At 44.3% G+C, this 576,716-nt stretch overlaps 4 protein-coding genes and 1 non-coding gene across 47 annotated transcripts; 2 read left to right on the top strand and 3 right to left on the bottom strand.

Annotated features, from left to right (window-relative positions):
- Positions 1-162,644: 162,644 nt before the first annotated feature.
- Positions 162,645-205,693, bottom strand: TFCP2L1 (transcription factor CP2 like 1). 2 transcript variants are annotated; one of them, XM_030580964.1, is made up of 15 exons: positions 205,601-205,693; positions 199,202-199,353; positions 179,351-179,427; positions 177,821-177,926; positions 177,447-177,553; positions 176,620-176,772; positions 175,299-175,409; positions 173,404-173,495; positions 171,840-171,888; positions 171,649-171,742; positions 169,868-169,958; positions 168,205-168,305; positions 166,848-166,990; positions 164,361-164,412; positions 162,645-163,417 (listed from the first exon to the last, which is right to left on the bottom strand). In XM_030580964.1, the coding sequence occupies exons 1-15, from the start codon at positions 205,660-205,662 to the stop codon at positions 163,380-163,382; spliced, it is 1,428 nt and encodes a 475-aa protein (XP_030436824.1). In that variant the 5' UTR covers positions 205,663-205,693; the 3' UTR covers positions 162,645-163,379. The 2 variants fall into 2 exon arrangements, with proteins under 2 accessions (XP_030436824.1, XP_030436825.1); XM_030580965.1 differs by lacking the exons at positions 179,351-179,427; positions 205,601-205,693 and having other exon boundaries at positions 199,202-199,319.
- Positions 205,694-256,546: 50,853 nt separating this feature from the next.
- CLASP1 (cytoplasmic linker associated protein 1) lies at positions 256,547-548,929 on the bottom strand. 40 transcript variants are annotated; one of them, XM_030581023.1, is made up of 45 exons: positions 546,512-548,929; positions 542,065-542,177; positions 502,683-503,168; positions 455,149-455,227; positions 453,026-453,129; positions 451,827-451,918; positions 451,645-451,720; positions 445,615-445,712; positions 440,779-440,846; positions 394,428-394,580; positions 393,338-393,411; positions 392,277-392,369; positions 390,601-390,746; positions 388,663-388,798; positions 386,708-386,778; positions 385,205-385,264; positions 383,708-383,785; positions 381,321-381,488; positions 379,788-379,837; positions 377,842-378,012; positions 376,136-376,159; positions 364,905-365,012; positions 362,508-362,534; positions 360,663-360,830; positions 354,025-354,132; positions 346,181-346,243; positions 334,777-334,880; positions 330,943-330,966; positions 329,700-329,944; positions 325,929-325,992; positions 324,221-324,223; positions 323,820-323,983; positions 322,456-322,534; positions 318,890-319,033; positions 306,220-306,315; positions 299,939-300,082; positions 298,236-298,342; positions 290,683-290,799; positions 285,418-285,565; positions 284,008-284,254; positions 282,978-283,171; positions 281,426-281,554; positions 268,178-268,384; positions 261,752-261,868; positions 256,548-260,889 (listed from the first exon to the last, which is right to left on the bottom strand). In XM_030581023.1, exons 3-45 carry the CDS (start codon positions 502,875-502,877, stop codon positions 260,803-260,805), a joined length of 4,830 nt encoding a protein of 1,609 aa, XP_030436883.1. In that variant the 5' UTR covers positions 502,878-503,168; positions 542,065-542,177; positions 546,512-548,929; the 3' UTR covers positions 256,548-260,802. The 40 variants fall into 40 exon arrangements, with proteins under 40 accessions (XP_030436885.1, XP_030436886.1, XP_030436883.1 ...); XM_030581025.1 differs by lacking the exons at positions 542,065-542,177; positions 546,512-548,929 and adding an exon at positions 531,390-531,727 and having other exon boundaries at positions 256,547-260,889; positions 393,338-393,408; XM_030581022.1 differs by lacking the exons at positions 542,065-542,177; positions 546,512-548,929 and adding an exon at positions 531,390-531,634.
- On the top strand, positions 456,662-456,788 carry LOC115660109. The gene has a single exon (XR_004002751.1). It is a non-coding gene; the product is annotated as a U4atac minor spliceosomal RNA (small nuclear RNA).
- Positions 548,930-552,992: 4,063 nt separating the features above from the next.
- Positions 552,993-560,421, bottom strand: NIFK (nucleolar protein interacting with the FHA domain of MKI67). 2 transcript variants are annotated; one of them, XM_030580308.1, is made up of 6 exons: positions 560,220-560,421; positions 559,508-559,636; positions 557,188-557,296; positions 556,354-556,565; positions 554,953-555,021; positions 552,993-553,189 (listed from the first exon to the last, which is right to left on the bottom strand). In XM_030580308.1, the coding sequence occupies exons 1-6, from the start codon at positions 560,337-560,339 to the stop codon at positions 553,013-553,015; spliced, it is 816 nt and encodes a 271-aa protein (XP_030436168.1). In that variant the 5' UTR covers positions 560,340-560,421; the 3' UTR covers positions 552,993-553,012. The 2 variants fall into 2 exon arrangements, with proteins under 2 accessions (XP_030436168.1, XP_030436169.1); XM_030580309.1 differs by having other exon boundaries at positions 554,953-555,012.
- Positions 560,422-564,969: 4,548 nt separating this feature from the next.
- Positions 564,970-573,815, top strand: TSN (translin). Of its 2 annotated transcripts, none has more exons than XM_030580359.1 (6): positions 564,970-565,137; positions 565,398-565,491; positions 569,653-569,749; positions 570,723-570,838; positions 571,518-571,639; positions 572,137-573,815. In XM_030580359.1, the coding sequence occupies exons 1-6, from the start codon at positions 565,072-565,074 to the stop codon at positions 572,371-572,373; spliced, it is 732 nt and encodes a 243-aa protein (XP_030436219.1). In that variant the 5' UTR covers positions 564,970-565,071; the 3' UTR covers positions 572,374-573,815. The 2 variants fall into 2 exon arrangements, with proteins under 2 accessions (XP_030436219.1, XP_030436220.1); XM_030580360.1 differs by having other exon boundaries at positions 564,971-565,137; positions 571,560-571,639.
- Positions 573,816-576,716: the final 2,901 nt, after the last annotated feature.

Genomic DNA, 576,716 nt, shown 5'->3' with positions numbered 1-576,716 from the left:
CCCAGATGTCAAGAGGCGGGACAGGAAGTATAAAGGCCCAGCCCCAGCCGCTGGCCGCCGGAGAGGACAGACATTGGTGCCCTAGCTCCTGCTGGGCTGAGCCTGCCCTGTGCCCGCTACCCTGAGGAGGACCGGCCAAGCCTGCCCCGCGCCCGCTACCCTGAGGAGGACCGGCCGAGCCTGCCCCGTGCTCGCTGCCCCAAGGAGGACCGGCCGAGCCTGCCCCGTGCTCGCTGCCCCGAGGAGGACCGGCCAGGCCTGCCCCGTGCTTGCTGCCCCGAGGAGGACCGGCCGGGCCTGCCCCGTGCTCGCTGCCCCGAGGAGGACCGGGCGAGCCTGCCCCGTGCTCGCTACCCTGAGGAGGACCAGCCGGGCCTGCCCCGTGCTCGCTGCCCCGAGGAGGACCGGCCGGGCCTGCCCCATGTCTGAACCCCGAGGAGGACCGGCTGAGCCTGCCCCGTGCTCACTACCCTGAGGAGCACCGTCCGGGCCTTCCCCTTGCCCAGTATCCTGAGGAGGACCAGCCAAGCCTGCCCCGTGCTCGCTACCCTGAGGAGGACCGGCCGAGCCTGCCCCATACTCGCTACCCCGAGGAGGACCGGCCGGGCCTGCCCCGTGCCCGCTACCCCGAGGAGGACCGGCCGGGCCTGCCCCGTGCTCGCTGCCCCGAGGAGGACCGGCCGGGCCTGCCCCGTGTCTGCTACCCCGAGGAGGACCGGCTGAGCCTGCCCCGTACTCGCTGCCCCGAGGAGGACCGGCCGGGCCTGCCCCAGGTCTGCTACCCCGAGGAGGACCGGCTGAGCCTGCCCCGTGCTCGCTACCCTGAGGAGGACCGGCCGGGCCTTCCCCTTGCCCGGTATCCTGAGGAGGACCAGCCAAGCCTGCCCCGTGCTCGCTACCCTGAGGAGGACCAGCCGAGCCTGCCCCGTACGCTACCCCGAGGACGACCGGCCGAGCCTGCCCCGTGCCTGCTACCCCGAGGAGGACTGGACGGGCCTGCCCCGTGCTCGCTGCCCCGAGGAGGACCGGCCGGGCCTGCCCCGTGTCTGCTACCCCGAGGAGGACCGGCTGGGCCTGCCCCGTGCTCGCTGCCCTGAGGACGACCGGCCGGGCCTGCCCCGTGTCTGCTACCCTGAGGAGGACCGGCCGAGCCTGCCCCGTGCCTGCTACCCCGAGGAGGACTGGACGGGCCTGCCCCGTGCTCGCTGCCCCGAGGAGGACCGGCCGGGCCTGCCCCGGGTCTGCTACCCCGAGGAGGACCGGCCGGGCCTGCCCCGTGCTCGCTGCCCCGAGGAGGACCGGCCGAGCCTGCCCCGTGTCTGCTACCCTGAGGAGGACCGGCCGAGCCTGCCCCGTGCTCGCTGCCCCGAGGAGGACCGGCCGGGCCTGCCCCGTGCTCGCTGCCCTGAGGACGACCGGCCGGGCCTGCCCCGTGTCTGCTACCCCGAGGAGGACCGGCTGGGCCTGCCCCGTGCTCGCTGCCCTGAGGACGACCGGCCGGGCCTGCCCCGTGTCTGCTACCCCGAGGAGGACCGGCCGGGCCTGCCCCGTGCTCGCTGCCCCGAGGAGGCCCGGCCGGGCCTGCCCCGTGCCCGCTACCCCGAGGAGGACCGGGCGAGCCTGCCCCGTGCTCGCTGCCCCGAGGAGGACCGGCCGGGCCTGCCCCGTGTCTGCTATCCCGAGGAGGCCCGGCCGGGCCTGCCCCGTGCCCGCTACCCCGAGGAGGACCGGGCGAGCCTGCCCCGTGCTCGCTGCCCCGTGCTCGCTGCCCCGAGGAGGACCGGCCGGGCCTGCCCCGCGCCCGCTACCCCGAGGAGGACCGGCCGGGCCTGCCCCGTGCTCGCTGCCCTGAGGACGACCGGCCGGGCCTGCCCCGTGTCTGCTACCCTGAGGAGGACCGGCCGAGCCTGCCCCGTGCTCGCTGCCCCGAGGAGGACCGGCCGGGCCTGCCCCGTGCTCGCCGGGCCTGCCCCGTGCTCGCTGCCCCGAGGAGGACCGGCCGGGCCTGCCCCGCGCCCGCTACCCGGAGGAGGATCGGCTGAACCTGCCCCGTGCCCGCTGCCCCGAGGAGGACCGGCCGGGCCTGCCCCGCGCCCGCTACCCGGAGGAGGATCGGCTGAACCTGCCCCGCGCCCGCTACCCGGAGGAGGATCGGCTGAACCTGCCCCGTGCCCGCTGCCCCGAGGAGGACTGGCCGGGCCTGCCCCGTGCTCGCTGCCCCGTGCTCGCTGCCCCGAGGAGGACCGGCCGGGCCTGCCCCGCGCCCGCTACCCGGAGGAGGATCGGCTGAACCTGCCCCGTGCCCGCTGCCCCGAGGAGGACCGGCCGAGCCTGCCCCGTGCTCGCTGCCCCGAGGAGGACCAGGCGAGCCTGCCCCGTGCTCGCTGCCCCGAGGAGGACCGGGCGAGCCTGCCCCGTGCTCGCTGCCCCGAGGAGGACCGGCCGGGCCTGCCCCGTGCTCGCTGCCCCGAGGAGGACCAGGCGAGCCTGCCCCGTGCTCGCTGCCCCGAGGAGGACCGGGCGAGCCTGCCCCGTGCTCGCTGCCCCGAGGAGGACCAGGCGAGCCTGCCCCGCGCCCGCTACCCGGAGGAGGATCGGCTGAACCTGCCCCGTGCCCGCTGCCCCGAGGAGGACCGGCCGGGCCTGCCCCGTGCTCGCTGCCCCGAGGAGGACCAGGCGAGCCTGCCCCGTGCTCGCTGCCCCGAGGAGGACCGGGCGAGCCTGCCCCGCGCCCGGTATCCCGAGGACCAGCCCCGCTTACCAGCGCTCAGTACCCTGAGGAGCCCATGGTGTGAGACGTTGCGGAAGACGTGGAGGACACACAGGTACCAACGGGGGGGGGGAGATTGGAAGTGGCCTGGGGGAGCCAACTCTAGTCTGGCTCCAGGAGACCCCGAACCAGTGTCAGTGTGTTGTGGTCAGGATCCCCACTGACAAGCAGCAGGCTGCCTGCCGCTGTTCGGACCCCGGGCTGGGACGCAGTGGAGTGGGAGGGCCTGCGTCCCCCCTGCCACCCGTCCAGGGGTGGCAGACTCCTCCTCTCGCTGCCCTGAGAAGGGCCTGAGCCCTGAACTGCTTGTTGCCCCGCCCTGCCCAAAGGCCTGGGCTTATATCCTGTTTGTTTGCTCAGCCCCTGCCTAAGGGCCTGAGCCCTGAACTGCTTGTTGCCCCACCCTGCCCAAGGGCCTGTGCTAATAGACTGTTTGCTTGCTCAGTCCCTGCCTAAAGGACTGAGCCCTGAACTGCTTGTTGCCTCGCCCTGCCCAAGGGCCTGGGCTTATATCCTGTTTGTTTGCTCAGCCCCAGCCTGAGGGCCTGAGCTCCTGACTGTTTCCTGCTTCACCAGGCTAAGGCGACAGCTCACCCAACTCGTGGAGCGAGGCGGACTGGCTCCCCACCACACCTGAGAGTGCCGAGTCCCCACATCGGACCCTTACAGGGGCTGGCAATGCACAGAGGGGATATCTCTCCTGAGCATCCTGCTCTGCCTGCAGCCACATACTGCGCCTTCTGAGAGCCACAAATGCCTCTGCCTCACCTCAGGGTACCAGGTTCCTCTGGTACGTGAAGGAGCAACCATGCAGTGGAATGAGCAGCAGCAAGATCTAGGGGAGACGACAGGAACAGCACTCAGAGAATAAGCATGGGAGGAGGGCAGCAGCAACTGGGGATAGCGGAGCCTCTGTGGGAAGGTAGAGAAGTGAGTGGAGGCTGACGAGCAACAAGTAGGCCGAAGTAGCAGAAACAAGGGAGCAGGAAAGCCAGCAGGGGAGAAAGGGCGAAGCAATGAGGTGCCAGGAGTGGGGTGTGTCTATTTCTCGCTCCTGTGCCAGAAGGCTTGCACCTGTCCCACTAAACAAAGTAGAGAGGCGCTTGAGGTGGATGGTCCCCTGCACATGCCTCTTGGCCTAGCCTTTATTTTACAAGCTGCACACCCTTTGCACTTTCCAATGGTAGAAACGATCCCGCCTGGCCCAGCCCAATCAGAGCAAGGGGCTCATAAGCACCACTCTGTTTTCTTGCCCCACTTTGATGGCAAATGGATTTCTCCAGGATGAAAACACACTTAAGGAGACGGGAAAAATGTGTAGTATTTGCACAGAAAACACCTGGCTTCGTTTTTTTGGGTGCCAAAGCAGACAGCCAGCTTCCCCGAGCTACGCTGGGCGAGTCAGGGGAGCAAGGGCAGGGTCGTTTACTTTCCTATTTGCTTGCTAGTCATGCTAACCTTTCCTTGTGTTTTGCAGGCAATGAGGAGGAGGATGCAGGGAAGGGGGGAGGGGGGAGGGGGCACATTTTTTCCTGCAAATTGTGCTGTTCTAGTTTAAACCAAACTCCTAGGTTCAAAGGAAGGTGCAAGCACTCTCTGCTTGAACTGAGGTAATTCCTTCCCCTCCCCCCACGCACACACACACACACACACACACATACACACAGTGAGGCTAAATACTTTAAAAATTGTGATGTGCTCAGATGGGGACTATGGGGGTACCTAAAATAGCTAGTTACATGGAAACTAATGATACATCTTTTTTATCTGGTCCCTTAAATCCAGAAGAAACAGACCCCAAATACTAGAGATCAAATTCATCCCTGGTGTAACCCCAGGGAGAAAGGATTGTGCTGTCAGCCCAATGCACCCCCATCACACCCTTTTTTCTTGGGACAATAAATAGCATTCCTTTCTTTTTGAGTTACCTCCCTGCTTTGCACATGGAGCTGCCCCTGCTGGGAATGGTGGTGTCTGTTGTATTACTGCACTGTGAAACAAATCAAAAGAAATAATTTTAGGCAATGGCTGAGTCCAGACAAAGGTTCCAGTGTGAGAAGTTACAGTCTGATTCCCTTACATTTCCTTTGGGCCCATATTTTAACCGGAGACATCACTTCCAGTTCTAAGCTGTGCTGTTGTACAGGTAATACCACCTGGAAGGTTCATCTATTCAAGCACATGGAGCCCTCCCTGGAGTGACACTTCAGTGGGCTGAGCAGGATCCGAACCTAAAGAACTTGGGGCAGAGCCTTAGTTGGTGTAAATCAGCATAGCTCTGTTTTAAATCAACAGTTTGATACCACTTTTACACCAGCTGAGGTTCTGGTGCCTTGGGGGTTACATTATACATCCATGCAGTTCCAAACTCCAGCTGTTGTGGGAGGGAAGGATTGGGTCATTTGACAATGTCAAAATGCAGCCAATTAACCAGTGTGGCCCCACAATGATTAGAAATTCCTCAATCAGCAGGTTAACCATTAAAAATGTTTCTTTAATAAGGTCAGGGCTACACCTAAAACTTAGGTCAACCTAGCTACATCACTCAGGGGGTGTGATTTAAGCTGGCCTAAGTCCGGTATAGACACTGGTAGGTCGATGCAAGAATTCTTCTGTTGACCTAGCTATTGTCTCCTGAGAGGGTAAATTTACTACAGTGACCGAAAAACCCCTTCCATCACTGTAGCAGGTGTCTACATTACATATATGATCCTATAGCACAGTAGTGTTGACATAGCCTGAGTCTCAGCTAAATCATAGTTTAGGATAGACACAAGGCCGTTTATTGGTCATTTGTGCTTGCCATTTCCTGCAGATTTTTTTTCAAATATCTATTGTTAATCACAAATGATTTGCACCAAACACAGCAGTTTTTACCAACACTACTTCCCAGCGGTACCTGGATCCCTGTAGTGTACTGGCTAGTCTATAGATGTACCAATGCTTCCCTGGTAAGTGCCCTACAGGAAAGGAATGCTCTACTTACACTGTGGGGTATGTGGTGAGCTCAAAAGTAGCTGAGCGTAGTAGACAGCCATATCCACAAGCGGTGGTTTGCTTGCAGTTGACCTTAGTGACTGACTCAGCTCTCACTAGTCATGCCAAGTAGCTGGGTGTGCACCACACCACTACACCCCTGGGCTGGCATGGTAAATCTAGTGATGGCAGTTAGCAGCAATAACCACTAGTGAAGGGTACGTCTGGCTCTCCTATCACAAAGCTGGCAAAACAACTTTCAAAGTACAACATTGGCAAAAACAGCGATAGAGCAAGCCAGGGGCTCGCAAAGAGCAGTGTTGCAGATGGATTACAATACACTGGTCAACCACAAAGCCAAGAAGTCATGGCCAAATGCTTAGCAAATGCTGGATTATAAAAAACAAATGACAAATGGAAAAAGAGAAAAAATGTATGCCGGGTTGGTCGTTGCCCAGACAAACAAGGGCTGTGTTCACCACCCAGAAACCAAGATGGGCAAAAAAGGATGTGATTGGAACAAACACAAACATAACAACGCAGAGAACTGGGAATTACATTGGGAACTGGAAAGATAAGACTCTTTTTGGTACATGAACATAAGAACATTGTACCAGGCTGGAGAACGTATAGTAATGATGCACAAGTTAAGATAGTGGGAAATCATCGGTCTACACAAAACAAGGTGGGAAGACAAAGAAGAATTCTACTGTGATGAACAAAGGATACTGACATTGGGAAGAGAAGATGGTGGGCACCAGATCAGAGTTGCATTGACGTTAAAGTTGAAGGCAAGTCAGGCGCTTATGACATTTAATCCAGTATCTCCTTGTACATTGAAGGCAAGATTCAGAATAAAGTCCAGTGCAGTTACAATAGTAAAAGCTACAAAATTTCTGCCTAAGCCAACAACTGGGTAATAACAAAGAAAGCCGCAGATGAAGTGTACATAGATGTCACCTGATGGTCAAAGGAAGAACATGATTGGCTTTGTACTTATGAATCACAGATGGAAATCCAGTGTGTTGTTGTGGATATCATTTGCAGTTGATATTGGATCAGATCATAAGTTAGTGCTGGCATCAATGAGGTTGAGGCTGAAAGCAATCAAAAAAGTGCCATGAACTAAGATCTATGATGTGGACAAATTTGAAAGAGTCAGATATCAGGAAAGAATACAAAGGAAAATGTTACATCTCTGGTGAAAGAAGAAATGAATGTTGAAGGGACATGGAACAGTGCAAAACATGGGATTACAAACAGCTGAACAAGTGTTGGGATACAAAGAACCCAAGATGGATAACGGATCAAGTGCTACAGTTGAATGCCAAGTGTCAGAAGTTGCAAGAGAATAAAAAGGAGGCCGTAAGCCTAAGAGCTGAGTACTGCAGGTTGACCAGAGAGATAAAACTGAAAGTGAAGAGAGATGGAAACAACTGGATAAGTGAACAACATGAAAGAAGCAGAAGAATATGTGAAGAGAAATGCAGCACAGATCGTACTGCAAGATAAGAAAGTGGGACATATGAGTGGAAGATATTGGTGATGAAAGGCAAGTGTGGACAAATAATTGAGGGTAAACAAGCAAAGGATAAGTGATAGAAATTATATCTGAAGAGCTGTAGAACATGCAGAACACAGTAGATGGAATGGTCCTGGAGAAGCTTCCCAGCACAAACAAGGGAGAGCAGATGCAGGAGTTCGAAGAAGTAAAGCGATCTAAATAGAATGTTTGAAGAAGAAAAAGGCACTAGGAAGAGATAACATAACCCCAGAGTGCTGCAAACAGGTGAGGAAATGCATAAGCTATTCAACAAGATTTACAAGAGCAAGTGCCGAGTGGTTGGGAAAAGGTGATAACAGTACCAGTCTATAAAAAAGGAGAGAAGAGTGAGTGCAAGAACTATGGAGGAATCAGCTTCTTGAGTGTGTTGGGAGAAGCATTCACCAAGAGGAAAGGGTAATTAAGAGGTATGTGGAAGTAGCACTTGCAGAGAAACAGGAAGGCTGGTATACAGTAAATCTGTCATTTGTGATAAGACAGATCTTGGAGAAATACGCAGAACATAAACAAACTTGTTACAACAACTTTATGGACTTCCTTCAGGTTTTGATAGCATTTGGCAGAAAGGGTTATGGCAAGTTATGATACCGTATGGTGTCCCCAAAAGACTTGATCAAGTTGATAGAAAACATCAACGATGCAGTGAGACTATACAGGAAGCTGAGGGAATCGTTCAGGATGGTTGCAGCAATGAGACAATGACACATGCTCTCTCTAGACTTGTTCATCTTGGTCCTGGAAGCAGTCATGGTGAGAGGTGAAATGGGAGGAGTCACGTTATGGGGTAGGACAGTGCATAATCTGAGATTCACAGATGATATTGCCCTCACAACATTGACCAAGGAGGATTTATAGAGAATAATGATGAGGTAGATCGGGAAAGCAGAAAATTCAGATTCAAGATCAGCACAGAGAAGGCAAAAAATATGGCATTTGGAAGACAGGAGAAAGAGGTGAAGATTAAACTCAGAGACAAAGAACTAGAATAAACAGAAAAAGTTCTGTACTTTGAAGGACTGGTATTGAAAAATGGGAATTGTGAAAATGCCATAAAAAGAGGAATCAGACTAGCTGCTCTTGCACTTGGAAACCTGCAAGATCTGGAAGGCTAAAGACAGTTCGATTAAAAACAAATATCAGTGTGTATGAGACAGTAGTCATGCTGAGACTGCTGTATGGGTTGAAATGCTAGAGTATGAGGACAGGCAATGAACAAATGATTTTGACTGCTGAAATTAGCTGGCGGAGGGGAACATTGAGAGTTTCAAGACTGCAGGAAATAAAAAATGGAGAGAAGAAAATGGCTAGGGCAAGAAATAACGCTGTTACAGAAGATTCAAGGACAAGTGCGATGGTTTGAACATGCATCAACAATGGAACTGGAAAGGATACCATACAAGGTGATGCATACCAGAGCGCAAGGAAGTAGAAATAGAAGAAAACTGAAGATGTGTTGGACAGACATGGAGAATGACACGGAACAAAAAAGTTCAAAGATGAACAAAGCTGTGAGGCTGGTACAAGATAGAAATTGATGGAAAGACTTCATTCAGCCCCGTCATCACTGATGAGCTGATCGATGGGAATCAAAGAAAAAGAGCCCTACTAATCCTAACCTCTTAAAGGAGATCCTCTGCTAAATGGAATGAAATGGTAAATGTATACATTTTAAAAAATCTTTTCTACGCCTGTAAGGTTTTGTTGCAATTATGAATTCTATCCCCAATGCTATATGTGTTCATTTAAGATGTCTGTACACATGCAGGCATGGATTTGTTAGATCCCTTCATGCCCCCAGGCCTTGCTCAGTTTATTGGATCTGATGAAATCACAGTTCATGTGGTAATGCTATAGGTTGAGTGCAATAGCACAATCAAGGTGCCAATGTAAATAAACAAAACAAACAAACAATCCTTCAAAAATGTATTCATTGCTTGTTTGGAGATTGGGCAAAATTCTTCCCTAATTTTCACCTGGTGCAATTCCATTGATTTATATCAGGGTTAAAGTTGGCCCTCTATCTACAAAGCATTTCCAGGAATACAAGACTACCAGGACAAAGCTGAGATAACAGAAGTTCCATCTCACTAACTATTGTGTTTTGCATGGAAGGTCCAGCAATTAATGCACTAGCCTAGAACTTAGGAGACCAAGGTTCAATTCTGTGCTCTTCTACAGACTTCCTGGATAAGTCACTTAGCCTCTCTCTGCCTCAGTTCCCCATCTGTAAAATGGGGATAATAACACTGCCAGGGAGTGTTGTGCGGATAAATGTGTTAAAAAAAATTGTGAGGTGCAGTTTAGCTGTTGATGGGAATGTCTGCTGGGAAAGCAGGATCTTGCACTGTGATCTGAAGATTTCAAAATTTTCAGTACTAGCAAACTCCACAGCCAAGGGCTCTCTGCTGAGCACACCCTGACCTGCATGTTAAATACTGGACTCCATCAGCCAGAGTGGCCCTGTTCTTACAGTGGTCCAAGAAACATTTGCATTCTGTTGGAGCCCCCCTTACAAGAGAAGGATTCAAATGTCTACAGCATTAGTTCCCAAACTAGGGACGCCACTTGTTCAGGGAAAGCCCCTAACAGGCCAGGCTGGTTTGTTTACCTGCTGCATCCGCAGGTTCGGGCCAATCGCAACTCCCAATGGTCGTGGTTCGCCTCTCCAGGCCAATGGGGGCTGCGGGAAGCGGTGGCCAGTACATCCCTCGGCCCACGCCGCTTCCAGCAGCTCCCATTGGCCAAGAATGGCGAACTGCAGCCACTGGGAGCAGTGATCGGCCAAATCTGCGGATGCAGCAGGTAAACAAACCGGCCCAGCCTGCTAGGAAATTTCCCTGAACAAGTGGCTCCCCTAGTTTTGGAACCACTGATCTAGAGCAATCAGTTGAAAAGCCATAGGAACAGTGGTGACGCATTTAGTGCTACTGTAAAGCAGTGGTCACCACTGAAATCAGTGGATTTACAAAGAAGCGGATGTTGGCTCAGCAGTTACAGTGTTTCTCTAGGGTATGCGCACTCACACACACATATATATATTTCATTTTTCAGGCACAGAGAAATTAAATCCCTAGTCTACAATCTGCCCACAAAGTCCTTGAACTTGCAAGAAACATTAGCAGATGTTCGTTAGTGCATAAGTAACTGGAGAATTGGAGGTACTTGTCGGTGCTGTATGAATAAATGGTGGAGTCTTTTGGGGAATAGCACTTCTGGTTCAGGGCCAGCTGCATACATTCACCGAAGGGAGAAGAAAGGTTAGGGCCAGCAGGTTTGGGTTTGTGATTATTACTGCTATTATTTTAATTAGAAATGTGAGCTGCCAAACAACATATGGATATTTACTCCCCCACCTGAACATAACGAATGGCAATTTTTGTGTGTGTGAAATTAATGACTGTGAGTTTAAAGGTAAGTGCAAAGCTTTGACAAAGACCTGGCAATGTAAAACATTTCATATCTTGCTGCAGCTACCCTTTTCTGGCAGGCACACACATACACATGCTTTCTCTTTTGTATCATTGTTTTGAATTCCTTTTCTATGGTGATGACACCTCAATTCTGAGATGATAAACCCTTCAGGGAAGGGATGGATCCCCATCTCACTTTGGACAGCACCTAGCATGTTCTGAATGCAGTGCTACTGAACACAAATGATGCATAAAAATAGGGGCCTTCATACTGGGATACATTTCACTTTACTAGCTTAGGCGTGGTCCAAAACCTGTTTCAGTCAATGGAAAGACTCCCATTGAGTTGAATGGCTTCTGGATCAGGCCGCTGCTGTGGATCTTCCCTGGGCATTTGTAGTGGCCGAACACAAGCCTGACCATACTTGTTCGGTGTGGAATCCAGTGCTGTGTGTGCCTGGATGGGTTATCAGTGCTCAGATTTGAACAGCTGTGGTGTCAGGGAGGATTAGCCCTTAGAATCGCAATGTTCCCACCCTTCAGGTTCTAAAGTGAGGGGTGGAAGCCCAGTTAAATCTTCCATCTCCTCTCCCTCCCTGCCTCCTCTCCTTTCTGCTCCATCCCCTCTCCGGCTGGCCCTGAACCAGAAGTGTATCCTGCCTCCCTTGCTCTCCCACAGAACCCTTATCTGCCCCTTCCTCTGTGGGCAGCGAGTCGCTTGCTTCTCAGCTACCCTGTGTACAACTGCTGCTTGGCACTGTGCTGGTTCTGTCCCACTTGGTGATGCTTCAAGACAGGGATAGGCCTGACCCAAGTGGGAAATAAGGCAAGGGAGAAGGGCAAGACCAGGGCCTAAGTAGGACACAAGTAGTTCATCGGCTCCATGCAGGCCCTCTGCAGAGGAGTACAGGTGAATTGGCATCACTTTTAGGGCAGGGATCATGGCTACAAAGGGAACTAAGTTACTGGGCTGCAAACCCCATGGCCCGTTCTATGCTGGGGGAGAGGGGGTGTTTCACATGGTAGTTACACTGATGCACACCTCCTAGCACAGATGCGCAGTACCAGTGTCCTTTCCACTACTGAAACCTACCCTGTCTCCAAGATCCTTTCTACTCCCATCCAGCCGCATCTACACTAGGTGTTTGCAATCGTGCAGTTCCATCGGTTTAATTACATCGCTGCCAAAAACCCCAAACACTGAATGTACACAGGCCTCTACCCTTTAAATGAGATGTACAATAAGTGACAATTAGCCTGTCTAGCAGTTTATTCCCCATAACAGACAGTGCTATGCAATCACAGATTACAGCAATCTACAATTTTGCTGCAGCCTGTACTCCTCGCTGCACAGAACTTTCCCAAAGTCATTGTGAGATGGAAGAGTTCCTTTGGTTTAAAGGTAAATGCAAAGCTCCCAGTTCTGCATATCCATCTGGAGCAGTCTCACATGGCATCTTTCAGTCCTGCTAATGGCACTCTGGTTTCATAATGGTTCTGAATAATCTGAATTTGACTGGAGTGAGTCCTAATGGACATGCAACTTTCCAGCTCACCATGTGCTCCAGGATCCTCTAAACTCAAGTCATGCAGATGATCTGGCAAATTTAATGCAAGAATACAAGGCTTGATTTTTTTTAGCTAATTTTCAAACAGTATCTAAAACAGTATCACAACTTACTAATCTATTAAACTGATTTCTAGGTATTTTAGTAACTTGCAGCTCTGCAGCACAGGCTGCAGGGAGACTGAGCTTTGACTCCAGCCAGCAATTCTGGAGGAAAACAAAATTAAATGCATAATAAAACTTTGCAATCCATTCTTACATTCCCCAAAGGTCTGAGCTACATTAGATGCAGTTACAATAAAATGTAATTTAATCAGTTGTGCAAATAAAATCAGGAAAATCAGTTTAGTTTCTTTGTTCTTATTATCACAGATGCCTAGTGTGTGCATGAGTGTGATCAAGACCCTGACTAGTGACTACTGTCACTGTTTACAAGTAACTTGTACTCCCCCTCCAGGGTCCCTCAAGGATACCCACTAAAAGATTTCTTGCTCCCAGGGTCACCTTTCTTGGGCAGAGACTCGTGTCTCCTTCCTGACAGTGGGGTTTTAAGGGAGAACAGCTCCCTGGATTCCACTCTGACAAGCCAGATTGCCTAAATAGGCCAGTCCTTGCACTTTTCTTTCTCTCTGAAGGCTGTGACCAGTGTGGTTGCCATCAGTTACAAGTTACCAAACAGCTCCTTCACAGCAAGCACATTTAATCTTAAGGTAAAAGCATTACAAAGAAAACATATTAAGACAATAAAAGAACCTGCATGCCTGCTAAAAAGCTTACCATAGGTCACCTCCCACTCCAACCTAGGGCTCTGGTAGCTGTCAGCCCTTCCAAATTCATAACTGGCCTTATGAGTTCATCCATCTTAGATCCAGAACCAGTACAGAAACTGGGCAGCTCAGCCATTTCTTTACATAGCTGGGGCCTTTGATCTTGGCTTTCTGTAACAGGTAACCAGCAGACAATCACTCTCTCCTCAGAGCAGAGCTTCAAAAGGCTGGGGAGTTGCGTAACCAGAGTCGGGTGATTTGCACTAACTTCTCGCTACAGATTTCCCAGGAAACCCACTTAAAACTTATCCCAAAAGTCCACATTTGCCTGGCACATTTTCAATACATTTAAACTCCCAGGTCTCACATCTGTCAAACCCCCACAGAGAGGTTATGTAAAATACTGGCCCACAATAATACATAAACTTAATACAATAGGGCAATTTCCAGTAATATTCTTGAAAGACCTTATCTGTCACCACTAGGACAACCTTCCAGCTACTCCCAGATAAAGGCTAGTTTGCAAACTAACCATCCACCAAGTAAGAACCAGCATGTAGCTGTTCTGCCTCAGAAGCAGAGCGGAGCCTGAAACATGACTGAAAGTCACTGCATGCCCCCAGCCCACCTCCTGCCCAGCTGGGCAGGAAGGAGACCCACTTCCCAGCAGTCACTGTTTTCTCCCCACACCTGCTCCACACTGACATGTGGAATAAAGGCAGCAAGCACAAGAGTTTAAAGAGTGCACTCCAAGGGTCACAACTGGGCCTTCACTCCAGTGGTGGAGCCTTGTGCCTCTATGGCTTGATCCTGCCAGGTGCTCTTCACCCTCCACTTCCATTGAAGGTCAGGGGAATTGAAGGTGCCCACTGCTTTTCAGAACTGAACGCTTGGTCGTGAAGTTGTTCAGTCCCTGCCAGCAGTGAGGCCTCTATGCGCATGCATTCGTCTGGTTACTCAGCAGGTTTTCATGACCTTTTTAGGAAACTCTGCAACAGTCACAGTTCTGCTTCAGTCCAAATACAGCAAACTAATCTCTTACCCTGCATGTGGTTGGGACACAGAGAGACTGTTGGTTTTTCAAAGGCAAAAGGAACTGATTTTTTTCCCCACAGTACTAAACTAAAATGCACATTTTCCAGTGTTATATCTGATTTATAGCAAGATACCATAGAGGTGCACCCACGGTCATGGAGGATAGGTCCACCTATGGCTACTACCCAAGATGGTCAGGGACACAACCCCATGCACTGGGTGTCTGTAAATCTCTGACGGCCAGAAGCTGGAACTGGATGACAAGGGATGGATCACTTGATTATTGCCTGTTTTGTTCATTCCCTCTGAAGCATCTGACTCTGACCACTGGGAGAGGACAGGATACTGGGCTAGATGGACCATTCATCTGACTCAGTATGGCCATTCTTTGGTCACCACCCTTAAAGGCAATGCAATTGTCCTGCATTTGAGAAATATGAAGCTAATGTATGGATTTTCTTTTAAGGAAAGATGGAGAAATCACTTGAGCCGCAAAACACAAACATTTAACCACTTATCTGCCTTCAAATGACTTCAAGTAGCATTGCTTACTTAACAGAAGGATAACAATCCAGGGCCAAGCCTTGCAGCCACTGAACTGCAATGGCCATTGTAATTGCAAAGCCATTGGCCATTATCTCTGAAAACATGTGGCAATCGGGGAAGGCCCTGGACGATTGGAAAAAGGCAAATATAGTGCCCATCTTTAAAAAGGGAAGAAGGAGAATCCGGGGAACTACAGACTGGTCAGCCTCACCTCAGTCCCTGGAAAAATCATAGAGCTAGTCCTCAAGGAATCCATTTTGAAGCACTTGGAGGAGAGGAAGGTGATCAGGAACAGTCAAGATGGATTCACCAAGGGCAAGGAATGCCTGACCAATCTAATTCCTTCTATGATGAGATAACTGGCTCTGTGGATATGGGGAATTCTTGTCAGGAAGTTAAAAAAGTATGGATTGGATGAATGAACTATAAGATAGATAGAAAGCTGGTTAGATCATCGGGCTCAACAAGTAGTGATCCATGGCTTGATGTCTAGTTGGCAGCCAGTATCAAGCGAAGTACCCCAAAGGTCAGTCCTCAATCCAGTTTTGTTCAACATCTTCATTAATGATCTGGAGGATGGGATGGATTGCACCTTCAGCAAGTTCGCAGATTACATTGAGTTGGGGGGAGAGGTAGATACGCTGGAGGGTAGGGATAGGGTCCAGAGTGACCTCCTAATTGGAAGATTGGGCCAAAAGAAATCTGATGAGGTTCAACATGGACAAGTGCAGAGTCTGGCACTTAGGACGGAAGAATCCCATGCACTGCTACAGGCTGGGGACCTACTGATTAAGCGGCAGTTCTCTAGAAAAGAACCTGGGGATTACAGTGGACAAAAAGCTGATATGAGTCAACAGTGTGCCCTTGTTGCCAAGAAGGCTAACAGCATATTGGGCTGCATTAGTAGGAGCACTGCCACAGAGTGAGGGAAGTGATTATTCCCCTCTATTCAGCACTGGTGAGGCCACATCTGGAATATTGTGTCCAGTTTTGGGCCCCCACTATAGAAAGGATGTGGACAAATTGGAGAAAGACCAGCAGAGTGCAAAGAAAAAGATTAGGGGGGCTGGGACACCTGACTTATGAAGACAGGCTGAGGAAACTGGGCTTATTTACTCTGCAGAAGAGAAGAGTGAGGGGGGATTTGATAGCAGTCTTCAACTACCTGAATAGGGGTGCCAAAGAGAATGGAGCTTGGCTGTTCTCAGTGGTGGGAGATGACGGAACAAGAAGCAACTGTCTCAAGTTGCAATAGGGGAAGGTCTAGGTTGGATATTAGGAAAAACTATTTCACTAGGAGGGTGGTGAAGCACTGGAATGGGTTACCTAGGGAGCTGGTGGAATCTCCATCCTTAGAGTTTTTTAAGGCCCAGCTTGACAAAGCCCTGGGTGGGATGATTTAGCTGGGGTTGGTCCTGCCTTGAGCGGGGGGTTGGAGTAGATACTTCCTAAGGTCTCTTCCAACCCTAATCCTCTATGATTCTGTGAACTGGTTAACCATTTGCCAAAGCTCTCACTGAACTCAGCATAAGCAGAACTGGGCCCTTAAATTTCAGGGCTTTTTATTTTAAAAAAGCAATAATTAGAACTGATTCACAACTAGTTTGCAGAGAATTTCCACTCTTTTTCTGCCCTACCCACACCTCCCCCATGCAACACTGCAGAATGGCTCTGTCTCTGCTACAGGGGTGAAATAAACAGGTTAGCTGTGCTAGAGAAGGGAGCTGGTCTCCTGACAGCTACATGCCACACAGAAGCACAGAGTTTCCTGGAGAGAAACCAGATAACAGTTACATATGGATTTCACTCATTCTCACCCAACTTTTCATTTCTTGATTGCAGCTGGGATCGCCCCAAGAGAGGCTGTTCTCGGGGTATTGCAGTCTGGGAGTGGAAGCATCAGGAATCTCATGAGACAGCCTTTCCTTCCAAGACTTCTAGCCCCATGTTGTTGGAGGTCTAATGCTTAGCCAAATTCGGAGCCTTTGGGGATTCACCCACCACCAGTAATCATGCAGGGCCCACAAACAACTTTGCATGGCAACTCATGGGGAAGTTCCTTGTATTCAGAAATGGCTTTGCTGCATCAGACTCCAAAAGGGAGAGCTCAATGCATTGGAAACTGTCTGGAAAGCCAAGTCAGCACACTGGCTGCATGTAAAACTGTCACTGCACTTATGCTGCACACATGTCCCAACAGCACTGCTGCTGCTTTGGTTTTTAACAGGACAAATGGAGAAAATGCCGCAGAGTCACTTCACAATGATTTTTCCATTTCCAGCATTTGCTGTAAGTAAGCCTGATGAGCCCTGGATTTGAATCCTTTGATGAAATCCCTGCGCCAGCAGTAAAAATGAAAGTGTAAGTGCCCCGTAAATACAGACCTTGCAGATGTCGGGAAGGGGCAAATCCCCATTATGCTGCACCTTGTGCACTTATTTATGTCAGTGCAAAGCAGGGCCACCCACAGGATTCCAGGGGCCTGGGGTCTTCGGCGGTGGGGGGCCCCGACGCGGGTCTTTGGAGCACTTCCGTGGCAGGTCTCGGAACGGAAGGGCTCCCCCACCGTCGAATTGCCGCCGAAGCGGGACCCGCCGCCGAAGTGCAGCTGGGTCCTCAGCAGTAGTTCGGTGATGGGGGGACCCCGCCGCAGGTCTTCGGGGCACTTCCGTGACAGGTCCCAGAACAGAAGGGGCCCCCCACCGGCGAATTACCGCCGAAGACCCGGCTGCTCTTCTGTGGCGGGTCCCACGTGGGTGGCAATTTGGCGGCGGGGGGGTCCTTCTGCTTGGAGTGAAAGAAGCTCTGGGGGCCCAGGCCCCGCAAGAGTTTTCCAGGCCCCCTGGAGCGAGTGAAGGACCCCCACTCCAGGGGCCCTGAAAAACTCTCGTGGGGGCCCCTGTGGGGCCCAGGACCCAGGGGAAATTGCCCCTCTTGCCCCCCCTCTGGACTGTCCTGGTATAAAGAGCCTCTAAATAAGACTAGTAGCATTTTTTACTTACTTTGTGGTAGTGTAAGGGTCTATTCGCAAAAAAACCCACGTTGATTTGCATTTAATTATATTACCATCCTTATCGGGCTATGGCATTATCTTGCCTAGGACTGAGGTCAGAGTGACAGGTCTATAATTACCTTGGTTCATCCCGTTGGCCCTGTTTGGCACAAGTTTAGCTTTCTTCCAGTCTTCTGGAACTTTCCTAGTGTCCCAAAAGGTATTGAAAATCAATATTAATGGTCCAGCAAGCTCCTCAGCCAGTTCTTTTAAAAAACTTGGCTTCAATTTAGCTAATTTTAAAATGTTTGACTTTAGTACCTATGGTTTAACAGCTTCCAAGTATTATTATCATCATCATATATCATCTGTTTTCCCTCAAATTCAGAACAGCAATATTTATTGACTTCTTCTGCCTTTTCTGCATTATTATCTATAATTATACTGTTTACAACTAGCAATGGACTAATGCCATTATCAGGATTCTTTTTGTTCCTGATATATTTTAAAAATTTCTTGTTATCCTTAACTCTGCTGGCCATAGATTTCTCCTTGTGTCCCTTTGCTTCCCTTATCAAGCTGAGTGGCCTGGTGAGAGCTGAGAAGCAGAAATGACCCCAGAGCACACCTTCACCTAGGAAGCCAATGTGGCCTGTAGCTGGTATGGGGCATACGAGCAAAATGGGAGTGGCCCCTCCACAGTGAGTGTCAGCTCATCAGGGTGACAGGGTTCCATTTTCAAGTCTGCATTCCCATAAACAAATGATGAAAATGATAAAAAATGCAAATTGGTCTGTGGAGAGGGGGCAAAGCGAGGAAAGAGGAGTTAATTTATGTGAGAATTATAAATGCACTCAAGTATGTTAAACGCGATTTGGATGAAATGCCATTATGCAGTTCTGGGCTCACCACTTTGGAAACAACTTATGGAGATGCAAGGCCCTCTCGCAATCAGTGTAAGGGTGGGGTTTTCTTCCGTTTATAATTTAATACGCACTGTCCGTTTCATACCGTATTTCCGAAGACCAATCAGTAAAGGATCATAAAATACTTGCAACTGACAAAACAAAATGAGCATCTTTAATGGCAGCGCTGGGAGCTGGTGCCCACCACTAGAGTTACAGCTCAGCACTCTTGTCTCTTATCCGTTTCATCCTTTGACCTCATCAACAGCTTTGCTCCCACCCTGCTCACTGCAATGAGACTGGAGGATTATTTCACTCTGCATTTTCCTGATTCACTTAAATGATTTGAAGTAGCATGTGTAGTTTATTTGGTTCTGCTGACATCTCTGCAAAAACAAATGCTAAGGCAGGAAGGGCTATATATGATTTTTTTCCTTTCTCAATTGCGTAAAGTATTATTAAGGGGGGAAATGATCTTCAAACAAGCTCCTACATGCCACCTAGTGGAAGGAAAGAATTTCTAATCCTCTCCTAGATCTGCATTAAACTTTATCACTCCCTGCTGCTTGTGTTACTCTTGAAAAAAGTAGTACATTCGCTGTTCATGTAAATCAACACTGAGCTTTATCTACAGGGTATTTCATTGCATTACTCCACATTGACTTAATTCTCCCATTCCCTCCATAGCCCTAACTGTACCCCTGTTCTAGGTGTCTATTCCTGACCTCCACCCCTACCCGATAAAGTTTCTTAACAGGAATTACATATGCTTTCTGAGGATGGTGGTAAAAAGGGGAAAAAAATGCACCCTCTGTTTTGAGGTGTGGTGATTTGCTTCTAAATGGTTCCTTTTTTGTGTTTTTGTTTGTTTGTTTGTTTGTTTGCTTCCTGTCCTGGCTTTGGGTTTGATAAATGGCAGAGCAGAGCAGAGGTTAATCTGAATTCCATAATTCTTGCTATTCAGCAGCAAAAATGCCAAGTCCGCCACTGTACATCTGGATAAAATCCCCCAGTGCCTTCCTGCCTCCTACAGGCCTGGCCTGGAAAACACATGTGAGCCCCAGAGTTCTGCAGCATGGCTTGTAGCTTCAAGATGGAGCCTGCAGAGAGTAACACTCCCTCTTCACCTGCGTAGCAGCCACTCGTAGTTGTTAACGTTCTCATGGCATGGTTCCGAGGAGTAGTGTTATGGCCAAATTCCAACTCACGTAATTATATTCTGCTTACTTAAATTCCCCCTGCAGATATAGCCTTCTTAATTTCCTGTCCTAAACTGTAAGGTAGTGTTGCTGTGTGTTGTTAAACAGCTGCCATGCGCTACCCCAGAGGGGGTTGTATTTCAGTGATGAGTGGAAGTAAATTTTACTCTGTGTAGTTTATACAGTGCACAAAAGGGGCAGGCGGGGGGGGGGGAGTTAAATTAGAATATTAATTTATTTCTCTGCTCCATATTATGCAGCTTGGGTACAGCCTTCAGTTTCCAGGTAAGCTTCCAGCATCTCTCGCATCTGGCCAAAGTCTGGGCAACACTGAGCAACACAAAGCGACCTTCACCATTAGAAAGCAAGGTCTTTTTCAGACTGTCAGCCCAGCGAATGCTTCAGCTCAGCACCCAAAGGGTTAATGACCCAACTGCAAGGTGTTCTCTTTGCAAACTTGGTAGGTCTGTAAAGCGACTGTTGCCAGTTTTAGGGGGGGGGGAGGGCGGGGGGAGCTGGGAATAGAATTTTCTTTATGGCTTTGACAGGAACTCCTCTCATGGTATAATTATGGATGTGAAAAGCCTGTATGTAATGAAGACCAGATGCTGTGTTAAAACACACACATATACACAAATATTAGGCCCTTCTGAGGCCCGAGGAGGGAGTCAGGAAGGGCTCGTGGAACCAATCCTCCCACGAACAATCGTGTCATATTTTCCAGAGCAGCTACAATGAAGGCAACATGAATGCAAAGTACCTGAGGAGTCTCTCACACACAGGGGGCAGATTCAAAGCATGCTGGGAGGATGTAGCTGCTCAGCCTCCGTTGCCCTTGACAGGAGTTATGTGGTAACCGTCTGGATTAAATACAAATGTATATTGACTGGAAGGAAGGACCTGCACAAGAGAACAATAGTGGCCTTCAACAGTTTGAGAGCTGAGCTGGCTGGGGGAGTCTTTGCTACTGACACCTCTCGTTTCAAATCCTCCCCTCATGTCCTCCAGGAAGCTCGCCCCCTATTTGTCTCTTCCTCCTACACCCTCAAACCTACCTCAGGGTGCCCTTGGCCTGTGGTGAAAGGTGTGTGCAGTTGTCTCTGGAAACTGTCAACACTGCTCCTTGTTTTGTCCACAGATCTCACTTGGGATCAACATGCTCAGGTGGTGCTGCTGCTGCAGTTCCCCAGCCAGCCTAGGCTAAGCAGACCTTGACAGCTGTGGTTAGGACTAGCCAGATGTATTTTAAGGCCTCCATCAAGCTCCCCCTCTCACTCCTTCAGCTACCAGGCCCTCTCCACTTTGCGCTCTACGGTCAGGCCTGCTTCCCAGTCATGTGTTAGTCCTTCCTCCAGGACTGCTCTAGGTCCCTCTTTCTTGTCTCGTTGGGCATTTCCTTCCTCAGCAGGTCCAATTCCTTTCTTCTCTTATATGCCCGGCTCCTCTTCCCCACATGCTCTGTGTCTCCCCCTTGTACAGGGTCACCATTCTAGGGATTCGCCCTCATTCTCTTATGCCCCGATACGCTCCCTGTCATGGAGACCTTGCCATCATCAGCTTGGTCAGGCCCTTCAAAATTATGCTCCTCATGCATCCTCTGATGGCTTATGTCACCACTCAATCCAGTCTCTGTAGTTAGTTGGACAGGGACTGAACTATCAACCCACTTCTACTTAGATGAATAGGTGGGCAATGTTTCATAAAAATCTTAAACCTCCAGAGGCTTCAGTTTGTTTATGAAATTTTCTGTCCAAAATCATTCTACCCATCTGAATACCACTACTATTATTAATATCATGTTTGTTTTAAGGTAGCATCTAGAGGTGCCAACCAAGATTGGGGCCCCATTGTGCTAGATACTCTCCAAACACATGCGGAGAGAAAGTACCTGCTCAAATTACGTAAAACCTGAATAAACAAAGGGTAGGAGGGGAAACAGGCACAGAAAAGTGACAAGATTTGCCCAAGGTTGCACAGCAGAGCCAGAAAATAGAGGCCAGATCCCCTGACCGAAAGGCTAGTATTCTCATCTGCTAGATCACGCTGCCTCTCTGAATGGCTTGTGTTTTGAATTAGCTATGCTGCATGCCATTTTAAGGGATGTGAAGCACAGACCACTGTTTGCATGCACCCTTCACTGCTCTATGGCCTCAGACACTTTCAGACAATCTGCCCGTTTTTTAACAAGTGATAGATCAGGTCCTGATTTTGCTTCGATGGAAAAGGATGTCATGCACCAAGGCAAGTAGCCTGGACCTTGGCTTTTCTTCTCCAGTCCTGTATACTGTTCCTTGGGCTTGATTTCCCCTGCCCCTGCCTCTTGTGCAGATGGCTGGGAATTGGAAACAAAAGAAGCCCTGTACGGAGCAGTGACAGGCTGCAGTCAGAGCACTGTGGGCAGTTTTGTTACCTCATTTCTGTGAATAGCTTCTGTTCATAATAAAGGGTTTATCTTGGCAGCGGTCTGCTTGTCAGTCAGGTGTTACAGCAGACACCTGGGTGAAGTGGGAGGGAAATGCATTCTACACTGACTGTGGACAGGGGAATGGAGACCTCAGCTTATAGACCCCAGTTCATTCCTCCATCTACAATCCCTTGGAGCAAGTGGGGGTTGATTTATCACCTGGCACAAACTGGAGCAGCCTTGAAGGCTACCCTAACCTATGCCCTGGCCTCAGTGGCCCTACAGGGCATTATACCAGTGCAGAATAGCCACTATGTAGCAATTCCCAGTGATACCTCTTCCCTTCCCTGGCTTGCCCTAACATGCCCTCAGCACACCCTGTGTGCCAAGGTGACACCTTCAAGGGAGGCTTCCAGTTGTGGGGGCTATTTTCTGGGGGTCCTTATGCTGCTTTGCAGCTCCTTTACTCCAGCTTTGCCTGGGTAATGAGGGGGATTGCAGCGTAAGTCTTTCTGACCAACACTACCTTTCCTATGGCAGGGCCTGTGACAGTCTAAGAACCAGCATCCTCTTCTCCCTTCATTGAGGGAATGGAGAGCCACAGTTCAGGTTACAGCCACGTGTCACAGGCCCATTTGGTTGCTCCAACTGTTTTGCCAGCATGTGGAGCTGCTGTTACTGTTTAGTAATGGTACTGAGTGCTGGAGAGTTCAAAAGGCCACCCTTCGTCCAGCAATGCAGCTCAGAGGGCTGTCAGCTGCAGCTCTGATTTGTGCGCCGCTAGGTGAACATAGGAATACTAGACCGTATCTGCTTAACACAAGCTTTCTTTGCTGTCCCATCCTGCAGAGCAAAGACAGGGAGGTGAAGACGTGCTATTTCCGATGGAAAAACATTTGCAATTTATTCATTTGTTTTCAGGGGGAAAGCCACACCAAACACTGCACCAACACGACACCAGTCACTCCAATTCATTTCACTGGAACTGACTGGTGTTCTCCAGGAGCAGAGTAGAGCTTCAGCAGTGTAAATGCAAACTCCAGAAAATAAACTCTCTATGAAAGTCTTTGGTCCCACCTTTGGCATTTCATTGTCTTTTGCTTGGATCCACATTCGATAGCCAGAAATTGCATTCTGTCTCCTTAAATTTGCCCGGTAGTTTCAAATTGGGTATGGTATGCTTTTTTCAGACACTTCCAGTCCTAAACTACTGTGGAATGTTGCAGTGAGCTGTTAAAATATTATCTCCTCTCCAACTCCACCCCAAAGGTGGCTGCATTTCAGTGGTGGGCAAAAGAATGCTCTCCAGGGGGAATAGCTCAGTGGTTTGCACATTGGCCTGCTTAAACCCAGGGCTGTGAGATCAGTCTGTGAGGGGAGCCATTTAGGGAACTGGGGCAAAAATCTGTCTGGGGATTGGTCCTGCTTTGAGCAGGGGGTTGGACTAGATGACCTCCCAAGGTCTCTTCCAATCCTGATATTCTATGATTCTATAACAATGAGGTAGTATAGCTTATAACACACTTTAGGGCCCATTTGAAGGAAAGGTGCTGTCAAAATGTTAGAACGTTGTAAGCTCTTTCTGCCTCTAGCTATGCAGGTTTCTATATTCCATTCATCCTCTGTGTTTGCCTTTCTGCTCAAGTGACGTAACAAGAGGTGTCACCACTGTCTTTTATTATACAGCAAATGCAAATTATCTATTTGATTAAATGTATCGCTAACAATTTTGATCCAGCGTGTTAAGTGTGGCTATAATTTTGCAGCCTGAGCTACCTGATGCACCCTCTCTCTGGCGGAAGACACACTGAGCATATGCTGCAAGCATCACTAGGCTCTGCCGTTGTGAGCTGATGAGAAACAGAGCCATCGCTAGATGGACAGATCACCATAACAGATGGAATGCAGGGAATTTTCCAGGGCTCCTGCAAACTTTTACAGGCCTGTTTTATGGGAAGCTAACTGTCATGTGGAGCTGAAAAACAGGTGCAGTGGAAGTGGCATTCCTCCACTGGGTATGGTGTATGGAAGAGTGACCTCTTCCCTTCCCCGTGTCTACTGCTATCCATGATTCCCATCATGCACAGAGTGTGTCATTTCCCATGAGTTCCTGCCATCTGCCATGATTTATAGAAAATGGGCAGTGATTAATAGCCCAGTCAATGCCAAGTGAAGCCATTTTCTTTCATTTACCTGCTCCCTGACCTCCCTCTGCAGTTGCAGACAGGAGCTGAAAAAGTGTATTAATCATGTACTTAAAACATATTTAAAAGGGGAGATTGGCTTGGAGCACAGTCTTTCTAATGGACTCATTTTCAGCAGAGGATGTATACTAATTGCCAGATAAAACAAACGGGCTCTTTGTAATGTAAACCAGTCATTGGAGGTACTTCTTGTTTGGTCCTTAAATATTTAAGATCCCAGTGCTCCCTGGGACTGTGTAATCTATTTTGAACCAAAAGTAAAAGAGCAAGAGGCTGTCAAATAGAGAGGGGAGTGGGAAATAATCTGGTGGGTTTTTAAAGGAGGAAACACAACAGCATCAACTGAGATGCCTGGATATCGCATAACGTACCAGCCTGGACTAGAGCATATTCATACATAACCTGGCATCTTAATGGATAAACCCCCTTGCCCTGGTTCAAGAACAGCCTATCGCTGGAGGCAGATACAGTGTGATGGTGTGACCTTTCACGTGCATAGGATGGATGGGTAAGGGCCAGGGCCATCTTCTATTGACTGTCAGTTCTTTCTGAGTGTTTCAATTAAGTTGCTTTCTGGTAGGGGGTCTGGCAATGGGGCTATAAAAGCCTCAGTACTCCTCCTTTAGCTCCAGTGGCAGAGGCCCCATGATTTTGAAGCAAAAGGTCTTGAGTTCTATTATCATGACTGTAGCTCCTAGAGATTGGAGCCCTGTTGTGCTAGGCACTGTACATATCCATAGTAAGAGAGAGAGGCTCTGTTTTGAAGAGCTTTAGAGTCTCTGTTGACAAGGTGCAGGAGGGGCACAGAGGCAATGACTTTCCCAAGACAAACAGGTCAGTAGTACAGCTCCTGCATCCCAATCCAGCGGACCGCACTCTCTCCCCCTCGGTATGTAGTTGTCCATCATGATGTGCATATGCCAGCAGTCTCAGCTCATTAACATTCTCTGCATGTCACTGTCATAAACAGGTAGCTAAGGGTTAATGTCTCTTTCACCTGGAAAGGAGTAACCTGAAAACCTGACCAGAGGACCAATCAGGAAACAAAACTTTTTCAAATCTGGGTGGAGGGAAGTTTGTGTGTGAGTTCTTTGTTCTTTGTCTTGTGCCTGTACTCTCTCGGCTATGAGAGGATTTTTCTGTCTCCTGCTTTCTAATCTTCTGTTTCCAAGTTGTAAGTACAAAGATAGGAAGACCATAGGTTTATATTGTTTTCTTTTGTATTTACATGGGTATAGTTGCTGGAATGTGTTAAATTGTATTCTTTTTGAATAAGGCTGTTTATTCATTTTTCTTTTAAGCAATTGACCCTATATTTGTCACCTTAATACGGAGAGACCATTTTTATGTATTTTTTCTTTCTTTTTATATAAAGCTTTCTGTTTAAACTGTTGGAGTTTTTCTTTAGTGGGAATTCCAGGGAATTAAGTCTGCAACTCACCAGGGAATTGGTGGGAGGAAGAAGTCAGGGGGAAAATCTTTTTGTGTTAGATTTACTAGCCTGACTTTGCATACCCTCTGGGTGAGGGAGGAAGAGGAGAGATTAGCTCTCTCTCGGTACTTGTGTTTTCCAGGACTGGAAATAGGGAGGGTGGAGTCCCTCTGTTTAGATTCACGGAGCTTGCTTCTGTATATCTCTCCAGGAACCCAGGGAGGGTACACCTGGAGGGGAGGAGGGGGAAGGGAGATGGTTTATTCCCCTTTGTTGTAAGACTCAAGGAATTTGGGTCTTTGGGGTCCCCAGGGAAGGTTTTTGGGGGACCAGAGTGCCCCAAAACACTCTAATTTTTTGGGTGGTGGCAGCTTTACCAGGTCCAAGCTGGTAACTAAGCTTGAAGGTTTTCATGCTAACACCCATATTTTGGACGCTAAGGTCCAAATCTGGGAATATGTTATGACAGTCACCAAATCCTTCTGTACTGTACATTTTAACACAGCACCTGACTGACTCATAGATTTAATTTCTTTCCTGATATATGTATATTGACTTCCTAAAGCACAGAAGAGTTTGGCCCATCCTTCTCTGTGATGACCCCAGGGTCAATCCAGATCAGACATTAAGTACCTCCAGTGCCATTAGTCTTTCAACTACAGTCATTGGAGGGGGAGATTTTAAGCTATGACCATCTACACACTATCTGGCCTGTGAATGAATAGAGGGGTTTGGATCTAATTCTTTGCTTGCCAGTCATGTCTTTTTCAAGAAGACTAACATTCACCTAACAAACTGAAGACAAGTTTCTCAGAGGCTCCCTCATCCTAAGCCGGCGGGAGATGCCTACTGGGGATGTAACAGACACGTCTGGGGAAGCTATGGAGGCTCTGTCTGGTTAGTTCACTGTTTGGGGCAATCTTCACTGTTGTCTCCATTGCTGGATTTGGGATATTGATGAATTCCCCTTCAACAAAGTGAGGTAAGTTTTGATCTTGCTGATGTACTGTTCTTCAGCTCATAACAGCCAAACTACATGCAGCCAAAACGCAGTAGGTGCTGGTTGGCTGGCGGGACAAGTTATTGGCCTTACAGGTGACTACGGCTGCTTATTTTACACTAAATTAAAGAACCTTTCCTTACAGCTGCAGATTCCCTGGGGCAGGGGCCATCTTTTTGTTCTGTGTTTGTACAGTGACAAGCACAGTGGGGTCTTGGCCTCTGTCTGCTGCAATACTAAAAGATAATAAATGCTAATAATTGATTGGCCTTTTCTTGTAGCCGTGGAGTGTAGTCTCCCTAATATGAGCATTTTTAAAAGAGAAAAAGTGTATCTTCACGGACAGATTTCAAACACCTGGGATCTTTGGACCAGAGGAGGTTGTTTACACGTAATTTAAAGAGAGCCAACTACAATGTCTAGATCTGGAGTCTGAGCCCTTAACACCTGATGTGTTCAGATCTGGATTTTGTTTCAGGCCCATCTCGAATTGTTACATATTGACTAGGGCTTGGACTTTGATGGTGATGGACTTTCATAAATGGTTACAATTTGCAGAGAAACTGCAATCTCCGGGCTGCTAGAAAAGGACCTTGTGAAAGTATCAGAGAGGGGCTATTTTACACTATGTCAGGGATCAGAGCAATCTGTCTGTCAGCCAAAAGGAAGGTGTTGTGGTGGCAGATGATTAAGTTTCTATAAATCTGAAGGTTAAAAAGTGAGTTAATTTTTTCAGATGGAAAATCCTTGAAAACGCCATAGAAATGATTCATGTCAGCTTTAACTCTAGAGAACAAGGTACTTTTGGAACATGAGAAATACCCAGGCAGAGGTAAGTTTGAGAATTATTGCTGTATCAGTGTGGGAGCTCAGGATTTTTGAAGGCTGTTGTACAAAACAGAGGATGAAAATGCTCCAGCTACAGAGCATGGCACTTCTACAGATCGGTCTACACTGAGAAATTAGGTTCAGGGTTCCAATTCAACCATTCTCAAAGTTGGAGTTGGCTCAGATTCACTGCTCTTGATTTGATTCCAAGTTGACTTAGAACAAAAACTCCACTAAAATGGCCAAGCTGCACATCAGCCTCACTAAAATTATGCAGAGTCAAACACTGCATGTGATTTTGGCTCCAAATTATTCTCTGGAGGGGTTTGTAAACCTCTCAATGGGCAATGCTGAGCAAAGGCAGATTACAGGTTTGTGGGGCCCTGAGCCAGAGCAAGTGGGATCCCCTCCACCCCCCTTCCACCTGCAGTCCCCCCTGCCACCCTCAGCACTCCTGCTGGGGGCGGGGCACAGGGGCTTCCCCTGCTCCCCGTCAAGGGTGCTGGGCCGGCAGGGAGAGTGGAGCAAGCCCTCATGCCCCAATCCCACTCCTCATCAGGAGCACCAGGCAGGCAGAGCTGGGGGGAGTTGGGGCATGGAGTGCCAATTTTTCCAAGGCCCCCGCAATTGGCCGGGGCCTGTGGGCACAGTGGCCCAGTGGCTAATCCACCACTCTGTCTGAGGTTTGGCTTTTGTAACACACCCCATCACCTTTTGGGTTGCAATCCAGACCAATGAGAGGTGGTGTCATCACTTCTCCTGTAACCCTAAGTGCCTTAAAATGCTCTGCTGCTGTAGTTCCCTCTCTGGACGTTCCTAGCCAGCATATAAGCATGCACTGAGTGTCTGTGTATTACGCATTCGTGGTTCAGCAACTGACTCCAGCAGCCTGCTTGCTACCCCACAGCCACACTCTGGTCTCCACCATCCTTGGTCACTACTAGCCAAGTGACCCCAACACACTCCCAGTCCTGAATTTCCCCCAACCCATCAGCCCAGAAGTGTCCAGCCCTCTCCTGGAACACTCAGAGAAGTAAACAAGGTTATTTTGTTCCTTTAAAGAGACAAAAGCACATTGTAGCTTATTAACTTAACTGGGGTCAATGCACTCTTCTTCCCTTCAAGTGCAGCACTGAGATGGTAAAAATGAAACAAGTTTATTAACAGAGAACATCGGTTACGTGATACCACGTAGAAGGGATAAAGTTAGAAAGGGTTATGAACAAACAAAAGTAAAAATACACTTTCTAATGGCTGAAACCTAACTTAACCAGCTACAATCTTGATTCAAGGTAGTTTCCTTGCCAGTTTTCCATTCCCAGAGACTTCAGCCCCCTTGGTTAAAGGATCCTTCTTTCTCAGATTCCAAGAGCTGTGGCTCCTTGTGTCTGCCCAGTGATGGATGACAAGATGGCTTCTTCTCTCTCCTTATATCTCCCCAAACTCACTGGTTTGTCCCCAGACTCATAAGAACATAAGAACAGCCGTACCAGGTCAGACCAAAGGTCCATCTAGCCCAGTATCTGTCTACTGACAGTGGCCCATGCCAGGTCCCCCAGAGGGAGTGAACTAACCAGTGATCTCTCTCCTGCCATCCATCTCCATCCTCTGACAAACAAAGGGTAAGGACATCGCTAATAGCCATTTATGGATTTCACCACCATGAATTTATCCAGTTCTCTTTGAAATGCTGTTATAGTCCCAGCCTTCACAACCTCCTCAGGTAAGGAGTTCCACAAGTTGACTGTGCGCTTCGCGAAGAAGAACTTCCTTTTATTTGTTTTAAACCTGCTGCCTATTAATTTCATTTGGTGACCCCTAGTTCTTGTATTATGGGAATAAGTAAATAACTTTTCCTTATCCACTTTCTCCACACCACTCATGATTTTATATACCTCTATCATATCTCCCCTTAGTCTCCTCTTTTCCAAGCTGAAGAGTCCTAGCCTCTTTAATCTTTCCTCATATGAGACCCTCTCCAAACCCCTATTCATTTTAGTTGCCCTTTTCTGAACCTTTTCTAGTAACAGTATATCTTTTTTGAGGTGAGGAGATCACATCTGTACACAGTATTCAAGATGTGGGCGTACCATGGATTTATATAAGGGCAATAATATATTCTCAATCTTATTCTCTATCCTCTTTTTAATGATTCCTAACATCCTGTTTGCTTTTTAGACCGCCTCTGCACACTGCGTGGACATCTTCAGAGAACTATCCACAATGACGCCAAGATCTTTTTCCTGACTTGTTTTGGCTAAATTAGTTCCCATCATATTGTATGTATAGTTGGTGTTATTTTTTCCCAATGTGCATTACTTTACATTTATCCACATTAAATTTCATTTGGCATTTTGTTGCTCAATCATTTAGTTTTGTGAAATCTTTTTGAAGTTCTTCACAGTCTGCTTTGGTCTTAACTATCTTGAGCAGTTTAATATCATCTGCAAACTTTGTCACCTCACTGTTTACCCCTTTCTCCAGATCATTTATGAATAAGTTGAACAGGACTGGTCCTAGGACTGACCCTTGGGGAACACCACTAGTTACCCCTCTCCATTCTGAGAATTTACCATTACTCAGGATGACCTCATGCTGTTCTTCCCATCCTGTGATTTCCCATCCCCCTGCTGATTTGCACAAAAATGGGGGTTCCCTTGTTTTTGGTCACACCTTGCTTCAGTTCATTGGAGATAGCTAGGTAGCTGACATCCCTCCTGTCTGGGAGAAAACCTGTTTCTCCCTGTGTTTGGTTACAGACTTTAAGGCACAATATCAGTGAGTATTCATAATGACCCATAGTGTGTTAATACATACACTTCACAGTGATTCAGTTACCAGTGTGTCATTAGCTTTCATAAAATACCTTACTTGATACTCTTTTATAGTACAGTAACATCGTATACACTCAAGTGATTCAATTACTTACCATTTGAGGTTCAGACACCCGGAAGAGGCTTGCTCTCCGACTTGCTAGGCTGATGGCTTTGTTCACCTTTTATGTAAATATGCCTTTATTGTCTCCGCCTGCCAAGTAAACACTCAAGATGACTAGTTTTCTAATGGATATCTTACATGACTCCTTTCTGATACAGATACAGTGTGTTAGGTGTAGTGCAGTGTTTCTCAAACTGAGGCCGCCACTTGTGTAGGGAAAGCCACTGGCGGCCAGGCCAGTTTGTTTACCTGCCCGTCTGCAGGTCTGGCTGATCGCAGCTTCCACTGGCCACAGTTCGCCGCTCCAGGCCAATGGGGGCTGCTGGAAGTGGCGCAGGCCGAGGGACGTATTGGCCACCGCTTCCAGCAGCTCCCATTGGCCTGGAGCAGTGAACCGTGGCCAATGGGAGCCGCGATCGGCCGGACCTGCGGACGGGGCAAGTAAACAATCTGGCCTGGCCTGCCAGGGGCTTTCCTTACACAAGTGATGGCCCCACTTTGAGAAACACAGGTGTAGTGAGTATGTCAGGCCTGACAAGAACTGGCGCCACAGAATAGTGAACCATACATGAGCTTCTGTGTCTCAATCCCAAAATCAGGTGATTTTTCTTGGAGTGTTGAGGTGACTAGTGTGCATAGATAGTGATATTTCCCATACCTGCTTCTCTCCTCAATCTCTTGTTCAACTGACTTCACATTCATAGGTTAATTGTGCTCTCAGTTGTACTTGTGCACGAAGGATGGACTTGTGCTTAACACACTGGAGCGGGTCTCAGGAGACCCAAGGTCAGTTCTCAGCTCAGTCACAGATTTCCTGATATGACCTTGGGCAAGTCGCTTCATCTTTCTGTGTCTCAGCTTCTTTGCTATAAAACAGGTCTCTTTGAATTATAAACTCTTTGAAGTCTCTTGCTCTGTGTTATTCAGCACAGTGGGGCTCTGATCTTGGTTGGGGCCTCTGTATACTTCCATAACACCAATAATAATGATATTCCTAGCTAACAACAGTAATCTGTGAATCTTCTCTGTGGTCAGTGGAGTAGTATGGGGAAATGAGGGCAAAATTTGGCCCAATACTATAACACCAGAAGTCAGATGGATGTAGGGTGACCAGATGTCCTGATTTTATAGGGACAGTCCTGATTTTGGCGTCTTTTTCTTATATAGGTTCCTATTACCCCCACCCCTGTCCTGATTTTTCACAGTTGCTGTCTGGTCATCCTAGATGGATGTTTGAGATTTCTTTTCTTTGTACTAATTCCCCAGGTGGCATCATAAGCATGATGCTGTGTAAAACCCATGTGTGTTCTCCTGAAAAATGCCTTTATGACTTGTGCCTCTAAGCCAAGGTTGATAGCAATAAAATTACAATCCCCTCTCATGCCAAACAATAAAACTACGTTATTTTCCCCACACACCCCTCCAGAGACCACAGCTTTGTTGACAACTTATTTAACTGCATTTGTAATGAATTTTTGGCCACATGCAATAGCCTAATTATTAAAGCAAATCTTAATTTCTTTTCCAGGAACATCAAAGTGTTGAGAACTGTAAATATTTAGACCAGTCACAGATAAAATTCTTTGCACTAATTCTAACATAATTAAAATTAGTTGGGGCTAAGGTAATTATGCAAGGCATGTGTATGCCATAACAATGTAATTGGAGCCTGTGTCCAAGATGGAGTCCTTTAGTAAATCAGTAAAGTTCTGAAATGTGTGTGAAATCTCTTGAATGCATTGTTAAACAATTCAGACCAGCGTCACTCATAAGCCATGGTAACCCTTTTAAAACTGCCAACTGTCTTAAATAAATAAAGAGTTGCAGATAGATCACCTCATTATTTGCAATAAAGCTATTTCCGATTGTATATAAAGGGAAGTATAAGAGGAACCTACAGATGGTAAAGTAACTTTTATGGACCAGATTCACAAAGCAGACTGAGGCATTGCCAAGCTGAGCATTGCATTGACTAATGTTTAGACTCCTTGCTGTCTAGAGGTTCTCACTGCCCTGAGTTAGGCTCTTAGGCTCCCTATACAATACATAGGGAGGGTTAGGCACCTAAGAAAGGGATTCACAAAAGCCAGCATGATGAGCAGGTAGCTGCCTAAGCTAGCTAATAGGAAATGCTGAGGAGAGAATTCTGTCCTAAATCCTGCCCTTCTCAGGGATTTAGGCACTTAATTCTGGGCTGGAGGGAGCTACCTATCTACTTTTGGGGTCCACAGACAGGAACCTTCTCCTGGAGTCGGAGGCCTAAGCCATTTCTTGCAAGAAAGCTGACAGCACATTCCTTAGTTCACACAAAATGACTATGGGTGGGCTGTGAAAGAAGAGATCCTTAGGAGACACCAGATTGTCAGGTGAGGCTGAGTTCTGCTCAGCAAATCATACATGGAGGGGGAAGCATGACATAGGTGGCTTTCCACCTCCCCATATCTGATGGTAGTCAGGGGCTGCTTTGGTCCCCCATGCAAGTTAGAGCAGCCTCAGGACTGCTCTGACTTATCCCAGCTAGAACAGCCTTCTATTCTGACAGGCCAAGATTGCTGGAGTTCAGCATGCTCTGGCCACACCCATTCCAGTCCCTGGTGCACCTACTGCAGTGGGGTGAAAGGGAGTCACGGGAAGATACTATAGCTGTTACATCACCTTTACATCAATAAGAGATCCCTTATGCAAGGGGAATCCCAATTGTCTCTTTAAGCTTTCCATTCCCTTTGCACCATTTGGAAGGCATGAATGGGACAGATCAGGTGCTGGAACCTAGCCTAACTTGCACAACTATTAATAGCAATTCACAATAGCTCTACAACATGAACAACACACTGTAATCTCTGTGCCTCTCTTGCATGGTGACATATACAGTTTTTCTTTCTTTGTTATTTGCCTTCAATTGGAAATAAAAGCCCTCCAGACCGAAAGTCCATGTTTTGCTATTTGCAGCTAAGAAGCGGAATAGGAGCTGGTGAGTTTATTTGAGGAAAATGTGTTTTCTGCTTTATGCTGAACCTAATCAAAAGTGCATCTTTTTATTAAATAGATAGCCCTGGGCCTCATTCTGTGCTCCGTTACAGCTGTTTTCTGCCAGGGTAACTCCATCAAAGTCAGTAAAGTCACACTAGTGTAACAGAGCCGAGAACCAAAGGTCACGTGCTTCAGAAATATGAAAATCCAGTGCATTTTGAAACAGAGCTGAAGTCCACCAAAGTTAGTGGGCGTTGGATCAGACCCTTATAAATTAAAAATAAATTACATCTGAGTAATTACGATAGCTGATGTGCAGCTTATTTCCAAGAGAGTTTGTTTTCTCTGATGACTGCTAGTTCTGTTTACAGTAAATCAAGTCAATATGGCCATCTGTCTTGTTACAATAAAAACGCCTTAATGCAGAATGTTCACCCTGTAATGAGTGTAACAACATCAACAGCCTTTGGGGTAAGTGCTTAATAGATTGCTATGTGCAGTCAGGATGCTGAGTATGTTGGAGCATAGGAGATGAAGTGTGGAATGAAAAATGAATAAAAAGGTGTTTTTTTTCTCCCCCACAGGTACAGCCCCCATTCGTGCCTTGTGTCTGTTTTGTTAATGCAGCAAGTGACCTAGTTTCACAAGTAGAGCATCCCAAAGATGTGCTGCATGAACAGAAAACACTGATCTGCTGGCCTGTGCTCAACATACCTGCACTCTGCAGCCCTGGCTCTCCTGGCAAGGCTGGCATGCAGGGGTCCATGCTGACCCAGAAAGCCAGGAAAACTGTCTTTTAATTTATGATCTGAGAATGACAGAAGCCTGAGATGAAAAAGCTAGAGTGGATCATCCAGCCCACCTCCCTGCCATGGCAGCATTTATCTCTACAATACATTTCCTGATGCTCTGGATAGGCTAGCTTTAAAATTCCCGAGGGATGCCGCATCCACCATTTCCTTTGATAAACAATCCCACAGCATTATTATGCATCCTAGTGGCCAAGATCAGCCCCTCCCATGTAAGGGGATTAGAGGGAGGCAAATGGAAAAACGCTCCTCACTCTCATCCAGCAGACAGCCCCGCAGGGGGTGAGGTGGCAGCGGTACTGACTGCCTCCCCACCACTCAGGAAGAACCCTTCCTTGGGGTGGTGTAATTTATACCTCCCTGCTCTAGGTTGGATAAATCTAGCCTTGTGTCTTCACACAAAATTAACCTGCACCATTTGTGTCATCTACACTACTGGGTCTGATTTTCCACTTGCTTACACTAGGGCATCAATCAGGAGCGGTTCTGGTGAAGTTGATAGTGTTACCCTGCTGTAAAAACACAGGGGAGAAGAGACTCATACCCATTATGTCATCCCTTCCACACATGTCAGGACATATGTTCCTTTTTCCAGCTACTAAAATTCAGCTCCTTTCTGTGGCCTTTGGAGACATTTGCCAACAGGAAAGCTGCATTCAAACAGATTTCTGCCTAGGTTTGACTTCATTAATCACCTCATTTCTTGATCCAAAGCACTCAGGACTTGCCAGAGGTGTGAGGCCAGCAAACCTGGGCTTTGCTGAAAGGCTCCATAGGACATTTCAAAAGCATTTTCACAGATACACAACTTATTTGAAACAGGCATGCTTTCACCTAAATTTGCAGACTTTAAGCACTTAACAGATACCTTCAAAAATCAATCACACTCACTGCCTAAATTACAAGGATGGGACCATTGGGATACAGTGGTTATGATGGACACTGAGTGTGCTTTTGATCACATTATCTGATGCCAGAGATAGGCCTGATTGATGAAGATTAGCTCAGAATTAGAATCTGACTCTAGAATTCCCCTAATTTCAGAGGTTTCTGGACCCAGTGTCCATTGTGAGGCCTCTTATAGTTTGCACTAAAGCTGTGTAAAATGTTCTCAAAGACACCTGAAACCATGGAAACCTCCCTGTTTTCTGGTTATATTTCAGGCTCCCAACTTGTGCCTGGTTCGCCGAAAGGCTCACTGAGGCTGCTGAACATGGGCTGACGTCACATCAGAATTGTGCCAAATTCATAGTGAAATGTGTGGATTGCGAACACACATGGAGTGACAAGCTCTTGTTTGCATCTTTCAGCTTTCTGTACTGAAGATGATCCTAAACCAGAACCCTGGATCCAAGTACCCTCTAGCTCTGGCAGAGTTTGGATCCAACTCAGAACCAAACTTTGCAGCTTAGACCCATCTCTGTTCTATACAGCATATCCTGGTCCTTGTGTTCCTGTATAACACATCCCTGCCATTGTGTTCCTATTCCTCTGTCTTACACAGTAGTTGCCTTTTGATCTACAAGTACAAAGCAGTTTTAATAAAGACTATGGGCCATATTCTAGCTTTGGAGCTGATCACACAAAGCTCCCAATACAGTCAGTGGAAGCAGGATAAATTTCTATATGAGGATTATTTTTTCCTGAAGAGAGCACTGATGTAATGAGTTAAATGACAGAAGCAAATCTAACCGTAATACGATTTGGTTATACATTGCCCATTGAATATCCCAATAATGGTTCCGAAGCTTTCATGGATTTGATTAAAAATATTTGTACTGAACAAAGGGAACATAATGTATGTGGCTACGTAACTGTTACGATTTTTGTTTTCTGTTTACTGGATCTTTAAATTTCTGCAAGTTTGCTTGGACAACTATACCTCTACCCTGATATAATACAAATTTGGATATAACGCGGTAAAGCAGTGCTTCGGGGGGGGGAGGGTGCGCACTCCGGTGGATCAAAGCAAGTTCAATAAAACACAGTTTCACCTATAACACGGTAAGATTTTTTGGCTCCCAAGGACAGCATTATATTGGGGTAGAGGTGTACCATTCTGGGAGGCAGTTGACAGATTGTGTCACAAACAAGAGACATGCAGACATGGTGATTTCTCTCTCAGTCTCTAATGGAGACTTTATGTTCGTTCTTTCTTGTTTTGTTGTTTCTTTTAATCTAAAATAAACATCATTCTGATGGAAAGTACAGTGTTCCACATTATTTCTAAAATCAACAGGGAGGCAGTGTTATCTGGTGATTATATTCCTAACATCTAGTCAGAACTCTGCTACTGGCTTCCTATGTGACCTTGGGCAAGTTCCTTACCCTGTGAGACTTAGTTTCCCCTTCTATAAAATGGGATTCACTTTTGTGAAGCACTTTCAAATGCTCAGCTGACAAGAGCTGAGCTAACAAGAGCTGTATAACTGCCAAGTATTTTTCCTAGTTTAGCTCCTTGTAAGCACATACAGTATATTCTCCACCCAGAGATTTGTATAATCCATTTTTAAATAATTTAAGAAACAGGGCTTCCAATAGCCTCAGGACTGCTCTAACTTATCCCTAAACAAAATCTCTAAATTCCAAAATCCCTTTTGAAAATGAGATTTAGGCTCTTAATTCAATTAGGTGTTGCATCATTCAGCTCAGCAATACCTAAATACTTTAAAAATCTGGGCGTAAGTGACTTGTGCCAGAGCTGGGAATTAAGCCCCAAGACCAGCCTTCCTCCCTTCAATTAACCTAAACATTTCCTCTTCTGAGTGGTGCTCACATGCATCAGAGAGGTCCCGGACCTTTAAATTAGCTTTTGCTAGCTCTACTGCCTGAGCAGGAACACGTTTCTCAGATTTAACAAAGACATGGAAGGATAGATGAGAAGTGATGTGGGCAAGAAACATTCTGGGGTCATCAGGTTTGCCACTGGAGACCATTCATCACTATAAAAGGTTTATAGTGCCACTGATAGGTGGCAAGGGGACAGCATGGAACTGTCATACAGGAAAGAATATTTTGTTTACTTCCATTTCAAAAAGAATCATAGAAATATATGATGTCATCATGATGTCATCAAGTCCAGCCCCCTGCACTGACCAACTAAACCTAGACCATTCTTGACAGCTGTTTGTCCAACCCAGTCTTAAAACCTCCAATGATGGGATTCCCTGACCTCCCCTGGAAACCTATTCCAGATAACCTGGGTCTAGACCCAGATCATCCAAATAGGGTTGCTATCCTTCTGGTTTTTACCCAGACAGTCTGGTTTTTGGCTTCGGTGTTCGGGTGCCATTTAGGGTTGCCAGGTGCCTGTTTTTGAGAGACCTGGTAACCCTAAATGGCACCCAAACCAAAAGTTTGATTATTGCAGGGCAGCGGAAGGCGCTGGGTCATGAACCCTGGCCAGCCCCTACTCAGCCAGGGCCACCTCCTACCTGCAGACAGGCTCCTCGAGATGATCCAGCAAGTGACAGAGGAAGGGTGGGGGAAGAGGAGTGAGTGAGGGGGTCCAGGCCTTAGTGGGAAGAGGCAGAGCAGGGGCAGGACCTTATGGGGAAGAGACAGAGCAGGGATTGGGCCTACGGTTGCCAACTTTCTAATTGCAATAAACCCAACACCCTTGCCCTGCCCTTTCTCCAAGGCCCTGCCCCGACCCACCCCCACTCACTCCATTCCCCTCATGCTTGCTCTCCCCCACCCTTGTCACTTGCACTGGGCTGGGACGGATGTGGGAGGGGGTATGGGCTGCGGGCTGGTGGTGCGGGCTCCTGGGTGGGGCTAGAAATGAGGGATTCAGGGTGTGCGAGGGGTCTCCAGGCTGGGGCAAGGGTTGGGGTGTGGGATGAGGTGAGGGCTCTGGCTAGGGGTGCGGGCTCTAGGGTGGGGCCAGGGCTGAGGGGTTTGGGATGTAGGAGGGGCTCCAGGCTGGGGGAGGGGGTTTGGGTGCGGTGGGTGTGAGGGCTCCGGCTGGGGGTGGGATTGAGGGGTTTGGAGTGCGTGTGTGTGCCGGGGCTCTGGGCTGGGGCAGGGAGTTGGGGTGAGGGCGGGGTGAGGGCTCCGAGCGGTGCCTACCTTGGGCTGCTCCTGGGAAGTGGCCAGCATGTCTCTCCAGCTCCTAGGCTCTGGGGCAGCCAGGTTTCTCTGCCCCCCGCCCCCACCTGCATGCACCTCTCCCACAGTTCCCACTGGCCACGGTTCCCACACCGGCCACTTCCAGGAGCCATGCGGAGCCAGGTAGGGAGCCTGCCTGCGCTGCCAACTGGACTTTTAAAGGCCAGGTCAGCAGTGCTGACTGGAGCCACCAGGGTCCCTTTTTTCAGTCGAAAACCAGACACTTGGCAACCCTCAGGGCTCAGGGGTCCAGTTATCGGCAGTTAAAAAGGTGGCAACCCTACTTACAAAGTGTTTAGGTTCCTATCTACCTCTTTAGGTGCCTAAGTGCACCATTTGGGCACCACTGCCATAGTCAAAACTGCCACTCAGCTGCCACCTAACTCACAGGCCTCTAAATACCCTCGCACCTGTCAGCATTCACAAAGCCATCTAAGCTGACCCACAGTTAACAAACAGCTTGGACCATCAACTCAGGCTGAAGCCCCAGCCATGCACGATTCTCAAACTAGGCAGGGCAATGCCTGTCTTGCCAGTGGGCCCTGATCCTGTCAGCCTTCTCTGAGTATGCCTAAGCCCCGATCTCTGTCAGACCCCGCAGCAGGAAGGCTGGGTGCAGGCCACTGGTAGGTGGCAAGGGAACAGCACGGCAGCTCAAATATAGCAGAGGGACAGCTCAGGGCATGAGAGAGGTATCCGCTGGGAGCAGGAGACAGATGTTTTCAGCTGCTAGGGCATAGGCTACCTAAGCAGTGACCTGGCCTAAGCCTAACTCCAGGAGAAGGGTTGCAGCTAAGGATCCCATGAAGAGGGAGCACGTGGCAGTGGTGTTTAGATGTTGCTTGTAATTACTAGAACTGGGAGCACTGGCTGTTGGGAGTCTGAAAGGACAGGAAACAGGAAGGAGGGGGGAGGAGTTGAGGAGGCAGAGTGAGAGTTATAGAGGGTGCAACAGCAGCTTGGTAAAGAGGTTTCCACTTTAAAAATAAATTCTAGTTGAAGTTTATTAGTACCTTGCCTGGCTGATACAACACTAGCTCTGGCCCATCACCCAGAGCACATGTACAGCCTGTTAGATGCCTACTCTACCCTGCCCCTCTCAGCATTTCACTCCTGGCTGACTTCGGCAGCGCCTTGTTCAGATTGCTGGCTTCCAAAGATCCCCTTCTTAGGCACATAACTCTCTCCAGGCATTATGGGGAGCCTAAGCACCCAGCCAAGGGCTGAGGTTTCCATGAGCCAGCAGGCCGCTTTGGGGTTAAGTGTGGCAACGCTGACCAGAGCACCACTTCAGTACCTGTGAGGGTCTGAGCCTTAGTTAGTTCTCTCACTTACACCAGTATCAATCCGTATTGACACCACTGGGGTCAATGGTGCTACAGCAGGGTAAAATAGGTGTGAATAAGAGTAGAGTCAGACATCATGGTCTTTCAACGGAGGTGAGCTTACTTCCAGGCCTTCAGAAATGATGCTTACACAGCGGTAGGGATTAACCCAAAGTAAATCGGGTACAAGTCACTAGCGGGTATTTACAAGATGACCAGAACAGTAGTGAAACAGTGGGACGAGTAAGAATGCAGCCACAAAATGAGTCAGGGGAACGTCTCCATAAAATCAGTTTGCAAGGCAAAGTACCAAGAACAAGGGAACTGTAAGTACTGCAGGCCTCTTCCTCCCAACACCCCTCTTGTCCGGTATTAGCCGTTCAGTACATGAAACAAGTGGCAAATGGCACATATTGTGATTTTAATTCTGGATTGCATGGAAGATAACTCCCACATGCCTGGAATTGCTAAACTGTTTGATGATTTTTTTTACTCTCCAAACTACTGCAGGATTAGGACTGGTGCTTAGCCTTTGGCACAGTTGACAGGTGCTTTAGGACTAGAAAAGATTTTAGGTCTCTAAATCCTCAAGTTGGCAGAGGCTAGAACCCTTACACAGACGGCTATATTGCCTGTACTGCTCTACAGCAACCTTTGGTGACTGCTTGTAAGCAGGCGAGGGCTGCATGCAGCATGAGAAGCAGGCAGTTGTAACAGGAGAGGCTCTTCTGATACACAACAAGGCAGCTGATAATAAACGGGGGAGAGAAAAGTCACTCCAAAAGCTCAGAAACTTTTGGTGGAGAAGAAAGAAAAAGAAAATTGTCAGCCATTGCAGGCTGAACGACTGGATACCATGTCTCACCCTTTAGCATCTGACCCAGGCTGGCTCATTGGTCCATGTGAAAGGAGTTTGTGGTCTCTGGCGTGTGGACAAATTTCCCCATCTACCCAAAGTACTACTATTGCCCTCATTATCCTAGCATCCGGGCACCTCCCAATCCTCCCAATGAGGTAGAGAAGTGCTCTTCTCCCCATTTTACAGGTGAGAAAGTGAGGCACAGAAAGGCCAGTTTTTTAGGCTATGGATGCAGACAGGCACCTAGTCAGATTTTCAACCCCCCCTGGATTTCCTAACTTTTTCAGCCATTCTCTGTTTCTGTTTTCCAGCTGGTTAAAGTTAGAAAATAGTCTCAGTGTGTGTGTTGGGGGGCGGGAAACCCCACCATTTAGTAACAAAATATTGTAAAATGCTTGCGGTAGGGGGGGAGGGGCGGCAGGTTAAACCCAATTTTTTCCATTTAAAAACACATTTCAGAAAACCAAAAATGTCATCGAAGTTTTTTAACCAGCCACATTCTTCTGCTGAGACAGCCCTAGACTTCCATTTTAGCCACTCAGAAGGGCCATACTACTCCTTGCTGGAGATTAGAACTGTCCCGTCATCAAATGGAAATCTTGCAAAATGGTGAGTGGAAGCTGCTAGCGGGGCCCCAGATCCTGCAATCAGATCTCCATGGGTGAACCTGTGGGCTAGCTAGTGTTGATTACCGATTACTCTTGCCCCTCACTCCACTGAGATGGTCACAAGGTGCCCGTTATCTACCGGGTAATGAGCGTTGGGATAGGGCGGAGGCTCGATCACTGGATGTCCTCGGGAGGGGTGACAAGTGCCCCGAAGGTAGCAGTGGGGATAGCGCAAACAATGAGTCTTGGGGTTAAAATTGAGGGTTTATTGAATGGGTCACAAGTGAGAATGAGGAACAACTTAATACTAGTTACAACTTGGGCTTACAATGTAATACCAGAACACATAACAAAAATACTGCAGTTACAAACAGAAGCTGACCCTGGTACCGCTCTAGGTCCCAGTAGTTATTTAGGTCCTTCCAAGGGTTAGTAAGGGTGCTATTGGTGCTATTATTAAGCATAAATGCAATTACTCATCTAAATAAAAACAAAATGCAATAAGACAACTAAAGCTTGCCGTGAGACTCCGGCTTACAACATGATTACAAGCTCAGTTAGCTAGCAAAAATAGCAGAAGTAACAAAATCAGCAGTTAGGCATACTCACACACACAAACCACAAAAGTTTCATCATCACCGGCAGACGGGTAGGCTTCTGAGAACACGTAGCCGAGGGAGACTTCGAGTTGATCAGGCTCGGTTACAGGTACAGCTTTTTGCGTTTTCTCCCTGCCCACCCTTGCACGGTGGGCAATTTATAAGGGTAATGACGTGTTCAGTTTTTTGGCCAGGTTTCTCCTAATTAGGAGATTTACAGGTGCCTCGTTACCACCCTCAGGGAGGGGGGGGGGGTTCCTGGAAATGGCTGACCACAAAATTTGCCTAGCCCCAACGGTAACTTTCGGAAATGTTTCTCGCTTGAGAGTACGTGCATGCTCGTTTCCTGAACATGGAGGCCAGGGCAAAAGCTGCTTAGGTCTGTGACACTAACAGCTAGATTAACGCTAGCTCAGGTATGTCTACCTGAGCTGCTGTCCCACTCCACGATTGCTGCGTAGACACCCTAAGTCATTTAGGCACTTTTGACAATTTTACCCATAGTGTCTCCACTGAAGTATTGCTGTTGTATTTCCAAGACTAGAAGGACTCAGCAGAGAGTGCTGATGGTGCGCTTACTCTACTTTGCTTGGGCTATCTGGCTGTCACTTATTTTCCTCATATTCTAGGCTGATCTCTTTGTTCTGGTGCAATGAGAATGAAATGGAAATTCATTAAGACGAATCAAGTTTATAGACCTTGTGAATAAGTAAATGAATTATCTAAGTAACTTTACTTACACCTCTCAAGGGGTGATGACAATCCCCTTTGGCTAGTGAATGAGTCAGATCTGCCTGGGTAGGAATAAGCAAAGCCAGATCACAAGGAATAGCGTTCTTATTGTTCAGCTTGTTTTGAAATGCCCAGAGCAATCAGCAGGTGGTGCTGCAAGACAAGGAATGTGAACTTAAGGTGTCTTCAACACATGATCATTCTTTGGATAGTCCAGAAATACTCATTGCTGAGGAAAAGCTAAAATCCTCTCTGTTAAAGATTATTCACTTAAAAAAAATTGCAAATTAGGTGAAAATGTTTGTTCCAGAGAGAGGGAGGGAAAGAAAGATGCATGTGAGGGTGGTATCTACCATATAGAAGAGGAAGGATGATCTAATGGCTGGGGCATCACTCTGGGACCAGTGTTCAATCCCTGCTTTGCCATATATAGTCACAGCATTTAAGGCCAGAATGAGCCACCAAATTATCTAGTCTACTCTCCTGTATATCACAGGCCACAAAGCACCTGCATGCTAAATGCAACCATCAGACTTCCTGAGTGACCTTGGGCCAAGTGACTTAGGCCCAGCTCCTCAAATGCATTGAGGCATCCAATGCCCATTGATTTCTTTAAAAAAACATGGTTTGAACACTAATGTGAACGCAAGTGCTGGACACAGCAACATCCTCCATAACAGACCCTTACACTCTGCCGTAATATTTCCACTGGTCTCTGCTGTCATCAGTGCAGTGAAAAGTAAGTTGCAGGCCCCAAGATTTTAGAGAGTTTCTCTGCCATTTTTGAAATGCTCTACAATAGTTTTTGGAGCAGGGATTAGAGCAGTAGCCTAGAACTCGGGGAACATGGGTTCAAAGAGCCTGTTCTGAACATGGCGAACAATAAATCGCCTTCCTCTTTATAAAAGCCCTTGAGATATTTGGGGTCTAAGGTGTGCGTCCCCCCCCCCCACCAGTCTTCTTTTCTCAAAGCTAAACATGCCCATTTTTTCTTAACCTTTCCTCTGAGGTCAGGTTTTGTAAACCTTCTGTTATTTTTGTAGCTCTCCTCTGGATTCTCTCTGATTAATCCACATCTTCAAGTGTGGCACCCAAAACTGTACACAGTACTCCAGATGAGGCCCCATCAGTGTCAAGTACAACAGAACAGTTACCTTCTGTCTTCGATACAACGCTCCTGTTAATACATCCCAGAATATTAGCTTTTTTCACAAGTGCACACATAGATCTCACCATCTTCTATGTATTAATCCAGACAACAGCCCTGAGAGGTAAGGCAGTGCTGTTATCCCCACGGTACAATGGGCAACTGAGGCAGAGGATGCCAAATGACTTGCCCAATGTCACACAGGAAGTCTGTGGCAGAGTAGGGAGTTGAACAGAGGGTCCCAAATCCTACACTAGTGCCCTAACCACTGGATAATCCTTCTGCTTCTAGACAATACCTCAGAAAGCTTTCTCTCCCAGTGTCCCCATATTGCCCACCCTGGCATATTCAAAATCGTCATTCGCATCTCTGCAAAAAAAGAAGTCATGAGATTGGCTTTGATATACATGAGATTTAAAAAATATATCTGGGGATCGTTTCATTTGATTTCTGGTTTTTTAACCTTTTGGGTACATTTTGGGTCACATCTTCAAGCTCTTCTCTGCAATAACGAGGACTAGAAGCTTTTTTTTTTTTTAACTGGAAACTGAGATTCTTACCTAGTCACTGGACTCTGGGAGCTGGGGCTTTAAGAAAAACACCGATAATTATAACAGTTGGCAATTCTGTCCCAGGGGCATTCTGACTGCCCCTGTCCTCTCTAGGGTCTGTGCATCCAGCAGCTGTACTCCCACTCACTCTAAATGGCTTCTCACAATGTGGCCTTAAAAGTATTACTTTCTTTCATCATGGTATCCCAGTCAGTTTTCTCATATTCGCAAAATAAACTTCACAGAAATTAAGTTTTTCAGGACCACAAGTAGAACTGATCAGAAAACAGAGTGTCCTCTCTACAGAAAATTCTAACACTTCTACATTTGTTTTCATTCAGACTCAGAGCAAAAGGTCAAAATTTCAATTCAGAAACATCAAATCATTTCATTTTGATAATGTTGGAATGTTTCATTTCAATAATGCCAAAACATAATATTAAACTCTTAATTACTATATTTAAATCAATATTTTAATATAAATCCAACACAAAATCAAAATGAAAGATGAAACTAAACATTTTCACCTGTTATTTTTGATGCTATCAAAATGAAAAACATTGCAACGAACACTGTTCCATTCAAAGTTTGAGAGGTCTTTCTTTGTTACTATTAATATTATTTAAAGGGTGCCATAACTGTATATGCTATTTTATAAAATATAGCTTGCTACTCTGGTGTACCAGCACAAAGCCTGAAGAACTCCAATGACGTCACTTCATGGATGGGGAAACTGAGGTACAGAGAGAACAGGAGTCCTTGTGGCACCTTAGAGACTAACAAATTTATTTCAGCATGAGCTTTCGTGAGCTACAGCTCACTTCTTCGGATGCATAGACTGGAACACACAAACAAGATATATTTGTACATACAGAGAACATGAAAAGGTAGAAGTATATACACCAACAAGAAGAGTCTAATCAATTGAGATGAGCTATCATCAGTGTGTATAAATATCTCCTCTCTGTGTGTTCCATTCTATGCATTCGAAGAAGTGAGCTGTAGCCCACGAAAGCTCATGCTGAAATAAATTTGTTAGTCTCTAAGGTGCCACAAGTACTCCTGTTCTTTTTGCGGATGCAGACTAACACGGCTGCTACTCTGAAACCTGAGGTACAGAGAGTCATTGATGGTCTGGAATAGACCACAAGTCCTGTCTCAGTCCCTGGCTCTAACCACTCGCCAAGTTTCCTTCTAGTTCAGTAAGGTCCAGAATGTTGTTGATACTGTAGAAGAGGGGAGCAAAAATCATCTCAACGCATTGCAGACTGAGGATGCAATCAGTTTCAAAGGTCACCCCTCATTATTCCAGCTCACATGTGTCAAATCAGACGACAGTATTGTGTATTTTGAGGGTGCGTCAGGGTGTTCCCTGGCAATGTTTGTATCCAGGGATGTTTATCCAAGCCTACGGGTGGTGGCTTTTGAAAATTAAAACAGCAATGCTTTAAATCCTCCAAAACAGCAGAGCAAGCTTTAAATGCTCAAAGCATTAGAGCAGGATTTACACATCAAGGGATCGTTTTGTGAATCAAAGCATAAAATGAGTTAGCACAAGTGCAGTACATGTAGGAAAAGGTACTGGGAACGCTGTTTTTATGGGCCTTAACTGCCAACATAAAACTAATGTACTGGCTGGATTTAAAACACTACAGCCCAGCTCCTCACATGGGGTAACAGCACAGCTCCATTAAAACAAATGGTGCTACATCCCTCGACACCGGCTGAGGATCTAGCCCTGTATATTTAAAATTCAAATTTGTGTGGAGAGAACATTCCATTCCTGCTCATGTCTCCAGCACTAAGCTTTCTAAATCCACTGTTTACAAAATTTGGAAGAGGTTTGTTTTGGGGTGGGTAATAAATGTTATGTAACTGAAACTCCTTTAGTTACAGTGCAAACACTTCTGGGCAAGGAAAGCATTGCTCTTAGGTCTAGGTACAGGAGTGGCCTGCTGTCGGGCTCAGAGCACCAGAAATGGAAGAACGCTGCAGTCCCTTAGCACCTCAAGCGGTGTAGCTGCATGCTCCTTCATTACTTGGTGTTTAGGATTTTGGGAGGCCCATTTATGCTGCTCAGAAGTGACCTGACGTTGGCAAGGGTTGTCCTAGTCAGTGGGTAAGATTAGCTGGCTTGTGGGAGTCAAGTCAAGGCCACGGTGAGCTATTGGAAGAGAACTTCATGCCAAGATCTCTTCTTCCTCCTCACCAGCATGTTCATCTGCCTGCCTGATGCAGGACGGGACCTGCAGGACATGGGATGACATTTTGAGAGTTTCTCTACTGGCAGCACTTCTCAGTGCGATGTTCAAAAGCACTTGGCACTGGCCTAACTTTGCTCCCATTGAAGTCAACAGGAGTTCAGCCACTAACGACAATGGGAACGACATCAGACCAACCCTGAGTGCCCTGAAAATCCCATTCTTCATCTTTGCAAAAGTACTTTGGAAACCTTAATCTTCCAACTCCTCCTCACCCCCGGGCAGCCCATGTGAAATTGGTCAGCCTATAGGGGGACTGTTGTGATTTCAGATGGGTCTGTGAAGGGATTTTTGGTCACCTTATCCCACCCCCATGTAACAGATTCTTGTCTGCTACACTCACGCCCCACTGCCAGCACAGCAGATCAGAACTCTTTGGGAGGCACTAGTATCACCACTGTCTTGAGGGTCGCCAACTTTCTAATGGCACAAAACCGAACAACTCTGCCCCGCTCCCTTCTCTTCTCCAAGGCCCCTCCCTCACTCACTCCATCCCCCTCCCTCCGTCACTGGCTCTCCCCCACCCTCTCTCACTTTCACTGGTCTGAGCCAGGAAGTTGGGGTGTGTGGGAGGGTGAGGACTCCAGCTGGGGGTGCAGGCTCTGTGGTGGGGTCAGGGATGAGGGGTTTGGGGTACATGAGGGGGCTCTGGGCTGGGCCCAAGGGGTTTGGAGTGTGGGAGGGGGTGTGGGCTCTGGATGGGGGTTGGGAGTCTAGGGTGGGAGTGGGGATGGGGGGTTTGGGATGAAGAAAGGGGCTCCGGGCTGGGGAAGAGGGTTCAGGGCATTTCCAGGAAGCAGCCACCAGGTCACTGCAGCCCCTAGATGCATGGGCAGACAGGGAGGCTCTGTGTTCTGTTCTCGTGCAGCCAGGTGCCGCCCCTGCAGCTCCCATTGGCCGGGAACACAACCAATGGGAGCTGCGTTGGCGGCACCTGTGGGGACGAGAGCAGCGCGTGGAGCCTCCCTGGCCACCCGTAAGCCTAGGAGCCACAAAGACCTGGCAGCTGCTTCCAGGAGCCACATGGAGCTAGAGCAGGCAGGGATCCTGCCTTAGCCCTGGGTCCCTGCTGCACTGCTGACCGGACTCTTAATAGACCGGTTGGAGTTTCCGGGGTCCCTTTTCGACCATGGGTCCCAGTTGAAAACTGGAAACCTATTAACTCTGTCTTACTTCACTCCACAGCTGCACATTGGCCTAACATCCTCCCCATGGCAGTGGGTCCACCATGGCAATAGGGTGGATTTGTGAGTCCCCGTGGTTAGCCTTGGGTGCTTGTAGAGATGCTGCAGGATGTAGGCCAACCACCAGAAGCCTGGGTTGTGAAATTTCCCCTATATTGTGGCCTGATTGTCCACTAAGAGAGTTTTATACTTTCCTTGGAAGCAGTTGGTACTAGCCCCAGTCAGAGCCGAATAGTGACCTAAGTGTATGACTCCTCTGATCCAGTAAGACAATTCCCATGTTCTAATGGGTTCTCTTTAGCTTATGCAGTATTAGCAGACTAGATTAAATTCTGCTGTCAGAATCTTTACTATCGGTGACAATGCAAAAGCCAAAAAGAACCCAGATTGGCTTTCCGATCCCAGATTGAGTTGGCAGAGATGAATTCTTGGCAAGATAAACATGGAAGCCTTCAAGATGTCAGTCTTTCAGAGGATAGCAATGGAAATAAAAAAAGAACCTTCTCTCAGCAGGCAGCTGACCCACCAGGAAATGTCTGTACCTATTGAGGGCTGATCTGTGGCTCCAGGATGGGACTCCTGGGTCATCTCAAGGCCCATATGTGATTCTGTGGTTGAGATTATCCTCAGATGATGATGATGATGAGCAATGTTATACAATTCACTAAATGCCCAGCATAAAGATAAGGAAAGTTGTAGAGAGAATAGTTCAATGTATTGTTTGGTCATATACTGATACAATAGGAAATATGTTTAAGCTAACTTTGCATGTTTTAGTGCATTATTGTCTGGAAACTCACTTCATTTCTACAGTGATCAGGTTAAAAGAGTTCCTTAATGGGAACTTACCGAATACACTACAAAATGTGAGAATGAAAGCTAGTCACTTATGCAAATAGATTATAAATCAAGGTAAAACAATGAAACTAGGTCAGGTTCACAAAGAGATGTTTATCTACAGTAATAAATAAGGAAACAGAAAACAAGAACAATATGACAGATTTATTATTCCTCTAAAACCTGACTCACTAAAAGAAATTACAGTCTCACAAGGGGCAAAATAGCACTGGAATACTGGTTTTAAAAGAAGAATCTGAGTCCCCATCTCATACAGCTATGTTTCTCTCCCTTATGTCACCTGTGTCTTATGCTTTCTTCTGCAGCCATAACATCTTGGGTTGTGATGCTGTCAGATCTCATAAGCTAAGCAGAGCAGGGCCTGGTCAGTACATAGATGGGATACTGAATCAGTGGGTGGTTGACAAGATGCCATTGAAACACATGTATTCTCTTCTACTGTGACTGGAGCATAAACCTCATTGCTGATAAACTCCTAGGATGAAGAAGCTGCTAGCTGTAGGGCTCTCAGCTCTCTCCTAGGGAACTCTGTTATGTACTTTACCTAAGGAAATCCCAGATGCTACCACACGCAGCTTTGGGGACTAAGCACGTGGCACTCTCCTCAGAGCATTGCTGCTACATCAATGGCCTAGTGTGGTGCCAGTAGACAGGGCTGGCACAACCCATAGGGCGCTGACATTTGGGGGCGGAGGCCGAACATCCAACTGCCGCAGTTATCAGCAGTATTTTGGGGGCGGGACCTTCCGCCACCTCTGTCGGGGTGCCATTTTGGGGGCAGGACCTTAAGCCGCCTAGGGCACCAAAAAGGTTACCATCATGGAGGTGAGGCTAAAAACAAAGACCACAAGTGGCCCAGGTTCTTAGTAACAACTTTCTATTGACCCTAAGTTTCTGCCTGCTCTTTGCTTTGGAAAAGTTAAGTTATTCTTCACATCTCCCTTAAAAATAAACCCCTGCTGTGGCATTTTGCTAGCACAGTAAGAATAACTGCCACATTTCACTCCAGCAATTTCTGCTTTTCAGCAGTAGGAGACTTATCCCTACATACATGCGGTCAAAAAACGAGAGAGAATCTTTCTGCATGAAAGGCGCTACATATATTGCTTTTATTAATGGTGTTTAAACTTTGTCCAGAACTGCATAATCCATATCACTGCACTTTTTAACCTAATGCAGAGCTCTACTAAATCTTCTTAGCCTGAAATATTGCAGAGACTGAGATCTATGATAATTAGAGCATAAGAAATAACCACAAATGAGCCAGAATTGGAATTTTGAAGCCAAACACCTTCCAGCTACATTATGGGAAGGTGGCTCAAATTCAAATCCCGCTATAAATACCATTTTTTGCAATTTACAGTCTCTTAATTGCTATGGGTGAGATTCTTTGCTGATCCTCTTAAAGGTGTGGCACAGAAACTGTAGCCCAGGAGTGGAGGATAAAATAGCTTTAAAATTACTTTTAAGCCACCTTTGTGCCCTTCTGATCCCATGCTGCTATGGATGCTGGAGAGGGTAAGAGGGCTGAGGCCACAGCTGAGGGTGGGAGTGGGGCCAGCATCGGAGCCCTGGGCAGGGGACAGCAGCTGGGACCCCATGTGTGGGGCCAAGAGCAGAGCCCTGGCTGTGGTGCTGGGCACGGGGCCAGGGGCGGGCCCCTGGAGCAGAGGCCTGGAAGAAAGGGTGGGGCCAGCAGCCAGGAGCCGAGCCCTAGGTGAGATGAGAGGTTGGGGAGCAGAGTGTAGGCAGAGGCCCAGGAGCAGGGCATAGGCATGGGAAACACCTGCAGGTTTTATGCACGGATCCAGCGGATGGGGAGTGGGGTGTGGAGCCAATGGCTCGGCATAAAACCTGGGGCTGCTGCAGCACCCCCCACACCTATACTTTCTGCACCTATGGGGTTTAGGACAGGGTGACTTCTCCAATACATGCATGGAGGGAGGATTCCTTCAGTGCATATGAGGGGCTTTTAGAGCCAGTGTATGGCACTTTAACCCTTTTCCCCAGCATAATAAGAGGCCAGAGTGGCTCTCACCCTAGATATCTAAAGGGCAAGCCTAGGGTTCTGTTTGCTCCATCATTGCAATACACATCAATTTTTGTATACATCAGAATCAGGATGATTTCTCATACCACTGACAAGATATTTGAAATGTACCCTTTATTATTAATTATTATTTAAAAAAATGAACTTGAGAGTAGCAGCAAAATAATTTTCCGCATCTCTGCATAACAATAATTATAGAAAACTCTTTTGGAGACTGTCTCTCCTCCTCCTAATATTCTGACGCATTTAGTTTATCCAAACTTCCTCTTGTATTTTTATGAGTTCTGCAACTTTCACATGGTTTATGGCAGTCAGTAGTAATGGTGGGAGAACTTCCAAAAGTTTGGAGTTACAGGAATTCAGGTGGACTTTCAAAAGCTTGAATGCTTCTCTGAGCTTAGCCAGTCTGCAAAATTGGTTATTATATTTATATATAGGACAATGACATTCAAAATGTGCTAGGGACTGTACAGACATATGGAAGGACAGTTCTCTATCCTGGAAAACTTATAATCTAAGGCCCTGATCCTGCAAGAACACTCCATGTGTTCAGACCCCTGTCCCCACCCAAGCAGATCTTGACTTTAAAAGGTTCTTCTTTCAGAAAGGAAGTAGGAGACAGGGATAGACTTACGAGCAAACTTGATAGCGTTAGGCTCACATCTTGTTAGCACCATGAATCTTTTATTTATATAGAGAATAGGCTTTCTTGTGAGATTGATGGCAATCCATAACCAGCAACTGGTTGTACAGAGGTGCAGAAAGCTACCAATGATGGAGAGGAGCTTAAGTTAACTAAACTTTTTTGAAGCTTAAAAACATTAACACTCTAGGGCTTTAGAAAGACATCGAGCTTCTCTGAAATCTCAAGCCTCTATAGGTCCCGCATCTCAAATGAATACTTTACATTGCCCCACCGATTCTTCGCTACACATCCCAGATTCAGAACCTGCTTTTCACACCATGTGTATCAGGCCCTAGTTCACAGAGCACTTAAGGGTGAAGTCTATGCCTATTCAGCAAAGCTCAAGCATGCGCATAATTCCTATTGAAGTCAATGAGTCTTCAGCACTTGCTTAAAGATAGGTATATAAAAAATGACCAGAGGCTATTTAATTTGTGAAATTGTGACTCTGCTCAAAAAATAAGTGAGCAGGGTATAATATTGGGTTTGGCACATTTGTTATTTCTCAACTGGAAAAAAAATCTCTTTTAAAAAAAATTCTTACCCATTAAAAATCACATAATCAATAACTCAGACTCTTTACTGACATACAGAAAGAATTGCTTGATGAAATTTCCAGACTGAAAGCAAATCCTTTTTTATCTCTACCTTTCCAGGAAAACATCAGACCCACTGCTTGTGTGTGATGTCTTTTATCCAAAGTTCTTGATAAAATAGCATTTAACTAATTGCTTTTAGGTCATTTTTATTTTATTTTTTAAATAAGTTTTAGCTCCAGGTCATGGATCATTAATAGTCAGCCTTTAAGACTAAAAAGGAAAGGCCACTAAATATTTTACTATTTATAAGTAATCTGTTACTAGAGACTAATGAAGTACTAATAAAACCTCAAATTAATATGTAACTTAAACGACAGCTTCTTTACAAATACATACATTACTAGAAAAAAGGATAGTTAACCTTTTTGAGTTAGTTTACTTGTTCTCAGCATAATTCTAATCTGTGAATCCATTAAATGTAAAAAAAAAAGTACCAAAACCACAACATTAATGTCATGTCAAGATAAAATCAGAGTCATGAAATGTAAAAGTTAAGTTTGTTATCTAACCAGGATGCATACAATGTATGTACATTTAATTCCATATTTTCACATCCACTTAAAGAAAGGACACATAGGAGCGCCTATCCTGTGCTTTATGCGGTCCTTGATAGTTCCATAGTCAGAAGACAGACAGTACCTATAATCCCTCTTCAGCCATTAGCCAACAGAGTGGATAAAAAAATCTGATAATTTGTAATGAATTTCTTACCCATACACTTTTTTTATATATTGGGAAAATTTAAATTAAGAGGCCCCAGCCCAGCTCTGATCTACCCCATTATGATATCTTAGGGGTGTTATACTCAGACAGCGGGTCAGGACATACAAATGGCTCTTTGCAGCACATGATATTAAAACACTATGATTTAAATTATTAACCAGTCTAAGTTATTAACCAATCAGGATGCTTTTACTATGTTATTAACCAATTGTAGTGGATAAAATCATAATGCTTTGCCAGAATAACCCAAAATATATAAATAGTAAAGGAAACAATGAATTCCCACTACAGTGGATCTTTTGCATAATGTTGATCACTAATTTGGCTCCTGAATCACTGAAGTCTGAGATCACTCTCTAGGGTATTAAATGACATCAAACAGAAATACATGTAAGGGAAAAAGGAACAGAAAATTAGATAGATAGATAGATAGATAGATAGATAGATAGATAGATAGATAGATAGATAGATAGATAGATAGATAGATAGATAGATAGAGCTAACTTTCTTGTAAGACCTATGGCCACATTTCCTAAATAATTTTCCTGATTTTCAGAAGTGCAGAAGAAGTTCTGACTCGCATTGCGGGTCCATAGGCACTAGGGTAAGCACCTATTTTTACAAAAAAAATACCATGGGATCTTTTGCATTTGTGCAAAGTGAACCAGGACCTCAGTTCTTATGGTCTCATCTGAAAGACCTATACATAGTAAACAGCATGGTATTTATTTCACCTACTTCAGAAGAATGAATAGGAAACCTGATATGGGTGAAATTTGAACCCTTTTGCTCTAGGGAATGAAGTTATGGCAAACCTGAAGCTTATATTACACAAGCCATCGCTTCTGCTGTTAAATTTAATCACCATTGAAAGAGTAAAGTTTTGGTTTGTGAAAACTGTGGATGACTGAATCACTCTGGGTAAAATATGAACTGATCCCAGTCTTTTAACACTGAAGCCAAGCTGAATGGAAATGAAGCAAGTTATAAGGCTTAAAAAATAATCACTTTTTGTTTTATCATCTATTTTAACCAGAGCAAAAGCAATTAAATATAATGACAGGCTGTTTTCTCTGCATTTTTGTCCCTGGCAAAACCAAGAAAGATTTGGAAGTCTCTTGACAGTCTGACCTTGCAAAGTTTAAAGCCAGTTTACTGGAGCAAATGGGCTTTCTGCTATCTCCTGTGAATGTCCACACTAGCTAGAATCATGTTCAATTCTATGCCACTGCCAATAGATGGCACTACTGATTTCCATATTTGTTCTTGTTTCTATTTGGAAACCAAAGTCCCAGAAACACTGTTACATACAAATGTGGGCATAAGCCACAATCTTTGGCACTAGGTCCAAAATCTGATGATGTTTGAATCAGGGTTTTGACTCAGTATTTGGTTACATAACCAAAATACTGTATTGGTCACAATGACTTCCATTGTCATACAAGAAGACACTCAAAGCTACTAATTGTGGATGTCACACTCACATACATTTCATTATATATACCACCCAAAAAGGTGGGTCGTCTTTGTATCTGTGCAGTCTAGGAGTTCAGATACTATGGTGTTGGACAGCAGTAGAAAACTAACAAATAGGTCTTCTAAGTATGTTTCTGGGGTCCAAGAACTGAACAAGCAGTAACAGAAAAATTCCCCTATAGACTTGAAATTCCTTTTGAGTATCTTAAACCAAAAACCACAAAAGACCACTAGGCCAACAATCATTTTAATAGACCCAGTGCCATGCTGACAAAATATGAAGGAAAAATTAGATGCAATTTTGTTCTCAGAGTTTTCATAAGAGAAATATTGGCTAGAATTCACCACATGTAGGTCAAGAGAGCTGCATTACTGGGTTGAAAGAGTCCCTCAGCACACAGAAAGGCTTTGGTAGTATTCTATTAGTACCTGAAATTGCGGCTCCAATCATTTTTCTTCATAGGGGGGAAACTGATGTGATACCTTGCTCTGAAACATATTGAAGCCAGTGAGGGAACAGAAGACCTGAATCTAGAACAGAGCTCAATGGACTTCCAGTTGAAGAATAATTTTCAGTGTGAGAATTTCAACTGAAGGTTGATCACTGCCCCAGTTGCTGGTCCTGTCCCTGTGGTTTCCTTAAACTTCAGTCAAAGTGAGTTAGAGGAGAATTCTACTACCACTGTTGTCACCTTCTGTGTCTACTTCCAAAGTCACTGGGAACTGTCCAGCAAAACATTTCCTGAAGAACATCATGCCCTGAAGATACTGTTGAACAACAGTAGCACTGTCCATCCGGAGCCAATGCTTTCTTGGTACATATGCACTATCAAAAGGCTGCCTACACCACAGAAGACATCAAGGTGGGGAGGGATATCTCAGTGGTTTGAGCATTGGCCTACTAAACCCAGTGTTGTAAGTTCAACCCTTGAGGGGGCCACTTAGGGATCTGGGGCAAAATCAGTACTTGGTCCTGCTAGTGAAGGCAAGGGGCTAGACTCAATGATCTTTCAGAGTCCCTTCCAGCTCTATGAGATAGGTATATCTCCATATATAAGGTGTGTTCCCTAACTTTGACCTTTCCCCTAATAGAGACATGGATGAACACCTTTTACATCAATTCAGCTGGTTGAGGTCTAATTAATGTTGACCTCTTTTCTAATATTGATGTGACCTAGCATTTGCAATATAGGACTGAGTCAAGGAAAGCAGAGAAAAGGTCCTTATTGACACATAGTTTTAGGTAACACATGCCAGACAAATTTCATCCTCTCCTGTAGGGTAGGAAACTATTTTAACCACTCTCTCTTCAGACTTCATCTAGAAATAGCACTTCCAAAATATTCTGCTGATTACCATGCTGAGCGATGCATCAGTAATATGATTAGCCAGGGGACTATTGTTCAATTCTCTTCCCTCACAAATGCACAAGTCTGTACACAATAGAAAAAATCTCCCAATGTCTTCAAAGGGAGCAGGATTAAACCCTTTATGACAGAATTGTTTGGAAGACCACAACCAGTATTCTGGGTTTATTAGTCAATCACAGGATGACTATGAGCCATCAGTATAACATGGCTATTAAAAATGCAAATGCAACTCTAGAATGTATCAGGTGAGGTATTTCCGATAGAGATAGGGAAGTATTAATGCCAGTGTAGAAGACACTGGTAACACTTCTGCTGGATTATTGGTCCCCTATGTTCAAGAAAGATTAATTCAAATTGAACAGCTCCAAGGAAGAGTTGCAAGGATGAGCAGAGGACTGCAGAATATATATCTTATGAGAGGAGACTAAAATAGCTTGGCTTATTTAAGCCTAGCAAAGTGAAGGCAGAGAGGGGGTTATAATTTCTCTCTATAAATACAACTGTGGCAGGAGAGGGGGTTAAACATGAGAGAGGCAAAAGAGCTACTTCAGCTAAATGTTGGCACAATAACCAATGGGTATGAACTGGTCATGAATAAATTTAGGCTGAAAATTAGCAGGTTTCTACACATCAGTGGAGCAAGGTTTTAGAACAGCCTCACAATAGGAGTAGTGATGGCAAATAACCTAACCATGACTCCTCTGCTTCCCTCAGGGAACCAACCAAACAAGCAAAGCTTACCACCAATGCCTACAAAGAAAGGCAGAGAAGCCAGGTGTCCGCTCAAGGATCAGTTGGACCCAAAGCCCACTCCATAAGATTTATCTTTATGGCCAAATTCTGCTCTCAGGTATATGACTGCAACCCCATTGATTTGAATTGGTTCAGTTAGATAATCCTTTATTGCAGTAGTTCTCAACCAGGGATCCGGGGCCCCCTAGGAGGCCCCAAGCAAGTTTCAGGAGGCCTCCAAGCAGGGCCAGCATTAGACTCGCTGGGGCCCAGAGCAGAACGCCAAAGCCCCACCACATGGGGCTGTAGCCAGTCCCTGATTCCACTCAGCCGGGGCTGAAGCTGACTCCTGAGCAATGTAGCTTCAAGGGGGCCCCTGTGGCATGGGGGCCCCAGGCAATTGCCCTGCTTGCTACTCCCTAATGCTGGCCCTTGCTTTCATATGCAGAAAGCCTGTTATTGTGGCACAAGTGGGCCATGGAGTTTTTAACAGGATGTTGGGGGCTGGGAGGGGCTCAGAAAGAAAAAGGTTGAGAACCTCTGCTTTATTGGAAACAAGATGCACATTTTGTTGCCAAAGAATAAAGAAGACAACCATCAGGTCTTCAGACATACAGTATGCCAAGCCTCTATCTAGTAGGGGACTCACGCTTCATTTTGGGTTTCTTCCTCTGCAGCCTCTGTGTTACTGTCAGTCCCTGAGTTTGTGACAGGCTGCTGCACCGCATGATACTATCCTTGCCATCTCTTCCATTTTTCCTCACTCCCCTTTTTAATTAGGAATCTTATTTCTCATATCTAGAGGAAATATGTCTCTCCTGATACCCTATCCTCCGGCCAGTGGAGCAGAGAAATCCCCCTGTCACACTGACTGTTTGCACTGTGCTTCGTGTCTCTCAGGCATTCACAGACATAAGAGGAAATAATTTGGCCCAATATGTTTAATCATTTCAACATACCTTTGCAAAGATCCATGTGGAGTATTGCCATACAAATACAAACAGTCTAGAATCAGAGACACAGCAGAGTGGTTCTAGCAACTGATATTTCAGATCTCTGTAACTCAGTCACCTTATAAAAACTAGCAAAAATCTGAAACAAGATAACCCGGACCATATGAAGATTTCTAGCTCATTAAAATCACTAAGTGCTGCAACAACCTTAATTCAACACTGCAGAGAATGAGCAAAAATTTCCCCTTCCCAAACAAGTGCAGCAAGGAACATTATGAAACTTAGTTTAAGCTGGAAATAAAAATTCAGACTGTGATTTTTGAACATCTGCAAAGCTTAGGGTTGTTTGGATGTGAGGGGCTCGTTTGGCTCATATCTTTCTCTGCTCCGCAAGACACATTGTGATTGCAGCTTGGAAATGTAAGGTTCAGATCAGGTGTCCAGGGAAAATTTAATTTCTCCCCCCCCCACCACACACACACAGCATTTCAGTTTTGCCATCAACTGCATGAGGACAAACTGGTTCTTCCCCCAGATGCAAATTTGGTGGGCGAAGGGAGGGAAGCACACACTCTTCAAAGACTGATTTATTCTAAATGGAAAAGAGGCACATGCAAATACAGGAAAGTTCAGGCCTAGAAAATATGTACCCAGAAGAAAAAAGAGATAGCTTGAGGTCTTAAGAAACAAAATGTCTTTAATTGTGAAAACGTAAGCCATAATGCATACCCAGCCAAAAATAATGCTATTACAGCACAATGTGCTCTAGAAAAGAGACTAGGAATTTGTTCCAAGAGGAAGAGCCTGCAAATTAATACAAAATTAAATGAGATTCTACGAAAGTAGTGTTAGTTCTGGGGTACGGGCAGTTTTTTTCTTCTTACCAAAATGTCCTGTTGTTTTAATCAGACACTGTATTATCTTCCTGTTCTAAAACTTCTATATACTGTTGCTGTGCAGTTTCACAGCTGCAACCTTACCTGCCCAGAGCTGGTTGCATTAGACACAGGTATACATTATACAGCAAGAATTGAGATTGAGGGAGACTCCCACCATGCTTGCTAGTGTAGGTGTAACTGCTGGACACAGCAAAATCCTCCACATCAAACCCTCACATCCTGCTTTAACTTTCCCACTTCTCTCTGCTGTTATCAGTGCAGCACAAAAATAAAACCAGACTCCGTGGTTTGAGAGATTTCGCTGCAACTTTTGCAATACTTCACAATATTTTTGATCCAGTGGTTGCAGCACTAGCCCTAGGATTTGGGAGACATAGGTTCAAAGTCCCTGGTCTGCCACTGGCTTCATGCGGGACATTGGGCAAGTTTCTTAAGATACACCTACATCGCAGCTGGCAGCAAGATTCCCAGTCAGGGTAGACAGACTCACATTACTGGACTCAAGCATGTACTCTAAAAGTAGCAGTGTGGATACTGCAACACCAGTGGCTAACCCAAGCCTCCGCAGGTGGTAGCCACCCAAGCACGGACCCAGCTGGCTAGCCCAAGCCACCGCCAGGGCTGCCACGTCCACATTGATATTTTAAACACACTAGCTCGAGGCTTGTTATCATGAGTCCATATGCTGGATGGCTGACTCCCAGCTGCAGTGTAGATGTACCTTTGGCCCAGGTCCTCAAAAGGCCTTTAGGCAGCTAATTCCTTTTAGTGATCTGGGCCTTAGATTCTGTGTCTCAGCAACATGGAGATAACAGCACTTCACTAGGGTGTTGTGAGAACTACATTAAAGCTTGTGAGGCATCAGATACTAAGTTTATAGGGCCCTTACAAGCATCTTAGACAGAATACTCCACAAATTGCAAACTTTCAATTAAAATAAATAGTAAAGGTTTTTTTCCACCCCTTGCAAAGATATAGGCATCCCTGTGTCAGATGCATTGCTACCAACCCAGCCTTGCAGACAATTCTCGCTAACCAAACAGCATAAGCAGAGACAGGAAATGACCTGCTGTCCTGCAGTTTCCTCAAGCTTAAATGGATGACGTTGCAATGCCCAGAGGGTGATGAATTTGGATTAATACTATGTTGCTTTACTACCTGAAACTCGTCCCTCCCGAAAGGTGCTCAGATGTGAGAGAGGCAGGATTTAAGGGGCTAAGCAGGTTTGATAGACAGTTGTAATCAAAAAGCAAAAGCCAAAAGAACTTTATGTCCTGGTACCAAATGTTTACACAACATTTTCTGAGAACAGAACCATTGCACCTGTCCAAACAAAACAGGAGGAACAAACTCTCTCTGCCAATAATGAAACTATATCTTCATATGTCAACATGCAGTCCCCACCCGGGAGAATCTGATACAGTAAATTGCAACTGATTTATAAGAAAATCATTGATTTACCTCCATTAAAAGGTCAGATTTTAGATTCTCCCCATTTAATTTTTTCACTGTACATAAGAAAAAAGCAGTACAAGGAAGAGTGAATGGTTCCAACAGACAATGGGATAACTGAAAGTCCGGTTCATCCCTTAGCCACTGGAAGTTATCACCACCCAGTGGACTTTGTGTGTCTGTTTTCCCTATTTCCTCTTTTGTCTGTCTTGTCTATTTAGATTGTAAGTTCTTCAGGGCAGGGACCATCTCTTACTATGTGTTTGTACAGCATTTAGCATCATGAGCCTCTGTCTCGGATCAGGCCTCCTAGACAGGATCTCAGTACAAATATATTAACAATAATTTGCAATATTTGTATTGCGGTAGCAACTGGGTCCCATTATGCTAGGCACTGTAGCGACAGAGAATAAAAAGACGGCTCCTGTCCCAGTGCCCTGACAATCTAAGTAAAGCTGTCCAATGGGAAAAGAGCTTGCGGGGGAAGAGATGGTATAAATCCAATTCCTAGAGGGCAGAGGCTGAAGTTCTTTAACTTAAGCTCTTGTTATTGATAGACCAGTCAAGAACCAAACACAAAGTGAAGACCAGCACCTCTCTTCCTGCAACGTGACGTTTCCCTGGGATTTGATCCATTGTTGTAAGTGCTTCTATTCTCTATTTTAATTGAGGAAAATTCAGAGATAGCCCCAGGCTGCAGTTGTACTGAGCTACAAAGCCATTTAGTTATACTTTAACTCCCACCTGAAAAGGGGTCAAGAGGTGAAGCGTGCAAGGCAGGGAGAAGTCCTCCTGCAGGAATGTCATTATTTGGTGCACGACATAAAATCAGCATCTTCGGCTAACTGAAAGCTTAGATCCATCACATGCAGGAGCCTTTGCAAGTTGGCGAGGGTGAAAATTCTCCCTGGAAACAAAACAGCGACAACTAACTTAACTGAGACCGGAGAGCCTTTTCCAGTGTTTATGAGAAGTTTTCATAAGAAGTGAGAAGTTAGCTGCTGGAAGTTTTCCTAAGATAGATGTGAGGCATGAGTGCCCAAAGTTTGCCCAGACAAGAGCTAAACAGACGACTTAGATTCCATTCCTGCAAGAGGCTGAGTGTCCTCAGCTCCCATAGACTTCAATGGCAGCTGTGGATGCTCACCATCTTGCGGACTCCAGCCCTTGAGAAGTCCAAACGACACACCTGGTTGGGATAAAGTATAACAGGTTGTGACTACCTTCTCCCTAATTTTTACAGATGCCAGCATGCCTTGTTCTGTCTTCCTCTGAGCAGAAGCCATCTGGACAGATGGCGCATGACATAGAGGGGCATGGGGTCTTTGTGATTTATGCCCCCTTATTAAAGATTATGGTGGACACAAGCTAGGTTATAAAACGTTATGGGCTACACAGCTAGAGAAAGGTGCACCTAAGGTGCCATAAGGAACAGGGAGGAAGTGGATTTGGTGGCGTCTGTAGAGAAAGGCATTGGCTACCATCTTCCTGAATTACTTTAAACCCTGGAGATTGTCAAGCCATTTTCCAAAGCCAAAAAGGTGACTCTAGAATTCCTGGAGCTGTAGATTCCATGCCTCATTTTCTATCTAATCTTAAGTACCTATCCCCTTGGTATCTAAGCACAATCACAAACCTGTAGAGGCCCTTCTAAGTAAACGTTTCTACAGATTAGCGATGGTATGTGCTTATTTTTTCCACTTGCCCTTTGTATTTCCTAAGGCTGTTTATGATTTCCTCTTGGGAAAGACCTGTGGGGGTATTGGAAAATATTTCCTTCTTGAAATGGGTAATCATTTCAGGAAGTAGCATGGGTAATCATTTCAGGGTAAAATCCCAGGTGGTGATACTTCTACCCTTTCCTTCACTCAGCTCAGCTAGACAAGTTAGACCATCTCTGTTCTGATCTAATTGCACCACCCTTTTCCTAGACACTACACTTACACTTCAGCATGATCTCTGGCATGAAAAAAATGCATTTCTTAGGACACCATTCTGCTCCCTGATCCACCTTCTCTTTCATAGTCTGCACACCGATCTTCAGATATCAGGAAGCACTGGCTCATGCTCATCCATCATCGTAGATATCTCAACAGACATACCCACATAGAAAATGGGTCAGGGCATATCAGGATTGATCCATGTTATACCAGAATTAATTTATATTTTTTCTATCTGGATCAATAATAAAATGAGGGTTGGTCCTTCTTACTGGGACTAATGGGACTTGATAGGGATAGATTTTTCTTAGGAGATTTATATTTGTAAGGTTTACAAGCTACTTTTGCATCTTTGCTTCCCACGTTGAAATCATTTTGAAATCAATAGTCTGCATTCCTCCTTGCCTAGACCTCTAGGGCACATCATCAGCAGGTATAAATCAGATTAGCTATGCCCATTTACACCAGCTGAGAATCTGGCACTCACGTCCCATAGCTCTTTCAATACTCAAGATTTCATTCTCCTTTCATCTAACCTCCAATATTTATGCAAATCTCCTGTGACTATTTTATCCTACTCATGCATTTCAGGCTCCCTAGTGGAGATGAGAATGTGAGTTAAATGTAAGCAGATTTCAGCCCCCAGTCCGTCCCTTGCTTCTACTTTATTTCAACATGTTGTTTGCATTATTGTTTTCAAGTCTTCAAGGCTAAATTTTCAAAAATGGAGATTTGACTCAAGAGGCCTAATTCATTGCTGTGCCCAAACTCCACTAAGCACAAGGTCTTGGGGGCTTTATGCCCAGTTCTGGAGCAGATATGAGGCTGTTTTTAGCCCCCCAGAGCAACTCAGGGCCATTAGTAGCTGGCTGCCCTTTCTCCCCAGTCACACCATCTGCCCCAGAATGACTTTTCTCCTGATTTGCACTGACTGCTTAATCACTTGAGGGACATAACTTACATATTTCATCAGACTTACATGACTGCTGCTTGACCATGTCACATGCTCAGACGGCTGCAGCTGACGCAGCTATATATAGAGTGTAGCATGAATCTTCTGCTTCCTCATAATACAGAAAGCTTGGAATCCTCTGCTACATGATTAGAGGCTATTTCCTTCACATCAGTCAAACAAGCAAAGATATTAAAAGCAGGGTCTTTGGCTCCAGAAATCTACTTTGTATCTGTATTCAAACATACCTGTGTCTCGCTGGTTAAACACTTTTTTAAAGCTGCCACATGCACAGCTGAAATCATCTGCAGAAGAAGCTATGTCTAAGTTCAAATCAGCAAAGGATGAATGAGCTCACTGGAAGAACCTATGCAGTTTGATATGAGACACTAATCTCCACTGGATCCAGAAAAATGACAGAGGGCAATATTTCTATCCATTTTTAAAGTCCACAGGACCCCACTGTCAGTAACAGGAAGCCCCTACTGAAAACCTCCCTGTCTTGTCTGTCGTGATTCATCAGCACAGCTTGGATCAGAAACACAATATCTGTCTGTTGCAACATCTGGAAGTCATTTTGACACATCAAGGTAAATTAGATCTGGAGAGCAGCAGGTCATGTAAAGAATCAAAGAATGACCATGATTGGCTGATCTTCTGCCAGAGACTTCATCCTCATAAGAGGAAATATACAGTCTGTTGTTACTAACCCTGTTGCAAGAAAGAGGATTTTGCCCCAAAACTCTGGTTTGCCTTCATAATTTTAAGGAGGAGCACCTCAAAGTTCATATCAATAAACATACACTTTCATCCTTCAGTGAATTAGGAAAGAGCTGTTGGATTGGTATCATTGTCTATTATGAACAACTTAAGAGGTAGTAACGAAAAACTTTATCTTGCTAGCATATTAGTGTTGAGGAAGGATCTGTTATCCAGATAGAATGCTGCTGGCCTATGAATCTATGGGCTAGCCTACACCCAATTTTTGTACAGCTGTAAGTGTATCAGGTTAGAAGCAGATATAAAGTAGTGCATCCTTCTAGTGTGGATGAGATTATATTGGTTTAAAGGCGCTTATATTGGTATAACCTAATTCTGGACATTTGTTAATTAAAGGAACTTTCTTCCCCAGCCCACCCATGGTAAATATGTATGAGCCTATCAGACATGAGGTAACAAATGTAGGGCAAGTTGGCTTTCCTCATATACAATGTGGGCCACTGATTCAAAATAAAGACCAGGAAGCCCTGATTTAAGACCTTGGTGCTTTAAACAACTCTATGCAAGAATGTCAGTGAAACACCCGAGGGCAAATTCTTCCCCAAATTACAGGAATGAAAATCTGGGAAAACTCCACAGAGTTCTCAGATTTTTCATCTGTGTAACTCAAAGCAGAATTTAGTCCTCAAATTATGTGTCAAAACATCAGGCCTTCTCTATGGAACCCTAGACTCTTATATAACTTTGAAGTACAAAATTATCTTTGCCACTGCAGGGCATCAGTTGACCTCCCAGTCATACCATGCACTTTCCATACCTGTTTTTGCAGTTTTTAGGACAATATTTGAACTATGAGCAGGAGGCGATTGTTTTCATTTTTCACCAAAAGACTTTCCACTTGCAGTAAAACTGAAAACAGCACCACAATGCACAGCAGCTAAACTCTTGGGAATACATCCCTCTTTCAGTAAGGGCCCCAACAGCTAGCATCAGCCCAACCATAAGCTGACTCTGCTTCATTAAATTCTGTAGGTGTTGCCCTATATTGATGCCATGTCTGCATTTGTCAATCAAAGAGGCTTTCTCAGGCAGCAAGGACAGTACAAGCCAGAAAATAAATGAGGGTAAATGGAGTATCTGAAAAAAGGGCAGATTTGCAACATAAATTTGCAACTACACCCAAAATACACCTGAAAGATTTGAGGGCCGGGTCTGAAGCCCATTGAAGTTAATGAGAACACCCTCTATTGACTTCATTGGGCTTTGGATCAAGCTGTAAGGAAGATAGAATGGGGAAATCTCAAAACTTCTGAAAATAGTTTCCAATAACTTTTGGGAATCAGAAGAAGTTGCTGACAGAAAACAGCAAATGTGAAAGTAGATAAAATGATTATTCCTGAGTAAATTAATTACCCCTTGGAGCATTAAAGTAAAAAGGAATTTTCAAAATATAATTTGCATTTCACCATTTATGTTATTTACTTTTAGTAGGAAGTTTGGACAATTATATTACAATGCAATTATATTGCATTTTCTGTGTATTGTTGCTTTCACTATCTGATTGTCATGCTCTTGTTCTAATGTTGTTGTAACTGCGTGCTAAGCCTATAGGAGAATGTTGAAATTAAGAGAAAAGTTAACTGATCTTTCCTAAACAATGATTATAAAAACAAAAAATCTTACACACTTTTTACATGTTGCGTAAAAATCTTTTTCTTCTAACAAAACCTGAATTTAGGTGTTCAATTACTTGGCAGTGTCTCCTTTAAGAGGGACAAAGAATAATCATCTTAATTTTGCCTAACCTACAATATTTTGGAAGCTTCAAGGGAGCTGATAATTTCATAAGTATTCACATGTTGTAACAACTTGGACAGACACCGTTATGTTAAAAATAGACCCTGCCTTTAGACTCACTGGATTGATTTATAAACATTAAGATCATGGACCAAATTCTAGCCCCCTTTTCCACCTGCAATCCTTTATGGAAATCAGTGGTGTTGCAAAAATGTAACTGAGAGCAGCATTAGGGCGTTTCTAGCCAGCACATGCAGCAGTTCATGCATCCAGTGAATTCACCTGTTGGTGCAAAAAATAGTTCCACACACACACACACACACACACACACACACACACACACACACACACACACACACACACACACACCTTGGAAAAGTGTTCAATTCAACTGTGTCAGCTTCTGTATTAGTTCTGCTGAAACATGATCACTCTCTGCTAATTCCTACAGGACTATTGTATAAGGGATCTCATCTGTCTAGGGGACAATGGCAAACAGGTGTGCTAATCTAGAAATGTGGGCATTGGAATTTTATTCTGGTGATCTGACCATTCTTGCCATGAGATTGAAGTATGGATGAAAACAACCGCAATAGGAACTGAATAACCCACCAAGCAACCACCAAGTGAAGTGCGGAAATGATTGACACATGGGAAAGCAGCTATGCTTATTTATTTCACTGGTAAAGCAGCATGGGGTCCTGCATTTGATCAGGACAATTCCATTCCAATATGGAGCCAATGATCTCTTAATGATTCTGTGTATCCTAGCAGAGTGGGAAATTGTTTTATGGACTGACTTTGCCAAAAAGGTAAGATAAGCACTTGCTGCATCTCACTTATGATCTCAAAAACTATCCAACACATGGTGGAAGTTCATGCGACATGAATTCCAGAGGAACCCTTCTATGACAGCTTCCTGGTTTTAATCAGATACTGGATACAGTCCTAGTTCATGTGCTTAACTTTAAGCACATGCATATGTCCCATGGGACTTACACATGTGCTTACTGAACTGGGGCTGATGTGATCATTTCCAACAAGATATTCAAAGCTGCTGATCAATGAGCTATCGTTGCTTGGTTTATCGTAAAACCTTTCAGTAAGCAAAAGGTGTCTGCTCCTGACAGCACTCAGAATGTGGAATGGTTGGTCCTGACTGAACATTAAGAGTTGTAGTGCTTTGTTTCAATCAGCAACCATGCAGGTATTTCATTTGCTGTTACCCTTGAATTTTATCATCAAGCAGCTAGTTCAGACAGCACAGAGTCAGTTGGTTCCAGTCTAACCCTTACGGGGGAGGAGAGAGCCGATTATCTGCACTGCTAAATAAGGCCAATCTCTCTACCAGCATCAGCTCTCCTCCCTTGCTCGACTGGTTGGGGGGTGGGGGGAGCAGAGTGCTCAAAAAGCCCAGCCTCTCTCCACCTTACTTCTGCCCCACATGAGACTCAAAGATTACAAATGAACTCGAGCCAATGAGATGGAAACTGAGAACAAACATGCAGAAGCACCCAGAGATTTACTGCTCAGATAGGATCATTTTCCATTGAATCTGGCTAAGAATTCCTGGCAATACAACTGGAAGGCAGATCTCCATCTCGTTTGAAAGGAATGGGGATTTTCACCCTTTCCAAGTGGATAGCTGAGGGTCAGTGTGAGCATAGGCAAGAATTTCTGCGGGTTTGAGTTAGATATGAATCTCGTATTTAGCAATATGTTTGTTGCTCACTGTTGGCTTTGGGCCTGATCCAAAGCCCATGAAAATTCATGAAAAGACTCCTTGACTGCAAGGGCCTGATCCAAAACCCACTGAAGCAGCAGGTATTGTACTCACTACGGGAGATCTTTTATTTTATGATGCAGTTTGGAAAGAGCTTTGGAAGCATTTGAGATGAAAGGGCCGTCCACTGAATTTAAACTAGTATGAAATGACCTGACATTTGGTATTATTTATAAACAAACATCTCTATGGATTTCAGGTTTGGAGGAGCAAACAAATTTTGGAGATGTGGATAGTTAGAATTTACATAATCCGAGCACCTCTCTAATATAAATGTGCTACATTATTAATAATAAATAGATATTAGAATAGTCTTTTAGGCCTAGATGCACAAAGGTATTTAGGTTCCTAACGTCCATTGATTTCAGCAGATCTGGGCCCTAGTCCCCGATTATGCAAAACTGAACGGTTTGTGAGCATTTCAGCACATCAGTGAGACTATTCCAATGCAGAAAATTGTTTTAAAAGCTGGGGCTTTATTTTTAAAATACTTTGTTGCTACTATGACTGCCCCAGGCAGACACAGTAATAGATAGCGCTAACAGAGAATAAAGATAGCATGAATGCCATTTGACTCAACTGCCCTTAATCTCAGCACTACAAGAGATGCCAATTCATAAAGTTCTGTTGTATTCCATCACTATATCAAAATAGATCAAATGCAATAAACTCCAAGAGATCAATCAATGCTGGGCATATACAGGATCAGATTTTCAAGAGGTCAAGGAGCTGAATAAGGGCCAGGTTTTTCAATGCTCTGCACCCTGCAGCTCTCAGCATGATACTTATGACCAGATTTTCAAGAGGAAAAAAAAAGCCCCCTAGCATGCCGAGCTGTTTGGGAAATCTGTTCCCCTGTCATTGGGGCTGAACCCTCCTGAAATCCTGGCATAAGGTAGTTGACCGGCCCAAAGTAGTGGAGGAATTCCAGAGATACTAATGACCCAACCCTGCAATATGCATTGTACAGGAAAACCTCTGCACCCATGCAGAGCCTACGCTGAAGCAAAAAGGGCTCCATTTGATTGGAGATCTGCCCTGGCAGAGCTCACTGAAAGATAAGGATCCAAATATTTTAGTATAAGCTTGTTAGAAGAAACTAACTGCAATATCAGCTTTCTGCCAAGCAATAGCAGAGGTTGGGGCCTTGTATGTCAGTTTCCTATTGTAGAAGAAATTAGTGACATGGAATCCAGAATAACTTAGTGTGACTTTTTATTTACCTTTATGCACCAGTCCTGGAATGGAGGTGGTCACAAATAGCATGCAGGCAATCCCCTCCTTCAGGAATCTCAGCCAAACCCCAAAGCACAATTCCATGGAGTGACACTCCCTCAAGAATGAACTAGTTAGAGAGATTAAGGCAGAGAGCAAAGTCCTTTGCTGCTTACCACAGTTCTCCTAAAGAATCCACATCAGGGAAAAAAACCCACACATTTTCTTCCAAGACTAAAAACTTGCTCATGTGTTCAGAAAAAGTTTTAAGACTAACAGTGCCACGTGGTGATTCACTGCCATAATACAAATAAGAGAAAACACTGCTGCACCCAAACAGTAATCTTCTAGGTGGGATTTTCAAAAGCATGCTAATAGAGACAATTGGAATTTGGTAAAAATCCCATGGACGCTGAATTGGGCCAACACTGAAAACCGCAGAAAATCTCATCACTAATGTGTCTAACCTGATTAAACACCTATTTAGAAGGGCTCTGGACCATTAGGGATCATATCTGAACTGTATGGAAAGATTTATGCGATAATCTAAGGAGGTAGGTCTATTTTTAGCAGGACAATAGCACTGTTATAATGTTAGTTCTTTTATCAGTTCATGTATATGAAAGCAGGGGGCAGAGTGTCCTGTATTTCTGGATAAGATTGGCTTAGTGTATGGAAGGAAAGGGCATTCCTGTATCATGTTCCTTCTAAGAAAACAGAAAATTAATAATTGCTTCTGGGGCTTCTTGGCTGATTTTCAGAGACACTGGGCACCCCGACTGTCCTTCAATTGTATAGATTCAGCTGCTTACTTTTAGGCACCCAGTTTTGAAAACTTTATCTATATAGTTAAGATGAGATTTTCAAAGTCACCTAGATCTCGGCCTTTTATGTCAAGATGCTATGTGAATCATGTCTCCAAATATAGGTCACTGAAAATCTCATTCCAAAGAAAAGCCCGTGACACCGACTCTCAGAGCCTGGGTGAACTAATTGCTAACTATTGGTACGTCTACATTGCAAAGAAAACTCTGTGGTACTGTCTCAGACCCTGGTCAATTGGCTTGGGCTGCAGGGCTAAAAATAGCAGTGTAGGTGTTTGGGCTCAGGCTGGAGCCCTGGCTCTGAAACCCAGTGAGAGGGGAGGGTCTGAGAGCCTGGATTCCAGCCCGAGTGGGAACATCTACACTGCAATTTTTAGCCCCACGGCCCACACCAATTGACCAGGGTCTGAGACGGTACCGCAGGGTTTTCTTTGCAGTGTAGACATACCCATAGAGTTAGCAATGAACATTTAAAACTGTATGTTTGATTGTATCCCTCTTCCCTTCCATCCACTGTATGTCACCTGTGAGGTGTTTGTACAGCCACGAACACAATGGGGCTCTGATTGGAGCTTCAGGGCGCTTCCAGAATATAAGTATTAAATATTATGATCTACTTGTATTACTGTGGCACCTGCAGGTCCCAAACAAGTCTGAGATCTCACTAGCCTAGGAACTGTAGAAATACAGAGTAACAGAGACAGTCCCTGACCCAACGACCTTACAATCTAAATAGACAAGCCAGACAAATGGTGAGCAGGAAAACAGGCCTGGAGATAAATGACTTATGCTGGATTCCGGGACTAGAACCTAGGCCTTGTGATTCCCAGGTCAAGTAGGCCTCAGTACCTCAGAATAATTATTTCCTGAGCAGTTCATGTAAAGGGGCTCCCTTCACTGAATAGAACTAGCTTCGGGCATCATAAATCAGGGCCTAAGACGGAGCAGATGAAAGACGAAGCAGTAAAAAATCTCAGCACAGGACCTTATGCTTGTGAGCTCTGCCTTTGACCCCCTTCAGTTTATCATCACTCAGATCTGGCATGTTAATCCACTCTGCTGGCTTTTAATTATATGGCCCTAGTCAAACACTGCTGCATATCGAAGAGCACTGAACCTTTTGCTGCACACATTATTTGGCAGAGGGGGAAAAAGCTCACTTTGGGGGAGCCCCTCTCTGATTTATGTGGAAATTCTACATCAAAGAGTTTGTGACCCTGCCACATTCTCCATCAGCTGCTCTTTGCCATGTGGGCTGGAATGCAAAAGAACAAGTCCAGGTATTCCAGCATCAGATTCCCAGGAGGCACTGGGGCAATTGCCGTTCTGTCAACCCAGAAATGACACATGGAATCACAGGACTGGGCCGGCACGTGGTAACAGAGGAGCCAGATGAATTACAGCACCATCCAGGTGACTGGAGGAAGAGGGGAATCCTTTGGAATACACAACAGGAAGTCCGGCCACCCTGAAAGGAGAGAAAGGCATTTTCTGTGTAAGCCTCACCTATTGACTGACGTGTCAGAGTAGCAGGTATAAAGCAAATGCATCTTTCTAGCATGCCTACCTCTGACCTGACTCACTTCCAAGATATCCACTTGCCTCTGCTGCCGCATGCGCTCCCCTGAATCACAGCGCTGGCTTTACTCTCAGTAAAGCACAAAGTACCAGCCCCTCAGCTGGTGTAAATCACCCTAGCGCCAGAGATATCACAGCTACACTGGCTGACACTAGGTGACGATAGAGCCCAATACAGTATGTTTTCAAGATGTAGGCTCATGCTTCCCTCAGCAACAACCTGCTCAAGCCATAGTTACTTCCAACCATCAAAACCATATTTGGGAGGTGAGGAAGGAGATTCCCAGTTGGGGCATTGTCTGAAGGTTGGGATTTATAGATGGTTCAGCAAAGTGCAACCATGTGACTCCTGGGCATAGTGCTGTGTGGAAGCTGAGCAGTGCGCTCTGGCTCTGTTTGGGGACAGCTATGGTAAACAGAGCTAGCACGTCAGACTGTTCTGCACAGTCAGGAATATGTGACCAAGGTTCAATCAGTTACTGTGCCCTTCCTACATGCCTCTTGTACATATCAAGCAGAGACAGTGACTTCTTAACCTCTTTCACACACGTAGCAATGGGAACATTTCATTGCACTAAACTGCTTCTCGGAGTTTCAAAATCCAGAGCACAGTAAAGCAAACAAGAACGTGTGGCAGGCAATTTCCTGCAAAGCTGGCAATTCTGAATCACCAAATCACCTGGGTTCTATTCCTGGCTGTGCCACTGATTTACTGTGTGACCTAGGGGAAGTCACAATCTGAGCCTTAGTTACCCATCTGTAAAATGGGAAACTCATAGTACCTCATAAAGCTCAATTAATCAATGCTTTAAGACCTTTAGAGAGCTTCAAAGTATTATTACTATTTATAACTCCTTTACATTTATTCCCTAAATCTTCACATGCAGTTTCACAGTACTGCATGTGCAATTTTGCAAGCCAAAGTTAAATGTAAATTGGCACCCACAGTTACACACATCTCCTTTTTCTGCTTAGCAACAGCTGTCGTAGCGCTGCTGTCGCTGGTCTCATAGCTAAATGGTCAGCAGCCTTCACTTCTTGGATGGCATGTGCCATCTCTTAAGCCTGCTCTACATTACCGAGTTAGATCAATGTAAGCCGCCATGCATTGACCTAGATGTGTACGTGTCTACACTTATATTTGTCCCTTGCCGAAGTAAGCACCCCGTATAGTGATGCAGTACCACCAACTCCCTAGTTGGCGTTGAGCCATGCTCTGCGTACTGACGTTGACACAGTGTGAATGCAGACACTGCATTACCTATGTCAACCTTAACACAGTCCTCCAGCAGATGCCTGACACTGACTGCTCTGTTCACAATTGTAAACTCCACTGCCCAGGGGTCACTGCGACTGGTTACAGACCAGAAAGCATAACTTCTAGTTCTAGACAAATTTGTTGAAATTATAATAAAGAACAGAATTATCAGACACATAGATGAACACAATTTGTTGGAGAAGAGTCAACATGACTTTTGTAAAGGGAAATCATGCCTCACCAGTCTTTTAGAATTCTTTGAGGGGGACAGCAAACATGGACAAGGGTGACCCAGTGGATATAGTGTATTTGGACTTTCAGGAAGTTTTCAGCAAGGTCCCTTATCAAAGGCTCTTAAAGTAAGGAGTCATGGGATATGAGGGAAGCTTCTCTCATGGATTAATAACTAGTTGAAAGACAGGAAACCAAGGGTAGGAATAAACAGTCAATTTTCACAATGGAGAGAGGTAAAGAGTGGAGTCCCAAGGATCTGTCCCGAGACCAGTCCTGTTCAACCTAAGCATAACTGATCTGGAAAAGGGGTAAACAGTGAGTTTGCAGATATGACATAAAATTACTCAAGATAGTTCAGTCCAAAGCAGACTGCAAATTGTTACAAAGGAATCTCACAAAAACTGAGTGGCTGGGCAACAAAATGGCAGATGAAATTGAGTGTTGATAAATGCAGGCTCTCATTGAACATGTCATTCCAAGTTGTCTTTTCTCCTCCCTATCTGGCTCAGGCACTCTGCGGCTGTGGAGGGAGGTCACTCCTCAAGGCTGCAATGGCAGCAGCTACAGATAAAACACACAGAGGTATTGTAGGTATAGTCCCAACAGAAAGTGAAAGTTAAGTTTCAGAACTCCCTTCCCTTGTTCCCTAACACTTTAAGAAGACATGCTTATTGACACTACAGCTTTGGAGCACTTGTGCACAGCACCACTCTCTAGTCCCAGTCATTGTGAGTGTGGCCTACTGAGGCAATGGGGGACGGGGATGGGGAATGAGGAGAGAATTGTATTGCTTCATGCAACCAAAATGAGTGCAGTAATGCCTTACTTAATGTTGTAGTTATGTTCCTGAAAAATGCTACTTTAAGTGAAATGATGTTAAGCGAATCCTGTTTCTCCATAAGAATTAATGTAAATGGGGGAGGGGTAGGCTCCAGGGAATTTTTTTTGCCAGACAAAAGACTATATATAATGTCACACACACACACACAGAGACACACACACAGTATAAGTTTTAAACAAACAATTTAATACTGTAACCAGCAATGATTGTGAAGCTTGGTTGAGGTGGTGAAGACCAAGGGTAGGATATTTTCCTGAGAATCCCTTACTGCTAAATGATGAACTAGCACTCGGCTGAGCCCTCAAGAGTTAACATGTTGTTAATGTAGCCTCACACTCTACAAGGCAACTTGCATGGTGGGAGGGAGACAGCATGGCAGAGAGAGACACAGAGGCCATGGCTACACTGGAGAGTTGCAGCGCTGGTGATGGGGTTACAGCGCTGCAACTCACTCTGTGTCCACACTTGCAAAGCATGGCCAGCGCTGCAACTCCCTGGTTGCAGCACTGGCTGTACATCTGGTTTGCTTGGGGTGTAGCAATTCCAGCGCTGGTGATGCAGCGCTGGTCATCAAGTGTAGCCACCAAAAGCGCTGTTATTGGCCTCCAGGGTATTAGGAGGTATCCCAGAATTCCTGTCCACAACAAACCGGAAGAATAGGTGAACTCCGATCTCCCCGTAGCTACTAAGCTAAAAACCAAACACAGCTGCTCTTTGCTCCAGCGAGCAAGCGAGCGGAGGCAGGGGAATTGCTTTGGAATGTTCACAGCTGTTTGCTTGAGGAGAGGGAGGAGGGGTAGTGTTGAGCAGCTGCTTATATGGTCTAAAGACTATTTAGGAGTGCATAATTTGCATTTAGTGAATAAGAGAGGGGTGGGGGAAAGGTCAAAACTTTTAAAATGATTGAAGGTTGGTGCTGTGTATCTTCCAGTCCTTAGAACTTGCAAGGCAGGGAGCTGAGAACAGTGTCAGCTCCAAAAATCCACTCTCTCTGTCTCCCCCACACTCCCTGTCACACTCCACCCCACCCCCACCTTTTGAAAAGCACGTTGCAGCCACTTGAACGCTGGGATAGTTGCCCATAATGCACCACTCCCAACAGCGCTGCAAATGCTGCAAATGTGGCCACACTGCAGCGCTGGTAGCTGTCAGTGTGGCCACACTGCAGCGCTTTCCCTATGCAGCTGTACGAACAGAGCTGTAACTCCCAGCGCTGCACATCTCCAAGTGTAGCCATACCCAGAGACACATATTGTGTTGAGAGAGAGAGAGAGAGAGAGAGAGAGAGAGAGAGAGAGGTGGAGATGTGCATTGCCCCTTTAAGTAAATTGACCCCACTTTAAGTACATTGCCTTTTTAAGTAGGTCAGCAGGTTGACACAGCAGTTGCAGCCAGCAAGCTCCCTCCGTCCTGAGCCTTGTTGTGTTTCCCCCTCCCCCCGCTCTGTGGAGAAGGAGTAAAGGAGCAGGAGGGACGGGGACACCACGACATTAGCACCCCGCTTCCCCCCTGCACAGCAGCAGGAGGCTCCCGGGAGCAGCTCCAAGGCAGAGGGCAGGAGCAGCACATGGCAGTGGTGGAAGAGATAGCTGAACAGCCTGGCAATTGATAGCCTGCTGGGCGGCTGCCACATAAGGGACTTAGGGGAGCTGATAGTGGGGCTGTCGGTCCATTCTGGTTCCAAGCCCCCACCAGCTAGCGCCAACGGGCTGCTCTTTCTGCAGGCAGTGGACAAAGCAGGCAGCTGCCAAACAACATTATAAGGGAATATGATGCAGTAGGGACTGTCTGTGTGGGGGATGGAAGAGCCGGGGATGTCTTTAGGTGAGGGACAAGATTTAAGCCTGTAACCTGAGCCAGGTAGGGGGGACGGGGTCAGCACCTTTGCCCAGGAAGCTGGACAAAGGAAGGGGCCGGCTGGAGGAAGTGCAGTTCAGTTTCGGTTTTGGGCTGGGTGGTTGGAATTGAGGGAATCCCAAGCTGGGATCTAAAGACCTTGAGCTCCCAGAAGGACTCGATTGAGGGGTCCTGGTTGGGCCTCCAAGCCCTGCTGTAACCTGCATTTCTGTTGTCCAATAAACCTTCTGTTTTACTGGCTGGCTGAGAGTCACTGTGAGTCCCAGGAAGAGGGGTGCAGGACCGGACTCCCCCACACTCCGTAACAACTGGTGGCAGTGGCGGGAGATACTGCACCCCGTGGATGGCGCTTCCTGCAGTAAGTGAGTGGGGAGCAGTAAAACGAAGGGACGACTTCAGGGGTGATTAACCCCTGGGAGTGTGTACCCAGTGAGAAGGACCTTGCAGTGACAAGGTCCCCCGGGGGATTGCAGCGAGTGGTCCCAGAGGCGGAGGAGTCTGCAGCTCGACTCTGGCAGAGAGGTGGTGACCTCAGGAAGGGCTGGTGCACTAGAGGTCTCCCTGGAAACTGTGGGGAGCAGTGAGCACCCCAACATGTGAGCGGCCAGCAGAAAGATGTATGCCAAGCGGCTTAAGTGCGACCTGGTGGAGCTGTGCAAGCAGAGGGGGCTGCGCAGAGGGAGGCTTACCAAAGACCAGCTGATTGCTCAGCTGGAGGAGGGAGACCGCTTGAATGAACTGATCCCTGTGTCAGAGAAGCAGCCTGGCAGATGCAGTGCAGGCACCAGTGTCTGTCCCGCTGGGAGTGGTCAGCTGGCGGCTGAGGGCTTCCCAAGAGCCCCCATTCCTATGCCTAGGGAAAGGGCGAGGAGGAGCCCAGCGAATGCCGAGGGCACTGTGACCCCCGCCCCCCGGCCAGCAGAGGATCATCCCGGCGACGCTCGGCATCCTTGGAGCGGAAGCCGCTGGAATGGGAGAGAGAGCGCTAAAACTGAGAGAGCTGGCGGATCATGAGAGACAGAGAGAATATGACCGGGAGGAGAAAGAGAGACAGTGTCATCATGAACTGGAACTGGCCAGGCTGAGGGGCAGCAGGCCCCCGGCTGCGGTGAGCGAGGGGGGACCCAGGACTGCGCGGAGCTTTGATAAGTGCATCCTGGCCCAGCGTAAGGAGAGGGAGGACATGGATGACTTCCTGGATGCCTTTGAGACGGCCTGCGAGCTGCACCAGGTAGATCCTGCGGACAGGCTCCGGGTTCGCACCCCCTTACTGGACCCCAAGGCCATGGCATTGTACCGCCAGCTGGGAGAGGAGGAGAAAGGGAACTACAAACTATTCAAGCAGGCCCTGCTGCACGTGTTTGGGCTGACTCCTGAGTTGTACCGGGAGAGGTTCCAGAGTCAGTATAAAACCCCTGAGGTCTCATATCTGCAACTAGCCGTTCGCATAGAGGGCTATACCAGCAAGTGGGCAGATGGGGCCCAGACGAAGGGGGACGTGGTTAAACTGCTGGTACTGGAGCAACTGTATGAGCGGTGCCCATCCGACCTGAGGCTGTGGTTGAGGGACCAAAAGCCAGAGAACCCGCGACATGCAGAGCGGCTGGCTGATGAGTTTGTGAAGAGCCGGATGGGGGGTGGCAGGGAGGAGTCCCAAAGGAACAGGCCCGCCACGATGCAGAGAGAGAGTCATCCTGGGACCTCCCAAAGGGGGAATAGGGAGAACCCACTCCCAAGGGGAACGCCCAGTGTCAGGGACACCCGACCGGTTTGAGGGGACCAACGAGACATGAGCTGCTATCAGTGTGGCCAGAGGGGCCATGTATGGTCCCAGTGCCCCAGGCTCAAGGTCAGACTGAGCAGATCGACCCCACACCGGGTTAACTTGGTAGAGACCCAGCTGGACGAGGGGCAGCGTTCGCAGGAAAGGGGGGCTGGCCGCGTACTGCCTGCAAAGGAGGGACCCAGGTCAGCTCCTCTAGGGGACTGGATGCTCCAGGCTGTAAGTTTTTGGTTTACAGGGTGGGTGCGGGGCTGCCCCTCTGGAGAGAGTGCCTTGTTCCCCTGGAGGTAGATGGGAGGAAGGTCACTGTGTACTGGGACATGGGCGCAGAAGTAACGCTGGCCCGGCCTGAGCTGGTGGCCCCAGATCGCATGGTGCCCGACACCCACCTGACCCTGATGGGTGTGGGCAGGACCCCATTCAAGGTGCCCGTGGCGAGGGGACACATGAAGTGGGGAACCAAGGAGGGCTCCAAGGACGTGAGGGTACACCCACATTTGCCCACGGAGGCGTTAATGGGGGGGGAACTGGCGGTCTGGCCAAGCAATGCCTGGGGTGCCCTGGTCGTGACCCGTAGTCAGAGTCGGCGCAGGGCACTGCGCCCTGACAACAGGAAGGGTACTCTGCCTGAGGCGCAGGACCCTAACCTGGTGGGGAGGGAACACCCAGGACACAGCTCAGAGAGGCTGTGGCCTCAGAGCCAGCCAACGAGAGAGAGCATGTCCCCATCCCTGTCCCAGCTGCTGAGTTCCAGGCCGAGTTGCAGAAAGATCCCTCCTTGCGGAGGCCAAGGGACCTGGCTGACCTCAGCGCAGTACAGTCCATGAAGAGAGGTTGCAAGGAGAGGTTCCTGTGGGAGAAGGGGTTCCTGTACCAAGAATGGGCTCCCCCAGAGGAAATAGAGTCATGGGAGATCAGGAGGCAGCTGGTGGTTCCCCAGAAGTTTTGCCACAAGCTACTGTACCTGGCCCATGACATCTCTCTTGCAGGGCACCAGGGAATCCGGCACACCCGGCAGAGGCTGCTACAGAACTTTTACTGGCCTGGGGTCTTTACCCATGTCCGACAGTACTGCCAATCCTGTGACCCCTGCCAGAGGGTGGGGAAAGCCCAGGACAAGGGGAAAGCAGCTTTGAGGCCTTTGCCCGTCATAGAAGAACCTTTCCAGAAGGTGGCCATGGACATAGTGGATCCTCTCAGCAAGGCGACCCGGTCGGGGAAGAAATACATCCTGGTGGTGGTAGATTTAACCACTCGCTACCCCAAGGCGGTGGCCTTGTCCTCTTTCGAAGCAGACACCATGGCAGATGCGCTGCTGACCATTTTCAGCCGGGTGGGATTCCCTAAGGAAGTCTTAATGGACCAGGGGTCCAACTTCATGTCGACCCTGCTCCAGTGCTTGTGGGAGAAATGTGGGGTCTGGCACAACTGGGCCTCAGCATATCACTCCCAGTCCAACGGGCTGGTGGAAAGGTTCAACGGGACGCTAAAAACATTTATGAACCAGCACCCGCAGGACTGGGACAAGTACTTACCTCACCTGCTGTTCGCATACAGGGAGGTACCCCAGGAATCTCCCAGATTTTCACCTTTCGAACTGTTAAACGGAAGGTGGGTAAGGGGGCCCCTGGACCTGATGAGAGACGAATGGAAGGGGAAGGCCGCTCCCGATGGAGAGTCAGTGGTGAAGTATGTCCTGACCTTCCGGGAAAGACTTGCCGAGCTCATGGGCCTGGCCAGGGAGAATCTGGCCCAAGCCCAGAGGAAGCAGAAGGTCTGGTATGACTGCACGACGCGGGCCCGCGCCTTTGCCACCGGGGATCAAGTGATGGTTCTCATCCCCGTGAGGAAAAACAAATTCCAGGCTGCCTGGGAAGGGTCCTTCAAGGTTGTCAAGCAACTAAATGAGGTAAACTATGTGGTGGAGCTGTCTAACCGGGCGCACCACCGCCGGGTGTACCATGTGAATATGATGAAGCCATAGTATGACAGGGGGAATGTGGTGTTGGCCGTGTGTGTGGACATGGGGAGGAGCAGGGAGATGACCCCTTAGTGGACAAAACCTGGTTCCCCCCTGGAGGCGATTCCCCTCTCTGATCAGCTGACCCTGGCCCAGCACGGTGAGATCAGAGGGGTGCTGCATCTATACCGACAGCTGTTTTCTAACCAGCCTGGACGCACTAATTTGACTGTCTACCGGGTGGAGACTGGGTCACATCCCCCTATAAGATGCTCCCCTTTTCGAATTACCAGGAAAACTGCCCAGGACCTAGAAAGAGAGGTCAGGGACATGCTGGCTTTGGGGGTGATCCAGCCGTCCTCCAGCCCTTGGGCCTCACCAGTGGTGCTGGTCCCCAAAAAGGATGGGTCAATCCGGTTCTGTGTGGACTGTCGAAAGCTCAATGCCATCACCATATCTGATGCCTACCCCATGCCCAGGCCTGATGAGCTCCTAGACAAGCTGGGAGGCACTCGGTACCTCACCACCATGGATCTTACAAAGGGCTACTGGCAAGTGCCGCTGGACACAGATGCCAGGCTGAAATTGGCCTTTATCACCCCGCTGGGGCTCTACGAGTTTCTGACCCTGCCCTTCGGCCTCAAGGGAGTGCCGGCCACCTTCCAGCGCCTAGTGGATCAGCTACTGAGGGGAGATGATGAGTTTTGCCGTGGCATATATTCACGACATCTGTGTCTTTAGCCGGACCTGGGAGGACCACATGTCCCAGGTTAAACAAGTGCTGGACCGATTCCGGGAAGCTGGGTTAACCCTAAAGGCTGAGAAGTGCAAGATGGGGATGGCTGAAGTATCTTATCTGGGCCATCGGGTGGGGAGAGGCTGCCTAAAGCCGGAACCAGCCAAGGTGGAGGTGATCAGAGACTGGCCCGCTCCCCAAACCAAAAAGCAGGTCCAGGCCTTTATTGGGATGGCGGGGTACTATCGAAGGTTCGTGCCCCACTTTAGCGCCATAGCCGCCCCCCCTCACTGAGCTGTGCAAGAAGGGGAAGCCAGACAAGGTGGTCTGGACCAAGCAGTGCCAGGATGCTCTCCGGGTGCTGAAGGAGGCTCTGGTTAGTGGCTCAGTTCTGGCAAACCCAGATTTTGACAAGCCCTTTATGGTGTTCATTGACGCCTCAGACACGGGACTTGGGGCGGTGTTAATGCAGGAGGATGAAAAGGGGGAGACACACCCCATCGTGTACCTGAGCAAGAAGTTGCTACCCCGGGAGCAGAACTACGCGGCCATCAAGAAGGAATGCCTGGCCATGGTGTGCGCCCTTAAGAAACTAGACCCATATCTCTTTGGGCAACACTTCACCGTGTACACCACCCACTCTCCCCTGACCTAGCTGCACCAGATGAAAGGAGCCAACGCCAAGCTCCTGAGGTGGAGCCTGCTCCTGCAGGACTATGACATGGACGTGGTCCATGTGGAGGGAAGTGCCAACCTGATAGCGGATGTGTTGTCCCGAAGAGGGGGCCCTGAACTTCCCCAGGTCACTGGGCAGAGTGACCCCGCTCAGTTCAGTTTCAAAGGGGGGAAGAGATGTGATGCACTAGGGACTGTCTGTTTGGGAATGGGAGAGCCAGGGATGTCTTTAGGTGAGGGACAGGATTTAAGCCTGTAACCTGAGCCAGGTAGGGGGGACGGGGTCAGCACCTTTGCCCAGGAAGCTGAACAAAGGAAGGGACCGGCTGGAGGAAGTGCAGTTCAGTTTCAGTTTTGAGCTGGGTGGTTGGAATTCAGGGTATCCCAAGCTGGAATCCAAAGACCCTGACCCCCCAGAAGGACTCGATTGAGGGGTTCTGGTTGGGCCTCCAAGCTCTGCTGTAACCTGCATTCCTGTTGTCCAATAAACCTTCTGTTTTACTGGCTGGCTGAGAGTCACTGTGAGTCCCAGGAAGAGGGGTGCAGGACCAGACTCCCCCACACTCCGTGACAGGGAGCATTGCGCAACTTTAAACGAGCATGTTCTCTAATCAATCAGCAATGTTAACCGGATGACTTTAAGTGAGGAGTTACTGTATAGGACAATGGCGCTGAATACTGATGCTGCTTTCCACAGGCATTGGTGATTTTACCTGATGTCTCACTCTCGGGAGTAAAAAAGGGCACAGAGAGACCAGCTGCTACTGGCATCTCAAAGCTGCCCAGGCCTGTATGCTGCTAGCTTGTTAACTTCGACAGGCATCACTGCCGTTATCTTGGAGGGGCATGAACATAAGAACATATTGGGTCAGACCAATTGTCAATCCACCCAATGTCTTATCTTCCAGTAGCGGCCAGTGCTGGATGCTTCAAAGGGAATGAACAGCACAGTGCCCTTCATTGAGTGATCTATCCCCTGTTATCCAGTCCCAGCTTCTAGCACAGGTTTAGGGACACCCTGAGCATGAGGTTGCATCCCTGACCATCTTGGCTAATAGCCATTTGTTGCCTGGTCCTTTTAAGGGTTAATAATATTTGTATTAATTGTCAATTGACCAGAAGATCATACTGTTCTTGTCCCAGCTTGAGGCTATACAAAATTAAAACCAATAAGTTCAATATCTGGTCAGGACCTTTGGAGCATAGGGCAAAGACACTCACACTGAGGGCACAATAAAGCCATAGTGATCTTTATTAGAATGAGGAATAAAGTCACAAAAGCCTACAACCCACCACCACTCAACCTTCCTCGTGACATCAGAGGTTGCATCCCTACCTCTACCATTCCACATCAGCAGACAGTAAGGACAACCACAGCTTCCCACACAGCAAACATGACTCTCCCAGGTCAGTGTATGTTGAGCTAAAATCTACATGAATGTTCTTTCCTCTTGTTAAGTTCTGATCCTTTAATTTATCTCAGATGTTTTTATTGTATTTGTTTAACTACATATAGTTTCTACGCACTGGTTTTGGTATGCAATGAAGTCTATTGTGGGGAACATAATGTATTTTTATTATTTCTCAAAATATGCTGCAAAATGCCTAGCACTACTGAAATTGCCCACTTATTGTGCATGGCAACAGAACTCATGGGATCAGTGAAACACAATGTAATTATAAATGTATAGCAAACACCCCAAAATTAACAGGTGCATTAACAGACAGCGTTATTATCAAATATGTGCACCAAGTACCACACAATGCTTACCAGCCCTCAAAACTTAAGGGCCAAATAGAGCACAGTCCATATTACTATGACTAATCATTAAAGTGCTCTTTCCAGGTCTCCCTCAGCTGCCTAGGTTCACTCTGAGCTCTTCTGATAGTCTTTGTAATGAGCTGTTCAAACTCAGACAGCCACTCCACCTCTACCCTCCACCCCGGCGGCAACTTTTCTCCCTTTGCCTCACAGATGTTATGCAGGACACAACAGGCAGCTACAACCGTTAGGATATTTTTCTCACAAAGATCCAATCTTGAGTACATACCACCATCAGTCCTTCAGTCTACCAAAAGCACATTCAATTGTCTTTCCGCACCTGCTGAGCCGGTTGTTAAATCATTCCTAGGTGTTGTCCAAGTGGCTGGTGTACCAAGTGCTTCAGGAGCCAGGGGAGCAAAGGATTGGCTGGGCACTATTGGAATTTCAACATTGCCAATGGTAATCTGCTGCTCAGAAAAGAATTTCCCTACTTGCAGCTTTTTTTCCTAGCTCATAAAGATGTGAACAGCATGTGCCTTCCCCAGCCAGCCAACACTGATGTCAGCGAAGCATCCCTGGTGATCCACCAGCACTTGTATAACCACAGGAAAGTATCCCTCTCTGTTCATGTGCTCTGTGGCAAGGTGGACGGGTGCCAAAATGGGGACGTTTGTGCCATATATCCCTCCACCACAGTTCAGGAACCCACTACTGCAAATCCATCCACTGTGTCCTGCTCATTGCTGAGAGTCACAGTCCTGCACAATAGATGATTAATGGCCATGCACACTTGCATGATAATGACCCCACCTGTCGATTTTCCAACTCCAAAAATAGATTTCCCACTGACCAGTAGCAATCTGGCACTGCAAGTTTTCACACTGATCTCTGCTTGCTTCTCCACCATCAGTGCAGCTCTTATTCTGGTGTCAATGCACTGGAGGGCTGGGGTGAGCTCGGCACACACATCCAGGAATGCATCTGAAAGTTCTGCAGCCAGTGCTGGACATCCCAACCCGCATTATAGTGTGTTCCCACCAGTCAGAACTAGGGCTTCACTATCTGCAGCTACTCCAGGAACACCATCAACCCTGAATTGGTTTTCACTCTGGCCTACAGCAATCTATCCTTCACGATATTGTCATGTTCCCCCAACACCACTGCTGGGGTTCTTCTTGTGGCTCTGAAAACATCAGGGGATCATGTGTTTGCAACACTCAGAGATTGCAGAGCTGTGTCGGCTCCATGCTCCTGTCAGCTATGGTGGACAGCGACAAGTCCCACGTGGGTTTATGGGATTTGCTTTTTAAAGAAAGGCACAAAAATTTTGTGCTAGAGATAGCATTATGGGATGGACAACATATGCATTAACCCCTCACTTCCAGTCACCCCAACACAACTCATTTCTGCCACACCATGCATTGCCCAGATTTCCTATAAGACTGTGCTCTGGATGATGACAAGTATATGCTGCACCAGTGCAAGGAGCCACACATGCATATACAAGTGATATACTAACTGTGGTGGCTTTATGCCAACATAACTTCCATTGACCAAAGATTTTTAGTGTAGACATGGCCTGAGATTTCAGATCCCTGGGAAAGATTCAGATATTTATAACAACTTTGGATATTCCTGGTAGCCATATCACTGTCCAGCCCCTGTTAGAGTCTGACTAAATTGTTGGCTTTAACAGCATCCCGGAGCAATGAGTTCCACCGCCTAATCAGGCATTGTGTGAAATAGTATTTCTTTTTATCAGTTTTGAATTTGCCACCTTTTGAGTGCATAACTAAGGGCCAGTGTTTTCCAGAGTGGCCACTGATTTTGAATGCCCAACTTGAGAACTATGGGCCTGCTTATCGCTTAGCACCTACAATACCAGTTGAAGCCAATGGGAGCCGCAGCCCTATGGTGTCATGTTTGAGCACCCAAAAAAATTCAGCCACCCAAAATTAATGGGCATTTTTTTTAAAATGTGTGTTTCGGTAAATCAAGTCTAAAAAGGCTTTAGGCAAATGCCATCTATCTTGTACAAACATTTTCATTGGAAGCTATAGACACTGAATATGTAGATCCTTTTTCCCCCCACACAGAGACCCACATATCTAGATCAGTTTCTTTCTCCAAATCCCATTACCATCTTTTCATCTAGACTGTTTTCTGATCAACATCTTTTTTCAATTCAAACTGTGTACACAGGATACTCCCCATTATCCAAGTAGCAGGGGGGACCTGGATTGTATTCAGATAATCAGGAGTTCAGATAAGCAAGAGGATGGGGCCATTGGGCAGCAGGGTAGCCTCCAGAAGCTCCTCCTCCTTGCAGTCCTGCATGGGGTTGTCTGCACTTCCTCATTCACTCACTCCAGGAGGGCTGGTGACAATGCAAGTGTAAGATGCAGGGAGGTGACTGAGGTCCTATGGGGCAGAGCAGAGACTCCCAGCCAGGATGACGCTTTGCCCTGCTTGGACCTCAGCCTTCCCTGTACCTTGCACCTGCAGGGATGGGCTGTCACTACAGTCCTGTGCCAGCACAGGGAGCCTGGTGCAGCTGCGCTATCATGGCCCACTCACTTGCGCCCATGTCAACAGGGCTGCACAGGGCTCCCTGCACGGCCATAGGAGCCATTCAGTAGCAGAGTGTCCTTCCCTGTGATCAGGGACTCATCCTCCTCCCGGGAGGAGTCTCTGTTCTATTATCTGAACTACACATTATCTAAACCCCTTCCTTGCCTCCAGCATGAGATACGTACTGCAAAGGGCACATATCTCATGCTGGGGGACATGAAAGGAATTCAGATAATGCAGCAGTTCAGGTAATAGGGTTTTGGATAAAATTAAAGTATAGTATACAGTACCTTAGAAATTAAAACTTTTGTTAATTAAGCCAGCTTGCTCCTCAGGTGAGCTCCTCAAATGTGGTTAAAGGTCTAGAGAGAACCGTGTTGTATTCAGATTTCACAACAAAATGTTTTACTTGTAAATATCTTTATATTATTTACATTATTACATGTCTCTTGGTAGGATTTCAAACCAGGGCCCAGGAACAGCTATCCCTATTCAGTAATCTCAGCTCTTACCCACAAAGAGTCACTTTGCTCTATCCTAGGGATAAAATTCCTGATATTAATGAAAGTAACTAAGGGAGAGGGCCTTGGTGACATCAATTTCAAATATTTGTCCAAACGCTGCTAAAGTGGCCTGGATGAATGGGCGATTTTTTTATTTTAGGTGACCTACGTGTCTTTCTAACCCCAAAATTACTATAAACAGCTATATTTGGGGGCCAGTCTTGTTTGAGTTTCACCCTTAGTATTTGCTGCCCTAAGTGATTGATTGATTGGGGATCCCTCAATTTGAGGATGATCTCTACCATGGATTTATAGATGGGGCCCGAGATGACGCAGGAATCTGATCCTGGAACTGCAAATCCGCCCACAATAGGTACAGACATATCTAGCTCTACGTACACTGACCTGGGAGAGTCACGTTTGCTGTATGGGAAGCTGATCATGGAGAAGACTTAGGACCTTAATAAATGTTGGTGGGCAGCCAAATCTGGCAGCACCTTCCCCTGGGCTTCGTGACTGATAGAGTCAAAGGCCTTTGTCACATTGATGAAAGCCATGTACAGGTCTTGATATTGCTCCTGAGACTTTTCCTGGATTTGGCGAGCAACAAAGATCATGTCTGTTGTCCAGCGGGATGGTCTAAAACCGCACTGAGATTCCAACAATATTTCCTCAGCAAGGGGAAGTAATCAGTTTAAGAGGATATAGGCAAGAATTTTCCCTGCGGTAGATAGCAAGGCAATGCCTTGCTAGTTTCCACATTCCAACTTATCTCCTTTCTTTAAGATTGTTATAATGTTAGTGTTTCTCAAGTCTTCTGGAATCTTCTCATTGTACCAGATATGAAGAAAAAGGTTTGTGGCACTTCCCTACCAGTTCTTCACTTCCAAACTTGGTCACTTCAGCTGGTATGTAATCTGGCCTTGCTGACTTCTTGTTCTTAGTTTGCATAATGGCTTGTGTTACTACTTTGAGGGTGGAGGGGGGTCAACAAGAGATTCTCTTTCATGTCATTGAGCTATAGATTCAATAGTGGCATCAGAGACAGCTGACTCATGGTTCAGGAGTAACTCAAAATGCTCCTTCCATCTGGCTTTGTTGGCTTCACTGTCCTTAAAATACACTGACCCATCTTGGGCTCAGAGTGGTCTGGGTCCATGGGAGCATGGGCCATAAATGGCCCTTATTGCCTGAAAGAAACTCCTCATGTCATGGTTATCAGCATAAAGCTCAATCTCCTTGGCTTTTTCTTGCCATCACTTTTTAATGTCACAGAATTTCCTTTGGGCATCAGCCTTGAGTTGCCTGTATGACTTGTTCCTCTGCTGGTGTTATGTCATTTTGCCACATACGGTGAGCTTTTCTTTTCTGGTCAAGCAGGCCCTGAATCTCAGCATCATTCTCAAACCAATCTTGTTGATAGCAGGTGACATAGCCAATGGACTCAGCACATGCCAAGAGAATGGCGGTCTTTAATCCCTTCCAGAAATTTTAATCAGCAGCAGCAGCAGCTGTAGGCATAGTGGCAAAGTTCTCTTGGGAGACACTTCTGAAGTTGCTTCTGAGTCACTATATGTTCAAGGGACTTGATGCTGAATTTCTTTCATACTGATTTTGCCTGCTTGCGATGCCTTGAGGTGATCTGGAAATTCATGACTGGTGGACAGACCATCACCTTGTTAGATCAGTCATCAGTTCCGTGCATGGCCCTCATGATGCGGAAATCCTTCCGATCTCAAGCTCTTCCAATAACATGGTCAAGAAGGTGCAAATGCCTGGAATCAGGGTGTCTCTGGGTGGTCTAATACATCTCATTTTGTCTAAAGAGGGTGTTCATGATGCCTAGGCCATGTTGTATGCATTTGCTCAGAAGGAGGATGCCATTGGTGTTAGCCTTTCCTACTCCTTTTCTGATAGTGCCATTCCAGAGATCTGACTCCCGCCTGACTCTAGCATTAAAATCTCCAAAGAGAATGATCTTGTCCTCCTTGGGAGTGTTGATCAAGACTGTCAAGATCTGTATAGAATTGTTCTTTGATATCCTCGATAGAATCAAGCATTGGGGCATACACACTGATGACAGCAGCAGACTAGTTGTTGCTGAGCTCAAGACGAAGAGTCAATGAATGTCTTATGATTCCTACAGGAAGTTCTATAAGCTGACTGACACTAATTGCAAAACCAACACCATGAATGCACCTGTCCTCTGCAGATTTTCCTTTCCAGAAAAAGGTATAGCCTCCACCTTCTTCTCTTAGTTGACCTTCATCTGGGCACCTTGTCTCACACAGGGCAGCGACGTCGATATTATATCCTGCAAGTTCCCTGGTGACAATAGCAGTTCTTCCTTCTGGCCATACATTATCGTTGTTATCCACCAGGGTGCAAACATTCCATGTAGCAAAAGTCACTGTCTTTTTATAGCCTCGACTGTAGGCAGAGTGACACCACTGAATGTGGTAATCCAGCCAGGAGTGTATGAGACAGCCTAGGTTTAGGGAATGTTTTCTAGCCCTCTCCCTGTGTGGGGTGAGCAGAGGGGATCCTAAAGAGGCCTGCTCAGTCATGATAATAGCTGCTGTATTGCATCCCTGTCTCAGTCCAGGTGTCTGATGACCATCTAACTACTGCCGCCTATGTGCAGATTCATGGCTAGAGACTGCCAGATTCTCTAATCCTGTTCCCATCACCACTAGTCCATCGCCACAGGGTTTGAAGGTTGGAAAGATGTTATTTCCCGTGGTAGAAACCTGTTCTTAATTCCTTTTAACATGGGGAAGCTGGTGTGCCTACAGCAACCACATGATCATGACAAGATGGAGGTCTGGGGCCCAGTGGCAGGCAAAGTCTGAGATGACTGAAGATCTCCACTTGCTGCAGCCTTCATCTGCTTTCACAGCCGTTGAGGACCCTCTTCCACCTGATCCACCATTGAGAACTTGGGAGATGGGACTGTGCCTTGTCTGGGACCTCCCCTCAGACCTTTTTGCCTTGGGAGACTCTACCAGGAACATGAAGCTTCCGATAACTTAGCTCTGAGGATCATTGGAACACAAGCCCCTTCACCACAACAAGGTGATGGTCCTCAAAGAGGGCTGCACCAAACATGGGTTAGATGGGTGATTTCCCTAAGGGACCTACATTCAAATTGCTCAGCTCTGGCTTTAAACTCTTAGCCAGGCCCATGTGGGAAGAAAGAGTCAGAGTCAATTTCTGACTTGCTGGAGTTCTGGGTGCCTATATAAAGCAAGACTGGTACCAATGAAGCAAGCTTAATTTGGATTTCTATTGAGCTTGTAAATGCTAACAGAGTGACGTGCTCAGCTGCCACACTTCCTGATACCCTATTGCCAACCTTGAAGGGTAACTAATCCTCTCTGGCACCTCTCCCCCGAAACTGAGCAAATCCTAAGAGGGTGGCATTGTTTTGCCTTTGCTCTAGTATTTGCAACTGCATTGAGAACAGATGTCATGCACAGAACACAGAAATCTACCTTCTCACATTTCAGGTAGATGTTGGCATTTGACAGTGGCAACTTGAAATACCAGGAAGCTCTAGGACTTCAATATCCTTTTATTAATTTGCCAGGCAGAATTAGCTATGTAATCACTTTCTATTTGCATGGCAATGATAAGCAATATAGTGACAAGCAGGATGAGGAGTGGAGGAGGGAGGCTAGACCTTTGACACCATCCAATTTGAATTCTCAGTGAAAGTTTAAGGGTGATTATTAGTTATTATGTCTCTATAGGACTAGAGATTGGCCCACAACAAACCTCATGACAGGTTCAGATCCAATTTCACAGCTGGAGCCTAAAGTCCACAGCTTGGATCTACAGTTAGTGGATATAAAAGTCTGAATCCAAAGGGTCTCCGATATGGGAACCCAGATTTCAAATCCTGGTGTGGGAGAATTCGAGACCAAGGGTTTTTGACTCAGGCAGATCCAGGATCCAATGGTAGAATTCAGGTTTACGGGGGTTGGCTCCAGGCCAGCTATATCTTCAGGCTAACTCCTGGGGATGGAGACAACTAAGAATAGATTCTCCTGCTCCCTTCTGAGCAACCCCTGCTCTATTTGGTAGACTGAAGCATGGTGCAGGCAAAGGGGAAGGAGTACAGAGCAATCAGTGATGGCAGTGAGTACCTTGGTTAGGAAGGCAGCTGAGACTGTTTGCTTCCCATGGGAAAGGTGCCAAGTGGACAGTTCTAGAGCCTGAATCCTCCATCATTGTCCAAACAGAAGTAGTAGTACAGACTTCCCTTCCCACCATCTCCTGTGGTGTTTAGTGATCACTCTGTGCTCAAAGGTGCTTGCAAGAGCTCTGCTTCAGTTGGTGTCTTAGTTAACCGGTCAGCATTGCTTATTATGAGCTTCTTCGTAGCATAACAATGCCAGCGAGCTCCTGCCAGAGCTCCTTGAAGTACAGTTCCTCCCACGTCAGCCCTGATCCAGAAGCACCACCTCAGCCAGAAAAAAGATCCATTCTATCCTTGACCTTTCTCCTGTGGCTGCCAGTAAGGGGTTCCAATGGTGATTTTCACTTTAACTTGTACTGGTGTCTCTTCCTCCTCATGTCCTGCCTCATTCTGTTTATCCTCTATTCACAATCCATCCATCCATCTTTAACTGATTAAACAGTAATAAGTCACCAGGACCAGATGACATTCACCCAGGAATTCTAAAGGAACTCAAATATGAATTTTCAGAACTATTAACTGTGGTATGTAACCTATCATTTAAATCAGCTTCTGTACTGGATGAGTGGCAGATCGTCTTTTTTTTTTAAAAAGGCTCCAGAGGTGATCCTGGCAATTACAGGCCAGTAAGCCTGACTTCAGTACTGGGCAGACTGGTTGAAACTAAAGTGAAGAACAGAATTATGAGACAGAGATGAACACAGTATGTTGGGGAAGTGTCAATTTGCTTTGCAAAGAGAAATCATACCTCGCCAGTCTATTAGAGCTCTTTGTGGGTGATCAGCAAATATAGACAAAGGTGATTCAGTGGATATTGTGTATTTGGACTTTCAGAAAACATTTATGAAGGACCTTGTCAAAGTAGGCAGGGTCATGGGATAAAAAGGAAGGTCCTCTCATGGAGCAGTAATTGGTTATTCCTATCCTTTGTGTCCTATCTTTTAAACAGTCAGTTTCACCATAGAGAGAGGTAAATAGCAGGGTCCCCTAAAGATCTGTACTAGGACGGGACCTGTACTGTTCAACATATTCATAAATTATCAGGAAAAGGGGAGTAAACCCGTGAAGCGGCAAAGTTTGCAGATACAAAATTATTCCGGATAGTTAAATCCCAAGCTGGGTGCAAAGAGTTACAAAAGGGTCTCATAAAACTGGGTGACTAGGTAACAAAATGGCAGATGAAATTCAGTGTTGATTCATGCAAAGTAAGGCACATTGGAAAACATAATCCCAACTATACATACAAATTAGCTGTTACCACTCAAAGATCTTTGAGTCATCCTGAATTGTCCTCTGAAAACATGTGCTCAATGTGTAGCAGGCATCAAAAAAGCCAACAGAATGTTAGGAGCCATTAAGAAAGGGATAGATAAAGACAGAAAATACCATAATGCCACTATACAAGTCCATAGTACACTCGCCCCTTGAACACTGCATGCAGTTCTGGTCACCCCATCTCAAAAAATATATTAGAATTGGAAAAAAATACAGAGAAGGCAACAAAAACAATTAAGTGCATGGAACAGCTTCCATGTGAGGAGAAATTAAAAGACTGGAACTATTGAGCTTGCAAAAGGGACGACTGAGGGGAGATATGATAGAGATCTATAAAATCATGACTGGTGTGAAGAAAGTGAATAAGGAAGTGTTATTTACCCCTTCACACAACACGCAAACTAGGGGCCATCAAATGAAATTACTAGGTAGCAGGTTTAAAACCAATAGAAGTACTACTGCATGCTCGAACTTGTTGCCAAGGGATGTTGTGAAGGCCAAGACTATAACAGGATTCAAAAAAGAATTAGATAAATTCAAGGAGGATAGGTCCATCAACAGCTATTAGCCTAGAAGGCCAGGGATGCAATGGCATGCTCCAGGTATCCTTAAACCTCTAACTGTTAGAAGATGGAGTGGACGACAGGGGATGGATCACTTGATAAATTGTCCTGTTCTGTTCACTCTCTCTGAAGCATCTGGCACTGGCCACTGTTGGATCACAGGATACTGGGCTAGACGGACCATTGTTCTGACCCGGTATGACCATTTTTATATTCCTACCACAATTTTTGCTGTTAGCTTCAGTTTTCTCAAAGCGTCACCCTCTTGACCCTGCTTACTCTGCAAGTGGAATTTGTTTATTGTGATTTATAAAAATATTGATACCAAATAAAGCACCTAACTTGAGCTCTAGGCCCTTTTGCCAAAAGTTGAAAATGCAGTCAGAACCAGAGTTCAACTAGAATGGAAGCTGGTACAGCATCGGTTATGGGAGGCATCTTGTAGCTAGTATGTCAGAAGTGCTTTTGGATCTGCACAGTCTACCTGCATGATATAGGTAGACTTTAATGTGCTCGATAACTGCATTGCATTTGAAAATGAATAAGTGAAACCAGCTGTTATTTCAGAGCTTGGCGGCCAAAGATAACCAACTACCACATAAGCCCAAGGTCAAACATCACCTCCTCATCAAGCTTCCTTCTTCAGATTCTCAAATCTGTCTTCTTCCCCTTTATGCCACCATTCTGTAGCCCTATTGTGCGTTTACACCATTGCTACTAGCCTTTGCCCTGGTCTGCTTTGTCTGATTCCTGTAGATAATTCTCTCATAGCCCTGTTCCCTTTGCACAGAGCCGCACTCTTAAATACATTCTATAGAAAATGAATACACTGGAAAAAATGTGAGAGAGGAAGTAGTACTAAAGGCTTGTCCCCAGGTGTCCAAACCGTGGGCCATGTAGTGTGAAAAGCCATGCACACCCCAGCACTTTAGTGCACACTGCTATTCACACACCCGTAGTCTGAACCCCAGATCAGTGTAAACAAGCCCTAAGTCTATAGATGCTATAAGGAAGCTATGACCAAACACGTCTTTCTTTCCACACTCTTTTCCAGTGAAGCAAGCCCGAAAGTTTGTATGCATATGCAAATATTCCTCAAAATGACTCTTCTTTGCTGTAATGCCTACAAAAAGTTTGACAACAGTTAAGTACGGGGTGTACTGATACCACCGCCTGTCATGCCGACCACTGTCATCTCATTGTTTCCTTGTACTCTGTCTATATCCATTGGTCTCTCTTGTCTACTTAGATCGGGGTAGGCAACCTATGGCATTCGTACAGAAGCTGGCATGCGAGCTGATTTTCAGTGGCACTCACATTACCCAGGTCCTGGCCCCTGGTCTGGGGGGCTCTGCATTTTAATTTAATTTTGAATGAAGCTTCTTAAACATTTTACAAACCTTACTTACTTTACATACAACAATAGTTTAGTTATATATTATAGACATAAAAAGAGACTTTCTAATAATGTTAAAATGTATTACTGCCACGCAAAACCTTAAATGAGAGTGAATAAATGGAGACTCGGCACAGCACTTCTAAAAGGTTGCCAGCCCCAGACTTAGATTATAGATCCTTGGGCCAATGGCTGTCTTTCTGTTTGGTTTGTACTGCAGTAGTGCTTTGGGGTCTCAGTCATGGGCCAGGCACTGTACAAATAATAATAAATGCCTTTAGGGAATAATAATGCCTAGCTCATCATTAGGTCTCAAAGCTCTTTACAAAGGTCAGTATCTTTATTCTCATAGGGAAACAGACACTGAGAAGGGAAGAGACTTGCCCAAGATCACTGAGCAGAGCCAGGACTCGAACACAGCTCTCTTGTGGCCTAGGCCACAAGGATCTGTCTATGTATCCAGAACCCTCTTCTGTCTTTCGGTCTGCACCAATCAAAATAGCATCCCAAACAAGCTCGAATGGGGCAATGTGTTTAAGAAAACACTGAAGGCATCTGTTCAACACTGACAGAGAGTGAATCAGATTATATCCCAGTATCAGATCAGATGTGACCCACCCACTGCCAATGGCGTAAAGGCACTCTGCCTGGCCCACAGCCTGCTACTTGGACAACAAGCAGTGGGGCTTGGGAGGACAGCTAGGCCCATGAGAAGGTCTCTCACTACTGGAGTAATCCTTATCATGAAAGTGCTGTAGGACCAATGGGATTAGATGAACTAGGATCATCCCCATGATCTAATTCACACACAATTCAAGGACACTCTTTCTTTCTATTTTCTAAACAGGTTCTTATATTGCACCCATCACCGTGTGAGCACCTCTTAAGACAGGTGTTACCTCTGACACCAGGCACTATGCCTGGCATCCTCTGATCTTTGAAGTCTATCTGTATTGTGCAGCCATCATCCCACTGGGACACAACCAGCTTATTTGCACTGCCTCAACCAAATCCATGCTTCTTTCTCCCCCACAGTGACATTCTACACTATACCAAAGCCATGCAGACCTCTTTGTGATGGACATAGCATCTGATCAAGGGCCATTTTCCTCTTGCTTCTGTTGTGATATAACTTTTGCCTGTTTAAGAATTTACCATGGAAAAATAGGTCAAGTTATTGTCAATAAAGAATGTTATAAACAAGTGCAAGAGGACCAGACAGACTAAATTAGTCCAAACAGAAAGCTACTTTGATATAAGTCAAGGGCTATGTTGAGATCATGATGGGTTACCATGAAAATGTGGGTCTGGAAATTAATGAACCAAGACTGGTGTGTTGGATATTAGGCCTAACTGGTGGACAAAATACTGAGAGGACAGGCTATTCCGCCCATCACCCCCTTTTGGGTCCTTAAAGAAAAAGGCTGAGAAGAACAGATGAAGGCTACCATCATGGCAGCCACACCCACCATTTTCTGAGAATCTAAGCCTGTGCAATGCCCTGACCAGATTGGGCAAGAGAGATGAATCCTGATGACATTACAGTGTTGCCAACACTCGTCATTTCATCATGAGTCTCATGATGATAATTATTCTCCATAAAGCCCCACCTCCTGGAGTCAAGTGGATGTGTGATGATTTCAGCCTTCATTCTGAAAGAAAAAGTAAGTTTCTAGCCCTCGTGGCTGTGGAGAAAGCCTCAGAATGTGACCACAGGCTCGAAAAGCAGAAGACAGATAAAAAACACCAAATTGATGATGTAAAAAATAATCTCATGATTTTTGGTGAGCCTGACTCATGATTTTTGACTATTTGGGGTTGGCAATACTGCATTGCCACCCCTACCAGCTCCAGATGAATCCCAAACACCAGCTGGGATGAAATAGGATTGGTCTTTAACAGCTACAGGAGCAGCAACAACACACAGCTCCAGCTCCTCTCAGCTAGCTTCTTCTCTTGTACCCAAAAGGACAATTATTGCCATCTTGGACACCATCTAAGGCTGTCAGACAAGGTAGGGGTTTCCTTCTAAAACTCTCTCCAGCTAAATAAAAAGGGAACAAAAAATGTTATTAAAATGAAATCCTTCCTTAATACTTTATATTTCAAATGCTTTAACTGTTTTCCCTTTTTTCTGTATCTTTAATAAAAGGATTTTAAAATGGTGTTTGTGCCATGGTACTAAGCAGCTGTGGTTTCTGTACAGCAAACCTGGGACCTTATTTGATACTGTTTAATGTTGGACAGTGGTTAGGTTATATGTTCCATCTCAATTAATACAAACACTTCTTTGCCACTGTATATCTTATTAGTTCCTCCACTAAAGTGCCCACACTTCTAGTATTGAGTGAACCTCAAAAAAGGGTCAGAGATTCAGTTCCGATAAATAACCACAAGCTGGGATACTTAGCCACGCTCTTTGAGCCTCTTCAGTCTGCAAAGTTGGGTAACTCTTATGGTATTTGCTCATTTGCATTTCCAGTCACAAGCAGAAACACAGACTTACAAATGTGAAAACAAGATACAGAGGGGCATGCAGTGAATGTCTCGATCCTCTGAAAAGTTTGGTGCAGGTTCAGCTTGAGTTTGGCATGAAAGAGGTTCGTACCTCAACCAAGCCAGTTGGCCAATCTGAATATAGACACAACGATCAATAACTCATAGTGATTGCTGTAGCGAATATCAAAGTAATGTTTCTATTTAACAGAAATGGGCCAGATTTCCACCAAAGTCAAAGGACTTTTGGTTCTGTGTCCAGCCCTGCTCTACTTTCCAAATCATTCCTTCTCTTTCTTTCAGACTGCTCACAACTTTCAAGAGATTCCTCTGGGAGAGAAGTTTTCTAGGTTTAGATTCTATCCCCAACATTTTAATGTTAGTTAAATTGAGGAGAATATTTTGAGTGGTGAAGACATGGAAAACACACACACACACACACACACACACACACACACACACACACACACACACACACACACACACACCTTTTCCCATATATTCTAAAATGGGATATTTTGCTTTGCATAATCCCACCACAACCAAGAACAAAAATCTTTGCTGAGACAAGAGAAAAATATCCCCAAAAGGATAAAAATATTTCCAGGCTCACCATTACCAGGGGCTAGATCCTCTCCTAGTGTACATCAGCACAGCTCCATGGACGTCAGTCAATGGTGCTACACTGATTTACACCAGCTGAGCATCTCATCCCTTAAAGGTAAACGTACGAGCTGTCTGTTAAGATTTTTGGAGGGACTTATTGAAAATGGAACTTAGGCCTGGACTATACTAGCAGAGGAGGTTCGAACTAAGATAAACAACTTTAGCTATGCGAATAAGGTAGCTGAAGTTGAAGTATCTTTGTCTGACATACCTGGCTGTCCTCACGGCGGCGAGTCAACTGCCATGGCTCCCCCGTCGACTCTGCTTACTCCTCTTGCCGAGGTGGAGTACAGGCGTTGATTAGCAGATTGATTTATTGCGTCCAAATGAAATACCATGAATTGAACCCCGATACATCAAACACTACCCACCAATCTGGCGGGTAGCACAGACATACCCTAAATGGATAAGGGGGCTACTTTTTCAACCTTTTCTAGTCTTTTCTCCAGGTGTCTGCCGATGAACCAGAGAGGGGAAAACTTTAGGTATTAGCGAGGCGGTGACAGTAATCAAGGTGGAAGAGAGCTTTGGCAGATCCTAGAAAAGTTATGAAGAAAGAAGAGGCAAGATTCAGACACAACCTGGATGTATGGGGCAAGAGACAGAGCAAACAGCGATAACCACCAGCTTATGGGACTGAGTCACAGGGAGGATGGTACGTAAGATGAATGAAAGCATTAGTCCTGTGGTATTTTATATTCCTAACAAGAAACTGTTCCTGCTTTTCTAGCAAAGAAGAGAATTAAAGCATGTGTCTATGTGTCATCACTAAGCCATTTAGTATCTGGCCCGATCAATGCCCCTGAGCAATAAATGAGTAAACCTAGAATGCTTATTAGCTAGCATCTAACCTCTAGAGAAAAGTTACTCCTTCTGCGGAATCCCCTGTGGGGATCTATGACATAGTCAGATCTGCCGAAAATGTATAAATCAAAGGTCCCAGTCCTGCAGCTGGATCAGTGCAGGGACACTATGGAGTAGGGCTCCAATGTTGTAGTGGGCTCTGGCCATCACTGCCAAAACTGTTCAAAGACTTAGTTCCCAACAAACTCAGGAGAGCACCTCAAATCTCATGACACTGTCACAATTTTAAATAAATGGTGGGTTCCTTTTATTTGCCTCTAGATTTTTTTAGTCTTTCCCTGCACAATCATGAGGCCTAGACATTTATTTTATGTGAGGAGAGGGGTAAATGAAAGTGGAGCTTCTCATCTAAGTAATCGCATGACTCCAGGAGGTGGGGCTTTAAGAAAAGACACTAAAATATCGTGAGACTTGCAATACAGTCACAAGAGTTGGCAACATGACTATCCCTCTAATCCAAATAGCCTTTCTGCAGCTTGTAACACATATGGCAATTTCTGGCAGTATCCTTGAAAAGCCTTATTGAATTAAGTTTAATGATCAATGCATTAATCCAAAGTTTATGTATTATTGGGGGCCAGGATTGTATGTAACCCTTCCGGGGGAAGATGTGATGTGATGTGAAGCCTGGATGACCAAAGGACTGATCACTGTGCCAGACAAGAATGGACTTGAGACAAAAAGCATTAAGCGGTTTTCCTGGTGAACATCCAGGGGGAAGTGAATGCAAATCCGCCACCTCTGGTTATGCAAAAACACAGTCTTTTGAAGCTATGCTCCAAGAAGTGGGTCATTGTCTGCTGATCACCTGCTACAGGAGGCCAAGACAGGGCCACCCAGAGGATTCAGGGGGCCTGGGGTCTTCGGCGGCGGCAGGCCCCCGCCACCAAATTGCTGCCGAACACCCGACACTCCGGCAGCAGGTCCTAGAGCAGAAGGACCCCCCCCACTGACGAATTGCTGACGACAACCAAGAGTGGAAGAAGCTCCGGGGGCCCAGGCCCCACAAGAGTTTTCTGGGACCCCCAGAGCGAGTGAAGGACCCCGCTCCAGGGGCCCCAAAAAACTCTCATGGGGGCCCCTGCAGGGCCTGGGGCAAATTGCTCCTCTTGCTGCCTCCCCACCCCACCCCACCCCAGGTGGCCCTGGGCCAAGATCAAAGGCCTAAGCTATATAAAAGGAAAGACATTGTTCATCTGGTTCTGATTCTGAAGCAGTCATGAACTTGTAACCACAGGGAAAAACTCCATTGTGAGGTTCTGAAAGACTGACACCCCCCAGAGGTTGAAGCTGGGGTGACCTCTAGTAAGCTTTTTAGTAGGCATGTTTTTTCTCTGGAATGGTTTTCACCTTAAGAATAAACGTGCTTGAGTATAAAGAGCTGTGCAATAACTTCTAACTGTGGGCTGTTCATAACCTGTGGAGAAAGAGCTGGAGAAAAAGCAGTCTGGGTTGCTGGGGATATCACAGCGGAGGCAGGGAGCTATGCAGCCTGGAAAAATTTCTGTTGGGAGGGAGAGAGATGTGAGTCTTAGCCCAAGGAGGTGACTGCTGGGAGCCAGAAACCCTTACATGGGTGGACCACAGAGGAGGGAATACAGGTGCAATTGCCCTGAACTGTAATAGCTACAATTAGTTATGCCTCACACTGCATCACAGAAAAGCTGGGATGTGCAACTGCTAGTGCCCTGCTTTACAAGCCACTCTTCCAGTTCAAGCCAATGGTGGGGAAAATGGCACAGACCAAAGAAAGGAAAGGAGAAGAATATGAATGCACACAGCACAACCCTTCAAAATATTTAGAGCTTAGAGAAGGGAAGTATGATCTTGGGGTTAAGACACTGGACTAAGGGGATTTTGCTTTGACCGCTAGCTCTGCCAGACTTCTGAGCAACTTTGGGCAAGTCACTTCAGCACTCTGTTCCTCAGTTCCCCATCTATAGAAAGGGGATGGGGGACTTCCCTCTTTCCTCACCTCATCTGTCTTGATTACAAGCTCTAAAGAGCAGTGATCATTCCTCTCCATGTGTATGTACAGCCCCTAGCACAATGGTCCCTAATACAAATAGATATAAGCACCCAGCTCTATTTCAATTTATTCAGTATTACACTGTAATCTTTTGTTCACCTTTTCACCAAGAATCAGAATAAAAACAGAAAAAAAAAAGCCAGCAGCCATTCTAGTGAATGTATCAGGTACAGTACTGACCCTTGCAATTTCCATATCTCCCACAGGACATTACCAGGCCTCAAGGCTGAATTCCTGTTAAAACAATACTCACCTTTTCCTTGCTGCAAGGCACATGCAGTTTTAGAGAGCTAGGAGTGTACAGCCCTTTACTTCAATCAATCTGAACAGGCTGATAAGAACCACTGCAGGTGATGTAGAAACCCAGCAAGGAACAGACTGAGAAAGAAAACAGGGTGTCACATGGCAATCGTAATTGTGCCTGTTTAGCACACAGCATCAGAGGATCTCAAAGCACTTTACAGATCTCAGATAACCCATTAAGCTTTGAAGTATCTCCATTGTAAAGAGGGATACCTTGAAGCAGAGAAAGGTTTTGATTTCCTGAAGATCATACAACAGTCAGTGGCAGAGTTATGCCTCTTAGTCCCCAGCTCTTACATATAGCCAACACTCCCTTGCCTAACTGCACACCATTATATAGTGTTTCATGGATTATGTTAGCCACTGTGTGTGCAAAGTCCTGAAAACCTTACACCACACAGACTGGGAGGTGCTGTGGAAGGCTGGCATAGTTCCATTTGCAAGGATTCACTAGAAGACAGCAGGAGGGAGCTGAGAAGAGATCACCACCTATCATATGTGGCTCAGTGGTCTCCTGCCCTGAAATTGTGTTTGCTTTGGGTGGTGAACATCAAGGTTCATTCCAACATTGACAGCTTTGGAGGAGAGATCGCCATCCGACAGGATCATGTCGCCATGGGAATTGCAGCCTTGAGATCAGAGGGTTTATCTAAAGACATACAAGCTTACCACTAACTATACCAGTACAGTTAAAGTAGTACAACCTGGCTTAGTGTGGACGCAATTAGACTGGTATAAGTGTGTATACCAGTATAGCTTGTTCCTCTATGGGAAATAGAAGAAGCTAAACTTTTATGAGACACCTTTATGCCACTATAACTGCATCCACACTAGAGGTCATGCTGATGTAGTTATATTAGTTTAAGAAGCACATTCCTCACCAACAAGATTACACAAAAATTATGTGAGGCCCAAGAAAGCACATTTTGAGTTATGGCTGTGAAGAGAATGGCAGCCAGGAGAGTTTTGTTACTTCTAGTTATTAACACCTATTAAGATCGTGATTCAATATAAACAAGAATAGCTTACACCAGGTCTTCACACTTTCACAGCTTCCTACACAACTGCATAAAGAGCGCTTCAGATAATCCTCCGTCTCACCCACCCCAGCTCCCCTCCACTATACAAGTGCAGAAAGAGGCTATGTAGCATCTCGAGCATGAAGAGAGCATTCAATGCATCTTTAATCCATCCCTAGTGGGATGGAGCAACTCCAGCATTGTGTGACGAGCCAGCTCTTATTGAGGATGTCTACACAGTGAGTAGCAGCCCATGGCAGTGAGACTCAGAGCCTGACCCGACCCAGGTGACCCCACTAAAGCAGCTGTGTACATGTTGTGCCACAGGCTCAGAAACCTACCACTCTCATCCCAGGCAGCAGGAGCCATGGAAAGACCTCTGTTATTTCCCAGAGTCTCAAGCCATGTCTACACTTAAGAGTTGGTTCGACATAACTGCGGCACTCAGGGGCGTGAATTTTTCACCTTGAGCACAGGAGCTCTGCCAACCTAACCCCTGATGTAGGCATGACTAGGCTGGTGGAAGAAGGCTTCCATCAATCTAGGTACCACTGCTCAGGGAGGTAGATCACCTACAGCAATGGGAAAAGCCCTTGTGTCGCTAGAGGAAGCATCTACACTACAGTGCTATAGCAGCATAGCTATGGTGCCCATAATGTAGACAAGGCCCCAGATCATTGTACAAAAGTTAGGTCTGGTCTACACTACATGGTTAGGTCAACTGAAGGCAGCTTATATCGACCTAGTTGTGCATGTGTCTACTATCAATTTGGTCTCCTACCGGTGTAAGCACTCTGTTACGCTGACATAGTAACACCAGCTTCCTAAGCGGCATAGAGCCATGGTCCATGCACTTACTTCAACTCAGTGCCAAATGTAGACACTGAGTTACCTATGTTGACCCTAACTGTCCTCCAGCAGCTGGCCCACAATGCGCCACACTGACCACTCTGGTCATCTTTCTGAACTCCACTGCCCAGCAGGTCACAGAGACTGGAACCCCCTACTCTCTTTTAAAGGCCCACCCATTTTTAAAATTTCTTTTCCTGATTGCCCAGCTTGGTGAGCACACTTAGCAGCTCTCCATTGTTGAATACAACTGCTCAGCTGACCACGCAAGCTACACGCTCCAGATGCACTCCTGCCTGGAGTAGGCAGGAGATATTGGATCTCCTGGTCATGTGGGGAAATAAGGCACAGCTCCAAATCAGCCATAGAGATGTTGACATTTCTGAGCAGATTGCTCAGGGATGCAGGAGAAGGGCTAAAATAGGGACCAGCAGCCCCATGTGAAAGTTAAGGAGCTGCAGCAGGCATACCAGAAGGCCAGGGAGGCCAACAATCAGACCTGCCTTTTTTACAAAAGGCTACATCCACCCTCCCCGCCACACCATAGATATCTCCACGGAGCCCAGGGTGAGGAGGAGGTGATGAGAAGGAACAAGAGTACGGAGGACAGGAGATCAGAAGATGCAGGTGTGCAGCTAGCCAGGACCTGTTTTTCACTTCACTGCAGTCCAGCCCGAGCAAGCCCGATGCAGGGGAAGGAAGTGTGTCGATATATTTTCACCTACAGGAATGGCACCCCCAAAGTAGCAGGACACAACTTTTGTCTTTTCACTACATTACTTATTCTAGAAGAGGTTGAAATAGAACCAAGAGAGGTAGAGTTGCTATCATTCGTTATCGTCATATCGTTGCTTTTCATTCCCCTCTAGAGATAGGTGTGGGAGGGGGCATGCGGAGCAGTTTGTTGATGTACCCAGAAATGTCTCTTAAAACCTCCCAAGAGATCTTGATGAAACTTTCGTGGAGGTACACTGCAATCCTCTGCCGAAGGTTCCCAGGGAGGGCTGCCTTATTTCTCGTGCCACCCAGCGATAACTTCAGCAGGCACCATTGCAGTACACACGCTACCAGCCTACAACCCCACAGTGGCAGCAGCTGAAGATAAAACACACAGAGGTGCCACTGTCCGCGCATTCACTACAGGTAGCAAAACTTAAGATGCTCAACTTGCTCCCCTAAAGTTTTAAGCACTGTATTCTCCTTTCTGCTTGGGATTCCTTGTGCACAACGCCCGTCACTGCACCACACAGGGTGAGCGTGGCTTGCTGAGGATAGGGGAAATGAGGGGAGAATTGCTTGGTTGCAGGATGCTTCGGGATGCCAGCAGCAGCAGCTGTGCTCTGCCTGTGTCACCTTCAGGAGTGAGATATCAGCTAAAATCACCAACTGCCTGTGGAAAATGATGCCAGTGTTCAGTGCCATTGCCCTACATGACTGCAATCCTGCAACCACTCCATCACTCCACCCCCCGGGGGATATTAAAGAGAATCTCAGCTTCACATATACTGACCTGTGAAAGTCCTGGCTGTTGTCGGTGCAGCTGAAATGGACACAAATGTTCTTTGCCCTTCATAAATTAGGAGAACAGAACTTATGAAGTGCTTATTGGGTTTCTTTAAAGTCGCACAGGGGCCTTTTTGCACTGATTTTGTTACAGACAAGGATTATATTATTTGGAACATAATTCATCTTTGTTAGCTCACAACATATGCTGCCAAGGGCTCAGCCGTTCTGAAAGCAGCCAATTACTTGTTACCGCACAATGTCAAATCACAGGATCATTCAGAAACATAATTAATAGGGGCACTGACAATGTTATATTCCAACAAATGGCCACACGATTCCTACCCGGGCACAAAAGAGCAGGGCCAGGCAGAGCATGCTACAACACAAACTACTCCATTGCTGTTAACATTGCTGTTTAACATTGCTGTTAAAATGGTCTTTCAAAGCCTCTCTGAACCATATAGATCTGTGCTGGCCTCTTCTAACAGCCCATCTATCTGGCTGTTCAAATTCAGCAGACAGCCGCTCCACCTCTGCTCCCTACCCCAGCAGAAACTTTTCGCTTTTTGCTTCAGAGTTTATTTGGGACACAGCAGGCAGCTATGACCATTGGGACATTTTTCTCACTGAGGTCCAATCTTGCAAGTAAGCTATGCCAGCAACCCTTCAAATGACCAAAAGCACATTCCGCTGTCATTCTGAACCTGCTGAGGAGGTAGCTGAATCATTCAGTGGCTGGTGTGTGGCTTCATGTATCAGCAGAGCAAGGGGTAGGCTGGGGTCTCCCAGGATTGCTATTGGCATTTCAACATTGCCAATAGTAACTCGCTGCTGAGGAAAGAATGTCCTTGCTTGTAGCCTTTGGAACAGCCGTGTTCTTAAAGATGAGAGCATCATGCACCTTCCCCAGCCAGCCAACACTGATGTCGGAGAAGTATCTCTGGTGATCCACCAATGCTTGCATAACCATAGGAAAGTAGCCTTTTCTGTTGATGTATTCAGTGGCAAGATCATCTGGTGCCAAAGAAGGTCTATTGCTCCGCTGCAGTTCGAGAACCCCACTGCTGCAAATCCACCCACTATGTCCTGCACGTTCCCTAGAGTCACAGTCCTGTGTACCAGGAGGAAATTCATAGCCCTGTATATGTGCATCACAACAGCCCCCATGGTGGATTTTCCCATCTCCAAATTGCTACCGGTCAGTTGGGAATCAATCTGGCATTGCAGGTTTCCACTGTGCAAACACCACTTGCTTCTCCACCAATCAGTGCAGCTCTCATTTTGGTGTCACTGTGCTAGAGGGATAGGGCAAGCTCAGCAAACAGATCCAGGAATGTGGCCCTGTGCACCTGAAAGTTCTGCAGCCACTGCTCATCATCCTATTCCTGCGTTACGATGCAATCCCACCCGTCAGTGCATGTTTCTCAGGCCCAGAAGTGGCATTCCATCACAGAATCATAGGACTGGAAGGGACCTCTAGAGCTCATCTAACCCAGTCCCCTGCACTCAGGGCAGGACTAAGTATTATCTAGACCATCCCTGACAGGTGTTTGTCCAACCTGCTCTTAAAAATTCCCAATGATGGAGATTCCACCACTTCCTTAGGCAATTTATTCCAGTGCTTAACCATTCTGACAGACAGTTAGGAAGTTTTTCCTAATGTCCAACCCTTGCTACAATTTAAGCCCATTTCTTCTTGTCCTATCATCAGAGGTTAAAAAGAACCATATTTCTCCCTCCTCCTTGAAGCAACCTTTTATGGACTTGAAAACTTATGTTCCCCCTCAGTCTTCTCTTCTCCATACTAAACAAACTCAATTTTTTCACTGTTCCCTCATGTTTTCTATACCTTTAATCAACTGCATTGCTCTGGGAATGCCGGCAACCTTGAATTGGTTCTCACCATGGCCCACAACAATCTGATCTCCAAGGAATCATCATGTTCCCCACTGATTCGATCCTTCTTGGGTCTCCCAGTGCTTGCAATGCTCATGACAATAGTGGAGAACTGTATAGGCTCCAAGCTTCCGTCAGAGAAGGTGGACAGTGAGGAAGGCCAGGTAAGATTTGAGATAAAGGCATGAAAATTATGGGACATGGATAACATTATGGGATGGAGACAGTTGCAAACAGAGATTAACCCCAGGCTCCCAGTTACCCCCGTGCAATTCATTGAGCCCATCATGCATTGCCAAAACTTCCCAAAAAACAGTGTGCTGAGTGATGGCAAGTTACACAATAAGATACCTGCCCATGGTGGACCATACTCTGCATCGATACAACCACTCTAGTGAGCACATGCACCCCGGACAGAAGGAGCCAAATATTCACACACAAGCGATGCAGTTGTATGCCATCGTAACTTGCGTCAACAGAAGTTTGTACTGTTGATACAGCCTTGGTCTCTAGGCTGCAGGGGACCTTGAAAATGTGGCCCAGCTACAGCTGATGTGACTGCCCAAATCTGCAGAAAGCCTGAAACAATAGCTCTGAAATGTGAACTGTCCCTTTATATCAATGGGTGCTAATTCAGACGCCAAGGCAGGGCTGTTTCCCACAGAACCATTGTAAGCTATTTGATCCGAAACTTGGATGAGAATAACATTTCCTCATTAGCGTCATTCTGATACTTGTTAAGAGCCAAGCAGGGGCTGAATTGCGTTTCCCAGAAGAGAATTCAAATGAAAAGCATCTGAAACAGTTATGGATAGGCCAGGAGTGGCAGAAGCACCCTAAAAGTGGGGAGGCCACAGGAGCCTGCACCCTGGCTCCACCCTATACCACCCCTTCCCCTGAGGCCCCACCCCCTTGATCCTCTCTGCCCCTCCCCCTGTCACTGGCTCTTTTGGCCAGAAAAAAGTGAGAGGGCCATGGCCCCTCTGGTCCCCCTCCCTGTTCAGACTCAAGTGCTGAACAGTGAATTTTGATTCTATCTACAGCTGATCACCACCAATCACATCCAACACCGCTGAAGTTCTCATGCCAAGATGTTCTGAACAACGTTGGTTGGTCATGGCTTTTAGATGACGGACCTGGGACTGTTTTTAAAACTAGTGAACAAGGGAATAAAAAAAGCACCCTACTGGATTCTATTAACTATTCTTCCTCTTTGTGGCTCTTCAGGTGGTTTCAGTTCATGTGGTCATGAAACACTGGATTTCTGCCTTGAGTTTCTGGTTCCAATGAGCCCTAACCTCAAAGTTCAGTTAAAGACTACAAGTTTTCCTGTCTGTCACATGACATTTTATACCCAGTGAATTGGGTAAAATCTCCAGGAATCAAGGAGCATTACAGAGAGCAAAACCTTTGTTCTTTTCAGCTAAAATAACGTGTTTAGATGAAGGAAAAGGGACAAGAACAAATGAAAGCAAGGGCAACATCTCTCATTAGGAGACTTAGAAAGCCTGTTAATTTAAATGCCAGGATTCCCTCCTGCCATTTCTTGCTTACATTTAACCCAGACAAGAGAGAGCACCACCCTCCAAAACTCCTTTGTAGTCTCAAAGACTTAATTAAAAATCAGTGACATGACAGGGGTGTAACTGAGGACAGAACTAGGCCACATTTTTGTGCATGCAACATAAGACCTGTCTCATCTTGTTTGTTCAGTGTCATTTGGGTACATCGTAAATTGCTTTCACCTTCTGCTATGTACATAACAGCAGAGGACACAGGATCAGGAAACTTGGATTCTCTTTCTGAACTCTGCTGTACCTTTAGTACCCAGGGAAGGCAACTTGGTCTAGTGGACAGGACATGGCCATGGGGACTTGGGAGACCTGGAGTCTACTCCCAGCTCAACCGCTGATCTGCTGTTTTGTCCTGGTCATTTCCCCACCTTTCCTTTGGCTGTCTTGTCTATTCAGAATATAAATTATACACTGCAAAGAATGTTTGTACAGCACCCAGCCGAGACCCCTAAGATCATGCAAATCTTCTTTATGAAAATCAGAACTACTATACATAGCTTGTCTGCTCATTCAATCAAAAGGCACAAGCTAGGTGAGGCAATACCTTTTATTGGACCAACTTCTGTTGGTGATAGAGACATGCTTTTGAGCTCCTGAAGAAGAGCTCTGTGTAGCTCGAGAGCTTGTCTCTCTCACCAGTAGATGTTGGTCCAGTAAAAGATTATCTCGCCCGCTTGGTCTCTCTAATATCCTGGAACCAGCACAGCTACAACACTGCATACACTCGGTCAGAACACAGGTATCAATTCTAACTGCAGAGTTTAGCTTTCCAAACCAGAAGTGCTACCTTTGCACAGACCTTACTCCAACGTTAAGCAAGGCGACTTGTCTCTATTAAAAAGCTAGCGCTTGCCCAAGGTTTAGAAATCTGAAAGTGTTTCTCCTCTAGCTTGCCCTAGATGTGAAGTAGGTTTTGGTTTAAGATATCCAGCAAGTCTCCTGTTTTATTTTTGGAGGGGAGGGGTGTTTGTTTTTTCGGGGTTTTTTTTAAACAGACAAAACGTCCCAGGTAATGATTAAGCTGGCACAGGTGTACAACATCCGTTTCAATGGCTCTTTTGATGACGGAGGTAAACTGGTAGGCAGGAATGGTGAAAAGACAAACAATCAAAAGGGGAAGAGACATTAGCCACTTGATATCCTAGAGACAGCAACAAAACCTTGCCCAAAACAACCAACCAAACAAAACCCCCTGATTTTTCATGGCAAAAGCCCCACCCAGAAATAGAATAGCCCCAAGTTTAACCCATCACTGGCTTCTGGAGCTCTGCAGAGGTTTCCTACGACGAGCAAGATAACTGCTCTTAGTCTTCTGCAGCATGGGTGTGTGGCTGCTAAATATCATGGACTGTCCAATACAGTTTCGCTGCATTTTTGTTTTAAGTGAATTCATTCATTTGTAGCCAGGGGTGAGTTGGGAGTAAATGTAAATCACCTGCCTCAGCAGACTTATATAAAAAGGTTTAAAGGAACATTGTATTCTCATAAAAAAGGTTGGGCCTCCAAGTAGGCTGGCATTCGCTATATGAAAAGCTATCAGCCATGACAAGTTATATTTTTATGGTATTCAGCTTGGGTGACAATATACTGTGACCTTTAAAAAAAAAAAAGAAACAGGAGCATTAAATATCTAGTGCAAATAAATCTTCAAGCTCCTCCAGAGGCAGTTCTTATAGAACATGCTCTATTCTTAGAAGTGTGATGTTCTTTAAAGTTGAGTTCCTGGAAACATGAGCTTAATGAAGCGCTTGCAAGATCCAAGAGCTCATTAGAAGTGTGCATACCTTCCTCCCCAATGAAGCACCTTCCAAACGACACACAAGTTTCTTGCTGCATACCTACATGGTAGTTCATTACTATTTGTTGGGACAAGATACCGGAGTTAAAATTTGTTTGGATACTACCAAGTCAGTGACCTTCTAGAACTTCACAGTTGTTACCTCACCACATCCACTCAGCACTTCAGTGACCAGAAGACCCAAGATCCTTCTGCTCCAAATAGACTAGCAAATCACCTTTACCTGCAAGGATATGATATATGACACATAAAACAGTTAATTCTGCCCAAGAGAGGACAGTGGTGCCCTTACACTCTTCCCAACTCATTGCTGTAGTCAGCAGGTTCCTCTTCAATATGGTGTCTGTGGCTGAATACCTGGCATGGCAAAATCTCTCCAGTGTAAAGAGAGATACCTACATACCATGTGCTGCAATAGACTTTTGGAAACAAAGTGATTCATCTGCTGAACTCATTTATAGCTCAATAACCAGAATGTTCTGCTATTCAGAAATGAACTGAAATTCAGAACTGATATCAGTCCCAGGCTTTTTAAAACAAGTGTTATACCTAAATAGTGTGATGCCAGAAAGCATTACGTGCTGTATTATAATAAACTGTCATCAGGCACCTATACAGAGTATAAACAACTCCTTTCTCCTCTCCGAGACTCCAGCAAAATCTTCACAAGCCAGGCAAGCAGAGGATAAACTGGATCTCCCAAAATGACAGGAGGAATCAGACCACCATTAATAACCATAGTGGTCTCTGGAGCAAGAGCTCCATTTTTAATTGCATAAAACAGGGATGAGTTAATGAAGGTCCATGATGCCAGGATCTTTCCATTTCACGCCACATTGGTAAACATACCACAATAAACTAGAGCATCAGCATACCCTTTTCTGAGGCCTGGGGAGGGGGAGGGAAATAGGCACATGGGACCCATCAATGGGCCCTTTATTATTCCAGAGCCGCAACCATGCAAATCCATCAATTACCTCTTGTGCATTCCTCAGCTTTATGACCCACGGCATCACTACTATAACAGTAGCTTCAACAGCTGATCTACGAGCACCAAACTGGTTAGCTCCTGGCTGGTAGAAATCAGGAGTGGTGACTGATGAGCTTCCAGACGGCAATGGTCATGGGTTTTTTCTGTGCTGAAAGGGAGAAGGTTACTCATGTAGTTGTTCTGGCACTGGAGCTCTTGGATGAGCTCTCCACAGATGGAGAAAGTTCTGGGCAACCTAGTTCTGCCATACTATCCCTTACCACCAGTGGGCACTGGTAAGCTGAGCCCAGATGTGGTACTCCACTGAGAGAAGCAGTTCCAGGGAAGCATCATGCAGAAGTAACTGCTTAATTTTATCCTTCTCCAACCCTATCTGCACAGCATCATGGTGGCTGCCTCCCACTTCATTTAAAGTCAGCCAAAGCAGCCTGTTCAAATTGATGACCATCAGGGTCACAGCACTCAATCTTCCCTCCATGCTGCCGGACAGAAATTTGAAAATGGGGCTGGACCACTGAACACAAATGAATTATATGATATCGTGAACAGTATCATGAGAACTTTTTAGTTTGACCCCAAGTTTCATAATTCTAGTCAGCATCACACAATGAACCACGAGAAAAATCCCAGAGTGCATAGAGTCCAACAGTGGAATATTGCACCATGGGATATCTGCCCCAAATGCTGTGCAGTTGTTTCAAAGAAGTGCAGAGTTGTGTGGATGCAATGATTATGGGAAGTAACTTAAGCCAGCATAAACAAATTGGTGTTGACACAGCCTTTTGGTATAGTTTTGCCAGGAAAAGTCATACTGAAAAAGCTTTCTGACATAGACAATGCCCCAGTCCTTCTCCTTTAGTATGGAACATGGTATTACACCCTATGACAGGGTGACCTAGAACTATTATAGGTATGTCTGAAGGCATGGTCTTCAAGTCATTTTTCACACTGTAGTGTACAGATTTACTGAAGAAGCAAACTAAAAGTTCATGGTGCCTAATCTTCTGCTGGTATGACCAAATTTCAATGGAGCTGTGCCAGTGAACACCAGCTGAGGATCTAGCCCACAATTCTGTATACATTGACTATTTGCATGAGTATACACTGAGGGGTAGTCAAAGTCAATAGCTCTCCCTCAAGGTATGGCAAATACAGATGTCCAGTGAAACAGTTCACAAGATTGTGTTGCATACATTCCATTGTCTAAAGTGATCAAATACAGTTTAGCTTGATGTAATAATTTAAGTTATAAAAAATTACATTGTGCAGCTAGGGGATGTTAACTGCAGAGGAGGCAATCAGGTTGCATCATTTGAATGTAACATGCATCTGACAAAGTGGGTATTCACCCACAAAAGCTCATGCTCCAATACGTCTGTTAGTCTATAAAGTGCCACAGGATTCTTTGCTGCTTTTGCATATAACAAGCCATCTGATTCATCCCAGGAATACCTGAAAATACTTATAACGAGGATTACTTTCCAGCATGTGACAGTCATTTATCACTCTAACAGATATTTAGGGAGTATTCTGATTCTAAATCATATATAGTTGTTCTTTGGGAGAAATCCAGATGGTCAGAAAGCGGCTGCCATATTTTCAGTAAGCTTCTTTTCCCATACACTAAACATTTCTGTGCAATAAATGGAAGTTTTGCGCCCCTTCCCCCCATATTTTTACCAGCAAAGTGTCAGACGTAGGAATAATTTGGTGCAATGCCACTTGGCACACCACCTATGTTCTGTATTTCTGTTGCAGCTTTACCCACAGGCACCCATAGGCTTAGCATTTTAGATATATTTAGGCACTGATTCAGGGAAAAAAAACATTCCTGCTTCATCATACTTCTTCAACCCCATCTTCTTTGACAAGCACATAGCAGCATGTACATTAAAACTACCAAAACAAGAACACCCCACCTCAGACATTTCTTTCCCTGGGGAGAGGATGAGAGAGAACAAAGCACATATGACAGATGTTAGGCACATCACTTAATGCATTTCTGGAAGGCACAGCATTCAGTTAAGGATGAGACAAGAATACAATAGAAAGCACTTAATACTTAAGTCCCAATAAGTGCTTGAGTAACTTTTCTGACAAGGGCTGGATCTAAGCTTAAATGCTTTCCTGAATTTGGACACTGCAGTGCTACAGGAAAGATGAATTCATTGTCGCTACTGATAGGGCAGAGCTGAGAGAACTGAAATCTCTTCCTCAGTCATGAGATGGGGCATCTACAGAAATTCACTGAGTGAATTTCCACCAAACTCAGACTCTAGCAGCAGCTGCCTCCATAGCAGAGGAATAGGCTGGTCTCATCTACAAAGTGAAGCTCGCCAAAATAAATGTGTCCATTTTAATTTGCAATTCATTGGAGCACACAGCACGGCATAGTCCACGAAGGTAAGCCAAGGGAGCAAAAGACTGGAGAGCAAAGGAATGAGAAACACAAGGCTCAGTCCTACTGAAATTAATCACTCTCATGTAGGTCCTGTGGGGCTGGCTGGGCTCAGCTTCCCGCTATGGGCATTTTGCCCTAGTCCACAGGGAGAATGCACTGCTCACGTTTGGCTCAGCCGGTCTCTGGGAGACCAGCAAGGCCAAATTTGAGTGAGTGGTGCTGTGATCCCATGCGCCAGTTACGATGCCCCTCCCTCCAATTAAGGAAACTGGGACCAGACCTGAGCAGTGCTGCAATCCTATAAATGGCAAAGCCTGAAGTAAAGAACCAAGCTCGGCCAGCCCTGCAGGACTGGGAGCTACAGGATCCCCTGCTATGGTGCACATGGTGTACTTATTGCATTGATGTATATATTATATGTCATGGCTAAGAAATATCTAGGAAGCCAGATGTGTTTTGCACTAAGACTATTTACTGGGTCAAGCCAGGGCATTGAGATTCACAAGTGGGTCTCAAACCCAATACTTTAGGTCCTGTCTGTCAAAGCAATGACTACGCAAGCTTAACTTTAAGCCTGCCAATAGTTCCACTAAAGTCAATAAAACTAAATCTATACTAAAGCATGAGATTAAATCCTTGATCCAGCAAAGCATTTAATGAGCACGCTGGGTCAGATCTTACGCGTGTCTCAACTGGAGTATGGATGTAAATCACTTTGTACCATATATGGTACAGAGTCTAATCTGTGTACAGTAATCTGGTTGAGTGCTTTCTTGGTGCCTGAACACCCATAAAAAGATGGCTTTAGCAGCATAATACAACTGAACTTCTTGTACTAGTAAAATGCTTGGAACTGTCAAGACTAAATATAAGCTCCAGTAACCATAACAGTAGCAGAACACAAATCCCCAAAACAAACTTTTTACAAGTCAAGGAGTAAATAAAATTGGAATGACTGTTAGCTGCGTCGTCAAAAGCATACGTAAATTCCTGACATGTCTCATAAAAGTTGTTTCACACAATTTTTTTGCACGATATTTTGCGTTTGTGTTTTCTATTATCACCTAGAAGTACATAAACCATTTTTATGCGAGGACATTTGTGAATGCTATGAACTCTAGTAGGCAGCAGACTACCTTAAATTCAGTGTTATGCATTTTTTCTTTTAATCCTTTGGTATATGAATTGAAACAAAATAATTCACAGTACAGTACATAGCCAGATAATACGCTAATATCAAACTGACAAAGTGCTATCAAACAAATGAGCAATTTTGTTGTATTAAGCTGGGGGGGTGGGTCAAAAACACCAACTAGAATTTTGGAGCACAAGCTGTTCTGACTTCCAATGGAAGTTATGTTCCTAAAGCCCTTAAGGGATGTTAAGAGTAACAAGAAGGGTTTCGTTAGGTATGTTACCAACAAGAAGAAAGTCAAGGAAAGTGTGGGCCCCTTACTGAATGAAGGAAGCAACCTAGTGACAGAGGATGTAGAAAAAACTAAATGTACTCAATGCTTTTTTTTGCCTCTGTCTTCACAAACAAGGTCAGCTCCCAGACTGCTGCACAGGGCAACACAGTATGGGGAGAAGGTGACCAGCCCTCTGTGGAGAAAAAAGTGGTTCTGGACTATTTAGAAAAACTGGACAAGCACAAGTCCATGGGGCCGGATGCACTGCATCCGAAGGTGCTAAAGGAGTTGGCGGACGTGATTGCAGAGCCATTGGCCATTATCTTTGAAAACTCATGGCGATCGGAGGAGGTCCCAGATGACTGAAAAAGGCTAATGTAGTGCCCATCTTTAAAAAAGGGGAAGGAGGAGGATCGAGGGAACTACAGGCCAGTCAGCCTCACCTCAGTCCCAGGAAAAATCATGGAGCAGGTCCTCAAGGAATCAATTCTGAAGCACTTAGAGGAGAGGAAAGTGATCAGGAACAGTCAGCATGGATTCACCAAGGGCAAGTCATGCCTGACTAACCTAATTGCCTTCTATGAGGAGATAACTGGGTCTGTGGATGAGGGGAAAGCAGTGGATGTGTTATTCCTTGACTTTAGCAAAGCTTTTGATACGGTCTCCCACAGTATTCCTGCCGGCAAGTTAAAGTAGTATGGACTGGATGAATGAACTATAAGGTGGATAGAAAACTGGCTAGATCAGGCTCAACAAGTAGTGTTAAACAGCTCCATGTCTATCTGGCAGCTGGTTTCAAGCAGAGTGCCCCAAGGGTCGGGCCTGGGGCCGGTTTTGTTCAATATCTTCATTGATGATCTGCAGGATGGCGTGGACTGCACTCTCAGCAAGTTTGCCGATGACACTAAACTGGGAGGAGTGGTAGATATGCTGGAGGGTAGGGATAGGATACAGAGGGACCTAGACAGATTAGAGGATTGGGCCAAAAGAAATCTGATGAGGTTCAACAAGGACAAGTGCAGAGTCCTGCACTTAGGACAGAAGAATCCCATTCACTGTTACAGACTAGGGACGGAGTGGCTAGGCAGCAGTTCTGCAGAAAAGGACCTAGCGGTAACAGTGGACGAGAAGCTGGATGAGTCAGTGTGCCCTTGTTGCCAAGAAGGCAAACGCCATTTTCGACTATATAAGTAGGGGCATAGCCAGCAGACTGAGGGATGTGATCATTCCCCTCTATTCGACATTGGTGAGGCCTCATCTGCAGTACTGTGTCCAGTTTTGAGCCCCACACTACAAGAAGGATGTGGAAAAATTGGAAAGAGTCCAGCAGAGGGCAACAAAAATGATTAGGGGGCTGGAGCACATGACTTATGAGGAGAGGCTGAGGGAACTGGGATTATTTAGTCTGCAGGAGAGAAGAATGAGGAGGGATTTGATAGTTGCTTTCAACTACCTGAAAGGAGGTTCCAAAGAAGATCGATCTAGACTGTTCTCAGTGGTGGCAGATGACCGAACAAGGAGTAATGGTCTCAGGTTGCAGTGGGGGAGGTTTAGGCTGGATATTAGGAAAAAAACTTTTTCACTAGGAGGGTGGTGAAGCACTGGAATGGGTTACCTAGAGAGGTGGTGGAATCTCCTTCCTTAGAAGTTTATAAGGTCAGGCTTGACAAAGCCTTGGCTGGGATGATTTAGTTTGGGATTGGTCCTGGTTTGAGCAGGGGGTTGGACTAGGTGACCTGAGGTCCATTCCAACCCTGACATTCTATGATTCTACCTCTAAAATACCAGTCTGTGGCTATCTGTGATCTCTCCTGTATGAAAGTAGTTGCATAAAGTATGTTAGAGGTGGGCCACAACCAGTAATTCAAACTCCTGTGAATTTCAAGTAGGTTCAGATTTCACTCCCCAACTTTGAGCCCAACTTTATATACTTTTCGTTCTGGGTCAGATCCATAACTGGGCAGGAACTATTTTCTGGTTCCAATTCTGGTGTACCCAGGAGACGTGAGAATGTGATAGCTTACAAGAATTCTGCCCATTAGGGCGTGAGTGTCACACAAGAACAGCTAGCAAAATGACATCAACGTAAAATTCAAACTCAGATCTAATCCATAGACTTGATTCAGCCCTGAATCCAAGCTCCAAATACTAGTACTCTCTTTGTATGATGAGTTTGAGAACCACTGGTAGCATATTTAATCTGTACCACAGGTATCATACACACAGCGTTCTTTTAAAGCATGAATGGACTGAAGAAGCAGTATGATGGTGATCATGATGAGGTCTCATGTTGATTGTCAGCTTATGAGGGCTCAGCAAACACTACAGGTGACCATGGATATGCGAGATCAGACCAATGAGAGAACCTCAAATACGTTTACAAGTGGGACAGACAAGATTGTCCATGATCATTGCAGACGGTTGTATCCTGGCTGTTCACAATTTCACATAAGGTGTTAATGCACTCTTCTTCAAAGTGGTAAATGGCACCACGACAAACCGGGTGCCACTTTGCTCTGTCATGGCGCTTGCTTCTCAGTTGCTGGGAGGTCAGACATGTTTTCAAGTTTGATTTCAGTGTGTTGTTTATAGTGGCCACCAGGAGAACAGGTGCCTTGCTTTAGCTAACCATCAAATATGACTTTGGGTGTTCTTGAGTCAGCCATATGAACAAGATGCTCAGACCAATGCACCTGAGCTTTTACGAGCATGCTCTGAATGCTAGACTTCTAACAGTTAAGCCTTTTGATATTAGGAATCTTGTCCCACCATTTGGGCCTGCAAACAGATCAGGGACAGCACATATGGAACTGACTGAGTTTCCCCACGTGGAGGTGATATATTGTGCATGCCTTACAACCATAGAAAAGCGTTTTGAGAACAACTGCCCAATAGACATTTTGCTCAGTGCTTATTTTGACACCCTTTTTGATCCATAGGCAGAACACATAATGGATCCACACACTGCTTCCTCTATGAGCAGGAAGCAAAGCACAAATCCTTTCATTGTATGTATTAGAGTAAGTCTTAAAAGCCCCAGTCTAGATGGGCCACACTGTGCTAGGCACTGTACAAACACATAGGAAGACAGTCCCTGTCCCAAAGCCCTGGAATAGCACTAACAGTCATACATTAAAATCAATGTGGATCTAGGAACAAACTACTAAAAATCTATTGAAGTCTGAGCTTATTCCTAAAAAAAGGAAAGCTGGGATCTGATGCATGTATCGCCCAATAACTTATTTCCAGAATTCAACTCAGAAAGTAAATACATATATACATGGAAGTGTACATACACGTACACACAGCTTCAGTCAAGTTCAGTCAACTGCATGCAATTCCCTCCCCACCCCGGTCTCAAAAAATAGCATACCATGGTTTCAAATTCATAATATGTTTTATAGAAAACTGGATGCATCCAGCTGAAACAGGTTAATAATTATGCCTTTTTTATCAGAGCAATCAGTCTTTTGCAAGATAAGTTAAAGGGAAATGATCCTTGAAAACGTTATTCTGGGTGATTATGAAAACACTTTTACTGGTACCCAGTTCTCTCAAGAGTGACACTAAGTAGAAATTACTCACCAATAATTCTGTTCTCTGTAGTGCAGTTCATGAGTCTAGGATTAATCTCCACAGCTGGACATTGTTTGTTTAGCTTTAAGTGGTATGTCACTAAGTCAAATGCTTCACACTATTTTAAGTTGTGATGGTTGCCATGGTTCACCCTGATTTGTCACTAGGTGTCATGGTAGGTAAAAAGATGATATATCCTCTTCGGAGGATAGAAAAAGAAACAGGACATCACAGCTGAATTTTCAGAAACACTCAGTATTGGCCTAGCTCTGCTGCCAATGGGAGTTTTACAAAGGATATCAATGGAAACCCATAATGGCCTAAACTAATTATTATTTATTGATACATTTTACAGACAAGATAAGGGTCAACATTTTCAAGAGCGGCCAGCAATTTTGGCTACCCAACTTTGAGGACAGTTGCTCAGCCCTTTGTAAAACTCAGCCCCTCTTTAAGGTGACTCAAGTTGGCACCCACAAAAACAACATCTGAAGAGCTTACCAAAGAATGATGTGATAAAATCCTACAAAAATAAAGTTACTGAGTGGAGGAGCTGATTATTGGGATAAAGATGTACAAGTCACCATAAGATACGTGAGGAAAGTTATTTATGTATATATTTGCAAGATCAGATACTAAGTTAATACATAACTTGATGATCGCAAACACAAGAAGGAAGGGATGATTTGGCGGTCAGCAATAAGATCATGTGTTTGCGCTGATTGGTAATTCATTTGGCAACGAAGATCTAAGAATAGTATTTTTTGTAACTGAATCTGTAAGATTCTGTTTCTTTGAAGGGAAGACCATGGGATGTAGGCTAAGTAGGAGGTGCAAAATAAAATGAAAAGGGAAATGTATGCTGAAGACACCAACACACAATTTCCAGCCACTGAGCAGATAACTGAAAAAGCGCTTAAAAAAATGGATACTGTCAAAAACCATAAAAAATAGAAGTTGCATTCTCCCAATCCTAGTTATCACTGTCATTTGTTCTTCATTCCCCAACCATGTATTTATAAAAGCCCTCTTATTCCCTCCAGACTATCATCTCATTTTCTGCCCTTATTTCACTCCTCAAAAAACCTTCTCCCTTCTTCCGTTTCCTGCACAGTCTATTTATATAAAATAAAACAGTCATTCATGCAGCCACATTGGCCATTTACAGTCCCTTCTCATTCTTCCCCAAAATTGCCTCTGAAATCAAACACCTTTGGTTTGCTGTGCTCTGTGAACCATTTTTCTTTCTCTGTTCAAATTCATGACTTCTGTTCTTTGGGTCCAAGCTTCCCTCTTGTCTTCATGATCTGCACCATTTCCTACCTACCTGGAAGAAGCATGCATCTCTGCTTTCTGAGTCACTAAGCTGTCATTTTCAGAATCTGTCTGATGACGATGGATGTTTAGCTACTTTTGTTACCAAACAGGTATCCAAGTATTTAAAATTCCTTATGTGAATATTGTTCTGCTGTTTCTTACAGAATCTTTAGAGTTGCTCCAGGAATATTATGTTCCTACTTTTTCTAGTCCCGAGGGTCTAGACACATGCCAACTGTCACACCTCCTTTGTTTTCAGGTCTTAACCACTACCCAAAATGTTTTCATTCCTGCTTTATGCATTGTCATCTGTAGCTCACAAGCATCAGCCTATAACAAGCAATAGCAGCATTCACCACCCCTTTTTACTCCAGTTATCCCACTAGACCAGAGGTCCCTGATCTTATCCATTTGGCAGGTGCCAGACGAGCCATGGAGGACCGTGACGGCAGACGAGCATCTGCCAAAATGCCACTGACAAGCGGCGTCCTCCAGAAGCATCACTGCTGAAATGCCACCGAATTTCGGCAGCATTTCAGTGGATGCTCCTCCACCAGCCAGTATGCAGGTGCACTTAAATGCCCCAGCAGGCACCATGGCTCCTGTGGGCATTGTGTTGGGGACCTGTGCACTAGATCATAACCAGCACCATGTATTAATGGTATAGGGGATGGATAGCTCAGTGGTTTGAGCATTAGCCTGTTAAACCCAGGGTTGTGAGCTCCGTCCCTGAGGGTGCCACTTAGGGATCTGGGGCAAAATCAGTACTTAGTCCTACTAGTGAAGGCAGGGGGCTGAACTCAATGACCTTTCAGGGTCCCTTCCAGTTCTAGGAGATAGGCCTATCTCCAATTATTTAAAAAAAATTAATCTTTGTTTGATGTAGAGGCAGTTTAGTACATTCATGCACTTCGTGTTCCATTGCAGGATAATTCCATTTTCTGCCTCGTTTTGTTGGTTGGAATTACAGGCCAGATTAGCTGACCTGAACAAGGACTTGATTTTAGTGTAGTCCCAAGAGAGGCAGACTGTCAGCTGACATGAATTGTCATAGTTTCATTGAAGCCAAGGAGCCATGACAACTTACAGCTGAAGATCTGTCCCTCAGAGTCAATGCCTCATCTGCCCAAGTCCCTAACCAGTGTTGCCTCACCTCACACTGTATTGCTCCAGGGACCACTGACCCTCCTTTCTACCATACTGATCTCCAAGATATGGGCTGATCTCTCAAGGGTTTTGGGATGTATTGATTCTTCCTCGTAGCAGATTTTATTTTAGGTCTACCTACCTCGGTTCTTTTACTGTGCCCTGTTATCATTGCAGTATTAGTTCTGATGGTACTTTACAACCCACTGCTAGTGCTGTACCTTATGTTTCTTTTCCATGAGCTCAGGCTCTAATGTCTCAAACTACACAGGATGTAAACCTTCTATTTTTATTAACCATGAGCTACCAGGTAAATTCAACTTACAAAAGTCAGCTTTGTGTCTTAGGTTACAGTGACAATATTGGTGAGTTCATGACTGATGTGTCAACAAGATTCTGAGGACACTGTCACAGAGGTGGCAATAAAGATGTTAGAGAAACAAAGTGAGTGACATAATATCTTTTATTGGACCAATTTCTGTTGGTGAGAGACAAGCTCTAGCTTGAAAACTTGTCTCTTTCACCAACAGAAGTTGGTCCCATCTTGTCTCTCTAACATCCTGGGACCAACATGGCTAAAACACTGAAAGTCAAGTTGTCCATTAACTTCCAAAGCTGAAATTGTGTTGGTTTAGAATCCCATCTCCCTCCCCCAAACAAAGACAGAAGCAGAGGGAAAGAAGTTGCTCTGCTACAGTCTGATGTGGACGGCCAATGCCGGCACCCTCTTCTCAAGCAGACAGAGATGTCCTTGTCCATGAACAATTAGAGAGACTGAAAGTCAGGGAGCAGGAGGTGGTGTCAGTTTAACAGACAAAGTCCCCTCTCTTGCCACAGCAAGAGGATCAAACAAGGCAGCACCAGATAAGCAGGCAAAAACCACATCCAACATAGCTAGATTATGTTGTCAAAGTTCAAGAGACACCATAGCCCCAAAGCTCAGTTGGCTTGATGTCAATTAGACCTACAACTTGGAGTGGAGGATAAGAGCAAAAGAAAAGGGACACAGCAAGAAAGGAGGAATAAAACCCAAGGGAAGGGTTTATCATCTGTTATCCCTGGTTGACCACTAGCCACCTGGAAGCCACAGAAAGTTCCAGGAGTCCTTCCCTCAAACCATCAGGACCTTGACTTATTCTGGAAAGCATTTAAGGCTAATATTGTCCAGGCATATAAACTGTCTGAGTCTGTCAGACGAACTTCCAGTTCCCAAAACGAGTCCAAGTAGATGAGCCTCTGAGCATGACTCTGGTCAAGGAAGCAGGGCCATTGTTCAAATGACTTAAATCATTAGAGTCATAAGAACAGGTGGGTGGGTTCTGTTGTAACAGTCCTCTGCCAGGACATCTAAGCACCTTCATTGTGGTATCTAAATGCATCACAGTACGTGAAAGTAAGAGTCTGGCCCAATGGTGGAGGGGGGGGTCTCAGATTATTCAAATTCCCTTAAAGACTTCAACCTTCCACATCCCATTTTGTACAGTACTGTGAACAGATGTTAATATTTCATCTACTAATGTGTGCTGTGGTAGGTACCTATAGCTGATTAGTGCCATAAAATATATATTTAATAGTTACAAGCTGACTTAATTTGTATGCCCTCTTATCTAGGAAGCATGAGAACAGAATTCTTGCACTGTGCAATGTGGTTTTTATTAGCAGCCTTACCTAGTGTGCCATGGTGAAATGGATCCGTTCATCTCAAGCAGATTTTTAGCTTTATGGGATTTTGTGCATTCTGGTTTTAGTGTCGTTGAAGAACAATTAATTTATTTTGACTAACTGCACAAGACAATAAGGATTTATAACCCAATAGGTCACAAAATTAAAGGAAACAATTAGAATCATAGACTTTAAGGTCAGAAGGGACCATTATGATCATCTAGTCTGACCTCCTGCACAATGCAGGCCACAGAATCTCACCCATCCACTCCTGTAACAAACTCCTAACCTAACTCCTAATCTGAGTTATTGAAGTTCTCAGATTGTGGTTTGAAGACCTGAAGCTGCAGAGAATCGTCCAGCAAGTGACCCGTGCCACATGCTGCAGAGGAAGGCGAAAAACCTCCAGGGCCTCTGCCAATCTGCTCTGGAGGAAAATTCCTTCCCGACCCCAATTATGGCAATCAGTTAAACCCTGAGCATATGGGCAAGACTCAGCCAGCACCCAGGAAAGAATTCTCTATAGTAACTCAGATCCCAACCCATCTAACATCCCATCACAGACCACTGGGCACACTTACCTGCTGATAATTTAGCAATTGATCTTTGATTAATTGCCAAAATTAGGCTATCCCATCATACCATCCCCTCCATAAACTTATCAAGCTTAGTCTTAAAGCCAGATATGTCTTTTGCCCCCACTACTCCCCTTGGAAGGCTGTTCCAGAACTTCACTCCTCTAATGGTTAGAAACCTTCCTCTAATTTCAAGTCTAAACTTCCTAGTGTCCAGTTTATATCCATTTGTTCTTGTGTCCACATTGGTACTAAGCTTAAATAATTCCCCTCCCTCTCTGATATTAATCCCTCTGATATATTTATAAAGAGCAATCATATCCCCCCTCAACCTTCTTTTGGTTAGGCTAAACAAGCCAAGCTCTTTGAGTCTTTCATAAGACAAGTTTTCCATTCCTCGGATCATCCTAGTAGCCCGTCTCTGAACCTGTTCCAGTTTGAATTCATCCTTCTTAAACATGGGAGACCAGAACTGCACACAGTATTCCAGATGAGCTCTCACCAATGCCTTATATAATGGTACTAATACTTCCTTATCTTTGCTGGAAATACCTTGCCTGATGCATCCTAAAAAAATCTAATGCAGTTTTAATGGTCATATCACATTGGTGGCTCATAGTCATCCTGTGATCAACCAATACTCCAAGGTCCTTCTCCTCCTCTGTTACTTCCAACTGATGTGTCCCCAATTTATAACTAAAATTCTTGTTATTAATCCCTAAATACATGACTTTGCACTTTTCACTATTAAATTTCATCCTATTACTATTAGTCCAGTTTACAAGATCATCCAGATCTTCCTGTATGATATCCTGGTCCTTCTGTGTTAGCAATACCTCCCAGCTTTGTCTCATCTGCAAACTTTATTAGCACATTCCTGCTTTTTGTGCCAAGGTCAGTAATAAAAAGGTTAAATAAAATAGGGATCAGTTTTGGGACCAGAGGAACTCCACTAGTAACCTCCTTCCAGCCTGACAGTTCAGCTTTCAGTATGACCCGTTGTAGTCTCCCCTTTAACCTGTTCCTTATCCATCTTTCAATTTTCATATTGATCCCCATCTTTTCCAATTTAATTAATAATTCTCCATGTGGAACCGTGTCAAATGCCTTTCTGAAATCGAGATAAATTAGATCCACTGTGTTTCCTTCGTCTAAAAAAATCTGTTACCTTCTCAAACAAGGAGATCAGGTTGGTTTGGCAAGATCTACCTTTTGTAAAACCATGTTGTATTTTGTCCCAATTACCATGGACCTCAATGTCCTTAACTACTTTCTCCTTCAAAAATTTTTCCAAGACCTTACATACTACAGATGTCAAACTAACTGATCTATAGTTACTCAGATCACTTTTTTTCCCCTTTCTTAAAAATAGGAACTATGTTAACAATTCTCCAGTCGTACGGTACAACCCCTGAGTTTACCGATTCATTAAAAATTCTTGCTAATGGGCTTGCAATTTCATGTGCCAGTTCCTTTAATCTTCTTGGATGAAGATTATCTGGGCCCTCCGATTTTGTCCCATTAAGCTGTTCAAGTTTGGCTTCTACCTCAGATGGGGTAATATCTACCTCCATATCCTCATTCCCATTTGTCATCCTTCCATTATCCCTAAGCTCCTCATTAAAGACTGAGGCAAAGTATTTATTTAGATATTGGGCCATGCCTAGATTATGCTTAACCTCCACTCCATCCAGAGTGTTTAGCTGTTCCACTTCTTTCTTTGTTTTCTTCTTATTTATATGGCTATAGAACCTTTTACTATTGATTTTATTCCCTTTGCAAGGGCCAACTCTACATGGCTTTTAACCTTTCTCACTTTATCCCTACATGTTCTGACCTCAATAAGGTAGCTTTCCTTGCTAATCCCACCCTTCTTCCACTCCTTGTAGGCTCTCTGCTTTTTCTTAATCACCTCTCTGAGATGCTTGCTCATCCAGCTTGGTCTACAACTCCTGCCTATGATTCCCCCCCCCCCTTTCTTGGGAAGCAGGCTTTGATAGTTTCTGCAACTTTGACTTGAAGTAATTCCAGGCCTCCTCTGCCTTTAGATCCACAAGTTCTTCAGTCCAATCCACTTCCCTAACTAATTTCCTTAATTTTTTAAAGTTAGCCCTTTTGAAATCAAAAACCCTAGTCCCAGATCTATTTTTGTTCATCCTTCCATCTAGTTTGAACTGAATTAGCTCATGATCACGTGAACCAAGGTTGTCTCCTAGAACCATTTCTTCTATGAGGTGCTCACTATTCACCAAAACCAAATCTAAAATGGCATCCCCTCTTGTTGGTTCAGCAACTACTTGGTGAAGTCCATCAGCTATCACATCCAGAAAAATCTGAGCCCTATTACTGTTACTAGCACTTGTCCTCCAGTTTATATCTGGGAAGTTAAAGTCTCCCATGATCACACAATTCCCATTAGTGTTTACTTCATTAAAAACATTAAAGAGGTCTCTATCCATATCCAAATCAGATCCCGGCGGTCTGTAGCACACCTCAAGCACTGTCTCGGGGAGACTCTAGTAGCTTTCTTTCCCAATGTGATTTTTGCCCAGACAGACTCTGTCTTATCCATTCCATCACTTCTTATTTCTTTAAAGTTAACCTCATCATTGATATACAATGCTACTCCACCACCACCTTTGCCTTTATTTCTGTCTTTCCTAAACAGCACATAGCCTTCAATACCTGTAGTCAAGGTCCACCATGTTTCTGTTATCCCTATAACGTCCGGTTTCACTTCCTGCACCAGTAGCTCTAGTTCCTCCATTTTGTTACCTAGGCTCCTCACATTAGTGTACAGACATCTTAATTTTTGCCGTTAGGCTTCACTGACATTCTTTACCTGGTTAGGCATAGACATTCTACCACCAGTGTCACCTATTACACTGGTATCTACACTACCCTTCCTCCTTATGTCCATTCTTCTGCCCACAGCTGTATCCTCTTACTTTGTTTTCTTCCCTCTCAATGTTAAATTCCGGCATAGAGATTACCTGGACATCTCCCAACCATCTCCCCAAAATTCCTAGTTTAAAGGTCTTTTAATCAGTTGGGCGAGCCTCCATCCTAGAAGTCTATTTCCCTCCTTACTCAGGTGAAGTCCATCCCGAGAGAACAGTCCTCTGTCCATGAATGCTTCCCAGTGACCGTACATCCCAAAGCCCTCCTTATAGCACCACTGCCTGAGCCATCTCTTGATCGCCTTGATCTTGTCACACCTTTGTTGCCCTTCTCTAGGAACAGGCAGAATCCCACTGAAGATCACCTGAGCCTTGATTTCCTTAAGCGTCTTCCCCAGTCTGGCATAGTCTCCCTTGATACATTCCAGCGAGAATCTAGCTGTATCATTCGTTCCCACATGAAGGACAATCAACGGATTCTTTCCTGCTCCCGTTAGGATCCTTTTCAGCCTCAGGTCCACATCCCGTATCTTAGCACCTGGCAGACAGCACACCCTTCTGTTCTCTGGATCATCTCTAACTACAGGCCTGTCTATTCTTCTCAGTAAGGAGTCCCCAGTCACACAGACCTGCCTTTTCCTGCTGACAGTGTGATTCTCCGGTCTATCCCCTGCACCCACTGGCTGCAAGTCCTCTCAGTTCCTATTTACCTTTGCAATCCTCCGCAACACATCCTGTATCCTCCTGGGGCTCATATTTGGTGTTGTCTCCATTGACTCTTCTCCTCTTCCTGTAGGACTAGCTGCTCTTCTCTTCTTCCTTGTCCTCTCACCTTCAGCGACCACCTGCTGTGCCCCTTCTTCATTTTTCAACTCTGCAAACCTGTTCCTGAGTTCTATTTCTCCTTCACTGGCCCATCTTTTCCTCTGCCTGGTTCTCTTCGTCACATGCTTTCACCATCCACTTTTCTCACTCAGCAGTCTCCCCTCAGAGTTCTTTGGTCCTGCTTCCATCTGCAAGTCTGAGCTTATCCCTTCAGCCTCCTCATGTCTTTGCTCCATCATCTGCTCGAACCCCCTTCTAAACTCAGAGTTTCCACCCACATCTCCAGTCCTCAGATCTTTTCTTCCATCAGCTCTATCAGGTGGCACTTCATGCAGACTAAACTTTTTTCAGGTACCCCCTCCAGGATCATGTACATGCCACAGCTTCCACATCCAGTCATCCTCATTGTGTCTTTCACTGCTGCCTCTGTATCGGTCATAGTCTTCCCACCTACAACCTGTTAGTCCAAGAAACACAAACCAAAACCAATCCCCAACAGGCACCAGAACACTAGCAGACCACCATCCACTCCCTTCACTAGCCTGTCAGTTCCTCTGCCTAGGTCTCTATGTCTCCTTTGTAGAGCAAGAATAGAAGAGATGCTCTGGTTCTTTACACTTGAAGTAGATAGAACATCTTGATTCTTTGTGTGTAATTACCAGACACTAGAAGGTACTCAATAGGTACAGAACACATTGGCTGGATCTTACAACATATTGCCAGTGGGGCAGGGTCTGGTCAAAGCTCAGCAGTCATGCTTCTTTCCTCTAAACTGCAAAGAGTTCAGCTTCCTGATGATGACTATAAAGCTGCTTAAGTCATGCCACGGGTTTTGCCACATCTGTATACATTAGAAGCTAGAACTTCCAGAAAATTAATAAGAGACTGCATATAGGTAGAGCCTTCCGTCCATAGAGATTCCATATAACTAGAGATAAATCTGAACCATAAAATCTGGCTGAAATCCTAGGTTGTAAATCCCTCCAAAGTTCTGGGGCTTTTCTTCAGACTTTGTATGTCTATAACAACCATCTGAGCCAACCCACTGCAATAGTTTCCCCAGAGACCTCATCACCCTTGCCATGCAAACAGCCAGCACTCTGCGCACTCCTTTCCTGTGTTCCTCCCTGCCCTCCTAAAACATCATTTTAGCAGCAGGTCTCTGGGCTGCCTCAGAGTCTGCCACCAGGCCCACTTCACATGCTGTCGCCCATATTCTAGTCTGCGGTGATGCTTGGGCAGCTCAAAGTCACAGGAAGCTATTTCAGGTAAGGTTGCTCACCCTGTATAGGAAGCAGGCAGCAGCTGTGCATCAGGAGCTAGTTCAGGCATGATAGTGATGGGAGCATGATAAATAGGTTAGACAGAGGAGGAAGAGAGTTGCGTGGGGAACTGCAGGTGAGGGAGAATAGCCAGGCAGAGATCAGCAGCGAGAGTTTGATGTACCAGTACGGGTACCATAATATTTAGCACTTTAATTAATCCTTGAAGCACCTTGTAGGTAGGCAAGTAATGTCACTCCCCTTTCATGAGTGGGGAAACTGAGTCAAAGGTTAAGGCCACAGAGATCAAGGCTGCATCAGAGCATCCCTGGATGCCTCACCTGAGCTCAGACCCACCTCCCTCAGCACTTAGAGCCAATGAACCCCATGGAACAAATGTGTGGGAATGTTAATTCACAGTAGTACCAGGGAATGTTTCACATTAGGTTGCATTGTTCACAACCACATTACAGGCATGATGTAACTCTGCATACATTGTCCCTTCAAACCCAGAACAACTGATTCAATAAAAACATTTGTCTTAGGAAAACAATGGGGTCGACACATCATTCTGGCACCAAACTCCGGTACCCACCTGTTTTTTCACGTGCCCGTCCTTGGCGATTTTTCATTATCCACTATGTCAAGAGTGCAGGTTATCAGCAGCGCTAGTAACGAGCCCCATACAGTTTGGCATCTGCAGAGCATATTTCATTTCAGAATGATCAGAAGTCAATATAGCAGCAGATACAGAAGCAATGGGTGGGGAGACTGTCTCAACCTTTCAATTAAGCAGCTACCTGGACAGTAGGCCAAATTCAGCAGTGATGTATAAAGTGCTGTGTGCTACCCTAAGGGAGTCCCTGGTAGCAGAATGAATACTCCAAGAGACCAGGAGGGGTAAGCATGAGAGTGAGCTAATTTAGCAGTGAGCATGGGGAGGAGGGATAGCTCAGTGGGGTGCACATTAGCCTGCTAAATCCAGGGTTGTGAGCTCCATCCTTGAGGGGGCCATTTAGGAAATAGGCAAAATTCTGTCTGAGGATTGGTCCTGCTTTGAGCAGAGAGATGGACTAGATGATTTCCTGAGATCCCTTTCAATACTGATTTCTATCATCTACCTCTTTTCTGGAAGGCTGCTGCACCTCTTCTTTTCGGTTCCTCAGACTGCAAGATCCCAGTCCTGCTCTGTAGGGATACCCTTCTGTCCACACAACCCCACAGAAGTCAAGGACGAGTTTACCCTCTCCCATTTTGTTTTCCCACAGTCAAAAATAAGTCATTTATGTTGACAGCATGTTCCTGGGACCTTAAAACTCCTTCCCTGAGGTCTGATCCAAAGTCAATTGCGTCTTTGGATCAGGCCCCCAAAGCAAGCTGCTTGTCCTACAGGATGAATTCCATTGAATGACACTGAGAACAAGGCACCCCCTTTCTACAGGGTAAGTGGGATTTTAAGACACCAAGAAAGGGTCCAGGACAGGGCTTCCCTGAATACCACAACTGACAGCTGCCATAACTGCCCCTTGAGGATTATTGGTCACTGTAGAATATTTGTTGTAAACGTACAGGCGCCCAGGCTGGGGGGAGCACAAGCCCTCCTTTGTACACCCCCTCCCAAGCTCTCTCTCCTTCACACTATTGGTTCACTTTTCACCAGATCAATTTTCATTTCAGTTCAGTAACGTGCATATAAAATGTTGCCAGAGACATTCTCAGCTAGGTCCAGTCTGCCCAGGATAGCACATTACGGTAGCCTCATTTTACTATCCAGCCAATGGCTGTATCCAAAACGAGTTGATGGGCTTTGATACCATACTAGCAGATAGGTAGCTATGTAGGTGGCAGACTTAGCAGCCTAAACGGACATGGTAACTTGGCCACACTCATGTCTGTGTGTGGTCCATGCAGAACAAAAATGAGATCCATAGGAAGGAGAGCATGAGAGAAGCTTATGCTGCCACTACTGTATTTTTTCCAGTAGATCAAGAGAAGATTTCAATCTTCAGAAATCAAATAGACTCTTAAGATGAATTTAATGCTTATAAAAAACATGAGTCAAAGAAGGGCAAAAAACAGTAATACTTGCTGTGTTCTAGAAAACAGCTTCCACCAGAGGACACCATTATAAATGCTGAAGGCAAAGTGGGGTTTGGGGTGGAGACTGACAGCTCACAACCCCCCCATGTAATACCCTCACAACCCCTAAGGGGTCCCAACCCCTAGTTTGAAAACCCCTGACCTAGAGAAAGCAGCACCTTGTGCTTCTGTAAAAGGGCAAAAAAAAATAGTCAGCCCTAAGAAAGAAATTTGTAAAAAAACTACCTTGAACAAAGACTGTAGCTTACTGAGTTAGGTCTTAACCACTACAAAGCACATTTTTAATTTTGTTTTTGTGTAACCCTTTCTATCTTCAATCCTGTTGGGTACCCCTTAGCATAACCGGTGTTCTTTTGTAAATAAACTTGTTTTACTTTTATATAAACCCACTCAGTGCTGTGTTTGAAGGGAAGGCTGTGTTTACCCCAGTTAAGCTGTAATGTACTTTAAAAGAGCAGCAAACCTAATATGTTCTGTGAACCTACAGTGCTAGGGGTTATGCATTGCAGAGAAGCATCTCTGAGGAGCTCAGGGGCTGGAATTCATGGATTGTCACCTGCTAGGCAAGCTTTGGGCTGGGAGAGCTTTGAGGAAATAGGCTGGTGGGGCAGGGAGCTGACACACTGTCTAACCGCCAGCAAAGCCCCCTCTTGCTTGAGGAAGGGAGGTAACTCACTGACTCATAGTTCTGAGTGATGCCAGCAGCATGTTACAGTAGTATCCTAGGGGGCCCCAGCCCTGGGACTCTACACCATGAAGGGGCTGTGTGCCTTCAATCTAAAACAATCCAACTTCACAGGGTAATTTCCTACAGCTCCCACCTCTTTTAGGCTATCTCCCTGGCTACATTAGCACAACCCTTCCAGGCTGCTTCCCAGATCTCTTATCACCCCAGGCTCTTCCAACCCCACCCAGGCACCTACCTGGAGAAATCCCAAGCAGCTCCTTCCCCGGCTTTCATAGTGGAGAGTCCTACAACAGGTCTGGCCTCTCATAGACTGGGCCTTATATAGTCCTGCTGGGATTTTCCAGCAGGTCTTGCTTTCAAGCTTGCAGTCACCTGACCCCTCTGGCCCTATACTCCAACAGAGCCTCTCTTTAAAGGGTCAGAAATCAGTGCAGAGATGGACAGGGTCCAGACCTAGTCTTAAAGGGGCAGCCCACTCTATAACAATGCCCATTCCAGAACAAATCTGCCTTTGCATTTGGATCCCAAGAAGAATCTTTTATTTAAATTTATAAATTGAGCAAATTCAATATGAAAATTAATGTGAGATGATAAACATAGAAGCCCACAATGCTCTTCTGGAAGAGAACCACATTCTAAGCTTCAGAACAGCCCAGTGCAGTATTTACCATGATATTCTTTTACAGAAAGGGAAGCTGAGGCATAGAACAATTAAGTGACTTGCCCACAATCCCACAGGAAGCCTGTGGCAGAGACAAGCCTGGAACATGGATTGCCTAATTCCCATGCCCACGTTTTAACCACAAGATCATCCTTCCTCCTTATGCCTCGTGACCAGGGCCCCATTGTACTAAGTGCTGTACAAACACAGAACAAAAAGTTGGTCCCTGCCCTAAAAAGTGGACAGTCTAAGTAAACACAATTAAAAAAGAAATTATTGCAACATCATACTCAAATGCTGCTTTTTCACAGAGTACACATAATTTCTCTGAGTAAATGGCAGCTGACCAGAACCCAAACATTGCTATTTTTTAAATCTCATCACTTTTAAGCTAATATGATTTTGGGGACTGAATCATGATTTTATAATTAATTTATTTGTTTACTTATTTTAAACATTTGGCATTGGCAATACTATGTAAGTACAATGTACTTATGTCAGGAACTTGTCAGCCAGATTTTGCTCATTGCTAACAAATGCATGTGCAATTGTTGTTTTAAGTGGGAGACTGAAGGTTATAATGCCACAATTAAACTCTCCATTACTGGCTATGTCAATATCTTAATTCCAGAGCTTGGTGGCAAAATATATTTAATAGGGATTGTCTCAAACTGTAACATTGCATCTGGATTTCTAATGCTCTGAAGTTTGGGGTTGTTCAGAATCTAGGGCTGGATATTCCCATTATAAAGAAAAAGGACTATCTGCAAAATTCATCTCTAGGTTTGCATTATAAGCACTGTCAAATATTGGGGTTACTTGCATGCAGGGTTTTGATTCATGCCCCCGTGTGGCTGCTCTCACTTACGCTAAGCTAACTCACTCAAGTTAGCGATGTAATGAAGAGAAAGTTTCTGACACGAAAGATTTCGTAAACTGCAGTTCTTTATGCAAGGATCTATTTGCTTGTCTTACCACCAAAAACAGACAATCTAGTTCAAGTCTTGGCAGCACTTCAGAGATAATTGTAAGATTTTATGTGAGGAAGTCATTAAAGATTTTCATAGCTCAGTTTCTCTGGTGTTTTGAATTTTGTTTTTAGCTTCTGAACAAGTTAGAGAACTTTTCCTTTATATCAGAAGGGAAACCAAACATGCTGTTTAAAGTTACTATTAGTCATGGATGTCAGTGCTGTCCTTTCTGCAGCTTTTATTTCATGAAAGATTTTCCTAAATGTGACTCTGTAAATACCATAGTCACAGCAGTAAGAAACTGGAGAGGGGAAAAAACTATTCAGAAATAATGTTTTGCATTGATATGGCACATTTCATTTACTGATCTCAAAGTACTTTTGATAACAGTCATGAAACATCTCAGTCCTCCTGGGAGATAGGCAGTCTTTTACCCATTTTAAACTGAGACACAGAAAGGTTAAAGGCAAGTTTTCCTCCAAAGCTTGCATGAATGCATACAGCCATGTGGGTGCCCAAACCTTGCCTTCAGTTATACCTAGTTACGTTGGCATCTTGATCTGCAACTTGGTTATTAGATAGGTCAGATTCTGATCTCAGTGACACCAATGTAAATGCAGAGTAGCTGCCCTGAAGTCAGTAGAGTTAGTCCAGATTTACTCTGGTGTCACTGAGATCAAAATTTTGCTTTGTGGGTTTCGAAAAATTCAGAAGACTTATAAAAGTATAAACAGCCTTAGGGACAGCAACATAGAGAAAGAAGGAACAGATTAGATCCTGGATAGCCATATGCAACAAAATGCTGGCCAGGGAAGACACCATGGAGAATAGGGGATATACACATCTACCTCGATACAACGCAACTCGATATAACATGAATTCAGATATAATATGGTAAAGCAGTGCTCTTGGGGGGCAGGGCTGCGCACTCCGGTAGTTCAAAGCAAGTTCGATATAATGCAGTTTCACCTATAAGGTGGTAAGATTTTTTGGCTCCCGAGGACAGTGTTATGTCGAGGTAGAGGTGTATTTATAAAACCATTAGCACAGTATTCAGCAGCAGTAAATACAATCCTAGGGATCTATAAATGCTGGAATTTAATATAAGCGAGCAGGCCACATCATGCTGCTTGCACTTATGCCAATGCAAATCCCCACCACCCATCCACATCGCCTTCTCTGGAGGCTCCCCGTGCCCCACCAGCATCACCTTTGTTTAATCTGGATTCAATGTCATTCAGCTCAGTTTGCCACTGCCCCATGTCTATCCATATTGTTCTGAATTGTACTGCTCTCCTGCCTTGTACTAAGCGGACTGCAGCTTCCTCCGCCCCACCACACTCAGTTTGATCTCATCAGATAAAGTACCACCTCATCACACGCTCCTCCTTCTGAACTAGCTGTATGTGCCCATCAGAGGTCATTGTGACCGTGCACTAGCCCCCTCCCTCTGAATGAGCCAGACTTTGGGAAATAGCTTAGGTGATTTATAAGGCCAACTCTAAGCCCCCTAGGGCAGAGACTGTCTCTTTGTTCTGCGTTTGTACAGCACCGAGCACATCGGAGTCCTGGTCCATGACTAGGTTCCTAGGCACTATGGTAATACAACTACTAATAATACATCAGATACCTTTGCTCTTATGTAGTGCCAATAATGTCAATTAGGGGTGTGATTTTTCATTTAATGGCTACATTTTCTACCTTCAGCCTTTTCTTGTACTATTTGTGGGTATTGGGACAGGTTGGTCTAGGCCTGCCCAAAACTAAATGCCCTCCCGTCAACTAAGGGGGCGGGACTGTAGGCCCAGTTCACAAGTGAGTACCTGGAACAATGAAACAGGAAACGTGCATGGGAGAGTGGTCAAAGGTTAAAAATCAGGGAACCAGAGGGGCCACTGAGTGGACAGCTGCAATCTGACTCGCCCTATACAGATGCGAGCCAGGGACTCCCTCTAGCCACAGAAGGGACAGGTGTCAAGGAGTTTGTGCACCATGTCAGGTACACACCCATGCTCACAGCTCCCTGGAGAAGCCTCAACCTTTTCTTGTGTAGACAGGGCTAAGGGGCTGGGCTTCACGATGCTCTCTGAAGAGCTGGTTGAATAAGCTGAAGCTCCCGGTGTTATTTCATAACCTCACTTGCAAAGCTGCTTGGACAAAATAGTTGAATGTGATTGCAAATGGCTTGTGCCTCTTTTGCTTCTTTATGAGGTAGAAAACAGACATGGAATCCTTGTTGTAAATTGATTTTTCCCCTACTTGTTTTATACATTGGAAACATCAGGAATTTCAAAGCCTGGCTTTGCTATAGAACCCCTAGGGGCCTCCAAGGCTGTTTATTAAGAGTTTTAATATCTTAATGGAAGGGGCAGGTGAGTGGAATCATTTAACAAACACTTACTTTCTGCTCAGTTTTAAGTAAGCATTGACATTAAATGGGTGGCAACAACAAGCAGTCCGACCAAAGAGGTCTTCAGTAGCTTGGCTTTCACTCCCTCAGTTCTCTTGGGACAAGTCCTGAATTATTTGTATTGTTTAAAAAAAAATCAGGAAAAAAAAAAAGAGAAAAACCTTGCAGGACTCCTTTACTTATGACAAAGAAGACTGTTGAAACATGGAAAGGGTTCAGAAAAGAGCTACGAGATTGATTTGAGGGCTGGAGACCATGTCTCAGGGCTCACCTACACTTACAAGTTTTACCAGTGCAACTGTGACACATGGAGTGTGATTTTTTTTGCTGACACAGCAGACCAGTAAAACTGTAGACGTTATCTCAGTATTATCATGCCTTAGACCAGCATAGCTTATTTTGGTTTCCAGCTAACACAAGTTGGCTGATTGAGTTAAAGACTATGGGGAGCCTAGGGCTTACTTTTACTGCCAGCTCGTGAGGAAGCTACACACTGCCTTCCTTCCACTAGGCTTTTGCCTCATGTTAAGTGACTCGAGTTATGGACATTCCTTTTTCCTAGTGAAGACAAGGCCTCTGTAACACTGAGTCTTGTTTAGACAACAGTTTCTGGATGTGTGATACAAACCTTTGTTCCTGGTGATGGTTTACGGAAGAGTTCCTATCTCTACCATCCTTTGTCTCACAGATCTTATCTTTGAGATCCTATATCATTTTTGTTGCCTTTCTCTGCAACATCTTCCTTAAGACCAGAATTTCATGCAGTATTCAAGGGACAGCAGGACCATGCAGGGTAGTACTATAACGCCTCTGATTGTATATAGAATCCCTCAGGAAACCCACAGAGCATGCCATTGTTCATTTTGTAACAGCACCTCAGTGAGAGCACATAGTTTATGTGATGTCGCCCCTTGGTCCTTTCAAGATCATGTCTACACTAGCCGGGCTTTGGAGCTGTGCTCCAGCTCGGCTCCAGCTCCAGGCAAAAACCTGCACTCCAGGCTCCCCTCTAAAGCCCTGTACACTAGGAGCACTTTATTGGTACAGGAATACCAATATACTATACCAGCAAAGCACTCCCAGTGTGGACGCAGCTACACCAGCGCAACTGCGCTTTGTACCAGCATAGAAAAACTCCCTATCCCTCCAAGAGAAACAAGCTATACCAGTAAAAGCCAGTATAGCTGTGTCTACACTATGATTTCTGCCAACAGAGCTGCCAGCACCTCTTTACTCATCTGACTGACAAAGCTATGCCAGCAAGAGTCTGTAATGTTGACCTGGCCTCAGACCTCCTGCTTTCCAAAGCATTTCTCCTAGTCTGGTGTGTGCTATGCAAAACTCAGTTATGTCAGGTTGAAAGGGCTCACTGGAACCTTTCCTTTGATTCTGAGCTGTGAGTAGTTAATTTCACCTCCCCACCCCCTGAGATTTTGTCCTGGGTGTGAATAAATACCAGTACTCCCATGAAACAGCTGAAGATAACAAGATCCACCCAGTTTCACAAAGCCTTGAGTACCATCCGACTTTGATGTGAAACTACTTTGGCCCCAGGTTCATAAAGCTTTTTGTGAGCTCTATTCTCTCTCCCCAAGGGTGTGACTATATATTTAGGACCATGTTCTGGCAGTGCATGAATATGTGTGAATGCCAGGGTGGGGAGAAAGGTCAAGACACTCATAGCACCACCAGAGATGCTGGACATCCTAAAAGAGGGTCAGGCATGTTTGTAGATGGCTGTGGTCCTGCAACCTCCCCTCCCCTATAATACTAGCTGGCATCTGCAGGAAAGCAAACACTGCAACCTTTTGAAGAGTGGAGCAGCCACACTGCAAGACATGCCTCTGCAGACAGACAGGAACTAGTCCAGCGCTGAAACTCAGTATTCCTGCCTCTGGCTTTTCCATTCACTCCTTGTTGGAGGACTGACAGTCCATTTTTAATCCATGCTTTGGTATGCTTTAACTATTTGGTACTCATCCAGTGTTTGTCTGAGTTTTCTTATGTGGCACTAAACTGAATGCCTGTCAGTGATCCAAATATATGCTGTCTGCTGTATTCCTTTATCTCCCAAGTCAGTAATTGCTCCAAAGGAGGCTATATGATTGAAATCAGCAGAAACACTTTTTTCTCCCCTGCCATTGTCCTTCAAGATTAAAAAAATGCTTCAGATGACAGTGTGGGGAATGAAAAGTGCTTATAATGTGTGGGAATGGAAGGTTCTGAATACTGGCGAGTGCTTATCAGCCTGTGAGTTGTAATAGCATCAATTAAATCACAATCAAGGTGTGCCACATTAGAGGGGGGAGGGGTAATATTACACAAAGGAATAGATTAGTAGATTTTACAGCCAGAATTACTCTGATAATCTAGTCTGGCTTCCTGCATAACGTAGGCCAGAAAATTTCACCCAGTAATTCCTGCAGTGGATGGAATTATTGTTCTATAACATCTCTATGTACTGACCTGCCATAAGGCATATGAATGGAAACACTGAGTATTGATCCAGGGTGGCTCATATAACCTCTTTCAAGCAAACTGTATCCCATTGTTAGCAACGACTGTTAAAAGGTTATGAAAATATTTTCATAACTAATTATTTTAATCTGCTTGAGGTCCAGGCTCTACCCCCAAGAATGAAGACGAGGCAGGTATCTATCATGGAGAGAGTATCTGCTTAAAAATATAATGTGGAACTCTGCTTTAGCATGTGTGTGGCTGTACACAGTTTATCATCATGGGTCATAGAGTTTACGGCCAGACGGAGCCACCAGATTACCTAGTTTGACCTGCACATCACAGGCCACCAAATCCCACCTACTGAGCCTAATAGCCTGGATTAGACTAAAGTATTGAAGACCCCAGGAGGCTAAGCTATTATGTGCCACAGGCAGAGAACACGATGGGCCAAAGTGTTTCTCATGTCCAAGGCTTTGCTATCAGTTTCAGGTCTGCAGCAGCCAGTGTTTTATCTGCAGTCATTCAGATGGTGCACATTCCCATAGTATCTGAGCACCTCACAAACATTGCTGAATTTTGCCTCACATTTATGAGGTAGGGACATACTAGGGTGACCAGATGTCCTGATTTTATAGGGACAGTCCCGATTTGGGGGGCTTTTTCTTATATAGGCACCTATTACCCCTTACCCTCGTCCTGATTTTTCACACTTGCCCTCTGGTCACCCTAAGACATACTAACTCTATTCTACTAAAGCCTGCTGAAAACATGTTGTCAAAATCTGGCAGTGAACAATGCCTTTTCTACAAAAGGGAGGTTTCCATGAGACAATGTCTGTTTTGTCAATATCTCAAGTTTTTGATGTAAATATGATAAAGCTAATAAAAGTTTTAACAAAAAAGAAAAATATGTATTTATATAGTCTTCAAAATCTGTTGAAATGAGCTGCCTTTCCCAACCAGATCTACATCTTACATGTGAGGGAAATGGGGGTACCGAGGGTTTAAATGACTTGCCTAATGCCTCACAGGAAGATTGGGGCAAAACTGGAAATCACAAGTCTCCTGACTCCTAATCCAGGATTTTAATCACTGAACCACTGAGAATAACATCTCTTTCCTTCATGCCACGGTGGATTATGAGCCTTCAGGTGCTTGTAAACTAAGTGGCCTTGGGTCTTTTAGTCATATTTGGATGGAAGAATAGACAGATGGTGGAGAATCAGTCAGTACGAAACCAGTACCTCCATGTGATATTAAGAGGCAGTAGTGGTGAACTCTTTCTAGTAAGGCATTTTAAGGTTGAAGTCCGGACTACCTGTGGGTGTTTAGATATCCTGTGGTCCTTTATGTGAAAGAAAGAGTCTTAACTTCAGTGACCTAGCTCAGGCCAGATTAATGTTTGGCCTGTTCTGTTTATCTAAAGTTCCCTCCAGTTTCAACTAAATAGGAGAGTCTTCTTCATTCCCTGTTCTAAATTTTCAAGAAGTGTTGCTGTGCACTGAGAAATAGCTCCCATATTCCACACCCCAGAGTGACTGCATTTCAGTGGTGAGATAAATGGTCTCTATTTAAAGTGCATGGTGAACAGATCAGCTTGATTTTGTAGAGTACTTTATAGCATTGTTTAAGTTATCATTACCCACACTGAGTGTGGGAGAGATTTTTTGTTTTGATTTGAGCTTATGTGGTACATTAACTTGGCTCACAATAGCAGTCACATTTCTGCTACCCTTATCCTGCCTCGCTTCTTGTGGTAACTGAGCACCTACCTTCAGAGGCAACTCCAGAAGACAGAGGACAAGAGTGTGGGCCTGAGAAGGAGACGATCAGATTACAGTAGGTCCTTATTAGTTGGTGCCTTTGCTAGTTTTAGCACTGTATCATTCAGACAGCAGTCTGACTCCACATCTCAGCAAAGACTGAGGAGCAAAGGACACAATTCTGAGGCCTCATATTATTACAACTTTTGTATTTTTACAGAATATACCACAAAACATTAATTAACACTAAATGTCCCCTGCCAGAATATATGAACAAAGAACACTCTATATGGCATTAACTTTTTTTTTTTTTTTTTGGGGGGGTGAGAGGGTTGTTTCATTTGACCCAAGACAATTTTTTTTTTAAGGGTGGTGGCAGTAGACTCCTTTATGCCCTTTAGCCCATTGGTTACGGCACTCACTGTGGGATGTGGAAGACCCAGGTTTGATTCCCCCTGACCCAGTGACTATTCATAGTCATTCAAAATGGCAGTTCATCAGGCCAGGGAAAGACACTGAAAATGATTCAATGGTTAGGGTGCTCCCCCAGAAGATAGGAGCCCCAAGTCCATATCCATACTCCAATGATATGTTATAAAAAGTGCAACAGCTTCAGCAGGAGAAAAGCCTTGTCCTAAAACATCCTGTAGCCCACTGGTTAGGGCTGCCTCCTGAAATTTAGGAGACTGAAATTCAAATCCCTTCTCCACATCAGAAGGAGGGGCAGGGGGATTCAGCCCCAGGTCCCCTGCATTGTGGCTAAGTCTTCTAACCCCTAACCAGTTACGGGGAGCGCATTTAGGGTGACCAGATGTCCCAATTTTATTGGGACAGTCCCAATTTTGGGATTTTTTTCTTATATAGGCTCCTATTACCCCCCACCCCATCCCAATTTTTCACATCTGCTGTCTGGTCACCCTAAGCGCATTGCTGTGCAAAAGGAGTTTGAGTACTGAAAACAAGAATCTTGGCCAAAACTATTCAGCACATTTTTGTCAAATTTGAATACTTTTGGGTTAACCAAAACAACATTTTTCAGTGATCAAACTATTCATCCAAGAATTCCATCCAGCTCTACTGCAAGCACAGAAATATGGATGGCTACAGTGCAGCTCTGTGGGGATGGGGGGGGGCCTTCCCCCTCCGCCCTACTTAAAGCTCTATGGGCTGAAGAAATGACATTTCATATGACTGAGCATATGACCCCCTTGCCATGATGAAAAGGCAATTAAATAATAACACCTTGTCAAATCATGATTTTTCATAGCTTTCCTTTGGAACTGGGTCAGCTCTTTCCAAATTCATGCGGCTAAATCAGCTAGCAGTAAACAGCTGTGGTTTTTCCCTTCAGTTAATATGGTGAGGTCCATCACCTTCACAACCCAGAAGGACAAATCCTTACTGACTCCTTATTCAGACGAATTCCCAAAGGTGCTAAGGTTTGACCAACAATACAAGTCTATGGGAAATCTAATCATGGGCAGATACATTGTCACTGCTTAATCCTGCACCTAAAAAGGGATAGTAGCTTGTTTTCCCCAGATATATGACAAAGCATCCTAGGGACCCACTTTGCAGCTAGCCCTGTACAGATGCACTAGAAGGGGAGAGGACATGGGAGTCCCTTCCCAAGGGTATCCACGCAGGAGGCTGTCAGAATCTGACTGCAAATCTCCGGGGAACAAAATGCAAGGACAGAACCATCAGCCTTACCAGGGGTGGCTCCAGGCACCAACGCAGCACGGGCGTGCCTGGGGCGGCAAGCCGCGGGGGCTGGCCTGCTAGTCACTGTGAGGGCGGCAGTCAGGCGGCTTTCAGCAGTGTGCCTGCGGGAGGTCCGCCAGTCCAGCGGATTTGGCAGCAATTCAGCAGGGAGGATGCCGATGGCACGGCACCAGTGGACATCCCGCAGGCAAGCTGCTGAATCCGCATGACCAGCAGACCTCCCGCAGGCACGCCGCCGAAAGCCGCCTGCCTGCCATGCTTGGGGCAGCAAAAAACAGAGCCACCCCTGGCCTTACGCATGGGAGAAGTCCCCAAAGATGTAGGGAGAGCCATCGCCCACTGCATGCTCCCATCATGAACCAGGAGCCATTCTGATTTATACAGGCACAATGCCTCTTTTCACTGCACTCAGGAACTGAACATGCCCTGCCCACAGCTAAAACTGAACCCAACATACACTAGGGCAGGACTGTGTAAACTGTTCTGATCGTTTCAAAAGCGATGAAGTCATGTTCTGATCATGTGCACTTTGAAAAATGTCTCTTCTGCTTATATAGGAAGTGGGGGGGGTTCCCTTTCATCCCTCTGCCCTGCCCATGACTGGACAAGTGTTACAACCACTTCACCTTGAAATGTGTGTTAACTCCTTATGCTAACCAATCTGTTCATCTTGTATTTATCTGTGATACTCTGAGCACATTCCCCAGACTTGAAGAAGAGCTGTGTGTAGGCTCAAAAGCTTGTCTATGTCATCAACAGAAGTCAGTCCAATAAAAGATATTACCTCACACACTGGGTTTTTCTCCTGCCTACGGTACATTTAAAGTGGCATAAATTATAGCTGTGTCTTTGAAGGGAGAAAGGTATGTATCTTTCTACTTTTCTGCTTAAGAATATAACCATGGAACTCAGGCTTTCAGAACTCTGTCAGAAAAGCCTCGATTGAAGTTAGGGCACTGGCAGGGGACCTGGGTTCAGATCTCTGCTCCACCTCAGACTTCCTGGGTGATCTTGAGCAAGTCACTTAACTTCTCGTGGCCTCAAATTTTCCATCTTTAAAATGGGGCCTTAGCACTTCCCCACCTCACAGGGGTTGTGCGATGAAATACTGTGAGGCACTTAGATATTATGGAAATGAGGTTCCCACAAGTATCTCTGATAGATAGCTATTACTATTTATTATGCCCACTATCCTCTGCAGTACAGAGACAGAACATGATTAGAGGTGGGCAGAAACTGGCATTTCCAGCTGTAAGAAATTTCACATTTTCAAAAAAATTCCCATTCTAATTCTGAAAGAAAGGTCAAAAATGCAAGATTTCCCAGGGACTGGGAATTCTCAAAAAATCCATTTCAGAAAAAGCAAAACAGAATGTTTCAAACATTATCTGGGCTGGCTCCCCGGGCTGCCCACCCAGCTCCCAGTGACTTTGCAGAAAGCCAGTTGCGCAGCCCACCCACACGCTAGGCAGGCAGGCCAGGGAGCCCTGCACCCAAGGGAGCATGTCATCAACAGAAGTCAGTCCAATAAAAGATATTACCTCACACACTGGGTTTTTCTCCTGCCTACGGTACATTTAAAGTGGCATAAATTATAGCTGTGTCTTTGAAGGGAGAAAGGTATGTATCTTTCTACTTTTCTGCTTAAGAATATAACCATGGAACTCAGGCTTTCAGAACTCTGTCAGAAAAGCCTCGATTGAAGTTAGGGCACTGGCAGGGGACCTGGGTTCAGATCTCTGCTCCACCTCAGACTTCCTGGGTGATCTTGAGCAAGTCACTTAACTTCTCGTGGCCTCAAATTTTCCATCTTTAAAATGGGGCCTTAGCACTTCCCCACCTCACAGGGGTTGTGCGATGAAATACTGTGAGGCACTTAGATATTATGGAAATGAGGTTCCCACAAGTATCTCTGATAGATAGCTATTACTATTTATTATGCCCACTATCCTCTGCAGTACAGAGACAGAACATGATTAGAGGTGGGCAGAAACTGGCATTTCCAGCTGTAAGAAATTTCACATTTTCAAAAAAATTCCCATTCTAATTCTGAAAGAAAGGTCAAAAATGCAAGATTTCCCAGGGACTGGGAATTCTCAAAAAATCCATTTCAGAAAAAGCAAAACAGAATGTTTCAAACATTATCTGGGCTGGCTCCCCGGGCTGCCCACCCAGCTCCCAGTGACTTTGCAGAAAGCCAGTTGCGCAGCCCACCCACACGCTAGGCAGGCAGGCCAGGGAGCCCTGCACCCAAGGGAGCATGGCAGACAGACAACCTAGGGACCAACCCTGCTGGGGATCCAACCTGGCACCCACCAGGGCAGCTGTGGTAGATTCAGGGAGCTGCAGACACCTGTAAGCTGCCATGGACCTGGGGAGCCTCTAGATCTCAAGCTCCTCAGCAGTCCAACTGGTGAGACCCTGGAAATCCAGGCCCACAGCAGCCTGCCAGGCAGGTTGTCAGTGCAATGGATTCCTCCTGGGAATGTTTCAGTTCCACTGAAATCAGCATATTCCCATGGAAAAATGCTGCATCAGAACATTCCAACCAGCTCAAGCCAGTGACACAAAACTACCAGAACCAATGATAAGTTTTATTTTGGTCAGTCCTCAGGAAGAGGTGGGAGACAAGCCTTCTTTCTTTGAGAACCTGCCTGCAGCCCCAATAAAGTTGCTTTTAACAATCCATCATTGACAACAATTGACTAGCTAGTCACAGGCTTTGCTATAGAATGGCAAGATCATCATGGCAATAATCCTGTTCCGTTTTAATTCACTAAAGTTTGCAGAAACATAAGTGTGTCTCCAATGAGGTAAAGAAAATTACCTCCCTGGCCTGATGCAAAGTCCCCCGTTAATTTCAATGGACTTTGCATCAAGCCCAGAGATTAGATGCTTTTCAAAAGACACAAGTTCCTTTAGAACTCTGGCAACCTGCTTTCCTTGAGCAGAGCTGGTTTCACAACTTTTCCAAGGACAGGTGAGAGTCTTCTAATGGTGGTGGGGAGAATAGATGGGCAAGGGAATGTGGGACACCAGTTTGTCAACAAAACAGCCAATAAGCAATTTTTTTTATGAGGGCCACAAGGGGAGGCTCTGGACAGGAAGATCTAGACAAACCTGTTTGCCCAAAGTTCCTGAAGTTGTGTGAGCGATGCTCCTTGCCTTGCTTTTTATAGCTCTTCCATAGCTTAAGGCGCAAAGAACCACCCACCCACCCTCTCCAGAAATATGTCCTTTCCAGGTCAGAACTTGTTAGAGTCGCAAATAAAATCTGTCAGGTACCCTGGTCAAGTCAATAGCATTTTAAGATGACAGTTTACATTTTGAAAGCAATGAGAACAAAATGTCCAGATTAAATAACTTAATAAGCAAGAATGTACCTTAGGCTATCCATGTTCTCCCCTGCTCCACTGCCCTTCATGTACTGAAGTGAACAATGAATTAAATTAGGTCTTGCCAAAGGGAAAAAAAAATCTGCTGTACTGTTATGTCATAAAAGCCCATTTAGGAAAGGGGGCAGTAGTATTTTGGGATGGAAAAACATGTACATCTGGGATTGTTACATGCATTTTTAAAGCGGCTCCTTCACCCCAGACTGATATGAGAGAGAGAGAAATCTTTCCATGAAAGGCTCTGAAAAAATTATAGTGGAAACAGGTGGATTATTTTGGGATATTTTAAACGAGTAAACATTCCAGGGCAGCGTTTGCAACTGCAGCACTGACATTAATGGAGGGAAAATTGGATTATATGTTTCAAAAAGTTAAACTCCTCATCCAGCCCCTCAAAACCAAACTATTTTATTATTTGTATTGTCATGGACCAGAACCCGATTGTGCTAGGCACTGTACAAACTCAGAACAAAAAGACAGCCTGTGCTCCAAAGAGCTTACAATCTACCTACTTAAGGACTCTCATTCTTCAGACACTTACAGATGGGTTTCAGTGGAACTGCTTGCAGTACAGAAGTTAAGCACATGTGGAAGTGTTTGAGGATCAGGGTCTAAGCAACAACACAGCTGTGTTCTTAGGACTTCGTCTTCCCCTCCCTCACTCTCCCTCTCCTGTGTTTCTTTCTTTCTTTTTTTAAAAATACTCTGAGCAAATTGTAAACTCTGGAGGACAGGGTCTGTCTCTTAAATTTGGCCCTGCTCCTGCAAAGGGAGTCATCTCTGCAGAGCCCCTTTGAAGTGAGTGGGATGCTGAATGGACAAAAGAACCAGGCCTTTGCAGTCTGCAAAGTGAAGAGTGTTGTATATTGACAACTGCGTTAAAATTACAAGCTGTCACTTTAAATTTAAGGGGTTTCTTGGTCCTGCTTGCAGGTCTAGAGGGGTCTGTAGGGAAGCAAACAATCTGGCTCTTGTGCAGTTAGACTGAAAAGAGCCAGCCTCTAGCAACGTGGGATGAGTTGTGCCTTTTGGCTAGGGAGCAGCCTGCTTTCTCTCTCTCTGTTTTTTAGGTTCTTATGTTAGGGTTCTCCATTCTAAGAAATAAAAATAGTGTTACACTGGAACCTTCAAGAAAGCTAAAAACATAAAATACTCCAACTTCTTGGTTTGTATGCTGTGAACAATTTATAAAATAACCACCTGCTGGGGGATCATCACAGGCCCCTGCACTCATGTGGAGTCCCCTTGACTTCAGAGGATAGAGGGCTGTGCTAGAGGATCTCAGGGCCTTTGAGGTGAGAGTTGGAACAGATTAAAAAAATAGTTTAAATACCCAACAACTTAAATGCTATTTGATTTTCAAGCAGAACAATTGTTCTCCACATTTTAAAAATCAATTATTCTCTACATTTTAATACTAGGTGATAACCATCCGGTAGGGTAAAATCCCACTCTAGGTTTCCCATATACATTTTGTGTATGTTTTGCACGCTCCCTGGGGCACTAGTGTTGGGCCCTGCACAGAGTGGAGTAATCAGCAGCACTAAATTAATAACACTAATAGTGAGAAACACACTGGCACTGACCCTCTTCAATATGCCTATAAGTAGGGCCCAGCCAAATTCACGACCATGAAAAATTCACCACGGATCGTGAAATCTGGTCTCTCCTCATGAAATTTGGTCTTTTGTGTCCTTTTACCTTATACTATACAGATTTCATGGGGGAGACCAATGTTTCTCAAACTGGGGGTCCTGACCCAAAAGCAGGTTGCTGGGGGGGGGGGGAGTTCACAAGGTTATTTTAAGGAGGGGGTCACAGTATTGCCACCCTTACTTCTGCACTGCCTTCAGAGCTGGGCAGCTAGAGGGCGGAGGCTCTTGGCCAAGCACCCAGTTCTGAAGGCAGCAGCACAGAAGTAACAGTGGCAATACCATGCCATGCCATCTTTACTTCTGCACTGCTGCTGGCAGCAGCTTTGCCTTCAGAGTTGGGTTCCCGCCAACAGCCACTGCTCTCTGGCCGCCCAGCCCTGAAGGCAGCACTGCTGCCAGCAGCAGCACAGACATAAAGGTGGCAGTACCGCAACTCCCCTACAATAACTCCCCAGAACTCTTTTTTGGGCCAGGACAACAACAGTTAAAACACCATGAAATTTCATATTTAAATATCTGAAATCATGAAATTTACTATTTTTAGAATCCTATGACTGTGAAATTGACCAAAATGGACCATGAATTTGGTAGGGCCCTATCTATAAGCAAGGCAATCATCTTTTCCTGAGACTGGGCCCTCCCATTGCTTTGGGATCTCTCTTCTGAGTTATGGCAACTGGGCCAAATTCAGCCCTTCTATAAACACATATAACTTGTGGTCTTAGCAATGTGGACTCCTGTCCATTGTAACATGGATCTATTAGCCAACATATATGTTTGTTATGAATGTGGCACAGCACCCTAATATCTATTACATGCGTAGTGTTAACACCATGCATATTATATCGTGTATGAAGGTTAACTAGTACCATTAAGCTGTATAAACAGAGGAATGTATTATGCTTTTCCCAGAATGCTGGTCACTCTTGTTCACACATGCTAAAGTATGTCCCATAACACTTTGTAATACATGTAGCTGAACTCTGCTCTTGGCACAAATACAAAATCTGTCAGAAATAAGATGTATGAATAATATGTCCTGGTATAGTCTGGAGGTGCCTCCATGGAATGTGGTATAGAAAACAAAGATAAGGAAGATAATGCAAAACAAGAAACTGATACAGATTAGTGGGTTGAGTCCTGGGTGATGTACAGAGTGCTTTTAGCTTGCAAACAACTACAGTATAAAATACAGGTAAGTTGAATGCATACTTTTGAAGTGGACCTTCTGTATAAGGTGAACACTGCAAAATTGCTTCCAAGAAAGGATGGTATGTATTTCTCTTTTTCATGATGTACAGCTTTGACTTTAACTAATAAACAGACTAAGCTTCACTATTTGGTTTCTCAAATATTCTTAATATTGAACCAAAAGTGTAATCAAGTAATTAGCTATACCTAGTTAACAAATCCAAACCACCAATATCCTTTCACACAGGTCAGAGTGCCATCAGAGAAAAATGACTTTCACCCACATTGAATTCAAACAAACCTAGAGTTGAGAATCTCTAGCTCCCATTGACACCAAGGTAACAGGTTCCACCCTCCCCAACCACGTATACCTTTTCCAATCAAGAAAAATGCAAAGATGAGTTCGCTCAGTCATTAAGCCTGATGTTATTTCACATCTGTCATTGTATAGTGACACCACCAGTCAGTTCAACCATAGATTTTCCAGCTGCCATTAGCATGTGTTCATGCTTCTGAAAAGACAAACCGCCGACTGATGACTGTGTCCTTACAAAAACTGCCAGATTGAATGAAGTGTTTGTCAAGTTACGTTCCTTCCATTTACTGAAGGAAGAATATGAAGTAAGCAGATACACCCAGTTTTTGTTTTAAATGGTCATTGCTAAGGATAAGATTATGTCACAAAGGTCCTGGCTTCATCCTCCTTTCCCTGCACCCCCTCTCAGACTTCAGTCATTCTCCCCTCAGCCTTAGTAGAAGTCACAGACAGGTCACGCGTTTCCATTAATTTTTGTTTATCACCTGCAACCTGTCCGTGACTTTTCCTAAAAATAAACATGACAAAATCTTAACCTTAGTCATTGCCAAAGAATGAGCTGGTCTAAGTGATTATAGCTAGACACTCTTATGTTGTTTTATCCTTTTTCTCCCACCCAACCCAGAAGATGCACAAATCTTCCTTAATTTTTATATTCCTAGGCCAGAAGGTGCCATTATGATTATCGAATCTGACCTCCCAGATAACACAGGGTGTGGAATGTCACCTACTGATGACCTAGGCCATAACTTCTGGTTGAGCTAAAGTATATTGTCTAGAAAGACATTCAATCTTGATTTAAAGATTCCAAGGGATGGGAATTCACCACATCCCTTGCTTGCTTCCAATAATTAGTGTTGTGGCTCAGCTTAAAGTCTCCTGCATTCTATTTATGTTATGTAGGGATATTTTATGGTGTTCTTCATTGTATCACAGCAAGACCCTGCCAATACCATTTCCTGACCAACAGTTAGCAGTTCAAACAATCAGAAGTCATCCAGAGACAAGAAGAGCAGGAGATCCTTGCAGATCAGTTGCTGGAAGGACATAGGTAGCAGCACACTGTACCAACTCTATCAGCCGTTCCTGGTCCCTGTGTTTACTATGTTGGTTCTGGAAAGTATTTGGCTAGGTTACCATTACTGTCCTCTAGCCAGTCTTGCAGAGGTACAGTTTTTATTGAGACTGGGTTGTTTGGAAATCATCTTTAGCTTGCAAGTCTAGTCATGGCAAAGTCTTACAACGTTAGACTTGCCCAGACTGGCTAAGCCAGACTTTTAGTAGCTACAAGGCAAAAGGAGAGATAGGAAAGAGAAAGAAGAGGATGGAAATTGACACACCAGGAAAAAATTAGCAGGAACCTCAGATGTTCTCATCTCAGGAGCTGTTCAGGACATAGTCCTGGAAACAAAGATGCCATCTGGTTCCTTCTCCTCATCCGACCTAAACCTATTTCATGATGCAGAAGATAAGGCCCCATAATGTGATGGTAAATCCCTTGGAGAACAGTCAATAGCAGTGAGGATACTGCTGCCTCCTACAGAAATAGGGAGGGGGGGGGGGGGAAAGGACAGAGATTTTTTTTTAAACAAGGGTTTGGGACTTGTTTTGGTTTTTTTACACAAAAAGACAAAATAGAGACCAGCACCTAGTCCAGTCCCTCAAGGTACAAAGTAATATCAACTCAAGAATACCTAAAAAGAAAAAAAAACATTGTAGTTAAAGTTCAAAAGCTACTCCCAAATAGGTGACCCTCATGTGCATTCCTCACAAGTTCTACCTCCCAGGACGTCTCACCACCAAGCAGATGCCACCTCTTGGTTTGGCACTGTCTTCTCTACATGAGAAGTGAACAAGTCAGTATTTTAAAGGCACCAGGCTCCTCCCCCTTCCCAGCATTCTCTGCCATGAAATGAGTGAGAAGGCCAGGCCTTCCGTTCCCCGACTAATACTGGAGTGGTTTAGCCAGCCTTGAATGATTTACTCCTCCCACTGCTCTGCACCACGGTTGTAAATCCAAGAAAATAAAACTTTCCATAACCCTCTTCCCAGTCCTTTCCCTCCCCCTAAAGCAGTCTTCCAGTTCTTGGGGGAAAGGGAGCCCTGACCCAACCTTCTTTCACAGTTCCAGTCTCAGGCCCCTAAAATAACAAAGATGGGGAAAACAAATGTCACTTGTAATTAAGCACAGAATCATTCTTTCTCAAGAATGCTCATGAAATTGGGGGTTGGTATGCAGGAGAGCATGGGCTCTGGGGTGGGGGATGAGGAGCTGGGGGTGCAGAAGTGTGGTCCTGGCTGGGACCAAGGGGTTCAGAGGGTGGGAGGGGGATCAGAGCTGAGACAGAAGGATGGGGCATGGGTGAGAGACGGGGGAAAGGCTCCGGGCGGCACTTACCTCAAGCAACTCCTGGAAACAGCAGCATGTCCCCTTTCTGGCTCCTGAGTGGAGGCCTGGCCAGGCGGCTCTGCACACTGCCCTGTGCACAGGCACCACCCCTGCAGCTCCCATTGGCTGCAGTTCCCGGCCAATGGGAGCTGCAGGGGCAGCACTTGGGGTGGGGACAGCATGCGGAGCCCTGGCTGCACCTATGTGTAGGAGCCGGAGCGGGGAAGGTGCCACTGGTTCTGGGAGCTGTGCAGAGTGGGGTAAGACCTCAACTCTGCTCCCTGGCTGAAGTGCCGGAGCGGAGCAAGCCCCAGACCCTACTTCCCAACAAGAGCTCGAGGGCCAGATTAAAATGTCTGGAGAGCCAGATGTGGCCCCCCGGGCCTTAGTTTGCCCACCTCTGAGCTAGTCTGAGCGCTGTCTGTGTCACTGCTGACCCACTGCTATTTTTAGGTGCTACCCTGAGCAGAGGTAGCACAGGAACATCTACACGGGATGGGAATCACATCTCCCAGCTCATGCTCTTGGAGTCGAACACAGAGCCCAAAGCCAACCACAGCTATAGGAAACTACTTGCCCTGCAGACATACGTGTGGTGGAAAAAATCCCCAGTGTTTTATTAGCAGATTGAAAAAGGATGGACAAAAGTAAAGGGGGTGGGTCATTGAGGCTTGTGGGATGATCAGGGCCACAGCTTGGGAGAGGTCTCATAGTAGGAGGGTTGCTGAGGCAAGGAGATGGCATCCAAAAATGGAACAACCTGGCCATAATGTTCCCTCCATTTTTCTCTGTGTAAGACAATTGAATAGAGCTGGTTGGAAAATGAGGATCTTTTCCCCGCAAAAAAATTTAACTTTTTGTTAAAAAGCCAAAAATGAAAAATTTCATCTAATATCTGCCAGAAAATAACAAATTTTGATTTGCAGACCAAAATAGTCTATTTTGGGTTTTACATTTGCTGCCAAATATGTAAATTTTTCTAGACAAGTGGACTCTTTCCCACCAAAAATGTTTTGACAGATTTTTTTCAACCAGCCCTACAGCTGAATAATTGCAGAGCTCAAGTATTTGCATGAGCCCAGCCTCTCCCATGCCTGTTCACTCCCTCTTCCCATCTATGTCCCCAAATGCCTCTCCCACCACAGACTCCCTCCTTATTCACCCTGTCTGCTCTCCCACTCTGTCCTGTCACTCACCCTCTGCTTCTCCCCCCTTTCTTTCACAGTGGAAGAGAAAAGAATAAGAGTAGGGGGGAGAGAAATAAAACCAGGAGAAGGAGAAAGTAAAAGAGAGGGAGGAATTAAGAGTGATGGGGAAAGAGGGGGAAAGAGAATCAGAGAAAAGGCGGGAAAGAAAATAAGAAAGGGAGAGAAAAGTGGAACTGAGCCTTGGAGCTCAATTCCCCTCTCCTGCCCTCAGCCTGACAGGAACACCTTAGAAAGGAGTATCACCACACCCCTTTCCTACTCCTTGTTCGGTCTCGCCAGCGGCCCTCTGTCTCTCCTTTTGAAGTTGCTCCCCGGAGACTAAATCATAAGTCACTGGAGTGGAGGGACTGGCTCCTGAGTCTCCCTGGTGTGTGCTCTAACCATCTCGCTTGCCTCTTTCTCTCTGACCCAGTGATTCCTTCATCAGTTATTCACAGTGAAACCACTTCAGCAGGAGAGACTGGGGGCTTCCCCACAACAGAATATCCCACAGGCCAAGGCACTCCCCCGAAAGGTGGCAGTGCCCTGCTCAAATCCCTTCTCCTCCTCTGGAGAAAGGGTTTGCATCCAAGAGGGGCAAGGGCAGAATTTAGGCCTTGGCATCTCCCATTGGCTAGCTTAGGCAGGTAGCCACCTAGCATAGTGGCTTTTATGAATCCCATTCTCAGGCACCTATCAGAACATAAGAATGGTCAGACCAATGGTCCATCAAGCCCAGTATCCAGTCTTCCAGCAGTGGTCAGAACCATACACTTCAGAGGGAACGAACAGAACAGGGCAATTATTGATCCCCTGTCATCCACTCCTAGCATCTGGCAGTCACTGTAACCTAGTTGCCTAACTCAGTCTTTGTGAATCCTGAAGATTTTCTACGTACCTAAAAGCTAGGCAAGGTCACACTAAGCATCATCTTGCCTACATTTCTTTGTGAATCTAGCCCTAACTCTCTGGTGTTTCTTGTTTCCCTAAAGCCACGTTGCACTATGCATGTTGAAGACAAACTCCCTGTTTCAGTGGGGGAGTTCTATTTCAGAATCCAAGGTATGATCTTCAAAAATCAGGAGGTGTAACTAACTGCAAATCTTGCTCCACTTTTTCAGACCCTCTTAATTATTTTGGATGAAGGTCATCTCAAAGCAGTCTCCTCTTGTGCACCAAAGATGAACCCGAACCCTTTGATCGTTTGTCATACCTACTAAGGTAGGCATGCTCTGTGAGGAAATGGGCAAATCCTTTCACTTCTCTGTGCCTAAGGTCACCCAACAGACCATGAATAGAACTTAGGTTCCCTGCCTCTCAATCTGGTGTCCTGTCTATGGGGCTATGCATCTGAAGAAGTGGGTTTTTTACCCATTAAAGCTTATGCCCAAATAAATCTGTTACTCTTTAAGGTGACACTGGACTCCTCATTGTTTTTGTGGATACAGACCAACACGGCTACTCCTCTGATATGGGGCTGGTGTCATTCTTTTGCTTTGTAGCTGTGGGGAACAGAGAAAATGAAGGAAGACCTTTGAGCCATGATTTTAAAAAGCAAAGTTCATGGGGCATGGGCAAACTGATTTCAAGGAGACTAGACTGTAGTTTATCAGAAAACAAGATTTGGCAATATCCTTAGCTAAAATTTGGATAACTGAAAGCAATTGACCAAATTCTCCCATGATTTTGCAACATCATAGGATTCACTGAGGTTATAACAAAATTGTGGGGAGTTAGAGCAAAATTGTACTCAGTATTTTCAGCTAGTTTTTGGTGTATTTTTACACTCTTTTAGATCACAGTGTTTTGAGCAGTTACAAGGAAAGAACACTTTGTTAAAGTTTTGACAGCTCCACACATTCTGTTTAAGGATTCTGCATCTCTAGGTTCTCCATCTGAGACCACATGCATACACAAGGAAGACAAGACTACGCATTCCTGATATTCCTCAGCGTTTGTCTAAACTGATATGATAAAGCCAGCCACCTATCCTGACTGCAAAGTTGCAATCAGCATTGCATTAGCTAACGTGACTCTTCAAGGGCACGTTCTAACGCAGTGTAATTTTCTAACAAAGGCAAGCCCCACAGTAAAAAACAAAAGCCCAAATCCTGTAAATTAAAAACAAAACATAAAACCTTCCAGGTGTTCCTTATAAAATATAAAGAAGAAACAAAAGAGATCACAGATTATTTGCCTCTTCGGTTCACCTTTAATTCTGATTCTATCACAATTAAAATTTGCCACAGCCTCATACCACTTTAAAATGTTTCCTGTTGTAATTACATGAATTAATTCCTAAGCTGGCATTAAATGCCCAGAAATTGCTTATTCTGGGAGATGTCATGACCCCCCAAGGTGACCTTTAAAATTCTTTCACATGGCAATGCTTCATAATTTTGCATTTGCGCAATCGCATCTAGCATGTTGTTACTCCAACCAAAAAGGTCACATTCTTAACCTCCTTATTTAATTAAACTTGAATCATAAGAAAGTGGTTTCTCAGTTACTCACTTTCTCCGATCATTCTATATTGTTGTTTAATCATCATGACTCGAGATACATATTTTTAAACATCTGACTTGAGCCCATAACTGCTCTTTATAATCTTCCTTTTCATGTCATATTTCATCCTTCTCCTTTCAAAAACAGAAGAGCCAGGAAAAATCTGGGAAGACAAAGACAGACATTTTCTTTTGCCATGTGGGAAAAATACTATACATTTTTATAATGCACAGAACTTTTCAAAGGAAGTATGATGTTCTTGGGCAATTTGTTTAGCTGCGCTATGCTGCAGCTCCCACACTGATGTAATTGGGATAATAATGGTTAACCAAGGTTAACTGTATTTTCAGCTAAATAGCACTATATAAATCATAAGGATTAGTAGTAAGCCCATTTTTCTGTAATTCTTTCATTGCAATGTTTTGTGCACTGCCATTTACTCTGAGGGTGTCATTCAGCCAAGTGTTGAGAGCCAACATATGATCACTTCGGTCCCCCTTTAAGGACAAAGCCATAATTGGTGCCTAGTCTTTGTGCTGGTCCACAGGAGTGTCCAACATTGAACGTATTAGGCCTGTCTTTTACCTATTAGTGGTTTCCATTTTTCCCCCTTCCTTAGGCAAAGGCCAGAAGAAACACATTGTTAACGATCAGTCTTTAGGCTGGCCTTCAAACTGGGTTTTGTTTCTTTTCTGTCCTTTAAACAATATGTATTAAAGTTGCAGCACATAGCATCAGATTTGCGGCCACTTGATTTGTATTAGGCTTGTAAGAAAATAGTAGGAAGCACTGTCTTTTGGTTGAGAGGCTGGAATGAGCCTGGAACACTGACTATCCGTGCTGGGAGCTGCAGATGCTCAGCACTTTTGAAAACCAGGCCTCCGGTGGTTTTGGCACATTGCAGCCAGCAGTGCGAATGGCAGCTCACGTAACATACCTCCACTAATGGTACTCTAGTTAGCTCGCTAAAAATAGAAGGGAGGATGCCAGGGTTGGGGATATAAATGAGTCCATACCCAGGCTTGTGAAGCTGGCACTGAACCCCATATCATGGCATCCTTGCTAGATACACCCTCAGTATCTTAGTTCCCAATCTGTAAAATGAGGCTACTACTACTGTCTTCCTCCCATCTGTTGTACATCTTACCTATTTAGATTGTAAGGTTTTCAGAGGGGAGAGCCCACCTCTGATGTTTGTACAGCACCTAGCCCCGTGAGACCTTTATTTGATTAGGCTGCCTAGGCTCTACCATAATATCTATAATAATAGAAGAAGGGTATAACCCTTCTTCTGCCAGTACCTATGGAAGCTGTTATTCTTGGAGAGAGAGCAAGAGGTTTCCATGACTGTGCCAGTAATCTCAACTGAAAGACTACATTGTTTTATAACGTGGAAAAAGTCAATTAAAAAAAATAGTTTGCTTCTTGTTGCGGATTTAAATGAGATTAGTCCAATGCTTTGACCAAGTCATTCTAATCTCAGCACTTGGCTTGCCTCATGCATGAAAGGCTGTTTTCAAGTCTTGTCCAACCTTAACACAATTACAGGTATTGTTTTCTGGTGAATTTCCAGAGGGTTTTTTTGTTTTGTTTTTTTAAATCTGTTCTGTGGGCTATTTAGCAAAGACTTTAAACTTACCAAAAGTTGACTCTTACTCTAGTTCTAAATCCTCCTTATTTAGCTAAAAGTGGGATCAAGAATTCATCTTTGGTTTTAACTAAACCCTTCAAATCTGAGCTTCGGTCTTATCACAGAAAAGAGATAGGTTTGCTTCAACTTGGTGATGTGAAATGCTGGTCTCAACTCAGCCTGGAGACATGCACCCCTCACCTTAATAATGTGGGTCATGCTCCATTTGACCAATTAGGCTGTTCTCCAACCATGCTTGTACCATACGTCATTACTACTGCCAATACCTTACTTTTATGAGGCTCCTACAGTACGTTACAGACTTTATCTCTGCAAGGAGGGACCATTTCATCCATCACTAACATGTAGTCACCTCTGGAGAAGTGAACAGTGCATAGCACACTACTGCATACCTGTTCAGGACAGAGAATGAGGGGAAATATCTCCAAAGCCCAGCTACACTAAACTTTATTTTCATAGCGTTTCCCACCAGCATTACCTTCAGTGCAGCTCCACTGGTAATAGAACCAGGGGAGCACTAGCCAAGAGATGCTGCCATGTCACCTCAGGCTATGTCTATGCTACAAGCCAGGGCTGTGACTCCGCTGCTCGTGTGCATAGACTCACGCTCAGTTAATGAGAACTAACGTGAGTACAAATAGCAGGGTAGCCGTGCTAATGGCACTAGAGGCACTGCTGAGATGTGCCAAGTACAAACGTGCCTGAAACTAGGGGGCGGGGTGCTCAGGACAACTCAGCTATGCCACCACTACGCTGCTATTTATGCTCACGCTAGCTCAGTGAGAGCTAGTGGGAGTAGGGGAACCATGAGCAGGCAAATTGCACCCCTAGTGTGTAGTAGAGACGTAGCCTTAGTGTAACCTGCGCTTACATAGTGAGTTTCTTGCTCACTCACTCCTGGCTAAGTCATGTACAGGGGTTGGTGAGTCTGCAACTGCTTCTGGGCAAGTTGTTCTCATCCTTTAGCTGAGGCAATAGAGGCTTATGCTTTTGGAAGCAGAAGTGCTAGATTCAATCCCTACAGACAATCCAGCTGGGAATATTATGATTTGTACAGTATTACCATGCCATCTAGGAGCCGTAGGCATGGACCAGAACCCCACTGTGTTCAGAACAAGGAGCTGGCCCCTGCCCAAAGAGTTGACAATCTACACAGAAGACAAGGGACAACAGATGGATAGACAGACCAAGGGAACAATGAGACCGTATTGCCTAAATAGACAAGATGCACCCGGAGGTAGGGGTCTAACATACACAGTGAACAATGTGGTGGCAGCAAAAGGTCCTTGATTCTGGGGGTCGGGGGGTTAGAAGGGAACAGGGGACAAGACTGGGGAGAAAAGGGTAGGAGGACTGGGGTAGATGATTAGGGAAGCTAAGATGAAGAGACTGAGAGAGAGGGGAAAGAGAAGGGAGTGAATAGTCAAACCTGCACAGGACAGAAAATCAGAGAACTCTCTACAGTTTTGACTGGGATGTGCAAAGGTCAGACCGAAATTCCCAGCTTTGGCTTGTTTCTTTAGAGAACTAATTGGGGCCCTATCATTTTCAGTTCAGAAGCTGCTGTCACGGAACCTTGTGTACATTTTCTGTGCCACCATCCACACGCAGCCCTAGGTTTGTAATTTAAGTACTTCTAACTGGAAGTCAAAAGAACAAATTGAAATTGCTCGTGGATGTTGCATGACAAGATGAGTCATTGAGTGAGTCTTGGAAGTGTCTGCCAAGGTCAGAAATCCACAACCTTTGAAGAAGTGTAACCAGCATCCCAAGCAGTATATAATTAACAGAACTCTACAAGGAATTATAATTGATGAGCTTCATCAGGCTATCTCCTTCCCCTTGGTTCCTTCTCTCTTTGCCTTGATCTTGCTCCTCATGTTGGTGAAAAGTATTATTTGTATCCAGTTCAGGAACAGTTTTCTGTAACTGCCTGTTATTAATATATCCATGTTTCAATGTTAGCTCAACATATACATATTTATTAGAGACATGGATCAGCTCAGCTTATAATGTACACATTAAAAAACAGTCTAGATCAGTTTCAGTTTCTCCTCTCTTGCCAACACTTCAATATGTTCCACCACATAAGAACTGTCAAATGAGAGATGGTTTTACAAGTGAAACAAATGCTTTTTCTTTGCTGGACTCTTATCTTTTAGGACAGGGGTCGGCAACCTTTCAAAAGTGCTATGCCGAGTCTTCATTTATTCACTCTAATTTAAGGTTTCACATGCCGGTAATACATTAACATTTTTAGAAGGTCTCTTTCTATAAGTCTATAATATATAACTAAACTCTTGTTGTATGTAAATAAGGTTTTAAAAATGTTTAAGAAGCTTCATTTAAAATTAAATTAAAATGCAGAGCCCCCGGACTGGTGGCCAGGACCTGGGAACTGTGAATGCCACTGAAAATCAGCTCCCGTGCCGCCTTCGGCACACGTGCCATAGGTTGCTTACCCCTATTTTAGGGCATAGGTTCTCAAGACTGAGAAAAAGCCATTGCATCTATTGATTAACAAAACTGAATTCAATGTTGTGCACTCAGGTTGAAAGCACTGATATGTTAAAGACTTTGGTATTTATAATTATTTTTACATGAAAGAGGTATATATTTTCCCACTCCAACCCAGATTAGATGTGAATATTTCGCTACATTGTAGATTCACTTTATTTCCCTGGCCAGGTCTATGCTATAAACTTACATCGGTATAACTACATTGCTCAAGGGTGTGAAAAGTCCACCCCCGAGTAATGCAGTGAGACCGACCTAACCACTGGTGTAGACAGGAGAGCTTCTCCTGTCAACATAGCTACTGTCTCCTAGGGAGGTGGAGTAACTACACTGACGGGAGCAGCTTTCCCATTGGCCTATTAGTGTCTTCACTGAAGTGCTGCAGCTGCTGCGCTGTATCATTAAGTGTAGACTTGCCCCCAGGAAATAACTTTGTTTGCAACAAACCAAAATGTCCTAGTGTAGTTTAACATGACTGTGATTCTCCAGCACCTGCACTCTGACAAACAGTGATGGCACTTTGCGGGGGGTTCTAGCTCCCCACCTTCAAGTTCAGTTCTGGAGGACTTCAATCCTCTCATCTTTAATGGACTGAGGACAGTCAGCACCTGGCAGGAGGTGGCTCCTGTTCGTGAGCTGTGTTGGGCACCCGTCTCCCAGTCATTTGGTTGTGCATGTGCTACTCCAACCTGCAATGTTGCTCAAACAGCTCCAAAGTGGAGGGTGCAGGCCCACACTCCACTGCAGGTTAGAGCTCACTAAGTGAATAGGAGCTGGTGGACTTGGTGGTGCAACCAAGGATTTGGCACCTGATGCTCCTTTCAGTCACTGCATTTTAAACACACAGAGCATTAAGTCATCAGCATTAAATAGTCCAGCGAAAAAAGAGCCAGGCCATCAGGACCAAACTAATGGCTGTCCCATGTGGCCTCTTGACACTGCTACTTAAGGTGGCATCCAACCACTCTCGGGGCCCCCTGGGGAGTTTCCCTGATGCCAGTATCAGAGGGGTAGCTGTGTTAGTCTGTACCCACAAAAACAACAAGGAGTCCAGTGGCATCTTAGAGACTAAGGGATTTATTAGGGCATAAAAAACCCACTTCATCATCATGTGCTACTCTGCACAACCACCACGGCCTTCTGCAGGAGCCTCCAGCATAGAAGACATGTAGTTGCTCCTGGGAAGAGGAAGGGAAAGGGTGGCATGGCCCACAGTCTTCCTATATATGCCAGTTATTCCCTGCGGCTGGAATGGGCCATAGGGACTTTTGGCAACCAGGTGAAGTTAGAGCCACCCCAGCAGAGGAGCAACCCTAAGCATAGCAGAAGAGTGAAGGTAACCAACCCAACTTTGCCCACTCCTACCAGGCTCAATCCTGCAAACATTTTGGCCCTGCTCAGAGAAAACACTGAAGGGCTAGAGCAATCAGCATGTAGCAGGACCAAACCTTTGGTCCTTACACAGAGCTGAGCTCAGGCAGGGAGATGAATCTAGGCCTTTGCCTGGCAAACTGAAAGTGCTGTCTGTTAACGGTGCCACAAGATATCCTTCTACAGCAAAAAGGACAATCCATCTCAACCCAAGTTTAAAGGACAATACATTTCTTGAGAAACAAAACATTTCTTACAAACAAGTTTATTTGCATTTTGACTGGAGCACAGATTCTAGATACAGATTTCTTTTCTTCTGCACAACAGTACAATAGCCAGTGCAAAATATGCTTTTTATTTCACGTACAAAAAAACCAAGAAGTGTGGCAGTATTACTCACAACTGGTATGTCTCAGCCTCCATTCTACCCACCTCCATTCGCCCTTTGCTAATCACATAGGCTTACTGGTCAATGACTGCATTGTCAGTGAAGAGAAGGGATTCCAAAAGCCCTTGGAAAGAAAAACACCTACCCCAATCAAACTGGGAAAATAAAGGATTACTTTAAATTTAGAGAAATACAAGCCATTAAAAATAATGGAAAAATCTTTGGGGGGTGGGGTGGGAAGAGCTGAAAAAAAATTAGGGAATTACCAAAAAAAGGTACAAATCTGAAATGCACAGAAAATTAGGCACCATCTTAACCCATTTTTAAACAGACGGGTGTATTAAAATATATACGCCAAGTCTGCCTTTTAATATGTATCCATATAAAAGATGCCAATCCCAGCAGACAACTTTTGCCCCATTCGGAGTACATTGTGCTGTCAAACAGAATATCATAACCTAAGCAAAGTATTAATGAGTATTGGCTTATTACACAGAAAGTTAACCATTTCATAGCTGAAGGAGGAAGAAAGTAATTACAATCTGAGCAAGCATTTCTTTGAAAGTACAGTCAAATTAAACCCCTAGCACTGTCATCCTTTGAAGGATTGTTGGAATTGCAACAAAACATTTAAGCAATACATCATCAAGCTACCATAGTTGCTGTGTGGTTGTTCTGCTCAGGGAATAGCTTTTATTTCAAAGCTTTGCCCAATTTATTTATTTTTTATTTTTTAAACTGCCTTTAACTCAGTCTTCCAGAAGCTACAATAGAGTAACAGCATTAGTGTAAAAATATGGTTGTCTTTACCAAGGCACTGTGTTTATACCATAGAAACGCAACAAATTTCAAGCGTACCAAGCTTAATTCAAACCACAGCAATGATTACACACTTTTAAATTTCTACTCAGTGAGATCAGTTGGGCCTCTAAGCTTGATCAACCAGAGTTCATTATAGTGAATAGAAATTAAACAAAGCAGAATGCCAACTAAAGCCAAAGGACACAGCAAATACCTAGCTCATATACATGTCAATATACACAGTACACTATACCTTATTACATGATTAGGAAATTGCCCTCCATAGATTTAAAAAAAAAAAAACAACAACCATAGATATTTGTCAATGTGTTTAACATGAGATTTTATATCCAGTTAGATCCCACTCAGTACAACTAGAGCTAAGTCTGAAAAGCATCAGGAGACATCTCAGACTGTTTAAATTCTGGCCAATTAACATAACAAGGAGTGGGTACCTGGGGCAGCAAGTGGAGTTTACATTTTGACTAACAGCAACTGTCCATTTTAAGAGGACGGTACTCATTCAAATCAGCACATTTGTACCTTTTCCTCCAGAAGCTAAATAGATGCATATTTAGGTGCTTTTCAGACTTCTCTAACCACCACCAATTAGGCACTAATTGTCCCAACACACTTACTCCTGTATTCCTGTTGATAAGGTGATTTATTAAATAATTTCAGCTGTTGCTGTGGCTCTGTTTTGGGAATATGTTCGGGCCTTTTAACACAATGGAAGGTGTCAAATTGCTTTCATTCACACCCACCTATCCTGCTCTGAGCCAGAGATTGCATTGTGACTGTTGCAGATCCCACAACCTTTCAGGATACAGTGTGTGTTTTCATTATACCCTCCAGGAATCTAAAGTTCTACTGGACAAAAAGCTGAAGAGAGGCATAGTACAGAAATCTCATTCTCCTGAGGGAGTGAAGCAGAGCTTTGGTTCGGGTTTAAAAGCACAACAGAGAGGGCAAAATCGTAACAGGTTTCAGACATTTAGGCACTTCTATAGATTCCAAATCTGCTATAAATTAAAACCAGGTTATTCCAAAGTAATGTGAGATAGTGGAGATTTCTTCCTTTAGACATTTAGCACACATACAGAACAGCCAAGAGGACAAAATCTGAAGTCTTTGCTCAGTCTTTACTCAGGCAAAAAGTCCATAACTGCAGTGGGAGGTTTGCCTGTATCATGCGCCTAGATTTGACCCAAAGATATTGCTCTGACCAGTGTCCCTATATGCATCGGCAGTGTATTGATAAGGATTTTTAGTCTATGCATCCATCACAGCACAGTCTGCGGATTATGCAGCATGATCTTTTTGGTCAATGCAAACTCCCATATGGCCTTTAGGACATATTATATTAAATAACCTGCCTATGTAGGTGTTCTAAAAAAACCCAGTAGCCCTGAAATTGGGCAGCAGGAAGTTCTTAAAATGCACCATTATAGCCAGGATGCACCTACACAGATTTGTACAGATAGGTTTTCATTGCACAAGTGCAGTCTCCCAAGCGTCCCATTGAGTCAGTGTAATCCCAGTAGAACTATAATTATTCCTTCACAAGTTAGGGCATTTCTATACATAAAAAGTTTTATCACTAACTCTATGAGTACAATTAAAGCAATATACTCCTCCCTAGTATTGTACTGGTTTAAGAGTGCTTATGCCAGTATAGCTTATTCCTGTATGAGAAAGGAACAAAGCTAAAATGGTGTATGGCACCTTTATACTGGTATAACTGCATTCACATTGGGGTAATACCCATATATGTATTTCAGCTTTAAAAAATAATAATCATACCTCTAACTAGAACCAGGGAAGAGTTGACCAGAATTTCTTACTACTTGGTAACTATCTCCTACACTTATGGGGAAATTGTTTTTAAAATAAACCAGAGTAATAAACCAATCTGCATTACATTTAGTTTTTATAAATGATCCCTCTAAAAACACGAGAGAAATTTTCCAGAAAATTCAGAACTAAGGCCTCTCCATCTCCTGCTCAGAGTGTTGTATTTAAGCATTGCTGTGGTCCCAGAGCTTTAGGACAGTAGGATTTCTTCTGAAAATGAGAAGTCCAATTAGTAATTTTTAAAAAACAAAACTATTCAGATTTGCTCAACTATTTTCAGGGAGGTACGCAACATTTTCAGGAGATATTGTTCTACAATATAAAATAGGACGGCAAAGGAAAAAATTCAGGCAAAGCCCAAATTTTAAATTTAGAATTATTAAGAGAAACCATATGGGAACTTCAAAGAGAATAAAAATTAACCCAGTGTGAAACTTCACACCAATTAGCTACCTACTCTTAGATAAAAACTAGAATATTTTTCTCATTTTAGAACACAGCCTGAAGTATGGAATCGCTACCTGACACCTCCATGATTAGTGGAAGTTGTGCACCACTCATCAAGAGGAAACTAACAATGCAACACAGAGAGTATGTGCTTTAAAACTAGGGAAGCTACATGTAAGTTAAGAACAGAACAAGAAATGTCAACTCTAAATTTCTTGGTCCTAGTTAGACTCTTGACATTCAAGTATCAGAGGGGTAGCTGTGTTAGTCTGGATCTGTAAAATGTGACAAGAACTCCTGTGGCACCTTATAGACGTCGCATGCGTCTGACGAAGTGTGTATTCACCCACGAAAGCTTATGCTCCAATACGTCTGTTAGTTTATAAGGTGCTACAGGACTCTGTTACTCTTGACATTGTTATTTATGCATTTAATGTCTTAGGATGTAGGGCAGTATTAAATTGCCAGGTGCCTAAACTGGTAGTTGAATACAGTAGTTTCAAAAACAGGCCCTGATGCTGTGAAGTAGTGCCACTGAAGTCCGTGCATAACATTAAGCACATACAGAAGAGCAGAACTTACAAGTCTAAAGCTTCAATGGCTCATGAACATTCTGGCTGACATTTTCAAGGCACCTCTGGGCCTTTTAAGTTGGATTTCTTTTCTGGCAACGCTAGCCAAACACCACACATTTCCTCCCGCCTCCACTCATTTCCAAACATTCACATACTGTAATGCAAGGGATTTTGCAAGCCCCAGAAGAATCTGATTGTAAAGTATTCTCAGGCTCTTTCTGATGAGTTAGAGGAGTAGGTTCTAACCCCTTAACTCCAGATTCTTAGCTGAATCATATCTACTTTTAACTACAGCTTAGGATCCCACATCCCAGCAAGACCCGACTTTAGTTCTAAGAAGTTCCTAAACCCCCTTATCGAGCAGGAAAAAGTCTCAAGTGCACGGCACAGAGAATGATTGTCTCTATGAGAGCTGAGCTTAGGATGACCCTCAGCATGCAAATGAATGTCTTACCTATGCTCTCCCCTCTTTGGCCCCACTGCAGCTAGTAGGCAGCAGTAGCCTCCTGGCCACAAAGCGGAGCTCTTATAGAAGGAATTTTCCATCCCTTGCCCCCTCCAGGAGAGAGTGTTTTTCATTTCAAAATCAAAGACATTCCAGCCCCCTGACTTGTGCGCAGAGAAGTTCTGTGGCACTGCCTCAGCTTCACACTTCATTTTAATCAAGGGGTCCATATAAAGGAGTGGAGCACTCAGACTGATAGAACTACGTGGCTCAGATCTCGCACCCAGGAAAAAAGAGGCACAAGCAAAGTGCCCTGCTGCAATTTGAATAAAATTCATTCAACCTGAGTTTTGGCCACCTTTCTACACAAAGTTTCAGCTGGTGCAGCATACAAAGCAGCCAATTGGGCAAGAGCGAGGCCTGTATTCGAAATGTTAATTAGCAGAGGGGGCTGGGAAATATCTGTAGTAACTGTTCCTGGGGGAGGGTGGGGGACTGAGGGGGGGCAGGAAGAGGCAGTTTCTGTTAAACCCTTCCATTGGAAAATGTTGATTTCCCACCCACCCCCATTTTATTTATTTGAAAAAAAATCATAATTGTTGTGTGTCCATTAGAAATTAATCAATCAATTTGCCAGAGTGCCCTGCATCCCCATTTTCCTCTGTGGGCTGCACTCCAGTCCACATTACATCTTCCATAATGCACTATGCCACCACGCATACCTCCCACTCCACCCCTACTGGCTAAGCTACTACACAATGCATCATGGGAACTGGAGTCCAGCCCACAGGGGAGAAGTGGAGCAGGAGGCAGTTGAACTACAACTCATTTTGACAATGTTTTGATACTTCCAATTTGAAACATTTGTTTCAACATTTCCAAAACGGCTGTTTTTCAAAACTTTTCGTTCTGTGAAACGTTTTGCATTTCAACTGTTCAGATCAACTCTGAGCAGAAAAACAAATGGCAAAGTCTCAATTGTCCACAGGAAAGAAATTCTCATTTTCAATCAGCCTTCCTAATTAGCCACCAAAAAGAGTGAAATGCAACAAGGACCTGATCCAGCTTCAACTGAAATCAATGGGAGCCAGATCAGGCCCATAAAGATGAAAAGGAGACTGGTAGATACAGGTATGCCAACAGGAAGCAAGAGTGACACAGTAGATGTTTGTGAGGAGCACGTATTCTGAATGCCCCCTTACCTGATCTTAGATTCAAATAAACTGATTGCATAAACTAACACGGCTACCCAGATACTTGATTGCATTTGCTACGGCAGATAGCTTATGTAGAAAACAGAAGCTACCACAACTAAATCCTAATGCTTACAGCAAGTATCAGTTACCAAAAGCTTTTGTTGAATGGAATAAATACAGAGTTAAGTTGTCAAGAGCTTTAAAGTCAGTCTACCACTTCAAAAGTACTTTCTCAAAAAACAATGCACTTGACTGAAGCTATTCTAAGCTAAAAAAAATATAACATGGTGTGAACCGTTTGCCTCAAGTTGATTTGTCCTTATTTGTATCCTCAAAAAAAAAAAAATCATTGGATTGTATGTGCGTATATTTCCATCCATGTGAAGTCCTTCTGGGCAGCATGCTAAAATGGAACAATACACATTCACCTCTAATAGCAACAGTGGAACAGATGTAGATACCAAAAATTATATATATTTATTTTGAAAGCAGGTCTTACAGCTGAGTGAAAAAAGAGGGGACAGATGGAGAAGAGGTCTAGAGAAAGCTTAGCAGGGTACCAAAAATGGAAATTAGCCCAGTATCTGCTGTGTTGTCAAATTGACTGGGAAGGCAGCAGGACAAAAGGCTCACCAGGAGCACTGAGATGGAGAGGAACGTGTTGGTTGGTTGTTTAAGAGGAAAGATGGAACAATGCAGTGTGAATCACAAACAGCCATGACTGACTGGTTATAGGAACACAAGATGGGATGCATGCAGATACTTAAATATTAATTGGGCCAGAACGCAGACTTAGGCATCTAAAGATTCCACTTCAAACAAACAATGGAACAACTTCAACAGGAGAAACTGAAGGAACACCACCTCAGGATTTTCCATAGCCTGGTGGATAGGGACCTCACCTGAGAGAATCTCGAACAGGGATCTTCCACTTCTCTACTCCTCAGGATGTGGAGGCGGTGGCGCACTTGCACTGAGGATCTCCCACATCCTGTGAGAGTACCCTATCCACCAAGCTAACGATAAGGGAGGTCTTCCTCCCCTTCCTCTCCCCCCACCCCAGCTGTTATGTTTTGGGTCCCACACGAGCAGCCAAGCACCTGTGTTCCTCCAGTTTGTGGATCACTAGCCAAGATAGGTGCCTCCATGCAGCATGTTGACTTTGTGGATCACAGTCAAAGGTGCTTATCTCGCCCCATTCATTTTACAGGGAGCTGAGGTGCCTAAATTGGCTTTGTGGCTTCTGGCGTTGTTCCGGGGATTTTCTAGGCACTATGACCCTCACTGTTGTTACACCTACACCTGTTTGTGGATCCCACCCATAGTCCTCTGCCTAGAAAGAGGATAAGAGCTTGCATCTGAGATGAGACTGGTGCTGAATGCAAGAGTACTCAGAAGGCACTGTAGATAAACCAGTTCCAGCCATGAGAATTGCTTTTCATTTTGCATTTCCCTTTAGAAAAAGGCAGATGTATCTGAGCAATAAAGCAGGACCCTCAACAACTTAAAAGCCTAAATAGGAGAGAAGGGGTAGAAAAATACAGACTCTGAAGATATTCTCATCTCCATTCTCAGAAAACCACTTGTCTACAAAAGTTTCTTTTTCCTTAAGACCTTTGGTATTTTGCAGTTCATGGGAGCGCTTTATCCAAATGGATCTTCATGCTTCCAGTCTGGGTTGCAGCAATCTTGGTGAGGCATTGTAGTTTTAGGCTGTTACAGTCCTGCTAGGCCGAGTGGTCATTTTAAAATGATGTGGTAGCCATCATTGCTTTCAGCTGTAATAGTGCAAAGATTATTGCAATTTATTTTAGATAAAGATGAAGAAATGTAAGTTTGGACTTTCCTCTAATGCAGCTTACACTCTGCTACCACAACTGATTAATAACAATTAATACTCAGCGTTCTAACAAAAGCATTTTTAAAAATGATTCTAATAGGAGATTAAGGCTAAATTCTCATCATTTACAGTAGTGAGGTCAATGGGTTTATGCCCAATTGGCACCAGTATAAACAGAGAATATGGGCCAGATCCTCATCTACTGAAAATTGGCTTCCATGAAGCTAAGATGGTTTACACCAATTGAGGTTTGGGCCTTTGAATTCAGTGGCTTTATAATCCACCTAAATTCAGTGTAACAGAGCAGAATTTATAGTTTCAGATTTGCACTGGTGTAAGGGAGAGCAGAATTTGGCCCTAGTATTTATTTTTATGCATTCAGCTACCACTCCAGTTCTGCTTGATGCTAGAGATGCAAATCAGAAAAAAAAGTCAGCCCTTTCCAGATAGCTTAGAAGGGATTCAGGACTTCAAATGCTTCATGAAGAAGCTACTCTGCGGATTCATTTACCTGTATATTCACTTTCAGATTCTTATCTCGGAGGATACAGTGGTTGTTCATAAAATAAAATCCTTCATTAAGAAGAATGATTACTTTACACCTCAGTTATGTGTAGGCTTATCAGAATATGGATTTAAGTGTGGATGAGAGATTTTAGTCAATCAATGCATTTGACTTTTGCAGTGTTATTTGCTACATATTACTTAAATTTACATGGTCAACAAGGGAAACCAAAGTTTCATTTACAGAACTTTTGGTTATTTATATCTGCCATATTCCACCTTTCTATTTCTTAATTTTCCCCTCTATTTTTTCTCTGAAGTTCTTAGGCAGTTGAAACCAATAGTATAAAACAGTAAGTAGCATCAGAATAGCATACCTTTTAATGTGCTGATAACAAAACAAGACTCATCCTGGAAGTTTTGCACCATCTGAATGGCAGGGGGAAAAAGAAAGAACAAAAATTCTTCATAACAGTTGATGTCTTAACATTTTGAGCACAAGAAGTTTTAATTCAATGCCCAATATAACTTTTAAAGGGAAGGTCAATCAGCTGAGCCTCTGATCTTACGAAGTACAGAGCATTTTGCCCCAATACAGCAAAGCAATTGAATACACGAGTAGTCCACTAAAGTCAATGGGACTAAGTCATGCTTAAGTGTTTTTCTGGATCAGATCTATAGTGCTCCGCATTTGTGAGATCGAGTCCAAAGATTACCACACAAATTCATTTTTTCCTGCTACATCAAGTCACCCAGTGCATCCCCACTCTAGATTGGGTGAGTGTCTGGCCCTCAAACTGGCCCACCTCCATTGACTTCAACAGGTTTAGGCCAACTGACATCAGCTGGGGTCAGGATCGTAATGCAGGCTTATTATACATTTACTAGTTTTTCACCAGCCTATTTTTAAGTGTCCCAAGCACCAGGGCTTCCTTGGGGAGACTATTCTTCCTCTCCAACAAGGCCTGATCTTGCACCAAAGTCAGTGGCAAACATCCTTTGAAGTCGACAAGGCTTGACAAGGGCCACAGATCTTACTGTAAGGAAGTTAAAAGTCATGGATCATGTCCTAAGTTGGTGTAGTTCCATTGACATCAGCGGAACTATGCCGATTTACAATTGCTGAGATATGGTCCCTTCTTTTGAAGTCTACTAACAGATTTACTAGTGAAATATTTGTCCAATCAAAAGGACGTCGACCAGTTAAGAGTAGATCATTGCCATCATTTCATTCTTTTGAATATGAGAGGACGTTTGCTCCTAAAAAAAGGAAAAATGGAGTCCTTCCTGTACATACAGAATATCATTAATGTCCTTAAATAAAATAAACTTGACAGCATACATCTGATTATTTTGTTTACACGTAACATTTGCCTGTTTCTTCCTCTCTGCAAGTAGACAATACACATACACCTTAACCAAAATCATATGAGAAACTCAAAGAGAAAAAAGAGTGAGATCTCTGCTGGTACAGTTAGTAGCTAACCTAAGCAGAGCTAGTTACTCATGAGAAGTAATCAGGTTTTAAAGAAAAGTCCAGTTTCCATTTAAATCCCCAAATAACTGATCAGGTTGGGCACAGAGTTATGAGCTCTTCTGGAAAACTCGCTGAAAGTGTTACAAGGGGAGCTGAGGCCCAGAGCTTGGAAGGCAGTTAAGTGCCCAACTTTTTGAGCTATTTTGAAAGTTTAGCTCCCATTGTGTACTGAGCACTTGAAAATCTGGCCCCTACCTGTTTAAACTTGACCCCCAGGGCAAGCAGAGCAATTCCACTTCCATTCTCTTGAAGTTCTCATGCTAAGCTCCCTTTCCACCTATGGTTCCCCTCAGGCTAAGCTAACTCCCCTACTCTCTTTCTTCCCCTCCTCCCCAAATTGGACTCCACTGCACTGGGTGTGTGTGTGTGCACCTAATGATGCATGAAGTACATTAACTCAGTGCCTCTCCTTTGCATCACTTGTGCCTCTCTGCCACTAGAGCACAAAAGACCAAAAATAAAGTAATAGATATTGTTAATAAGTAACTTAAGTATTTAATTAAGGCCCCTTACACCAGAGGTAGTTGAGGTAACTCCCTCCCTCACAGGTTGCCTTAAAGCACTTCATGCTTATTAAACGCTGAAGGTTTCTGATTTAATCAGGGTGAAATGGCAAGGAGACTTTCAGAGTAAGCATTACAGGCTTAAATTTAGGCCCCACTTGAGTCTCACTCTCTGCTTCATTTGCTTTAACAACGTTCCTTTCAGGTGTAGTGCCAGTCCATCTAAATGAAGCTCCTTAAGTGATTCTGGCGCATGAAAAGAGTAAGTCATTTAGAGAAAAAGAAGAGTGAGGCAATTCACTATTAACATGCAAAATGGAACAGACCAAATGAAATGCTTGTGTAAGCAGGGAACTACCAAGAATTCAGACATTGTTACATACCACCTAGCAAGCAATGGCTTTGGCTCAATGTCTCCAGCCATTGGCTAAATGACTGGCAAGTGATTTCTGGGAGTCCAACCTTAAAGGGCCCGAGTTTCAGATCCGGTACCCAAAAAAGTTACCACTTTTGAAATTCACTAATTCATTAGAATTAAGATATATTTCATGCTACAGCAAATATCACTTAAAAGGAAGTTCTCTTAAGAGTTCTCTTTCGTTCTTCTTAAGAGTTGTATGGCTGAATTCTTTGATTTAAGACTCAAAAATATTTTGGACAAGTGTGATAGTTAAACAAAATTTTTCAGGCTTAGTAATCTTGACTAGTTCCCTTGGAGACTCTTGCATAGTTTTAAAGGTCAGCCTAACTATAACAAAAGAAAGTCAGGCAGCTGTCTTGAACTCTGATACTTCATACCAGATGTGTTTGCTTTAGCCCCTTACCTCATTGCTCACTAATACATGGATCCCTGTAGGTCCTTGTCGATAGATCCGATTTATCTGCTGTGGAGAAATGCTATATAAGTTTGCAATCTTCTCAATTAATTCCAGGGTTGTCAGCTCTTCCAAGAAGACTGCATGATATACTGCAATAATTAAGGGAAAAAAGCCTTTATACATACAACCAAAAACTTGACTTCAATGAATGAACTGGATATAGAAGATCAAGCGCTAGATCTGGAGCTGGTGTAAGTTAGCATAGCGCCTTTGAAGTAGTGCCAATTTATACCAGCTAAGGATCTGCCCCAAAATGGCTAATATTTATTTCTCTGCATGTAAGAAGGCAAGCAAAATCTAGATAAGTTTTGGCCCAGGTTTGCCTGCAGAAAGACTCAAACTGCCAATAAAACCACACATCGCCAGACACTAAATGAAACACGCTTTGTATGAGTGGCAGTTGATTTTCTTAGAGAATCGTGTGGTTCTGCTGACCCCATTTTGGCACTTTGGATACATCTGAAAGAGAATTAGTTTGAGCTACAGGAAGATGTTAATGTAGAAACTCCTTCAAGAAAAAAACCTAGCACATCTGTAGTTTTTTGCATGCATAGATCTCAAAGCAAAACCCAGAACAGAACCTGGATCTCCTGATGCCCAATCCTGTGACCTATCCTCCAGGACCCACTATCCTCTGGCATTTCTGCATATTCCATTCTCAAAAGGGAAGAGTCTTGCATCTGTTCTTCAAATTCTATTAACTGAAACAGTTGATGACTTTTTAATGGCAACCATTGTACTTTAGTCATCTCCTGTATGGTGTTATCAGTTGCTTCCTATTTTACATGCGAGGTGATAACTGCAGTACCAATGGGTGATAATGTTTGACAATGCTGATTTTCAAAAAGGATAAAGGGGCCACAATCTCCCTTCCATCAAAGGGCTTGAAGGGGGCCAAGGAGAACCCCTGAAGTGGGCAGGGCCGGCTTGAGAGAGGGCATGGCCAGGACGGCTGGAAAAGGATGCAGATTCAATTGGTCTCAGTGGCATTCCATTGGAGGGGCTATTGTGGAGCCAAGGGCAGAAATTAAAGTTGCCCTGTGCTGATGGCTCCCTTAAGGGAGGGTGGCAGTGCAAACATCACCTGTCTTTCCTGAATAACCCTCAAGTCAGCACAAGTTGCATCCCTGTGGCAGGCAGGATGCTGTCTGTGCTCTATGCCCTTGTGGAGCTGAAGCCAACTCAGCAGTTACAGTTGGCATGAACCACCGTTACCTCTTCTGACATGAAGCAGTCATATGTGGAGCTTAGAACCAATGCATCTCAGACTAGCACATGTGGGAGCAGAGGTCAGGAAACTTACCACACAGATTACCATCTCCATTCTCTCGTTTTTGGTGCAGATGAGACCTGTTCTGCTCTGGTTCTTGACAGACATAAATTGTCATTTTAGGCCTTACGTTTCTATGGGTTTAAAAACAAAAGCAAAAATTCTTTATTATTAGACTGTGTTGTTGGTGTGAACTGGTCCACAATGCACTGGAACAGCTGTTGTGGACTCATTTAGGTAGAACAGAGGTGGGCAAACTTTTTGGCCTGAGGGCCACCTCGGGGTTGCGCAACTGTATGGTAGGCCAAGTAGGGAAGGCTTTGCATCCCCAAACAGCCTGGCCCTGCCCCCTATCCACCTCCTCCCACTTCCCGCTCCTTGACTGCTCCCCTCAGAATCCCCAACCCATCCAACTCTCCCCCCTGCTCCTTGTCTCCTAACCATCCCCTCCCAGGACCCCCACCCTCTATCCACACCCCTGATCCCTGTCCCCTGACTGCCCCAACACCTATCCACACCCTCACCCCCTGACAGCCCCCCCCCGGGATTCCCACCCCCTATCCAACCACCCTCTGCTCCTCGCCCCTGACCACCCCCTCCCAGGACCCCCGCACCCCTAACTGTTCCCTGGGATCCCACCCCCTTATCCAGCCCCCCGATCTCTGTCCCCTGACTACCCTCCCAACCCATATCCCCATCCCCGCCCCCCCAACAGGCCCCCCATGAGACTCTGACTCCCAACCCTCCCTGTTCCCCATCGCCTGACCACCGCCCCCGAACCTCCACCCCTCCAACAGCCCCCTCCTCCCTGACTGCTCCCTTACCCAACCTCCCCACCCGCTCCCTGCCCCCTTACCAGCAGCAGGAGCTCACAGCCACAACACCCGGCTGAAGCCAGCTGTGCTCCCCATGCTGCCCAGTGGGAGCGGTGGGCCAGAGCGCAGCCTGGCTGCAGAGGAGGGGGGACAGTGGAGGAGGGGCCGGGGACTAGGGTCCCTGGCTGGAAGGACAGTCCTATGGGCGTGATGTGGCCCGCGGGCCATAGTTTGCCCACATCTGGGTAGAACATAAATAAGCAGTTAAGGGGAATCTTGAAACTAGCGTTGTGGGAGAGGAGATGCACCAGGAGATTTGGTAACAGAAGCTTCCCAACCCTGGGAGATGATGGAATTGATGCTGAGCAGCCTCAACTCCTATGAAGCAAATAAGATTGAGGGTGCTCAGTGCCACACAAGAGGCCCTTAGTACACAGACGGCTAAAGCCCTCACTGATTTGAACCCAGCTCAGCTGGTTAGTGAGTATAGCCAATGCCTCCTGATGAGGGTTAGGAGGCATTTGTGGGCTCAGTCTTTTTAGTCCATTAAACCTTGGTTTCTGCTGATACAGGCAACACAGGTACCAGATGGGATGTCAACATGTCTCTGCTGGGAAGCACATTGAGACCACTAACTGATTCCAAACAGACCACTGAAGAACCACATTATGCTAATGACTTTTCACTCATCTCTGACCTAGGCAGTATTCAAACCCATGCCTTAGGGTGAATAGCCCACTGTCAACCCCCTGAGCCAACCAGACTTGAAGGAGACCTACTTCAAGGACTTTACAGAGGCGCTGCAACCAGAGACACTGATTTAACACTGGAAGCACCAATGGGTGCTGCAATAGTAGTATCTGGAAGAGATAGGTACAAACCTTCCTTTGATTGCATTGAAGAGCCGAATTCCATCAGCAGGACCACAGATCTGAACAAAATCTTCTTTAGACATCTTCAGTAAGTCAGCACCTAGACATTTCGAGGTTATTTTTAGAGATTAAACAAAACAAAAGAGCTTCCAAATTATCAGAAACATGTACAGCTGGACCTGTTAAGAGATGCTGGATGAACAGTAACATTCCCAGGGTGTGCACTGCAATTGATCCCTTCACAACAGATTTTCTGCTAGTCCACAGAATGGTGAATAATGAGTAGTGGTCCAGAGGAAGTGCTTTTAACTGCCACATGTACAAGCTAGACTGAGTTCCTGGTCAGTGGACTAAAATCTGCTTTTGACTACACACGTCAATGCGCTTTTAATGGGGTAACATAAAACAAAAATTGGCCATGCAACCCTTGCTGCCCTAGATGGCTAGGGCTGGTCATGAGTAGAAGACCTCACTTTCCTGCTGCACGGGGACATTTTAAAATGTCTTGTTGACCAAGATTGTAGAGGCCTTAAACTCAACTTGATGACATTTCTGTTTCTCTGTGTACAACATAACTTTTGAATGCCTCATCTGACCAATTTCAATGTTTCAGAGAACATGCTATTCAGCGTTGTTGGGGCCATGTCAGTCCCAGGATATTGGAAAGAAAAGGTGGGTGAGGTGTAATCTCTCTTATAGAACCAACTTCGGTTGGTGAGAGAGTGTCTCCCTGGAGAAAGTACTAGGCAACAATGGATATTGGATTTCCCCTATTGATTTTGGGGAAAATGGGGGACACATGGAGCCCCTGCCTTCTGATTATCACAGCCACAACTTCAAGCACCTCTGCAATTATCTCTAGATCAAACATTGGGTTGATGGCACCCATTAATACCATCCAGCATAACAATTCGCAATCTCTCCCCAGCTTCCTAATAGAGTTTGACTCTGACACCTTGACAAACTGAATGGTTTTATCTCCTAGATTAGCAATGGTGGGGAAGGGGAGAAATAGGGTGTACACACAGGCAGTGGCACGTGGGGGGAGAATGGAGGATTGCATGGGAGGCACACAGAGCCCCTCATATTGGAGGTAAGGTTCTAATAGAGGTGCACACAGAGCTGCACCTAAGGGGTTTAGGAGACAGAAGAGGGTGACCCTCATATGAGAGAGAAAATGGGAGACACACAGTACCCCTGTCGGCGGGGAGGAAGGGAGATGGGGAGAGAAGTTGCAGAGAGTCCCTGAAACAGGAGTTGAGAGGTTGCCACACAAGGAGCTTCTAGGTGGGGAGACAGAGGGATGCAAGGAGCCCCGATGTGTCTAATAAGCTCAGCCTTCAAAATGCTGAAAAGTGTGTCACCTCCTAGTATGTACCTTTAAGATATTCATGGTCAGTTCCTTCCTCGAAAGCATGATGAAAGTTAGCTTAATTGGAACAACCCATGCACATTTCATGCACCAATGAGAGAGAGTAGAATTTCAGTGACCAAGATTTTCAAAACCAAGTTGGCCAAAATTAGACTTCAAAGCCCATATTTTGGCACTGAAATGAGTGGCCCACTTCACACAAGAGCTGATTTTTTAAGCAGCACCTATTAAGATTATATAGGGACTTAGGAACTTAACTTTAGGCATCCAGTTTTGGAAATCCTTACCAATCTTTAAGAGGTTCCTCCAAACCCCAGCTCACCGTTTTCTTTGACAAATAATACCAACCTCCAAAGAATGATCCATACGTGTACCAGGAAAAAAAAAAGAACCAAAAATACGGACCACTTAAACTCACCCGAGAAACTTGAGAAGAGTCTACAGAATGGAGAAAACCTATTACGATGAAGCCACTGCTGGACATCTTGAATGGAAGCAGAGGGAAGGAGGTGCTACATTGCAAAAAGAATAAGAGGGTCTTGAAATGAACTGTTCAGCAGTGTCCTAAAAAAAGAAAAGCACCACATTAACATGATCTCAAATACTTACATCGTTGCTGGGAGGCAGGAGCTCCACTTGGTGGGTTGGAGAACTGTTGCTAAAAAATTGTATAAAGCAGGGAGAGAAAAAAAACGTTATTTTAAAATTGACAATGAAAATTGTTGGTTGTCTTTCCCCAGCCCCCCAACCCCTTGTCTTGACTGTCAAGAATTATGTCAAGTTGACATTTTTTCCCGTGATTGGATCAGTTATTTTTTAAATCAGTCTGGGCAAAATTCTGCAAGTAAACTTCCATTGACATTGTCCCTTTGTGTTCCTTTACAAATCCATCTGGATGGAAAGCAAGCACATTTTGTGGGAGAAAAAGTTAATGCCTTCTAATCCCTCTCCCCAAGATCTTGCATTAACTCCTTGAGAGGAATGTGCGCCAAGGAAAAGTGGTGGAGGAAAGTGAAGGGAAGAGAAGTCCATCAGATTTAATAATCCTACTACCACCATGGAATTAATCTTCAGCAGGTTGCAGAAAGCAATCATGGTTACTCATCACTGTTACATTTACAGAATAAAGCTAACCTTGACCCTGGATATATCATCAGTTGCACACATGCACTCCCATTGGCTTCACTGGAGTTTGCAGAGGTGCAACGGAGGGCGTGATCAGGCCCCTTAAGCTCGGTCCTGAACCAAAACACACCACAGCAACTGTGAGTGCACTTTCAGGTCTCCCACATACTCGGAGGAAAACTGTGCTTACCACATTGAGTTCAAACTTTTCAGCTGGGCAAGTGTCTATCCTCAAACCATTCATGCTAAGAGGGTCTGACCTGCCAATGCAGGCTGGGCACAAATATTTAACCATCCCTGGGCCAAGCCATGAAACTCCCAGGGATGTTCACAGGAGTTTGCCTGCACAAAAACGCAGTAAAGAAGGACCCCATGATTTGACCCCGGTGTTATTATTTTAAACAGGGCAAACTGTATTTGAACAGTGTTAGCCCAAACTGGTTTAAACCATGTTTCAAGCAAACATGTTTTATCCTCCAGGGTGGACTGGGCCTTAAAAAAATGCTAAAGATTTGCCTATAGAGCTAATTATTTACCTTTGAATAGAAGCGGGCACTCAGAAGAGTTATCAGCTAGCATGCTAGTGTCTATTTTTGCAATCTGAATATTTTCCCCTCCCTCACAGGCCAAGTCTGTCAGTGCAGAGCGAGATATCAAGCCTGTTTACATACATTAAATTTAAAGTGAGAACACAGGTATCCGTTATAAACACTTCAGACCCAACACTGCCCTCACTGATGTACAGAGCAGAACTTTCACTGACCATCCGACACAGTGTCTCAGTGTAAAATATTATTCCTTTCCCCTGCCCGATACAGCACACAGATCAGGAATGTGTAATCAGACCATTAAACTGCAAGGAAGTGGGAAATGCAGCCCGTTCCTTCCAGGAATTCTTGTGAGAAGAGTGGACTTTAAAGCTGGAATAGACACTGAGCTCCAGCTCAAGTGCCAGGCTAAGCTGGTTCTTGATCTATTATACGGTAGCAAACCAATGCACGCACACACACTACACACCAAGTGAGAAGAGAAAGCATTTATTACATACCCATCTCCAAGGCTGAAGCTGTTTGGAGAACTGTTGTAGCTTGGAGACGGAGCATTGTTCACTTGATAAGGCAAATCTGGCCATGGAGAACACTGTCAAAACAAACCCAATGGGGACACTGAGCAAAGAAGGCTTTCATCCAATTGGAAATAGGGGGCACTGTCACTCCATTATGGTCAGCAAGTGACCCCTGCTGAAAGGAGAAGCAGGCCCAGGGATCTGTACTCTACATTGAAAGAGCACTGAGGCGGTACCAAATTGGTTCTAGTTGTGCTTTCTCCATATATTCCTTTTCAGAAAGCCTGTCCCAAACCAACACTGAGCTGAACTGTGCTCTTCCTTACATCTGGGCAACACCAATAAATCAATTCTCATTGAAGGCAGGATTTGGCCCACAATACAGAAATATCCCAGCTGCCAGATTCTGGTCTCAGTTATAAATCCCAAGTAACTCCAGACTAGAATGACTAATTAGATGAGCCACAGGCACATCTGTGGAGTTACCTCAGGTTTATACCAATGTGAGAGCAGAATTTGGCCTGGTCCATGCAGTATCAAAGGAAGTCAAGTTTATAAATACAGTTCTATAGGAAAACCTAAGGCAGACACACAAAAGGCTACCAAAAACCATTGCAAACATAGGCCTGATTCCACACTCAGTTGCACTGGTGTAAATCCAAAGTAACTCTACTGAAGCCAATGGAGTTGGTTACAATGATGTAAATCCAGAACAACAAAAGGAATCTGGCCCTGTAGTCAACCTGTTATGAGCCCATGACTATACTAGGCAGTGTCCCTATTTGCAGTGATAAAGCAGGAGACAATCTGTGGCATTCACCTCCACAAATACAGCTTTAAGCAAATATTTAACTCATTGGCAACCAGGGCTAGAGGATTTCCTGATTCAATGTGTTAAAGTGCACTAGTACTAACAGCAAGAGCTCTGTATCTGCCCATGCTGTAGGATTAGGTCTCTTTGCAGAGCAGGGTCGTGCTAGCAAAGACTACTAGTTTATAGGTCAAATTATATGGTGTCTAATTATTCCAAGTAATTTATAGACCAAAAACTGTTCTCTTAGGGAATGGGGAGAGCTTATTTAAAACAAGCAAAAAGAAAATCAAATCATCTTAAGGCGTTCCAGTGAGACACTGTTTAAATAAAAAACTAGATCTTCCCATCAGTGGCAGTTCCAGGACTAAAATGCCAGCCTCTAGAACATTCCCATAAGAAAAGTGGTACCTGACTCCTAAACAGATTATAAAGGTGCCCTTGGCTGGCGCTTCTTCAGCCCAACATGGGTTATGCACAACCTTTAGAGCACAGTGTAATCATGATGTTAAAAAAGAAAATGTAGATCTCATATGACCCATATCACACACAAAACATTCTTTGAACATGAGCCCATTGTAGAGTGAAGCTAGCAAAGACCAAGCTCACCATAATGGCTTGTTCTAAAGGACATCCATGAAGGAAAGGAAATTGCCAAGTGGATCAGACGATCTTTTCCAGCACCCTGTCTTTGACTCCACCCAGTACCAGATGGCTCAGAGGAAAGTGTAAGCCACATCTATGGGACACTTATTTGGAGGGGACAGTTCAGGGATGGTGGGAAGTGATAGACAATTGCTCCTTAACCCAGTAAATGGCTGGTTTATGCTCTGGAGCATAAGGGTCCGATATTCCTTATAAACTTTAGTTCCTTCTAATATAGCTTTTTATGAAAAGTCTAATCCGTTTTATAGAGTTTCATTAAGCTCTCCGTCTCAATGAGACCTTGCCGAATGGATCCCCACAAACTAATTCAATCCAGTGGCAGAAGTCATTTATTTTGTCATTTTAAGTGTGTGGCCCGACATATTAAACCAGCATGCTGTATGTGACTGAAGCATCTTACCTCTGTGAGAATGGTCGTATCATAGGAGGGCTGGTATTTCTCCTTCTCTTGGGCAGTCTTCTTCTCCATTTTCTCTCTGTCCGTTTTCTGCTTTCTGTCAGCTCCCTTAGGCTATAAGCACAGAGCACAAGAGCAGGACAAGGCCTCTGTTTTCTGAGCAGCAGTTCATAGAAAAACCTTCTACTGTATCTACAACATCCTTTGTTAATATTGCCATGTCTGTAGCATTTCCTAAATATACCAAGTGCTACACAAGCTTTATGCTTTCACAGGATTTGATACTATTTTAGAGCCTGAATCTCTGATGGAGGAACACACTTCAATGAACACCTGTGTTATTTCTCCAGGGACTGTAGATGTTATGAAAACTAGAGGGGTCGGAGTGGATTACCATATCCAGTCCCCATGCCCCCTACCAGTCTATGGAGAAGTTTAGATTCGGATCTAACCAAAACCCTGAACACCAGGCCTGAAATGGATTAGAGTACCTGCTCATTCCAGGTTTGCCAAAAAGCTTCAAACACGAACAGAGACCAAGAACTAGACTGCCCATCTTTCTCTCCATTGTATGGCATAGAGGAGAACTACTTGCAACATTTAAGGCCCTTCTCGAGATCTTATCTGAGAGAAGTCTAGGGAGTCGTTATTCTCCTCCGTTACTCAGGAAAAGCTAACTAAAAACAAAAAAAGGAGCCAGATTCTGCTCTCAGCTCTATGGGTGTAAATCCAGATCATGCCACTGAAAATACTGTGGACTTATACAAAATGTAATAGAGCAAAGGTTGGCTTTGGTATCTTAACAGGCAGTGACAGAAGTTACCAAGTGCCAGGACTGGAACAGGTAGAATATACGCACTCTCTATGGCCAGCTCTTTCCCACTATGGGTGACTCAATGAGCAATATCTTTTATGGTTGAAGAGACTCTGATATGAGAGCTCTATTCTGTGCATTGGTGCCTTCCCAAGGTGCTGTTATCCCCTCCAAGCAGAGCTGATTGTTTAAAAATCCAGATAACAGAGAGGACTGAGATCTGGGCAGACCTCGGTCTGAGTGCATGAAGCCGGTCCACTGAATGTAGCTAGCTGTGCAGTTCACTTTGAGATCTCTGTTGCTAGATGTGCTAGGATGTTGTGCCTTTTCCATAACGGGTACTACTGATAAGAGTACAAGCGCCACCTGTTTAATACCTTTATTCTTTTGCTTTAATTGTAATGCCTGAAATACTAACAAACATTTTTTAAATTTTGTACGCAGCAAGAGCAACATTCCCCGGGTCTCGAACTCCAGAGAGAATTTGGGAAAAACTGAACTAGCCCATACCTTGAACACTTTGATCTGGCAGCTTGCAGAATGCAAGTGTTCGGTATATTCGCCATTCTCATTCTGTTTAAATGTGTCGATTTGTATCCTGAAGGGCACCCCTTTCTCTCCACCATGTTTTCTTGGTGTAAATTCTGTGCTGATACAATGTACCTGGCAAAACAGAAACTGTCATTATAACTAGAGATGGCTCAATGTTGCAAAAGACCTGAATTTCAAGCCCCCAACTTCAGGGGTATATGCAAGTGGGGGTTTCAAGTTTAGTTCCGGCCCATCTTTATGTTAGAGAGGAAACGTAGAAAGAGTTCAGAACGAAACAGAGTTCAGAAGAGCGACAGGACAAGCAGCCTGGAGAAAAACTGAACATATAGAAAAGCAGGCTTTAGCCTTGCGTTGCATATATACAGATAAAAAAAAAAAAAACTTAATATTAAGGGTGGGAAAGCCCCATGAAGTCTGAGATTTTGCAGACACTGAGCCATATGCGGTGTTTGCAGAACTAGAGTTATGCCTTCCCCCAGCCCCAATAAATGAAACCCATCTTTAAGAGGAGAGTGGATATTTAAAGAGACATACAAGATCATTCTACCTACAACAGGGCCTGTGCTATGTGTTAAGAATAGAAGATACAGCCCCACCCCCAAAAGCTAAATTGGCACATGTGAGTATCCTATAAATAGGACATCAATGCACACACTCATCGATGGAGCACAGGTATTTTCCTTAGTATATTTCCTTCCCACACCTCAGATACACAGAGACTGAAAAAGTATCCTTATTGCATCATACCATTCCATTTACTGCCCGCAAATCCGTTTATTCCTTACCTGAATGAATGCAGATGCTCTTTTGGATGGATCCCACAGAAATTCAACAGTGTTTAGCTGGGTCGGGCTGGTCCTGGGATCCAAGATACCGACTGACAGTGGGATATCTGTAGAAGAAAACCCCTAAAATTTTAAAAATATTAAATTGAAGACAACAAACCAAGTTTTCACACAGTTACGAGACTCATTTGAAAAGCCAAGACAACCAACGAGGTATCCAGTTTAAACCAATGCAGCTGTGGTTTCTTTCACCCCTCCCTGCACATGCACACACCATTACAATTTTTCTAAAAAAGCAAACTCTGAAAAATCCTTCACTCGGCTCACAGCCAGCTCCAAGACACTTTATGGGAACCATAATGAAATAATCTCACCTATATCAAGGATGCGGTCCCCAGGCCGACTCCATCTCCAGCCCTCCAGCTGCTGGTGTTCTGTGTATTGCAGACGCCGATCATGGAAAACCACCCGAAGGATGCTCTGTTAAGAGAGGAGAGCAAGATGAATTAGGGGAGCCAGAAGCCCTTTTCTGGAGATGATTTTGGTTTCCCACTGTCAGAGATGGGGGTCTGATCTATCTGTTCCTCCTCCATGTGTCCAGCTCCCATTGAGGAGAAGATCAGAGTGTCTCAATGAAAGCCACCCATCTCTATTTATGTCAAATTCCATTGAGAGATGGTTCATCAAGGCAATGCTCTCTTTGAACTTCAGACGCCTTGTCAGTGGGAATTTGCCTTGATTTCAGCAATCGACGGCCAAGCCATTGATGTAGGGTTTGCTCCAGTGCACCTCATCCAGTCTAGACTAGGAAAGCCTCTGTTTGAACCAGCAGAGCATGCTCCCCCTTCACTTCAGGTTTGGACTGGTGCAGTTACATCAATGGACAGAGACCGAACGGCCAGAACCAGGGCAAATGCCCAATGCAGGCAAAGCCAAAGAGACTTTGTACTAATGTATTGCTTTGCATATGCAAAGTGCTGCCCTACCACAAGCTAATTATCCCTCACCTCCCAGTTTCCAAAGGAAGTCCATTGTCTTGCTGTTGCCATCCATTCAGAATGGAAGTGAGAGATTAATTTTGCATATAAATTAGAGAAAGGCCCAAACCAAAACCTAAATCCAAGCACTTGTTTGGTCTCCTAGCAAGAGAGTATGTGTGAATATCTGAACCCAGAGCCACATTTTATAAATCCTTCCTGTAGTGGGCTGAATAAAAACATAGAATTCAAATATGCTTGAACTTTGGAGATGGTCTCAATCCAGATCTGGATCCAAATTTTGCAAATGGCCCTTCTCTCATGAAAATCCCTGGATCACAACCACAAGAATTTGGGCAAGGAGGGCTTGAAACCAGAACCAAGATCTGGATCCAAATTTTGCAAAATCCCTGTATTTGTAAAATCCAAACCCCAGAGTCAAACAACCCAGAACTCAGGATGTACGTTGTGGGTTGAGTCCACCACTAGTGTAAACTTGAGCTGTGTAAGACCTGTGTGAGAAAGCTATGTGAAAAGCTGGAGTCCTCCTTATGAACACGTATCTGAGCCCAGGTGCGTTGAACCTGGGGGTGGTTTATAGCTTTGCATGGGTTAAGCCAGTAGATGAAGTGATGCTCAATGGTTTCAGCCCAGTTTAACTTTGAATTTTGGGATTCATCTGAACCCAAAACTCAGAGTGAAACTCTTAGGGCACGACTGTAACCAAAGCAAAGGTTTAGATGAACCCCTGCAAAGCAAAACTGCACATGCGGCTCTAACCAACTCAGGAATTAGGCCTTCAGTCCTGCTCCCATTAAAGTCAATGGCAAAATATCTCCCATTGTCCTCCATGATAAGCACAGTCAGGGCCTTGATTTGTGTCTGTATGTAGTAGCAGGAAGAAAAGAAATCTATATTTCTCCTTACCTTTACATATTTTGTGTTTAAATCTTGAAACTCTCCCAATTTCCTATTCTCAAGTAGACGGATTTCATAAGACTGACCTAGAGTTTAAGGAAACATTTCCAAGGTGTTTAACATGTTGTAGCAATGAGAGAGTCATGCTGGCATTCATGTTGCTAATAAAGCATAAGACTGATCAGGGAAGGGTCACTCTTGGCAACATAACTCGTTTGTCCCATTAATGAGTGGACATTAACAGAGGGCAGAAATTTGAGGGGAAGATGGTCCTGTGGCTAATGCCCTGGAGTGGGCATTAGGAGATTTAGGCTCATTTCCCAGCTCTGCCACAGACTTCCTGTTAGACTCTGGAAAAGTCACTTAATCTGTGTGCTCTCATTCACCACATAAAATGGGGACAATAGCACTTAATCCTTTATCTGTCTTGTCTACTTGGTCTAAATATTGAACTCTCTTACTATATGTTTGCACAGTACCTAGCACAATAGGGCCTCTGCGCTCTACTAGAATGCCAGGGACCTGATCTTGCTTTCTTATCATGAGCTTCAATAGGATTTTTGGGTGCCCGGAGATCACAAGATTCGGCGTGATTGTGGCTTTCCAACATACAGAAATTAGCTCTGATGCTTGTTCGTGCAGGACCAGCGGTGATGGTTTTCTATCACTGTGAGGGATTCAAATCCAAGTATTGGTTTCTTCCATATTAAGAAATCTGCTGATAGTCACATATGCTGATGTTACTGTCTGGACCTGGTAAGCCACCTGGACATAAGATACTAGAACCTGGACAGTGCAATGAACCTTTTGTGTATAACCCACTCTGTGTAGTAAACTAGTGCCTGAACAAGGGCAGAACACTATCAATACAATAAATGAAGGAAGTAGATACACAATATCTGGTTTTTCCAGTTGATCTTGCTGCCCCCTACCCACCCCCTTTAGTGAAGAATGCAGATCATCCTATAACAAGGCAATCTGAAATGGTGATTGGTTCAGATTTTCTAGCTTAACCAAGGTCATTTTAGCACTGATCCGCCAAAAGACTGCATAGCAGATACAGCTGCCCCCAAGCAGCTGCCACTGGTAAAGGAAAAATGCTACATTTCTGGATCCAAATCTGTAAATAGCAGTAGATTTATGACAGCAGAACTAATGGAAAGATATTGCATTAGAACAGGGTTCCTCTTGGGAATAGCAGCATTGCAGGTTGGCAACGTGAGTGTAGGCAATGTCACTGGAGTGCTGGGATAGTCCAAGCTTATTCTGCTGTCTGGAAAAGAGAGCAGAGAGGCCATACTCTATCTTCAGTGTTTGCACACCACTCCCACAGATGTCAATGGGAGTTCCACAAGTAGGCTATGACCCTTGAATCCAACAACTGGCTAAAGAAGAGAAGGAAACCACATGTAGCTACAGATTAATTACTAGGTGCTAGAAACATATATAAATCTCAGCCCACATTTTGCAAAATCCACCATTTTTACTTCCAAGAAGAACTATATTTTGTGGCAAAACAGACTGGTGGACTGAGAGGACGCTGTCTGTAAACCAATAATCCCAGCACACAATGCCATGGGTTGTCTTGTGTTTGTACCAAGGAAATATTCCATTGAGTATTCTCTTGATCGGGAATGTAAATTTATTCACATGGCAATTTCAGAGAAATGTAGTTCACTGAAACACAACAGAAAATGCCATACGTCTTGAACAGATGCATGTGCTTGACTTTAAGAATGTGAGTAACTCCACTTTCTTCACTGGAACTTAAAGTGCTTAAAGTTAAGTACATGCTTAGTGCTTTGCATGATTGAGGAAAGTGAGGTCCCAGACATTCCTGGAATTCCAACCAGACCAAAAAAAGCCCCAAGGTTCATTTACAGAAAATTCAGTAGTTTACTAGAAGATACAGACAAGTGATTGCACGGGGGAGGGAGATGAGGATGTGACCATAAATGGAAGGGGAGATGAGCCAAGATGATCTTTCTGTTAAGGGGAATTCTATGCGAGTGTCCTATGGAACCTATCAAGTGTTTATGCAAAGGCACTGGCTCTGAGTAATCCAAATTCTTACACAATAAGAACAAAATACTCACAGGGCCCAATTCAGATACCATTTACACTGGTATAAGTCAGGTTTATCCCAACAAAACCCATGGTGCTACACTAGCGTAAGCCCCAGGCTGTTCCCACTGCTGTTATTTCGTCACAAAAACAGATTTTTGACAAAGCCAAATGGAAGTATTTGATCCATCGAAGATGGCTCCGTTTTGGTCAAATTTTCATTGGTAGCATGACTTTACGCATCTCATTGCCTCAATGGATTTAGCTCCTCTCACATCCCTCTTCTACTTAGAGCTTTACTGTGCAAATATTAATCCAATTAATCACCACACAAAGCCTACTTTATTATTTGAGAGACCACACACTTCTCTACAGGTAGATGGGTCTTTCCAGCCTCATTCCACATATGGGGAACGGCAATAGAAAGATTAAGTGACTTGCTCAAGGCCACAAAGTAACCCAGTGCCAGAGCCAGGACTAGCACTAACTGTTTCTTGTTCTCAGTCAAATGCTCAGGGTACCTGACAGCTTGACACTTGGTAGAATATTTGCTATGGGTTCTCCCATCAGCCTCTATTGTCCAGCCTTGTGCTTAGCATTAGCTGTTCACATAAAACAAAGGAGCTTACTCGATGTAAGTTGGCCCCACTCCCTCTAGGCTGTCTTTATTCACCAGATAAACCAACAAGTCACTGTGCACCATGTGCTTTCCTACCAACAGGCACATTCACATTCTGGATACAAAATGAAGGACTGAACTGGAAAAATTCCACACATGAAGTTACCACTGAAGTCAGGTTCAATGGATCAGACCTCAAACCAGCTAGAAACAGAGGTTCAGCTCTTTAATAAATGCTGCCTCCAAGAAAGGCTCTGTTATTTTAATATTATGGAAGCCAAAAGGCATAAAATGTCTTGGTTCAAAATATATGCATCAAGTGAAAGAAGCCATTGAACTTAATATGGATTCCCTGAAAATCATCATTCAAAAGGCTATTCATACACTAACTGGTTCCCCTCCAACCTGAGTGTTAAATACAGATTCCATCACAAAATAATTAAATATTAAGAATGTTCCTAGTTGAGCTTCCTACACAAATTATTTCCTATGGAAAAACACTTCCCTTCCATACTCACCCCGAAACCAAGTTTTAGAATACAGGTCAGGTTAACATTCCTACCAGCATTCCCATAAATATCATTAATGCTAGAACAGAGCATGAACAGGACCTGATTTAAGGGCAGTGGTACCAGCACAGCCGTGTCGATATAGAAGCTGAAATGCTCGTTCTCTGCTTCTCCACAAAACCTTCCCTCAGGTGTCACAACTAAGGAAAATCTGAATTAACCTGGTAATTAGGGGTAACCTTCTCTTTTCAGTTATACAGTGCAACCCCATTGTGTGAGGAGAATTCAGCCCTATACCAACAAGCAAAATATTCTCTTCCATTGATAGTACTTTGGTACTGATAATACTTAAGGTATCACATTCTCAAAAGTACACCTCCCTATGGTTTAATCCACTGAATCAATTTGGAGGGGGATTTCTTTGGTTCATGGTTGATGCTCTGCTAGCTTTCACCACTGTTGATAGAAATTGTAGTATAGACAGGGCTGAGGCCTTCATGCATTTTTACCAAAGCATAGTCTAGACCTGCTCTGAGCAGAGTTCGATAAGACAGAGGTAAAGACACACGAGCCCTGTCTGCACTACAGCTTCCACCAACAGCTAAGCTGCACCAGTGGAGAATTACATATGGTCCCACTTGCGCTACTGTGGACATACTGTTGAAATGGTTCCACTGTGTATAAATAATTGTGGAGTCATTAGAGCCAGAGAGGGAGAACAAGTCTAGAGACCAGTGGTTAGCGCACCCACCTGGAAGGCAGGAGACCCAGAATCAAGTCCCCCAGGTGCTGTGACTCTTTATATCCACTGGAACAACTTCAACAGGAGAGATGGAGGGACGCCAACATCAGAATCTCTCAGATTTATGATTAGACTAGAGCACACTCTTCAGAGGTGTGGGAGACCTTCTAGTCTAGTGTGGATGATACCAAGCTGGGAGGGATTACAAGGGCTTTGTAGGATGTGATTAAAATTCAAAATGATCTGGACAAACTGGAAACATGGTCTGAAGTAAACAGGACGAAATTCAATAAAGACAAATGCAAAGTACTCCATGTAGGAAGGAACAATCAGTTGCACACATACAAAATGGGAAATGACTGCCTCGGAAGGAGTACTACAGAAAGGGATCTACGGGTCATAATGGATCACAAGCTAAATATGAGTCAGTGCAAAAAAAAAAAAGCAAACATTCTGGGATGCATTAGCAGGAGTGTTGTAAGCAAGACACGAAAAGTAATTCTTTCGTTCTACTCTGCATTGATTAGGCCTCAACTGGAGCATTGTGTCCAGTTCTGGGAGCCACATTTCAGGAAAGATGTGGACAAATTGGAGAAAGACCAGAGAAGACCAACAAAAATGATTAACAGTCTAGAAAACATGACCTATGAGGACAGATGGAAAAAAATGGGTTTGTTTACTCTGGAGAAGCAAAGACGGGGGGACATAACAGTTTTCAAGTGCATAAAAGATTGTTACAAGAAGGAGGGAGAAAAATTGTTCTCCTTAACCTCTGAGGATAGGACAAGAAGAAATGGGCTTAAATTGTAGCAAGAACGGTTTAGGTTGGACATTAGAAAAAACTTCCTAACTATCAGGGTAGTTGCGCACTGGAATAAATTGCCTAAGGAGGTTGTGGAATCTCCATTGTTGGAGATTTTTAAGAGCAGGTTAGATAAAACCCATCAGGGATGGTCTAGATAATAGTTAATCTTGCCATGAGTGCAGGGGACTAAATTACCTCTCCAGGTCCCTTCCGGTCCTGCTGTTCTATGATTCCATAATCCTTTCTACCACTCAAGCAGAGGCAGGAGACAGGCATTCGGATACATAGAGTTTGGTAGCAGCACGAAAGGTTAGAGGGAGAAACCTAGGCACCAAGGGATCTGCTACCCTGAATGTTTAGGCCAGGCATCGGTAACCTTTCAGAAGCAGTGTGCTGAGTCTTCATTTATTCACTCTAATTTAAGGTTTCGCGTGCCGGTAATACATTTTAATGTTTTTTAAAAGGTCTCTCTCTATGTCTTATATTATATAACTAAACTAGTGTTGTATTGTAAGATAAACAAGGTTTTCAAAATATTTAAGAAGCTTCATTTAAAATGAAATTAAAATATTGATCTTACGCTGCCGGTCCGCTCAGCCCACTGCTGGTCTGGGGTTCTGTTTACCTAGGCTGGTAGCGGGCTGAGCAAGGCCTGTGGCCAGGCCCCCGGCTGGCAAGAGTCTGTCAGCCAGAACCCCAGACCAGCAGCGGGCTGTGCAGGGCTGGCAGCCAGGACCCAGAGGGCTGGGGGCGAGCTGGAGTCAAGGCAGAGGGGGGGCTAGGTATGGGTGGGGGTGCCAGAGTCAGGGCTAGGGTTGGGGCGGGGGGATGAAGGAGTCAAGCAGAGGGCTGGGTGTGTATGAGGGAGGTACAGGGCTCAGGGCAGGGCCTGGGGGGGGGTATGGGGCTGAGGGCGTGGGGGGGGTCAGAACTCGGGGGAGAGGCTTGGGTGACTGCCCCCCTAAGAACTCCCAACTCCGCTGCTCCTTGTCCCCTACCTACCCGCTCTGGGACCCCTGCCCCCAACTGCCCCCCAGGACACCACCCCCTATCTAAACCTCCCTGTTCCTTGTCCCCGGACTGGACCCTACCCCCTACCTGTTCCCTGACTGCCCCAACCCTTATCCACACCCCCATCCCCAAACAGACCTCCAGGATTCCCATGCCCCATCCAACCACTCCCTGCCCCCTGACAGGACCCCCAGAACTCCTGACCCATCCAACCCCCCACCCTACTCCCTGCCTGCGCCAACCCCTCTCCACACCCCTGCCTCCTGACAGGACGCCCAGAACTCCCAACTCATACAACCCCCCCCCCAGCTCCTTGTTCCCTGACCACCCCCTCCAGAGACCCCCCCACCCTAACTGCCCCCCCAGGACCCTCTTTGCACCCAGTCCCCTGACTGCCCTGACCCTTATCCACCCCCTGTCCCCGCACAAACTCCAGGACTCCCATGCCCCATCGAACTCCCCCTGCTCCCTGACTGCCCCCTCCAGAGACCCCTGCCCCTAGCCACTCCCCTGGGATCCCATTCCCCCCCATCCAACCCACCCTGCTCCCTGTCCCCTGACTGCCCCCACCCCTTATCCAACCCCCCCAGCCCTGGGCCCTTTACCTTGAGGCTCCATGCAGAGCCAGACATGCTGCCGCGCGGGACAGCACAGCCCCCCCCACCCCAGAGCGCTGCGCATGGCGGCAGCATGGCTCCGGTTGAGCAGAGAGCGTGTCTGCCTCCCCGCGGAGCCAAATGCTGCCCCACGGAAGCGCGCAGCCCAAACCCCCAGAGCGCTGCACGCGGCAGCAGGGCTACAGGGGAGGGGAGAAGGCAGGGGAGGGGCCGGCAGCTTGCTGCACTCGGCCCAGCGCTCCAGCCCGGGAGCGCGGACCCCACGGCTTGCCTGCCGGGAGAGTGGAGCCATTTGCCCACCCCGTGCGCACGGCTATGCTTCTGCTCCCTGCCCCCACCGGGGGAGCAGAGGGAAGAGGAGAGCGCGCCGGGCTGGGCAGGATTTTTAATGGCATGCTGAAGTCCCAGCAGGCTCCAGCATGCCATTAAAAATTGGCTCACGTGCCATCTTTGGCACACGTGCCATAGGTTGCTGACCCCTGGTTTAGGCAAATACAGAGTTCAGCAGGAACGTTGGAATCACAGTGGAGCCTAAAACTAGGACTTGCCACGTAATTCCCTGTAGTGGGGTGGTTGCCCCACTCCTGAAGAACAGGGATTGAGAGCAGCTGAGGGAGTGGCTTACCACAGGTGTAGCCAGCTCATCAGGGTCCAGCTGCCCCTGATAAGAGGGCTGGAGGCCAGATGCTTCCCTCTCTCTCTCACACACTGTGGAGACAGAAGGACCTAGCTGTCTGGGAATAAGGTATCTGAAGCGGAGAAGTGCTGGGGAAGGGCAAAGGGAGCTAGGGAGCTCCAGCCTGGTAACTCCCAGGCTGCAGGCCTTGGTGAAGGCTTAAGAAGGTTCTGAGGTTATAGAGGTGTAGCCCGGGGATAGGCAGAGGCAGCAGGTCCTAATCCCCTTGCCAGTGATGAGTGGTCATTACAGACTGTGGTCTGCCCCAGTGGGGGCTAGATGACGACTGGCAGTAGCCACTAAGGCAAGATGGGTTTAGAAGGTTGGGGGGTTTCCCCTCCTAGAGTAAGGGGGTACTTCTGGGGGCAGAACCCTGAGGAAAGGGGCACTGGGGTCTGGGAGGGGCACGGGGCCTAAAGCAAGCAGGACCAGCCAGAAGGAGGCATTCCTGGGAGCTGGAGTTGAGCTAATTCCCAAGATGACGAGCAGGAGGTGTCGCGCCAGTGAGTATCACCTCGCTACAGTCCCCCTTTGGGTATGTCTACACTGCAATTAAAAAACAGCGGCTGGCCTGTGCCAGTTGGCTCAGGGGCTATTTAACTGCAGTGCAGACATTCTGTGTGAGGTGGGAGAGTCCCCAAGCTTGGGCTGTAGCCAAAGCCTGAACATCTATACAGCAATTAAACAATCCCTTAGCCCAAGCCAGCAGGCATAGGCCAGACAGGCGTCTAATTGCAATGTAGACATACCTTCAGTGGATCTGGGCCAAAATGCCTGGTCTTCACTGTTATTTTACCTCAGGCTAGCTCACATATGTTTGTTAGCCTGCGGTAACAAAGAATACACACGCAACTTACTTTTTTTAAGCAGTGAAGAAAGGCTAAAGAGACAATTTGCCTCACACTTCACTGAACTCTTTATAGGCACTAGCCTAGCCTCTGACCTAGCTTTATTATAGCAAGTCAGTAGGGAGGATGTTGTACAGAAGTTCATATTTAAAAAGGGCAGTTCCTGAACAACAGACATTTACACAATCTCATCACTAGGCAGGAGTTTATGCTCTGTTGCTGTACAAACAGGACTAAGATATGACAAAGTAGTAAACCACCCAGGCACACAATGTTCCTAACTTCTACTTCATGAAGCTACTCCACCTGCCTTAAAAAGAGATTTATGAGCAGTTTACTTTTGTTTCTTTTATTGTCCCTGACAATTAATGCAGCATAAAATTTAATAGTTGCTATCATTAGCAAACTTCTGACATTCATGTGTTTTTGTCCTAAAGGTAGGGATGACAAAAATAACCTGGTCACTAGACTAGTTCACATGCTAAGCAGGTACGCACGCACGCAACACTTAATTCCACTAAGCTTCAGCAAGTTCATTGCTGGGATTTAGTCATTAGCGATCATAGGAGTTTTCTGATTTTAAGAAGAATTGTTATTTTTATAATCTAAAGGTTACATTTTGTAAAAACACTAAACTCTTCCCCACACAACTACAAATCCTATTGCAGTTACCAGTTTGGCTTTACATTTCTAATGCCATTTACACTGCAAGGTCTCGGTTTTCTACGCAACACGTTAACATGTTACGCTGATTTCCAGCTATGACTTCAGTATGCCAAACTAATAGGCTCTAGGCCTGTTTAGAAAAGTAACTAGCTCACCTAGCTAGAATAAAAGATTAGGTTTTATGTATAATATGTTCACCAACTCAGTGGAAGCCAGAGACAGAAAAATATACCCTTCCTTAATATATGATCCTAGTGACACAAAGAGGGCCTAGAAAGATGGAATCAAACTTGAAACTGTTTAAGGATTAAGCCAGAGGTGGGCAAACTATGGCCCATGGGACCATCCTGCCCGGCCGGGGAGGCTAGCCCCCAGCCCCTCCCTGATCTCCCTCCTCCCCTGCAGCCACACGGGCAGCACTCTGTGTGGCAGCGTGTCTGGTGCCAGGCAGCGTGGCTGCCAGACATTCTGCTCTGAGTGGCAAGGTAATGGGCAGGGGGTCCCAGGGGATGGTCAGGTGACAGGAAGCACCAGCGGGGCTGTCAGGGGGTAGGACTGTGGATAGGGGTCAGGGAACGGGGGAGGGAGTTCGATAGATGTGGGGTCCCAGGGGACCTGTCAAGGAGCAGGGGTGTGGATAGGGATCAGAGCAGTCAGGAAACTCGGAGCAGGGGGGTTGGGGTCCCAGGAGGGGGCGGTTAGGGGACAAGGAGAAATGGGGGTTGGATGGGTAGGTAGTACTGAGGGGGGCAGTCAGGGAGTGGGAAGTGGGAGGGATGGATAGGGGGCAGGGGCAAGGCTGTTTGGGGACACACAGCCTTCCCTACCTAGCCCTCCTTACAGTTTTGCAACCCCAATGTGGCCCTCGGGGCCAAAAAGTTTGCCCATCCCTGGATTAAGCTAAACTATGGTCCACAGCAATAAAAATTCCATTTAGCAACTTAACAAGGACATGCAAAATGCAGCATTGATAAAAGTGAAAGAATGTGCCTGGCTGAATACAGCTTGGAGGGGAAAGAAGGGAAAAGCTGTTCTCCAAAACTCAAGCCCACACAAGGCAGGCAGGCAGAACACCTTAATGAGACCATTCAGAGGGATGGGTATTCAGAAAGACTTTCAGCAGGTTAGTCAATAAATCCTCAGGCTAAACCAGCAAGATATTTTCAGGGCATGGGGCCACCTGATCATGCATACTTTATGCCACACATATACTTCAGCTAGAGACAAGCAAAAGTGAAACCCTGCTCCCTGCACACACAGGCATTAGCCAGGTGGGTGACAATTCTCCCATCCTTGACCACAAGTGGCACTGGAAGCTGCTCTGTGGTTGCTTACTGTAGCCTCAGGGCTGAGTAAGCTCAACAGATGCAGCATGAGATATTTAGCCAGTGGATGTTGCGGATCCACTAGCTACATGAGAGGCCACCCTCAAACCTCCCTCCTGTGCTAAGAAGATGAAACCCGGGGGGTGGGGCAGGGAATGACATGTGGGTGCCAGGGAATGCAGCCCCCACATGGCTCCACTCTGTCCAAGGGCCTTGCACAGCCCTTCCTTGGATCAGAGGATTATGCTCAGTCAGTTTCTGCCCTGATTTTCATTACAGAGGGGTTGGAGGAATATAATGGAGTGCAGTTCAGGTGTTCAACTGAATACCAATTTATATAGCTGCTCTTCCAAAAGCTCTCTTCCTGTATTTGTCTCCTCCTGTGGCTTCTTCTCTCCTCTTTTCAACCCTTTGTCCCCTCCTCTCTCCCATGCACATCTCTCCCCTCCTGTACCTCTTAAAACACTCAAGTGCCAGGTTTGTTGGTGGGGAGGCTCAGCACTCTGCACCAGCACTCAGCTCAGCTTGAGTCTGCTCAAACTTCTGCAAACAATCTAGTTCACGATGGGCATGCTCAGAGGCTCACAGGTATTAAAATTACATCATCTCATTTGCATGGTGACACAGACTCTTTGTTCAAGTTTTGTTAAAAATCCCTCTGCGGCAACACTTCCAACATTGAACTAAGAGCAGGTTCTGAAGCACTTTACAGATCCTAAATTAGTCACCTGGACTTAAATCCAGCCCTGTGTATAGCTGGCTCATTTCCTGGGGTGATAGCGGACATGAGTTACTCTGGGTTGATTACAGTATGGTGGCTGTTACTTGGTCTCGGCTAGCATCTATAATGATTTTACTAGCTGGGGAATGAGGTAGTTCTCTATTCCTTGGGGAATAGATTTCTCCTTTGCCGCCTGAATCAATAAGGATCTAGCCTGTTTCACATGTAATGAGTAAATCTTGATGACGTGTTCAGTACCTCTGCCTGTCCAGATCCAAGCATGTAATCACATACTCTCTGCCGGTGAGGTAAAGGCCCCTGCTGGCTTCCAGCTGATATTGTCTGTCCTGGTATGCAGCCGACACCATCTGTTGCACAAGTTTCCTGGCTGCAAGGTTTGACGCTGGGATTTTTAGGTCTGTCATGGTAACATTTGTTTCTTTTGTGGCTTTTGCAAGCCTAGTATTTGCTCATATTTCCCAAGTTACCAAGAGGAAGGATGGTCTTGTGGCTGCGGTGCTACAGTGGGACTCAGAAGAGCTGGGGTCCAATCCTCAGCTCTGCCATGGGCTTTTTGTGTGATGCTGGGCAAATCACTTAATCTTTCTCTGCCTTAGGTCCCAATCGGTCAGATGCGGACATGCAGCCTGTCTCCCAAATTTGACTGTTTTGTCTATTTAGATTAACTATTTGGGCCAGAGGCTGTCATATGAAGTTTGTCCAGGACCTTGTACCTTTAGCTCAGTTGGGACCTCTATGCACTACTGCAGTACAAACGACAGTGAGGTCTAGTGGAAAGTCAAGTCCCTACTTGTCTGCTCACTAGCACCTGTGCTGGGAAAGCCAATCCACCCAGTGGCACACTTTGACGATACAGTAGGACAGATCGGTGTCACGTTTAGCTTTCATGGAAAGTTTTTCACTGCCTGAATAGCTCTCATACAAGCCATTACTCTGTGATTCCTAGGAATAATGAATTAGGATGGATTAACAGCCTCAAACACAAAAGACAAAGCACATCATTACAACATTGCAGGAGATGGCCAGTCTCCTATTTCCAGAGAGAATAGTCTTTTCTATTTAAGCACAGAATAGGTGCAGTATATTCATGTCAGCAGCAGTGCAAACTTCCCTGCATTGGTCCATCAGAACTCCTTAACTCTGACCGGGAGGCTTCTCACCTAGGGATGAGGATGTATATCCGTACCCAGGCCTGGTCATTCACTCCTTGCTCTCTGCTAAAAATAACCAATTCAGAGTGCCAGTCAGTGCCTGACGTGCTGTGTAGGGGAAGAGACTGTGCCGTGGACAGCTGCCCATTAGGAAGGAGACAGAGACCCTTAACTCATCTCTCATAGCATGTACAACCCACGTGACACCAAGCTACAGTACCGGTTGGTACATCAGCACGAGGAGCATCCCCTGGGTTTCCTAGAACACCCAACCTAAACAAATGCAGGGAAGAAAGTGAAGTAAAGGGGTCCCCTAAGAAGGGGCAATTCCAAACATCTTTACAGCACACAGATTAGGTATTGGCATCTCCTTCATTGATCTACAAAGTCAACAACCAGTATAGAGAGCTTGGTTAGAGCAAGGATCCACAGCAGGGGTCGCTTCAGGCACCAGCGTACCAAGCGTGTGCCTGGGGCGACAAGCTGCAGTGGGCAGCCTGCCAGTTGCTGTGAGGACGGCAGTCAGGCTGCCTTCAGCGGCGTTTCTGCACGAGGTCCACTGGTCCCGCAGTTTCGGTGGCAATTCGGCGGCGGGTACACCAAAGGCACGGGACCGGCAGACCTCCCGCAGGCGCACCGCTGAAAACCACCTGACTGCCACGCTTGGGGTGGCAAAATACATAGAGCCACCCCTGATCCACAATGCCCTCCAAACTGCTTATTCATGACCTAAAGTGCAGCTTTTGAAGACACTTCAGGGTAGAAACAGCTAATTGGTAAATGACTAGCGCCTTGGATTGACAGGTGCTTTAATTCAGAAATCAAACTGCAGTAGAACTATAGGAGAAACTTCAATATCAAAGTTACAAACATCCAGAAAAGTACCAAGTGCAAATAAAAGAAGGCTCATGTAAATGTTCCAGAAGTCTTGCTGAGTATCATCAATGAGAAACAGAGTCCAATCCTGAAGTCTACACACAGCCCTGAACCTGGTCTCATCTACACCAGCATAAATCCACAGACTTCAACAGTCACTGCTGCTTTGCGAGAGTAGAACCAGGTCCCATGACCTCAGCAGAAGTTTTGCCTGAGTGAGGACTGCAAATTCACTGACTTCCATTTAATCCAGATGGGAGTAAAGAGAGAATATCAGGAAGGGTAGAAAACAGTCTCCCAGGTTAAGGGCAGCCAGGAGATTCCTGCTTCCTATGGACAGTTGTGCTCTGATGCTCTGCTTATTTGGAGCCCCTTGTTGCCTGAAGCAAGATTGATGGCGATGTTAGTGATGGTGTGGTTTGGAGACAGCAATGTGTATACCGCACTGCCATGTGGGGGTAAAGCTGCCAAATGTATGTGAGAGGCAAGAAAAATGCTCCTAGCAAAATGAAGGGGCTGGAGTATGACACCAAGAACCTATCCAGACTTGCTTGTAACTGAGGTAAGAGCCAACTCCATCCCCTGAGCTTGAGGCTGTGTCTACACTATCACTTATGTCAGCAAAACCTACATCACTCAGGGGTGTGAATATCACGCACGCACCCCGAGCAACAAATTACACCAGTATAAGTGGCAGTGTGCATAGCACTATGTTGGCAGGAGAGCTTCTCCCGCAGACACAGCTACCACTGCTTGTTGGGGTAGATTAATTATATCCATGGAAGAGCTCTCTCCTGTTGGCGTAGAGTGCCACTGTAAGCTCTCTAGTGTGGACACAACCTGAGAAGTGCCAACAGAAGGACAAAAAGTCTCAACAGCTGGTCATGAAAGTGAAGAGAAGGAAGAACCAGCTTCACAAACAATTCTTAGAAATAATGGGAAACCGGGGACAGACCAAAAATGTGTCAAGGAGGAGAGATTCTAAGGCATCTGCAGAGCACATATTAGCAAAGGGTAGGCCAGAAGGGTACTTAATTCTTTGGAAGGCTCAAGATCTTGTCAATAATTGCAATGACAATTAGAAAAACAGCCAATTTCTCTGAGTCACGCAAAATGAAAATAATATTCTTGCAAATGCAGCTATAATTAACCAAGAACCACACCCAGTCAGAGCTGGTCTCCCAGCTTTCTGCACTCTTCCTTTAGGCAAATAAAAGACTGTTCCAGGAAACATACAAATATTCAAGCACAGTCATGACCCTATAAAAATTTAGTTCCGTGAGAGTTAATGTCAATACAAAACAGCTTTCCTCATTTCCATAAATCTCAAAGCAAAAAATCCAATTCTCCAGCTACAGAAGAGTCCTGTGGCCAGATCTGAAGACTTAAAATTTAACCAAAGCAAAGGGTTTTTTTTCTACTTTCTCCTCTAGATAGCTCCATCTCCTTCCCAGACAACTAGAATTTCAGGGTGTCTTCTTCAAATCACCTCTCACTTTCCTATACTTCCCATGCCTGCTATGCTTGCACTACTCAGGGCCGCCCAGAGGATTCAGGGGGGCTGGGACAAAGCAATTTCGGGGGCCCCTTCCATAAAAAAAAAATCGCAATACTATACAATACTATATTCTCGTGGGGGCCCTGCAGGGCCCGGTGCAAATTCCCCCACTTGCTCCCCACACACACACACAGGCGGTCCTGGGAAAAATAAACCTTCTGCATCTCAGCACAAACTCAGTTTTGAGAAAACTTCTTTACAAGGTATCACTGGTTCTCAGCATCAGCTAGTGCTAAAAGGCACTAAAGCTCATTAAAATAGTTGGACAAATATTTGTCTGTCAAAACTTTTTCTAGATCGAAAACTAGGGGTTTTTAAAAAGCAGAAAAAAAATCACGGATAATGTCTGCTTTCCTTCAAAATTTGTTGTGTTTTTTTTTTTAATTGAAACGCTGAAATTAGTCTGCCAAAACCTGAATATGGTCTGGGGTTTCAGAAGTGTGTGGCCAAATATTTGCTGCTTGCTGTGTCTGATTGTTCAAAGAAACAATAAAAAAATTCTGCTTAAAAAAAATCCAAAAACTTTTGAACCACCTCAGCTTGTGACCAAATGCCTTAGCCCATCCAGTCAGAGATTTTTCCAGGTTTCTGATTCTCTCTCTGCTGGCTTCCTTGACTCATATCTGTCTCCATAACTTTGGGTTCATTTAGGTTAGAATATAAGAACAGCCATACTGGGTCAAACCAAAGGTCCATCCAGCCCAGTTTCCTGTCTACCGACAATGGCCAATGCCAAGTGCCCCAGAGGGAGTGAACCTAACAGGTAATGATCAAGTGATCTCTCTCCTGCCATCCATCTCCACCCTCTGACAAACAGAGGCTAGGGACACCATTCCTTACCCATCCTGGCTAATAGCCATTAATGGACTTAACCTCCATGCATCTATCTGTTTCCTAGAGACTGGCTCCACGGGGTCCCTCACAAACTGGAGATGGTTACTGAGGGTTTGTCTTTAGTATAGTTTATGTACATACTCCACGAACTGAGCATTTGAGCTTGTTCCAGAATCTGGGATGAGCCTATGTTGTAAAAACTGAAATGCTCAAAATAGCACATGCATGTGAATGGTCACAAGGTGCTAAAATTAAATTAAGCCAGGGGTTCTCAAACTGGGGGTCAGGTCCCCTCAAGGGGTCACAAAGTTATTACTGGAGGTCACAAGCTGTAAACCTCCACCTCAAACCCCACTTTGCCTCCAGCATTTATAGACTGCCCACCCCCCTCAGAATCTCCAACCCATCCTGCTCCTTGTCCCCTCACCGTCCCCTATAGACCCCACCCCCAACCACCACCCTGCTCCCTGTCCCCTGACTGCCCCGACCCCTATCCACCCCCCTGCTGAGTCCTGACAGACCCCGGAATGCCCACAATCCAATCCCCCCATTCCCTGTCCCCTGACTGCCCCCCCACCTCTGCCCCCTCCCTGTCCCCTGACTGTCCCTGGAACTTCCTGCCCCTTACACCCAGCTCACCACTCACCCGGAGCCTCAGCGCATCCAGCAGCGTCCCTGAACAGCTGCAGCGTGGCTCCGGCCGGGGGCCTGAGCTCCGCCCCTCTCAGAGCCGCGTGGTAAGGAGGCGGGGCTGCAAGCTCCACACCGAGCAGAGCTCAGGCCCCCCCACCAGAACCACGCTGCAGCTGTTCAGGGACGCTGCTGATTGCGCTCAGGCTCCAGGAAAAGGGCAGAAATGGGGTCGGGTCAGCCTGGGGCCGGAGAGGGAGCCTCAGCTATTCTCATGGGGGCCCCTGCGGAGCCCGGGGCAAATTGCCCCACTTGCCCCCCTCCAGGCAGCCCTGGCACTACTTCCTGCTGGCACAATTGCTCGAACTCACCTTTATTTGCCCTTTTTCCACATTAAGGATGGTCACCATGTTGAAAAATATTTGAGCCAGGGACTGCCATATTAAGTTTGTACAGGACCTTGCACCTTTAGCTTTGTTGGGGCCTCTAAGCACTACTGGAATACAAACTTGGCTGTCAGATGATTTGCATCCACACCCCCTGTGGGTACAAACCACGGAATACAAACTCTATCAAGACAGCTTGCTAATGGGGTAGTTTGTAGAAGAGTTGCTGCTCAATAAGGTTTTTAAGACAATCCACAAAAGGCACTGAAACACTTAAAAAAACTAGGCTAGTTCCAACAGTGTTTGAAAACAGTTGACCCCAAATGGTTCCACTTTAGCAGGGTTCTGGCTCCAGTTTCACAATGAATGAGGGAGTGAAGGAGAGGAGACTGCGAAAGACAAGAGAAAGGAATCAATCATTGGAGTGGAGACTGTGTGGATCTGACTATTCAGTTATTTGACCTATAGGCTGGGTCTCCCAGTGCAGCCAACAAGAATCTAGGGTTTCAACCTTTTGCCAATGAGCTTGGCCTCTTGTCAACTTAATACAACGGTTGAGACTAAATGCCTCAATGTCCTTCATAAACCCTCCCCACCGGACACACGATCTTCTTATAACCCCAGAGTCCTCTTCAACTCCCCTCTTCCCCCCATCCCCTCTGCTGCTCCCATCCAGGAGAATCTAGTCCACATCTTCTCTTCCAAAATATTTCACTTTTCTCTGTCTGCACAGCTAAAAACTCTTCCCGACCCTAGTCATCTGTCCCTAGGGTATATACCCTTTCCCTCCCCAACCACCATCTTAGCAATGGCTGCATGGACTGGAGGGGGCTAAGATCTTCCTAGCCAGTTCTTCAGGCCATATCAGCCTCGTTCAATTCCCTCTACTGGCTCCTTCCTCACTACACTAAGTTCAAAATTATTTCTAATCACCTTCAAAGGCACGACTTAGTTCTGCCCATCCTCTCTTACTGATCCTCCTTATTCCTTCACTCAGTTAATAATGCCAACCTCAAGGCCCCATATCAGACTCCTGAGCTTTCTTCCAAGCTTGGCCCTACACATGGAACATCCTTCCTGAGCTGGTCCACAAATGCCCTCCCCTCCACACGCTCCCTACCCATCTCCTTCATTGGGTCATATCTGGCATTAGTTTGTGAGCGCCTAAGGGAAGAGATCAGGCATTTTTAAACACAAAGTGGAAGTTTTATGGTGCTCAAGACTCAGGAATAGTTCCAATCGAGAAAGACATTTCTCCTTAAAACAAAATGGTATTTAGACTAAAAGACTTTAAATTTTGTTTTTAAATTAACAGATGCCTGTCCTACTTTTCTACTCCAGAGAGGTCAATGCTCCCACAAGACTTTTGACACACAGGGAATGGGAAGAAGACATTTATAAATACTCCTCTCTAGGAGTTTACAAACACAAGTGCCCATTTTAATCAGACCTCATCATCTGCCAGTTCAAAGGGACTCTGTCATGGGACTACAAGGCAAGTTAGGATTTATTTTTAACTTAGTGCAAAACTGTTGCTTAGACACTCACAAGAGAAAATGTACCAAATCTGATTGGAAGGTGGAATTTAAAATTGCTTCTCCCCACCCCACAAGGGATTACCTCATAAATATTATTTTAAAACAGTCCCTAGACCAATACAAGCTTTGGCTTTTGCTCAGAAAAGGCCATGTCTATACCAAAGCAAGAGACATGCTAGGAGCGCTCTGGCACCTTTTCCCAAGCCATGCCCTACCTAGCAGAGTAAGGCTAAATCCTCACCTTCCTATTGGGAGGGGCAGGGTGTGGAGTGCAAAGCAGAGCTGGCTGCAAATATATCCCAAGAGACCACCCGCTGCAGTGGGGCAACTTAGCTTCAAGCAGGTGCACACCTTGAGCATGGGTGAAATTCATCTGCATCCACAGATCCAACCACTTAAGTAGTGCACGGACCTTGATTTCAAGGCAACGTTCTAGTCATTTTGGGTATGTCCACCTACAATCAGACACCTGTGGCTGGCCTGTGCCAGCTGACTCGGAGGGCTGTTTAACTGCAGTATACACATGCTGAAGACAGAGCAGGATTCTACACTTATAGCATTGTTGGGGTTTTTTTGAGAATTATATTGACAAACTTTCATTCTATTCTAGTCATGCTCTTCTGCACTGTAGTTCAATCTAGCTAGACACAGCTGCAGCCAGCTTGCTTGTGATCCACTAGAAACAAGGCCAAAAGTGGACCTTCCCCTACTCCTTTAGGCAAATCCATTCTAGGTGGGATTGTCAGAAATGCTCAACACCGGCCTAACTCTGCTTCCATGAAGTCATTGCTAAGAGTCCCATCCATCTCCATGGGAGCAGAATTAGGCCAAAGCAGAGTACTTATGAAAACCCCAGTCTGTGCACCTGTCACACAGTGCAAGCCTGTTGATTTCCCTATTATAACAAGGGCAGAAGTTTGCTCCTTGGCCAGGTCTACATGGTGATACTCAGGGCATGTCTACACTTACTTCCAGAACAATCGATCCAGCAGGGGTCAATTTATCGCATCTAGTGAAGACACGATAATGGACTGCCAAGCGCTGTCCCATCAACTCCGGTACTCTGGAGAGGCGGAGTCGATAGGGAAGCGTTAGGAGTAGACCTACCGCAGTGAAGATACTGCAGTAAGTAGATCTAAGTACATTATTCACATAGGTGAAGTTGCGTAACTTAGATTGATCCCCCAGCGTAGACCAAGCCTCAGGAGAGCTCAGGCAAATCAGTGATGAATGGTATGAAGTCAATGCCCTGGCACTGGTGTGTTAAACACCCCATGTGGATGCTCTCTAACTCAATCGTCCTCCATACACTCCTATTTCCAGCTTTGTTCAAAAAAAATCCAAAGATTAAATTACAGCAAATGAAGATCACTTTACTCCTGAGTAAAAGCATCCACGTGGTGGTTCTGATGCACTTTAACTTACATGCATGGACTCCAGGCCTTTAATTGGATTTGCCTTAGTCTTCCTGAGAGTTCTCATGTAGCCAAGCCCTTTGTCTCTTACAAACATGGGGCAGGAGATGCCCCATTTTCAAAGCTGTTGACAGACAACAGGGAACAAAGCCCAAAAGACACAATGGAATTTATCTGGAGATGTTCAAACATGATCCGTCTCAACTTTACAAAGGGAACTTTAGACTGCCCCATTCACGGAAACCTGATGGTTAGCCAGGAGCTCTCTTTAGCCTCTGTTTGCAGAGCCTGGGGAAGAGCTGCAAATTAGCATCTCCACCCTTCTCTGGGGATAAGGCTGAGTTAGAGGAGAGAGCAGTTTGAAATGGGCTTGGGTATTTTGCAGGCAGAGACGTTATTTTGGTAAGGGATCCCCAGGCCCTCCATGTCTGGAAGATCTTTTCACAGAAAGATTCACCAGTTCTTTTACCCTCCCTTTGATCACATCAGATATTGAGCAGCATAACCTCTCCCGCTCTGGTTTGCTCCTGCTCTGGAGGTGCATGCGTGCATTCATCTGGGAGCCGAAGTTAGCCTACAATGTAGGCAATACGGAATCTTGCTAAACTGTAGCTCATTAAGCTGCCAAGTTAGAGGCGTAGCTTTGTCATCTACAGAAGCATGGAGCAGTGACATTCCACCACTGTGATGAGATAGGGCCAGCATGAGTGAGGTCACACTCTTCATGGAACAACACAGGAGCATCATTCAAAGTCCCTTCCACCCTCCCCCAGCAAACCAAAAGAGCATAATTCAATTGTTTTATCATGAGCCATTTCCAAGAGATATTCCTTCCTTTAGTTTCTTACCTTGGTTGAGATAGGTAAGGGTTTCTTCATGCAGCTTTACAGCAGGGGATGTGGCTGTGCAGAGAACATACTGAAACGGAGGCAGTTTGGTGTCACTCTCAGGAGACAGCTGGGGCTCCTCCTGTTTGAAGATCGGCAGTGCAAGGACATCACTGAAACATAGAATAAACACATTTACTTACAGCAACTTAGAGGAACACAAGGCAAGAATCCAAATGTGAAATTCTCTCACTCTTGTGGGTGGGCTTGTGGGTGATGATCCAACAGAGCAGATGAGATGGAGCGGACTTCTCATGCACAATGAGTTATACACACTGGAGCTGGAAGGTGTGAATTACAACTCAGGGTAGACATAAGAGCTAGTTCTGATCGAGCTTGTGTGCTAAAAATAGAAGTATAGCTGTGACATGGTGAGCTGCAGAAGGGGATAGCAGTCCCCATTACATACCTATGACCACGGTAGCTAGTCTCCCCACCCCCTAACCCCACTGTGGCTACACTTCTATGTTTAGACCACTAGCTAAATTAAAGCTAGCACAGGTATGTCTCCTCAATCTGGAATTTACACCTTCCAGGTCTAGTGCAGCTATTTCCTCTTAGGGTACAAAGAGTTTGGCTCGCGCAGTGTAACAGTGTGTGGAGTCCCCCTGTTCAGTAAGTTAGTACCAGGCACATTTTAGCACATAGCATCAGTACAATGGAAGGTCCTCAAGAATTACTTGAGTTGGTAAAAACTAGAGCTGGTTGAGAAGTGAGTTTTGTACCAGGGGAGCGATGGAGGGAAGTAGGTGTAATGATGAAAAGTAACATTGCAACAAAAGCGAAAAGCCTTTTGAAGAAAGTTTTGGGGTTTACATCCAAAAGCCTGAAAAAAAAATCAGAGAAAGTAAAAACAAGCCCTGGATGCACTCTAGTAAGAAAACTGAGATATGATTTTTTTTTTAAGCGGAACTTGCTATCTACCCATCAAGGATTGCTTGATTAATTCTGCACAACAAAGCCACAGCCCCTTCTCTCAAAAGTAAGGCATCCTCCCTTGTGCCTACTAATCCCATCCATTTGCTCCTCACAGAAAAAAGCCTTCGCCCCACCAATCTATGCCCTTCCTCTAACTCTTCCCATGCCACCACAAAACCATGTCTCTCCCTCCTACAATGTAGAGACACTCCCTATAAACTGATCCCAAAGCCAATCCCAAAGCCAATCAGCTCACCCTCTGCTTGTCACTCCCTCAAAATTCAGCCTGCCCCACCCAACAATTGGTGTGACCGACTAACAACTCAGGGCTGGTCAGGGCATCTCAGGATAAAGGGTGTGGAGGCTGGGGGAGGCCTGGCCAGAGTTAAGCAATACAGTCATAGGGTGTTGGGAACAAGCTTTCTTCCACAGCAATCCACAGTCACTCTGACGTACAGCCAGTTTATATGGCCTGTTGGGATGTGGATGCTTCATGCTACCATGTTAAATAGCTTCAGGATTTGGCCCATATTGAATAACATGCTTCTGTATGTACCATTTGCACCAGAAGATAGTGCTCAGCCTTGGAGTTCAGCTCAACACATTGTGGCTTGGTCCAGGGTTTTGTTCTAGCCCATTAGAGTCACCAGTCACCAGGATGGATCCAGATATCACAGCTTCTCCAAAATAGATCAGATCCAGCCATTTGGCTTAGGCCCCTCTCATATTCTAATTTAAAAGCCTTTAGAGTTTGAGCTGTGCACAATATAGGGTCAGGTCCTGCCCTCAGATGCATCTGCACAACTCCCGTGGACTCAAATCTGACATCCTTTCCAAGTTTCATGCTGGCATAACTCTACCGACTTAAATGAAATCAATCTTGACGCGGTCAGAGAACAAAACAAAGCTCATACGCATTCAGAATGCCCAAAGCATGATCAGCAAGGGCATCCCTACACTGCAGCTGAGGGCATGCTTCCCAGCACCGTCAACAGATGCGCCCGGAAAATAGTAGTGCGGACGCAGTAAGGCACAGGTACAGTCTAATCGCCCAAGCTCAGACACAGGGGGTCAGGCAGCTTTGGACTCAACAGCTAACCCAGGCTGCTACTTTTAGCATGCTAACTCAAGCATCCCCACCCAGGCTGAGGGGTTCTCTCCCAGCTGTAGTGTAGACATACCCTATGAAAATAGATCCCAGTGTTAGCAGCCTTATCTCACTATGCCTAAGTACGAAGAACCACATTAGAGAAGCTGGGAAGACTAACACAGAACCCTACTTCTGTTCATTCTGTACTGTTTGTAAGACTAGTAAAGTCTAACCCGACCACCTCCTGGCTCAGAGCAGAAATCTTTACAGCCACCTCTTGTCTCCACCGGGCACATGAAACCTCTTGACTTTCAAGTTATTGAGGCAGCAGCTGCATCCATTGCATTAATGCTTATTTTTTGATGTTTGTTTGTGCATATAACTGTCTAGACACATGGACAGGAGCGTTGGCATGCTTGCGCAGTAAGAGCATTAAGGAGTTTGCTCTGCCCATGCAGGTTAATGATCCACTTGTTGTTAGCGTTTAACTCTCAGCACTACAACCTTGGGGAGTTCTCTCCAGGCCATTAAATCAAATGGTACTCTGCAGTAAAGACTCAAAAGTTCCTGGTTCAAAAACAGTCACTCCTATTTATGGAGAAAAAGCTATGGAGCAGATCAAGCAAAGTGTGGGGAGAGTCAGGAGTTTTCTCATCTATAGCCACCATGAAAAAGTCCAGCCCCATTCGTTTCACTGGTATTAGACGCTATCACAATTCTTGTCTAACTGAAACAACAACTTTTTCCTATATGACGACTTATTACAGTAAAGAAGATCCAAATCCCTACAGATTAATTTTGAAAACATTATTTCTTCTACAGGGGCCTCATAATACTTTCCACACTCATATATAGGAATCATTCTCCATTGAAATGCAGTCACCTCTGCTGCCCAGGAACACTGATTCATGCATTATCTACACAATGCCATGAGGATGCACATTGCTTTACAGAAAATATAACACATGGTCCCTGTTCAAAGGCTCTACAATCCAAGAGCCCGATTCTGCAAATGCAAACAGCCAGTGGGCCTATAATTAACAGCTTTGGGCAAATGATACATTCCTTATGTGGCTGAAATGACACAGGGAAATGTAGGGAGGCAGAAGTCAAGTGGCTACAGTACATTCCATATATCATAGTCCAATTTAATTCCTCTAAACTTGCAAAGAGTGCTATAGGATGGTTAGTGACCACAAACATTCACGGATTCTTAATTTCATCTGAAAGGTTAGTGGAAAGTCTAATCCTAAAAAACAATTGGGAAACTGCACAAAAAAGTACTATTGTATAGAAGTAAACAGAATTTTTATTCTCACAAGGCCTAATCCAAAACTCACTAACTAGAAGGTGCTTATGATCAGACCCACAAACAACATTTTACTTTACGGTATTTGGCACATAGTGTATCAAGAGTCTGGCAAAGAGACAAGGTTTTAGCAGCCAGTCAAGGACTGAGATCATATACGTGGCAGGTATATAAATTCAGGCATAGCAAATAGAACTGAACAAAGATTGTGAAGTGCTGTCCTGTCTACCATTTTGGAAAGCAGTTTTTTCCATAATGAGGCTCCATAACAGTTCCCATCTTATTTCACACACAACTTTTCGGCTAAAGTTTTCCAGGACTGGTCTCTGCCTGAGGTCAAATGCACTTACCATATATATATATATTTTTTGGAGGTGCGGGGAGGGAGTTTGTTGAACTGATTCCACCATTGGGAGAATAAGGAGAGTGAAACAAATAAACACTGTTCCCATGAGGAAGAATCAAGATTCTCCCCGCCCCACTCCAAAAAAACCCCCAATTTTAAGGCCAGTCTACACTACAGACTTCTGTCCATATAGTTGGCCGTTAGCAATGTGAACAGCACACCAGCAGAAGTCCTTAGTGCAGGCAGCTCTACATTTTTACCAGTATAGCTTGCTTCACTCACAGGGCATGATTTTACTCTAGTCTTTTTTGACGGAGACAGCTGAATCCACTCTAGGAAGGCTTTGCTGGAAGGTATTCCTAGACCAGTAAAGCACTCCATCTCCTAGTGTAGACCCCACTTCAGGTCCTGCTTGTACTGGGATTTTTGGTAGTATCATACTTACACCAAAATACACCCCCAGTGCAGATGGGTAGCACTGGGGTAAAAGAGGCATTGGGCTGATGTACTTTGATCGTCTACCAGAGTACCTCACACAAGATTCTTTTGCACAGCCGCAGTGTTTCTGCCTCAGAGATTGCACTGGTAGTATAGATACATCCATGTAGGGTGACCAGATGTCCTGATTTTATAGGGACAGTTCCAATATTTGGGACTTTTTCTTATATAGTGTCCTATTACCTCCCACCCCCATCCCAATTTTTCACACTTGCTATCTGCTCACCCTACATCCGTGTAGTTGTCTGTGACAAGCCTCAACAAGTTTGGCAGAAAAGTAGCCCTCACAGAAAATAGGTGTCTTCAAATGTTTCAGTGCAAACTGGGGGTTTTATTGAACAGCATTAGGAGGCATCCGAAGTCTTCGAGTTGTATACCATCACCCAGCACTGTACTGTGAGTGAATGGCATGCTCTCTATGTTCCCTAACAGCCAAGGCAGCCAGCACACTGTACCAACCCTTGGGTTGATGCAGCCTGCTTCACCCATTTACCAGCTCCACATGGAGGGAGCTGGGCGACAGCCCCATTTAAGTTATTAATACACATACTTCGGGGGGCGAGAACATGTCATGTAGACAGTTTAAGACACTAAACCTTCATGGCAATGAAAAAGTGGCCTCTATGTAACAGAAGGGGGGGGGGGGGGGAAGTTCACAATTTGAATACCGTTCCACTGGAGAACAAGGGATTTTGTACTTAAAGCATCCTATACATATAGGGACTAGAGTTCAAGAATGCATGTCTAGCAGCCTAAAGGAAGATATTACCAGGCTTGAGTGCTTAAATGGGCAAGCTGGATGTTCTCAGAGACAGCGATTACACAGAGATAGGCTTTGAAAATGACAAGCCATTTGGTTGTGAACCAGACTCTCTGCTGGTGTAAATCAGTAGTTTTCCACTTCCACTGGGCTGTGCCATTTCCCACCAGCTGAAAGTCTTCCCCTATATATTTGAAACAATTTTCATAAACATTCAGCAAAGTCAAAAATGAAATTCCCAGTTGTCTATTAGAGGGGTGCAAATACGGGGTTCTTCAACATATATCGACATGCTGCAGCCTATATTGTTTAACTGCCCCTGTGTTTAAATTAGCAATTTAATTCAATGTGACCCGTGTGAAAACAAGACAGGATATAACTGGTTTGGACAAGCCCAACCAGACTGTTGGAACCAGTTAGCCATCCTCCAAAAAGAAAAAAAGAAACATCTTATCCTGAGAAAATCTGAGGTCTTCCTAATTTCCAGTGCAGCATTTTCTACAGCCACTTGACAGTGCTTTGCATAGAGTTGTAACGTCTCCCTTTGAAATGCTCTTGTTAAATCTCTGCAGAAGGCGGCAACCCTCAAGGGCACTCGTCCAAAGTTCAAAAAACGAACCGTGTCTAATAAAGACCCTCTGAAGCGATTTGCCAGCTCTGGCAAGAAGTGGGGAGATCCCAGCCCTCACCCCCAATTTAGCTTTCTATGACTCAAAGCCAAGGCTACACAAATTCCTTAAGCCTGTTCATAGTTACAGGCAGCAAAGGTGGGACCGTTTCCAAAGGAACCCAAAAAGAAAAAAGCTTACTAGGAAGTGGATTTCACCTGGAAACAGCACAAGACAGCTCAAAGTAAAAGCAACAACCCGGGAAGTTTACGGGCAGATTCGCCTCTCATTTATTCGGATTATACTGGTTTCACACCAATGTAACCCGAGTGGCGTTGCTCCGGATCTACACCAGCCAGAGGCGATCCATGCGGTGTAGCTTTGCACGCCAATACCTCTGCCCCTCGCCTTCGCCGAGGGGATTTTTCTCTAGACAACATGCGTTGGGACGGATGCTGGCCGAGCCAAGAGCCAGCGGCACACGCGGCGCTGCAAGGCAGTGAGGAAGCGCCAGCTGGGTGGCAGGCTGGCGAGAATGGGACGCGGGGCCCCCAGCACAACGCAGCAGAAACACAGCGGGGGGGGGGGCGCCCCATCCTATAGCCCCCGCTACGCCTGAGCGCCCCCCAGCCGGAACGTGCCGTGGGGCAGCCTGCGCCTCGCCCCACGCTGCCCCAGGCAAAGGCACCGGGCTCTCCAATGCGCCTGGAGCGCGCCAGCGCCCACCCTTCCCCGATGCACTCCCCTTCTCCCCCGGCTTCTCTGTGCCCCAGGGCAGCTGCCCTGCCGGTGAGCACCCAGCGCAGCACCCGGGCAGGGCGCCGGACTCACCGCAGGTAGCTGCCGGTGGAGTGCTGGTTGTAGTGCTCGGGCTGCGTGTGCCAGAACAGCATCTTGGGGAGCCCGGGGCAGCCAGGCGCCCAGCCTGGCACAGCGCGCACCGCTCCAGACCGCGGCCGCCCGCGCGGCTACCTGCGCTTTTATTGCCCAGCCCCGCAGCCTGCTAGTTAGCCGAGCCCTCCCCCTGCTCCTCCTCTCCGCGGCCCGGCCCGGGCGGCTCCCCCCGGGCCTGGCTCGGCGGGCGGGGCGTGCAGGTGGATGTACAGCGGCGGTTTCCCTGGGGAAAGGGCAGGACAACTAATCCTATAGGTGGCCCACAGTAGAGGGGCAGGGCACCCAAACGTTCCCAAGAGAAGGGGGGGCAGGACACACAATCCCATAGGTGCCCCAGAGAAGGGGGCAGGACACATAGTCCCAAAGGTGCCCCAGAGAAGTGGGGCAGGGCACCCAAATGTGCCCCAGAGAGGAGGATGGGCAGGACACACAATCCTATAGGTGCCCCAGAGAAGGGGGGCAGAGCACCCAAACGTGCCCCAGAAAAGGGGGGCAGGACACAATCCCATAGGTGCCCCAGAGAAGGAGGCTGGGCATGCAAACCCATAGGTGCCTCAGAGAGGGGAGGGCAGGGCACCCAATCCCATAGGTGTCCTGGGGAGGAGGGGCAAAGCTCCTAATCCCATAAGTGTCCCAGAGAAGAGGGGCAGGGCAGCCAATCCCACAAGTGACCCCAAGAAGGGGGGCAGGGCAGTCAATCCCACAGGGGACCCCGAGAAGGGGGGCAGAGCAGTCAATCCCATAGGTTCCCCAGAGAAGGGGGGCAGGGCAGCCAATCCCATAGGTGCCCTGGGGAGAAGGGGCAGAGCTCCCAATCCCATAGGTGTCCCAGGAAGGAGGGGGACAGGTTGGTGATCCAATCCCATAGACACTGCAGAGAGGATTAAAGTGTCCATGTCATAAACTCCCAAAGGTGCTGGACTAGAGGCATCTCTGTGGAGAACAGCCTCTGAGTCCTCCCCATTTGCCTTTGGCAGCAGTTGGATTTCCAGGAGGAGCCCTGTAGGGTGTCTGTGTCCCTCCCCTCTCCCTGTGGCTCACTGTCTGGCACTTCAGTCCAGGCAGTAGGTTAACCCCTCACCTGCCCATGTCACCCAGGGCTTGGTTTTCCCTTCCAAATGACTGTGAGTGCACGTGCATCAGTCCACACACAAGTGCAGAGCCACTCCCTTTGCACTGAGACACAGGCAGCACCAAGCGAGCAGGAGCCTCCCACAAGTCCTCTGCTAGGGCCTTCTCTGGTGTGTGGGTGTCCCTAGTTGGGGTACAGCCAGCACCCGCTCCTACACTATGCACTCTGCAGCCCCAGCAAAGGGCCAGGGATGGTGAGTGGCAGGAGCACAGTGCACTCCAGCTACCCCCAGCTCTTGTGGGGTCTTCAGAGGACCATAACCAGCTAATGTAAGTTAGAGCATCTGGGGCTGTTCTAACCAGCTCCAACCCCCTGACATCCAGCTGCTCCAGGGAAGGGAATCGGCCCCGTAGACTGACTTCCTGGCACTAGAAGGTTTAAATCCACTCTTTTTATACAATGGTCCTTTATGTGAGTGAGTTTGTCCCAAAATTTCTCCTCCCAGTGTTTTTGTGATGTTTACTGTCTTTGGCTATCATGGACCACCCCAGAAGCAGCTGCATTTAAATGGCACTGTGTGCTAGGTATATACTAAAGCCCTCGGGGATTCTTTGTGATGAAGGGCGTTGTGTGTATGTAAGGTATTATCAGGGCCGGCTCCAGGCACCAGCTCAGCAAGCAGCTGCTTGGAGCGGCCAACGGTGAGGAGTGGCACGTCAGGATCTGCGGCAACAATTCGGTGGCAGGTCCCTCAGTCCCTCTGGAGCGAAGGACCTGCCGCCGAATTGCCACCGAAGACTGAAGCGGCAGCAGTAGAGCTGCAGGTTGCGATCCCAGCTTTTTTTTTCTTTTTGCTGCTTGGGGCGGCAAGAACCCTGGAGCCGGTCCTGGGTATTATTATTGTAAATGACATGCTCCGTTAAAAAACGTTCTTTATTAAATAGCACCAGAGGTGCTTGGGGCTTGGCCTATGTTACCACCTATATACCATTGATGGTTCTCCAAAAATAAAGTATACACACTAAAAGCCAGGTAGCCGGTGCTAGCATAAGCAACAGCTGTATGTAAATGGTTGTATTTGTTTACATAAAATAAAAGGTGTGCCTTTTAAAACCATAGGATCACTCATAGATTTAAAGGGAGACTGTCAAGTATCTTTCACCACAGACCGTTTATAGTCTGAGGAACAGTATGTGCTTCAGATATTTTTTTAAAAGCAGCTCTCTTCCCATCATGCCCTGGGGTCATGCCAGCAACTCCCATTGATTTCAGTGAGGGTTAGATGTGTGGACACGCGATAACCGTTCAAGTTTATTTTAATGTATCTGTTCTATTATTTAAGGTCATCGGATTATTGTAACTGCATCTCTGGCCTATGGTATGTGGCCTGTCTAGTATACTAGACCCTCACTTTTGCGAGGTGGGAAATTTATCCCCATTTTACAGATCAGGAGCTGAGAGGCTCAATGACTTGCCCAAGGTCACACAGGAAAACTGTGGCAGAGCAGAACAGTGGCCCAGTCCAGTCTCTTAACCATGAGAGCACCCTGCCGGTCCCCCACAGCTTATATCTCCCCTTCTAGTCTGACCAAAATGCTGCTGCTCAGTCATCTTGCCCTCCCCCACCACCTGTGCCACACCAGCCCCTTCCCTGCATCCCTCAATCTACTGCATCAAATTCGAGCCTCTCATCCAAACCCACAAAGCCATATAGTCTCATCCCTAGCTGCAGCTGTCCTTCATTTTCATCCTTATGCCCCCTAGGTTCTTCACCATCCTCTCCATTTCGTTTCCTTTTTTCAGTCTCAGGTCCTTCAGATGAGATGTAAAACGGAGCTCACGCTCCCTGTGACTATTAAGGATCTCATGGCACATTTTTGCAGGAGTAGGCCTGTTAACCCCAAGGATCCTAGTACAGTTTGAATTAAAGTAACTACAATCTCCTCACCTACCTTCCTCCTTGCAGTTTCAGTCAGTCACTATTCTTCCCTTCCTCTTCTAAGCTGTTAGGTGGTGTTTCTGTAGTTGTTTAACAGCTGCTATATTCCACCCCAGAAGTGACTGCATTTCAGTGGTAGGTGAGGGTATTTTTGATTATTATTATTTAACATTTATACTGTATTAGCACCTCAAGGCCATGAACAGCTTGACCTCCATTGTGCTAGGTGCTGTACAAACACAAATAGATGCCAGTCTCTTTTCCAAAGAGGTTACAATCTAAAAAGATACTTGAATCCTGTGTATTTGTTACCTACCTCACAGAGGTGTTGGAGGGCTGAGTCAGCTAATATCTGTAAAGTATTTTGCGAATATATTTATCAATACTTCTTGTTTTCAAAGTAAGAAGGTGTAACAAACTGAGAACTTTAATAGAAGAGAGAGACAGTATTAAAAGTACTTTGTAGCGTCTCTTTAAAGTAGCTTTTCTTTTTTACCCTTCTATAGTGCAATAAGAAAGCTTGCTTCATTCAAAGCAAAATTATTCATTCTAGATTGCATTTTTAAAGCAATAAATGCACAGATTGGTTCACACAAGTCAACATCTGAGAAACACAGCTGTTCAGGTACTTGCTGGAGCAAAGAACCTAAATATAGTTCTTGGACAGAGACTCAACACTACGTTTGTTGAGGTGTCCAGAGACTTCTGAAACAGAAAATATCCTTCCACGATTCAGGACCCACTGCAGCATTGGCTGGTAAAATACATGATTTGGTCCTAGAGTGCAAAGCCATGTGAATGATCCAATCAGGTCTGGCCTGTCAATATTTTGTTTGCTTCATATCTAGAAATTTAATGTTGGAGGTCAAGTGAGTTTAAAATAATTCTGTTTATTTCCTTTCCTGTTTTGTTATTGTCGCTAAATGCACAAAACAAAGTACCGTTTGCTGATCATCATCTCCTCCCAGCACCTTTCTCCTCGGATCCTCCCTTTCTCAGCCAAATCTGTGGGGAAAAGACATCTCTGTTTTTCGTATTCCTCTCCTGAAACCAATTCTGCTTCATTCCCAGTCGAACTTCTGCTCCTGTCACAGTGTGAAAACTCTCCCACAGAATGAAATCTGCTCTCCTGGTTTTCAAAACTTGCCCCAAATTACAGATCTGGTCTCTCTCTCTCTCTCTGTGTCTGCTTTTTTTCCCCTCTCCCTTTCTTCTGCTCATCCAACCCTCACCAATCTCTCTGCCCCTTACATAGTCTCCAATTCACATAAAAGTCTTCCCCTCCACAGCTTCTGTCACCTGGATCCTCATTCCACCTTATCTCACTTCCCTCTCAGATGCAAGTCTCCTGCTTCTGCTTTTCCTATGGCTCTAACAGGGCCGGCTCCAGCTTTTCTGCCGCCCCAAGTAGCCAAAAAAAAAAAAAAAGACAAGCGGTGGCACTTCGGTGGCAGCTAAATTGCGCAGCTTCTTCTGCGGCACTTTGGCAGCTGGGCCTCCCTCTCTTCCTCTTCGGTGGCACTTCGGCGGTGGGTCCTCCCTCTCCTCCTCTTCCGCAATTCAGTGGCAGCTCAAAGAGGAAGAGAGAGAATCAGAGACCTGCCGCCAAAAACTCAGACATGCCGCCCCAATACCAGACAGAGTGCCACCATTTTGAATTGGCCGCCCCAAGCACCTGCTTCCTACGCCAGTGCCTGGAGCCGGCCCTGGGCTCTAATCTCTCTCTCCCCCTCTCTTTAGTTACTTGTTCCTTGTTCTGCTGCCAAAGGCTTTGTCCATACGATTAAAAGTGGGCAGGATAAATATTTAACTCGGTTTGTTATGTCAGGTAACTCTGTGACACATTTGGGGATACAGTTTGTATGAAAGATTCGGTACAAAGTAAGGATTCAGGCCTACGGACACAGCTGGGCATGACGTTTACTTTAATAATTAGTCTAGTTGCTAGGCCAGACTACTGCTAGGCCCTCTTCTGTAATGGAGCCTCCTTGCCTGAAGATAGGACCAGGAAACCCCCATGGAGCATATTTAAAGCTAACAATTTCAGTACCATTTTCAACACACCACACTTGACTTTCAATGCAACTTAGGAGCCTTAACTCACTTTTGAAAATATGACAGGTTCCTAAATCAGTTAGGCACTTTTGTACACTAGGTATCCCCCAAATGCCCTATGCCCACTGGCAAGCGTTTCCAGAATCAGGTTCTAACATATTGTACTGTACAGAATAGCTTCCAAAATGTGCCAATTGGCTCAGACTTCAATGGGGTTTTTGTAAGTTGCCCTGTGAGGCATAAAACAGGGTGTCTGATATTGGCACAGATCCCACAAAATATAATCCAGTATTTAAAGGGAAAGAATTTGCTCTCCTCCTTTTTGTTGTCATTGGGATCACACAGCTTCTTTACCTTCACTCTTCAAATGTCCATGTAATTGCTCTGTTCCTGGCTAAGGGCTAGTGCAGACAGACATGCTTGCTGGTGGGAAGGTAGTCGTGATAACAAAGGCAGTTCCATCTGCTACTCATAGACTCATAGACTCTAGGACTGGAAGGGACCTCGAGAGGTCATCGAGTCCAGTCCCCAACTGGACTATCTACAGTATCAGGCAAGAAGAATATCCAAGAATATGCCATGTGGATGTGAGGAGGATTTTGTTTAGGGTCCATGTCCACATTCACATGCAGAAATTCTTCTAGGACATTGGCTCAGTATCCTGATGGCAATTAAAATGTCGGGCTGAACTGCAGGTATTTTGACATTCAGGGAAGCCAGAGCATTAATCCAAACACTGAATATCATTTAAGAAAAGTCAACATGGCGCCTTTGTGTGAAGAGCACTGACATTTGTATTACTTGTGTTCCGTATAGCCAAGCTCTAGTCAATTGTAGGAGGTTTACAATGTTCCTTCATATGCATTTACGTGTTAATGTGTTATGGCAACTCAATATAGAATTATGGAAAGAGAAAGAATGCAGAGTTTATTTCCTCTCAGTTACGGATTTTTATACATTAAAAAACAATAACTTGCATTGATGTACTCCTCATCTTTCCAAAGGATGCCAAAATGATGGATCAACACTAGCCCCAGGCCAGCAATCTGATTCCTCATAGCAGACCCCTGTGCCCACCCAGAGCCCATTGACTTTAGAGGGTTACTGCTCAGATCCACCGACTGCAGCCTATACAAACAGGATCACATCACCTGTCACTCATACACAGTAATTTGGGGTGGAATGTTTGCTTAGCAGCTCACAGCAACATTACATAATAGCTAAAGATTTGTGTGTCCAACTGACACTGTATAAAGGTATTGGACAAGCAGAATAGGATTACCCATGTTGGAGTTTTGCCAAGATAGCAAAACTACCAGCCCTACTCTGGCAAAAAGCACTTTGAACTATTTCTAGAGGAGCAATTAGTCATCAGTGAACCCTGTCACTGGGCTTCAGAGTTAAACAAAGTGAGCAGAAGGCTCTCGTTCATCTCAGAGAGCTGTTGACTCTGATACTTAATGATGACATTTTAATGTCAACATTGATAACTATTTATTGCTGAGCAATTCCAAACCACCTCCTAAGCCTTACTGGGTGTCCAGTGGGGGCCCCCCATGTCCCTTACCCAACAGCCTAAACCTCCAGAAATTCCATCATCAGCACAAATTCTGGTGACGCATTGAAAACTGAATTTAGGGGCAGAGTAAAACCAAGCTGAACTTAATATCAAAGCACATAACTGCCTACCACACAGACTGGATTATTTTCTTGTTCAATTAATTAAAAACAAACATTTTCTCATTTACCAGAAGCTGCCACCAAATATCCGCTGTTGCCAAATCTTCAGTCATTGCTGCAGAATCTAGGTCCAGTTTGCAAGCCTGGATCAGTATTATCACTAGTAATTACAACTGCCCTGATTTTATCAGCTGAATTGAACTATGCATTATTTTCCTTCCCAATGAGCATTTCTTTTATAATCCTGTTGTGAAAACAAAGATGTTTATACAATGGTATGATTGATGATGGGACAACAAAGAAGAAGCTTTTAAAATACTGATACTGCATCTACTGGAACTGGATTTCACATTGCACTGCCAAGCTTCACTTGCCAGAAAGATGACTCTAGCCCCACCAGCAAACTTTTTGGTTAGTTTTATGTCCTGTGCAAACACAGTGTTTATTGTTTACATTGCTACAGTGCTGGAAACAGAAGATCCAGAGAGCTTATGTAACTCACAGAAACAAGATTTAGGAGATGATTTAAGAAAGGATAGGCTGCACTTTTATTGCTTTAAGCAGTTTGTTTCACAGCAAAAGGTTTCCTCAAACTCCAATACTTTATTAGTAATTGTGGTTACTATGGTAGTGTCTTGGGACCAACCAAGATCAGAACCCCTGTAGATGAGCGCCCCCTGGTGGCCTCAAGGCAGCCCCGAATGCCACTCTTCACCTCAGTTTCCCTTCTTGGATCCCCAGATAAACTCCTTGCAGGGTTCTTCCAGTCCAATCACAACAAACCTCCTCAGGGTCTGACTTATTAACTTAAAGTTCAAAACTAAACATACAATCCTTCCCTCATGAGATTGGTCAGAATCAGGCAAGGCTCAGCCCCTTCCTAGCTAGAGCCATTCCCCTGGTCTCAGGATCTTCACTGCAGAGGCCTCTCTCATTCTCACCGCAGCCACCTTGTGCTCTTTACAGGACACTGCCTGATTCCCCTCAGGTGGGGCTCATTCTGTAATCAGGGTTGGTAGGCCTCAAGCTGTCCAGCCCAAAGCCGCCTCATTACAGACCCATTGTGCTGAGTGCTTACAGACCTATAGCAAAAGACAGATGCTGTCCCAAAACCTAAATAGACATGACAGACACAGGGTAGGGGAAAAGGAATAAAACACAGGAGCAGAGTGATCAGTGTGGTGATGACAGGGGACATGGTAGGGTTTAGGTCAGGAGAGGGTTTGCTGACAAGGGAAAGGAGGGAGTGAAAGGGTGAGAAGAGGGAGGGGAGGAAGTTATGAGGGTGAGGTGAAGAGACCTGGGGTGGGAGAGATTTGGAGCAAAAAGCCAAAGTACTGCAGCTGACATTAATTTGGGGCCTGAATGGCAAATGCCAGCCAGTCACATCAGTGCACACTACACGTGTCCGTAACGGTTTGCAGGACCAAGTCCTTCATTAGTCTCTGTGCTTAATGCTCTACTTTGTAACAAATGCACATGCGTTAGGTGGCACATGATCAGGATTCATCACCACATTTGGTCTGCTGGTTGGATCATTAGCTTGCCTGGGCCAGGTACTGATAGAGCACAACATGAACGCTGATCCATGCCCCTCCATGCTCCACTCCCCTGTGTAGTTATTTATGCTTGTGCAAAGTGAGTGTAATATGTGTCCAAATCTGGACTTTCTGCTCCTTTGGTGTTTGACCACCACTTCCCCCTGTAAATAGCAACACAAGGCAGTGGAGAACAGGCCCAATCCTTGTAAAGGGTTGTCAAGATGGCAGGTTCTAAGTAATCAACATGACGGTAGAAGATACAAACTACCTAATGAACATCCCTGTGAGGTCTGACGAATGCCAGGAAAAGAAAGCTATCCCTGTTCAGTTACAATGGGATCATAAAACTGAAAGCAGAGGGCCCAATTCTCTGCTGCCCTTCTTGATACTCTTTGTGTAGCCACTTACAGACGTGAAAAGTGATCGGAATTGCAGCATTTGACACCCATTTGGCACAGGCGGATTACACAAGGAGCTGGGCTGTACAGAAGTGGGTATGCCTACGCTAAGCTTTTTCCCCTCCAGTCAACTGATCTCTGGCTCACTGGAAACAGTTCACACGTTGGGAAAGGCTAGTCTGGAAACTGCCCAAACCTTTGTGCTAAAGTAAAACCAAGTGGTTAGATGCCTGGAACCCAAATGTGGGGAGCGTCCAGACCAGCCTTAACAAAAATCTTACCTCCCTTGAGTTTCCTGGCAACAGGGTAAAAATCTCCAGTGAAGACAAGCTACCCTGGGGAAACACTGGAAAGAGGAGAATTGGGCCCGACTGATTCTATTTCTACAGTTAAAAAAAAGGGGCGCAGAAAAAAAGTATTTGAAGAATTAAGCCAGTACACCACCCCCACCCCTCTTTGTGGGCACTGTTGTAACAGTATAAAGGTGCTCACCCCAGTCTAGCTGATTCCCATAAAGGAAGGGCACTAAACTAGGCCAGAGTAAGTGCATCCATAACTGCACCCATACTAGAGGATATGCCAATTTCATTAGTTAAGCAGAAAACTTACACCCCTAACCAACATAGTTACCTTGGTACGAATGCTGGGGTTAGACCAAATCTTTGGGTGTATCTGCATGGGGACATGCAGGGCTTATCTATACAGCACAGCAAAGTGCACCAGTGGGGTGCAATTTATAAAGTGCTCTAACCTTCTACACTTCAACTGCCCTGCATAGAGCCTGCTGGAATGCTCTGAAAGGTACATATAGGACCATGTTAACGAGAATGAGGTACCTTTTGGCGTGGGCTGGAAGGTCTCAACAGGGCAGTCTGCCATGCAGACATGCCCCCAGGAAAATTAATCTAAATTACTCAAAGGTGTGAATTTAAGGAATAGTAAAACCACGTCAAACATCTGTGTGGATGCATGCATTCAGAATTAAAGTGTCCTAACTTGGTTTAGCTTAATTCACTTCCAAAATTCCAAGTTAGTCTTCTCTGCTCGTGTCTCAGCCTGTGTCACTCATGGAGTTTATGCAGGTGCTGGGTGACTTCCTGCAAAACCTCTGAGCTGGCCGTTTCCCCTTCCTGGATGGTGAAGGCCAGTGCAGAAGTACTAGGTCCACTGTTGGTTGAAGCATTCGGTGGTTCCCCACAGCAATCAGGGAAGAGTAGAGAAGAGTGCTAATAGCTCTTAAAGAAGCTATCATGAGGCCAATGCTCAAACCAACCGATGATGCTTAGCATTACTCCTTGATATGGTGCGTTAAAAAGTTTAAGTTCATTCATAGATTTCGAGGCAAAAATAGAAACATTTCCAACACATACATAGATATATACACACACCTATGTATAGGAAACAGAGCTCACAAAGAGATAGCGTAAACCAAACCAAAACTGGAACAGCGATTTAAAAAAATGAGCAAGAAGTAGGTCATGATAGTTTACCAAAAATAAAGCCAGTGTTGTGTTTTCATACACTATAGACAGCTGGGTGGGAGATGAAATTTCTGACCTATGAAAAATGTCAAGTTTTTAGAATTTTTTTCATCCTGAATCAGGACAAAACACTCCAAAAATTTCGTGAGACTAAAAAGCCTCAATTTTTCTATTAGAAAACACTAAAATATTCCTTCAGCGGGAATTTTTCAGTGTTTCTGAAACAAAATATGTTCCATGAGTTGCTCCCTGGAAGCCTGTCTGGTGGGCTGCCCATCTTCCTAAGTTCCTAGGCTCCCTGGACTCTCCACCTTGCCACCTGGCTGAGGAACTGGGCAGCCCAGGGAGCCGGGTGCCTGCCAAATCTTTTTCACTCAGCATGTGTTCAGACTAGGGAACTCATTGCCACAAGATGCCACAAGACCTAGAATTTAACAAGATTCAGAGAGAGAGACTGGATGATTTTTTGGACAACAAGAAAATCCAGAGTTATAATAATTGATGCCAACAGAAAAGGATAGTTTGGGAAGGAATGCATAAAACCTCATGCCTTGGGGTTTAAGACAATCTCTATCTACTAGGGATTAGGAGAAAACCTTCAAGGTTGGCAAATTACCCCAGATCTGCTGTGCCTACTATGGGGTTTCCTGCACCTTCCTCTGAAGCATCTGGTGCTGACTACTGTTGGAGACAGTTCACTGGAGTAAATGAATCATGGGTCTGATCTTATATGGCAATTCCTATGTGTCTATGCCTCAGCATGACAAAAAATCCATTGCAATAGTGGTCAAGTTAAGGTTTTCTTTAGGATGCAGAGACAGTATACTGAACACCCAACTGCAGCACTGCCGTCAGTCAAATTCCTCCGTCAGCCCAAACTGATCAATGCAATGTGTGCACTGGTTGACTTTTTTACAGCGGTCCCCTAGTGAAGGTGAGTGTTTGGGCACAGAAGGATTCAGAGGGTTAGATCCGGAACCAGCATAGTAACAATGACATTTGTGTAGGACACAAAAGGAGACATTCCCGTGAATGTAAACCCACCATTTGTGAAATGATTCCAGTATAATAATTAGACACAGTTCGGCATGTATAAAGATCTGAAATACTCAACCCCTTAAGACATGCATATCACTGCAGGGCAGAAGTAACCATGAAAATTTGTGTCATGAAGCCTTTAATCTTAAATCCTTTAAAGACAGTTTAGTGCCTTGAAAAGAGAATGTTTTAAGTTTGTGTCCATAAATTGCCATTGAATGGTTATTTAGTGCACTCTTTGTACTGTATCGTCATTATTCATTGTAACCCACAAAAAATACTGGGTTCTGTAAAAATAAATAAGATGACTTTTAAATAGTGCTGAAGTCAGATATTCCATTCTATGGGAAATTCTGAAATTGGGCGGGGGAGGAAGGTCATTTAATTTTGGAACAAAGAGTAGAAACTTCAAAATTTCCCACTAAAGGGAAAATCCAAAAAACCCTTCATTTTGAAAGTTTCAAAATGAAATTGAGCTAAACTAGATGAAGTCAATGGGAGTTGGCCCAAGTAAGGACTGAATAAAAACTCTCTCTCTCTCTATTAGGCATTTATATGGCACATATCACTATAGAATATCAGAGTCAGAAGGGATCTCAGGAGGTCGTCTAGACCAACCCCCTGCTTGAAGCAGGACCAATCCCCAGACAGATTTTTGCCCCAAATGCTCTCCTCAAGGATTGAACTCACAACACTGGGTTTAGGAAGCCAATGCTCAAACCACTGAGCTAGCCATTAGTAGTTAGGAGTCAAATTAAGACATGCATTAAGACAACCTTCTCATGATCTGCCCTGTTACATGCTAAGGGCCAAGCCATGTAATCAAGCCAGGGCCCAAACATGGCTTAGCAAAGTCCTGGATCAAACAGCAATGGGAAAAAGTGGGGGGAAAACTACAAGAAGTGATTTCCCTGAACCCATTTTGACAGACTCATAGGCCCAGCTCTACAAATTTGTCAAATTAACATTGAAGGTAAGTCTTGCTCTAAAAGGGACTAGCTAGCTAGCATTATGCTAGACAAGGTGATTGATGTCCTCACCCAGCAAGAAACTCAGATCAAATAATGATGCCCGTGACTCATGCTGCTATACTGCCCGCTACAATCTTGTTGCTTCCCTCCAGCACCCAAAACACATCATTGCCACGTGCATCAAGCAGAGAATTAAGGATTATGACATGATAGACGACAGGAGCAATTCCAGAACCTTTCCCATCTTAGTAAGAATCAACAAGATGATGATGGTTAACATGTACAAACCACTGAATACAGACTGGCCTTCTCTTCCATTACCCACAGCCTGTCACCCAGCTATGTATATCAGTGATTTCAATAGTCGCCACATAATGTGGAGTTATATTAATAATTATTTTGTGAACGAAGCACTTGTGGAATGGTCAGCAAATGAAGACATACTTTCTTTTTTATGTGATAAATAGCAGCATTTTTCATTTCGCCTGCTGCCTAACAGACTCCACCCGAATCTCTGTTTCCCACCAAAGATCAGTTCAGAATTCTTCAAAATGCCTCCAGAACTATTCTGGGCCACTTTCCACACAGTCAGCACTGGCCAGTGATAATCCACCTGGGGACTGAACTCCTGGTAGTTATGGCATCACCCAAACCGCGATGGAACTTTCAAACAACAAACTGGCCATGCAACAACTGAGACCACATTGATTAAATTCCACCAAGCATGTGTCACTTGGCTTATCCAAATGGCTGCAAAGAAAAACATCTTCAGCAATCCAAAAGGAGATATCTTATGCTGGAAACCAGAAACAGAAAGGCTATTAAAGGAGTACCAAACATCTGGTGACCCAAACACTGCAACATCTCTACTAGAATCACTGAAACTTGCACATCATCAACGATCAAGCAAGAAGGTTCAGGCTCTGGACTTCACTCCTTCCAGATACAAAGCTTGTTGCATCAGCTTGGGGCTGCAAACCCAGTGAAACATCGAAATCCTGAAGTCTCAGCTGATCTAATGTCAAGAACACTGCTCCTTGTGAACTCAAAAACACCAAATCTATTAAGTACAACATGCACAGAGAGCTCCAACAAATAATCAGTCCGGGAAGGAGGTAAAATGGGAGGAGGTAAATGCACTATTTACCTCCTCCCAGTATCATCCCTCACTGCTGAGGAGGTAAATAGAGCCTCTCACTCACAAAAGCCAAGACGGTGTCTTTCCAGAATTTCTTAGGAGTCAAATGATGGAAGTGGCTGGCAAGACTGTCCTCCAATATCCATTTCTCAGGGCTCTTCCTGAGGATCTGGGGCAAGGCTATTGTTACTGGAAGCCAACCAATAATCCCTTATTGTACAAGCCCATATCACTCCTCTGTATGTTGTGCCAGCTCGTGGAGAGAATGTGATTGGTAAGGATTATACCACTTGTAGAAGCAACGTTACCAAATGAACAAGCAAGTTTCCAAACAGGCCACAGCTGCACTGACCAAGTATTAGCCTTCAAAAAACCCACTGAGGTAGGATTCCAGAGAAAACTGAAAATCAAGGCAGCTTTCTTAGACTTATCTGCAGCCTATGACACTGTGTGGAGGAATGGCCTTCTTCTGAAAGCCAGCAAAATTATCCTATGCAATACAACAATAAAATTCTTCCGAGAAGTTCTGACCAACCATTTTTCTTGTATTTTCCTTGGTAACCAATAATGGCCTACCACAGGGATCAGTCCTAGCACCAATCCTGTTTAATATCTACACTTGAGACCTTCCCCAAACATCATCACAGAAATTTGTCTATGCTGATGACATTGTCTGACTACATAGGAATGGGATTTACCTACCATAGAACAAGCCCTAACCAAGGGCCTTAAAACCATGGGAAAATATTTCCTACATTGACATCTAAAACTAAACCCCACTAAAATTGTCATGTCAGCATTTGATCTAAACAGTTGAAAGGCTAGCATGGAACTGCATGTGCCTTGCTATGATCAACAGATAATACACAATCCTACCCCAAAATATCTTGGTGTAGAGACTGAAGCCTCACAGACCACCAGGACTTGTAAAATATCCATGACAAAATAAATATGCGTGTAAAGCTCATCCGGAAACTGGCAGATATGACCCGGGGTGCCGATGTAAAAACACTCTACAGACCTCTTCACTGGCCCCTGCCTACTCTATCGCAGAATACTGGATACACTGTCCATACATTACTTGTTGATTTCCAACTTAACACTGTCATGTGGATCATTACAGGCACAATAAAGTCAACGCCACAATCATGGCTTCCTGTACTGGCACACATCTATCCAACCCAAATTCATCACAATATGAGACTCCTTCAGGAGTTCCATCATATTCAAGGGAATAAGAATCTACCGATACATGCCAATCTAAATAATATACCAAGATTCTGACTCAAATCCAGAAAACCCTTCTGGCTTGTGGAGCAAGAGCTCAAAGACTTTGGGTTTTCCCCTGAAGATCAATGGCAAGCAAGGTGCAAGGGATCAAATGTCCTGAACAAACACCTCATCAATGACCCAATCAAAGAACCCAGCAGCTTTTCACACCCAGGGAAAATATGGTCAACTTTGAACCACATCCGTATATCACCTGGCAGATGCACCTACTTCCTCCATAAAGGTCACAGCAGACAGACAGTGGAAACAGACTTCAGACTATGGAATAACTCATCAATCAGTGTCCTAGCCTGTCATAGCCTGGTGGTGACCCAGCCATCCACTCCACGTTACCGAAGCAATCAACTGGATCACCAACCTAGAGGGGGACATCTAGCATTACTGTTTTTAAGCCATTCTAAAAAAGTCTGTAATGGACCCTGCTTTTGGTGAAATGACCTTTAAACATTCTGCTGTAGACCACATGGGTAAAGAGCTTTCAGAGGTTCATAAAGTATTAGTAGAGCTTCAGGTCACCCAGCGTGAGTCTGCCTAGCACTCAGGCCCATGATCAATTTAGATGTCCCTCTAGGTCAGAGGTCTCCAAACTGTAGGACTCATAAATTCATAGACTTTAAGGTCAGAAGGGACCATCATGATCATCTAGTCTGACTTTCTGCACAGTGCAGGCCACAGAATCTCACCCACCACTCCTGTAACAAAAACCTAATCTATAACAACACAGAGGAACGTTTAGGGGGGTGGTGTAGCAGGGTAAGAGCCAGCCCACATAGGGGGCAGGGAGGGAGCACCACCCAGTCCTACTCTCCCCCGCCTCTGTTCCAGCACTGGCCTTAGCCCTGACCCCTGGCTCCCGGCCTGGCCGTGGCTCCACTCCTGGCCCCAGCCCTACCTAGGGTGACCAGACAGCAAGTATGAAAAATCAGGACAGAGTGTGGGGGGTAATAGGAGCCTATATAAGAAAAAGACCCAAAAATAGGGACTGTACCTATAAAATCAGGACATCTGGTCTCCCTAGCCCTATCCCCAGCCTCAGCCCCGGCCCCGGCTACAGCCCCACTGTGACTTTGCTCCTAGTCCTGCTCCCAGCCCCAGATCCATCCCCAGCCACAGCACCGGCCTCAGACCCTGGCCTCAACTGCAGCCCCACTCCCAGCCCCAGCCCCAGCCCCAGCCATGGCCCTGCTCCTGGCCCTTCTGACCGCAGCTCCTAGGGGGTGTGGCCAGATCACATTACAGGTAGGGAGATGTAAAAAGTATGGGAACCACTGCTCTAGGTCCTCACATCCAGGTCACATCTAAATCTTAGCAATTCTTTCTACACAACATCTCTAAGACAAAACCTTTCCTATCCAGCCACACACAGAAAAGTCTTGCCCAAGCTCTCATAATCTCCGGTCTTATTTACTGCAATGTCTCTCTGGCTTTGACAAATGCAGTCTTGCCCCACTCAAATCCATTCAAAATGCTGACGGAAAGATCATTTTCCAAGCCCATCCCCCTGATCATGTCATCCTTCTCTTTGAATCCCTCTACTGGTTTCCCCTTTTTCCTTCTCGTGTCTCATTCGCTGCAAAGCAGTCAATGTTTGCCTATGATTAGTTCATGATACCAGCCTTCACTGTCCGCTTTTCAAACAGGAACCTTTGTTCTTTCTCCCATGCTGCCCCTCACACTTAGGAGGTGTTCCCCATAAACATCTTCAAACCTGCTTCATTATCCATCTTCAAATCCCTCCTTAAAACTCTCCTTTGACGTGATACCTACCCAGCAGTTGGGCTGCTGGCATTCTGTGGCAACCTGCTGGCCAATATTGTCTCATTGTACTTCCCCATTTGTCCGTATCCATCCGTTGCCTCTTGTATTTGGAGTGTAGGCTCCTTGGGACATGGAGCATCCTATGCTGGTACAGTGCCTTGCACAATGGGGTCCTTGTCTCCGACGGGGGCTCCTACATGCTATATGAATACAGTGATAAATAATAATAAAGAAAACCAATAGAATGTATCCCTTTCCCCTCCTCCTCCCGCCTCTTCCCCCACCTCATTAGTAATGTATTATTACTAATTCCAACCTGATTTCAGTCTACACAGGGTTTGTGTGAACAAATACAATCAGAATGGCATTGTACAGTTAGCAAATTACTGGACTAGATGCAGTGATCCCTGAACAGAATTCCAGAGCCCTTGTTATACAGGAGGTCAGGCTGGATAGTTATACAGGGCGCTTCTGGCCTTAAAAACATCTGTGAATCACAGTGCATTGAGCTCATGCGCTGCTAGGCAATTTTTCTATAAACAATTAAATCTTTGAGATCTGAGCTTTGAAAACAAAGAGAAGAGACACCGCTCTGGTGTCAGGATTTCAAATGCATTAGAGCCCCTTGGGCTAGGGAAGCAAACATACACCTTAGGTCTCAGCCATTACAAATGTCAGCTGGTCCCTTGGCTAGCACACAACAGTTCATCAACAGAATCATTATAAGATGGAAAAGATTTGTCAGGTGATCTACCTGTCAGTGCATGATGACACCTGACTGGGTATCACCTGTAGTTTTAAGTGTCTCGCTATTTGGCAATAACTGCATAATGGTAGCACCTGACAAAGCAGGGTTAGTATCATGGTCCTCTCAGAAGGAGAATTAGGGTCAGACAGTCAGCGTACATCAGTGTACTGCTGATGACTTCAGTGGAACTACACCCATTTCCACCAGCTGAGGCCCTTGGTATGAGCTACACACTATGCATCCAAAGAAGTGAGCTGTAGCCCATGAAAGCTCATGCTGAAATAAATTTGTTAGTCTCTAAGGTGCCACAAGTCCTCCTGTTCTTTTTGCGGATACAGACTAACATGGCTGCTACTCTGAAACACAGGCTATGGTGACACTACAAACTTTGCTCAATGCAAGTCATGCTGGCATGCAGCCACCGAATTTGTATATCACTCTAGCACTTGCAAACTTGGCTTCTTGCATGGGCACCACACATACACACCAAGAGTGCTTGTGTCAAAGTAGAGTGCTGTGCATTATTGGTAAATACTCCAGTGTGCCACACAATGCCATCCTGTGCAATGCCTTTTGGGACATTTTCACAGTATTGTGTGGGATAGTAAAGATTTGCCCAGGGATTTCTGGGAGCTAGGGTCCAAGTTCCCAGCATGCACCTTTCTCCATCCCATAATACAGTCCACATCCCATAATTTTCACACTGTTTTTAAAAAAAATCCTACAAACTTGTGTGGAGCTTTTTGGTCTCTGCCAGAAGCCTGGTGTCTGCAGAGCTCAGCACTAGTCTCATGACAGTTGCAAATCAAGACTACACTATTCTCCTGTATTCGAAGCCCTTCTGGACCAACTAGGGTCACATGGCGGAAGATGAGGTGATCTTAGAATCATAGAATATCAGGGTTGGAAGGGACCTCAGGAGGTCATCTAGTCCAACCCCCTGCTCAAAGCATGACCAATTCCCAACTAAACCATCCCAGCCAGGGCTTTATCAAGCCTGATCTTGAAAACCAGGAGATTCCACCACCTCCCTAGGTAACCCATTCCAGTGCTTCACCACCCTTCTAGTGAAATAGTGTTTCCTAATATCCAACCTAGATCTGCCCCACTGCAACTTGAGACCATTGTTCCTTGTTCTATCATCTGCCACCACTGAGAACAGCCGAGCTCCATTCTCTTTGAAACCCCCTTTCAGGTAGTTGAAAGCAGCTATCAAATCCCCCCTTGTTCTTCTCTTCTGCAGACTAAACAATGCCAGTTCCCTCAACCTCTCCTCATAAATCATGTGCTCCAGCCCCCTAATCATTTTTGTTGCCCTCCGCTGGGCTCTTTCCAATTTTTTCACATCCTTCTTTTAGTGTGGGGCCCAAAACTGGACACAGTACTCCACATGAGGCCTCACCCATGTCAAATAGAGGGGAATGATCACGTCCCTCGATCTGCTGGCAATGCCCCTACTAATAATGCCCCTATCTTCAAGGAGAGTTTGTTTATGGGCATAAAGAAAAACATCCAGGTGGCTGATGGCATTCCCACAGCAGCTGCAGATGATGGAATGCCACTTCTAGACCCGCGAAATGAGCACTGACCGGTGGGATCGCTTTGTAATGCAGGTGTGGGATGATGCACAGTGGCTGAAGAACTTTCGGATGCAAAAGGCCACATCCCTGGATCTGTTTGCTGGGCATCCCTTCCAGTGCTTAGACACCAGAATGAGAGCTGCTTTTACAGTTGAAAAGCAAGTGGCTGTGGTGCTCTTGTTTGCAACACCGGATTGCTACCAGGCAGCGGGAAATCATTTTGAAGTTGGAAACTCTACAGTTGGAGCCCTTGTCATGCAAATGTACAGGGCCATTAATGGTCTCATGCTACACAGGACTGTGACTCTCGACCATGTGCAGGACATAGTGGATGGATTTGCAAGAGTGGAATTCTCAAACAGTGGTGGGGCAATAGATGGAATATGTATCCCTATTTCAGCACCAGCCCACCTTGCTACTGAGTACACCAACAAACAGGGTTACATTTCCACTTTTATACTAGACGTTAGTGGCTCATCAGAGACATTTCGTTGCTATTAATGTGGGTTGGTCAAGGAAGGTGCATGAGGCTTGCATCTTTAACAACACAGGACTGTTCAAAAAGCTGCAAGCAGGACATTCTTTCCCAGGCTGTGGATTGCCATTGGTTTTTCTCCCCTGGCTCATGAAGCCATAGACTGGCCAGCACCAATGAAAGCTTCAAGTACCAGCTCAGTAAGTGCAGAATGACCCTGGAAAGTGCTAGTGGTAGATTGAAGGGCTGCTGACATTCTCACTAGATTGGTTATAGCTGCATGTTGTATCCTGCATAACATATGTGAGGCAACGGGCGGGAAGCTGCCACCAGGGTGGAGCTACTGCCTGCTGGATTTGAACAGCCAGACACCAGGACTGCTACAGGAGCCCAATGTGGAGCTGTATGTTTGAGGGTGGCTTTAAAGGTTTATAGTCAGTCAACTGCAATAGTGTTGTCTCTTGAGATAGTGTCTGTCTTTTTTTTAAATTATGTATATTTTGGTTTCTGCCTGCTGGAATCTATTCTGTTGTGTCTCCAGCAAATTATAAATACTTCTGAGCCTGGGGCTTTGGCTACTGCTATGAATTGCATGGTGCTTGCTACCCATTTATAACTGTGGCTGGAGGGGGGTTCCTGATGCTATGAATTCTGTGGTGCTTGAAGTGTCCTTACAATTACCGTTTGATTTCTTGATGGCTGCTCTGCACTCTGTAATGTTTGCTGTGAACTAATCAAGATCCTTTGTTTCTCCAAAAAGAGAACTTTATTGTTTGCAAAAATTCGGTGCACAAAATTAAAGCGCAAACACACACATACAATATCACACCAACCTCTAACATAACTTAACGAGGTGAAACTTCCAGAATGCCTGCTGAAAAGAAAGTAAACATTTATGTCCATTTGTGTAAACAAAAAGATAGTTCAGAGTAGTCCATTGTGGCAACATAGCCACTCATTTGTAGTTGTCACAGGTCAAGCCATGCAAAACTGTTTTTCCTTGCTGTCCCCGGCATCCGGTGTTAGGGGTAAGGATGCAGTCCATGATGCTATGTGGTATCTTGGGGGGATAAGGGGAGGTAGGAAGCAATGCCCATGGTCAGGGGTGTGTGCAAGGGGGGGGGTCAAGCAGATGCACAGGTCATGGCTGGAGATGACAGCTCCTCTGGCCCTGGGGCTGCGGGGAGATTCAGTTCCTCAGGCTGCCAGGGGAGAGCGAGCACCTCTGTCCATGGGGAGGTAGGGTGGAGAGCCAAGTTTTCTGGCCACATGGGGAGCGGAGGGGGAAAGCCAGCTCCTCCGGCTGCGAGGACACACAAAGTGCCCTTCCAAAAGTGGCCAAATTTTTATTCCTGTGCATGCCCCTGATGATGATGTTCTCCAAGGAGTGCAGAGGCTGATAAGTCCAGAATTTTTGGTCACCCTTTGGTCAACCAGGATCTGCGGCATTTGGGTTTGCTGCCTGAGAAGACCCATTATGTCTTGATGGATTTCCTGCTACTTGTCCTGCTGGGACTCCTTGGCCTTTTCCCTTCCTCTCTGTCCTTCTGGATGCTCTCAGTCATCTTGGCCCTCCAAGCCCTTTGCTCATGGGCCAGTGCAGCACTGGCTTGGAGGATCTTGTAGAACGTTGCCAGGGGATGTTGTGAAGGCCAAAAGTATAACAGGGTTCAAAAAAGAACTAGATAAGTTAATGGAGGATAGATCCATTTGATGGCTCTTAGCCAGGATGGGCAGGGATGCAACACCATGCTCTGAGTGTCCCTAGCCTCTGTTCAGCCAGATGCTGGGACTGGATGACAAGAGATGGATCACTCGATAATTGCCCTGTTTTGTTCATTCCCTCTGAAGCACCTGGCACTGGCAGGATACTGGGCTATATGGACAGTATAGCTGATCTTATGTCCTCCCTTAGTCCTCTTCCTTTTCCTCCCCATTAGGGGCAGGCAATCAGCGGGGATGGGGGGGAACCCCTCAAAGCTGCTGATAAAAGCAGGCAGATGTGCCGTTCGATTTACAGTCACAACAAAAAGGGAATGATGAGTTTCAAAACTCCCCTTATTCCCATAAATACTTTTAAGAAGAAATAGTTACTGACACTTCAGCTTTGGAGTGGCTCAATACAGCACCACTCTCCATCTCCAACCATGGTGAGTACGACTTGGCAGGGGAAAGGTGGGGGAATTTTCTGTAGTATGAAGCAATAAAATTTCAGCTCTGATCCATGGCCTCAAGTCTAGGGCAAGGACAGTGACTATTGGCATGATTTTTCACAGGCACTGGTGATTTGGGCTGATATTTCACTCCTGAGGTTCACAGAGGCACAGAGATCTCAGCTGCTACTGGCATCCCAAAGACACCCAGGCCTGTATCCTACTAGCCTGTTTGCTGCGATGGTGCCAGATGAACTCAACACAGCATGGCATAAGAAAACATCCTATAGAGGATGAAGAAATAAAGTAGCCACCCCTAGAAACCTTTGGGAGGGGATTGCAGAGTATCTCTATGAACGTTTCATCAAGATATCTCAGGATGATAAAAGGGACATCCCTCTCCACACAAAGAAAGTGCACCACATTCTGTCCGTCCAACAAAGGAATGAAAATCAGATGCCAGCTCTCCCTCTGTTTGTTCTATCTATACTTGAGCACAGGACACCGAATTGATGTGGCTCATGCAATCGGACTGTCATAGTGCCATTCAAGAATTTGTTTTGAATTTACTTCCTAACATTCCATTTTCTCATAATATACCAGGAAAGTAATGACAAACTGATACACTTGTCTTGTAAGGTTGGGGATGTAGGGGGAGAGGACAGAAAAGCCAACAGAACATTGCATGGGAAAATGCACATCCACACACACACCCCAGCTCCCTTCCCCTTCATCAGAGGGCTCATCTGCACTTGCCTGGCAGAACTGGCTAGATTGCTGTAGGGTTTCAAATAGGTCCTGGCTCGCAGCATGGTTGGAGTCACCCACCATATCCCCTTCTCCACCTCCTAGCTGTTCACAGCAAGGGTTTCCATCTTAGGCTCCTCCAAGGTATCCCCAGTGGTCTATGGGATCCGGGTGGAGTCACCACCAAGTACAATATGAAGTTTGTTGAAAAAGCAGCAGGTCTGCAGAGCAACATCAAATTTATTGTTGCCTTCTCCTACCTTGTGGTATCCCTGGTGGACAGGGCAGGTGCAAGGATGTTTCGCGCCCTAGGCAAAACTTCCACCTTGCGCCCCCGCCTGAGCCCTGTGGCAGCTTTCCACCCCCCTCCGCCCTAAGGCGCCCCCCTGTGGCAGCTCTCCACCCCCCTCTGCCCTGATCCGCCCACCTGTGGCAGCTCCCCCCCTCTGCCCTGAGGTGCCCCCCCCAACGGCAGCTTCCCCCTGACCCAGGGAGTTGTGCAGCTCCCCACCTCAGCTCACCTCTGCTCCACCTCCTCCCTGAGCAGTTGTATGGCATTGCAAGCCTGGGAGTGAGAAAAGCAGAGCGGAGCGGCGTGCTTAGGGGAGGAGGCAGAGCAGAGGTGAGCTGGGGCGGGGAGCGGTTCCTCTGAGTGCCGCGCCCACCCTTACTTGCTGCAGGTGGCCCTCCCCACTCCCCCCTGCCCCAGCTCCATCTGCCTAAATGCCGACGACAACTGGGGCAGCGGAAGATCCGGCCACCGCGGTCGCCGCAGAAGGACCTGAAATGCTGCCCCCGAAATGCCAGCGCCCTAGGCGACCGCCTAAGTCACCTAATGGGTTGCACCAGCCCAGCTAGTCAAGTTGCTTAATTTTCACATGGCACTGCTGCTGATCCTTGTTTTACTCTTTAGCCTGCATCCCCCATGCAACTGGCTTGTAGACAGTCAAGTTTCTATGGCCAATCTGTAGCTTTCCCAGTTTCTTCTCTTCACAGGCCCAGGAGATCCAACAGGTCTTGCCTGCTCCTTCAGAAATGCATTTAGTACCTCTGTTTGCATGGAGCTGTGGTCAGTGGGATGCAGACAACAAAGGTGAGCTACTTGGTGTGCTTTCTAAGGTGGGCAACAAGGGAAGGTCATTTCAAAAACATGTAGGAGTTTTAAAAGCAGGGGAGAGGCCTTCCAGCCTCTGTGGCTTCTGGGCAGTGGAGTTTTAAATGGTGAGCAGATTGGTCACTGTCACGGCGACTTGGGCATTGTGGGACACAGGCTGGAAGACCATTAGGGTTGACACGGGTCATGCAGTCTCTATACTCGTAGAGCATGGTAGGTCGACCATGGCTCTATGCCATTCAGGGAAGTGTTTTTATTGTGTCACTGTAATTGGGCACTTACATTGGCCAGAGACAAATTTGAGTGTAGACACATGCACAAATAGGTCAATGCCAAGTGACTTACAACAGGTCTAAACTTTGTAGTGTAGACCAGGCATCACTGTAGACAAAGGGTGTCATTTTGTCAGCCTGTGTTTCTACAATAGGGCTGTGTGATGGTGCGTGTATCCCTCACAGCTGCCAAACCGGTTAATATGCATCTGCAAGGCCAATTAACACCCTGAGCTGCACCTGAAGGGATTGCCAGGATTAACTGAGGAGAAAGCCCAGCTGGGGAAGAGCAGGGAGAGGACTACAAAGGGAGGAGAGGTGGAGAGCAGAAGAAGGCTGCCAGAGAAATGCCTATTACTCTTGGAACAATGCTCCTAGACTTAACCTTTTGTGCTAATGAACTGGATAATCGTGAAGATGATAACACTAAGCTAATATACACTGATTGTTGGGAATAAGTGGGGACCGGGTAGGACAAAAACTCAAAAATTCCTCACATAAGGAGGATAAAGAAGAGGATAAAGGATCTTAGTGAACAGAAAGTCTTAAAAGACGCCAACATCTACAGCTATGGGAAAATACTCTATCCCTACCCCTGAGAGAGGCCTGGAATTATATCATAAAATAAACCAAAGGAGACGAATGATAAATAGACAAGCTATAGACAATCAATCTCTCCTTGGAAAGTGCAGACAAAGAGGAAGGAACGGGTAGAGGGGGAACTGCTTTTCACATGCCCGCATTCAGACTCAAAAAAGCCATAAGACTAACTAACCTTATCTCTGGCTTTATGGCTATTGCTGGCACTAACTTGGGCCTTAGATGTGCGGCCAGCTGCCGCGGCCAACCTGTCTGATTCCTTATCAGGGCTGCCAGCACTACGCAATGGCAAGTTTGACAGCAGAAACTATATCCTTAATGAAATATTACTTCTAAGAACCAAACTGGAGCAACTGGATGTGACCATAGGCCTAGCATGGATCCCAGCACATGCAGAGATAGCTGGTAACAAACTGGCAGACAAAGAGGCAAAAAATGCTATTAAGTCTGACCAAATTGACCTCGAGGTGCCCTCAAGCAAACTAGGATTTAAACACTTAAAAATGAGCTAAGGAAGGAATGGCAAGAATTGCAGGCACATGAAATAAAGGGGGCATGCGGGTTGGGGGGGGATCCATGAAGTTTGTCCAGCAGTTGAAAATGCTGATATAATCCAAGGCCCTGTGAGGAAGAGTGAAGTGGCTCTATTCAAAATTTTAACAGATCATGGTGGATTAAACAATAATCTATTTCTAATAAACAAGCATAAGAATGGAGTGAGCAAAAAATGTAAGGTCCAGGAAACCATAAATCATCTATGGAATTGTAAAGACTGTACCAGTAGAGGAGATATAAATATGGAAAAGTCAGAAGAAGAAAATTTCTTTGCAACACCTACGCAGAATATAAGGAAAATAGGCTCAATGTTGTGTTAAAAAAAAAAAGGCTATTCTGCAATTCTTTAAGAATACTGGAAAAGATGATGGATTTTAAGACAAAAACTATCGATGAAGTCCACTGAATGGCAGTCATGGACTCGGGAAGTGAGTCTGCTGTACCACAAAAGCCAAGGAGAAGAAGCAGCAAAGAGTCCTGTGGCACCTTATAGACTAACAGACGTATTGGACCATGTTGCATCTGATGGAGTGAGTATTCACGCACAAAAGCTCATGCTCAAATACGTCTGTTAGTCTATAAGGTGCCACAGGACTCTTTGCTGCTTTTACAGATCCAGACTAACACGGCTACCCCTCTGATACTCAAGGAGAAGAAGGAGGCTGCAGGGAGAGATTCCGCAGTCATTCACTGGGATTAAAGAGAGTGGAGAGAACAGGAGGGTCAAGGAGGAAGCCTGGGGGGAGAATTGGTGAGTGGAGAAGTCTGGCAGGAGGCCAGGAGAGAGACAAAGCAGCCATTGGGAGTGGAGCAGGCTTCAGGGGTAAGCTCTGATAAAAGGGCAGGAACTGGACTTCCAGGGAGAAAACCTGGGAGGTGTTGAGTGGAGGAACAGCAAAGGGAATTTAAGAGTCATGAAAGGCCAACCCGATGGAAGTTGGTTTGAGGTTGTACCTTTAGTTTGGGTTTGTTAAGGCATTACAGGGAGGACTTCAAGTCCTAGCCCTGAGTGAATGGTGAACCCAGAAACGTGTGGAAGGAGAATGCCTGAGAAAGGCTGAGCAAGAGGAAGCCCAGGAAGACAGCAGCAAAGAGTTGGATGAAGCAGCTCTCTGTTCCTGGTTATAGGATCCCTAGACTGGAAAATGTTGTAGTGAGGGCCCAGGTTCCCCTACCAGCCTCTGGTATGGTGATATGTGGCTGGAGAAGGGGACAAGGATGTCAGAGAGCCCTGAGAAAAGAAGATGAGGACCATGGGGCCTACAGTCAGATCCGAAGACCTGATACAAGTTCTTGGAACTTGCTTTGTTGGACTTTTTGTTACCCTCAAAGGAATCGACTTAAATTGAGACCTGGCTGGAAAGCCGCATTGTGGGAAGCGACGGGCCACTGGAGGACCAGAGAGGCTGTGAGCGAGGGGCGCCAAATCAGGACAAAGCCATTACGCCACACCCGGCCATGAGGAGGCATTCTAGAGGTGAGCTGCCCCTTCACAGGAGGGTTGAACATTTTCCATCAAAACCGGTTTTCGATGGAAAATTGGGATGTCAGCAAAATGACATTTTTCACAAAAAGTGTCTCCTCTTGCAGAAAATGTGAGCTCTCTGTAAAAAAATGAAAACTTTAAGGGTTTTGGTTTTTTGATGAAAAGTCAGAATTTTCCACACTGGGGGCAGGAAATGGAACCCACTTGCTGACCAGCTCTGTTCTCTTATAATGCCAAGGACTTTCATAGGGCTATGCAGCCACAGATGTCAATGTATTTTACAATGGAAGGGAAGCATCTTAATCCTTATTGAGCAGATGGGGAAATGTGGCAATTAAGTGATTTGCTCAAGGTCAGACAGAAGTGGCACAAGCTGGTATAGAACCCAGGTCCCCACATATATCCAGTAGATCATACTGCTTTTATTGTTCACCAGTTCTTAGAATCATGGCATCCCAGGATTGGAAAGGACCTCAGGAGGTCATCTAATCCAACCCACTGCTTAAAGCAGGACTAATTCCCAGACAGATTTTTGCCCCAGATCCCTAAGTGGCCCCCTTATGGATTGAGCTCACAAACCTGGGTTTAGCAGGCCAATGCTCAAACCACTGAGCTATCCTTCAATTCAGTGGTGCTATATGCTAGCTGAGGGTCTGGCACAATCATTTCTTACTCCAGAGCTCACACCTCCTTTTCCACATTAAGAATTGTGCTGTTAAATCCAGTTGTAGACAGCACGGTTGTCAACTGAAGCCTTAGTCAGTGCTCAGCCGTCTACAGCGCAGTGATTTTAAAAACAGCAGATGTCAGAGTCCCAGGAGATATAATTTGGCAGAAATAAACTATGATCTGTTAGCTTGAAGTCCTTGAAAAAGTTGACAAATGGTTGTACAAATATCTTTCCTCTGTCAGCCCAGCCATTGGTCAAGGGTAGTGACTGCTGAATGATAGGCTGCATGGTGTATCTTGATCTGTTATCTGATTGGGAAGCAGCCAATTCTTACACACACAGTGATAAGAGGGATTTTCAAATACTCATTTGCAGAGATTTTTGCCAAGAGTGTTCACAGTATTGTCCAGTTCTCTCTGTCCCAGAACAGCCTTTCATCAGCTCTTCTATCAGCTGGTGCCAACGGGAGACAATCTGTGTCCATGTGCTCTTTGGGCCAGCTCCTCAGCTGGTGCAAGGGGGCACAGCTCATTTGGACCAGCTGACATCAGTGGAGCTATGACCATTGACACCAGCAGAGGATCTGGACTTTTTCTCTAATAACCCTCCTGCTCCCTCTCCCCCTCCCCCCATACTACTAGGTAAGTGCTGGTGAAAGGTGCCAGATGGACAGCCCTGAAACAGACATCCTCTCTTTACCCACACTGAACCTACACTGCAACTGTGCAAGATGTAAGCTCTTTGGGGAAAGGGCCATAATTTTACATTCTGTGTGTTTGTAACGCCGACAGACCCCGGTCATCTGTTTGGTGAGATCAAACTTGGGATGTCTGGAGCTAAATGCACGAGCTAAAAGCCACATTGCTCTTAGCTAAGGAGGTGGAGCAGACTCATTAATCTCTAAGTGGCCTTGGTGCCACTAGAGGGGACAGAGCAGCACCCCCAAGAGGTGTGTGGATTTCATGTACAGCACCTACCACAATGGGTCTTGCCCCTGAGTGAGGGCCTCTGGTTACAACCACAATACAAAAATAATACTAATTCTAATCCCACCCACCCGTTGCCTGAACTGAGGAGCCACCTATAGACATTGGGTCTATATGGCCCATTAAGCCTTCTGCATCTCTGCCGCAACTCCCAGCAAGGGTCAGTTAGGACCAACTGCCATGCTGGTTTTTGCAGTGTCCACTGGACCAAGGTGCTCAGTGCATGGCAAGTCGCCCCCATCACAGCCGCGAACATAAGAACGGCCATACTGGGTCAGACCAAAGGTCCATCCAGCCCAGTATCCCAGAAGAAGTGAACCTAACACGTAATGATCAAGGGATCTCTCTCCTGCCATCCATCTCCACACTCTGACAAACAGAAGCTAGGGACACCATTCCTTACCCATCCTGGCTAATAGCCATTAATGGACTTAACCTCCATGAATTTATCTAGTTCTCTTTTAAACCCTGTTATAGTCCCAGCCTTCACAGCCTCCTCAGACAAGGGGTTCCACAGGTTGTCTGTGCTCCGTGTGAACCAGCTGCCCATTAATTTCATTTGGTGGCCCTTTGTTCTTATATTATGGGAACAAGTAAATAACTTTTCCTTTTTCATGTTCTCCACACCACTCATGATTTTATATACCTCTATCATATCCCCCCCCCAGTCTCCTCTTTTGCAATCTGAAAAGTCTTAGCCTCTTTAAATGGGACTCATTCCAACCCCCTAGTCATTTTAGTTGCCCTTTTCTGAACTTTTTCTAATGCCAGGATATCTTTTTTGAGATGAGGAGATCACATCTGTACGCAGTATTCAAGTGTCAAGTTCAAGGTTTCAGTCCTTATCTTCACAGCCCTCAGTGGCCTGGGCCAAGGCATCTACAAGATCACTTGACGCTCTGAGATGTGGGTGCTGCTCAGCAGCTCCACTCCTCAGGTACATGGAATGTAACTCCCTGTCCGAGGGGGCGGGAGCATGTGCTTCAGATTTATAAAGCCCTATGGGATCCTCAGATGACAGATGCTAGGGAAGTACTAAGTATTTGGGGTTTTTTTATTCAGAGGCAGGGTGGGCAATGCAGCCCCATGACTTACAAGTGGAGGGGCTTGAAAGACATAAACAGAAGGTTTGCTATTTCCCACAGCATGAAAATCAAAAGTGTATTTACACTGACCCACCTGCCCCGTCGTGAATCCTAAGTGGTGGGACTGTACCTTTACATAGCCAAGGCTAAGCTGCTGCCCCAGTGATGATGGGAGGACATGGTTGAGCCTGCCTGCTTTACCTGGGCACCTGTGAACATCAGCATGCGTTTGCATAAAAGACCTTTCATTGATTTACTTTGGACTGTATCACTGGCCTCAATTAAACAGAATCTGATGAAACACATGTGCAGCTCAGAGATGGCTCTTGCACCACCTCTCAGAAAACCGGCTTGTTCCTGGTACCACTGTTCACCTCATGGGACCCATGTTCATGCAGTGCTACGCAAGTGCTGGTTTTGGATATTGGCAGAGTATCTACAGTTATGGGGCCAGGTGCAACCCTTGGGCTGTGCATGGGCACGTGTCCAAAAAGCTGAGATGGGAGGGGACTGGCAGGGTGCAAGTTTTCTGCCCCACTCCCTATAAGTCCTTGGAGCTCACACAGATTCTCCATGGCCAGAGCCGTGTATGTGGAAAGTCCTAAGATCAAGGGTGTGGTCCATGCAATTTAGCATACACACCCTCAGATCCAGCTGCTCTTGTATCTTGCACAGGCTACTGTGACTCCTGGGAGACATGACCTGGTTGGAGGACTGTAGCCAAAGGTAGACACGGAGTAGTATTAATGCTGAGGTGCCCCCGTATCCACGCTCTGAGGGAAATCCTTCTCCTGCGAAAAACTGAGTACCGGGGCTGTGAGGAGGACCTGTGTGAGTGATGGGAACATAGACACCTCCTCCTCAACCTAGTCTGTGGGGCACTCCAGTGTGTGGGCTACAGTAGCATCTGTAGGCCACTGCATCTGTGGACATTGGTCTTGGGCCAGTGATTCTGTCCTGTGCACTACATTAGTCTGCCTACAAGTCCTGCTCCATAGCCCTGCAAAGAGAATTTCCCTTTATTGCCTGCCCCAGATGCAGCAGTAACAGCTTTCCTGCTGAGGGATGGAGCCTGAAGGGGCAGGATCTGGGCATAAATGTCTCTCTTTACTTATAGCTTTCTAGGTGCTGAGAGAGATCTGGTTGCTGTCGCATCAGCCCACAGAGTTTGTTCATTGCTAGTTTAACTGTAGACATAGCATGATTTTTATGGTGAGGATGTTATTTCCCGCCACTGGGGTCAGAAACAAGAGGTCTGATTGTACGTTAGCTCTGGAGCCAATAAACACAAGCACATGTGGAAAGCAATATTTGGGCTAACGCAGAAACAAATTGGGTCAATGGGTTATGGAAGAACTACAATTATGTGAAGTAGCTGTGGAAAAAAGAAAAGCAACACATGCTGGTAAGTGGTTGACTCTGCTCCCCTCGACTTTGGTGATCCTTGTGATTCAGGTCTCATAATGAACTATATCAGCTGAGACCTGCATCCCGCTATTAGGGGCTGGAGTTCTTCCCTGTACCTAGTCTCTCTGCATTTAAAAGGAAAATCTGCTGTGCCAGCCCCATGCTGATTACTCAGAAGGGGACATTTTGAAAGATGCAAGGTGTGGATGAAGGAACAGCTAAAGTAAATGGGGTAGGCAGGGGTCATGGATGACTCTCCATTACTAGAGGAGGTATAGTACTTGCTTCAGAAATCTGGAGTGACCACAGATGGAATGGTGCTAGCTGAGGAAGGGTTGGGGCTGCCAGCCCTAAAAACTGGTGGGTGAGGAAGTACCACAGGATGGAAATGATTGGCAGTGTCTTAAAAGCAAAGTCTTTAGAGCACTTCCTTTAAGGTTGGAAGTACACATACAGTACAGCATAGTCCTCAGGATTGTGAACCAGGCTGACAGCCCTGGGTGTCCTGCGTGGATGACATTGAGGAGGAAGGTAGAGACCACCCAGTGAAGATTATGGCTTTCTCCAGATTCCACCAAGGGAATGAACCTTCCAGTTCAGCCACGAGAGCTCCTTGGCCAAAAGTTGCTTCACAGTTCTGTGGCTCAGTTTCCCCCTTGTGGTGGGGAATAACTGTATCTTCCCCACAAGGGTGGTGAGAGGATGGATTTGACAAGGCCAGTACAGCACTCTGGAGATGTAGGATGTCATCCTGGATTAGCAGGGATTCGTGGGTAATGTCATTCCTGCACATACTGGTTCCATTTCAGCCCATTGTCTGATTGAGAAGGTTTTACATTCTTCACTCAGCTCAGTGAGGTTCTGTGCATTGTCTTCATCAGTGAATGCAGGCTCCTCTATGTAGCTTAAAGCAATGGTTCCTAGATTGTTAGCTGGTTTATGCAAAATGCATGTGTCTATCTTGCTCCTTCTATTTACTCTATGGATGTTGGAGTCCCACCAGCATGTTACTGCCAGTCAATGATATCACTGCCTAGCTGATTTAGGGATTCAGAAATACTTTTTTACAGGGACCTGTGTGATTTTTTTCCCCTTCTGCATTTAGCTCTAGGAGCAAGAAGCAAGTAATTAAACACAAATCTAAGTTAATATTTAACACTTGCCCATTATGGAATTCCAACCAAAATGGAGTGAAAAACCACCTGGTGACCAATAATAATCAAAAGGGGACACATTCTCCTCACAGGGACCCCTGTGCAATATCACTGGAGTCTCTCTCAGGGGGCACTGCAGTCAAGGGGGTAGTGCTGCTGGAAAGGAAAGGAGAATTTGGCTCACGCACTGCAGTTGCAGTTGACCCAAGTAACCGAGTCAGACAATGTAAAGCTGTCATGATTTGATTCCATGTAAACACTTCCAGTTTCTACGCCCATGAACTCACTGGCCTCTCAACAACGGGGTCAGTTGCTGGGCTTGTTTTTGCATTGGCGCTATATGCCCATTAGGAGCTGGGCTGAAATCAAGGCAATCCACAAAACCTACCTGAGATCTTGAACTGACATGGGGTGGATTTTAACCTGTGGCCGACAGGAGAAAGATTCTGTAGCTGACCAGCTCCTCGCAGCTTTTACATGGTGTTTTGGCTGCTACAGCTGTACCTACTAGTAATGCTAAGCATGCAGCAGTAGCCAGCTGACTGAGACAATCAGAAAACCTTGTCTCAATCAGGTAGATAAGACGGGAAGCTTAAGATACCGTCCCTTGCCCTTTACCTCCAAAGTAAGCAGAGCAGGGTTAGCTTTACCAATGGAGCGGAGATGCCCATTTGAAAAAACCTTCCTTTTGTAATAACCTCCAGGAGCTGTTTAAATCCCATAACCTCCCAGGATTACATCCTGCAGCCCTTTAACCAGCAATTTCTGCATCCAGATACTCAGTTTGGTGGATGCAAACAAAGAAAGATATGAACTGATCTACCCATTTCATGCACTCAGTGTGGGAGCAATGAAGCAGTGGAGGAACGGCTGCAAACTTGGCTTGGTAAATTACCCAGGGGTTATTCGGCCTAGGCTCAAAGACACCACAGCCTATGAGTGTTTCCAAGTCTTGTCTCTTTGCCTAGGAACCAACACTAAGTAGGCACAAGCCATTTCCCCGACATTTGCTATTTATTATCCTTTGGTCAGTTCCGTTATAAGGGGCTTAAATCAGCCTCTCATTCAGCCAGTCACACGGTGCAGAGAACTTCCATACACAGTGCATGCCACTCAGGGCGTGTCGCACTTCACTCAGAGGTGAGACTGCAGCATGTGTAGACATACACAAGCTAGCTTGCTAAAAACAGCAGTGAAGCCACAGCAGCACCAGTGGTGATGCAGACCCAGGGTCCCAGGTGAGCTTGCAGGCAGGCAGAGGGCACTGCTATTTTTAAGCGAGCCAGCTAACTCAAAGGTGGCATGGTTCCATCTACATGTGCTGCGGTCACACCTTCTGAGTGCTGTGTAGACGATACCCGAAGGCTGAATGACTTATCCAGCCTCCCACAGGAAGTCTATGGCAGAGCAGAAAATTGAACTGAGGTCTCTGCTACACCAGGCCAGGCTCCGAGACTGGAGCACCCATGGGGAAAATTAGGACTTTCTGAGAGGGAGGGAGAGGAGCAGGGACGCGTCATGCTCAGGGGAGGAGGCGGAGAAGAGGTGGGGCAGGGGCGAGGACTTGGAGAAAGGGGGTGGAAAAGGGGCCGGCTGGAGTGGGAAAAGGCAGGGTGGGGCAAGGACTTGGGGTGGAATGGAGGTGGGGCAAGGGCAGGGCAGGGATAGGAAGAGGCGGGGCCAGGGGCGGTCGAGCACCCACCAGGCAGAGGAGAAGTCGATGCCTATGCCCCAGAACACGTAACCCAGGTTTTACAATGAGCCCATCGCATGCTGGGGCAGGGCTTTAGGAGTTTAGCAAGGGAAATGCTGACATGATCGCCACAGATCATAGTTCTGTCCCTTATCGCAGAGCCTCAGTGCCTTGGTTTAAGGAACTCCCAGGAGCATGGGACAGAAAACAGGCTGGGTACCTAGCATGACCTTCTGCAGAGTGAATTAAGGTGAGATGGGAAGGATAACTTCACTGTAAGGGCAGGAGACACATGCAAAACGCTAAAGGCTGAATGATGTCTGCCCATGTGCAGAGGTATTTGGGGAGGGACGTGCAGAGAGTGCATTTGTTCCCTAATACTCCTGCATGGCAAGCATCCATCATGTGGCCTCCTAGGCTCCCAAAAGTGCAAGGGGTGAGAAGGGGCAATGCTGTAGAGGACATGGTAGGGGAGTGACTAGGGCTCTAAGCACACTGTGGTCACTGGAGAGTGTACACAAGCACACTCACTCAGTACCCACAACACTGCGATGGGTGCATATATCCCCAGTGCCATTGGAGTCTACATCTACTCTGAGCCTCTTCAAGCAGGACCCTGTAGCTCACATGCCTCTTCCTTTTTGCTTTCCTCTTCTCAGGCTCCAAAAATTCCCTTTGGGTAGCTGCATCCCAAGGAAGCAAGTCCCTGGCTCTGGTCATGAGCCAAGTGCACTGTGTAATGTATGGACTAAAACGGACAGAAATCTTTTCTACTTTACCATAGGAAATCCAAAGAACCACCAAAGCAATAGTGTCTCAGATTATGAGACAGCATAGCCCTGTCTAACAATGGACCCCAATCCCAGACAGACATATTTTCTAAAAGCTTCCATCTACGCTTTGTGTTTGTGTTTGGGGGTAACTTGCTGTGTGCTGAGCTTGTGTTTGTCAGTCTGTTTGGTTTGTTTGTTTGAAGGGCCGTGTGCTGTAGCTGGCAGTTGGAGGTGGAGATACTAGGAAGGTTTGAAAGCTAGAAGCCTCTGGTAATTGGCTGAGCCTTAACCAGTGGGCGGGGCATTCACTCAGGCCAGGGCTTTATAAAGCTGCGCACAAGCGACCAGGGAGCTTAGTGAACAGGAGCTGCTAACAGGGAGTTTTGCAAGGGAGTTAGGAAGGGAGGAGGTGTCCCTTGTTAGTCTCATCTGTGACCCATTGGTCCCCTGAACCTATAAACTGAGCCACATCCAAAACCTTTCTGTTTACAGCAGAGCAGAGCGGACAGGGAGCTGTAGTCGGGAATTTGAGAGAGTTTGACAGAGGGAGGCTTACAATGGTGAGGAGGACCTGCAACACCTGTGCCAGCGCTGCTTCTGTCTCCTCCACCTGCGCCTGTAGCCAGACAGAGCACCAAAGCATGGATGCTTCTACCCAGATTCTGGTGTGGGCTTGCAAAGACTGTAATTTGCAATTTCCACTTACTGATATCCAGGCTGGGGGTGGCATCCAATGTGAAAGGTGTCTACTGGTGGAATCTCTCAGGCAGCAGGTGGGAGAGCTACAGGAGGAGGTGGCTAGGCTGAGGAACATCCATATCCATGAGCAATTCCTGGACAGTATCCATGTGGAGACAGCTGACGGTGCTGTCCCAGTTGACAGGACTACCGACACACCAGTGGAGGAGGAGATGCCTCAGGGTGTGTCTGACACACCAGTGGAGGAGGAGGCTCAGGGTGGACACAGCCAGCTGGTTACTTCTAGCAACAGGCAGTGCTCCACCGCTGCTGCGAACCCTCCTGCTGTGGTAAAAGATAACCGTTATGCTCTTCTTGATACAGGAGAGAAGGAATCACCCCCAACAGTTAAGGAGGTGAAGCCTTGTACCCCTAAGGCTGGGAGGTCTGCTGCCACCCCTGATAAGAAACGTAGGGTAGTGGTGGTTGGAGACTCTCTGCTGAGGGGGACGGAGACACCCATCTGTCGCCCTGACCGTTCATCCCGGGAGGTATGCTGCCTGCCAGTGGCCCGTATCCGAGATGTTACAGAGGCATTGTTGAGGATTATCCGGCCTTCTGACTACTACCCCATGCTACTCATCCATGTGGGCACAAATGATACTGCGAGGTGTGACGCTGAGCAGATCAAGAGTGACTACAGGGCTCTGGGAATACGGGTTAAGGAGTTTGGAGCGCAGGTGGTATTCTCTTCGATTCTTCCTGTTGAAGGTAGGGGTCCGGGCAGAGACAGATTCATCGTGGAGGTGAATGCCTGGCTGCGAAGATGGTGTCGCCAGGAGGGCTTTGGCTTCCTCGACCACGGGATGCTATTCGAGGAAGGACTGCTAGGAACAGATGGCGTTCACCTTTCGAAGAGGGGAAAGGCCTTATTTGCGCACAGACTGGCTAACCTAGTAAGGAGGGCTTTAAACTAGGTTTGACGGGGACAGGTGAGCAAAGCCCACAGGTAAGTGGGGAACAAGACCTGGGAGATGGGTTGGAAACAGGAGGGAGCACGGGCTATAATGGCAGAGAGGAAGGAGGGTCAGGGCAAAGCTGGGAGGCAAGATCAAACCAGTATCTTAGATGCCTATATACAAATGCAAGAAGTATGGGTAATAAGCAGGAAGAACTGGAAGTGCTAATAAATAAATACAACTATGACATTATTGGCATTACTGAAACTTGGTGGGATAATGCACACGACTGGAATGTTGGTGTGGATGGGTATAGTTTGCTCAGGAAGGATAGACAGGGAAAAAAGGGAGGAGGTGTTGCCTTATATATTAAAAATGTACACACTTGGACTGAGGTGGAGATGGACATAGGAGACGGAAGTGTGGAGAGTCTCTGGGTTAGGCTAAAAGGGGTAAAAAACACAGGTGATGTCGTGCTGGGAGTCTACTACAGGCCACCTAATCAGGTGGAAGAGGTGGATGAGGCTTTTTTCAAACAACTAACAAAATCATCCAAAGCCCAAGATTTGGTGGTGATGGGGGACTTCAACTATCCAGATATATGTTGAGAAAATAACACCGCGGGGCACAGACTATCCAATAAGTTCCTGGACTGCATTGCAGACAACTTTTTATTTCAGAAAGTTGAAAAAGCTACTGGGGGGAAGCTGTTCTAGACTTGATTTTAACAAATAGGGAGGAACTTGTTGAGAATTTGAAAGTAGAAGGAAGCTTGGGTGAAAGTGATCATGAAATCATAGAATTTGCAATTCTAAGGAAGGGTAGAAGGGAGTACAGCAGAATAGAGACAATGGATTTCAGGAAGGCGGATTTTGGTAAGCTCAGAGAGCTAATAGGTATGGTCCCATGGGAATTAAGACTGAGGCAAAAAACAACTGAGGAAAGTTGGCAGTTTTTCAAAGGGACGCTATTAAGGGCCCCAAAGCAAGTTATTCTGATGGTTAGGAAAGATAGAAAATGTGGCAAAAGACCACCTTGGCTTACCCTTGAGATCTTGCGTGACCTACAAAATAAAAAGGCGTCATATAAAAAATGGAAACTAGGTCAGATCACGAAGGATGAATATAGGCAAATAACACAGGAATGCAGAGGCAAGATTAGAAAAGCAAAGGCACAAAATGAACTCAAACTAGCTATGGGAATAAAGGGAAACAAGAAGACTTTTTATCAATACATTAGAAGCAAGAGGAAGACTAAGGACCGGGTAGGCCCACTGCTCAATGAGGAGGGGGAAACAGTAACGGGAGACTTGGAAATGGCAGAGATGCTTAATGACTTCTTTGTTTCGGTCTTCACTGAGAAGTCTGAAGGAATGTCTAGTATAGTGAATGCTTACGGGAAGAGGGTAGGTTTAGAAGAGAAAATAAGAAAAGAGCAAGTAAAAAATCACTTAGAAAAGTTAGATGCCTGCAAGTCACCAGGGCCTGATGAAATGCATCCTAGAATACTCAAGGAGTTAATAGAAGAGGTATCTGAGCCTCTAGCTATTATCTTTGGGAAATCATGGGAGACGGGGGAGATTCCAGAAGACTGGAAAGGGGCAAATATAGTGCCCATCTATAAAAAGGGAAATAAAAACAACCCAGGAAACTACAGACCAGTTAGTTTAACTTCTGTGCCAGGGAAGATAATGGAGCAGGTAATCAAAGAAATCATCTGCAAACACTTGGAAGGTGGTAAGGTGATAGGGAATAGCCAGCATGGATTTGTAAAGAACAAATCGTGTCAAACTAATTTGATAGCATTCTTTGATAGGATAACGAGCCTTGTGGATAAGGGAGAAGTGGTGGATGTGATATACCTAGACTTTAGTAAGGCATTTGATACAGTCTCGCATGATATTCTTATAGATAAACTAGGAAAGTACAATTTAGATGGGGCTACTATAAGGTGGGTGCATAACTGGCTGGATAACCGTACTCAGAGAGTAGTTATTAATGGCTCCCAATCCTGCTGGAAAGATATAACAAGTGGGGTTCCGCAGGGGTCTGTTTTGGGACCGGTTCTGTTCAATATCTTCATCAACGATTTAGATGTTGGGATAGAAAGTACGCTTATTAAGTTTGCGGATGATACCAAACTGGGAGGGATTGCAACTGCTTTGGAGGACAGGGTCAAAATTCAAAATGATCTGGACAAATTGGAGAAATGGTCTGAGGTAAACAGGATGAAGTTCAATAAAGATAAATGCAAAGTGCTCCACCTAGGAAGGAACAATCAGTTTCACACATACAGAATGGGAAGAGACTGTCTAGGAAGGAGTATGGCAGAAAGAGATCTAGGGGTCATAGTAGACCACAAGCTTAATATGAGTCAACAGTGTGATACTGTTGCAAAAAAAGCAAACGTGATTCTGGGATGCATTAACAGGTGTGTTGTAAACAAGACATGAGAAGTCATTCTTCCGCTTTACTCTGCGCTGGTTAGGCCTCAACTGGAGTATTGTGTCCAGTTCTGGGCACTGCATTTCAAGAAAGATGTGGAGAAATTGGAGAGGGTCCAGAGAAGAGCAACAAGAATGATTAAAGGTCTTGAGAACATGACCTATGAAGGAAGACTGAAGGAATTGGGTTTGTTTAGTTTGGAAAAGAGAAGACTGAGAGGGGACATGATAGCAGTTTTCAGGTATCTAAAAGGATGTCATCGGGAGGAGGGAGAAAACTTGTTCACCTTAGCCTCCAATGATAGAACAAGAACCAATGGGCTTAAACTGCAGCAAGTGAGATTTAGGTTGGACATTAGGAAAAAGTTCCTAACTGTCAGGGTAGTTAAACACTGGAATAGATTGCCTAGGGAAGTTGTGGAATCTCCATCTCTGGAGATATTTAAGAGTAGGTTAGATAAATGTCTATTAGGGATGGTCTAGACAGTATTTGGTCCTGCCATGAGGGCAGGGGACTGGACTCGATGACCTCTCGAGGTCCCTGCCAGTCCTAGAGTCTATGAGTCTATGAGTGAGGTAGACTATGAGTCTACCTCACAGGTACCATATGCAGATATAGCCACGTATTCATCTTGGGGAAGCACATCTTTATCTGACTATAGCAATAAAGTTATTGAATGTGATGTATCGTATTATGGGTATTTATATAATGGGGATTATAATTTCATAAATATTATATTATGAAAGAGGGATCTTATCAAAACTCCTTCTAAATTTAAGCACAACCACAATCGGTTGTGTTTTTAAATCCAAGTGCCCCTGTTCTCTCTGAAGGCAAAACCATGTTTAACAACATGTTGGCTGCATTTCCCCAGAGAGCTTAAGGGCTAGTCTGCACTACTGTCTGGTGAAGACACACTAGGCTGATGGGAGGCCGCTGTCCTGTCAGCATAATTACTCCACCTCAGTGAGAGGCGGGAGCTATGTTGGTTGGACAGTGCTGGTGTGGACAGCACTTTGGTCGATGTAACTTGGGTCACTCAGGGAGGTGGCTTTTTCACACCCCTGAGCGATGTACATTACATTGACTTAAGTGGTAGTATAGACAAGCTTTAGGTGAATTGACCAAGGTAAGAGCCAGGACCTGAACTCTGAGTTCCTGAGACGTGGATCCAGACTGGTGTGATCACTCTTCACCTCTCTGCCACGTGCCTGAATTTTGGGCTCATCTGGGCTCTTTAGTTACCCAAATATCCATTTTAGGCACCCAAAAGGACTGATTTGATCATGCAGCTTCAGGATTTAGGCACCTAATTTAGATGCCCAAGTTGGGAAGCTGGACTTTGGAAGAAGAAAGAGATGGATGAATGGAGGGAAATGAGAGGCAGAGAGGTGGTGTGGATAGCCCCCAACTATTTTTCTCCCTTCATTTGGGTCTGATCCTGAGAAGTGTTGACTACACATGGCTCACACTGACTTAAGTGTGTATTTCACCTTCCGTACGCCCAGACCTCAAAACATCTTGGAAAACTGATTCGGAAACAAGAAAGAACAAATAAGAATAATCTTCTTCTTGCAAAAAGGGTGATGGGTTCTCTAATGAGGCAGTCAGCTTTAAATCTAGCTCTTTGGAGCAAGGACTGTCTTTTTGTTCTATATTTGTACAGCGCCTTGCACCATGGGGTGCTGGCCCAGGACTGGGAATCATAGGCACAGCTGTTAATGCAATGATAAATAATCATACATTTCATCCAGATAGCCCCAGTCCCAGCAGCAGGGGTTCAGGCCTGACTCACAGGGTCTCCCCTTAGACGGTCACTTGCTGTGACAGTTGGAGGATCTCCTATCCAAGCACTGATTTAGGGCTGCACCATCACTTGGGATACACCAGGCAGTGAGAAATAGAGCTGTGCAAATAATTGATTGTTCAGTTCTCAACAATGGAAAAAATGTTTTGGGTCTGTCAAGACAGCTGGGCCATGGTCGGAGCAGGTGATTGAGCAGGCCCAGACGAGAGCAGGGGCAGGTACAGGCTGGAACAGGAGTAGTCTGTCAGAACTACCAGGCAGCTGGAAATATCCCCTAAAAAGTAGCAACATAGAGCAGACTGGAGTGGCTGCTTCCATTAGGAACACATATACCTGCCTTGGGATCACATGGTTAGGCCCTAGTTAGTGGACTGGCTGGACCGTTAGGACTCACAGGTATTTACCTCAGATGACTCATCAGGCTCTGAACATGCATCACAGAGTCAACTGGAAACAAAACTGTTTTTTTGGCAAAATGAAAAAAAACAAAAAAATTGTTTTGTTTTCATGGAGTTTTGACCTGTTGGTTTTTTGTTCGTTTGTTTCTTTTTGGTTAGAAAAAATAAAATTGAAACTAATTTCTAACCACAAACTTGTGTCAAACGGAAAACTCAAGATGTTTTAACTTTTTGGGGAATGTTTTTTTCTCTTCTTTTTCAGATGAAACAGTTCAGCAATACTGACCTGAATTCGCTAAATGGTTCAGTCCACCAAAATGTACATTTTTTTGGCCAGGAAAAGGTTCATCTGAAGAATTTTGAGCAGCTCAGATGAGAATCCCCTTTGTGCCTCACATGGGCTACCCCAAGCAGGGGTCCAGGAGGGTAGGGATAAGTGGGACTACTTGCCTGGGTATTCCTCACCAGGAGCAAGCAGATAAGGAGTGGGCGGAGCTTGGCTCCAGCCCATCTACTCACTGACTAGAATAATTGAACCAGTGCAGAGGGTTAATAATTTATCACTGGTGTAGGCTGGCAGCAAATTACTACCCCTTCTCCCAGAGTAAGGAGGACTTAGGGGAGGAACGGAGACCCAGTGCCTCCTGGGGCTGCTCCTGGAATGGGGCAACTTATATGTGATCTTTAGCTCAGGGCTGTGTTGAAAGGCAGAATGAAGCCCTGAGCTTGTGAGCTGACCTGCCAAGAACGCATCCTAAGGGGGTACAATCAGCAGGCTATTCAGAAGGAGCCACATGATTAATAACTGTGGCACATTTCAGGATTTTTTGCTCCTTTGGTTTTCATTGCTTCCTGGACTCCTTCCTAGAAAATGGTCTTTTGCAAATGTCTTCAAACATGGGCTGCTGCTGCAAATGAAACAGGATCTACTGGGTTTTCTAAACTACCTCACTGATGGGTTTGTTCTTCTCCCATTCAATCACTAATCCACTGATAAAGAAACATCCCTTCTCGTCTGCATATTTGAGCTAATCACAACTCAGCGCTGCACGTCCGTCGTGCCTTCCATCGGAGGATCCCAAAGCTCTTAGCAGCAATAATGAAACAAGCATCAATCTGGCGGGGGAGGTTGGTTATCAACCTCATTTTGCAAGTGGGGAAACTGAGGATCTGCCCAAGGTCACACAGCGAGTGAGTGCCAGAGTGGGAAACAGACTACACATCCTCTAACTCCCACTGCGCCGTGTTAACCCCAAGACCAGCCATTCTTCCTCAAGTGATACGGGAAATATTTTTACAGCCCAGTGGTTCCAAACTTTTTACTAAAGCAACCCACCAGCTGCAATTTGTCATTTTTGGGGACCCACCATGACACGGTTAGAGCGCCTGTGCATGTGTATGTGTGCGTCTGTGTCTCTAAAATAATATTTACTATTTTTAATTTTAAAAAATATTCTAACATGAAAGAAAAAAGTAAACCACAAAATTGCATGCTTTTCACATGGCTAGCTCTGCTCCCCAGCACCCTGCTTCCCCTTCCCCTCCCCTCTCTGCCCCTCTCCACTGCCCTGTTCCCCACTTCCCTTCCCTCCCCTCCTGTCCCCAGCCTGGCTTGGTCTCCAAGCCCCCTGCTCAGGTCCCCCCAGGCTCCTTCCTCTCAGGCTACCAGCCCTGCCCCCTCCATGGACAGAGAACAGTAACAGGGCTCCTGCTACACCCCCATAGTTTGAGGTCCTCGTGCCTTTCAGTGAGAGTGGAAGACAGGCTACACCAAAACAACAGCCAACCCAGAACAGCCCCACAGGCTGCCTGTCTCTATGCTGGGAGACAGTTTGCCTCTCACAGTTCCTTTCAGGTCAGGGGTTCCAAAGACAGAGACCAAACAGCACAGAGTCCCCTCTCAGCAAGGTCTTCTCCTGTGTCCAGGTGCAGAGAGCACCCCTCTTGCCACCACTGCTCCCCTTCTTGTCCCCGTTGGATAGCCAGCCCAAACCTGAATGGTGCTGTGACCCTGTGCACTCGGCCACGACACCACTCAGTTTGGGAACTCTCTCAAATGGAGAGGCCTGGGACAAACTGTCCTCCCTAGGCAGCCCTAGCAGGGGAGAGCATTTTCTGGGGCACACAAAGGGTGCGGAGTAGTGACGTGTGACCCATCTAGACCCTTCCCACAACCCTCTGGTGGGGCAGGACGCACCGTTTGAGAAACACAGGAATAGACGTGGATTTAGTGGGAATGGGGATGAAAATTCCATTTGGAACAACAGGATTGTTGTCTACAGGTGCAATTCCAGTTTCCAGGTTTCAGGGTGTCAGTTGCTGCCCAGGTTTATTTATTTTATGGCATGTACAAATTGGGATCTCTAACTGTTTGCTAGGGTTTCTTCTCTTCCTCCCCCCTTTCTTTCTCTTTCTTTCTTTCCATCATAATGAGTTACATAAATATTGACAACATTTCAAGTATCGTACAACTGGATTCATCTGCTAGAATCCCTCCCCAGCAATATATTATTCTGGAGTGTCAGGGTCACAGACAGTTCTAGGCTGTGGATGCCTCTTTGCAGGAAAAAGCAGGAAAAAACTGGCAGGGAGTGGAAACTAGTGGCAAGCAGATTAGAAACATAGCCTGCTATTTATAGACTAGCAGCAGAATTGTCAGTGACTTCCCCTGCGGTGCATCACAAACAGTTTAACCTTTTCAAGTCCTGACCACAAAAGAGTGGTAAATGGAGAGAAAAGGAAAACAAACCCACAAGACGTACAACATCAGAAATACACAGGCATTTCTCTGTAGCGTTAGTGAGTCATGCAGCTGTGGAGTAGACGGGCAACAGATGTAAATATTGTCTCCATGACACACACGCACATACTGGGCAGGGATTAGAACCCTTTGTGTTTCAGCCCCACATTTCCTTTAGCTGTCACTAGTAGTAGGACCCATAGCTGCTCTGTGGCCTCAAATACCAGGAGGTAACATCGCACATTCAAAGCCAATGAATTCTATTGTGGTCGGAGCCTGGAGACGGAAGTCGAGTTCTGGGCTCCATTCCCAGCACTGCTGCGGGACCTGGGGCAAGTCACTGGATCTTCTGCATCTCAGTTTGCACTGGTAGATCATCAATGCAGGGGCATTGTATAGAGGAACTTTTGGACTGAGGAAATCAGCAGACATGGCACTTAAAACATTCCCCATTAAACACAAAATTGCCCCAGGGTCTACTGGGATTGTGGAGTAAATTGGGCTCTCGACTCTTTCACCTCTCCCTTGCCATCTCAACTCCAGCACAGGTTGGTGACCAAAAATGGTTGCTGGCTAGACTGTTTAGTATGCTATGGGGGATGAGTTTCATGGTCTGAGCCCCATTCTCAATCTGCATCACTAAAGCCATTGCCACCACACCTGGTAGCATCCTTGTTGGCCAGCTCAGTGAGGCCAAGGTTGGAATGGTCCAGGGAAACTGAACTAATACCATCCGTGCCTTGTGTCAGGTTGAGGCATCTCAGCAGGTGGGGCTGAGATAGGGTGACCAGACAGCAAATGTGAAAAATCAGGCCAGTGGGTGGGGTGGTAATAGGAACCTATATAAGAAAAAGACCCAAAAATCAGGACTGTCCCTATAAAATCAGGACATCTGGTCACCCTAGGCTGAGAAGTTTTCACTGCTGTCGCTGCTTTGTTAATAAGCAGAGACCGCACAGTCTCCAGGCCTGCAAGCTGACTTCTGTCAGCAGCTACCTGCTGAATTCACACAGCCCTTTTTTCCGATCTGTTTGCTCCCTTTCTAAGACATAGTAGCTGTGTTTTCAAACAAGAGCTCCCTTGGGCCCCTCTCCTCTTTCAGCACCCCGTGCGTGAAATCACGCCCTCATCAAACACGGTAATTCACGGTGAGTCAAAGCTGCAAGCGCCTTGTTCCCCCCATGCCTTCCAAGCCAGGACAGCTCATCTCCAACACGCAAAACACTGCAAAACTATGGCAGCAAAACACAAACCACCATCATCAGGGAACTGGAAGAGGCAGCACGGTAGCACTGGTAGTGTACGGTAGCAAGTCCACATGGTAAGTCAGCACATTGCAGGCTAGTGTGCTGCAGAGTCACTCCCCAACTTGCCATTCACTAATGCACCATGTAGACAGGCCCTGAAGCCATAAGTATCACAATCATTAGCACATTCATCCTTACAACACCTCTGTGACATGGGGCAGAGCTCTTAGCCCCATTTTGCAGATGGAGAACTGAGGCACACAGAGAATAAGCAACTTGCCCAAGGTCCTGCAGGAAGCCTGGGGAAGAGCAGAGAACTGAATGGAGGTCCCAGTCTCATGCCCTAGCCACCAGAAGCCCCCTCTTTCATAGGCATATGACGGTGATGAGCTTGGCTTAAATCCTGAGGAGAGTAGATTGGTGCTAGGACAGAGGGAAGAGCGTGCCTATAAATCCAGTTGAAATCCATCGGGATTCCAGTGATGGTGTCAGTACGTCTTCCCGCTGCAGCCAGTGAATGACATTAGTGACGTACTGTGGTGGTTATTTATGTACTAATGCAGGACATCACGTGGGGATGAATGCCCAGCTGGGAGTAGTTGATGGTTTGTGGCACAGCCGAGGAATCCCCACTGGTCATCAGTAGGCCCCTAACTGCTAGTGAAGGCCGGGGGCTGGACTCATATACCTTTTGGGGTCCCTTCCAGCTCTATGAGATAGGTACATCTCCATATATAAAAGAATGGGTGCTGCCTGGGGGATGGGTTCCACACACCTTTGCAAGGCCCACTGAATAGGATCGCCTGGAATATAATCTGGAAAGGGGCAGAGATCCCAATGAACTCCAGAAAGGCCACTTGGCAGGCATAGGTCCCCAGTGACCCGCTGGCAACCCCTTGATGATACTCCTGTGACAGGATCCGTGGAAGGATGTGGAGGAGTAGCGAAAGCAGCTCCAAGGATGGGAAATGTGAGACCCAACCTCTGATTCGGCAGAAGACAACTCTCCCTCTGCAGACTATAGACGGTGCTGGCAATCAGGCCAACTTGGAGAGGCCGGCACTGGAGATTTTCCCTTTGCCAGTACCAAAGGACAAGCCATCGGGGTGCATGAGGCTGGTACAGTACTGAGCACTATAATGATCCTGCTGGGTCTCTGGTGTCTGCAGGCACCGATACTGCTGACTTTCGGGCTGCCAGGGATAGCAGCATCAACAGGGTCAGGAAGTTCTTGGCAGCTGCAAACGCCTCCGCCGTGGTTGGTACAGAGATAGTGTTGGTACAATGCAGTGCCTCAGATGTGGAAGATGCTCCTTCTGGCTATGGACTCAATGGAACCTCCCCCTTTTGGCAGTCAGTTTCATATGCCTCTTCTGAGGCACTGGGGCTGGTGAGCAGTGCCAGGACACAGGCCATGGTAGCAGGCACATTCCTTACCCACGCCGAGACACTCAGCGCCGAGTCTGACCAACCTGGCTCAGATGAAAGTCTCAAGGCTGCCTTCATGAGTAGAAGCTTTAACCTGGCTTCGTGGTCTTTCTTCATGCAATGCTCAAAGTCTCTGCAGATTTGGCCACACTCCCTGATATGCATTTCCCTGACGCACTTCAAGCAACATGAACGCAGGTCGCTCATGGGCCCGGCCTTATGGCAGGAAATGCAGGGCTTGAAGCCCGGTGCCTGAGACATCCCTCAGAACCAGGAATTGATCAAAACCCAGATGGAGTGAAAACCTGGCCAACTAACTAAACACTAAACTATTCACAATAAAATACAAGAAAACATGGTCCACTGAGAGTACTTGCAAAAATAAGGAGAATAGTTGCGGTGACCATCATGGGTGGTAAGAAGGAACTGAAGGTGCAGGGATGGCTGCCGAGCCACCCTGACAGCTACCGCTGAGGGAAACATTTCTTCACACAATGCACAGTAAACATGTGGAACTCCTTGCCAGAGGATGTTGTGAAGGCCAAAATCATAACAGGGTTCAAAAAAGAACTAGATACATTCATGGAGGATAGGTCCATCAATAGCTATTAGCCAGGATGGGCAGGGATGGTGTCCCTAGTCTGTGTTTGCCAGAAGTTGGGAATGGGCAACAGGGGATGGATCATTGATGATCAGCTGTTCTGTTCATTCCCTTTGGGGCACCCGGCATTGGCCACTGTCAGAAGACAGGATACTAGGTTAGATGGACCATTGGTCTGACCCAGTATGGTCACTCTTATGTTTCTTATGTAAGAGCAGCAGCAATGATGCTTTCCTTGAAGCTTTAATTGTTCCTCCCCAATTCCCCATCACATTTTAAAACACGACTACACCGTTGTGAAATTTTCACCGCTTGTTCCTTTCGCTCAAGCCAACATACAAGTTCCGATTTGCTGAGTATTCCCATCCATGCTCTCCACCAACAGCTATTTTTACCAGATTTTCATTACTTCTTAATTGACCTAAATCCTTTCCCTCACTTTTCTTGTTAAAGACGGATTTAAAGAAAAGTTCATTATCTCAGCCACTTTTGAGTTATTCATTTCATCCCTCGCCTGGTTAATTACTCATTACTTTCTCTTTAGTGCTGCTTTGTCCCTTGATCTATTTGTAAACAGCCTCCTTCTCACCCTTAATCCTCTCGACCAGCGTTAACTCATTCTGGTTTTTGCTGCCCTTCTTTTCCCTTGCAATCTTCCACTGGCTGCTGTGCCCCCACAGCAGGTTCCATTTTATCCCCAGGCCAAAGAGGCTGGGTTTTGTTCATTATACACTCAAATTTCCCAGGGCCGCCCAGAGAATTCAGGAGACCTGGGGTCTTTGGTGGTGGGGGGCCCCCGCTTTGGCAGTAATTCGGCGGCGAGAGGTCCTTCCGCTCTGGAACCCGCCGCTGAAGTGCCCTGAAGACCCGTGGCGGGGGCCCCTTGCCACCGAATTACCACCAAGCGAGACCTGCTGCCGAAGTGCCGGGTCCTCGGCGGTAATTCGCTGGCGTGGAGTCCTTCCGCCCCAGAATTTAGGGAGGTTGCCTCAGCCCTTAGTACCGTCAATCCCCACAGCATGTGCTCTGTATCTTTCCCTTGGAATCTCTTTCTGAAAGTGCTACAGATGGCAGGTCTGATGCAGGCTGGAGTTATTCCCTACGTATCCCTCCTTGTCTGTCTGTCACATCACGCCTGCAGAGCTGATATTGTGTGAGATGTGGCTGCTACGATCGCCATGGAATTGACATGTGGGGAAAGGAGTCAGAATGACAAGATTTTAAAATGTGGGTGTCCTCATTTTGCTGTTATTAAGTTTTCAGAGCGTCCTGAGCGCAGAGTGTCACTGCACTGAAATACGAGGTAATGGCCAAGTCTAACTCTAGCACAGAGTGGAACAGCGCTTGCCGGGAGGCTAGGCCAAAATTTGCACTCCCATTACAATGCTCCCTTGTGACTGGAGTGCCCACAAGGCTGAAGCTTTGGGGAGCATAAGCCACTGGGGACACTTGGAGGTTAGCACTGGTCTTGGGGCCTAGCTCAACTGCACGCTGGGTCCAACAGCACAAGGAGTGGTGCCAAACAGAGCATCTGCACCCCTAGAGTATGGCTAAGTGACCCCGAACTAGAGACGCTGTCTGGATGCTGCTCAGGTGCCATTGTCTTGGGAGCACATGGGTCCAAGAGTTGGCTCCAATCCACAGGGAGGGACTCGGCCACGGGTTGTCACACCATCCCCAGCAGAATCCGAGAAGCTGTTGGAGTCACCAACAGTTTCTATATCCATGGTAAAGAGGCACCATACAGGAACAAGGAAGTAAAACTTCCCAAATGGGAGAGCCGTGTGATGGACAGAGTTAGGAACTAGTAGAAAAAGAGTGGGGGGAGTTAGTGGAAGCTAGAACTTACCCTTAATTACTGTGGTAATCTGAGCACCTGAATGGCACACTGGAGTGGATAAGACATGGATAACCTCAGTTCTGGCGCAGAGAAATTCCATCTGAGAGAAGATGGAAAGGGAAGTCCAAACAGCTGACCTAACGTCTTGCTTAACAACAGTCCGTTTTCCCTGCATTTTGTGAATTGACTGGAGCTCTCTCTGGGCACCCAGGAGGCTGAATAAAACACAAAGGGTCTTCTAAGTGCACATATTAGCTGAAATCTGCATCTCTAGCTTAACTTGTAACTGCCTCATGCTTAATTTGTAATGCCTCAAACTTCAGAGCTTTATGGAAACCCTCTAGGATTAAAGACCAGTTTGACCCAGAAGCTGAGAATTTGCAAAGACATGGGTCAGACAGAATCAATGGAATGCTACCCGCCCGGTACTTATAAAACTGGCTGTTGGCACAGCTAGAGAAAAACCAGCCTTGGAAATGCCTTGGGAAATAGATTTGAGCCACATAATAGAGGGCAGCCACAAGGCGCAATGCTCCCACATACTATTCCAATGAGCAGCATATCCGATCCGAGGACTCAGCCCTGCAAGATGCTGAACACCCTCCACTGCACTGCAGCACCTCCCAAGAGATGGTTAGCTGAGTAGCCAGCAGGAAGAAGGGGGTGCAGACTGGTTCATGTATGGGTACTGACACTCTCAGCAGAGAAATGGGTTAAATGGATCTGAACACCCCACTCGTTTCCAGAGATAGTCTATCCAGGCAGAGTTAAGGAGAATTAGCAAAGGTTCTGGGTGGAACGCTACTGCTCCCTTTGGCTGTGCCATACCTGTCCTCTGGCGGCGGGATTTCAGTCACCAGGACTTTCAAGCCAACACTTGAGCAATTAGCAATAAGAATTCTCTTCAAAGCCAGGAGATTAGAAAGAAAAGCACTGTTACACAAGGCAAGGCCAGCATTCTACAAATCAATACATTCTATAGCTCCTTTCATTCAAGGATTTCAAAGCACCAGTAGGACATTAATTACACCTCACAATCCCTCTGTGAGGCATGGAAGGGGTATACAGAGGGGTCACAACACCTCTAAGAAGCAGGGAAAGGGGTATATAGAGGACAATTTGCTCACCACTGGAGTGGGATGTGTCAGGTATTAGACTGTAAGCTCTTCAGGGTAGGGACTGTCTGCAAAGTTGGGTTTGTACTGTCCCCAGAACAATGCGGCCCAATATTTTGTTAGTCCTGAGGCACAACTATAACATCAGGGGTCCCCTGCACCTCACTACATGGAGGCTGGATGGTGCCTTTGTGTGAAGGACCCAAAGAAATGCGAAAAGTGAGAACAGGCCAATGCTGGACAGCAACCACCTCTTTCAATCTTTGTTATGGCACTACATGGATGCATCAGAAATAAATTACTAGACGAGGTGAAATCTACCCCATGAAAGGCAGTAGGCAGCCTGTGCAACGCTGAAGTCCTGTTTAAGGGACACACATGCCTTGTGCTGACTTTCTTCCAATACGGAGAGAATAAATGTTTTGAGGAACTCAGCATCTTACTGCTGTCTTCACTGAAAATGTCTGATGTGATTCCCCCCTCACCCTTTCTTCAAATTCTTTACTTATTCCTTTTTATTTGAGGCACATTCCTTATTTCAGATCAAAACCCTCTTCCCATGCAGGAAATATGAACCTATACCACTACTCAAATCCACTGTTAGCCAATATGTGATGTTTGAGCTTGTTAAAGGAACACGGTCAAGATAAAAATTATACATTAAAGTGATTTTGTTTATTCATGTTATTACTAATACTTGATATTATTAGAAATGGAAAGAATTTCAAACTGTGATTTCCTTTGCTCCGTTTATACTGTCTGTTCTCTTATTGTTTGAAATTAACTCAGTTTAGAAAATGAAAACTAGACCAGTCAGTTTCACTTCCTTGTTCTCTGCCAGTAGAGCCACAAGAGAAGGTATTCTCCTTAATGCCCTCTAAAAAAATTCTTTCTGCAGAAACATTTCTAGTGCCATGACATTTTGCAAAAATCTTTCTGCATTGTTACTAAGTCCTGTGATTTTATTGAAAATTGTGCAATATTTGGCATTTTTCTTGAAGACCTAACTCCTGGAGTCAGGTGATTAATTGAGAATTTCAGCTTTCATTTTAAACAGAAAAAAAAGTTTCTAGCTCTCCTGGCTGTGAAGAAAAGCTGGAAAATCGGACCCCTAAAGGCTCAAAAACCAGAAAGTAAATTAAAAGAACCCAATGTTTATTATTCTCACTAGACCTTATGATTTTTAAGCCAACCTCTTGATTTTGGGGTGGGTCTGACATGTTTTTTCAATGTTTGAGGTCGGCAATACTGCTTTCTAAATGCGTCAACTAAATTTGTGCTTGAATTCAGTTCCTTCCAGAGCCTCTTATTAAAGCTCTAATAACTGTAAGGTTAAATTATAAATAGGACTATGCATCCACACAAGAGAGTAAACCCTCCCTCCCCCTCGACCTGTACGCACAGTACCCAGCTTTTGGGGCTAGGCATGTAGGAGTAAGCAGAGCTATTTGCCTACTTACTAATTCCCCAGAGCAGTGGACAGGGAGTGGCAGGAAATGGGACAGGCCTCGCCCTAGTCATTGGCTGCAGTAGCTGAGCCCAGGGCAGAAGGCAGAGGAGTTAGCGATTTACTCCTGGTACTGACCGGCAGTAAGTTACTATCCTCCCACCCCCCCAACCTGGGAGCAAAGAGAAAGCAGATGTCTCTAAGTCACGGCGCCTCCCAGGGCTACTCCTGTGGGGTGCAGCTTAAAGACCACTCCCAGCTTAGGGTCTAAAGTCAGACTCCAGGCCCTAATTCTGAACAGCACTTAAGCAAGTGCCTAACTTGAAGCCTGTGTGTATATGCATCCCAAAGTTTCTCCTGTATGGGGAACATGGGGCTGCTCTAAGGCCACTGGGCTGACCTAGGCTCAGGTTTAAGGACATCTGCAAGAGGGACTTGAAAACTTTCACCATGACCACCACAAGCTGGGAAGATATAGCTAGCAACAGGCTGCACTGCAGCAGGGAGTCAGCGAGGCTGAAGAGAGGGGGTTGAGAGAAGGGAAAGCAAATAAATCTGAGAGGAAAGTACAGCAGGCCACAGAGCGCCAGCAGTGCACTGGCTTCATCTTCTGGCCCTCACCTTAAGCCTCCATTAGCTGTGACAAGGACTCGAGAATTGGACTTTTTAGTCACGATGCTACAACATGGCTCCTGAACTGCTTCAGCACTTATACCATCGTCCTTCGAAACGGACGGTTGCCAAGCAACATCCCACAATCCTCCAGAATTGGGTCTAAGCTCTGCAATTGTAAGATCCATGGGGCAGAGGCTCTGTCTTAGTATTTGTCTGTAAAATGCCTACCATGGCGGTGTTGCTATATAAATAATATCAACATTTGCTGTTATCAAACGAAAGGTAAAAGCTTTCGGTCTATCCATGTGAATGAACAGATACGAGCTGTAGGTATCAAACAGTAATTTAAAGATGGCTCAGCAGGAAATTAAACTTAAGTTTCATTTATTCTAGGGCAAACGCAAAAGGTTTTATTTATTTTTTTTTAGCAAATTCTATCACATAAATGTTAACAAAAAACATCTGTACATTTGCCATGATACACTCAAAAGTTAAACAAATAAGATATAAATACAGATATGGATGTAACATGACAAAAGCCAAAAAAAGAAGGAAAAAAAGAAAAAAAATACATGCACATGAATACCGTGCCAACAAAATCATTTCTTATGGCTGACATTTTTCAGAGCAGTTTTTACTTCCCATTTAAAACATTATTGTTAGCAAAGTCCTGCTGTATTCTACAAAGTCTGATTTTCTGTCCCTTAATATGTCAGATTATGCTTGATAAATAAAGGGATGAGGAGGGGGAAAAGATTTCGATGACAAAGATGCGAGTTACGTTACTTATACAGGTTATTGGTAAGCTAGTAATAAGCAATAGAAAAGAAGTCTGGTCTTGTATTGTAATCCAGGCAAGCACACATAGTGTACCTTATGAAAGCCACATGCCTCAATAATTCTGCACTACGGAGAGAACTACTGTACTTAAAACTGTGAGGGGGACGTATCAATTGATTTGCTCATGCCCACGGAGCACTGGTACAGCCAATGACAGAAGGGCCATCCTTGTCTGAGATTTAAGCAATCCCACAGCCAAAGGGTGCTGGTATTTTCACAGTTCCTCACAGTCAGACTTTATAAGCATGGTGGGCAAATCAAAGACACATTTTTCTTGTAAGATACCAAAAACTGAAGCCCTGTATAATGGGCAGCAAGAAAAAGGCAGCTGTTGTAGGTGGCTACTGCTGGGAAAACATTAACACCTGCCTCACTGTCGCAGTGATGTCTCGCCAACATGCAGATCCTTCTCTGCAAGTGTCCCCGGACACTGTCAGATTTGTAGCCGGAGAGACCTTTATGCTTGCGAAAGAAAATATGATTGAACAGTTTTCAGAATGCAGAACACGGGAGATCATACCAGTGACATTCAGAGCTAGCCCTTCGAGTACTTCAAAGGAAAATCCAGTCATGTTCAAACCTCTAAACCAACCTTACTATGTACATTATAGGCAAATGACTTTATAAATAATTGAAGCAGAATGCCTCCTACTGTGTACAGGTGTAACAGACATCTAGAGTACTCAAAGGCTGAACGGTCCTTGATTGACTCGTGTAATGAAACAAAGTATCACATTAATGAGCATCTGTTGATAAACAAAACAGTATCTGATTAAGCAAGTAAGGCCTGGTTCTGTGATTTGCAGCCCCAATTCTGCTAATAACATCTGGAAATACAAGCTCATCACTGAAGTCTCAAAGCAGCAGCAGCAACATATTTGACATGTATTTCTAAGAGACGAGTTGTTAATTCGCACTGTAGTGTCAGCATAGGCGGTAGGTCAGTTTATGGACGTTACAGTGCATTCACTCAGTGCATACTAACAGTATTTTATAAAATATATAAAATCATTTCCGAAGGAGTTCAATTCCCACAGATCCGCCACCGTGTGCCATTCAAACAACAGACAGCAAACGGGGATGGAACACGATCGGTCAGACAGCTGGAAGGACTAAGCACACAACACAGTCAATTTCGCAGACCTGGCATCCCACTTCTGAGGTCTGGACCCCAGAAGATGCTGAACTGAGATGGGAAAAGAGACTTTTAAAATACTGACTGTTAGGAAAGCAGTTTAAAAATAAAACACCCTAAAAATTCAAACAGGACAGCTGATTGCTGCCAACAGATTGATTGAATATTTCCTCAAAAGGGAAAATTAATTCAAGTTAAACTAAAATAATTCAAATCATCCACAACAAGAATTAAAAAATGAAGAAGAAAACCTCTCGAGAAGGGGTGAAAGTGAATGGTCCACATGAAGGGAAACTGGATTTTACTGGCTAGCACAGGTTATAACAGCCTCCCTCCAATGAAGGCATTTTCGAGTCTGCGGTGAGTCTTTGGGGAAAAACCACAATACAGGCTAGTAAAGATCTCTCTTATGATAGTGTTATATGCAGGAAGAGCAGCAGACAAATGGCCTGATCCTGCAGCCAGTGTAAGATCGGGCCTATCCTGAAAAAAACAGGAGCCGGATCGTCCCTTTGACTTTATCACACAAGGGATGAAAGAGGCTGAAAAACCTTCTGCTTTGGGGCCTGATTCTGCCAGGTCCTGAGACAGCCTCAACTATTATTGATTTCAATGGGAGAAGAAGGCCACTCAGCACCTCTCAGGATCAGATCTTTCAACATACTGATGGGGGGTGGGAGTGTGGAGTGTTGAGTCGACATGGCATTAGCCTTCCCTGGGTGGGACACCAGGCAACTCTGCAGGGGATGTGCAGAGCCTGGGGGACCCCTCTGCTGGTATATTTCACTGGGGCTGGGTTGGTTCTAAGTTTTCCCCATGCTGATCAGTCCATTAAAGAATTCTGCCAGCCTTGCCTATTACAGGGGCCCAATCCTGCAAGGGCTGAGTGACCCCATCTCCACCGAAGCCAATGGCAGCTGAGGCCACTCAACACCTATCCAGAGGTGCTAAGTGCCTTGCAGGATTGTACTCTGGTTCTGTCAGCGAGGAAGAGGTTAAAATGCTGGTTAACTACACTGCAGGCTTTTTAGGCACAAGGTTATGTGTGGGTGTGCAGGAGAGGGGGGGCACTGTCTTATTAAACACTAGGACCAAACCCCATAGCTGCAAGTTTAAATGTACAGGAATATTTTGTCCGGTTAAGAGTTCCCCTTTATATTTCCTGATGACAAACCCACTATCCTGCCTTTAAAATTAACCCTCAGGGTCTTCTGAGCAACGGAAGAAGGTGGAAGGCAGGGCTGATGTTAACCTTGTTCGTTACAGTCAGGAGACCCAGGCTGCTCTTGTTAGACGATACTGGCGGGTGGGGAAAAGCTGCAGAGAAATTCTTAGCCCAGATGGAAATCTGGATCTTTATCTATAAAACTTGGATTTTTTTAATTACTCAATAAAGGTACCAATCCGTCTTAAAGCTTTAAATGCCAGAGGAATGGCAATATTTGCAAAGATTTCATCATCAATATCTTGCAGTTTAGGCAAGTTTCAGATCAGAGTTATAGAATGGGACATACCACTGCACGTGTGAGGTGAAGGGTCTAGCCAAAATGGGTTACGCTCAGAAGGAAAAATTGCTTCCACAGCAGGAAATTAAAACGTTAAAAAATAAAACTTTGTGTTAAATTAACTAAAAAAAGGACTCACTTCGCTTTTAAGCATAAACATGTTGTTTGGACTCAGTTCTGAAACACTGCAACCTAAACATATGGTAAAGATTTCAGCTGGCTATACCAATATGTTTAAGTATGGCTTTCTACTGTTGTTTTTTCTTAAATGAGGACTGCAACACAGGCCTTGCTTCCTTTACATTCAGTACCAATAAGAGTCTACATAAAAGCTTTAAAGGACTAAAATACTGATTGCAATAAATATCTGCGTGGCCTCCTTTAGTTGATGGGACGTGCCAATGAAGAAAGAGTAGCAGAAAGGTCTCTGAGAGGCACCGCTGATTGCTTCTAAGTCTACACACATGTCCAGATATCTCCATTAACTGTGCGTTGAAACATCTGAAGATGAGCTGCTGTTACTATTGGTGGTCTGGGCCCTCTTTATGTACAAGTTTAGTAGCTTCATCTGGAAGATAAAAGAAGTTAGAAGAAGATCAAATAATCCAGAAAAGAAAGACAGCAAAAGTTCACTGGAAATATTAGGGCAAAACCCTTAAATGTGGATCCTGCAATGAGCTATGTGTGGGGCAGGGATCTGCCCATGAAGGATCAAAGTATAAATCAGGTGATAACATGAAAACAGATAGTTACTAAAATAAAATAAAAAATTGGTAGCAGGAAAAAAATCCGGGGAGAAATCCAGTCTACATTGCAGCGAATGGCAAAACTCCCACTTCAGTGAGGCCTGAATTTTTACATTCATTGTTGGCATTTTTCAGGGCATGGCCCTGATCCTGCAATCTGATCTGTGTGGGTAGGATTCCTGTCTGTCACTCTGTAGAGGGGCAGGGATCCACCCACACAGAACAGACTGCAGGGCCGAGGCCTACATATTATGAAATGTTCTGGATACCACAGTCAGTGAAGACCCAAGCCAGCAGAGGCATGTGGTGTAGCCAATTAGTTCTTGTATGCAGGACAGCGTTGGATTGAGGGCTTGTCTTCACTGCACTGTTAGCTCGAGCTATCATGAGTGTTGCCCCTAACCTGGCTCCTGTGCATACACAAACATGGACTGAAGCTTGAGTGTTGCAATGCTCAAGCCAGTAAGGCAGTGGGGTCTCAGCTGCTCCGTGCTGCTAATCCAAACACTCTGGGCTGCTCAAGTGTTGTTTTGCAGTGTGGCTGCTCTAAATCAAGCCAGGCTAAACTAGAGAGGGGTGAACTTAAGAGAACTAAGCTTACAAGGAAGACAAGCCTTCAGCTGCTGAGAGCACACACCGTTCAGTTACCTAGTAGAAAATATTCAAGGGGCTGTAACATTGTACCTTGCTTCCTGTGAGCTGTGCGAGGTGAGGTTTCAGTTCTTCTCCAATTACTGAATAAATTGCCACTAGGCAAAACACGCTGGCTTTGCGAACGCTGCTCTCTGTATTATCGTACCCCTAGACCAGGAGAAGCAAAAAGGTTGCACAAATCAAAGGTCACTTTCCAAGATCTTTTCCAATCAGTTTACTAATGGGCTGGTAACGCATGGCCATAGGGCCTGATACAAAATCAACAGGAGGACCCTTACTGAGTGTAATGGGCTGTAGATTAGGCTCAGTGGTGTATTTCGCTGGATCTGAGTGCTTTCTACTGCTATCATCCGTGATGACGTTTCATAGCGAGTTCTGGATCCATAAAGGGATTAAGTAACACTGAGGGCTCAGTTCCGTCCTCACAAATATAGAAGAAACTCCCATTGATGCCCGCTGGGTTGTAAGTAGGTAACATAAGGAAGAATTTGGCTAATACAGAGCCTAACTCTTTCCATTGATTTCAATGGGCTTTGGATCAGACCTTAAAAGCTTGATATGGGAACGTAATAAAGTCCTTGAGGGGCATGAGTTTGGCAGGATCGGACCCAAAGGCTGTTTTGTGAAGTGCATTAGGATCCTCAAATGGAAGCTGTTTGTAGCACTCAAACCACCATGGCATGAAGGTGCTATAAAGTGCAAATTATTAATATTGTGTACTACTATCATGTCTTTTTAAGACAGACAAGGTGGGTGACATGTTGGTGAAAGAGACAACCGAAGATGGTCCAATAAAAGATATTTCTCTCATCCACCTTGTCTCTATTATAGCCTGGGACCAATACGGCTACGACACTACAAACAATGGAAGACAGTTATCAGGCAGGAACTTCTTTGAGAAAGTCCATTATGTGCTCCTTGGGGCTAGTGGGCCACATCCCCAAAAACGGGAGAGACCTCAGACTATCCGTCAAGCCATTGCAGCTCTATGGCTCATGCTGCTAGTTCTGCACTCAAGTGATCATCAATCAATGAACAGCAATGAGTAACACATACACAGCTACTTTGGTGGGCTGCATGCTACACCTGGCATGTCGTTTCGCAGCGTTCACCAGAACAGGGCTGGTATTTTTACTGAGGGGCCAGCACAGATTTCTACCAACAAATTAAAATGTGGCTTTTTTAGGGGAGGAAGGAAGCTAAATATTGTTATACATTTGTAAATAACCCCCCCACTCCCGACTGTACTGAAGAGCATAATAGTTTGCACTTCCAGAGCAGATAGGTAATGATCTGGGGCTCAGGACACCAGGCTTCTAGTCCTGGCCCTGCTGTGTGATAAAGGGTAAGTCACTTCCCCTCTCACCATTTTACTGTCTCGTCCGTTCAGCTCTGGAGGGCAGGAGCGGTCTCTCATTATGTGATTTTATTGCACCTAACACAATGGGCCCCAGAAGTGGTCAGCGAATACAATATAAACGTTAAAAATAGGTAATTTATTAATATTAAAATGTGTAATATTAATAATGATAATAAAGGTATTCTTATTACTTGAGATGCCATTACAAACTGGACATTTACCATCCACAGAAGTTAAATGTACGGGTATTTCCCATTCTGAGGACACATACTGGCACTGTATCACTGTCCACACACAGTTTTTATACCAGTTTAATAATTTTGGACGGGGTGGTGTTTTTCTACTGCCATAGTTACATTGCTCCAACCCCTAGCGTGGACTCAGCTATTCCAGTATAAAGGTGATTATACTGGTATAGCTTTTTCCCCTTCCCGATAGCAAAAGCTGTACCACCATAATGACTTGTCTACATGGGGACACCCAGAAAAGTGAAGGCAAATGAAGTGAAGATGTGGAAGTTAATGCATGAAAGTTAAAGCATGTTAACCCCGGTTTGGATGCTCTCACTCAGGAATAAAATGGTTTTAGTTTGTCTCAGGAGGACTAAATTACAGCAAACTACAGCCATTTTAGTCCTGACTGACAGCATGGGGGGTTGCCTAACATGCTTTCACTTATATGCACATTAACTTCACATCTTTGCTTGAGTCACTTGAACTTTCCAGGGATCTCGGGTATGTCTACACTGCAACAGGAGGTGCAACTGCAGCTTGGGTAGGCATGTCTGTGCTAGCTTTGACCTAGCTAGCATGGCTGAAAAGAGCAGTGAAGGAGCAGCCGCATGGACAAGCCCACTTGGAGCCCTGGGTATAGCCCTGAGTTCCTAGCCTGTGCCAGGGTCTGGACCACAGTTTCGCTACTGTTGTTTTTAGCTGTGCTAGCTAGATTAAAGCTGGTACGGGTATGTCTATCCAAGCTGCAATCACATCTCCCATTGCAGTGCACACATACTCAAAGGAATCTTTTTACCAGTATAACCACATCTACATTAGTGGGGTTGTACTGCTTTAACTATACTGAGATAGCAGGACAAATACTACTGGGATAGCAATACAATTTTTATGTGCAGACAAGGCCTTTGGCAACTTTCATTAATCCAAAATTCCTTGTTAGTGTTGTGTGTCTGTCTATTAATTACAATGAAAATTATCCAAAACATCACACACCAGACACATTCAAGATGCTGGATAACAAGTTGAACTTTGCAGCCAGACACAAAAGGCAGGATTTTAAAGGTAATTACAACCGTGTACGATTTCATTTTGTAATATTCTGAAAGGTCTGAAATAATTTCTCCTGTGAAACAATCTTGAATGATTTTGATCATTAATCATAAATTACAGGGTCTTTTCATAACTCCAATGATAGTAGAAGTAATGGACAAAAATAAAATAGGTAAGTAAAATGTAAGTATGTATTTGATTGCCCAATAGACAAAAGGCCTAACTTATCTCTAGTGCAATCCCACTGAAGATAGGTGAGTTACACCAGGGCTGAATCTGTTCCAGGGTGGAGTTATGTTTAGTTTTTAGTGTTTACAATGTGGTTATTTGCAATGAAAGGTAGAAACGAATAAAATGTGGCCAAAGACTAGCATGTAAACTGGACTTGGCCGATCAATAAATGTGAGGGCTCATTCTGCAATGGTTATTATATGCAGCCCTTGCTCCAGCATGACTCTCATTACCTCAGTGCGAGTTCTGCCTGAGTAAAGACTGTTGGGATTGGATCTCAACTTGTTCCAAAGGGATGTTTAAAGCAGCCTGTATCCCAGATGATCTTGCTGAATGGGAAATATAATACCCAGCTGGTCTAGCAGCCAGATAGAAAAAGGTGGAAAATATCGAACCAGATTAAAAGAAGTCATAACTAACTGAACACAGCCCAAACGAATGACAAATCAAATTTCCCAAGATAACATTACCCCATACCTCTCATACACTGACCTTTATGTTTATTCCTTTAATTTTATTTGAATTTTTATTCCATAAAGTAAGTGACGATAACAAAACTGCAGCACTCTGCGGTACTGGAGAGATCAGGAATCGTACTGCGACAAGTGACAGTAGTTGCTCGTTATGTGCCCCCAGCCCAAGGCTGACCTCAGCCTGAATTACTGCTTTAGGCTGTGTTTTCAGACAGAATAATCCTTTAGTTGTGTCTCTCTTTACAAAAAGAGAAATGCTCAGGGTGTCTCTGTTCCTGCCTTGTCTGTTCGCCATTCCTTCTGGTCATCTGAAATCCTCCTTCCCCATGCCATTTCTTTTCTAATTTCAATGTTGTAGCTGTATTTAAGCCTCTGAATTGTTTTTCAGATAACGTGCATGAAAGAAGCTCTATACAATTGAATTGCACTGATGAATGACATAAGACAAGGGCCTATTCCAGGTAATGGGTGGGAGACCTTTTGAAATATAATTGTGATGTCAGAAGGCTTCACCTCATGAGACTGTGGAAAACTGACAAGATGATTGATTAGAGGAGGAGCACAGACTCTACCTCGGAAAAAATGTTTGGGTTTCGTACACATTACTGTCTTGGCTTTGCAACATAGTGCAGGGTGAACCAGTCACTGACAGCCAGGAGGGAGTTCACTGACTCTATGACTGAAATTTACTAGAAAAATGAAAGCCACAAAATATCTCATAGGACAGGACTCCGGAGAGAGGCAGGTCTGTGCAGTGTCGTTTCACAACACGCTCTGACATCAGGAATAACCTTAGCTGCACTTAAGTATTTATGCTATGTCTTCTAACAGCGCTTCTGTTTGAAGAGAACAAAAGGAGGAGAACCTTGATACCGTAACTCACCTTTATCTTGTGAAGTCATGGTTCTTTACTCTATCACAGTAAGAGCAGGTCTCCACTAGACACTGTTTCCAACGTAGCTATGTCGGTTAGGAGGGTGATTTTTTTGGTAACATTTCTCTTCTGGCAAAAGCCCCAGTGTAGATACGGTTCCACTGGCACAAATGTGCTTTGGCCAGATGATCTTATTTCATTCAGGAAATTGGTAGAAGCTATAACGGCAAAAGCACTTTTTTTTTTGCCAGTATAAGCTGTGTCAGCACTAGGGATGTTTGCCATTAGAGCTATGCTGGTGTATCTTATCCAGGTAAACTTTTCTGGCCTAGGTGTCAGATTCTAGCTGGCCTGGCAGGGGCGCACAAAGTGGGGGAGAAAGGAAGTGCAAAGAGCCATCTCCTCACTAATACCCCGCACAGGGGTCAGCTGCAAGGTGGCTGTGGAGTGACCACAGTCCCATAGTGAAGAGCTGGCAGTGCCCAGCAGAAACGCATGCTGCTTCCATTTACACAGTGGCAGAGCTGCCATTGGCATGTGTGCTCCCTTGGAGACCCAGGAATTCTGACTAAGTCAGCTGGAATTCTGCCTGAGAAACTCCTCCTGTGACACATAGGGTGTGCCTGTAGGCCATAACCTGACCCTGGCCTTGTACAACAAGATCCTTATCCAGCAGCTTGAAAAGGAAACAGATCCCATGAATGTACCTTCAAACTAATTCTGCTTTTTAGGATGTAGGGGATCACAGTTATTGCAGCTGAGCATTTCACACACATTTCACTGTGGTACACGGATTACTAGCATACTTGACATTGTTATCTTTAAAGCACTACACCAACATTATCTGGCTGAATGATTGCAACAATGACTTTCAGTTCATATAAACATCTTCCATCCAGAAGGATCCCAAAGTGGTTTGACAAATATGAGAAAAGGATCCGTATGATCAACATAGATTTCTAAGGTGGTACAGACACTGTCAACACTAAGAGTTCAAAAATCATGAGTTACTCTCCAAAAAACCATGAGACTGGCTTAAAAACAATGAGATTACAAAAAATAATAAATGTTGGGTTATTTTTCTTTGCCTTACAGTTGTTATGCCTTTTGGATACATTCAGGTCATTTTTCAAGCTTCTCCACAACTAGCGCTAGAAACATTTTTTAAAATGAAAACTAAGATTCTCCTGTGATCACCTGACTCCACGAGGTGGGGCTTTAAGAAAAACAGCAACTATTGCAAGAGTTGCCAACACTGCTGGGGCTGAGGCAATAGTAGGGATGGTATCAGAAGGATAGCATAGGGTAAAGCTCTGACATCACTCTAATCCTCTTGAGGTTGAAGAGGAATTAAATGTTATTTTCAGCTTCTTGAGACATTTCTTATGCTTATTCTCTGTATGAAGGTTTCCTCATCCAAGTTCCCCTATGACATAGTGGGGACTTACAGGCCCAACCCCCCATAAGAATGTATTTCTTTCCATAGTCAACCTTGTGACTCTCTCAGATGTCATTCTATCTTATTCTCTCCCTGGATTTCTATCTTTCTCATTATAGCATAACCCCAGTGCCCAGAACTGCTGCCTGCCCAGTGTGTGGGCAGAGAAATGGATTACCATTCCCACGCAGTCACCAATGAGAGTGAAAACCACAATTATTGTAATGTCAACACCCTGCCTTAGTATTGACAGAAAACACCTCTGCCCCACCCAGCTCCTATTCGGTTACGATAGGTGTCCAAATATGAATTGGTCATAAAGTTCAGGGTGCTGGGAAGTGAAGAGGGCTTCATAGCCTATTTGGAGTCCGGCACAGGTTTACAGGTGAGTCCTCAGTGACTCAGCAGAATAACAGAAGAACCCGATGTACAGAGACTGTACAACACAGGAGCTAAATCCTGCCCTTAACTTCACTGGGAGCCATGTTTCCAAGGATAGAATTTGAACTCAAGAATTGGATTTTCCCCTTTCCTTAGACTAAAGTGTGAAGACTAAAAAGAGAACTACAGATCTGCTTTAAATTTAAATCCAAATGCACCAGATTCTGGTTTCAGAAGCGCCCACATATTCTGTTAACCAGACATTAGAAAGAACGAAATGATACTTTGCTCTTAGTGTTTGTACAGTGCTAGCACGACAGGAACTTATTCTCAGTTGGTCACTCACCACAACCAAAATAAACAAGATGATGATTATTAATACTAATAGATAACACCTTTCATGCGAGGTTGTGTACCTGTAACAATCCAGGGATGATATCAGGAAGCAGCTGATGTAAAGATTCTTTTGAAATCCTTTCAATGACTTTTGTCTGCATTTTGATGGCAGCTAGATTAATCGGGTAGTCAGCGGTTTGAATGATGGGGCAGAGCACTTTGATGCACTGTTCGGGGTGTATGGAACTGGCCAGGGTGGAAGCAGCTTCCTCAGCAGCTCTGACAACCTGGAATAAAAAACAAAACAAAACAAAAACATTAATGGGCTCTCACTTCACAAGCAAAATAATCCTCCACACGCCAGCGAACACAAGGAAACTTCTGCTGATGCTGTTCTACAATAGACCCCTTACAAGTACAAAAGGCATTCCTGAGGAGTGGGGGGCTTCAGAGAATTGGCAACATTTGCCTCCAGCTACAGATCTATTGCAAGCAGGCCAGTATGTGACAAAAAATCACAGATTAACAGATTTTAAGGCCAGATGATCATCTATTATAGCTTCCTGTATAACACAGGTCACAGAATTGCACCAGATGAATCTGGTATTGAGCCCAATAACTTGTTTGACCAAAGCACATCTTAGAAAGCCTCCGGTCTTGATCTGAATATATCAAGAGATGGAAAATCCACCCTTGGTAGTTTGTTCCAGTGGTTAGTCACCCTCACTGTTACTGAGGGCTGCTTGGATGCCTCACTTAAATATGCATAGCCTCAATCCATTCTTTTTGGGGCACGTTAGTCACAGAAACCTGCATCAGTGTCCCCAAAACTGCATCACTGTTAGCAGTCTTCACAAGGAAGTCAAGGATGGACCAATCTCAGATACTGAACCTTTGGTGTTGTCAGGGTAGAGGTACCTTTGTGAGGCACCATGGCACCATGCTGCTGACTGCATGCTGTTTTCTATAGCTGAGGAATTGTCAACCTAGGACCTTTCATAACATAACTTTAAAATGTTTTAGAAAAAGAGGGGCAATCAGCCAACTTGTTAGAATTCTATAGGGATCAATTCGCATCAGAAGGTCTGTGAATGAATCACACAATAGGCATGTGAAGCCAGGATTTCTTAGTGTTAGAGTGTGTGTGTGTGTGTGTGTGCGCGCGCGCGCGTGTGTGTGTGAGATATTATATGTTGTTCTTGAGGTGGAGGAGAAATATCAGTATTTACCAATGGGATAATCTAAGACTTTGGTGCAAAGGAATAAAACTGCTTGTGCCGATGAAATAAGAAGCTCTCAAGAGATCTCTATTTGGAGAGCTTTTCTTTAAAAGCAATTCACTTCTTGGCACTGGCGCTTTTGATGGCTCCTTCCCCTGCATGGAAATGAAACTAGGATTAAGAGGAAGCATAGATGTCTAGTCATGAATTTAACAACATTTGTGGGTGAGTCACACGTATCTGAACACAGGCCGTTCAGGATTATGATTTGTGACAACTCTGAACGCTTCATTTGTAAATGTTATCACAGACACAATGAGTGAGAAAAAACTGGACAAACAGATCACAATGTACTACGGAATTTTATCTTCTTGGTGTTTTGCCTGATAAGAAAGTGATGCTATTTTAGTACATACTCAGAGACAGATTCTGATCTCAGTTACATCAATATAAATCTGGAATAATTCCCAAAAAATTACACTGACTTGGGCCTTAGACCTGCATTATTTGCACATGGAAGTTTTACATGCATATAATGCTGCAGGATTGGGGTCCATTTTTTTAGTCAGAAAGGTATCTACAACCATTAATGTTATTATTCATTCAAGAAATATAGTCACAGGGTTACAATTTTCCACAAAATGTGAAAATGGCAATGAAGGATCCAACGGTTTTGCCATTATAAACTCAGCATGAAAAGTTGCCTTTGAACTAAATCTTAATTGTGGGAATTAGTTTTTGCTCACCTTTTAGAAAACAAATTCTGCTGTTTTTGAACTTTAGGAGTTTTCACACAATGGAGGTTGGGTTTTTTCTTTTGCATTTTTTTCTAACTGGAATTTTAAGTTAATATTGATGTTGACTACAATTGTGGCATTCTAATACTGTACATAACTAGAAAGTGCCAGATTAGTTGGTATAGAAACAAGTTGGATTATACCTACACACCCACTTTTTCAAAATATTGCCTAAAGGGTCCCAGTGGGTGGGCCTAATTTACTTGGACAGCAGCTGGTTATTTTTATCAGGTCACTTCTCCATGAACTAAATTTCTACCACGTAGGGAAGGGAAAATTGCATAATTCATTTTCTGTTTAGAGCCAGTGGAAGATTTCTGGTCTTATGAGCGCATATCAAGTAAATGGTGTCTGCATTTAGGTCAAACTTCAGCAAAGCACTTAAGTACATGTTTAAGTTTAAGAACCTGCTGAAATCCAATTGATGTCAATGGGATTTAAGCATGTGTTTAAGTGCTTTCCTGAATTGGTGCCTTAGCGAGTAAACACCTATTTTGTTCTCTCTCTCACATACACAGACAATTACTTTGGAAAGACACTGCAGGGGATAGGGTATCTTAAAAGTTCCTGTCAACCTCTTTTGATCCAGCAGGACAAATTGTTCTATCATTACATCTACATTGACGCCTTACAACAAAATGCCACCATGTTGCATCTCAAGCAATAAAATGCCAGTTAATAATTTAGGACTTAACCCAGCATTCACTGTGCACCCAAATCTCCTACTGGCTTCAACAGGGATCAGGCCTTTAGTACAATTCTTCTTCTAAACCACCAATGAGATTAACTTTACATGTTATCTTTCGTGCACTGGACCATTTCCTTTTCATATATAGGAAAAGACACATCTAACAGCTCTTATACAGGTAAAATATTCATCAACTTTATAGGTCTGTAGGATTAGTTCTACAGAGATAAAGCAAAGAGAAAATCAATAGCAAGAAATATTCCCTTTTCTGACCTTTAAATTGATGAAGATGTTTTGTAACTATTTCACAAGATCATTGAATATTTCTGTGTTTATTTTATTGGTGTGAAACAAAGGAGTGGGCGGGTGAGATTCATGCAAGTGGTCAGACGAGATGATCATGTTCCCTTCTGGCCTTAAAGTCTATGACGGGCCACAGCAATGTCACATCAATAGTATTGTTTATGGCAAATGATACTTCTCCTTAGTCAGAGGTGAGTAAATTTACTGGAACAAATGAGTTAATTTTAAACAATTGGGAACAGAAAGATGGTTCTTTTCCACTAACTCTAAGCAAAAAGAGATAAAAACTCACCAAACAATAATACGGCCCACATCATTCTTTGAGCACTAAAAGCTAATTTAAATTAAAAGCAATTGCTTGTCAAGCCCTGAATATTTCTTTACAATTAAGTAGCAATGGGTTTAATTATTATTTCATACCAGTGTAAAAAACAGGAACTCCATTTAAGTCAATGGAGTTAGACTGGTATAAAAGTAGGGTAAAGTAAAAATCAGAATCAAGCCTAATTTCTTTAATCTTATACTTACATTCATTATAATTATGGCTACAACTGAAGCAGCTCTGTACAGGAGCACATATATAGGGGGCAGAGGCAAGGCTGAGTACGGAACCTTGAAGTTGTCATTTCATGACTTTTGAGAGCTTCACTTTGTAACCTTAATATTCTGTTTTTGTTGTTTTTTACATTTATAGGCGTACGAGCTGTCTGTTTTACAGGCCTCCAAGATTCTTCCATAGATGCTTTTACTGTCAGGCTGCCTGATGTGTGTACATGCCATGAGACATTGCAGGATTGGGAAGGAATTTTCTCCCAGGTCGGATTGGCAGTGACCTTGGGGGTGAGCGTGGGGAGTTGCCTCTCTCTGCAGAGCAGGATGTGGGTTATTTGCTGGTATCTTGGTATATCTCACTTATTCAATTCCTTCCCACTGCAGGGGGCTCGGGCACTGGTGCACTTCGGTCCCTTCTGTTTTCTGCCTGTGGCGCACAAGAGTTTAATTTTCTGAGGGTTAATTTTAGTTGTTGGGTTTAGGGTGTGGGTGCTGGGTGATGTTGGTGGCCTGTGACATGCAAGACGTCAGACTATATGATCTGGTGGTACCTCTGGCCTCACTCTCTTTAGCTCTATGACTTTCTGGCACTGACGGACAGCAATATAACTATTGACACATGAAGTTCAAAAGGTCCAGGGTGTGGGTTTGAATAGCAGCTGGAGATCTTTGAGATGTGTGGTCCCTACTTGTATTCCACTGTGGCGGTACACATGCGCTCCATGGACCTGAGATCAGAAGATTTTTGCTAGCAGTGTCTCCTGGCCCATGCCTGCATGCTTCTATTCTGCATGCTCCAGCTCCAGGGCATAAAGGGCAATCTGGACAGACTGCTTCTGCAGTTCCTTCCCTCCTGTAAACTTTGGAAGCAGAGGAGAAGGCAGGTGGGTAGCGGAATACAGAGAGGAGTTTCACATCTCAAAGAACTCCAGTTATTGTACAAAGTAAGTGACCTCTCTTTCTTCCTCAAGTGCTTGTCCCTATGTGCATTCTACTGTGGGTGACTGACCAAAAGTTCTCATTTAGGAGGAGGATGCAAGGACTTACACATTATAGACGACTGATAGACTGTAAATCCAAAGGATACATCAGCTGCAGATGTTGAACTGGTGCATAATGTCTTGGGCAGGTATGTGCAGAGCTCCACACTGCCACTTTACAGATATCAAAGAGCAGCACTTCATAAAGTGAGGCTACCAAAGCTGTCTGGGCTCTGGTAGAGTGGGCTCTCACATGTTGAGGGGGAGAGGTATTAGCTGACTGTTAACAGAGGAGAACTTGCTTGTCCTTTCATCTGTTCCGCCAGTGACTTCAACAGTCTAGGTGATTTCCTAAATGACTTTTGTCTTTGTATATAAAGTGCAAATGCCAGCATAGATCCAGGGAGTGGAGTTTCCTCTCCTCATTGGTGGCATATGGCTTTGGAAAAAAGACAGATGGATGTACTGTCTGGTTTAGATAAAAGGCCAAGATTACCTTCGGGGTGAATTTTGGGTGTAGTCCCAACAAAACCTTAGTCTTGGAAAACTGTGTTAGGTGGATCAGCCATATGGGCTCCTAGTTTTCCAACTTCTAACTGAAGTCAACGTTCTAGTGAAGACCACTAGAAAGTCAATATTAACGGATAGATGGGACAGCAAGCATGTAGCTAATGGTTCAAATGGTGACTTGGTTAACACCATGAGGACCACCAAGTTAAGTTCCCATGTTGGAGCAGGTTTAGTTACTAGAGGGAAGGTTCTAACTAGATCTTTTAGAAAATGTACAGTCACTGGATGGATGAAAATACAGTGGTTGTCACTAGGGGTCTCAGCAGGCACTAATCTTTGCCAAGTGCACTCACAGGGAGCTAAGAGAAACACATGAGGTCTTCAGGGTCCAAAAGATAGTCTAGAGTAGTGGAAACGTCCTATTCCTCCTGGGACATCTGGCAACATTGAGCCCAAATCGAAAAATCTCTTCCACTTAGCTAAGTAGCATTTCCCAGTGGATTCCTTCCTACTATTGTTAAGGATGGTTTGAACAACTACCAAACATCTTTGTTCTCGATGCAACGCCCGTCCAAATACCAAGCGATAAGGTGGAGGGACCCTGGACATGGAAGTCTGATCTTGCCCTTGTCTTGTGTCAAGAGGCCTAGAAACAACTGGATACTGACAGGTGGACAGCCTGACAGTCTGAGAAGGTTAGGGAACCAAAATTGTCCGAGCCACCTGGGAGCAATGAGGATAATCACTGCCCCATCCCACTGAATCTTTCCGAGGACTTCAGGTAAGAGAGGAATGGAGGAAAGGGACTGTAAGGGTCCCACACACGAGATTTGGAGGGCACCCACTTTAGAGTTCTGACCTTGACAGGAATCCCCACTGTCTGAATATGCTCTTCACCAGGGAATCATGTAGTTCCTATTCATGACTGATCATGAAGTGTCTGCTGAGTCTGTCCAGAGTCATGCCGATAAATTTTATGGTCTCTGATGGAACTAAATTCTGTGTTCACACAGATTACCAGTAATTTTTGAAGACCAAATAAAGAGGAGGTTGATGTCAGTACCTCCTGATGAAATCTCCCTGTCAACAGCCAATCGTCTAGGTAAGGAAAGACTGTTGAGCCACGGCATCGGATGTGTGCCGCCACTACTGAAAGCATTTTCATACACACTCTGGGTGCTATTTCTAGTCCAAAGTGGAGTATCCTGTGTTGATAATGGTTTGGACCTACAATGAAACTCAGGAATCTTTTGTGAGGGGGTGAGTGTCTTCATGAAAATAGGCATAAGAACATAAGAATGGGGATCCATCCCCTGTTGCCCATTCCCAGCGTCTGGCAAACAGAGGATAGGAACACCATCTTTGTCCATCCTGGCTAATAGCCATTAATGGACCTATCCTCTATGAATTTATCTGCACATGCACAGAGTGTAGGTGTAGTCAGAATCACAATAAAAGAGGGCTCCCAGACTGGGTAAAATGAGTTTCTATGGGAAAACTACAGCAGGAACCATCCCTCTACTGATGATCAATTGTCAAGGCAGACATCAAACCCTAAGAATATTGTGATGTGAGAGCATGACTATATTTATAACTGGTACATAGGTCTTGACAGGATTTCTATATGCATGGGTAATTGTAACTTTAATAAAACCTGTAAACCAGGCTAGACCTTGTTCTTGTGAATGTATGTGTGGTCACTATCCTGGGTCTTTATGTGTTCCTAAAGGTTCTAAATCTGAAGCAGGTATCAAAGGAGACTTTCACTCTGTGGAGCTTAAAATCGTAGCCACAGAGCCAAACCCACGGTGGTGTAATACAACATTACTCAATTCACTTGAAATAAAATAAAAGGCTACACTTGGGGATGAGGATTGGAATAAAACCTTTTTCCCTGATGTTAAGGTGGTATTTTATGGCTCCCTGATGAAGCAGAGAGTCTACTGCTTGAATGGGCATCCTCTTGTGAGAGTGGCCCCTGAAAAGGGACAGGGAAAGGCTATGGTGTAGCCAAAATGGATGATGTTGATAACTCATTTGTCTGTCATCATCTGCTTGGTATGGAAAAATTGGGTTAGCTGGCCACCAAATTGGATGTTGGGGTTGGAAGGAGATGGCATCTGAAGTGGTTCACAGCTCCTGAAGGTCCTGTCAAACAGAGCCCTGCAATCTGACCTGAAGCTAACAGGACTCAGTTACAAGTGCTTGGTCCAGCTAAGGTTGGAGAACAACCGGACCATCTTGGGCTCAGCTCAGGTCTCCTCCTGCTGCCCACAGCTGTGCGCCCCACTCCTGCCACCTCACTACACTGTGTGCGTTGTGGAGTGAGTGTGTCCAAGAGTCACAGCAGCAATCACACTGCAGCAACACAACACAGCAGGGGGTGGTGGACATCAGGAACAGGGCTTCTGGCTGCTGCTGTGCTGACACCTTCCTTTCTCCCCACCCCTTGTTCCCCCCACTGGGCAGGAGGTGGTGGCAGCACTGACTCACGTTTTGGGGGAAGGGTTGGGGTTGGGTTAGGTTGGAACATGACTCAACCCTTTCAGTCTCAGGTGGGCTTGGGTCTGGTTCAGGCCCTCCTGACCGTGATTGGATAACACCATCAAAAATTCCAAATATATTCTCTCCTCAGATATTTCAGATTAGCAACTTGTAGGGCAAGTAACTTCCCATGAACTTCAACAGTTGCAGGATCACGCCTCAGCCATAAGTAGGTAACAATTCTAAACAGCTGTGTCTTTTATCACTGCCTAACACCCACGCGCCTGCCAATAATGTCACTCCTTCCCCATCCCTAGGAAGCTGAAATTACTGCACCTGCCTTTCCTTTATAGTAACAAGTGTTCAGCTTGCGGCACAAGTATAAAATATACAATAAAGACCAGCAGTGTAGACCAGCATTGTGCCCAACTTTTGGTTGCCCTGGATTAATCTCTAATGGACACATGTGCGTATCAGAAAATTATGGCAACAATTTCAGACAATTGGCAGGGAGCTATTGGAATATAAAAGCAAGGACACAGTTCATGCATTGACAATATGATCTTACATTCAGACTGACCAGACTGTCCATTTCTATAGCACCTTCCACCACAAAAGACTCCAAAGTGCTTTACATACGTAGAAAGATGCACAAACTATACACAGTGCTCAATCCAGCCACCACTGAAATGCAGCAACACCACCCCAGCATGGACCTCCATGAACCATGTCTGACTTTTCCCAATGAAGTCAGAGCTTCACACGTGTGAGCATTAACACCCTCCAAACACAATTAGCAATCAGTGAAAGGATGGTATACACAGTACACTGGACAGAAGAGGATTTGATTTTGTGCGGTAACCTTCATACATCCAAATACCCCCAAAGTAACATGACAAACATGCTAAACAATAACTCACATCGCCATTAACACTACAATCTGTTTTAATGAGAGAGGGAATGAGAGTCTGACCACTGAGATATTTTCCTCTCCCTCTCAGTTACTTTCTTAAAGTGCCCTCAAATCTTTAACATCCACCTAGACAGCCGGCAAACACAGGCAGAAGGAACTTTAGTTTAACTTCTCATTGAGATGGGAGTATGTCAAAGTGCAGCACATCCTACTCCACCCCCAGACTGCACTGCAAATTCTGTGCCAAGGAGGAGCTGGAGTTCCAGTGTGGGACAGGAATTCATGACCTTCTGGCCCGAGGTGAGAGTTTGACCAACTGAGCCATACTCAAATGGACTCTGAGTTAATGTTTCACAGACTTAACTGATTCAGCAACCTCAAGGTACAGGTAAAGCTATCTAGAGCACTTCCCCAGGTGTATCTTTACCCAGAAAGCTGCTGCACATGGGCCAGGACCCTACTGACATCCCAGTGGGGCATTAAGCCCTTCTGACAGCACTACCACTCCACCCACAGTGATACCACCTAGTGCACCCATACAAGGCAGCCATTATTTGCCCTTAAACGTTATGGGAACATGGTCTGCAGCATCCTGCATCTGAGCAGTCATTCAAAGATCTGTATGTCTATAGACACTGTCTAGATTCTAAGTCTATTAATAAAGGTACTGTCCATAAAACTGTAGATCAAGGTCATACTGAGTACAGCATGGCTGTCAACTGCCTATGGTAAAGTAGCTGTGACCACACTTCTCTTCCTGTAGAAAATGCCTCATTCCCAGCCTAGCACTTTAGCCAAAGGGCTGCGCTCTTTTCACTGTTGAAATGACCTGTTAATTTCAAGACTTGTTCATTAAATACCTGCTCATGAAAGCCAAAGAGCCCTTCGGCATCGCAAGTGCATGCAACAGACAGACAAAAATGTTAGAGTGTGAAGTATAAAACTTTAAACATTAGACTTTATTTCAACATAACCTGTCAATTGCACATGGAGGGAAATGCCCTGGGGGACTTTAAAGATGAAGGAAAAAGCTGGAAGGGAGCTGCTCGAGATTGCAGATTTTTGTGTGAACTTTTGAAGGGCGCTGAGTCAAGGTGAGTTGAGAAGTATGTAACCAGGAAAAACCTGCTAATAAAAGGCACTCCACTCCTTCAGAACAAAATGTTTTGTCTGACTGCTTTATCAGGAAACCAATTTACAATTACAACTTATTACTCTGTATAGAAAATGACAGCAGTGTGGAAAACACTTTAAATCTGAGACTGGAGAGTATGGCAATGCTGATTTATTAAAGGATTAAAATTAGGGCTGTCAAGCAACTAAAAAAATTAATCACGATTAATCGCACTGTTAAACAACAATAGAATACCATTTATTTTAAATATCTTTTGATGTTTTCTACATTTTCAAATATATTAATTTCAATTACAGCACCGAATACAAAGTGTACAGTGCTCACATAATATTTATTTTTATTACAAATATTTGCACTGTAAAAAAACAAAAAAAAATTTTTAATTCACCTCATACAGGTACTGTAGTTCAATCTCTTTATCATGAAAACTGAACTTACTAATGTAGAATTATGTACAAAAAAAACTGCATTCAAAAATAAAATAATATAAAACTTTAGCGCCTACAAGTCCACTCAGTCCTACTTCTTGGTCAGCCAATCAGTCGGAAAAACAAGGTTGGTTACAATTTGCAGAAAATAATGCTGCCTGCTTCTTGTTTACAAGGTCACCTGAAAGTGAGAACAAGCATGTGCATGGCACTGCTGTAGCTGGCGTTGCAAGATATTTACATGCCAGACACACTAAAGAGTCGTACGTCCTTTCATGCTTCAATCACTATTCCAGAGGACATGCTTCCATGCTGATGATTGGTTCTGCTCGATAATGATTAAAAACATGGCAAACCAGGGCTGGCTTTAGGAACTGTGGGGCCCAATCTGAACACCCGGTGGCGGTCCGGGTCTTCGGTGGCACTTCGGTGGCACGGGGTCCTTCACTCGCTCTGGATCCCCTGCCACCAAAATACCGCCGAAGACCCGGAGCGAGTGAAGGACCCCCGCCGCCAAAGTGCTGCCAAAGACCCGGACCGCCGCCGGGTGTAAAAAAAATTAAAAATTTAAAAAGGCACGTACGGTGCGGGGCCCAATTTTGGGCCTAAAGCCGGCACTGCTGCAGACTGACGCATGTTCATATTCATCATCTGAGTCAGATGCCACCAGCAGAAGGTTCATTTTCTTTTTTGGTGGTTTGGGTTCTGTAGTTTCTGCATCAGAGTGCTGCTCTTTCAAGACTTCTGAAAGCATGCTCCACACTGTGTCCCTCTCAGATTTTGGATGGCACTTTGGATTCTTAAACCTTGGGCCGAGTGCTGCAGCTACTTTTAGAAATCTTACACTGGTACCTTCTTTATGTTTTGCCAAATCTGCTGTGAAACTGTTCTTAAAACGAACATGTGCTGGGTCATCATTTCAGACTGCTATGACACGAAATACATGCAGAATGCAGGTAAAACAGAGCAGGAGACATACAATTCTCCCCCTCAAGGAGTAAAGTCACAAATTTAATTGATGCATTTTTTTTTTTTTTTAATGAGCATCATCCGCATGGAAGCATGACCTCTGGAATGGTGGCCGAAGCATGAAAGGGCAAACAAATGTTTAGCATATATGGCATGTAAATACCTTGCAATGCCAGCTACAAAAGTGCCATGTGAATGCCTGGTCTCACTTTCAGGTGACACTGTGAATAAGAAGCAGGCAGCAGTATCTCCTGTCAGCGTAAACAAACGTATTTGTCTTAGAGACTGGCAGAATAAGTAGTAGGACCGAGTGGACATCTAGGCTCTAAAGTTTTACACTGTTCTGTTTTTGAGCGCAGTTATGTAACCAACAAAAATCTGGATTTGTAAGTTACATTTTCATGATAAAGAGACTGCACTTCAGTACTTGTATGAGGTGAACTGAAAAATACTATTACTTTTGTCTATCATTTTTACAGTACATATATTTGCAATAAAAAATAATATAAAGTGAGCACTGTGCACTTTGTATTCTGTGATGTAATTGAAATCAATATTGAAAATATAGAAAAACATCCAAAAATATTTAATAAATGTCAATTAGTTTCCTATTTTTATAAGTGCGATTAATCAAGATTAATTTTTTAATCACGATTAATTTTTTTGAGTTAACTGTGATTAATTGGCAACCTCAATTAAAATAGTTTCTACCTTTGCTACTTTTTAGACAGATCTTACATATTCAGTCTCTGTGCTGTTGTTTTAAACAGACAGTACAACCTTCTGCAGAATCTAACAAAAACTACTTTTACAGCAGCTACACGATCCTATGTGGCAGCCTTATCCGGGGCCGGCGCTTCCATTTAGGCGACCTAGGCGGTTGCCTAGGACGCTAGGATTTGGGAGGGCGGCATTTTGTAGCCCTTGGTGGCAATTCGGCGGGGGGGGGTCCTTCCGCGCTCCGGGTCTTCAGCGGCAATTCTGCGGCGGGTCTTCACTCGCTCCGGGACCCGCTGCTGAAGTGCCCCGAAGACCGGGAGTGCGGAAGGACCCCCTCCCCCCCCGCCGCAGAATTGCCACCAACAACCAGGAGCGCGGAAGGACCCCTGCCTAGGGCGCCAAAAACCCTGGCGCCGCTCCTGGCCTTATCTGTCTGATGATCTTTCTCATGGTCAACAGCTCTTATAGTGTAGAGGTGTAGAAGTCTTTTTAGTTTAGGACAACACTTTCCTTCTGCTGCATCAAAGGGCAAAGCTTATCATCCTTGATTTCAATGGAAGTTCTGCCAGAGTAAGGAGTTGGCTGAATTAGCAGGAAGGATTTGGCTCTCATTGGAAAATATGTAGCTTACAGAAACAGAGAAGTTACATTAGTCACTTTCTGGAGCTTAATATATGTGCATAATTGTCATGATCTTTTTATGTGGTTCTTTTTATGTGGGTCACTTGCCATGGAAAATATGCCATGGAAGGTGACCGACATATAAATGTTACCTTAAGGATTCTACTGTAATGCTCCTTTTTTCCCCTTTTTTGTTCAGTGGATCCCTGCTGCAGAAGGAAAATAAAAGAATAAATCAATCCTACAAAGGGTCAAATCCTGACAAAAGGCAGCATGTCCTCAGGCAGGTGTCAGGTGTCCTGAGTTTAATAGAGATCCTGCTGTTGCATGATAGAATCTCCCACCAGGCATGGCTGTGATGCTGTGGGGCACTTGTTGCTGCAGGAGGAAGTTGTGGACTTCTGCACATGGTTGGCATGGCTCAGTGTGCATTCACCAGTTCTCTTCATGACTTCTCCCCTCCCCTCTATATCACACCCTCTTTGTCCATTTTTTGCTGTCCATTCACTAATTCTTCCACGCTGTGGTCCAAGTTCATCTATCCCTCCCCATCATGTAGAACTGCTGCTTGTGCACTGACTGTGTGTTCACTATTGCTTTCCCCGTCCTTACAAACCTGCAGAGACACAGGCTGGATTTTGCCGTTAGCTTGCTTTTCATGGTAATCAAGAGCATGTCTTTCCTGACATAAAGCCATATCCTGCCATTGATATTAATGAGGACTTTACTATCAGGTAAAGCTGATTGCAGGAATTGGGCCCACGTACAATACAGTTTCATATCCAGTTGAGATGCTGTCCTGGGTCCAAGAGTTTTTCTTTCCATTGCAGCAAGGATCAGCTAAAATGCTGATTACACCAAGAAACCTTTAATATTAAGGGTGTTGGGGGTTTTTTTGGTCAAGATAGGACAAATCTGTTTACTTCATAAACCCTGAGGATGTTGTTTTCCATTTCTTTGATCAGTGCATATTCTATTTTAAGAGTTAAAATAGCATGGATCACTTACCTCTTTGTGGGAATCCTTATGTGCTTCCAGTGTTTTCATGATGGTTAGCTCTGCGTAGTTCTTAAATCTTGCTGGCTGATTTCTTAAGATCTCCCGCAATACTCTTAATGCCAGCGCTCTTATTGAATGCTTAACCAAAGAGAAATACAAGTTGGAAACAAAATAATTTAACTGCAAAATGATAATGTTGGCCATATTCTGCTGGCAGTTACACAAAAATAAGTCACGAGTCACTCCACAAATTCCAGTGGAGTGACAGGGGATTAAAATCAATGCAACTGAGAGCAGAATTGGTTCAGAGCTCTCCCCACTGTACAAAGATTCATATAGACCGGTGCATTCTCACTGATGGAGAAAGAACCAGAACAAATATAACATTTGCTAAATCCAATATCTTACTCCAGCGAAATATAAATTAGTGCTGAAAAGCAGTAAACCTGTATCACAGGGGACTGATAATGAAGCTCAGATTATATTTGTTTCTACTTCCCTGTTTTACTGAGTTCTGCAGATTTCACACTATCTATCTTTAAAGTGACAGTTCAAAACAGTGTTTCATATACAGATGCAATGAATCTACTTCATGTTTTTGTAGCTTTTATGGAAATTACTTTCATGGCTCTAAGCATTCAGTTAATGAAGCCACACCAGTGATTTATGCACTGACCCTTTGCAGCAAAAGATCATTATTAGTGGGAATACTAGAACATCCGCTTGAGTTATATAACTGTTATACCAAGTTTTTGGATTGTAGACATTCCAAACAGTGACTATATTTTCAGCAGAGGACTAATTCCAAACCGAACCATTAAAGTACATCCTGATTCTTTGCTATTCACCTGTACAATGCACATGCTAACACAGTTTAGTTGTCCTCTGCTTAGATCACGATATCTTCTGATAGATATAGAAGAACAACAAGAGCTGACACTACAGATGGTGATGCGTAAATTACAAGTAACAATTGTCAAAATGTAAACCATCTACTCTGCTTCAGAATTATATTTTCATTTTGCAAATGGGGAACAGATTCAAAAGGACTTCAGATGTTTTATTACTGAACACAACAAGCATACAGTGGTATTGAATCAGGATAAAAACGCCCCCAATCCTGTGAACTAGTATATATTCATAATTAATTGCCAATGTAATCAAGGTCACTTAAATGACTATGGCACTAATTTGTGGGCATACTTAGGGACTGAAGTCATCTAAGTGATGAAAATTTGGCCCATAAATAGTCTTTCTTGTCAACTATCATCTATTAAAACTTTTGCAGTAGTTCTACATCTGTATTTCCTACTGTACGCTATTGTAGCCTGTTCAATGCCTAGGCCATTCTTCCCCATTAAAACACTATTTTTATTATTATTATTATTGGCTGCTACTGTTATAATACTCTGGGAACAGAAGTCAAGCATTTGAAGGCAACTCATAATCTATCAGTGAGATGATTGAACATGAAAGGATTGTCAACAGAACCAACATGGACAAACTGTCATCTAAGAATAAATGATGTACAAGAGAGTTAAATATAACACCAGCATCTTACATCTTTGTCTCCAAGTGTTTCTAGCAGCAAGAGCAAAATGGTTTTGAAATGTTCCTCCCAAACTCCCAGGTTATCTTCTCGTGTGATCTTCAATAGCTCGAGCAGGGCTCCTTTCCGTTCTTCCACTCGTTCGTTGTGGTTGGACAGTTCTTTCAGAAGATCAGCCACCAAATCAGAATGATCAATGGATACTTCTAGGACAAATGAAAACAGGTCAATTTCACTGGGGAAAAAAAGCAGCTGCCAGCGCTTTCAGGATTTATGATTGGGATGTCCCAAACCCAGGCCAGAAATACTGGACATATGGCAACCCCATATTTGAAGCAAAGCCCCAAAAGACTGGTTAGAAACGGACTCTAGTCAGGAACACACTAATTCTAGGATCTCTTTAGGACTGTTCTAACTTATGCCTGGCTACCCATGCACTTCAATGTGCAACTTGGTTAGGGTGATAGGAACTGAAGAAGAAATAGAGGGCATGAATGAAATGACTTATTGCTCATTACCAGACTTTCGAAAATGAAGCATTACTTCTAGACAATATTATATAATTTCTGGTTATTAGTTAGAAACCATTGATACCTGTTTTCAACCTAAATTATTTTCTAACAAACCTTCTTATTTATGAATATATATACACATAAAAAACCCACTCCCCATAATAGGAGTTCCTACACACACGATAGAAAGAGTTCCCACACAACAATTTAGGGGTCCAATTCTTCTCCCAATTAAGTCAATAGCAAAATTTGCATCAACTTTAATGGCAGCAGAATCAGCACTGGAAGAGGTTATGAATAAAACAATACAGCTAAAACTGAATTGAAACAAATCACAATTGCCTAATAAACATACATGTAAGTTCTGTTACTCATGCAGTCACTTGAACCCTTACCTGAATAAAACAGCATGCATATGTATATAAAGAAATCATTTGCAGGGTTGTGTCCCATGATAATTTAAACATGTAAATTTAAAATACAGAATAAAATTAACTGCTTGAGAATTTATAATAGAAGCTGATACCAACCATCCCGAAGCTGATCCATATCATCATCAAACACAGCCTCTTTCAAGGCAGTCTTGTCGTAGGTGTTTATTGTGTCCGAATAAGGGTAGGGATTGTAATCTCGGGCTCGGGGCCCTGAAAAGGCGCGTGGAGGCTGAGTATTAAGTAGGGAGGTTTTGTTATCTAGAGCCATCCTTCCTCCTTCCATGACATCACTGCTTCCACGTACATCGCTGGCAGGTGCAGCTATTCCACCATCTCGAGACACCTGAACGGATCAGATAGAACAAGAATGGAATTTTAGATTATTCTTTTAATCTCACCAGAGATGCAGCCTTTTAGATTTAATACCAACGTCCACTAAGATAAAACCAATCATCATAAATTGTGCATGTAATCTAATCTGCTGAAGATTAATTAAAATGTTGATATTGTCTCTTTTCATGAATTATGTACCTATTACCGTCCCAAAAGATTTCATTAGTGAAAACTTGAGCACAAGTAACAAATAAAATGATACTAGCTACTTCTAAGTTTGCACAAACTCCTGCAATTTGGCAAAACCCAGAAAGCGGGCTCAGGTACATATATTCTTGAAAACGAAGTTGCAAAAGAAGCAAGTGAAACTTTGAAAAAACCTGGACTTGTATTGAGGTTAATGAGAGTCCAACTCTGAAAATTCTACCAGGAATGTCAGGAAACCTCAGCTCCCAGTGGCAAGGGAGGGTCAGGTCTCAATTTTAGCATAATGTGCACAAGTTAATGCCAAAAATTTGTTATAATGACTTCAAAAAAAAGTCTTCCAAAAGGCCAGAGAATACGTGGCTTTAAAATATACTTGAGTGACATTATGCTACTCTAAATGTACCTTTTTCCCAATAAGAAGCAGAAATTTAACTTGCAGAAGCATTTAAAACCATTAATGGCCCCAATTTTGCCCTCCTTAAGAAGCATGATGACTAACATCTTTTATCATAAATAGTTCCACAGACCTCCAGGAAACCACATGCAGTGCAAGGTACTATTCCGTGATTTGAACAGAAAGTTACTATGAAACCTTCATATGAATTAGTTACAAATTGGGGGGAAACAATGCATTTTGAAGATTTGTATCTTACTTTTTCTGTTATAAGCCTTAATACATGTTCCATGTTGAGAAATCAAATATTAGCATTTATTTCTTACTAAGTCCAAACTCCCGCTGAAGTCAAGAGAAGTGAATTTCAAATGGAGTTTCATGTGAGTAAGGGTCTATAGAATTTGGCTCCATGATTTTAGGACTAGGCAATTATATGTGGATTTTTACCTCTATGGCAAAGAACACGAAGAAAACAATTCCAAATCATGACAAAGGAGTTTAAAATACTAGCCAGCAAACCAAAGGCTGATTTTGCAAACTGTGTTTTAGAATCTTATTAACAGCCTACTTACGTCACAGTCCTTCTTTCCATCACGTTTGATTGGTTCATTCAGATCCTCTTGACTACGAAAACTAAACTTTTCAATTGCCTCTGTGACTCCACGAAGAGAGCTGTAGATTTCATCGGAATTTAGGTTCTCCGTGTCATAATCCAGCATGCTAAAGGTCAAAGGCATATTGTAAGATGTCACATACCAAAGCAAGAATCAACTTTTCACCTTGAATAACATTATTGCCAGCTCGAAACGGGATGAGTTGGAGTTCCCTTTCTAACAGCGGCTTGTAACAAAATGTGGACAGAACCTAGGCAGATTTTGGGCCTAATTCCCTTTTCACACAGATGTAATTAATGACGAGTTCCACTGAAGTCAATGGAGTTATAGTGGTGTAAATGAGAAGAGAATTAGGTGCACTGTTAAATTCCACAGCGAGTGCCCTAGTTTTCATAGTCAGAAACCTAGTCTCTCAAAATGGAATAATGGCATTAAGTTTAAAAAAAAAAAAAAAAAGCAATGAATATAAGAATTCAAAGAGTTGTGGCACTTGCTGATTTAATGCAGATATAAATGAAACTTTTATTTTTGCTTTTAAATTTCACGTTAAATATGTCAAATATCTTCTATGTCACTGGATTCATAAAAAGAGATGCTTAACTTGAGAGGAATGATTACATGGACTTGACTGACTTTATTTCATTTAAATTTCTACAATAATAAAAATGAAAACACTTGCACGATGGTCTGTTAGTGAAACTTATTACTGTTGAAGATGACGCTAGGAAAACTAACTCTTTATCTTAAACTAGACTTTTGATCCCACCACGAGACCACTAGGAAGTCTTCACTCATGATAAGGCATATATGAGTCTCTGGACTTCCCTTAAGAGCTATCTGAAATGGCATCCTCTGGAGTCTCACAAGAAAAATGACTACTACACAAGGGCAAAAGGTATAAAAGGTGTAGGAAGAAAACTGGAAAAAGGATAAGCCCCTGGCTGCTCCAAAATTAAAAAGAATAAGGAGTTATTGGCAGGACTCTGTTCTGCCCAGAGGAGAAGCAGCTAAGTTTGTAGTAATGTCTAAATCAGCTCCTACAACAGTGTTTCATGGAGACCATCCATTTTTTTCTGGAGGAACCTAAGGGCTCAGAAACCAAGGAACAAATAGACCAGAGGATTTAGGGCCATGCATATCATCAACTCTCTGGACAATAAATGGCAGATGTGGACTCCCTGTCTCCACAGGTGGGTTTCAGTTTGTGGACTATTTGGAAGAAGACATGATGGCTTAGAGAAAGGGGCCCAGAATGAAATATCTGCATCATCCTATCACAAAACAAAGAAATTCCTTGCAGCGTGGAGGAATCAGGAAATGGGAAGCTTCTTTTGACTTGTGGACACATAGGCCATCTTTCTACAGAATAAGATAGAACATTACCTAGAACCTCTCATTCCTTCTGGAAGAGATTCTAGAACTTCAGAAGAAGGAAAAGATTTAAGTCTCTTGATTCCTTTGGGAGTAAAGAATATTAGAAATAGATATAATCCCTGGCTCTCTGTCAATACACTCACTCAGAAACAACAGCACAGGCATGAGCACTAGTACGGAATGTACATCGTATGTTTTGGCAAAGAAACCAAAGGACAACTCCCGAACTCTAAACAAACAATGTCTCTGAGGCAAGGTCTGGCTGGAAGGAAAAATGAAACCCTTTAACAGGCTGGGAGCTGGGAACAAAAGCTGCTTATGAACCTTGAGGAATTATAAAATTGCAGACCTTTCAGGCTAGCAAAGGATGGATAATGCGTAAAATTGCTCTAAAATGCAAGATACGGCTGCACCCTGTACAAATGGAAACTGGAAGCCTTTTGGGGTTCCTGATGGACATCAGACAGGAGTCAGACAAGTCTGAGTTATATCGACTTTAAAACATTATGTTGAGCTCACTCAATCATCTTTCAATCAAGGATAGCAAGAGTTTTGCAAGCAGTTAAATGAGTAGCAAATCACTCCATGAGGTAAGTGCATGTCAGAGTTGTTACACCTATTTTACAAACAGCAAACAGAAATGGAGTGGTTAAGTGATTTGCCCAAGGCCACACAATAAAAAACAAGCAGAATCAAGAACAGAACTCCAGGAATCCTGACTCCCCAGGCTTCAGCTATAACTATTACTCCTTCACTTAAAGGACAATACTCATCTGACAAATACTAAAGGCCATATTTTGCCTTTACATATACATACACACAACACATACATGAACATAGAATTTGTACCTAAAACAATAAAAATTGATACTGCAGCGAACCAACTCCCGAAGAATTGATCAAAGTAAAGAATTTGTGATGCCAAAGTAAAAAGCAAGATCTGAACAAAGAGGAACATTTCTGTGTGAGGGACAGTGGTTGGGAGTGTTCCTTATGGCACAAATAATTTTATGAAATTTAAAAACTTCAGTGGCTTCTAAATTCAGATGCCATCTGCCTATTTTCATATCTCAACAGTGAATCGGTGAAAGAGATCCCATAATGGGAGCGCACAGTTTTGCGTTTTAAATGAAAGAATACTCTATATGTGAACAAACACATTTATCCATTTGCCAGTACGTGTTTGTTTATTATATAGGTAATATGAAGGAATACACAAATAAATGTCAGATGGATCTACACCTACCTTCCAAAAAACAGACTGTCAACCACAACAGAAAAAATAATGACCCATGCAGAAAAATGGAAGAGTCACAGGATGAACAAGAAGAGATGAGTGGAGATAAGCAGCTTTTAGGGGTGTCACAACATTATTTTCCGTCAGCCACGGTATCAAACACAATATGGCAATTTACCAATCTTGTCTGGTGTTTGAAGAGTATTTTATTTTCTTAAAACAGTGTTTTTTAATTGGCGACACAATTAGCTAGGTAATCGACAGTTTAGCATCCTTAAGCAGCACCCCATAATTCCACTTGCTTGCAGGTCCTCCTTTCGCTTTCAAGCTTATGGCTGGTGTATACATCAATGTTATCAGCTTGTTGTCACAACAGGCATATCTTAGTGCTTGGTAATCAGAGGTGGACTAGAGGCTAGACAAGAAGCGCCAGATCCAAATCCCACTCACACCAATGGGTTGATTTCTATGTTACTGGATCAGACCCTAAATCAGAATCATATTGATCTTACTGATCCTGATCTCTATATATTTAAGTACATTCTAAAGAAAAAACAATTCTATTTTGCTCATTAACTTCAAATACCTGTCTCTGAGAATGTCCAGATTCACATATTTTAAGTCCGGTAGGGACCATTATTACCATCTAGTCTGATTTCCTGCATAACACAGGCCCTGTAAAAGCAGCAAAGAATCCTGTGGCACCTTATAGACTAACAGACGTTTTGGAGCATGAGCTTTCGTGGATGAATACCCACTTCGTCAGATGCATGTAGTGGAAATTTCCAGGGGCAGGTATATATATGCAGGCAAGCTAGAGATAATGAGGTTAGTTCAATCAGGGAGGATGAGGCCCTGTTCTAGCAGTTGAGTTGTGAAAACCAAGGGAGGAGAAACTGGTTTTGTAGTTGGCAAGCCATTCACAGTCTTAGTTTAATCCTGATCTGATCATCTGCAAATTTGACACCATCAGCTCAGGATTAAACAAAGACTGTGAATGGTTTGCCAACTACAAAACCAGTTTCTCCTCCCTTGGTTTTCACACCTCAACTGCTAGAACAGGGTCTCATCCTCCCTGATTGAACTAACCTCGTTATCTCTAGCTTGCTTGCATATATATACCTGCCCCTGGAAATTTCCACTACATGCATCTGATGAAGTGGGTATTCACCTACGAAAGCTCATGCTCCAAAACGTCTGTTAGTCTATAAGGTGCCACAGGATTCTTTGCTGCTTTTACAGATCCAGACTAACACGGCTACCCCTCTGATACTTAACACAGGCCCTGGAATTCCACCTGCAAGCTCAATAGCTTGTCCCGCAACTTTTGAAAATGTTTAGTTTTTTGACTATCTTTAGCTTAGCCAACACTGCATAAAATGTGCACTGAATGAAAGTCTCCTAATACAGTTCTGACATCATTGTTTAATATTTTCCAGTTTGGCACGTCTTGCTTACGGGAAAAAATACAGTCCTCTCTAATGCAATATCTCCATTAAAGTCAGGAGTAAGCACAGTCAATGGGAGTTTTGCCTGGAGAAAGACTTCAGGATTTGAACCTATCTTCCTAAATAAACCCAGCAATCTAAATTAGAGATGTGACTGAAGAGCAACATCTGGATTCAAATTTCCCTGAAGTTTGGATCAGTAATTCTGGTTCATCCCACTCTACAGGTAGAGGCCAGAAAGGATCAAAACGGGCAAACGCTGATCCTAAGCAGTGGTAAATAGTTGCTGAAAAGCTCTGGTGACAATGACATTCAATAATCAATTATTTTTTTGTGATGTTAGACAGCCACATGGGAAACTCTATGATTCTAGTGAGCAGGCAAGTACTGCAATATTGTATGTGCATGCTTCATCTTCACAGTGCTTTATAGGATATCTCCATTATCTAAAAAAAAACAACCCTATCACCTAGAGCTGGAAGGGACCTTGAAAGGTCATTGAGCCCAGCTCCCTGCCTTCACTAGCAGGACCAAGTACTGATTGTGCCCCAGATCCCTAAGTGGCCCCCTCAAGGACTGAACTCACAACCCTGGGTTTAGCAGGCCAATGCTCAAACCACTGAGCTATCCCTCCCCCCATCCTCACAACAGCCCTGTGAGATCCCAGCTTGTATTTGCAAGTGCCTATTTGTGTGCATCCATGCATATTTCACATGGGTAATTTAGGTGTCTCCGTTTGAAGACCTATCCCAGAATGTCACAGTGAGACTGCATATCATGTGGTATAATCAGAACAGCTGAAACTGCAGAATTACTGAGTTCTGCATTGGAATTCAAACTGTATGAAACGCAACAGGCGAAAGACTTCCCAGAAGTCTTCAATCTCAGACTTTTTTCAATGCTGCACTTTCTTGTGTAAGGAATGAATGACAAAAATGCCACCTGCAGTCTCTGTAAGTTAATACTCTCTGATTTCCAGCAGACGAGAAAGCAGCTAGTTCCATTCTCACAGAGCTTCACAGACCACCAAGAACCCGGGGTTTATTCTCCTTTGGATGAAAATCTCCAGAAACATCCTGTCCCATTTTGAGAAAATTCCATCATATGAAAGGTAAATAATATTGTGACACCTCAGACAAGTTGATTTAACAGGTAGCTTGTTACCTGGGCGAGTAAGAGCGTCTGAAAGTCTTGTGGGAAGGAGCAGTGGGGATGGAATTAGGCTGAGAAAGGGGAGGGGGGTGCTTCGACAGCCCATCTGCACTCCAACCCCAGAAACGACTGCAGTGATCAGACAAGAGGGTGGGGGGAAGAGAGAAAACAGAGGAAAAAAGGGAGAAAAAAAAGAAACTATAATCTGAGTGGTTTAGTGTTCTCATGCTTCCTGAGAAAGAAAGAAAGAAAGAAAGAAAGAAAGAAAGAAAGAAAGAAAGAAAGAAAGAAAGAAAGAAAGAAAGAAAGAAAGAAAGAAAGAAAGAAAGAAAAAGATTTAACAGAAACAAAATGAGACAAGAATACTCCATCGGTCTCCTTCAGGTCATTGCTTTGGCATTTAGTGTTCGTTTGGATGTTTACTGTTATTAATATAATTTACACAGGCTGGTCCCTGCCTCTTTTATTCAATATATTTCAGGTAAGGGATGTAGCTTTTAAACACAATTCCTAAAATACTGTAAGTGAACTATGCTCTGTACATGTATCTGGATTCAACCTTTGAGCAGATGTTTTTAGACAATGGAATTTCCTTGGAGAAGAGCAAGGGGAAGAAAGCCTGGTAAAGGGGATTGATTCTAATCACAAACCCACAGGGGTACTGTGTGGCTTGTAATATCTTGTTCTGAGTGCATGCACACAGCTACATATAGTGATATCCTACAGTATATACAGGCAAAATTCCCACTGACATCAGTGGGTGTTTAGTTTAAGAATGTCAGGAATTAGTCCTATGACAGTTCTTGAGCTACCCCACTCGTTTTATAATCAAGCAAAAGTGAACACAACTTCTGGGTCATAGGTTCAAACTGAACCCAGCTCGGCAATAAATGAAAAGCATTTTTTGATGGTTCTTGGTGTGGCATACACCACAAGTCTGTGGTCACAATCCAGATACCAGAGGAAAATACTAAAAAGAATAATCACAACAGTCATCATTCTTGGCAACCTCAGCAGAGATATATAGGACTGAATCAGCCATGGAGACTCAATTGTCTTCTCACCCATACAGGGATCACTCCAGTTCACAGTTGAGGTGAAACTGAAAAATTGCATAGGGGAAGCTCCTGATAAATCAGAGAGCTTTCTAGTGTGAAGGGTCAATCCAGCAGTAATTATGGTGGTACCCTTCAAGTAGCCTATTGAAGGAAGGGTAACTTTCTGGTTAGAATCTACTATTCTCTTTTCTCGGCAGTAAACCAGCTCCAGGGTGACTGTGGTCCCCAAAATAGGAAGATCAGAACAGTGAGCTGCTAGGCATGTGAGAAACAGAAGCTCATTTCATGAGTATCTGCGACACTCCCTTTATACAGAGATTATTTTTGACATTTTGACTCATCACAGCAGGTTTGAATTTCCTCCTGGGTAGGCAAGCCTGCCCTGTAGCCAGTGTTCTAGAACCTGTACAGGTCAGACAGGGTATGTCTACACAACAAAGAAAAACCTGCAGCTGGCCTGTGCCGGCCAACTCAGGCTCATGGGCTTGGGCTATGGGGCTGTTCATGCTGTGTAGACTTACAGACTCAGGCTGGAGCCTGGGCTCTAGGACACTGTGCGGTGGGAGGGTTCCAGAGCTCCAGCTCCATCCCAAGCCTGGGGTCCACGAGACTGAGCTGACTGGCACAGGCCAGCCATGGATTTTAATTTGTTGCGTAGACATATCCTCTGTCACTCTCCTTTCTACTGGGCCAAACCCTGGCTTAGACACTGGGTTTTAATTCAAATAATTCTGCATGTTTCTTTTGTGATATGTCTGCATAACTGCTGTACAATTATAAGATAAAAGTAATAGATTTATTTAAAAAACAACAATCCACTTTCAACTGGACACTGATTAAACTAGAGCCAACATTCAATGAGCATGTCAAATGCCTGAGAGTAGGAACAAACTGCTTATGTCAAGGCAGAATGAGTTATTAGAAGCACTAACTTGTATCTCTGACATACAGGTCTCTGATTTTGTAGTATCCCCTTTAAACCACCCCTTCTCTAAACTGCTAAATACCTATTCCTGGTGAGGTTGGATTGTCCACCTCTCTGTCTATTAATTAATTCTCACTTTACATGTTTCCAGATTTCTGTTCTTGAGCTGTTGGGAGTATTCAGTATGCCACTTTGTTTCTATTAAGTTTGAGTTCATTGGATCTAAAAAGGTCACATTCACGTATAAATAAGCGAAAGATGCTGTAAGACTGGAACCAGATACAAGTCAGAAATCATTCTAGTGCACAAAACAGCAGTGCCATTCGAAAACCCATTTGAAGAGCAGTGTCAGAAAATTCACTCATTTGCCAAGAATCAAGCAACAGGTGTTACAGAAATGCAGTAGTTTGCAAGAATGTTGCTTTACAGAAAAAAAATTACGACCATAAAATTCCGTATCTCGAATCTCACCTACCTGTAAGACGCATTGCTGGATAATACAAGCTCACTCTTACTGCATAACCTCTGTTACTCTGTTAAGATCATTTCAAATCTTCCCCTCACCTAACACTGAAGTTGTGAAAACTTCTTTTTGCAAAGGAAACACACTGAGAGTTGGTCTATATTACAGACTTACGACAATATAACTAAGTCGCTCGGGGTGTAGAAAATCCACACGCCTGAGCGATGCAGTTCTACTGACCAAACTCCTGGAGTAGATAACACTAGTCAATGGTAGGGCTTCTCTCGTTGACATAGCTAGTGCCTCTTGGGGAGATGGATTCCCACGCTGATGGGAGAAATTCTCCCGTTGGCGCAGGTAGCATCTTCACTAAGCACTACTGGGGCGCAAGCTGCAGCGCTGTATAAGTAGACAAGCCCTATATTTCTTGTATTTCCCAATTCTCACAATTTTACAGACCTTTAAATCCACTGTAACTAAATACAATTCCCTTTTATTTTGATTATTTTTTTGGTTGCATTATTTCCTGTGCAGATTATTTTTCTAAGGTGGAATTTGATATTTTAATACTGAAAGTAACCTAAATATGATAATGCATTTAATCAACACTTAACATTGTAAATAAATCAACATGAGCACATGCTATACAAATGGTGGGCTAAATTCTCCCATCATTTATACTCATGCACCCCTGCTTAACTTTATGGCCTTTCGGGTTGCAAGCCGGGACAGAATTTGACCCATTCATTTAATCTTATTCCCGCAACATAATCAAGGAACTCCACAGGCAAATTTAAAATCTGCATGCAACATCTTGGCTGATAAAAGATCATTTCCAAATTGGAGCGGTACTCTTTATACTAGGTAATTAGAGCCCAATACTCCTTTTTATTACAGTGCATTATTTATTAAATCTCAAAAGCCATCCCTCATTCAATACAATGGCAAACCATTCATTCCAGGGTCACATTTGATTGGCTCAGGAGTTGTTCTTTCTTCATTTTCACACACGTGCTTTCTCTCTAGTTTCCATATTTTGACTGTTTCTTAAATTACTCAAAAATATTTTAAAATTAAAAACCATAGAAAGCAAGAAAAAAAAATCCCCCAAAATACAAACACATGAAAGCAGCTCACTAAAGCAGTAGATATTCCCTAATGAATCTGAAGCAGAACTGGCTGGATTTAATGAAAGCAAGAACAGAAGACAGAAGCATTTTGTTCAAGGCACTGCAAGCAAAGTGTCTTCCAAACAGAAGGGGGTATTTGCGCACACAGTTTCTCCTGGTTCAAAACATTAGCTGTTGGTATCAACACAATTTAGTTCACTCATAATTTTACAGTTCAAGCCAAACGGCCTGAACATGAAGAGAATCACGGAATTTAATTGCGAAGGCAACAATATGGGAGACGGCAAAAGCCAGTAATTTCATGCAAGAACAAGAGCTTGCACACCATTTAAAGATATAGGGCCACTGATGTCAGTGGAGCCAAGCAGAGTCAGCTGAGGACCTGGACCACAGAACATAAACATTAGGGGCAAGATCTCCAGATTTGGGCATAGCAGTTGTGCTCACTAAAACCCAAGTGCCTCCACAGGAACCACAGTTATCCAGTTGGCATGTGCAAACGGGATTGCTAGGGCCTTGGATGTACATATGACTATATATGCCTTGGATGTACATATGCCTAGAAATCTATATTTTCAAGTCAAATCCAAATGTAATTTTCAAAATCAAAGCTGCTGGTAGGAATTGAGGCTAATATTTCAAGTAGTTGCACTTAAGCTGCTAATGCAAAATATGCAGTTATGCACACACAAGCAGGTGAATAGAACAGAAGGTGAAGCAATGGCAAACTGCATGTGTAACTGAGGTGCAATCCTTTGAAAATATAAAAATCTTACCCTTTAGAGACAAACATATTTTTAAACCACAGGGATGCGTAGGAATAGTAGAAATCCTTTTCTTTGGATATTTCTACCCAAATGGCTCAATCTTTTTTATTGAAAAAATTTGCTGAATTTCAAATCAAAGGACAGTTTTAATCTTCTAAAATTTAGAGGGTGTATCAGAGACATTGACACAATGGAAAAACTGTTTTTGCTGATATAGTCTAACACAGCTATCACTCTGAAAACTGACACAATGGTAACTATACCAGTGCCATCCATGCTGGTATAATGAGTTGTAATCACTTTCCATAATCCGTTAGCACTTTTTCCAAAACTTAAATCACTCTTGTTCTACAGATTTTAAAATGGCTTCTAAGGCAGTTTCTTCTTCCACTTCTCATTCAAATGTTGCTCTTGGATAGCTAAACAAAATGAGGAAATTAAGCATGGTATTTTTAAATGAATCAAAGTTCTTACTCTCCATGTTTCCAAGATCTATATGAAAATTTGAAGGAATTACTGTTCCAAAGGAAAAAGCCTCCAGAATTCTACACAGTGACAGGGAATGCTTCCTGATACAGAAGTGTGTCTTCCAAGATCATATGCCCTCTCTAGCTGTACCTAGAGAACATGGTAGATGAAAAAAAAAGTCTACAGACACTGAACTTGAAACCCAAGGAAACGGACATTTTGAGGCACTGGAAATAGTTAAGCACCATTTCTATAAAATCATATAAGAGGATCTGAAATTAGAAGAGGTAACAAGGCAAGTACCAATGGATGCAAACAAAAAGACAAACGAAATGGCATAAATGAAGTGGCGAAAATCGGTTGTTTTATAAAGGTCAAAAACAAAACAGACATAGTAAAATGTCACGGATTTAAAACTAGCTGCTGCATGCAAGTATTACCAATGACTTTGCATTTTGAATCACATAGACAGAGATCTTTGACTATCATTTCCTGTGCCAGCGATTAAAAATCTTAACATCCTAGCAAGGAGAAGAGGAAGCACTGCAACTGGGATCGTCTATCTGAAGTGAAATCCTAGTACTTTTATTAGTGAAAATTCCCTGTTGAAAAAACATTTCACTTTACCCCATATTTGATGACTCAATCTAGTCTTGCAAGCTCTAAGGCTGGTTCTGTAGTGAAGCAGATTTAAGGATGTGAAAATATGTTTAGACATCCTGAAACTTTTGGCCTTCAGAATACACATTTTCTCGAGACGTTGCTTGGGGATGTGGATGGCAAAACTAACCAGGTACCTGTAAGATTAACTAGTCATATGACTCCTGTCATAAGAGGACTGAGCAACAGAAGGACATCTTGTGACAACACTTATGGGAACCAAATATGTGCCCAGTGTAGTGGGGCAACTGCCCCACTCCGATAATCAGGGGTTAAAAGCAGCCAAGCTAGGCTGATTGGTGAAGCAGCCACAGCAAGGGCTAGCTCAGCTAGAGCCCAGCTAGCCCTGGTAACAAGTCTGTGGGCCAGAACCTGAAGGAGTCTCTCTCTAGTGGTGGAGAGAGAAGGACCTGGCTGCCTGGGAGTAGGATACTAGAGGTACAGAAATGCTGGGAAAAGGCAAGAGGAGCTGGGAAGCTCCAGCTTGTCAACTCCCCAGGCTGCAGGCCCTATGCAAGGCCTAGAAAGGTACTGGGGCTGCAGAGGTGCAGCCCGGGGATAGGCAAAGGCAGCAGGTCCAACCCCCCCCCTTGCCATTGATGAGTGATTTACAGACTGCGGTCTGTCCCAGTGAGCGGGGGGATAGATGATGACTGGCAGTAGCCACTGAGGCAAGGTGGAGATAGAGGGTTGGGGGATTTCCCTGGGAGGGGAGACCCAGATGATGGGTTACTGCCGGGCAGAACCCTGAGGAAAGAGGGGCACTGGGGTCCGGGAGGGACATGGGGCCAGTGGCAGGGGGGACTGGCCAGGAGGAGGCGCTCCATATGCTGGAGAGCTAATTCCCAAGACGACCAGCAAGAGGCGCCACACTGTTGAGTCGTCGCTTCGCTACACCAGCCTAGCATCAGGATGTGTAAAGCAAAAAAAAAAAAATGGAGAATTACAACACACCATTCGGTCTGACTCTATATCTCCTCTGCTCCAGGGTGTTTGGTACCAGATCCCAGAAGGATCTAATATCCTTCTGGAATCTGGTAGCAAACACCCTGGAGCATGCTGTAGCATCAGGCCAGATGTGGTTATATCTCCATGGAAACACTTAATAGCACAGCAGTAGGTTACAATGGGCTTGACTTCAGTACATTACGAATTAACACTGTTCCCCTCTTGCACATTTAAAGTTTCTATACACAGAGCCTAGCAGCAACATTCATGCTCTTCCATGGCTGAGCACGCTCCTTCAAACCCCTGCCCCATCCTGCCTCCTTCCCAACTGCCTGATCCCATCAGTACAATACTGGACTTCCAGAATTCAGTCTTTCTTAATGGAATCACATCCTTCTAGGCAACATGCCATATAGCCAGGCATACTGTTCAAGCAGCCATTGCTGTCCTAGTAGAGATTGGCGCAAACCAAAATCCTGAACCTAAGCACATCAACTCTTTGAGGGTGTTTGAAAACCAAACCAGGACCCAGATTCAAATAGTGTGGTTTGAATCGATCTCTAGCTATTAGGCTTGAACTTCGAACACAGATGTGTGATTCTGTGGAGGGGCTGGGTTGCAGGGGCGACTATGTATTTTGCCGCCCCAAGCATGGCAGTCAGGCGGCTTTCGGCAGCATGCCTGCGGGAGGTCCACTGGTCCCACACCTTTGGCGTACCCACCACTGAATTGCTGCCAAAACCGTGGGACCGGTGGACCTCCCACAAGCATGTCGCCGAAGGCAGCCTGACTGCCACCCTCATGGCGACTGGCAGGCCACCCCCTGTGGCTTGCCGCTGCAGGCATGTGCTTGGTGCGCTGGTGCCTGGCGCCACGCCTGGTTGGTTGTGAAGGAAAATGCAACATTTTAAGTACATATAAGACTTATGTTCCAGTTCCACTATCACATATATAAAAGTCAAACATTCATCATGCATTATGATGCTTTGTGTATGCATTTGTCAAACACTACTGAATTGAACAAATCTAGCATATAATACTCTTGGTTTTAATTATCTTATTTGAAGAGTCACATTTTAGAGATGCACATTTAATATTGAAACACTTGAAGATGCTGTAAGTACTTTAATTAAACGTCTGCATTACCTTGGTGACAGTCCACCATGGGAACAGTTGGTAGGGGAAGTTAAGGGGCTGGTCCTGCTGCTAGAGTGCCGTGAAGGAGTCCGACCAATAGTATTGCTAGGAGAACCCTAATACAGAAGCAGGAAGAAGAGGATTAGGAAAATGTTAGTATACACAACAGATGGAGACAAAAATAAAATGGGCCCAAATTATGCTTTCATTTACACTGGGCAAGCTTGATGGATGAAAATAAGGACAGGATTAGTCCCGTTCTGATTTTAGTTTGTGCTATCACTCTCTGTGTTATCGACAGTAATTGACTGCAATAAGATTAAGTGAAGGTCTAAACAAAAGCAGGGTTTGGCCCAATCTCACTAGCAAGTTCCAATACTTTCTAGCCTAGGAAGGCCACCCTTTCATAGCTCTGCTCAATGTGGGTTCCAGCCAAGACACACATGTTCCTGTTGGACCTACGTTTCAGAATCCACACATGCAAGAGGTGTAAACATATTTTGGGCAAGCTTTGAAAAATTTGGCCCATGCAAAGAGAACGAACTGCACATTCAGCCAAGTTAGCATGGAACTCACATTTAAAAACATATTTGATTCTCTGTCCTGCTGTTCCTAAAGCTGTCTTGCCAGAGAAGTAGTTTATCAAGTTATTCAACTTTTGAAACACAAGTCTTTGTATTACAGGGTATGGAGATCATTATTCTGATCATTTAAAAATTATGTTAATACATTTATTATTTTTATAGTCTGGAATGTTTTTGGATTTTGTTTGGTAACAAGAGAAACAAGTGTAAGATAATAATTTAGAGCCTCATTTTCTACTGCTTTGCAGAGTCATTTATACCATTGCAACATGGGTAAAAATGTTTCCATTCTGATTGTGTAGCATTATACACACAAGGTGCAAGATACTAGAGAATGCCGCCAAAAACACAGGTGTGTTCAGCACCTTCTTCCTGTAGGTCTGATCCTGCAGCTCTTGCTCAGGCAAGACTCTCACTGAATGCAAGGGGTGTGCAAAGACTGCAGGACTTGATGCTATCTGAATTACACAGGATTTCTGTACAAATACGTTGTTACAGTCAAGAGCAATTGCATCAAAAACTATTCTGGTAAATGCTGAACTGAGAAAAAAAGAATGTAGAGATTTACCAAAAAATTCCCTACTTTTTCCTTCAATAGGATAAAAATATTTAAAGGCTTCATGTAGAATCAAAGTAGAGGTGCACTGGTTAGAGATGGAAAAAACCTACTGGATCAAAGTTCAAGTTCCCTGATGGAGAACATAAGATATTTAACGGATTTCAATGGCAGTGCTGAGCACAGAGCGTTTGAAGAATCAGGTCCTTGATCCTAGCTAAAAGCTCAAGATAAACACTTCCAGTGGGATTTTCAAAAGCAACTTAGTAACTTAGGAGCACAAGTCCCGTTGACTTTCATATGCTCCTAAGTCACTTAGTCTCTGTGTTGGCAGCACACAGATCAAACCTAAATAGAGCTGGCAGGGTTGTTTTAATGGTCACTTCAACAAAATGTCAAACAGACATTTCATTTCCAAGAGAAAGTGAACTTCATTAAATCTACTGTGGCACAACGCTGCTAGCAGGACTACAGGCATGCTACTGCATTGATGAACAACTGTTTCAGATGTTAAGTGTTGTCTTCTGCAACTCTCCTCTTTTCTATAGGCATTAGCTGCATAAGCATCTCACCACGCTAGTGTTACTGGAGTTCTTGAGGTGGTTGTGGAGGAGCTTGGTAGCACCGTCTTGGAATGTTTTTGGCAAGGCACCAAGTAACATGGTAAACTCGGGAGTGTTCAGTTCAAACAGTGAAATCAGGACTATTTGTGCTGCCTAGAAAGAAGACAAAAAGGTAAAAGCATCCATCAATTTATCTGTTCAGAGCGTTAGAACAGTCTGCATTCTAGAAAGGATCCTTGCAGTAAATGTTACAGATTTTTCATTTAAACAGAAAATTACCATGAGACACAGACACATTTCTAACACACAGCAAGGAAGCACTGTTGAAACAAACCCTTCAGCAGTTATGCTTATAATGTATTTTTAGATGGACATTTTTTATTTTCAGGCTTAAAAAGCTGCTCGTAGTTCCAGTAATAAAGCCTTACAGTTCCTTCCTGCTCTGCAGGGTGTTTCCATTGAATACCACCAAGTTGCTGCTAGGAACAAAAGAAACCAAAAACAAAACAGAGACTTCTTGAGCTTCTTATATTAGTCTGAAAGGGATTAATGCTCTCTCCACCCAAGGGATCCACAAATCTGATACACCACATAGAGAACCCCTGCTTTGTCCTTCATATATTAACCCTTAACTCCTGATGCCCTGTATTGCAGCTACCAGCCTGGGCTCCTTCAAAGCCTAACAATGACACAGAGAGAGAGGAATCCTCTTCCCCCTACTGGGTGTAGCATCTGCAGCTCCCTCACAGTCGATGGGTGAAATCCTGGCCCCATTGAAGCCAATGGAAATTTTGCCATTGGCTTCAATGGGGCCAGGGTTTCACCCCATGTGCCTAAGAAGTCTAGAAGAATCATTTCCAAGAAAAAGTGAACTTCATGAATTCCACGTGGAAATGGAGAATGCTGGGCAGAAATGGCTTTTAATGGGAATGTGTACAGTGTAAATAATTGCTAACAATCAACAGCAGAACTGCACAAAAAATACACAGTCACATGTCTCGCATTGATATGGCCCAGGACTATATAACCAGTACAAAATGCTCCAATTCATCTTTCTCTTTCCTTGTTCGCTTTAAGGAAGCGTGAAGTAGTCTTATAATTACTGATTCAGCACCACAGAAGAAAACAACTACAAAGAAGCTGAAGCAATGAAGGACCTCTAAAAAATGCTTGGCAGCAGCATGTTTTCCAGCCTGTTGTTAGCTCTACACACGACTAATCTCCAAAGTATTTATCTGGATAAAGGGCAGTAGTTTAGGCTCACAAGCCAGATTACATGTGCTTTGATTGACAAAATTGTAGACAGACTCAGCAATCGGAGACATTTGGTTTAGAAGCTTTCTGGAATCTCCTTAGACTTCCTAAAAATGAAGAACATTTTTAAAGAAGTTTAAAAAACAAACTCATGTATTCCATTACTTTGATGGTAACTACACTTTCCATTGCTTCAGCTGATTCAAAACAAAGGACATCAGTTTTGGGAAACTGAGTATTTTAAGAGTTGCAATAATTAAGTGTGTTCAGTTTCTCATGAAGTGGAATCCATTGGTAGAGAAGGAAAATGGGTACACAGAAACCCTTCCATAGCTAAACAGAATGAAAATACCCCATTGTTTCAGTGTGAAAACTATAATTCTAGTTTTCTTACCTCTCCATTCATTAGTCTTAGAACTTAATAATAAGGCCCTGTATTAAAAAAAGCACTTTTTATCTGTAGATCTCAAAGTGCTCTTTAAAAGTGGGGAAACAGCAGCATCTCCATTTGACAGATGCAGAAACTGTGGTCCAGAGAGTTGAAGGGGCTTTCCCAGGATTGCACAGCAAGTCTCTGGCAGAGCCAATGAACAAAGGTCTCCTGCTTTCAGTTCCATACGCTAACCAAAGACAATGCTGTCTCCTGAAAAAAATCCCATTCACTTCAACACAAGCATGGCCTGCAGTTAATTACTTGAAAGAAAGAGTCCCAGGGTATGGAAGGGGGTGGGGAGGTGGTGGTGGAATTATTTTCCCTTGGTACTTTGCTCTCCGAAAATCCTAACTCCAGACTCATCCTCCTCTGACTTTCAATCAACTGTATCAGAGAGTCTCCTTATCCTGTACCCAACGGGGGACACGTTTTGTTGTCTGTCCTGGTACCTTTAATTTTCATCAACATATTTTCTGAAATGAAAACATTACTGCAAACAAAAGATCCCAAAACAGAATAGTCACGATGCAGAATTGAATGAAATGATAATCATGACAAAATACACACCTCTTCATGAAATCATGCATACCTCCGGATTATTAATTTAGTGGTTAGGAAATCTACACGCAGCCACTAGCGCAACTTGACAAGCAAACCTCAACTTCAGTGAGACTTGAAAATGAGGGGACTTGAGCGACGTTCTCAGGATAAGAACCTTTTAAAAAATAATTTGAAGTGGATTTTCAATGCCTGATCCTGCAGTCCTAACTCAGACAAAGCACCAGCTGAAATTAATGGGTGTTTTGCCTGAGTCAGGACCACATGATCAAATCTATAAACACTGCCTCTCAATGTCTGTTAAGCTACACTTGGAACGTGCTGCTCTATGGACTTCTCTCACCACATACCTCTTTCCATGGTAGGCTTATTTCCTACATAAATTGGGCATGCTCCTGCCATCATTCAGTGCCTGGAACATTCCCTGACGTCAATAGGAACTTCAAGAGGTAAACAGGAAGCTACTCAAAGACTAGGTCCAAATTTAGGGCCAGACTGTGCCTGGACCTTGGACAGCTGCGCAAGGCATGAGAAGGAGGGGAAGGATGCAAGAAGCCTTCCCATCCTTTCTACCCCTAGTGCATGGGCCAGGCACAACAGCAGTCCTTGATCTCTCCTGTGTACAGAGAATGCTCTCTCAGAACGCCTCTGGGGCAGAAAGGAGTTGAAACCATAGCAGAAGGGAGTGCAAACTTCTGTGGGTGATGTGACAGGCACCTTCCCCTTGTGTTCTACAATGCTCCAAGATGCATCATGCTTCTCTGAGGCACAATCCTTATTAGAGCTCCACTGGGGACAGTGTGGCTTTGCTTCATCCCAACATATACCACTGCCTCATAGGCACAATTTGACTCTAATGCAGCAGTTTTGAGGACACAGATGTGCTGCAGACAAGTCCTGCTCCCAAAGTCATTGGAAATTTGCCATTGGCTCCTTCCCCTTTGCATTTACTATGATCTACGTCAGGGGCTGGCAAACTTCAGCATGCGGCCCATCAGGGTAATCCGCTGGCAGTCTGGGAGTCATTTTGTTTACATTGACAGTCCGGAGGCATGGTCCATCACAACTCCCAGTGGCCGTGGTTCGTTGTTCCTGGCCAATGGGAGCTGTGGGAAGCGGTGACCAGCACGTTCCTGCAGCTCCCATTGGCCAGGAACGGGCGAACTGTGGCCTCTGGAAGCTGCGGGGGGCCGTGCTTGCAGACGGTCAATGTAAACAAAACATCTCGCAGTCTGCCAGCAGATTACCCTGATGGGCCATGTGTCGAAAGTTGCTGACCCCTGGCATAAGTGTTCAGAAAAGACTACCAGTATTAGGTATGCAAATGTCCATTTGGTGGCTTTATTGCTTTCTGCCAACTGGACATCTAACCAAGGGGGTTGTACTTATATGTGGCACAAAAAAAAGCTTTAGAACGATACACCCTATTCCTGAGGTGTGACACAACTAACAAGTACTCCTTTCAAAATACAAACTACCACCAGTAAATGGTGGTTCAATAAAGGCATTGAGACAGTACTACGGCTCTGTGGTTATTATTTCAACCTTGTTCTGGGAGAGACAGCTTTTTTTAAACGATACTCACCCACAACCAAGGTTCCCTCTAAGCTGCGCAGTTGCCTATTAAGCTCTGTGCAGGGGCTCAGGGCTGTGATGGGGAGAGATGCCTTTCCCTCAGCATGGACCTGCTGCGGCAGGGAGAGGCGCCCTCCCCCTCCTTTTTCCCCCCCTCCCCGGCCAGCCCACTGCAGCCGGGGGAGAGGCGCTCCTTCCCAGCAGCCCCAGCGCAGACCTGTCCCGGGCTTGCTATGGCTGGGGGTGAGGAGCCACTCCCTCGACCTGGACCAGGCTCACTGGAGCTGCTGCAGCCACGAAAGGCACCTCTCCCCTTGCCCCGAGCTGCTGTGGTGAGAGAGGGCTGGGGGGAGTCCTCTCTCCCCACCTCAGCCCTAGGGCAGCCTGCACTCCAAACCCCTCATCCCCAGCCCCACCCCAGAGCCCGCACCCCCAGCCAGAGCCCTCACCTCCTGCACCCAGCCCTCTGCCCCAGGCCTGAGCCCCATCCCACACCACAAACCCCTCATCCCTGGCCCCACCCCAGATCCAGCACCCCACAGCCAGAGCCCTCACCCTGCCTCGCACCCCAACTCGCTGCCCCAGCCCTGAGTGCCCTCCCATACTCTGAACCCCTCAACCACATCCCCACCACATGAATTTTGTTATGTGCACCCATATGAAGGTGATGTGTCACACATCACCTCCATATCGGTGTGCATAACAAAATTCATTCCACACATGGATGTAAAAAATTAGTGGGAACACCGCCCACAGCTCTTTTTAAATGTACTTGTTGGTTTGTTTATTGCAGGAGTAAATTGCAATGCAAACCAGGGTTCTGTCTCTTTAGCTGGGATTTTCTGTCCAAGATTCAAAAGACAACGTTCTGCCCATGCTCCAGCCAAACCAGTGGCCCAGCTCGCATTGACTCCAACAGCAGCACGGTCCAAGCAGGCCTAAAGTTCAGTACTAACTGTCACAGCACTTCCTGATTCAATCTAACAGAGCCTTCCAGCTGGGCTGTGGGTGCAATTTTCCTCTTAGATTTGAAGGGGGCAGAAGCAGCACTCCTAAATCTTTCTGGTAATCAGATATATACTAGCTTGAAAACACATATCAAAATGAGTGTGCTTTCATTGATCTTTAACTACTGTAATCTTAGAGGCCAGTTTTTCAAAAGTGACTAGTGATTTCGAGCATTTCAGTTTTTGGGTGCCCAACTTGAAATGCCTTAAAGGGGTAGATTTTCAAAGGGGTGCCCTTATAGGGTGTCTCAAATTGAGCACCCAAATCATATTACTTTTGAAAATCTTGGCCCTAATCAATAACCACTGGACAGTCATTAAATGGATAATAGTCAACAAACACATAGGCAGATTAATTCTGTGCTTGCTTCACAAGCATTGCCCATGCAATACTCATGCTGATAGAAAAGAGGGTATGTTATATGAATCTTCTCTCGCCCATGTGCCCCTGGCTTCTGACATTGCATCAGCATTGTGCAAACTCAGCACATCTCCTGTCAGGGCTAGATAATCTAGATATTAGGGGTCATCTCTTAATGGGCCAAATTCTCTGCTGCTTTAAACAGGAACAACAGCCATGAAGTCAGTGCCTGCTTATGTTAGTGGGGGGACTTGACTCTACGTCGGGATGTTGGATCACTCAATAGGGATGTGTTACTTCCTTCATTCCCTCCATAATTATACCCTTACATGTTCCACAAGCTTTTGGCTGCTCACAAAGCAGATTGACTCAAGCCACTGCTGAGCTGAGGATCAACTTCTGCAAAGACCTTGCTAGCCAGCAGCATCATATGACATGACTATTAATACTCAAAGTCCCATTTTACACTAAGAGGAGTTGGTTGGTTGGCGAGCCAGATTCATTAAATTCCTACGCCCCTTACAATCTAGTTGAAATATACGAAGTCACTTTGAAACCAAGTTTGGCAACTTTCAAGTTACAGGAAATGTCACGATCACATGAGAGAATGAATTCATTTTAGGAAGGGGGTAGAATCAGTGTCCTGAGCTTAATATGAGTGACCTGAAAGTCTATCCAGACAGCTCATATAGAAAATTGCAGTTAGTCTGATCCCCAGTAACCATATCAGATCCTTAGAGCAGTCAGCAGCAGGGTTAGGTCGCTCTAACTTATGCTGGGGATTAGCCTGACCCACAGGCTGCCCAGAATAAGAGAAGTGAAAACACCACCTTTGAACCCACTCTGCTGAGCTGTGCACTTCTCAACCACAGTCAACAACCTGGGCCAGACTTATCCCAGCGACACCTTTTAGACAATAGGGTTAATAGAAAGACACACTAAAACCAAACTATTATTTCACATACACACACATACGAATGAGGCATCGCTTTTTCAGGCATCCAGTTAATGTCTCTTTACACAGTTTAACTGTATTAGAAATCTAATCTGCAAACAGCAAGTGTATTTTGTGATTAGTGTACATCTGCACAGTGTCGTCTACCTGTTTACATTTCTCTTCCAAGTTTCCTTCACCAGGCCCTGACGAGGCTGTAGTTGATCTAGCTGGCAAATCCTCACCTACCCAACTATGCATAGTCTGGATTCAACAAATAGGAAATGTGTTATTATTTAATAAGGAAGCACAAGATTTTTAACAACAAGCATCTAAATGCAATATATATTTCAGCATCTTGCATCAGATGCATCTTCAGTACAGGTTGCTTTCCTAATTTGGGATTAATAAGAAAACATATTAATATTTGAATCAACCAGCAGGAAGATCCTAGTCAATGAAATCACCAGGGTTAAATTTAACTTGCCTTAGATCTCTGGCTCTGAAGCACTAGTTAATTTTTTCCAAATCCTGTTATAACAACCCTTAGCGCTCACCTATGAAGATGTAAAGCACTGCGTATGTTCAGACGTTAACTGATTAAACCCTGCAGCCACCATTTGTTAAGTGTGATTATCACTCTTACAGACAGCAAAACCAATAGACAGAGATTTAGGTGATATGGTCAAGTTCAGCATGTTTGAGAATTCCTGACTCTCCGTCTTGCGATGAGTCTAGTAGCCCAGTGCTCTGTGCAAATGCATCGTACAGTGTGCATCAGGCTGTGGGTATGGTTACCAGTTCTACACTCCCACTGCACATTCCTATTTTATTCTTAATTTTTCCCGAAATGATAAAATTGTGTGTGTGTTTCTCTTTTCACCACCCAAGTATAAGGTAAGTGGGTAGATTTCCATTTTAAACAACCTAAGATATATGGGTGCAGGAATCTCTGTCTACTGTTATAGATTTAAATAGCTTAATTTGTATGGAATTGTTCTCTACCAGTGATCATGCAGAATCCACATGAGGTATTAGGCTACAACAGTTTTGCATTAGGCTGTTTGCACTAGCAAGTATATTTGGATAAAGCCATGTTGGTATCAGCTCCACATCAGAGAAGGCTATTGCATTAATTGTCTCACTCATTTCCAATAGGAATGGTTTGCAGGCCTTAACTGAGGCTCAATGAAGTGGGGTTTTGGACAGATGATTTAGCATTCTGGGGATATGATGCAGAACCACACCCCTTGACCACACTTGTTTTCCCAAGTATGCTGCCTTGTGGGTTCCAGAATCTGAAGGCTACAGGAACAGTTGGATGGGAGAAGAACTCCGAAGACTCCACGTTAAGCACTTCAGTTCACAACCTACTGAAGTCTCTTGACCAGCTAGCACTTACGGATCAGATTGTACAATGTTCCCAAAGACTTCAATTACACAACTCTGTTTATACCCAGAATCTGCAAAGTAAAAACTACTTTTTACACAAATGTACATATATTCAGATGTAAATACACACTCAGACACACAGAGAGACCACATCCAGATTCTGTATAGTGAATATTGATATTATATATACACATCATAGATTTGTACATATGTATGGGAATAGTTATATATCTGTCATGTATTAGTGTGTATTCACACTCACTTACATATAAACATGATGCCTGCGCATACATTATATTAAGCAATTTCTTCCTGTCTCAGAGAGCAGACATCTGGTATACCAGCTTTAAACTGTAAAATACTTTATTTTACTTAAATACCACCCTGTAATAAAAACAACTGTTTGTTGAATAAAACTGCTTTCAAGCCAAGGGATCCCAAAGTACCATAAAAATCCATAATGGTCATTTTAAGGAAATGATTTACTCTAGGGACTTTGCTATCCAAAAAGCCCTAAAAATTTTCAACTGTGAGCCTAAGAATGTTAGAAAATTGGTTTCTTACAGAGAGTACAATAAAAATCTTTGGCCTCACACAGCAGTCCTGCCTCAAATGCTAAACAAACAGAAAATGACCACAATATTTTTGGAAACAAGACTGAGTATACAGAGATCTTTATTTTCTAACAAGATTAAAGGAAATAATGTAAAAAAAATGCCCATTTTGAAATTTTTATTATAGATTTTCTCCTTCAGTTGTTTGTAAGTATAGGGATAATCTTGAGGTCATGGAAAATGGTTAGTCTTTGCACTCGTACCCCTTGATTTCTTTAAAAGACCTGCATTACAAGGTGGATCTCAGCAACACAGTCACAGTACTGATTTAGTCCCCATACGGTCTTGACGGAATCCCAAAACCCGATTCTCCATTGCTGGACTCTTCGTATAGCCAATGACACATGGACAGGGTGGGTCTCAGAACATTACCAAACCAGAGTTCCTGGGTCACGCACAGCGAATTTGCATTTTACACAGGGGTAAACGTCTGCACAAGCTGTAGGGCATTGAAGAATTGGGCCCAAAAACTGAACAAGAGCTCCAAGGAGAACAGGTCTTAGAGTCCATTCTGACAATGTGCAGAACTCCATGGCAGTTGAGAGTGATCCATACATCAGGTCCTTTATAGTAATTCATAGCACTAAATACTGCTGTATAAATTGCCTCTCTTTGCAAAAAAAATGTGCATGTGTACCAATTGTGTGTATACATCCTGCATTTGCACACAAAAAAAGAAGTACCTGCACACACACAGGAACTGCCTAAATCGTGCAGGCACAATGTCACTACCCAGAGGTGAACATCTGACATTTGATGCTAGTACAACAGTGTGCAGTGGTCTTATTTGTTTAGCACCAACAACGTGCATCTGTGGTAGCTTCTTGGAAATCCGATTTGAACCCTCAGAGCAGCATTAAAAAAAAAAATCCGCCTTTTATTAAAAATCCGCCAATATTCTTTTATCCTGTTTCTACCTCAGAAGTCCAAGACTATCATTAGCTGTTGCTCAGTAACATGTCCAGGGTGCATGCCACAATTACAGTTCATTGAAAGCCTTCAGAGACTCCTTTTCAGCAGAGCTTTTAATTAAATCACAGCAGTGCTTCATACAGGCCAGGCACCAGACATGCTGCACTTCAATGGATTTTTGCCAGACCAATCATGTCTCAAATACAGTCAGAGCAGCACTGTGGAAGCTCCAGGAGTGTTTTTGCAGCTTTCGTCCTGTAGTACTGCTACAAAGGAATCCGTTTGCATTTTTGTAGCAAAGTTTGTTCTTCTGACCATTGCATGGGTCCTTATATAGCCTACATATTTACTCCCATTTTAAACAGTAAGATCTGTATTTTAACCATAATCTCTTTTTTCAAAGTGACAATACCTGTATCTGTTAATATATTACTTCCCATACCATAATCTTTAATAGATGACCTCCGTGCACTTCCTTGAGTATTTGCTGGTCTGATATCTTTCTTCTGGATTTATCCTTTTCTCTTGATATAACTTAGAAATGGTTTCCTATTGTTGCTAAAGCCTTCCACTTGTTGTCAATATCGTATCAAGTATCAGAGGGTAGCCGTGTTAGTCTGGATCTGTAAAAGCAGCAAAGAATCCTGTGGCACCTTATAGACTAACAGACGTTTTGGAGCATGAGCTTTCGTGGGTGAATGCATCTGAGGAAGTGGGTATTCACCCACGAAAGCTCATGCTCCAAAACGTCTGTTAGTCTATAAGGTGCCACAGGATTCTTTGCTGCTTTCAATATCGTATATCACTTTTCACAAAATTAACTCATATTAGATCCGAGACCTGTGCTCTCTCCCTTGCTCATTCCAAGTGCTTACGAGAATCTTTAATGGGTTTCTGGATTTAATCCATCTCAAAAACTATTTTGGCTTCGAACTTGTTTTAGTTCATATGCACTGGTGAGTGAAATCTACACCAGCGATGGACCAGCAGCATTAAAACAATTAATATAAGAGACTGATGAAGGCTCTACATAGAGGTGAATTTCATCTTGGTGTGAGTTCAAGTGATACTACATGGTCGTTTGTGCTTTTCCACTCTTCTTGCAATGGCTCTGTCATCTCAGTTGAGTCCCATTCTTCTGGGGTCTCCACATAGATTAGCTAGATTGTACCTGGGGGCCCGTGCAGTTGCATCAAAATTGGGGACACTTTGCCCAAAGCTCAGTTTAAAACTAGAGCAGTTGAAAAAGTAGCGTTCCAAGTTCTCAGACACACCAGCAGGAGATGGAATGGCACTGCGTGACACAAGGATGTCACGTAACATGCCACAATTCCAGGCTTGTACAGTAAACCACCTAGATAATCACAATTCATCAGCAGAAATACCCTGGGGACATGTCAGGTAACTGGGAGATTTTCTTCTTTCCTGTGAAGGCAATGGACCAAATCATGGTCCAACTGAATTTACTGGGAGTTTTATCACTGACATCAAGGCGATCAAGATTTTACTTATTAGCAGGACAGCAGGCAAAGTGTCATGTAAAGCACTGGCCTGTCACCTTGGGGGGCCTGGTTCCTATTCAACTGGCACAAAAACTTGTTTTAAATGCCCAGGTCAATCTGTTTTTGCATACCTTGCCATTGTTCTTCATGGTGTGGGACACCCCCACATTCTGAACTAAACATCAATACTAGGCTTCTTTACACGTAAAATTTACCAGAATTCAGCAGAACTGATGAGTAAAGGTTACGTTTAGTCACAGGTATTTTTAGTAAAAGTCATAGACAGGTCACAGGCGTAAACAAAAATTCACAGCCCATGACCTGTCCATGACTTTTACTATATACCCCTGACTAAAACTTGGGAGAGGGGCATCTTGGGGGGTGAGGGAGAAAGAGTGCTGGGGGCAGCCCGAGTACTCGGGGGGGTGGTTTACTGCCGGGGGGGGGGTGCCACGGGTGCTTGGGGGTTGGCAGGTTCCCTACCCAGCTTCTGGGAAGCGGCGACGTCCAGCTCCTAGCTCCATGTGCTGCCTCCACTCTGCCCCAAGCCCTGGTTCTGCAGCTCCTGTTTGCTGGGAACTGTGGCCAATGGGAGCTGCGGGGGCAGTGCCTGACGGCAGAGGTAGCATGTGGAGTTAGGAGTTGAGGGAAGGGAATTCCTGTCGCCCTTCTGGGGAGCCCCACCCCGGGTAACCACTGCCCCACACCCCAGCCCCAAGTCCCCCACACCCAAACTCCTGCTGCTGGGTGGTGAGGAGGCCGAGACTACGCCAGCAGCAGCCAGTGTGACTGGCCCACGGGCAGGGCCGGTGCAAGGAAGTTTCGCGCCCTAGGTGAAACTTCCACCTTGCATCCCCCGCCCAGCTAACCCGGCTCCCCCCCCCACGGCAGCTAACTCAGCAACCGACCCGGGGAGCCTGCCCCGCAGCAGCTACCTCCACCACCGTGACAGCTAACCCCTCTCCCTCCCCATCCCCCCACGGCAACTAACCTCACCCAGGGAGACTCCCTCCGCCACAGCATCTAACCCTGCCTGGGGAGACCTCCACCTTCTCCCTCCCCTCGGCCACAGCAGCTAACCCTGCCTGGGGAGACTTCCCTCCTCCCCGCCACGGCAGCTAACCCTGCCTGGGGAGACCTCCCCCTGCCACGGCAGCTAACCCTGCCTGGGGAGACCTCCCCCTGCCACGGCAGCTAACCCTGCCTAGGGAGACCTCCCCCTGCCACGGCAGCTAACCCTGCCTGGGGAGACTCCCCCCGCGGAAGCTAACCCTGCCTGGGTAGCCCGCCTCAGCTCACCTTGGCTGCGCTTCCTCCACTGAGCACGCTGGCGCTGCTCTAATTCTCCTCCCTGCCCAGGCTTGCGGCGCTGATTGGAGGAGACTTAGAGCTGGGCTGTGTGCTCAGTGGAGGAGGCAGAGCGGAGGTGAGCTGGGGCGGGGAACTGTTCCCCTGTGCGCCCTCCCCGCACGCCCCCCCACCCAGCTCAACTCCACTCCACCTCTTCGCCTGAGGGGACTTTTAGGCGCCCCAACCACTAGGCGCCCTAGGCGGCCGCCTAGTTTGCCTAAATGGTTGCACCAGCCCTGCCCACGGGCTGCCTAAGCTGCTCAGGCGGCTCCAGGGCCAGCACACAGGCTGCTGCAGAAGTCACAGAGGTCATGGAAAGTCATGGAATCCATGACAAACACAAAGCCTTACTGATAAGTTATATACCTAGGGTCAAAATGCCTATCTGCAACCAGTGGTGTAACCGTAGAATTGGATTTGACTCTGGAAATGACAAAACAATTCACTTCATTGTACTTAAGAGTATTTTCCCACAGAGGGCCTGATCCTGTAATCCAAATTCAACTGGAGTTTTGCCTGAGTAAGGACTACATGGTAACTCCCCATGAAATATCAGTAATTACATGCAAATTTACGCTCATGTATTGATAACTGCAATTTATCCACATCACCACTATTTGCACTGCAATTTTGTGTCACTTTTCCTGAACGGTAATAACAACATCCAGATCTTAAATAGCACTTTGTCATCAGTAGCTCTTTACAAAGTGCTTTACAAAGAAGTTCAGAATCATAATTCCCATTTCACAGATGAGAAACTGAGGCACAAAGAGGTGAATGACTTGCCAAGGTCAGGCAGCAGACTAGCAGCGGCCCCCGTAATAGAACCCAGGTTTTCTGAGGCCCAGTCCAATGCTCCATCTACAAGGTCACACTGCTTCTGAATAGTATCACCCAAGCAACGAATTTTAGTGAAACTGACAGCAATTTACATGTTTACATTACAGCTATAGTTTGCCATCAGATACCCAAGCACAATTCCATTGCATCTGAGGACAAAATCTGATCCATGCTCCACAAAACCCGCTTTACACATAGAGCATGAGCTGTGATGCAGAGGATAGCTTTTGTTCTGCGCACACCAAATTGCCTTTCACCCCTTTCTAGTATGGTTTCTAGCAAGTTACTCGTAGCTCATATGCAGCAGAGTAAATACTCTCTAGTGTTAACAGTCTTTAAATGCAGGGGAGATATTTACCCCGTAACACTCTGGATATCATTGTAGTTCCCCCTGTTTTAAAAATTAAACTTAACAGTTTTGACCATGAGCAATTTACTGCCACAGTCAATAGTTTTTCACTGTGAACTGAACATACATTTATTTCCATTTCACTATGAGGTGGAATCATGACACTTCATAAAAACTAACTGGTGTTAACTACACCTTTCTTTAAAGTAGATCACAACTGTTTAAAGTTACAGTGAGTCATAAGTTTAGATGCAGGTATTACCTACGCACAAGTATAAACCACCTCTGCAGACACAGCAGAACGCTTGGAATGTTGGTATAGAAGTTACAGCTTGCTCAGGAAGGACAGGCAGGGAAAAATGGAAGGAAGTGTTGCCTCATATATCAAAGGTGTATACACCTGCACTGGGGTTGAGGTGGAAATAGGAGCCAGACTTGTTGAAAGTCTCTGGGTAAGTATAAAAGGGGTAAAAAACCAAGGGTGATGTCATGGTAGGGGTCTATTACAGACTACCTAACTAGGAAGAAGTGGATGAGGCTTTTATTAAACAATTAACAAAATCATCCAAACCATAGGACTTGGTGATGATGGGGTCTTTAACTACCCAGACATCTGTTGAGAAAGTAACACAGCAGGGAACAGATTATCCAATAAATTATCTGAATGTATTGGAGACAATTTTTTATTTCAGAAGGTGGAGAAAGTCAATGGGGAGAGGCTGTTCTAGATATAGTTTTGGCAAACAGGGAGAAACTGGTTGAGAATTTGAAAGTGAAAGGCAGCTTTGGTGAAAGTGACCATGAAATGGTAGAGTTCATGATTCTAAGGAATGGTAGGTGGGAAAACAACACAATAAAGATAATAGATTTCAAGAAGGCTGACTTTAGCAACTCAGGGAGTTGGTAAACAAGTCTAAGGGGAAAACGATTCAAGAGATTTGGCAGATTTTCAAGGAGACATTATTAAGGGCACAAGAGCAAACTATCCCACTGTGTAGGAAAGGTAGGATGTATGGCAAAAGACCACCCTGGCTTAACCAGGAGATCTACAGTGATCTGAAACTCAAAAGAGAGTCCTACAGAAAGTGGAAGCTAGGTCAAATTACAAAGGATGAATAAAAACAAACAACACATGTACATAGAGACAAAATTAGAAAGGTCAAGACACAAAACGAGATTAAACTAGCTAGAGACATAGAGGGTAACAAGAAAACATTCTACAAATACATTAGAAGCATGAGGAAGACTAAGGACAGGTTAGGCCCATTACTAAGTGGGGTGGGAAAGACAATAACAGAACATATGGGAATGGGAAAAGTGTTAAACGCCTCTCTTGTTTCAGTTTTCACCAAAAAAGGTTAGTAGTGATAGGACATCTAACATAGTAAATGCCAATAAAAATGAGATAGGATCTGAGGCTAAAATAGGGAAAGAACAAGTGAAAAATTACTTAGACAAGTTAGATATTTTCAAGTCACCAGGGCCTGATGAAATACATCCTAGAATACTCAAGCAGTTGACTGAGGAGATGTCTGAGCCATTAGCGATTATCTTCAAAACTCATGCAATATGGGAGAGATTCCAGAGGACTGGAAGAGGGCTGATACAGTGCTCGTCTATAAAAAAGGGAATAAGGGCAACCTGGGGAATTACAGACCAGTCAGCTTAACTTCAATACCCAGAAAGATAATGGAGCAAATAATTAAGCAATCAGTTTGCAACACCTAGAAGATAATAAGGTGATAAGTAACAGTCAGCATGGATTTGTCAAGAACAAATCACATTAAACCAACCTAACAGCTTTGTGGATGGGAGGAAGCAGTAGATGTAGTATATCATGACTTTAGTACGGCTTCTAATACTACTGTCTTGCATGACCTTCTCATAAACAAACTAGGGAAATACAACCTAGGTGGAGCTACTATAAGGCGGGTGCATAACTGGTTGGAAAATCATTCCTAGAAAGTAATCATCAGTGGTTCACAGTAAAGCTCGAAGGGCATATCGAATGGGGTTCCACAGAGATCAGTCTGGGGTCCAGTTCTGTTCAGTATCTTCATCAATGATTTAGAAAATGACATTGAGAGTACACTTATATGTATGCAGACGATGCCGCGCTGGGAGGGGTTGAAAGTGCTTAGGAAGATAGAATTAAAATTTAAAATGATTTGGACAAACTGAAGAAATGGTCTGAAGTAAACAGGATTAAACTAAATAAGGCTGAATGTAAAGTACTCCACTTAGGACGGAACCCACTAGTTGCACACATACGAAATGGGAAATGACTGCCAGGGAGTAGTGCAGACAGGGATGTGGAGGTTAAAGTGGACCACAAGCTAAATATGAGTCAATAGTGTGCAAAAAAAGCGAACATCATTCTGGGATGTATTAGCAGGAGTGTTGTAAGCAAAACATGAGAAGTAATTCTTCTGCTCTATTCCATGCTGAGAAGGTCTCAACTGGAGTATTTTGTCCAGTTCTGGGAGCCACATTTCAGGAAAGATATTGAAGGAAGTCCAGAGAAGAGCAACAAAAATGATTAAAGGTCTAGAAAACATGACATGAAGTCTTCTTCAATTATTATCCATATTAATTATTTCTATTACACCAATTAGGGCCCCACTGTGAGGCACTATACAATATATAGGAGACATCCCCTGCGCAGTAGCACTTACAGTCTGAGGCCCTGTCTACATTGTGAGTTTTGTACCAGCGTAGCTACCATGATGTAGTTATACCAGTGCAAACCCCTAGTGTACATGAAATGCACCACTGTAATGCGTGACTTGTCCATAGGGAGCAAAAGTTGTTTCCATTACATGGGCTGTGTGAACTGAGCAGATGGTCTCAATCCATTTCCTGCTGGACAAATGACCGCTACAGTTTATACTAATTACAGCCCTTCTTGGCAGTCTCCAGCATATAGGCACTTAGTTACTTGGAGACTGAACTCTCCTTGTCATTCTCGAGACGGTCCCCACCATTTCTGGTTGTGGGAAAGTTTGCATTTAAGACATCTGTTCTGTAGCCAGAGAACCTCGGTCTTCAGGGCTGGCAAGCTGGCCCCTTTCACGCGCAATAAATTCACTAAAGGACTGATCTCTTTTGATTCAAGCTTCTCTGGAATAAAAATAAACCTTTTTGATGTAAAATTCTGGTATTCTGTTCCACATTCTATTCCGTGTTCTCAACAAAACGTTTTTAATCTGTGTTCTTCAGAGCAAATTTTGCCTGTTTTAACTGGCCCATGATCATTCAATTCATTATTGTATCATGAATTTAACAACTTCACTGACTGCGACCTTGCCAGAGACAAGGGCTGATGATTCTGCATAAACCATTTGCTGTTGCTAACCAGTGTCACAACCAGAGCCTGCCGTTTGCATGGTGTGCTTCTTGATATTAATGGGTTATTTATTGATATGTAAAGGCATCAGTCCTGTTGACAAATGAAGGCACGGATTATATGGGCACTCTGCTCATTTTTAGTAACCAAAAATTAATATTTTGCTCTAACTGGGTAACCTACAGTAAAGCTTTTCAGCCAAGTGTAGTAGCCACATGTAGGTTTTAATAGAATAGATTCAGGAATCTCAGATCAGCCTCCAAGGCAGTGTGACAATTATTAGAGTATTGTTTAGTTAGAATTAACTAGCAGTTGACACAGATCTCTGCAGGAGATGACGCTATGAACAAACACTTACTCCCAATACACACTGGCTGTATATGTTAACAATACTGGAATCTGACTGTCCTATGCATCCAAATTTTCAGCTGCAGCAGAGAGGCTCCTCTTCAATTTTGCATGCAGCAATGATGACACCTAGTGGTGGAAACATTTTTTCAGCTGTGCAATCCCCAGAGCTTTTGCCTTTCAAGCCATACTTTTAGTAGTTAAACAGAGAGCTACAACTTTACTGAGCTACTAAAGAATTCACTCTAGCACTCCCTCCCTCCCTCTCTCTCTCCTGTCACCAAGCAGTAAATTAATCAGATTGAAACATTTGGGGTTCAGGTGAAGCCCAGGGAACAAGCATGCAGTTTCATTCTTCATTTAATTCTTTCTGATTTAAAATGGATATGTGCATTCCAGGTTGCTTTAGATTTAGTCTGAGCTTTAAAGTCATCATAGCTGCTACTGAGAGCAGAGACTGTCCTGCTGAAGAAAAGTGTCAGCTTGCACTACTGTGAATAATCCCTGAGGGAGTGCTTCTAAAGAGTGCACAAAAAGGTTTCTGGCTTGTGCTAGAATGTGTATAACATGGAGGTGAAAACTTTCTTTGGAGATTCCTGACTGATATTCGGGAGCTCTGGTGCATTTGCAGTACCTCTGATACTCAAGGAAGATTTTCAGGAGCATATTAAGGCATACACCATAAGTAATAAACACTCATTTACAGAAAGAAATTTGCTTATTTACAAGCAAATACTCCCTTTTTACTGGAGTTATAAAATGCTAAAATATTGTTTTGGCATTAAGGCAACAAATAAAATATTTAAACAATTACAGGCTCTGCACATTTTAATACTTAGGTGAAATTTCTAGTATCTTTTTGTTCATATGTGTCTTTCTAGGAACCTACATCTTACATTAAGGATCCATTGCGATGAACTGCTGATAGGGTGACCAGACAGCAAGTGTGAAAAATCAGGCTCAGGGTGGTGGGTAATAGGAACCTATATAAGAAAAAGACCCAAAAATCAGGGCTGTCCCTATAAAATCGGAACGTCTGGTCACCCTAACTGCTGAACACCCTCAAACTTTCCCTGGATTTGTCTTAACTAGGAAAAGTGTCTTGAGTTTCAGTTGTGTTTTGTCAACACATTAGCTAAACCCAGCCTAAACTTGATCTTTTTTCTAGTGCAGATTCAGGGTGACTCTGTTAGCTCAATTTCTGCTTGTCGTTATCATGCATCTACACTAGGAAAAGCATCAATTTAGCTTACATTAACTAAGCCTGACCTAAACTTGACAGCTTTTTCTAGACAAGACATACCAACCAACTTTAATAGGAGTCGAAGCTACTCGGTACCTTAGTGGTATTTTTAAACACCATATCTCAGAGATTATATCCGATTTCATTTGGAGCACATAGTGTACAGAGCACTGGATCTTTAGCTAAATGACCAAAAAAAAAAATTACTTCCCATGTGTCACCAACTGCTTACCAAAATATACACTTGGTCAATCTACTTTCTCTTTGCATTGTAATGGTGAGTAATTTAATCATTCACCTGCATGACAATCGACTGGAGGAAAATACAGACAAAAATATTTCAAAAACACCTTAGAATGGTCATACTGAGTCAGACCAACGGTCCATCTAGCCTAATATCCTGTCTCTGACAGTGGGCAGTGCCAGATGCTTCTGAGGGAATTAACAGAACAGGGTAATTTTGAGTAATCCATCCCCTGCAGTCCAGTCCCAGCTTCCAATAGCTGGAGGAGTAGGGCTACCCAGAGCATGGGGTTGCATATCTGACCATCTTGGCTAATTGCCATTGATGGACCTACCTTCCATGAAATTATCTAATTCTTTTTTGAACCCAGTAACTTTTGGCCTTCACATGGCAATGAGCTGCACAGATTGACTGTACTTCCTTTTGTTTCTTTTAAACTTATGTATTGAATAAACCCAAATTGTCAAAGGTTCTGTTTTATCTCAACGGTTACATTGTAGAAACAAAGCTAATATAACACTTTGAAAATGTTTTACTTAACATTACAAAATAGATACAGGGGAAGGAAAACAAACAAACAAACAAAAACCCTTACAAATCGCCTAACCATGCAATTTTTCATTGTCTTCAGAATTAATTTAATTGCCATTAGTCAGGGTAACAGTCCCACTTGCAATAACTTAATCATTCTAACCTACCTTTCTTACATCTGAGCTCTTTGGTTCTGTTGTCCAAGTTATGATTCTAGATACAGCAAGTCTGGTCTCACTGGAGTTCACAAAGTCTGTTGGGTCCATCTGTCTTGCCAGGGACTCAATGTACTTCAGGATTGCAACTTTTACCTAAGAAACATAAAAGTATATTGTCATCCTTTGTTGGAGAGATGATGGAAGGTGGACATTGCTCAGAACTATCCTGTGCCAAACATAAAACTTGTAAGCTCATCTCTGCTCTACAATGAGCCATAATGAAAAAGAAACATGAATTGGACAATCTTACAGCTCATTGGACAGGTCTAGACCACCATCCTGCATGTAAATGATTAATGAAGACAGTATCAGAGGGGTAGCCGTGTTAATCTGGATCTGTAAAAAGCGACAGAGTCCTGTGGCACCTTACAGACTAACAGCTGTATTGGAGCATAAGTTTTCGTGGGTGAATACGTCTGTGTCATGCGTCTGACAAAGTGGGTACTCACCCACGAAAGCTTATGCTCCAATACATCTGTTAGTTTTTAAGGTGCCACAGGACTCTGTCACTTCTTAATGAAGACAGAGTACCCTTCTGAAAATCTATTAGAAAGGTATACACAGTTTTATGGAAAATGCCTGTAGAATTTAATAGGGACTAAACTATAGGGTTTTACAGAAATTACTCTAAAAACCTATAGAATTTTAATAGAGGATCTACAGAATTCTGTAACTAGAATACAATTAAATTGTATAGGATTGTGCAAGATACCTATAGGAAAGTTATAATTTTCTCACAAATTAGATAGGATTTTTACAAAAGGATATGAGCTCATAAAAAGTAAAAGTTATTTCTTTACCTATTCCATAAAATGTATTTGTGTGTCATATTTCAGAAACAAAAGGAACCTTCCCCTATACTGACTGCTTGAGAACCTGCAGCCTAGCAGTCTCATGTATATTGCAGCATTGTCTGTCTGGGCAAAAACTTTGGACTCGTGTCTTAATTAAGATTTTTTTAAATGCCCACGATTGGGTTTCCACTAGACTCTGATTTCCTACTTATGGCAACGGTGTTCTCCCTCCCTTTCATAAGACACCTTTTGCACTACTGCATGCATCTGGAAAAAAAGAATACATGATTCCTGGAGTTTCTGAAGTTCATTCACCTTTGAAGTAGCCAACTCACATAGAACTCTCTATATACACCTATATAACCCAAACATATTCCTTTGATAGAATGTAGTATCTCAGACAACAAAACAAATCTCAGTCTAATGTTTCTCCTTCAGACCGTATTACCTCTGTCTCAAAGAGACCCATTTATATCATGGCTGGAATTAACAAGAACCATTTGCCAAAAAGGGAGGAAACCTACATTCCTATGAAAGTTCCTAGAACCTGCCACCTTCCTCTGTTTTGGGACCTTAATAGATTGAGTGTGTCCCTGGATAAACTTTTTAAAGCACTTAAGTAAGGCAGGAGAATAGACCCCATTTTCCAGAATGACTTAGGCATTTAGGAAGACGAAGCACCACTGATTTTCTAGTGAGACTTTCAAAAACAGCTTGATTTCAATTGGAATTATGTCCAATGGCTCATTTAAAACCCCCACTAGGTGTAGGGTTGCCAACTGTCTAATTGCACAAACCCAAACACCCTTGCCTCACCTTGGCCCCTCCCCCCGTGAGGCCACGCCTCCGCCCCACCCCTTCTCCGAGGTCCCACCCTCTGCTCACTTCACCCCCCCCCACTTTCATCAGGGGGTTAGGGTGCAGGAGGGGGTGGCTCCCAGAGGCAACTGGCATGTCCAGCTCCTAGGCTCAGGCGCAGCCAGGTAGCTCTGCACACTGCCCCTGCCTTCAGGCACCATCCCTCAGAGCTCCCACTGGCCATGGTTCCTGGGAGCTGCGGAGTTGGCGCTCGGGGCAAGGGCAGCACGCAGACACCCCTTGGCTGCCTCTGTGCCTAGGAGCCAGAGAGATGTGCCAGTCGCTTCTGGGAGCCGCGCAGAGGCATGGCAGGTAGGGAACCTGCCTTAACCCCTCCGTGCTGACTGCACTTTTAGCAGCCTCTTAAAACCTCCCAGATTGGTTTCAGTAGCCATTGGGAGATCAATTCCAATTCTGGGAGACTTCCGGCCAATCCAGGAAGATTGGCAACTTTAACTAGGTGCCTATCTGCATCTTTAGCTGCCTAAATATCTTATAGAATCTGGCCCTTCTGCACTTAGCCTAAGTCAGTTTTGAAAATGGAACTTAGGCCTTGGCTACACTGGAGAGTTGCAGCGCTGGTAGTGGCTTTATAGTGCTGCAATTTACTCCCCGTCCACACTGGCAAGGCACATACAGCGCTGTATCTCCCTGGCTACAGCGCTGGTTGTACTCCACATGGACGAGAGGAATAAAGAGAACCGCGCTGGTGCTGCAGCGCTGGAGTGTCAGTGTAAACAGCGATTAATCTTACTACGCTGTAACTGACCTCCGGAATTTTCCCATATTGCTTTTAACAAAAGAACTCTCTTTGTTTTGTTGTGAACTGGGGCTCCGGGAGCTGCTTATCTAAAAAACAAACCGAGCTATTGTTTGCTCGAGCTAGTATTTGCTTGAGGAGAGAAACAGGGGGAGTCCTTCGGAGCAGCTGCTTATCTGGTCTGAAGGCTATTTGCATTTAAGAGTGAATGAGAGAGGGGTGGGGGAGGTGGTCGGAATTTGCAAGGCAGGAAGCTGACACAGTGTCGTCTCCAAAAATCCACTCTCTCTCTCCTCCACACTCCCTGTCACACTCCACCCCACCCCTCTCTTTTGAAAAGCACTTTGCAGCCACATGAACGCTGGGATAGCTGCCCATAATGCACCACTCCCAACACTGCTGCAAATGCTGCAAATGTGGCCACACTGCAGCACTTTCCCTACACAGCTGTACGAAGACAGCTTTAACACCCAGCGCTGTACAGTTGCTTGTGTAGCTAAACCCTTAGGCATTTTTGAAAATTTTACCAAAAGGTATTAGTATATGTAAAATATTGCAAAATACATCAAAAGTATTGTGTTTTATAAGTGTCATATTATACATGTGCTTTCAAGTAGTTATTTTCCCTGTGACTATTAGGTACTCAAGTATGATCAAGTGTTTTAAAACACATCCTGAGATTTAAATGGACCATGTTATTGTTTAGTCTGCAGAAGAGAGGAATGAGGGGGGATTTGATAGCTGCTTTCAACTACCTGAAAGGGGGTTCCAAAGAGGATGGATCTAGACTGTTCTCAGTGGAACCAGATGACAGAAGGAGTAATGGTCTCATGTTGTAGTGGGGGAGGTTTAGGTTGGATATTAGGAAAAACTTTTTCACTCAGAGAGTGGTGAAGCACTGGAATGGGTTACCTAGGGAGGTGGTGGTATCTCCTTCCTTAGAGGTTTTTAAGGTCAGGCTTGACAAAGCCCTGGCTGGGATGATTTAGTTGGGAACTGCTTTGAGCAGGGGGTTGGACTAACTGACCTCCTGAGGTTCCTTCCAACCCTGATATTCTATCATTCTATATTTAGGTTGCAATGCAAAGGTTTTCATTGCTTACCTTGAGGTTTGGTGTTTGGGTCTGATCTACAATAAATCTCATCAAAATGTTAAACTGCTGATCAAACGGAAAAGAATCCCTGTTCAGAGAGAGGAAAAAAGCTTTCCATTATTATTAGAACAAACACATTTTAATACATTTAAACTTACAGAAAAAAATTACTAAAGAATCACAGAAATAGCCTTTAAATATTAAAACATTCTGTAACCTTTACCTGTGTTTGACCAGCTACCAAATGAGTTGAATATCACAAATGTAAATGTGTTGAATGAATTATTCATTAACACTGGTGAAATCTGCCAAATCAATATATTCACAGAAAACTACTCAGCCCATATTATGTACATCCTTCCTGCTTTTGTGACCCCTGTTCTTCCTTTCCCTACTTTATGTTGCTTTTTCATTTTCTCATCAATAGCAGATCATGGTTTATCTTTTCCTGAGTTAGCTTCAGTGTTTGATTCCTCTTTTCTTGCCCTCTCTCATCTCCTTCTCTTCAAGTGGATTTTAAAAGCCCTGTGCAAATTAACCTTTCATGGTGCCACCTCTACCAGAGTGTGAAAATGTGGTACATGTGACATCCTTGGCTAGGCAGAATGCTATAGTGGATTGAATATGCATGCTAGGAGGCAGGAACACCTGAGTTCTTATTCTCATTTTGCTACTGATTTGCTGGATGTTCATGAACGAGTTTAAGATGCTCAGTACTTAGTATTAAGGCACTATTCGTTTTCTGAATAAATGACACGTGTTCACCATCCAAGCTGGGAAAAATAAAAAGTGCAATCAAACGTTAATTATGAACACAAAGAAACAAAGCACATTAGATGTCAATGTTCTTTCACTTTTAATAATCTAAAGTGCTAAGAGCAAGGTAAGTAATGTATGTTTGCTGTTATTATTATTATTTGTATGACTGCAGCACCTAGGAGCCCTAGTTGTGGACCAGGACGCCATTGTGCTAGGCGCTGTACAAACACAGAACAAAAAGATGATTTCTGCCCTTGTTTTCTAAATATATGAGAAATGATTCTACTCTCATTTGCATGGATGTAAATCAGAAATAACTCCATTAAAATCAATGGAGTTAAGCAATATAAAATGAGAGCAGTTCCGATGAAAATCTGGTCCATTATTTTAACCTGATATTGGGGACTGGAATCTGCTTTGTTACGTTGGCGAACATCCAGACTAACTTCACTGGGAGGTTTGTCCAAATTGACACAGGGTAAATCTGGTCCATCTCTTGAAGCAAAAGTGGGAAGCATGGTTTCTGAAACCATCCATCCATAAAACAAAGCAGGCCTAGGAGGTGCACCACCGGTGATGGATTAAAGCATCTCTAGAACTTTTGCATACTGTACCTTGTTACATCCAGAGCTTTCTGAACTTTTGCCTGCACAGATCCTAGCAAGTCTGCTCCCATTTTCTTAAGTAACTGTGTCAGGAGAACGAACAGCCAATCTTGCAAGTCGTCTTTATGGATGATGATGAAATCTACCAGGGTTTCTAGAAACATGCTGAAAACCTACAGATAAATGCAAATTTCAAAAAGGGGAAATTACGTTTTTAATCAGAAATGATCACAAGAGAAAGTCTACAAAGAATCTGGGGTTTAAAATGATTTTGTTTAGAGTCAGTTTTATGAATGAATATTCTCAGTGAACATGTTAGCACTAGAAATCACTGACATTAAACATCCAGGATATGCCGTATTAAAATGTCACACTAAACAGATTAAGGAAGAAGGAATGAATACACTTACTCTCTGTTGTGAGTTCCACCGCAAAGCAGGCCATGCAACAAAACAAACCACTCATTAGTACACATAGTGAATCAATGCTGACTGCTCTGGTGCAATTTTTCAGTGGATTCATAGATGGCTTACAAAAACTTTTACAACATCTTTCTTTTTTTAATCATAGTTTTTTAAATATCATACATCTTGGGCCAAATCCAGTCTCCTTACTCAAGTGAGTAGGAACTTTAAAGCCAACAGGCATACTCAAATGAGTAAGATAGCAGGATGAGGTTTGTTTTTTAGATGTGTATATATGTGTATCCCTTTATGAATTTATGAAATGAACGTTTTTTTTCTATTCATTTTTTCTCCCTCCCTCAATTCATTGCAATATCTATGGCACAATCCCAGGAGCTCCCCCAAATGCTAAATAAATATATTCAGCATGGATGAGCCCCTGGTTGCAGTGACGGGCCAAATTATGATCTCAGTTGCATTGGTGGAAATCTTGAGTAATTTACCTGATGTTAAATTTGTGTCATAACATAATGAAATCAAATTGCTATGAAGTCAATGAAGTTACCAAAGATTCACACCACTGTAACCGAGAGCAGAATGTGGTCTACTCTACAACAGTCTAAATCTTTTCACAAGTTGCAAATGTTGTTGCAAACATAAAGAGTCACAACTGACCCTAGCGATGCCATATCGAACAGAATTTTAAGAGCCAAAATGTTGATCTCTTTTGCATGAGAACTGCCAAGCAGGATCAGACCAGTGGCCCATCTAGTTCAGTGTCCTGTCTCTAATGGTGGCCATAACTAGATCTTCAGAGGAAGGTCTGCAGTAGGCACATATGGAATAACCTCTCCACACAGGAAGTTTCTGCCTGACCCCCACCAGTTAGTGTTGGTTTACTACATGCCCTGAAGCACTAGGATTTATTAACCTAATTATTTCTTTTAACCCGTTTTAACGTAACTGTGGATGTTCTCATCGGGTATATAAATGTCTAACCTTCTGGCCACAATGTATCCCAGATCCCTCAGTGACAAGATCTGTCCCAAGCAGTGTTAACTTTTTCAGAAAAAAATGAAGGGGGATTATATACACGCCCCTGTTCCCACACCTTCCTACCCCTACTTGCATGGGCAGAGTGCCACACAGTCTGAGAGTGGTGTGTGTGTGTCCTGGAAGGTACTCAAGACCCCGTTAGAGAAGGAGAGATCGGTAGGTCTATGGAGATGATCTTGGCCCACTGCTTGGAAGGACGGTATTACAAAGATACTGAAATGCTCATATGATTAACGTTGCTTTAAATGTAAAGTCACCCTGCAGTTTCCATACTGCTGCTTAATACATATAAACGGCCATTCCTACTGTACCAAAGCCATGGCTATTTAGGGCTTCACAGATGTCACTGTGCTCTGTATCATGGACAGTTACCACAGGAACAGAAATAAAACCCAGATCCTTCTCTTCCAAGGTCTGGATTCTGCAAGGTGATAAGTGCCTTGAAAGGGGCTGGGCATCCAACTCCCAGCAACTTGCAGGATTGAGCCCCTTGGAGCACAGAACCCCACCACTTAAACTAATGCAGGGTCTGCAACATGCGTGTCATCAGTTCCAATTCCATCCAGTAGAGTCATAGGCACAAACACACAATTACCCAGATCCTGACAACACAACTGTACACATTGTAAGGGAAGAGAGTAAGCCAAAAATGCATTACCTTGCTGTGAGGGTCAGCAAACATGCGCGTAAAGATCTCACATAGCCGTTTTAATTCGACTCGGCTACAACACACAACAAAACATTATATTAAAGCTAAATCTTTTACTCACAACAGAGTAGACTAGAATTGTCATTGAAAAAAGATGGCAATCTGCTTTTTCAAATTAGATCTGATTGACCTAACTTATGTCAGCATATAGCCGCAGTAATTACATTATTTGTGTGTGTCTACACTTTGCTCTTTTGTGTGGGTGGGTGTCTTTACCAGGAGCCTTTGTATGGACTGTACTGGCAATGGGGGGCATTGTCATATGGCTCCTAAAAGCCAGTAACAGTGGACGTAAGCAAACAGTGAATCAAGATAACAAAAAAAGAGTAGAGGAGTTCTCTGTGGGCAGAATTCTCCATGGGTCCCTGCTTTGGTAGAGCCAGTACATGATATTTTTAGTGCTAAAACTCCATCGCAAATGTTGCAAAGAATATTGCCCAAATCCTAAGGTCCTTATCTGTCTTCCTTACTCAAGCAAAACTTCCAGCAGAGCCAGTGAGAGTTTTGCCTGATTAAAGAACAAATGAAAATACATGAATAAGCTGGATGCTGGGTTTTTTTGACAACGCTATATTGTCCTCTCAAACTAGAGAGAACGGGTGAATGCAGGGAGAACTCCAGTTCAGGTCAGGATTATAGGCTTCCTTTCTCCACAAAAAGGGTTTCGTCCATAGACCTCCAACCATGCAGATAAAGCCAAAACAAACCTCAAAGAGTAGGAAAGGGTACATGAATAGTCTAGAATTAGTGTGACCTTTTTAAAGGCAGCTTATTTATAAATAATAGGAGATATTTTCACACAAATAATGGTATTCTAAGCATAAAAACTGATGCAGATTTTAAGAGAGCGTAAGACAAAGATGACAGTCTCCTGAGAAGACAGAGCTGGATGCGGAGGAAAGCAGTCCTTGTAATACTGCCAAAGCAAGCTGTCAGCTTAATTCAGTGTTGAGACTGCACTGTTTCCAGAGAAACGAGAAAAAAACTCCAAGTGACTGCTCTGCAACTCTCGCCTGACCCGATAGGGATTGCAGCTCCCTCGGAATGAACTCCTTTTTATTTCCCTAATGAAATGTATCTCCAGACAAGGAATACATAAGGACAGCTATTCTGAACTTCCCTATTTTCAATGCACACTGTCCTAAGGTAATAATACAGGTTCCAAACTAAAATAAACAGCTCAACAACATTGTCTCGAGGGACTTGCTGGCCCTGGCTAAATCCAGTAGATCTAATCAGGATGAGTTTATAACAGAAGGACTTTAGAAAATTGTAAAGAAGCAGTTAACGTGGGTACGTATAATGAAACTCTGACACCATCTTGGACCCCGCAACCTTTCCACACACAGAATGCTCACTGAAGAGAACGCATGATTAAGGCTGCAAGTCTTTCACGGAGGTCATGGAAGAACTGTGGTGCTGCTGGCGCCCCCTAGCTGGAGGAGCAACAGCGGCAGTGCCTCGGACTGTCCCCGACTAGAGCAGCAACGATGGGGTAATGGGCGGCTCCCACCCCCAACCCCTGGAGCAGCAGCGGGACCCTGGGCTGCCACCTCCCCCGACCCAAGAGCAGCTGCGACCACTGGAGCACCCCTCCACCAGAGCAGCAGCATCTGCTGGAGCACACCCCCCTATCCCCAGTACTAAGATTTAATTGGCTGTATTTTTAGTAAAAGTCACAGTCAGGTCACTGGCCATGACTTTTTGTTTATTGTCAGTGACCTGTCCATGACTTTTACTAAAAATACCGGTGACTAAATCGTAGCCTTACGCGTGATCAAACCCTATTCAGCACGGAGAACTGAAAAAGGACCCTTAACCAGTAAGTTCAGAAAAGTAAAATATCCCCTCCCTTATTAAACTTGTTATATAAATTAACAGGATGGGTTTATGGGTGTTGCAAGTGCAGGGCCAGCATTAGGGGCTGGCAAACTGGGCAACTGCCTGGGGCCCTACGCCACAGAGTTCTCCACAAAGCTAAGTTAGAGGCTTCAGTCTGGGGCAGTGGGGCTCTGGCTTCAGACAAGGCTCTCAAGTCTCACAGTGAAATGTAAGTGTAATATTTATATTCCAATCGATGTATTTTAAAATGATAGAGTCAGCAATTTTTCAGTAATAGTGTGCTGTGATGCTTTTGTATTTTTATATCTGATTTTGTAAGCAAGTAGTTTAAGTGAGGTGAGACTTGGGGTAAGCAAGACAAATCAGACTCCTGAAAGGGGTCCTGTAGTCTGGAAAGGTTGAGAACCGTTGCATTCTGGTATAGCAACAAGTGTAAATGGGAGAACAACATTTTAAAACCCTTACAAAATGACCAAGTTTAAAAAGTTTTTACCAGGCCATGAAAAGATGCATCTGTAACCTCAAGTCTACGCCTCCATATGTAAACTTCCTAGCACCTCCTACTGAGTGCTATAGGTGTTCAAATAAATGATTGGAAAATCTTTTTCCAATGGTATAAGTGTATTTTTTCCACCCTCTCTATTATCAGTCAGAACACAGCACTGTTCTCAAAAACATTTTTGCTTAAACTGCTAATTAGAACAAAACCACAAAAAACTTGTAAGTAACTGAAAAAGACCCTTCAGTGAAATATTTGCCCTGCTACCTAGCTACAGTTGTGGAATTGTTACCCAGACAACTGCCATTTCTAAATGCACTTAAAACACTTTTTTATAATATTCCAAAGAGCAGATTTTTTTTAAATGAAACTATTTGTTAACATGTTCTCTTCAACTCAGCAAGTCCACAATAAAGCCACATGCAAACAACTTGCTTACAAATACTTCCACCTTAAATGAAATCTCAGTCAGTCTAAACAATCTTCACATTCTTACAAACATTCTTCTACCCCATTATAAGCTACATTGTCTATATGAGGCTCAAATACAATTTCCACTCTAACAACTGTAAGCAGTCACAAATAAATTGATCGAACATACAGAACTACTTGACCCCATTTTTAACACGAACACCTTGCTTCCTTTCACTGTATGTGGCTAGCATTTGCTTCACTGAAAAGTTACTAAGCAGTCTGCGATCAAAGGCACATACATGAGGTATGCAGCTAAACTTCCTGAAATATCTGAGTCACATGTGAAAATGGTAGCACACTCTGGTTGTATCAACATTAGCATTTTGGCAGGAAATCTCTCACCATTGTACTGCCACAGACAGCAGCAGTGGGAGTGCTCAAGTAGATGGGGACAAGCTGAGAGAAGTGCTCACCTGCCTGTACTACTGTCCCAACATGGCTACCACCAGGTAGAAGCTCTATTGAAGAACACTGGTGCAGGCAAGGCCTCAATGGAAATGGCTACACTGCAGCTAGGAGCATGTCTCCCAGCCTGGGTAGACAGAGTCACACTAGCTGTGCTCGAGCCAGCATGTTGAGGAAAGCCATATGGACATTGTGGGAGGTGTGACAGCTTGGGCTAACCATCCATGCTCAGGCCCAGAGGGTCAGGTGGGTTTGGACTCTGGCCGCTAACCTGAGCCACCATCCCTCTGCAATGTCCACATCGCTATCGTTAATGGACTAGCTAGAGAGGAGCTAGTGTGAGTCTATCCCACCAGGTCGGGGAGGCTTCCTCCCAGAGGCAATCTAAGGCCTATGAAAGACAATATGTGTCAGCACAATATGAGATAAAAATACTGAATTCTGACTGCACCATAGCAAAACAACACTAATGGCCACCATTACAAAGCTAGGAAGATCACCTCAGCGTCCTCTGGCTCTTCAATAAATTCTGAAGGCCTATGAGCCCTTCTTTTCTCTCCGACCAGTTGGAACTGGCACAGTGGTTTAGGACCTCAGCCACATCTTCAGTTTGTCGTAGATAGTGTGGAATGCCTCCATTCCTAGAACCATATGAGCGCTCGGAGCAAGCACTCGATGCGTCGCTATTAGCATCATCATCAGAATACATCCCATACGGCTCATATCTTCTTCTCACTGGCTTTTTCTGGAGGAGGGAAAAAAAACACAGTGAGTAAACTGTTTATAGTTATATTAAAGCAGAGGAAAGGATGCTCTGCCTGTATTGCCAGTGAAGGTAGTTTGAGGCTATTGTTAATAGCGGCACAAAGGTAAAATGTCATGGAGCACCGGCCTGTTTATCTTACTCATTCTAGCAAGAAGAGTCCCATTGATTTTGAAGGGAATACACAAGTGACTGATGCTCCAACAAAATACAATAAATGATCCAATAGAAATGTTAGCTAATGCCTGATGAGATAATGTGTTGCTTTTATTGAAAACAGTGGACATTTCCATGGTTGCAGATTGACAATACAGTTTTTACTTCAAGCAAATTCATTAAACATGAAGCTGATTCTGCAAATAAACATTCTGATGGAATAATAACGAGAGAGAGAAGGAGATAAGAGCTAAAGGACCATTTCTGCTCTGTCATACGCTGGTGTGAATCCACAGTAGTTCCACTGCAGTCAGTGAAGTTACTGCAGGTTCATACTGCTTTACAAGAAAGCACAATTTTGGCCCCCCCTGTGTTAATTTGGGCTAGGGTTTTCAAACGCACTTAAGGGAGTCAGACATCCAAATCCCATTCATTTCAATGGCTTTGGGGTGCCCAATTCCCTTATGCACCTTAGAAAATTCTAGTCTTAACACTTAGCAAGAAATACCAGCATAATTTTGACAATGTGCCAAATTTAAACCTGTGCAATAAACACTAGAATAAACCTTAGCAGGATACTACTGACTATAAAACATAACAGAAAAGGTCACCTATATTCTTAGATGATTGCTACAGAATTCCTTTCTGAGGGCCAAATCCTGCAGTTGTTGTGTTTGCAAAGCCAATGAGACTTTTTGCTTTCACTAGGACTTCAGGGTTGAGTTGTTCTGAATCAGCTCGATTGCAGCATCATGGGGGGTTTTGCAACAGGAAAAAAAAAAAAGGTGGAAAGTAGAAATAAAAAGTCAAGAAAGCACTAGTACCTTGCTCCTGGAGTCTCCTAACAGCTGTAGGCAGGAAAATATTGAAGGGTGGGAAAAAGCACAGAGAATTATGTCAGAAGCTTATGTAGGGATTGTTCTTGCAACAAAAACGTACAGCGAATGCGTCCTAGCAAATTAAAAACACAGTTTAAGCAAAAGAAAAGAAAAATGGATTTATAATGTCTGCCTTCACTTTCCTACTGCTGCTCCTATGCCATACTCCTAATGCAGACAAAGTTCCCATTACAGAGTTTACCTGCACAAAGAATATGGGATCAGGATTATACCTTTGCTAATGGCTTCTAACAGCTGAAGATCTATATACACCCGCTCTGTGTTTTACATCTCAGGAAAGCTGCTCTAACTAAATACCAATTTTTGAAACTGTCAGTTGTCCATTAAAGAAGGGAACATATTACAGAGTCTTGAAGAGAGACACTAATGCCAGGAAACAATTACATACAGTATAGCTTCATTTAACCAAACTCCAATTCAGCAACATCTCTTTTTTGCTCCTGGAACTGTACAAATACCTTGGATGTCTCTTGAAGCTCAGCTTGTCTCAAGCCAGCTGGCTGGTTCCCCTTGCATCTAAAATCCTATTTACCCAAAGGTTTCCTGTGTTATATGAGATTTTCAGATAAACAGGACTGTACTGTATATAGATTCAAAGTATGACCATCTGGACAGACAGTCTGCCTCTCCGGGTCAATTTCTGCTCTCTCACACATGAGCACAGGAATAAATGGGAGCTGCACACATGTACCAGAGGTCAGAACTTGACCCATAGTGTTTTCTTCAAACTTGATTATTGGGATAATGCCATCTTCGGAGAAGCTCCTCTCCTTCCCTAACACAACAAAAAGAATACTCCTTCTGTATACAAGGCGGCTGGATGGAAGCTGGCACTGCACGGCTCTCCCACAAGGAAGCCAGAACTGGCTTTGTAAAGTGCCTGCTGTGAAAGGATTGTCTAAAGAGCCTATGAGCAAGAAGAGCAGAATGGGGCACTGGGGAGGAGGGAGACTACAGGATGAAGTAATTGGTGTCCAGATACTGATCAGACTAGATTTTAAAAGTCACAGCTTCTGGAAAGAGAATATTATATATTGATGCTTTTCAAACCTAACAAGCCTCAAAGTGGTAAGAAGATAAGAGGATACACAGGGACTGCCCTTTAAACTTTCCAGGATTGCTTTTGATTATGTTACTACAATATATGCTGTATTCCTTACTCTGTACTTCCCTATATTATGTATAGGGTATGTTGTCCCTTGTGGAGTAAGTTACCTATAAAATACATGAAACATTTAAAAGGACAATCCAGAGTGACTGTATTGGCATTCAACCTCAGAGACCAAAATGAAAATTTGGCCCACAAAGTCTTTAATTTGCTTAACAAACACAATACAGTAACTCCTCACTTAAAGTTGTAGTTATGTTCCTGAAAAATGAGACTTTAAGTGAAATGATGTTAAGCGAATCCAATTTCTCCCATAAGAATTAATGTAAATGAGGGGTTAGGTTCCAGGGAAATGTTTTTCACCAGACAAAAGACCATATATATATTAATTATACACACACACACAGTATAAGTTTTAAACAATTTAATACTGGCACACAGTGATGATGATTGTGAAGCTTGGTTGAGGTGGAGGAGTCAGAGGGTGGGATATTTCCCTTACTGCTAAATGATGAACTACCAATTGGCTGAGCCCTCAAGGGTTAACTCTCTTACTCCGCAAGGCAGCAGGAAAGGAGGGAGATAGGCGTATTTCCCCTTTAAGTACACTGCCTTGTTAATTAGATCAGCTTGCTGCAAGCTCCCTGGGTCCTGAGCCCTGTGTCCCCCCTGCTATATGGAAGATGGAGTAAGCGGGGAGCAGGAGGGAGGGGGACACCCTGACATTAGCCCCCCTCTTCCTTCCCTCACCCCTCCTCCCCCGCACAGCAAGCAGGAGTCTTGGAGAGCAGCTCCAAGGCAGAGGGCAGGAGCAGCACATTGCAGTGCGGGGAGGGACAGCTGCAATTGCTAGCCTGCTGGGCAGTTGCTGCACAGGGAACTTAGGGGAGTGGGGAGCTGATAGGGGGGCTGCCGGTCCACCCTGGTTCCAAGCCCCCCACCAGCTAGCTGGAATGGGCTGCTCTTCCTGCAAGCAGTAGACAAAGCAGGTGGCTGCTAAATGAAGTTAGAAGAGAGCATTACACAACTTTAAACGAGCATGTTCTCTCACTGATCAGCAACGTAACCGGGACAACTTTAAGTGGGGAGTTACTGTATTTAGACCACTGACGGCAATGGCACAGCCTACATTCTAACACCTTATTTCTACATTCTACTGAATTCAAACTTTTATTAAAGTTTTCTGAAAGAGGGATCTTAAATCAGATCAGCAGTTCTCAAATTAAGTTGCTGGTGGTCTGTGATGATTTGGAGTTATGTGATCACAAATGGGAAGGAAAACAATCTGAGCAATAGTGAATAAGAGGGGAGGTGGTCTGCCCAATTGCAAATGGGGAAAGAGATGTCCATGAAACACTCTCTCTATGGGAATGTGGTCCACAATATGGAAAGGTTTGAGAACCCTGCATTAGATACTTCAAGAAATCCTTTCATCATCCCTACAGCTTAGGTCTCTGGAATCAGGGGCGGCTCCAGGCCCCAGCACGCCAAGTGCGTGCTTGGGGCGGAAAGCCGCAGGGGGTGCTCTGCTGGCACCGCGGGGGCAGCAGGCAGGGTGCCTTTGGCGGCTTGCCTGCGGGAGGTCCGCTGGTCCCGCGGCTTCGGTGGATCTCCCACAGGCATGGCTGTGGGAGGTCAGTTGAAGCCGCGGGACCAGCGGACCTCCCGCAGGCAAGCCGCCAAAGGCACCCTGCTTGCCGTGCTTGGGGTGGCGAAATGCCTAGAGCCGCCCCTGTCTGGAATTACCCTGTATAACACACAGGACACAGTGGTATCCACATTACCCTGCACAATGATTGCTACTCTCATTCAGCCTTCCCTCAAAAAATCAGAAAAACATATGCAGAAAAATCAGGTAAATGTGGCAAAAGGAGAATGTACGCTTTCTGGATGAACAGCAGAAATTCGCTGGATTCTGCCACAGGAGAACTTTCGCTGCAATAAAATTCAGGCATGCATGAGAGTTTAGCTAATGCTTGCAAAGGGAAATAACTCAGCAGGGATAAGGGAAATCAAGGGAGATTGGGATAGAAAATACAAAACAAATTGCCTCTGCTTCTAGGGGCACAGTAAATAAACACGTTTCTGTTTTACACTAATATTGAACTAGACATAAGCCAAGCTATTAGCTGTTCAAAGTGTTCAACCAGATGCCAGAAATACTGGGCAGAGACATTGGTGCAAATCCCTGAAAAACTGCAAAGGGATCTAATGTCCACACAGAGCAGACAGGACCCAGGTTTTTTAGGGTTTTGTCCAAAACATCGCCATGCAATTTACTGTCTAGGGCTTAGTTAGGACCCTCGTCCTTCCAGGCACTGAGTATCCTCAATTCCCTCTAGTGCTCAGCACCTCAGAATACCGTCCTCAAAAATCAGATTAAATTAGCCCTTTGTCTTTAACCTATTCCTCATCAGTGACACTAAAGCATCTCTGCTTGTTGGATAACAACTATTGAGGATTAACTAACTTCCATAACGAAATGTAGCAAGGGTGCCAATACATTCAAATGCAAAATACAATTATCAAACACTGCCACAGTGTCAGACATTGGCACATTTAAAACAATGGCTATTAAAAAAGAGAACATACGTACAGGTAATTTTAAGCCACTTTCTGGTGTCGGTAGCATTTTGTATTTTTCCTCTTACCAGTGCATCAGCCACAGCAGCCTCCAGATCTGTGCTTGAGCTCAGGACTCGCATGGCATTCACAGAAGCAGGCATCCTGCCTGGCTGTCCAAGTCCAAACCGGTCTGCACAAAAGACAACATTGAAAGAGATTGTTAAGTGAATTCATATTCACTCTGAATCCTAATAAGATGTCTGGCAGGGAACGCCCCAACGAAAGGTTTCGGGAACCCACAGTGCCATTTCATTAAATGTTATTTTATCCATCACTCTGACACATGTAGCCGCTATGGTATATAAAACAAAAATACTACAAACAAACTCCAGTACTTAAGCTACCAGAGACACTATGTTTGATTTTCATAGGCATATTTTACTGTTGCGAGACAAGTGGGAAAGGAATCTATTTTTCCTTTTATTTTCTTCTCTCTCTTTTTAAATTAACTCTTTTCTACTTTTACTTTGGTTTCATGAGTCACACAGATATGGGACACAATCCTGCTCTTATCAAAATCAACTGTCAAAATTTCATTGACTTCTCTGAGGCAGAATCGGGTCTCCAGTTCCATTACTCACTAATTCTATGAAGTGCTGATATTGCAACTCTCTCATCTGAGCAGTCCCTACTCACAAGAGTCATTGGACTGAAATCAAAGGCTTGAGCTCTTACATATTAAGTTTCAAGACTTGACTAATCACTAGATGAGTTTTTTTCCTCTCACATGGGAAGAAGAACCTATAAAAAGGGAGAAACATTTATGATGTGATCATCTCTGAAGTGGTTCCAATGTCACTTTTCCTGTTAAATGGCTCTTAGAGGAACGGTCTTAAATTTGCCCTGGGCTGAAACTTGGCCTCAAAATTGTATCATAAATCAAAACATGCAATTTCTCTCTTTTGCAAGTAAATAAAGAGTCTGATCAGGGTTGCCACCCCTCTGGGTTTTACCTGGACAGGCCAGTTTTTGGCTTGCTTCCAGATGCCATTTAGGGTTTGCCAGGTGCCTGGTTTTCAACCGGAAAGTGCAGTCAAAAAGGGGACCTGGCAACCCTACAAGGCACCCGAACCAAAAGTCAGTTACTGTGGGGCGGGGAGAAGAACTGGGTCATTAAGCCGTACCAGCCCCAGCTCAGCTTGAGATGATCCAGCAAGCGACCGGGGTAGATGGGACGAGGAGTGAGCGATGGGGGCAGGGCCTTGAGGGAAAGAGGTGGGGAAGGAGGCAGGCCCTGGGGAAGAGGCAGAGAAGAAATGGGGCCTCAAGGGAAGAGGTCGAGCAGGGGCAGGGCCTTGGGAGGAAAAAATGATTTCCTACCTTTCATAACTGTTGTTCTTTGAGATGCGCTGCTCACGTCCATTCCATTCTAGGTGTGCGCGTGCCCACGTGCACAGTCGGAGAATTTTGCCTTAGCGGTATCTGTAGGACCAGCTGTGATGCCCTCTGGAGTGCTGCACACTTGCTGTGGTATATCAGGCGCCGCTGGCCATGTGCCCTCTCAGTACCTTCTTGCCGATAATTCTGACAGAGGGGCAGGAGGGCAGGTAATGGAATGGACATGAGCAACACATCTCGAAGAACAACAGTTACAAAAGGTAGGTAACGGTTTTTTCTTTCTCGAGTGCTTGCTCACGTCAATACCATTTTAAGTGACTCGCAAACAGTATCAATGGAGGCGGGCTCAGAGTTCACAGTCGTGCAGCCTGTAGCACAGCTCTGCCGAAGCCAGTGTCATCCCAAACTTGCTGGGTCAGCACATAGTGAGGACAGCGAATGAGGTTGCGGCCCGACAGATCTCTTAGATCGGCACCTAAGAGAGGAAGGCTGCTGAGGATGAGTCGAGTAGGCCATCACTATTGGCAGTGGGGGCACCTTCGCTAGCTTGTAGCAGAAGCGGACACAGGCCATGATCCACAATGATATTCTTTGGGCAGACACAGGGCAACCTTTCATCCTGTCTGCGATCGTCATGAACAACTAAGTTGACTTAAGGAATGGCTTCGTTCTGTCTATGCAGAAGGCCAGAGCACAACTGACGTCCAGGGTATGCAACCTGCATTCTTTATCTGACGCGTGGCGCTTAGGACAAAGAACCAGCAAGTATATGTCTTGACCAGTATGGAACTGGGAGAGGACCTTGGGCAGAAAAACCAGGTGCAGACGCAACTGAACCTTGTCCTTACAGAAGACCACGTAAGGTGGTTCAGACAATAGCACTCTGATTTCGGACACTTGACGGGCCGAAGTTATGGCGACTGGAAGAAAATCTTCCATGAGAGAAGCAGTTAAGAACAGGAAGCTAAGGGCTCAAAGTGGGGACCCATGAGCCATGACAGCACAAAATTTAGGTCCCAAAGGGGTACCAGATCCTGAACATACGGGTAAAGGCACTACAGGCCCTTCAGAAACCATGCCATCGTAAGGTGGATGAAGACTGACCTGCCTTGAAATGGAGGAAGGAATGCCAAAATGGCGGCCAGGTGCACCTTGACCAAAGATAGTGATAGGCCCTGGAGCTTAAGGTGCAGCAAATAGTCCAGGATGTCCTGCAGAGGGGCCTCCTCTGCACGGATGTGATGATCTGATGCCCAACATGTAAAACACTTCCACTTCACCACATAGGTAGCTCGGGTGAAAGGTTTCCTGCTGGGCAGCAGGACTTTCTGGATACCAGTGGAACACTGTCGTTCATCTTGACTCAGCCACACAGCAGCCAGGCTGTCAAGTGCAGCGCTGCCAGGTTCGGGTGGCAGCAGATTGCCGTGGTTCTGGGACAGAAGATCCGGCTGAAGAGGCAGCTGCAGGGGGTAGCAGTCAACACACTCAGCAGCATGCTGAACCAATGTTGACATGATCACAAAGGGACCACAAGGATGACCTTGGCCTTGTCTTGCTTTAACTTCAGGAGGACGTGTGGATCAAGGGCACCAGCGAGAAGGCGTATATCAGTGCTCCTGACCATGAGATCAGAAAGGCGTCCAACAGGGACCCTTATCCTTGCCTTGCAGAAAGCGGAACACATGGCACTTCCTGTTGTGCCCGGACGCAAACAGGTCTACCTGGGGACTCATCCACTTGTGGAAGATCAGGCTGACTACTTCTGGACGGAGCAACCATTCGTGGTGAGATGAGAAGGTTCTGCTGAGGTGAGCTGCCAAGACAGGTGGGCAGCCACCAGGTGAATGGCGTTCCTCAAATAGAAGTCCCAGAGGCGGAACACTTGGCAACAAAGGGCCAAAGACTTGGCGCTACCCTGCTTGTTGATGTAATACATATGTGGGCTCCCCAGGCCAGCTCCAAAGCACAAGAGACCAGCGTGAGCAATGGGGTCAGAGACACAAAGAGAAGTCCTTGGAGCACTGACTTGGGAACCCCCCCAGTCCAATGACAATAGGGTCTGGCTCGGTACCATCACTACTTGGGTGCCTGCTGGGAGTGTAAACCAAGGCCAGGCATGTTTGCAGAGGCCTCATACAAAGATGGGCGTGGCTGACCACATATGTGCACACTGCCACATGTGGGCCATAGTGAATGGGTGGGGCTTTTATGTGGGAGATTAAGCCAGCCATGGCCCAAAAACGTGCCTCGGGAAGGAAGGCCCTGGCTGCATGGAGTCGAGGACCCCCCCCAATAAACTCTATGCATTGTACTGGCATTAACGTGGACTTTTCTGTGTTTACCAACAGGCACAGGTCAATGCAGGTGGAATGCACCAGATCGACGCTCCTTTGCACTTACTCCGGAGACCTGCCCTTGAGGAGCCAGTTGTTGAGATACGGAAAGATCTGGACCCCCCCAATGTCAGAGGTTCATACATGACTCCACAGATTTCGTGAATACCCTGGGGGCCACGGACAGGCCAAAAGATAGCGCTGGGAACTGAAAGTGTTGCCTGGCCACTATGAAGCACAGGAACTGTCAGTGTCCTGGGAATATGGAGACACGGAAGTACACATCCTTTAAGTCGAGAGCGGCATACCAGTCCCCCAGATCCAGGAAAGGGATGATGGAGGCCAGAGAGACCATGCGGAACTTCAACTTCTTGAGAGACTTGTTGAGGCTATGCAAATCCAGAATGGGCCTGAGATCTCCTTTCGCCTTCGGGATTAGGAAGTATCAGGAATAGAATCCTCTTCCTTCCATATCCTGAGGAAGAGCTTTTCAACCTCCTGAACAAGAAGATGTTTGTGAGAAGGCTCTGAAGAGGGATGAGGAAGAGGGGGGGCTGGAGCGAGGGCTGTCCAAAAATTGCAGGCAAGTAATTATGTCCAGGACCCAGGGGTCTGACGTAACCCAGGACCAGTCCGAATAAGAAGGGGAGAGGCAGTTGAGGAAAGGGCGGGCAGGATCTGGGCACAGTTGGTGCGTCACTCTCAGATGCACCCTCAAAATGAGCGCTTCTGGCCCCCTTGGTGCTTCGCCAGGCTAAGCTGTGCAGGGGAGCGAGACGATGACAGGTGGTGGTGACTAAACCCAGTGTCCTGTCTCCTTGTAGGCCACTGACGAGGCTGCCATGGTTGTAGTGGCAGAGGAGGCCAGAAGGGCTGTCTTGACGCCTGAGGAATGTACATCCCCAGAGAGCAGAGAGTCGCCCACATGTCCTTAAGGCCGTGAAGCCTTGCGTCCGTCCAGTCGGAGAACAGGCCGATACCATCAAACGGGACACCCTGAATAGAGGCCTGCATCTCCTGGGACAAGCCTCCAAGGTCTGGATCCAGGAACTGCGCCTCATAACCACTGCTGAGGCAACCATCTGGGCAGTCGAATCTGCTGCATCCCAGGCCATTTGGAGTGAGCACCAAGCCACCGTAGTGCCTTCCTGCACCAGGGTTGCAAACTCCTGGGCCACATCCTGGGCCATGGAGTCTTTAAACTAGGGGAGGGAGTCTCACAAGTTAAAACTGTAATGGCCCAAGAAGGCCTGGTGGTTTGCCACCCAAAACTGGAGGCTGGCCGTTGAATAAATCTTGTGACCAAACAAGTCCAACCACTTGGTATCTTTATTTTTGGGGTGGAACTGGTGGGGCCCTGCTTATCTTTTTCGTTGGCCACAGACACGACCAATAATCCTGGTGGCAAGTGGGTATATAAGTACTCAAACTCTTTTGCTGTGATTAAGTACTTTTTCTCCACTCTTTTAGATGCAAGCTAAATAGAGGATAGGGTTTGCCAGATCGACTTGGCAATGTTCAAGACCCCTTCATGCACCAAGAGTGCAACCCTGGCTGAGGTGGCCGCGAAAAGCACATTGAACAATGTGTCCATCTGCTCCTCCAGCTCTTCTGCTTTGAGGCCCAAGTTCAAAGCCACCCTAAGGAGCAGCGCCTGATGCTCCTTGAAATCATCCGGTGGGCTAGCTGTGGAGGGCCCCACCACTGCCCCATCCAGGGAGGAGGAGGAGGATTGGACAACCAAGGGAGGCCCACTGGCATCTTCCTCTGATGGGGAAGGTGGCCTTGGAGTGGGCATCAGCTCACCCACAATGGTCACCAGAACATCCTGCATTGAACCCAGTGCCGGCGGTGGCACAGGCACAGACTTCAGCCTGTCTGATGCAGTGACTGAGGGTTGGCAAGAGTGGGGCAATGGCATAATAGGAACCTCTGAGGCATTCCAATAAGGCCATTAGGTCGTCCATTGACCCTGCTGCCAGGCTGGCCCCAATGCTGCAGACGCTGCCTCCGGGGCCCAGTCCCATTGCTGCCCGAGTGAGGGACTGAACTGCCTCACCGATCCAGAGAAGTCGTCGCCCTCCAATGACCACAGAGGGGCCATCATGGCCTTGGCCTGGCAGTTAAACGTTGCTGCCGGGGACCAGGAGATGGGAAAGAGGCATCATATCAGGGAGCGGCCTCAAGGTCTCGGCGTTGGCAACCAGCAACGCGACGCGGATCAGTGCCAAGGAGATCGTCTACGCCTGGGAGAGCTTCAGCACGAATACAGGGACTGGGAGTGTGAAGACCAAGAGTGTGATGCCCTAGTGCTCCGCCTTGGCTCCAGTGATCAGTGGCGCTTGCTTATCGTATGAGAGGCCTTACCAGTGGTCTTGCCCTTGCAGGTTCCATTGCCGAACGCGGTGCTGGCTGTGGTGGGAGCTCCCTTGGCTCTGCAGATGCTGAGAGCTGAGCAGGTGTCGACAGCATCGTCAGCTTTGACCCTGTACCGCTCACCGGAGTTGGTAGTGGGTTCATTCGGGGGGAGGCACTTCCCTGGCTGGAGCCCTTGTGCAGGTCTGGAGTGGGCATAAGGCCCAAACAGGGTCCTTTGTCCAGCATGCCATTATCAGGCTTGCCCGGTGTCATTTTCTTTAGCTCCTTTTTCGGTACCAGGGATGGGGAACGGTGCCTGGAGAAGTCCAGTGCCAGAGGTACGCTGTGCACCAAGGCTGAAGAGCTGGATGTCGTTTCAGACTGAGCCGGCTTTGAGGTTGGGTGCAGGGCTGCCTGCATCAGGAGGGCCCCGAGACGAATCTCGCGTTCCCTCTGCATCCAAAGATGAAAGTTCTTACAGATGCAACAACTCTCCTTCACAGGGGACTCCCCAAGGTACTGCAGACAACTATCATCAGGGTCACTAACAGGCATAGGCCTGTTACACATGGAGCAGGGCTTAAAACACAGAGAATGAGGCATGCCCCGCCTGTGGCAAATTCTCCGCTGGGACTTAACTAACTGAACACTTAACAGCTACCTAACTACGAACTAACAAATAACAGAACTATTTACAACTGAAAGCACAAGGCTGAAATAGGAAAGAAACCACTGGCCACTTGTGAAGCAAGGGACAGAGGCACTCGGACTGATCACCACAGGCGGTAAGAAGGAACTCAGAGGGTGCAGGGCTGGCAGTGCTTGATATACTGTGGCATGAGCATGGCACTCCAGGGGGCGGCACAGCCGGCCCTATGGATACCGCTAAGGCAAAAAATCTCCAATGGCCGCACACTTGGGCATGCGCACACCCAGAATGGAATTGACATGAGCAAGCACTTGGAGAAGAAGCGGTGGTGCAGGGGGAGTCTCAGGAATCCAGTTACCAGCAATTAGGAAGGTGGCAACCCTAGGTCTGATCCTGAATGTAATGGAAAATCTCCCAGTGATTTCAATGTCAACAGTGCTGGGCTCAGAATGTGATTTACATCCAAAATATTGCTTGGCCTCATTTATCATGTCCTAGGATTTTGCATATTAATGTCATTTAGAAAAACCCAGAAAACGGCTTATTGCAGACACATATTTTACTCTTACTAATAAAACACCTACTGTCAGCCAAACGTATACAGTAGGTATTCGAGGGGGATCAGACACAGGCAGCATTTAATTTGTAATGAAAGACGGGCCAGGGCTCAAGTAAGTAGGTGCCAGGGTGCAAGCCTAGAGGTGGCAAGCCCATGAACTGCCAAGCCTGGAGGTGCCAGGGCTCAGCCCTAGCACAAATTAAGCACTGGATACAGGGGCAGTGGACTTACCTATCATGGGCCAAATTCTGGCACCACTCTGCTCATAAATACTTTTCAGAGCAGAGGAAGTATGGACCCCAGGTAGTGTACCCCAGTCCGGGCTCCGCTTATAAACAGGAAAAGCTGCTCTGCAGATCTTTCAATGACATGAGCTACTTGAGGCATTCTGATGCCCAGAGCCATGAGCTGTATATTTATTCATGAGTGTGCCTGGACTCAGTAATGACTCATGGACAGACTCTATATTTATACTGTCTGAGTGGAGAATGGTCCCGCAAATGTTACTATTTAAATAAAAGGAAACCTCCTATTAGCGTAAATGATGCAGGGTCAAGCTACATACATGCATGCCCATCTGTGGTGTACTTAAGCGGAATTTGGACATTACACAATGCAAGATCAGTGGGCAAAAGGGAGCAAGTCAAGGATTTTTTAACAGGTTTTTTGTATTCAATATTTAACTAAGGAAAAAATATTCTGTCCATTGAAAGCTTTGACCAAAAAGGAACATGATCATTTGTACGTGGTATAAATGTATTGCATCCTTCTATGCAACAGATGTAAAATATTACATTCAGAAGTTTATTTGAGTGCATACACTTAATAGGGAAATAATTAAATATAAGAAAATTATGCTGGTTTACATACCTTAACATTTACATTTTAAATTCTACAGTACAGAAATCTCTTGCAAACCTCAATTATAGAGAAAAAAAAATTTTTTAACAGTTATACAAAAAACTAGAGAGTGGTATAGTTGTCCCAAAAGAAAGAATGATTTTTGTACTACTTGAAATTAATCTCTTGAAGGCTCAAACTTGTAGTCTTTAGTCTGGCAAAACTCCAAGTTGAATTAAATCTGACTTTTGTCTGATTAAGGGGTTGCAGGATTAGATCAGCAATGGGAAAATAGGAGGGTTGTTTTTTTTTAAATTAAAAACATATTTTGTCAAGTGATTAACTGAAAACTTGATTGTTTCTATATTTATGTTTAGAAGTGGATGGATGGTAGTTAGGAGTTTTCTACTATCTTTCAGAGATGCATTATCAGATCAAACATTTTAAATTTACAACAAGCACATTTTCTACAAAACACATTACAAGGGGAAAATAAATTTATTAAAAACTACTGCCAAAAAGTAATCAAATCATGACATTTCACAAAGAAATAAAAATTGTATGCGTTATTACTATCCCCTTTTTTAATGAACTCAGTTGCACAACTGTTATAAATATTTGAGAGAAATTTCATCTCAGAATGGAAAGATCTGTAAGTCCTTTAGTAGGAATGCAGAGGAGATGATACTGCATTATATATGATACAAACTAAATGTGATGCTACATTGATTTATGTTATGAAGATGTACAGAAGACACGAGTGTTTTCATAAACGCAGATGGATAACTGGTATATAACAAAAAGGCAGAAGATGTTGAGGCAAATTGTGTTCTCAGTTATATCTGTGAAAACCTAACTGATTTAAACAGCATTGCTCAGGTGGTACTGAGAACAGAATTCGGCCTCTTGGTATCATCACATAGCACTTTGAGTGTCATTGGTTTGCAAGTTAATTTAGTGTTGCATTAGAAAAGGGAAGACAGTTTCTGTTTTTAATGAATAACAGAATGACAAAATAATTCAGTTGTAAACCAGTTTAAATTACCCAGCATAACCATAAACAAAAGGGAGCTGTTTTAAACAAATCAGAATAAGTATGATGTGGCATGCTGGCGTATATCTTGCTCCAAGAGTACTGCTGGAATCTCTGAGATACAGATTGAAAGGTCACTGAATAATGTAACACAAAACATATTGGGCCCCAATTCCCTGATACTCTGTTCCTGCACCAAGTGCAGAAATGAGGTGGGGCATGCCCCACAGGTGTCTATATAAGCTTTTATATCTCCCTAATTCTGTGCTGTGCTGGGGACATGCCTGGCTGCTGGCACAACTGAGAGCAGACCCGGCATCATTACGCTGACACAGAATAGCCAGAGTACCATGTGCTCTGGTCATGCATCTTAGCTCCCCTTGCCTGACCCTCTATACTTGCTCTGGACTTGTTAAGGAACACCCCCTAACAATCAGGGTATTCTGCAAGGGCCATCTTTGACACTGCCAAAGAGGCCATATCACAAAGCAGGACTGGGGCTAGCATTTCCAAGCTGCGAACAGCTTTGTAATACGAAGTAAGTTTAAACCACCATGTCTGAGCATGTAAACTCCCTTTTATTTCAATGGGAATTATACATGTTTAAGAGCTACATGAGTGTGTCCATAATGACCTCAATTTCAGACACTTTTTTTTTTCAATTGTATTGACAAACTCTAGTTAGACTGAAAGACTAGTAAAATGTCTTCTCTACAATTCCGAAGTTTGTCTGAAACCTGTGTAAGGATTAAACCTTACTCTTCCACGAGGTAACGGATTTCAGTGGGTCTTCTCGAGTAAGCAAGATACATAGGATTTAAAAGTCTATGCCACTTGGTTTCATGCTATTTAGTGGGATTGTTCACTAATTGGGAGTTACGTAAACAATGGCTGAGGTTTTCAAAGGTGACTAAGGAGATTGGGCACTCAATTCCCAAGGAAATTCAGTGGGATTTGGGAGCAAAACTCACTTAGACTCCTTTGAAAATTCCAGCTTTAGTTCATTTTTAAAAAGGGAAGTTAGGACTATTTGTGGCCTGATTTTATCATCTGTAGGGAGGCAAAATTCCCACTGGCTTTAGTTTTCTCAAGGACAAAGGTTTTTACTGTGTTATATTTGATCATACTTTGTGGAAATTCACAGGAGCTAAAAATGTAGAATATGTCATAAGCAGTGGAAGAGGAACATTTAGTCTAGATCTTCACCTCTATTACAGTGATATGTAATTTTTCAGTTATTTCAATTATTCTGTGAAATTGTGGCCTAAAATATTCTGAAGTTGAAAGTCAGTTCAACTTAAAATTATTTTGTACAGAATCACCAGATAAAATGAATCAATTTTGAGGGTTTGGGTTAAGTAACAGTAATTTAATTCAACCTCACTCTAAGGTAAGCAGAATTTCAAACACCCTATCAAAATAGTTAAATAATTGACAAATGTCATCAATGCCTCCACTCTCCCTTAGGAAAAGGACAGTTCTGCAGCTACAATATTGAACTAACTCCTGCAATCCTCACTCAGTTCTTGCCAGCTAAATTCCCACTGCGCCAAATCTTGAAGTCCTCATACAGTTCTTATTAAAGAAAAACTCCTACTGAAATCAACTAATTTCAAAGGCATTTGGCCCGCACATTCAGTGGGAATTTTGTTTGAGTAAAAGGCGGGTAAGAATCTCAGGATTTATCCCATTAAAATCTAAACATTAATGGCATGAGCTAAAGCACTGGGACTTTAAAGGGAGTCTTTCCCTTGGCTTAAGTGAGCTTTGGACTAGGCCTTAAAATATTATATATTGGAAAATGTCGCATTTGCCATTTTAATTTTAAAAGCCCATCCAGTGCTAATTTTTTTGTTGGTCTTGTGCATCTGGGGCTTGATCCTGCAAGGTACTGAGTGGTCTTAACTCTAATTGACTTAGATGGGATTTGGGAATACTCAGCAATATGCAGGATCTGGCCAGTAAGGGTCCAATCTCAAGCACCTGCAAATCCCATTGACATACATGAGAGTTCTGAGTGCTCAGCATCCCTGAGGATGTATCCCAAGTTACACAGCTGATCAATTTGCAAGGTGGAATTAAGAATGCCCTGTATCACCTTGGTTTGTTTGTACACTTCTGATGATATTTCTTAAGTACATAAACAAAATTAAAAACATTCAATAAATTAAAATAAAAAAAGCATGTTAAACAAAACCCCACAGTAATGAAAAGCACATGCCAAGTGCTGGCTGATATGCATGACAGCAAATGTTAAAATGATTGTAAAACAAGACTAATATTAAGAAGCAGATTCATGCAGTTAGCACTTGTTCACCTGACTGCCCAACAGAATCAGCAGTGGAGAGAGCACTAGTGGACCTGGAATGACGTCGAGAAGCTGCAAGTAAAAGGAATGGCAACACCCACAGGATTAACACACAAGTACCCAACATAGAAAATGCCACAGTCCAAAACAGATGCACACAATTACTACCAACATGGGTGTTTTACAGTGAAAGGAAATGCTGCCAAGTATGAATGCACAACAAGTACAGTGCAAGCCCCAAGGCAAAAGCTCTATTGGCAGCTTCCTCCTTTCCCCTCACAAGCACAAACGCAATGTGTGACAAACAGATACATTGTTTTTAAGAGTACTAAACTGTGTGCAGTTCAGCAAAGACTGGTGAGTGCCAGTCATGTTCCAGAACCACAGATCCTAAAAACAGCTAGCATGAGAATGTAGAACATTTAACCCCATAACAGGATTTAGATGTGATCCATCTAAAACCCAAAGTCAAGCCAACAGGAATGATTAGAAATTGTGCTTGAAAATATTTTTCACAATATTCTACTCTATGTACAAGAAACAATGTCAATAACAAGACCAAGACCAATTCAGCAGAAAAGTGTAAGGAGTCATATTGGGAAATAAATAAGCCGCTGAGCACAGCTCTTTTGTTAAATATTTTAGTTTTACACACACACACACACACACACACACACACACACACACACACACACACACACACACACACACACACACACACACCATTGTGGCTATGATAGCTACAATGTAACATTTTTGTATATAGTTATTGTGTTTATATAAATATATTATATACATACATATATATGTGTGTTCATAGAGAGTGTAATATATACACAAACATATTCAAAATGTTATAGCAACAGATCTTTATATAGTAGCACTGGCTGCAATTAAGATTGAATTCCATCTTCCATTTTAGCCCCTTATTTTCAGTGGTTCATAACTTCTTTGACAAATTCCTTTAGAGCAGAAGTTTTCCATTCTTAGTTTCAGCACAAAGATTATTTGTTTTTGAACGTTGGAAAAAATTTGGTTCAGTCATTTCTGAATTATGCAAGTGTTCTTAAAGAGCTTTTTCCCATATGTCTAGCAATGCTGTGCTCACATAACTCAAAAACCACATAAAAGTCTAGAAACTCTAAAATAAAGGCCCGATTCTGCACTCTGCTCATATGAGTAATCCTCAGTCAATACAATAGTCCTATTGAAGCCCTTATTATTTGTTGCTATTAATTCTTGAAGAAAGCTACATTTGAACATGGTTCATAATTTATAAAGTATCAGAGGGGTAGCCGTGTTAGTCTGGATCTGTAAAAGCAGCAAAGAGTCCTGTGGCACCTTATAGACTAACAGACGTATTGGAGCATGAGCTTTCGTGAGTGAATACCCACTTCGTCAGATGCCATGTAATATACGCCATCATATGCCAGCAATGCCCCTCTGCTATGTACATCAGCCAAACTGGACAGTCTCTACGGAAAAGGATAAACGGACACAAATCAGATATTAGGAATGGCAATATACAAAAACCTGTAGGAGAGCACTTCAATCTCCCTGGCCACACTATAGTAAACCTTAACGTGGCCATCCTGCAGCAAAAAAACTTCAGGACCAGACTTCAAAGAGAAACTGCTGAGCTTCAGTTCATCTGCAAATTTGACACCGTCAGCTCAGGATTAAACAAAGACTGTGAATGGCTTGCCAACTACAGAACCAGTTTCTCTTCCCTTGGTTTTCACACCTCAACTGCTAGAACTGGGCCTCATCCTCCCTGATTGAACTAATCTCATTATCTCTAGCTTGCCTGCATATATATACCTGCCCCTGGAAATTTCCAATACATGCATCTGACGAAGTGGGTATTCATCCACGAAAGCTCATGCTCCAAAACGTCTGTTAGTCTATAAGGTGCCACAGGATTCTTTGCTGCTTTTATAATTTATAAAGATACACCTCCACCCCGATATAACGCTGTCATTGGGAGCCAAAAAATCTTACCGCATTATAGGTGAAACCGAGTTATATCGAACTTGCTTTGATCCACCAGAGTGCGCAGCCCCCCTCTCCCCCGCGAGCACTGCTTTACCGCGTTATATCCAAATTTGTGTTATATCGGGTCATGTTATACGGAGGCAGAGGTGTATATACACGTTGTCAATGGTGCACATATATGCACATTACAAGAATTTAAAGGATTTTTTCTATTTAATTGCCAAACATTTGTAAATCAACATTAAAATTACATATAAAAAGTAAGGGAAAAAATAAAAACTAAGTTTCTCACAGCAATGGGAACTTGGCCATAAGATATTCAGGGTGTGCAATGCACACTATAAAATGGAACCAAAGGCCCCATGGATTTATTCAAGTAAGCACTGATATCAAAAATGACTCATGAAAGTAAGGTCTGCAGGATCAGTAAAGAGTTACATATTAAACTTCCCAAGGCAGACCCTCCATGTACATATACGGATCTCCCTGCAGGATCAGGGCCTAAGAAGAATTAAAGAAATACAAAATACCTATACTTGAGCAATGTGACCAAATTAATATTACTGCGGGAACTTTATCTTCCGCATTTCCTGATTTAGATCCCAGTCCTGCAAGCTGCTGAGTGCAGGCAGACATTTGTACCTGCATAGAGCCCCAGTGATATCATGGGGGCCATGTGAAGCCACTTGAAAGATCAGGCTTTTTGTGTGATAATGACCAAAACATTAGGTTATCACAGGATTTTTATATTTAGTAGAGTCCAGTGGCATACAAGTTAATCTTTACAATGTGAGTAAAACAACACTTCACTCGGGAAGCTTCTCGGAGCACCCAGGACTGTGAGTGACCTTGTTACCACTTGCCTCCAGAGGGAGTGAGTCTTACCAGTATCTGCTATGTGTTAGCTCCCTAACACAAATAGCCTGTCAGCTACTCAAATACTCTTCTCTGGGCTACACAAGCCCTGTCTTTGACCTTCCAGGTTGACAATAGATGCACTCCAGCCCCTGAATACTTCCAAAGTGTCCCCCTGTGGTATCCAGCCCATGATTACGGGATACCCAGAGAAATCCCGGATCATCTGTTCCCCAAAGAAAAGTTTACCATCATTTACCAGTTTCATCTTAGACCACGCTCCTGTCATATGCACAGCACTTGAGTTCAATTATAAAACAAACAAACGTACACAAGAAACAATAGAGATTCAAATAAAAACCTAATATACAAAAACAGACCTTTGATGTACACTTCAAGATAGGGTTCCCTCCCTACACCTGCTGCTTACCTCTCCCTGCTAGGGTATGTCTACACTAGAAACACTACAGAGGCACAGCTGCTGGTGTGCCACTGCAGTGTAGAAACTTACTACAGCGATGGATGGGGTTCTTCTGTCACTGAAGTAAATCCATCTCTCCAAGAGGCAGTAGGTAGGTTGATGAAAGAATTCTTCCATTGACCTAACAGAGTCCACACGGGCAATTAGATGAGCTTAACTGCGTCACACAGGGTGGGAAGATTTTCACAGCCTTAAGCGATGCAGTTAGTTTAACCTAACTTTGTAGTGTAGACCAGGCCTTGGTTTCCTTCTCAAGTCTCGGTCAGCTCTTCATTATCATTTGACTTAGAATGCTACCAGAATCCTATTGTATGACATACAGTACACAACTGGAGATAGGGGTTGGGGAGCGGGAGACACCTGTCTGGAAGAGTTTGTCTCAAGGTATGTGAGGAGTGTAGTATCTGTAGTTGTATCTCACAATGGCTAGGACTACCAGCATGACACAGTCTTTCATTAGAGTTCTTCCATGACATTACGTTGGTGTACCCCAGGGATCCCTGTACCCATTGCACCCCAGTGCACCCTGCGAGTTGCCAACAAGAGCTACTTGAGTCACAACACTGTGTTCAAAAACCACACTAATTAGTGTTTCCACGAAAACGTTACTGAATTCAATAAAAACACTCTGGCATAGTTTTGGCTTAAACTGATGTACGTACACTTCTTTTAGGTAATAATTCTACAGCACAAAGTTTATGACTTTAGGCACTTATTCCAATTTATGACAGTCATTTCAGTGAAAATACACTAAAGTTGACAAATAAATTGGTTGTACCACAATTATGCGGGTTTCTTATTGCACCGGAATTTTCTATCTATTTTTTTCTGTAGTGGTTTCTACAACAAAATTTACTCACTGAAGTGATAATCCCCAGGCTATCACATCCAATGCTACATTTTAAATTAACTATTTTTCATCTGTGTAATAAATCATTCAAAAAAGTCACCAAATATAAAGTGAAACAATTTGTATAAATATTTTGTAGTATATAACTTAATAATCAATGTATAGGTCAGATCTTCAGCTGCCATAAATCAGCATAGCGTCACTGAATTCAATAGAACCAAGCCAAATCTACAGCAGTTGAGGATCTGGCCTAATGTATTTATCTTTAGATCAAGGACCCAAAGGAAGTATTTCCACCAATACCAACATATTGCCACTGAATGTAATAAGTTACTGCTGAAACCAGGAATTCTCCATCCAGTATGTTATGCAAAACAGCATCATCTAAAAATGATATAATTGAGCTTAGAAACATAAATACAGAAGTAGTATCTACTGCTTTGCTTATTTATCATCTCTCACTGGCTCCAATATCAAATTGGCTCCAATTAAAAATCAAAAGGTGATCCCTTCTACCTGCTAGCCCCATAAACTCAGTGTGGGCTCTGATAATTAAGCTGGCATCCTTTTGCCACTTCTCACCAGCAATTAAGATTCTGTAGACAGAACAGAGCTGTGATTTTGTGGTTGTCTCCGGAGTCAGATCAGGAAATCATCTGATTCTTCAGCTGCTGCTCCCCAGTGCTACCAAAGCGAAAACCTTGCCATGCACAGTAAAACTAGAAGACACTTTCCCTTTGGGACAAACTCTGTCCTTGGTTACACTCGTGCAATCGCATGGCTATCAATGGGAGTTTTATGAGCATATCACCAGGATATTGTTTAGCCCGGGGGGCAGAAGTGAATAAGAAGGTGATAATTTTATGCAGTTCTTTTATTTTGACTACAATAACCACACACATTTAATATGACATTTTTCATTTAGATCAAACCCGACCTCCAAATAAAACACTGCATTTCAATGTATGCCTGTATATTTTCATTAGCACCAACACCTTTTCACAACTGGATATGTATGATCATACCAGCTGTTACTTTATAGAATGCCAACCAAGGGCCAACCTCTTCATAAACCCATTGGTATAGTAAAGGATAACTTCGTGTGTCCAATTGTCTCCAAAGCTGATAAAACTATGCATCTTCATATTAATATCTGAGCAATGTGTGGCCGAATACATACCGTGCATCAGAAACTACTTGAAATATGAATACAGAGATACTAATTCACTACCAGTTACTTTAAAAAAATCTTTCGTGGTAATGTACTTTATTCTGGGTAAAGCACATTATTCAAAACAGAAACAGCTGTGATCTGAACACAGGGGTCCGAGAAAGGTCAGATTCATAATGTAGTGCCAGAAAATGGCATCAACAAGGATATCCATGCTGATGCCTTAAGAACTACTGTTTGCTCATCCTGTATGTAGAAATCACTGCAAACTCCTTGCAATAGTTCAAGGGTCACATTCTAGATCTACAGATCAAGATGAGAAAAAACCCAAACAACAGAAATGCTGTTGCGGAAGGTCACGAAACACACAGGCCCCAATTTTGATCTCAGGTATGGAACATGTTTTTATTCGTCTGATCCAAAGCCCAGTAAAGACAACAGAAATCTTTCCATTTACTTTGTTTAAGGGGCTTTGATCAGACCCTATCTCAACAACAGTTCCATGTGTTACCTGGAATCTTGATCTCAGAACTTGGCTTGAGAGTGATTTTCAAATAATTTGGTTTAAATATTTACAGTTCTCTCCCTGCTCCCATCATTTTTAATAACGTGCACGAAGTACCTTTGATTTCAACAGAACTACTATCCCTGACTGAGAATTGCAAGACTTGGTCCATTTCTTTCAGGGTAAATTTCATCCATAATTATTTCAGATATAAATCAGTTTTGTAAAGAGATGTTCAAAAAAAAAATGAGAGGGAGAGATTTTCACAGTTCCCTTTCAAGCTCCATTTTTTTAACCTACAATATCTAATGAAAAACAAGCCCAAAGTACTGGAATGGGATCCTCAAGTATCCCAGTTCACATTAACATTTTGACTAGATAGCTAAGTATCAGGGGAAAGCGGGGGGGATGTCCTAATGAAGCCTCTTATGGAATACTCTATTTCAGATTAAGCTAAGGGTTCAATTCTACTTCCATTAAAGTCAATGGGAATTTTGGCATTGATTTCAATTGGGAGCAGAAACATCTAACCCCCATGGATGACAATCTGAGTCTTTCCATTGACTGTATTGAGAATTGGATTGAGTCCTAAAGAACTAGCCTGAGACTAAATGATAACATGAATAATGGAAACACCACTTATACTGATAATAATTCAGTTCCAAAGACAAGATTAATCAAGAAGTATAAGTTAGTCAATTGTCAATGAAATTTCAGAGTAATGGCAATTTAATGGAATTAGAACAGTACTCCCCAATACCGCACCTTGTCCAAGAGTACTTTTCTTCCTAGCACTGAGCCAAATAGCCTCAGATCTACACTGCAAATCTTGACTTTCATATTTCACTCTCCTCACATGCTGTACAAAAAGTTGAGGACCAGAAGGGAGCATTTTGCCCATCTTGTTTTACCTCCCTTCCCGGTCTGACTGGAGAGCATAATCCACAGATACCTCAGTTCATTTACTTATGCAACTCTTGCTTCCAATTCTGTAAATTAAAGTGAAATCAAGCCCAAATGTGTATTCCGGCTCCACTTACATATTACTCCATACAATTGTACTTTGTCACCAGTTATAAAGCTAGATTCTACAGCTTTTACATATACCACGCCTGCCAGATTGAATCCATAATAATTTCTTTCCTCCAATTTGAAAACCAAACCCACAGCTATAGAACTACTATGTAAGCAGAGAGGCCTCAGAGAGCAACTGTATTTTGTCCTGAGATGATGAACAAAGCTTTTGTACAACAGGTGATGTGTTCTGTTGGATATGAAATGACATTTGATCAGAAACATGAACTATACTGCCATTTCAGCCCCATGAAGAACAAAATGTCTGCATATGATAAACTGTAATGAGATTTTATATTTGTACTGTATGTTTAAACTGAATGACCATGCTAATTTCAGCCCTCAACCTTTCAGAGCACTAAAAATGCTCAGACTTGAGAATTTCCATCAGAATGGCATGTCCAACTTACGAATCAGTGGCTGACGGCTCTGTATAGAACCTTAAATGAAAAGAATTTTGATCTCTTAACTGGGGTTTAGTGTGAAATTGTTGCTTCTCTTTTTGTATCTAGCTTTCAGATCAGTTCGTGTATAATTAAAATCACTCTGCAATAGGCTTTGTGGTGCTGCTAACCACACTCTGAGCCGTATAAGTAGGATTGCTTTCATAGATATCCATCAAAACACTGGAACAATCTTTTTAGGTGAAACATTGCAGAGGTCTGTACAAATGGACTTAAAGAAACTGAAATATCACAGGAGTTCAGGATCAAGGGACTTCCTTCTAAAAGAAAACACTGAGAACACCAGAACTGAAACATGCAGAAAAGAACAAAAAGGAAGCGGGGTTGGAAAAGGGGAGTGTACGGAAGTGAACAGAGAAGAGAAACAAGCTCATTCCACCTGGCAGTGTCTTGGACAGACAATCAGAATGGGGAAAGGGAAATCGACCCTTAACACTCCAATGCCTGCATGTACTCACCAAGTGGAGGGAAGCCCCGGGCAGGGCTTGTATCTCGACTGCTCTCACGGCTGGTATCGCGGCTGCACCCCTGACTCATGCTGGGTCGGGGGATACGGCTGCTCCGTGCTAGCATGCAGCATGGAGAGTTTCAGAGAAGGTGAACAAGTTTAATGAGGACAGACAGCTTATCAAGTCAAGTCACATTTCTGTTAGTTAAGGTAATTATTACATTAGTAATTATCATCTGCTACAGCCACCTCAGGCCATTCACAAACCAACTGTGTCACGTGCTGAGCTGTGTTTTTAACTGGAAGTTTCAGCACCACTGAATGTCTGGCTGGCACAGTATGTTTGTCTCTCAGGCAATCCAAGCTTTGTCATTTGAGTAGAGCAGGAGATCTTCATTCATTTAAAGAGTGGCTGAGCTCTACTGCTACAGAAGCATGCAAACCAGCGGAGCTTAAAAGAAACCTTTCTGGAAGAATATTTGCTTAATTAGAAGAAGGAAGAAGCATTTGTAACATGATCAGAATTATTTTTAAAATAATCACAAAAGAAAAAGCCGTTTCTATGTATGTTTGGCTTTTACAAGGATAGCTCTCTCATGATCAATTTTTTGGGGAAAAACAAGACATTGTAGTGTACAGATTTACAGAGGTAAATTTGCCCTTGAAATTTGCTTAATTTTTATTGCCTAAACATATCTAAAAGCAGAAACACACTCCACAAAGGTCCTTGTTGTGCACTCCTTTCCCCAACAAAACTCTCACTGGGACAGATTCTAATCTCAGGCACATTGATTATTCTGCTAATAATTCCACAGTCACTCCATTGACGATGTATTGAGATCAGTAACCAAGATTAAAAACTGGCCCACCAGCTTCAGTGGGAGTTTTGCCTGAATAAGAGCAGGATTGGGCCCTTAGAGGGTTACTTAACCTATTAGTTACGAGTAAATTTAAGTACAGGGTAAAAAGTGAACAACAAAACTGCCTCATGTAAACCGTAACTGGATTATTCCTTTGTAAACTCTGTTTTATTTGGATATGGTAGCAACATGCCAATGAATCATAATTTGTAAATTAGTTCTGCATAAAAGAGAATGCATCGTATCACATTTGTACATGTAACAAAGGGAACCTGAATTACAATTAAGCGCTGTGAATATATCTTGAATAATTAATGACTGTACAGAGTCTTTTCACTGTACTAGTCTTTGGAAACGAGAGTAGCTATTTTTAAACGAGTAGTTAGGAAAAGCCCTGAAGGAACTGTTCACAGTGCCTGGCCTAAAATCACATCCTTTAGCTTTCACTTGGATGGCCAGGGTGCAGAGATGCACATACCTTAGTGCTGTCACCTACTTGCCTGTCTGCTCCATCACCAGTACTCAGCAGGATGTTCGTATTTGCAAAATTATGTCATATGCATGCCTTTGAGTGCAGAGTCTTATAAAAGTTTATGGTGCCTGCTCATAGATAGAGGAGGCTGAGGACACTGCAAACAGAGCCATGGTAATAGAAAAATTTAGCACACTGGGATTATTTTGTAGACTCATCAAGGAACGTGATAATAAATTACATATTTTTGCAGTCCTCATTGAAGAATAGACTATTAGGGATGAGGAGGACAGAGTCGCAGCAAATAATCTGTTTTTATATTATCAGTTAAGTGCTGGGCCTATCCACCCTTCAAAGTATCCCCTGAAGTATAACAGTACAGGACAAAATAGATCCTTCCCATATAGATTAAGAAATTCAGATATAAACTGTTGCCAGATCCCTGGTTTCTCAAACCCCTCCCAGTTTTCCAAAACCCAGCTTGTACATCCATTTGATGAATTAATGGTTCTGATGTCTGAACTTTGATGTTGAACAATATAAGATGAACCATAGACCAACTTGATAATAACACCACCATGCCCAGAAGCCAAGAAAGTTATGAAGGAGATAGAGAGGTGGTGTTATAATAAGTAGGATTATCATGGAGTGAATGAAATTAGGACCCAAAAATACAGATGCCTCAGATAAAAAAAAATATAGGACAGGAACAAGAAGCTTAAGTGTGAGCTCTGGGTGAAAAGGTAAACTCCCATACGTAATCTACATGAGAAATATACTTATTTAGAACTATGGGGTTCTCTAAAAGTACGACTGTTCACTCTTGGGTCACATGCTTACATGTAAATCTTGTCAGCCTTCACATGGAGGTAGTTTGCACAGGCATTCCTTTATCACAAGCACTTTCATCAAATTTATCTTTCATCTGTCAGTCTTCTTCCTGATTTAAGCACCCTAGGCCGAGCACATATTCTCAGTGCGATAGACGTGAATGAATGAGTGATGCAGGCCACAAGTTTTTCTTTATTAACGGATTAAAAAGCCTGCATGCAGTCTGAGGCATTTGTACTCTTGGATATTACAAATCAAAACAGAATACTGGGACCTGATGCCGCCCACTAGACACAATATCCAAGCAACCAGAAAAAAACACCTTATATTCTGATTTCCTAATGTAATGAGTGATATTTAAATATGATACATGTATGCTGGTGGATGGAGATACATACAAAAGGGAAAGAGAATGAATGAGAGGAATAGAAGGACCATAGAAAAGAAAAATGACACGAACTCCCAGGGATTTACCCTGCAGTTCTCCATTGCCTTGAACATGGGTCATTTTAGGTATAAGACAAATAGTGGCTGTACAGGATGCCACATTTCAGGGGTTGTCATGAATCAGAGGGGAGTCTGTCTGCAAGAAGAAGTCATCCAGCCAGAAAGGTCAGACAGCCAGAAGGCTTGACTTCAGGATCCCATTCCAGAAAGTATGGACCAAAAGGCAGGCAGCCAGCTGGACAGAAGACAAGCTCCAAAATGAGGGAAAACTAAAGAGCTGGGGAAGACAAAATGATAACGGTGGATGGATGCATAGAAAGAAAGTGAGATCTGCTATTTTGACTCAGGGGAAGTGAGGCCCTCTAAAAAAAAAAAAAAAAATCACCTTGAGCACCCAAAAATGAGCTGTGGACCAGTCTTCAGTGTGACTTTGAGTGCTCTCAATACAATGCAGAGGAGACTTTCCAAAGGCATTCTGTGTACTACAAACTTTCCAATTTCATCTAAAAAGGTATAAGGAGATTGTTAGCTCAGTTAATTAGAAAAATATATGGCAATAGTGGGCCAAACCCTGCTAGTCTTACTCATGCAGATTGTCCTGGAGAAGCTAAAGGGTTGACTCATGTGACCACCACTAGTAGGATTTGACCCAACTCCTTGGTTGTCCATCTAATGTATGCAAGACACTTGAAACTTATACAAATCACAATTCAAGTAGATATTAAGGGCACAGTGCTGGGTTCCATGCTGTCTTCTTTGCATCAGCTGATGGAACTCAAAGGCTCTGCAAAACCTGCTTAAGCAGCCACCAGATAACCCCACAGCAAAGAGGCAGAGGACAGCTGGCAGCCTACTTCAAGAACTGCCTTGCTCATTGTAGCAGACAAAAGTGGGCTGAGCCCTTAAAAGCACTGGGAGAGGAAGTTAAATGATTTTGATGGTAACCTGGGCCTGCTACCAGCAAGTTCATCAGCTAACATTTTGAAGGAGAACAAACTTTATCCTTGAATATCTATGATCCTTTTAGAATCCAACTGGTGCAAGAGGATTTAGTCGCTCAGCTCTCAAACTCATCATCAGAGCATTTAACTCTCCAAAGAGAAGTGCGTTGTTTACCTCACAGCATCTATTCAGTGTAATGCTAACCGAGACATATATGATGCTAACTGAGATACGTATGAAGCACACCTAACACTGGTCTTCCTACAGAACCCACTTGAAGCAGATGCCTACAATATCATTTCCTTGATACAGAAACTTTCATTCATGGATCTCCAAGTAATTTATAAACATTCCTGGGAGGTAATGAAGGATGGTCTTCCCATTGTACAGATGCGCAGGGAGGTTTACAACTCCACTGCGTCTTACAGGCAGGCCCCCATGTTGGGGGTGGCATGGAGCCCGACTAGCCCAATAGACTCTCCAAGAGACATGATAACTCACAAAAGGCACAGTACATCCCACAAGTGTCCATCAAAGAAAGGAAGGCACCCATTGCTATACCCCTTGCCAGTAGGGAAGGGGGAAAAGGCCAGGAAAGGACTATGGCCCTGGTTCTGTGCCCCTTTGTGGGGCTAGTGCCACTACCACTACTAGCCTCACAAAGTCTTTGCCCTCAGAGGAGCACAACATCTGCCCTCGTGGATGCCCCCTGCATGGGGTATTCCTGGTGGTAGTGCAAGAGGAGATGAGCTCCTTACATCCTCCCTCTCTTGCATACACAACACAGACCAGTCACAATCTGGCCCTAAATTACTTACTCAGAAACCACACAAGTCAGTGGCTGAGTCAAGAATAGGACCCAGGAGTCCTAACTTCCAGTGCTGTAATGGTCTGCTTTTTCAGCACTAATGAACACCCAAGACAGCTGCAAGAGTTGGGCACATTTGAAAATCAAGCCATTTACTACTAACCACTTCCCTGCAAGCTAAGGATCCGATTCAGCACGGTAGTTAAGCATGTGCATAATGTTAAACATAAGAGTAAGTCCTATTGGAGTCAATGCACTACTCGCTTGCTTAACATACTTAAGAACCTTGTTGAATCAGAGCCCGAGAGAGCCCATCAATAGGCTTAGGGTGTACTGGATGGGAGGTGCTAGTTGATGATATGGGCAGATCTATGACTGGTGAGGGTAAATAGGATCTGAGACTCTTAAGGAAGTAAAATCTAAAATAATTTAACAACCAAAATGCCAGGTAATTAATAAACAGGGAAGGGGTTGAAAAGAGGACTGTGAGATCTTAAAGTTAAAGTTTCAAACTATAACCCAATCCAAACGAATGTTCTTGCTTTCTACAGTGTCCAGTTTTTTTAAAGGTCCAATAAAGCTGCAGAGTTTCTGCATTTGAGTATTAAACCAACACAAAACTCAAAAAACATCTTGATCTCAATGACAGCCCAAAAGAACAGGCTTCAACCATCAGCCCAGAAGGAAAGAAAAGACTGACAGATTTGATAGCATCCTCACACTCCCAAGGAATGAGCACTGAGGATTTTTGCAGGGGAGGCATACAATAGTGATGGAGTATAAGTTATCCTTTTATAGAAAATTCTCCAAGGCTCCCATAATTCACTTGAAAGCACATAACCCAAGAGTGATTTATGCAAAATAAATTCCCTTTAGATAATAAGGACTGTTTCAAAATAGTCCATGTAACATGATTATCTGCATAAACAGAAACATGATGGTAATATCAGAGTTTGTTTCATTTTAACGGACAACACTAGTTTGCAGAATGACAGTAGAATAGCTAACTTTAGTAAGTAAGGGGGCAACTTGGATTTTAAAAACACTAAACAATATATTTATACAGATGTAATAAAAAGAAATAATATCAGAGGAGAAGAAAATTGAATTTTGCAAAATATTCACCATAAATAATGTAAAATGTAAAGGATCATAATTCAGGATATGCTCTTAGAGAGACTTCCTAAGATCATTTCAATAAATCTGAAATATAAATAAATAAGGAGTAATTCTATGTTGACATCTAATCTGCTATAAACTGAGCTGTGGGCTTAAATTTAAAAGACGATGGCTGAAATCCTAACCCTATTGAAGCCAAAGGCAAAAACTCTCATTTACTTCAATGAGGCTACAATTTCACACAATGAGTTTAATTGCAACTTCTTATAAGTGCTCGAAAACTATATTATCTTTTTTTAATGAAAAAATCATTTCTAAGAATTTATTGTCCCATGTAAACTTTGGTTAATTTCTGCAAATACTCATATTTTATATCAAAGTCATTAGCGGCAATAAGTATAGCTTTGGCTTATCCACAGAACATATATAGAGAATCATTTCTGCTTTCATTCAAAAGGACGGCTGAGTTTGTGAACATCTCTTGAATACTTGTTCAATTAATTTAAACTGAGTTAGAGAGATCACTGGTAAATTTGAAAATAAAAGTGCATGCAGAATATTTATACAACAGCCAATGAGTCTCCACATAGGACAAAAATATTTGTGAGCAAAACACTTAGCACGTGAATCTAAATGCAACCTAATAAAAGACTCCAGGATGTATGAGGTGATGCACATAAACTGTTCAGCATGCCATATTACAAAAACAAGTCACAATCCTGCAAGATGCTGAGTGCCCTCTGACTTCAATCAATTCCCAGGGATTTCAGTTAGAGAGTGTTCAGCATTTCACAGGAATTGCTCAGCTCCTCACAAGAGTGGGCCATACAGTTTTATTTAAGCGTGAGATTCCTGCAATGGTGGGCTTTTCCTTCACTTAAGTCTTTCTTCATCCTGATTCAGAAACAACAAAGATGATGCCACAATTTCGAACAGAAGGCACCATACGCTCTTTTGACCCACTCTGAAAACAGAGATCACATGGAAAATTAAAATGACGTTTTAAAAACCGAATCACTAATAATGTTTCCTCACATTGAAATTAATGTAATGCTTTAAGGATTCAAAAGCGCATGTCAGTAAAATGCAGTCATGTCGGTTCCTTGTTAGCATGAATAACCTTCCCTTGGGCAAGCTGGTCAAGATGTCACGTCGGTGAGAATTCTTACCTAGTCCTATTCTGTTGGGGCTTGTCTCTCGGCTGCATCCCTGGCTTCGAGGAATCTTGCTGCGTTTTTCTGAGGATGATGGCACTGGTGGGACTCTAGCTGTTCCACTGGTCAGACCGCCATATGCACTTCCCAACAGCTTGCCAGGAGAACTAGACCGGCTGCCAGCTACAAAGGAACCAGAAGTAAGGAAGCATGATAAATCTTCTGGACAATTCAAAATAGAGATTTTACACACTTTTAAACAGGGCCTGGAATAAAGAGGGCTCCATCTAAGAGACTGATCCAAAGCCTGCTGAAGTTAAGGGAAGGCTTTCCATGGGCTTTGGCTCTAGGGTGACCAGACAGCAAGTGTGAAAAATCAGGACAGGGATAGGGGGTAATAGGCGCTTATAGAAGAAAATGCCCCAGATATCAGGATTGTCCTATAAAACAGGGACATCTGGTCACTCTATTTGGCTCAGGCCCTACACAATACACTAATCAACAACTGGGCCTGTGTTATTCAGCCTACCTGACCAAAGCAGTTAAAGAACAAATTTTTACATAAAATAATCCAGTGGGGAAAAATTAAGAACCCCATCTCAACAACAGAATTCTGGTAGATTAAGATGATAAATGACCCAATCATATATAGCCTGTGGATACGTCACCACAGCTGGTCATCACAAACATTTACTTTGTATATGTGTTTGACGGGTTAAAATTAAATTGCGTAGCTGCAAGTTTGCAGCTGGGTGAACTAATTGTAAGGCAATTTTGCCTGTTCTTGTCTGTTTGAATTGTCCATGAACAGATCACATTTTTCTAGACTCTGATCTGTGCAAACAGACTACTGACCAAGATTTAGTCACACAATGTATGCAAGCTGTTCATTAGTTAACATTTGACATCTGAGCTGCATTTGGCATTTCTGATTGGATACATGGTCCCCATGGTATGTTTCTGTTGCCTGGTTGGATCTAAGAAACTCACAGAATCAAATTTTTGGTGGGAATACTCACATTTTCAAATTCAAAGTTTATTCTCCCTCATGTTTGCTTAAAGCTAAGCACAAAGGATTCTAAAAGAACTGGGCTTGGGACCCTTTTTGCTTCCTTAGCTGTATAAAGACCTTGAAAATATGCTGTTGCTGTGAGCTCTACTGTCAATAAACTTGTTTGCTAAAATATCCAGGGAAAGTACCTCTGAAAGGCGTCTAAACAGTCAAACAAATATAACATTTTGAACAATATTCATTGGTTGTCTTTTAAATATTCACTCAGTTCTAATAATTTCCAGCAGAAGATTCATTCACACACAACTAATAATAGATGAGATAGAAATTGATCCGGAGTCTTTAGTCTAAAAATTTACACAACTTTATTAGTTGATAGAAAAATATTTTAACCATCAGAGTTACATAATAAACATATCTGTCCTTTCCTATTCTCTGCAGGTGACATTTTGCCAAGATTGAAGCTCTCCAGTCATGTATTCCCCATCACTACAACATATAGCACCGGGAGTGCGCCAAAGCTCTGAACATTTGTGACTGATGATAATCACATGCACCTTCCCTTTTACACTAATGCAGCACTCTAGAGGCCAAATACTCCTCCTAGTTACACTGGTGTGATTCCACTTTAAAGGGGTTGAACTGATATAGAACAATTTAGCGCCTCGGGTTTGAATCACAGGATCTTCTTCGCAATTCCTACAGTAACTTCACAAAAGGGTGCTCTTATTACACAGAATGTATGTTTATCACATTAATTATCGTGGAAAAGTTAAAGTAATCACAATACAAATCTGACAAGAGAGCACATCAGAAAGAGAGGGTGAGAAACGGAAAATGTTTCTTACCACCAGCAGGATTAGCTGATCTGGATCCTTGTTTATGAGAGCAGACCAAAGGACAGGCAGAAAGTGGATTAAAAGACAGTAAGACAATACGGAGTTCAGCATGCATTATGTTATACGTAATGTGAACTGATTTATTTCCAGACATACATTGCTTCTAAGCCTCTGCAAAATACAGCGAGTTAATGTGCAGATAAGCAGTTGGGCCCAACTTGCGTATATTTTTCCATTGCCACTTAATCTCCCTGGTCTCATAAATTTCTTTGAGTGAAGCCAATCATCTATGGTGGGCCAAATTCTCCCGGATTTACATCTGGGCTACTCTGAAAAAGACAACAGGGTTGCCTTGCACGTGAGTCAGAGGAGAATTTGGCCCTGTATCTATATTACATTTGCACTCTAGAGTGGTTTATTTCATGCAGAGGTTGGCCTAAGAGATGGTGTTCAGATCCAGGGTTAGTCTGGCGTTGTGATTTGGTGCCAAACTAGGGTTAGGGATCAGGTTTAGATTTGACTGCCCTGAAGCTGCACAAGCCATTCCTGAAAGATTTCAGCATCAAATGGGAGAAACCTTGAGAGATCAGCTGCTCTAATAAGATTTCCACCATCCTGAACTGAAATCCTTCTTGAGATATTTCAGCTTCATTTGAACTGGAATCAGGAAAAAGGCCATTTCCTGCTTGGACTGGACATGGATCCAAAGCCACTGCGGTGGGTTTGGATCCAGGCATCCAAAACCCAGCCTATCACCACCACAGTATGAAGGTGTTCAAGACCTGAGGTCTTCTGTTTGAAAACATTTCCAATAGAATGACTTTAAAACTGTTCCCTCTTCCCTTTAGCCCAGGGGTGAGCAAACTTTTTGGCCCAAGGGCCACATCTGGGAATATAAATTCTATGGTGGGCTATTAATACTCACAAAATTGGGGTTGGGGTACAGGAGGGGGTGAAGGTTCTGGCGGGGGGTGCGGGCTCCAGGGTGGGGCAAGAAATGAGGAGATCAGGGTGCGGGAGGGGGCATGGGCTGGAACAGGCGAATAGGGTGCTTGGGCTCCAGCTGAGGGCTCTGGGGAGGGGCTGGGCATGAGGAGTTTGGGTTGCAGGCAGTTGCCCTGGGCTGGGACCAAGGGGTTTGGAGGGTGGGAGGGGGATCAGGGCTGGGGTTGTGGGTTGGCATGCAGGGAGAGGCTCAGGGGTGCAGGCTCCAGGTGGCGCTCACTTCAAGCAGGTCCCAGAAGCAGCAGCCATGTACCCAATCCGGCTCCTATGTGGAGCTGCGGCCAGGCAGCTGTGCACGCTGCCCCGTCTGCAGGCGCTGCCCCTGCAGCTCCCATTGGCTGTATTTCCTGGCCAATGGGAGCTGTGGGGGCGGTGCTTGGGGCGGGGGCAGCATGCAGAGCGGAGCCCCTTGGCTGCCCCTGCACATAGGAGCCGGAGCAGGGCCGTGCTATTGCTTTCGGAAGCAGCGTGGAGAAGCCTCCGACCCTGCTCCCTGACTGGAGAGCCAGAGCGGGGCAAGCCCCAGACCTTGCTCTCCAGCGGGAGCTTGAGGGCCAGCTTAAAACGGCTGGCTGTAGTTTGCCCACCACTGCTCTGGCCTGACATTCAGTGAAGATGTGACACCATGAACAGACCAGACATTTTTCAGTGAGGCTGCAAAGCAAGACAAGTGCTCATAACAAAGAGAACTCTTCCCACCCTCCCATGCAAACTTAAGCCTATGAAGAGGCACTTCTCTCCTTGGGAACATACTCCCCATATGCAAATCTCCTGAGCCCTAGGTCAAAATTCTCCTCCCAGACCCATATGGCAGATATTCTGCTCTCCCTTCATGGGGGAACCATGCCATGCAAGGAAACCAGAACTTCATAGCCAGGATATGCCATGTGGACCAGAGAGCACATCTCTTTTCCCTAAATCTATGCAGGAGAGATAGCAACCACTGCCATTTTACACATTAACTTAGACAGCTCATGCTTAACACATATGGAGATGAGATAACGTAAGCAAGAGAAGCTTGGCAGAACAGGAACCCAACAGACAGTAGCAGGCTGCAGGTACAAGGAAGGTGTCCCTCTAGGTAGTACTTTAAGATTTAAGTCCAATATATATTAACTAGTATGATACATAGTAACAAACTTTATATGACTGGAATTTTTCAGTTGTGCTGAGCAGAAAACTAGCAATTTCTATGCTTAAGAATTCAAATCTCAGGCCCTATTCTTTAACGACAACTTGGACTGTGAGCTCTTTGGGGCTGACCGTCTTTCTGTGATATGTGCATACAGTGCCTAGCACAATGCGGCCTCATTCTTGGCTGGGGTCACTGCCACAGTACAAATAAGAGATAATATTAATAAATATAGCCCTTGCCCCTCCCTTAAAAGAAAGGCTTCTTACGCTGGGACTGTGAAACTACTTTAGCACGGCTGCGACCTCGGGTATCGGCAGGCGTTGAGGTAACACTTGTGGCACTTCCAGAGCTTTGCCTCCTTGTACGGATCCGACCTGGGGAATGCAAAGAAAAGTGGAATGATAGCAGCTTGGTTCAGAGGGGAAACTTTGCTGTGGCTTCTAACTTGCTGTCTGTTCTATATTGAATTTTTTTTTTTTTTTTTTGCAACAGTAACAATGATAAGAAGTGAATTCCCTGGAATGGCACTTGCAGTTGAAAACACAATTAAAATGCTTTTTGACAAGAAGGAAGAAAGTTTCTAATATGGGCATAATAGGTGCACCCAGAAAATCTCACATTTGGGCACCAATGCTTTCATACCCCTATCTACACTTGCAAACTGACATGCATCAGTAACAGATTCTGCTGACACCATCTGGCCATGTGTATTTGTCTCAGGTGTGCCCATTATGCTCATGTTGGAAATGTCATCTCTAAGAGTTACCTTTGGTGTATATAAATTCAACTTATTTACCCCCCAAGTTAGTGCGGCTTTAATTGTAATGGAGAGTCCCGTGCGATGCAATTAACACTGTGAGAGAAATCCTCATCTGCCCTTTATTTTTTTAAGCAAAGAATTTGTATAAAGTTTCTTGTTCAGAATGCTTTTTATTTCTCCCTCACAGAAATTTTAGCTGGAAAAGACCCATTAGCTTGTTCAGTGCATGTCCCTGCTTGGTCAGGGCTGTTCCCGAGATTATGTTCTTTCTAATTTTTGAACACAATTATGAGTCTTTAGTTGCTGGAAAAGGAATGATGATTAAGACCAACAAACAGAAAACCTCTGTCAGTCCTTTTCAACACCTCAGTTCTCAGCCAAACTCGAAACAGTCCTGGGATTGATGCCAGTACCAACACTGCATTCAGAGAACAAGTTCAAGTTTCAGGCATGATAATCAGAGGAAATAAAGAGACATATAAAAGATTACACATTCTGGACAATGTCATCCACTGATCACATAAGTCTGTCTCCACTGTTGTTGTTACAGAACATTTACACAGCACCATAAATGTAACTGGTGCATTACAAACAGATACATGCACATTTCCTGCCCTGAAGACCTCACACTTCCTATAAGACAAATGCACACAGGACAATATAGAGGTTGGCAGTTTGGGACTGACTGAACAGATTGACAGCTATGTTTTTTCTGTCAGAATTCACACAACGGTGGTAACATGGCTGGAAAACATTTCTGATAAACCTGTCACACTGTTATTTCTAACAGAAAACTTCAATTTCAGAGGAAAAACAAACATAAGAACAAACATTTGTGTGAGAAGTGAGAAACATGGGCTGAAGCTGAACTTAGAATACATGCATTTTCAGTGTCCCATTTCAAAAACATTAGCTAAGTAGGCTTCGGAATTTAGAGATTCTCCCATTGAAAAAATATTTCTAGCCTTAGCACAGTAGAAATCCTGGGCCAGATTCTCTACAGCATTGCAGCCCCTAAGCGCTGCTCGAAAAGGGGCCAATATCCAATCACCACTGCCCAGAAGAGAGTTCTCTATGGTGGGAATTGTCTGGTGGGTGTAAATATGGTGATTCAGGTCTTTATCTGCTGCCCTGCTCTCCATCTAGCACAGGAGGGAATGTGTCAGCAAGGAGTAGGGGACATGGCAGAACTCTGCTGTGCTATCCCTTTCCTGGTGTAAATTCCATTAAAGAGCGAACATCAGTGGTGGAACTTACAGCTGCCTCGCAGCAGCTTGGAGAATCACATGGCTGGGACTAGCCCCAGCTCCCTGTCACTTCCTCTGCTCCCAGTAGAGCTCCAGAAGAAGAGAATATCTAGCTCCATATGTTCCCAGCCTCACTGTGGCAAATTCTATGCTGACTTCCATCCCCCTGATCTCGGTGGGTTTGCACAATTTGTGCAGAATTTGGCACGCAGACTGTGCTCTATTTCTAGACTTCAGCGGCAGCAGCTGTACTATGTGTGAAGAAAAAAAAAGTATGGATGACACAGGCCCATATTGTACCATAGAGGTGGCAACTCTATACAAGAGTTTAATCTGTTCTATCTCATCCTCCAAACTTTTCAAGATACTGATGAAAATACTTAGCATTGTACAAAGTACTGGATGATAAGCTGAAATTCAAAGTCTAAACTAACGGATTTCATGGGGAAGTATCATCAGTAACCTGTATGTGCCAGATGTCAGCCAGCCCTGACAGCATAAATAAGATGGGAGAAGTCTGAAATTTTCCTGTTGCGCGCACGCCCCCCCCTTTTTTCCGTTTGAGGTCCCAGAACTTTTCTGTTTCTCCTGTGTCCAATAAAGTGAGAAATGGATTTCATAAACAGCAGAAGCAAATCGGAACTAATTGTAATGAACAATTGTTCTACATTTATAAAACACAAGGCTACCAAGACATCGTTTTTCTTTTTAAATGCCAGCCCTGTTAAGTAGGAGGGAAAGAGTCAGAGGAACAGAACACAAATGTCAAAATAAATCAACGCATGCTTGTTTCCAGTCATGCTAATAAAGCATTCAGGCCCTATCCAATGCCTTTTGAAGTTAATGGAAAGACTTCCATTGACTTCTCTGGGCTTTGAATCAGAGCTTCGAAGTAAAAGTCTGCCTTCTGTTTTGCTTGGCAGATCTCAACACTGATACGTGATCTTTCTACCATGCACAAAATTCTTCCTGAATTCAATGGGGGTTCCTCACATGTTGGGGGAGAGATATCAAGCACTGATAATGGCCTACCCTGCTCTGAGAGAAGAGTTTTATCCTTATTTTAGTAATAGGATTTAAATTTTCTCATCCTTTTAAACTAGCACTGTATTTTAACTGAGTATGTAACTGGAATTGAAAGACAAACAGATGTCCCACCACCATGCAAGTGAGACTGGGGTTACCTAATCCACAAATGTATGGCATTCTCCCCATTTCCATATGCTTGCCTTACATGGTGCAGGCCCAGCAACTGAAGAGAAATAAATTAATTTCAAGCATTGCAGAGTTGTGACTCCCAGTATAATGATGCTATTCCATCTTTATTCCATGATACTGTGCCATTATATGAAAGCACTGAAAACTCACCACCCATTGATACACAATGATGATATAAGGGTGGATATAGCGTAATATTGTGATAACAAGTCACTCTGGGATTACTTTGTCCCAGACCATACACAAATAAAGGGAACAACTGAAGGGGAAAATTCTCTCAATAACCTTAGGGCCAAATTCTTCCCTCAGTTACAAGGAGAAAATGGCCTTTAATGTCTCTAAAACATTTCTATGGAAACATATGAAATGGCACAACACTTAACACAGAGGTTGCCCTGTGATGGCTTGTGCCCTTCTGGAATAATGAGTTCAGCAAAATTCAAACATCTGAAAACTGGGAAATACACAGTGAAGTTAAAGACTCAAGCAACCTTAACTCTGGAGCTGACAATGGCCATGGGAATGATCTCCATGCACACTAGCGTATTCACTGTGTTATGTATCACTGCAGTAAATGGTGGAGGAAGAAGTTGGAGCAACTTGGAAGAGCTGGGCTTGTGACATGAGACCATCTGGCTCAGAGTCTCCCGCTGGTAATTATCAAAAGAAAGAGGTACCAGTGGGCCTTGCGGTTCCAGTCTGCATCATTTCAATACAGAATTGTGTAGATGGTCTCAGTAGCAGGGCACTGGGGGCTTCTTGCCATGGGTGTTGTGAGTAGTGAGGTGGGATATGAGAGCAGTCTGCAGATTTAATGATGGATATGGGTAAGTATAGGGTTAGGTGCTATCCTGTGAGCTAGTGTGATGGGTTGGGAAAGGGTATAAAGCAGTGGTTACACTTTACCAGGGTGGTATTCTGTCTGGGGAGCAGGTTCAGTGTTCAAGCACAGGGCACATGTGGTAGCACCTGTCATTAGTGAAAAGGCCAAGTGGGAGTGTGCATGTTGGTGGGGATCCACCGGAAGAGAGCAGAGTGAAGGTTGTGGAGGCATTTTCCTTAACTCTGTACTTCCTGGTTTTCAGACGTGTGAGTTGAAGAGGAGCAGGGTCCCCACGATCCCAGAAAGCACAGTGGGCAAGGACGGGTTCAGAGCACTACAGAGGAGTAGGGCTCCCCCAGATCCCAGCATACATATGGAAGGGGAGAATTAAAGGCTAGCAAACCCCTCCACTCCTAAACCCCCATCTTCCTCTGCTACCTCTCACATTCTCCAACCCCTCATGTCTTCTCCTCCCCGAATCCCTACTCTCTTCCCCTTTACCTAAGCCCTCCAACCATATCCCTCCCCTTCCACCCATTTCCATTTATCCTCCCCCACAATACCCCCATCCTTTGCTGCAGACCCAGACCCATCTTCCTCTATCACCACCTACCCTTGTACCCCTAACCACCCCTTCCCTCACAGTCAGCATTCACATACGCAATTTATTTTCTTTTCAAAAAATAGTTTCAGCACCTTCTAAATATTCTGCTGCACTCAGATTACATTTCTGAAAAATAAAATAAAATAAACTAACTAACTAACAAAACAAACCCGTCATGTCGTTATATAATGCCTGCACCTGTAATATTCACTCCATGCATCTGAAGAAGTGAGGATTTTTACCCACAAAAGCTTATGCCCAAATAAATTGGTTAGTCTTTAAGGTGCCACCGGACTCCTTGTCGTTTTTGTAAAACAAACCCAAACACCTTAACATAGGCAGATTTTCCTCTACAGTTTACACTTCATTCTCAGATTTCTGCCCAGGGTGCATTTCAGAATTCAAACTTGCTAGAATCTGTGAATTTAATAAAATGCAGGGTTTTTTCCTTGGGCTGTAACCATAACATACTCTCAGCCCCACTCAAGTGTTGTGATGTACAGGTGGTTTTCCAGACAGATAGCCTCTCCACACATGCTCAGTATAATCCATTAGGTACATTAGCACCAGCATGCCTACCTAGAGACACAAACTGCTTTTCAAATAACATTTTAATCTGAAGTTCCCCCACTGCTGGGTGCCAAGCACTCTGTTGGGGGTCCCTTGAGCATCTGGTGCAATGACCTGAACTCTGGTCTGATCTCTGTCTGTGAGGGGAAAAAAACATGACAGAATGTGTCAACTGTAAGAAAAGTTGCTTTTTCAGGAAGATGTGTTGCGGGAACTCCTTGGCCAAATGGCCTCAAATTTGACAATACCTGGGGCCCCCACGATGCACACCAAATTTCAAAGCAATCTAATTAACTATCCGGCTTTTAGAGCACTTTGAGCAGCTGAACTTTAAATGGAAAGCTGGTCTTAACCTTAACCATGAATGTTCTTTCCAAAGTTATTGTCTCTGACTTTTAACAGTTATAAGTTTATCTATTTATCTTTAGCCAGGGCATTTAATCTTACAGATCACATACCAAACGCTTTCCAAGCTCCTGCTCCGTGAATGACTGCTGAAGATTCTAAACCTTTCCCATCCCCCCAAACACTGAATAATGAGTTAGCTCAGCAACCTGCACAATGAATGGATTTAAACGAGAGAGATGTGTGCAGAAGCCTTTCCCACCCTCTAGCCCAAGCAGCTGTTGCCGAGTTGGTGCAATAGATGTCACAAACACGGCATCCCAAAATACAAGGCTTATATAAATCAGAAACAAAGATGATCACATGGAAATAAAAATCATTATTTCATTAGGTCGCTGCAGGCAGGCTTGACTGAGATGGAACACAACGTAGAGGGATTCTGGGATCATTCATACATTATTAACTCACCTCTGGGATACTATTGTTTCCTTATGGTGATTGATTGATAGATTAGATAGATAGATTAGATAGATTAGATAGATAGATTAGATTAGATTAGATAGATTAGATAGAAACAATAGTATCCCAAAGTTGAGTTTACACACACACACACAATTTTTAAATTAGTTTTAGGATTTAGCCACATTTTCCCATTACAAATAACGGAAAATAGATCTAAATCCTTTGGCTTGCTATGAAAATCTCAAGTATATATGATAGCTTGTAAGACACATTGCACTATTACAGTAACAGAAAGCATTTTTGTAAGGTCTCTGAGTAACCTGCAAGGAAGCTGCTGTATCCTAGAATCCACAGTCCAATTGTGCGGCCTCTGACTATAAGCCACTTTATCTACTGAGTCATTATATCCCAGCCGGAATAATGAATTTCATGCAGCACTTACTAGAAAAATGCATCAAAACCAAACAATGAATAGACACTTCCCAAAAGGCAGGGCAAAAAGAGCCCAGGAAGCTGCCTTTTTTCCCCTAGCTTTGTTTTCATATCAATTCAAACTGCAGAGGCAATGAGTCATAATTTGTAATCACCAATTTTCTGATCCTCTCCAAAAGAATTACTGTAGCTCAATGGCAATGTTACTGTAAAGAGCACAGATAAAGGAAATGCTCAGGCTATTTTCTAGGAATCATAAAATGTAGGCATAAAAATTTGTCCTTGGTTGAGACTTGACCCATGACACCAGATTCTGCTTTCGGTACAGAAAGCTTTTCCTTTGTGTTCAGTACTTTTAAAGACTAAAAAGCCCTGGTAATTTTAAAAACAGACACAGTCAATGAACCATGCCCAAGTTCAGGTTTGTAACAAATGCAGAAATTTGGTAAATTGAAATAGCTAGATCAGGCAGATATATTTCTAAGATATTATCTAAATAATCCACCATAATTTCATTGACTTCAGTGGAGTGGCATCAGATTTACAAAAACATAACTGTGATCAGAATCTGGCCCAATGTCTCAAGCCAGAAATAACTTTATTCATTTATGTATATAAACATGATATATTAAAAACACTTAGGTTGGTCATTTTCAAGTATTCACACACTGACATACACAAAAGGATTTCTTCTGAACAATTCTTATCTCAAGGGCTTCATCATGTAAGGTTCTGAGCTCCTTTTGTTAGATAATGAGCATCTTCAACTCCCACTGGATGCAGAGGGAGGTAGAAGTGCATGGTACCTTGAGGATCTAGCCTGTATGCTCTACTGTGAAGGAGAGTTCTTTTAGTGCACTGTCTGAAAATGAATAAAAATAAATCCATAATACAGTTTAATCAACTCAGTGCTTTTGGAAAAAGATAACAACAATCACACGTTAGCAACTGATATGAACACGGATGATAATTGATGTTCTCTCTGTGTCAGCTCACGTATCTACACGAGCGGGCCAATTCTCCTTCATGTGATGAAAAAGATTTTAAAAAAAAGTCTGTAGCAGGTTCTGAGAATCATTTGACTGATTCACCGCTAGATGGCATCTGTGCCCATCTACTGGTAAAACAAAGCTTAAGGGTTATCAACTATATAGTTATTCATATAAATGAGTTTACAATGAGCATCAATATGGATTCCAGCCACATCTAGTAGAAGTCCTATTTTACAAACATAAGGGCCACCAGATTTTGCCAGTTTTATTTATGCTAAGAAGTGCCTTACCATGCAAGCAATCTCAATGCATCCAAGGTTATCAACGGACTTTATGCTGAAAATGTAGGACCTCCACAGTACAGAGAGTTGAATGAACCACATCACGACAATGCTGTGGTGCTGCTTTGCTTAAATAATTAGGTAAAATAAAGTACATTTTCCTGGAAACCAAATAACCAGATTGCCAAAAGTATGACATGGATCGCGCCCACCGACCAAAATAGGAAAGAAATCCGTCATCTAAGTATCCCTGTTTCAGCTACAATATTCATCCAGATTTATGGACAAATCTTAAAGCCCTTACTCAGGCTAAACTCCATCGGAGTATTGTGAAAGGAAGGATAACAGGACAGAGAAGGGACGACGTCTTCTTGTACTTTTTGCTTCTCCAAGTGCTCTGTTGAGGCTCAATAAACAGTATTTATCACTCACCTGACCACTCTGTATGAACTTGGGACATTAACCAACCCACTAAACAATTACGGGTTTTTGGTTTTTTTTTCCAAGTGGACAAAATTCATATAGCCATATGTCATTCTCTTCCCTTTATGGGAGAGGTTAGTCTTTAGTGTCTGAAGAGTTATGTTTGTGCTCACTTTGGAAATAAGGCAAAACGGGCAAGGGAAAGTACAGTCCTTACAAAGTCCCTTTCTTTAACAGAAAATCTGTTTCAAAACTGGAGTCACTAGGTTTCACAACTATACAGGGGCAGAAGGAAAAGCAAAGTTTCTGGATATACATGTAAATATAGTCATGGGTAATCAGTTACCTTCTTTTTAAGATATGTGGAACACTGAAATAAATCCATGCTCTCTTACTGTAGTCATTTGTTTGCAAAATATATTTAAAGGTTAACTAGGATGAAAATTAGATCCTTTATAAAAGGAGATATCCAGATAGTGCAGATAGAGACATAATAAATGTACAAATTTATTTCGAGCATCAGATTACCCTGTAAAGTATGTGTTAATGCTCACTCCGGGAAAAACACAATCAAATCAAGACCATGTGGTTATCTGTGGGCCTGGGGAGGGAAGGAAGGTTATTTGGAAAGATGATTTCTTCCCTGATCAAAAAAAAAACAAAAAAAACCAATACACATGTTCCCTTCACAGTATGTTAAAAATTACATAAGGTCAGATTCTGATCTCTTTTATAATGGCATAAATCCAAAGAAAGCCTCATTGACTGGAATGGAGTTACTCCATATTTACACCTTGTAATCGAATTCTGAATTTGGCCCACACAGATTAACTGCATCAGTTCAAAGCATTTTTTAACATGAAACTTAACTGCTAGTTTCTTGATAGGAACAAATCACACTACTTTACAGCCAAGAGCTGCAAGTAATTTGTTTGCTCCCAACCCCCTGGTTTCTGTAAGATGTGTGAGCTTGTGCTTAGAATGACTTCAAAATTCCTATAAACGTCTGAGGAGAAGTCATTATACCGTATTATAACAATACTTTTATTTGAAAAAACTGTACTAGTCTGGATGACTGCTGGGCTACTAAAGATACTGAAAACTGCAACGTCTGCCCAAAGAGGGGCAGAACTCATCCCATCTGAGCTTCCCAACTTCATAACAATACACCTATCCACAATCTGTTTGGAAATTTAGAGCTGTTAGCAGAGCCTAATGTATTGCAGGTTCTGAACCACCAGTCCTGCTCCACGGATAGTAGTACAGAAATCTTAACAATGTTTGCACAGCAAGCTCAGAATTTGTTTCTCCACGGAATGTAACTGGAAAGTTACCTCAGGAAAGTTTCTACACAGCCATGGCCAGCTATTTGGATCATAGTAACTATTTGTATAGCTCTACAAAGCCTGATTTTTGCAACCTTTCTGCATACGCACTTCCCAGTGAAGAGCAAAGGAGCTACATAGTCAAAAGGGCTGCAGCAGTGGGTACTAACTGGATATACTGCCCAATTCACCTTTGCGCAGATGGACAGCACAAGACATAAGTTGGGCATAGGCCCTGTGACGGCTTTCAGCACATGGTACATTTCAAGCACGGTGCTTTATAGAGCTATCCAGGCAACAGTGTTTTTTTAAATCTATGGTCTGATATTCACCTTTTAACTTGCACTTATGTAACTGGCATATCCCACTTCTGGCTTTCTCCTAATCTGAGATATTGGTTCTGAGAAGACTACACGTATACTTCATGAGCACTGCACTGCAAAGGTCAATCTACATTGCACAGAAAAACTCGGCGATTCTAAAATAGCTACTTAGAGGTGACCTAAAAAATGAGTTTCTATCTTTTATGATATGTAAAGAGAACCCCAAAGGGGATACTGTACAGAACAAAGAGGCTGGAGTGGGTAGGTGTTAAATTTTACATTTGAAATATGAAGAATATAATAAAAGTTTTGCATTCCATGTTTTTGTCTCCAGAGTCCTCCAGCAAAAACAGTCTAGATAAGGACTGATATTCTAATAAGGAAAAAAACAAAATGCCGAAGCCCTGAGCCATGGTGGGTGGGTGTGTGCATAGCTCGAAGCCCCAAGCTTAAGGTAAGGGGTGGCAAACTTGGGGGGGGGGGAAGAGGGGTGAGGAGGACCACCCCAATTATTTTTTAAGTACAAAGAGGGTGACCAGCAGAAAAAGGTTGAGAAACACTGATTTAAACCAATAAGATGACTGATGGATCCTAAAACATAAAGGCTTGCACTGGATTAAGAGCTAGTTCATATCTCTACACCAAGACTCTGTTTCAGCTCAGGAGACTGGAGAAATCTATCCCTATAAATAATATATCAGTTTATCAGAAATCAGAGGGAAAAACAGACATCACAATGACATGGTGGTGCTTCTTGGGAAACTACATTCTAATACAAACAGCCACCTAGGATATTCACACACGGTCCCACAAATCAATAATACATCCCTTAAAAGGTGACTTGCAAAAGAGGGAAAAAAAAGGAGCTTGTGCTTAATGGCTTTTTTGTCATGAACACCCGCGTCCTCCTTGCCTTCCCTTCCCTCCCCCACAAAAAGAAAGTTTTATGCTTGCCTTTTTACCACAGAAATATCAAGAACATTAAGACTTGTCTTTCCTGAAAATCATTTTTTAAAATGGCTTCTTGGGAGAAACTGGAGTGGGAGCTCTCTCAACCATTAAATGGAGAGACAAGGGTGTTGAGCCTTTAACAAAAAACTCTTCACTCTCAACCGTTTACTAGGCACAGGAGTTAAAGAAAGTCAACAAAAACAAACAAAACCCAGAGGTTTGAACAGGCTGAATAAATATCTCTTCCTTTCCCAGCTTTCACTTCCTTAGTATTTGCAGTATAATCATCTCACTAATTCTCCTGTCATCCTGAGTCTCCCTGAAAAAACAGAGTAGACATGACCTAAATTTCTTCTAGAACAACAAAGCAGACCTTCTTTATGCATCTCAATGAAGCAAAGATGAGCACAAGCCTTTGTTTTTATCCTTTTGTAGGTCACCTTCAACCAACAGCACCTTTTTAGCATGGAGACTTGTATACAACATTGCTTTTAAACTAGTTTCACATGAAGATTGGAAGCAAGAGTCATAAAATCAGATTGGTGCCTAAGCTCCAGGAGGATCTTGGAGAGAAAATGACATATCCCTAAGGGTGTCATAATAAGCCAAACAACCATGCAACACTTCATGCAGGTCACCAGTGAGCACAGATGAGAACCAGGTAACACTTTGTGAGAACAGAGATCAGATAGGGGTAGTACAACTGTAGACACACCTCAGTCACACAGACAGACTGCTTACCCTCAGGTTTAGTGGTAGTACCATCTTTAGGCAAATTTAAAAAAAAATAAGGAGAGGGTAAATAGGGAAGAGTTAGTAATATTAACAGAAGTGGGCACTGTATATTAGCTACAGAAATAAGCAAAAAAAAAAATCAATACAATTAAAGAAATGAAACCGGAAAAGAAAATTGGTTAATCAGCAACTCAAAGCATGAAGCATCTGAACAGGTCTTAGAATCAGATTAGTTTGGTCCCATTGCAATGATGTATTAAAGACAAAGCTTTGCTAAATCCCATTCCTTTGCTTGCCTTATCCATTCCTCTTGCAGGAAATTGCACATGCAATGTTTCTACTGGCAAAAAGGAAAGGAATTCCCTTTACCGCCAATCCAATCCATGTATCATGTAAACAAGAAATAGAGTATCAGAGAAGAGCAGCAAACACACTCTGCTTTGGAGTGAGACTAATAGAGCACTGTCACTTTCCTATATTCAGCCTCTGAACATTTGGGAAATGACAAGAAACATGCATTTAACTCTAGCATTCTGTCTGCAGTTCTCACTGCACCATGACGTCAATGTGAACAACTAATTTAAGCCAGGGCAAACACTTAATAACAAAACCACTGAACCAAACAGGGCCAATGAACTGAAGTGAAGACAAAGATTTTAGCAGTAAGTGATGCCTGTCATCAAAAGGAATATATAAATATATCCTAACATAATTCATATAGTATTTCTCATTACACTGACAAGAGAGCAAGGATATCCTATGCTATGAAGTCAAACTTTCAACTGATACAGCTAAAGGTCAGCAATCTACATGACAGGAGGCAAGGGTATCCAGTCTCATACCAGTTAGAGACCTGCTATAATCACTTAATCTGGTAGAAGTCAATGGAGTTACATCAGTATAAGGCTGATGTAAATGACAATAAATTATAGAATTATATCCGAGCTCAGGTAATTAGCTCTCCCTGGGTCAAATCTAGGCTAATGAAAACTTACAAGTGAAACCATGCAAGAAATCAAGCAACTGTTTTTAGTGGTTTCTGAACTGTATTTCCTCATCCATGAAGCCTGCGGTGCCACCTGAAAAGTAGATTCTAAATCAAATGGTGACTTCACTTGTCAGCATGAAAAAATTGGGGCAACAGAAAATGACAAAAGGAACACAATGCATGATTTCAACCCTCAAAAAGAGCCTGAGTGGAGGAAGGTGAACTTGTGCCTTTCACATAGGCTGAAAAAGTAACTAAATCATACTCACGTATCAGTCAGATTCGTCTCTTTCCTGCTCTATCCCTACTTATATGAAGAGACAGCTCCTTAGCTCAGGGTCAAATGCAGCTAAGAGATTCTTAATGCTACCCAAAGCATAAAACAACTTGCAGTAAACCTGTTCTTTAGTTCCAGGGTGAACTGGGCAGCAAGTATCATCCCCTGGACTGTCAGAGTCAAAACAACATCTCTCCACAACATAAATGTGCTGGTTAGTGGAAAACCGAGAAAGAAAGAAAAGTGTTTCAAAGCAAACTGTGTTTCCTGCGAGGCTGATTCCCTCTAGAAATGTATTTTTCTTTAGCCTCAGTTGCCACAGAGCACAGACTGGTTCTGGACTGCTAGTGACCATCGCATTAGAGACATGGCTTAAATTCAGAACAAGCCATCTAATACTAAATTCATGTAGTTTATAATACTGGAGAAGAGAACACAGAGGCTCACCTAGTGATGCGTACGAGCCTGGGGGCAGGGCCGCTGCAGAACTGAAGGGGGTGGAAGCTCCAGAAGATGTTACTTTTGACTTGGCACTAGCTGCTGCATTCACATCGATGTCACTGCGAGACCGCTGCAGAGATCCTGGGGTTGACACGGATTTTGTACTCACTGTAGAGGCTTTAGACAGGGGTGGGGAACAGATACACAATCAAGACTAGTGAGGATTAATTTATTTGACTCTTTGTTTCAAAGCACCCAGTTAGCACTTGAATAAGAACGTTCAAGTGTTCCCTATGTGAGACTTCTGCGCTCATGTAAAGGGCCAGAAAGACCATGATGCACAATGTACTCACAGAGGCAGTATCTCATTACCAGTGCCCTGTTCTTTCCTAAGTACAGTTTCCCCTAGTCTCATCAGTCCATTCAAATATATTGCCTCATCCACCGGGTCTCTCTTTATTTTGAGCTAATTCACAGTGTTGTTCTGCAGTGGTTTCTGTGAGCAAAAAAATATATTACTTATATGTAAGGCTGGCATCTGTCATGGAAGTAATGGATTCTGTGACTTTCCAGGACCTCTGGGACTTCTGCAGCAGCCAATATGGCTGGCCTAGGACAGCCCTTGGGTAAGCCGCACCAGCCGCTGCTGGGGCAGTCTCGCGCCACCGTACCACCACTCCAAACAGCAGCAGGAGTTTGGATGTGGGATGAGGCATCGGGTTGGGGCCCGGCATGGGGTGAGGACTCCGAGCAGCACTTACCTCATGGGGCTTCCCAAAAGCAGCAACATGTCCCTCAGCTCCTAGGCAGAGGCGTGGCCAGGCAGCTCCACGTGCTGCCCCTGGCCCGAGCACTGGCTTTGCAGCTCCCATTGGCGGGGAACCATGATCAATGGGAGCTGCAGAGCCGGTGCTTGTGACAGGGACAGTGTGCAGAACTGCCTGGCCATGCCTACACCTAGGAACATGTCGCTGCTTCCGGGGAGCCGTGCGGAGCCCACCAGCCCCACCAAATCTTTCCCCCTTCCTAGCAGCCACAGGGGTCCCAGGCGGCTGCCTCCCCCAGCAACCGCAGGAATCCTGGGCTGCCTCCCCACCCCAGAGCACGTGCAGCACCCAAGATTTAGTCAGGGCTATATAGTACAAGTCATGGACAGGTCACGGGCTGTGAAATTTTGTTTATTACTTGTGACCTGTCCATGACTTTTACTAAAAATACCCATGACTAAAACATAGCCTTATGCTCTCAGCTGACGGTATCTAGTAGCAAAATTAAAGTGGGATCAAATCAATTAGTCTGGGCCCTGCACTTTGAAGATTACTGTTAACAGGCCTGCTAACAGTAACCTCATCTGCTCATGAAGGTTTTCTGTTCCCCACACTCACTGATGTTCTCATCCAAGCGTATGCCCTTCAGGCATTAAGCTGCAAGTGCTTGGAACCAAAGCAAAGCTCTGAAGATTCTACATGCTGGAAAGTCTTGATGGAAAAGATCAAGTAGGCTCAACATTACTTCTGATTGTATCAAAGGCCTCTGTGGGATACCCTGCCTGGACTGGGGTACACAGTGGACACTGAGATGGTGGCTATTACAAGCCAAACAAAAATCAGAGCTGGAAAAGGCCTGTTAGGTATTCTTGTCCACCCACCTGCCAGTGCAGTCAAGTGCACTAGGGCTCTGATGGTGAAACGGTCCAGACCTCTCTTGTGTCCAGTGGTGAAAGCATTTTTCTGATCAATTTGGAAGTTAGTACAAAAGGAGACATGCACATAAGATGCCTCCACTATATGCTGGTGACCACAGGAACAGCTGTATCTGACTGGACTAATGGTCAAAACAACAACTTCACAGTAAATGAAGATTTCATTATAACCAGAATCACTATTTTGAACCCTGAAATATTTGAGTCTTTTATTGTACTTCATCACAAATCCTCCAGTTCCTGCTCTCACCTCTGGATGTAGTGCTCCCAGTAGGACTTCTTTTGGCAGACAATGGACGGCTAGAAATTAAGCACAAACATTTATGAAAGTCTAACTGATCTTTTCTGAGTCACCAATAATCTTGGCTATAAAAATACCATCATATTTTAGGAGGCTTTGTTCTATATTACTACATTTATAACTGGTTATTAAAAATAGCAGTGGCCTAATCATGACCCCACTCTCCAGACTCCAGGGTGTGACAAATGTTGCTATACACACAGAAGCACAACCATTCCGACCACAACCTCAGATATCTCCAGTGGCTCCCCACTTATTTCAGGATTTCATTCAAATCTGCCCTCTTTGTTTTCAGAGCTCTCCACGTATATGCTCCAAGGGACTTCAGTGATCAAAGGTACACGAAGAGTCTATTGCCAATGGTGATTATTCTCTACTCCCCTCTCTGCTAATCTAGAACTGGCCTTCAGTCCAGCACTGGTCCTTCATCACTGATGTCTGCTGCACTGAAACCCTTGCTTTGGAGCCAGTCTAGTCTGGGTGATGAATGTCTACTTAGCTCTCCCTGTGCTCCCACAACACTTTCCTGCTGTTGCTAGACTGCTGGCCTGATCCTCTTTCATTTTCTTTTTAAATATATCAAATATATATTTATGCAGTTATATGATTACCATGACAAACCTGGAATTACTTTTTAGAAGCTGTCCCCATGTCTCCGCTGAGTACATAGTCATAAAGGGTTCGTAATAGACAACTATTTACATATAGTAATAGACTAACAGGATTTATTGTTTAAATATAAATATTGAGGCTCAATAATATTCCTTAGAAAAGAGTATGAAAAAATTACCATGAGCATTAACAGAGCAAAAGAAGATTTCAGGTCCTATGTAAATAGTGACAAATGTATTTTATACATTTTTTTGTAGGATGGAGGTGGATTTTACAATTCATATTGTAATAGGACAGTCCTCAAAAAATTCTAATGCTTTTCAGCTGGGGCAAATTTTGAGTTTAAATTCTTTGACTGTGTCCCTTCAAAAACAGCCAAGATACACAAAAGCAGTAGAAAAGCTATTCATTTTGCAGCTATATAATTTATATCTAGCTTGGCCACTTCTCTTCTTACAAGAAAAAGAAAAGACAAACAGATACACTCACTTCTCTGGCTTTAGGCTAAGCATGAAAAATTCCAGGCCAAACAAGTGTCTTTTTAAGTTAGGAAGGTTGACTAATACTGTCTGGCTGAGAATGAAAAGCCTTTTGTCCACTTATTTATGGATTCAAGACTGACTCCAGGATATTTAGCAGTGTGGGGGTTTTTTTGTTAATATCTTGCCTGCCAAAAACCTCATATGCCATATTTTGGAGCTGGTCAAATGTTGAGGACAAGAAATAAATGTGAACAGTGATAAGAGAGATGAGACACAAAGTTAAGCATGAAGTTGTGAATGGTAACAGTGCAATGTCATAGTTACTCACATGTAGGTGTAGCTGCAGTTTAGTCAAGAAAATCAGTGGTAATAAAGTACAGAGACTTACTTGAGACTCTCCTGGGAACTGGAGGACGACCGATCGGACTGAGGCAGGGACACTATGCTATCTGAGTTCTTCAAGTGAGACTGCAGGGCTTTCTGATAGGAGGATTCCAGCGTGTGATACAAGTGTTCTGCTTCTCTGCTGAAGTGATTGTGGAAGCCCCAGTAACATCTGAAAACAAGATCCCAATATACCACTGAAACTCCTTGTAACATTTGACGAGCCACAGCAGCTCAGTCACAGGAGACGTCCATCCCCAATGGCAATGGCTTAACTGAACCATTTCAGTAAAAACAACGAGGAGTCCTTGTGGCACCTTAGAGACTAACAAATTTATTTGGGCATAAGGTTTCATGGGCCAGAACCCACTTCATCAGATGCAAGGAGTGAAAAATACAGTAAGCGGGTATAAATATACAGTCCATGAAAAGACGGGAGTTGCCTTAAGTGGGTTACAGCCCATGAAAGCTTATGCCCAAATAAATGTGTTAATCTCTAAGGTGCCACAAGGACTCCTCGTTGTTTTGACTGATACAGGCTACCCCTATGAAACCTGAACCAGTTCAATGATGCAGCCTTTCTGTGATGCATCTGAAACATACCACGCAGGCTACCGCTGCATTTTGAGGAAGCAATTCCACACACGACACACTGACCAGAAGTGGGAAGGCAGGGTGTACACCGTGCAGAGCATCACAGGAACGCACATAGCACCAGAAAGGGGCAGAGTCTATACCCAGATATCACAGCTCCAGTCAGGCAGTCAGGAAGAACACCAGGAGCCCGCAAGAGCAGGAGGGACTAGACAAGACAGACACCCCATGGCAAGCTTCAACCCACAACTGACAATTATCTCTGAGATGATCCTGACCCTTTGCATAATCCCATGGAGTAAACTTTGGCTGCTATTGAGGCAAATTTTAGGGAGTGGCTGAGCTCGCTGCTCTCACTATCTTCAATGAGAGTGGCTAGGCATCTCTCAGGATCTAGCCCACTCAAAGAAAGACAGAAAGACAGAAAGAAAGACATTTCAGCACAAAGGGACCAGTCTTGTGTGGCACTAATGGCCTCCTGGATGATGCTGAGCATCCTTACTTCCTGTTATAATCTATAGGAGTTACAGGCACTTTTCAGGATTAGAATGGAGGACACTTTAAGAACAAAATCAATAAATGCAAATTAATCCAGAGCCATTTGACCGTGACAGCTGCTCCCCAGACAGAGGAAGTCGTCAGCATTTTAATCTCTTTGGGATAAAATGCAAACATTTAAATCTTAACACTGGCAATATATTAATTAAGAAAAAAATAAAGGAGAATTAGACATTCACAATAAATCCTCAAAGAGTCTGCCTAGCTACTAGCTATCTGGGTTACCTAGCCACATTGCTGTAATACCAGGGTGTCTATAGTATTTTCATGATTGGAGAAAATGCCCCTTCCCAAAATAATTTAATACCCACTCCTACTATGAACTACCATTTCTTGAAGTGTAGCATTTAATCATTTGATTCTTCTAAACAAGTTCATGAAATGTAAAATGCACTATACAACAGCTTTCTCTCTCCATATAAAGTTCACCTAGAATCTTGGGGGTGCTTAGTTTAAGAACAAGTTCTCAGTATACCAAGATAACCTCCCATGGACACATACACACACTTTTGAAAATACAGCAGCACCTTTTCTATATCCCTTGTGACAGGGAAAATCATTGCAAATTAATGAGATTTCTATATCAGTGATTAAGAAAGGCAAAATAATGCTGCCTCACAATTGTATTTTATTAATTAACTCTGACAGTGGTTTTGGTTGTTTATAATATTTTGTAGTAGTTTAGAAAGCAATGATAAGCCCAATCCTGTAATATTTACTCAGGCAAAAATTCCATTAAGGACAAAGAGATTTTTGCATGAGATAAAAGAATCAGGCCTGAAATCAAATGATACTTGGCTATCAAATCTCACTGCCCTTTGGCAACCCAGTGCTTAATGGGAACAGGAATGAAACCACCAGATTTTATCTAGGCATTATATTGGTGGCAGATAAGTAAGAATTAGCAAAATGCTCGTGTGCTTCTAAGAACATACGTTAACACATGGATTAATCCACGCTGGGAGAAAAAGAAGTTACACATTGATTTAATTTTAAACAACAATGTAAAATGATCAGAATCTAAACAAGCAATGAGTGTATGGCTGGGGTTTTATTAATAAAATCATGCTGACTGCTTTGTGGGTCCACTCCGGTTCCTGTTGAAGTCATAAACTTTTGCCATCAACTGCCATGGGAGTAGGAACAGGCCCTATGCGAGTTTGTCTTAGCTTCAGTTTTCCACCGCACACCATCCTGTGTTTATAAAGTGATGCTTATTTTTTTTTTAAATCCACTTACTTTCTTGCCTCTATCCTGGCTTCAGAGTCCGCATCGTGGATTCCCTTCTTTATTGTTTCCGCTAATACTGAGATGTGTCTGAGATCAGAAGAAAACATTATTCAGCTGGTGAGTAAAGATGCAGAAAACCTCTCTGCACTCATAGATGAGTCTGCAAAGGTTAGTGATTTCTCCCCACTCTCGGCAAACAGAGAGCACTTCACAGCTTCTCCCATTTCCACATAACATTCTTTATGGGAATTATTTATTTATTCTTACAAGTCAGCTTTATTTCACTCCTTGCTGCTGGAAAACAAGAGCCAAGCTACATTCTTCAGAGGTCATTCCTTAGTTACCATAGAAACTATAAGGGTGTAAAAATAATCTCTTAACTCTTAAAGTAGCCCAGGGCAATTTGGGTTAATGAAGTAAGGATCAATCACCTTTCCTTTTCCCCGCACCTTTGTCTTTCTCCACAGACTGTTAGTTTAAATGGCCATAATGTGTCTTACAGATATTATTCTCTTATTATGTTCCTATTAGTTGTGTGTCAGCCTTAAACTAGCTATTCTGGCTTTATGTCTGGCACCTGGGAGGCAAAGTCCCACCCAGAGGGCCCCAACACCAGTGCACATGATATACCATCCTTTAGGAGTCTGCAGCCTGCTCCAATCTCTGCATATGTCCAGCATCATCAGTCAATAATACAAGGTGATGGGCCCACAGTCAGCTTCTCCTACCCCTTCGGGATGGCTTGAGCCCCAGTGGTTGTAGAAGGGAGTACTCCCCAGGCTTGGGTGAACACAGGCAGCACAACTGCACTCTGACTTGCAACAGTCAGATCTTAAGGCCAGAAATCTAGGGTGGGAGCATAAGGGAAGGAAAAGGCTCCTTGTGTGCTCCCCTCTTTGCATACCAGAACAATCCAGCTCTTAAACATATAGGACAATATAGGGAAAACTGGCTATTTAGAATAGTATTACTGCTTTACTATCTGGAATTACCATAGCATTATTACTTTGGAATAGCAATCTTTTGGAATGATTGGCCCACACAGTATTTGCCTGCAGCAAGAAACTGAAATGCCTAAGATCTTCTTTTCTGCCAATCCCAGTCCCTTCTCCCACGCCTAGCTTCTCTCTGCCACTTGTTTTCAGTCAGGAAAATATGAGATGCCCTTGCTTGAGTTTAATCTGGAGAGTGGTAGGGTTCAAGAATTCAGTGACCATCTTCTCTGCAGCCTGACTGGAGAGGACCCATTTTTCTTGTCCATTCAACAACACTTTTAGGAAATAGTGTCTGTAGCCCTGTGGTGCCACTAGAAGCTCCAATATTTGGGAGGCCTCAGCAATTCTCCCAACAGCCTGCGCCTAAGCAGGAGTACACAGGGCCTCAGAGGACTTTTTTTCCCTTTTATTTTTGAATGAGGAAGAAACAGATTTTAGCAGTGAAGGTGGGATGTTTCAAGCCATAGTACAAATCGCTTCTCCCGAAGGGACGCTCATGCTCAGATCTTACCTTTCTAGGGAGTGTGTTTGCCATTCCTGTAACAGCAAATCTAAAAACTCAAAGCAGCGCCTGAAAGTGGGTAAAGGAGAAATACTGTCTGAGCTATTTAAGCTAATAAAGAGGCATATGGCTTCTAGTGGACTTGCAACCACACAGTCATTTATCATTATGGGGCCCAGCTGGACACCAAAATCAGCAGTGACCCCCTTATTAAACATACTAGTGCATCTAAAAAGCTCAAATTCTACAAAGAGTTTTTTACACTACAAAATATGAACATACATTACAGTAATGATCTGAAACACTGGAATGTCACCACTGTCTGAAACAGTGCTCTGGACCCCAGCTGTAGAATATTACTTGTGGGGTGCTTTTGATTTTGATTCTTTTTAATACAAAGCACAGTGAGATATAGAGAAGATCAAAAGTTAATATTACTTTGCAGTTGCTAGCTCTTTACAAACACTACGCTTCATATCAAGTCCAAAAAGAAGGTATTTTCTCATCCCCGTACTTCAAATAGAAAATGAAGGACAGAGGTGTTAAGTGATTTGCTTAAGGTATGTGACAGAGCTGCCGTCAGTAGGTGACACAGTCACCAATCATTCTTACTTCTGTTTGTCCAGCTAGAGGAGACTGGAGCTAAAGACAGTGGGCACAGGTCTTCCAGCTAGACAGCAGAAAGGAAATACTCATCAATTTTTAAGGCCAGAAGCAACCAGTGTGATTATCCAGTCTGACCTCCTGCATAACTCAGGCCATTGAATTTCAGAGAATGTGACTTTTACACTCTGGTCTCAAGGAAATGTACCACAGAAGTGGTTGGTGGTAGAAAATAGGAGCATATCTGAGGCCTCAGAGGGCAGCCAAACTAATGGGATAATATTATAGCAATATCTAAACATGCACAAATATACACAACTGTACAGTATACCCACACCTACCACGGCCGGCTCCAACTTTTCTGCTGCCCCAGGTGGCGAAAAAAAACCTGACTGAGCTTCCGCTGAAGTGCCGCCAAAGAGGAAGACAGTGAAGGACCCACCACCGAATTGCGGCTGCAGACTGAAGCGGACCCGATTGAGCTGCCACCAAACTGCTGCCACCGCCGACCCGGACGTGCTGCCCCAACAACGGACAGTCTGCCACCCCTTTCCACTGGCCACCCCTCGCACCTGCTTCCTTCGCTGGTGCCTGGAGCCAGCCCTGACACCTATCTCCCCCCTACATGTTAAATCAGCTGATTTCTATTTAAAGGCCGTCCTTCCTTTTCAAGAACAGAAACAGTGATTCTTTCCTATACAGTGTGCAACTTCTTAAAAAAACACTTCGTATGAATTTTTCATAGCAACCTAGGGGATTCAGACACATCCATTAAAGTTAAGGGAAGATGTGCCGATAAATCCTCTACATCACTTTGAAAAACTCAGCTTTTCCTTTAAAAAAAAAACAAAACAGGAAGTGAATTTAAGCCATTGATAACAAGAAGAAAAGTTAAAACCTCATTCTCACCTTCTAACTGCAACAGACTTGGAGGTACAGTTACTGGTTATGATGGGTATTAGCCGAGGGATGTGCGTATGCTAGAACAAGAGAAACAGGAGAAAAACCTTTACATTTTAGATATGTGGGAGTGAAGCCAATTTCTCTTAGTCATCCTAAAGCCAACATACACACACTCATTTTGGCTCATTTTAAAAAATTTAGCCCATAAATAAAGGAATATTTTTAGGAAAGACATCCTTATTCACACTTATGGAAACAGGCTCCAGCGGGTCTGTAGTCACTGTGCCGTGTGAGACTCACATTCATCAATAGACAGAAATCTCCAGCAGTGGGGTATGCCAAGGCTTCCCACAGCATGCTAGCCACATCACCGGGCAGAGGCCACACTAGCTGATTAATGGCCTTAGGCAAGATGCACTGTCCATGCAGTGCTTACAAAGACTCTTTATATAAGGATGAGAAGGCAAGCAAAAGTGGTTTAAAAATGACTTCAGAGAAACATACACGCAACTCTCCAAAGGTAAAAATCCTTTCTTTCTGCAAAGAAGTTTCCCTAATATATCTTATGCTGATAGCACTTGTCATTCACTGTCAAAGTCCTTTGCAAACCATCACCAGTCAAGCTTCACAAGATCCCTCTGAGGCAGATATGTAGATATTGTTAACCTCACTTTACAGATAGGAAAACCAAAGGACAGAGAGGTAGGGCCCTGATCATGTACCACTTAAGTCAATGGGAGTTTTGGCTTTGGATTTCAGTAGGTGCAGAATTGGCCCCTAAGTGAATTAAATTAATGGAGATATCCTATCTCCTAGAACTGGAAGGGACCTTGAAAGGTCATCGAGTCCAGCCCCCTGCCTTCACTAGCAGGACCAAGTACTGACTGTGCCCCAGATCCATAAGTGGCCCCCTCACGGACTGAACTCCAACCCTGGGTTTAGCAGGCCAATGCTCAAACCACTGAGAATTGCCAAAGGTCATACAGTGAGTCAGAGGCAAAGCCAGGAATTAAACCTACTAGTCCTGATTCCTAACCCTCATGCTCCAATCACACAATCCATCATTCAGAATAATGAATAGTGCATAAAGAAATGGAGTACTTCCATTTTTCTTATACAAAGTAACACAGAGGGATACCCTGTAAACGATGAAATTATTCCTAAATGATCTTCGAGCCTGTAAATATGAACACGGTTAGGTCTTGGAACTGGAATCTAGAGCAACCTGGAAAGTTATGACTTTAAATCCTCACTTGCTGATCAACAGCATTTATATTTAATATTTAGTACTATGAGAACCACTTTCTTTTCTACTTACAATCTAGGATGCATCTGACGGAGCATGCTGCAGCCTGAACCATCAGAACAAGGTCTTCATGATACAAAATATCACTGCTAGGCTTCAATGCCAGACTGCTAATGATAATCTGAGGAGTTGCCCCTGTCCCTTCCCCTTCCTACAAGCTAATGGCCACCCAAACACCAAATGCTACCCAGCCAGCAGCCTATAATTAACAGTGTCCCTAGCATCTGAATGCTCTTCCTTCAGGTGGCTACACAACTTGCACTGAACAATTTAGTCAGTAAACTGCTAGATTCATAAATTGGGTTCATAAACAAGAGCCACCAAGAAGCAACTTCCATTGATAGTGGACAAACTATTACTCCTCATTTATTGTCAGTCTCTTTTCCCCTCTTGAACTATTTCAGTAAATAGTTTTCCCTTTTCTAAGACATGACACGGGGATCAACAAAAATAAGGTACTGTTTGAATGCAGATATCATATCCAGATGAGATTCAAGGAAGAAGTCTCATAGCCAAGTTCTGCAACATTTAGGTGCATAATCTATTTATTTAAGCTAATTTTCACCAGGGTCATGTTCACATTCTCTCCTCAGTTCTGATCTGATCCCAGATTTAAGCCTTTATAAGACCAAGTTTTGTTCTGATATATACTTACTCGGATGATTAATCTAACAGCTACGACACCTGAAGTGGACATGACTTTGGCACTGTTAGGAATCAGATTAAAGATGGTTGGCATGATGGCTTCTGCCCCATGGTCAAACTTGTTTCCCAAAACTGAAGACAAATGTCTGAAAAACAGTTAAGAAATGCTGGTAAATATGCTTTAGATTATGCTAGTCATAGTAATGTAGACTATCTGACATGCACTATTTCATGATTTTGCAGTCTCCTCTCTAACTCCACCAAAGAAGAAAGAACAAGACATATCTCAAACATTTTCCAGTTTTCATCTCAAACCAGTGCTATGCTTTATGCTCATCCAGATTTTTAACAAGGAATAAATTCAGCATGGAAGCTCACCACATCACTGGCACCCTGTTAAAGATGCACTAACAAACCTATAGGGCACTGCTGAATGACTCGGTTTTCTAGCACTTGTCAGTTTCAGATTCCGTTTTCTGGCAAGCTTCTGTCTTGCCTTGACATTTGTGAATTTCATAAATGATTATTAATAATGCTCTAGTTCCCTTTCTTCAAAGTCACTGCTCTGGCAGTATTCAACATTCAGTCACTACGGATGGGGGAACGAGCCCACAGAAAATAAGAACTGACCTGTACTTTCACCCCAAACTCAGTCTGAACCCAAAGACAAAACACATTTCATATTTCTGTCTTTATTATTCAATGTTATGCTGCCTCCTTGCCTGCTAACTTCAGCTCAGGCAGAAAGTGAGAGTGTGAAATATCATAAGAGAAGCTATTCTGTTGGCATTTCCAGCCTTAACAGACCCAGGATAAATGGGAACTTTTCAACTCCATTCTGCAATCTCCTAAGGGTCAGAATATTCACGTGTTTTCCACATAAAGCATCCACAATTTGCCCCTCGCTACTGAGTACATTGTAACTTAATGGAATTAAATGAAATTAGCCACTGTGGGCCTGATCCTTCAGACGTTAGCCATGACCAAATTCCGCACTCCATGCAACCCCACTAATTTAAAATGTGGGGTCAAGGAGAGCAAAATATGGCCCCCCACTTCTGTTCTATTGGATTCAGATACTCAGGGCACATTCCATTTTGTTATTTGGAATTGTGGTATTATACTATTGTAAAGCATTTCACAGCATTATGGACTTGAACTTGCCAGGTGCTGAGTACCCTCAACTTCCATGGTATTCAATGGGCCCTCGAGGTGCTCAACTCCTCAAAGGCCAGGCATTGCAACAGGAGCTCTGTTGTCTCTGCCTGTTTACAGAAATGCATAACTCAGTCAAACCTGTTTGATTGTGAACTGACCCTTAGAATGTCGCAAGCATACCTGGGTCATGAGCCCAGGACCAAAGAGCTCCACCTCCCTTTTTTAAATTTAAAAATAAATAAATAAATCTGTGGTGTCCACACTAGAGCTAATTGTGATCGCCGAATATTTCTGTGGTTTTACATGAACTATTTTGAATTTGAATAATTTAGAAACACTTTGAGGATTTTTTTAAAGCTAGCTTTGGCCAGCAATAAACCCATAAGGTCAGATTTTGCCCTTTCCTACATTGGTTATCAATCTACAGTAACTCCATTGAAGTAAATGGAACTACTTCAGATAGACACTGGCGTAACTGAGCTCTGAATCTGGTCCATAATGTGAGTAATGGCTTTCCAAGGTTAAAGCTGATCAAGGCTTGACCAATCAACATTTCCAAACACCATCACCATATGCAACCCATCCCCACAGGCTGTACAACCATGATTAATGAACCGCATGAGCATGGTTTTTAAATGGTTGTGGCAAAAACCAAGTTCTAACGCCACTTTGTCTGTCCAGTACTGACAAGGCCAAACAACATCACAAATGGGTTCGAGCCAGGATCGCCTCCTTTTATCAAAACTAATTGTATAACACAGTGTAGAATGTGGAGCTTTGTATTCCTTACCCCAACGTGATACACGCCTCTCGCACTACCTGAGACCGCAGATCTTTAGCAGATAATTTAAATGCTCCATCCAGCAGGCGTAAGTGTTGGAAGAAGTTATCATGCTCGGCAGCTCCAGCTAATAGTAAGGATCGAATCCTTTTCAGCTGTTGGCAAACAAGATTTAAGGACTTACAGGTGACAAAATAGCAAGACACACTGGTATCTATTAATGAGAAATAAAAACACTGAGAATTGTGTTCAAAACTAGCACTCATTTTTCAACTTCCCTGTAAAAATATGAATGTGTTGAGAAACAGGTTCTTAACGCAATCTAAGATCACATATTTCAGGGATCAACATATTGAATAAATGTAAGAACATTCATACGTTAGCCTTGGCCATGCTGCAGGAATCCAAAAGTGTCACTTACAATTTGACCAATGACAAAACGTGGCAAGCCAGACATTTACTTTTACAATGGTATCATTAAAGTTATTGGGACATTTAAACAAGTCAAAGAATTTGAAGGTTGCTCCTCCATGCCCTCCATCCATTTACGTTTAGGGAAATGAACATCTTGAAACACTCAAGTGCATTGTATGCATTGAAAAGCTATAATCTTCTCACAGCTCTCATTAAAAAGATGGTCTGACTTGAAAAGCCACAACTCAGATTCTGATCTCAGTTACACCAGTGTAAATCTGGAACATCCACACTGAATTCATTAGAATCAGGCCTTGTCTACACTAGGAGTGAAATCCTGCCCCAATGAAATTAATGCAAAATTCCCACTGACTTCACTGAGGTCAGAATTTCAGCCTAGGGAGCTAGTTTTAGTAACTATGCCAATGCAAAAAATTAATCATGGTGCACCAATATCAATTCACTATTAGACTTCGGAACCAAGGTTCAGACTGAGGTAAACTGCACCAGTGCAAATCACTGCTTGGACAAGTACGTCAGGGCTACACTATGCCCTGCTTGGACAAGTATGCCAGGGAATTTGCATCAATACAATTACATCACTGTATTTATACCAGTGGCAGAAACCCAGAGCGTAGAAAAGGTCTTATGCAGATTTACATCAGTGTAACTTAGAGTTTGTCTATAATTAAGACTCAAACTCAGCATGTCCATTACAGGTCTGATTTCCTGTCACTGTGCTCCTCCATGCAGTCATTTCCACCTGTGCCCCATGGATACAAAATGCGACCAAACTGTTTTACACCCACTTTGCACAGGTGTAAATCACTATACAGCCTAGAAGGCAGTGAAGAACCAGGACTTTTGCGTGCATCCATCTACCCAAAAGGAGCGCATTTTGAACGTCATTTTTGAAAATTTCACTCAAGTCTAATAGCGATTTTCTAGGTTTATCTATTTGTTTGAAAAAATTAAGTATATCTTAAATGTATGATGACTTATTCAATATGATGCCTCTTCATGATACTTACATTCCTATAAACCTAATACTTCATGGTTTCCTTGATGTAGGAGTTTAAATTTAGTCCCATAGCGTGAAACTCACTCCATGCAGAGGGCCAGTATAGTCACTGCACCACTTAAACTGCACATCAGCTCTATTTAGACAACTTCAGTGGCGCACAGACCTTGTGCTGACACTCTGCAAAGGGATGAACTTCACCCATAAAAACCTTACATTAAATTAATTAGTATATAGGTCCAATGCTTACTGCGGATACTCTCTGCTCCCAGTCATGCTTATCATCCGATAGGATTTCCCTAATTTTGTTTATGGATTCTTCAAGGTCTCGGCTGGAATAAATCTGTGAATTAAAAAAGAAAATGTTATCAGGATAAAAGAAATACTTACTCCAGTGAATCAGAAGATTTCTTAACTGAACCTCTAACCTCCTTCATTCCTGAATTCTTTACTACCATATGCAAAAAACCACGTACTGCATCTGGCTCTTAGACTCTAAGGGACTAATATACTGCACTAAATTAAGAAATATTTAATGGCCATACAGGATGTTTTGACTATTAACCAGCTCTACAATTTAAAGGCAGTGAGCATTATTTCTGAAGTCAACGTCATACCTAAAACAGTCTTCTAGAGGGTTATACAAAACCACCAATAGATACAGAGAGACAAATTAACAAAATTTGATACATAAATTACGCCCTCAAAGTGTGTAAAATACCCACCGCATAAGTGACACCCATATTTGTTGGCACAATAAGTAACTATGCTTATAAGTGTCAGAGGGATGTTAGTCTGGATCTGTAAAAGCAGCAAAGAATCCCGTGGCACCTTATAGACTAACAGACATTTTGGAGCATGAGCTTTCGTGGGAGAATACTCACTTCGTCAGATGCATGTCACATGCATCTGACGAAGTGGGTATTCACCCACAAAAGCTCATGCTCCAAAACGTCTGTTAGTCTATAAGGTGCCACAGGATTCTTTGCTGCTTATGCTTATAAGGACCTACTTGCCCTGTAAGTGCAGGTTTTTACTGGCACTGTTTACATTCCAGTGTTTGAAAGAATGTCCCAAAATAGCACATTAGCCATACGAACAGACAACATTTAAAAAGCTGAAGAGTAGCTTTAAACATACTGAAATCTGAAAATGAAAACATCACTTTACTCCTCTGCCTCCCTCTTTATTAGAGCTTGCCACCACTGAAGTTAATGGGCTTCAGCTATTGATTTCAATGAGAGTGGGATTGGGTTGGACATCTGCGTTATACTGTTATTATTAAATGTTTTAAAATGTATTTCTTCTTACCTGAACTGTTGGGACATCATCAAATGCTTTAATAAAATCCTCCTCATCAACAGCACCAGCTCCCTCTTTGGCTGCTGACAGATAAATGAAAAAGCCTTTGCACCCTTCTCATCAACAACAGTATAATCACTAAAAATATGCTCAGTTATGAAAGGACCCAAAGAAGAAAGAAGTCGCACACTCCCCAAACCTACATGGAAAGACTGTTACAGCTGTAATGGAAACAATAAAGGCAAGGAAATTCAAAGCAAAGCACAAACTATACACAGCATCCTTCAATTCCTAGGCATAACAGAGCACATTACAAATTCGCTCAGGAAGCCATTCGACCGTTAGGGGGTGCTGCCTGAAAAGATGAGATGGAATATTTACTTAAGCTACGAGGGAGTTTTTCTCTTAAAGTATTTAGTCCCATTTATAATTGATGAATGTGTGGATCTCCTGACAGGTCCACAGACTGAAGATACAGAGATGGGGAGAAAAGGAAAAGGCTTAAGGACATTATTCAGATGACAGTTATCGTTTGAGAATGGAATCAGGAAAGTTTCCTTTAGTTGCAATTTGCAAATAAATTCAGAGTCATTGTTCAGTTTTCTTTTCACTCTTTAATTAGAGCATCAGAAGCTGGAGGTCAAGTGGCACAAATGTTAAAACAATAATTTGCCAACTGTTTAAAATTGTATGAAACTGGAGTTCAGCACATACATTTTTTACCTTATTTGTTAAATAAACAGCCTGTGTTATTTAAGCTATTTGACTACAGAGGTGCAGTTCTTTTAGGAGGAAAAAGTGGATCACTCACTGCACACTGTTGCTTCAAACACAATGTTGAAGCTCACTATGTGGATCTGGATGTGGGAATCCTTTGCAGGTCCACTCTTCCAGAACACATTATTGGTGCTTAGCCAGTATAAGTCTCATGTTCTCAGACAGAGCAATTCACCACCCTAAAGAGGGCCTGCTTAGCACAAGGACTATGCCGCCCTTAGGTCCTCAAAATAAGGCTTAAATGGGACTGCAGCAGTGCCTAGGTGTTGTGCAAGCCCTTTACAGAGAGGTGAGTTTCACCCAATGTGTGATATTGCCTTACCTGTGGACTTTGAGCCCAGAGCTGCAGACCCAAGTCTGCGAGCTGCCCCCATGCCAACTCTGCGAGAGTTTGGAGGGGCCTTTGAAGATGTAGATGAACTGGCCGAGGAAGGTCTGTTCCCGTCCACAGAGTCTTCATCATCAAAATTTTTATCTGAGGAAGAACCACATTCAGCCATAACTAAGGTGAAAATAAAATATTTCCCAGCTGGTGTGCCTATATTAGAGCAAGTGCTCTGTGCATTTCCTGCAAGAATACTGGAGATAGCTCTCACTTCAACAGCTTTTAAAGGCTTTATACTGAAGCTATTTTTAAAAGAATAAACTAACAAGCTATGATCAATGCCTGCATTAAACTGTCCTTTCTAAATACAAATTCAAGGAGCTGGTCAGCTCAGGAGATCTACAGCTTTCCACCTCAAGAGGAGTAAAGAGGCAGGCCTTGGTGTAACTGAGAATTCAGGCAGTGGTTTGTCATCGTAGCTGGGATCAAGGACTGAAGGGCCCACAGATCCTCAGCTACAGGTTGTGACTGTACAACAGAACTGAGAGTTTGTCTACATTGTTGCTGTGCTGATATAGCGCATATGGTGAAGAAGCACTATGTTAACGAGAGTGCTCTTCCGCCTATGTAATTAGTCTACCTCAATGAGAGGCGGAAGCTATGTCAACATAGCTTGGTGTAGACAGCACTTCAAATTGATTTAACTTATGTCGCTCAGGAGGGTGGTTTTTCACACCCCAGAGCAATGTAAATTACATTGACTTAAGTGCTGGTGTAGACAAGACCTGAGGCTCCTCAGAAGGGCAGTGTGGGGAAGATCACACAGCAACTGTCCATGCTGTACCTGCATTCTATGGATCAATAAAAGACACTGGCTTTCAGGGCTGTGAATCGTGCAACTTTCAGAAGCCCTAAATCCACTTTAACTTGTTTTTAAATGACAATTTGCTACATAGACAGTCGGAAGGTGTAAAATGTTTGGATGGCTAACCCGGGCTTTGTGTGCTAAGAAAATCAGACTGAGTTCTACTATGTTTCCCCCCAGATCTACTCCCACCACACAGCCCTTCAGGATCACATTACGCCCATCTAAGGTGGCCTCCTTTTCAAAAGGCAAAAGTAGGACATATGTAGGAGCCCCGCCTGCCTCTGTGGGCCCTGCAGTCTACCTCTTTTCTCCCCCCCAAACTCCCACACCCTGCTCCTCCTCTTCTCCCTGAAGCCCCGGCCAGGTCAGAAGCCAAAGCCGGGCCATAGCAAGAGCTGCCCAGGGAGCCAGGGCTGTTGTGGGGAGCCCCAGACCTCCACCTGCCCCGGGCGGAGGACAGGATGCCCAAGACCAGCCCCTGGCCCGTGTCCCCACCCCCTGGGGTGTGCTGCCCAGGGCAGGTGGAGGGTCCAAGGCTCCCCATAGTAACCTAGGCTCCCTGGGCGGCTCATACTACTGCTTGGCTGCAGCTTCTGGCCTGGCCAGGCGGTGAGGTCTCGTGGGGGGGGGGGGGGGGAAGCGCAGGGGGCACGGCTTCATGACGAAAAGGGGCTAAGGCCCACCTCAGGTCACGCACACGCACGCACCAGGAAGAGGCTGGCGCTGACCCTGAGGCTCAGGCAGGCGCAGGGCAGTGCCACAGGGAATCCAGGACAAATGTTGTCCCAGAATCATTCAGCCTGGGACCAGCACTTGAACTCTGCATTTCGGGACTGTCCCATCCAATTCAGGATGAGTGGTCACCCTGCAGGGATGGCTTTAGGCTGATTCCCCTGAATCGGGCCCCACACCTAAGAGGGCGCCATGCCCTAAAGAAGAGTGCCTAACTTTTTAATTTTTACTCACCTAGCGGCAGTCCGGGTCTTCGGCAGCACTTCGGCAGCAGGTCCTTCACTCACTCCAGGTTTTCAGCGGCATTTTGGCGGCGGATCCTTCAGTGCCGCAGAAGTCCTGGAACGAGTGAAAGACCCACCGCCGAAGTGCCACCGAAGACCCAGACCACCGCCAGGTATTCGAATCAGGCCCCGCACTTCTGAAAGCCGGGCCTGTCATCTTGCACCCACCTCCTTCTGTCTGGAGGTTGAACATGATTCCCTCTGGCTGGACCCCATCAATTCCATCTTTCATCAGCCAGAAGGGTCACTTCCAGCCAGGGGTTGAGCACATTCAGCACTAATCACTCCACTGACTCAGGAGAGCAGAGATCATTTAACAGTTCTGGGCATACATTAGTCACTATCTTCCAACTCAGCAAACCATATAAGCACCTGCCTACGTCCTTCCTCACTCAGCAAAGCTTTTAAGCATAAGTTTCACTTTAATCATATGCCTCAAGTGAAGTGAATGCTTAAGTATTTCAGTAAATAGGGATGGACTGAATAGGGTCGATGGGTGAAATTCCACCCAGCATCTGGTGAGCCTGCACAAGGCCCCCTCACCATTTAAATCTTTATCATGGAGTAGTGAGGATAGGCTTGTCCAGAATTTTAGGTGAATTTCACTCCAACTACATTTACTTTTAAATTCTTATTGAGAGATATATAGATATCAAGTAAAAGATTCATTACTATATATATTACCACCCAAGAGGAAATCATTACTATAAATATAACCAGGTAACAGATATTCTGCATTATTTCAAAAGTAGCACTTTTATCTAATACTATACATCTTGTGTCAGTTGCATTAATGTCCATCTAGACTGTCATTTATTTAACTTAAAAATAATCTAGCAATTGTGCTTTTCCAACCCTCACCCCGCCAGCACACACAAAGGGTGTGGTTTCTTATTCCAGATAATAAAGTAAAATAAAAACTCAGAAACCAAACATCAAGAATGACCTCATTTTTGTAGCATGTTAGTAAAACTCCATTAATTTGCTAACATTCCAATTTAAAATTAGCTTTCCTGAGGATTAGCTATAAAAAAAAGAGAGGAGAATTACAATCAAATGGATCTTCTTGTATTTTAAAAGTCAACATTGTGGCCAAATGTTTTTTCTAATATCTATGTTGAATAACCTTTAACATTCAGAGAGAATTTCCTTGACTGAAGATTAAGGATAATATACTGGCACATTCAAAACTGCATACCAGATCTTTCAGCAGCACATGTACTGGACAGAAAGAGAAACAAAGAACAGAAACAATCTGAATGTGGAGTTCATAAAATAAAATACAACCAAATCAACTATACAGTAACACAAAGAAGGATTTTCTTCCCAATTCAACAGCTGATGGTCATAATAATCATTTATAATTAGGATCAAATTTTGCACTCTAGCTGTAAATCCTATAGGGCCAAATTCAACCCAGGTGTAATTCCATTGACTTCACTGGGTGTGCGCCAGGGATAAAATTTGGATCACAGTGTTTAACATTTAACAATCATGACTATTCTCCTGCCCAATGTTCATTTATGAATGACGCTTAGTAATATCTAGCAGAGACATGCCTTACTAAAAGGGGCCTTTGTCTGCTCACTACTCTGCTCTCTCTCAAAATTAAAAAAATGCAATTTGCTTTAAAATCCCTTCTATTCACTTACAATCATTAAAAAGGAAAAAAAAGAAGAAATTGCTTACAAGTACATATCCTTTTGCAAATAAGCTTCCTCAACATTCCTTCATATTTTCCATAGCATGCTCAGATGTAACACTGTTTCACAGACTGCTGCAGACTTCAGACCAGAATCAATCATTGCCCCTTGTATTCATTAAGCTGCTGTCTTCACACATAGATTTGAACAGCTATGGCTTCCGTCCTATTTGTACAACTGTGGCTCTGCAGGATTCAAATGAATGCCCATTTTAGCCTAGAAAACTTCAGGCCACTTCCACGAAGGAAATTCACTGCTACTGTTAGTAACCTAGGACAGACAATCCAAGACCGAATACAAGCTTACTCTGTCTTGCTAGCTTGGCTCACAATAGGAACAAGCCTGAGTTTATCCCTTGGGAAGCTCTAACGGGAGCATCTCAACAGCTATCATCATTTGTCCATGACGAATAAATTTAGTCATTATTCATTTTACAGCGTAACCCCTTCAGGTCTGTATGAGGTGTAAAACAAGCAGGAGATGCTATCCCAGGAGCTCAAGAATCTGAGCAGATAACGGGCCAATGTTCTCTTCACCATAACTACTAATTTTTGCATTCCTGAGCTGGTACATCAGGGAGAACATCTCCAAAATAGCATGGAACACTTTAAAACAAACTATAATCGTGAGAGTCTCAAGTTTTCATTTGAAAAATATGAAACGCCTGAGCCCTTAGAAATTTCAGCTAATCATTGTAGCTGAGTCTCTTGTTAATTATTTACATGGGAAGTATTTGAGCAGAGCATTATTCTTGTAAATAATGTTGGTTTATACCTGAGCTATTCTTGCCAAAAAACATTTCTAGTTAAGATGCTGCATTATGGTCTTTGGGCCTGACGCTGGAAGGTGCTGAACACCGTCTGTTCCCACTGAGGTCAATGTGTACATCTGAATATTCCCAAGATACCTACTACTGCCTTGGGATCTAAGCATGAGTAGATCCTGATGTGCTTGGCATCTTCACAAGATGAGACCTTAAAGACTAATCCCACATTGTTTGAACTTGCAAGCTTTTAGTTAAGCAACTAAATCCATACTTAGGCATCTAAAAAAAGAGTCACTGAGCACCCACAATTAGATCAATAGGACCTGTGGGTGCTCAATGCCTCTGAAAAACAGGCCTCTGTTATCTCGATGCCTGTCTCCAGGCTACCAAGTTCTGGAATTTTGGCCTAAAGGAACTTGTTCATCTAAGTAACTAACTTGGGTTATGTTTTAAATCAGCATATGCACCAAACGACTGAATGGCTCAGAGAATCGATATTAAGGAACACAAACTTCATCTCTAAGTTACCTGTTCAAAACCAGTCCAGGTTGTTGTGAGAAAGCCATTACTATCTGGTTATCTGATGCCCTATGTGCAATGTGCTAGTGGGTCTCAGTCCAGATTTCAGAAGAAGATACCCACATCACACACACAATAAAACAAAAATCCAAATGGCATTAACGAGCCAGCATGTACACCAGGATTAAATGAGAATGGAAAATCAACTCATAGACTTTAAGGTCAGAAGGGACCATTATGATCATCTAGTCTGACCTCCTGCACAATGGCCTCCCCTCCCTTGAAATAGTCCCCTCCAGGTCAGAGTGAAGGGGCAGAGGTTGGGTGGTGTAGGAGAACCTTGCACCTATAGCATACATGTCCTGTAATGAAGGCACATAAGGAGGTATGGAAAGAGAGGCACATTTTGGTACACTTGATACTAAAGACTGCAAGCTCAATGCTAAAGCACAATGGACCGATAAAGCCCAAATATCAGAACCTCCAACGCACGCACAGCAAAGGATCTGGTGCCTCACCACAATGCCAAATTACATTTGGTGTACGTAACAAACCCCTCCTTAGCATCCTGTACTCCAGGCCATGATCCTGTGTGTATTGGCCTATTTTGTTAAGACAAATGCCCCTTGAATACTTTTAAACACTCAAGTCTAGCATCCAGCATCCCTGGCTCAGGCTGAGACTCCTTTGGGACACAAATGGCTTTTCACTCCTTGTGTGTGGGTATCAGATCAGCCTCTGATTCAGATAGCTACAATTTAGAACACTTTTCTCATTACCATGCCTGGGACATCCCAGGATTTAGCCCCACCATTATATATTCCCTTGAATAGTTATACTGATTTTACAGATATCTAGAAAAACAAAGTTAAAACATACAAAGGGCAAACAATGAAAACAAACTTAGAGAAGGGCTATTCTCCTTGGCAGGTGAAATGCGTAAAACTGAATGTTGTTCCAAATGCAAGAAAATAAAATTGTCCAGGCACAAGGTCTCCTCAGTATAGTTTCTCATTCAGCAGTGTCTCGTACCACCTCGTTTGACCTGTCATCCCCTCTCTGTATCTCTTCACTGCCTCCCCCTTCTCCAAATCAAGACACAAGCTTCCTGTTCACACCTTAAAGGTCCTGTTCTATCCAGCCACTCCATTAACTCACTGCGATGTCAGTTGTTGGCTTCACTCTGCAAGTGTTCCCAGTCTTCACCACCTATCAGTTGACTTTTCCAACAAACAGCTCTATGCTTTCTCCCATGTTTCCCAGTATGAATAGGAAAAACTCTGGCACAAATTCCATCCAGTCATCATCTGACCATCTTCAAAACTCACAATGAAGTGAGTTCTCCTTAAAATTCGCCCAATCCACGATCCCTAAAAGACACGACCAGCTGAGGACAGCTAGGTGAGCCACGCCTATGGCTCATCAGGTTAAGATGTCCCTACTTCACTGTTAACTCGTCCTCCTCCTCTTGTGTATTTCATCCATCTGTTGCCTTCTATTACAACCTAAATTGTAAACACTTTGAGGCAGGCAGTGTCTTTTAAATAAGGGTCTCTATGGTTTACCATAATATTCCTAATAATAAACACCACCACTCATCCTTTAGGTAAGGTGGAAGGAGACAGCTTTCTTCTCTCACTCCAAGGGCTCTATGCCAAGTACTAACTGGGGTTTTTAAACCCACTCTTTTCTTCGATCTAAACTAACACGTTTCTATTTCCTTTCCTTGGTTAGGAAATGTCAGTTTAATCATTTTGGCTCCTGTTACAATTCTATTTAATCAAGAGTTAATTAATTAAGTTACTCCCACTGTAGTGTGTGTTAGACTCCCATTATGGAGAGTAAATATCTTTTTTTTTAGGAATCTTGACAGTTGGAATTGCTTTCTGCTTCACTGACACATCATGTTTATACAGCTCACACTGTGACTTTAATGTGCATCCTACCAGCTTCCCAGACAGAAAATGAGCAGCCTGTACATTCACAGCCAGTACAAGTAGTTTCAGTAGCTTGGTAAAAAATGTTTCTCCTGAAGGAAGTATCTCAGAAGACAATCACATATTATGATAAAAATTACATTTGCTTTAATTCTACCTTTAAATAATTCCAGTATAATCAATCGTATTAAGGAAAGTGGTGTCCAGATACTGAGGTGATAAATGCCCTATAATGGATTTAACGGTCAGATACAACTTTTATATAGCACCATAAGTATGTACAATGTTTTACAAGAGAGAATAAGCCACAGCCCGAAGACTTCATAATCCAATACCAACAAAGACTGCCAAATTCATGAGTCAGCTGCTGCAGAACACTGTACTAGAAGATCAAACAAAACATTCCACGGTCTCATTGATGCCAATTCTCATGACTGTATCACAAGCCTTGTTACATTTAGAGCTTTTTTAAAGCCTCAGCTCTTGGAGTCAGGTGATTCTAGTAGAATTTCAACTTTCTTCGAATTTTTTTTTTTGGAGGGAGGAGCTATTTTCTTTTGTATATTTTATTCCTCATGGCTGCAGAGAAAAGCTTGAAAACATGAACCCTAAAGACTCAAAACCAGAAGCCTAATAAAAAGAACCCAACATATATTAACTCTAAATTCTCATGATTTTAAGTTAATCTCATGATTTGTAGGGATCAGGCTCATGAGTTTAAAGCACTCGGGGCTAGCAACACTGTGACATAAACTACAAAGTTACTGTGGCAGTTTTCCGTGGTGGTCAATGAATGTTACTGCTGTTAGAGATTGGTGGCCAAGTGACCCAAGAGGGCGCTTCCAAACCCATTAGCCATTAATGGAAGGAAGCTATAAAACAGGAACTAAAAAAGGAGCCAGTCCTACCTTCCTTATTCAGACTAAACTTTCAGTGATGTGAAAAATCCCATGAAGTGCAAGATCATTATTTGTATTATAGTAGAACTTAGAGAGGCTGCAGCCAAGCTCAGGACTGCACTGCGCTAGGTATTGTGCACACACATAGTAAGAGACTGGCTCTGTCCCAAAGAACTTACCATTGAAATAAATAGACAAGACAGGCAAAAAGTGGGAAGGGAAACAAAGATGATGTGATTTGTAAAGCACCTAACATAATGGGGCCATGACTGGGGCTCATTAGTGCTACGGTCATACAGATAAATAATAAAATAATAACAGTAATTTGCCCAATGTTACAGCTGTGAATAAAATCCCTCATCAATAGACTCCTGGTCTGGTGCCCTACCCACTGAAAGACATTATGCTAACCAAGGAAATTTACAGCACAGACCTTGAAGAAAAACGCATGATTTAACATCGGTTTAAATTGAATGGCAAAGAGAGAAAACAAATAGAGCTTTTCTTGTGCTACACTTTGCCTGCCTGTCCCCAAAAGGTTTCTTTATGAGGATTTTAGGGCTCCAGTTAGCATTCAGGGTTTGTTCGTATAGAGATATGATTATCTCTCAACGCAGCTTTCCACTGCTTAGTTCAGAGTATATTTAATTATCAACAATAGCTCATCATTTTTATACATGAATGTTTCAGCATTTCCTGTTGACATCAGTAGTAGGTTCTCTCTTTTTTAATTTGCAGTTTGGATCCTTGAAAATTCCCTTTAAATTATGCTTTGGGAAGACGTCAGCAGTAGCTGTGAGTAAAGATATTAAACCATCCTCCCAGGCTCTCTCATTAGCATAATATTTATGACCCACTTAGCATTCTTCTCAATGAGCTGAGCGCTAGTGATCCTGATCAATGACCAAGACATGTATATGGCATGGGGGAAGAGAATCCTTAAGAGTCAGTAAAGAAGTCAGAATAGCTTTCCAGAACTAGAGGTATTAATCATATTACTGCTGGTGTGGCTGTGGTGAAGTACATTTTTATTTTTAAAACAGTAAGTAAAACATCATGATGGATTTTCTGTTTAAACACATACTAATGCTTTGAACTTCTACAGCACCTTCTTATCAGAGGATCTGAAAGTGCCTTACAACTATTAAGCCTCTCAACCACCTTGTGAAGCAGAGATGTATCATCCTCCTCCCCCATTTTACAGCTGGACAGACCGAGGCAGAGTGGTTAAGTCACTTGCCAATGCCACCCAGGAAATCTGTGGCAGAGCCAGGAACTGAACACAGATCTAAGCCCCAGTCCTGCTATTATCAAAACCATCCTCCCCCTCCACCTCACCACCAGTGGCTTTAAGAATTAGAGTAATCCAAATATGCAGACATTCCCACTGTAAACCCAGTTTCAAGATTATTATATACAAAAACATATATACATAAAGGGTGACTGACAAACACAAATCAACTCTTATGTGAGTGGCACAAATAAATGTGAATAAACTGAAAAGCTAGGCAGTGTTAATTTTAAAAAATGATGTAAATCCATTTAGATCTCTTTTGTGGAGCTGTATCACAATCCTGGGGGCTCAGTCCTGCTCGGAGTTGAGCTTCAGAGGTAAGGATGACCAGCACTTCTCAGGATTGGTCCCCAACATTGGCATTAACTAGCAAAAAGAGACTTTCAGACTCACATGCCAGGGAGACATCTGTTGGTGAATTTTTTATTTGCCTGAAGCCCAGGGAAATATCAAAGAGTGTAATCACTTGGGCAATCGATAGGCCAAATCCTGCTTGCCTTACTCACATTAACAGCCCCACAAAAGTGAATAAGACTTCTAGGGTGAGATGAGTGAGACTTGGACCAATATTCACAATCTTGTAAATGGACGGATGGATGTTCCTTTTTTACATATGCAGCAGGGGAATTCTGCTTGGAAATTTACCAAATCCCCAGAACCCAATAAAACAGGGTTCGGGTTTCCAGCCATTAGCACTATCTGTCGTCATGACATCATGGGAAATGGCGCCTTTCTAGCCTGCATGCCCCAGAATGGCATTTATGGCACAAATTTTTCAGCCTACTGAAATAGTAAATCATTAAATGCAGTACACTCATCAGCCGAGTGCTCAGTAATACTCAGTCTCTGTAAGCTAAAGGACATTGCATTTTACAGTTCAATAGCATCTGCCCTCCTGAAATGCTGCACATTCTATACACAAATAACACACTGGGATGGAGAATGGCTGACAACCTCAGCACAGGACTCCAGAGCAATTCCCCACTTTTAAAAAAGGGCCATAGGATCACTATGACCACACAAAATAGACACGGGCTTGAGCTCTAAAGTCTCCTCTCTAGAGATCACAGGAGGAGGAAATGCTGCAAGAAGTAATTTTTCTACACAATGGCATCGTTACGCTCTCGGAACATCGTCCCATCCAAAGAGATTATTATTCAGTATTTAGACACTAGGGTGATAAGCACCCAAGATAGAGAACGGCCAAATTATAGCCTTGATCCTCTTTGGGACACTGGGATTGGGGTGGGTGCACTGGCAAAGCAGATGAGAAGGGAAGATACAGGCAGGATGTCTTAGGGAGTGCTGGGTGGTGCACCCAAGATCTACTTATAATTTTATACCATAATCATCATCATGGTATCTATCAGTGCGCCTGCAGCATGCACTCCCCCAACAGCTGCTGCAACATACTGGCAGGTGCTCTGTTGGCAGGACTCTTGCCTTGCCCCCAGCCTGAATGGTGATGGCCTCTTGATGCCTTGGAGCACTACTGGTTCTGCTCGCTGGCCATCCCTCCGCATTGACAACACAGCAATGTATTGTATATGTGGAAGTAATAACTCCCTGTGATTCTTCAATGCATCCACACATGACAAAGGAGAAACTAGCCCTTCGCTGACAGGTACCATTGTGTGTGTTGCGAAGGAAGATACAGAGAGGAAGATACGGTCTCTCTCTCTCCTGAGGATTTATAATCTAAATCCAGGGGCAATGCAACTGGTGACCACATACAGACTAATACTATGCCTGCATAAACTCTAAGGTGTTATGCACACATCAACCCCCTACCCCATAACTCTTAAGTCATTACACAAATAATTAACATCTGCTAATTAGATAAGCATGTAAACCAGGGGTGGGCAAACTAAGGCCTGTGGGTCACATCCAGCCCACCAGCCGATTTAATCTGGTTCTCAAGATCCCACTGGGGAGCCAGGGAATGGGAGCAGGGTTGGGGGCCCCTCTGTGCGTGCGTGCCACGACTTCGTGCAGCTCCCGGAAGCAGTGGCATGTCCCCCTCTGGCTCCTATGTGTAGGGGCAGCCAGGGGGCTCTGCGTGCTTCAGCTGCCACAAGCACCGCCCCCGGGAACTGTGGCCAATGGGAGCTGCAGGGGCAGTGCCTGCAGACGGGGCAGCACACAGAGCCACCTGGCCATGTCTCCATGTAGGAGCCGGAGGGGAGACATGCCGCTGCTTCCGGGAGGTAAGTGCTGCCTGGAGCCTGCATTCCTGAGCTCCTCCCGTGCCCCAACACCCTGCACAGGGGCAGCTCCAGGACCCAGCACACCAAGCGCGTGCCTGGGGTGGCAACCCGCGGGGGGCGCTCTGCTGGTCACCGCGAGGGCGGCAGGCAGGTTGCCTTCGGCGGCTTGCCTGCAGACGGTCTGCTGGTGCCTGCGGGAGGTCCTCTGAAGCCACGGGACCAGCGGACCCCCCCACAGGCAAGCCGCCGAAGGCAACCTGCCTGCCGTGCTTGGGGCGGCAAAATCCCTAGAGCCGCCCCTGCCCCCACCCTAGCCCGGAGCCCCCTCCCACACTCCAAATCCCTCAGTCTCAGCCTGGGACAACCTCCTACACCCCAAACCCCTCATCCCCAGCTCCACCCCAGAGCCCGCACCTCCAACTGGAGCCCTCACCCCCACCCGTACCCCTGCCCCAGCCCAGAGCCCCCTCCTGTACCCTGAACTCCTCATTTCTGGCCCCACCCCAGAGCCCGCACCCCAAGCCAGAACCCTTACCCCCTCCAACACCCAAACCCCAATTTCGTGAGCATTCATGGCCCGCCATATCATTTCCATGCCCAGATGTGACCCTCAGGCCAAAAAATTTGTCCACTCCGACTTAAACCAACATAAAGTGCTAAAACTGTAAAATGCTTCACAAATTATCAACCATAAAATAAAATATTTTAATATTCCAAGCACAATTAAGACTAAAAACACTGAAAGGAGGAACAGGAAGTGATGGACTGAGGCCGACACCCCAGTGGGAGCAAGTTCCATACTCTAGGGGCCACCACAGCAAAAGGCAGTCAACTGCTGAACTAACGTGGGATGGGTGTCAAGGAGTGTATACAGCAGTCATGATGACTAGTATTTACATAGATACACGTCTAAATTACAAATGTGTAGATGTACATGTACAAAGAAGATACATTCATACACACACACACACACACGCAAGCTTTTATTTAGTGGATTTTAAAACCACAGCCACACTAGGGCACCACACAAACGAACAAAAGTGGCTCGAGACATCCTGCCTGCAAAGAAGCAGGGTTGGCAGGATGGCAATTACTACACTTTTTTTAAAGGATTCAGTGTCTGCTGCCCACAGCACCAAGCTACCACTGTGAGCAAAGGCAGGGGTGGAGCTCTGCTATGGCCACACCCCCTTGAGGGTGGCTAGCACCACTGGTTACATCAGCTCTGCCCTGAAGTTTGTGGTCCAAGAGAGGAAGCATCAAGTTTTTAGTTGCCCCAGCACAGGGTACACAAGCACTTGGGGAGAACAGGCACCCTGCCCCTGGGGCACACTCAGGTATGAGCAGCCAGAATCCAACCTTCAGTTTATATGCTTATTTTGTATGTCCATAGATCTCTAGGCTACACTTTCTAGCCTTTTTACCAAATCTGAGGTTTGCAGACTGCTTCAGTACTTACCTGAACAGTCTACATGGTTATGTTTAATAGCAACCAGTGTTTGGGTCAGCATCTCTCTGGAGCCTGTGACAAATCTGTGACAGATCTGTACCCCCGATCACCATCCATGTCACTAGGTGTGAATAGATGGCAGTGATAGCCTGCTCCAAGTCACACTACCCTTGGTAATCCTCCTTCTAGCATTTGAGGGATGAGAAACACAGCAGTCAAATAATCAGCACTTTGCATTTAAATTTCCTGATAGCTCTCCAGAGTGAGCAATGAAACCATATTCAGTGGTTTGTCTCATTTTAATACTATCCCTGAAAGTACTGTGATCAGTAATACCTAGCTCTTACATAGCATATTTCATAACCAAGTCCTGAAACCAGTCTGGAAATTTAAGACTGACGGGGAGAAAAAAGTAACTAGAATAAAAAGTCAGTTAAATCCTACCAGTACTTTTACTAAAGAGAGTGGCTTCCCAAAAACCAACAATGAATAATTACCTGTAATAACTCTTCGTATTTGCGTAGATGCACAAGGTGGCTAAGCTTTACTATCCGTATTTTGTAGATGGGGAACTGAGGCACAATGAGGTCTAGATCACACAGAAAAGCCAGTAGCAGAGCCAGTGATAGAACCTACACCTCCTAATTCCTAAATTCAAACAGATAAAATGCCCTACTCAGTACTATCAGTGCCACATTAACAATGGGCCAAAGCCAGCTTTCAATTACACTCAGGAACCCTGCTGACTTCCAGGGCGGTTCATGGGAGTAAATGAAAACAGCATTTGGCCCAATACTTTATCAAGCCCTTGTAAGCAGGACTTCTTTGTCAGCCCAGTTTTGTGGTTTTAAATTATTGTGGGGAGGTTTTATTCAAACGCTTAGTGATCTATTTGCTAAGCGTTTGAATACATTAATGTGGGGTTTCCAGTTTGCCTGCATACTGTTGGTAAAGCAAGCTAGGGAAGCCTGGCTTATATTTAACATGTGTACCAACTCATACTGGGTTTGTGCTGCTGATGTGCAGCTAAAAGGCTCCATACCAATGGCTCCAAGACCAATTCCTTGAGCCTTCCAAGGGCACCCCATCAAATGTTGCAATGTACGAGATCTACTCTTTAAAAAGAAAAATAAAGTATAACGAGATGTTGCTAACCACCAAGTGTGCTGTGCCTCATAAAATACGGAAGAGCTGAGCTGATTCTGTTCTTCCTACACTTGTTTATCTTTTGATTCTTTATGAAAAAAACGACACTTTTTTTTTTCCTGGCTAGCAAATGTATTCTTCAGACATAGCAAGGAAAGCTAACACGCAAATAAAAAGGAAACAGAAAGAGGGGCAAGGGAGGAGAAAGAATTTAGAGGGACAACGGAGACTAAAAAACCACAGTTGAAACATTCCTTCTCTGTCTTACTAATGACCATAGGCTATTCCATTATTATTCTTTGTATTACAGTAGCATTTGGAGGCCCCTGCCAAGATAATGGCCCCCTTGTGCTAGGTGCTGTACACACACAGAGTAAGACAGTGTCTGTTCCAAAGATCTTACAACTGAAATAGGCAACGCAGACAAAGGGTGGTAAAAAGAAGAATTACTATCCTAATGTTACAGGTGAGGACAGGAGACAGAGAAATTAAGAGGGAGATTTTCCTGTAGTAGGAGGGGCACTTGGGCAGCCCCTCCCATCCACATCATGGAAAATCTCATCCAAGATCACACTGGAATTCCTTGGTGGAGCTGGGAACTGAGCCCTGTTCTCTTGAATCCTAACCCTCTGCCTTAACCACAAGACTGTCCTCCCTCTCTGTTAAGGGACAAAAAGGAGTTACAAACACATGCGTCCCAACCAGATCGTTTAACATAATCTTCCCCTTCCCTTTGCTAACTCACCTCCATCTATGGTGCTATGGACATTTTTGCCAGTCCCCCAGCATCCTTACCTACTGGTCACTCCAAGTCTCTGTGTCCCGATGCGGTAAGACACTGTGCCCCTGCGCCTTGCTGGCTCGATCGCATTCCAAGCCAGGACTCTGAGGATTGGTCCTGTGCTGGCTGTAGCATTGCTCTGATTCCCAGGGAGACTCTTTAACACCAGGGTCAATTGTTCCAGCACTTTGCTGACCATCCTGCTTTCCCTCCACAGGCCCAGTGTGCAGTGCATGGCCTGTCCCACTCTTGGACACATGATTGCCCTTTACTTTTTACTTTTTGGGGGAGACTCACATGTGAGTGACACAGGTACCTTCCAGCCCATTCCTCAGTACATTTATTCTTAGAAGAGGTGAATCAGGCCCTGTTTCTTCTGAGATGTTTTAATGGCAACAGCTTTTAGCTATCCTACCAAGCAGCTAGTGAAAACTGGAGAGAAAGCCAATAGCAAAAGAGCAAGTCAGTGCTCGGAGACCAAATCCTGAGTCCTTACTCAGGCAAAACTTCCACTAGTCCAATGAGGCAAAGCTCTCATTGATCCTTCCACAATTATACACACTGGGGTGAACCTCTATGGAAGACTAGGCAACTTGCAGAGTTAAATTAGTAACTGAGACTGAGTAAAGGAAGAACTGAGGAGACATTAACTCAGAGAGCTATTGGACAAAACAACAAGACTTCAAAGAAGAGAAATGAGAGGGGAGAAAATCAATGTCAAAGCATTTGCCACATGGAACCACTAATTACACAGATAAGAAATACTGTAATAATAGAGCAAGCAGGATCAATAGGGAAGCGAGAGCTGGAAAATGTGGAATAAAAGGCCAGTAAAATCTTAGTGCCCTGGCCTACATGGGAGTCCAGAATTTGGGGGAAGACAACGAAAATTAAAAGTAAATCGATCATAAGGAAACAAATTCATCGCCAACTTGAAGCCATGGAAATGAGACATTTGAGGGCAGTGAGAGGGGCGATAGTGCCGCACCCCATGTGGAATCATGCCATCAGGAGACCAAGGCCTGTGGTATCAGACAGAAGCTGCCATAGAGGAGGCTGTTGGTGCAGGCATGTAAGAAGGACGGATGAAAGGAATCCTATTAGGGAGGCGTTTGAGACTAAAGTGACTGATGAACAACAAGAGGACAGCCAAGAAAACAGCAGATAGAGCGTGTACAGGAGGGCAGAGTAGACATGGAGCAAGCGTTGGACCAGCAAGCTGTGTCCAGTGTTCTGAGCCTGAGCCTCTTGAGTCATTTGAGATAATTACACGAGGGTCCAGCAATCCACAAGCAAGGGTCTAACCAGGGAACCGAAGGCATGTATATAGGATCCTAATGAAAGCAACCACGCTAGTCTGTTCAACACTGCTACCTTGTTGAGGAGGCTCCCCATTACCTGGTAGTTTTGACAGACTACTCCTGTTCCAGCCTCTTCCTGCCCCTGCTCCAGTCAGCTCCAACCCCTGCCCGTGCCTGCTCCAGCCTGTACCTGCTAAAGCCAGGGTGGGTCGCCTGACTGTCCTGACAGCAGCCTAGAAAAGACTGATCCGGTGACCCAACTCTGAGTTGCTGAAGTCTGTCATCTTAAACCAGGGATAAATTTGGCTCATTTCAGCCAAAACTTCCACAGGGTACGTGAGGTCAGTAGAATTTCACCTGAGAGTCTGCAAGATTTGGTCCAGTTTTGGTTATTCCCAACCTTCATTTAAAGCAAATCAGTTATGAACAACTCACATCCTATATAAACTCAAATGTATTCAGATTCAAATTAAAACGGCGCATCCTGGTTTCCTGCGTAACATAAAGGCGTGCGCTTTGCCATTATGCTGTTGGGTGAGCAAGAGTCAATCAAATAAGTTTGAAGGTGAGGAAATAAAAGGGAAGAGCAGTCAAAAGTTAACAATGAACATCAATTCATTAATAAAAATGAACCATCCTCTGAAAAGTACGAGATGCTGCCTCCTTCCCTTCCCCTTCTCCCCCAAGCAACTCTGGTTTTCACGGCCATCTTGTATGTCTCAGATAACACTGGTCTGCAATTTTTGAGAAGTCATCTGCTTCAGAGATAAAATGTGATATTTATTATGTATTTTGATGTGCTGAATTCAAATATGACAATTAATACAACTGATTGGCTACTGTTTCTAAGATATTTCAGTTTTTACATTTTATGTCTCTGTATATTGTGTAGATAGTAGAGTTTTAATCAGAAATTGTAAACCTAGGTCTTTTCATGTGTTTATGGTTGCTTTACATGATAATATTTCACCTGTCCTGTTTATGTAACACTTTAAAAATCAGCAAAAGGGTTATATAAATAAAATGTATTATGAAACAAAAGGCAAAAAACTATTATGTACATAGTTTAGTCCTATTCAGTGTCTACTCGGCGCTTCTTGGCTTGTCTCTTGTATTCATTAAATGGAGCATCTCTTGTCACTGTCCAGCAATAGTCTGCAAGCATTGATGGCCTCTATCTGCCCTGATAGCCTGCCAGGAGATTCCACTGCTGTAGTCTGGAGCCCAACAGCTCTGCCTTACTCTTGGGTAGTTCCAAATCCCTGACAAGGTCATTCAGTTCACCTTGTGTTATGAGGTATGGTTCAAAGAAGGAGGATGGGAGAAAATGTGAGTCCTGTGACATTGATGGTTCAGGACCAGAAGTTTCATCCTCTTCCTCTTCCTCGTCTGACTCAAGTGAGAATGATTCTGGGTGCATCAGGAACCGTCAGTCCTTCTCCGTGGGGTACTGGGCGTATAGCTGATGGAATGTTTGGATAATGCACAGTCCACTTTTTCTTCTTTGACACACCTTTCCCAACTGGAGGCACCATGCATAAGTAACAATTGCTGCTATGATCTGTTGGCTCTCTCCAAATCATTGGCATTGCAAAAGGCATAGATTTCCTTTTCCTGTTCAACCATTGGCCAAGATTTGTTGCACAAGTGTTGCAGCATATGTGTGGAGCCCACCTCTTGTCCCGATCTCCAATTTTGCAGCCAAAAGAAAGGTGATCGGCTTTCTTAACCATAGTGGTTATACTGCGCTTTTGTGATGCAAAAGTCACTTCACCACAAACATAGCAGAAGTTATCTGCACTGTTCACACAAGTACGAGGCATCTCTGCTCACTTTGGCTAAACAGAAGTGTGTCCCTTTGCAAAATCAAACACTGACAAATAAGAGAGCAGACAATGTATGATTTCTAGAGCTGATATAGGGCAATTTGTTCAGCAGAGGGTATGGCTACATTTGGAATTTCAAAGCGCTGCCCCGGCAGCGCTGCGGGAGCACTGCCGCGGCAGTGCTTTGAAGTGTGAGTGTAGTCAGAGCGGCAGCGCTGGGAGAGAGCTCTCCCAGCGCTGCATGTAAACCACATCCCTTACGGGTGTAGCGTGCAGCGCTGGGAGCCGCGCTCCCAGCGCTGCTGCCCTGATTACACTGACGCTTTACAGCGCTGTATCTTGCAGCGCTCAGAGGGGTGTTTTTTCACACCCCAGTTGCAGCGCTGTAAAGTGTGAGTGTAACCAAGGCCAGAGTGATGTAAGCTTTGTTATGATTGCATCATCCATGACTTCTAGGAAGAACATGATGCAATTCATATCATGTATGACACAATACCAGCTTCAGATTGCATCATTCATTGTTTTGCCTCAAAAGCAAGTACTGTCCAAACCCAGTCATAGATTTATCCATAGATCCAGTCAAAGATGTATTTTAGTCATTTCTGGTTTAAATTGAGATCCTTTCCCTTTATGACTCACTTATCCTCTGCCATTCCCAAGTCAAGGGTCGTATATACTGACCCAACAGCATATCTTGAAAACTAGAGCCAATCAACAATTTTAAGCATCATTTTCGTTCTCAGTGACCCAGAATTAGTAAAGTTGGACTACATTTATTTCAGAAGCATTTTGGCTGTAGAGCAGCGTAACCCCAAAGGATACCCCGGGGGAAATGCAGCTGTAATGCTTGTGAAAAAGTGTTCCACAATACGCTGGCATGTATATCTTACATACAAGCCATTTCCTTTAATACATGTTAACAGAGGCTGCTTCTTTCTTGAATTGTAAAGTGCACAGTCTGCATTCAGACTTACAGGTATCTAGAAGAGCCACGCCTCCCTTTATCCTTCAGAAAATTCCTGCTTTAAGCAGGGTTTGGCAAAGTACAAGCAGATGCCATGACAATGACGTGGGGTTCTGCTTTGATAAACGTAGGGCAGATACTCAAGAATGTGTATAAATAAAGATGCATGTTAACAACTGAAATGCCTTGATGGACAGGGCTAGAGCCTAATCTTGCTCCCACTAGAGGCAATGACAAAACTCCCATTTCACTTCAAAGGTGCATAATCGAGCCCAGTATTCATACTCAATGTCATTTATAATTACAGAGATTCTTACCTGACATCATGGGATCTATAGACTTCCCATTCACAGTGGAATCTTGCTACAAGTGCCAAGTAGCTCCAGCTCCAAAGCCTTAGCCTCCCCTACACATAGTCCTGGTCCCTGACTTGTGATTCTTCTAAGTGCCAAGAGCTTCTTTTATTAATGTCTGCACATCTCCAGCCAAGCAGACCCACAGTATGCTCTAGATCGAACAGGCAGACATCAATTTCAGCACCAGCTAATTCGCTTGTACGCTGTTGAGTAAATGGCATTTTGAGTCTTTAGTCTCTAGAAGAGGAGTTACTTGGTGTGCAAAGTACAAGAATGGCTACAATAAACATTATGCCAGAGAAAATGGTTTAAAATATCTAATCATCACACTGGAAAGAAATACCTTCACCCTTTATTATCCACAAATTCAAATCCCTGCACAATTCGTCTATGACTCGAAACTCAGGGCCAGTCTACTCTTAAAACGCTGCACTGGCGCAGCTGCACCAAAGCACTTGCGCCGCTGTAAGTGTAGAAGCTCTTCCATCGACATGGCACTGCCTACACTGGGGGTTAGGTCGGAATAATTATGTCGCTCAAGGGTGTGGATTTCTCACATCAGCATCAATGGGCATTCTGCAGGGTTGCAACTTGCACATAAACATGTTAATATATAACATAACAGTAAAACAGCCATAGCTACTGTCAGCACATCTCAGTGATCAATTATACCCTAACCCAGGCTGCCGGCCAAATACATAATGTGTGTGAAAGAGGCACTAGAGTTGCAAAATGAAGCCAGATTAGGAGAACTAAGCCAACGGTTTATCTACAGAACAGGTAACGCCCAAGCAACAGCAATGTAATCTTCCCTCATTCCTGGAGCTCTGAATCTTTGGCCTTTTGGCTGGGCAGCTTTCTAAATAAAAACCCTAATTCCACAGGGTTTGTGTTCCAGTGATATGGATTCTCTTTGTCCTCAAGTATCATTTCATGTGATTAAAACTCTGTCCACTGGGGGGAGCTCCTTTTAATTTTAACTCTACCAAAATGATGAAGAAATACAATCAAAATGTAGTGGATTCATAATGCAATACTTTCACAGTGTCTAGGGACAAAATCAGGGCACATGGCAAACAATTTGCAAAAACAAAAATGCCCAAGAATTTATTGTGCAAGAGTCTAATTAGGATTTGCAACAGAGACTAATCTTATAGATGCATCTGAGGAAGTGGGTATTCACCCACGAAAGCTCATGCTCCAAAACGTCTGTTAGTCTATAAGGTGCCACAGGATTCTTTGCTGCTAATCTTATATTGTGTATTTTAATCCAAACAGATGTTTCTTGAGAAAGGTGATTCGGTGAATTACATTCAGACTCTAAAGTAATTAAGCTGGGTTCAGAACGCCAAGAAATTTTTCTAGTAATTTCAATAATATGGAAAGATTGCCCTTGCTGCAGGGTAATGGCTCCCGAACTCGTGGGAAAGTCCCACTTCTACAAACAGTTGCTCTTCCGGGGGGATTCAGTGCCAAAAAATTAAAGATTCTACGTCAAAAATTTTTAAATTCTGCATATTTTATTTGTCAAAATAACATAATACAATCACATCAGTTTCAATTATTTTGGTAATTTATTTCAAAATACCTGTCAGCAACTGTACAGACAACAAAAACGATTCAGGAAATATTTTTTAACAAACAGATTCCTTACTAGGCATATTAATACAGAACTTTGAATAATAATTCTTTTAAACTACAATATAGAACTGTATTTCCTGCACTCTCCAGAAGCAGTGGAAAGGTTTGAGGGAATCAGGAGTAACAGAGGGGCTGATGAAAAGGGAAGTCATTGCTGAGTGTGAACTTGGAGGGCTGCTGGGTGTGGGTGGGAGAAATATGGTACAGGGATTTTGTTTTGCACAGTGAGGGATCATTAGGGAGCCTCCGCCATGCAGACCCTGGCTGACCCCTACTCTCTCTCTCGTTCAGTTAGGCACATCTGTCTCTATGTCCCTGCACCCTCTCCCCCAATATGTCCCTGAACCTTCACTCAGCCACCCCTCCTCACACAGCCCTGCACCCCTACTCAGTCACCCCACCCTTCATGTGGCCCTGAACCCTCTCTCTGTCCTGATGTGGCCCTACACTCCCACTTAGCCACCCCTCTTCTCCTATGTGGCCCAACACTCCCATTCATCCCACCTATCAAGGTTCCTTCCCCACTCTGAACTTTAGGGTACAGATGTGGGGACCTGCATGGACACTTCTAAGCTTAATTACTAGCTTAGATCTGGTATCACTGCCACCATCCAGAATTTTCAGTGTCTGGATCACCCCTTGTCCCCCTAAAACTTTCCCCACCCTGGGTAGCCTTGAGGGACTTCACCAATTCCCTGATGAACACAGATCCAAACCCCTTGGATCTTAAAACAAGGAGAAATTAACCATCCTCCCTCCCTTCCCCCCACCAATCCCTGGTGAGTCTAGCTCCAATCCCCTTGGATCTAAAAACAAGGAAAAATCAATCAGGTATTAAGAAAAAAGGCTTTTAATTAAAGAAAAGAAAGGTAAAAATCATCTCTGTAAAATCAGGATGGAAAATACTTTACAGGGTAATCAGATTCATATAGCCCAGAGGAACCCCCTCTAGCCTTAGGTTCAAAGTTACAGCAAACAAAGGTAAAATCCTCTCAGCAAAAAGGAACATTTACAAGTTGAGAAAACAAAAATAAGACTAACACACCTTGCCTGGCTGTTACTTACAAGTTTGAAACATGAGAGACTGGTTCAGAAAGATTTGGAGAGCCTGGATTGACGTCTGGTCCCTCTTAGTCCCAAGAGCGAACAACCCCCAAAACAAAGAGCACAAACAAAAGACTTCCCCCCACCAAGATTTGAAAGTATCTTGTCCCCTTATTGGTCCTTTGGTCAGGTGTCCGCCAGGTTTACTGAGCTTCTTAACCCTTTACAGGTAAAAGAGGCATTAACCCGTAACTATCTGTTTATGACACCACCCCAGTCCGTCCCCCCCACTAGCCCTTCTGAAACCCACTCTGTGACCCCCAGCAGCCGCATGTGCCCCATGCTGTCCGTTTCCTCATATCCTGTGCCTCCTGACCTGGCCCTCACCCGGGAGCAGTTGTTAAAGACACTCAGCATCTCACAAGGTCACGCCCTCTGAATTCCAGAGATGCCTATGATTTGCTTCCCAGAGAAGAAAGAAGGAGTTAAGAGAAAGAGTGGTGGGGAAATAGCAAAAAGAAGTTGCAATATTTGATTTTCCATATGCTTAGACTGAGGGCATCCCTGGGGTTAGAAGAGTGTCTTAGCACATCCCTGCAAGGCCAGAACTGCCCAGCTTTGCTTTCAAATTCCAATACTTTAAAGCAGTGGTTCTCAACCTTTTTGGGCTCTGGACCCATTTGTAAATGTTTATGGCCTGTCACGACCCAGTAAATAGTCTGGGGGTGGAAGCCGTGGGGCAGAGCTGTAACTAGGCATTTTAGCATCCATGGCGAGCAAGCATATTTGTGTCCCCTTCCAGAGGTGATACGTGGGGGAGAGGCATGTGGGGTCACGTGCCCCCCTCCCAGATATTTTGGTTGCACCCCCCGCCTCAATTCAGACAGGTTGGGTGGCCCGCTGAAGTCAGTCAGGGGGGAGGTGGCGCTCCCTCCCCAAGCCCCACTCCACCGAGCCTACTGTGGGGGCTGGCCAGAGCCATCCTCGCAGCTTTGTACCCTGGATGGCTGCTCCACTCACCCTGCCCTGGTTACACTCTGCCCTGGGGTTGTTTCAGCTGGATCCTGGATCATGCCCAGCACTCATCCCACAATGGCAGCTCCTGTGCTGTGGGGCTGGCTGGGCTTGGATCTCCACTCCGGCACTGCAACCTCCAGCATTGCAGCACTGCTCAGATTTGGCCCCACCCCTTGACTGACCCAAATTTGTGTGAGTGGAGTTGTGACCTGGCTCACGGGGATCCAGTGCCACTCACTCAAATGTGGCCTTCCTGGGCTCCTGTCATGACAGCTGAGCCAAATCTGAGTGGTACTGGGACCCCAGAGGTTACAGTGCCTGGAGCAGGGAGGCGAGCCCAGCCAGCCCTGTGGAATAGGGGCCACAAGAGCTGCCATGAGACCCTTTGAAACATTCTGGTGACCCAATTATGGGTCCCAACCCACGGGCTGAGAAACCCTGCTTTAAAGTATGTATGTAAAGAGACTTTCCAGAATAGGACTGCTCCCCTCTATGTGGGAAAATGTGGATATGAGGAATTTAGATGAAAGTAAATTGCCATGGTTTACTTTAAAAAAATATTTATTTAACTTAGTATAATCTAAGCCAGGGGCAGGCAACCTATGGCACACATGCCAAAGGCGGCACGCGAGCTGATTTTCAGCGGCACTCACACTGCCCAGGTCCTGGCCACTGGTCTGGGGGGTTCCGCATTTTAATTTAATTTTAAATGAAGCTTCTTAAACTTTTTAGTAACCTTATTTACTTTACATACAACAATAATTTAATTATATATTATAGACTTGTAGAAAGAGACCTTCTAAAAATGTTAAAATGTGTTACCGGCACGAGAAACCTTAAATTAGAGTGAATAAATGAAGACTCGGCACACCACTTCTGAAAGGTTGCCAATCCCTGATCTAAGCGGAAAAGAGAAATTAGATTTTTCCTTGTTTATCCTTGTACAACGTTACTCATTTGATAGTACTGTGTTATGCAAATTGTATGTGATTGTGATCCCAAGCACAGCCTGGTTATTATTTCATATATTTGGATTACAGTGGCGCCTAGAGTCCCCAGAAAAAATCAGGGCCCACTGAGGTAGGTGCTGAACATTCACCGAGTGAAAGATAATCCCCTCCTTAGAGGAATTTACAATCTCAATATTTGCAGGATTCGGCCCTAAACCTGCAACTTATTCAGGTGCACTGACCCACTTAGGACTCCCCTTGGGCCCAAAGGGCTCACCCGTGAAGATATGACAGAAAGACCAGGGCCTGAGTGTCCAGATAAATTGTGCCTTCACCCAAGCGTGACATGTGCTTGGATAGCACAGCCTGCAATTCTGCGTGCCCACGCACAGGCTTTGTGTTTTATGGGAGAGTAAAATATACATTATTTGTATTGTGGTAGTGCATCAGAGCCCCAGCAATGGACCATGACTGCACTCTGCATTCATTTTTACCAATAGTCTGTGCACAGGGTGAGTAAATATCATGCCTAGCCTGGCACGTTTCAATGACCCTTTTGATACTGAGGGATACTGTTCATTAGCATCCATGATAAATCAAAGTTCTCACAATCTCCATGATTATCACTGACACTTTTTGCACCATTTCCAGGTATGGAACTGGCATGGAGGAGTGTGAAACTGGAGCCACAGACAAGTGCAAAATTAGCAAATTGATATTAGCAGCTGTTTCCAAGCATTGCTCAGACTAAAGTAAACATTTGAAGTTTAAATCATAGTTTAGGAACTTGGGAAAATTGCCACTTTTATAAAACTCCTGCACAGTTCTACAGTCTGATGCACCTAACTGAATGCCTGCGCGCTGCAACAAGAGACCTCTGAACAAAGTAAGATGGGGTCTTGGAGGCCATACAATGAAAGAAAGATTATGGGTTTCAATTGAGATGGAAACTAGGATATAGTACTTTAATTTTAGAACCAGTTTTATAGTAGAAAGGTGTGAATTGTGGGAGCTTGGAAAGATAGATTAGCAATAGCTTGTTTAACGTCTCCCATCACAATAATAAAACCTCAGCAGATTTGACCACAGAGGGATCTGCAGAAACCTTCTGACGCATTCAGAGGTTTTTAGTATGCGCCGCAGGCTGCTGACATTTATCTCCCGACTGTTTAACAACAAGTAATGTGAAACACTCAGTGTCTAATTCATAAGAATGCTGGTTTTATTTCGTCATCAGTCAAAGTCCATTATTAAAAAAGGAACAGAGAATGCGAGCTTGCAGTTAGTAGCTCATTGTTTCCAAAACCCAAAACAAAAGGAATCAAGTTTTGTGGGGAAATAATCAGAAAAGAATAAATGCTAAAACAACATTTAAAAAAACGCAGTTTGCATATAAATCTGAGGCTTATAGGATTCTTTCTATCAACCAGAATCAAAGGCCAAATTCTCCCCTCAGGACACAGATGCAACTTTAGTGGTTCTAGAAATAGATATCAGACACTGGATTTGACTCATTTGTCCAACACTGTGTTCTGAGTGGCCTACTGGTTTTTTGGCTGGTTTCTTTTTGTGATCAGAAGGTTAAATCCTGTGTAACCAAAACTGCCATAGAAGTTGATGGAAGATTACTATTATTTATTATTTGTTTTACTGTGGTACCTCGAAGCCCAAGTCAGGGATCAGGGCCCCATTTTGCTTGGTGTTATACATACCGTCACGGAGTCACCGGGCGATGCTCTGAAACTGCTCCCCACCAAGCCAGTCAGGACTTTGGGGAGCCTCCTCTCCCTTGGAGCAGACTTGTTCAGGGCAAGAAGCTCCCATGGCTTCACCTCCTGGGTCTCTCCTGGGAGCATTCAGCATCCTCTGCCCCTCCGTGTGCTTCCCACAGCGAGCCCGCCCCAGTCAGATGTGACTCTCAGCCAGCCAGTAACACAGAGGTTTATTTGATGACAGGAACAGGGTCTAAAACAGAGCTTGTAGATACAGCGAACCAGACCCCTCGGCCAGGTCCATTCTGGGGGGCAGTGAGCCAGACCCCCCATGTCTGCCCTCAGTCAGCTCCAAACTAACAACCCCCCCCAGCCCCTCCTCTCTGCTCAGCTCCTTTCCCAGGACACGAGGTCACATGACCTCTTTGTTTCCAACACCTTCAGCTGGCACCTTTGCAGGGGAAGGGCCCAGGCCATCAGTTGCTAGGAGACAGAGTGCAGGCATTTAGGTGCACTGGCCCTTTGCTCTGCAGCAATCACACATCTTGATTCCACCACCTAGATATTAAGAACTGCCTAGGGGACACTGAGGCACCAACACAGTATTCAGAGCAACATTAAGAACATTCCCAGTCGGTCACACATACATATAATGCAAATATGGTCATTGCACTAAAGAGTTTACAACTTAAGGCCCTGATCCTGCAAAGACTCAAGCACACGCTTAAGTTTACATACAGCAGCTAGTCCCATTGAAGCAGGACTAAGGGGTCTGTGGCCTGCCTTGTGCAGGAGGTCAGACTAGATGATCATATTGGTCCCTTCTGACCTACAAGTCTACGAGTCTAAGTCTTTGCAAGCTTAGGGCTTATGTACTGGTCTGTGACAAAGGGTGGATAGAGCAAATAGACAGTGGGAGCGCAAGATAGCAGCATGATGATGATGATGATTAGCATAATAAGCAGTGGTCACAGTGCACCAGCTCCCCAGCTATTGCCAATTGTATTTTAGGAACATAGGCTACAATATGGCCAGCTATAGCATCTTCATATGTTTTTGCCTGCATCTTCACAAGGATTTAGAGAGCTTGCCAAACACACTGACCAATGGGAGCTGCAGCGGTGGTGCTTGCGGGCCTTGGCGGCACACAGAGACCCATTGCTCCCCCTCCCCACAAGGGACCCCAGAGACATGCTAGCAGCCAGCCGCTTCTGGGAGGGCATGGGGCCACAGAAAGGCAGGCAGCCTGCCTGAGCCCCACTGCGGAAGCACACCCTGGCCGGAGTCTGCACCTCGCACTTCCTCCTGCATCCCAACACCCTGCCTCAGCCTGGAGTGCCCTCCTGTACCCCAATCCCTTGCACCAGCCCGGAGCCCCCTCCTGCACCAAACTCCCTCCCAGAGCCCACACCCCTCACTCCTGTACCCCAACCGCCTGCCCCAGGTTTAGTCAATGCACACCCCACAGTTGAGAATGTAACACTGATTTGTGACAATCCCTGAAGGATTTTGGATCTATAAACCACAAATGACACTAATAAAGAGTAAAATTCATGAACTGGCCAATGGATTCTATGAGATTATGTGCAGTGTGACTATATGACCCCTGAACCCAAACTCCTGCCCCCTAACCCCTTGCCCCAGGCTCAGCCTGGAGCCCACTTCCACACTTCAAACCCCTCAGCTCCAGCCCATAGCCTGCACCCTCTCTGGCACCCCAACCCCATGAAAGTGAGTGAGAGTGGGGGAGAACGAGCAACACAGGGAGGGGGGAATGGAGTGAGTAGGGCAGGGCCTTGGGGAAGGGGCAAGGCCTCAGGGAAGGCAGGAGTAGATCCTGAGTTAGGGTGACCAGATAGCAAGTGTGAAGAATCAGGACAAGGAGTGGAGGATAATAGGTGCCTATGTAAGAAAAAGCTCCAAAAATCAGGACTGTCCCTATAAAATCGAGACATCTGGTCACCCTATCCTGAGTTGATCTTAAAGTCAAAAAGTGATCTTGTGCGTAAAAGGGTTGGAGACCACTGGTGTAGACACTACCTATGCCAACAGAAGAGATTCTCCCATTAGAGTAGGTAATCCACCTCCGCAAGGTGCAATAGCTAGGTCAATGGAAAATTTTTATCTATCACTGCCTACATGGGGATTTGGGTTGGATAACGCCACTCAAAAGGTGTGAATGTTTCCCACCCCGACCAACGCAGTTAAACTAACCTAATTTTCGAAGGTAGACCAGGTCTCAGTCTCAGAATGATTTAGACTGGAAGGAAAGGGACCCTTCTTGAGGGCATCATCATCAGTTCTTAGCCACTCGGCACTGTGGAAGGATTGATTTATAATACTCCTAAACAATCCCTAGCTGAACGGGATGTGTATTAGCTTTGAACATATCCGTTGAGGATATACCCTTGTTTAAATTCAACACAAAACATGGACCACTGCTGGAGTATACAACAGGATATTTCTGTCGGCACAGAAGGTTCAGTAAACAAGTTGTCTGTGCTGGAAGGAAAAGGTCCACAAAGGAATCACACTGTACAAATCTGTTAAGAGCAAAGGAATGAAGAACTTAAAAAGTTTAAATTTCTACCCTAAAAAAGGTGACATCAGTGTATGGAAACACTCTGAAATCAGTCTGCAAGCACAAGAACACTGTGACACCACATCAGCTGGTGACCATTAGCATCCATCTGCGGTTGCTTTCATTTTAAAAAGAAAAGCATTAGTAAATAGAAAAATTAACATGTTAGACACGGAGCAACAGAGACAACTATGTTCAAATTTGCCTTCAGCTTCACCCTACATAGTTTGCTAATAAAAATACATGAATCTCGCCTGCTATCAAACTTGTGAATCTCAACTCCATTTTCACACAGCAGTGTTAATGAGAAACCACTGCTCCCAATATAACTAAGAGTCCCATATTGTGCTGTTTGACTCATCCCATTTCATCTGAACATGCCTATTTGATGGAAAGTAAATGTGTGTTTGTACTGCTGCTTTTTATCACTACTTTACAGACTATTTAGTCTCCAAAAAAATCGTTACAAATGCCAAAATAACAAAAAAAGTTCTGATATAAAAGATAAATAAAAATGTGCACACCAAGTCACGAAACCCAAGATGTGGAAATCAATTCTGAGACTTTTTTTCTGCCATAACCTTGCTCCAAATGCAAGCTCAGTGCTCTCATGTTATTCAAGGGTAAAAATAAGGTATTGCCCCATTTCCATATAGACCTTTGAACTCTCTGTAGTAGCTCTTGTTTCTCTACTCATGCTGTTTTAAAGACTATTTTGGGTCTGGATTTGTTTGGTTGATTTTTGTAATAGATCTTTTGTTGAAGACCCCCATATGTTTGATCAATAATTAACAGGACCTGTTAAAAAGCATGGAGAGAGAGCCCCCAGAAAAACAGAGCAATAGAAGTCAGTCAGGAAGATCCAGTTCTTTCTCTCTTAGTTTTATATTTCCTTTAAATTTCAAAAGCAAGAATCTATTTGTTATTATTATTAATTATTATTATTATTATTATTTTTATTGGCATTACATTCCCTCTGGCAGTGACTCCTAGGTGGGAAGAGGGAGTGGGGGGTCTCCACGCACCGCTGCCCATAGATGCCGCCCCCACAGCTCCCATTGGCCACAGTTCCCAACTAATGGAAGCTGCAGAGTCGGCACTCAGGACAGGGGCAGCGCACAGAAACCCCCTGCCCCCTCCTCCACGGGGCTACAGGGACGGTGACGGCCGCTTCTGGGAGCAGCATGGAGCCAAAGCAGGTAAGGGAGCCTGCCTTACCTCCGCCGCCGCGCCAGACTGTTAGAACACAAAATCTCCCGGTTTGGCTGAAGTAGCCTCTGGGAGATAGCGCGTGATTCAAGGAGACTCTTGACAAAACCCAAGGTGGCATAGGAAGAATGTGGCAGAGCTCGGAAATGAACTCAGATTTCATGAGTTATACAAGAAATATGTAATTTTTCCTCAATAAAGAACTGGAGCTGGGAGAGAAGCTGGTGAAAAAACTCACCACCCAAGAACAAAGGTGCAGAAAGAGAACCAGTGAAGTATGTTGAAGGGATAGTGTCAAGATTGACAGGCCCAAAATACGACCTTCACCACTAAATTTGTAGCAGTCTGATCTTCAGGCAAATGGAACTACCAGTATCAGCCTTGTAGCACTTCCCCATATCTCTTGATGTTGCAACTTTAATTTTACTCTTTTAATCATAGAGAGCAGCCTGTGATTAGTAGAAGAGAGACACTTATCTTAATCATTGATCCCTTACTCATAGGTATGCAGATATGCAACCTCTTATTAACATTGGTGATGAGAACCTGCTGCATGGTAAAACTGGAATAAAGTACGGTAATTTCATCTGCTTTACAATGTCAAAGAGGTTGATGGTATATATTTATGAGAAAGACTATCATTATTGCTGGTGTCTACTTATATGTTGTGGAAATACTATATTGACAGCAAGTTGTGTGTGGGTGAGGTCACTTTCCTTATTATACCTTTAACATTGTGTGCAACGACCACCATGAGCAAATGCATCATCTTGTCGATGGTGGGATGGAACAGTGACATTAATGCAATGTTTGTCATTAACTTCCCCAGAAACATAGCTATGGAAATGTTCTTGGCAAAAATCTGATAATGGACCTGGTGACCTCAGCTGACTTTCATATCTCTCCATTAGAGGTATACCCAACAGGATCAGTTCATAGAAGAACTGATTATTAACTGATTTATTAACTCTTAGCCTTAATATCAATGTAAAGGCACTTGAACTGCTAAAATTTGATAAAAAAGCTAATGATGACTTTTTGGTGACTTTTGATGCAAAGGTCAAACTTCCTATTTGGAATTTTCTGTATCCAGTGGTCCATTAGGACTAGATATAGCAAGTGCCAAGATTCTAGCACCAGGAGAAAATGACGATTCACTGTGTCATTCCTTTTCTAGCATCTATATGTTGTTCCAGGAAAAAACTTTTTTTTTTCAAGTTCTTCTAACAAACCAGAGACTATCAACCTTCCAAACAAGGGAAGTAATATTGCTAAAATCCCATTTTATCACAGGACTTGATGGCATCAAAACATAAAATCTTTTACTCTTAAGTTACCTCATGAAATCTTACCTAGGTCAGCTGTGATCTAAAGCTCTTAGCATCTAATGTTTGATGATATATGTGAAACGTGTTTGCTGGACAAGTGTCTCCATTTCAGCATTCTCAGATGAAGGACTGAATGTATCTCCTCATCTCTAGAGGTGGCCCCTCCAGCTCAGCTTTGTTCTGTTGACATGCAGAGGACATTTTCCCCCCAGACATTCTCAAACCAGAACCTTTCACCAGCCCTAAATTCACACAATTTTCTTTTTTTTTAATCCCCATTTTGGCTAACGGACAGCTGAACAACAAACCCAGTGCTCTGTGCTGCATTATCTACAACCCTCCAACCTCCAGCACAGGATTCTCACAAGTCCCTATATCCTGTCTGATCAAACACTGCCTGTCAGAACAGATGGCATCATGTGCAGACCTGCCAATATCCGAGTCCTATGAACAGGGAATATCTGGGAGGGGGAATATGGGCACACTACATATTCCATAGCAACACACTGGCCTAGCAGCACTTTTCAGAGGGATACAGAGAGAAACTGTAAACAAGGAACAGAGTGTGTGCACACCCGTGAACAACCAAAGCTGTTTAGATCTAAATTCTAGCAATCTCCTCTAAAAAGAGATAGGAAAAATACACACTACGGACCAAACTAGAATCCACAGAAGGAGAGGAGCTATTAAATGCAGGTATGCAGCTTCTTGAAGGGACATTGTCACGGGCTAGCAGCTTCAGTGAGCTACCACAAAAAGATTTTGCCTCTAGACACTCAGGATCATATTCTATTAAAGTCTCAAGTGAAAAGGAACGTAGTTGTCTCTCCACATCATAAATGCTCTGTATGATTGGAAATCTCTGCAGACTCAGCTCACTTCAGCCCAGGACTCAAACAGCAGGGGTGTAAATTAGGACTGAAATACACTGGCAGAGCTACACTGGGGCGGGGGGTGGGGGGGAGGTGTGAAGCTTGCCCAGCCCCTGCTTGCCCAGTGCCTTGCTCCAAGCAGCACCATCACACCTTCACTTTCACACACAGCAAATTCACCAAAAAATGAAAGAGAAACGGAATTGTCAGTTTGCAAAGACTCCTTTGGCACCCCCCCCAAAATCCTGATCACTTAGCTATTTAGGGCTCTGTTATGAGCCAGAACCCCGTTGGGAAGGAGGGAGGCCCACTGTCCAAAGTGATGTAACTGGAAGCATTATTCCTCCCACAGATGTAACACCTTAACATTCAGGGGCTGGGGTACACGGCAGGGGCGCTTGCTGCCGTCGTACAGCAGCTACATCCAGTGCTACCTTCCTGTCAGCACCCCCACCCCTAAAGCTCCCCACCATGCTGGGAGCAAGTTGATCCCCGACTCCTACGAAGGTGTACTGGGACAGGAGGGCTCCCTGTGCCCCTCCCCCTTTCTAATGCCCCCACAGCGGGGAGGCAAATTTGAGCCCATAAGATCCAGAGAATGGACATTCATCATCATGACATTAGTTACAGTGTTAAAAATATCCAGAAAGTTGAGGAAAAAAGCTCAATGGATTTAACTCTGCTTCCCTGTGCAGTCAGTGGCAATAGTCTGCTTTTACACCAGCGTAACAGAGTAGGATGGAGCCCACTGCTGCACTGCGGTGCAACAACAGTGTGAAGTAAGCAAAGAAAGAGAGCAGTGGACAGTGTTACTTTAAGTTGAAATCCAATAAAACAGAGAGTAAAAAGAGGTTACAGGGTTGTAGGTCCCCCCAGTCCTGACGTCAGTTTCTTTGGCTTTACAATCACGTGTTCTCCCCTGTTGTGGTGCGTAAGATTCACACGGACAAAAGGGGAAATGGACTAACTGAATCGACAGGGGAAATGGTGACACTGACTCCTCACAAATGCTGTCAATTACACAAACAAACTGAAAAACAAAACAAAAAAAAGAGAAAATTCTCACAAATCCCATTCACCTGTGGTTCATTTTAGCAGTTACTTTTAAGAATAGTAAGTAAACAGCAATCAGAGGGATGGATTCTTTTTTCTTTTTTTTAAATCAAACAATACACTACTGTGTTAAATACAAACTATGAGCAAAATAAAGGGAAAACAGCATTTTTCTTTTGCACAGTAGTTTCAAAGCTGTATTAAGTCAATGTTCAGTTGTAAACTTCTGAAAGAACAACCATAACATTTTGTTCAGTTACAACCAACCTCCATTCCCGAGGTGTTCAGAACTCTGAGGTTCTACTGTAGTTGGGCATAGCGTTTTCAGTGACAGTGGCAGGGGAAAGAAGGCATTTTTAAGACATTTGTCTCCTTCCATCCTCTATGACATTTGCTCTAAAAGTCAACTGGTTCTTGGTTGCTGTGGACTTTTTACAGGAGGCCAAGTGCAGAGAAAGAGTGACTAGCTATTTTCCTCCTCTAGCCCCATGCTCTGGTGAGCTCATTACAGGCTGTACGTACAGAAAAACCAAGCACGGATTATTCAGGACTCTCTATTTTCTTGGGCTTTTGGGAGAGTAAACAAGAGAAATTCAAACTGCTTAGCACAGTGCAACAAAAGGATTCCTCTGGCAGAGCAGCAGGGCATGGTTAATTCCTTCAGCAGGCAAAAGAAACCTAGACGTGTATTGCATTTGCTGTCTTATGCTTCAAAATTAGGACAGTTACTAATTTATTACAGTGTGGGTTTTACTCTAAAATCACGCCACCCCATCCAAGGAACAGCTGAATTACTTCTGAAAATCATACATAATTAAGAAAGCCTAAGGAGGGCAATGCAATGCCAGACAGCGACCATATGCTGACAATGGAGTTTCTCTGCTTGCACATATGATGTAACTGAGGGCAGAATTTGACCCCCTAAATGCTATTGGGGGTGGGGGGAAAAGGAGACCCTAGTATCACTGACATCAGTGAGTGTGCTGGGGTGCGAGTGAGGGCATTTGTCCAATAGTATCAGTTAATACTAGATTGTTACCTATCGGTGTATGTAGCGGCCTCCTCAGTTTCTCTGGGGAACTGATTAAATATTTTAATGGGTCTTTGCCATCTTTTAAACCTATTATTTTAGTATGTGAAATGGCTAAATAAAAGAGAGGAACTTTAAATCTGAAAGCATTTGCATTCAGCTTCTTTCAAAGACTAGGATTTATTCTTTAGTCTAGACACAGGAATAAATGTACATGATTATGGGCACTGCTTGTTATAATGCACTATTCTGTTTGGGTACTTGAATACGCATGAACAGAACAGCATAGAGCCAGGCAGTGTACTACCGGAACAGGCTGTGCATACCACCTCTCGCACTGCTGTCACTGCACCTGAATCCCTACCTGCAGCTCCCTTGCTGTCCTAGCACTGTGCACTCCTCAGCTGAGGCGGCTAATTACACCACCTAAGTGCCTTTCACTTGTGATGTGCCTAATCTGAAAACAAATCACCAAGATAAACAAAGAACATTCTATTACCATGGAGAAGTTTCATATTCACCAAAGGGCACCTCCTGAGGTGTGAGAATACTTCAGCTATGTCCCCTATGCTCCTTGGTGACTACGGAGGCTGTCAATAATGGTGCTAATTAATTCCAGCTGTGATGGTGTGTTCTGTGAGAAGGACTCTGCTCAGCAGAACTGGACCAGAATCATCAGCTTGAGTTATACAAAGCTTTCAGGAGATAACTTTCAGTCACCACTACCTTGACCAGAGTCAAACAGAGAGATCCCAAAACTATTCTCCTAGATCATTCTCCAAGAGAAGAGAATATATTTGGGGGTCTAGTACAAAGCTTCCTGCAGTGAGAACACTTACTACATTTACACAGCTCCATAAATGTGCATAGTGCTTTTTTGACCAAACGTAAAGACCTTGCCCTGAAAAACTTACAGTCCAGGCACTTCCATGGGCTTTGAAGATGTAAACACATGATCAAATTAGTCTTGAATGTCTGAGAATTAAAAGGCCAATTTACAGGTGTCAATGCACTTAACCTTACATACAATGCCTTCTTCATTAGTGCTTTAATGTTGTTGCTGTAATTGGCAGGGATCTTTGGGAAGCCTAAGATTTGGTAAATAGGAGGGAAGAACATTCAAAGTACCATTCTGCTGCCAAATTTGCCATCAGAGGAAGTTCTGTGTAATAAATGTTAGTGATACTAGATCAGTAGTGTCATATTTACAACTGGCACTTTCATAGGAAATGTCATTGGAATTAATGCTGTACCAGCCCTGACCCTAATTCTTCCTGACAAGAGATCTAGAAGGAGGCAGGCAGGGGAGTGGAGAAGATATCAGGTGGCTGGTCCAAAACTGGCATGATGGACAGTGTCTCTTTTTCTGTGATCACCACAAACCTCAGAGTGGGACAAAAAGAAAAGGGCAGAAAAAAAGAGATCTGACCCAGAGAAATAGTAACACTGCTGCATGTGCCTCCCCTCTCTCAGTTCACCAGCTTCCACTAAGAGGTAGGATATGTTTGCAGGTCCCACTGCAGTGTTAGTTTACATCATTCTATATGGATTCCATTACCTGACTGGCATAATGGTCACCTGGTAGGCTTAACATTTAATAAATTCCCTATATTCCCTTTTTTTCCCCAATCATTTCAATATCACTTGAAAGCAGGCAGTATAAGATTCAAGAAATGGTGTTCATGATATTTACATATTCCCTTTTGATACTCGTTCCCTGTCTCACATGTCCCTTACCACATCCACTGAGCAGCCTCACATCACCAAGGAAAGTTCCTTTAATACAGGGGGTATTTGCTATTAAAGGGTCTATTCATCTCTAGGTGTGCAAGAAATTTATGTTTCCAACCTCCACCAAAGTTAATGGGAGTTTTGAGCATTAATTTTTCTTTCACTGAGGAAACAGGCCTCATTGGTTTACACTGAAGGATGGCCTCAAAGTATTTTAAATGTTAACTTTGTCCTTTTATATTTGCCGGTCAAGAACACCGAAAAACCTGACAAGAGGCCCTTAACAATTAACAGGAAGTCAGAGAAGTGCTGGGTCCAGAGGACCACAGATCTGGTTTAATGACAACAGAAGAAGACAGGAGGAAGAGAAGTCCTCTCTCTTTCTGTTTTTCAAGGAAGTGCTAAAATAACCCATTAAAAATAAAGTTCAACACAAATACAAATACAACCAACAATAGGGACCCTACTTGAACAGCTAAAGGCAAACACTGCCTCTTTTTCCTTAATAATATTTAACTTACAGAACAAGGTTTGTTTTCAAAGGACACTTAAGTCCTCCCATTTAACGCTGTTTCGATGTTACGTCCCTGCTCCATTAGGGAACAGGCTCATTTAAAGTTGTGCAATGCTCCCTTACAATGTTGTTTGGCTGCCTGCTCTGTCCACTGCTTGTAGGATTCTCTGGAAGAGCAGCGACTTTACAAGGGAGCATTGCACAACTTCCTCTTCTCCACCACCTCCCCCTCCTCTCCCAGCGCCTCCCCCACCGCCAAACAGCTGTTAGGACTTTCTCTGAGGGAGGAGGAAGAGCGGGGATGAGGCATGCTCGGGGAAGGAGGCGCGAGGCGGGGGGGGGGGAGCTTCGCTGCTGGTGGGTGCAAAGCACCCTTTAATTTTTCACTGTCAACCAGGACTGAACCCTGCCAGCATTCAGGAGGCTCGAAGGGAAGGGGGAAGAGCTTCACAAACATCACTGCTGGGCATAGTATTAAATTGTTTGTTTAATACTGTTTAAAACTTATACCTGTATTAAATTACTGGTTAAATTTTTTTTTACTGTTTATGCATATAATACCTTTTGTCTGGCAAAAAAAAATTTCCTTGGACCCTAACCCCCCCATTTACATTAAATCTTATGGGAAAATTGGATTCGTTTAACATTGTTTCGCTTAATGTTTCATTTTTCAGGAACATAACTACAACGTTAAGTGGGGAGTTCCTGCAGAGTCCAAACATTCAGTAGTCAGTCTTCGCTGCACCCCCTGGGATAGGGGAACATTAATCCCACTTTACAGGTGAGGGAATGGAGGCCTAGAGCCCAAGTGACAGAGTGCAGATTAAAACTCAGACCTGTGCTTAAGCCATTAGACCACATTGCGCTAAACTCACCTCCCCAAGGGCTGCAGTGAACATGCACAATTGTTTTTGGCTAAGATCACACATTGCCCATCTAGATTCTTTATGGCCTGCAACATTGTAGTATCTGAGCATCTCAGAACTATAAATGAGGGAACAGTCCTCTAGGTCACTCCTGTGAGATAGGAAAGTATAAGCCCCATTTTATAGATGGGGAACTAAGATAAAGTGATTGATTTATCTAAGGGCCACACAGAATCCATGGCAGAGCTAGGAACTGAACCTCGATCCCCAGCATCTCAGTCACAAGATCATACTTCATTCCTATGCCCAAAACCTTTGAGCCTGACCTTTATTCAAGCAAACCCTGAAATCTACTGTAAATTTCTGAACTTCAGACAGTACAATGTGTTGCTCAATATCCTTTTTCTTTGATTATACATGATTCACATGTGCAACATATTATGATGTTTCATTATAGTTAGAATTCATAATATTATACAGCAATCCTGCGGTCTCTTTGGTTGCTGAAGTGCTGGGAAGACCCAGAAGTGTAAATGCAAATAGAATACCTGCATCAGGCAGTCTGTACTCTACTGCAGAGATAGCTGCATTTCGGTGATTCACTGTATACACAAGACCAGATCACAGCCTCCCAAGGGAATCTCATAGGAAGGATGAAAATACTGTGGAATTTCCCCAAATTTTTCTGGAGACAGATGGGGAAGGTTTTCCCCTTACTGGAAAATATAATGACTTGGTCACTAAGACCTGAAGATCCTTGGTAATCTGACAAACACACAAGGCCATCCATATAGATGCCCACATACATTCCTCCTGGCTCCACCAGAATTGCACTGGCAGGACTGCCCCCAGAACCTCCCCAATGGAGAGTTTCACAGGCAGATGAAGGTTGCCTTGATTTTTTTCCATGACCACAAAATGGACTGCAAGGGGAGAGGAGAACTGATGCCTGCCCAGCCAGTGGCTCCCTCACCCAGCCCCTCCCCACAAGGGGATCCTGGTCTTTCAAAGAGGTCCCAGAAATGGGGAGAATATGCACTGTGGAAGCAGCTTACACTCACCCTTCCATGTGAGAAGGGCTAGAGGCAGAGAGTCTCTTCTCAAGATCTCAAGGGGACCACTGGGGTCTATAGCACATCCAGAAGAAAGATGCCATAAGAATAGAAGATACCATCAGTCATGTTTCTTCTAACATTTTATATTTACACAGTTCATAATATCAATTACGACTTCTAGGTCAGACATTTCCTGACACATTAGACCAGCTAGACTAGGACCCCCCAGACCCTCAACTCCATCAGCTGGTCATTAAAAGCCACAGAATCCACAGCGTGAAGAGATCATTCATGCTTAATTAATAACAATAAACATATGTTTACTTTATACAAGAAATAGAGCATGTCCATTTCTCCAGTACATTAAATCCATCCAAACAGGGAGATTCCATGTTTGGAAAATACTATATGAAGTGTCATTCTCAGATCTCTGCTATCTAATCAACACGCAAAGAACTTGGGTGGTGAAATGACAACTTCACACAGTATAGCAAAGATGCTCTACTGTGGGAGGGAATGAGGTCTAGTGGTTAGCATAAAGACTAGCATCCTCAGGTTTCTGAGACTATTCTCAGCTCCATCACCAGCTTTCTGGGTGATCAAAGACATGTTACTTCACATTCCTTTACCTCCTCTTTCCCCTCTGAAAACTTGTAAAACAATGTTAACTTATCTAACAGGTGTGTTATGGGATTGTAGTAATATTCTAAAAGGGCTAGGAGATCCTTGGATGGAATGAGCTACAGAAACGCAAAATATTATCTGTAATATCAATCTTACTTCATTTAATGAACACAGGTGGTTTATACCTCCTAAACCATTACATTAAAAACCTGTCAGTAAGATCATACAGCAAGAGGAAAAAAGTCAGTACACAGCCACATTCTATTCAGCACATCGGAAACCAACAATCACATGCAAATTTCTCTCATATTTAATCTGTTAAAAACAAGCATCACCTTTTGTCTCAAGAGAGAGCCATGATCCAATAATTTTTTCAACAGAAAAACAAGTGGATTGGTGGGGTGAGGGGAGGGAGAGGGGACAGTTTTTCCAAGATGGCTAACATAAATGGGTCCTCTCTAATACTGAAATGAAAACACAGGATTGGAATGCATCATGAAAAGATATGTAAGCACGTACACATTCTGAAAATTAATACTCCACAGTCAAATAGATCATTAAGTTTCTCTGCCTAATTGTCTCCCTATTCCTCACTGTTTCTGACTTCTATAGAAAACCTTTCTGCTATAGAACCTTAGCCAAAAAAAAAACTAAATTATAGAAAAGCCAATGACATCTCCATTCAGTCTAATTCTTTAGCTGTATTCCAGTGTTAATGTACAAATGATCTGGGACCGTCTCAATACTATCTGCTTACTTAAAATTATCTTCCTTAGCTGATACAGCAAACATCTTACTGACAAGAAACAAAGGCACCAACAAATATTCAAACATATCACACAACTTATGAACGACAGTTAAAAATTCCACCAATCATTTCCCTCTCTCACTAGGTGTTTTTCTCTTAGATATATGTTCTCCCTTCACTCCTGCTCAATTTATCAGCATTCAGACATAATTGATGCAAGTCTCAGTCTTGTTTGATGTTTATACGCCACTATGCTTATAGCCTATTTTTTAAAGTTTCTTTATTGTACTAATGTTTTAATAATAAAATCTATTGGTTTCTTTTCTAAGGTTAAAAAGAAATGAAAACGCAAACAGATTCACAGGCATAAATGACAATTTCCATTCTTTTTGCTCGTTCATTAAGCAGAATGCCTACCTTTCCCAATAGTCATAATCTGCAGTGATCCTGAGATGCTAATAAAGAGCACTGTGCCCTAAAAGCAGCCCTACAGTACATCTCTCAGTAACTTAAGCACCAGTAAACTCTCCACCCTCCCAAACGGCTTCTCTGTGTGACCTAGCACAGACGACAACTGCTACCCCTATTCCAAAATAAAAGCCTAGTCTGCACTCAGCTGAGCAACGTCTGTCCTTCTGAGACTGTTCTTTCACTTCCCTCTTTCTTTTAAGAGAGTCATGACATAAGAACAGGATCCAGTAGGACATTTGTCAAAAAGAAAACCCAGATCACTCCTGCCCACTTTTCTGACTGTTTTCTAGAAAACTAACAGAGCTAACCTGAGGGATCCATTTATGTCTTGTCTGCCATGCTCAACACTGTGTTGTTATTATTATCAGCTATCTGTAGCTCCCAGGAGCCCTCGTCCTGGCCCAGGACAGCATTGTTTTATCAGAGCACATTATAAATTCAAAAGGGCATGACAAGGACCTTTACTGTCTTCTATATGCCCCAAAGGTAGAAGCCTATTTCTTTTCTCTCCTTTTTCAAGTGAATGCTCGGTCAATTAAATGAATTTTACTTTTCATCACCAAGGCAGCGAGATTCATAGAACACAAACCCGAATGGACAATTAAGCATGCAATGAAGTCTGAATTCAGGAAAACACAATGTGTTTGCTAGTTTAATCCTCTTGAGACATTAGAAAAAGCATCCCCTTCAATTTTGTAATTTCCTTGTTTGTAAGTGGCTTGCTACACACACAATATCACAGCTGCAGAAAGACTGCAGCATAGCAAATCTTCCCCTATCTTGTCAAAATAGCACAGTGGCTATAGTGTATAACTGGAATGGCAGAGGAAGGTCTAGAAAATTTCTAGTTTTCACCTAATCATTTCCAAGTTCTCAAGATCTTTATAAACAAACTGAGAAACAAAACAGGATTAATGCAAAGTGTAGTATGGCTACGTTAGACTAAACATCTCCTTCGCTGTAAATAACACTTAAGAGTATCCAAGAGTAAAATTCATTTTTCTTCTCAGGCCTTTGGCTGGGATGGGTTTACTGTGTTCGCTATCAGTGGTGGTGTTTTATTATTAATAAATTATTCTATTTTTCTTTGAAGGGGGATTAAGCAGGCTATTATTATTATATGATGAATGTCTGTGTGTGTAGTGGGCCCCATTCTAAACAAGAATCAATAAGCAGCAGCTTGAGATTTGTGTTATTAGTATAAAGCACTCAAAGCTACTATGCTAAGGGAAAGCTATGTGGTAAATAATTCAGGTCACAAAAGTATGAACCCAAATCCTCAGGGGTTTTTTTAGCCCTGTCCTTACAGGTAAAATTCCCTTCAAAATCCAAGAGGACTTTGCTTGAATAAGGAGCAAGGTTCACACTGACCCCTTTCTCCTATGGCAAACTGTCAAAAGGCCACAAAAGTTTTTCTTGCATACCCCACTTATTGGTTAAAAGAGATTTCCCCCATTCTGCACAGAGACAGGCATCATCCTGCAGGGATGGGTGCTGCGCTGCTAGCCCCCTTTCTCCTTGCAATAGCCACACTGATACTGGCTGCTCAGAGCTTCCAGCTATCAGACCTCCCACCTGGATTTCTACCGCCCGAACTTCACCTCCTATCCATCGCTTAGCCCTGCTCCAGGAAGTGCCCAATCCAACCAGAGATCCTGTTTGGGGGTAGGGAGAGAGAATATCTGGGCACCCACCCTCCCCCCAGTCACACAAGAAAAGGGGTTATCCTCCATGCATGGACCACTGTGGAACTATCTGGTCCTGAGGATGACTTCAAGATTTGGTGTATGGAGTTGAGATATAAAACATAGCGTTTAATGGCAAACAATATCAGACTAGAATTTCGTAATGATCAGTGGGATTAAAAATTATGTATCAGAGACTTTGTTTACTAACAGTTTTGTTCTCTTATGACACGACTGTCATTTCCAATCGGTCTACTTTTCTGAATAGGAGAAAATGACTACATTGTAATGTTGATCATTAACCTTTAGTCACTGCTTGATCGCGTGCTTAACCTGATCCTTTCTGAAACTTGAATTTACAAGTCCAGGTAGTTAGAGCTTCATCCAAAGCTCATTGCAGTCAATGGAAAAACACTGATTTCAACAAGCTTTGGTTCAAGCCCTCCTAGGCCTAAATCCAGGAAAAGCAGAACAGTGGGGATTTCTGAGAGTAAATTAAACGTACATTTATGTCCAAGGGCCTCCCTCCATTCCATATCCAATGAAAGACCATCATGCAATGCCATACGAAGATAGCAACCGACTAGGCCTGCAATTATTGGCTCTTTCATGCTGAAAATGTATTTCTCTCAGGGATACAAGTACATCTGCATAATTAGCAAAGGCAGTTACACAAAAAATAATTAGGTTGCTGAAAGCCAAAGAGGGGAAAAAACTGTAATTTTTGCATCAAGAGGTTGACTAATTATACGTAAAAAACAAAACAGATACCTCAAGAATCATCGAGAAATCTAACATTCACCTTAGCTCTATTTTCTGCCTGTAAGGCTTTCTAGTAACCTAGCAACATACTTACAAAGATGAAATCCTCCCCTCTGTCTGCTATATAAACAAAATCCACTTCAAATTACTATTCAGACCTTCTCTTCCTCCCTTCCCCCCCCCCCACAACTGTTGTTTTATTCATAATACTATTAAGTCTTAAATCAAAGTCCAGATTGACAGGGAACAATATGAAGTGTTTCTCAACATCAATTTGAGGAAATTGTGATTAAACACAGTGTTAAAAAAAATGTTGGAATTGTTATTTGGAAAAATATTCAATGGCTCAAATTCTGATCACAGTTAACACTGGTGTAAACCCACTGGCTTCAGTAGTGTTTCTCTAGATTTATATCAGGGTTACTGATAGCAGAACATATCCCATTATTTTGATCAGTGTTACTCGTAAACTGAATGTCTCACTATTCAGACTAAAAAACGTTGCTTATCTGCTATGAAATCTGTTTGTTCAAGACAGTCCTAAATGACTTACAGCGCACTTCCCCAAAAGTACTCTCAATATATATAAACTCTCACTCCAGCTGCTGATTTCTTTTACATAAACATCGGTGATCTGATAAATATATCTATATCCAAGTCAACATATTTTGAGAGCTAAAAGATCGGTTTCAGCTATAGTTTTCCATTGTCTGATTCTCTTGGGCACATACCACTTTCAGTGAAAATCATCATTTCCTTTCTGCCTGATTAATTCCCCTGCACATCAGCATAAGGCAGGCTTGACAACCATTTCTGAATTCTGTCATAGTGAGCACAGGTCAGTGCTCCTGGGTAGCCAGGACTCTATTACGAACCGCCCCGTTCGCCAAATGTACACTCACAGCTACCCACCAGAAAGGCCTCGGGCATGGTTTCAAAACATGGTTCTAAAGTGTGTGGACATAGGTAACTTCATTTGTTCTCACCTGTCTTATAACCATGCTAGAGGGCCATGCTCTAACCCTGGACGATAGCAAGGCTAAAAGAGTGGGTGAAATCCTGGCTCACTAAAATCAATAGGAATTCTGCCACTGACTTCAGTGTTGCCAGCATTTCAACAGTTTTCTAACATGATCATCACAGGAATTTTCTGTCTAGACACATCGACATAAACCACGTTATAACATGCTTTGGGCACAGTGATGTTTAAACATGGTGATTTCTGTAGTGAAGACAGGGACTTACTGTCTTCAAAAATGGCATTTAATCCTGTTTACAGGAATCTGTACGGAACAGTGGTTTTCAACCTTTTTTTTATTTGCAGGGCCCTAAAAAATTTCTATTGGAGGTGCTGACACTTTGGAAATCTTAGGCATCATCTGCAGACTTCCAGGGGTCTGCAGAGCACAGGTTGAAAACTACTAGTGTAGAGGAAGTCTGAGGCTTTATCTACATGGAGCCTTTCCCCCATGACACGGCTGTAGCAGCCTGGGGGCTAATATTAGTGCAGACAAGCCACTGGTCTGGGCTAACTCTAGTACTGATGGAGCTGCATCAGCCGCACCATTATCCTGCTCAGATAATAGCTTATTTAAACTGCTGCCAGCTGACCTACACTCTCTCATTCCCACTACTGCAAGAGGAGACACACAGTGCAGACACAGCCTAAAAGGAGCAGTCTTCATGATACTAAGGTAGACAGCCTGGCAATAAGCACGGCCATCTGCCAAACTCCAAAAGGGATCAGCAGATTCGTGAAGCCGTTTCCTGTGAAAAGCTAAGCTTTGGGGTGCATATTATTTATTACCTTTTCCGTAAACTCAGGTGGATGTTGATAGTATCTCCTTGGTTCTAAAAGCAGGGATAAAACAGAACCTCTCTGGACAACAAGTTTGTCTTTAGGCCAGGATGAAATGTGTGATCAAGGCGGAAGATAAGTCACATTTAATGTCTAATACCATTGCTAGAGGGCATCATCTGAACATAAAGATTTATTGCACAAATTTTGTTCATACATTGGATAGAGAGAGGAAAGGAGGATACTAGGGGTGGGGTAGTCAAGCAGAGGGGATGAATCTGCCTACAACACCAAGGGAAATTGAAAAGTCTGAGAATTTTCTTCTCAGTTCACTCACCACACTCTCTCATACACAGGTGTTTTGCTTATACCTATGAGTAGTTATGCTTCCATTAAAAAACAGCAAACATATTTAACGTGGTGTTTTAAAAACAATAATCAAGAAAATAATATATTGTGTGTGTTTAGTGAATCAGGACAAGGTGAATTTCAATAAGTCAAGAACAGTTATTTAGAAAAGACCCATCTCTCTTCCTCCATTTATCTACTTCATGATACTTTCACAGTTTTGGTGCCTGTAGCCATGGTACCTGAGGCACCTGTGAGACTACACAAAGTGCTGAGATGTTAAAGAATGTCCTGGGGGCTAGAGCAATCTCCTAAGGGCCTGAGGTTAGGCAGGTTAAGGAGCTGATACCCTTCTCAGTTATATCCAGGGTATAATAATTACACAGCTAAAGTCTTGCTCTTGAAATCTGAAACAATTCCCTTTTTTCTACTCTCCAGCAAAACGTATTCTTAAGGGCGACTCAGTCCTTGAATACTAACTATTGTCCTAGCCATATAAGATTGTGATCCATCTGATTTTCCTCCAGAACTGCCCTTATATTATTCAGATAATCCACTTGCAAGCTGAGCTTGTGGCATGTTAATAGGTTCCAAGGCAGCTTCCAATGGCAATGAATCATCACCATCTCACACCATTTCAGTGCAGTGGAGCTCTAGTGAGACAATGTGGTAACATGACATCACAACACCATGATGCACAAGTATGTCCCAACAAACTCCAACAAGTGCCAGCACTGCATAGGACATAACCAGCTAAACTCTTTTTAAGGAGAACCTGCCTTAGATACATCCAGAGTCCACATTAGCATCTCTCACTAAGACAAAATGGACCCCATTCATCCACATTCATGGAAAAAAGGGTAAACAGTGAGGTGGCAAAACTTGCAGATGATACAAAACTACTCAAGATAATTAAGTCCCAAGCAGACTGTGAAGAGCTACAAAAGGATCTCTCAAAACTGGGTGACTGGGCAACAAAATGGCAGGTGAAATTCTATGTTGATAAATCCAAAGTAATGCACCTTGGAAAACATAATCCTAACTATACATATACAATGATGGGGTCTAAATTAGCTGTTACCATTCAAGAAAGAGATCTTGAGAGTCATTGTGGACAGTTCTCTGAAAACAACCACTCAGCATGCAGAGGCAGTCAAAAAAGCGAACAGAATGTTGGGAATCATTAAGAAAGGGATAGATGATAACACAGAGAATATATTGTCTTTATATAAATCCATGGTACGCCCACAGCTTGAATACTGCATGCAGATGTGGTCGCCTCATCTCAAAAAAGATATATTAGACTTGGAAAAGGTACAGAAAAAGGCAACAAAAATTATTAAGAGTATGGAACGGCTTCCGTATGAGGAGAGATTAATAAGACTGGGACTTTTCAGCTTGGAAAAGTGATGACTATGGTGGGATATGAGAGAGATCACGAAAATCATGATTGGTGTGGAGAAAACGAATAAGGAAAAGTTATTTATACCTTCTTATAACACAAGAACCAGGGGTCACTAAATGAAATTAATAAGCAGCAGGTTTAAAACAAAAAAAAAGGAAGTATTTTTTCATACAGTGCAAAGTCAGTTTGTGGAACTCTTTGCCAGAGGATGTTGTGAAGGTCAGGACTATAACAGGGTTCAAAAAAGAACTAGATAAATGGAAGATAGGATGGACTAACAGGATAGACAGTGTCCCTAGCCTCTGTTTGCCACAAGCTGGGAATGGGCGACAGAGGATGGATCACTTGATGGTTACCTGTTCTGTTCATTCCCTTTGGGGCACCTGGCATTGGCCACTGTTGCAAGACAGGATACTGGGCTAAATGGACCTTTAGTCTGACCCAGTATGGCCGCTTTTATTTTCTTTGTCTAACTTCACTGACATCAATTAAGTTAGATCGGGGTGAATTCATAAATTTAAAGTAACTTGGTGAACCATTGCAGTGTTTGATAAAGGTGTAAATTTTTCCTTCTAGATATAGACAAGAACATTGGTTCTCAGTTACATTCTTCTGAACAACAAAAAACATCCTTTATGGTGACGAAACGTCAGTTTCTCCTCCACTGTAAACAAACACAATTTTCCCCATACTCAGCTTAGTGTTTTATCCCACTCCAACAGACAATGAAGTGCATGAACTAGACTTCACCATTCCCAGATGTACAGGAAAAAATATAACATTTTGGAACGAGGCATACAACTTATTTTATGAATTTCCACAACACTGATAATTTACAAAAAAATGGAGACCATCACAGTATTCTACTTACCACCTGCACCCTGGATCATGTTTCCAGATTTTTGGACCTCATCGAATTTTGTAAAAATTACATTCAACCTGTTTGAAAGTTAAAGAAAATGCATTACACAATAAGTAACCAAAGTGAATTACTGTGGCCCCTGTAACTTAAGAGTGCTAATTAAGGGAATAAATCTGCTCCCACTGAAGTCAATGGGACTTTTGCCATTGACTTCTATGAGAACAAGATGAGGACCTAAACTATTTTATGTATGACACATATATACAATATTTGATTATTAATAAACAAAGAGGAATCAGAGAAAAGACAGAGACACCAGGTGACACATTATAGGCAGGACTGGCAGCACTGCTTTTAGTAAAGTTGCAATTCCCATTACAAAACTCTGTTTCCTGTTGCTTATGACTTCGCTGTACTTTAACCATTTGCAGAATTGTTGATAAAGGAGAAATCTTGGGTTTTAAAGAACATTCTTGTTTGGCCTTGACATTTCTTTTCTGTTCCTGCCTTGTTTTCACCTTTGCATTTTCACTGCAGCAGGAGATCTTTAGCCCAGCACAATATGCCAGCCTATGGAGTCGAGTCCTCAGATAGACTGTGGCAGACCTTTATGAGGGTGCACACGGAGGCCAGGGGAGATACTGCAGCCTACACAGCCACCCCACATACCAGATCTTGATGAAACAATTCCTTCCCAAGCTTCCCTTGGGCTAATGCAGCTCCACACCACCCCTGCTTGGCCCAGGGACTAATTGGCACAATCTGACCTTTAATGTCAAAACATTCTACTAAGCAAAACCAAAAAACTTCTCACTATGCCAAGCATTCATTGCACGTAACATAGACATGCTGTAAGCTTGAAAGCAAAACACAGAACAATTCATTGCAACTCATATTAGCCCATTTTATAGACATGGAAATTGAGGCTGTGAGGTTAAGAGACAATAATATAAATTATAATGATCCCTGACGGGCTGCAAAAAGTCCCTTGTTCTGGAGTTTCAGACTGTGCACACTGCAATGGTCAGAGTGTCAGCAGACCCTCTTTGATCAATGAGCATGCTAACAACATCCTGAGTCCTATGACAGCCTGCCCTTGGAAAGCAAGGGGAACCATACCTTGTGACAGCTAGACCACATTGGCCCTTTGCCAGGAGCCAAAACACAACATCAACATTTATCCAACTTGTTTACAAAAATCAGATCTGAATGCACTTCTTCAGAATCTTTGCTAGTATTTATTCCACCCTTGAGAATGACTAGAAGGTACTTAGTGTCTGAGATCCCCACCAATGAAAATCTAAACAATTCACAGGACCAGGACAGAGAAAGATCAAACTTCGGCGGAAACTCATCTATCTGTGGGTCTCTGCCAGCTGAACTGTATCTTCTCATGCCCACCTTTAAGACTCTGCCTGCGTTTGTTCTCACTTCCACCCACCCACCTTCTCATGCCCCTCACCCCTCCACCTCTACTCGCCTAATCACTCCCTCCGTCTTCTCCACTCATCTCAGCTCTGACTTATTATGCTGCCCCAAAGCTTACATCCACTTTCCTGCTTCCCCTGCACTACACACACATACACTCCCTTCCCCTTCCTCTTTCATATGCCTCCTTCAGATCCACTTCTTTCTCAAAGATTTCCGGCAATCATCTCCTCTCTATTTCTCTTTACTACTTGGTCTCATCTGTGAAACCCGATATTCCACTGATCTAAGCCAGGGCCTTATCCTGTGTGGTGCTAAGCATGTTGGGGGAAGTTCATATACTCAGCATTTAGCCCCACTGGACATTTTTATGGACAGATTTTCAAAGGAGCTCTGGATGTTTTCATGATTTTTTTCAGTCTGAATGAAAATAGTGTCCCAAATTCTCCACGGGGTTGCACTAGCATAAATAATAGAAGTAGTTAGCGCATGGAGCTTTTAAACGTATTTAAATGTTCCCCTGCATTGCTATGAACCCTTGAAGGTGAGAACCAGAAAGTGAAACTGACCAGTCTATGTTCCATTCTATGCATCCGAAGAACACAAAAGCTCATGCTGAAATAAATTTGTTAGTCTATAAGGTGCCACAAGTACTCCTGTTCTTTTTGACCAGTCTAGTTTCACCTTTCAAACTGAATGAGGAGCAAAAAGTAAACAAACTGCATAAACTGACTTCATACTTTCCATGAGTATAAGCCTAAAGGGACAATTATGACCATTTAGTTTGACCTCCTGCATACAACAGGCCTTCAAATTTTACACAGTGATTCCCATATCAAACCCAATAACTTGTGGTTTTCTAAACTGGAATTTTATTTCAGTTTTCAAAATAATCTAAGGTATCATTATGCAGACAAGACTAATATATGCAAAACTGTTTGGTTTAAATATACAGTGTTGCAAGCTCTCACAACTATACTGCATCTCCCAACATTTGCTGTTTTTCTTAAAGTCCCAGTTCTTGGAAGAAGTGATTAATTGAGGATCTCAGCTTCCATTTAAAACAGAAGTAAGTTTCTAACCCTTGCGGTTGCAGAGAAAAATCTTGAAAATATGGGCCAACTGAACTTTAAAGGTTCAAATACCAGGAGGTAAATATAAAGAGAACAACATGTACAGTTGTTTTAAAGATCTCACAATTGCTGAATATATGGTTTTTATCTTGCCAATCTCCTTTTAACTAAGTGTCCATTTACCAGTCGAAACTGGCTGCTCCATAGTCATAGATTCTAAGGCCAGAAGGGACCATTATGATCATCTAGTCTGACCTAAGGTATAACCCAGGCTATAAAACTTCCCCAAAATAATTCCTAGAGCAGATCTTTTAGAAAAACATCCACTCTTGATCTAAAAATTGTCAGTAACGGAGAATCCACCATGACCCTTGGTAAATTGTTCCAATGGTTAATTATTCTCACTGTTAAAAATTTACATCTTATTGAACACTTCTGCCTTTTCTGCATTATTATTGATAATTCTATCATTTCCATCTAGCAATGGACCAATACCATTACCAGGTTTCTTAATGTTCTTAATACATTTAATATACATGCAAGACCTATGAAGTCCAGAGGAAATAACCAAGCAGAATGTTGCAACATAAACACATTACCATTTGAATTACAAGAAACTCACAGATCACTACACCTTCCTTCATAGGTCCAGTTACACCCTAACCACACCAAGAAATCTGTTATCTACACCAGGCATTTAGATTCCACAGAATATGCTCCAGGGAGAAAGTCTAGGATACACACCTTAACACACTCAAAACTGCCACACAAAGACATGCCGGAGAAGTAGATTGCATCACGGAACTGGCCACCCAAACACCCCAAGAAAACCTACCTCAATACAGAAATTAAATCCCCTCTGACCACACACCCCTAGTTGTCACCAACCACCTCACGCTGGAACCCATATAGGATATCATCAAACCACCACATTCTGAGAGAAATCTTTCCTGAACACCCTCTTCTGGCCTTCAAGCAACACCCCAACCACTCTAAGCTCATCACCAGAAGCAAACTTCCCACAGACCAGGACACACCAACTCAAAGCAGCACCAGACCTAGTCAGAAGAACAGATGCAAAACCTGCAGATATATGTCCACTGCTTCAATGGTCAATACCACCCCATAACACACATTTCAAGAGCCATGGGTCCCATACATGCTATCATCCACATGTGGTATATCTCATCCAGTGCACTAAATGCCCCACTACCAACTATATGGATGAAACCAGAGAATCACTACATTCTCGAATGAACTCACACAGGAAAATGATAAAAAGACAAATAAAACCACTCCATCACCCGGGGGTGAACACTTTTCATTAAGCGATCACTCTACATCTGACTTCATCCTCAAAGGAAACCTGCACAACACTTTCAAAAGACAAGCCAGGGGCCTTAAATTCATATCTTTGCTAGTCACTAAAAATCATGAACTGAATAGACACACTGGATTTATGGCTTATTACAACAATCGGTAATCCACTAACAAACCTCCCCCAGTTGCCTTCCCCTCCCCTTTCTTTCCTCCCAATGACTGGAGAGGTGTTAGTGAGCCACTTCACCTTTAATGGTCCCTTGAAATATTAACTACTTGTGCTAAACAATCTGTTCCACCTTGTATTTAGCTGCGACATACGGAGTCAGTTTCCAAGGCCTGAAAAAGAGCTCGGTGCAAGCTCCAAAGATTGTCTCGGGTATGTCTATGTAGCAACTAGACACCCATGGCCAGCCTGTGCCTGCTGAATCAGGCTTGCAGGGCTCCAGCTGCGGGGCTGTTTCACTGCTGTGTAGACATCTGGGCTCTAGCTGGAGCCCAGGCTTTAGGACCCTGTGAGGTGCGAGGGTCCCAAAGCTCAGGCTCCCGCCTGAGCCCACAAGTCTACACAACAGTGAAACAGTCCCAGAGCCTGAGCCCAAGTTGGCTGGCATGGGCCAGCTGCACATTTTTCTTTGCTGTGTAGACATACCCTCCCTCACCAACACAAGCTGGTCCAATGAAAGATATTACCTCACCCACCTTGTCTCTCTAACGTCCTGAGACCGACACAGCATACATTTGAGAGTTACATTTTCTAGGGCTTATGTAATATTTTTAAAATACTTTCCGCAGATGCTATGGCTCCAATCCTGCGAACACGTACATATGTGCTTAACTTTCTGCAGGTGAATAGTCCCTATCAACTTTACTCCACTGAATAAAGTTAAGTACATGCAAAGTGCTTCCAGGATTGGAGCCGAAGGGCCCAATCCCACAAAAAGACTTGCATGCGTAGTCCCTAAATGCAGCAATAATGAAAAGAAACCAAGAAAAGCAGAAAGAATGGGTATTCTTAACTCACCGAGACTGTGGTAATCCTTTTTTACTGAGATCTGCCCTTACACGTTCACCTACATGTCTGTAAATTTCCACTAGGCTGTTTATTGCTGCATCTCGAACCTAAACAGTAAAGAAGAGATTTAACAGAAATTAATCATATTTTTAATATTATTTCCTCAGACAAGCCAAAAAAGCAATATATCCATTTCTCAGCCACAATGGCTCCCATGATTTTTTGCATAATAAAGAATAGTAATAGTACTTATGTAGTGTTTTTCATCCATAGATCTCAGAGGGTGATAAGTATCAGTAGGCTACTAATGAGGAAACTGAGGCACAGCGCATCAAAGTGACTTGCCCAAGGGCAGATGGCAAGTCAGTGGCAGAGCTCTCCAGTCTCTGTGCATGCAGTAAATCTGCTCAGCCTTATAAAATTCCACTCACCCGTTCATATAGGATAGGTACATTTTCTGAAGGCTAAATATAATATTCTTTTTTTCTTCTTTATGACCATCATGGTAAAGGTGAATGAACAGATTTTGTAGCTCTGCGCTAGTAGATGAACACAATGAGCTTGTAAGATGGCACTAAATCAGGAGGGGCACCTCTTTGCATTATAATTTAGCCTATGTTGATCTAATAGCATGAGGAAAGTAGTAATTTTGATATCAATTGCATAAAAGTCCTTCCATGTCAAGAAATCAGGCGTGCTCAGTAACTTAAGTCCTTGACTTTCTGTCCTTAGATTCTGCAGACACAGACCAATCTCCTAATGAAAAATACAATGCCACAGAACTACCACGGCAAAATTGCCTTGGCTACAGGTTCCCTTCAGATCTGTGGTATAGACCCAGACTATGTTACCCAGCACGCGAAGAGTCACTGCCGCAAAGGTAGGTGTAGACAGAGAATGGTAAGAGAGTAACAAAACCCCTAGTATCTCTACTACAGAACAGATTTCAGTACAACATTAGTACCGCAGCAGATCAACTATACCAACAAACTAATCATGTTTTTTACATGCTCTGGGCTGATATTGTTAATACAAGGCAACTGAAACCAGGGCAATAGGTGCCTCACAGACACCAGGGGGGTAGTCTAATCTTGGCACTGCTAGGGTAAATGATTGACGTGGATTCTTGACAGAATGTAAAGTAAGAACTTTGCATATAAAAAAGGATATTTTTCTGGTTTGCAAGAGATGCGCTCAGCAGCCAGTTGAACTATATCGCCCCCGGCATCTGCATGGACAGAAGCCCAGAACCGGGTAAGCCACTGCCCTCCATCAGGCTCTGCAGGTGAGGAGGGTGTGCACTGGAAGATGCCTGCAATCCCTCCCTTCCTACAAAGTTGTGGTGAAGAAATGCCCACCACTAGCATTAACTTACCTACACTGCCCTCCCCAATGTCCAACACACACACTCCCACCTAAGGAGGGGGGGGCACAGAGGCGGCAGCTGGTGGGGGATCCCCTGGCAATATGACTGCAGTAGAAAGATTGCCAAGGAGATAACAGCCAGCCTGTGGCACAGCACCTCAACTACTGCTCACACTCGTCTAGCTCTGTCCTCCCACTGCAGAGCTTTCCCCTAGCAGGGTCCCTCGCTTCCTCCCAGGCCCCTGAGTTCTGGCCCTCCTGCCCCAGGGGCTTTTAGTCATTTTCCTCTGCCCTTGTCAGTCTTCTTTCCTTTCCTCTCTCCCTCCTGAGCTCATTCCATCTCTCCCACCATACCGCCATTCACCTCTTTCCCCTCCTATTCTCCTCTCTCCTCCTACCTAACCCCATATTTCCCCCTCTCAGGCCCCAGCATCCCCTTTTCCCCCACATGCTGCCAGTTCAATGCCCCCCTTCCTCTTCTCCTCTCCAGGCCGGGCTCTGCACAGCACTTCTTCCCAACATCCCCATGGCAACTGGCAGGTGAAGCACTATGCTGCAGTACCACCTATGCAGAGGGGAGGGCAGGAAGCAACCACAGGATTTCTCCGCCCCTGCAGCCTGAGCCCTGGCACAGAAGGTGGAGAGGACAAATGGCAGCCCTGTGCATGCTGAGGGGCACCTCTCTGCCCTCCCTCCCCCAATTCCTTACTCAGCCGTCTGTCTGCCCTGTCAACTGCCGCTGTGTCTGCGGGCATAACTGCCCCTCTCGCCAGGTTCTGGAACCAAGGCCAAACTCAGGCTCCTACTGGCCTTCAACATTCCACCAGAGCTTCTCTTTACACCTCGGACCAGTGGCTGATAGGAGCAGCTGCACAGGGCTGGCAGGCTGGAAATGTACAGGGCAATGGACTCTGCTCTCAGATACAGAGATCCTCTAGGCCAAACAAAGTCTTTGGCCAAAGTCAGCAGAAGCTGGTGACATCCACCCCAGGTTTGGCGTTTGGCTAAACAGAGGGCATTCCTTTAGAATCCCTGATCTTGTAATCTTCAACCCTTCGCTGCACTCCCCCACAGGGTGCACTGGTAGAAAGGACTCTCGAGGACTTGATACAGTCACGAGCAGACTCTTATTCTGTCATACTCGATTCCCTAATCGGTAGAGGACTATTGGTGTGAACTCCGAAAAGACCCTCACATTCAGTGCCCCTGTTCTGCTGCCAGGTTGTCAGCCATCTAAGGAACAAGGACAGGAGATAACCCAATGACAAGATGAAACTGATGTGGGAGATGAAGTTAGGAGGAATCTCCCATAACCATCTGTTCAGTTGCAGAGACCCATTTAACCAACCCTACATAAAGGGATGCATCCAGTATGGTGTACAGGGGGTACACGCCTTTCTGGCCAATTTAGGAGGTTATTTTAGGCCCAATTAAAGATTGAGGCGCTGCAGCAATTGCTGAAGGACAATGTACATGGAGTGGGACAGATCTCAGAATGAGATCAGAAATGGAAGTCCTCTCTCTCTTTCTTGGACAAATCTTCTTTAATGGGTCGCCATCTTTACATGTGCTGTAACGAGGAACTAAAAACAAGGGAAAGCATAGGGCTCCTGTAGAACAAACATTAAAAGAGTAAATATGACACAACCCAACCTATCTACACAGAGAATACCAAGGTCCAGCATCACATGCTATCAGCCTGAGTAAGGCACAAGTTACCAAACAAAGCAAAGCCATAGGTGAGTAGGCATGAACACACCAGGAATTCTGGGGCTTTCTTTGAGCCCTGTTACATTGTAGAGGTGGCAGGAGCGAGCTAAGACCTGACAAGCCCTTAAAACAAGAAAGCCTCACTGGTTCTCATTGCATGGAGCTGAAGAGAGGCCACTGATCCTGCCACAAACAAAGGAAGGACGAGCAGATCTCGTCCCCTCAGCTGAAGATTTGATCACTGCTGCCTGTTCCTCTTAGAGGTAATGAGGGGATGAAGATTCCAGAGCAAGACTCTGACGTAAACACTTTCATAGCTGGGGGAAGGGAGCAGGTGAAGGGAGACTGCAGTTGGCACAGGTGAAAACATGGCTCTGAAGGGGTAGGTAAAAGAACACGGATGAGTCCTCTAAAAAGTCACCATGGGAAAATTGTGCTTTCTGAAGAAAAGTCACTATAAAAAACCTACAGCCTAAGGTCCCAACCCTTCAAACACTTATTATTACTTATTATTTGTATTAACATAGTGCCTAGGAGCCCCAGTCACGGACATAAGTTACTTTATGAGCCTGAATAGTCCCACTGAGTTTAATGGAATGACATGTAAGGTTATTTGGATGTGAACATGTTTGCAGGATCATGGCCTAGATAAATACTCATGGCATACAAGATGGGGTGACCCTGGGGCAAACACAAGTATAAATCTTGGCTGTATCAATAGCAGCTTTTCTTTATTTATAACACAATTTTTTTAATGCTTTTAATTTCTTTATGTTAAAATCCTTTAGACTCCTGTCCTCAGTCAGAACAGTCTAAATTCATATAACTAAACAGCCATATCAAGAGTTTACTGGGATAAGGGAAATTGCTAAACGATCACTCAAAAACAATGTTAGTTTAAAAAAAAAATCCTCCGCTTGTAAAAAGAAAACCCTCAACAATACAACTCGCATCTTTGTAGCAAAGCGAAGCAAAGCAAAACAAAAAACCCTGCGTTTCCCTGTTTCTGCTATATCTCATTCAGCCAACAGAGGACAGTGTTGATCAACATTCTGCTAATGGAGCTTTATAACAATAATTCTCAGAGGGAAGAAAATAAGCAACTGGAGACAGAGAAAAATGTGTTATCAGATCACAAGGTCCATCCCTCTCCTTCCACACTACCCCGTCTCCCCTCCCCCCCCAAGAAGGACAGGATCTAGTGGCCCCTAACAGAGGAAGCATTTATTAAACTGACAGTGCACTCAATCTTAGCCAAATGGGTTAGTGTTTTTCACTGCTGTGAAGATTTAAAAGATACCCAGGCACAGCAGTTTATGTTTGACTATTGTGGAGTTTTGTTGTTGGTTTTGTTTTTGTTTGGGCAGGCCAGGCTACACCTCTCTGCCCCGCAAGCACTGCTTTGGGGAGACTCTGAAGGAAAATTAGGAAATTCGAGATTGTGAGATGTACTAGGCACCAACAGGAGTGCACAGGGGTGTGAGGGTTCCTCCCCTCATACACTTGCTGGCTGCTCTAGCAGCGCACACAGAAGAGAGAGAGAAGACGTGTTCAAACAATCACTGCATGTGCACTGAGTAAGAGACCTGGAGCCCATCTCTCTCCCCTGCCAGAGAGCCTGCCAGTCCATCCCCTGCCCAGGGTTTGAAAAGTCAGTAAAGGAAGAGAGTTTGGCTCCCCATTCCCCCTCCCTTTACCACCTCTCGGGGTAACCAGCTCTTCTCTTAGTCCCTTATACCAGCGAAGGGAACACTCTCTCCCACCCAACTACTCACAGCAGCTAGGGGAGAGCCCCAGCAGTCGCGGGTGGGAGGGGGGAGGAGAGACCTGCCCAAATCAAGAATCATGAGGCACCTATTCTCCAACCGACACCCAGCCCAACACCACATCCCACCCAATCAACAGCCAGAGACAGCTGCCAGGTAGGGGCACACCTAGAGGAGCATCCATGATGCACGGGGGAGTGAGACTCATGGTGTGAAGCGAACAAGAGAGGGCCATTTCCAATGACTGGGAACCAGGAAGTTGCCAAGAGCTGCCCTATATAACTACACTATCTCACATTGCCCTTTCCCTTGTCTTCCCTTCCCCACCTTCTCCCTTCCCGTTTCCTACTTTCACTTGTTGTGTCTTGTTTCCAATTGGATTGTAAGCTCTTCAGGGCAGGCTTTGCCTCTTCCTGGCCTTAGCAGAGCACTTAGAGAAACTGGGCCCTCATCCTTCTCAGGGTGAGTGGCACTACAGCAATGGAAATCACTCTAATGGAGTTGGGAGAGGACACACGTACGGACTTGTTGAATTCTCTGGAGGAGAAGGAAAGGAGGACTGGAATGATGGATTTGTTCAGAGGGAACAGTGCTATTTTTACACAGGGCGTTGGAAATGTATCACAGATTTTGGTAGGATATTTTTGAGGAACTTCCTTATAAAAACTCTAGTCTAGCAGCACATCACTGCCAATTCCCTGATTAGGACACCCGCTTCCCCCCAAACCAGCTCTTATAACACAACACAATAGAGCACATGGCACTAAGCAAAGACAGACTGGATTCATGCATCTCTTTCATATCTTCCCTTGAATTTACTCAGATGACCAGAGCCCCAATATCCCATGCAACTCACACTGCTGCATAAGGAGTTAACTATTGTCATGATTTCAGTCTTTTAGGATTTGACTCTTATTAATTATTTTGGCGACACCAATATAAACCCAGAGCAACACCAGTGAAATCACTTCAGATTTACCATAGAGTCACTGAGAACAGAACTAGGAATGCCCAAAAATCACAGTATGCAAAACTAAACCAAGGCTTTTCATACAGGCTTTTTCAACAGCCAGCACTAAGCACACACAGTCAATGTACCATTCAAAATTTAGTGCCCTGCTTATTGTGAGTGGCAATCAGACCCCCTCTCCCTCCCAGTAAATATAGAATTTAACACTGAGTTTCACCAAAGACTTACCTGGCTGTTTGGATCGCCAAGTAAGTTACATATATGTGGCACAATCTTACTCAGTGTTAAACTCTGAGCTCCGGATCTAGGAGAAAAGAAAGTGCATAAGTATGAATTTTTGTTTAGTTGGTTTTGTAAATGTAAAACACTTGGAATCAAGTAACGCAGGTCTATGACAGGTCCTGACTTACACGTTCAGGGTTGCAATAAGGCAGAGGCAAATCCCTTCTCTCGTCCGGAAATTCTTGTGTTTGAATCCTCCCAACAGTCTATCCCACACGTACTGCAGAAGACAGAAAAGATGGTGGAAAGGGAAGAAGAAAAATAGAGTGGGTGGGGTTTTCTTTTCCAGCCCTGGTACAATTTATCATCCCTTGGGTTTAAATATATACTCTGTGCCCACACACAAGAGACTAGGAGGATTTCTAGGTGGGAGCTCCAGGACGACTGTGTTAATCTCAAAGGTCACTAATCTTTTGTTCTTTGTTGAGCCTTTCAGTAACTCGCTGTTAGCTAACATAACACTGGTTTACCAGCACATACCCACCAACCCCCAAGGCACAGCCCCTCTGACACCTGCGACTGCCTCTCCTATCGTGAAGCCCTGGCTAATGTTCAAACACACCCATCTCCCAGCTGTGCCCCTGCTTCATGTACCATAGCGCTCTAGGCTGTGGGATAGGGAAGCACAAGCATCAGCGAGTGAGCATTTAAACAGTGGGGGATGCTGTGTTCATCCCTGCCTCTCTTTCTGCCCTAAAATCTCAGGACAAATCAGAAATTAGGAGAGACAGGGGGGCAAGGCTCAGAAACGGATGCTCTCTTGGACAAGCCGGTAGAGCCGGAGAGCATGTTTACAGAGCACCTTTCATTTCCAAAAATCCCAAAGAATCTTTCCAAACTATACGTGTGCATCACCACTGAAAGGGGATAGGTTGAGTTTCAGTAACAAACATGAGGGAAGAGGGAAAATACTTGCCAGGGGTAAACCCCTCATTTTACAGAAAGTATCAGAGGATCATTAACATCCATGAAAACAGAAAGGTCCTGGATTATATAGTAGTAATCTGAAAGATCCACAACCAGTAAATTATGTGGCTCTCAGTGGATCTAACTCAGAAGAGGAATAAATCAATTTCACTCCACTGGGACTGGAACCTAAGGTTTAGAAGATTAATCAACCACCCCTCCCAGATCTAACTGCAACTGGTCTGAACATGATCCATTCTTCATAACCACCTTGGGAGATTATCCTGTGGACATGGAGACAACAGGCCAGTTAACATGCACCCATGGGGAAAGGTGACTTTATGGCAGGTCATAAATACAGATTCCGACATAGGTTCTTTGTGAACACACGCAGTGTATTCCAAATGAGTCATTGCCATACCTGAGGATTAGTAGCTTGTTCCATAATTTTTAGCAGCAGAGCCTGATCCTGCTCCCGCACGGAGTCTTTAGCATCTCCCAGCCTGTCAAGTAAACTTGGCAACACTGGAAAAAACAACACACCAAAGTCTATCAAAAAAAAAAGCTACAGAGTTTAGCAGTTAAAATCACACACATACACTTCAGCAAAGCAGAGAGAACTCTGGGACATCACTAACCCACAATGTAATGTGTGTCCCCACTCATTTGTCTGGGATCTCAGGGGCTGAGCACCCATAATTCCCATTGATGTCAATGGGAATGGACAACACTCAGTACCTCTCATGACTGAGATCTTGACAGTTTTGCATTAATTAAGATGTAATCATTATGACAGTGGTACTCTGTGACAGCTAAGAGGGAACGAAGCAACAATGTACAGTAACTCCTCACTTAAAGTCGTCCCGGTTAACGTTTCATTGCTGATCAATTAGGGAACATGCTCATTTAAAGTTGTGCAATGCTCCCTTCTAATGTCGTTTGGCTGCCTGCTCTGTCCACAGCTTGTAGGAAGAGCAGCCCGTTGCAGCTAGCTGGTGGAGGCTTGGAACCAGGATGGACCAACAGCCCCCCTGTCAGCTCCCCCTATCAGTTCCCCGCTCCCCTAAGTTCCCTGTGCTGCAGCCGCCCAGGAGGCTATCAATTGTAGGGCAGTTTAGCTGTCCCTCCCCCCACTGCCATGTGTTGCTCCTGCCCTCTGCCTTGGAGCTGCTCCCAAAGACTCCTGCGGCTGTGCAGGGGGGGAAGAAGGAGAGCTAATGTCAGGGTGTCCCCCTCCCCCCTGCTCCTGCACTCCGCTTACCCCTTCTCCGTATAGAGCAGGGAGTGGACACAGACAGAGAGAGACAGAGAGAGCTTGTGGCAGCAGCCACTGTCTCAACTTCCTGATCCACTTAAAAAGACAACACATTTAAGAGTGGGTCAGCTTAGGTAAAGGGGCAGTGTGCATCTCTCGCTCTCTCCCCCACACACAAAGTGTGTGTCTGTCTCTGCCTGTTATGCTGTCTCCCCTCCCTCATGTTCGTGCTGCCTTGTGTGAGAGGCTACATTAACAACAATGTGTTAACCCTCGAGGGCTCAGCCGAGTGCTAGTTCACCATCTAGCAGCAAGGCATTTCCTGAGAAATATCCCTTCCTCTTCCACTCTCTAACTTCACCACCTCAACCAAGCTTCGCAATCAGCATTGCTGTGAACAGTATTAAATTGTTTGTTTAAAACATATACTGTGTGTATATCTATATAATAAAATAATAATAATAACAATATAGATAATAATAATATAGATTTAGATCTATATAATATAGATTTAATATGGAATCCAATTTCTTATGGGGAAATTGGATTCGCCTAAAATCGGTTCACTTAAAGTCGCATTTTTCAGGAACACAACTAACCACATTAAGCGAGGAGTTATTGTAGTAGCATGGGACCATCCTTGTTGCAGAGGCTGGCAACTAAGGCAGGAAGTACTGCAGAGGCAGAGCAGTCTCCAGAATGAGAATGGGGAACATGAGACTATTCAGGGGAGCAGTGGGGGAGAACCCAGAGACCTCTCCCAAATTAAAAAAAAAAAAAAAAAGTTCACAAAAACCACAGGACACTGAGAATGCACTAGTGGCTCCCAGGCTTTGCAGACAACTGTGCAAATTCTCCAGACACAGATCTGTGCTGAACCAGACAGTGCCCTCTCCTACTCAGCTGGTTAATGTCAAATCCTCCATGGAATTTAGGCTGTGCTCCTATGACTAGCTTTTGGTTGCGGGCTCTGTTGGCTCCATAGAGGATGAGAGCATACGCAGCAATAAGGGGACTCAGCACAGAGGCTAATTGTTTAGGGCCAGAGTCTGTCACTTTTACTCGTGCTATTTGAGTGGCAGAAGCTGCGAAGTACCAGTGCTGATGATGCGGCTTCTGTGGTATATGCAATGTTAACAAAATAATTCAGATTAATGACAGTTGACCATATTTCTGCTTCTTCGTTACAGCCATAACCTTCTTTAAATGAACGAGGCTGTCCGGGTGAGAGTGAGGGCAGAATTTGGCCAAATATATTTCAGGTGGGCTAACGATCCCTTATCCTTTACCTGTGCCTATCTGAGCTTTAAAGCGATCCTGTAACCGTGACACTAGTGCAGACAGGATGTCCATCCCCAGCAGAACCACCTGCAAACACACAACAAAGACAGCAAGTTAGCGTGCAGTCAGGCACAAGACACCAGGATAGGCAAAACTTAAGGGTTTCCCACTGCAGAAGCAATGCTGGAATAAATGTGTTCATAAAAGAAAAACAAATCTTTCACGCATCGTATAAGGAGTTCCACTGCAATGTATGCCATTTGGACCTGCCCACTGCCCAGCGTAGAATATGACCATAAAGAAGATTACTTGCCTACTGCAGAGGAGAAATGAAAGGATTATGGATTTTTAAACAAACTGCAATCCACATAATCAATCATCATAATCACTTTCACAGACATGTTCTTAAATTATGTAGTATATATATTTGCAATTTATTAATTATATTATTTATGTATTGGTAATTAATTGGTATTAATTATAATGTATTACTAAATAATGTAAAATGTAACTGGGTTAATTGTATTTCTTGTCCAAGTTTAGAAAAAAAATTAAACTAACAGCAATAAATAGGAACAAGTAAATAGATTTTTTTATTGAAAGTGAAAGTGTTTGTCAACAGTGTTACTAGGATTACAGTCATTTTTTTAATGTATTTAAAATTATCATCATTATTTATTAAAAGGATACTAAAAACTTTAACGATTGTGAAGCACTTTGAGATCTACTGATAAAAAAGCCCTATATAAGAATTGGATAGTATTGTTATTTGAAAGCACTGCATATTTTGCAAAGTGCTAAGTAAATACTAATTAAGAATATCCACAATGATACCATGTAATATTAATAAAAAGTTACAGAAATGCTAATTATAGTAAATAATATTCTTAAGTACTATGTATTCTTTGTTAAGCATAATAAATAAGTGGTAGGTAATAGACTATTACAATAAATACTTTGTAAACTGCTTAATGCATATTGCGTTAGCCAGGCAAAATATTCTCTCCTCCCCCACTCGCGGTTTGGTTTGATTTTGTGTGTCTATTTTTATTAACATTATCCTGGTAAGGGTGGGTGATCTTTCATAAAAATTTAGTAAAGCTGTGCAAATGTTAGATTATTTATTATTATTATCCTCAGTTCCATCAACGTATGCATAAATATCAATCACCCAAAGGAAAATGCAAACAAGGATGCATTTGACCACTTCTTCCTTTCCATTTAACAGTACAAGCTTTGCTCTGACACTGTTCATTCACTCAAGGAAGGTTCACCAGCAACGTATGCAAATATACACGCTAGGTGGCGCACTGCATTATGGGTACAGTCGTGACTGTCGTCCAAAAAAGGATTAAAACGGCGTTAACTGACATAAAAATGAAAGCCCGAGCCACAGTATCGTGCTGGGACGCGTCCCTGAGAGAAACCACAGAGACAAAGGCAGGCTCAAAAAGCGCCGTCGCCACAACCCTACTAGCCGTCCAGAGTCCCTCCCCGCATTCCCATTAAACTCTTTCCTTAACCATCCTTCTCTTGGGGTTGCGCTACTGTTCAATGAACGTATAGTGAGAACAGTACTGCTAACACCGACACAACACATAAGCGCCCGCTAAGGCTTCGGCTTTAATGTGGTGCAATTTTTGGAACCCAATAATTGGTGCAACCTTATACCTCGTTGTAAGAACAGTTTAATATTTAATAGAGTTTGTTTGTTTCTGCATTTTTTCCATCACCTTTATCCAATATGAATTATGCTCCTGGGATTTTATCCTTCCCACCCCCCACAAAACACGGAGCGGACGGTGCAAACGTGCATCGGGGAAACACCTTTCCGTTTCTCTTTACACAGTAGATAAAACAGCCACTAGATGGCGCAAGAATCTTTGCTAAACTCACCATTTTAAGCTCAAAACTGAAGTGCATCGACTTCACTTACTCCCTTTAACTAGGACCTGAAAATAAGCCCCTAGCAAATCAGCAATAATTGCTCCTCTCTTCCTAAACAACGTACACACTGTCTGTTCCCCCCCAAACAGACGGCTCAGTTTATCTATTCAGTGTTGCAAAACAACCAACAGTTCTGCAAGGTTGAATGATGATTGTTAGGAATGTTTAATTATACTTACATTTGTTATAAAGCTTTCTTAAAATTTCTCTTTGCAAGTCTTTCCCTGCAGATTTCCTATTCCAGGGCAATACCTTAAATACTGGCAGCACTATGCAGCCTAAGCATGTTGCCAATTATAAAGCTCAGGTACATTTGCTTATATAATGTGACAGAGTTTACTAACTAAATCTAAACAGTATTCCAATTTAATATGGAAATTCTTCCTCAACCTAGAGGTCAAAAAGTTTCCCATAAGATACAGGCACTACGGGAATGATCAAAGAGAAGAGATGGTTGTGCTGTGATAATGAAGTCATGTCATCATTACATCAGCATGTGTCACTAGGCACTTGGGAATGAAAGAGCAAGGTGAGGTGGGTGGGGTGCTGCTTTTTAAATACACTACCTAGTCTAGTGTTTTGCAAATTTCTGTACAGAAAAACTACCCAGGCTCCATGTCTCCCACCTGTGTTTTTCACTCTGTTTCTAATTTTATTCCAAACATGGGTCTAGGCAAGTTATCATGTAAAGAACTACAAGCAATAAGAAATATAAATTTGCACATTGGGGCTCACGATAAAAATTTACTTTACTGCAAAGTCTATTATACTATGGTGTATGCTAATAAAAACCTCCATACATTTAATTAGTCAATCACCATCCTTCATACAGTGTTTTTTTCATTTTCTTTGGCAATTACTGGCACTTATGCTGTTATTGCAATTGCTTAGTATACAAAGATTCGGTGATGAAACGCTCTTAATGAGTATGCTTACTCCTAGAGACACCCATGATTAGGTAAAAGAAACTGGAGTAGCCCTTTCAGTAATATGAGAAGGATGCGTATCCAGTTTAAAAACTTAAACACTGATGTGAAATGAGATTAAAAAAACAATTTCTGGGGAATGGAAAATGGAATGGAAAAAGTGCAGGTGCTGCTAGATTAGTAAATAATCTTTTGTAACTTCCAGCTACCCAGCTCATCAGTGTTCTAAGTGATCTAAAGCATCTCCAAATGGTTAGGTATTTTTCCACCAGTTAAAGGGACATAGTCAAATACTGTGCTACATGCTGGCAGGAGAACCAAGGAAGAAAAAGTTTCAGAGCGCTAGCCGTGTTAGTCTGTATCAGCAAAAACAATGAGGAATCCTTGTGGCACCTTAGAGACTAACAAATGTATTTGGGTATAAGTTTTTGTGGCTATAACCCACTTCATTGGATGCATGGTGGGTTATAGCCCACGAAAACTTATGCCCAAATAAATCTGTTAGTCTCTAAAGTGCCACAAGGATTCGCATTGTTTTTTCTAGGAAGTAAAGGGTCTTTGCCTCATTTGGTCCTTTCCTCTACATCAAAGAATTTGCCCCTGTATTGGCTCATTTTCACATCCATAGTTGCGCACCAGGGACTGGGCTCCGTATCACTGACATAACTGGGAGTTTGACCACTGACTTCAAAGGGAGTTGGATCAGGCCCTACCATTATTCATTCTATGCATCCAAAGAAGTGAGCTGTAGCCCACGAAAGCTCATGCTGAAATAAATTTGTTAGTCTCTAAGGTGCCACAAGTACTCCTGTTCATCATCCGCATGGTCTGTCAGTTACTCTGTGCTCCTCTTGGCAGCAAAGCACAACAGCATAGGTCCTACATAAAAAGCAACCTCGGGATACCGAAACTGTCTTATCAACTGAGGGCTTGTCTACACACAGATGCTAAAACGGCACTGCTGCAGCACAGACCTTTGCTACAGGTACAGAAGGAGGTCTCACTCTAGTTAATCCGTCCGCCTTGAAAGACAGTAGCTAGGTTGATAGGATTCATCCATCAACCTAGCTATGCTTTACCAGGGCTTACACAACTTAACATTTCACAGTGGTGTGAATTTTTCACATCCCAGAGTGACGGAACTAGGTCAATCTAAATTTTAGGTACAGACCAGGCCTAAGTGGTAGAATATTCTTGTTTAAGTAACCCAACAAGATATTCAGACCCTAGATAACATTCACGGTCACTCACATCTGGGACATCTGTTACATGACAGCATCTCTTGCTAAGAAGGAACAGGGTACATGCTGTGTGCCACTATCTGCAGAACGCTCAGCACTACTCCAGCTCCAATGGCAGGTCATGTTCGTAAGGGAGCAAGGCACCCATCTCATCCAACTTGAATTGCCTTGCAACATGCTTGGGAAAGTGAGAGGAACAAGAGTGGGACTCATCCAGTGTAAATATAAAATCAACAATTAACCTCCCCACACACCCGTCCCTAGGATCAGACAATGGAAGAGCAGCTAAGCTAAGACTTTTGCTTGTCTGTATTTCTAATCCATAATTTAAAATTAGCCTTAGATCCAAACCAACACTGTAATTACAGCATTATTTAAAAATCCGTAGCGACAATGACCCAGTGCTATTGTTTGCCACTCCGGAGACCAGGATCTGATTACCACATCTGATCTTTCACCCAACTCCCAAAGCTGCTAGAGGCTGCAAGGGCAGAAAAATCAGCATATTACACCCTGCAGGTAGGGCGTCCCACTGGACGTGCTCAAGATCTCACAATCAAGGATTTGAAAAGCCATCCCTGGCTGAGAAGATGCTGATTGCAATGGGTAAGATCTTGACTATAGGTCCCACCCAGCCTTCTTTAGGCCTCATCACTTCACCACTCTGTGCCTCAGTTTCCCCATCTGTAAAATGGAACTACTGATACTTTCTTCCTTCATGAAGCCCTTTGGGATATATTGATGGAAAGTGCTATATAAGACCTAAGTAGTATTAATATTATCATCATCTGTCATGGGATTTTAGCCACTGGTGGAGCTGCACCAGTACAATCCCCTAATGTAGACATAGTTTGCTCTAGTGCAATGTAACTTGCATTGGTGTAGGTTAACCCAGTTTACCTGTGACATCACTGCAAGCTTTGTCTGGACCAGGAATGAATAAAGAACACAGAACACTGAACACTGTCTTATTTGAGAAACTGATGTGAAGGGAGCCTGGAACATGGGGACGCTGGAAGGTTTGGAAACTGAAATGAGCAGCAAGATGATCTTCCTACCTGTACTATTTCTATCTGGCTATGAATTTCTAATCATAGAATATCTGGGTTGGAAGAGACCTCAGGAGGTCATCTAGTCCAACCCCCTGCTCAAAGCAGGACCAATCCCCAAACAGATTTTTACCTCCATTTCCCCAATGGCCCCCTCAAGGATTGAACTTACAACCCTGGGTTTAGCAGGCCAATGCTCAAACCACTGAGCTATCCCTCCTCCCTATGGAACCTAGGCACCACATACGTGAATTAGTGAATCAAATGTTGATGTAGAGAAAGCACAGTTTTCTGCATAGGACTTCTGAAGAATTACACTGGGGACTGAAGAGTAAAGGATTGACTCCCAGCAATGAACTAGCCTTCTTTACTGAAAGAATGCCCGGTCAAAGAGACATGCTGCTCTGAAAGTGGCAAGACTTAACCTTATCGTGATCTCCAGTGGCTTGGAGTTCCACAGCCCTCCACAAAAAACACATTGCCATTGGCTTTCGCTCTCAGGCCTGTTAGCTGTATTGATCCTCTAGAGAGAGTCAGAGAGAGGGAAGCAATTCATATCCAACCCATCAAGAGCTCTGAAGGGCCTTGGATTCAGGGCAAACAGAGTCAATTAGGAGCTAGTGCAGAGCTCCATAGACCCATACACCCATCCATTTATCTTGCTTGCTTGGCAGATGCTTGTGTGGTGGCTGCTGGGATTCCACAAACGTGTCAATACTCAATTTGTGCCAACCAGAATTTCATGCACTTGCCATCTGCTGAGGCTATTTTTTTTTTTTTTTTTTTTTTAAACAGTATCGGCTGAAGTAGCTAATTGCTGACAGCAGACTCTCTCCTCCCCTGCCTTGCTCTCCAACTGCTCACTCTCAAAGCACTGTATGCTCCTGGCGTCCTAGGCTCCTGTCAGTTACCAGAGTTTAATACTCCCCCTTCCCAATGCTGAAAGGGAAGTCACACCTCATGCTTTTACAAGCTCTCAAAAAACGCCTTCAAAGGACTTCACAAAATGGCTGCCCTTTAATATTTGGGAGTTGCTGAAAAGCCTGGAGGCAGCCCTGTGTAGTGGAGATGACACATAAGCTACCATCACTCCAGCATGATTTCAAGTGTTTACCAGGCGTAGCAGAAACAGTCGATAACCTCCAGGATGATTAAAAGGAAGATGCACCTAAATGTGCTCTCTGAGCCCTGCTTTGAGAAAAAAGAATGAGGGGAGGAACCACACAGTGTAGGGGATTCAGAGTCAGGTTCTGTTCCTCACTCTATCCCCAGCCTGCTCTGCGACTCTGGGAAGTCTCCATGCCTCAGTTTCCCGATCTGTAAAATAATGATGCTGAACTTCTTACATAGGAGGCTTCAAGAGCTGCAAGTGCAAAGTGCTATACAAGAACAAAGAATTATTAGGAAAAGGATATGGTTTTGTGCCTTCCAGAATTCAGCTGGCTAAGTGAGTAAGATACTAACAAACACAAAATAATAATTAGTATTCTCTGATAGACGGCAGTATAGGAGTGCAAAGCAGGGACCTTCTTTGGAAAGTGCTTTGAGATCTACAAATGAAAAGTATTCCATGAGCACTAGGTGACATCATCATCAGTTCACAAACCGTAAGCTTCAACCTTTGAGGAAAGAAGTATTATCCTCATTTTACGTCTTCAAATGTTCATTAACTTAGGGGCCCCTCCCTTTCTGAGTGCACAATTTGATGCATCTCTGGCCTAGTTTTCAGAGCCAATGAGTATCCCCTAATGGTGTAAGTTAGGCACCCAGAAATCTAAAGGCACCCAAAATTAGAGGACACTTGAAAACTTAAGTCTGAGGCCTGGTCTACACACAGTGTTTGTATTGCTATAACTGTTTGTTAAGGGTTGGATTTTTTCCCATTATAGTTATACTAGTAAAATGATCTAGTGTGGGCACAGTTTTACTGGTATAAAGGTGACTGATACCAGTATAGTGGTCACCTTTCCTATATGGGAATAGCTGCATCAGCATAAAGCACCTTTATACCAGTATAACTGCATCCACACTGGCAGGATCATATCGCTTTACCTATACCCGTATAGTTAAAGCAGTATAATGTTCTAATGTAGACAAGCTATAAACTACTTGGACCAAGTCACAGATCAAATCAATGGCTGAGTGAGGAAAAGCAGACAGAAAATGCCCAGTCTCTCCGTAAGCACTGGACATTCTGCATTTTAGCTTAAGCATCAAATATGGTACCGAAACTGCCTTCAGTTGTTACTGTACAATTGTAACATCAATTTTAGCGGCCGATCCACTGATTTGTCACTCAACAGAGATCAGTCTCACTAGCAGCAACAGGGTTACAGCTGTGGCAGCTTTTCCCTTCGAACGCTCTGCCAAGGCATACATTTTTCTGTTCTAAGAAGCTGACAAGGATCCAGCTATCTGCTCTGGATTTGGATAAGTGCAAAAAAAAAAAAGAAATCATGGAAGTTTAAACTTTTCAGCTGCTTTTCTGCACATATCTAAAATTAAGCTGATTCGAGTCATTCCATCCAGAGCAAGGAATTCCACTATGGAACGCTGAGAGGACACTTTGTTGTCTGCAGAGCAGTGGACTAAGGAGGCGATTACAGAGCCCCAAACTGTTAGTGTGTGTGCATCAGCAGGATCCGCATGGACCCTTAGTGTGTGGGAGGCTAGTGCAGGGCAGAGTCGCACCCCAGCCCGCCACAAAGTAAATGTTCGTGTAGACAAGCCCTAGGAATGAGTGTCTGCCTACCACTCTGAAAAGTCACATAAGACCGGGGGCTTCCAAACCAGTTTGAGATCCTGACCTAGGAGACCATACAAGTCTAGGATCCTGCCTACACTATGGGAAGCATTGGTACGGCAGGATCTCAGCCTGGCACACTAAACAATTCAGACTGGCAGCGCCCGGTTGGACAGGACTGAACAGTGTTTTAACTGTTCTCCCTCACGTACTCCATTTCCCAGACTCCACCACTTTGTTTTGTCCGAGCTGCCTTTCCTCTTCTGGCAACATCTACGAAGATCCCAAAATCTCCTCCCCCCACACCAGCCCCCTTTTACCTTCTCCGGAAACCACCTCAAAGGCCAGCATGCATTGCAGCATACCTTACTCCAGTTAATGGGGGCTGAATGTTGCTCCCTGCAGACCCATCCGTGCTGCTCCTTCAGCCAGAGAGGAAGGATAGTGGGGCAGAGTGACTTTGGGGGAGGGGGGGTTGTCCAGATTTGGTCCCAAATATCCCTGCTACTTTCAGCTTCCCTTCCTGTTCTCACCATTTTTTTTCTTGCTTCTCCATCTTTCTCATCCCTCACATTTATTCCTCTCACTTCTGCACGAGAATCACACCTCTGGTCCTCCCCTTTAAGGAAGATCAACGGACTATAGAGTGCCAGTGGCACTAACAGGAAGTGATGTTGATGTGATTCCACTACTCAGTTTCGCTATCCTGGCGGCCCAGCACAGGAGCAATTCCCAACATCTGCTCTGGGGGTAAGGACAGGGAGGAGAGACCAACAACCAGCTCATTTCTCTATCTTCCCCGCCCTCACCCCACACACTCACCACCCACCCACCCCAAGATCACAGTTTTCTTTGCCATTCTCAAGCCAACCACAGCTTTGATACAAATGGGAAGTGGAGCCTATAAGTTAGGGGCTGTCCCTACACTCTGAAGTTCATGGGACCACTCCACATCCCACCTGTAGGAGAGTCTCCAATTTTCCCGGCCTGTCACAGTGATGTGGCAAACAGTGAGATGGTGCCAAGGGACAAAACACTGAGGCCAATGATTTTGTCAGGTAGGAGCCTCAGGAACAGGTGGCGTGACCCTGTGACGAGATGACTAAATCAACACGTTTAAATGAATCACACAAGCCCTTTTAAAAAAAAAAAAAAAATCAAATGCTGATGTGGAAAATTCCCCCTTTCATTTATTGGTCCAGTGGGAGCGAGACTTATTCTAGAGCTTTCCGTTATTCGCTGGGAGCTGAGGCAAATCCCAGAAAGACGATGTGAATAAAAAGGATCGCTAGAGTCACTCCCCTGCAGGAATATATTCTGGGAACTGTCATAAGGCGCACACGGAGACCTGGCTCAGACATAATGTATCATATGAGCACAGTGAAAACTGAGCAGTCTGCTGTCACAATACATGAGCAAGAGACTCATTGGAATTAAAGGGCAGGAAGTTGAGAAAAGCACAAGGAAATGCAGCGGAGAGTGAACCTACATACTTCACTGACATTGAAGATCCAGCAAAAATACAGGGGTTAGACTTTTAAGAGAACTGGATAGTTTTATGAGCATGGATGTTTGTGCAAAAAACAAAGATGATGATCTGGGAAATTAAGATATACGCTTTGGCACATAAACAAATTTCCTCTGGGAGCCAGGAAGGATGGTCCAGTTCTTAGGGCACTAGCCTAGGACTTGGGAGTCAATTCCTGGGCTCAGGTCCCTGCTTTGCCATAGACTCCCTAGGTGACCTTAGCCAAGTCATTTAGTCTCCCTGGGCCTCAGTTTCCCACCCATAAAATAGGAATAAAAGCATGTAAGAACCAGAGAGAGAGTCTCCCACCCACTCTGCTCCCACTACACTCTACCCTGGCTACTTCTGGGAGCGGTATGGGGCCACCGGCCATGCATGCAGGCAGCCTGCCTGCCTGAGCCCTGCCATGCCGCCGGTCAGGACTCAGGGGCACGCTGTCAGATACTTGTCCTGCATTTTGGGGGCCGCATACTACTGCATAATTTGTTTCATGATAAATCCACTCCTGCCTAGATCACCTTGTTACAGTGGGTGCGGCATTACACCCAGTTATCCCGTCCATGCCTGCAGGACACTGCCACTCCAGGTTAGTGGGGGAGTGGTATTTGCCATCCCTGTGCAGAAACAGATTCTGTAACAGGCGATTGGGACCGATGGGCTGATCTGAAGAGCCATTTCGGGGGGTGCTCTGCAATCCTCTCGTGAAGGTTCCTAGGGATGGCCTCCTTACTTCCTCCTCCAGGGTACCACACCACTCTGCAACAAGTTTGGTGGCACCTTGCAGTAAATAGGTTAGTGGTATACAGGTCCAGGCAGGTTCTGGGCACCAGTCACAGCTGTGTTCTCTGTGCACCAAACTACATGGGTCTACTCCAGGGGGAATTCTGCACCACTGCGCAGTTGGGCTCTGGGGGATAAGGGGCGCAGGTGTCTGAGCTGGGGGTGGTCCTGCAGCTGGGCTCTGGGGATTAGGGGTACCTGGGCTGGGAGGGGGGCAGGGGCCATGGACAGGTTCTGGGGGTTAGAAGGTGTGGGTGTCTGGGTTGGGCAGCGGGGGAGGCCTGCGGCTGGACTCTTGAGGACTAGGGTTGTGGGTGTCTGACTTACCTGCTGGGCTCTGAGGGGGAGAGAGCAAAGAAACAGAGGTTTCTTTAACACTCTGCTCCTGGAGGAATTTTTTTGTCTCTGTAGTCTTACAGACACAGTTACTGATAGGTAGCTTGAAATAAATTCCCAAAATAATTCCCAAATAAAATATGCAGAATTTAAAATAGTGTGCAGAATTTTATTTTTTGGCATACGATTTTTAATTTTGTGATGCAGAATTCCCCCAGGAGCAATGGGTGCATTCAAAGGGACATATATGTTTACTTTCTTTCTAATTTTAAGTTTTCACCTTGTTAAGTTATATAAATTTGTGTAACATTGCCTGTGTTTTTTTGGCACACAGATTCTTCTGCAGTTTTCTGCCCGCTCAACCAAGGTCTGTTTTTGGAGAATCAAATTCTCTTTATTAGTTCAGCACAAATATTACAGAATGCACTGCAGTAGTCAATGCAAACACTCCTTGTCAATGCACACCAAGCACCATGTAATTCATAGCTTCAGGAAAACGCCCACTGAACATTTATAAATGTACAGCAAGCGCTACCCGAATTCATAGAAGCACCCAAAGCTCCAAGCCCAGAGAACACAGCAGCATAGAACCTAACAGTCAGCCTCAGTAAAGTGCTCTTTCAAAGCGTCCCTCAACCCCACAACTTCACATTGGGCTCTTTAATGGCCCTCATGCCTGGCTTTTCAAATTCAGCAGACAGCTGCTCCACCCTCTTCACCTCATAGTTATTATGCAGGACACAGCAGGAAGCTATGGCCACTGGGATATTTTTCTCACTGAGATCCAATCCCTTCAGTCTACAAAAGCACATTCAACAGTTATTCTGCACCTGCTGAGCTGACAGCGGAATCTTTCCGTGATGCTGTCCAGGAGGCCAGCTTTATGAGCCAGGGGAGCAAAGGGTAAGCTGGGTCCCCCAGAATCACTATTGGCATTTCAACATTGCCAACAATAATCCACCAGTCGGGAAAGAATATCCTTGCTTGCAGCTTTCTGAACACTCCTGTATTCTTAAGGACATGTGTGTCATGCACCTCTCTTGACCACCCCACATCAATATTGGTGAAGCATCCACGGTCATCCACCAATGCTTGCATAAACACTGAGAAGTGGCCCTTTCTGTTGACGTACTCTGTGGCAAGGTGGGCTGGTGCCAATAGGGATACGCTTACTGTCTATTGCCCCACCACAGTTCAGGAACCCCGTTGGTGCAAGTCCATCCAGCCACCATGCCCTGCACAATGCTGACAGTCACAGTCCTGAGCAGCAGCAGATGATTAACGGCCATGCACGCTTCCATGATAATGACCTCCCGGTGGCTTTTCCAACTCCAAAATGATTTCCCACTGACACCTAGCAACCCAATATTGCAAATTTCCACAGTGCAATTGCCAAGTGCTTCTCCACTGAACATGTATTATGGAACAGCAAGGAGAAGCTGACAATGAGAGAAAAAGGTAATGGAGTTCCTGTTTTGCTCTTTATGGGAAGGCTGAAGATCCTTCATATGGCAATGAAATTTACCAGTAAAACAGATTACTAGATTAGTCACTCAGTGTTAACAACATGGTTGTATGTGAAGAAGTAAATAACACTTCCCTATTCATTTACTTCACACCTTTCACGATGTCATAGACGTTTAATAGAGATGCTTTCCCACTAGTCCCAAGGGACTTTTGGTGTTGGGATGTATGAGAAAAGCGAATAATCATAATAATCAGAATCATATCAGCCAAGCAAGATGAGCGCTCTTAGGGTCCGATTTTCAGAAGAGCAGAGCACTCACTTCTCTTTGTTAAGATCAATGGGAGGGGAGAGGGCAAAGCAACTTTGAAAATCAGGCCCTATGTACAGAAATGCTTTCAAGATTAAGTGAGCATCTAAACACCAAGCACGGACTGTGGCCTAGTGGATAATAACTTGTTTTTCCACCAAGGATATCAAAGGGCTTTACATGTGTAAGAAAAGGACTGTGTGAGCTGTGAGTATTTGAATATTCATATAGCTTGCCTTACCTGCTCACTTCCACACTTGCAAATGTCCAGGTTTTTTTAAGTTTAATGTTCCTAAATATAAATGCACACGGGCACCAGCAAGATTAATACTGAACTGAAGTTTTGTTTTGGAGGGGGGTCGGTTTTGGTTTTGTTCTGGGCAGAGGGATTGTGGAATTTAGGAACGCCACAATATCTTCAACTTCCCTTCCATCTCTCCTGCACCGTGGAACTGAAGGAGCTCTGCTTTGCAGAGCCAGATCTGCAGCTCTTCACCCAGTCGTCTTGTGTCTGTGAAGTACACAGCAGAATGGGGCTCTCCCACCTTGTTAAACAATTCCGTAGCCCATGGGGAGAAGGAATAGAATCCAGCTCCTTCTCTCGCAGGGATAACAGGAGCAAAACACAGCAAACAGTAAACTTATTTTGGTTACTAGGTCAGTAGCTAGGAGTCTGAATACACAAGAGGAGCAGAGCTGTTGAGTACAAAAGTGCCACAGAAAATTAAATGGCTTCACATGCGGTTCTGGCAATTCAATAGCTGGATCCTCCCCTGTAAGGGGTCTGATCTAAAGCCCACTGAAGTCAATAGAAAAGTCTTTGCATTTACTTCAAGGGGCTGTGGATCAGGCACTACAGACAGTATTGAATGTGCACCGCAGCATGCTGCCAGAGGTGTGCTGCCAGAGGGGGAATTTTTCAAATGAGATGGTAAGAGAGTGGATAGAAGTAAATGGCTGGTTCCCCCACCGATCTGTACTGGGACCTGTGCTTTTCAACATATTCATAAATCATCTGGAAAAGGGGGTAAACAGTGAGGTGGCAAAGTTTGCAAATGACACACAATGACTCAATCTTGTTAAGTCCAAAGCAGACCGCAAAGAGTTACAAAGGGATCTCACAAAACTGGGTGACAGGGCAACCAAATAGCAAGAGAAATTCAATGCTGATAAATGCAAAGTAATACACGTTGGAAAATAATAATCCCAACTAAACATGCAAAATGACAGAGACTAAATGAGCTGTTACCACTCAAGAAAGATCTTGGAGTCATTGTGGATAGTTCTCTGAAAACATCTGCTCAGCGTGCAGCAGCAGTCAAAAAAATGAGCAGGATGTTCCAAGTCATTAGGGAAGGGATAGATAAGAAAGAAAATATAATGCCACTATATAGATATATATCCATGGTACGCCCACACTTTGAATGCTGCATACAGTCCTGGTCGCCCCCATCTCAAACAAAATATATTAGAATTGGAAAAGATACAGAGAAGGGCAACAAAAATGATTAAGGGTATATGGAACAGCTTCCATACGAGGAAAGATAAAAAGACTGGAACTTTTCAACTTGCAAAAGAGATGACGAAGCGGGGATATGATAAAGGTCTATAACAGAGGTGGGCAAACTACTGCCCGCAGGCCCCTCCTGCCCGGCCCCTGAGCTCCTGGCCCAGGAGACTAGCCCTCGGCCCCTCCCCTGTTGTTCCCCCTCCCCTGCAGCCTCAGCTCACTGCGCCACCAGCGCAAAGCCCTGGGCGGCTGGGCAGCGCAGCTGCAGCGTCGCGGCCTGACCAGGTGCTCTGGGCGGCGTGGCTGTAGCACTGCCAGCCGCTGGTGCTCCAGGCAGCGTGGTAAGAGGGTGAAGGGGGGTTGAATAGAGGGCAGGGGAGTTTGACGGAGTGGTCGGGGTCAGAAGTGTGGATAGAGGTTGGGGCAGTCAGAGGGCGGGGAACAGGAGGATTGAATGGAGGCAGGGGTCCGGGGGGGGCAGTCATGAACAGGGAGGGGTTGGATGGGGGTGGCGGGGGCAGTCAGGGGTCGGAGATCCAGGGCAGGTGGATAGGGCAGGGGTCCCAACGGAGGGGGCGGGGGGGGCAGCCATCAGGAGACAGGGAACAGGACAGGTTGGATGGGGTAAGAGTCCCGGGGAAACTGTCAGGAGGCAAGAAGCAAGGGGGCTGTCAGATAGGGGTCAGGGGCCGGACCACGCCTGTCTGTTTGGGGAGGCACAACCTCCCCTAACCAGCCCTGAAGCGCTTAGGCTGTAAAGCGCTCCTAACATTTATCCTCTTCACCTGACGCTCTGGGTCTTTTCATTTGTACTTAGTATCAGAGGGGTAGCCGTGTTAGTCTGGATCTGTAAAAAGCGACAGAGTCCTATGGCACCTTATAGACTAACAGACGTATTGGGCATAAGCTTTTGTGGGTGAATACCCACTTCGTCAGATGTCTGGATATTCAGTCACGAAAGCTCATGCTCCAATATGTCTGTTAGTCTATAAGGTGCCACAGGACTCTCTGTCGTCCATTTGTACTTATGTCTCCATGTGTTGTCTTCCCCCCAAGTTCAATTCTAAGCTCGAGACCCACTTTTTCTTTCTCAAAAGACTTCTTGCTCTGTTTGCCTTGTTCAAGCACAGCGCTGCCATTATTATGACTTACTAAAACACACACTCAGGCCTGGTCCCAACTAGAAAATTAGGTCTGTTTAACTAGGTTGGATGGGGTGTGAAAAATCCACTCTCCTGAAGTGCATGATGAAGCTGAACTAGATCCCCTTGTAGACAGCGCTAGGTCAATGGAGGAATTCTCGTCGACCCAGTTACCACCTCTCAGTGAGGTGGATCACCTATGCCAACAGGGGAATCCTCCCACTGGCATAGGTAGTGTCTACCCTGACGCACTACAACGGTGCAGTAGTGCCACTTTAAGTGTAGACAAACCCTTAGGAGAAAAAAGTTTTTCCACTTAAGAGTGTTTGTCAAATGTTCCTTATACATCATTCCACCTGCAAACTGAAAGCACAGAAACGTACAACGGACTGAGGATCAACACTTGCCACACTCAGTCACAAACGTACTGCTCGAACACAGTATTTAAGGTTGAATGTCTTGTAAAATGCTGGTGCTAGAAATGAATACTTTTTCTGCCAATGCAAAGCAAAGAAACCCAGGACTCACACAATACAAAGCTACAGGACAGATGAATGGATGGTACTGCAATTCAGACAGGGGTCAGGCAGGAGTTATAGAACTACAGGTTCTACTCTCAGCTCTGCCACCAACTTCCTGCCTCAGTTTCCCCAATCTGTAAAATGAGAACAGTAATACTTAACCACCTCAAAGAAATGATGTGAAGGTTAGTTAATTAACAAACAATGCAAAGCAGTTTGGGAGTCCCTGATGGAAAGTGCCAATTATTGTTGAGCATTAGTTTGTAATCCTTGTGGCTCAAGAAATATGCTGCTTTAAAAATCACATCTTTCCAATCACCTTTTTTTTTTTTTAAATCTCCTTGTGCTGGTGGTGCTCCACTCACCACAGGAATGGCATCTCCTGCTAGTTGCTTTGGGGATTAGCTCACCAGGTAAACGCCCCTTTCCACGGTTGCGCACCATCTCTCTGCCTCTCTCCGGGTCTGCAGCACCTCTCTGACTCCACGAGCTGCTACCACCTTTTCATGCCTCTTTCCTAAATATGTTCCTTTCCTGAACTCACTGTGACCTACGTATCCATCCCCTTCCCTTTTCAGCTGTCATCCTGTCAAGAGACGGAGCGACAGCTGATGCGTCATGCTGCTGATCACTCTAAACAGGGATAACGTTTGGTTTTTGCCTCAGCATTGGCATGCTGAAAACAGGCACCTTTTAGTTTTTTTCCCCAACAGATACTCAACGATGCAACAAATAATACTTGAATTTAATGTATCTGGACCAGGGCATGCGCGGCATCCTACATTTGCATGAGACATACTCAAAGACACAATTGCATTAAAGCAGTTGCAGTCTTTCAAGCAAGCTGCAGACCCAGCATGTCTTTGGAGTGATTTAGACACACCTACACAGGTGCTAGGGAAGATTTCTCACCTTGGCACTTTGGGTGTTTGCATATGTCTGCAGAACGGTTATGGGACAATACATCTTCTACGCTTGATCTGTAATTCAGCTGCATGTTTGTGGCTTTTATAATAAATTGTCTGGAAAATCTAACCATGTGCTCACTTGAAAGCCTATAAGTTGCTGTTGTAATTATTGGTCGTACAAATTTACAGTAACTGTGAGCTCAACTATGAGACAGTAGACAAAAGTTTATGAAATGTTCCTATCACGTATAATAATAAATGTTAATGGGAAAAGGTGCTAAAGGAGACAGAAAGTCTGAACTTATTCAAATCAAAAGGCCTCATGATATAATTCAAGGTCTGTGTTAAAATCATGTCTCAAACAAGAGATGTGTGGGACTGGAAATGAATTAACCAAAACTGATGTGTCGGAAATGAGGCCTGATTGGTGGACAAAATACTGAGAAGGCAGACTATTCCACCCATCACTCCCTTTTGGTGTTCTTAAATAAAGACTTTGGGAGGAAACTTAGCTAAGCAGAGGGAGGGATGCAAATGCTGGCTGCCTGAAAGAAGCAGGAGCTGTCTGCCAACAACTGCTGCACAGAGCTTTACCATCATGGCTGCCCTGGGATCTACCATAACAAAGTCCGACCTTCTTCATCCTAAACCCAGGCAATGTCCTGACCTGACCAGGGGACTCAGATGACATCATCTCCACTGGCTAAATCTTCGTCACCATCACCCCTTTGTGTGTTCTCTTCCTTCCCTAGTTTATGTCGTTTCTTTTCACTCTCTCTTCTTTTGCCTTCTGTTTAATAAGAGTCTGGCTTAGCTGCCCAAAACTGGATATTTTGCAACAGTGCTGTGAGCTTGTAACCAAAAAAGCAAATAAAAGCAATGGCCTACAACAACCCAAGGCTGGTACAAATTTGCTAGGTCATGGCATGGTTGACAAAACAGTGACCCATCCCTGTGTTTTTCCCCACAGTGAGGTTGCGAGTGAAAGTCAGCACCACAGATGGATGCTACATTTTCTATTTTTGCTGTCTTTTCTCTCCATCATGTGCATTTGTCTGACTATCCCATACAGCAATAACAGCAACTCCAGTCCTTTGCAACTAACTTCTCTTTTCCCAAAAACGGATAGTTATCTCTATTTTTAATACCATCTAAAAGACTGTTAAACATCTTCTCCCTTCTAAAGACTCTCTCCAGCTAAAGAGAGCGGGAGAAAAAGGATGCTGTTAAAATGAAAGCCTTACTGAATACCTTACATTTCAAATGCTTTAACTGTTTTTCCTTCTCTAGTATCTCTAATAAAAGGTTAAAAGAATGTTTAATGGTGTGTTTTTAGGTTAAGATCCCTGTATACCAAACCCTGAAATCTAGTTTAACACTGTTAAATGGTGCACAGTGATAGGATCGTGTTAACACCTGTGATGGGGCAGCTGCCCCTCACTGGCTGGCAAAGGATTAATAGCAGCCCTTGGAGTGGCTGCGCAGAACCCAGCCAACCAGAGGAAGGCTTAGAAGCAGTCAATCAGGGCCAGGCTGGGTCCTATAAGAAGGGCTGCAGGGCAGAGAGGAGTCAGTCTCTCCCTGGAGCTGGAGGGAGATGGTCTGGCTGCCTATAAAGAGAAATATCTGGGACAGAGTAGGGCTGGGCAGGGTCGGGGAACAAGTGGTGCTCCAGTATGGCTGGTGTGACATTACACTCTATATGATTTTATGAAAGTGTGCTAATGAGTGTGAATATAATGTAACTGGAATATACTTCATGCAAAAGGTCTCTTGTAAAGTATCATTATGAAGCTTATAATCTACAGAGTGTGGTCATTCTATTTGTATAAATGTACCACTCTTGTATCTGAAACTAGAAATATAACTCTGAGGAGCTATTGTAATTATGCAAAATGTGGGCCATTAATGGTGGTTTGGAATCTTGATGACTCCCATAAACCAGGACAACTGTCTGTAGATGACTCTGTTTTACTTGTAAGTCTTCCTGTATATGTGTGTGCTGGCAAGTGGTAATGAAGTCTTACAGTGACATGTGATCATGTCACCTGAACTGGAATCCATCTTTAACCTGGCATTTTTCCATTTAGAAGAAGGGGTGGGAACCCAGAGGGACAAAGGATTCCCACTTTATGCAAAAGATATATAAAAGAGGGTGGAACGGAACAAAGGAGAACCATCATGATAAATCCCCCAGCTACCACCTGAACTGGAACAAGGGCTGTACCGGGGAAAGGATTGTGCCCAGACTAGGAAGGCGTCCAGTCTGTGAAAGAAATTTATTGAAAAATCTCTGAGGGTGAGATTTTATCTGTATTCAGTTTTATTACTGTATTAGGCTTAGATTTGCGTGTTTTATTTTATTTTACTTGGTAATTCACTTTGTTCTGTCTGTCACTACTTGGAACCACTTAAATCCTACTTTTTGGATCTAATAATATCATTTTTTACTTATTAATTAAACCAGAGTATGTATTAATACCTGGGGATTGGGGGGGGGGTGCGAACAGCTGTGCATATTTCACTATCAGTGTTATAGAGGGCGAACAACTTAGGAGTTTACTTATGAGTAAAATGGATTTATTTGGGATTTAGACCCCATTAGGAGTTGGGCATCTGAGTGTTAAAGACAGGAACGCTTCTGTAAGTTGCTTTCAGTTAACTCTGCAGCTTTAGGGTACATGGTTCCAACCCTGGGTCTGTGTTGGAGCAGATAGGCATGTCTGGCTCAGCAAGACAGGGTGCTGGAGTCCCAGGCAGGGAAAGCAGGGGCAGAAGTAGTCTTAGCACATCAGTTGGCAGTTCCCAAGGGGGGTTCTGTGATCCAACCCGTCACAGCTGGCTCCCAGACTGTGGCCTTGATACAGGGGCTGAGTAGGTGCGGGAGCTATGGGGAAGTGGCCCAGGGTAAGCAGGTAGCAGCAGAGGGGAAGGAGAGGCAGTGAGTGGCTGCCAGCTATAGAGTTCCTGGGTTGGGGCCCAGAGTAGCAGGTGAGCCGGCCGGCCCCCTTTGGCCCACTGGCCACCAAGGGAAGTGGCCAGCCAAAGTTAACCCAAGTGAGAGGCTGGACTAGGGACTGCAGTTGGTCACTGCATCAAGTCGTCGGCTAAAGGACTGCTGGTTCCCCCAAAATGGGAGAGACAATGGAGTTGAGACACAGCCGGAGGGCCATGCCCTAAAGACGACGCCACAGTCCGGGAGCAACACAGGTCCCCACAGACAGTGGAGAAGCAGTGACAGAGAGTGAGACACCACAAGAGGAGGGTGCCCTGCTGATGGACAGAACTAATTCCCAGAGCAACCAGCAGGAGGCGCCACGGTTGTGAGCACAATCCGTTTCACCTTTAACTCTTTGGGTTCATTTATTCAACATGAATTAACACAACATCCCTGGTTCATATTATTCCAGGTCAGTAGCAGATGACAGTCATTTCTCTGGGATGAATGATCGGTGGTCTGTGCAGTATGTGTTTTGATGGTCTCAGTCTAACTCCATTGGCAACAACTGTCCACATCACTGAAACTACCATCACAATTGGCACCCATATTAACCCACAGCCCAAAGACTGACCAAAACTCTCGCCCTCGAGGTGCTTCCTCCAGGTCTGGCTTGAGGCAGTTTGGTGGACTGGGGAGGGAAATGCTAACTCTACCACTCCCCATACTGTATCTCGGTGTTTAAATAAAGAACTCCAGTCTGCAGAGCTGTCAAACAGGCCCCTTGCAAGTGCACCATGTTCACATGAAAAAGCATCACAGAAAATAAAGGCCTGAAGGGAAGCAAATCTTGCACTGGAAGGGAGGACATCATTTTCCTGGAGCAAGAGCACATATATTGGCTGGCTGGCTGCATCAAAAGAGGAAAGACAACTGGAAAATTATAGGGATAAACTGCAGAAATCTTGGTCCTTTCATCCATTTCCACTCAAATGTTTAAATGATCAACCAAATAGCTCCAAACACCCTAGGGTCTCGCCAATACTGAACAAAGAGACGGGAAACCTCTTTGGGGACCCCCCACAACTTTAGAAAAACTGGAGAATTCTCATGAACACAAACGAGCACTAAATATAGTATTTAATAGACATTAGTTCTTGATTCATGATTTTTATTGGACTCTAAAAAACAGAAGTGTATCAGATAGGAACAAAAATTGGAGCTATAAGAGAAACTTCTGCTGTATCAGAGATATATTGGAACTATGTATTATAGCACAAATACTGGGGAAATGTACAATAAACAGAACAGAAACAAAACATGCCATTGGATTCATGGATGCTTCTCCTGGGGATCCCTGCTAAACAGGACCATCCTTCACATATTGAAGTTTTCCGCATATTCTTTTTTCTTAATATGGTTTTGTGTTCAACCTAGCATTGGAAATCAGATATGGTCCCACCAGCTCATGACTGGATTTCAAGAGTTTTACAGTGCCATCCCCAGTGACGAACTGGCTTATGGACTGAGAAACAGTCCTGATTGTTTTGAAATCCTGGTCTAGATACAATGGTATCAAACAGACTCTTCCTCTCTTTGTATTCCCTCAAGCCCCAATCCTACAATCCGATCCATGCAGGTAGGCCTGGGCCAATCCCTACTGACTTCCATGGAACTCCACATGGGAATCAGGGATGTACCACATAGATCAGACTGTAAAATCAGAGCTTACATTTGCCAATTTCAAGCCCTGCCAGATGTAGCAGGAATAATTGACATTCCATGTACCTTCATTTCAATAAAGAAATGGAGTTTTTTAACATTAAGGATGTGACAGCACCTGATGAAAGTAACAAGTTCAAAGTTGTACACAGAGCAAGAGCTCTAATTACAAGTTTCTCTCTCTCTCTGTCAGTTTGTGACAATGAATCAATGATAATGTTATTCAAGAGGGAGGTTTGAGGGTTGTTGGGTTTTTTTGCTTTTAAGTCTCTTACAATCCATGGCGTGCACACTATTTCACAGGAATAGGAGAGATTCCATTTCATTGCAAGCCAACGTCAGAGACTATGAGACAGGGAGGAGACAACATTTAGGATCAGAGTAGTTAAGAGGTGGAACGGGCTCCTGGGAACAGGGAAAAGGCAGGATATAAAACCCAGATGCCACTCTCCAGCGTATACATTAAATCAGAGATTAAATCACTGCCTTTAATCCGTAATAAACAGTTGCAAGGAAACCAGACAACCCATCTCACAAACAGCCAAAAGAAAACAATGTTCAGATATTGGGCAAGTCCCCTCTGGACCTTAATTTTTTCCCTTCCATAAAACTGGAGCTAACAACAATGTCCTACCTTCCAGGGCTGTGGCAAGGACAAACACTAATGTTTCTAGGGTGCTTTCAGATCCTCAGCTGTAGAACTGCAGAATATTATTACTATTGAAAAAACCTGTCACGGCAAAATCTAATAATGTTGTCCGTGTCTTGGGAAGAGGTACCTGAACTAGCCCAAAACATCTCTGTTGTCTGCAGTGTTGGGACAGTGCCAGCATGCAGTTAGTTATAACTGAAGTTCATCTTAAAACTATACATGCAGGAAAAATCCATACAGGACTATTTAGTGCACACACTTCTCCATTTTAACACATTCTTTCCCCTCCCACACACACAACACACACACACACCCCTACAAAGTATTACAATAATTTGCATGTACATATTCTTTCCCCTTTTTTCAAACATATGCAAGCCAGAGAAGGTGGAACTATACCTCTGTAAAAACATCAAATCAATACAAAGCAATACAGTAAGGGTATGTCTGTATTATTTATTTGGAAACTATTGATTCTTTTAACAGGTTCTTTAAAGATTGCCACCACCTCTTTCTTTTGTTTTAATAGAGTTCAAGGTTTGCCCTTCCTGACTTTCATCAGCTGAAAGTAAAAGTTCAGGCTTTGCGCATCATCCGATATCAGCAGACATCATGCACTCCTAGCTTTCGGTGATTTCCTCCAGACCTTCAAAATTGTTTAAATTGCATTAAGAAAAAACAAACAATTCCATGAACACAGATTTTTACCCATTGAGCTATTTCAGTCTACTGGGTACATCATATGCTCTTTAAAGAACTGCGTGATTATGTGCTGGCCTACCAGATGCCTTTGTGCCCTCTTGGATGAAATGACTCATTAATAACTCATGAGCATGGATACTCTGTTTATAGTTTAAAAAAAGATACAATAGCACTGTATTTTTTCCATAAAGTTCTTTTTACATGCCAGATAAATGGGGCTAGACATCAGGAAACAGGTGTATCAACTTTTTCTCCCCTTACTTTAATTATTGTTAATTTGTGGTTATTATTTGTTTCCCACAACATGCTAGACAACACACAAACATAGAAGCAGGAAGTGCAGTCCCTGCTCGAAGGAGCTTACATTCATTGTAAAGTATTTGCCCATAGATTGCTAAGTGATACTTACCATCACATCACTTGGCACAGGATACACTGCACAGACATTCAACGCCCCGGAGAGGTACATGGAAAAGTACTCTCTGCCTTTTTGTAGGACGGGGAAACTGAGACAGAGAGGTGAAGCAGTTTGTTGAAGGCCACGGTGCCTGGCCTTGGTCACTGTAGCACTGACTGGACCTGTTCATTCAACTCCACTGCTCATGCAGGATGGACTCTCTCCAGTGCTGGGAGGTTCAGAGTTAAAAATGTGTATTAAAGTTAACATTAAAATGATGTACTAAACAGGTTAAAGAAAGAGTGTCTGTACATCTGGGTATGGTGCTTAGATTATCCAAAAGTACAAAGTAACTAGATCTTAGCCAGGATCATGGAGATGAAGTGGTGAGCAACCAAAGGGAGATGGAAAAGGTGATAACTGGGCATAATCAGTAAATCACAACCAAAAAGCAGTTGATAAATAACAATATTTTGTACTTTTGAGATCTTCTGGAATGTACTACAGAACATTTTACACAATGCCCATGTGGGGAAACTGAGGCATGGCTGGCTTGTCCAAGGTTGTATGGGAAGCCTGTTGCAGGACCAGGAATAGAACCCCAGTCTCACAATCCCAAGACTTAACCACAAGACCATTCTTCACCCCCAGACTTGAGCTTCATCTCTCCCCCACCCCACCCCACCCCACCCCACCCCACCCTACCCTACCCTTAGGTTCTTCTGCATTAAGGAGAGGAAAGCGGCAGGAGGACTGTACCCCGGATGCCCATCCATCAGTAAGGTGTGGTCTGGGGTCCTGGTATTTCCTTTGGTGGATAACAAGATGACCCTGTTTCTCTGCCATGACACACAAGACAAGACTTACTGTTTTAAAGGCTTTACTCCTGGCAGGATAGTGGCTCTGCTCAGCCCATCTGCCAACATGCTCTTTTCCCTGCCACATGCTGTGCTTTTCTGGAGATTAGGAGACTTTCTGCCCACGACAACATTCTGAAGGCTTCATCCCACACATCTCCCGCTTCTCAGTTGTCAATGACCCTGCCATGGATTGTCAGAACACACGTCCTTTCCCTCAGGCCCTGAGCAGAACAAAGGGAGTGCATGGAAATAACTAACGGGTTAGCCCAATAAGAGGAGTGACTTCATCAGGGGTGTCTCTGTCTCTTCAGCCAATGAGTTCCAGTGAGATGAAGGCACAAATGTAGTACCTACCTACCTACCACCAGATCTATCTACAGGATTGTTCCCCACCTGGCAAATTGCCCCTTCAGGCACAGTATCAGCTTGCCTGAGACAGAATTCTGCATCCGTATCCCAGTAACCAAAGTCTCTCAGGCACTTACAAACACCTCAAAAGGGAGTTTCACAATCTAAAGACTTCTGGCTTCCTCTCTGCTGCTCAGATCAGGCTCCCCTTTCAGGGCCTAATCCTGCTCCAACTGAACTCTATGCAAGTTTTGCATTTGAGTTCAACGGGAACAGATATGGGACTTAAAAAAAAAAAAAAGCACTTTTTTCATTTAGGACTTGACCCTGAGAGGTGCCCAGCACCTACACTTGAAGTAAATAGGAGCTGAGATCTCTTGGGATCAGGCCCTTAACATATCATGGAATCATCATTAACACTGAAAACTAAGCAGCTTTCCTGTCACTGAGAGAATCAAGGCACAGCGAGAACTCTGCGGTCAGGTTCAATCCCACTGAACATCTCTGCGACACAGTAAAACGCCTCGTACTTGTGACAGTTCGTTATCTAGCAGCAGCTAACAGGTTCTAATGAACTTTTAATGATTCATGAAAGCTTTCATATCACCATATATATCTTACGGTCACAGACCGTACATATCACATGGTAGATTACAGCAAGCAGGCCTGTGTGTTTGGAATGAACTGTCCCAGGTTGCCTACAGATTCTCTGGTGACCAAATTATGCTGCATCGTTTGCAAAACGTGTCCTTAGAACCAGAACAAGCCATGGTTTGCAGCAGGTAAAATGAAGATGTGTTTTTAAGTTGATTTGGTAAACTAGTGCAAAAGGTGGCATGGACACTTCATATCAATATAAACTTGGTTATAAACTCGTCTTGTTTAAACTAAGCCAAAATAAGCCACTCAAACTGAAATAAGATGGTCGACATGGGATTTTGCACCAGTTTAAATGAACTGGTCTAAAACCTGATTTAAGTTAAAGTGGTGCAGTTTTGGTGTTTAGAAATGGCCTACGGGTGACCCTTAGCATCAGTGGATTTAGCTCCCAACACTCTGTGAGGTAAGGCAAAATAATGCCCATTTTACAGATGGGAAACTGACACAGAGTGATAAGTGACTTGCCCAAAGTCACACAGTGAGCCTGTGACAGAGCTGGGAATTGTACCTTGATCTCCAGCATCCTGTCTAGTGCCTTACCACCAGAATAACCCTGCCTCAACTCCCCAGCCCCAGCTTGTGCTCTGTGCACTTGAGTTTGCAATGCCCTGCTCTAACCATTAAGCAACCTCCCACTTGTTATGTAGTAACCTGCACTGCAGCGCAGTTTGGTGCAGAAGCTACTGAACAGAACGTGTTCCTGCTGCTAATATTCTTTGAATCACAGGGTCAGAGACCATTAGAACACATTAATCACCACCGGCAGCCTAGCCATGAACATTAATGGGTTTACTCACATCAAGTTACCCCAATGTATACTCATCTCAAAACCTCAGGTCGGGGGGGAGGGGGGGAATGTATCTGGATAGTGATCAAGGCTCCCATTTCAGTTTTTAAAATTCATACCCAGCCTTTGAATGATGTGCTGGACTCTCTCTCTGGAGCTTTTTCCACACACAGACGAACAGGAGGAAAACATGCAACAGATTCTAAATGGGCCAGTTTGGGAATTTGTCAAAACTCTGCTGTTTTCTTGTTTTGATAACCAAGACTGTAATCTCCTCAGGGCAGGGACTGTGTCTTTGTGTATTTTCCTGTAAAGCACCATGCACCTCTGCAGCAGTACAGGAACAATGAAAGAAGTCACTGGCTCTATGCAAATTACCAAAAACTCCATTTCCAGAACCCCTCTGTAAACATTCATGATTGTTACGGTGACTTGTTTACGCAGCAAAGCTTGCTCCATTTCAGATCTGGTGTTCAGCAAATTTGGATTTTGCTGTTGCAAACCCATTGTTTTACAGTCTGACTGAGGCCTTGGCTACACTCACACTTTACAGCGCTGCAACTGGGGTATGAAAAAACACCCCCTTGAGCGCTGCAAGATACAGCGCTGTAAAGCGTCGGTGTAATCAGGGCAGCAGCGCTGGGAGCACGGCTCCCAGCGCTGCACGCTACACCCGTAAGGGATGTGGTTTACATGCAGCGCTGGGAGAGCTCTCTCCCAGCGCTGCCGCTCCGACTACACTCACACTTCAAAGCACTGCCAGGGCAGCGCTTTGAAATTCCAAATGTAGCCATACCCCAAGTGAAGCACAAGGGAGCATTTTGCTCAATATCAAACATGGGGAACTGGCTGCAAGCTAGATTCAAAACCAAGCCCTTCTGTTTTAACTGCTAGATCACTGTCCCGCTGTTATCCATCAAAACTAAATAAAACATATGGATTGCTCCTTAGGGGATCACAGTGGTGGAGGGTTTGGCTGGCTTGGGGGGTCAGTAACAGAATACAGAGCCTGTCTTTCACATCTAGGGCACATTTTGAGACTGCATGCGCTTCAGGGCAGGAGCTGTGCCCTCCTCTGTTTGGAAACTGACTAGCAGATTTTGGGCACTACTGAAAGCTAACTATTATTGTTAAGGTCACAGACAGCTCAGATCCAGCTCAGTGAGACCAAGAGCCATTCCCACCTGATGGCTTTTCAATGCCTATATGAACTCAGTTTGGTGGTCTCAGGCTGTATCCCAGAAGACAAATGGACTCTTCCCATCACAAAACCCACCAACAAAATGGAAGCTAGACACAAGACAGACACAATGGAAGACAGACACAAGACAGGCATGGAAAACGCATTATCCTCCCAACCCTGAGCAACAAACCCTGCTGGAGGTCAGCATAGGGATCCTGTACTGCCTCTTCCCAGGCGCCGCCTCTCCTGTACGTTAGAGGATTTCTATGACAAGGGGCATAAGATTGGCATCTTTTGCCGGTGCCAAATTCATGCTAAAGGTCAAAGGAAATCAAAAGGTGAGTGTGGAACCTAATGTAAACAGCTAGAGGGACCAGGCAGACAGACCAGTGCTGGTGTCTGACTGTCCGGCTATTATCCACTCCCTGTCTGATTTCCTTCTTTACACACCCCAGCTGGAACTTCCTTAGAATCACACTTTGGAAGTCGGCTACACCAAACAGGACAAGGCATTCTTATGTTGGCATAAGGGTGTCCACTCATGGAATTAATCAGGTACAACTGTGATGCTTCCCAGGTCTCAGGGGCACCTCGCCGCCACCGCCTCGTTGATGTACGTTTTCAGTGTAGACCAGCCATTAGCTGTGATCTTCTGCTCGTGAAGCAAGCCCACGGTCAGCTTACTTCTCAAGTGAAAGAGGCAGAGGTTCTCTCTGGGATGGTCTACACTGAAAAGTTACATCCCCATAGCCATGGCTCTCCAGGCTGTGAAAAATCCAGACCCTGAGACACATAGTTAAGTTGATCTAACCCCCAGCATAGACTGCACTGGGTTGATGGAAAGAATTCTCCCACTGGCATAAGCACTGTCTACATAGAAGCACCACAGCAGTGCAGCTGCAGTGTTTCAAGTGTAAACAAGCCTTTGTCTCTACAGTTATAGCCCAAAACTCCACTGTTTGCACTTGTCAAGAAGATAGCCCCTGCTGCTGGGGTTTTCCTGTCCTGGAAACTCTGCAATCACTTGATGAGCACTGTGCTCAGACTGTAACTAGGTGCCCATCATGAACCATACAATATTCACTTTACATGTAAACAGACCGGTAGATAAACATCTCTTGCTCTGTTTCTCACCTATTCTGGTGACCAGCCCCGAGTCACAGACCGGAGGAACATAATTTTCAGTGTGTATGTATGTATGTGTATATGCACACACACCTCCTTACTTATTATCCCTACACACATTTCTCAATAATTATGAGGACCACTGTGACACAGGCTTTCATTAAAGACCTCACACAATGCTCTTAGGTGAATACGCAAGATAGCAGACCCAGGGGGTCCCTGTGACCCTTACACACCTCTGTGCCCTCTTTCTCATGGCACCAAGCTGCCCCTAGATCACAACTCTATGCACAGACAAGCCCTCATTGCAGAAAAGTTTGAAAGGATCCTGCTTTTCCTTTCTAACCCAGCTAACCCAGGACAATGTTGCCGGGTGGTGTGCAGTGCTCCTGCCTCCCAGCAAACTCTAACACAGAGAGAGACTCATTTCCTGCTCAGCCTCCCATGGTCCAGCAACCTGAGAGATGGACTCTGCCTAGCATTGCCCTAAACAAGATATAAGGGAGCTTGCAATTGCCTAACTCTGTTAAAATACAACACTTTTCTTTCTGATTGGGAAAGGGATGGAGGGGTCGGCTGGGTGAGATTCTCTGCCCTAGTGTGACTGAGAGGTGATTTGCCCCATGCTTTCTTTTTCCACTTAGACCATTTAAATGGGATACTAAATTCTGTGGGATTTGTGAACAGGGACAGAAGGGGGAAGAACACACAGACTGAAATGGTGTTTCCTCCTCCAGCCCTCTCCTGCTGCTGCCCTGTAATGCAGCATTAAGAATCCTCCCTTCTCATGCTGCCTTGTTGAGAAGCTTCCATTCTTTCAAAAGAATTTTCTCTGTGTAGTATAGAAATTTAGAGGGAGGAACATGCTGGATATCTGGGAATCCTCCCCAAGTAAATGCATGTGTACTAGTCTTGCCAGTCACAAGAGAATGGGCAGAAGAGGCTACCTGGCTTACCAAGTCACACCTTGGGGTTCCCATATGTATTTTGCCAGCTGTGGTTCCATGCCTTTCCCCATAAATGGCCATGACAAAACCACACATCAGGTTCTGGTCTCAGTTACATTGCTGCAGGCTGGGAAACGACTTGATGCCCAGAAGCTCAAGGGCTCTCTGGGCAAGTGAAAGCACCAAGTTTTCAGCCTGATGGAGCCTGGGAGCAGGCCGAGCGACATCATGTACAACAGCACTGAGCTGCCTTAGCAGCAGAGACTAGAACTCAGCTGCCAGCCAGCAGGAAGCAAAGAGGAGAAAGAAGGTCCATCCCAGAGAAGACAGATGAAGCTTGGAGGAACTGCATGTCTCCTATGTCTGTTAAAGTCCCATCTGGGGACGGCTCCTTTGGGTGAGTCCACTTGGTCTTCCCAAATGTTCTGTTCTTCTGTGGCTGCTGGTCGTTAATCCCCAGTACAGGTGGGTAGCTGCAAAAGCACAGTGCTAGCACCTAGTCACCAATACAAGTAGTGAAGGAGGAAGACACTGCTCCTAGAATGGGTCTGCAATGGAGACAGGAGGGGGAGGCACTGTCTGACCTCCCCGCCTGGCTTCTCAGCTATCTTTTACTTTCTTCAGCTCCATGAGGGCTTGTGGAACATGGTGCCTCAGACAGACTATGGACTTCTCTACACTTGAAACACCACAGCTACATCACCGTAGTGCATCAGTAGATACTGCTGCCCTGACAGGATGGGGTCTCCTATTGGTGTAGGTTATCCACCTCTCCCCAAGAGGCTATAGCTAGGGCAACAGAATAATTCTTTCAACAGCCTAGCACCATCTACACCAGAGGTTAACTACACTGCTCAGAAGTGTGCATTTTTCACACCCCTGAACAACATAATTGGGTTGACCTAACTTTTTAGCATGGACCAGGCTTTTGCCAGCTTAGGCTACCCCAGTGAGAGGCAGAACAACAAGACCACCTGGTTGCTATGGAAAGAGGGACTGGGGTGCTAAACCCTGGCACCGGTTTGGTTGCCACCAGCCTGAAAGATGAGAGGATTCAGAGAGACACTCATCACCCAGCACTCGGCGCCTGTCCACACTAGCACCTTAAAGTGCTCAAACTTGCTTTGCTCAGAGGTAATTTTTCACCTCCTGAGCCAGCAAGTTAGAGCGCTATAAAATGTAAGTGTAGACAAGCCCTGAGTTGCAGAAACTCTACAACCTTCCTAAAACAACATTTAGGGTGAGAAATTACTATGTGTAACCTGTTTCTTTAGCGCATGAAGCTTAATTTGCACCTTTGTTTTATTTGCTCAGTAATCTGCTTTGTTCTGTTTGCTATTCCTTATAATCACTTACAATTTACCTTCTATAGTTAATTAACTTATTTCTTGTTTATAACATAACCGAGTTTGTGTAATTCATACCGGGGGGGGAGGAGGCAGCAAGAAGTTGTGCATATCTCTCTCCACATTTAGGGAGATGGCAATTTTTATGAGCTTGCGCTGTGCAGATCTTTCTGTACAGCACAGGACAATGTTATTCTGGGTTCACACCCCCAAAGGTGGTGTGCAAGTGAGTGCTGGGTAAATCCCCTAGCTACGTCCTCCTACACAGAGCTGATTTCAGCCTGTGTCTGCAACTGGGTGTGGCCTTACTTGTGTGTATGCTGGAGAAGGCTTGGAAGCCAAGCACAGCAAGAACAGGGTGAGGAAACCCAGGCTGGTGGAAAGGGCGTGCTCAGTGGGATCCCAGCACATCAGGTGGCATCTCATACGGAGGTCGAACCTGTCACACTTAGCACCTCTGAAAGTTAGGCTCAAAGTGACAAGCTGGGCAACGCAAAACTGAGGCACCCAAATTCAGTGGCCACTTTTGCACATTTTGGCCTTACCCTCTCTGTGCCTCAGTCTCTCCATCTGTAAAACAGAAACAATAACACAGTATTTCCCTCCCACGACGATCATTAACTATGCCAGTCAGATGAGCAGTGAAACTCCTCTGTGCAGCTAAGTGCTTGCAGGAAACGCCAGTGTAGAAAAAATTGTTTACTTAATATTCAGAGCTCAGATCTTGCAAATTTTTCACATGCAAATCTCCCAGTAAATTTTAATATGTAGAACAATATCAGGAAAGGCCCTTAAATATTAGAAGATAATATGATGTATTATTTGCAATGCAACGGCACCTGCAATGGCCCCCACCCCATTACACTAGGCATGAACATACACACAACAAAAAGATGGTCCCTCCACCAAACAGCTTACAATCTAAGGCTATGACCAGACAATACTAAAAAGTTAGGTTGACCCAGCTATGCCACTCAGGGGTGTGAAAAAAACACACCTCTGAGCAATGTAGTTAGGCCAACCTAAGCCCTAGTGCAAACAGCGCTAGGTCAACAGACGAATTCTCCCACTGACCTCGCTACTGCCTCTAGAGAAGGTAGATTAACTATGGCAACAGAAGAACCCCTTCCAATGCTCTACTGAGTGTCTACACCGAAGTGCTGCAGCTGTGCCACTGTAATGGTTCAAGTGTAGACATAGCCAATGTCTATACTTCAGAGCCTAGGCCAATATAGTAACTTCCTAGCGTAGACAGATCAAGCACCAACAGAAGGAGTTTTTCTGCCAATGGAGGAATACCACCTCCCTGATATTAGCTATGCACGAACTGTTGGCATAGTTCCATCTACATTGGAGGTTTGGTCAGCATAGTTGTGTCACTAGGAGATGTGGTTTTTTTCCACACTTCTGACCGACAAAACCATGCCAGTATAAATTTTAAGGGGAGACCACGCCTTAGGAAACCAAGAGGACTACAATCTAAAGCTTGGTTTACACTTAACATTTATACCAGATTTTCCACACCTCTGACAGACATAGTTATACCAACATAACCCCCAGTGTAGACAGCACTATGTCTATGGGAGCGCTTCTCCTGTCAACATAGCTCCCACCTCTTGGGGAGGTAGAGTACATACACCATTAGGAAAAGCTCTCCCATTGGCACACATAACATCTTCAGTAAGCGCTATAGCGGCGCAGCTGCCTTGGCGCAGTACAGTAAGTATAGACAAAGCCCTAAGACTTCCACATTTCACAGACTGCAGGATTTATATTTGTTTGTCATCCATACTTGCAGCCAGAATACACTTGTCTACATTTGTTACTGACCAGCAGAAAAGATGTATCGAGATAGGAGATCTGGAATGCTTCTGAAATGTGACATTAAAAAAAGCAAAAACACACGCTCGCTTCTTATGAAGTAGGAGAGCTTGCTGCATTGAGAAGGAGATGATTAGTAAAAGGAGCGGAGAGTATTCTTTTTCAAGTTTCTGTCTCATCTTTTGATGCGAGATGAAAGTAAAGGTAAGATTCACTTTGAAGGTATGCAGCTGCTTGCAAAATGCATTAAACAGAATAAACGACATTAGAAAACAGGAGGGATACACACACACACACACACACACACACACACACACACACACGACAAGGAGGGCCTTATCCATGTTGCGATTGGAATTCTGCCATCCACAAATATAGTAACTGCTTGTCGTCAGTAGAGGGGAAAAGAAGGAAAGATGATCTTGTGATTAAAGCAGTGACCTGGGACTCAGGAGACCTGGGTTCAGTTCTTGTCTCTATTTTCCTGCCACACCTGGGACCAGATTACCAAAAGAGCTCCGTACACCGGAAGTTGGGCTCTCTTGAAAATCTGGCCTCAACTGGGAGTGCTGAACATTGGAAAGCCTGGTCCGTAGAGCTTATCTTTGCTACAAAATTGTATCACATTTGAACACGACCGTGAAAAGATAACTAACATGATGCTGAGCATGACTGTCTGGGTCAGTACAGATGAAGGCAGATCTTCTCAAGTAATGAGGAGAGTTTCTCCCGTCGACCCAGCACGGTGTGGACCCCGTGGTAAATAGATCTAAGCTACGTCGACTTGAGTTACGCTACTAACGTAACTCAAATTGCGTAGCTTAGATAGACTTTTCCACATAGTGTAGACCAGCCCTTAGTCTTAGATCACAATCTAATTTGTAATTTAGACAGGGCTAGATTCTGTTACACTAGTGTAAATCTGGAGTAATCCATCTGAAGTCAGAGGAATTACTCCAATTTACCCTCAATATTTCACTGAGATCAGAATCCAACCCATAATATATTAAACTGTTGACATAAACAGATAGTTAAGGGTTAATGCCTCTTTTACCTGTAAAGGGTTAAGAAGTTCACCTCGCCTAGCTGACACCTGACCAGAGGAACCAATGGGGGAACAAGATGTTTCAAAAGGAAGGAGGGTTTTTTCCTTTGTTAGTTTTCAGTTTCAGCTGGAGTGAAAAAGATCAAGGAACCAGCCTCTTATCAGAGTAGTAAGTTTTAGAAAGGAATAAATAGGTTTATGTTTATTTCTTTGTAACCTGTCTTGTGCAATTAGAGGTAGAATCAAATTGGGCATTTGGGTACTTTCACTGGTGTACTAAGTTTTTGCCCAGGGGAACATCCTCTGTGTTTTGAATCTGTTGTCCGTGAGAGTAGCTGGTATGCTAATCTCTCCCAGAGGGTTTTCTTTTACCTTTCTTTTCTTTAATTAAAAGCCTTTTTCTTAATACCTTATTGATTTTTCCTTGTTTTCAGATCCAAGTGGGTTGGATCTGGATCCACCAGGAGTTGGTGGAAGAAAGGAAGGGGGATGGTTAATTTCTCCTTGTTTTAAGATCCAAGGGGGTTGGATCTGTGTTCACCAGGAAATTGGTGAAGTTTCTCAAAGCTACCCAAGGAAGGGAGTGCTTGTGAATGGTGGCAGCCAGACCAGATCTAAGCTGGTAATTGAGCTTAGAGCTTCTCATGCAGGTCCGCCACATCTGTACCCTAAAGTTCAAAGTGGGGAAGGAACCTTGACAACTGTGAACTGGTTTGAAGCAGAATGGGGAGGGGATGAATCAGATAGCAGGAATCCCCTTCCCATCGCTGGACATTGATCCACAAAGGGCAATGAAAACAAGGAAAATGTTAGGACTAATTACTGCTGAGGTAGAACAGAAGAAAAGTTTGGGTTTTTTGGGGTTTTTTTTTGTTTTTTTTTAAAAGAGACACTCATTCAGTTATTATCATCAAGCCACACAGTTTTAAGGATCTAATCTTTCAGAAACTAAATCGCCTTATCCTGTGTTCCTTTCACCACGTTGGATTAATAGATTTTAAAGCCAGAAGTGACCATTAGATAAGGCCATAGAATGTCACAAGTTACTCCTGTATTAAGCCCAATATCTTGTGTTTGACTAAAGTTTATTTTCCAAAAAGGCAGCCAGTTTTGATTTGAACAAGACTTCAAATAAAATAAAAAAGATGATCAAAACTATAAGAGATACACACACAGCGTTATATTATCAACTGTATACAAACACACAACTTTTAGTATTTCCCCAATCACAGAAAACACATACGTTGATTTCATTTTGCTTGTCATTGTTTTCTAGTTCTTTCAGGTTTTCATAACTTCAGCCCATGTGTTTGGGTTGCAAATAGTTTTTTGTTTCCATGGGAATTAAAATAATAATATGGAAATATTTCTACTATCTTGTGTTCTGTAAAAAAAAAACAAAAAACCCAAAACTCAATGCCACAATAACTGGCATGTTAGTGTGAATTTTTACCATGAACAAATGATTAACCAGATAGAAAAAAAGAAAGGACCAATATGTTCCTATGCTAAAATCTCCAAAAATGTTACAGGGAGCAAAGTGTTCAAAAGTTTACAGTAAGAAAAAAAAACAAGTAATCACTATAAAATTCAACAACAAAACTCTGAATTCTGTAACACTAAAGTAAATCAGATTAGTTAGCCTTAATTATCTACTATGAAGAGTTAGCCTTGAAGGAAATGTCTTCCCTAAAAAGAAGCATTGTATGAACCGTAATTCAAATGATCCTTATAAACAAACATGCATGCCAGAGACAATGTCACACATGCTGCTACAAATGTTTCAGAGTTAAGCCTAAACAAATTATTAGAGATATATATCAGCATTATTTTAACTGAGCTAAGACTGTACATTAAACATGACATCGGGCAGCCTGCATTTGGGGTGTGCTATTCTCAGAGCAGCTGCTGCCTGCTGTACAAATCCTGGTTCAAATGAAGTCTGTGTGAGTTTTGCCTCTGACTTCGACGGCAGCATGGTCTGGCTGTAAATGAAGTACATTACTTACCCTGTTCCATCCCCACGTGTACTATTCTGCACAAAAGGCAGGTTAAAAGTATTTTTCCCAGAGTCACTCCTCAAACTACCGTATGCCAGAAATCCGATCTGGCAGCTGGAGTGGCTCATTCTAACTGACTTTCTGATCCACAGCAAGCAGCTACCAGTACCAGATTTTACCACCCTCCTCTCTCAGCTCGGAGACACAAGTCACCTGAAACTGCCACTGGTTTGAAAGAAACAGAAGGAAAACGACCACACTGCATGTAAACCATGTTCTCTGCGCTCATCACCCTCAATCTCTGCTACCTTTGGAGTCTTCTCCTTGAGCTTCCATGAACTTGGCTTCTTCGCTCAACTCCTGCCTTGCTGAGCATTCTTGCAACAACTCTTCCTCGGGCTCTGTCCTTAGTCCCCCCCTTCTCTTTTCCAACACTCACTCCCTGGGTTACCTCACCCACAAAGATGACTCACAAACCTGTCTCTCCTGCACCCCATCGTCCCATCAGCCTCTTTAGCATCTCCTCCCTGGCATAACCCGCCATATTAGGAATAGAACTGTCTATCTTTCCTCAAGCCCTTTCCGCTCTCCCCCTCACACGGGCAATTCCACTCACCCGCTACCTTGGTGCATTTTCAGAGACACTTCTCTAGGTCCCTATCCAGGCATTAAAAAATCCTGTTGCTTCTCTCTCTCTGTAACATCTCAAAAACCCACCGCCTGCCCAAAGTCCTGTCATAAACAGATAGCTAAGGGTTAATGTCTCTTTCACCTGAAGCACCTGACCAGAGGACCAATCAGGAAACCGGATTTTTTCAACTTTGGGTGGAAGGAATTTTGTGTCTGAGGTCTTTGTTTTCTGCCTGCCTGTTTTTCTCTGAGCTTTGGAGAAGTAGTTCTGTTTTCTAATCTTCTGTTTCTAAGTGTAAGGACAAAGAGATCAGATAGTAAGTTATATGGTTTCTTTTCTTTGGTATTTGCATGAATATAAGTGCTGGAGTGCTTTAATTTGTATTCTTTTTGAATAAGGCTGTTTATTCAATATTCTTTTAAGCAATTGCCCTGTGTTGTGTCATCTTAATACAGAAAGACCATTTGTATGTATTTTTCTTTCTTTTTATATAAAGCTTTCTTTTAAGACCTGTTGGAATTTTTCTTTACTTCAGGGAAATTGAATCTGTACTCACCAGGGAATTGGTGGGAGGAAGAGATCGGGGAGATCTGTGTGTGTGTTGGATTTGCTAGCCTGATTTTGCATTCCCTCTGGGGGAATAGGAAAGTTCTTTTTGTTTCCAGGATTGGGAACAGAGAGGGGGAGTCACTCTGTGTAGTTTCACAGAGCTTGTGTCTGTGTATCTCTCCAGGAGCACCTGGAGGGGGGAAGGGAAAAAGGATTATTTCCCTTTGTTGTGAGACTCAAGGGATTTGGGTCTTCGGGTCCCCAGGGAAGGTTTTTCAGTGGGACCAGAGTGCCCCAAAACACTCTAATTTTTTGGGTGGTGGCAGCAAGTACCAAGTCCAAGCTGGTAGCTAAGCCTGGAGGTTTTCATGCTAACCCCCATATTTTGGACGCTAAGGTCCAAATCTGGGACTAAGGTTATGACAAGTCCCCATTGCCAAACTGTCACACATACTTTGGTTCTCTCACATTTCTGCTATTGGAATGGCTTCTCCCTTCCAGCTTACCCAATATGCTCCATCAAAACTTGCTCTGACTCTTACCAGAGACTTCCCCCCACATTCAGTATCAAGTTCAAATTCCCATCCCTATTACTGCTCAGCCTAGCTCTGCCCCTGACTTCACTTCAGTTCCCATCTCCTCCCATTACTGATAATGGGAGGAGATGAGAGCTTACTGATACCTTTCCCTTCCCACTCATGTTTCTGTGGCTTCTCTCATGCTGCTTTCACACATGGAAGGGCCTCCCTCTCTCTCCTTCGCAAACCCCTTCCTTCAGCTTGCCCCAAGAACCACAGATGTCATGCTGTCTGTCTGTCTCTCTCTCTCTCTCATATGCCTGGTTAAAAAAAAAAACAAAAAAGTGTACATGAATTACAGGCTACATTACCTTAGCCCTTGGTCTTATGCCTCTTGTCCTCCATCACCTCTCTGTAATATTACAGCATCCAGAGGCCTGATCGGGATTGCGGGATGCACCATCCCAGGTGCCACACAAACACACAGTGTGTGTGACAGCCCAGACCGGAAGAACGTACAATTTAATTTAAGACAGGAAGCAACAAGGAGATGTAACAAACAAATGAAGGAAATGGGGGAGAGTGAGGGTAATGCTCATAGGCACACACAGTTACACACACCAGCTCTGAGCATGATTCACAGGTTTTGAGCCACCTTTTTTTTTTTTTCAAACAAACAAGATATATCGCTGATCTCAGTAATGTCTACTGACCACCTGCCTAGTCATCATCGTTTGCCATAGACATCATGGTAGAAGTACGTCTCGAGGAGAGATTTGAAGAAGTGGCTTTATGGCAAGCTATGTCTAAATCTTACAGATTTTCTCTGCATTTCCTCTCCAGGACCTGCCTTTCCTATCCATCCACATAGCTAAAACTCTCGTCCAGGGTCTCATCATCTCACTTCCCCCACCTCGCCGCACCCCTCCACTGGCTCCTTACTCTATCATATTAAATATAAGCTGCTTGTCTTCATCTTCAAGGCCCTTCATGGCCTATCCCCACCCTGTCTATTATCACTCATTCACCATCATGAGGTCAACTTCTTATCAGCCCATGATGCCAGCCTCCATCACTCACCCAGGCACCTAAGTGTTAACTCCCATGTAGCCTCTCACTCTTAAGAGGAGCTCCCCAAAGCTACCTCATCCCCCTCCTTAAAACTCTCCTTCAGCGCAACTCCTACAAAGAAACTCAACAACAGTTAGGCTCCTGGTGTGCTGAGAACACTGCCTATTAATGCTGACCAACCCTGTTTCGTTTCCTTGTTCTCCCCAACCTGTCTCCATCTTTTGTCTCTTGTTTTACACTTAGATGTTAAGCTCTTTGGGGCAGGGGTCATTTTTTTATTTGGGATTTGTACAGCAGCTAGCACAATGGGGTCCTGGTCCGCGACTCTGCTCCTAGGCACTATGGTGATACAAATAATAAACAACAGTAGTTTGGGAAGGGTGCTCCGTGAATAAGGAAGTCATGAAAGAGACCAAAGGTGCGGAAGAAAGATGCAAATGAACAGGTGGGTGAGGCTGCCATCATTGGAGAGGGTTTGGGTCATGCAATCAATAACAAGAACAGATAAGTAGAGTTGTGAAGGCTCCTTTAAAGGAGAACAAGAAGCTTGTATCTGATGCAGTGGAATGGCTCACAACAGCAGTGTGACATCATTGGACTGACGAGCCTGTTGCTGAGCCGGGAAAATGATCTTGACGGTAATGTTCTGCATGAACTTGGGGGAAGGGCGTCAGATATGTTAGAGAGGAAGAGGACAGGAGGGGAGTTTTAGCTGTCTGGACAGAGAGAAAAGACCAGCTTTTGGAAAAGCTCCCATGGCCCATTCCATCTTCTCTCTTATTGAAACTGTAAGATCCACAGGAGGAGCTAACTTTTCTTACCTGTAGGTACGACAAATGCAAAAGCACTACACAACAGCAATTTACATGGAACTCTACACTTGAAAAAACATACACAAGCAAATAGGAATGGCCTAATTCATCATAGAAACCTAATGAGGAAGCTTTCCACAAACCTAGCTACAATTTGAAAGTTGTGAGCAGTTAAATTTTCCAAACTGCAGTGATTTATTCTGCAAGAGATTCCTTCTTAAGGACATGCAGTGCATGTGCATACATAACTGAGTGACATAAAGTAATGGCCCCTTGATCCCTCAGTGTACGTTGCAATGATCGTGCTGCTGCTAATTTCTCATATAATTAGGCTGGGCAGAATTTGATTTTTATTTTGTATCATTTTGGTGGATAATATCAATGTTTATTTTTAACCATTTTTCTCTATTTAAATTTTCACAGTTGTGGGGAAATAATTTATTATTGTCTGACCTCCCCATAAAGGCAGCAGACTTTAAGATTCAAAAAGTTAAAGCTTTATAACCCTTGAAACACAAAATTGTCAACATTGTAGGTCAAAATATACGAAGTATATTAAATCAAGCTCCAGTAAGTTCTCAAGCAACATTTTTCTTACTTTTCATATCTGTAAATTTCAGCTACTCTATTATCACCAAATTATTAATTGTGTTGGTTTGTATGTACACAGTGAAACTGGTGTTTACTGACATTTATCAGTAAAAATTTAATCCTTCCAAGCCTACACATAATTAAACAGGAAAGCTATACTGCTATCATGCCCTGTGATCTTAATTGGGAAAGCCTGGGGACTATTGTAGTATATACTGCAGGATCATTCCACCCACAGCACTGTAACTGTATGGATATAGGAGCATTCATGCACATATGGTGACAGGTAACTGTTAACCCCTTTATCTCAGGACAGGAAAAGGATGCAACGGTATTAGTCAGGCCAACCCTAAAAGGCAGCAAAACTCAAAATGCATTTTCTTATCCCAGTGTGAATGAGTTACAGAACTCAGTAACATCCCTACCCTGAAATACAGAAGTTCTGGTTCTGAAAGACCCTGCCTCAAACAACCATCCTGCTGACAGGCACACATCAACAATCAAAAAACCAGCACATGGTTCACCTCCAAAGAGTACTTCAATAAACAGCCATTATTTGAGCACGAGTGGTCAAACATGAATCCCCCCTAGAGTGTTAAGAGTTGAAGCTCATGCCACACATCATCTGATATGCAGTTATCCCTGGTTTTGCAATAAGACTCCAGAAAGACATGAGACCTCCATGTTAGCTGCTATTAACTGGATGCAGAATCCTGAATACTCAGGCAAACAAGTATGTAATCTTTTTCTGGAGATGTGCTAGAATTTTGTTAATTTACCAGAACTAATTCAATTAGCAGAACAGTCTGATTTCTAAGATAGAACTCATTTATACTGAATACCCCCCATTCCTCAGATGACCCCAGTAGTTTCAAAGTATACTGGATGTAAAATACACTTTCTGATAAATGGTATTACTGGGTTTTCAACCCTTGAAGATGCAGGCAATAGTGTATTCTGTTACATTGGTGTGGCAGCAATGCCATCATTAATGTTGTCCTGCCACTTCCACTTCCTGGGCTAGAACCTGCTAGACCTTACACATGGAAGCATCTCCACAGATTTCAATGGAACTACCTGAAAAAGAAAGAATGGCAGAATTGGCCACAAACAAACCCTACTTTTCAGTCATTTATAAAATGTCCTCAAAAAGTTCCTTTTGGAGGTGAAAGTTCCCACACCTGGTATCAGCCTAGAAGCTACTTTTTAAAAAGTTTTATTTAAGGACCAATCCTGAAGTTTTCTCTCAGGCAAAACTCCCAGTGGCACCATGAAAAATTATCTTGTTTTGCCATACTTGGGTCACTGGGAATTTTTGCTCTGGCACTTGGATAACTCAAACACAGCTTTGTTTTAGAACTCCAAAGAATCATGATTTCAGTGGGATGCAGTATACTTCACTTCCTGCACGGTCTTGCTGTGTGCTAAGAAGCAGTGCTGAGGCACACAAGCCAGTCAAGTGACTTGGCACTTGGAGGACTGCTGAGTTTTAGTCCAGAAGTAGCTGCATTTCAGTGGCAAGTGAAGTGACTCCTATACCACCTAGTTTTTGTATTCATTTGCAAACCACTTTGGGATCCTTTGGGGTGAAAGGCATTATATATATTTAAAATAAAAAGAATAATCTCACTAATCAACAATGTCAGTGCAGTTGCCTTTAAGATAGTTATACTGTTCTAAAATAATCAACTCTACTGGCTATTACTGAGCTGTTTTAATTGGAGCATCATCAACACAAGAACATTTGAGGTATCTTTTCCTGTCATTAAGTAACTAGGCCTCGAGGGAAAAAAGTCAATTCTTACTGACAGAAAATCTAAGGGCCTGATTCTGAGAGAGCTTCATTATACACAATTTACCATTGGAACAGGCCATCAATTAGGGCAAAGTTCTGTTCCTAGGAGCTCAACCCTACCCAAAGAGGAAGGGCATAATATCTACCACGCCTGTCTGGGAGCAGACTTGTACTCTATTTCAAAACAGGGTCTCGAGCTCTCCCCAGCCTCCTCCGGGATTCCATGGGCTACTCCCATCCAGATTTGATTTCCTAACACCTTGGCAAGCAGCTGAAAAGCACCAAAAAATGTTGTCTGGTCTGCTCAGAATCACAGCTTGTTTTTCCACCTTCTGCAACCAGCATATCCGTAATGGATGTGAAAGCTATAACACTTTAGTACCCAACCCTGACAATCCTCACACCCCTCCCCACCACAAGCAGCCACTGAAAGAAAAATCTCCTTACTGCAACGTATATTTGGCGTTAGCTGGGGAGTTAAGCAAAACCTATATGAAAGGTCTGCTTTATGACTTGGCTTAATAGGCTACTCTATTTTTTGGCCTAAATATGAAGGGCTGAAGCCAATATTAAATCTGACCTGGTCCAGCTGCTAGAGCTCCAGTATACTGCATCACACCCTCCAGTACACTCCCCATACTGTTGATACCAACGGTAATAGCTGCACCATAACTGGATCAGATTACTGGATAGAGTCATAGCATTAGACAGGCAGCCTAAACCACAGGAACCACACAAACAGCGATGGAAGGAGAACTGACTAGACCAACTGGTACGCAAAGAGTTTTTGGAATTAATTATTTCACTGTCCAAAGGAAAAATATGTTGAACCAAACACATGCTACCTATAGCATAATATCGCCCACTTTGGGCAGCTTTATAAATAGAAGTAAGGAAAGACCAGAACATGTTGCGGTGATGGTGTAACTGCTGAAATGGAACTTGCTCCAGAATGGCTTCTAAGTGCAACTCAATAGCGGGATCTTGGTATACAACTCAGCACGGCTCACATCTTCTGTTCAAAACCATATATGCTGGATTTCATTAAACAGGGCAAACTATTCAGTCATTTAAAACAAAGTGTATTTTATCAGTAATAAGCCTAAGAAGAAGGGAAAAATTTGAAATCAAAACACTGCTGAAATAAATTGCTTAACTTAAACTGATGAAAGTAAGGAAATTCAAAGGAAAGGATTGCATCTTCTTTATAGACACTCCTCAGAGCTCTTAGGAGTTCTGGGGCAATACTTTTCAGTTCTGCTCCATGTCCTAGACACAACAGGCTCAGCTAGAGATTCAGTCTGAAGGCTGCCATAGTGCTCTTCGCTGCCTGGAAGTTGGACCCTTTGAGGACAGCTGACGCCTCATTTAAAAAAAAAAGGGAGAAAAATATTCTATTTAGAAGCCATTTGAATTATGCAATATTGTGCCCCAATCCTGTGAATAATTAAGTCAGCAGCAAAAACCCCATTGGCATGAATGGGGCTAGGATCAGGTCCATGGTCTGCATTTTCTTTTGTGGGTTGCTTGTTTGTTTTTACCAAGAACATCTGAATTATGTTTCTTTATTTCTTCAGGTTCCCTCTGCTTCTTCCTTTAACTGAACTCAAACATACATTCCTAGCACAATCCAAAGGAGTTCAGAAGAACGACACAGTTCACTACGCAGCTATCTTCACCGCAAATATAGGTGGCCAAAAAATGCCAGCAAAGATTACTATCGCGCTGTGCTATTATCTGTAGTATGTTGTGCAAGAATAATTTAATGTGCCCTTTTCACATAAAGGACTTCACAGAAATACACTGCACTGCAATTCTTTTGTCAAGCTAACTACCAACTCTCCAGGAGGTGGATTACCCACACCAACAGAAGAACTCCTCCAACTGGCCTAAGTAGCACCCACACTGAAGCATTGTAGCTGTACCAGTTTAGGTGTAGACATACCTTTTCACAAAGACCAATGAGCACCCATTGTGCAGTAACAACTTTTGGTTGATGCAGGCTAGATGTTGAACTGTCATCCTAGGAAGAATCCAGATAATGGAGTGGCTGATAGAGGATTCAATTAATAAATTAAAGGAGGGTAAATGTAAATAATGCAAATCAACATGGGTTTCTGAAAAACAGAGCCTGTCAGACTAACTTGATATCTTTTTTGATGCAATTACAAGTTTGGTTGATAAAAGGGAGAGTGTTGGCATGATATACTTCAACTTCTGTAAGGCATTTGACTTGGTACCACATGACATTTTGATTTGAAATCTAGAATGACATAAAATTAACATGCCACAAATTAAATGGATTAAAACCTGGCTAACTGGTAGGTCTCAAAATGTAATTGTAAATGGCCAATCATCTTTGAGATGGGGTATTTCCAGTGGGGTCCAATACGGATTGGTTCTTTGGTCCTACACTATTTAACAATTTTAGCAATGACCTAGAACGGGGATCGGCAACCTTTGGCATGTGGCCTGTCATGGAAATCTGCTGGCAAGTCAGGACGTTTGTTTACCTACAGCGTCTGCAGGAATGGCAAACCGTGGCCAGTGGGAGCTGCAATCAGCCGAACTTGCGGATGCTGCAGGTAAGCAAACGGTCCCTGCCCACCAGAAGATTTCCCTGATGGGCCGCGTGCCAAAGGCTGCCAATCCCTGACCTAGAAGAAAATACAAAATCATCTCTGATAAAGTTTGCAGATGACATAAAAGTTGGGGGAGTGATAAATAACAAAGAGGACAGGTCACTGATTCAGAGTGATCCGGATCGCTTGGTAAATGGAGCGCAAGCAAACAAATTGTGTATTAATACGGCTAAATGTAAATGTATACATCTAGGAACAAAGACTGTAGGTCATCAGTACAGAATGGAGGACTCTATCCTGGAAAGCAGTGACTCTGAAAAATATTTGGGGGTTGTGGTAGTCCCATGCAATGGTCTTTTGTTCCAGTCTTCCTATGCTGTGTTTTAGACACTGGCTAGTTCATACGTAATTCTCTTTACGTAGTATATAAGAATATTAAAGAGTGGCGATACTGGGTCAGACCAAAGGTCCATCCAGCCCAGTATCCTGTCTTCTGACAGTCGCCAATGCCGGGTGCCCCAGAGGGAATGAACAGAACAGCTAATCAAGTGATCCATCCCGTTGCTCACTCCCAGCTTGTGGCAAACAGAGGCTAGGGACACCATCCCTGCCCACCCTGGCTAATAGCCATTGATGGACCTATCCTCCATGAACTTATCTAGTTCTTTTTTCAACCCTCTTATAGTCTTGGCCTTCACAACATCCTCTGACATATAAGTTATTAAATACGCAGTGTCTCTGTCCCCAAGGATGTTCATCTATCACAGCCATAGGTTTGTGTAGTCACAGATTCCCACATCTACTAGCTGCCGCAGCATTAATGGCAATGCATGCTAGACGGTGGAGAAAGGAAGGCATTGGACAGAGTCCCCAAGTGCCTTTCTTCCTGGGGACATCCTTCATATGTACTTTGATAGAAGATTATCATACAGCATGAATTGTTTTAGAGGGTTTCTACACTTCACAAAGGCATGCAGCAGTTTGTTATTGCACTTGCAGAGAACAGACTTGCCGATTAAATGCTGTACGATCAGTTTGGGTATTACTTACACTACTTTAGGCATGACACTTTGGAGCAATGCACTCCCTTCCCCCAGCCACCACTCTTCTTTGCTACAGCCTTCTGACATGAGTGGTGCTGTACTCTGGCTGGTGCCAAAGTGAAGGATTCCACAAACTATTGTGTAGACAAGGCCACACTTTGGAAAAAAAAAAATTATTGAACAGCTGAGGCCTGTGCACTCCAAGAGGGAACTTAAATCCTCTCTTTAAATAGATTTACTCTTGTTATGGCATTGGCAGTTGGGAGTCATTGTTTTGAATTCTGAATTGGGCAGCCCTGTGAAAGTCACTCAGCCAGCGTGTGCTGATGTTTCCCCACTCACCAAATGTAAATACTGGGCTGACTGTCAGGCTTAGTTACAAGCAATACTGTGCGCAGGTCACAGCCAGGAGTAAACGACACACACTTCCCTATGCTACTGGATCAGTTACTCTAATTCCTCCCAAGTTTGAGACCATCCTTTTTATTAATGAAATGTTAAGGAACAGCAATTCTGAATTTCTGTTTCCATATAGTCTCAGTCTTTGCTTTAAAGAAACACTTCCAGACTTGGGGATGGAGCAAGAGGGAGAAAGAGGCAGACACACTGTAAATACTGGCTTCTTCAACAGTGACAAACACTTCCAGTCAAATCTCCAGATGGCTACTCTGCAGCAGTGAAAAGTATTTAGAAGAGTCCCTGGATTTGATCAAGTATCAGAAGCACCCCCTGGCCTCACTCACACATCTCATAACGTGCAAGTAGCACTAAGCAAAGGAACCTGAGATCCTAGGATCCCTCCAAGCAGCCACCAAGGAGGGAGGTGGTAATTCAAATGCAGGGAGCCACAATACCACAATATATGGTACGCTATTGGGCAATATTTACAACTAGGTGGTACGCTGCGATGGTGCAGTTTGGTGAAGCAAACATCCAAATACACATACCACTGCAAAAGGCTCTCCAGTCACCATCTCTATCTGAAGGGCCTTTGTTTAATTAGCAGATATATTCTAAAGGGATAGGTCAGTGGTTTGAGCCTTGGCCCGCTAAACCCAGGGTTGTGAGCTCAATCCTTGAGGGGGCCATTTAGGGGATCTAGGGCAAAAATCTGTCAAGGGATTGGTCCTGCTTTGAGCAGGGGGTTGGTTGGACTAGATGACCTCCTGAGGTCCCTTCCAAGCCTGATATAATATGATTCTACTGTGAATGCCAACCATTAGTTTCCATAACAGTTAGTGACAAAGACATTTACATATTTCAAATGTGAAGTCGTAAAGAATGTGAGATTATCTGGAGATGTAATGACCTATTTACCTTTTCTGCCTCTCATCCCCACGAAACTCCTTGCTGGAAGTTGCGAGAATGCACATTCCAATTGTAAAGGGGAAAAAAAGCTACTGTAATGTGGTTAAAAAAAAAAAATCTCTTACTCACATTTTAACTTAATGCTGAACTTGGCACATCTTATGTACCTGTATAACCTGTATCCATTTTTAAAACCCCTACAAACAGCAAAAGTTTGACAATAAATCCAAGTTTACAGTATCTGTGAATTTATCTTCAATAGTAAGATAACATGATAGATGAGGAACCACTTAGCAAGAAGGAAAAAGCATGCTATACCCTCACACAACAGTACATGTTCCCCATTAGTGACGACAGCACACACATATCAGGATGTCTTTATAGTTTGAACTGGAAATGATATTCCACTGACTTTTTCGATAACTTCTTCATGCTAAGGATGGAAAGAAGTTCAGCTTCCACCACAAATGCTCAGTGCCAGACCAAACTTACTCAAAATTCAGTTGCACAAATAGACCTTTTTTTGTATGTAAGACATAAAAATGCAGCTTATTGGATAAGTGTGTAAAGTATGGAGAAGTGCTGCATTCTTCCACCCGTTGCCAGATCAAAAATTCTGTGAAAACAAACCTGAAATGGACTTGGGGAAAACACTGAACTCTGGATCACCTGCAACTGGTATTCTAGGCTCTCCATAATGCCAAAGGACACAAATAATTGCAGAGTGAATCATGGTTAATTCACTCAAGGCTCTGGGTCTCCAAAGCAGTTTTTTATCTCATTCTCATGAGAACTGAGCAAAGTCCTCTAGTTAACCACAACAGAAGCCCAATAAATTTCTCATACAGGCTGGCCAATGCGTTTCAATCATGATTTGGGGGAAACCTATCCTTGCTCTCTGAGACTCCCCCCAACAAGGAAGCTAACTGGTGCAAATTGTAATGGTAACACTTATTCACTTAAGAGAACCAACTTGTTACACAAAGGCCAAATAGGCCTTGGACAGTGGTGACTGATTGCTATGTAGAGTTCCATGTCCTACCACCCATTCCTATCCCCCAAATGACATCACTACAAATGGTAACAAATTCTGACACAGAAAGCTCATTCAGCCATTGTATCCCCTCTTCAGCTATTAATATACACTGATGTATTATAAAAACAGTTAATAATGTAAAACTCACATTAGCTGTTGTTCAATGCAAGAGTGAAAAAATACTGGCAGCTTATAGGCATATTTTACAATAAAATCAAGTAGCATATTTCAAATATATACAGCACAAATTCATTAATTCCTGTTAACAATGAGACAACTATTGGAGATGACCAAATCCCCAAGTAAATGAACAAGCTACACAAACAATCCAAGTTATCTCATTGCAGAATGTAACCTCGTATTCAATTTGGGAAAAAGCTTAATTGTGATTTAAAATACAAAATATTAGTAAACGTGTTTGTTAAAGTAATGAAGTCTTAGTACCCTGGGTCCTTGACTATAGCATCAGCTACAAAATCTTGATTGAGAAATGGGGTGAGAACAGTGGGTTTAGTAGGACTATGATGAAGTCTGCAGAACAAGTGAGAATGAACAAGAGACTCTACTACGTAACTGTTTAAAGGAAGTTCCTTACAAATAAGACAATATGACTTGCCAGACTGAAGCAGTATTAAACTCTAATCGCTTTTGCCCAAGCAGATCTTACCTTGTAATTGCTGGAATTTACCCAAGACGTGGCAAGTCCATCAACCATTTTATCCAACAAAGTCTGATCATGTTCAAGATCAGCAGACTTCTGTTTATCTGAGAAATAATCTATCAATTCTTGGCCAACCTGAAGTCTCTTTCCAACGTCTTTCTGAAGCACCTGCGCTAAGCAATACTCCATACTGGGCTCCATGGTGTGCTAGAAATACAGCACTGGCGAGAATAAAGCTAGAGGGCAGTAGGTCTGAAAAACCCCACTATAAATGTATCCTGTAGGTCGCCTCTTTGTTCGATGAAGGTTACTGAGGGCCTGGGTTTCAAAGATGCAATTCTGGGAATGACAACAATGCACCATGTGTGTCTGAAGAGCAGCTGGCAGGATATTAAAAGTCCAGTTTAAATAACTAGTAATAGATAAAGCTGCGAGTGGTCCAGCAATGTTGTATTATTGGGTCTGGAATATTTCCTAGTTCAGCAGTCCATTCTGCAAGAAACGAAATAAGACAGCATTTTAGGTTAAACAAATTAAATATGAAGAAAATCAAAAGCATGTCACAAAATAGGTTATTCATCAGAGGGACATAAAGATGTAATAAAGTGGATACAAATGGTATAACTAGGATTTTTTTTAAACAGAAAGCATTAGGTAGGTTAGGAAAAAGACCTGAGGCTATATTTCAAAAAAGGCAGTTCTCCATCAGGACCCTGAGAAGCAGCTTTAGTGACAGATCCAGCAAATCTGGGTCTCAAATAAGGGCTGATGAGAATTCAGTGTATTCTGTCTGTCCTCAAAGGTAGAGTGATGATCCCACAATATGGGCCATCAGTCACTGAGAAACTCTGTCTGTTTTAAGAAATGAGTACAGAAAGAAATTTGGATCTCATTTGACTGCTAACTTTCAACCATCACTGCCATCAGAATCTGTATCATACTTTAGGCCCTGTCTAAAATACAGGTCAAACAGCAGGAGCCAGAACCATAGACAGCTAGCTTTTGTTAAGAAGATGCAAATATTGTTTCCAGGGATCAAACTATGATGTGCCACATTACAGCATAGTTTTGTAAACTGGCTAACACCATTTAGCCCTCAATATGCTGGCCTGGGAAACAGCATTATCCCCTTACTAACATAATGTTTAAAATGGGATGTCGCTAATACTGTATGAGATATCCTGTAAGTGGGGCCATAAAGGAAACTCAGGGGCCAAACTCTGCTCTCACTGGGGATTTATAGCAGCATAATCCATGGCATAACTCTGGATTCTCAACTCTGTAACAGAGCAGAGTGTGTCCTTTAATGTTCCTTTTCAGCAGGGCTTTTCTGCATCTTAACACAAGCTGATGAAGTATGTCAAGGAACCTCCAGGCTAAGGCTGCTGACTGGAAATCTCAAAATCTCACTTTACAAGCAGCTGCAGCCTCTCTCTGCCACTCCCCTCCATAACTAAATGAATCATCTCCACTAGCCAGGGAGCAAGACCACTCCCCCCACCACCACCACCTCCATGCCTGCCCTTTAGCTTCGGTCTCCCACATGCTATTGTAAATGGCGGAAGCTAGCATCACTACGTACAATTTCCCTGAGGTGCTCTCTTTACAGGTGTCACTTTTCTTTAAAAATCGGAGGCAGGTAAGAATCTGGGATTTTTATTTATTTATTTTACTTTCTAATAATAACATCCAAAGCTAGAAGCCTGCCCTACTTTCTGCACTAGCCCAAGGAAAGCAGGTCAGACTCAGTGCAAGGGAAGGGGGAACCGGAGAGGCTGCAAAGTAGAAATCTTAACTGGAATGAACCTATAGGCACAAGTTCACTCAACTCAAAAGCACCTAATTGCTATTGGTTTGAGCAACAAAACCTTGGCACTCAGTTTATTACTTCTGAAGAGCTGATGGCAGGTGACATACCAAAAAGCTTAACTTGGAAAACAAGAATAGGCCTTACACAGCAGTTTATTTTTCAGATCATTATTCCAGTTCCTCTGTCTCTGCCTAATTTACTAGCTGCCCAATAAAAGATATTACCTCAGCCACCCTGTCTCTCTAATATCCTGGGACCAATACAACTACGACCCCCCATACTTCTTACAAGCAGACTTCAAACAGAACTGCTAGACATAATCCAGTGCCTTATGCGCTATGGAGCCTTTCCATGTCTGAGGATTCCCAGCCCCATTTAACCACAGCCAGACCAGTGCTGGGTGTCCCTGCCTCCTGCACTCATCTGTGCTGCTCTTAAGTGATAGGAGAGCAGAGCCCTTCCCCATTCTGGGTCACCAGAAAAAAAAATCTAGCCCAGAATGGCAGTGAACAGCACCTTTTTTAACCATTGTATTGCAGTCTGGGGTCTCAGCCCAGTTCCCACTGGACAAGTGTCTGCCAAAAACTACCCGTTGTGGGCAAAAGGTCCAAGACTGAAAAGGTAACAGAGCCTGAACTCCCCCTCTGCCCCCTTTTAAAGATGGCCCCTGCAGATCAGTGCTGAAATGAGGCACTTCACACTGTTGTGGTCTGTGCAGTACTGTCAGTCTCTAAAGGCTTAATCAAGGCTTTTAATCCAGCACCATTCACAAGCAATAAGCATCCATCCCAACATCCCTAGGACTGGCCCTAAACTTGCACCATTTCAAATGAAGAGTTGATAAGCCATTATGATTTTGCAAGGCTCTGATCTGCCCACTTGCTCAGTGCAGGTGTAGGAGCAGGATTTTATAACGTCCCATAAGAATTAATATATGATTTGATTTCATCCTGTCAGCCACCCTTTTTGAATAGCAGAAAGGAATGACAGACCAGAACAATCCTTATGACTGATTATGGTCACTTTTTTGTTTTAGGATAAGTTATGTCTACTATGGTTTCCTTTATGTATTACAAATTAGGCACGCTAGTTAAATATACATTTCTTTGTTTTACGGTTTATTAAGTAAGAGACAGGATCTTGTATTGTATCATGTTAAGGAGATTAGGGGAATGCTGAGGGCCTGAAGCCCCAATATGAACCGTTTTAGTTATAAGATTTAGCAAGGCTTGATTTACAATGTATTCTGCTAAATATACAATATTGCTGTCTGTATACCTTTGCAGGTTTCTGTAAGAGATTGTTTGTGTGAATGAGGAATGCATGCATCAGGAAAAGATAAGGTGTGAAGACCATCACAAATGTCCAGATGGTCGAGAAGAAGTGAGAGACTTGGAAAGACAAGGAGACAATCAGAACACATCCATTGTTTCTGATGCTAAACACTTAGCAGCACTGAGGACCTCAGAGGTGAGGCAGGCACCCCAGGAGGCAAGACAACAAATAGGAGATAATGATGGCAAGAACAACAATAACCATCAAATGATAACACCACTTAATGATCAGAGCGGTAGCCGTGTTAGTCTGGATCTGTAAAAAGCAACAAAGAGTCCTGTGGCACCTTTAAGACTAACAGATGTATTGGAGCATAAGCTTTCGTGGGTGAATGCCCACTTTGTCAGACGCATGTAATGGAAATTTACAGAGGCAGGTATAAATATGCAGGCAAGAATCAGTCTGGAGATAAGGAAGTTAGTTCAATCAGGGAGGATGAGGCCCTCTTCTAGCAGTTGAGGTAAGAACACCAAGGGAGGAGAAACTGCTTTTGTACTTGGCAAGCCATTCACAGTCTTTGTTTCATTTGTTTCACAGCTTCAGTTCATTTGCAAATTTGACACAGCCAGATCAGGATTAAATAAAGACTGTGAATGGCTAGACAACTACAAAAGCAGTTTCTCCTCCCTGGTGTTCAAACCTCAACTGCTAGAAGAGGGCCTCATCCTCCCTGATTGAACTAACCTCCTTATCACCAGACTGATTCTTGCCTGCATATTTATACCTGCCTCTGTAAAGTTCCATTACATGCGTCTGACAAAGTGGGCATTCACCCACAAAAGCTTATGCTCCAATATATCTGTTAGTCTTTAAGGTGCCACAGGACTCTTTGTTGCTTCTTACCACTTACGGACTAACGATTACAGGATGACATTGCAAAATGCATGGACTCAAATGGGAATTTACAACTATAAAGCTGGGGTGTTTTGCTATGGAACTCTGGGTTCAGCCCTGCAAAGCCTCAGAGCATTGGATTGTGACCGACAAGAGCCCAGCTCCACACTCGTACTCAATGTAACTGGCCATTAGATTGACTCGAACCACAACAGACCGGTAACTATAAACATCACTGGCAGGATGCACGTACGTACGTATGTACGTGTGTGTGTGTGACTAAGAAGCATATGCTAACTGTTGTATTTTCAATAAATGCTGCATATTTACCTTCCACTATAAAGATCCTGTGTGCTTTGTATGAGCATAACAGGTTTTTTCAATGGGAGATAACTATGATGGTGACAGAAAATACTAATATTTTAAAGGGTTAGAGAATATACTTTGCACTAGTAAGTTTAACATAATTCTGCCTTGCACAACTGTGCTTAAGTCTGTGCCAGCTGTGTAGTCACTGATTTCATATACCTAGAGATTATAGAATATCAGGGTTGGAAGGGACCTCAGGAGATCATCTAGTCCAGCCCCCTGCTCAAAGCAGGACCAATCCCCAGACAGATTTTTACCCCTGCTCCCTAAATGGCCCCCTCAAGGATTGACCTCACAACCCTGGATTTAGCAGGCCAACGCTCAAACCACTGAGCTATCCCTCTCCCCTTGACCACTGAAAGCCCCATGTAACAGTTTCAGGTTAAAAGGAGAGAACCACAGGAGTAAAATGAAGACCAAAACACAGAATGCAACCAAAATGCAAAATCCCCACGCAGAAGTCTGAAACTAAGGTTTTGCTACCTCACAACAAAGCTCTTCGGAGGTCTCCCCATATCTTCAGTAAGACTGCCAGCACAGGAAGGCTAGCTAAGGCTGCAAACCACAGTCCCTCTTTGTCTGGACATTTCTGGGCAAGGCCTTTCAATTTGGTTCACTGCATTTGTGACCTTCCTTTTTGGATTTTTTTTGCACTTATTTAGCTTGCACAAAACTAATTTTTATCTGGGCATTAGGCCCAGTTTTGATTTCAGCTTTCAAACCTTGACCAGTGTCTCAGGCCTTGTCTACACTACAAAGTTGCAGCGCTGGTGAGGGGGTTGCAGCGCTGCAACTTAGGATGTGTACACACCTGCAGGGCATTACCAGCGCTGCAACTCCCTGTTTGCAGCGCTGGCCGTACACCCGGTCATGCCTCGGGTGTAGAGGATCCAGCGCTGGATCACCAGCACTGATCATCAGGTGTAGACACTCACCAGCGTTTTTGTTGACCTCCGTGGAATAAGCAGTTATCCAAGCATACCTGAGGAAGCCTCTCTGGTAATTAAGCAAACTCCACTGCCCTCCAAGCAGGTCTCCTTCCCCGCGGTGTGCTCTGGCGTTCCCCGACCCCACCTCCAAGCAGGTCTCCAGCCCCGCGGTGTGCTCTGGCGTTCCCCGACCCCCCCTCCAAGCAGGTCTCCTTCCCCGCGGTTTGCTCTGGCGTTCTCCGACCCCCCCCTCCAAGCAGGTCTCCTTCCCCGTGGTGTGCTCTGGCGTTCCACGACCCCCCCCTCCAAGCAGGTATCCAGCCCCGCGGTGTGCTCTGGCATTCCCCAACCCCCCCCTCCAAGCAGGTCTCCTTCCCTGCGGTTTGCTCTGGCGTTCTCTGACCCCCCCTCCAAGCAGGTCTCCTTCCCCGCGGTGTGCTCTGGCGTTCCACGAACCCCCCTCCAAGCAGGTATCCAGCCCCGCGGTGTGCTCTGGCGTTCCCCGACCCCCCCTCCAAGCAGGTATCCAGCCCCGCGGTGTGCTCTGGCGTTCCCCGACCCCCCCCTCCAAGCAGGTCTCCTTCCCCGCGGTGTGCAACAGCGCTGCGGCGTGGCCACATCTAACACCACTTGCAGCGCTGGTTGCTGTAAGTGTGGCCACTCTGCAGCGCTGGCCCTATACAGCTGTACTAATACAGCTGTAACAACCAGCGCTGCAGAATTATAGATGTAGACATACCCTCAGATACTGTAATGGGAAATTGAATAGAACCGTCTATTTTCAAAGCCCTTTTTAAAAGGAGGTATTAGTTCCAAACTTAAGGACAGCCAGACCTCCCACATAGCCTTAAATCTCAACCTCTACCCCCTCCCATTATCATCTTTACAATGAGGATATTTACCTACCCTCTTCCCCACAAGTGTGGGATGGCCAGTTCACAGCTTAAAGCACTCTGAGTTCCTCCAATGAAAGGCACTAGAGTATCAAGCAAAAGTAATTTTCAATTGTGATAGCTCTGCCCAGTTATATAAATTGGAATGAAAAGTCCTCTTCAGGCCTGACTACATGGGGAAATTTATCAGAATAGCTATCACAGAATACAATAATCTGAATTAGCTCTTAATGTGGACACTATTCCAAAAAAAGTGATTTTATTCCAAAATAATTACTCCAGTCTGGAAATGCACTAAATATTCTAGAATCAATGGCCTATTCTGGAATAGTGTCCACACAAGGAAAATGACTGGAAAAGTTTTGACCTGAAAAGCTATTCTGGGCAACTTCCCATGTACAGGAGTCCTTAAAGCTTGTTAAGATGCAAACTACCCATTTCAAATGTGTATTGGCTGGCCATGTAGCCAAGGTGAGGGAACCTTGGGCTTCAAAATGTTAACCTGCATCATATGTAGTATTGTTGTAGCTGTGTTGGTCCCAGGATATTAGAGAGACAAGGTAGGTCTCTCTTACCAACAGAAGCTGGTCCAATAAAGAATATTACTTCACCCACTTTGTCTCAATAACCTGCACATTTTCAGTTGTTAAACTAACTTAAGGTAACAACTGAAAAACATCAAGCCAAGACCCAGATGTTTTAAGCTAATTCATTTAAAACTTAACAGTTTTTCTAGGAATAGCTTCTTTTTAAGTCAGGGTAAGATTGTATAACACTTCCCGTGTTTTAGAGAATGAACGTGCGCATACAAGCCAAGTCACATCGCAAGGGAACACACACCCCATAGCCTGTGTAGCCGAGCTAACTGCACACACAAGGGCTCCGTGCATCCCCCCCACTCTCCCACCTCCCTCTATTTCAGGGACTCCCTGCAACTCTCTCCCAATGTCAAACTGGCAGTGGGTCTTGTGTACTCTCCATATCTCCCCTGCTCCCATACCATGGTCTCCCATTCCCCCACACCAGTGGCCGTGTGCACCCTCATTCCCACTTCCCCAATTCCTCCCTTCATCCCACCATGACAGGGGCTCTGTGTGCCTCCATATCCTCATTCTTGGGGCCTCCAGTCTCCCCCACCCATGAAGGTTCTGTGGCCCCAATCTCTCCCATGTATCAGGTCCCCTCAAACTCTTCCCCTTCCTAAGGTTGTGTTCCCCCCCATGTCTCCTTGACCCACTACTGCTGGGTCCCCTATTCTCCCCACCATGCCAAGGCTTTATTCCCCATCATCCCCCCAAACCACATAAGCATCCCCCCCTTCTGTACAATATGCCAGAGGCTCTGTCCTCTCACCCCATTGCCCGCTCAACAGCAGCATCCCCTACTCTCCACTCCATGCTAGGGGTTCTGTTCCTCACCCTTCCCCTACTTTCCCAATCTCCCCACCATAACAGCAACCCTGTTCTCCACCCTGACACATGTCCCCCATCCCCATTCTCCCCACCATGACAAGAGCTCTGTATGAGTCTCCTCACCCCTCCAAAGTACCTTTCACCCCCCAGATTGGAATAGAGGGTAGGCAGATGGTGCCATCTTTTCCTCCACCTGGAATAGGTTTTCAAGAGGCAGGACTTTAGGAAGGAATTAATCCTTCTCTCTCCTTTCCCTCTGGCTGCTTGCTGACTGAGCGTCTGCCTCATAGGGAAAACAATTATGTTTCTTCTATCATGCAGGGTGTCAACATATTTAATGCTATTGGGAGGATGGGCAGAGGTATTACATGCAAGATGTTTAATGGGTGCCATCAACCCATGCCAGCAAGCTCCACATGTCCCCCACTTTCTCTCTGGATGTTCCGATTGTCCCCCAAATCAGTAAGCTTCTGGCCATCAATGGCTACTTCAGTCCCTGAAATTTTGGAATTGATCAGCTGCAGGGTTCAAAACTTAACACATTACACAGAGACAAACAGAAATACCACTGAGTAAGGCCTCACGAGTTTGGCCAATAATGCAATCTTCTTGTGGATGCAAGTCAGTGACCCACAAGAGGAGAAGGCATGTGTTATACATGAAGACAAGGTCTTTGTATATACCAGAACAGAAAAAAGGAGTATAAATGCAAGATTAAAATCCCAGGCAAAAGCACTAAACAAAGAAAAGAGCCCAGGGTTTACTTTAACCAGTTAACAAACGTTAAAACTACAGCTGCTCTGTCTGCTCTAAGATTTTCACACTTGTTAGAGAATGTGCTTAAAAAATACCCTCTTTTCCCAGTGTAAACGTGACTAAATAGTGATCTGGGATGCTGGAGTAACAAAGTCCCCCCGGGAAAACCAAATCTCAGGTAGGCAAAGATGAACCTTGTAGACAAGGAAGCACATGGCAGCTTTGTTAAAAATTCCACTCCTGCAAGAAGCACCTTGGAATTCAGCTGAGGCCTGGTCTTCACTACCAACTTATGTCAGTATAACTACATCGCTCGGGGGTGTAGAAAATTCCCTTGAGCAACGCAGTTATACAAACCTAACCCCCACTATAGACAGCACTATGTCAAGGGAAGGGCTTCTCCCATCGACACAGCTACTGCCTCTGAGGGAGGCAGAGTACCCATGCCAATAGGAGAAGCTCTCCCATCAGCATGGGTAGCACCTTCAACAAGTTCTACAATGGCGCAGCTGCACTAGTACTACTGCAAGGCTGTAAATGTAGACATGCCCCAAGTGCACAAGCGCTGACTTTTATTTTTTCCAGTGGGGGCTCCACTGACACGCCACTCCTTCCCTCAAAGCCTTGCCCCCACTCTGCTCCTTCCCCAGCTCCTGCCCTCACTCCACCTCTTCCCACCCCTCCCTGCCTGCTGCTCTCCACCAGCTGCTGAACAGCTGTGACTGCTGGGTGCTAAGCACCCCCCTTTTTTTTTTTCTTTTAATCTGTGGGTGCTTGATCCCTGGAGCACCCATGGAGTTGGTGCCTCTGCCTAAGTGGATGTTCTGACTCCAACCCTCCTTCTGCAACTTGTAGCGTCTCAGCCCTGTGGGGATCCCTCTGGTCCAGTAGAATTTAAACTCTACACCCTCTGAGTAGTCAATACCAGGAAGATCCACTGACTCCAGGAAGCTACAGAGGTAAAGCTTTGAGGACCAAAACCTTTTCCTCCCAGAGGCTGTCCAGTCATGTAAACCTTAAGCCCTTGCAGAATTCCAAGCCAGGAACCCAATGATGCAAACTTGTTATGTCTGGAGTCTCTCCACGTTTAAAAAATAGGTGTAAACATAGGACCAGAAGCAACCCAAACACTGCAAATCTAGTCAAAGGCACTAGGCCTCGATTCAGGAAGACGGACTAGACTGAATTTGATCTAGGCAAGTAGTCTGACTGGATGATCCAAAAGATTTAGGAAACTAGTATTCTGCAAAAATAAAGCACCGCTTTGTTTACATAAATGCTCAGTCACCGTGCCCACCCTGCCCCCTCTAAATTTTCTACCAAAGTCATCTAGCAAAGAACCACAAGCTTCAAATTAGTTATGAAGGTTTTGGTCCAAAACTGGATTTACAAAAAGAGAAAGTAAAACCAGCTAACTATGGAAAGCACAATCTAACTCAAACCCAGTAATCAACATCTAATCACTCCACCTCGGCTCATCCACAACACTGAAAAGTCTGGATAGTCCATAGCAAAGCAATATGCACAGTTCACACTGAATTGGTGCAAACGGTTAAGTAAATATTTATAACAGTTTTGTGAAAACATGAGAAAAATCAGTAAAAATGCAAAAGTGGACATGGTAGAGGATTTTAACTTTTTGCTGTGCTTAAAAAAAAATCCCCTCTCACTTGTGGCAAGTACAAAGCTTTTCTTGGAAAGTGAAATTCTAATGAATTTACTAGTTTATATCTTTTAAGCTTTCACTTTAAAATTATGTTTCTAGCCCTTGTGATTAGGAAGGAAACCCTCTGAATGTGACAGATACAGTACTGTCTTCCTGTCAGTACATGAAAATTAATCTGGAATAAGGTAGGGCGTGTGAATTTAAAGCAGATTAACTATTCCTGACTAACTCTGTGTGTGAATGCTCTGTCTCTGTCTTTTGGAAGTGGATTAAACTAATTTGGAATAAAGCACTTTGAAATAAGAGCACGGAATTTAATCAGGACTAGATATTCCAGACTAACTCCCTGCATAGACATGCCCTTATAATCTTCAGACAAACTGCTGCTGCTCACACTTTCCCAGATCAGGAGTTTCACCACTGCTACTCAGAACCCTTTGGCTGCAGTGAGACTGACAAAATCAGTCAGTTTTATGTGACTCATGAAAGTTGTGAGTAACAGCACTTGCACTGGAGTTGTCGTCCCTGGGCCTCGTTGGTGACCCTCCTGAATGCATCTCTGTAGGTGCCTCTGGCTGGTAAATTTAGGTTTATGGTCAACTTTCAAGCCCTGATACTGCTTATTCAGTACAATATTAATTTCTTGGGAGTTGCTGGCAAACAGACCAACCCACCAAAACAGCACAGCACTTGTATTAAATAACGCAGTGGCATAGTTACACAAACAGGGCTCCTTCTCTACATTTCTTATAATGTAGTTGCAGGCAAATTTCAAATTAAAGATTAGCTCAAGGCACATCAAACAAACAATCATGCCTTTGAACCATGACTTTCCACTAGAGTGAAGAGCTCCTCTTAAAGAGGTTTCCACTTTCAAACAACAGGCAGTGATGTTTGTTTTCAAGTATAAAAGCCTACAAAAGAATCACTATCTCAAACACCCCCTGCCAAAAGGAATGAATAGGTCTCAGGATTGGGCTTAATAACTAGGCTCTCTCAAACCAATGGTTCATGTCCCAGCAGGGACAACACATCATCCTTCAGAAATGAACCAAGTACTGTGCAGATGACATGTACTTTCTGAGAACAAAGAAAGGATCTCATGGCTCTTTCTGAAAGAGGAAGGGACTTGCCCCAGCATCTTTGGCCAAAATTGCCTCTTCTCCCTCAACTGTTGCGCTGAGTCCCCTGGTCAGTTACCAACCCTTTATTCCAGAGATGGCTGCATATCAGAGCTGTACAGAGCTTGTAAAGCATTTTGGGATGCAAGGAACTCAATAAGATGTAATACTTCTCAGGGCTTGTCTACATTGGCACTTTACAGCGCTGCAACTTTCTCGCTCAGGGGCATGAAAAACACACCCTTGAGCACTGCAATTTTCAGCACTGTAACATTCCAGTATGGCCGGTGCACCAGTGCTGAGAGCTACACGCCTTGTGGAGGTGGGTTTTTTAGAATATTGGAATAGCTCTCTGCCAGAGCTGTGCCACGACTACACAAGCCACGTTAAAGGCTTTAATGTTGCCAGTATAGATCAGCCCTCAGTTAGGCAAAACATTACTACTTTATCTAACAGTAAACCTTTCTCAATGACGTGTGCAAACACAAGCTCATGCTCCAAAATGTCTGTTAGTCTATAAGGTGCCACAGGATTCTTTGCTGCTTTTACAGATCCAGACTAGCACGGCTACCCCTCTGATACTTGACACTAAGGGTATGTCTTCACTACCAGACGGATTGGTGGGTAGCGATCGATCCAGCAGGGATTGATTTATCGCGTCTAGTCTAGATGCGATAAATCAATCCCCAAGCCCTCTCCCTGTACTCCAGCTCGGCCAGAGGGGCAGGCGGAGTCGACGGGGAATGGCAGCAGTCGACTCACCGCGGTAAAAACATGACAGTAAGTTGACTTCAGCTAAGTACGTCGACTTCAGCTATGTTATTCATGTAACTGAAGTTGCGGAACTTAGATCGATCCCCCTGCCCCAGTGCAGACCAGGCCTAAGAGATAACACCAAGGTGGCAACGTAAACATCAAATGCCCTAGCTGAAGGAGAAACTTCATCTTACTGGAGAGATGAAGGTGGCAGGGGGTTACAAAAATGGCAGCTATGCAAGTATCTTGTTAAGGAAACTTGCTCTCAGCTCTTGTTGATCTAGCTTCCATGTGTAGACAGTAAGGTTCCTTGAACTGTTCAGGTACATTTTTGACAATTACAATTAAATAGTGTATGCTTCTGATTTAAGTGTTACTGCTTGTTTTCCAAAACCTAAAGCCTAGGAATCTCATTCTAAAAGGGACATCAACTTAAAAAACATTTTACCTACAGGTGTTGCAAGTACCACTCAACTGCTACAACTGCAGGATTACTCTTCTTCCAATTTACTGTGTCTCTTCAACAGCACTTTGTGTACAGTCTGTTCCCACTTCCCCTATATAGTTTATTGATGGGGTCTAAATTAGCTGTTAGTACTCAAGAAAGAGATCTTGGAGTTATGGTGGATAGTGCAGCAGCCATCAAAAAAGCTAACAAAAGGACAGGAACCATTAGGAAAGGGATAGATAATAAGACAGAAAATATCATACTGCCTCCATATAAATCCATGGTACCCCCCACATCTTGAATACTGCATGCAGATCTAGTCACCCCATCTCAAAAAAGATATATTGGAATTAGAAAAGGTACAGAAAATGGCAAGAAAAATGACTAGAGGTATGAAATAGCTTCCACATGAGGAGAGATTAATAGAACTTGGACTTTTCAGCTTGGAAAGGAGACAACTACGCGGGGATATGATAGAAGTCTATAAAATCATGACTGGTGTGGAAAAAGTAAATAAGGACACGTTATTTACTCCTCATAACACAAGAACTAGGGATCACCAAATGAAATTAATAGGCGGCAGGTTTAAAACAAAAGGAAGTATTTCATCACATAATGCACAGTCAACTTATGGAACTCTTTGCCAGAAGATGTTGGGAAGGCCAAGACTATAAGAGGGATCAAAAAAGAATTAGATAAGTTCATGGAGGATAGGTCCATCCATGGCTATTAGCCAGGATGGGCAGGGATGGTGTCCCTAGCCTCTGTTTGCCACAAGCTGGGAATGGGCAACGGGATGGATCACTTGATGATTAGCTGTTCTGTTCATTCCCTCTGGGGCACCTGGCATTGGCCACTCTCGGAAGACAGGATACTGGGCTAGATAGACCATTGGTCTGACCCAGTGTGGCCATTCTTATGTTCTTATCTGATGCGTGTGCATCTTTCAACAGCAACAGGGCAGCAACCAGTCTTTTAATAAGAAAAGTGAATGTAAAACTGTAAAGCTAGACAGCAAGACTCAGGAACCAGAGTGATACTCAAAACTACTTAACTTGTCTGAAGTTTACTGAACTTCAAGCTTATAGTGCCTCTAAGTTTCTCTCTATGGCATGGGGAAATTTCACACACAAGTTTCCTACTATTATTAATACTAGTTCATCTCCAACAGTGCTAGCATGCTGAGAGCCCCAGCTTGGATGGGCCATCAGCTTTTTAAGCGCAGTGTTTATTAAACCAGAGACCCTCTGCTTAAAATACAGAGTGCAGTCAGTGGTCTGTCTACACAGTGCATTAGCAATACCGTTGACATTAGAGAAGCTGAGCTGGATTTAACAGTGGAAATTGCAAGATTTCCCTAGCTTTAAGCCACCAGTTCAGACTGTTACACTCCCAGACTGGAATTGTATTAAACTGACAGCTTGTATAAGCCCCATTGCTGCTGAATCCTTTCAGAACACATGAAACTCCGATGTGGCAGCCAGAGTTGTCCCGTTTGACCCAGTTAGCAGACCTTCAATACTTAAAGGGACAGGACAAAGGTGAATAATAACCCTGACATTCCCTTATGAGTGCACCCTCCGCCTCAGTGGAAACCCCATAGTATAGAGGCTAACACCAGTGTAGCACAATTTATACTGGCACAACTTACCCAGGTTTGAAACAGGGTAAGCTTTAACCAGTATGAATTGTTGCTTCTGTTTTAACCATGTCTGCACTAGGGATTTCCATTGGTGCAGCTATAGCAGTGGCTAAACACCCAGCATAGAAAATGCCATAGGTTCTTATAGGGCACAAATCATCATACATATGCAATAATGGAACGGCAGCAAATTTTAAGATTTAAATTTGAGTTTAAGACTCCAAGTTGCTAACTGGCATTGTGCTAGTGACTGAAAACTGGAGTAAAAGCAACTGTCCAAACATTAAGAAGAAAACCAGGCAGGTGGATAAAAATGAATTAGTTAAAAAAAAAAAACACATACACACAACTGGATTTTTCTTTTAATTTGGATTTTATTTAAAGTAAATATAGTGGGGGGGGGTTTTAAATAAACCTATTTAAAAATTAAATTTGAAACTGACATACCTATGCCAAGGCCTAAATTTATAATCTTTTTATATTCTATATTTATACTCTATTTATAATCTATTAATCACAGAATCATAGAAATGTAGGGCTCGAAGGGACCTCTATAGGTAATCTAGTCCAGTCCCCTGTACTAGCAACCAGTACAGTACCAACGTTTCTCAAATACAGCCACCAGGGGCTTTTCTTGTGGCCACAGCCTCCTGAGCTGTGATGGGGGGAAAGGGGGCAAAGTAGCAACACATCCTTCCCCCCCCCCCTCCCCCCCGTTGCTCCTGGATGCACTGCCTTGGTGTTGGTTGCTGGGGCTACCAGCAGGGATTGGGCCCTGCCCCCCCTGAAGTCACGTCAGGCACAATGCTGTAGGAGGAAACAGCCAGCGGGGCTCAGGCTTTGGGCTTCAGCCCTGGGGTGGTGGGGCGGCAGGCTCCGACATGAGGGTTCAGGCTCCAGCCCCAGGCTCTGGCTGTGCAACGGTAGGCCCCAGACTCTGGCCACATGGCTTCGGGCTCCGTCCTCCAGCTGAAGGCCTCAGACTCTGGTAGCAAGGCTTCAGGCTCCAGCCTCCCTGCTACCTCCCCCAACCTCCCACCCAGGACTTAATTTGTCCCCACGCTTGCCAGGGACAAGTAAGCCTGCTGTAAGTCTGCTGTGAAAAGTTATACTTGTAGGTTTGTTAATACCACTTTTCACAACAGACTCATAAGCTATCCATAAATAAATTGCAATGATGTGGACACGTATATGTGCATATTTATTTGGTTTTCCTAAAGCTAATGAAGTATTTTAGGTTTTCCTAAAGCTAATTAAGTGTGAGAACAGCCACCAGCAACAGCTGGTGGCCCATTCGGAGGCCATTAAAAATTTTGTCCTGAGATCCCCTGATTTAGACCATTCCAGACAGGTGTTTGTCTAACCTGCTCTTAAAAACATCCAATGATAGAGATTCCACAACCTCCCTAGGCAATTTATTCTAGTGCTTAACTACCCTTATAGTTAGGAAGTTTTTCCTAATGTCTAACCAAATCTCACTTGCTGAAATTTAAGCCCATTGCTTCTTGTCCTGCCCTCAGAGCACAAAGAGAACAAATTTATCACCTCCCCTTTATAACAGCCTTTTATGACTTGAAGATGAGTATGTCATCCCTCAGTCTTCTCTTCTCCAGACTAAACAAACCCAATCTTTTTTCAATCTTTTCTTGCAGGCCATGTTTTCTAGACCCTTAATAATTTTTGTTGTTTTCCTCTGGGACTTTCTCCAATTTTCCATATCTTTTCAGAAATGTGATGCCCAGAACTAGACGCAGTACTCTAACTGAAGCCTTAAAATTGTTGAGTACAGCAAAAGAACTACTTCTCGTGTCTTGCTTACAACTCTCCTGCTAATATATCCCAAAATAAGGTTTGTTTTTTTGTAACAGTATTTCATTGTTCACTCATATTTAGTTTGTGATCCACTATAGCCCATGGATCCTTTTCTGCAGAACTTCGTCCTAAGCAGTAATTTCCTATTTTATATTTGTGCAATTGATTATTCTTTCCCAAGTGCAGTATTTTACATTTGTCTTTACTGAATTTCATCCTCTTTATTTCACACCATTTCTCCAGTTTTCCACCATCACTGGATCCTCCACAGCACTTGCAGCCCATCCCAGCTTGGTATCGTCCGCAAACTTTATAAGTGTACTCTCCATTATCCAAATCATTGATGAAGATATTGAACAGAACCAGACCCAGGACAGATCCCTGGAGGACCTCATATGCCCATCTAAATTAAAATACAAAAAAAATAACATTAAGCAACACATGGCTGCTGAAGTTTTAAAGAAAGTCAAACCTCTGACCTGGTGGACGTCAGTGGCTAAGCACCAGGAACAGGGGTGGGCAAACTACGGCTCGCAGGCCAGATCCAGCCCCTCAGGGCTTTGGATCCTGCCCGTGGGATTGCACCTCATGGTGCCATGGGCCCAGTGCCACTCTCAGAAGCAGCCGGCACCACTTCCCTGCAGCTCCCATTGGCCAGGAATGGGGAACTGCAACCAATGGGAGCTTCGAGGGAGGTACCTGGAAGTGTGGCAAGGACAGCGCACACGGAGACCTCCGCTCCCCCGGGGCTGCAGCACTTCCTGGAGCAGCGCAGGACCAGGGACAGGGCAGGCATGCAGGGAGCCTGCCCTGGCCCCTGTGTGTGCCGCTGCCACCCCGGAGCTGCTTTAGGTAAATGGTCCCAGCCCAGAGCCCAAACCCCTCCTGCATCCCGCCCCCCCAACTCCCTGCCCTAAGCCCCCTGCTTGCACGTCACAACTCTCCTGCACCCCAACTCCCCCGAGCCCCCTCGTACACCCCGCACCCCTCCTGCACCCCAACCCCCTTCCCTGAGCCCCCTCATACACCCTGAACCTCTCCTCTGCCCTAATCCCTTGCCCTGAGCCCCTTCCTGCACACCGCATCCCCTCCCACACTCCCTCCCGCACTCCAACTCCTTGCCCCACATACAATTTCCCCACCCAGATGTGGCCCTCGGCCCAAAAAGTTTGCCCACTCCTGACTTAGAACCAGAGTTTGCTGAAGTGCTAAATCAGCCTTTGACAGCACTAGCTTCTTCTGCACATGCAGAGAAAATATTTTCTTCATTCCAGTTTATTCAACTAGATCAGTTCAATGACTGGTTCTTTCAAAGTTAAGAAACTGACTAAGAGTAAAAAAAGCAGGAAAGCTTGTTCTCTTCCAATTTAGGAATAAAAATGAGATGAGAGGATGAGATCCATTATTTCTAAAATCTTGAAGGATAGTGACCAGAACTGACCAGTTGAATTAACTAGCTACAGATAATACTCCCTTTGTTTAACAGATCAGTTAGTTTTAAATGCAAGACATGTTTTGATAAACTGTAGCTTTCTTATGTATCCAGAACAATTAAGTTAGTTTTAATTAAAAAAATGTTCTGTGAATTTTAATTAAATTTGAATTTCCATCCAAAGAGAGCTTGGCACAAATTACAAGTAAAAAATCTGTCATTTAGTAAAATAAATGCATCATTCACCATTTTCTATCATCATAAAAAGGTAAAAAAAATAAGAATCCATATAATTGCTTACATAAGTGTGTACAGATAGTGTATCCTCCTTATTAGCAAGAAGCACCAAATTTAGAGTAAAGGCTATATTTACTTGCAAATCAACATGTTTTAATGGTTGCCAACCAATGAGAATCAACCTTTCTTTACGAAAATGACTGAAGTACAAATGCGAAATACAATTAAAATTATTTAAATCAAGATTTTCTACTTGCTGATTTAAATCATGATTAAAATCAGTAATTTAAATTGCTTTGATTTAAATCAATCCACTCTGAAACTCTGTTTTAAATATACCTAATATTTCTCCAATATATTATTAAAACTGAAGTTTATCTTGAAGACCGATTCTGAACTAATCTAATAATCCTTATCTCAAATTCTTTAGCGCACTGATATCCAAGCTGCAGTACATGGACCACCAGTGCTTTGAGGAGACTCGCAGTTGGGTCATACATCACTGGTTCTCCTCTTTTCCTGATCACGTTAAAATAAATTAAGATACACTGAATATTTTCCCTTGTAAGCAAATTGCTACAGTTGCCAAGGGAGGTCAGTAGATCACCAGTGGGAGAAGTGTCCCACACAGTCATCAGTGGGAAGGAAGGTAGTCCACACCAGGAAAGTTTGAGAACCTCACCCTTATTAGCTATCTGTAACTGCAGTAGCAGCTAGAGTCCCTGAAGCAAGATCATGACCCTAAGCAATATATATCTGGAGCAGAGACTGTCTCTAAGTATATAATCCAAAAAGTTAAGAGACAAAAGGTGGGAGAAAAGTAGTATCCCCATTTTACAGATGGGGAACCAAAGCACAGAGATTCAGTGACTTGCCCAAAGTCAAATCTGAGGTCTTTGGCAGTGCTGGGAACTGAAGCCTGTTCTGCTGAGATTCTGTCTAGTGCCATAAGCACAAGACCACCCTTCCCCTCTGAGATATCTATTACCGACAAACCCAACATTAGCAATTTTCTTGCCTTTTTTATCCAGGCCGGGGGGTGCACAACAGATGGCAAGACAACTTTCTGAGAAGATGCACAATCACATGCTGGGCATGAGAGCAGGATAATCTGGTTTTAAGGAGATCTCAATAAAGGGTTGGGATGGAACTACTATACTTACTACTTTCACAAATCCTCCAGGCACTCCCTACTAATACATAACCGGCTAGTAAAGCACAGGCGACAGGCAAGAAGTAGGTTGTTTGTGAGTACAAGAAGCAGAACTCCCCGAGGTAAAACAGATTTATTGCATGAGGTTTCTGAAGCATGAAGCTTCTCATTAGTTAGGAAAAGAGAGGGGACAATACCACAGCTTGTCTATCAGAGGTCCAAAGGAAGCTGCTAGGGACGCCCAGTCACATGCCAGTACATGAAAGCAATGGGACCTAGGAAAAGTTCTCTTCCAGGCAAGATAAAGGTCTGGTCCTTTACAGAAATCAAGTAGGCATTGTTTTAAGTTTCAGAACTTGTCTTAGCCAAGCATTAGGCCTCATTCCTCAACTTTCAAGCTAAACAACAGGTCATGACTAAAGATGGGATATGAAAGAAAATCCTTCCTGGCAACCACAGTTTTAATTTTCTAAGCACTTTATAAACCTTAACTAACCCTCCACCCCCAAGTGGTAGATAGCGTCCCAGCTGGAAAGCAAGGAGTCAAGGACTGGAAGAGAATAAGTGACTTGCAAAAGTCACAAGGGTTTGGGCAGGGGAGATGGGGGGAATTACAAGTCAGGAATCCCTGTGTATGGATCACATCTCCATGTGAGAGTAGTGTGAGTTTACTGTGGGATCTTCGGGAGGACTCTCTCTAGGATTAGAAGAGGACACAGCATAAGCTGCTAGAAATACTAACTTGATGGTTTCTGACTCCATACCATACTTGGGAGGAGAGACTGTGGCCAAGTCTAAAGCTGTGTTAAGCAAACAGAACTGCTTGGAAGCTTTCAACAACCTTCTAGAAGTCAATAGGCAACAAAGTCAACTGTCACTACCCAAGCACTATAGCTAGATCTCGCCACTTCCAACCCTTAAGAACTCCAGAACAGATGATGGAAGGAGTGAAGGAGGCAAATGGAATGTCAGTACACTGGGGGCTTGTCTACATCACAAAGTTGCAGCGCTGGTGAGGGGGTTACAGCGCTGCAACTTAGGAGGTGTACACATCTGCAGGGCATCACCAGCGCTGCAACTCCCTGTTTGCAGCGCTGGCCGTACTCCCGTTTTGTCTCGGGTGTAGAGGATCCAGCGCTGGTGATCCAGCGCTGGTAATCAAGTGTAGACACTTACCAGCGCTTTTCTTGACCTCCGTGGAATAAGCAGGTATCCCAGCATACCTGAGGAAGCCTCTGGTAATCAAGCTGGTCTCCTTCCCCGGTTTGCTCTCGCGTTCCCCGAACCCCGAGCAAGCAGGTCTCCTTCCCTGCGGTTTGCAGGGTGGTTCGGGGAACGCGAGAGCAAACCGCGGCGAAGCTGGTCTCCTTCCCTGGTTTGCTCTCGCGTTCCCCGAACAAGCAGGTCTCCTTCCCTGCGGTTTGCAGAGTGGTTCGGGGAACGCGAGAGCAAACCACGGCGAAGCTGGTCTCCTTCCCTGGTTTGCTCTCGCGTTCCCCGAACAAGCAGGTCTCCTTCCCTGCGGTTTGCAGAGTGGTTCGGGGAACACGAGAGCAAACCGCAGCGAAGCTGGTCTCCTTCCCCGGTTTGCTCTCGCGTTCCCCGAACCCCTGTGCAAGCAGGTCTCCTTCCCTGCGGTTTGCAGGGTGGTTCGGGGAACGCGAGAGCAAACCGCGGCAAAGCTGGTCTCCTTCCCCGGTTTGCTCTCGCGTTCCCCGAACCTCCGTGCAAGCAGGTCTCCTTCCCTGCGGTTTGCAGGGGGGTTCGGGGAACGCGAGAGCAAACCGCGGCAAAGCTGGTCTGCTTCCCCGGTTTGCTCTCGCGTTCCCCGAACCTCCGTGCAAGCAGGTCTCCTTCCCTGCGATTTGCAGGGGGGTTCGGGGAACGCGAGAGCAAACCGGGGAAGGAGACCAGCTTCGCCGCGGTTTGCTCTCGCGTTCCCCGAACCCCCCTTGAAGCCGCCCAACAGCGCTGCAGTGTGGCCACATCTAACACCACTTGCAGCGCTGGTTGCTGTAAGTGTGGCCACTCTGCAGCGCTGGCCCTATACAGCTGTACTAATACAGCTGTAACAACCAGCGCTGCAAAATTTTAGATGTAGACATACCCTGGGTGTCCAGCTAGGGATCTTTAGCAATGGGTTTTTTAAATGGTCTAATTACATCTGCCTTTGAATCATGTATGGGGGGGAGGAATAAGAGAAGGGGGAAGAGGAAAGAAGCCTTGTTATCTAGTCTACATTTCAAAAGAGCCCTGTGTTATTTACATATGGAAGAGACTTCTGTATCCACTCCAGAGTCTACGTGAATAGGTTTTATAGCTGCATTTTACCACATAAGTACTTCTCTTCCTAAGCTGTTGAGTTAAATATTTAACATTTACCAGAAGACAGTCCTTCCATCTTAGTTACAATAGGTTGTTGCTGGTATTAAGACACGAGCTGATTTTCAGTGGCACTCACACTGTCCAGGTCCTGGCCACCAGTCGGGGGAGGGGGGAGGGGGGAACGGGACTCTACATTTTAATTTAATTTTAAATGAAGCTTCTTAAACATTTTAAAAATCTTATGTACTTTACATACAACAATAGTTTAGTTATATATTATAGACTTATAGAAAGAGACCTTCTAAAAACACTAAAATGTATTACTGGCACACAAAACCTTAAATTAGAGTGAATAAATGAAGACTTGGCACACCACTTCTGAAAGGCTGCTGACCCCGGTCTACTGGATGCGTAAGTTAGATCAGAACCCATGTTGATCAGATCTGCAGTGAAGGAACAGTGTCAGCTCAAGTCTGCCTCAGTTTGCTTAAAAAACAGAGAAATAAAAGACCAATAAAAATGTATCTTGGGTCATTTAAGTTCCAGATGAATCTACTAGAACATTTTTTAGAAGTTATCTGAAATCAAAACACTGCAGGATTGTGCTACTGTATTAGAACTAGAGATCAGATAGTCTATTTCCACTGTCAGGAATGTACCAGAGAAAACAAATTAAATGTTTTTTAAGATCCATTTCCTTGCAATAATCTAAAGACACTTCCTTTCTAAAAATTAACGTCAATGCCACCCCCACATTTAGTAAGCTGTGCACCAACTACTGCACTCTCCCTCGCTGGGGTCAGACCTTTCAGATATTTGGCAAAGTGAGGCAGCAGGGATAAGTCCACAAACGATATATGCATTACGACACAAGCTGTTTGAAATTGCCCTTAAATAAAACCTTTCCTTTTTGCCCTCCTGTAACTTAAGTGGTTGAAACTTTTTTTTAACTAAGCTTCTTTAAAAAAAAAAAAATCATCATCATCCCTGGATAAAAGGAATAACTACGCCTGATGAAGATGATCTCTTTAAAGTTTACAGAGAGACTTATTACAGTGCAGGATGCTGAAGAACATGTACGTATTTCATTCATCAATAAAGCTGCAAGTCTGTCACAGAGGTCATGGATTCCGTGACTTTCTGGGACATCTGTGACTTCTCCAGGGGCTGGTGTGGCTGGCCTGGGAGCAGCCTGTGAGCCAGCTGCACCAGCTGCTGCTGGGACAGTCTCAGAACACTACACCCCCCACCCTCCCTCAGCAGCAGCAGGGGTCCCAGGCCACCTCACCCCCACACAACCCCGGACTGCCACCTCCAAGCACCTGCCGCACTCCCAGGCCACCCCGTGCTGCACAGCACTCAAGATTTAGTCAGGTGTATATAGTACAAGTCATGGACTGCCTGTAACCTGTCCATGACTTTTACTAAAAATACCTAAAACGTAGCCTTATTCATCAGTTTCCCCACTGTGCCACTCCTCTCTTTAAACAGATCATTCAAGGGTTTGAGACAGTTTTTGAAGGCTTACAGCACGTTAACCTGATACAAACAATACCTGGAATACCATGACAGAGCGAAGCACCCAAGTCTGATACCACGCTGATGGATGCAGTATAAGAACCTGATTAGAACACAGAACAGGCTAGAAAGCACCATTCAGCTAGTCTATGCCATTAAATAAGTGGTCAGAACTATAAGAGTTTATGTAGAAAAGGATGCCATAACACCCACCCCTCTTCCTCTGGTGGATGACTGCTTCATTCATCCTGGTAACAGAATAACTGATGTGTTCTTGCTACACAAAGGCCCTGTCTCAATGGGCAAAAAAATGTGGATTTTTCCAATCATTTTCCCCTGTTTGAGGGATTGTAAAACCATAAGGGTTGGTATGGTCCTACAAGATAGGGTGTAGAAACAGAAATAACAGCTCATTCTGAAACTGACCAGATTTCAAGTTAGTAGTCTCTCTCAGATGGTGACAGCCAACAGGCCTTGACAGAATCTGTATCATACAGAAAAGAATTACAGGATCTGCCCAACATATAAGAAAACCCAAAAAAATCAAACCAAGAAGTTTTTATCATTGATTTGTCTGATTTTGATACACTTCAGCCACAGCTCAGACTTAAGATTTCTACAGTACTTCAAGACAGAGTTATTTTGACAGTATAGTTTCTTTCTCTGCCCCCTTTACAATTGTCCCTCTGGCAAGTGTAAAATGGTTTACTCACACATATTTCTTTCTCTCACAAATGTGCTGTTGTCTCACTTGTAGTGCTATAAGTTATTGGCCAAGAGAAGTGAGGCCTAACATTGAAACGATGGCATTTCTCTATTTGTAATGCATTAACTTTTGTAGACTACACTCAATCAATTCCAAAATTTGAGAGACTGTTCTCGGTAAACAGAACGGACTCTATGGATTTTGGTGACAATCAGAAAAATCCAGTTTCCACGTAGTGACCATTTGGTGCTGCAGATAGAAGAGCGCTGACTGAGGTAGCTCAGCCAATCACCAGTCCCTCCCTCCAGTTTATTTGCATACTTCAGTCTCATTAGTTGAAGTGAGTCAGCAAATAAAACTGTAAGTCAGGTCTGAGGAGTCTCCACAGATCTGGGGGACCCAGGGTTCAGGACTGGAATAGGGAAGCTCCTTCAGATCAAGATCTGTAGCAGTTGAGTAAGGGTAAGGCTGGAGATTTTACTGTGGCTCCCTCCACGTTATGCCTGGCTTAGGCAAAATCATTTACCTTCGCCCAGTCAAAAGCTGTTCTGTGTCATCTAAACAGTGCTCATTCGGTACAGCAGGAAGAGAGATTCCTCTGCCTGCAGCACCAAACTGGCACCATCAGGGAGAAGACAAGAGTCAGGCAGTAGGTTCAGTGTTTCAGGTTAGGGTTACTGGAGGGCGGGATGGAGTGATGATTGGCTACATTACTTCTGATGCTACAATGCTACCAGTCAGGTTCCTGAAGCACCAAACAGGTACCATTGAGAGAAGTTGCAGTTGATATGCAACAAGGAAGATAAAATGAGCAGCTTAGACGCCTCAGTAAAATGTAGCTTTGGTGGCTCATCCTGCAGAATTGCTACAAGTTTGAGGTTAGAGACTCTATCCTGCCCCGCCATCACCTGCCAGCTCAGCCTACATAAGCAACAAAGCAGAGATCTCTTTTGTTTACTATCAGAAACTCATGAAACTGAGATTTGGGAGGGATTTGTATGGTCCAGTGCTTAGGGCACTAGACCAGAAGTTGGGAGATCTAAGTTCAGTTTCCTGCGCCATCACAGACATCCTGCATGAATTTGGGCAAATGGCTCCACCTCTCTGTGCCCCAGTTTCTCCTCTGTAAAATGGGGATAATTGTCCTTCCCTAACTCAGAGGGATGTTGCAAGGACAAAGACATTAGAGACCATGAATAACTCAGACATCACAATAATGGGGCTGTATAAATATCTTAGGGCTTGTCTACACTTACCGGGGATCGATGCATTGGCGGTTGATTTAGCAGGTCTAGCAAAGACCAGCTAAATTCACCGCAGATCGCTCTCCCGTCAACTCCTGTACTCCACCTGCTCAAGAATGAGGGAGTCGATGGGAGAGCGCCTGTCGTCGACATCGTGTAGTGTGGACCCTTCGGTAAGTAGATCTAAGCTATGTCAATTTGAGTTACGCTATTCATGTAACTCAAATTGCGTACCTTACATCGAATTTCTCACATAGAGTAGACAAGGCCTTAGACACAGACTAAATAACTATGTCCACGCTTCCTTTAGACCCTCATACAGCAGTTTCCTCTTCTCTCTTGTTTTGTGTCTTTTTTCCACAACTTGGCCCTTAGCATGCCACTCAAGTGCTTACGGGATCCGGTCCAGCAACAAGTCTATCGCCCTATATTGACAGACAAGATGGGGTAGGTAATATCTTTTATTGGACCTCCAATAGGTGAAAGAGTGTTTTTGTCTTTTATCATTTTCCTGTGAAAGTTCATTTGAGAGGATAGTAACACACTCACCCAGGGCCTGATCTAAATTCCCATTAAAAGGCATCAGTGGAAACTGGACTGGGCACTGAGGTTATGTCTACACTACAAACCTTACAGCGCTACTGCTGTGCCACTATAAGGTCTCCCAGGTACCACTCTTTGCTGGTGGCAGCAAGGTCTTCTGCTGGCCTAATTAAAATATCCCCCAACGAGCGGGGGTAGATATGTCCAGCAGTTGTTGATATGTTGGCAGGAGAGCCTCCTGCCAATATAGCACTATCCATACCAGCACTTTTGTCAGTGAAGGGAGTGTTTTTTTCACACCCGACCAACATAAGTTTAACCAACAAAAGTGATAGTGTAGACATCGTCTGAGTGACGACAGATCAGATGTAAAAACTGAAGCCAGACTAGGCTGTAATGAAATGTCCAAATCAGAATGTTTGTTCAAAAAAGTGCTTTTTAAAGCAAAACAAAAACAAAAAACTGGATCCTCTTAAAGCCTTGCACTTTTCAATAAGATACGGTGCGCAGGTAGGCTCTTGCAAGCAAATATTTTCCTACTTCAGATTTTTATAACAAGGCTTTACCACGTTCTGCTTCATAATCAAATTAGCAGTGACGACCGTCAACCACCAAGCTAAATGGTCCTAATTCCTATATACCTTACAGGATAGCTCTTTCTCCATAGCCTCTAACCTACTGCAGTGTGTCCATCCAGTATGTCCACTAATACCACTTTTTAGACATGTTCTTTAAGGAAGGGGTAAGGAGACTCCCTTCCTATTGAAGTGGCATTTATGTATCTGAGGGCAGAGCAGATCCTGAGGAGCAACACAAAAAGGTTTATTTAGCATCTCTATCTTTCTGTAAGGCAAAGCTGGTCACACATGCTAACACCTGTTATCAGATTGCCCGTTACTTTGGGGTATGCTCATTTATTCGGGTTACTCTTCAAGACCTGCAGGACCTAGATTCCCTGGGGCTGGGTTTCTCCAGCCCCAGAACCAGATGAACACACCCGCATATACATTAACTGAACAAGTCTGAGCGGACTGGGTCAATCAGCACTGTCAAGCTGTTACCCTTATGCGTCCCAGACTCAGCATGTCCCTATCCCCACTCTCACATCACAATTGTACTGGCAGTAATCTACTTGATAAGCAAACCCCACAGTATTTTGGGCACTGCAGGGATCTTTTGCTTAGGTAAAAGAAGCGTTGCTGTAGAGTGAATGGGGGAAGCTAAAAACACATAAGAGTAAAGTTCAGCAAGAGCAAGAGAAGCAACCACCTTAGCCATAAAAGTTATTTAGTGAATAATAGGGTATGCCTACACTACCCGCTGGATTGGCAGGTAGTGATCGATCTACTGGGGATTGATGTATCATGTCTTGTCTAGACACTATAAATCAATCCCCGAACGCACTCCCCATCAACTCCGGAACTCCACCAGGGCAAGAGGGGGAAGCGGAGTCAACGGGGGAGCGGCAGCTGTCAATCCCGCGCCACGAGGACGCGAAGTAAGTCAATCTAAGATATGTCGACTTCAGCTATGCTATTCTCGTAGCTGAAATTGCGTATCTTAGATCGATCCCCCCTGCCCTAGTGTAGACCAGGCCATAGTGATAACTACACAAGGAGGGCTAAACCAACATAACATACATTATTAAAGGTTAATACCTAAGGTAGAAAGGAAAACAGAGAGAGAGAGAAAGAGGAGGATCGCACCCACTCTATGAGGCTTGAACTGGTTGGGGTTCCCAGGTGATGGTGGTAGCTCAGGGTCCCAAGTGCTGGAGACAGGCAGAGCCCCCAGCACGATCAGTCAGGAGAAGATGGAGTCTCAGTGGAACTGATGCATAGTTTGGATCTAAGCATCAGAACACTTACTGGAGGGTGAGTAGGGATTTTTGTAGAGAAAATACAGTGGTTCAAGGGAGAACACTAGATTTGTTTACAGGTAAACTGATGACTCAAGGGTTTTCATTAGGCTACACAATAGGAGCTGATTACTCTTGGCTATGGGTGGTGTTTTCTTTCAGGGAGCTCACAATGCAATTAGGCTGCTTCAATATTTTGGATATCAATCAAGGATTCCTTACTAAAATTGGTCTGATAACTGCTGAGCTAGATGTGGGCAGGCACAGGTTCATTAACATCTGGAGCAGAGATTCCCATGATGCAGTGCATCCCTGCTTTTCTAGTCCCAGAGTTCACTGCGGTTCTCTGTTCTCCATTCTGTATGCAAATTGAGATGTCTCCCTGTTCCATCTTTCACACAGATGAGGCTAGGGGAGTTGTCTCTGTTCTTCATTCTGTATGCTAATGGAGATGTCAATCTTGTCACCAGGGGTCTAGGTGTATCTCTCAAGGCCCTTCACTGCTCTCTGCAAGTTTTTTCCTCTGATGGGTTTTGGTTTAAGCGGGGGGCGGGGAGGAAGAGGTGTCTTTCATGAGTCAGGCTGGATCCTGCACCCTGGCTCCCCAAGAACATAGAGATGACTGGTATCATACCTCAAAAACTAACAACTACTCTGTTCAAATCAATACATGCTTTTAAACTGCATGTATTGATTGGTGGGAGGGATAGCTCAGTGGTTTGAGCATTGACCTGCTAAACCCAGGGTTGTGAGTTCAGTCCTTAAGGGGGCCACTTAGAGATCTGGGGCAAAAATTGGTTCAGCTAGTGAAGGCAGGGGGGCTGGACTTGATGACCTTTCAAGGTCTCTTCCAGTTCTAGGAGACTGGTATATCTCCAATTAAAATAAAAAAAAAAAAAGATGAGCAAAATAATGTGTTTCCACCACACTTTCTAAACAGCTTTGAATTAAACAAATTATTTAATCTTCTAGCCGCCTGTCTTTAGAGACTATCACTAAAACTGTCAAGTTACTCAAATCTCAATATCAACTACTAAATATGCACGAAAGTATTACAGAATCCTTACTGACCATACATTGTGTGGGGACATGGTTATTCATGAATCAGAACCTTGATCCCACTGACACAACTCAGAGCAAGGGCTCTACCATGATAATCCACAGATTAAGAACATCTAGTTGTACACGCTAAGAATCATTAAATGCTGTGATGTCAATTATTCAGATTACAAAGCCAGATTTTTAAAATAAAGAACATACAATAAAGGATCTAACTAAACGCTGTTAGAATGGAGATTTAGGGGCAAGGAACTAATAGTAAAATCACCCATTGTGCCTAAATATTGCAGTACATACAGCCATGCACTAATCTCAGATCTAAGCACAGCAGGGAGAGTTAAGGACGAAACAAAAGCCTTGAGTCTATACTCCCCAGCCTCCCTCCCCCGGTTTAGATTTCTAAAACCCATCCCCAAATCAGAAGAAAAAGCCCTATTAGGTCATCCAGTTCACCCCTCCCAGCCAGTACAGGATTCATCCTTACACTGTTTTCTATACTGCTTTGTCCATTTTTTAAATGTCTGGAACAAGGGAAGTGAATTCCCTCTGGAAATCACAGTCCCACCGCTCTTCCTACGGTGGGCTACCACAGTGCTAGTGCCTTCCAAGTCTTTTGTTTCATGTGTGTGCAACAGCATACACAATCCTTATGTTTAGAAAAAATACTTTAAAACACTGGGCAAAACTGCCAGGAACAAACCCTGCTGTGCACAGCACAGCCACAGAGCAGAGGCAGCTCTGTAACCTATTGATTTCACCAAACAATGCTTCCCCTCCCCCCCAACAAGCCAAGGGCTGAGTGCAGCCCCCTCCCCCCACACATCAGCTACACGCTACATGACACTGGGGTTTTACCTGGAGCTGCTGGAAGAGCAGATGGGGGGTGCAATACAACCGGACTCATGTACCTTACAGAGGGTGCATGCAGCAGACCCCGCTTAATTCCCGCCACTCCTACTGCAGTGCATGGCTGCTGCTCCTCCACCCCAGTGCTGCTGCCGGGGCTGGGTAAGAATGGAACCCCCACAGCGCATGCGCACTCAGCACCTACTGGAAGGACTAACAGGCAGGCGCGAAGGCCCAGCGCGCATGCGCACTATTTTTGTCTGACCCTCGAGAAGACGCCCCAGCAAAGCAGGACGCACGCGCACGAGGGTTGCGCTCTGTTGCTGACTTTCCCTCTCACCATGGAGCTCCGGGGAAGGCTAGAGCGGCCGGAAACACCTCCCGTGGAGGTCCATGTTGAGAGAGGGGAAGTCTTCCAAGCGTGGCTGATATGAGGTAAGCGTACAATCTGCGCATGCGCGCGCCAGCCGTCGGGGTACCCTGCGAGATAAGCCCACGCCCTGCGGACTTCCGGAGTCTGCGTGTGAGATGAGCCGTTGCTGCACGTAAGGAACGTTCGAAGTTGCCGGTTAACGTTGCCGGCTGGTTAGTCACGCCGCCTCCGGGGCGGCAGGGGGCGCTGCTGAGGCAGAGAAACGGTGAGGGAGGGGCTGGGGAAGCTCAGCTGTCAGGAAAACCTTCCGGGGTAAAGTTCCCTTGGTGCCGAGGGCCTGCGTGCCATTCACTTCCGGGGCGGGAAGCGCCCCGCCCCCACTTTTCCTCTGGAGGTGGGGGAGGTGCCTTCACATAACTCGCCTGCCGGCCCCGGTCAGAGCCGTGTCGCGGGTCGCTGAGCAGGGACGCGCGCGCTCCTCCCCAGGGACGCCCCGAGGAACCGGTGGGGGAGGGGCTGCCGCGAAGAAGGGCCTGTTGGAGGAGGACGCTGCAGTGCGGGGCCCCTGGGGGTGATGCTGCACGGAGAGGCCCGTCGAACTGTGTTGGAAAATAGGTCATGGGGGTGAGGAAGGAGCCCCAGGGGATGCTGTGAGGGAGGGGCCCGTGGGACATTTATGTTTGGCACCAGCTGATGTGATTTTTATCATGAGTCATGATATCTGATCAATTTTAACCTTGGAGTCCTGTGATTAGGGGAGAATTTCAGCTGTCATTTAAAAGAAAAATAGCTTCTGGCCCTCATTGCAGAGACAAGCTTAGACATGTTACACCCTTGTGACCCAAAGGGTCAGAACCCAGAAGGCAAATAAACGGAACACCACAGTTATTGTTTTTTAAATTGTAGGCTTTTTATGCCAATCTTCTGTTTTTGAGGGCTTGACTTGATTTTTAAATATTGGATACTGACAGTACTGCCACTGAGCTGGTAGGGTGGGATGAGGAAATAGGGCCTGTATCTCTACGCGGCAGAGAGGGTTGGGCTTTAACTGCCCTTGCCACAGCAGGGATATGGGAGGAACATTGCCCACGGTGTGTGGGCCTTTCATCTTCCCTGCATGCAGCAGGAAGTTAGAGGATGAATCCCACACAGTAAACATCCTGTGGTGGCTGCAGTCAGTGGGTGTACCAGCCCTTCCCATCCCCTCGGTCCAGGTATGGAGGTGGGGTGATGAACCATCTGTGTTCCTGGGAAGGGAGCAGCTTCCTGCTGCTAAAACCATATGTTCATGGCACCAATAGAACCAATGACTCTGGCCTCATTCACTTTGTAAAACAAGCCCCTCCAGGATCAGGTGCAGAATCCACAGTTAAGTCTTTAATGGTGAGTTTAAGTAGAGTCATCAAACCAGCCCATCAACAAGTTCACCTATATTCGGGTCTCCTACCACCATGCATCACTGTAGTATAAAAGGCCCAGATGCTCAAAGATATTTAGATGCCTAATTCCCATTGATTTCCATGGGAGTGAGACCCCGAAATACCTTTGAGGATCTGGACCTGAGAGCCTGTTTGAACCACAGAATCAGAAATGCCTATGCCAAAACCCAGTTACCAGTGTGAAACCTTCTCTAGCTATATGTGAAATTGGTGATGCAAATTCAGTCCTATTACTCCCATATAAATGCAGGTGATTGCCTGGGTAGCCCTCACTGGAAATAACAAGGTCAGGGCAGGCTGCAAAAGGGAGAGTAGATACCCACCAGTCTTGGAAGTAACACTGAAGTTAAACTCTCTAACCGGTCACAAACTTTGCTTCTGTTCCCTCATACTGATTATCAGTAAACAAAAAAGAAATCACACAGCCCCCATATTGCATTCCAGTTCTCTGGCTCCCAGTCAGCACCTAGGTCCAGTACAGTGAGAAGTTATTTAAAAAACTGCTCACGTATGCAAAATGTTCTTGGTCAGCCATGTTACCAGGTCAATATAGGTTTGGATCTTACCCAAAATACCACGCTGCAAGCCAATTCTTTAGTATCTAAAACTAAAGATTTATTATAAGGAAAGCAGAATAAGTAGAGAGATGTTAAATGGTAAAGCAGTGACATAAACAACACTTCAAAGTCCGTGAGGTTCCTAGCAGTACTGGTGAGTACTAGCTTGAAAGTCTCTCTGGAACACATCCACAGCTTGGATGGGTCATTCAGTCCTTTGTTCAGAGCTTCAGTTTGTAGCAAAGTTCCTCCAAAGGTAAGAAGCAGGATTGAAGACAAAATGGAGAAGATGCAGCTGCCTCTTATAGTCTTTTGTCATGCAGCTTGTGCTTACTTTGTTTCAAACACAAGCTGCCCAGCACATGGCTTGGAAGCCTTACAGTCCATAGGTATGCCCCGGCACGCCTTGCTGAGTAATAATCCCTTGCCTTCTCTCAGTGGGTCTATTGTATAGCAGCTAATGGGCCATCAAGCAGGCTAGGCAGTGCTGATGCCAAACTGTCTGAGGGTGTCACCCAGAAGCATAGCACAAGTTTTGTAATACAGACATACATATCTATAACCCGATATCCAAAGGTGATACAAACACAAATGAGATTATCATATTTGGCAAATTATAACATTTTTGCAAATCTTACATGGTATATCTGACAACTCATTGCAATTTTACAATATTAATATTCATAATATCCTCAAGTGTCTCCCAGATTCCATACAACATTTGAACAAATAGAGCTGTCTGATTATTTTTTTCAACTAGTGTTCCTGAGATCAGACTCTGGCCCTCGGTATTTAACACTTGCATACAGTGTAAAGCCAGAGTTAGTTACTTTTTATTGCCCCATCAGCATGTAAGGAACTCCTTAAAACATAAACTCTGCCAAACAAATGTGAATGTCCTTGCCCCAGCGAGCTTGCAGGCATGACTGGTACAATGTGATAAAAAACACAAAGTCCTGCATCTGGTCTGCATAAACAGCACACTTCAGAGAAGAAGAGTCTTCTTACAAGTGGTTGGAAGGAGTGAATGAAGAGGTATCAATTAAGTTTAGTCCCATGCATCCTGCACACACTAGAAAGGAGTGTTAGTGTCCTGACAGAGGGATGCAGCTAAAGGAAGCTGGAGGTGTTCCCCACATGGGATACAACTTTGAATTTAATGTCATATGTAGATGATAAGATTTCAATGCTTTGTGCACAGAGCTTAGATTACAAAGCAGAATTAGAGTGTCAAAATAACAACTGTCTTTCCTCAACTTGGGGGCTCTCGTGATGTTTCCCAGGAGGGGCTGCATGCAATTTACTATCCTTACACTCATTTCACATAAACCTTTTACCAAGTACTGTGCCACTGAGGATTCACTCACCAGCCTCATTGCCTTTTTTCCTGAATCTGCTACAGAGATACTTCCACCACCAACCCACCACATTCTCTGATACCACAATTCGGTCTGATGAGATCTGACTGTCAAGCACAAAACCCATATCACCTTGGTGTCAACACTTTGATGTCAGAAATGCTGATTCATAAAACAGGTTATAGAAGAGTTACACACTGTGGAGAAATTTGGTCCATTTCACTTCCAGATTCCTGCTCCTAAGTTTGTGTGCCTCATTCTGCACCTCTGTAAGATGTGGGCTATGATACAGTAAGAGCTGTGGCTCCTAGCTGTACCCACTGCCTTTTGGGGAGGGAGCCCCCCCACCAATCCTTCACTAGATCTCTCCATAGACAGCCTCTCCATTGATTAATCCTCTCAGCTGTCAGGATCACAGTGATGTTTGACTGTTTCTGTGTGTGAAGAAACGCATAGAATCAGAGCTCCCGTTCTACAGCTTATGTCCTATCTGAATGTACAATTAGCCCATGTTTTGGAAAGCAGCCCATCATTTATGTTAGGAAGACTGCATTTTCTATGGAACAGGCTGCAGAAACTGTATAGATATAGAAAACTGGGGATACATATTTGTGTGTTTGTGAGGGTGGGGTTGGTGTGTATAAACTGAAAGCAGACAATTACAAACCAGCTTTAGAAAATACCTTGGTTTCCACTCCCTAGAAGCAGCTAATCCCGTGACAGTACTAATTGGCTAAGTACTGGCCACTCAAGAGATAGAATGCGCATGTCTCACACATGTGGCTTTCCAATCCCTGTATTATTGTGCGTGTCTAATAAGAGGACTTCCTGCAAATAGCCCACTCCAGTGAAATATGTAATCAGCACTGCAGTGTTTTGTTGTCTTCTGCATCTGCAAAGTACCACTCACTCTTTAAGATCTGTGGTCCATTAACACGACTTAAGACAAACCATTTTTCTAGTTTTACCTGTGCCCCTGAAAATGCTTCCATGTCACATTCTGCTTCAAGTTGGAAAATATATTTATGGATTTATATCTTCCTCTATCGAAGTGCAGACAAAATTACAGTAAACATAGTATTTCTTCACCTTTTCTGTAGGTAGCTAATTCTAAGACGTATGTTTCCCTGTGTAACATATTACTGCTGCAAAGTGATTCCCATCAGTGCTACAGCAGCAGTTTTTAAAGGGCCCTTCCCTAAGTCTCCCAACCCCGTTTTCTGCACTTTTTAAATGTTGGCTAACAATGTTGGAAGTGTTTGCTCAAATTCCTACCTCTAGTGATTTTAGATGTAGCCTGTTTAAAACATATTTAATGCCTTTTTCTGTAAAAATATCAGAAAAGTCAAGCCTTAGTTTTGCTTTTTTGCTGGGAGACTTTTCAGATGACTAATCCATGTAAATTAGGAGAGTTCTCAACCTTAAATTGAAGAGACAGGGTGTTGAATCCTTAGCACAAAGATTTTCTCCTAAGTCTTACACTTAAATAGGTGTTAATCAAACCAACAGAGTTATATTATTGGAATAAATATAGTTTCTGTTCTCCATTAACCAGGTTTAATATTATTAGTATTTGTGATATTAATCAGCCACTTCTCCAGTCCCCCAGAGTCATCCAGGGTGGACAAGATCTGCAATTCTGATATTAAAAGAGCAGATTAAAACTTTCTGGCTTTTGTAAGCTTCATAAAGAAGGCAGAATGGGCACCATCCTGATTTCCCCGCCTTCAAGTCGTCTTTAAGACTAGAGCATCAGTATTGTGCACAGCATTCCAAACAAGTTACATTAATCTCTTTTCCATGCTAGAATAATGTCCTCGGATGGAGTTTCATTATCTCCATTTTAGAATATCACAGAATCTCGCTTTTTCTTTATTCACCCCAAAGATGGCTCTTCCTGATCGGCAGCGTAGCATATCACTTAGACTCCCTTCCAGCTCATGCAGGTTTGTGAGCAACAACTCACAGTCGATCAAATCAAAGCATCCTGAGAAACCTAGTCAGATCAGCACACACTCGATCTTTCTCCAAAGTCAGTAGATCATCAAGCATACCAGTGCTGCCTCTGTACCAAGCCTGACACCAGCTAGACAGAAAGAAGAATCTAAATGAATCTGGAGCTGACAACCCCAAAAAGGTAAGATTTGAGAGAGCAGTAGTTGTGGAGGAGTGGTTAACATCAAGCCATGACTTTGTGAGCAAGGATGTTATTAGCATTAGTTTAACATCATTTGCATCTATGGGACATTACTCCCGTAGAGGCAACCAAACCTACCTGGATCTAACCAATCATTTGGAGGGGAGGGATAGCTCAGTGGTTTGAGCATTAGCCTGCTAAACCCAGGGTTGTGAGTTCACTCCTTAAGAGGGCCATTTAGGGATCTGGGACAAACATCTGTCTGGGGATTGGTCCTGTTTTGAGCCAGGGGTTGGACTAGATGATCTCCTGAGGTCCATTCCAACCCTGGGATTCTATGATTCCCAAAACAGAAAATTCCTCCTGACAAGAAATGGTCAAATCTGTTACCAAGCAGAGATGCATTTTTACACAGGGGCAGTAAGGTATAACCTATAACATTTCTAGGGTGCATCTGCAGTTAAACTTGTGAATGGCTGGCCATGTGGAAAACAGCCAGTAAGGTCACAGAAGGCTGTGTCCAGGAAAAGACAGAAAAGAAGGATGAGGCGGATGCTCCTATTAATCTTTCAAACAAAAGAAGAAAGAGAATCAAACTAGTGTGAGGAAGGTGGCGTTTTGTTTCTGTACAACTATACATTAATTGTATTGCAATTAACTGCTCTTCCTGCTTCCTCTTGGCCTTTGATTGTTATACAGGAGATGGGAGAGTCCCTTCTTTTGCTCAGAATCTGTCCCAGAATTACTGTGGTTTGGCTGATCTAATCTGAAATCTACTCATCACTACTTCAAAATTGGCATACAACTTTGATTTCACCCCAGTGGTGGCTGCATTGCAAAGGCTGGTGAAGTGATCCCCATAACATATAAGGCCAAAATGTGTTTCCTATATATGAGTAGTCCAACAGGAGTACTTGCCTGGGTTAAGTGAACAAGATTTAACTCATAGTTTGTAATGTTGGCCATTACCCTCTGCCATCTCGTCATGAAGGGCATGGCAGAAATCTCCTGCAGACACTGCACCTCATATTGTGTAATGGAAAAGATTTAACATGCATTGACACAGAGGGGAGATCAGAGACAGGACTCCTGCATATTAGTACCAGCTTTGCCACAGATCCCCTTGGTGACCAGGGGAGAGTCACTTTTGTTTTTCTAAAAGCAGCAAAGAGTCCTGTGGCACCTTATAGACTAACAGACGTATTGGAGCATGAGATTTCGCGGGTGAATACTCACTTCATCGGATGCATTTTGTTTTTCTGTGCCTCTGTTTCCTCACCTAAAAAATAGAGAATGCTCTTTCCCTGCCTCCTAGAAGGGTTGTGTGAGGATTCATGTTCATGTTTCAAACAGCATTATCTGTCTGGAATGATGTTAAGTTTAATAATTCACCATTGTGCCCTTTCTGCATGAAAATTGTCACTGACCTAGATATGAGGCTCTTTCTGCTCAGACAATTTGTGCCTGCACTTCTGCATCTTAATTGGAGTTTTCCTGCCAAGCTTCAGAATTCTACATTGAGCTATTTCCATGTGATAGCTGCCCCACTTAACTCCCACGTGAAGGCTGAAGGAGTCGCTTCACTCAGCAAACAAAAAGGAAAATCCAGTCAGAGGAAGGGTTGTGATTAAGGGAAACTAGCCATTGGCTTCATAGCAGAGACCGTTTATATGTGTGTGCTTCGGTTCAGAGCGCAGCAAGTTCTGCCACCTAGGAAGAAACCCTGGGCATAAGACAGATTCCCAGGCTGTGTGACTGACTTTAGATCTGGTGAAAGCTGCCAGATTAATAGCCCTAACACTGAAGTCCTCTCGAAGCTGCCCATTAGTGCTAATTGTGGGGGGTGTTTGTTTTCTGATTTGGACTCTGGGATCTGGGCTGAGACCCACAAACTCATTTCACATAGGCCATCGAACAAGCATCTGTTAGTAACAAATTTCACTACAGACTTGGACTGGATTTGATCTAATGATCTAGAGCTGATGGGCTTTGTCGCCTATTAACTGGGGGTATGTATGAGTTCTAGTATTTATAGTTCAGCTATAAATGCTTATGTTTTCCCAGGCTGTCATACTGCCTCTGGGAGGGGTGATTTATGGATCAAAACAATGGGATATCTACTTCATATTATTTTAAATTCACATTTAATCAGCCTTTAACCCCATTTCCTCTTCACTAGTAACTTTCCATTTACCCCCCTTAGTTGGATTTCTTTCTTTCTGTTCTCTCTCTTTTTAGTTGCTACCTATTTTTATTTGTCTCTTTTTCTACCCTTCAAACCCTCATCAGTTCTGTCTCTCACAGACACAAATCAGAGTCACACACATGTTATGTGTTTTCATCTTTGAAGAACATTTTGATTTTTTGAGCCCTCCCTCCCCCACCCAAATATTAAAGAGGCTGAAAAGTGACATATGAAGGTTATAAATGTAGCATGCTCCTGACAAGGAAAAAATGCTGAGCACTGCAAGAGAGGCTGTGTAAGTGGATTAAGACTCTTTTTAAAGATTCGACCACCCTCCACCTCAAATGCAGATTTCCACTGAAATTTATAGAAGCATTAAATGAATCCAATGAGAGGTTTGTAATCAGAAAACAATATGACAAATATATACAGTCAGTCCACTCAGAAGCTAATTCTCAAATACACCAGTTTCAAGTCATCCTAAATACCAAAGGATTAGCTTTATTTTATGCATTAACTCTGTAAAATTTATCTTGTACAATTATGACTAGAGGGGGGTGGGGGGGAAAGCTAAACCAGAATCCTTCAGTATAAAAATTAAGGCCCAGATTCATTCCTGATGTAATTTCATTGATGATAAACTATAGTCAGATTTGGCACAGTGAGAAATGCACCCAAAACATTAATAAATATTTTTCACTTACATATCACATTCCATCTCAGAATTTCAAAGCTCTTTACAAACCCTAACAAATCCCCCGTCATCCTTTGCTTGTCATGGATTGTTTGTTTGGTCTGTGGGGCAGGGACTGAGGCAGCATGTACAACACAGACACTGCAATGTGCCACTGTAGTGCCATAGTGTGGACACTGGCTTTCAGTGATGGAAGGGGTTTTTCCATTGCTGTAATTAATCAACCCTTCTGAGAGGCGGTAGCGAAGTCGATGAAAGAATTCTTCTACCGACCTGGCAATGTCTACACTAGGGCTTAGGTTGGCTTAACTATCTCTCTCATGGGGCGTGAATTTTTCACACCTCTGAGTGACATAATTAGGTCAGCCTACATTTTAGGTGTAGACCAGGCCTGAGTCTTCCTGAGTTTGCAGATAGTACTTCGTGTATCGTGGGCACTGCCATAGTATAAAGAATTAATAAGAAGAGTGACTGCTCTGGATGATGCCTTTATAAAAGTGGCCTCAGGTATTACGCCAGTCGCTTCCAGATCAGATCTGCTCCTTTTTACACAAATCAATGGCTTTTCTAGCTGCCAGCCTGAGCCTTGCAAACTCAGTCTGATATCTGAAAATTAAACCAAGTCCCTTCCATGTCCTTGGTTAACAACAACTGTGTTGACGATGCATGAGCCAGAAGAGAATCCGACTCCCTTTCTCATAGCTGTAATGGTTCTGCACAGCTAACAAGTAAAGAGCAGCAAACGAATTTTAGTCACTTAGTGATTCTGAGTACATATAGGGAGCAGGTCTACTGAGTAAGAAGGTGCCATTTTGGACAGCACTCTCAGGGCAGAATCACAATCCACCTCTGAAGTAAAATCTCCCTTCCACTCTCCTTTGTACAGATAGGGAAACTCAGCCACAGAAAAGCTGCTTGGCTTGTCCAAGGACACACAAGGAGTCTGTGACATGGCTGAGACTAGAAGCCAGCTGTCTTGATTTCCAGCCCTGTGCGTCAATCACAACACCAGTCTCTCAGTTGTAATTAGTGCTGGTTGTTTTTGCAATGGACATAGAATCATAGAATAGCAGGATTGGAAGGGGCCTCAGGAGGTCATCTAGTCCAACCCCCTGCTCAGAGTAGGACCAATCCCCAAGTAAATGGCACCCTCAAGGGTTGAACTTACAACCCTGGGTATAGCAAGGCTCAAACCACTGAGCTATCCTTCCCCCTAAACTTAGGAGACCTTAACTGGGATAGCTGTGGCTCTGCTGATTCATCTCCTCTTCTGCGCGATCCCCATGGAGTCCTCGCGGAGTCCCCACTAGCATTTTATAGGGTCAAGTCAAGGACATTTGGGATTGTTACAGAAAAACAGCAAATTTCCAGGATCATCTTATCTTAAAGCCTCCTTTTTGTACAATAACTAATATTTTTTTTTAATGTAAATAATTAGCCAATAGTTTTAAACTCGCTCTCCCGCTCTTCACTATGGATAGCGCCATAAATGCAAAAAGGGAATGGAGGCTTGCTCAGTCAATTACAAAGACCCTGTCGTCCTTTGAAAACCTTCCTGTTTATCCCAAAATCATGCAAACATGCAGGCTTCATTATCATAGTTCTGGGCAATTGTTTTAGGAGGTGGGCCCCCATTCATGAAGCACTTGCTTAAGTCCCATTGACTCACATGAGGCTTAGAGTTAAGCATGATTTTTAAGTGCTTTGTTGAATGATGGGTCTAAACCAGAGACACCCAGACTGCAACACTGTGGTCTACATTGGCAGCTAAGCATGAGTCTATGGGGCTTGCTTTGCATGTGACTAAGCAAATCATATGTTATCAAAACTGAAAGCATCCAGCCAGAACACTGTACTTGCCCTCTATTATCTAGAATAGGGGAGCAGAAATGGCTTGTTGAATGAGTTTCCCAGCATTGAACTTAGCAGGTTTCTCTTCACCTTGCAGTCACGGGAAAAGGCGGCCATTGGCCATGGTTTGTGGCTCTCTGGGCTGTATTTGGCCTTCAGGTGGCACTCTGGACTCCACTTTGCAATGCTTGTCATTGGCTGAGCTGCAAATAAAAGAATAATATTGCTCATCACTCTGTATGGCTGTCCATGGATTTTGCTGACTCAGTGATGAGTCCTTGCCTCGAGTGGGGGCACACTGAGCCAGGTCTCAGATCCCACAGGTTGGGGTAGGCAACGGGTCCTCAGTGCTGAACTCTTTCACTAGTGGCATGCCATTGTGCTCGGTCCTGTCCCTCACTCCTATTCAATGGTTACATTAAGGCCATTTAGGAGGTTGCAAGAGACTGCTACAAGCTACAACTCCCACAGTGTGCTGATGATGTGACTGAGGTCTACACCCTGTTCTCATCATACAGGGCTGGTGCCATCAACTGCACCTGGGTGAGAGAGTCCAAGAACTGAGGCATTCCCTTTCCCCTCTCTGCTGTAGGACACTTAGGGGCCGTGCCCATGCATAACTGTACTGAGAGCACGGATGATGTATGCAAGAGCCAACATGCACACTGTTGCCTTTGGCTGCTAAAGAAAGCAGAAGTGTGAAAACAACATGCTATATACCATTGATGTTCTTTGCTATCCTAATATCATCAGTGGGATTCTCACAGCCCATCTGACCAGCTAAGGGATTCTGTCCCTGGAAACCCCCCAGTCAAAAACTTGATGGTGAGGGGACAAAGAAGATGTACACTGTACAGACAGACAGAGCTACTCCTTTCCCCTCCCCAGCCTGCCTCTGCCCCAGTGCTGCCTGGGTTACAGGGCACCCCACCAGTGCTGGGGTGATGGTCATGCTCCCGTGATGCCTGAGCTGCTTCCTACTGCCTGAGAAGCCTGTGGGGATTATCTGAGCCCCCTACAGAATCGTGATGGCCCCCCCTTTATCACTTCCTTGTCTGGAGCTCACCATGGCTTCTCCCTGTCACAGGGCAGCGTGGTCACTACACAGTGTACCATACTGCCTGGCCTGTTCATGTGATCCCACAGTCACACACACCAGGCTGGTACTGTTTCACCACATGGTTCCTTACAAAGCACAACAGCGTGCTGCAGACTTACACACAGCCCTCACTCCTAGGCTCAGGCTTTCCCCTCTCCCCACTACCTGTTCCTCCCAATTATACCCCTCCAGTTACTGAGTCAATTGCCTCATTAGCCCAGCAATCATCACCAAACTCTCAGTAATCCCCAACAGAAATGGACTAATTGGCTTCAGTTAGGCCTGTGCTCTACCCAGTGCTCAGCAGCCTGAGTGACCAGGGTGCTACTAATAGTGCCTTGGCACATCTCCCTATTTAGCAAGGAGCCTCCATTCACCATTCCCCTAACTCTCCCTACAATCCCCTCTCCCCCAGATTCAGACCACATCATTGGCTCCTCTCTTCAGCTTTCTAGGGACTCACCTCCTGTGCTCTGGATGGCATACAAGTTTGGAGCAGGTGGAAGGAGAAAGTTACACACTGAATCTTGGGATGTGCAGATGGTAAGACCAATCAAATAAGCCCTAGATTTGTTTGAATCAGTCCTTCTAGGATAAGAAGAAAATCTTCTGTGCTTTTCCCTAAGAGCCTACAAGAGCATCCATCATTCAACCCCGGGGCAATTTATTGATGTGGCCTAACTCCATGGGGAAGGCACTTTTCAGGTAGGTACAATTCTGTGGACAAAAGAGGTCCGTCCAGCGATTTCGAACAGCACTTGCTTTGTGAGTAAGCTGCCCAAGTCTGCTGAGTCAGGTATGCCAATGCCAAGCTGTTTTGGGAAGAGCTGCTTAAAGGGCAAGATGGAGCCTAGGGCTTCCGAGAGCAGCAGAAGCAGCCCGAAGAAAAAGCACAGACTTCTGCCAATTGGTTTTTGAGGCTGAGGAAAGGAGCAAAGATATCAATAACAGCCCAGCCTTCTGGGAAATGATCTCACTGAGCTGGACAAATGTATTAAAATGTCACTGTATTCGGATATAATGGGCTTAGCAACAGTCACCTTGATAGAGGGGTCACTGGTGATTAGTGGAATTCCCCAATAGCTAATGCAAACCTTACTGATAAGAGATGGTCTGCTTGGTACCACAGGAGCATTGGTAACAGAGACCAAGTTTTCCTTTCTACCCCCAGCCACCTGGCCTGAGTAGGGTTACCAAGAGTATTATCGTTATCACATGAAAGAGGTCGGTACCCCTCACACCACTGGTTTCTGTTGTGGTGGGATACATTGTTTGTACAGAGAGAGCATAAACAGGCTTCTCCCTAAGACAGTGAGGCATAACTCACCCCACCTTGCTTTAAGATGACTCTTTCAAGACTGACTCTGCTCACAGCCTGCAGGCTTTGCCACAGAATCCTCTAGCCTGAAAGCAGGCCCCCGGCTCTGAATGTGATAGCTTGCAATTCCAACACTGTGCTCAATACACCATCACTCCTTGCTCCATGATCACTAGGTTTCTTAATTCCCCAAAACGTAGCTCTCAGAATCAGTTACCCTTGGCTACTGCTGCATTTGACGAGCCTTTCCTCTACTGAGTTGAACTCTAAAGTAGCTGATGGCCACTAGCACCAAACATCCCTATTCCTTCACCTTCTATTGCTTCCTCCCTAGGCATAAGACAATATGAGCTGGCCTGACAGTGTTCTGGATTATGAAACTCTGGGACATAAACATTGTTCCCTGACTGATAAGGCTTGTTATAAAGGGTCTCTGGGAACTGAGGCAGGAGAGGGGTGGGTTTTTTAGAAAGCCAGGGCCTAGCCCGGTCAGGGCTTTCAGAACCTCGAAAAGGACCCAAAACTGTATCTGCAGCCAGTGTAAAGAGCAGATCACTGGCATGTTATCTCCTTGTCAGTCCTTTTTAGAAGGTATTATCTGGGAAAGAGGGAGGAGCAAACCAGTACTAGCAGCTACTGGGCCCCTCAGTACCACTGTCTGCAGCAGTCAGGTGTTCCTTACAGGCCACACATCCAAGGAGAGAACGCTGGGCTAGATAGGGGGAGGCATGCAAGGCCAACATCTTCCCTGGTCTGTATTATTTCTTGGAAGTGTTCTGGTGTGAGGGATTTGGGTGTTTGCTGGTAGTAAATGGATGCCTGGGATCTATACAATCACTTAGCGACTGTAACAAAATCTTTGTAACCACAACTCCCCACATGCCATCTCTCTAGATTCCAACATGTGCAAAACACTGCTGCTCAGTCTGTCATACTTACCAAGATGTGTGACCATATCAGCCCCATCCTCAGCTCCCTATTTGTTTCACAACCCAGGATATGGCTACACTTGTAGCTGTACAGCGCTGGGAGTTAAACCTGTCTTCGTACAGCTGAGTAGGGAAAGTGCTGCAGTCTGTCCACACTGACAGCTACCAGCGCACTATCGAGGCCACATTTGCAGCGGCATTGGGAGTGGTGCACTATGGGCAGCTATCCCAGCGTTCTAGTGGCAGCAACGTGCTTTTCAAAAGAGGGGATGGGGTGCAGTGTGACAGGGAGCGTGGGGGAGGCAGAGAGAGTGGATTTTTGGAGCCGACACTGTGTCAGCTCCTTGCCTTGCAAGTTCCGACCTCCCTCCCTCCTCCACCCCTCTCTCATTCACTGAAAGCAAACAGTAGTAGTTTGGTTTTTTTTCTCACAGACCAGATAAGCAGCCACTCCCCAAAAGGGACCCTTCCCCTCCCCACCACCGCCTCTCTCTTCAAGCAAACATCAGCTGTGAGCGTTCCAAAGGAAGCCCCCCGCCTGCCTCTGCTCATTCACAGCAAACAGTATCTGTGTTTGTTTGTTTTTGATAAGCACAACAAAACAAAAAGAGGGACATCACAACAAAACAAGGAGAGGAACCTTAACTTAAAAGGATTATGGGGAGTTTCCGGAGGTCAATCACTACATAATACGGTTACTCCCCGTTTACACTGGAGCATCAGCATCTCAGCCACTCTGCAGCAGCTGTTATTCCTCTCGGGGAGGTGGAGTACCTGCACTGCGGTAGCCATGGAGATACAGCGCTGTATGTGCCTTGCCAGTGTGGACGGGGAGTGAGTTATAGAGCCATGGGCAGCTTTATTGCACTGTAATTCTCAAGTGTAGCCAAGGCCCCTTCAGCTGATCTCCCAGGGTTTGTATCCCTTTACTCATGCAGCAGCAGTCTGTCATGATAGATGGAATCACAGTCTGCTTTAATCAGGAGACATTTGTTAAAGAAAACTAGACATGAACAAACAAGCGTCCACACAGCTTGAGTTCCAGCATTGTGTCCATTGTTTACAAGGGACCACACCCTGTCTGGATTTCTGCACAGCCCATAGACATCTAATGGTTGAATTATATACTGCAAGTAAACACATTACACTGTCTACTCCTTCATATAGTCTTGCGACTGTTGGTACAAGTACCTTTTCTGCAGCTCTTGCCACCTTGAGTGGCTTCTCCACCTCATTTACTTTCTCTTCCATCTCTTCAGATCTCAGCTGAGAGGATTTCTTTTCCTCCCTCACCTTTACCTCAGAACTTCTCACTCCCTCTGTGACTGCACATACTTTCTCTCTGTACCTCGATTATTTCACATTGCATAGAGCTTTTGGGGAGGCAACCCAAAATAAAGTTGTATTTGTTTTAAAAGATTGACAGCTTAGGAACCAGTGGCAAAACAAAAGCAGCATTTTCTTCCTCCTCCAGTTAGAGCCGAGTTTCACAGTTTCTGATTTGATCTTTTGTAGCATTTCTGTAGTCCATCCTTTCCCTGCGCAGTGGGAGATCTATGCACTTATTGGTCAACTAAAGCACTGTGTGGTTCCAAGCAGGGCTTCAGTTTCACAGTACTCAGCAGGTGGCTGGAGAACTGATCCCAGCTTCAGGGTGAGTGACATGGCTGACATCTCTTGCTGCCCTTCCACATTTTCAATCTCAATCCAGAGCGGCTCAGCATTACCCTGAGTAGGGAAAATGCTTTGCTTTGACACTTAACTCGCTTCTAATTTGTTAACCTTTTGCATGGTTTACGCTGGCAGCAGCTGAGCTTGGCCAGAAAAGTGAGATCGAACTCATGAGTGTCAGGTAAGCGTGGGACATGCAGAATCCCCCCTGCAGTGTGCTCTCTGCTTTTTCCCTGCAATTGCTTAGCAAAGAAAATGTAGATTATTCCTCACTGAAGTCATGCCTCTGAACTTTCACTTTAATGATTAGGCACGTGCTTAGCTGTGATTCCAGCTAGTGGTTGGCTGAGAATTGCACACATTGCTTTGACTGTCATTCTGTTAGTACAATACCTTGCACAGTGGGGTCCTGTTCCACGACTGGGGCTCCTAGGTGCTACCACAATACAAATAATAACTAATATCCCATTAACTGTTGTTGTTCCATCTCCCCTTACTCCCCATCCCAATCCACTTGTGTGTCTCAGCCACCTGTGATTCCTTGTCTCCTAGCACATAAACTCCTTGGAGCAGGGATTGTCATTTACCAGATTTGTCCAGAACCTAGCACCACAGAGCCCTGACCTGCTTGGCCTCCAGGCACTAGAAAACTGCAAATGTTAAATCATCACCATATTTTAAAAAAATCATTGCACATGGATGAGTGGTAATGGAAAGCTCAGAGGCGGTTGGACATCACATACCTATCACAGCTTCCTTCACCCAGCTTACACTGGCTAGCTCCAGCCTTCCACACAGCTGCTGTCACTTTGGTCTAACAGGATGGGGTGAAACTGGCAGCTATTCCTTCAGTGGTGTTTCCCACCACTTTCTTGGAGTTCCCTCAGACTTTGTTTCCCAGCTGTTTGAGCAAGGCTTTGATTCCATCCACGGGATGTGGCATTTTACTGCACACTTGTAAAAGAAAGAGGAGGAGGATTCACTACACATCACTGGCCAGAACCACCAGAAGCTAAACTCTGGTTTGACTTGTGGAGGAACGCCCTTATCCCATACCTCTTCTGCAGCACCCCCTCCTCAGCCATGCAGTATGCTGACACAACCACTCGCTGAGCACTAGGGTGCAGCCACTGAGCCTAGGGCGACACCAGCATCTCAAAAAGGGAGTGATCCAACTAGTTTGGGGGTGTAGCCACAGCATATCCCATTCTCCATCCCCACATTCTGCTGAAACCTGGCAGAAGTTAAGGAGAAGGTGCCCCCTCTGATCGACAGCACCCTCATTTGCTAGCTTGGATATGACACAGACTGAGACCAGGTCCATTGTTTAGGGAGACGAAGCTGTACTTAGGATACTGGGAGGATCTCGGCCCCAGGCCTGATTACTTGTGTCACTTGATTATTTTTTCAGTCAAGCCCCCACACCATTTGTTCCCAGTGCTGTGTGTTCTATGGGATGCTGTGCACTCCTGGGGCCAACTTCCCCAGCTGGAATGAAGAGATTACTTCACAGGCACAACGAGCAGATTCGCTTTGAGCTCCTCTGCCAGAAGGTGTTGTGTAGATGTGGGCAGACTGCACTATCCCAATCTGAGTCACTCAGATCCAGTACAACAGCATACATAACTTGCCTGTCACCAATCCCTATAAATACTCCACAGCCTCCCCAAAAATCCCATCCGTTTTCTGAGCAAGTGAAGAGTTTTGCATTTGACCAAGTCAAATGAGCAAATGTAGTGTTCACAGTGTGAAATCCCTGCAAGGAGGGAAGCATAACTCATGACACAGCACGTCCGTCCATTTGCTACGGAAACTATGTTTGGTAAGTATCAGGTGTCCAAATTTCTGCTTGTGTGCAGAGCCTGGGAGAGCTGTGTATTAACACAAACAGCCTAAAAACAGCATCACAAGTCAGCCTGCACCAGTGAGCTTATTGCCAAAGCATTGATAGTGCAAGCTGATTATTACTGAGTGCTAGCTACGCACCATCATAAGCTGGCACAGCACCTTGCACAGACAGTTCTGTATCCCTGCTCTGTGGATCTTATGCTGCAAACTAGATTCAAAACAGCAAGGGAAGATGATAAAGGGAGTGGAGGTGTAGGCTACAGCAGTAACTGAGCGGATGGATCTATTGTTATTGTATGCACAGGGCTCAGGAGTTCCTTGGGTGAGATTTGTTGTAAATAGAGAATGGATGTCCAAAATGAAAGTGGAGTTTAGCAATGGAAGTGCTGGCTTAAAGGAGTGGCTCTTGGGGAAGGATCTGAAGGATGAGGTTGACTAGCTGAATTCCAGTGCATGACACATGGGATTAGACAGGATAAAAAGCCATTGAGTCACACGTGGGAGGAGATGGCAAAACCTCTTACTGATTTCAGCATATGCATATCTGGCCCATAGGGGAACTGAATTGGCAGAGCACAGGGCACGCAGAGGGGGGAAAGGGCGTATGAGATCAGATAGGTGGGGGCAGAGCACTGCCAGGCTTGAGAGGGCAGAGTTAGAACTTGTTTCCGGGGGGGGAATGGCTCTAACTGAGGAGCTTGCACAGCGAGAGTGAGAAAGAAGAGTTTGCTGGCAGCATATTGGATAAACACATTCAGCTCCTTTTGTCCTCAGTCTGGACTGATCAGTGTTTTTCTACCAACATCAAAGTCCTTTTGATAAAGAGCAGGGCATGATTTCCAATAAGGCCATCATGATTTTTGCAAGGTCCAGCTCCCCCATGGAACACTGCTTGCCCATTCCTGCAGAGAGAGCCCTAAATACCAAGCCAGTTTACTAGCCATACCAATCATACCTAGTGCAGCCTAGATACTAGAGTTTCTTTTATTTGATCTTGGGAGACCACTCATTAGAGATTCCCCCATTCTGTTCATTGTGGGGTGGGGGTTTGTTTCCCTATCAGTGAAATATGCTGCCATCCAGTGTTAGGTTCTTTAAAGCATATAAAAAACCACCAGCAGCAGCTTGGTGAGTATGCCTTCCTGAATCTAAATATTGCTCATAATATCCTATGCTGGTACTCAAATTAATTTACAATATGCAATTTTTGAAACCTTTATACTTTGAGATAATGTTCAGGCTACATTGATCTGGTAAGTCTTTTGTTAATGTAAGTATTTAGGTTAAGAATAAGCTTTTTAAAGGTGACCTGGACAGAATGAATAAATTAGATCAGAGGTTCTCAAACTTTTGTACTATTGATCCCTTTCACCGAGCAATCCTGAGTGTGACCCCCGACCCTTATAAATTCAAAACACATTTTTTATATTTAAACACTATTATAAATGCTAGAGGCGAAGCAGGATTTGGGGGTGGAGGCTGACAGCTTGCAACCCCCATGTAATAACCTCACAACACCCTGAGGGGTCACAACTCTGTTTGAGAACCCCTGAATTAGATCTGTGTCCTTTGTACAAAGCAACTGTGGCAAATTGTAGGCCCTTAACACGCGAGCTACTGTATTTAAAACAGATTACTACTGATTTTTAAAATTCCTGTTTATTTAGTTACTAGTGGATTATTACCTTGCAGATAGGCAACATGTAAGGTGAGATTCTGCCTTCCAAACAATTTTAACCTCAAGACTGTTCAAACCCTTAACTGTATAGATAAATAGTTAAAATATATAGCTACATTAAACACTTTACTATGCAAAGCAAAACAAACCCATCTGCACTAATAAGAGGGTGTAATGTCTTGGAAAGGTGTATTTCATTTTGTGTGCATGCCAAGACATTATTAAAGAAGGTACGCAAAACTGGTGATCGTGCCAGGCTGGTTAGCAGATTTCCCAAGCATCCCATTGTGCCCAAGAAACCAAAAACATCTGAGGTGAAGTCACACCCAGCCAAGATGCTTCCTTGATCACTAAGAGACAAAGGCAAATTATCTGACCTTAGTCACCCAACAGAGGCTAGCAAATACACACATCTGACTCTCAGATTTAAATCGTAAGATGACTAAGTGAGGATAGATCTAGCCAGGAAATTGATCAAACTTCCCTTCTGCTGCCAGGCAAGTCCCACAATAGCCAGGAATTCAGTTGGCTGCTCAGGTATGTTGTCCATTAGTCTTAGCCAGGTTTTCATCTGAAATCTCTTGCCAAGCCTGACCAATGGCCAACAAAGCTGCAGCAATGAGAGTCTCTCTTCTCAAGCAATACAAGATCAGGACTTGCGTAACTCAAATTCATTTTTGTGTGACTCAGACTTATATTAAACAAAATACAAATACTAATTGCATTGTCAAAGGATCACTTTCTAAAAGGTCTGGGGGAGTGACAGTTCCATGCACATGCTATAGTATTTCTCCAGAGAAACTTAGCACTACACCACTGTTTTAAAAGACAGACTCTCCTTTTGTGTTGAGTAATCAAATTAACAGACCTCACCGATGAAACAAAGCTAGAGATCTCTAGTCTCCTAACAATGTCTCCACCTGATTCCAGACCAGACTTTGGAACAACTAAAACAGCCTGCCTCAAAAACATTCTGCCAAGGTTTTATGCTGATCCCAGAATGATGGATAGGACTTTAGCCCAGGTCTGTAGTTACCCTCTTCACTGTAGTGCCAGTATGTCAATTTGAAGTACTCGAAGTCATCTGTGACAGATGTTGCGAGAACGTTTTCATTCTTTTTGCAGAATGAAAGCCAGCCTCAGCTCCTCTGACCTCAGAGTAGGAGTGAGACAAGCCATTCGTTCAGGAATCAGCCTCCCTATTCAAGTGTAGGGTACTGATGCTCAGTTTATGGATCAGTAAAAAATACACTGTAAAGATCAGCAGAGGGAAAAATATTAACTTGATTCTCTTCACCCCACAAGCAGCTAGTCTCATTTTACAGATGGGAAAATTAAGGCACAGAGCAATGAAGTGAGTTGTGTAAAGCCACAGACAAGCAGAGCTAGACACATAACCCCAAATCTCCACTCAGTTTTGTGTTTTAACCACGTTGTCTCAAAAATAGACACTACTTTCAGATCACCCATGAAACAGCAGAAATTTGCCCATTCTTGCTGAGTACTCACATCTAAGATGCAACTGTTTTAAAGCAGGCCATTTCAATACGATTCCAGCACCATACACAACCTAGCCAGAAGTCACTTGAAAAAAGTCAGTCCTATTTTTTTGTGTTGTCAGACTTATGGGAAGTGGAAGATAGAATCATGGATTTTAATGTTTTCCTTCGCTTTCAAGGTTCCTTTAAAGTCTGCAAACAGAGCAGCAAACGTGTGTAAGAGAGAAATCCAGATGCAATTAGTAAATTACTTTCACTTGTTTGGCATGATTATAGAGCAGCCTATAGGCTAATGCAAGTTTTGAAAGCGTGTTAAGTGGTTGGAGTTTTAAGCTCCTTTTCTAAAGGCGACTGTGATAAAGGGTCATATGATGCAGTAAAAGCCCAAGTCTGGGGGCCAGGAGATCTGAGTTCCATTGTGGAGCAGCCTGAAACATCATCTAAATTAGTCTTCATGAATTAGATGAATACACCATTAATGTAAAACGAGCATTCATCCCATTGATGCTACTGAAAGTCACAATGTACTTCTAACGTGTTTATAAAAATTGATATCCCTCCACTAATTAGTACTGTTAAGCATACGGCCATCAGTGGGCTCGCAAGGCTATCCTTTGATTTCCTTGCAAAGGGATCAGCCATTCTAATGAGAGAAGAGTAGTATGTTACAGAGCTAATTCAAAGTGACAGTGGGCACCTTAGGACACAAACTTCCATTTTATCTACACTGATCAACACAGACATGGATTTGAGAGAGTTCTGAGAATCTTTTATAGCAGGGGCTCTCAGACAGGGGGCTGCGGCTACCCTTCCCTTGTTGCTAAGTGGAATGCCTCCGGACTAGATGGACGGGGCCCTCTGATATGGGGAAGGTTGGGAACCACTGTTCTACTCAAACCAAGAATGAACGCAAGTCAGTAAGGACTGCTGGAAGTTCCAGCTTGCAAGCATCCTTTGGAATGAAGAAAAACTTGGCTACAGAGGCTTCGTCTTTGTTTATTTCCGTTTCTTTGGATGAATTTTTTTCTGCAGCTCCGTTGTCTTCTTGGTCTTTCGAGCAGTGCTCTTTACACTTGTTGGAGGCAGTCTGATGGTTATTTCGTCTTCATCATCTTCTGCTGGTTGCAATTTCCGACGCTCAAGCGCTGTGGGCGTACACACTGGGGTGGGGTCCTAGAGAAACCAAATAAGGTAGTTACCATTGGAGGGACAGCTTCCCTAACAGACATATCCTATACGGCATCAAGCACACATGGAACAACTGCCAAGAGATAGCAAGTGCAAATGATTTCTAAACTGGAAAGCTTTCTAAATAGATTGTCAATTTTTGCATATTAAAATAGATGTACATGTTTTCAGCAATGGTACAGGGGAAATATGAATTAGATTAATTTGTATTCCCTTGAACAAATGTCATGAGTTGCTCTATTTTTCAGCATTAAGATAATTACTCCTTGATTCAAAGGGTTAAGGAAGGTAAAATGAAGGGAAAATAAAGATGAACAGAAGGTGTCATGAAGAATGTAAAGACATTTAAGAGCCAGGGATATTGCTCCCTTATAAATCCAGAGTCATGTAGAAACTAACATTTTCCACATCCCAATGGCAATATCTTTTTAAAACATAATCCATTTCCCTGTGCATTGTTTTCTTATTTTACAAGCCCCTCAGATAGCCGCCTCTGCCCTTTTCACAAGAGACAAGCCAACCCCCACCCTCAATTATCCAGAATTACCGCACAGCAGTTACCTGCTGTGACACTTCTTTCCTGTGGATCCAAATGAGAGCACTCAACCCATCACACACACACACACCCAGTCGGACTTTTCCAGGTGTACATTAAAATGGAGAAGGCCAAGGTGCAGTGTTCAAAACTCTTATTGACAGGTCAAAGCAGTAGGTGAAACCTTAGTGTTCTTTAGACTTTTGGACTGTAACGTGGAATCTCGAGCATGGGAATCTGACCTTTCTGATCATAGCACTATTCGTTTTACATGGCTGACGGCAGCTCCCAACATCTTTTAGCTTATTTATACCAGATTAGCAAACTGCGGCCTGGTCTACACTAGGAAGTTTTACTGGCAAAATTTTCCTTCTGTTGGCCCAGGCTTCCATTCATATATAATTCTGGGTCTTGCTGATAAATGCTCCATGTTTGCTGGAATAATTATTGCCATTTCCTCAAGTGAAATAAACCATCTGTTGGCACAGTGCTAGTGTGGACGCACATATAGCTATACAAGTATGAGTTGTCCTCCAGCAACAATCCCACAATGCAACTTTCTCTTTAACAGTGGCTGGCTGGAGAAGAGACCTGAGCTGTTGTGTGCTTCATCCATATTTGCAGAAACAAGTTGAAAATGTCATGTAAAAGAGCAGTAGATAATGGGATGGAACAGGAAGTTGTAGAATTCAAGATCAAATTCCCACAGCCCTTTAAGAGGAATGAGGGTATCCCATAATACACAGCAACCACCCCACAGTGTAAACTTCCTAAAGGGTAGCAAGCCAGAAGCTAGTGTGGATGACACTGGGATGCCTACCCACAGTGCAACTGCGTTTTGATGACACAACCGATGGCGGGTGGACATGATGCATGGGCAGCACAAGCAGCCACATTTGGCGCATTCTGTCAACATACCTTATCAGTAACGGTAAGCCAGCAAAACTTTGGCTGGTAGAATTTTCTAGTGTAGACAACACTTAAGACCTCTGCTATTCCAGACAGCACATGCTGCCTTCCATTCAGAAGCGTGCACTCTTACCCACACTGCAACTCTTATTGCTACAAAGTCAGTCTGTCACCAGCACAACAGGGCGCAGGACACAGCCTCAAGAAAGTAACAAGGGAACTGCAGTAACCAGTCATGCGTCTGAAGAACAAGGTCTGGTGCCTTTAGTCTGCATGAAACCCACTGAGATCAGATGAATCTTACCTGGCTGTTCACAGATATGTTCAGGTTTGAGTCTGAAACATTTTTTTTCTTCTGAGACATCTGTGCAGCCTATGAAAAGAAACATATCAAGTAATTACACAGGATTGCCTTCTAATGCAAAGTTATTGAGATTCTCCTAATGCAGCCGACAGACTTTTCCTTCACGGTTATAAAATCTTTACTGCACCAATCACATCTGAACCAGTAAATTGACCTAACGTGCCACAGAACTCAAGGAATGCGATTTGGTGTACACATCCACCACACAATCACAGAAATAAGAAAACCCTTACAGGATCTTGTATATCTACTGACAATACACAATTGGACCCTGCAATAGTTAAGTGTTTCATCCCATTGCTTTGTAAACACAGAGTATCTAAGTAGAGGAAGGATGGTCCAATGATTAGGGCACCAGCCTGGGACTTGGAATATTTGGCTTCCCTGCCCTGCCACAGACTTCACGAGTGACTTTGAGCACATCATTTATTCTGTCTTTACCTCAGATCTATCAAATAGGGATAAATAGCATTTCTGTACTTCAGAGTGGCAGACCGAAAATAAACATTAAAAGACTGAGGTGCTCGGGTCCTATGGTAATAGGGGGGCTTACAAGTGTCTTGGATAGGCAAGTAGTGGAAAACAAACTGACACGAATCAAAGATCACGTTTCAAGTCAGTCACTGTCCTATTAAACACGTATAATGTTAAAGACATTTCTCTAAAAGAAAGAGAACAAGGCTTTGTCTACACTACCACATTTGTCAGTAAAGCTTTTGTCACTTGGGGGTGTGAAAAAAACAACCCTGAGAAGTTTCACCGAAAAAAGTGCTGGTGTGGACAGTGCTACGCTGGCAGGAGACATCACCTGCTGGCAAAGAGTAGCTACAGGGGAGACTCTACAGTGGCACAGCTGTACTGCTACATCTGTAAAAGCAGCAAAGAATCTTGTGGCACTTTAAAGACTAACAGACGTTTTGGAGCATAAGCTTTCGAGGGTGCATGCATCTGACGAAGTGGGTATTCACCAACGAAAGTTCATGCTCCAAAACATCTGTTAGTCTATAAGGTGCCACAGGATCCTTTGTTGCTTTTACAGATCCAGACTAAAACGGCTACCCCATGATACTTGCTACATCTGTGCTGCTGTAAGGTCCATAGTGTAGACATTCCCCAAGTCTGGTAGAGCCAACAATCCAGCAATCAAGTCACTGTATGATTTCTAAGATCGCTCACGCTGTCCTCACTGTGATTTAATCTCTGCACTAATCTCCAGATTAAATGTAACATTCTTAGATCAATCACGTATACTGGATGCAACACTTTCTCCTATTTAGCACAATCTTAGACATGAACTTTGAATTTAATACTTGACCAAGAACCACAAGAGCCTTCACTTACAAATCCAGGGAAGTCATAATCTATTCCCTTCTCAGCCAGCCTCTTTCGTAACTGTTTCTCATTTTTTAGTAGTCTCTTTGTCATCCTTGTCTTCTCTTGGGGAGTTCGTTTCTTGTTATATCGCTTGACTGCTGGATGCGATGGCTTCCTAAATGTCTTCTTACTGCCTCTGAAGAGGTTTTCATGCACCTTTTCAGGTGGCATATATTCACCTGTGTCATAAAGCATATCACACTAAATCAACAGTTAAGAAGGTAGGGGAGAGGGATAGCTCAGTGGTTTGAGCATTGGCCTGCTAAACCCAGGGTTGGCAGTTCAAGCCTTGAGGGGGCCACTCAGGGATCTGGGGCAAAATCAGTACTTGGTCCTGATAGAGAAGGCAGGCGGTTGGACTCATTGACCTTTTGGGGTCCCTTCTCGTTATATGAGATAGGTATATCTCCATATATTATAAGAATGGTCAGACCAATGATGCATCTAGCCCATCTTCCGACAGTTGTCAGTGCCACATGCCTCAGAGGAAATGAGCAGAATCAGGCAGTGATTTTCAACCTCTTTTCATTTGTGGACCCCTAAAAAATTTCAAATGTAGGTGCAAACCCCTTTGGAAATCTTAGACAGTCTTAGCAGTCATAAGACTGCGAGGATTGCATGGGGTGGGGGGACAGACGACGATGACGACACTCAAGGAGAAAGGAAAAGAGAATCGGTGATATTCACTTGGAAAAGCTCCTTGTGTGCTGGAACTCTAACACGAAAATGCAAAATTTCCCTGACTTCCCAGGAAACAATACACTCACATTTCCCTCGCTCACCAGTGTCTCATATACTCACACTTTAGGAGTCTTTCACAGAACAGGTAGTTGTTCATGGTATCGGCAACAATCTTAGCAACTTCATCTGATTCGAACTCTACAAATCCATAGCCTTTGCTGTCTCCAGTCTGCCAGACAATGACAACAGTATCAGAAATCTAGGTTATGTTTACACACTATGTCTGAGAACTACACTAGACTGTTTTTTCACGCTCCAAGGAGCATTCTGTTCTCAGATCAACGAAGACAACTCCCAGTAAACTCAGTAAGCACTTCACGAGTCTTAGGGCAGAATTAGCCTATGATGATGTACAAGATAAAGATAAGCTTTTACAGATTTTATGTGAAACCAATAGCTCTGTGTTATGTATACAGGGAAATAAACATTGCTTAGTAACAAACATAACAAAACGAAAAAGCTAAGTAAAAGTTATGCCATGAGATGAAGGGGCATTTCCCCTTTCAGTAGAAGGGGTGGCCAACCTGTGGCTCCCTGTACAGGCACTGACTCTGGGGCTAGAGTTACAAGCACCAACTTTCCAGTGTGCCGGGGGGGGGGGGTACTCACTGCTCAAGCCCTGGCTCTGCCACAGGTCCTGGCCCCCACTCCACTCCTTCCCGTCCCCTCCCGCATGCCAGGAAACAGCTGACTGGGAGGTGTGAAGAGGGCAGCAGGCGCTGGGAGCAGGCAGCAGGGAGCTAATGGGGAGTGGCTCAGGCTGGCCACCCCTGATCTAAAACCAGCCATTTGTATTACAAAGTAGTCAGGGAGTTTAAAAGCACTGTCCCTCCTGTTATATTCATTCAGAATTCTACAGCGGATACAGACTACTCTAACATTTCTCACTTTTGTGTGTTTAGTTCTGATGTAAGGGGCTAGATTCACAGCACTGGAATTGGAGCCCTGTTTAACCACAGAACCAGGGGCAACTTCCTCACAACACCTGCCTATATATCTCTATTCTTTTCTGGAATGACCACCTTTATGGTAAGAGGTAATGGCAAGCCTTTTCCCTCTTCTGACCCTGCCAACAGGGTTTCCACTTCAAGTGATACCTCTACACTACAAAACAGATATAAGTAACAAGTTCTAAGTCAATGATGAGACTTCAGAACAAGGTTATCTTCAGTAACCAGCTGAGCTGAATTCAAACCAGTAACTTAAATTAAAGGTTTTAAAGACCAATGACCAAAGTTCAGCCAGCCTCTGGAACAAGACATTTAAGATAAACATCCAAGTAAAAGTATACTTCTGAGGTGGTGAAGTTTTTGTGAAACCAATCAATGGCTTTAGAAGTTCAGAAGTGGGACGAGGATCCTGAATTCCTGAAGAGCGAACATTTCTGTGTGTTCTGAGAGGCTATCCTTGTTTCCAGGATGGACTATTAGAACACAAGAGCAGGGATATTTCAGGCTCTCTCAGACCCTGGTATAAATGGCAGCCCATTTTTAAAGTCCGTGTTCCTCCATATTGCTTTTATACATTGGTTGGAGTGATTGCACATCAGTAACATTCTCAAAATGGAAATCAAGAGGAGAAGGATGTCCAGGATGTGAGGATTTCATAATGTTAAATAATCTGTTGTCCAAGTCCTAGCACTAGTAACTATGTTAACTGATTTTGTTTGTGCAGCACACAAAGCATGCTCTGCACTTTACAAAACCCTGCCCCACAGGTCTTACACTTTAATTATAGACATGAATGAAAAGAAAACCTGAGACTGTGTCAAAGTAGGAGAAAGGGAAGAGGGGTACAAGATTACACAATATTTGGTCGGTCACATGCATTTTTGGTGGCTACATACACTTAAAGTGGGCAGAGGGAAGGGCACAGACAGAGGTGAGAACAGATTTTAGCAGGTGCATTTTGGATGGATTGAAGGGAAGTCAGGGAAGCTGGAGAAAAGGTTGCAGCAATCGAGACTGGAGATAAGGACACAGAAAAGTGCTTTAGGGATAGAGAAGAATTGGATTTTTGAAATGCTGTAGAAGTTAAACTTGGTAACACTCTGGCCATGTAGGAAGGAGTAAGAGGGTGCCAAAGATTAATCCAAGGGTCAGAGCTTCAATGATTTTGAAGATGATGTTATCCATGCCAATGGAGAAAGGCTGCTACTTCCTGCATCTTAATGTGGAACAACTGGGCCTTGAATGAAGTTCTGGGAAATGGTAATAAAAAATAACAATGAGGACACCAATATGCAGATAGCTCTTGGCCAGTGCTCACTTCTAATGGGGAAAGTTTCTTAAATGAATGTGAGGATCTGGGGGACGTAGGGAAAAATCAGTAATAACTGCAATTAGGAAGCTAAACAACTCAAAGCAATTATGATTTTTACCTTTTTACTTCTTGAAAGCCGAAGTCTGGTGACTGTTCCAAACTGGCTGAAGTACTCCTGGATTTGTGACTCAAAAAGCCCCCTAGGGATATGCCCTAAATAAATTACACCAGGAGTCAGCTTCTCATGCTGTGAAAAGGAAAAATACAGGAAACATTAAAAACACGGGAACGTTTATGCCCAATCACCACCTTAAACAAAAGGAGACAAAAGGCCACGGATCTGGTCCCAGTAAATCAATTTCTAGTTTGATCTTCCAAAGCAGGTTGCATCCCTGATTGATTTCCCGTTTTCCTTCCCTAGCCGGTCTCCCACCAGGTACAATTTTCACACTCACAGCACGAATACACCCACCGAGATTTGAACACAAAACCCTACTGCCAAGTATCTCCACTATCGCGGCTCTGCGCGACTTTCGAGCTTGTTTCTCAACTCTACAGGTGGGAGGGGGGGGGAGACGGTGGGGGAGAGTCAAATTTTTTAGGCAGCCTCTGGCTGTTCGGCGTCTGAAATGTCCCCTCCCTCCGTAGCGGATCCCCCAGTGCCCGCTGCACTGACTGTCCAGAAGTGACTCCACAGCCCCGGGAGCAGGGAAGGAGCCCCCGGCCGGCCCGCTCAGGGCCGCCTCCCCGCAGGCAGCTCCAACGCGGGCCCCGCTGCCCGGGGCTTGCCCGAGGGGGCTGAGACCCGCGGGCGGGGCCCGGGCTCTCACCTTGGTCCGTCTGCCGGAGCGGACGCGCAGCACCTTGTCCTGGAACTCGCGCTGCAGCTGCGGGTCCAGGGCGAGGAGCGAGGCCGAGGCCCCAACCACTTCCGCCGCCGCCGCCGCCATCACACGGCGCTCTCGCACTACCTACACCGGACCGGACCACGCCGCCGCTGCCTGCCTGCCACCACGCCGCAGCCACTTCCGCTTCCGGGTCCCTAGCCGGAAGTGCCTTCCTGCCAATTTCCGCCCGCCCGGGCTCTAGGGCCCGAGCGGAGACGTAGGGCTACAGCGGCCCCTGGCGGACAGAGCGCAGCCAGCGCGCCCCGCACCCCGCCAGCCGGGGGCGGCCACGTGGGCGCTGGCCGGGGCCGGGGAGCTAGTCGGGGCCCTGCTTCTTTCCCCCTCTAACTACACGTGCCCCCGAGGCCCTGTTTTCAGGGCAGGCGCCCAGGGGAACTGAGTGGAGCTGGGCATGAGCGAGGCAGGGCTGCCCCGGTGGAGAGGCAGAGCACCGGGGATGGGAACTCATCCGCAAAGGAGGCCCCAGAGCATGGCAAGAAAGTGACACGCCCATAGACCCAGAGCATCAATGGTAGTTAGGTGCCGAAATACAGCTCCCCAGGGGAATTCTGCACCAAACAAATCTGCACACAGTTTAAAATGCTGCCTATTTTATTTGTCAAAAGAACACAGTATAATGGCTCCAGTTTAAATTATTTTGGTAATTTATTTCAAAATATTTGTCAACAAGAATGTCACAGTAGAGATGACAACAAAAAATTGCCCCAGGAGTAGAGAATTAAACACCTGTGACAATCCGGTTCCAGTTGGGGGATGTTGGAGGGGGCGGTGTGTGGGGCCACCCCAGAGCCCAGATACCTGCATCCCCAGAGTCCAGCTGTGGGGCACCCCTTCCCCCCCAGAGCCTTTACTCCCCCCAGCTTCTTTACAGTCCTGCCCTTCCTCACACTTTGCCAGAGCCAGGTCTCCCGGGCCCTCTCTCATTGTACGAGGAGATTTTGGAGGACCAGTTAAAGGCCAGGGACCACTCCTGATAGTGTAATATTGATTATCATACTTGTTGCTAACAGCAGCCAAACTTCTGGGCCTTTTTGCAGGCCTGTGCAGCCTTAGCATGACTAAGCCAGGAGGACTCAGCCTCTTGCTCAACCTTTGCGCCCCCTCTCATGAAGTCTCTGTTGAACATGCTGGGGTCTGTGTTTTAGGAGAAAAACAAGAAGCGTATCTATATTTGCCTTCTGGCATGTGTCTGTCAGGGCCTCAAGGCATGCAAACCCTGCAGGAATATATTTGCCTAATTAGCAATCTGAGGAAACCTCTTGCTTAGCTTTTAAAACTGCTTGCCTAACAAGGTTTTTTATTGTTGTTTCAGTTGTCTACTAACAAGGATAAATAAGGGGAGAGAGGTTTGGTCTCTTTGGGATCACTTCATGGAGTCAGTTTAGGGCCCTCAACGATAGCTGAAAGACAGGCCAATCCCACGGCTCCCACTGTACCACTCAAGAGATACACACCAAACTTCAGTAATTATGGAGGGCTGGAGGTGTTTTACTGTTGTGGATGTGAGTAAGTGCTTGAAACTAAATAAAGTATAGCTTTAAGTGAGAGCACTCTTGTATTGTACGGTTTGTGCCAGCCATGTATTGGTCAGATGGCCATGTCTCCAATTTATTTCCTGATACCACCTCACACAGAGTAAGTTACGAAGAGCTTTGGATTGAAAGAACTCTGGGTAACACCATCCCTGGATGGATGAGGATCAAGCCAGGCAGCCAAAGCATGGAGCACCTCCATCCCCAGGATGAAAGCCGGAGAGCTGGGCCCTGCAGAGTCCAGCGGTCCCTAGTGGCATCCAGCAGCTCTGCAGAATTCCCCCAGGAGTAAAATATGTCTGAGAATCTGGGCCATATAGACTTCTATGGGGACAGAAGGAGGCCCCTACAGTTTCCTTAGCAAAACTTTTCTTTGTCTGATGCCTATGAAAATGCTGACAACAGTCAGGCTGCTGCTGTGCTAATCACGCTGACTAGTATCATCCAATTTACTTGTATTTCTCCTGTCTGTATCCATCTCTTGTCTTTAAGTTGTAAGCTCCTTGGGCATAGACTGTCTTTTTGTTCTGTTTGTACAACACCAGGTACAATGTGGTCCTGGTCCCTGACTAGAGCTCCTAGCCGCTATGGTAATATAAATAATAATTAATAAATTGTTCAGTAAAATAAAGATTTAGGTTGTTTGAGTTTTGATAGAATATATGTGAGTAGGCCCTATATAGTCCCTACATTCTGAGTGGATTGGAAAGAGTATTCATAAACGGCTGCCCTCCCAACCGTGAGTGGAAACACACTGAGACCCCATGCTCTTTCTGCCCCTGCCCAGCCTTGTGCGGGGGTGAAGAGAGATCCAGTGAGGCTGCTGTCTCCAATCAACCTGATAGAGGGGCACACTCTGCCCACCCTCCACCCCAAGCCCTCCGGACCTTTTCGTCGGCCCCATGGACCCAAGGGCCTCCCCCTCGCCCCTTCACTGTGAGCTGGCTGCACGATTTGTAGCCAGTTCATTTCCAGACCACGCGGAGGAAACATCTATACACACTCATGCTCCACACCCTTCTCTTCCTTGCGTCCCACCCTGAGACAAAGTGGCGGGACCTCCTGCCACCTCTGGAGGGTGAGGAGCCCCGGTGTGCCAGCTTATACTCCACCCTGGTCCCAAGACCCACCGGGGATATCAGCTGGCAGCTCACCACGGGGCCGTGAGCATGGGTGTGTACTTGGCACGGTTCACCCCCATCCCGGGCACCTGCCCCTTCTGCAGCATGAGGGAGACTCTGGCGCACATTTACCTAGAATGCACCAGGTTGCAGCCCCTATTCCAGCTCTTCTTAAATATCTTGTTATATTTTTGGTTGCACTTTTACCCTCACCTTCTTATCTACGCACTCCCTATTTGTGGCCCTGCAAAGTCACAGGGCCTCTTAGTCAACCTCCTCCTGGCCCTGGCTAAAATGGCCATCTCTAAAACCAGAGAGAGAAGGTTGGTCGACGGGGTCTCCTGTGACTGTGGGGCCTATTTCCGATCCTCTGTCTGCTCACACATCTGGGCAGAGTTCCTCTGGGTGGCGTCCACTGGCTCCCTTGATGCCTTCAAGGAGCAGTGGGCGCTGTCCAGGATTCTCTGCTCAGTGTCCCCGTCAGGTTCCCTTTGTTTGACCCTTTGATTGCACTTCCGACCCTGTTATTTCATTACTTGTCCCCTGGAATTACTTGGCTTCCAGGTCGTGTGGATCCTCCTCTTAGGTGGGAGGAGGTCCTTTAGCAGTGGGTGGGCTTCCACTTCCTGGATCCCAATAGGATCAACCTGATAGAGAGGGTGAGAGATTTGTAAGCCACCTCTGGTGGCTTATGTGTCCCAGCCCCTAAACCAAGTGAGAGGAGTTAAGAAATGAACGTCTGTCCTCACCAAGCATGAATAGTCTATGTGAGCTGCTGTCCCCTGAAGTTTTGCAGTGGGGGTGAAGAGAGACCCCCTGAACTACTGTCTTCCCCAAACCTGGAGGAGTGGGTGAAGAGCTATTGCTCCCCGCATAGGGGAGATGGTGAAGACATCCCACAAGCTCCCAAAAATGGGGGGTTGCACAAAGTGCTGGTGCAAGGGGGTTTCGGAATGAAACGCTGGGGGCTGATTAAAGACGTGGGATCTGCATAAGGTGGTGGTGAAGTAAAAGGCTTCTGCTGTGGGGAGATCAGGCCAAGATGGAGGACCCCAGAGAAGTTCCCTTCGCTGACACTCCTTTCCCTCTCTGGGCAGTAGGGTGACCAGATGTCCTGATGTTATAGGGACAGTCCCGATAGTTGGGGCTTTTTCCCATATAGGTGCCCCCAGCCCCCAGTCCTGATTTTACACCCCTGCTATCCGGGCACCCAGGCGGGCAGCTCTCCAGCTGCTTGTGAAGGGATGGGAAGGCGGCCGGTAACACAAACATCCCCCCCCCCCCTTGAGGATGCTGGCGGGGGGCGGGTGTCAGCCCCCTGCTCCCCAGCCACGGCCGAGCTTTGCCTGCTCCGGCGCGCGGGGGAGGGGGAAGCTGTCAGCCCACAGAGGCCATTGTGTGTGATCACAGTCTGGCCTGCAGAGCCGGGGGGGGGGGCAGCCCGTCCCTGCAGCCGCCCCCAGGCCCGGCTTCTCCAGTGCTGGCTGGGGCCCTGCGGGGAGAGCCAGGCCGCTGCCAGGGAGGGAGGGAGGCGGCCACACGGGGACAGCCTCACAGGGTAAGAAAGGCAGCGGGGTAGAGAAGAGCGCACTGCGCCTGCGCACGCTGGCCCGGTGGGGGCTATCCCACTGCCTGTCCCAAATGGCTCCCGTGGCCCCCTGCGGGCTGAACTCGCTCAGCAGCCAACTTCCGTTTTCCTCGGTGTGTGTCATGCCCTGCGCCAGGAGCGTAGAAGGACCCCGGGGCGGGGGCCCAGGCAGTGATTAGGGCACCCTTGTGCTCGGAGTGTGGAAACCCTCCCTCCGAGGAAGTGGTCCCGACGCGGGATGTAGAGGCCCGTTGGGTGGTAGGAGCAGCGGCTTCAGTGCTGAATGCGGAAGGCCTTCGCGGCGATGGTAGCGGGCCCGGCACTAGGCAGGGCAGCAGCTCTGCGCCGCGGCGGTGGAAGGACCCCGAGTCTGGGCCGCGCGCGCATGTGGCGCCTGCGCCCTGAGCGCGGGAAGGTCCCTGAGCAGCGGTTGCGGCCCCGGCTGGGAGCGGGAGAGGCGGCTCGGAGGCAGCGCCGGGAGCGTCCCAGCCCCTGGGTGGCGGCTCCCCGCGTGCCCGGCCCGGCGGCGCACCATGTCGGTCAGTGAGATGTTCATCACCCTGCAGGGGGTCCTCACCGCCGACCAGGACATCCGAGAGGTCAGGGCCCGGCCGGGCTGGGCGCGCGGCGGGGCCGGGGGCGGGGCGGGGCGGGCTACCCTCGCACCTGGCCAGGGATCAGGGTGTCGCCAGGGCTCCGGGGGGGGGCGGGGCCGGGGGAGGGGCAGGGCGGGCTACCCTCGCACCTGGCCAGGGATCAGGGTGTCGCCAGGGCTCCGAGGGGGGGGCGGGGCCGGGGGTTTCTGGGCGGGAGTTTCTTCCTCCATCCCATGTCCTGACGTGTTGCCGTCGACTTGCAGGAGATCAGGAAAGTGGTTCAGACCCTGGAACAGACGGCTCGGGAGATCCTAACGCTGCTGCAGGGGGTTCACCAGGGAGCTGGATTTCAGGACAGTAAGTCACTTGTAATTAGTAATGATGTCACAGCCGGAAGACAGCATCTGCCCCAAATCCCTACATGCTAAGGATACAAAGGGTCAGGGAAAGAAGGGATGCTATCAAACACTTATATATAATCTTTCGTTAAACACACCAACTTTCCTTGACTATACTCTCAACCTGTCCACTGTTAGTCAGGCAACTTCTTTTCAGCAAGACCTTCAACACCTGAAACAAAGCAAAAACTGCCATGGGGAAAAGACCTGAGGAAAACTGAATCCCCCCACCATTGTTGCTGAGAATGGTATCCGAGACCTACTGTGACACTTTCCAGGGGTTACGGGGCACTTTGCTTCCACCTGCCTTTAGCATGAGGAAGCATGTGCCTCCTGTGGGTCAGCTTCTCAAGTCCACTGGCCATAGGCAACACAAGCACTCCCCTCTAGGCCTTGCCGGTCCATTCTGCCTTCTTACACCTTAAGAACATAGGAATGGTCATACTGGGTTGGACCAAAGGTCCATCTAGCCCAGTATCCTGTCTTCTGACAGTGGCCAGTACCAGGTGCCCCAGAGGGAATGAACAGCTGATATGGGACTTCTTTAATAAAAAATTAAAGAAGGTTAATGTTAATATCAATCAAGATGAGTTTCTGGAAAACAGAACCCATCAAACTAACTTGATATTTATTTTGATGTGATTACAAGCTTGGCTGATAAAAGTAATAGTGTTGATGCAATATACATAGACTTCTGTAAAGCAATTAACTTGGTATTGTGCAACATCTTGATGAAGAGACTGGAATGATACAAAATCAACATGGCACACATTAAATGGAATAAATACTGGCTAAGTGATAGGTTTCAAACAGACAGTCATCACTGAGCCAGTGTGTTTCTAATGGGGTTGGTTCTTGTCAGTAGACTATTTACATTTTTTGTCAATGACCTGGAAGAAAACATAAAATCATCACTGAAAGTTTGTTGTTGACCCAGACATTGAGGAAGTGGTAAAAGAGTGGACAGGTCATTGATAGTCACCTGGATTGCTTGATGAATTGGGCAGTAGCAAACATGCATTTCAGTATGGCCAAATGTAAAGGCATTCATGTAGGAACAAAGAACATAGGGCATTCCTACAGATACAGGATTCCATCCTGGAAAGCATTGACAACTTTGCAGTCATGGTGGATCATCAAATGAACGTGAGCTCCCACTGTGATGCTGTGGCCAAAGGGATAATGTGGTCTTTGGAAGCATAAATGGGAATGTCTAGTAAGAGTAGAGAGTATATTTGGCACTAGTGTTTCTGCTGCTAGACTATTGCATCCAGTTCTGGTGTCTACAGTTCAAGACGGATTGATAAATTTGAGAGGGTTCAGAGAAAACCTATGAGAATAATTAAAGGATTGGAAAAGAAGTCATTTTATAGTGGAGCTCAGTCTTCTTATCTGATCTAAGAAGCTTGCGATCCAGTGACCCCATAATCTGAGAATTTACATGGGGAACAAAAATTTGATGTTAGAGGGCTCTTCATGCTAGTAGCCAAACATATAACAAGATCCAACAGCTGAACACTGAAGCTGAACAAACTCAGACTAGAAATAAGACGCAAAGCTTTAACAGGAAGGGTGGTTAACAGCTTGACAAGTAATGTGTTGGATTCTCCATCACCGTACATTTTAAAATCAAGATTGGATGTCTTTTTGTAAAAGATCTGCTCTAGCTTGAACAGGAATTAATTTAGGAAAGTCCTGTGGCCTGTGTTATATGGGAGGTCAGACTAGATGACCAAAATGGTTCATTCTGGGTTTATAATCTATGAATCATGAAAGATCATATCTTCCCCCAAGGTGCTATTTGAACATTAAATGCAACAAGCTGTGTCATCTTGAATTGTATTGGAATGCTTCCTTGTAACCCTGTATTGGTGGGTAAGAAGAAATTGGCTATCATCTAACCACCAATTATTTGTGCAGATTACCTTAATTGATATCAGAGCTATAATCTCAACTGTAGCTTCAACCTGGCAGTGATTTGACCCTCCTTATATCAGCTGTTTGGCTGGAACTTAAATATATTGATTAGCACAGAGATTGATAATGACCTTTTATTTGAGGGACTGATAGCTAAACAAGACTGCTGTCTTTCCCAATTTTTTATTACATAGACTTTATAATTATTGGTTTATTTTTGAAAATAATGGAGATATACCTATCTCTTAGAACTGGAAGGGAGCTTGAAAGGTCATCGAGTCCAGCCCCCTGCCTTCACTAGCAGGACCAAGTACTGATTTTACCCCAGATCCCTAAGTGGCCCCCTCAAGGATTGAATTCTCAACCCTGGGTTTAGCAGGCCAATGCTCAAACCACTGAGCTATCCCGCCTCCTTTTTTTTATATCCACCTAAAGGCTGACACATTCGCCATAAGTGTATACTCCTCACAAACAATATGAGATCTCATCCAGCAAGAAATGCTGTTCTCCCTCCATTTGGTCTCTGACAACAACTGATAGAGCAGGGGTAAAAGGCACCGATGCTCTTGGGCTCTGGCAGGCACAGTACTGCATGTGCTGTGGGACTGCTATGGCTAAAGAACTTCCCTTGCACTCCAAGTGCGGGTACTGCCATACCATAGCTATTCATACCTGGGTGAGCTTGGCCTTGTGGCTCAGGCATTGGACTGGGACTTTGGAGAACTGGATTCACCTCTCAGCTCTGCCATACAGTTTGTGGCCTTGAAGCTGTCTGTGCCTCGTTCCTACTGGAAAGTGGGCGTAATGCATCCTTGCCTCACACAGGTGCGGTTAGAAGCCACAGCATTTTCAGTCATAACTTAAAATCTCCTAGAATTCAACGTGCCTGCACATAGAGTACTGGACTTCTGAACTTTGGGCAGCTGTAGAAAGGGTGACATACAAAAGACTTGGATGTGAACAATTTGAAAGCTTATAGATTGAGATTTTAACCATTAACTTCAAAGGGAGTTGTGTGGCTCTGGTCCCAAGAAGGATATGAAAATCTGAACCAGCGTCTTCATTCCTTGATACAGAGGTTTATTGTTGATCATGTCTTACTCCTGCTTTATGTGCTCTTCATTATTGCATGCTCTGTCAATCACCCCTCTTTCTCTTCTTCCTTTATTGTCCTGCTGTTAGTTCTTTTCCTTCTCTGTGGGCACTGCATGGTCTCTTCAGATTGATTGATTGATTTGCACGGTCATGTAAAATCCAATACAGGCTCTTAATTATGAAACTGTGGTAAAAAAGGTATTTGTGTAACGTGCATTTCCCTTAAAGGGGAGATTGTTACACTTTCATCTCTCGCTGCCTCATACCCACTATAGTCTGTCATCACTTTTGCTGTTTTTCAGTAAGTAAAAAAAAACAAAAACTTTTTGAGGACATCTTTTTTCTCTCTCTCTCTCTCTCTCTAAATTGCTATGCACATGTATAATTCTGTATGTATAAGAAGAGCTGAAATAAGACTGTTACATTGGTTGTAGCAAAACAAAACATTGCTGTATGGTTTTCTGTTAAGGTGTATGTCATATTTGAAAACTATAGGTGGCAGTGGTTAGTAGATAAATGAGCCTGAAACCTTACTTTTCTAAATAGGGGCTTAAAATCCCGCTGATTGTGAGTGGTAATCTTATAGGTAACGATGGTTTGAAACATAATTCAAATGTATATAAAACAGAAGGGGCTACTGGAAAACATAGATCCAACCCCAGCTATTATCCATTGTAATAATATTTCTTTTTATCTAGTAGTGAGTGAGTTATTGGATTTGGAACAGAAAGAAAAGTATATCTCCCATTGTTGAGTAGTCAATTAATTTGCGTGGCATTGCTGATCTGTGTCTGTGATGTGACTGAGATTTAATGATGACCAGTGATTCCTAAATAATTATGGAGTGACTATTTTCATGTAACTTGGAATTGTGGACTAGTGGTTGGAATTCAGGTCTGAGAACCAGACCTCCTGGGTTCTCTTCATTGCTCTGCCACTGACTCCTGGTGTGACCTTGTTCAAGTCACTTAGCCTGTTTGTTGCACTGATGTGTAAACATGAGTGTGCTGATTGGAGAACTTTAAGTAGCACTATGTACATTCACAGGATTCTTTTGCAAAAATTAGTTTTGCAAGTTCCTAAATGTTGCCCTGTTTCTTTTTTTCAGTACCAAAGAAGTGTCAGAAGGCCCGAGAACACTTTGGTACAGTCAGAACACAGCTAGCATCTCTGAAGACCAAGTTTCCAGCTGATCAGTACTACAGGTCTGTAAGACTGCAAATAACCATACTGATGGCAAAGTTTTAATATTCTAAATGGGTATTACACACTTTAACTTAAAAGGATACCGTGAAGGTGTATAGGCCCCAACATTTTTTTTCTACTCTACAAATCAAGGGTAGCATTGGTTGACACTTTTTTCGTGAATCAAAAATGGCTATTTGACCAAACTTTTTGGTAAAATTGTTCAGCTTTCAGAAAAACATTTTTTTTCCTTACTAGAATCATTTTTTGAAAGTAGAAAATTTTCATTTTCTATTTTTTTGAAGACTTCCTAACAGAAATAATTTTGGCTTTGTTTTGAGTAGCTCTAATTAAAGGCCTGATTTTCAGAGGCATTGAGCACTCACACCTCCATTCACTTTAATTAGTTGTTAGTTGCATTTCTGAAAACTAAGCTCAATCTGTCATGAAACGTACATTTGATATTGGGAATTATTCCAAAATGAGGCAGTCCTCTTTGGCCCTTCTTTGCTTTCCCTGCCAGTAGGGGACTTCTGACAAGAGTACTTCAGAGAGCAGGAATCTTGTCAGTTAAATCCATTGCCAGCCATTACAAAGGATTGGAGAGAGGAGGTGAACCCTCCGACAGGTTGTCTTGCATCTCGTACATGTCTGTTGCATCCCGCACTGACCACCTTGAGTTGTTCAGGTTGCCAGGCCCTCAAGCTCAGACTGACACACTAAACCCACATTTGTTGGGTGGAATTCTTTTCATTGCCATTGTTTGGATCAAAATGTAACTTTTGGATCGGTAGCTATGAAACTTCAGTTCTGTCATCTTAGCAGTGTGTCCAACTGAAGCGCAGTGCTGAAAGTAAACATGCAGCACACGTAGCATAAGGTAGACTAGATATGTAATACTTTCAGTCTTAATCTTCAGTCCTTACTAATGCAAGTTGTAAAAATGTCTTGAATTATTTTTTTCACCTTCATTCATTGTGTGTTTCAATATAGATTTCACGAACACTGGAGGTTTGTGCTACAGCGCTTGGTGTTTCTGGCAGCATTTGTTGTCTACTTGGAGACAGAAACATTAGTGACTCGAGAAGCAGTTACAGAAATACTTGGAAGTAAGTTCGTGTTAATTAAACTGGATAAAGTTGTGAAGTTCTTAAATTTAGTGGTTTGCAGAGACACGGCAAGGTGCAAAATGCCAGATTGGTCAGAAGAGTTAGATTTAATTTCCTATGGAATGAACAGATTAAACACCAGCAGAAATTTATCTTCATAAAGATGCAAACCAGACTGCAAAAAATTTTAATCTGGGAAAAATAAAGACTCTTTTTTGCTTAATGTGTCAGTTTAGGAAAGTAATTGTGTACTCTTAAGACTATTTGACCAAACCACGTGACATTAAATTTGCCTAGGATGTTGACTTTGCTTTGTCTGTTTTTTCCCTCCCACTACTTTTGTTTTAAATGTTAAATAAGAAGTTAGCATAGTTAATGTTTTGGAGCTATAACACTGCACAGAGCAGAGGATGTTTTTAAAAAAAAATTCAGGAGGACTAAAAGTTTTACAAAAGAAAACTCTTGTACTTCTGTGATCCTGTTGGATCAAGTGTAGGGGATTGTCTCGTAGGTAGAGGACATGTCAGATATTAAACCAACATGGGAGCCAGGTCAAAGTACTTACATTATATGTGGGGAAACAACTGACTTCTATATTGCCATCGGATTTCTTATGTTTGAAATGTCTTCTGTAGCTGACTTGGAATCAAGACATTTCTAATTTGCTGCTTGTGTTCAGGTATGATATTGATTCACATTGCAACTCTGGTTTTCACCTTAGTTGAGGCTGATCGTGAGAGAGGTTTTCACCTGGACATTGAAGACTACCTCTCTGGGATTCTGACTCTTGCCAGTGAGTTAGTAAGTAAAAGTTATTTGCACAAATTGATAACTGGTCTGAAACCAACCAAAAATGAATGGCCAGTAGTTTTTTTTTCCAGACCCTGCGTTTGGGGAGGGTAGAAGTTACATTGCATAATGCCCTGGTATTGAACTCTGAGCTAACTAACCTTTCCAGCTACTATGAAATGCTAAGGTAGCAACTAGGAGTGAACCTCAGAAAGGGAAGAACTAAGTGCCTACTTCAACTTAATCCTGTCCAGATTCAAATCAGTGCCTTGATTGAAAGCAAGGATTCTCGTTACGCAAGAAGCCATTCTATATGATGAGTATAACTAGTCTGATTACCATACGTTGATGCTTCTTCATACAGTAAACTGACAGGAAAAGCATGTTTGGCTGTAGAGACAGATTAAGGTAGGCGACCTCCGTCTTCAGAAGGATCTTGAGAGATCTGACTTGGTAGTTGCATGTGTAGTCAACCTTTTTCCATACCATCTGACTTGTTTCCCCCGCAGTCTAGGCTGGCAGTGAACAGTGTCACCGCAGGTGACTACTCTCGTCCTCTTCGCATCTCCACCTTCATTAATGAGCTGGATTCTGGCTTCCGTCTCCTCAATCTGAAAAACGACTCCTTGAGGAAGCGCTATGACGGCTTGAAGTACGACGTCAAGAAAATTGAGGAAGTGGTTTATGATTTGTCAATCCGAGGACTCAATAAGGAGGCAGCGAGTGATGCTGGGGGAGAGAAATAGAAGCTGCTGTTCTAGCAGCATCATGGATTACCTCAGATGGTTGCCAGTGAGGGAGGTGTTAGCAAAGCCCTCCTGCCGTAGTTTAGAAGAACCACAAGCTGAAAAGTGCTCTCTATTTTCTTACCAAATGTGTAGTACGGGTGTTAGAACACACAACGTTTTGTAAAATCATGTCTAGAGAAGGGCAGCAGGCTTTCTGTTTCCAGTGAAGTTACTCTGTCAAACACACACCGCTGTTCCGTGTACCATAGCAGTAGCTGTCAAGAACTTCCTGCAGCTGAAATTCCCGCTTAGTCCTGTGGAGTCACTCCCGCTCCACCGCTGTATTGTTCTGGCAGTGATGTGCTTCAGTTTTCTGTGCCTACACACCCTCAAAGGGGTGTGAATGGGATGCAGCTTAATGCAGATATGACTTGGCATTTTGAGAGACAGTTAGTGTTCAGTTCCTTTTTTAAAAAAACACTGATCTTCATTGACAATTTTTTTTTTTTGTAATTTGCACCCACTTTAGTAACTTGAGCAGCAGAGACTTGTATAGCAGTTTATTGCCCTGATCTTATTTACTGGTTACAGGATATCAAAAACACTAAACTGCAAAATTAGGCTAAGCAGCTCATGAAGACATATCACTGGGAATCAGTCTTTTCCATATAACTTTGGCATATCGTGTCCAGGCATCTCAGTATTATTTTTTAAATGACAAGGTTTTTGTTACCAGAAAGACAGCCGGTTGTTTCTCAGAAATGTCTGCTTTTGCTTGTTGGCATTGTTCACTACTGTGGGTAAACAATGTTGACTTTTAAAGTGAATCATTTTATTTCATGTACTCTGCGTAATTGCCTTTCTGACTATCCAGACTTTCTAGCACATACTTGCTAAGGAACACCTGATAAAGTGCAGGCATCTTGGGGGTTCTGAGTACTTTGTTTCTGAATAGGCCAGAAGTTCTCTTGGGTTTTTGTTTGTTGTTTTTTGTTTTTAAAGATCCCAGGTAGTTAGTTCGTGTAATAAAATGTTTGTATCTTAAGAAAAGGGAAAAATTAACTTCTAGTCTAGTTTGCATATGAGATTTTTATACTCAACCTTTTTTTTCCATTATGTCAACATGCAAATTCACACATCACACAGGGTGTTTATACCTCTTTCCTAAAGGAATTCATTTGAATTTTACGTAACTTTTTTACCATTTTGTGTAATGCCCTAGTTTTTCTTCTTTAAATATAATTTGTCTGGAATAAGGACTGTTTCCAAAGGATACCGATACCACTTGTTGAATATAAACAAGCAAAGTTACAAGCAGTTGTTGAAATTCCAGTGAATCTCTTAGTTTGTAAAAGTTTTGCAGTTAGCTGTTAAAGCTTGTTTTAAAAAAATCATTGGGAGAAACAAGTTTCTTTGTTATCTTGACCAATAAAAACTGTTCTTTCGTGTCCATCTGGTAATTCTGTCTTTTGCCTGATGTGTGTTAATGTCACTGCTTTTCATCCTACAGTCCTGCCTGAGGAGTTTTTAATACAAATTCACCCTACCACTTTAAAATTGGTTGATTAACATACGATTCCGTGCGTTAGCTGGGAAAGTGGATCGGCCATCTGGGATCAAGGAGGAGTGAGGATTAAGCTGTGAATTTATAAAACCTCAGAATATGTGTTTGGGATTCTGTTGTGTGGGGACTTGAACACAGAGGTTCCGTCTTCGGTACTTACGTGGCCTCTGTTATTGTGGTACCTGAGTGCCTCACAATCTTTAATGTATTTATCCTCATACGAGAGAGGGGACTGATATTACTGCCGTTTTATAGTAGGGAAACTGAGGTCCGGAGATTGTCACTTACCTAAGATCACACAGTAAGCCTGGGGGAGTGGGGAATTGAAGCCAGGTCTCCTTACTTTTACGGTAGCACTCTAACCACTGGACCATGCTTCCTCTCAAAGCCATCGCAAGCAGCAGAAGTTCAACATCTTCTCTTGACCACGCCCATTCCACCAACATTCTGTGTCTTCAGGAGGGATCTTTCCAATGTGGTGCTCCTGGGGCTAGCTAACTAGTAACCCTCCCCTGGGTCTCCAGGTGTCTGGGGAGCAGGAAGGGGAACACTGGGTAGCCTCTCTCTCCCCTAGCAAGATCATTCTAGGCCACCAAGTATGAGGTGCATTCTTCATTCTAAATGCTTGTCTTGGTGAGTGGATAGGGTGTAGGAAGCAGCAGAGTTTGCTCAGTAGCCTGCAGCAGGGAGCACAGAGGAAAATGTTCCTGCTGCAGCAGCTTCTTGAAAGATCCTGGGGGCAGAAAAGCCCCATAAGCTTTAGAGCAGTAACGAGGAAACCTCTGGAGTTGTATGTAGCTGAATGCAAAAAAGCCTTGGGCTTCTCTTCCCTAGCATTTGTGCCAAAGAAAAGGGTACGTTTCTGCCTCAGAGCTGCATGTGTTGTTTTGCCAGCTGCCACTGGCTTAGAAATGGGAAGGGGAATTAAAATTCCCCTGAAAGACGTTTGGGGGAGGGAGTGGCCTGTAGCTGATGGTCTCTGCTCCAAAGATCATGTTGGTAAGCGGAAGCCACTTAGCCCAGGAGCATGGTGAGAGGCAGTTCTTCCCTGAAGCCTGCAAAAGTATAGCAAGGTCAGGAGTTTTTGACGATCTGATTCGTGATGAATCTTCAAACAAAGCTGTAGTGAAAGTAATAACTCTTATTTGGTCTTGAATACCCTCCCCACTACACACTATCAGCTGAAACGGGCAGTGAGTCAGAGCAGAGGCACTGGAAAGCCTGCCTCAACAGCCACCGAAGCAGTGGTTTCCCCAGGAATTGAAATTAGGGGGGGTGTTCGAATTTACAGTGGGGGTGTCAGGACCAATGAGATAGATTAAAAAAAGATGAATAAAGTAAATGTTTTGTTAGGTTTATGCAAATTTAACATAAGAATAATGCAAGTTACACCAAAACACACAACAGATCTAGATTTCAAAAAAAAAAAAAAATTAAAAAAATGTATTTAATTTAAATGGACTTTTGAAAAGTAAGCCATCATGGAATAAGAGGGCAGTCCTCTCATGGATCAGTAACTGGTTAAAAGATGGGAAACAAAGGGTAGGAATAAATTATCAGTTTTCAGAATGGAGAGAGATAAATAGTGGTATCCTTGAGGGGTCAGTACTGGGACCAGTACTGTTCAACATATTCATCTGGAAAAATGGGTAAACAGTGAGGTGGCAAAATTTGCAGATGACACAGATCTATTCAAGATAGTTAAGGCCCAGGCAGACTGCGAAGAGCTACAAAGGGATCTCACAAAACTGGGTGACTGAGCAACAAAATAGCAATTGAAATTCAATGTTGATAAATGCTAAGTAATGCACATTGGAAAGCAATCTCAACTACACATACAAAATGATGGGGTCTAAATTAGCTGTTAACACTCATGAAAGATTTTGGAGTCATTGTGGACAGTTCTCTGAAAACATCCACTCAATGTGCAGCAGCAGTCAAAAAAGCAAACAATGTTGGGAATCATTAAGAAAGGGATAGATAATAAGACAGAAAATACCATATTGCCTCTATATAAATCCATGGTATGTGCACACCTTAAATACTGTGTGCAGATCTGGTCACCCATCCTAAAAAACATATATTGGAATTGGAAAAGGTACAGAGATGGGCAACTAAAATGATCAGGGGTATGAAACAGGAGGAGAGATTAAAATGACAGAGAATTTTCAGCTTAGAAAAGAGATGACTAAAGGGGATATGATAGAGGTCTACAAAATCTTGACTGGTGCGAAGAAAGTGAATAAGGAAATTTTATTTAATTCTTCACATAACAGAAGAACTAGCAGTCACCCAATGAAATTAATAGGCAGCAGGTTTTAAAAAACCAAAAGGAAGTACTTCTTCACACAATGTAAAAAGTCAACCCAGGGAACTCTTTGCCAGGGATGCTGTGAAGACCAAAACTATAACAGGGTTATAAAAAGAACTAGATAAATTCCTGGAGAATAGGTCCATCTGTGGCTATTAGCCAGGATGGGGAGGGATGCAACATCATGCTCTGAGTGTCCCTAGCCTGTTTGCCAGAAGCTGGGAATGGGCAACAAGGGATGGTCACCTGTTCTGTTCATTCCCTCTGAAGCACCTGGCCTTGACCACTGTTGTAAGACAGGGTACTGGGCTATATGGACCATTGATCTGACTCAGTATGACCATTCTTATGTAAAAATTAATTATAATAATAAAAATGTTTAGTACAGAAACTCCCCAACATAATGACCTCCCAAGATAGCAACAATGTGAGATAACAACCTTGGCAAATAATGCATTTTAAAAATCTTGGCCTACTAGGAAATAT

Source organism: Gopherus evgoodei, chromosome 11, assembly GCF_007399415.2.
Source record: "Gopherus evgoodei ecotype Sinaloan lineage chromosome 11, rGopEvg1_v1.p, whole genome shotgun sequence".
In the NCBI taxonomy this organism is placed as follows: domain Eukaryota; kingdom Metazoa; phylum Chordata; order Testudines; family Testudinidae; genus Gopherus; species Gopherus evgoodei.
Note: the sequence above shows the minus strand (reverse complement) of the source record. Positions and strands in the feature narration are given on the sequence as shown.

Coding starts and splice junctions, on each gene's coding strand:
- TFCP2L1 (XM_030580964.1), bottom strand. CDS start 205,662: ATGCTGTTCTGGCACACGCAGCCCGAGCACTACAACCAGCACTCCACC. Junction 177,927..179,350: donor TAAACACAAAATATGTAAAG/GTAAGGAGAAAT, acceptor CTCTCTTAACAG/AGCATCCTTCGGGTGGTTTT. Junction 175,410..176,619: donor GCCAGATCAAAGTGTTCAAG/GTATGGGCTAGT, acceptor CTGTGCTTATAG/CCTAAGGGAGCTGACAGAAA.
- CLASP1 (XM_030581023.1), bottom strand. CDS start 502,877: ATGGAGCCCAGTATGGAGTATTGCTTAGCGCAGGTGCTTCAGAAAGAC. Junction 394,581..440,778: donor CATGATCCAGGGTGCAGGTG/GTAAGTAGAATA, acceptor GTTCTTCCTCAG/ATAAAAATTTTGATGATGAA. Junction 319,034..322,455: donor CCCAAACACCAAACCTCAAG/GTAAGCAATGAA, acceptor TATGTTTCTTAG/GTAAAAGTTGCAATCCTGAA.
- TSN (XM_030580359.1), top strand. CDS start 565,072: ATGTCGGTCAGTGAGATGTTCATCACCCTGCAGGGGGTCCTCACCGCC. Junction 565,492..569,652: donor GGGAGCTGGATTTCAGGACA/GTAAGTCACTTG, acceptor TCTTTTTTTCAG/TACCAAAGAAGTGTCAGAAG. Junction 569,750..570,722: donor CCAGCTGATCAGTACTACAG/GTCTGTAAGACT, acceptor GTTTCAATATAG/ATTTCACGAACACTGGAGGT.
- NIFK (XM_030580308.1), bottom strand. CDS start 560,339: ATGGCGGCGGCGGCGGCGGAAGTGGTTGGGGCCTCGGCCTCGCTCCTC. Junction 557,297..559,507: donor GGCTTTCAAGAAGTAAAAAG/GTAAAAATCATA, acceptor ATTGTCTGGCAG/ACTGGAGACAGCAAAGGCTA. Junction 553,190..554,952: donor ACATATCTGTGAACAGCCAG/GTAAGATTCATC, acceptor TGGTTTCTCTAG/GACCCCACCCCAGTGTGTAC.